This window comes from Colias philodice, chromosome 26 (assembly GCF_061535455.1).
Source record: "Colias philodice isolate Cphi_HAF_F1 chromosome 26, ilColPhil1 Martin Lab GWU primary, whole genome shotgun sequence".
Lineage (NCBI taxonomy): Eukaryota > Metazoa > Arthropoda > Insecta > Lepidoptera > Pieridae > Colias > Colias philodice.
Window position 1 is genome coordinate 3,787,739 of NC_143111.1, and position 576,716 is coordinate 4,364,454.

The 576,716-nt window shown below is 33.2% G+C and overlaps 18 protein-coding genes and 1 non-coding gene across 42 annotated transcripts; 8 read left to right on the forward strand and 11 right to left on the reverse strand.

Annotated features, from left to right (window-relative positions):
• Positions 1-74,422: 74,422 nt before the first annotated feature.
• LOC149476850 (uncharacterized) lies at positions 74,423-75,591 on the forward strand. The gene is made up of 3 exons (XM_089711091.1): positions 74,423-74,604; positions 74,983-75,129; positions 75,226-75,591. Exons 1-3 carry the CDS (start codon positions 74,425-74,427, stop codon positions 75,487-75,489), a joined length of 591 nt encoding a protein of 196 aa, XP_089567217.1. The 5' UTR covers positions 74,423-74,424; the 3' UTR covers positions 75,490-75,591.
• Positions 75,592-76,557: 966 nt separating this feature from the next.
• Positions 76,558-81,895, forward strand: LOC149476851 (succinate dehydrogenase [ubiquinone] iron-sulfur subunit, mitochondrial-like). The gene is made up of 3 exons (XM_089711584.1): positions 76,558-76,577; positions 80,998-81,218; positions 81,303-81,895. The coding sequence occupies exons 1-3, from the start codon at positions 76,558-76,560 to the stop codon at positions 81,893-81,895; spliced, it is 834 nt and encodes a 277-aa protein (XP_089567710.1).
• A 12,168-nt stretch (positions 81,896-94,063) lies between these two features.
• On the reverse strand, positions 94,064-121,329 carry Bap170 (Brahma associated protein 170kD). 10 transcript variants are annotated; one of them, XM_089711120.1, is made up of 37 exons: positions 121,023-121,329; positions 120,851-120,941; positions 120,599-120,708; positions 118,977-119,098; positions 118,532-118,744; positions 117,796-118,040; positions 116,813-117,003; positions 116,368-116,461; positions 115,435-115,596; positions 114,826-114,990; positions 114,377-114,484; positions 113,697-113,831; positions 112,827-112,996; positions 112,250-112,368; positions 110,632-110,708; positions 110,166-110,279; positions 108,089-108,163; positions 107,625-107,717; positions 107,529-107,553; positions 107,390-107,445; positions 106,817-107,275; positions 106,185-106,271; positions 105,409-105,504; positions 105,158-105,199; positions 104,280-104,382; positions 103,851-103,928; positions 103,358-103,458; positions 102,790-102,879; positions 100,927-101,028; positions 99,663-100,106; positions 99,044-99,151; positions 98,598-98,689; positions 97,864-98,062; positions 97,032-97,178; positions 95,583-95,615; positions 94,732-94,823; positions 94,064-94,393 (listed from the first exon to the last, which is right to left on the reverse strand). In XM_089711120.1, exons 1-37 carry the CDS (start codon positions 121,142-121,144, stop codon positions 94,291-94,293), a joined length of 4,863 nt encoding a protein of 1,620 aa, XP_089567246.1. In that variant the 5' UTR covers positions 121,145-121,329; the 3' UTR covers positions 94,064-94,290. The 10 variants fall into 10 exon arrangements, with proteins under 10 accessions (XP_089567246.1, XP_089567247.1, XP_089567242.1 ...); XM_089711121.1 differs by having other exon boundaries at positions 116,813-117,006; XM_089711116.1 differs by lacking the exons at positions 95,583-95,615; positions 102,790-102,879 and having other exon boundaries at positions 116,813-116,991.
• A 5,753-nt stretch (positions 121,330-127,082) lies between these two features.
• On the reverse strand, positions 127,083-128,544 carry LOC149476853 (uncharacterized). Its single transcript, XM_089711348.1, has one exon. It carries the CDS (start codon positions 128,111-128,113, stop codon positions 127,142-127,144), a length of 972 nt encoding a protein of 323 aa, XP_089567474.1. The 5' UTR covers positions 128,114-128,544; the 3' UTR covers positions 127,083-127,141.
• A 1,204-nt stretch (positions 128,545-129,748) lies between these two features.
• Positions 129,749-143,324, forward strand: l(1)G0020 (RNA cytidine acetyltransferase l(1)G0020). Its single transcript, XM_089711149.1, has 18 exons — positions 129,749-129,976; positions 130,101-130,195; positions 130,345-130,504; positions 132,558-132,694; positions 133,052-133,214; positions 133,598-133,740; positions 134,095-134,371; positions 134,994-135,209; positions 135,684-135,911; positions 136,798-136,943; positions 137,347-137,494; positions 138,294-138,436; positions 138,785-138,922; positions 139,503-139,699; positions 140,834-141,003; positions 141,387-141,629; positions 142,428-142,567; positions 143,201-143,324. The coding sequence occupies exons 1-18, from the start codon at positions 129,869-129,871 to the stop codon at positions 143,298-143,300; spliced, it is 2,952 nt and encodes a 983-aa protein (XP_089567275.1). The 5' UTR covers positions 129,749-129,868; the 3' UTR covers positions 143,301-143,324.
• TRNAK-CUU (transfer RNA lysine (anticodon CUU)) lies at positions 134,684-134,756 on the reverse strand. Its single transcript has one exon. It is a non-coding gene; the product is annotated as a tRNA-Lys (tRNA).
• A 4,130-nt stretch (positions 143,325-147,454) lies between the features above and the next one.
• lilli (AF4/FMR2 family member lilliputian) lies at positions 147,455-350,869 on the reverse strand. 4 transcript variants are annotated; one of them, XM_089711138.1, is made up of 21 exons: positions 350,459-350,869; positions 281,723-281,752; positions 241,890-242,172; positions 229,660-229,792; positions 201,342-201,433; positions 199,378-199,455; positions 195,531-195,575; positions 194,896-194,991; positions 194,580-194,637; positions 164,867-164,909; positions 164,272-164,346; positions 161,836-162,070; positions 160,156-160,284; positions 159,456-159,704; positions 158,160-158,970; positions 157,509-157,669; positions 156,494-156,615; positions 153,666-153,941; positions 152,885-152,990; positions 151,374-151,599; positions 147,455-150,842 (listed from the first exon to the last, which is right to left on the reverse strand). In XM_089711138.1, exons 1-21 carry the CDS (start codon positions 350,467-350,469, stop codon positions 150,727-150,729), a joined length of 3,375 nt encoding a protein of 1,124 aa, XP_089567264.1. In that variant the 5' UTR covers positions 350,470-350,869; the 3' UTR covers positions 147,455-150,726. The 4 variants fall into 4 exon arrangements, with proteins under 4 accessions (XP_089567264.1, XP_089567262.1, XP_089567261.1 ...); XM_089711136.1 differs by lacking the exons at positions 281,723-281,752; positions 350,459-350,869 and adding exons at positions 255,215-255,440; positions 259,000-259,295 and having other exon boundaries at positions 160,156-160,281; XM_089711135.1 differs by lacking the exons at positions 281,723-281,752; positions 350,459-350,869 and adding exons at positions 255,215-255,440; positions 259,000-259,294.
• On the forward strand, positions 185,228-187,552 carry LOC149476857 (uncharacterized). Its single transcript, XM_089711100.1, has 4 exons — positions 185,228-185,766; positions 185,870-186,127; positions 186,239-186,644; positions 187,257-187,552. The coding sequence occupies exons 1-4, from the start codon at positions 185,752-185,754 to the stop codon at positions 187,421-187,423; spliced, it is 846 nt and encodes a 281-aa protein (XP_089567226.1). The 5' UTR covers positions 185,228-185,751; the 3' UTR covers positions 187,424-187,552.
• A 9,384-nt stretch (positions 350,870-360,253) lies between the features above and the next one.
• On the reverse strand, positions 360,254-390,095 carry LOC149476858 (uncharacterized). 6 transcript variants are annotated; one of them, XM_089711144.1, is made up of 16 exons: positions 389,820-390,095; positions 389,227-389,369; positions 382,905-383,260; positions 377,531-377,646; positions 376,409-376,584; positions 375,239-376,251; positions 374,667-374,766; positions 373,775-373,918; positions 373,183-373,359; positions 372,033-372,146; positions 370,290-370,426; positions 365,421-365,552; positions 363,762-363,815; positions 362,930-363,020; positions 362,326-362,425; positions 360,254-361,830 (listed from the first exon to the last, which is right to left on the reverse strand). In XM_089711144.1, exons 1-16 carry the CDS (start codon positions 389,909-389,911, stop codon positions 361,779-361,781), a joined length of 2,997 nt encoding a protein of 998 aa, XP_089567270.1. In that variant the 5' UTR covers positions 389,912-390,095; the 3' UTR covers positions 360,254-361,778. The 6 variants fall into 6 exon arrangements, with proteins under 6 accessions (XP_089567270.1, XP_089567269.1, XP_089567272.1 ...); XM_089711143.1 differs by having other exon boundaries at positions 362,326-362,428; positions 389,820-390,094; XM_089711146.1 differs by lacking the exon at positions 363,762-363,815.
• A 235-nt stretch (positions 390,096-390,330) lies between these two features.
• RpL28 (ribosomal protein L28) lies at positions 390,331-390,872 on the forward strand. Its single transcript, XM_089711334.1, has one exon. It carries the CDS (start codon positions 390,408-390,410, stop codon positions 390,831-390,833), a length of 426 nt encoding a protein of 141 aa, XP_089567460.1. The 5' UTR covers positions 390,331-390,407; the 3' UTR covers positions 390,834-390,872.
• A 1,089-nt stretch (positions 390,873-391,961) lies between these two features.
• On the reverse strand, positions 391,962-400,395 carry ktub (Tub domain-containing protein ktub). Of its 3 annotated transcripts, none has more exons than XM_089711294.1 (8): positions 400,210-400,395; positions 399,994-400,117; positions 399,784-399,873; positions 397,884-398,065; positions 397,269-397,452; positions 396,028-396,227; positions 395,169-395,575; positions 391,962-394,928 (listed from the first exon to the last, which is right to left on the reverse strand). In XM_089711294.1, the coding sequence occupies exons 1-7, from the start codon at positions 400,249-400,251 to the stop codon at positions 395,171-395,173; spliced, it is 1,227 nt and encodes a 408-aa protein (XP_089567420.1). In that variant the 5' UTR covers positions 400,252-400,395; the 3' UTR covers positions 391,962-394,928; positions 395,169-395,170. The 3 variants fall into 3 exon arrangements, 2 of the variants coding, with proteins under 2 accessions (XP_089567420.1, XP_089567419.1); XR_016317732.1 differs by having other exon boundaries at positions 394,915-394,994; positions 395,026-395,575; XM_089711293.1 differs by having other exon boundaries at positions 394,914-395,575.
• A 1,405-nt stretch (positions 400,396-401,800) lies between these two features.
• On the forward strand, positions 401,801-409,787 carry LOC149476861 (dnaJ homolog l(2)tid, mitochondrial-like). 2 transcript variants are annotated; one of them, XM_089711209.1, is made up of 10 exons: positions 401,801-401,984; positions 402,161-402,375; positions 402,664-402,897; positions 403,243-403,411; positions 404,548-404,642; positions 405,315-405,473; positions 405,912-405,983; positions 406,278-406,385; positions 406,879-406,984; positions 408,993-409,787. In XM_089711209.1, exons 1-10 carry the CDS (start codon positions 401,819-401,821, stop codon positions 409,118-409,120), a joined length of 1,452 nt encoding a protein of 483 aa, XP_089567335.1. In that variant the 5' UTR covers positions 401,801-401,818; the 3' UTR covers positions 409,121-409,787. The 2 variants fall into 2 exon arrangements, with proteins under 2 accessions (XP_089567335.1, XP_089567334.1); XM_089711208.1 differs by lacking the exon at positions 408,993-409,787 and adding an exon at positions 407,244-408,082.
• A 274-nt stretch (positions 409,788-410,061) lies between these two features.
• LOC149476862 (uncharacterized) lies at positions 410,062-441,016 on the reverse strand. The gene is made up of 9 exons (XM_089711585.1): positions 440,570-441,016; positions 440,114-440,270; positions 439,407-439,489; positions 421,505-421,670; positions 419,634-419,723; positions 419,203-419,322; positions 416,644-416,717; positions 410,664-410,822; positions 410,062-410,247 (listed from the first exon to the last, which is right to left on the reverse strand). Exons 1-9 carry the CDS (start codon positions 441,014-441,016, stop codon positions 410,068-410,070), a joined length of 1,476 nt encoding a protein of 491 aa, XP_089567711.1. The 3' UTR covers positions 410,062-410,067.
• A 2,419-nt stretch (positions 441,017-443,435) lies between these two features.
• LOC149476863 (beta-1,4-glucuronyltransferase 1-like) lies at positions 443,436-450,810 on the forward strand. Its single transcript, XM_089711219.1, has 4 exons — positions 443,436-444,535; positions 446,648-446,768; positions 448,596-448,721; positions 449,997-450,810. The coding sequence occupies exons 1-4, from the start codon at positions 443,436-443,438 to the stop codon at positions 450,204-450,206; spliced, it is 1,557 nt and encodes a 518-aa protein (XP_089567345.1). The 3' UTR covers positions 450,207-450,810.
• A 6,458-nt stretch (positions 450,811-457,268) lies between these two features.
• On the reverse strand, positions 457,269-468,778 carry LOC149476864 (general odorant-binding protein 19d-like). The gene is made up of 5 exons (XM_089711425.1): positions 468,624-468,778; positions 467,536-467,637; positions 462,646-462,819; positions 461,935-462,176; positions 457,269-457,355 (listed from the first exon to the last, which is right to left on the reverse strand). Exons 2-5 carry the CDS (start codon positions 467,629-467,631, stop codon positions 457,322-457,324), a joined length of 546 nt encoding a protein of 181 aa, XP_089567551.1. The 5' UTR covers positions 467,632-467,637; positions 468,624-468,778; the 3' UTR covers positions 457,269-457,321.
• Positions 468,779-481,252: 12,474 nt separating this feature from the next.
• On the reverse strand, positions 481,253-482,029 carry LOC149476865 (uncharacterized). Its single transcript, XM_089711586.1, has 2 exons — positions 481,854-482,029; positions 481,253-481,415 (listed from the first exon to the last, which is right to left on the reverse strand). The coding sequence occupies exons 1-2, from the start codon at positions 482,027-482,029 to the stop codon at positions 481,253-481,255; spliced, it is 339 nt and encodes a 112-aa protein (XP_089567712.1).
• Positions 482,030-483,489: 1,460 nt separating this feature from the next.
• Positions 483,490-483,954, reverse strand: LOC149476866 (uncharacterized; the record flags this gene model as incomplete). The annotated part of the gene is made up of 1 exon (XM_089711087.1): positions 483,490-483,954. A coding segment is annotated over one exon (465 nt), but the record flags the coding sequence as incomplete, so codon positions are not given.
• An 11,392-nt stretch (positions 483,955-495,346) lies between these two features.
• Positions 495,347-560,445, forward strand: LOC149476867 (xibalbin-1-like). Of its 4 annotated transcripts, none has more exons than XM_089711267.1 (4): positions 495,347-495,482; positions 558,002-558,110; positions 559,104-559,182; positions 559,550-560,445. In XM_089711267.1, the coding sequence occupies exons 2-4, from the start codon at positions 558,029-558,031 to the stop codon at positions 559,710-559,712; spliced, it is 324 nt and encodes a 107-aa protein (XP_089567393.1). In that variant the 5' UTR covers positions 495,347-495,482; positions 558,002-558,028; the 3' UTR covers positions 559,713-560,445. The 4 variants fall into 4 exon arrangements, with proteins under 4 accessions (XP_089567393.1, XP_089567392.1, XP_089567396.1 ...); XM_089711266.1 differs by lacking the exon at positions 495,347-495,482 and adding an exon at positions 512,988-513,115; XM_089711270.1 differs by lacking the exon at positions 495,347-495,482 and adding an exon at positions 512,988-513,115 and having other exon boundaries at positions 559,577-560,445.
• A 10,872-nt stretch (positions 560,446-571,317) lies between these two features.
• LOC149476868 (uncharacterized) lies at positions 571,318-572,486 on the reverse strand. Its single transcript, XM_089711350.1, has one exon. It carries the CDS (start codon positions 572,324-572,326, stop codon positions 571,343-571,345), a length of 984 nt encoding a protein of 327 aa, XP_089567476.1. The 5' UTR covers positions 572,327-572,486; the 3' UTR covers positions 571,318-571,342.
• Positions 572,487-576,716: the final 4,230 nt, after the last annotated feature.

Here is a 576,716-nt window from a genome sequence, read left to right on the forward strand (position 1 = left end):
AAAAGTTGTAACTATATTATCTGGAAATAATGTTTCTTTTTTGTCTGATTGAATGTATATTTTTCATTATTGTAGAGTAACTCTATAAGTAAAATATTTATCTACTTATTATATGCGATCTTTGTCTGAAATTAAACGTTACTGGTATGATAATAAATATGTTGTTTCTGTGTAATAATTAATGTATTTATAAAAAATAATTTAATAGTGTCATAAAATTGATTACAATTCATAATTATTCTTACTATATTTTATACTGTCTTCTATTTACCGATATTATTAAAGAAATATATTATAGATAAATTCCTCCGTAGTAACACGCTACGACAGTGATTTACTCAGACTTTCTTATGATTGTCTTGAAATGCCTTGAAAATGCCAAAGGTCGCCTGTAACTGGATCATGAAGTGTCTGTATCTATTTTAGTTAAACGGCTTTGTTATTATCAGTAATAGTGCAATATTCTTAGGTCTAAATACATGTAATATTACCTGATTCACTTTATATCAAGTACCTTTTACAATAGAAGAGCTTTAGTATTTTAGTTGGTGTACCAAGGTTGGTATTTTATTAATTGATTTATTTGTAAGCTGAAGATTTATCTAATAATAATACAAAAATGTCTATACTTTCAGCATGAATTATTTTTATAGGATGGTGCTTTGTATTTACTGGGTACACGATAACTATTAGTATTCAGACCGTAATTCATTTCGCTGGCCAAGTGAGGGGTAGAAGACGTCAAGGTCATAAAATTTTAAGTTCTATTGCACGATTGTGTGTTTTTCATGTAGTGGGTCAATTTTGTTATGATTTACAGTTTATGCAATTGTCAAAAATGTTTATAAGAAAGATGAATAGATAATTAGACCCTACAATTCTACGTTTCTAAATTGTAGAAAATAAATGCATAACGATTTTATATGAACACGATTCTCTATAAGTAGGTATTATTTTCTCTACATGTATCGTCGCCCTTTCTATAAATATTTAGTTATTTATAGCATGTTATTGAAATGTTGACGATTATTGATCATTCAATTTACCATAGGTACGAATAGTCGATAGACAAACACTAAACGAAAATAACCTTTTAAAATTCACTACGAATTTCAATTTACGAAGTTTTCATTGACTATGTGTATTTAGTAACAACATCCCTAATTGTACGGAATTGAAATCGTTACATTTTCAGCGCAAATTGAAACATAAAATATTGAAAAATACGACGAAATTCCAGCCATTTGCGCACAGCTTAATTCTATAATGGTTTGTGCTATTAATGAAATTATTGGATCAACCGAGTTGTGTACACCTTTCCCCTTTTACGTTTTCACTGATGGTTATCGTCATAAAATAATTTCGTACAGAAATATATTTCGCGCCAATTTATTGCGAATTCATACTGAATACCGAAATTTTGTTTCAATGTTGAAATTTTACGGTCAATTAGAAATGAATAGGACGCTTTACTATTCCATTCGGTGGGATTATCGTTATCTGAATATAAAAGCGTTTAAATTTCGCTGAAAAGTTTTTTTTTGGCGCCCATTAAAGTGGATTATAATTCATTTAAGGGTGTTAATTTATCAAATTTTTCCTTTCAGTTAGTTGTCAATTTAAGTTATAATAAAGAGATATTATTTATCGCTTAAAATAGAACAATAGAGGTTTCATTCAACTAATTGTGGAACGATTTGCCATCCTCGGTGTTCCCAAACGGATTCGACACGGAGACCTTCAAGAAAAGGGCATATTTGTACCTCAAAGGCCGGCAACACATTCGCGGTGGCCCTAACATCGCGAATGCTTATGGGCGGCGGGCATCACTTTCCATCAGGTGACCCGCCAGCTCGTGTGCCTGCTTAAGCGATAAAAAAAAAAAAATTCATGTTTATACGAGCCAGGATTGTCTTTGGTTTATTTAAATTTATATTTAAATCTCTTTAATAGATTGTATACTATAAAACAATCGCAATTTTACTTCTAAATATTACAAAAGAAACACACTACAAGTACTAAACCTAAAAACCTACATTGAATCATAAACACGAAATATTAAGACACGCACACGTTTGTTGTTCAATTATTATTTAATATAGATAAGAACAATTTCATCCAATATCTAATATATGACTTTATAAAATAACTGGCCATTTACCAAAGAGCCAAATAACAGGCAAGCATAATCATCAATCTGAAACTCTAATCATTGATTTTATTAGGCAAATGGGTTCTGTATAAACAGATTTACATGTCAATTTCAATCATGGTGCCTTAAAATTAAGGTACATTATTTATTTTATCCGTTGTGCCCTCTCGGCCAAGAGTTTATACAATACAGTGTATTTACAATGAACAAACAGATTGTGTAGCAAACTGTAAGTATTGTGAATTGTTTGATGGATTAAGGGTCTCTTCTTTAAATGAAATCATAGTGAATTGAGGAGTTTCGCGCAAATATTAATAGAGCATCCTATGTAATATCATGTAATATGTAGGTATTATGTATAACTAATGCATCATGTTAATTTAACTAGGCTTCCAAAATGTGTTATTAATTACCATTAAATAATTTAATTTGCGATACAATTACGTCTTTTGATAAAATTATAAGATTAGTAGGAATGAATCTGGTGCATTTTGGACACTTGCGCGAAAAAAGATACTTTTATATTAGATAAGCGCAATCAATCATACAATTTAATCTATACTAATATTATAAAGCTGAAGAGTTTGTCTGTTTGTTTGAACGCACTAATCTCAGGAACTACTGGTCCGATTTGAAAAATTATTTCAGTGCTAGATAGCCCATTCATCGAGGCTATATATGGATCAACAGGAGCGGAGTGGGGGGGCTACGCCACGCAGGTAAAACCGCGGAGCGCAGCTAGTGTAATGATATTTTAAACAGTTGTGCATGTTTTAGTTACACATTAAGCTTAAATAAAGTATATCATAAGGATGTTTTCCAATCCAAATCATTAACTTTCGGGCTGTTTATACCTCTTCCAACAATATTATTGAATATTGAGCTTGCGTGATCGTAGGTATAATAAGTTCTCACACAATCAATTTTATTACAACCTTTTCTAAGTATTTTCAGTAGAACGCAACTACGTTCGTGTCAAACTGTGCCCAAACATTAAAATAATGTTTTTATTACAAACTAGCTCTTCGCCCACGGTTACGCCTGCTTTGTCTAAAAACTAATAAATTATATACGTTAAAACCTTCCTCTTAAATCACTCTATTTATTAAAAAACGCATCAAAATCCGTTGCGTAGTTTTAAAGATTTAAGCATACATAGGGACATAGGGACAGAGAAACTAACTAACTAGTGATGCTTATTAAAAGACATGACTCATGAACAAATACTTGTTCCAAATCTGATACTAAGCTTGTTATCTCACATGACTTTGCTAAAAGTGAAGAAAACAAATCGTTTTTATACTTACTTCTTTGCAATTTATCTTTGGTCTGATCTTGTTAGCTTTTATACGAAGTATTAGTAAGCAAAAGTTAGTGCCTAGAAAGTACTTTGAATCTGGTATTAAACATATTTTTAATATGAATAAACTAGCAAACTGTAAGTTATAATATATCATAAGTAGATGAGTGTATGATAAAGGTACGTAGGTTATTCTGCTACAAAATAATTTTATTCTACAGTTTATGACAGAAATTATATTTAGCTTTAACTACGAAATTATACTGCTCGGCACAAACAAAAATATCGGTACCATCTCGATGCATGGCGTTCGACAGCCGTGCGTTTTGCACGGCATTTCTTGCCCAGAACCACACTTGTAGAACAAACTACCACCTTCCGTGTCCCCCAACCAGTATGACATGGGAACCTTCAAGACAAAAGTCTACACTCACCTCAAAAGCCTTCTTCCACCTCAAAACCGGCAACACGTTCCCTAATGCTGTGAATCGTCATAGGCGGCGACCATCACTTGCCATCAAGTGGGTCGCCTGCTCCGTTGCCGGGGTTTCAATAAAAAAAAAATACGAAATAACATACATCCGAAGTAATAAATTCAATCTAATACGATTTTTAAAGTATAAAATCCTAAATATTTCTTTCTTTCATCCAATATTAATATTTAAAAATATCTTCATACAAATACTTGCTAGATTGGCTTTGAAGCAGACGAAATTATTTTACAAGCTTGTTCACTACAAAATTTATACCATTATGCAAAAATTTAGTCCTGAATCCTTATTTCTTATCTATATAATTATAGCTTAAAAGAAATACTACCCAAATCGTTTTTTATTTTTATTTTTAACGCTCAAATAAAAAGGTTCTGAAGTCTTTTCGAATATACTTGTATCATAAGTGAAAAACGACAATCGTTCAACGGTATAAGATGTTTTCCTCATATTTTCGACTGTGCATTTCCACGTATATAACAAAAAATATTGCATTTTTATCTCTATCTCCTGGATATAAAGCTCACATTTGTTCGCTCTAGTTGAGCTAAATTACAGAAAAGCCAACACTAGTTACAATTTGTATTGTCGCATTGAACAACGATATTTCTATACAGATGCAAAATGGACCGTGTGTGATTGTTATAGAGTTTATTTTTATTTGGCAATGAACGTTAAACAGAGCGGTGAGGCTTGAACTCAGATTGCATGCCGTCATATTATTTCTTTTATAGCGAAAGGAATTTATGCCAATTAGAATGCGATTACCTGCGTTTGCCTGTTAGAAGTTAATATTAACAGAGCAATATTACAACTGCATTTTCATGCATCGGTTATTTTTTAAATAGATGTCTAGTACAATTTCCTTGGAAAAATAATTATGTGTTCCTAGCTTTGTCATTATTTCATGGAATAGTAGCGTACAATTTAGGTTAAATTACAACGAGATTTTGATCTGAATTGTTTTATTTTAAATTACAAAAAGTGTAGATATAGCGGGTGCTCTGTTTTGTTTACTTGTTACTCAATCCGTCGAAAATCACTGAACGGATTCTGATGATAATCGTTGTCACTTCCTGAATGATTCGTGAGCTAAAATTTATACTAATTTTTATATGCTTTGGCGAGTGAAACCACGAGGCAAAACTGATCATCGCAGTTTTATAATAAACATTGTGACACTTGAATGAGTAAACTGCCAACATATTCCAATAAATACTAACGTATCAATTAATTTTTAATCACAGCCATAACAATGTTTTATGCTGTTTTATGTCTATTAAAAGACTCGTTAACAAAGCAATTGAACAGCTTTACCTTTTAGGGCGAAATAATTGTATCTATAAATAGAAACAATGAAAAGTTTCCCACATTGGATGTTCCTTTGAATATAATTTAACAATAGGATAATATTACGGTTAAACATGTTAGGAAAGGGTGTAAAGTGTACGAGCGGCTAAGAATTTGATACTTTATAATTTTATAATATTCTCCAATTATTTATTACTTGAGGCAAGGACACTTCTTTTTAACATGCAAAAATAAGTTGTATTTGTCCCTTTTTCTATCACTAAAAGATAACATGTTTTGGGCTCTTTATTTAATATATACAAACAAACAAACAAAAATACTTTATTGTGCACCAGGACATAAAAATTACAAAAGCAAATATATAAAAGAAAAAAGAGACGCAGTTGAGCACAACAGGCGGTCTTATCGCTAAGACAGCGATCTCTACCAGACAACATGGTGGTCAGGGAAAAACAGTGGAAGTATAGAGGTAAGTTAATGGGCAAGAGGTGCGTTTATAAGGTTTAAAAACTATATAATTTAAATCCGTTTTGTTAATTTGATAATATCAATATTAATAATAAAATGTAGACAGTTCAAGTATATAATTACAGAAATGAAGTACTTTTAAACCAAGACCAGTGAACAAATTAAATTACTCCTACTATTATAATAGTCGATAGAATCGCACTAGTATAAACAGCCTAAATCAACACTAGGTGACGCAATGTCCATTGTCACGAAGCAAGTAATAAAGGTTGATTGATCCAATCTAATTAGAGCGATGGCGAACCTTCTAGAATATGGCCTTGATACGGTTCCCGCCAAAACCACAGCCTGTAAAAGGGTTAGATACCTTTTGCTTTAGTATAAATAAAGGTAATATATCATATAGGTTATATTTACGCATGTCTATTGAACATGGATAGGTGATATTGTGATTGATATAAGTGATACTATAAATATGAAACAAACTAATTGAAAAACTACTACCTACTATTAAATGAAATCTCCACTTTAAATAAATGACACTTTAATTCGGAAAAGTATAATAATACATGATCATAATCTAATATCTAATATATATTATAAAGGCGAAAGTTTGTATGGATGTATGGATGTTTGTTACTCTTTCACGTAGAAACTACTGAACCGATTACAATGAAATTTAGCACACATATAGAGGGTAACTTGGATTAACACATAGGATAGTTTTTATCCCGGAAATCCCACGGGAACGGGAACTATGCAGGTTTTCCTTTGCAAACGCGGGCGAAGCCGCCGGCGAAAATCTAGTAATATGATAAATAGATTAAGAGAAATGCTGATGTTATGTGAGAATGTCTCTGTATATTATTTTGAAAAGCAAATATTACAATTACAATCTATTTATTTCTATTTTTTTTTAAATAAAAATCAATCATCCAATAGGCAAATTTTTAGATATAACTCAAACCACAAACGATTAATTTAAGACACGCGATTGTGTTGGTTGTAAAAGTCATGATGAATATAATATCTTTATTTTGTTTTTTACGCCTCCAGGAATAAATGAAATTTGTTCATAAGTAACACAACAAGAATATACTGTTTTATTACGTGTATTTCAATACCAAATAAAATATTTATAATACAAAATATAACACCACAATAATACAATACTCTCGCTCTACCTCATTTATTATTTTGTTTGTGTTCATACAAAACACGAATTGGCTTAGTATATTATTTACGATAACTATAAAAGAACCAAAATCGCAGTTTTGTCTACTTGTTTTTGTATGATTGCCATAGAAAAACCTTAGTCAGATAACCTTCATGGCAATTAGCAAGTCCACACAGAGCGAGCAGCCTCGCGAATAAGCGCTCGACGCTTGCGAAGCAATTGCTACGCGAAACAGCTAGTTTTATTTTATTTTAGTTTAAGCTTATTTTTTATTTTAATAATTTTAGAATTGTAAAAGTTAGGCTTTTTTGCTGAATATAATAATATGATTAATCAAATTATCATAAAAGCAGTTTAGTGGACGTGGTTCGACCGAAGAAAACGACATTACTATTATTCTAATGACTGAGGATAATGGCCTCTCTTGAAGGCTGATTAAAATAACGTGAGCTGTCATTTTCGTCGAACGAGTAGGTTGTCTCTCTGGGACTAGGATGTGAGATATCACATCTTAGTCCGAGCTGTTTCACGCAGCAATTGCTTCGCGAGGCTGCTCGCTCTATAGAGACCCGTCTATTGATTGTAACATTTCGAGTATTATTCAAAAAATTGGCGTACAAAGTTGGCAGAATAATCTGGCGAGCAATCTCTTGGCAAGCAGCGTCGTTTATACTGTAATAGAGTTGTTTTCCGACTTCAGGTTCATATCGTGATTGATAACATTATTCTATGTAAAATCTATGTAGGGAGTTTGGTTGTACTACTGATATAATAACTAATGCTGCTACACGTGAAAAAAAGGGGGTTGGATGAATAATTAAGCTATTTCATAGCTTCTATCGCGGGCCTTGAGTGCGGGGACCGAATCGAGAAATTCCGTAACGAAAAAACCTCACGCTCCCCACTCCGACGGGCTCGGAGGTGTGGCTTGAAGGCATGCTATGATGCTATGCAATAGCTTTGCCGCGGCAGTCCCCGAGTGCCACACGTCTTTTTATTGTTTGTTACTTTCAAGAGTTTCAAGTAAAATATTTTTTTTATTTAATAGTAAATGAGCTAATAGAGTCTATATGAAATTAAAACACATATACGCTAGTTTTTACTCATATAGCATACGAGAGAAGCCGCGGACTCTAGATTTTTTTACACGTGCAATCTTTGAGGATGGTTGGATATTCTTTTTAACCTTTTATGAAGAATAGTTAATGAAAACTGGATGAAATACACAGTAATAAGTTATAGGAGCAAAACTGAGGACACAACCTTCTATTTATAACGTTGGTTAGTAATACATTCTATGAATACTAGTATGACCGATGTGAAGACTGACAGATGAGTGGAATTGATGTGAAATTCGGGCTGAATAGCAATTGGTTATGATTAGACATCGGATTATATGCATTTGCATATTTGCATATGCAAATGCATAAAACTCTCTAATTACGGCGTTAGTGCATATTTTAGCCTTTTTCCCCAATCGTGCATATTTCGTTAAGTAGCGGGAGTTTTGATTGGTCGACTAACATTTATTAGCCAATCAGAACGCTCAGAAAGTAAACAAACCCTATTTTGGCATGGTAAAATGGCAAAAAAATACAAAATGGGCTCCATTTTAAGTAAATTTAGAGCCATTCAAAATAGGGCTAGATAGCCCCTTTTGGGGCTAAAAACTTAAAACACGGGTTGAATTCCAAAAAAGGGCTAGATTTAGCCCGGCAAGGTCTAAGGTGGCAACACTGGGCTCGCGGGTGACAAACGTCTCAAATTTGCGCTCGAAAATTTGTTAAAAATGCTTAATTGTATATTGGCACAAAAACTATACTTAATTTCAAGAAAAATTTCAATGTTTTTGTACAATCTTTGATTTAAATATATAAAAATAATAAAGGTTTTTTGATTTTGTATTGTGCATATTTTAGGCATATCAGTCGTTTTTAGTGCATATTTCGGCCTTTTTTAGTGCATATTTGCATGCATATTTTGGCATTTTGTTAGTGCATATAATCCGATGTCTAGTTATGATGTAAGCGAGTATGAAATATTATGGTACAAAGCTAATGTAATTGGCAATATATCTCATCAAACAATGTCATATAAAAGCAAGTAACTAAGTGAAACTCTTCAAAATGCAAGTTAAAATTATTGGGTTTTAATTAAACATGAAATTACTTGCCCATTTTATATTTGCCAAAAACAATTGTTACAGGAAATTAATACATTGTTTCCGGCTCTAGGTATATTATAATGATTATTTCTACCTTCCATATCATACCACTATCATAACTCATTAATCTCGATTAATAAAGATACCAAATAAAAATTAATTACACTTAACAAACGCTTGAATAACCAATTTTAATTACCATGTCAAAGGTAATAAACAAGGGCCCTTGTGACGTAATCTCACTGTCTCATAAGTGAAGCTAATTATGTATGCCCAAGTGTGACTAAACGAAGGAAAGTGGCAATTAGCAGAGTTTTATTAACACCTCAGTTTATTGCAGGCTTTTTACGGCAAGAACAATTACTGTTAGCGTATAGGAGGGTAGTTGAATTCAGTATGAGTAATTTCAGGTTGATTGTTCTGGTTATTGGATTGTGGCTGTGTGTGTGTATAACAGATATAGGTGTGTGTGTGATGATATAGAAATAGGATTGTGTGGTTGTGTGCGTGAAGTATGATAGGTATAGATGTGTATGAGTGTTATGCTATAGAAATAGGAGAAGCCTAATGTTTACTCTAGTCAAAAATTCACGAATGTTGTACTTATCTTAAATAGTATACAGCAAACTCGCTTCTAGTTGTCTGTCTCTATGTAAGGTTAAATTTTAAAACTACAAAACGGATTTTGATGCGGTTCCTTCAATAGATAGAATGGTTATCAAGGAAGGTTTTACTAATTTGTTGTTTAAAACAGGAATGGTAAGCTCAAAATTTATCTTGCTATTGGTTAGGGAGCCAGGTGCAAATTGGGTTCATTATTTCCTCTCAAGAGATAATTCGTCAGAAGCATCAGAGTATAGTATTATAAAGCCTCGTGAACGTCAGCTGGCGCTCGGTTGGGGGGGTGAGCGGTTGTAGCCTCCCACGCACGTAGGAAAAAAAAATACATTCATTCATTTCCTCTCAGCTAAAAATTTGTCAAATTGTAGCTAACCCAATATCTCAACGAAAAAAAATAATCAGCTGGTTACAACGTGGTGTATTATACGTCAGCTGGTGTCTCGAACATGAAAAAAGAACAATTATTTTCCGTGATTTCCTCTCAAACAAAAATTTACCTGATGATAGCTTATATGTAACTGTGGATAAATATATAAGTCAGCTGGCTGTATCTTGGTGGAAAAACCGTCAGCTGATACTTTGAAAGTTATTACATAGGAGTTAGACAGAAGCATCTATTGCCAATTTATATGCATCAGCTGACTAGGTTTTCCTCAACTTATTGCTAGCTGATTTTTTAACCGACTTCAAAAAAAAGGAGGAGGTTATCAATTCGGCCGGTATGTTTTTTTTTTATGTATGTTCACCGATTACTCCGAGGTTTCTGAAACGATTGACGTGATTCTTTTTACACGCTTTATATTAGCTTCACCTGTATGTTTGTATGTTTGTAACCGACTTCTTTGGGCGCGATTTTGACCCACTTTAAACGGCCAGATTTCGTTCAAACTTTGTAGATTTATTGAGGACCAATGACAATACAATAATTTGATAAAATTATTCCATTTTTTAGTTCGGTTTCTATAAAAAGCGTGTTTTTTTAGTTTTTTTAAACTATTATTCTTTTTTTGTTTGATGCGGAATGGTGTCGAATTGGTCCCATAAAAATTCGGATTCGGATTTATTCGGATAGGCCCAGTAGTTTTTATTTTATGAGCATTTTTGTCTAATCTCGATGACTTAATTGAAATGAAGCAAGTAAAGTTGATTCACTTCCTGGTAACCGATTGAGCTGAAATTTTGTATACGTATGTAAATTGGATAGCGATGAAACATTATCATGATATAGAGCTGATTTGATGATGGAATCGGAAGGTGGCCATAGGAACTCGGTAATATATTGACTCAACTTTAGGTATCGAGTTTGGGCTCGTTGGATTCGTGTTGAAAAATACACTAAAAAGTATTAAATAAAAATAACTACGTTAATCATTGATCTTTATTAGACGATTAAATCCGTACATATGGCAAACAAACTCTTCATTTAACATTTATTAACATTTACGAGAAATTATTTCAATCTGACTTTATGTTGACGTCCTGCAAAACTTACATCGTTGGTATATAACGACTCTGATAATGAATCGGAAAGAGAGGAAAGAGACTCAAGCCAGAGCGAAAACGAATAAATCATATTGTTCTCATTATCATTTTTTATCAAGTTTATATAATAAATATTATTTATCGAGTAACTAGTTCATTTATTGCTAATTGATTATTTAATTATTTAAATATATAAAATTATTTGATTACATACTTATTCGTTTCAAAAATATTGATACTGAATGTTTATTTCAACTTAACTCTTATATTGAAGTGCAATGTCGAATAATTAAAGATACGTCATTTCTTCTCAGATGAAAATTTGTGAGCTGATTGTTAATATACTGATGCGATAAATAAAAAAAATCAGCTAGCAATAAGTTGAGGAAAACCTAGTCAGCTGATGCATATAAATTGGCAATAGATGCTTCTGTCTAACTCCTATGTAATAACTTTCAAAGTATCAGCTGACGGTTTTTCCACCAAGATACAGCCAGCTGACTTATATATTTATCCACAGTTACATATAAGCTATCATCAGGTAAATTTTTGTTTGAGAGGAAATCACGGAAAATAATTGTTCTTTTTTCATGTTCGAGACACCAGCTGACGTACAATACACCACGTTGTAACCAGCTGATTATTTTTTTTCGTTGAGATATTGGGTTAGCTACAATTTGACAAATTTTTAGCTGAGAGGAAATGACTGAATATATTTTTTTTCCTACGTGCGTGGGAGGCTACAGCCGCTCATCCCCCCAACCGAGCTCCAGCTGACGTTCACGAGGTTTCATAATACTATACTTTGATGCATTTTACAAATTACCGCTTGAGAGGAACTTGGTCATAAAATCTGCTGCTGGCTCCCGGACCATATTTATAGAATGACCACCAAAACATCTACAATGTTTCACTTTTTATACGTCATCTCAAAACTTGTAAAAACTCTAAATTCGATTATAACTAATATACATATTTGCTATATTAAATAGAACAATGGATACTTAAACATATATAAAAATGAAACCCGTTTCGCGTTGTCACGGCATCACGTGTGAACGGCTGAACCGATTTCGATAATTCTTTTTTTATTATATTCCTTGAAGTACGAGAATGGTTCTTATGTAGAGAAAACGTAAATATGTATCACGGGCGAAACCGGGGCGGACCGCTAGTTTACAATATAACTTTTCTATCCTAAAAATCCCACTCTACATTAAAATTAATACCAAACAAATCTCCAACAAATCGATTGTAAATGTTCAAAGGTGCAAACACCATTCGGAATACATTTTGCATTTCAAGTGCACGATGTTAAGTTAAAAATCGTGTATCAAATACGTATGAAGCATTGAATTTGTAAGGTCCATTTGGTATATTCGAATATCGGCAAATACTCGACATATTTAAGTGCACTTGGAGTTTGTAAATCGTTTCGTTTCGTGAAAAGTTTATATGGAAACTTTGGTGTTAATGTTTATTGAATGATTGGAAGTCCGTAGCAGGTATTACATTAATGAATTATAATTTTACTAAGCACTAGCGGTCCGCCCCGGCTTCGCCCGTGGTACCTACATGTTTTATAGCCTATGTTGCTCAGTGAAGATGCAGCTTTGTAATGGTGAAAGAATTTTTGAAATCGGTCCAGTAGTTTATGCGTGAAAACCATACATACATACATAATTACAAACCTTTCCTCTTTATAATATATATAAGGGTTAATTTTTAAATGTTTTGTATGATTTATTATAAAAAAGCTTCACCTAGGTGAAGATTCTGAAATGGAATGAAACAATAATTAAAGACAACAATTACCAACAATTAAAAACTGTTTGCTTTGTATGTATTTATTGAAAGTAAATCAATAATATAATATCATTACGAAGCCAAATCAAAGTAAGTTCGATTTCTTTGGCTCGAACCCAAAGCGTAAATCAACGATTTACTTCATTGCAATCACATTAACGAGAACTTTAAGATAAATGGAACGAGTTGAACTACAGATAGATTCTATTAGAAAATTAAAGATTCTAGTGTTCATTTATTAGTACTTTTTCATACCTTATAATATTGTTTAGTATTATTTTAATTTAAACATTGGACGAATATTTATTGATAAAACTACGGCAAATAGATAATTAAAAAATTCAGATTTCGTTCAGATAACATTCTAAAGCAGTAACTTCCTTATTTGTGATTCTTTGCAAACTAAATATATAACGTGATATTAATATTTAATTTTTACTCTCTTATTTACTTGACTAAATAATTATTATCTATTAGTCATCATATAATGAAATTTAGAAATAAATAAATTAAAAAAATTGGTTGTCTGTAAAGTCGGTTTACTGACGATAGTTAAACGTGACAACGTCCGATTGTGCTTCTTTGTCGCTCGTTCCGCGCTCTCGCTTGCACTTCAAGCCTTACATGGAACGCCTCAGAGCGAGGTAACGCCGCATGAGTCATGTTTTTTCGTGCGTGCAGCCGGCGCTATCGAATTATAAGACGTTGTCACGTCAAAAATGCTTTACTCCAATCTCCATAATATAAAATTGTCATATTAATAAAAATGTAAGAAAAGGCCGTTATCGATAAGAAAAATTTAAAATCTGATAACATGTAGGAAATCCAATAAAAAATAAAGCAATTAAAAATTCACTTAAGAAAAATATTCGCAAAAATCCCAGAAAAATCTCAACTAAATTTAACATCTCGCGTTGTTTTTTTACTCAACCGAGAAGGCAATTGAACTAGAAATTTTTAATAACGAACAACCAATAGCGACGCCGCAGATGGTCCGCTTTAATATGCCAGACAAAAAATATTAAACTGCGAGGAGAATTTCACAACAAAATGCAGTAAACAAGATTATGTTGTATATTGTGTGAAGACAGCTGTGCAATATTTGTTGGTATGAATGAGGAACACATTAAAAATAGTGAATCGGAATATTGAACTGAATATATTTTTTTAACATCTATACTAATATTATAAAGCTGAAGAGTTTGTGATCAAACTAATCTCAGGAACTGCTGGTCCGATTAGAATAATTCTTTCGGTGTTAGATAGCCCATTGATCGAGGAAGGCTATATATCATCACGCTAAGACCAACAGGAACGGAGCAACGCGGGTAAAACCACGGGGCACAGCTAGTATTTAATATAAATCTTTGTATTATTCTTGTTGATGATACGTGATGATACAAAATAAAGCAAGATAAACTATAAAAGTTCATTATACGATTTAAGAAGGAATTAACTGTTGAAATAAGGATAAATCTTACCTGCATGAAACTTTATGTTTACTTTATATCAGGGAAAATGACAATTTGTGCAGTTATTTCAAACTACATAAAATGTATACGCCGTATATTGACTGAATTATCGCATAAATCTCGTGTCACAAAGTTTGTCCTCAATGGACTCCTAAACCACTTAACCGATTATAATAAAATTCACACACCATATGCAGTTCGATCCAACTTGAGAGATAGGATAGGTTTTATCCCGGAAATCCTACGGGAAAGGGAACTATGCGGGGTTTTCTTTGAAAACGCGGGCGAAGCCGCGGGCGGAAAGCTAGTATAGATTTATATCTTTACTTTAAAGGCCAACTCATGACCTTTCACTCACCTTGCTGTAAAGATGTTACAGAAAAAGAAAACCGATGATTGGTCGTAAAAGTTGCATTAGACATTATTAAGTGCCCATGCACCTATGGTAAGAGATCAAATTAAAGTAATAAGTTCTATTCTTAGACCTTTTACGGTTCATTTTAGGTTTAAGACTCAGAACAATAATAATTCGAAGATTTTCATATTTCACGTTATAATTTTATTCTTTTTTTAACTAGCTGCAACCGATATTGAACCCTAATAATTTACCAGTATATTGTTTTGTAGATTTATTAAAATGTTCAATCGATACATTTATGCAAATAAAATATATTTTAAATAAAACCATTTACAAGAGCAATAAGCATAACAGATACAAAAAAGCAAATACCGAACGAAAAAGGTATCAAAAGACAAAACAAATCGAACAGACGTAACAAGCCTTATAAATCCCAAGTAAAGAAACCACGACAAAGTGTCGAAAATACTTCAAACACTAGGCAATGAGCATAATGCTCAAGAATACAAATGAAGCTTTGCCAATAAAAGCAGCAATTTTTACACGAATCTCTGTATACAGAACCTTTACGTTATGACGTAATCTAACTCAAAAATAGGGTTGTCCAAAATCGTATAGAAATAAAAATGTATGTAATTTACTTGAATGTACATACGGGTAGATTATGCATAATATTTTCTTTAATAAACATGTATAGTGCCATGTTTTAACGAGAAAAAAGCTATGATTGGGAATAGTGGAGGATTTTTTTAAATCAGCAAAATATTTTCTTTTGTTGGCTGTATTCAAATTTTTCAAAAATTTAGAAATTCAAAACATTTTTGATGAGAACAGAAGATTTAAACTAAAAACTTTAATAAATATAAATTTTATAGGTAATAAAATAAAATAATGAAAGAAGTATTTATAAATACTACCCGCATACACGTACCACAATAAAACAAGAAGATATCATGATACATCACTCTGTAATACATACGAGACGACCCACGCATTAATATACAGGTCCGGGTTTATGTAAACAGTGCCAACCCTAAATTGTTGGCGTGAAGCCAACACAACATATATATTTTATGTATAGAAAGCGTAACTCTTGACAACATAATATTGAAAAGTTCGAAATGCATGTTTTATTTATCAGACCTGAGTATCAGTCTTGCAATGGACCAAGTCCGTTCTTTGTGCTTTCTATTGTTTTACACTAGAGCCCTTGAATTGAAAAAATTGTATTTTGATTGAAAATATTGCACTTTATAGTCATAATATAAAATGAAGTCCATCGTCGCGTCTCTTGGTTCTCTCAAAAACTACTGCTCGAATTTACACCCTGTTTTCATCAATGAATAGCGTGGTTCTCAAAGAAAGCTCTATCATGGGTTATATCTTGTTTCGTTTGGATAATGTGGGAGAAGCCGCAGCCGAAACTAGCTGTTTATAATAAAATTTTATACGAACATGATTAATTTAATAAAATGACAATATATTTATTGTATTTAATAACTCGGGCCCCGGAATCACAGACACGATAGAAAATCTATTGTGTCGTGGACCGATCGGGCCGTTCGGGGCTCAATGGGTTTTAACCCATTGCGCCCATTTGGTTTTGATTAGTGTTTTAACACTAATCAAAACCAAAAGTGCGTCTATACCTTAAGGTTCTTCTATATGCAATAGAACAATACCTTTTCCCTTTGTTACATAATATACAATATATAGCAATTTATATGCATCACTCCAGTGGATAGTGTTAGGCTCGTTGTACACGATTGCTAACAAATTTCCAATTCAAATGAGGACGTGAGGGTGATGTGTTCAGGGGCTTTTACTGTGTTTACTTATGCATTACACGTATGTACAGTGCATACTCAGCTTAAGGGTAATGGCTAGCTAATAAGGTGGATTAAATTAGATTTGGTCGATTATTTGTTTGATTTAATTATATAATTTTCAATATTGTATTGAGTGCTTGTTTAATAATATTTATTTTCATAACCAAAATAGCATTGGTCGTGTGATAGACGTTAAATCATGTGGATTCAGACACTTCAAATTATTTAGATTGTTAGGAAGTAGGTAGTTAGTTTTTGCGGAGTATTTTAATTATTTTTACTATACTATACTTCGAAATAATGCTTTATAATGTTGTAGAAATCTATTTAAGAGCATATAAAATAACAAAAAACTAGTCCTTTTCGCTATGAAAGTTACAATTACTGAAAATTTACTTATCGTAAACATCGTAATTGCAGAGATTTTCACTTTCACCCTCTTTCAAATTCTCAAGTGTTTTCTCAAATCATAATAATATATAAACAAATACTCGAGGTCCATACCTACTCGTAGATCGTCTACAAAACCAGAGGTAAATAAAACATGCCGAATCATAAGTGCTCTTAAAAACAGGAGAACTCGAAAACCATTTAATTTACCTTATATTAAAATATGTATGGGATTAAAATTTATTCATTACACAAAACAGAGATTCTAAGTAGAATTAAGGAACAGATATTTCAAACAAAAAAAATATTTTATAAAGTAAAACGAACTATTGATGGATTTATTTATTTATCAATACTTTATTGCTCTTAGAATTATTACAATAATACTTAACTTAAGAATACATTAAAACAATTGGCGGTCTTATCGCTATGCAGCGATTTCTTCCAGACAACCTGGATGAAGAACTATAATGTTAACTAATAATTATTATTTCATTAATAAAGATAAGAGTCTTTAAATCACGTATCTAATTGTCTATATACTTTATAATAACATTACTTCTAAACACTGCGCATCAAAGTTATATTAAAAACGTAACCTGAATTAACAGATAGTGCACGTTATTCCTGTTAAATCGAAAACCCACACGTAGCAAGTAATAAATTATAAATATCTATTCACCATAATATATCAAAATTCCGGTCCCAAAACCACTAAGCAGGAAAAGGCAAACCCGACTATAAAATATCCTTTAATCTTCGCGAACTCTTATCATAAATAACGTTGAAACAAAGCAGACCCATTAAACCTTCTTTACCCTTTTATCATAATAATTACGGCCATACCAAAGGTATAGGTGAACACCTGGTATGGTTTTTAATTATTCATGTAACCGTAGTTAACTGACCTATATTTTAAACTGTAGAGATAAATGTGCGAACATGGAGTCACTTTAGTATTTTAAAGAAGTATGTTACGTTTATGAGGTAGGTGTTCTTCTTTTAATGGATTTCTTTTGAATTTTAAACATGATGACTTGTTATGAAAGTATAAGTAAATCTATACGGAGCAGCATAAAACTGTAAATTTCTTCTCAACACACACGAAATTAAATTTCATATTAAAATTAAATTTCATAGGTACAAAAAAAGGAAAATTATTTCAATTATACGAATACACAACACAGCAAAATAACAACAAAAAAGCACATTGCATCTCCATTGTATTGTAACATAAAGAAAATAAAATTTACAACTAAACAGATAACAATTTTGTCCCTCACGATAACAAGGCTGTTTTCTTAAAAACAATGGCGCAATTCGCGCGATGCCTACGCAAACTTTATGTTGATTAGGTAAATTCAAGCTAGCGCCATAAAACAACACTTTACCGCCTGAAAAAAGCTCTTAACAACTTTGTTTTTTATTCGCAATAAAACGTCGCAAGGAACGATAAATATAGATGAATATTATGGATATTTTATTAGGCTTGAACAGGAAGGGGCAGAAAATAATCAGTTTAATAGGAACATTGTAATATTTAAAATTAATTCAGTTGCTTTTGAAACGCAAGATTGATTACAAGGTGTTTTCATTTTGCATGCAGTAATAAAGAACACTTTTTTTAAACATATTTATTAATAAGAAGAACGTATCTCAGAAAACTTTAATTATTAACACTTTAAAACTTTAAATGAAAATAAAATGTCTGATTCCAGGCACACTATAATAAATGCAGACATGATCATGACAAAAGTAACATTCTGCTTCTCACTACCCACACAAAAATCGATTCCAATGACATTAAAACACTAACTATGCTGTTAATCAATACAAAACTCCACCCACCAGGTAATAGCAAGTTCAGCAGTTAAATAATTTAACGAGCACTTCTTGCACTTAAGTTTTAATTTATTACTCACTACTTTGCTACAATTTTTATCGACCATCTTTTTATACACGGACCGCGTAATTAAAGACCGGTCAAGTGAGATAAGGGGATAAAAATTTTCTGCATAATATTAAAAATTTCCGTTTTACACTGAACGTTTTCATAAAAATATATTTTTAACCTCATTTTACTTGGCTTGTAATAATATGTAAACATGTCGAAAAATATGGGATTTGGTTGAAACTGGATATTTTTACTCCGGTTGATGAAAATGAACAACCTGGCCAAATGCTGAACTTAATATCTACTACTATAGTTACGTTAATGTTAAAAAATAAATGAAATAATATTATAGAATTGCGTTAATTCGTGGAAGACACTACTTACTACAGATTTTTATCAGGGAAATACAAGGTAGATACCTAAACTATCAAATAGGTATTTAAATTGTTCGATTTGATAAATTCTACAGCACCTATACTAGGTATTAATTAGGTTCCCATTCTGTAGATGTTTTTTTTTCCAGACAGCGTTTAATAATAGTAGTAATAAAGTAGTAATAATTTTTGTTTGTTATCAAGTCTCGTTCGTACTTTTATAATATTATTTGGTGAAAATTTAACTTTTGGCTGTATTAGTACCGATAAATCGATGAAACCTAAAAATATTTGTTTCTTAATAATATGTACATAAATAGATAAACAATTCCATTTAAAAATTTATTCATTGTATAAAGGTCAATAACATAAAACCACTAAACTTGAAATCAATTTCACTACAAATCTCATCTCTATTCTTCATAGTTTATACTATCTTAGAAACTTTTATTGGAAACATTTTGATTGGTTCTAGAAAGTTCTGTTACAATAACTATTTATAGTGTCTTTGACTTCAGCCATCTGTAAAAGTTGTACAATTAAGAAAATATATGGGATTCTTCTTGGAAGTTTTACGAGAATTCTTTTAATTTTCTTAAATATATTGTGAAAGTTTCTTTATGAGAGATGATAATGGCGTGAGATATTCAATTCATATGGATTTAAATAATAATATGTTACTGTCACAGAGTTTTATGAAATTTTTATCTAATGTAATAGAATTTATTTTGAAGCTTTATTTATTACTGCGCGGTTTCACCCGCGTGGCTCCGCTTCTGTTGGTCTTAGCATGATGATATATAGCCTATAGCCGTCCTCGATAAATGGGCTATCCAACACCGAAAGAATTTTTCAAATCGGACAAGTAGTTCTTGAGATTAGCGCGTTTAAACAAACAAACAAACTCTTCAGCTTTATAATATTAAGTACAGATGGTAATAGGTGATAGAGCGAACATTTATTTGTGATATATCTACGTCATGAGAAACCCACGTAGTTATTAGCAATTTTTATTGAATAGATAAATTCATTTAATAAAAAAATACAAGAAGTAAATTGACTTATTGAGTCGACCGACTTTCTAATCTTTGGAGCTTGAAAAATTATTGTTAATCAAGGAAATTAAGGATGAGTAATAATTCTAGGGTATTTAAGAAAAAATATTGATATATTCCTTTTTATTAATACATCATATTTAATTATTATAACAAGACTGTGGAATGTCTTAAGGAATATGTTTAAATTAAATTCTTCTTCCATGTAAATAACAATATACATATGAAACTCGATTCTAGATTTATGCTTGTTCGAAAGTTGTAAACTAAAACAACGAAGTACGAACCAACTCAGCTAGTTATGCAATCCGATTTTCGTTGACATATCGTTAAAGCTTACCTTTTGATTGCATCCATATTTGCATACGAGTATTACAAAAGCATACAACACTTATAATAGTTACAAATTTATTATAAATTCAAAATCAAATAAATATTTATTAAACAATAAATGTCTATAATATAACTAAAAAACTAGCTGGACACAAAAACATAAATATTAAATAGCACGATTCTCTGAATTTCTCAGTATAATCAAATTCTCATATTTTGAAAGCTATGAGAACAAAAAAACTATACCTATACAAATTCATAAATTTAATTCTGAATATTCTACGCCATGAGAACAAAAACTTTTAAAAAACAGCAGTGTTAAATAAAATACTTTTTTTTATTTCCTGCAGCTAAAACGAACATCCGAATACCATACATACAAACTGCTAAAACGACAAACAGCAAACTAATGCTAATTATATGAATCCAGTGACATATCTGAACAAACTTCCCCATATATTTTTTATTATACTCCCATATATAACCAGCTTCCGAGATAAGCGGCCCGTGTCAGCAATCTTTGAATTTTCCTTTTTCACACGTTTTTGCTTTCCCTACGTTATTTCGGAACTGCAAGGAATTTCTTGCTTTTTGAGTTAGGTTAGGAAAAAATATTTTCCTTGCAGCGGAATTTCACGGTTTTGGAGTTATTCTGAAGAAACTCTTAGGGGATATTTAATTATTATTTTGATATATACTGTTACTACTGTATTCTATAATAAATATTTCAGGACAATTTTCACACACGGCACAATCTGATCCCATACTAAGCTTTTGCTTGTGTTGTGGAAACCAGATGGCTGATAAACATACATAATATTTAATTTTTAAATAAATACTTATATAGATAATCAACACCCAGACACAGAGCAAACATCTATGTTCCTCACACAAATATTTGCCCCGGGTGGGAATCAAACCCACGACCTCTGGCTTGGAAGGCAGGGCCACTACCAACCAAGCCAACCGGTCAGTCACAAAATCTGTTCTTTCCTATACTATACTATACTTATAACCAGTATCACAAACACCTATTTCCTCAAAAATACGTCTCAAAATACAAAATTTGCAAAGGAACAACCACAAGCCATGTAATGAAACTCCGAGATGCACGCCCGCTTATTAAAACACACCTTTATAGCAAATTAATGTTGATTAAACTTTATGCACGTAATTCTGCTTCGCTTCAACCATTTCACTGGTTTTCTTTGGACTTGCTGAGTCGTGTGAGTAATTTGTTTTATGAATATTATGTACCTAGTAGAATTGTTTACACGGGGAGTAATTTTGGAATATTATTCTATATTAATATAAACGAGAATACTGATGATTGCTTTTTATGCAGCATTCACTTTCTTCATTAAACTACTCAGAGCTCGCGGCTTCACTCGTATATCTGGTTTAAAAATCGGTAACATTTATGCCACTGTACCAAATCAGCATACGGTGTCTATTATTTTAGCATCAAAGAATTACAATAATACATGTCTATCCATATTTCATTTATCTTTAAACATTTAACACGTTGAAAAAGCGTCTCAGACCCTCCCCTACCTTTACATTTTTCTTTGGGAAGTTAAAACCTCACTATATGATATCAGCAAGTGCTTTCATCTTATAATATAAAAATGAATCGCAAAATGTGTTGGTAAGCGCATAACTCGAGAACGGCTGAACCGATTTCGATAATTCTTTTTTTATTATATTCCTTGAAGTACGAGGATAGTTCTTATGTAGAGAAAACGTAAACATGTACCACGGGCGAAGCCGGGGCGGGCTAGTTTATAATAAAAAACCTATATTCAATCTTTGATTTATTACCAATTTTTTGTACTAAATCATTTCCTTATACAAATTCAGAAGCACCAACAAATTCTTATGTCTGCTCAGTACCATCATAAAATATATCAGATGATTTGCTCGTAACACGATTGGATCTCCGAAAATCGTGGGCTCATGCTTCCATCATCGTAAAAAGGACATAAAGGGAACAAATCATTTCTTCTCTTACGACTTAGTGTCTCGAATAAAACTTTCCACCTGATGTGCTAATGTAGGATTTAAACTACATTTGTAACTATAAAGTTTTGTAAAAAATACCATTTTACCCATGTTGGTACCTATGCTAATTATAATGGTGCATTAACATCAAACGAACATAGAGCTAGAGCTAGAGCAAGAGCATTTTTTCTTAATTTTAGTGTAAACGAAAACTCGTATTCGAACGTATTAGAACATTGCAAGAATCTTTTCGAACGCAATTAGAACAACGAAATAATGTTCTACGCCTATTTACACTAAAATAATTTGACATGTTGGAGTTAGAATGAGCATTTCCTCGTTTGATGTAAATGCACCGTTACATGATTTATTCCTAGCGTTCTGATTTTTTATATTATAATATATTTATTAAAGATATTTCGATCCCATTCCCATCTGAGCTATTTTCAAATATTTTACTAAATTTTTTACCAAATAAAACATATTCGAGCCGTGTTAATTTCAATTTCATAAGCTTTTGCGTTTCCGTACTAAATTCAACGTAAAAAATAACAGTTTCATCCAAGGTTCATAGTTCAATATCGATATTAATACAAGAAGCTATAGAGAATTCATAATCCCGCCGCAATGGATAGCAAAAAATAAATAAAGGAGAGGTTTTAATCCATAATTCCATTTATATACAGTAGCACCCCTATAAGTCGAATATCAAGGGAGACGCCAAAAAATTCGAGTTATAGAGTTTTCAACTTATGGAGGATTTCGACTTAGGCGGATTTTGATTCGACATAAAGAGTTTGAGGTTTATTCTTATAAATTTTGAGTTAGAGAGGTAAAGTACATTAAAATTCAACTTGCAGAGGTGACAAACATGTTTTTATTTCTTATAAATCAACATTATTTCAAATCATTTTAAAATAAAAAATATGGCATTAAAAAAGTCAGCATTTTTTTTGCTTTAGATAATTTGGTTGTTCTCTAGCATTGTCTAATCTATAAAGAGCAGAAAATTCTTCTTCTTCAGAGATACTGGTTTGCTCTATAAAATTTCGTAAGGTAGGTATTCAATGCGGTTCTTGCCTCTTTGATGGAAACGCATGGAACGCATGTACTATTCACGTCTTCTATGTCATCTTAATCATTAGTATCGGTTTTCTGAGCTACTGAATCGATAATTTCGTCATCAGATACCTACTTAATGCAAACACGTGTTTACGTGAGTCATAAATTTATTATCGCATACTCCTAAAATGTTTTCTAAGAAACAATTATAGTGTACTGCACTGTCGGCAAGTTGTTAAAGTCCAAATGATCAAGTTATAAAGATTGTAAAATAAAATGTTGCCATGTTCGAGATACAGAGGTCAAATTTAATTTTTCGAGTTATAGAGTGAAAATATGTACCAAAATGGCTGGGAGGGACTCGATGATTATTTCGACTAACAGAGGGCCAAGATTTCAAGTTACGGAGATTTCGGGTTTGAAGGGAAGGGAACAAGACATTTTTTCGAGATTTGGAGGTTTTTGACTTATCGAGGTTCGACTTAACGAGGTGCTACTGTATTAGCTTATATATTGTTTACTAGCGGTCCGCCCCGGCTTCGCCTGTGGTACATATTTCGCAATAAAAGGTAGCCTATGTCCTTTCTCGGGTATCAAAATATCTCCATACCAAATTTCATGCAAATTGGTTCAGTAGTTTAGGCGTGATTAAGTAACAGACAGACAGACAGAGTTACTTTCGCATTTATAATATTAGTATGGATATAGAGCCTATATAAAATATTTTTTAAACATTTACTGATATATTAAGACAGTACCTAAGTACTAATTATAATATTACTAATGACATTGAATGAGATAATTGAATGAATGATTCCATTTATATAAGCTTAGAAAAAGTTTACATAGACCCATATGAAAAATTATTATTATTACTTAATACATTTATTGATCCATATCAATTAAGTAGGTAATAATAATAAACCAAACCATTAATGTATCCATATACATTAATGCAGGTCTTACAAAACCAATCATTCGAATAAATATTGTTTCTCCCTAGTTTCTCCCTCCCTTATCAATAGAAAAAATACGGATAGAACTTTTTACATCTCAGTTATAAGGACTTTTAATCACACAAAGTCGGTAACTATATCAAGGGTTTTTATGATGTTACCCGTGATTAGCTGGGCCCTTTTTGCCCTTTCCTTTTACTTGTATCGGAGTATTTACTACAGGTTTTTTTGTTAGTTACTGAACGTGTTGCAACATTGAATTTTTACTAATGCGAAACTGCTATTGATACGAAATATAATATTATTAAAAATGCGAGAGTTTTGTATAATTATTTATTTATAAGCGTTGTCGCTTCATCAACCACAACACTGATTAGGATGAAATTTAAAATTAATATAATTCAGTTATCATGGTTTTTCATGCATCTGCAGATAAAACGACAGAGCACAGTTGTATTTAAATATTTAAAAAAGTTATAACCTACTTATTTTATTCGTACGTTAAGTTTCGTGTCTAGTACAGCTTTACGCCTGAATAGTTTTTCAAGTTGTCATAAAGTGGATATAAACAGCGACACAATAAATATAAAATTTTTATATCGGCAATAAAGGCTATCCATTTCAGGATTTACCCGTTTTATCGTATAATAAAATTTGGCTTTGACTTAAAGTTTTGCGTAGCGACTGCAATGTGCTAATTCTTTGATATGTCTGGAATTATCTATCTGCATTGTTATAAATAAATTTATCGGTTTTTAGGGGAAGCTCTATCGCAATCGCGTCTTGACAAAAGAAAATGATAGTGCAAATAGCTTCATTTATTTTTGATGCATATTTTACGCTCTATTGTTAGCAACATTAATAGATTTCAATTTCAGAAACACAATTAAGCTAAAGGAACTAAATTATAACAACATCTTAATTATTTTGTCATATATCTATAAAATTACCAAAGTCGATCGGCAACACAAGGTTTTAGAAAACATGGCAGAAAAGACACGTCATCGGAATTCACAACACACTCAATAAAGACATAAAATGAACTTGCCAACTATACTTATTTAATTAGTTAATTAATCGATGTTTCTCTAAATCTTGAAGATATCAATAACAATTCACATTTAACAAGCATTGAGAGATAATAGTCCTTCGAGTATCTAACATTGAATAACTCTCTAACGCATATCTGATTGAGATATCTTCAAATACGAAGTAATTTAATTAATTATTATTGCCATTATTTTTATTACAACCACTAACCAACCACCTAATTAGTAGCGTACTACACTTGAAGTAATTTTCAAAATAATTTCAGTTTTTGATCCATTTCAAATTTAACCCATTGACCACCGAGCGGCCCGATCGGGCCGAGACACAATAGATTTTCTATTGTGTCTGTGATCCGAGGACTGACGGATTAATGGCGTAGATATAGGTAAACTAATTAACTCCTTTACACCTATTGTTTGTTATATGAAAGGGATGTATGAAGAGGTCGGTCCCTTTGACCAAACATTAGAATAGACTCAAATAAAACTACGTCAGATTTAAAAGGTTATACATTATCATGATACCAAGTCTTACATTAGCATTAACAATCATGCAATTATGTACCTTAATTCAATAGATAGTAGGGGAGGAATCGCATGAATGAATATAGCCGTTTAAAATTTTGTGGCTTCTGTACATCTAAATATTGCAATAGTCAGCGAAGCGGAAGATTTAATAAGCAATATTGCCACTACAGGGTTAAACGAGATTGATTTTCATTATTTTAACCTTATTACGTTCTATTAAATATGAATTTATTTATACACGTTAGATGAGGAGTTATTCTTTGGCAAGATGGCTCCTATAGTACAATGGTTAGTGTTATATCCAGTGTAAGTTCACTTCCCGGTAGAAGTATTGTTGCTACTAACTATAAACTAGCTCCTTGCTCCAACTCTACCCGACCCTGACCTGGTATATTTTACAAAACATATGTTTTTATTATTTCATACATTTTATAATGCTAACGTCAATATATTTTTTATCCATATCATGTAAAGTTTTTTTATAGATGTCGTCTCTTGTTTACATTCCCAGGCAAAGAAAACTAATTCAAAATTCAAACAAGAAAATGTGATAAAACTTCATATTCTCATAAACTCCGCTGAACCAAGTTTGTAAGGAAAATAGATTGTAAAGTGAATCCGTCAAAAGTTTATAAATGTGACTTTTCACTCTATTTAATCGCATTTCACCCAACTGCATAGCTCGAGACTGAGAGACAGGGTAGTGATGTGAGTACTGTTTATCGATATCGATAGTCTGGTTCATAACATGCTTAGGAATTACGGTCACATTTAATAAGTTTTATTTTATAAAAGGTAAATTATTTTATTCAAATTAAACGTAGCCTTACCTTTCTATAAGTCTGACATATTTATCTTACGAAACAGCAGCGTTATGAGCAAATAAAATGCGCGCTTATAGTCATGAAGTTACAACTGTTATCTAGTACTGCTCTTGAAAATTTTATTGTTTGATAACATTTGAAATTTTCCATTTCAAACAATTTGGCTTTAATTTAAATTAATTTAACTTTTTAATATATTAAATTTAATCTGGATATTATTTCCACCAATTTACCAGATAAGATATTAAACCGATATCGATGTTTTATATAGAACCATTCAAGAATATTTCGTTGCACATCAAAACTATCGATACCAGCCCATCACTACAGCTGCAACGTGGAGATAGCCTGAATTAGGTTTGTAAGCTATCATAGTAGCTGGGGTCAGGCGATATTGTGAGCTCACAATATGCTACCAGATTATTCCATTAGTCTCATACTTTATTAATTAAGCTTTTCCCTTTCACATATTTCGTCTAAAGCTGTTTGATTTGTAAAATTTTATAGATTTTTGCCGATTTCTTGCACTTTTAAATACTTTGCATTCTTTATTTTGACAAAGTTAATATCTGAAAATCCATTTACTTAACATCAATCGGTTTATAAAAAATACGACACAAAAATACAAAAATGTTGTGTGGTTTTATGAAAATTGAAACCACGGTAAAAGTGAAACTTAGGCACAAAATTATCGTATTTGTATGATAATTAGGTATCGTACGGTTCCGAACACTGCTTTATACCTACTCGGCAGCCGACCGTCACGCGACATGCGCTACACAGACCAAAAAGTTTGAGACGATGTAATAAAAGTTTCACTTTAAAAAACTTATTGTTGGATAATTTTTACACACACTAGCATTTATCACATTTACTATTTCCTACACATTCAAAGAATATAAAAACAGAACTGGCAGCGCAGAAAGCGGTTTATACCATCGGCTTATCGAGATCTCAGAGGACGGGAATGTGTGCAATAAATCACTTGTTCCGCTGAAAAATTGCGACACATCTTTGTCTTGGCTTTACTTTGATGAAACTCGTTGCTGACGAAGCAATACGGAACATTAAATGGAACTCGGGTTAAGTGTGTTTTATTTCCAGTGCTTGGAAAATGATTAAAATGTTTTGTACTAGATTTTTTTGAAGAAACATGTAGACTGTAGAGAAATAAGATGGTTTAATATAGATTTAGACACAAGCGTGTGTTTTTCCTCAAAGTGAAATCGATTTATATAATATTTAGTTACGTCATGTTACTTGTGCCATGTTTCGCGTTTCGCATTCGTACTTTATGTTGCTTGTTCCATGTTGATGCGTATTATTTCGTGTTGCTGCGTACTTACTAATTCATCCATAATTACAAATGTCCATTAACGCATGGGAGATATTTTTAAGCATTCTCACAATGCGATGATATCCTATAACTTGTCGTTGTTTCCGCATTACAATGTAGATTTGTCAAATGTATATTTCATCGAAATACGTGCAGTGTATCGTAAGTGAGCGTCGTTAGAATAAGAAAGTGTAACAACTACAGGTGTTTATACAACATCTAAAGAAATATTATAATAAATAAAACCCCTTATTAGTTTCAAGTTGTGAACTTATTTATTTACTATTTATAGTACAAGCGATCTTATAAAGTAACAATAAAAAAAAGTATTAAAGTCAATTATATAAGATGGCGGCCTTATTGCTCAAAGCCATGCCATTCATATCTAAAGTGTATTTAGTATCTAAAATCCTTCTTCCTTCTATTTTCGATACAAAAAGCACAAAAAATAATAACAAACAGATGCAAAATTTCAACAAAACTCCATAAAACGAACACACGGTACAAATAATTTATCAGCACTATTTTGTAATTTGCACCAGCCTGTCAACATCCATTACACATGACCAGTGCACTGGACGCTTTAGATATTGCTATTGAGATTTATTGCTGCAAACCATTGTGACGTATAAATTAGAATATAGTGTTTGGAGTGGTGGAAAAACTCGAGTGACAATAATAAAGATTTTCTGATTTCCCTCAACACACAATCAGTAGGTAGTAGAAAATCTCAGTGTTAACAGGCGCAGAGCATTCTTTCGTTGTTCTTAGAGTGTTCGAAAAGATTCTATGCAATGTTCTGATTCTGAACAACACCGAACACGAGTTTTCGTTTACACTAAACGATCACGAAAGAATGCCTTTGCTCTAGCTCTATGTTCTTTTGATGTAAATGCACCTATGATGAATATAATCCTAGTACCTAATCATAAAATAGCATATCACTTGCTAATTATGATGTTATTGACTAAGTTTTTTATATTTTAGGCTTAACTATTACAAAATCTATAAATGTAGCCAATCTTAGTTATTAATTAGGTTTCATTTCTATGCCGCGACACATGCCTTATAACAAACTTCCTGAAATAAACTAATTGTCAAACTACATCATTATCAACACTTGCCCATATAAAACAATTTCAAATACAAACATAAAACTAGAAGACGTAAAACTAATATACGGTGCGAGTATTAAACTATAAATTACATGATTCTCTTAAGAAACTTTCATATATCGTATGCAGTACAGCCATTACTTTGCCGCAGATAATATAATACTAGACTAGTAACTTATAGCGAGAGTTTAATATTAAACTTGTATTTGGTAAGTTTGTGGTGCAGTATATTTAATTATAATATATTATACTAGCTGCTCGCCGCGGTTTCACCCCCGTGGCTCCACTTCAGTGGTCGTAGAGTGATAATACATAGCCTATAGCCTTCCTCGATAAAAGGGCTATCTAACACCGAAAGAATTTTTCAAATCGGACCAGTAGTTCCTGTGATTAGCGCGTTCAAACAAACAAACAAACAAACTCTTCAGCTTTATAATAACATAGATTATGGCAACAATATTTCACATAATTAAGGAAATTCTTATCGTAATATATACCTACTCTATAAATTGTAATGGCAGGTTCATCGTTACTTGAAATCTAGAAAACTACTATAGAGCTAATTTCATTTCCATCTTTTATAATATGATTTCGCTTTTGTTCCCCTTCAGACTTTGTTCAAAACGCATCATTAAAATGCAAGAGCGTTATCGACGTTATTATACATTTAATTAATATTGGTAATATCCTAGAAATATAGCAGCTATATACATTTAGTGGCAAATAAAAGCATAAACTAATTCAATAAATATTTACGTTCCAAACATCGTTCTTGTTACGTACGAAATAAATGAAGTCCTAAAATTCCGCAGCGCAATTCCTTTGAAAGTTTCACGAGCCTTTTAATAGTCAGTTATCCTGGCCAAAAGATTTCAGTGACCTCAATCCGTAATAATGGCGATTGAAAGATATTTCTGCTCGCCATTTTTACTTTTGTCGATAAAAGAACGGGGAAATTGGTCCCCGTAATACAGTTAATAGATTTCGTATTTTATGGGAAAATGTTGATACTTTTCCGTTTTAATGTTACTTTCTAAGTGCTATTTTGCATTATACTGAGACACCTTTTTTTCTTAATTTTATCAAAAGTATACTGCTCCATGTGTCCAATTTTATTTATGAAGTGCTACTACCCTTTCAAGACAATATGTCGCCGTCATCTGTTTGAATCTGCTATTTGATTGTTTGACTAGCGCGTTCATTGAATGACGAGATTTAATTGAATGACTAAACATCAATCAAAAAGCAGATTCAGCCCGATGACTAAAATAGTTACCACATTTGTCAGTACAATTTATTATCCATTTTCACCTTTCTTGTTGTAAATGTGGGTTCCTATAACAAAAAATACATTTATAGTGAACATTAACTTGATTTTAATGATAGACCACAATAAAAACAAACCACTCTGTAGTAAAAAACTCAAGTATATAATTAACAAAAGTACAAACTACCATGTTTAAATACCAATAACCATCAAGCTGAAAAACCTTTATTTCCTTTACTGATATACCTACATACCTATTATCATTAAAATACATGTATTGTATTCGGTTTTTTTATTTTGAACCATTTTATACCTTCAATACGGTTGAATTTCGAAGTACATTATATGGATTAAATATTAAAACCCAACGAGGAATAAGCAAAAAGAATCATTACGAGCAGGACATTAGGTAATCACGCAAATAATGGTATTACAAGTGTCACTTGTAATCATACACGGCCTTGATCGAAAATCCAATACTTTTGCGATCCCATCTTCCATTAAAAGCACAATTACCCTCTTTACCCCGACCCCCGGTCAGGTAGGGTTGCCTCTTGTTAGTTCTCAGGAAACAGTCACACTGTAAAAAAAAGAAAATACATTTTAGAAAAAATACTGAGTAAATAAAATGATTTTAATAAAGTCATTATAAACTTGGATTCATATTAAAATATTCAGTGAGGTATATTGGATTAATTCAATGGGAAAAAGCGTTAAGCAGCATTTAAAATTATTACGAATGACAATACTGATTTATTTAAAGATTATTTGTAATATAAACCGTATCTTGTTTAATTTAGTACTAGCAATAATAACTACATACTTATTGAAATACAACAGCAAAAAAAATAACGAACGAACGAATCAAGATGAAATAAGTGCTAACTGCCAGCCCTAATTACGGCATTTTCTTGCCACAATTTTATACCTATTTGCGTTTTCATATTACAGTAACGGCTTGACTTTAGGATGCTTGAGGCTGTTTTATTTTAAAACATTTTACTTTGAATAATTCTGCTATAAACAGGATATTATAATTTCGAATGAATTTAACAAAAATATTGCACACATTGTAAAAACTCTATTCTGTTGTAAAACAATTTCGCTTTCATATAGTTTTGTATCAATGTGAAAATAATCAATCTTTTTTTTTGCAGGGCAACTGACTTCTTGAAGATCACACCACTGATATTCAAGTTTACATACTTTGACCAGCGTGCAGAAAAATTCAACATGTAATGCAGCAACAACGAACTAACAATACAATTTATATCAAATTATAATTATCACATACATTTTAACAAATCAGTCTGACTAAGACTTTAAAATAGCAAATTTAATTACAAATAGCATATTAATTAAATATGTAAATATTTGTATGTAAATATTAGTAGTATGTATGTACTAAGCTTTCGCTTGTGTTATGGAAACCAAATGACTGATAAACATACAAATATAATTTTGAATAAATACTTATTTATATAATTATCACCCAGATGCAGAGAAACCAGATTTTATTTTATTTCTGTTTTAAGTATGAAAAAACAAAGGTTCATCACACAAATATTTGCCCTAGGTGGGAATCAAACCCACGACCTCTAGCTAGGAAGGTAGGGTCTCTACCAACTATGCCAACCGGTCAGTCAATTTAATACTAGATGCAAATATAAATCAAAATAAAAGGTTAAATAACTTCAAATCAAAACATAAAAGACCTTTACAATCTCGCACAACTCCAAGACAAGTTTTTACAATAATCCCTGCAACAAATATAAACAGCTTAGAACAACTTGTCTTCTTAAACTAAAACAAAACTAAACAGTTAATAGACAAGATATATTTCGTTATTCCAAGTAAAGTTTAATAGGATAAGTTCTGAACCAATTTAACGTTGTAACGTAATCGTAGCTCGGTATATATCATTTTATGGTTGATCTGGCTTTGCTCAGATTGACAAGGCATTTTAACTATTCCTTAATAATATTATAGATCATCCATACTAATATTATAAATGCGAAAGTAACTCTGTCTGTCTGTCTGTTACTCAATGACGCCTTAACTACTGAACCAATTTGCATGAAATTTGGTATAGAGATATTTTGATACCCGAGGAAGGACATAGGATAGGTTTTATCCCGGAAATCCTACGGGAACGGGTTTTTCTTTGAAAACGCGGGTGAAGCCGCGGGCGGAAAGCTAGTAATATTATAATTGTACATATTAAAATTTTCGGGTATAAGATAAAAGCATTGAAACAAATAATTCTTCTAATTTCAGTTGTTCAACTTTTCATTTCATTGGTTTTTCTTGTCATAGAGTAAAATCAATGAAATCAAAAGAACAGGAATGTCCATATTATGACTAAAGGTAGAGTTTTGGCTCAATATCAAGTGAAATTCAAACTTTGTCTCTTAAAATTCATTTAAATTATTATTACAATTGAATCAAGTTTAATATTAACTATATTTCTCCAATTTCCAAATCCAGTAATTTTCTCAATGACCTAACCTAACTATGAATCAAACAAAACAAGCGGTAAAGAAATCATTCTATCTATCCCATTGAGATATTATTACCTACAGCTACGAGAAGACACCACGAACAAAATCTGTGCGACAAGCGTGGCGGCGCGACGACTTTGTAGATATTCTGCCTCTTATTACTTATAAATTAAAACTAATCAATGTAACAAATAAATATTGTTTATCTTATTAAAAAAATATGAATAAACTTATCAATTAAAACCAATCATTGTAACAAAAAAAATTGGATTGAGACGATTGACTCTAACTAGTGTTACAAATAGTGTAGTAGCCATGTCCTCTCTAGTACGTAGTACATAGTTAGCTCAATGATCTATCCTTACAAAAGTACTCACCTAAAGTTTATGAATGCGGTCACGTATCGTACTAATAAACGATGACAGGGAAACATATAAACAAACATAAAATATCATCAGGTGTAGAATTCCCGTTCAATATTGCTGGAAATATCATCAATTTTTATTTCACCATTTCACACTGGATTCAAGTTCCAGGAAATAAAAATTTACGGTCGAATACGTGTTTCGCGTATGGTAGAGGAAGTGTTTCATTTTTAACAAATAAATTATCAAATTTTGAAACAGAAATGCACTGAATTGAAAAAATTTTTAGTTTGGAACTCAAAGTAACAGTATCGTAACTCAAAAAGACTTATATGTATTAATAACTTTCTGCCCGCGGCTTCGTCCGCTTTACCTGTAACCTAATAAATTATATACTAAAAACTTCCTCTTGAATCACTCTATAGTTTAAAGATTTAAGCATACATAGGGACATAGGGCCAGAAAGCGACTTTGTTTTATACTATGTAGAGAAAACGACGAAAGTATATAGAAACTTAAGTAAATATATATATATATATATTGACGACGCGGTTGGCGCAGTGGTAAAGTAACTGCCTACTGAGCCGACGGTCCCGGGTTCGATCCCCGGTCAGGGCAAATAATATTTGTGTGATGAACTCAATTATTTGTTCTTGGGTCTGGGTGTTATTATCTATATATGTATTTATTAAATATTATATTTATCGTCGCCTAGTACCCACAACACAAGCCTTAATTGAGCTTACTGTGGGACTAGGTCGATTTGTGTAATAATGTCCTATAATATTTATTTATTTATTTATTTATATATATAAAAAAAAGTAATATCAATATTGTTTTATGTACCATGAATGCAGTAAAGATTGTTAGTAGCAGAATAATAAATATGTATAGAGCAATAACATTTCGTCCATAAAGTGGGCGTGAAAATATTCGTATAAGTCCGTTATTTAGGTTAATGTTTTTTGTTTATTTATTACCTTCAGTTGACTCAGAATGAAAATACCTATAAAGTGTATTTTATTTAGATATCACATTCACACTTTAAAACATTTTTATAAATACAGTTTTGATGAAATTAATGAATAAGAAAAAAAACACTCTCATTCGTTGCTTTATAAAGTACTAGCTGTACCTCGCGGTTATACCCGCATTGCTCCGCTCCTGTTCGTCTTAGTGTAATGATATATAGCCTATAGCCTTCCTCAATAAATGGGCTATCTAACACCGAAAGAATTTTTCAAATCGGACCAGTAGTTCCTGAGATTAGCTCGTTGAATAAAACAAACTCTTCAGCTTTATTATTATAGTATATAGATTTGATTTCCTTTGGAGAAGTTATATTTTTGTTAAATAATAATATATCATTACTAGCGGTCCGCCCCGGCTTCGCCCGTGGTACATGTGAAAAATAGATGTTGGCCGATTCTCAGACTTACCCGATATGCACAGAAAATTTCATGAGAATCGGTCCACCCGTTTCGGAGGAGTATGCAGACTAACATTGTGACACGAGAATTTTATATATAAGAAGATATTATTATGTGTATAATCTTTCCTTCAACCACCCTCAAACTCCATAAATTCCCTTAATACAGTTACATAAAGCTAAAAGCCTTCAATCACATTATACCAAAACCACCGAATATCAAACCTTTACACACACTGGTTCTACTGAAAGGTAATGAAAAGAGATTAGATTAAAATCCAAACATCACGATATAATTATTAAATTGTAGTTTGACCTATTTACGGGATTTATAAAGACTAGGGTAGGTACAAAGTTCGTGTTTGGGGTTAAATTAAATATAGTGGATAGAAAAGGTTCGCTTAAAGATACGAGAAATAGTCTTAAAGAGCTTCGAATACATTCTTATGTTAGTGATAAGTATAATCATTTGTTTATTCAATTTTAAAATATATAAGAACGGACACAATTTTAATGATAATTGCATTCTTTGTTTAGGAATTATTTTTGTTAATAGGTGATTCAGAAAATTTTCAATAGATTAAAGACTAGAAAGGGATATTGTAATTAAGTAATAGTGGTAGTTATCTGAAATTTTAATATAAAAAATAGTATGATAGCTTTTTATTAATAATATAATGTTACGTATCACATTTTCCATTTTGTTTACCCAACACGATCTCATATGTTGAAAATCCATGTGTACCCACTCGTATTGCAATTTTTAATTTAAAAAATGCACGTACCTTGTTAAGCGTGCATCCAACGGTAAACTATGGAGAATATTGTATGAACGTAAAATTAAATAATAATCCGTGATAACGTAAATTTTAATTATCCACAACACCACCGGATTAAGTGGTCCATTGACAAGTTTTCGATTTTAATATTCATTACGTGGTGAGGCGACTCGATCTATAACCAAATTTCCCAAGAGACCGCGCAGTGTAAATAAAAACAGAGTTGTATACGAAGTTAGATAAGCAATAAACAGTCTTTCATATAGGGATTAGAATTTGGGAATAATATCAATATTAATATTATAAAGCTGAAGAGTTTGTTTGTTTGAATCATATAACCACAGGAACTACTCGTCCAATTTGCAAAATTCTTCCAGTGTTAGATAGCCCATATATCCATTATATCTCTACCTATGAGTACGACAGCACTTAATCATAATACCTATTCGTAATTTATTTTGACATAATGAAACTTGTGTATTATGTATAATTTAATGTAACTATAATTATTATATTTTTGTTACTAGAATAAATAAAATATCTTATAATTTCCACAGGTATTTAATCACAATGAACGCAACAATAAATATTCTGAACTAACTAGGTAGTTGATAACAGTCAGCACGGCAGAACCTCCGGAAATTCCGACGATATTTCCGCAGAGCGCTAATATACGTCTAGATGTGTTACAATGCTATTTATTAACTTAGATAAAACAATGTATCGTTATAAACATTATGATGATAATGTGTTGTTGTTTTGAAATGATTCACTTTATTCACTACTAGCGGTCCGCCCCGACTTCGCCCGTGGTACCTACATGTTAACGTTTTTTTTCATAAGAACCATCCACGCACTTCAAGGAATAGATTCTTCTAATTTTTTACACCTTGGGTTACATTATTGCGTTTTTGGTAAGGATCTCTAATTTATTTGAAAATGCAATATAGCCTATGTTGCTCAGTGATGATGCATGCAGCTTTCTATATAAAGAATTTTTGAAATCGGTCCAGTAGTTTATGCGTGAAAACCATACATACATACATACATAATTACAAACCTTAATTCCTCTTTATAATATGTATTAGTATAGATATAGATAGTATAGACAAAATAAATTAAATTAAAACAGACGATTGTTTTATTTGCCTTTCATGTTCTCTTTTATGTTTTTTTAAAGAAGAAGTATAACAAGTAACTTAGTAATATATGGTTTTGTGTTGCTGTTTGTTACATCACTAAGACCACTTGGGTACGATTTAATAAGACGGATTTTAATTTAAAACTTGGTACATTAAAATTTAGACAAATGTTAGCTTAATAGACAATAATTATTTTCCTCATAAAGTACATATTATGCATTTGCTCTTGTGGCACTAGGCAGTAAGTAGATAAATAAAAATATCATTTCGAACTCAAAAAGCGACGCAAACAGGTTTTGCTTCACTTCGACAAATATCTTTAAAATAACTATAGGTACTACATCCGTAATTCCCACTTTAAAAATGCATCAAAATATTTATTCTTTAAAGTATCTGCAAACGTACAAATGAAAGCTGTAAACGAATTTTCCCGAAGAATCTATATCAAAACATCCTCAGGGCTAATGGATCTTGTCGCTCCCTGTAACTCAATACATAACTGAAAATATTGTATCGTTAGTCGCATCCCTCGAATTTGGACCTTAATGGAATTTCATTTTTGTAGTATCAGGTTACATTGCCAATTTGGAAGTTAAGGGCTATTTTTGCTTGAAATTCTTGGTACTTAGGTAGTAAAATGGTGATTGCTGTAATCAGTAGAAATGTGATTTGAAAACTTGATTTAAGGTTATTTATTATGCCAAAATGGTCAAGTAATTAACTTTTTCAAGCATAAATTATTAGAATAACAAATTATTGGAATTAACTTACTATTTGTATTCCACGTTGGCACGTTAGCACGTTAGTAACGTTTTGGGTCCGATTTTCAAGAATTTTCTAATTTTGTGACTTATTGTATTTGTTATGTAATCTATTTATGTAACATGGTATTTTATATAAAAAAACAAAAATAGATTAGTACCTATTATTATAAATTTCTAAAGTGTAAACCTTCATCCTGGTTTTTTTTTATAAAGACGTCGGTAGACGCTCACTAACAACATCTTATGGTATATTATATCTTATATTAGTGTGTGAGTATATGTATCTTTAGTATCATCTGTTTATGTTTAACTTATTACCTACCTCCGCTGTACTTATTTATTGTTTCTCACACAATCTGTTGGTTGCCTGGAAGAAATTACTTGTTAGTAATAAGGCCGCCTTCTGTGTTGTATGTCCTAGCTTAAGTTTTTATTGTACCTCCTATTGTTATATTGGCAGCACAATAAAGTGTTACTTATAAAAATAACATTTTAAAGCAACATACAAACCAACTGTTTCTATATATGAGTGGCGTACATCACCAGTTTTCTTTGCAGCCTTTGGAAAGATCCTTTAATTACGCAGAACGTTATTCACATATTAAAACTCACACATTATATTCCTTTGTACAAAACCAAAATATTTAACTTAGTCTAACAAAGACAGATCCCGCTAACCGGGCGCTCATGTGGCTAACAGCACACATCCGGCTGTTTGACCGGCACGGGTAAACCATTACCCGGCTATACAAGATTAAACACAGTTATTTTTATCCTTTGTAACGTTTTATTTGATTATTTATAAGTATTTTTCTTATTTCTATTCGTATTCTTACAAGCAAAAAATACAATGTATCGATTTTGGATTGGATAAATAAAAAATACTGCATCTTTTTCTAAATATGCAAAATAAACACATACAGTATTCCAAAGCTATTACTATTGACGTGTTAGAATGTCGTAGCCGCACGCAACGTTAATGCTCTCAATAATGTAGCAAATGCTACGCCGTAGCGCTTCGAAATCCCCTACATTCCCGTGCAATCGCTAACGCGTTGTCAGCGAATCATTGACACGAATTATTGTAGTAGATAGGGATTTTCCTGTCGTAGCGGGTATAATGTTATCTGCTACGGGTTACGAGTTCTACGATATTTCAATAGAAAATAATAATGTTCATTCAGGAGTTAAAATACATTTTTATTTTTTGAAATATCAATCAAATAAGTATACTTATGATTACAAATTGACATTTATAGGAAGTTACTTTCTGTTTAATGTGATTCTTTTAATTAAAATTAATTACTGCACTAATTATTGAAATAAATGTTAATTGTTAAAAACATAACAATTGTATAGTTATATACACAATACTCGTATAAAATTACTATCGTAACATACAAACATCCTCAAAAGATATGACTTAATATGAGAAGAAACATTAAATAATTGAATAAATGGCATGGCAGTTGAATCCTTAGAGTATTTCCTGCAATATTCATCTACAATCCGCTTACCCACATTCAAATTGCTCATGCATCGTCTTCATATCATAACAATACGTCTGTGTGCTTTGATAGATTTTGGGATATTTGGATGATGATCTGAATTTAGGAATTGATATGCGATCATTGAGTTGAATTTTCCAATTATTTATCCTGTAATTTATGAGAGCTATGGTATAGAGAACCTGATGATTAATAATTTGTTAACTAATATGCTGGTATATTATATTATGCGTTGTAACTAATGATCTATATTTATTTTAAGACTAGCTGCTCCGCGCGGTTTCACCCCCGTGGCTCCACCCCTGTTGATCGTAGCGTGATGATATATAGCCTTCCTCGATAAATGGGCTATCTAACACCGAAAGAATTTTTCAAATCAGACCAGCAGTTCCCGAGATTAGCGCGTTCAAACAAACAAATAAACAAACAAACAAACAAACTCTTCAGCTTTATAATATTAGTATAGATGATATAGGAGGATTTCAAGGGTCACCATGATATCTTATAGCAGTATTATTTCCAGTGTGGGAAAGTGATGGCGCTAGATAACCTATATAGCGCTGTTTTCCTGACTGGATACTCTATTACGTAATACTACGGCATGGTACGGAGGCTCCTCTGCCTCGGAGACTCGGAGACCTCGAAGACTACGAAAGCGGGTTTTTTTCGTATTAAAGTATGGAGTCAGACATTTGTCGCAAGTCATTCTGCTAGGTCAGCATTGATCTATCGTTGTTTGAATAAATATTTTCTGTTAATCATCTTGTCTACATTAGCTGATAGTTACAATATAATATGACCGAAGAATAATTTACGTCGTTGAACTTTAAATAGGTATCGCCAACCAAACCTCAGATTGCCGTACTTCAACAGATTATATAGTAATTATGTATGTATAGACATGTGCTATAAATATTCTGTATATAATTAGTATAAAAATAGACGTTCGATTTCAAGTTTGCGTCAGTTATAGAGGTCTATATTTATAAAAATGTAGCGTTATATTTATTGATTATGTTTATTTTTGTTGTCTTATCCAAGTCATATCCTATTTATTAAATGCGCTTCTTCATAATCATCTAATTTTTAGTTATTTATTTGCGCCTGTGAGACAAGAAACCAAAACATTCTTTAGTTTAATAAACAGCAAGCTGACAAATTAATCTTGAAGAGGCGGATTTTGTGGGGAATATTAAAAGATGAGTCTAACCGCCCTGCAATAGGTATTTGCAAACCACAGAGTAATTTTTAAGTATATTTTTACAACAGTATTTACTATAATAATGTTTTACCGATATATTTTTTTTAATTCTAAAAACTTAAAGGTATAAATTTCCTTTAATATATTACCATAGGTAGTAATAATTTGGTGAATGTATATATTGCATGGTTTGTTGCATTATTATGCTTAAACGTTTATGATACATTCAGCATAAATAACTGGAAACCATAGTTTTTTACAAGAAGGTTCGTTATTATTCCAACTATAAAACACCGCGATGAATTCATCACAGTTCTCACTAAAACATTCACATAAAATTTGGCATACAACTAAATTACATTAACAAACGCAACCTTCATCCAACTGCCCTATTGAATACATAAAGCATTAGCTTTCGCAAGCAATTCCACATTTTCGCAATTTACATGTTTTTGTCACAATTTAAAACTTTCATGTTTAAATCAGCCTATTGTATCAAATTAAGATATCAAATTGTCCGTTGGTTTCATTACGAATTCCGTTTCCTATAATAAAGGCTTAGATTGACAATTACTTATTTGAATTAAAGCACTCGAATATAAGGACAATATTTACTTTCTTGACGAAATTGTAGCCGTTCATTTGGTGCGGCGTCGAATTTTAAACAAGTTAAGCTTTAATTAAAATCATATTGCTGGAAATAGAAGTTTGTAGCTGTTTTTAAGAATGTAATCTTCTGAAAATAATTATAGCTTGTACTTGAGTTAGTTAATTGAGTGATATTAATATGTCAATCGTTGATAGAATATAATATTATGAGTCATATTTAGGGTTACGTTGCAACTTGCAAGTTATTTAAAAATAATATTTTTAATTTTTATATGATAAATTATTTTACAAAATTTTATACTTTTTAACAGGATAATAACATAAAATACATAATAAGAAAGCCGAATCTTATATAGGCGCGGCATCGTTTATTCTTATTCGTAGTAAACACATTTATGGCTTAAAATGTTTCGAATAAATTCATAAAAAACATGTCACGTTAAACTGTTTATTACATAAGTAGTATAAGGAGGAAAAGACAATAAGTTACAGCGTGAAAAAAGGGAATTTGTAAAATGGTTGCGTGCGAGAACAAATTACTTGTGCGTGACATAACTTACTTAAAACTTGTGAAATGCCCTTTTTTGATCAATTTGACATTTGGTGATTATTGGGATTATTCAATTTTATTCGTGGAAATTTAATTCTAAGTAAATAATAGAGCAAGGTCGTATTTAATAAATTCATTTGTTTATTAAGATTTTTCAGCTAAATATGAGATGATATAATTCTATAATCTTTCTTATAATAGAATTTTAATTGAATATGATCCTACTGATTAAAGAGTACCAAGAAATCATCCGAAGAGAATTTAATTAGGAGGCTAGCCGGCGCGCTTATTACGTCGTGGTCGATATAAATAATCCTCAGTTCAGATTCTAAAAATACTTTAATATCCTAATTCTTAAAATTTGAGTTTAAATCAAAATAATATTGTTTGATAAATATGCTTTGTGTGCTTATAAACGTTTGATGTATCTTCCAAGATTAATATATGATAACCATACGTACATTATATACAATATTATGTTTATTGTATACATACTCGAATATTATGTTGCAACGAAATCATGGGTTATTTTGTTAAATAGATTCATCACAATTGACTAAAAAAAAGTTAGAATAAACAGGACGTAAAATTTAAAATCGGTCTCTATATTTTATGATTTTGCTCATATTTTCTTTTACCTATCTGACTACTTCACGAACCCAATTGGATATCACACATTTTATACACGTTTTATTTACACAAACCAAGTCAAATTAAAACCCTCTTCAAATATAATACGTTATACGACCAAATCAAGAAACAGTATCACTGTCAAAAATTCAAACAGCATTTGGGACACGTCATAAATTCGGGTAATACACGGCAACAGACGGTATTTTCACGGGCCAACACATTTGAACGTAATTACAATTGGAGCGGAAAATAAGCCCATCTTAAACGTATTTTAATATACATACCTCGAAATTGTTTACGAGAAATTTGTTGTTGGAAATAAAAATGTAAGTAATCAAATGGAACAAATATTTTCAAAATAAGACCTAGATAATAATATTATGTTTTAATATAGGTATCGGCTCGTGGAAATTGAGTTGAAATATTGATACCTCATCTAGTAAAAAAAGAAATATCCTTTCATGATAATACATCCGAATGTATTTTTTCTTTATCTATTTTTCCTTCTAAAAACCGAAATAATAAATCTGGAAAACACTTTTCACAATTACGCATATTCAGAATTATTACACAAAATAATACTGTTATTTAAATTTAAGAGAATCACATTATCATATTAATACGTCAATAACTATATTTTAAATAAAAGAAAATGTATTTAATGTAAACAAAATCACAAAAAAGCCTACATTCCTACACAAAACCACAGTCAAACATAGCACATCTTTTATTTAAAAGACAAAAAGACCAAGTCATTTAAAAGCTTCCATTATCATTTATAAAGAAACGACTAAAGGTGGGTAAAACAAGTAATTGCTGATTAATGAGCGTTCCCGTTAATCATCACTTAACGAACATTGTTACGTTTATTGTTCAATGAATTGAATGATGGTTTTAATTGAACGAGGATTTTACAAAGATATTACAAAGCTACAGCATTTTATAGGAGAAATTTTTGAGGATGTGTGTGTGTTTGTTACTCTTTTACGCAAATTCTACTGAACCGATTAGAATAAAATTTAGCACACATATAGAGGGTAACTTGGATTAACACATAGGATAGGTTTTATCCCGGAAATCCAACGGAAACTATGCGGGTTTTCCTTTGAAAACGCGGGCGAAGCCGCGGGCGGAAACTAGTAAATTATAAACGATAGTTCATTACTACTTTCCGAATTGGTGGTAAATTTTAAAAACATGTTATGACGATTCAAAAGTGCTTCTAGAAGAAGTCTAATTGAATAAATAAATGTTTGAGTTTGAATTACTGGGGAAGAAAGGATTCGCACTTTGATCACAGCATTATCTATACTCATATTATAAAGCTAAAGAGTTTGTTTATTTGAACGCACTAATATCGGGAACTACTGGTCCAATTTGAAAAATTCTTTCGGTGTTTGATAGCCCATTTATCGAGGAAGTATAGGCTATATATCATCACGCTAAGACCAACAAGAGCCGAGCAATGCGGGTGCAACCGCGCGGAATAGCTAGTTCATAATATTTATCTACTAGTTGTGCCCCGTGGTTTCACCCACATTTATCTTAGCGTTCTGATAACTTATAGTCTTTTTCGATAAAGGAGCTATCGAACACTTGATTGAAATTTTTAAATCTGACCTGATATCTGATATTAAAAAGATCTATATTTAAGAGTATTACATACTTATGCTTTAACCTTTTACAGAGTCTATCAAAAACTTTCTTAGAAAACGCCTGAGGAATAGATAAAAGCTTCCTTGGAGCCTTGAAACTAGAAATCTAAAACTTTTGTTGTTAGACTTTCGAATAAAGAAGTAGCTCTCACATATTATTATTATTATTTCAGCGATTCAAGTAATAATCATACTTAAACGAATAAGTATGTAAAACAGAAAAGTTTTATATTTATATATATATATATATATACCCTATAACATAGGTTCAATACTGATATCTGTACTAGGTATAATATTTAAAAAAATATATAAGAGTAAATGTCTATTTTCAAGGGGCTATGGAAATAGTTGGAATTATTATTCGGTATAGCTTATTAGCTATCAAATTCAAATTATATTTATTTGCAAGAATGTAGTTACAAATTTTAGATGTTTCAAGAAACCGAATCGTCTTAGCGAATATAATTTTGCACTTTGCTTCACTGATTACAACAATGAAAAACATACAAAGAAGAACGTGTGTGCCGAGAACAAGTGTCAGACGTGAAACTTCTTTGGTAAGTTTCGAAGATATCGAATTCGTCGCCTTACTCCACGACGTGACGGTATTGCCATGACGTGACCTTTTACTCTCAACGCGCCTAAAGAAGTTTCACTTCAAAAAACTTGACGTAATCAATAAATAAAATAATAAAGAAATAAATGATTTATTTTCACAAATAACTTAAAAGGGAGGAAATAATATTTTGAATCCGTGATCCTGGGTAAAAGCTTGGTCGGGATTTTTCAGTGATAGATCTAGGGATTTCTTCAATTGTAGGTTTGTAGCCGTTAGAGTCAGCGATATAGGTCACTTTGTAGATGACGCCATTAGGTGCTACCCATGAGAAGGAACCCGTGACAGAATTGATTCCGGGTAAACATTTAAACAACAAATCAGGAATAGGCAATGCACATAATCGTTTTCAGATTTTTTAAGCTATTGCATAGCTTCTATCGCAGGCCTTGAGCGCGGGGACCGAATCCAGAAATTCCGTAACAAAAAACCTCACGCTCCCCACTCCGACGGGCGCGGAGGTGTGGCTTGAAGGCACGCTATGCCGCGGCAGTCCCCGAGTGCCACACGTTTTTTTACAACCAATTGTCATAGCAAGTATTGTAAAACGCATTCCATCGAAACATATAATAAGATCTAATGTAGAGCCAAGCGTGTAACTCTACACGTCTTAACAGCAAGCCTTAATTTAATAAACTCCATACCTTAGCTCGTCTTGGCGTCAGACGTCTAGAACTGTCATAATCTATTAGGTTGTAATCTATACTAATATTATAAAGCTGAAGAGTTTGTTTGTTTGTTTGATTGTTTGTTTGTTTGTTTGTTTGTTTGTTTGTTTGTTTGTTTGTTTGTTTGTTTGAACGCGCTAATCTCGGGAACTACTGGTCCGATTTAAAAAATTCTTTCGGTGTTAGAAAGCTCATTTATTGAGGAAGGTTATAGGCTATATATCATCACGCTACGACCAACAGGAGCGGAGCCACGGGGGTGAAACCGCGGGGAGCAGCTAGTTTGAGATAAATATAAAGTTAAAAACATCTTACAAACCAAAAAAACATAATAATTACTTTAAATTTATTAAACAATAAAAAGCGTATTAGTTATTCATAACTGATACACGGAATCCTCCAACTACGACATTCCCCCATTGTAGGCTTTTTTATGTAATGCGTGTTCGGGAACAAGCACAAACGATTGCAATTTAGGGGCAATGCCAAACATATTGTAGTCATAAACTTTATCACGCTGCTTTATGGCGAAACTCATCTCCAAGTAAAGGTGCTTGCCTGTTGTCATGTGTATTATGTCATTTAGTAGATATATAATAATAGGTAGATAATAGAGTACTCGTACAAACGTTAACACAATACTATCATTGAATATATCCTCTAAATTGCTAACTGTAGAGTTGACAAGTAGGTTCTTCATTGATAATATTGGTTGACACAGAAGCCTTGACCAGAAAGATTTTATTTTCGCTTCGATGGAATCTATTAGAATTAGTAGTAGGTACAAAAATTGTATGTTACGAATTTGTTGTCCAAAACACCATAAGAAATTCAAAACTGATAGTCACTTAACAATAAATCAAACTATCCATATATTCCACCACATACTATGTTTGTAACCATTGTATCTGTAACAAAACAAATACGTTACAACCACATCGTCACACGCCTTTCCCGTTCGTGCAGGGAACGCTTGATCTCTATTGTTCCGTGTACGGAAAGTTCAGTAAATACGCTCGTTACGACCGACAACACAAGTTGTTCTTTCAAGTAAAATTACATGAGGACGTGATGAAATCATTTCGCTGTGTGTATCGTGTTCTGGCTTCCCTGTTTTTAAGAATGAAATCAATAACTCTTGTATAAATTGAACTGGTAGAAGAAAGTATTTTAGGCTGCTAAAATTTGTTATTGATTCTTATAAAATCTAGTGTTAGCTTATAGATTCAGTCAGTCTATTCTAAATATTATTATTCAAGTTCAAATTTAATCATGAAAAAACTATTTATTTTGAATTGAAATCTATATATCTATTTATAAAAGAAAGTCGTGTTAGTTACTCCGCACTTATAACTCAAGAACGGCTGAACCGATTTAGCTGAAAATTGGCAGGGAGGTAGTTTAGAGCCAGGAGAAGGACATATGATACTAAATATGTACCACGGGCGAAGCCGGGGCGGACCACTAGTATGTAATAAAAGTCAGATAGTGTAGAGGAGCTAGAAAGCTTTAAGGAAAGCTTAGTTAGCTTAGCTTGAGGCAATTCTAATGAGTACCCAATATGGCCATAGAAATTATTGTGAAATAAAATAAATGTACTTAACTAATACATTCGTGTACCTCCTTTATAAACCTTGAAAACATTACATTGAAAACATCCTTTGGCCAGCCGTATAAAAACACAAAGGAAAATGTATTAAAATGACAGAACCGAAATAATATTTCCCATTTTCTTACACAAATACAAGATGAAAGCATAACTATTGTGTTAGAACTCGATTCTCCTTTAACCCCTAAAATTGAAGATAGGCAAATATTATGTTAGGACGTCTATTAGCCAAAGTAAGGTAGATATAGTTTTTAGAACAGTAACAGCGTTTTTGAAGTGAAACTTCTTTAGGCGCGTTGAAAGTAAAATTTCAAGATCGCGTCATGGCATTACCGTCACGTCATGGAGTGAGGCAACCATTTTGGTAATCTTGTCAAAGAAGTTTCACTTCTGTCACGTGTGCTCGATACACACGATCTTTTTTCGTACGTTACAACCACATTTTTGGTAAAGTATACGTTAAATTCTCAATAGGTTCACAAAATTACAATGTCTAGCTGTTATATAAACAATGGCTCGAAATTGCAAGTCGAGACAAAGTTTTGAGCAGAACATATATTTTCCTTCGAACACTGCTTGGCGGCCCGCCATTATAATAAAGAGCGAATTCCAATTCTATAATATAACTTCGTGTATGGGATAGCAAATAATTTGTAGAGAAAGTTTCCAAATTTTTATTAATGCAGATGTTACGTAATTATTTATATTAATATTCATATAGTAATCTCAGGAACTATTGCTGAAGACTACAGGTATCTATAACAATACGCTACAACACTGTATAATGTATATGCTGAAAAAACTTCATTTTATTTCTCTTCACTTGCTGAATAAATAAACACATTACATAGCCCTAACTCACACCAATCCAGTCTGATACCGTGATATCTCATCTGCCCCCAATTTCGCAAACAATGTCGCGGGGTAACGTTAGCGTGCATTATTCAGTGTGTTATGTCCTTCGCGCTGAACTCAACAATCCGGTCTGATACCGTGATATCTCATCTGTCCCGAATTTCACAAACAATGTCGCAGGGAAACGTTAGTGTACATTATTCAGTGTGTTATGCCCTTCACGCTGCCCACAGGCTGTCGCGTCTGCATATTTTACCTTGTCTCGTTTAGACCGTGGCTAGTCTAGATGCTAAGCGACGCTATAAAGTTCTAAAAAGTTCCGAGTTGACACTTTGACCTGGAATAAAAATAAAAAAAAAAACATCCCAAGAATAAACGGGCTTATGTCACATTTAAGTAGATAGACTGTCTTTATGTAGATTTGTACTGGTGAAAGAGTTTGTATCCTGTTATTATTTATCTCGTATAAAAATGTAGATTATACAATTAATATAGTCATAAACAGCGGTAAAAGGCATCAATTCTTATCCGAAATAACGAGAAAAGCGTAATCTAAATTTTATTACAAAACATAATAACATTAACCAATAGAAAATTATCTCTCCATTATATTGGTCGGTCCAGGAAAAAATCTGTCCTTTAAAAATGATAAAATACAAACCACTTCAAAAATAAATCATTTCTTCACTTTATATCTACGTATATCGAACATGTGCCTAAGGCACTATTCAGAAGGTAAAAGTAAATTGAGGGCCGTATTTCCTTTTGAATAAAACATGTGTAGCGAAAGAAAAAAGGAAAATTATAATTTCTCCACACAGAAGGCTTCTATTTGATTCCTTGTTTACCTCACTGAAATTAGAATAGTCTTGGAAGATACGTATTGTTTACCTTTTTTTGTTTGCTTTAATGTTTATTTTGCTTTCCTTTCATTTCAATTCAATGTTATGAAATGTCTTCATTTTAATAAGTACAGAGATAGACATCAAAGTCAATGAACTTGTTAAAATGCATATTTTATAAATGTAACACGCATTCACGCATTATTGTTTTACGGTTTGTGTGAAAAAAATACGCGCCGAGCAAGCCGGTCTGTGTGAACGGATCATTATGCATTTCATGTAGACTCGGCTTATTAGTTCAAGCTAGATAGTTGTGTGGTTTTAGCATGGTTTAGTTCAACTGCATGACATCAACTAACTCCTATAACTAGACACAAAGTACAAGTAACTATACAATTGTATTTAACCAAAACCAAATACCCGCATACACTAGAAACTAGAAATCCAGATTTCAAACGGAGAGACTAGCAAGTTAAATAAAAGCTAGTACGAATTTTATGCTTTTCCAATATATTTTAAAGGCATTAATATCATATAACTTCCAAGCTATCTTAGGTTACTCAGCTCAGACCAGCTCCAAATAACTTTTCAATATTTTAAAAAATTCAACCTAGTCAGTATCTATCTTAGCCCCAGGCATGACTAGACTACATCAGGATTCCTAAGGCTAACTATGCTGTGGCGCTTGTATTAATACAATTCTTAGAAATATAGAAAAAAGCTATGATTCACAAAATGCTTCATAATGAATAAAATGTCGTTTCTATCCTGAGAGAATTTCGGTTATATCAAGATCTCAATAAATATAGAAAAAATACACAATACACAATTTTTTAAATGTTTATTCAACATGTTATTCAAGTTTTCACTATTTTCACTCACAAAAATAAACTTATGTTCTATTTTAATCCGTTAATTTATATAATAAAATAGGCTAACAGCTAATTTTGCTTATCACTACATAGTATAAAACAAAGTCGCTTTCTCTGTCCCTATGTCCCTATGTATGCTCAAATCTTTAAAACTACGCAACGGATATTGATGCGGTTTTTTAAATAGATAGAGTGATTCAAGAGGAAGGTTTTAGTATATAATTTATTATCTTTTAGACAAAGCGGACGAAGCCGCGGGCGGAAAGCTAGTAATAAATAAATACGAATTAAATTCCAAACAATTAACAGAGTAGGCGTTTAAAAGTTAGTCGAAGTATATCCTAAGCGAGCGTCCATTTATCAGATGATGAGGCTGTAAATTCAGCGCTTTAGAAGCTGTAAGGACACGACTCTTTTCTTTTTAAAATAACCCTCAATGAAGTGCCATTTTGTAAAGCATTTGACCTATCAAGATTTAATGTAATCGACTTAAAAATGAGCAACTCAAAGATGACTAGGAAAATGTATTTTCGAACACAAATTTACAAACGAATAACTGAATGACTTTCAAAATAATACTTTAAAGTCAAAACATTGCTTCAAAAACTTTTTCTTCTTTTTTGTTCAATAAACTAACCTTCACTCTGTTTAAAAATTATTAGGTGACAAAAAAGCTACATGAAATTGACTTCGTAACGAACGATTATATTTGAACCATATTATAACGTCTAAACCAGGGATTAAGAACATATGTGTGAGGTATCCCATAAAGAAGTCTAAAACGAAAAATCAGCATACTGAACCTTTGGCTTCTTGCAAATGTCAGGTAGTGTCAAAATAGACGGACGTATTTTGTTGGAATCCGTCCAAATACTGCGTCGATCAACGAGGTTTCCCATAGGATGGTCTGCTTCTAAAGAAGTACGATTATTCATGATACACACAAAAATAAATCGCATAACGTTAATGTTATTGCAGTCCTTTAAAGAAGCAACGTTAAAGACTTTCAGTTCTTACAATCATCACGGGCAAGCCACATAGTTCCAGACCTTCCACCTTCATGAAATGGGGGATTTTGAATGAAATAGTATGCATAATGTACCAGGATGTGCGCAATATATTACCATTTATTTTAGTCATATAAGTAGTCTTATCAACAAATACATTTGTCTACTTTGTATACGAAGTCACTTTTGAATAATGAATGCAGGCGACTCCATCTCAATATTAACAATATTGAATCAACTTAACATTCGAATGCAATTCAATCGCCTTATAGCTGAGTTGGCAGCAGTACAATTTCATAGGAAATGAAAATTTTCAATTCACGAGATTCATACAGCGTTGACAAGAGAAATGATTATTGTCGTCCAACAGCATTCGATATTGGATATTTTGAGATAATATTTTAATGTAGGTCCGAAATTAACTTTCACACTTCTTGTTTGTAAATAAAACACTTCGTAGAGGCTTTTATTATAGTCTCTATAACTTTATTGATAATAATTTTAAACGTAAATTGTATACCTACGTACGTAAGTTTTTATTGTTATAAAATTAAACTATTAGATTATAAAATAAAATTTCTTACTGATTTTATCAATCAAATAAAGTCAAATGGAACAACTAAATTGATTTCCTTTATTTTACAGTATTTTTTTTTTTTCAAGAACGATGATGAACAACTGATTCTATTTAACTGAGACTTTAAATAGAATAAAGAGGTGTCGATCGGAAAAAACAGGTTCCATATATCCTAGATTTTTCACCAAATTCACATTTTAATTTTCCTAGAATTTTCACCAAATTCACATTTTAATATCTCCTTAAACAATATCACTGTATACTATTTCTGAAAAAATAAAGTGGTTTTGAAACAGTAAACAACAACTTGCTCGCTTAAAATCACTTGTTTTTAAAGTTTCAGATCAGATCGAGCGTTCTACATATAAATATCATCAAAGAGGCAGTTTTACATGAAAATTATTAACATATTAATAAGAAGCTTACCGATTAAACGAATAAGACCTTGTAATAACGCAATCGCTTCATTCACTTCGTTCGCGTTATTAGTAGAACAAATATATTAGGCATGGGAACATTGTAACATAAATATTGTCAAAGGGTAGATAAACGTCTCCTTTCAGGGTTATAAATTAAGGCTTTTGATTCTGTTTAAATGTGTTAGTCTGTGGCCATACTTGCTAATGGATCTCAATTTATGAAGCATAATTGAAATAGATCTTTGACGGTGCAAAACATAATATTTAAAATTGAAAATATGTAGGTATATCAAATTTGATATTTTTGGTTTTATGGCATTCATTCATCTCATGACATATTTTGTATAAGTAGATTTTTTTATTGCAACCCCGACCATGGAGCAGGCGACCCACTTGATGGTAGGTGATGGTCGCCGTGACAATGACAATTCACAGCATTGAATTAACATTTTTTACAGAACTAAATTAATAACAAGGTTTTGTAGTTTTCTTAATGACCCCGAAAATCATAAATCAACGAAGGCATACACACCAAATAAATTTACAAAGCATAATACATAATTATATAGTTCGTAGTAATATCGTTTATTTCTATACATATGTATATTGTATATATGAACGTAGCCTAGCCTAACAAATGATTTACTCTTTTCTAGCACGCAGATATATATCACTAGTTAAAAATACGCTGCACTTATTTAGGAGTGATTTAGGAGTACCATTAGCCACCCGAATAGTCAAGTGAATTTAGTTTTAAAAACATTTTACATTGAAAAATTGTAAATGTACAACGCCTCTACTATTGCAAGACTTTTAAATAAATAAGTTAAACTGTTTTAACTATTTCTTTTTTCTCAATGATAAAGACGCTTATCTCAATTTTTAATGATGTACCTATCATTACCAAATTGAGGTTACTTTATGTTAGTAATTTACATAAAATTTCGAAAGAAAATGAATGACTAATGAAGGTGAACGAAGTTATGTACTTTATAATTTTGGCAACTTTATCTGTTTAAACACTGTTTATCTGATGACTTGGGGTACAAACTAATAAATTTTACGTTTGTAATAAGTTTATAAATACTGTTAAATTTTAATTTTTATAAAAACCACAATAACACAATCACTTAATACTGCTACACCTTAAACTTTTTCCAACACAAGGAAAAAAGTGGACTTTTTCAAACAAAAATAAACAGATGATAAAAAACAAAGACCGGCCAATACTTTTTTAAAATACAATTTTACACGTGTAAAATTCGTGGAAATCGTTTTATCCGCGTTGTGAAAGAGAAATAATAATTGAGCAAACAAATTTCCCTTCGCTTTGATGCTTTTAATTAATAATCGAGCTTTTTTATTCTAAACGAATTGGGTTTTAATAACACTGGTGTTTGTTTTACGGCCTAATTGAAAGTGCAGAGTTCAGAATTAACAATATTTTTATACATATTTTTTCATCCCTTATAAATTGGCCGAAGAAAAGATGGCGGGATGAACTGAAACAATTTAATAGAGACTGGTCTACAATAGCACAAGATCGTGATTCATGGAAGCGCTTTGTGGAGGCCTTTGCCCAGCGTTGGAACACAACAGGCTAATCCATACTAATATTATAAATGCGAAAGTAACTCTGTCTGTCTGTCTGTTACTGAATCACGCCTAAACTACTGAACCAATTTGCATGAAATTTGGTATGGAGATACTTTGATACCCGAGAAAGGACATAGGCTACCTTTTATTGCGAAATATGTACCACGGGCGAAGCCGGGGCGGACCACTAGTACTTATATAAAGGCGAAAGTTTGTAAGTATGGATGTATGGATGTTTGTTACTCTTTCACGTAAAAACTACTGAACCGATTACAATGAAATTTAGCACACATATATAGTGTAACTTGGATTAACACATAGGATAGGTTTTATCCCGGAAATCCCACGGGAACGAGAACTATGCGGGTTTTCCTTTGAAAACGCGGGCGAAGCCGCGGGCGGAAATCTAGTACAATATAATACAATACAGTAATTTGGATAAAAAAAGTAAAAATAGAAATAAGGGGGTTATAACACAAACTCATACAACTTTTATTAGAAAGTAAATGGAGATCAAAGCTATGATTGTTTATTTGACGTTTCTATTAAATAACAATTAACTGATATTCAATTTTACATGTATCTATTCTTCACTGTGTAAAAAAAACAATCGTCTGAGCTGAAAAGCTTCTTGAATTTTTAACAGCAACCTGTAACAATAGTAAGAAGCCTTAAATAATACAGCATAATATAACTACAGCTATGTAGGTACTCGTAAATTGTTAGCCTTGAAAACAGCTTTAATTGCAACTGAAATAGGGTAATTTATACTATTAGAAACTACTCCTTTGAACTATATAGATTTCAATATGGAAAAATATTTCTCATAAATGTAAATCATTTCTTTAAGATCCTTATTTGCGTACACGAGTAGTGTACGCAAATAAGGATACTCGCAGTACCTACTACAGGTGTAAAATTAAATTGGCCATATAACATTTATCCAAGATCAAAATCCAAACGCTCAACTCAATACAAGGACAAGATAAAACTATCTCCATTTAACCCACGTAGACACGAAAAACATTATCCCTTATAAATGTACCGTGACTGCGCACAATTATACACCTTATCCCCTTACAATAAAAGTCAAAAGCAAACTCATCGCCTTAAAGCGTCAATTTGTATTCCTGTCACCTACGCCTCGACCAACAATGACGAAATTATACTAGACATTCGAAATAGTGACCTCACTTTTGTACCATCCTTTAATGACGTCATTAAACTAAGCAAACGGGGCGGAATACGACGCTTTCTTATTAGAATGAGATTTAAAGGAAAAGCAATTTAGTTAATCAAGAATTTACGATTCAGACGGTTGTGATTTGATTCCAATTATTCAGACACTATTCGTACTATTATTTCCTAAGTATTTTCGCTGAATTACGATTTTTGTTCGATCATTGACAAGCTGTGCAAAATGCGAATTTTAATAAGTTATAGGAAACAATTACAGATATTGAATAATATAAATTATAAATTATAATATAAATTTCAGGACAAATTTCACACACGGCACGAACTGATCCCTCCCATACTAAGCTTTCGCTTGTGTTATGGAAACCAGATGGCTGATAGGTAAACATACATATATAATTTTAAATAAATACTTATATAGATAATTAACACCCAGACACAGAGCAAACATCTATGTTCATCACACAAATATTTGCCCCGGGTGGGAATCGAACCCACGACCTCTGGTTTGGAAGGCAGGGCCACTACCAACCAAGCCAACCGGTCAGTCAATAATGATTCTTAATATTGATTAATGATTTAGAATTGTTATCTACCACATTATCTACTATATAAAAATATACCTTTTTACAAATGTATTTTATTCAAAATACATTTGTTAAATGGCAACAAGCACGTGGTACGATGGTTTATTCTGGACAGCGCGATCCAGAGCAAAATGAAAATAAATTATCCTGAAATAAGGCATTTTATTCATCAATAATCAATCATTCTTTTAACCTCTATTATTGCTTTCGTAAATCAAATATTGTCCCAAACGCAATAAGGGTTATACAGTATAAACATAGGACAAAGCGAATGTTCATTCATTCCAACGTCCCTTCCTACATTATTCACTCTTTCCCACCTCATATTACTTTGTGGATAAATAACACACTTGGATAGATTAAATGGCCTTAAATTATTCATTTGTATGTGTGTTACTTTAAGAATACGGGCCATTTATTGTGGTTTTAGTTGAAAGAGCATGTATAAACCTTACTGTGTGGTAATAAGTTAAATTGCTGCGTTTTAGTTTTCAAAACACATAGTTAATGATGACCGCAGTTATTACTCATACCTGCAATGACCTTATTTTTTCAAAATAGTTGCCACATTTACATTATATAAAATAAGGTTCAGGTTTCATTATTATTCGGTATTGGTTTTCATCTAAGGTTTTCATCCTGAAAACAAACAATATTATAAGCCTTCCTGTCTTTACAGTGATGTAAAAAGTAAAAAATGTTGTAAGTATGGCAATTGCCCTATTCCCAATCTTTACTACTACTATACTACGTACTATACTTTATTCATGACTGTTTTTATTAACAAATACGCTATTGAATTAAAAATGTCAACATAATAAAAGTTATTTTCTAGATTAGCCATCTTTCCACGTGTTAAATTGAATTCTTAGAAATCCCTTATTTGTGTTATTACAAAAGAAGCTAAACGAAACTTTTAGAAAATGATGACAAAATGTCACATAAATAATAAAGGTTATTCACGGAAGAATAATAAAGGAATCCTTAGTACTCCTTTGGGTCCAAACCACGGCTGTAGCCGCAGGCGGGTTGTTGAGCATCCAATCTTCGTTTGATGAGAAATGAACAGATGTTAGGTATATTGTTATGAATGAATGAATTCTATTTATTTAGTTATTCATTATATTTCACCATGTTTAAAAATTACCCTTGAACCCTCCAAAAAACTGAGATTAAAATTTGTCACACAATTGTTATAGGTAAGTAATTATAAGTCATATTTTGTTTACCGTAAACAAAATATGACTTATAATTGTGGAATCCTGACTCTACAACTATTCCGTAAAATATACTACCTATGTATATAAATTATGTATATAAATTATGTATTAATTTCAATTTTAATTTTAGTTGACTTCTTTATTAAAACAACAACTTCTTTATTAAATATACATATTGGATAATAACTTCAATCATTATGTCCTTCTGTATGAATAATTTTATTTAGTAATAGGATTGATTAACTCAAGCAAATAAACGATATAAAAGTATCTATAATGTGAGAATTGCTACATACGATTAGTTCACCCAAGCAACAAAATTATTCAAAAATATTACGATAAATTACAAGCTCTATAAGCATTTCACAAATTAAATATATCAGATCATTATAGTACAGAAAACATAACATATTTCAATAACAACGTTCTTAATACTAACAATGTTCACTAGATGTAATCTTCCTTAAGTGCATTTTCTTCAAAGAATATGTGAGCTTGCTAGGGCGTAATCTCTCGCTGATTGCTTCACTCTTACTTTATTTATAACGGCAATTGTTATTTTACAAAGTTGCTCAGTAATCTTCTTAAAACTGTTTTCATAAAATTCTATGATAAAAATAGTGTACTATAAGATAAAAATACATTTAACGGGGAAGTTATAAGGTAAAAGACGGGCGAAGCGATAATGAACTTAAATATAGACGGACTACCGACACATAATTTGTGAATTGTGATATTACGTATATTGGAAGCAAATTTTTCCGCATTCTTCTTTTCAAATCTCTGATTCTGATTGCACTTAAGAAAAATATAGTATATATATGCAGAAGCAGCTAGGTATAGTTAAAAATAGATATTATTCGTATATGAAAACAAATGAGCTACGCTCTATCTTAAACAATACAAGCAGTAGGTACGCTAGCTCCATTTAAAAGTAATTATGTATTTTAAAACAAAACAAAGTAACCTGGTAACAAATTAATTTTAACTATCCCTTGTATAAATAACCAATTAAGAGTTAGGTTAATTTAATACGATAATCCTACCAAATTTGATGGGTCGGCCTCGAAGTTGACGCATCAAAACTTAATATTAGTTTTGGAAGGTGTTCCCATTGATCTTTGGAACAATGTTTATAAATATGAAATTTCCGGGCGTTTTATGGAATATAAATTTGATATTTGTTATGTATTTTGTGGATAGGGTAAGCGTGTGTTAAGAATATAAATAGAGGCTAAGATATTAATTTGATAGCAAAGTTGGAGAGTATATTCGATAATCGGAAAAGCATTTTTTATTCCAGAAGTTTTTTTCGAAAATTTAGCTGAATTTTGATAAAAAAAAAAAATCAAATTTGGCTTTGCTTCTATAATGAATCCGCCTGTTTTAATTTAACAGTACAATTAAAGTAGATACCATTTACATTTATTACAATTAAAAAAATATATTATAATATTATACAATAACTGACAAACAAAAGCCAAACTTATCACTTTCCTGTTATACAGTTACGCTCTATTATAATATAATTTCGTATTCAAATAAGAGATGATAAAATTAAATTATCAAATACCTCACAATTTTCTAAGGCATATCTATTATTAACAATAGAATTGCTGAAAGTTATGATTTATTAAGAGCTTGGATTTGTTTCAATGAATCAAAGAGACTTGGAATTGGAAGACAACTTGGAATTAGCCACAATATAATCTATTATTTGTGCAGTCAAATTCAATAGGACAGGTAGAATTTCCAATTATATAAGACAATTAAACATTATTTTGGATATTTGTTGTAAACTTGAAACATTAACAACCGAAATCAGACAAATATCCTAAACTGAATCTTTTCCTTTTTCCTTCCTTTAATCGTAACATATCCTAATTTTTATCATCGAATCAAGGATGATTTATATTCTCATACATCGAATCAAATATCATTTTTTTTCTCATCCCCTTACCGTTTTACGGAAGCAATTATTAATACTCGTATATAGCATACATTTTCCATGAAACAGTACGTTCGAGAATGGTCCGGGAGCCAGCAGCAGATTTTATGACCAAGTTCCTCTCAAGCGGTAATTAGAAAAATGCATCAAAGTATAGTATTATGAAGCCTCGTGAACGTCAGCTGGAGCTCGGTTGGGGGGAAGAGCGGTTGTAGCCTCCCGTATCAGCTGACGGTTTTTCCACCAAGATACAGCCAGCTGACATATATATTTATCCACAGTTACATATAAGCTATCATCAGGTAAATTTTTGTTTGAGAGGAAATAACGGAAAATAAATTTTTCTTTAAATTTAACTTTCATGTTCGAGACACCAGCTGACGTATAATACACCATGTTGTAACCAGCTGACTATTTTTTTTCGTTGAGATATTGGGTTAGCTACAATTTGACAAATTTTTAGCTGAGAGGAAATGGAGGAGGAGGAGGCTACAACCGCTCACCCCCCCAACCGAGCGCCAGCTGACGTTCACGAGGCTTTATAATACTATACTCTCATGCGTCTGACGAATTATCTCTTGAGAGGAAATAGTTAACCAAATTTGCACCTGGCTCCCTAACCAGAACGCCTGTCAGCCTTCAATAAAATTGATTCATGAAGCGTGGAAATTAAAATATGAAATTATACCATGTTTAGATGTCATGCATTGAACACAAAGTTTGCGTGTGACGTGTATAATTATATTCAATTTTATGTTTTCATAATGAAATTGGAATAATGTTTTGTAAATATTAACACGCTATTCCAATTTAGTTATTTTGTTTATTTATAGAATTTAACAATTCAGGTTTTTATTAATTTAGCAAGGCAAGGCTTGCCGTCACGTCTTGGAGTAAGGCGACGATTTTGGTATCTTTGAATCTTTCCAAAGAAGTTTCATTTCTGACACGTATGCTCGGCACACACGCTCTTATTTAATTAATCTTTAAATTTTTTATCTACTATCTTGGATAAAAAATTAAAAGATTAATGCTATTGGTGAAACCTTATAATTTATGTTCTTGCTTCATACTATTTTCAGGCAGTATTGTTGAATTCGTCCAAAACTATTGTTTAAGTAATTAAATTAGGCAAATACGACTACTATTAGGAATTTTAATTTCAGTCCCTTGTCCGGACATCAAGTTATTGGAAATTTCTATGAATTCCGCAATTACCGCAGGGTTTGTCATTTGGCCGGAATATGACAACAATTGCAAAACGGAACATGGCATTTAGGTTAGGAAAGCGGTTGCACTAAAAGCAACATATTAATATTATGCCTTCTTCTTATATATTCTTAAAAAATAAAAATTGTATTTGTTTCATTTTTCTGGTTACATTTTATCATTCAATCACGACCTTCCATTTAATTTGGACGATATATTTTAGTCTATAATTGTTTATTAACATTATTAATACATACTTTATAACTTCTTGAAAAATTGAAAAATTTCGGTGTTGGATAGCCCATTTATCGAGGAAGGCTATTCATTTAATTCATTTATTCATAATTCATTTATTCATAATTCATTTATTCAGCAAAATAACACATAAAGTTAATATCATAAACTTATTTGAAAAATTATACAATAAAAATAGGAGGAACTCCGGTATCTGTGTTAGTAAAAACTGTGCTACAGACACCTGCGCCCACCCCTCAAATTAACTAGAAATGACTATGTTATTTCTAAAATTAAAGATTAAAATTAAAATAACAATTAAAATTACAGCATATATTAGAATTTCATTACATTGGAGATAAAATTACATTACATTACAATAAACATGAGTGTGTAAGAGAGTATGTATGGGTGTGTGAATGTGTGTATACGTTTGTGTAGAATGTGTGTGTGTGTGAGTGTGTGTGTTTTTTTTTATGATCTTTACAATAATAGAGCTTCAGTGTCCTCATATGATAGTTTTAATAGATATTCCTTTAAAATCGGTTTTATTTTATTACAGGTTAGAGAGTAAATATTGAGAGACTTATTTATTTTGTTATATAAAAATGAGCTACCAACATTAAAGTGACTAGTAGCTATTGGCTATATATCACCAACAGGAGCGGAGTGCAGGGTAAACCCGCGGGGCACAGCTAGTTTTAAATATATAATATACAACATAACTAGATCAGTAGTTACCACTACTAAATTAATACCTATACAAAGGTATTCTTAGTAAGGGCCAATTTCCGTTTAGTATACCTAACGCTAGACTCCAATATCCGGTGGACGCACAGGGATTTTATAAAGACCCCATTTTCACAGAATACACTACATTCTGAAAGGTATTTACATAGAAATCACGTTCAATCGCCCTTAAACGGTTGTGGAATTCTTTCACTTTGTAATAACCGTTTACAAGTTTGCACACATGGCAAAACGTTGTCAATTGTCATTTTTTAGATAGCTCTAAATACAGTGTTATTTTATATATCATTTGCTTGCTGTAGCATGGAAAGAGATAGATATTCTATTTCAGAATATACGACACATGAAAGTAAATTTTCTTAGAGCCGTGTTCAACCTGTAATATACATTATATATCTAATAATTTAATGAATAGTCTTTGGTTCAACCAACCTCACTACATACAACAGCAATACTACGATATTCCATAAAATTATACAAGGTTAAGGCACAGAATAATAACTAGTAGCTTTTATTATAATTAAATATATAACGTTATATCTTTGGTAGTATCTATCAAAGATGTAGCATTCCCTCCGTATAATAAGTACCTAAACTTCATCATTTAAATAGCATTTCAATGCTATAAAACTAGAAATGAATTAACATTATATCAAAACCTTAAAAATAGCTAGCTCGTTGCTTACAGAAGTAATACTATCCTACTTTTAAATACCACTTAAAAGACTATTCTCATTCACATAATATTCAAGAGAGAAAAGATCGTTCTAATAACAATAACATAAATTCCATCAAATAATTATTTCTTTCATTAAAGTGTACTATCTCGGGGCTAATAGCATAGTATAAAGAGAACAAGTAAGTTATCTTCGAACAAAGGTACATTGCGCCGTTTGTATGTAAGCGGAGCGCTTGGCCACGCCCCACGTTCATGTCCGTACGCAAGCTTGACGCACGCACACAACGCCGCTCGGTTCCTCCTCATGGACCGTTCTCGTGAGGGCTGCCCCATTGCTGTGAGCGGTCGGTGTTTGTTTATATAATCGTTTAAAATATCAACGTGACAAGTGACAATCCTGCGCCTGGGGAGTTTAGGTACCGTGCGCTCCTTAACGCCGCGAATTGGCCTACTTGTTCTCTTTATACTATGCTAATAGCCTTTTTACTTGTAAGACGCTGCAGGCTATCTGAAACTTATTCTAGAAAATGTAATTAAAGAAAGAAAAAATAGTTTAAAACTCAATTAATTAAATTACCCAGTCTTTTATTTACTACTAGCTGACTTGAAAGATTTTGTTCAGTGATGAACTTTCCATGGAACAGTTTTCTTCGAGTTTTCTTATTAAGCAAGTCATTTTGGGATTTAAAACTGTGATAAATATTTTATTTAGTACCGAATTTATGATGTAAAAACTAATTCATTTATGTAACGTATCAGTTAGAAGGCATCTTACTTATTTATCATTATAAGTAATATTACATCCATAAAACATACTTACCTATTATTTGACTAATTAAGAAAATACTTCATTTTGTTTATTAAATTTTTCCGCAGCAAAGCACAATTCAATTTATAATCTAAACCACTGAAAATTATCAGTAATCCTTCTAATAAAAAAATGTTGTGTGGTTTTATGAAACCACGGTAAAAGTGAAACTGTTCGAACGGTTCCGAACACTGCTTTGTGTAGCGCATGTCGCGTGACGGTCGGCTGCCGAGTAGGTATACCTATATATCGCGATACACGCGACATGCGCTACACAGACCAAAAAGTTTGAGACGATGTAATAAAAGTTTCACTTTAATAACACCTATAGGTAAGTCCCTCCAGAAATCAATGACATGACCTTTAAAACTAAATATTTTATCAATATAAGAGTCAGAAGTGTTATCGTATTTTATCGTCCAGGCATAAACCATGCCAATATTGGGAATAAGGCAATAAAATACTGCTTATTCCATACATTCCGAATTTTATATACGTATAAATTTATCACTACAGATTAGGTATTTGTGACGTTTTATTGCCTATGTACCAATTTGATTAGCACCGGCCATAAATTATATTCTCAATGATATCTAAGATTCTAATCAATCTATAGATTTAACACATTCGAATATTATATTAAATTATTTCTTCATCTGTATTTATACTCATGTTATAAAGCTGCATAGTTTGTTTGTTCGTTTGTAATCTCAGGAACGGGTGCGATTAGAATTTGTTCACTGATAGATAGTCCATTTATTGAGGCAGGCTATACCATCACGTGATCACGCTCAGACCAGTAGGAGCGTAGCAATGTGGGTAAAACCGCGGGGAACAGCTAGTCTAACATAATAAATCCAGTTATTATCATTTTGTTTTTATGTGTAAGGTTTAATCAAAACAGTTCTCTTTAACTTTTATTAAACAATTACTTGTAGTACATCATCATCAGGTTATTCAACTTTTTTAATAAGATATGATTACACGGCCTGAATATAATAAGCTGAAGTAGCTTAAGTAGCTTAAGAAGAAGAAGAAGAAAGAAGAAACAAGTGATCCCATAAGCTTGAGATCTCTACTAACTTTCTTCATTATCGCGAAAACTTACGTGATATAAATAAAGTCATTAATATTGTATACTAGCTTTTCCCCTTATTTTTCCTACATTTTACTCTTTATAACATTTTTTCGTTATAATGAAGTTTATAATAACCTACAGAGAACAGTTGAAATTTTGTTTTTGGCTTGTAGTAGCGCGGTCTTATCTTGTACTAGCTGTGCAGTGCTGCGCTCCTATTGATTTTAGTGTGATGATATATTATAGCCTATAGCTTTCCTTGATAAACGTGCTATCTAACACCTAAGGTTTTTTTTTCAAATCAGACCAGTAGTTCCTGAGGCTAGCGCGTTCCAACAAACAAACTCTTCAGCTTTATAATATTAAAAGTATCTATAGATTGTCTTTCAAATTCGTTTACTAAATAGTAATCTTTATTTATCAGAAATCGGGTAAGGTAAATTATTCATAAGTCAAATAATGTATAAATTTTCTATCTTTGATCCATTGTATTTGTCTTGTCCTTTGTAAACACAAAATAATAATTGTGTTAATTAAATGAAATTCTTCAGGCGATTGACGAGACACAGTCCGCAGCTTATTAATGATTAAATTGTTTTTTGACATGACCTACGTTTTTCTTTTCAATAATTAAATATTCGACTGTTGGGAAAACGAACTTTTTTTTTCACTATGTGTAAATATTGAATTACTTGATATGATACGTCATTAACTTGTTTGTAATTATAAATAGGACACCAAAAAGGTACACTTCAAATTTTCACTAAATTACTATTCAGAATATAGCTCTTTTGAATGCAAATCGCGGTTCAGAGTTGGTTTAAGATTGAATATACGTCTGTTACTGGAACAACTTCTGTGACATAGTTTGAGAGGCGAACAGAATTATATTTAGGTCATCGGAACTTTGTAACTTTTGACTAACATAATATGGTAAATGCAATGTTTCATATAACTGTATAGTTGGTTATTTAAAGGCAATGAGGTAAATAATTTTAAACTTCTTTAATAAGTATTTATGAAAAAAACTACTAAAATGGTTTGAAATTTTAACACAAAGAAAGTGTTTGGAGCTAAATTATAGATAAAACTGAAATATCGTAAGACACTTTTTAAAACGTGATAACATTAGGTCAAAAATTATATTTTCTATGATGAAAAAAATATCATACCAATTCCAAAAGCCAAGTAACTAACGAACTACCAATCAAAAAATTTGCGCATTATAAAAACAGATTCATCAACTTGAAACCACACACCCTCCCTGCCTACAATCCTTCCTTGAGATCCCAGCATCTGTAGTCGAGAGTACAGACAAAGTACGAGCAAAGAACGCAATTTATTCCTGTCCGTAGATACGACTGTATTAAATGGAAAATTATTTGAATCTCCAGTGCTATTACTCTACTAGTCTGGGAAAACAATAGCCTATTTTCTTATTGTGGATGCACTTCTTATCTGGCTAATGGATATCTTTACAGTCTTAATAAATTTTCATGTTATAACTGCTTAAAATGATATATTTTAATCACAGATTTTAATGCTACTTAGTTTAATTTTTGACTGCCTATTATGTGCGTGAGACTAAAGAACGAATTAAGTTTATTAAAATGTTTTGTCATCGCATAACTCATTTAGTTTAAAGATATGAGATAAGAGGAGATCTTAATCAGAATTTGTGTTTTTATTGTAATTCTCACATTTAACTATTATTAGTAGGAAGGGGAAGGAAATACAGAATATAGATCTTGTTAACAACAACTTAATTACTTCGCAAAAGTTTTATAACAATAATTAATATTTAGTTGGAAATTAAGCCTGATTAGGAGGAAAATAATTAAATGTCCCTAAGACGAAAAAAATAAATCAAACTTTTTATATCATTAATTTATAATTTGACATCAGACAGTATTCGAGATAAATATCCATCCAATTACCGTTTCCCTGAAGACTTCTAAAAAACACATAATAATGTAAACGAATGGAAATAAAAAGAGAATTTTCAACGTCTACAAAATATTCCACAACGTAATAAAAATTACTTAATATTCTTATGTAAACAATTATTTACAAAGAGGAATTGTAAAATGATTTTTCCTTATACCGAAGAATTTAGATGTGAAATTCATCCCATAGACCTCTGTGGAGGTTCAAAGAGTATTGAATCAGTTATTTTTACGGTTTCAATATGAATAAGCCATCGAATACATAAGAAGTATTTAGAAGGATACCAACTTCAAACGGTTTGCCGAAGTCTATTTTTATGAATATGTTGTAATTTTACACCACAAAGTAATTACTTTGCCTAGTAGATCAGAATTGTTTAAATATAATATGTAGGTATGCACGCAAAATAATATCTTGAAATACTAGTCTATTGTTATATTTTATTTACTTTTGATGTCAGTTTAGTTGATTATAATATCAAATTACTTGTAGTATCAAAAACAACCAATTTATAAGATTTTAAGTCGTTTCCAACTATTATTATCATTGAGGTTAAATCGATGATTTTAAATGCCGCCATTTTAAAACCTCCGAGATTGACACAAAACTTCGTGACCCACTTTAGTTCAAAAATACCCCGGGCAGATAAACCACGGATAAACAGCAAATCATTTCGATTATGTTTACGCAGTTTTCGCAAGTCGTGATACCGATAAGGATAAAGGTATACGAACACTTATCTGGACCCTGTAAACAAAAATAAGCGTAACGCAAAAATGTTACACAAAATTTTTGTCCAACCCCAATAAAGAAGTTTCACTTCTAAAAAACACTACTTACTACTCTTTCCTTTTTTAATAAATAAAATGAAATAGACGAAGGATATAAAGAATAGTAAAAAAGGCGATCATGTGACCGACAGTCTCCTGTCATCTGCATTTAAAAAGTATAATAAAGTTATTTAAATCGTACCTATACCTAACTTATAATGCAGTAAGCATTGCTTGTGATCTAATAATTTTGAGTATTTTTGGTAATCAAATGCTGATTTATGAATGATTGATATGTCAGTTAATTTATTAGTTGCTTATCAAAAACTGTTCAGTTCTAATCCATACTTCGCTATATAAACTCAATTTATAAGTCTAATCGAACATTAGATGGCGATAAGAAACACAACAACATCACGTCTTATCCACGCAATATTATACAGTCGTTTAATATCACGAATGAGGGTTATAATATTAAAGACGTGTTATCTATACAGTTAGAATTTATTTCATTCGTGACTATGATCAGATATGTATCAGATTTTACATGATATGTTCAGTAGAAACCTAATGGGAGTTCTTCAAATATTTAGAGAAAAGAGCGAGCAGCGTTTAGATTAACTAAACAATTTGATCGATAACATATTATGTCTAGAGTGAAATGGTTTCTCACATAGCCTGGGCAAGTCAAAAATAATAAGAAGAGAATTAACCATTACCCTTTGTTTCACGATCCTCAGTTAAAATAGTACCGTACGTTCAAATAATATTTATTTACAAATAATAAAATATACATTTCTTATACGTTCTACTATATTGTGTACCTTATTACGATGTTACTTAACAAAACATTTTCGAATACATTAACATGATCAAAATGATCAATCTCTGATAAAATATGAACCAAATGGACGTATACCCTAAAGAATACGCAGGCTAAAAGTATCGCAACAATTTTAATTAAACCGTAACAACAGTTTACTCGAACTTCGAAATTTTAGCTTTTCGATGTAGATTATAACGTCGACACTTAAACGTTCCAAGTTTGTTACGAAAATTTGTTATTAAACTTTCTTTTTTGGGTTATTTTGGTAATATTAAAACTACGCTATTACCTGGTAACTTGATAAAAAGTTTGAGATAGAACCACGTCTTCCTATTTCATATATTTTTTGCACAAAATATTTGCTATCCACTTGTTCTGTAATCTTCAATGTTTTAAACCTTTATTTCATGGATATGTTTTTCTTCACTCTAATAAAAATGATTCTAATAGTAATAGTTATAATAGAAGTAATAGTTCATTCAACAATTTTGTATATTCATCTCAAACGATATTCAGTTTATAAATATCATCTATACAAGATTCACTTTCCTCATACAATTTTATAGTCCTAGATAACACAACTAACCTTGAATTACCAACCTTTTTCTTGCATCAAAAACATCGCTTCAGTGGTCTTACATTATTGAGTGTCCTTCACCCAAACTTCTGCATTAATAATATTATTAGGATTAGAAGGATTCTCGTAGATGTACCAACTTTTGGGTTCATGGTCCGCTGCTGATAATTCAATACAAAGCGTAAGTGAAACATTTATAGATCTTTTCCTCTTGGATTTAAGGAGTTTTATGAGATTCAACACAATAATAATATAGTCTTATATTATTAAGGCAGATATTGATTTATACGACAATTTGCGAGGTTGATTAAGGCGTTTTTTCGGAAATAAATAATCATTGCTCTATGTAGTTTTGTATTGAATATTTACAATTAATAATCACAATTGTTGTTGATTCGAAACACTACTCAACAATCTATCAGCATATAGTAATTCAAAATGCCTATTAGAACATCTCCTTACTCTTTAGGCGTTCAGATTTAGGAATTTAGCTGTATTAGCTGCATTTCCATGGCTCGGACTTCAGAGAACACGTAAATCTGCCAATTTAACGACTGATCTGTTTTCAGCCATGTTGAATTTCCGTCACATTGCATCAGAGATTGAGATCACTTATGTTGGCGCAATCTGTTTTAAACCTTATCTGAATTTTAGTGCAGTGAATTCCCGTGGGGAAAGGGACAGATGCAGTATGCATTCATTTGTTTCACTGATCGATTTTCTTGACAAGTAGGTGATCAGCCTTCTGTGTACTACAAGACCGAGTTTTTTTCCTTCTTCTCTAAATCGGAACTAAGGCCCCTCAGTTCTACGCTAGGAATTTTACCTTCCCTAAATAATGACAAACTAAATATAGGTACTAAAGGTTATCACCAGATGGTCCAGAGTACAAACTTTCCGTCCCCTCTAACTTTATTTGTATCGCAAACAAAAATATTTACCTCATCCAATCGAAGGTTTTCCGCTAAGCAAAATGTATTACAGACATATATTGGGATGATTTTGTCGAACATTATTAGATTGATTAAATTATTCTCATCTATGGGGACCTTTCGAAGTTGAATTGAGTTGTACAATAATGCTTGGAAATATTTATAATTTAATAATTTTGTAACGAATTTCGAATACAGTAATTTCCATGGGAATGCCAATCAAACAAAAATTTGATTTGTTCAAATGTATGAAAAAAGGGCAGTCGGCATAGCATTTCAATTTTGAGTAGACGGTTGAAATTCTAAATAATTTAAAAGCATAATCTCATGGGAGATAATTTTAAAATCTCTCCCAAGTTTCCTTAACTCAATTAAGGCGTTTAAATTTTTAATTCCTTGTTAGCAGAATATCGTTGGCTGTTGCGATCCTTTTAACTTGAAATGTAGAAGCGATGTAGCGATGTTTTTTATACAAGTAATAATTTAATATGTGGAATATATGCTAGTACCTAATAGAGTTGGTCTTAAAATATATTATCATTCCTGTTTAATTTATGTATATTGTACACACCTTGTACACACCTATGGATTGTAATAATTTGATACTTTTAAAAAATAAAAATAAAATTACATACTATACCTAAATTGAAAATTGTAAAATTATAATATAATAATTAATGTAATGTACTAACTGGTACGTACTAACATAGTAATTAAGAAATTACTAACAAGTGGACCTATGATGTTCTGGTAATAAATGGATTTTTTTAACGAATTTTTACTACATGATAATGTTGCTTCTGATGATAATCTATCAATATGGTTGCAGGTGTCCCTGCAATAAACTGAAGTATAAATGATAATATTGCATTGAATATTGTATCTTACTAGCGGTCCGCCCCGGCTTCGCCCGTGGTACATATGAAAAATAGATGTTGGCCAATTCTCAGACTTACCCGATATGCACAGAAAATTTCATGAGAATCGGTCCACCCGTTTCGGAGGAGTATGCAGACTAACATTGTGACACGAGAATTTTATATATAAGATTATCAGGAATGATACAATTAGTATATTATTATTAGTCTGTGATACAATGTATTTATATTTTATACTTAAACTATCTGGGTTAGCAACAACGCCTCTCATAAGATATATTGCTTCAACATTATTCAATGCTGCTACATTCCTATTAATCACGACATGATGTTATATAGCCTATCATGCCTTCCTTGATTTGTGCGGACTATGCCACAAATAAAATATAATATCAATTCGAACAAGAACTACTAGTATTTCTTGAGATTAGTAAGAAATAAAATTTATCGATTAGAACCCGTAGTTTTTGATATTATCGCGTTCAACCGAACAAACAAACTCTAAGTTTTAGCACAGAAATATGAGTATAAATTTCAATTACATATCCAGCATGTGTACTATATCATGCAAACTATTTGTGATTTTACCTTCATAAAAATATTATAAAAACTGTAGGTAGCTCTATTTTAACATCTTGTTCTTTGTCTCACATATACGGCGCATATTTCACTTCGCCTAATGAAAAACTTACCCTACTTTTGTTCTAGCAACCATCAAACGCATACAAGGAATAATTGCGTAATAGCAGGCCATATACACATGCCACTGTTAAACAATTACGTCCTAGCGAACCCTTTTATCCCCGCTATAATCTGGCTAAGTTCAGAGTTACAAATTACGGTTACATGGACCCTACGATTAGCCGCCCTTTAAATATAACGGTATTAATTTGTAGTTGCTTCTGAATCCAGCCTCGAGAATGTAAGAGTGAATTACTACAGTGCTAGGCAATTTCATAATACCGTAATGGGAATGCCACAGAATTCGCTAGAAAAAACTCAATAAAACTAACATGTAACTAATAGAAATATAAACAGAAATGTCTGTAAGCCACTTGTAAAATGGTTATTGCTGATTGTGTAGGATACAATATAAAATACGCGCAACAAAATAAAATGTATAGATATTAGATATATTTTATATATATCTATATATTATATAAAACTCAAAGGTGACTGATATAGTGATCTATCAACGCACAGCCCAAACTACTGGACGTGTCGGGCTGAAATTTGGCATGCAGGTATATGTTAGGACGTAGGCATCCGCTAAGAAAGGATTTCCCGAAATTCTTGCGGGAACGGGGAAAAACTGGGATGCACGTACAAAGTCGTGGGCGGAAGCTAGTATAATATATATCCCTTACAATTTATAACGTCTTACTCAAAACTAATAGAAAGGTAATATTTGAAGTTAAAGATTAATCAATTATAATGTTGTATCTCAGTGGTGATACTCTAAGATATTTACAGTATAAAATTATTATGAAAATTCTTTTAAAAGACTGTGAACACAATGTGTTCTAAAAGTTCATAAGCAATTAATAATTTAAAACTTACTAATTACGAGAAAATAATACATAATATATTTACTTATACCTCTATTTCTAAACGAGTAAATAAATTTGGTCATAAATTCATCAATGATAAAATTAGAAGGCCAATTCATAAGCAATTAATATAATTATGTATTTGATAGATTAATAATACTAATCTATATTATGGACTTAGAAAACAATAATATTATAATGATAATATCTTTTAATACATTTTTTTTATTAATAGGTACATGTAATAAAACGAAAGACAGCTTCCAAATGCATCTCTCGTCACATTATTTATTATCTTTGTTTACATTTTAACTGAAATTACCAAATAAATTATTATTGCAATAAGAATATCATGTCATTAAAATCAAGAAAATTTCTCAGAAATTCACCACGTATATGATCATCAAAACCTTTAAACAATGAATTAATAATACGATTCTTCACGTCATGCAAAGATATCGAATATTATATAGATAAATTATCATTTATAAGGATTTTTGTCTTCACTTAATAAAACTAACTTTATCTTATCAACTATAAATAATAACATTGCATATAATATAATTGTATGAAAAGGCACGTTTTATGTTTCTATTATTATTCAATTCATTCAACATTCTCATATTTACAACAAAAAACCATGAGAACATGTTTTTTCTTATCAAAAGAACCTAAAAAAATACATACATTTTACTGGACGACACGTTGATTGTATATTTAATCTTATCTATTTAACCATAAACGTTTCTAAACTATTCAGAAAAATGGTTTCCGCTAAACAAAATGTATTACATATTTACAATAATAAATTAATAACACAAATGCAACAGCTAACAATGACAAAAAAAACAACACACACACACACAACTCTACCCACACATACGAAGTTAAATACACCTACCAAATGAACACCCATAAAATTCGGGTACGCTATAAAACATCTTTTGATTTAGCTATTTGTTCGGAGCCCATTGAGAGTAAGCCCTAGGATTATCTAGGGCACTCCACGCAAAATGGATTTTATCGACACCTCCAGGATATTAAGCTACGTGACATGAATACTAGGCTGGCACTGAGATATTTTCTTTGAAAATATGTATCATCTTCAATTATGAAATAGAGCTGATCTACTTCGCTGAATAAATTTATAAAATCTTTTTATATTCAATCTAGCATAGGTATGCTTAAATATTTCGTACAAAATTGGTTGTCTTTACTGACGATAGTAGAACGTGACAACGTCCGATTGTGCTCCTTTGTCGCTCGTTCCGCGCTCTCGCTTGCACTTCAAGCCTTACATGGAACGCCTCAGAGCGAGGTAACGCCGCATGAGTCATATTTTTTCGTGCGTGCATCCGGCTCTATCGAATTATAAGACGTTGTCACGTCAAAAGCTAACAGAAAAAAGTGTTATTATTCTCTTAACTTACCTATTTCTCAACGAATTAAATGTATTCATAAGTTATCTCATTAAGGACAAAATATAAGTAATATTTACTTTATTTAGGTTTACATCTTATATGAAATAAAAATACCTTGAATAAGTTCCCTGAAGTGTGACAGTAAAATGTTTATTTTAATTTACTGAAGTAACTGAATACAGGGAAACTTTCTATCTTCGACTCATTCTAAGAAAACCAACTTTAGACGAAGAACCTATCGGGTTCTTAGGAAATTGAATTTTTATTACGATATTAAATTAAAGTGTAATACAAGAAAAGCACCTAGTTTAGTGTGTTGTAGAAACACTTTTTGCGTAAATCAAATAATCTATACTAACATTATAAAGCTGAAGAGTTTGTTTGTTTGGTTGGTGGAGTACACAGGAACTACAGTTCCGTTTTAAAAAATTGTTTCAGTGTATCAGCCCATTTGTCAAGGTATATATGGTCATGTTACACTACACTACTGTAAAACTTACATAAAAGCGCCGTTTCATTTATTACTTCAAACAATCAATTAACAGTTCGTGTATTAGCTTATGAGTTTATTTTTAAATCATATCAAATTACCCAAACCTTAACTCTTACTACAAAAGTTTATAAGTAGATATATATTATAGCTTCGTAAAATAAATGACAAGACAGTAGGTAGATAACGAAATTCGTATCATGCACCTGCTAAGCGAGGTTGTGCTTTCCCCTTTGAGATAATACGTCGTAAATCTCCTGTTTATCTTTAACGTCTAATAAAGACACGGTTTGTGTGGATGTTTGTTCCATTGTTTTGGTTTAAGCTCAAACGTTTAGGTATTTAAGGATTTCATGTTATAATCGCTTTTTTACAGATAAGAAATGCAGAAAGAAAGTTCTTTTTAGCTTTTATAAAAAAATGTGAATTGAATAATTAACAACTTAACTGTCCCCATACAATACAAAATAACACTAGCCCACGTCCATCACTTTTTTTTTCTATTAGGGTAAAAAACATTCACATTGTCTTAATAAATTATATTTTATGAAAATAGTTATTGTTTTTATGTATTTTATTCAATTTATATTTAAGCCTCATATATGAGCATGAGCGTGGGATAAAAGATTTTTTTTTCCAAGTTCAATGAGTCATATGTGTACACATCAAGTATAGACAATAAAACTTGATTGATGACCCGACGAACCGAATTTGATGAACCCGACGTTATATTAGACTATAATGAAGCAAAAGGTATAGATATTTCGGACCAACTAGCATCCTTTCACTCTCCTTTACGCAAAAGCCTAACTTGGTACAAAAAAATCGCTGTTGATATTTTATTTCAAGTTGCTGTAATAAAATGCTAGGTGCATTTACAATGATTTGGCATCAGGATGTCCTAAATTGTCTGTTTTGCAAGTACAAGAACATTTAGTTCGACATTTTCTAGGGCTAGCAGCGAGAACTACAGAAAATAACGTGCCTCAGAGACTTTCGCTTTCTCTGACTCCCAGATCTCCAGTTTCTAGTTCATCTCCTGGCCATAGTGTTCAAGAAATTCCGCGTAATACTACAAACAATAAGTTAGTTCGAAAGAGATGTACCGGTTGCTATGAAAAATTAAAAATTCAAGGGCAGTTGGCTCGAAAAGCTAAACAAGTGCACACAGAGTGCAAAACATGTAAAAAAGCATTTTGTTTATATTGCTACAACGAAAAACATAATATTATGTGTTGATTGGTTCTCCTAATAATACTTACAAACATACTTTTCATAATAAACCGTTTTCCTTTTCACTGTATTTTTTGTTTTATTTCGAACAAATAGGATACACACACCTACCTACCTTAGTACCTACCACAGATAATGTATAAAACTTTTGCGAAAATTTATTTCAATTTCTTGAAGGTTAGGGTTTTTGCCACACGTTCACGTAATTATATTTAGTATATCACTCCACGTTCATAACAAAAATATACCCCAAAGATTCTTGAAAAAGGAGTCACTTGTGACTCACGAACTTATTCCAAAAGTTCGCCATGAGTCATATGTGACTCATTGGACAGTTAAGTTGTTAAAAATGGCTCTACTAAATATCTTGTTTCCAATAATATCCTCAAATTCGATTAATACTGATGTTTCATAATTTGAGGAGTTTAAGAGTCAAAGAGATTTATTAAATTGTATCAATAATATTTTACAGTTAGGACAGTCAATTTATTTCATCTATGGTATTCAGAAATGTAATATTTTATTTTCTAAGTGATAGTATATATATGATTATTATTGTTCATATGATATTATACAAAATTAAATTATATATATTACGACAATATATTTTAAACCCAGGAAGCTTATCTGTACGAAATTTATAGAGGTGTCGTAAGTCGATATTTCTTTTGATGTGAGAGATTAAATTTCGATAATAATTACGTAGAGCCAATAAACTATTCAATTTTCGTATATAAAGTGATAGTTCCAGGTAAGAAGTCACTTGTATTCCAATACTTGGTAAGTGAACAAGAACTAAAATAATTACAAAAAAATATATTAACTATAGGATTAGTTAATTAAAAATAAATAAATACCATTTCCTATAATTATAAAATTATCATTCAATAAATGCATCTAAAATAAACTGTAGCAATCTTATAATTATACTTTTATACCCAAAAGTTTAAAAAAATGTATTCATAAAAGTATACCTGAACCATGCCTGAACACAAAGTTCGCGTTCACATAGCATCCGAAACATTGCAATAGTCTCCTCACTTATAAACTTTCAAATTGTTTTCACAGATAAAAAATGAAATTCTTCGCCGTCCTCGCCACCATCCTCGCTGTGGGCTCCGCCCTCCCCAGCTCCTGGACGCTCCAGGATCTCAGCGCGGCCCTGACCAACCCCAACACTGACCCCGCTGTCATCCCCATCCTTGAGGAGGCTCTGAACAACTTATACGCTGCCATCCATGCAGGACAAGATGTTGTAAGTCAAAATAATGTTCATTTTTTGAGTTTATATAGTAGCTACAGCCTTCAGTTTAACATACAAAATGTTTCAGAAAGAATTAAACTCCCATATTTTATTTTACCATCATTTTATAGATACTGTAAACTGTTTAATATTTAATTGTCGTACAAAAATAAGTAGTGTGTAATAATACTCGTCAAACCAAAAATCATTTTTTACTTTTCCAAATTTGTAACGAGTGTGCACTCTGTGTTTCAGCACTCGCCTTTTACAATATATTATGTTATAAATTATTTCATTCAAAATCTACTGAACCATTTACAAAGAAAATCTTGCCTAGCCCAACTCAAATAACTTTCGCCTTAAAAAATATTAATTACATTGTAATTTCAGGACTCCATCTTGGTGCCAATCCCCGGCATCGTCCCCGGCGAAACTGACCTGACACCTTCCCCCGCCATCCCCCTCCCCGAACCCGTCGCCGCCCCCCGCAGCCCCTTGGTGCAAGTCATCGTCAACGTGAACAAACAAACCCAACAGGTAACTTATTATTTGTAGATAGTTTTGTATTTACAATTGGTCGATAATACTTAAAACGAATGAATATTTATGGGTTTACGAATTTTTACTTTCCAGATCACCGAAGTGCCCATGCCCGAATCCCCCGCCATCGTGCCATCCCCCGTTGATGTGATCGACGTTTCCCCCGTTGACATCATCGACGTTTCCCCCGTTGACGTCATCGACGTTGCCCCCGTTGATGTCATCCCCTCCCCCATCCAGGTGAACCCCGCCCCCGCTCCCGTTGTCATCAACCCCATTGACGTCATCGCAATCAACCCCGAACCCGTCGGTGTTCTCGAACCCAGCCCCGCTGTTGTCGGCCCCATCCGTGTTTAAAGATCTTCAACATTTAACACATCGAATAAAATATATACAATCCCTATAATTATCGTCACCAACCTGTAATATAATGATTAATAAATTATTGATATCTGTTTACGTTTATGGTTTCATTTTTATACTAATGATTGCACTGTAAAATAACGTTACCAAGCAATTCGTAATGAAAACTGATCAAATAATATCTAATTCATTTGTTTATTGGATACATATCGGGATAGGGATAATCATATAAGCCTGTGTCACGTAAATCCAATTAACTACTATTAAATCTATTTCATTTTGACTCATTAGTAAATTACGAAATCATAGGGCATTACATTTATGATAATACGATTTCCAACTAAAGTTATTCGGATGAATATTTGATTTATTGGTCTTCGTTTCTATAGCCTTTAACAACTCTTTCGAAGTGAGACTCAGGAACTAAAAGTTCTACAATATTTTCACTCAAATTGAGTAAAGTTTTAAAATGTACTTTGCGGTCTAAACTCAAGTCTGTTTGAAGTTTCAACTTAAAATATGAATTATTTATAAACCAGGAGACGCATATATCGTTTGAAACTTTACTACAAACTGGAACAAATTAAGTTTATTTGGTTAGTTTTATTTTGTATATTAAAATCGTCATCAATTTTGTTTACAATAACAGAGGCTCTTCGTGTTTATACCGTTACAGTGTTATAACATTATGTGCCAACATAATATGATTGTTTTACCATATATGTGGTAGCCATGTGGTAGCATTCAGTTTGATATATTGTTTGCTTTGCTACTTCAGAAGTCTAAGCAACTGAAATGACAGCGCTTTACAAGCTTCCAAAACCGCATATTAACAACAACATATTTTGAGCAACATAATATTACATTAATGTACTAACATACAAGCATGATGATCTGTACATCCATCAATCACAAGTATAAAGCGTGACGCTCTAGTTCGTTAGAAAGTATATCAAAATGTATCTTAGGTTGTTGACTTAAAATTCATATTAAAAGGGCAGATTTTATCGCATTTATCGAAGTGTGTCTTTACATTAATGCCGTTGGCAGAAAGACTGCGATATGTTTGCGATCGATCACTTGTAAGTCCCCGCTAGAGACCGCTAAGCTTTTGTGTCCACAAGAAAATACACTCTTGTCAAAAGTGTGTAAAGTTTCAATAGTAAAGGAAGTGTCGATGCTAAAGTGCTATCCCCTTAGCAGAGAAATGGCAATGTACTAACGAACAACTGCTTGGTTCTGAAACTTACCTATTTGTGTTACGAAAGTGATACAAATATATAGATAGATATAGTATTTACATCACATAATCAATAATTAAGAACTGAACAGCCTGAATTATGCTCGATGTATATAAGTTAAAGAAAATGATATTTTTATTAAAGGCACCCGTTTGAAGTATTTCTATGTCATTTCTATGACTCTTTGAATATCGTTAAGATTATTGCGATAAGTTCACTTTTACATTAGTCAGACAACTGAAACTTCCATTCATTGAAGTTTTTTCTTTTCGTTTTTTTTTTTTATCAGATAGTTACTTTATAAAAAATGGAATAGGCTGATCCATACATAGCGAGCTGCCTCGAGAGGCAATTGCATCAATCATCGAACGATCGCGTTATGTGGACCTGCCTAATCACTTATTGATAAATTACTAATGAAATGAAAAAACAACTCACTGATATATTCGTGGATTCGAACTTGAAACATTTCATTAAAATGTGTTAACAGCAAAATCACAGTCTCTTATACCTATTCTAAATATGAGGAATGAGGAACCTATCTGCAACAAATTTATATATGCATTTAAGTGACCGTTATGCTTATATTTATTATTGCACACACAGCGTTTATTATGTTCCAAAATAGCACATACCTACCAATCTTAATATTCCATTACCTACCAGGAACATTACATTACCAGGAAGAATTTACTTTACGACTTACTTTACTTCTTTGGAAGATTCGTCGAGGAATATAAAAGCAAACAGAATCGAATGCAATATGCACTGAACCAATTTATTCAGAGATCTCACCTCAGAATGCAAATTCAGTATAAACATTGGAAGAGGATTCATTATATTTTAACAAAAATACATTTCTTATATATATATTGTAAGCTATTTCTTTTATTGGTACAATAGTGTTACCAATAAAAGAAATAGCTTACAACAACATAGTAATAACGTTGACATTGACATCTTTCACGATAATTTTTATAGTTTTAAAAATAAAATAGTAAATTTTATTCAGTGACTGTGTTGTATTTTTGATGTATTTGATGTATTTGACATATTTTATTTTATGTGTTTTGTGTGATTTTATTAATTTGTATTGTATTTTATGTGTAAATTGAATTGCCATGTTTTAATAATTGAATTTAATATATTTTTTATTTCATGGATGTTTAAAATTACAAAATTTTAATCATGTTATCATTGTAGTATTAATTTGATGTATTCTTGATAAATTTTTAATTATGTGATGAATTTTATGTTTTATATTTATTTTTTTTTTCGTCAATGGATGATAAATTTGATTATGTATTTTTAGACTTTTAAAACTGAAAAATTTTAAGACATTTTCTTTTATAATTGTTGTATACGCCTGCTTTATGGCCAATTCAGTTTATGAAATAATTATTAATGTATTTCTGTAAATTGTATTAATTGAGTCATTATTGGTGTGTCTAATAAATAAATAAATAAATAAATAAATAAATATATTTCTCTCGCTGAATTTCTTCACACCTAAATTTCTGAAGATGCGTCTGTCAATAAATTTACTGATAATTGAGCCTACGTATTATACAAGCAAAAATACACCTAAGGAATGAATGAACTATCGATTATTACACAATTTGGCTATACTATTTGGAAATTTCACAATTAAAGCAAGTATTTTCAGCCTGTCTTAACGAGTAGACTGGACGATCGTTTCTCCACGTTTCTCTAATAGTTGTTATTGGAAGTCATATTACACAGTTTAAAGTTAGATTACTAGACTAATTGTTATTACTTATACCTTTAAGATTTGTACAAACCTACATATTATAGATCAATTGCACTTTTTGAACGTGTTGTAACTTGTAAGTATGTAACATCTTAATATAAAGAATACCTAAACGCGTTTCAAATGTGTGTATTTTTGCCGCTCGCCTTGCTCCGTATTATATCAATCTATTTGACATGAACATAAACAGCGTTTATTATTTCTTTTATGAGGGAATAATCAATCTTCCTAAACCGTTTCGGCATATCATAAGCTTTAATAACCACAATATAATGTGTAATAAAGATATGTATGTGAATATTTGATAAAACTTTGCTACTATTTATCTCTTATATATATTATTACGTTTTGCCCGCGAATGCATATCAGATAAGATATAGGGGAATAAGTAGATATATTTATAGATTTAATTGTAAACCTTCTTGTAAAATGAATAATGCAAAGTAATGTAAAATACATATATTGAAATTTAACTTTCTTCCAGGATTAAATAAATATAGTAAAGGTACCTACTCTTAAGTTGGCCAAACAATTAATAAACCAATGTATTATTAAAGTTACACTTATATCACGGATTACTTACGGGACGCTTAAGCACGTGCTTAATTTCAAACTCTTTGATGTTTCTGCTTTAACCGTAAATTTAACGGGCTAATTTAAGTTTAACCAAAGTTACTGTTTATGCTTTGTAATGGGATAAACTTGTCGACGTCAAATAGCGTAGTTTTGACTAATGAATCAAAAGCGTAGCAGATTCATGTTTAACGATTGCCTATCGAAAATAAGACTGAGAAATCCTAAATGAATAAAATAACTAATGCTTTACAAAGTATAATAAATAAAAGTATCAAAGGCCATTCTACAGTTTACATTTATGTCTTTACAGTAGATACATAATATGAAAACTATACCTAAATGTATCTACAGACGCTCCGATTTGGTTGGTGCCAACCATATCGGAACCGACAAGGCAACCATTCCAACATTGCTACAGATTGTCCGACGGTTGGCCTTCCAGCCGTCAGTTGACCATAGAGTAATATGTCAGTTGACCATAGTACGAAGAGAATGGGCTAAATTCTACTATAGAAATAGAGAAAATTACAGTCATATGCGGCTCTTACAACTTATTTTTTAAGGTTTTTAATGTAGCCGCACTGTCAATTTTTTTTAATACTTCTAACATAATAAAATACGCTTGATTTCTGGCATCTCTATTTGCGTAATCTTTGTTACTTAAGTCCCACAAACAGGGAAAGTCTTTATATAGTTCCAGCAATTTTATTAATATGTCACGTTCGGTGACCGTAACTCCCTCGGCGTTCATGTTGACGTCCTACACCGGCGGCGTTGTGAATGTGAATGAGCCAATTACCTATATTACTCTATGGAATGAGCCGATTTGGTCGGAACAAAGCTTCCAGACGTTCCAATTTGGTTGGATCGGATAGGAAGTTGGTTTGGTCGGTATCGCCGGCGCATCCGACCACGTCAAACCAATATTAATAATAATTATGTCGGACCGACCGCTCTCTACACTTTCCGATTTGGTCGTGGTCGGATGGTTGGCACCAACCAAATCGGAGCGTCTGTAGATGCAATAAATAGTGCATTATTATAGCATCTACAGACGCTCCGATTTGGTTGGTGCCAACCATCCGACCACGACCAAATCGGAAAGTGTAGAGAGCGGTCGGTCCGACATAATTATTATTAATATTGGTTTGACGTGGTCGGATGCGCCGGCGATACCGACCAAACCAACTTCCTATCCGATCCAACCAAATTGGAACGTCTGGAAGCTTTGTTCCGACCAAATCGGCTCATTCCATAGAGTAATATAGGTAATTGGCTCATTCACATTCGCAACGCCGCCGGTGTAGGACGTCAACATGAACGCCGAGGGAGTTACGGTCACCGAACGTGACATATTAATAAAATTGCTGGAACTATATAAAGACTTTCCCTGTTTGTGGGACTTAAGTAACAAAGATTACGCAAATAGAGATGCCAGAAATCAAGCGTATTTTATTATGTTAGAAGTATTAAAAAAAATTGACAGTGCGGCTACATTAAAAACCTTAAAAAATAAGTTGTAAGAGCCGCATATGACTGTAATTTTCTCTATTTCTATAGTAGAATTTAGCCCATTCTCTTCGTACTATGGTCAACTGACATATTACTCTATGGTCAACTGACAGCTGGAAGGCCAACCGTCGGACAATCTGTAGCAATGTTGGAATGGTTGCCTTGTCGGTTCCGATATGGTTGGCACCAACCAAATCGGAGCGTCTGTAGATGCTATTACGATTAAATGTAACAGGAATTGTCAAATAATGTCACATGTCATTATCAAAGCAAATCAATCGTGAAATATTTATTTGTTATCTTTAAAATATCATATTTTAGAGCATTAAACTTTTGCAATTTATTTTATTCAATTATGTTCAATCGGTTATTAATAAATAACAAATCATTTAAAATAATTAGATTATATTCTGGTCATAAAGCTCCGCCAGTTAAAAAGAAAGACGTGGATCCCAGAAGGGTATTTAAAGTATACAGATATGATGGAATTCTATCGAAAGATAAACCCAAAATGAAGAACTATGACCTCGACGTTAGCACATGTGGCAAAATGGTACTTGATGCTATGATAAAAATAAAAGACATGGACTCATCGTTTGCCTTCCGACGATCTTGCAGAGAAGGTACTATTAAACATTTATTAATTGAACTAGACTTTCTAAAACACGTTTTTCACTGCAAAATACATAATTTGTTATTTATCACAGGTATTTGCGGATCCTGCGCTATCAACCTTCAAGGAAACAATTGCCTCGCTTGCATCACAGAAATACCGCCAGATAAAACGATATCCATCTATCCAATACCGCATATGTATGTGATTCGAGATTTGGTCGTGGACATGACACATTTCTTCAATGCCTACGATGGTATTCGGCCATATTTGATCAGAGAACGCACCAGTGATTTGGGGGCATACCAATATGCACAGAGCGTTGAAGACCAGGCGAAATTAGTTGGCCTATATGAATGTGTTCTCTGCGCTTGTTGTTCCACAGCCTGTCCTAGTTATTGGTGGAATGGCAGACGGTTCCTGGGTCCAGCAGCTCTCCTCCACGCGTATAGATGGATCATAGACTCCAGAGATATGGACACGGCTGCAAGGCTATACGACTTGAGAGATGACTTCATGGTGTACCGTTGTCATACCATAATGAACTGTACTTTAGCCTGTCCGAAAGGTCTGAACCCACATGTAGCTATTGCGTATCTTAAGAGGTTAATATCTCGTGTTGATAAGAAACAACCGGAAGGCATTGATGCTTTGAAGTTTGCGTCGGGTGCGAAAAAGAAATGCTAGAATTTGTTATTTGTGTAAAATGCTTTTCAATGTTTTAAAATAAAATTTTATGATTACCCGACTCTGTAATTGCTAAGGTACATTTGTTCAAAACTTTTTTTTTATTTTAAATAATTTTTCAGATCACAAATCTGGAAGAAGATTTTATATAATTAATATTATTTCTAACGATCAATAAAATTGTCTTATTAACCGACTGCAGAGTAAATAAATGTAATCAATTGTAATCTTTAACTAATATAAATATCACATATCTACTATCCACGACCACCAATATGAATTGTATACCGACTACATAATATTCTAAACAACTCAAAATATCCACAAATATTATTCTCAAGCCATTTCCAAATATGGCTCTACACTTAAGTTCTAAAAGGCACAAAATATACCCCCGAAACTTGATGATTGAACGAATACATCCATTCTCTTTGAACTTCGATCCATCATTGTATTGATAAATTGATCAGACGTGACTTAACCAACTTCATCGTGTAACATCATTTGTAAAGTATTATCGACCTTATACTTTGATGATAAAGTTCATTATCTAGATAAATACAGCGCAGCGTAATAAGGATTAAAATTTAGGACTGTGTTGTAGCTTGCTACTCCTTAAATTTAGGGTTGTTTCCTTGTTGTTTCAAACCAACAACTACGGCTCCATGTTAACTGAAATTTTGAAGATTTTTATATTAACAAAAAGAAAGTTTACTTACCTACTAGAAAATATCTTTATTTAAAATTGAGATTATTTTTTTTTTACTTTATTACTAAGAGAACCTTAAATAAGATTCCGTTTACTAATTAAAAAAGTAAGGTTACAAAAGTTAGGTTATGTTCATTTAAACTTTGATTTTATATGAAACTAAAAACTGCAAATAGATATAAATAAATTTGCAAGTTAAATCATAAAGTTCCATCTACACCACTTGTGTTTCAAGTTTGCTCTCAGAAATATTATCATAAAATATTTAAAATTTTCTAGTGCTCTTCGCGTACAAAGATTATAATATGAAAGTTGTCATTTTGTAGAGTTTTTATTATCGGAATGTTTTTTAGTTATATTTTAATGTTTTAAATTATTGTTTCTTTTGTATATAGATACAGTATTCAGTAACGGTTTTTTATGTTCCTAAATTGTATTGGTATATATAATGTCAATAGTTAAACGTGAAGAATTTCAACATAATATAACTAAATTATAATAACTTTTAAAAAGTAAATAAAATAAAATTCATTTTCCACCGCGTAGTAACAAATATGAAGAATGAATACTGCCAATACCATTCATAAAGAAGAATACCTACAATTCATATGATTGAATATTGGACCCGAGTAAAAATGTTTTTCAAAAAACATGGTCAAATAAAAGGCTTTAGGTACTACATATGAATAATAACAAACGGTCACCATATAATTTTTATTATCTATACGGGCGCAAAAACAACCCTTTACGAATACTGTTATGACGGCATTTTCCCTTAGGCGTCCAAATGGAAAACAACATTGTTTTATTGGCAGATTGCTCTAATATAGGTATTTTTCGTTATTTTTTGTAGGCATAGAATACTAGTTGAACCGGCAAACGTTGTTTTAAAAGATAACTAACTCTGATTAAGATAACTGACTTAAATACCTAGTGCCTAGTGGTATGAAATGTAATATACCTACCTAACGAAATAGCACAATCAATTCATTAAATCTATCAACCCGTTTCGTAGAGTTTAGTTACATGCACTGTGGTATTAGGTTTTTTTTTAAGTAAAGAATAGTGAGATTGCGTAGGCTATTTAGTGCAACTTAATCTCAAATAAATTTAAAAACAAACGTAGTCCTATATAAAAGGTTTAGTTTCATTTAAAATGGCACTATAATTATTACAAGTTATTTAATTGAGAAGTAAGAAATCCATTACTTAACCTAAATAACGAGGTTCTTACGAAACGATTCATCAACGTCAAAATATAAAAACTTAACACTTGCGATGTTTTACATTATTCCTATATACAAAAAGCAATCTTTTTCTTAACGTATTAGCTTTTTCTAGAAAACTGTAGCAAACCAATGATGGATACGACAGAAAACCCCTAAAAAAATTTATAATATTAAGCATAACATTTATCATAAGACGTAAATTATATGCTCTATTATTAAAACATTTATAAAAACGTATTAAATACAGCGCTTTTAAAATATACATCCATTTACAACTTTACATGAAAGCGAAAATATCGACAAAGGCCTTTCACAGCATCGCCAATACTGGCTTCAAAAATATGATAAAAAATAGATCGGATTTGAATTCAATATCGAAGATAAGACTCTGCATTTTACAGCAAAAATAATTCCATTAAAATGGATAACAAACGATGTGTCACAAAAAGAAATTATGATGTCAATACATTGAGAGCTCGGGGTATGTGACAGGGGTCTATCAATAAATCCGGATACACGCAGTCGTCCATAAAACTAACCCTTATCAAGGGAAAACTGCCCGCCGCTAATACATTTTTACCACTCCCAGGAGATGTACATTGATAAAAAGCGAACGTTTGTACTTCAAATTGACTGGAATCCGTAGTGGAAAATAGGATATACTCTTTGGGCTAAAATAGAACTCGATTAAGGGTTGGGAATATACGCCAAATTTTTTCATCCGATAGTCTGATCACTGTTGGCACTTGTCATTCTCAGGAACTCAGCCTTAAGCAGAATTACGTAATTTAAATCTTTACTGACTATTTATACGATCGTTTAATAGGTGCTTAAATAATAAGAAATATTATGCATTTTTGTATTCGAGCTCTTCCAAAATCCGAAAAAAAAACGTCGTAACAATATTCAAAGTTATCGAAGTAGGACACCATAAAAGTAATTACGTTCCTCCCATCCTGTTTAAACCTCTTATTACACTTGAAAAGTTGTCAAAATTCAATACCACAGATATATTAGCCATAAGAATTGTAACGAGCGACTATAAAACAGAAAATGCTCGCGGGAACAATTAAGGTTTCAAATTATGTTAATGACTCTCTAGTTACGAGGTCGGATTTTCTGGATTTGAAACGATTTAGCTGATCCTCTTAAGCCTATCAACAGTAATGTAGATGTGTAGATTGTGATGTAGCATTTTAAATGGAAAACACGCGCCTGTTTAACAAGCTATTTCTTAGAAATATATTTTTACGAACGAGCTATTTCGTTAACCAATTGGCTTGTACTGAAGAAGAACATCTATTTCATTCCAACTTTCAATTCTACTAATATTATAAATGCGACAGTTTGTGAGAATGGATGTTTGTTACTCTTTCACGGAAATACTATAGGTAGCTGAAGACCCAAAATAAGACTTGGCTACTTACTTTTTATTCCGGAAATCCCACAGGAACGCGAACTATGCTGGTTTTTCTTTGAATACACGGGTCAAGCCGAGAGCGGAAATCTAGTGTTTTACAAATTTTACTATCACCATATCATTGAGTGAAAACTAAAGCTTCGCCTTATTAATTTCAAAGCAATCATCGTCCACACAATTAATATGAAGTGATCGCGAGTATCGTATAAATGCCTAACACCAAAAAGCTGAATGTGATAGATCCCAACCATCCATCTCCATTGTTCTTACTTCCTGACAATTATATGGAGAATAAAATTAATCTGCCCGTATTAAATATCCCAGTAATTTGACCCCATTTCGTTATCGTGGAAGACTGATGTGCATCTGTTAATTTTCTTAAGAATTTTTGGGATCTTAATTGAGATTGATTGAATGCTTTAATTACCTGTAATCTAAATTAATATTGTAGTACAATTCTCTTTTTGTATAGCTATTGTGGGAAAATGTAGATTTAGGTATGTTTTATTTACCCAACAAATTATGTGATACAATATTTTGACAGATAAATTATGCAGTACCTAGAGCTGGTGAGATTTGCAAGTGAATATTTATATGTAGATAGTAATGTCGGTATAAAAGTTATCAATTATATACCTTTATTCGGAAATCTTGTAGTAAGTAATGAAGTAGATAGGTATATTAGATTTGAAATAGAAAACAACCCGACAATGTTAACTACATAATAACAAGACACTATTCCAAAAAGGTAAGCAATAAACCAAACAACGAGCACAAATATATATCTACAACCCGCTTTTAAACTACGAGTATAGTCCAATTGTGAATTGGGTCATAAACTAAAGCTATGAAATACGTTATAGCACAAGATGGGGATGATTTACGACAGTTAACCGACCCTAATTAATCTCCAGTTAACCTGCCGTGCCGGACACCTTGAGTAATAACACTAAGATAATTAGGGAGGCACTCGTAAATTCTTCATCTTCAACATTGAGTTACTATAATGTACGACGTAGTACATAGTAACTCAATGATCTTATATATAATGAATAGAATAAATAAAGTTCCGTTTCAATGGACATGTAGGTATCATTCGGTGGTAAAATTATCATTTATTATCTACCTTCCTACTATCATTGCAGTAGGGATATGATCGGCATTTATGATTTTAAATTAACTTTTACAATGTACGATATATTGATTACATTGTATTATATTACATTTTATCGAGATATCAAAAAATGAAAATACGACACGGCACAGCAACATGTAACTATCAATTTTTATTCATTTAGGTATTATACATAATAATATTAGGTAGAAAATAGAAATACCATTCTAAACGGACGCTTTTAAAATACTGAATTATAAATGTTTCCTTAAAATTCTTAAACGAGTAAGAATTTAAAGCACAAAATTAAAAACATCTGTATAATATTTTACACAAATGATATTCTGAAACTGGATATTTTTTATTCGCACGATTTTGTTTTGCATTTGCACTAAATGCAATTATTGCGGTTGTGGAGGCAAAAAGTTTAAAATTCTCGCTACAATTTCTAACTCTGTTTCTATTTTCTATTAACGGAAACTCGGCGGTATTTTAAAAGCTGTACGCTCGTGTTTTAAATGATATTTCAGTTGAATAAGTGTTTTATTTTCGTGTACCTACCTATCATTTGCATCAGAGTTTAATTCAGTTGGAAACGGAAACGTACCTATACCCAAAATTTCTTTTAATTGTTCGAACGCTTACACAATTAATTAGATACAAATATTAAATATTAACATTGGCTAAACAGCATCAGCTTGATATAAAATATCAATAGAATCTTGGAAAGAAGCTAGCATATTGTCCTTTTCCACGTCATTTAACTTTTATAAAGTATGAAAATCGCCACAAAGGAAACTGCTACCACTTTACCTTACCACAATATCTTTAAAAATTACGTCACGTAATATCAACAGTAACGAATTTATCTTCCTCGTAAAATCGCTAACAATAAATACCCTGCGTCGGAGCGCTCTTCAAAAGACGTCACTAATTACATTGCAGATGCACCTCTTTGTAAAATTAATTTTAAGTGCATTGTTTGCTTCTAGACGTGCTGTTTTTGCACTTGACAAGTTTTGTGTAACATAGGCATTACTTTGTAAGGGTTTTACATTTTTAATCTTCTTTGAAACTGTAGTGTTGGACATTAAAGAAATAAAGTACGTAAAGGAAGGGATCGAAAACATTTGCGCACTGTGATTTTATAATTATGTAGATACATAGTTTAAATATTTTATAGCAATGTACTATTATTACTACATATCAATTCGTTGAGATCTAGATACCGGTTCAAGTAGAAAAACATACGTTGTTGTTCTTATAACATCTAGTCCGGGATACATCGCCCATTTTTGCAAGTGATTACTATCAAGCTAATTTTTCGTGAGTAGCTTTATTTTGATGAGATTCCCAATAATTTCATGTACGAAACTCTCGATTGTGGTAGCTTACAGAGGTAACAAGGATAAAAATTTTTGATTTGACGGTTCTCAAATATTTATTACGCAATTTGTAGGACAATATGTCTGTTGAATTATATAAGTATTAAATAAGTGAAAATAAAAAAATCAGCTGGTTAGTAATCATTTATGATGACTTCGTTATCGATACACATTGGAAAGGGGGACTCTTTGATCAAACCATAGATTTTGTAGGACAAATATTTTTTCGAATAATTTAGATAATTATCTTGAGATTGAACAAAAAAAAACATTCAGTTAGTAATTAATATTTGAGAACCATCAAATCAAAATATTTTATCCTTGTTTCCTCTGGTAGCTACCACAATCGAGAGTTTTGTACATGAAATTATTGGGCATCTCATAAAAATAAAGCTACTCACGAAAAATTAGCTTGATAGTAATCACTTGCAAAAATGGGCGATGTATCCCGGAGTAATCATGCCACGTGAGCAAAAATATTCCTTTTGAGAACAGACGAAGTGTAGGTCCGATAGTATTAAATATTAGTATGAAAATGGCTTGGTCCAAGATATTATTTTTATGTAGTATATTTATGTAGTACTACCGCATTCCCCGCATTATGCCTTGGAGCATGCCAGGAATATATTTACAATAGAAGTTCAATTCAGGTAAGTTCGTTGAATTGCACAATTATATACGCTTACGCGCCATACGCTTTTTCCTTCTAAATTACGATGCAATTTAGCAAATAACGTTTCCAATACATACCTTCAAGACAAACCGCATGCAAAACTAGTTCGCAAATAGTATTGAAGCCGTTACAATGTAAGGAGCGTTCAATAGCACCAATAATTGAACACGAATGCCATTCAAACTATTTCCAACTAAGAAGTTTGTACGTGGATGGTACGTAATGACTATGTCATCGGTTCCCAAAGAGTTAGAGCGTATACGCACTATGCGGGTAGCCGCATTGCGGGTAGCCGTCCGGCTGACCGCAAGCACAATTATGTACGTAATATTCATTTCTATGCGCACTGCGATGCGGCTACCGCAGACCGCATAGTGCGCATAGAAATGAATATTACGTACATAATTGTGCTTGCGGTCAGCCGGACGGCTACCCGCAATGCGGCTACCCGCATAGTGCGTATACGCTCTTAGTCCCGGAGGTTCAATTTGGAGTTGGTTGGCTTGTCAATAAAATTGTACTATGTATAATAATATAAAATTGAGTAGAGAGTTGATATAACCCCGTCTGACCCCGTCAAAAATATCATAATAATATGTAGCTTGGTAAAGATGTAGCTTTCCAAAAGTATTTTTTTTAAATCGATTGAGTTTTTTTTTTTGAGGTAAATCGTAACAAAGAAACACGCACAAAACCTTTGCTATTTGTCATACACGCTACTAGTTATACTGTTATAGTACATAATTTTATTATGTGCGCTATTATAGCAGGCGGCGTAACAGCCTGCAATTTTGGGGGGACGGCACTATACTATTTTTATGGGGTCATGTCCTGTTGAATTAGGTTAGAATCCTGTAATGATAGTAAGTTCTATGTGATTTAAATAAATAAATAAAAAATATAAATCGGTGAAAGAACGCTCGTGGTGTAAAATAAAATATTTGAGTACCTCTGGAATAAAGAGAACGCTATAACTATAAGTATCGTCCCGGCTGCATCTAATATGCAGTGCTTATAGCTTATCCAACTAACTACGATAAAAGGGGTAACGATACTAATTACAAAATATTATTTAGGTAATAGGTACCAACGAGAAGAAAAGAATACCACCAATTTTATGTTTATGCCTTTCCTTGTTTTTAATTTGCTTTGGCTTATGGTTGACGAATTTATATCATATAGATAATCGATTAAAAGAAAACGGTTTAGTGGTTTAGGGGTGAAAAAGAGACGGACAGTTACTTTCGTATTTATAATCTTATTATACATATATAAATCTCGTGTCACAATGTTTGTCCTCAATGGACTCCTAAACCACTTAACCGATTATAATAAAATTCGCACACCATGTGCAGTTCGATCCAACTTGAGAGATAGGATAGTTTAAACATGTAGGTACCACGGGCGAAGCCGGGGCGGACCGCTAGTTTTAATATATATTTTAATATGTATTATAGCAGGGATTATTTCTTTTTCAACTGTCAAAATAAAGAATCATTAACTTATTAGAAGAGGTAAAATATAATAAAACAAAGTGTGATTACATACACAACCTCATAATATATTTCAGGTTCATTTTAAATAAACACTATAACTAACAAACTAACAGTCATACCTTACTTAAATCAATTTTATCTCTATATAATTAATAACTTATTAAACTTTTGATTCAAAAGAGATTTCCATAGTCACTATACAAGTATGTTTTTCCTTTAAGTATATGAAAATATACAAGTTAGATTTATATCCTTACATTAACTAGTAAATAGCTGTCATTTTGACAAACTTCACAAATAACTATGTTTAAGTATTCGCCTTAGTTTAATTTAAAGGTAAATTAGATGAACATAAAAAATACTTTGAACTAATATATCAAAAAGAATATAAATACAAAAAGTTCTTACAAGCAATAAGCCAATAGAGTTAAGTTTCATAGAATCAACTAAATTTTCCAACCAATCACGAGAGCGCATTCAAATTGTTCGAAAACGTAAAAAAAGAGAAAAAACAGACTTTATATAGGTACATTTCTAATATTGATTATTTAATCAGATCCGCGTTGAATGGACTAGCCGTGCTTCCTGGGTCAGAGCTGTACACGATCATTTTATTTTATTTTTTGAAGTGAAACTTCTTTAAGCGCATTGAGAGTAAAATTTCAAGATTGCGTCATGGCAATACCGTCACGTCATGGAGTAAGGCGACGATTTTTTAATATTGCCAAAGAAGTTTCACTTCTGGCACGTATGCTCGGCTCACACGCTCTTTAATTACAGAAAAAAATCCATAGTTACGTAAGTCAATATGCAGTCGCAGGCTTATCATAATTTACAGTATTATCAATTTGTATCATCGATAAACCTACATAATTTATGCCCAACAATAATCATTATTACTATTTACTGTCATCAGTTAACCGATCATAAAATTGAAACTGGTTTATTAATAATATCATCAATATCAAACAAAATAAAGTATAGATAATGTAGCAGCCGCCCATACGAAAAAAAACATCAAAGGAATATGAACGATAGAAAATCATTTAGGACAAAATTTCACATCTATATAGGATTTTTATTGTTACAAACATTTGTGCATCCATTACTCCTATTGTAGTTCCTTATATAGGTATATTAAGAAGAGCTGGAACGTCAACACATTTACACATTGCACATGTTAGGCCGGGAGATACTGACACAAAATTTCGGGTCATTTGTAACAGGATGGCGGTCTAGAGGGGTCTTAGTACGCAATGACAAAAAGAAAAATGATGGTCAGAACGCTGGTACCGGCGGACTAGTCGCGTGGGCGTTAGTCACACTCGTCGGATAAATAGCGAAAGTCCAACGATTTGTAACACAAAAATTTTAGAATTTACCGATAGCCCTTAAAAAAGATGTAGGTAGGCGGTAGTGTCATGCCATACAGTTACGATGTGACTTACAGTCCGCGATACCGACGTGAATGCGTTGATTTAAAAAAAACAATTCAACCATTTGTACCGGGCTCACTTTTGCACAGGTAACCATCGTCGTGCAGCCATTTACTAAAATCGCCATGCCATACTTTTCGGACGATTCCAAATGGTCGCCATACCGCGGAAAATCTGGAAATTTTTGAATTTTTTTTCTCGCCAAACGATTTGTACCACCCTACATTTTTTTTCAACAACTCCTGAATGATTATAAATAGAAATGTGATAATGCCATACCTGTGGGAGGTGGCGAATGTGTATAAGATTTTTTTCTTATTGTAAGATTTTATTCGTAGTTTGAACGATTTGTAGCAGTATGGCACTAATTTTTCCCTCTATTAAAAGTATGGCAAATATAATAATGGTCACGTTGCATCATATACTTTCCAAAAATGCCGTACTGGTACAAATCGCCAATTCTTTTCATTTTTTTTTTACGTCTTGGCTTAAGTCTTACAATCATCCGCCCCATGTTTGCAATCTGCGATATTTTTTTCTAGGTAGAATTGTATACAAACAAACAGAATATAATGATCCCATACTGTAAAAAATTATTTTACGTATTGTACAGTCGTATTTTTGAAACGTGACGAATAAATTAATTTTCAAGTATGGCAGCACTTTTTCCCCCTACTAGAAGTATGGCAAATATAATAATGGTCACATTTTATCAAATACTCTCCAAAAATCCAAATGCAATACTGGTACAAATTGTTTGGCGAAAAAAAATTTTTTTTTGCAGATTTTCAGAAAAGTATGGCATGGCGATTTTCGTAAATGTCTGCACGATGATGATTACCTGTGCAAAAGTTAGCCTGGTACAAATGTTTGAATTGTTTTTTTTTTTAATCAACGCATCGCGTCGGTATGGGGGGCTGTAAGTTACACCGGAAAAGTATGGCATGACACTACCGCCTACATCTTTTTTATGGGCTATCGGTGAATTCTAAAATTTTTGTGTTACAAATCGTTTGACTTTCGCTATTTATCCGACGAGTTCGACTAACGCCCACGCGACTAGTCCGCCGGTACCAGCTGCAGCGTTCTGAGTTCTGACCATCATTTTTCTTTTAGTCATTGCATAATAAGACCTCTGTAGAACCGCCATTCTGTTACAAATGACCCGAAATTTTGTGTCAGTATCTCCCGGCCTATGTATGTGTCATATTTTGCAATTGTTTATAAATACAGGGTGATGTAATTGGTGTAGTACGAATATCTAAAAATCTATGAAGAATTTTGTGATACAGTAAATGGAAGAATTATAGACTATTTTACAGTATTTAATAAAATCATTTAATTTTTTGTTCATTTTCATTAGAAATGTCAATTTTTCTCACCAAGGTGGAAATTTGGATGATAAGGATCTTGTTAGAAAAATATAAATTTTGACTAAAATCGGCATTTTTTTTTCAAAAATCAAATTACTAATTAATAATCAGAGTTATCACATTATTAAAAAAAATAAGCCAAACTATACACAATTTTTACCTACTTGATGCAATCCTCAAAGATCATGGACATAGTGTATTGCGCCTTCCACCATACCATCCAGAACTCAACCCAATAGAGTTACTATGGGGCATAATTAAAGGGAAAGTAGCATCACAAAATGTGAACTTTAACTTGAAAACTGTGGAAGAATTATTTAGAAAGGAAGCAAATGCTATTAGTCTGGATATGTTTAGTGACGTTTGGAGAAAGACGCGAGAACATGAGGAAAAATATATTCAATTAGAACCAAAAGTAGATAATTACACTGACTCATTTATAATAACATTAAGAGATTCCGACAACGAAACATCGAGTTCTTCGAGCGATGAAAGTTTCAGTGAAGTAGAAGATTACGATTATGATTAAATAGATTCTTCTTCTTCTCTATAGATACTGCTTTCTGAATTGGTGGTAAATGTTAAAACTGTTAAACTGTTATGACGATTCAAAAGTGCTTCTAGAAGAAGTCTAATTGTATAAATGTTTGAGTTTGAGTTTAAAACCAATAGTGTGAAAATTATACAATAAACATGTAACACATAATATTTGTTAGCGCGTATTGGTAGGTATTACGTACTTACTACAAATATAATATTTCGATATTCGATTTAGTTAACTTTACTCGACCAAAGTCAGGAATTTAATTATTATTTGATAATTGAATGATTATTAATACTTTTATCCAATTGATTATTATTAGAATAAATAATTAACTTCATCAATTGATTTACTTTTAAATTATAATTTTACAGGTAAATTATGAGAGCTTTCATAAGTAATTATATTTGCATACTAGATTTCCGCCCGCGGCTTCGCCCGCGTTTTCAAAGGAAAACCCGCATAGTTCCCGTTCCCGTGGGATTTCCGGGATAAAACCTATCCTATGTGTTAATCCAAGTTACCCTATATATGTGTGCTAAATTTCATTGTAATCGGTTCAGTAATTTTTACGTGAAAGAGTAACAAACATCCATACATCCATACATCCATACAAACTTTCGCCTTTATAATAGTATTAAGATATATATATATATATCTACAACGCACCCATTTTACAATTCAAGTCTAAAATGAAACTAGAGTCGCATTTATTTTTGAACATACTGTAAGTGAAATTGCATAAGTGTGAGTACTGTGAACATGCCAGCTTTCCCTAATTGACCGATACAGACATGCAAGTTCCATCCTTACTACGCAGTAATAAAACACATTTTCGATTACAGTTCTTTAAACAAACAGTTATGCAAGTTTCATCCTCACTACACAGTAATAAAACGCATTTTCGATTACAGTTCTTTAAACAAACAGTCATGCAAGTCTCATCCTTAATACACAGTTATAAAACACATTATCGCACATCACACATTGTCTGAGGGCTCTTGCCCATTGGCCGACTCTCATATATTGTTCATGTCGAATAGAACTTGCGAGATCGTTCTAGAAGCTTCCACGTTGCTCAGAGCAATGGCGGCTAAATGGGCTTCGTATTGACGCAGGATTCTGAAATTTTAAGCGAGTTATTAACGATTTAAAACGTAAATTATTATTTTGCCTACTCGGACGATTTTGATCATGAATTTGATGAACTCTTTTTAGTCGACTTTTTTTCACAAAGATGAAATTCTTCTTTTGAGCATCTATCATCTAAATTATATTTCACTTTTTTATATAAATATAAACATATTATAAAAAATGCAAAATATAATAGTTTTGAATGTAAATAAAATTGTTATTGACTCTGAACACACGCAATAGTAAAACATATTAAATTCTTAACTACCTTTTAATTTCAAACAACAATTTGTCTTAGTTTAAATATTAATGAATAAATATCTTACCGTCTTCCAGTGTTTGAATAAATCACGATATTCCTCAAAATAAGGGCCGCTGTTAAACGTATGCTCTTCGTCACTGGTCCTTCATTTTCATCCTGTATCAACATATAAAAACTTTATCATATGTATTATAAAAAATATTTTTTGTTACATCGCTAACGTGTTGGAGCTAGCTTACCTTACCTGTTATATTTTAATACTATTATTTATTACAATCATGCAAAGCATTTTATCCATTAGTAAAGGTTTGTAGAAAACCTTGAAATATGTATTTACTTCTTAAGCTATTGCTTTTCGTCAGTGTTAAGGGTGACACCCACAGTTTTTAAATACAATGAAAAATAAAATGGCGATTAAAATAAATTAAACAAATAAAAGGCAACTTAAACAGAGAACATAAACAAACAAAACCATCGCACAAAACAACACACAAGCAACATTTATGTGAAAAGGCTTAAAATTCAATAGTTCATACATTCTATTCATTCTCATATTATGAGTTATTACTGTATAATTAAGAAGATGTCAATGTTCAAAAATATTCCTTTTTAACGGTTTTATTTCCATTTACAGCGATTATACGGTACTTGGAATGTAAATAATAGTGATAGTTTTCAAACATTTTCAAAAACATTATAAATATTTCTAAGTGTACATTGATAAAAAATTTGTAGGAATAAAAAAAATATCACTGTCCACGGTCAGTCTATTACTAACGGACTAGCACAGAGATAAATTAAATGCTCGATTTTCCAGATATTATTATTTAGAGACAAAAATATCCACAACAATAATACAATACAAATTAGACTCTAAGCCAATTCACATAAAGTGTAAAAACGTGTGAATCTCACCCCATTATCCGGCGCACGAGTGTCGGCCGTGTGCTGCACGCACACAAACGTATGTTAGACGCGTTAGTAATGCGTTGGTGTGCGTTCGGTTCAAGTATATGAACTATTTACTATATGATTTTTTTTTATCATTGTCATTTTGATATCCGACTCGAAGGACCAATATTTGAATAAATAATGGAAGACAAAGTTAATTGTTTGCAATACAATCTAATTTAAAATAAAAATCATATTCGAAAGAGCTATTCTATTTTTCATGAATTTGGGGAAACAGACGATGAAAACAAAAGTAATTTGCAACAAAAATTTAACCACTAAAAATGATATATGAAATAAGCAATCGTGCATAAATTATAATGGTGCAAATCAAAATTAAATACAAATGCTTGACAACTAGTGCAGTAACGTCAAATTTACTATAATGAAAGACATCTTACACAAAAAAAAATACTTATATAAGATATATTGTCAGTTATAATATGTATAAATGCGTGTCTGTACGCGTGTCAATATGCTTTTACAATACAATTCGAGTCGTAGATCACTTTGGGCGCCTGTCAAGACAGCGGCTCACCAACGATTTTGGAATCTTCGAATCTTGCCAAAGAAGATTAACTTCTGACACGTGTGCTCGGCATTCACGCTCTTTTTTTATACAGTTTCCGTGTATTTACCGATTTTCAATACATTTCACGTCAAAAAATGCTAACCAAATGGTGTAAAATTGTACTGTATGATTTTATGTCAATAATTATCACCATTAGCTCGCGCGGGTTGAACAGAATGGCCTTGTTTTATTGAGTGGAGCTGTGTCGATGCTTTTAGTGTGTAATGTCTATCATATCAGCGTATCGTCTTTACGATACGTTATAGACTCATACTTTGCGGTTGTTTTTTTTTACATAGTACCCTTTGTATTTATTTGACCGCCTCCTTGGTACAGTGGCTGACGCGTGAGCGAAGAACCGAGGGGTCCTGGGTTCGATTCCCGGTGGAGACGAAGAAAAAAAATGTCTCGGTCTGGCAGGACACAGAGGGCTGATCACCTACTTGTCCCTAAAAAAATCGATCAGTGAAACAGAAGTATAGATAATGCATCTGCCCCTTACCCCACTAGGGGACACGGGACTTCATACTACTACCCTTTGTATTTACCGACATTTTAAAGACATTTCACGTGAAAAAATGCTTATAAAATGGTGTAAAATTGTACTGTATGATTTTATGTCATATTTTTTTTGAAGTGAAAACTTCTTTAGCGGCGTTGGCCACTTTTTCTGTAATGGGTATAAAATCTTAAACTCGCGTCAGGACACGTGACCTGATCGAAAAAGCGTAAGACGGATACCATTCCAAAATATCAAACATGCTCAACGTTAATAATCAAGTTTTCACTTCTGCCGGCACTCCCCCAGTGCAACCCGTCTTTTTTTTTGTATAGTGTCTCACCATCAGCTCGCGCGGGTTGAACAGATCGGCCGCGTGCTTGTTGAGCGCGGCGAGCGCCGCGTTGGGCGGGTACGCGACCGACGCGGGCCGGCTCGGCTCCGGCTCGGCCGCCGCGTGCCGCCGCGAGTTGTAGATCGCTTTTAGCGCCTGTACATACCAGTAAATGAGCATAAATTGTACTATACACTAAAGAAACACACAAAAAATTGTCCTATACGGTGTACAATAAAGAATTTTTCATTAATTCATTCATTCGATAGAATAAAGGCTTTGCAATACATACACATAAACTCTACTGTACTCGAAATAAAATAGCAAATAGAATAAAGAGAACAGACTACAGAGAGAGAAAGTGATGTTAGCGCATGAGCGCTAACCTGGCGTCGCGCTATAAGGGGCATTAAGTACGCTTTCTATCTAGCATAGCTATTAACGAACAACTGTATTAGCTATGTATTAACGCTCTTTCGTGGCATAGCTGTAGGAGCGATTCAACGTCGGGCATTGTACATTTTTTACAAATTTTATTTTACCATCCGACTGTATGTGGATTAAATTACTGCATAATGAACCAAAAAATTATATACAATGTGGAAATTTTCGTGGAAAGAAAATACTTGAAATACTGGAGAAAGCAAATTTTGCTGAAAGCCAGCATAGCATTCCTTTATCTTTTAAAAGAAATATAACTGCATTCAAAATTGTACCTATAAAGTTTCTGACGGACCTCTAATACTGTGCTAACCACAAACACATGTCATTATTTATTACATTCACATTTCATATACAATTTATACAAGTTTATTAGTACTTATATCTATTTCGAACTTACCTGCGGCGTACAATGCTTATCATTCAAATGGTTCAACAGCGCAAAGGTCTTCCTAGGGACCCTATCACAATCGAGCCACATGCACGGCATGTCCCCACCGGAGGCCCCGGAGGCCCCGGAGGCCCCAGAGGCCCCAGCGGCCCCGGGGCAATGGGCACGTGCCGCGTGTGTGAATACGCATGATGCGCTGCCGAATGTTCTGGAATAACACATTTTTCATGTTAATTATAATTTCAGAATTTTTTGAAATTTGAGATATATTATGTACTAGCTTTCCACCCGCGGCTTCGCCCGCGTTTACAAAGAAAAACCTTTTCCCGTAGGATTTCCGGGATAAAACCTATCCTATGTCCTTTCTCGGGTATTAAAATATCTCTATACCAAATTTCATGCAAATTGGTTCAGTAGTTAAGGCGTGATTGAGTAACAGACAGACAGACAGAATTACTTTCGCATTTATAATATTATAGTATGGATTATTCGCTCTTTAACTATTATGAATATACGTTATACTAATACATATAAGTCACCCAACATGGATGCTAAATGAAGGCTATGCTCAACAAAGAAGTAAAAGCCGGAACGACAGGAGAAAAAATCACAAAATTAGTTTAATAAATTTTGACATTAACAATGACAAAAAGCATTGCATTGCATTTTTAAGAAGAGACACGTGGCAATAATCTTAAATTTTTGATAGGAAAATAACTTAAAACATAGGTAAAATAACTTACTTCCCACATCCCTTCCAATGGCATATCCAAGGGGTATCTTCTTGAGTACCAGCAGCCGGCGGTGGCGTTGCTGACGGTACCGGTGGTTTTTGCTAAAATACAAATTAAAATTTATTTTTGGCCTTAAAAAGCAAAAATATCAAGACACTTCTACTTGATAAAAGTATAAGTACTTAACTAAAAAATAATCCACGATTTACACAAGCCAAAATGGATATTGAAGTGAGTTAAAAAAATTAATAACAACGTGTTATCTTATTAAGAAATCTCAATAATTTTTGAGGTATAAGTGTGTTGCTAACACACTTATACGTAGTTTAGCCCCAGGCGATACGTCTGCTCATTTTCTCTCCTATACCATAAACAACAAATATAACAGATATTACTAACTACTATGTAGTACACATATACATAGTACTATTATATAGAACTATAAAATATATTACTTCTGTAACGGGCTGAGCGACAATAGTCTCCTTGTCGCCGATTTTCGTGTTCCCGACCATCACAGGTTGGCGGGTTATCACTTGCCGCATCATAGGCTGGTTTGGTTTCTAAAACCACACAATACAGTAAGTGATATCTTTGATTGACCATTTATTTAAACATTTAAAGTATCTTCTAAAATGCATTATTTTTTCTGCTATTATGAGAAGAATAGATCTAGAATACTACCCAGAATAGATCGAAATTACTGTAATTGTTCATGCAACCGCGCAATACGATGTAGGCCATTTAGTATTGAAAATATAACTCAGCCATCGATTCCTTGAAGGCTAAGGTAAATTAATAACGTTAACCTATCCTAGTTAAAGAATAAGTTACACAATAATTCGATTTTAATTGCAAAGAATCTTCGTTTGGAAAACATCTCTAACAGTTTTGTGTCTAAACACAATTAGAGAGTCATTAATAAAACATTTTTAATTCATGATTTATCCTTTTGTGCGTCTCTTTCTCTCACATCTTATTTCAAAAAGGAAACAATATACCATTATAGAGACTAGTTATTGCAAATAGAAAGTATTTAAGTATGTTAGCAGTTAGACATAGATCTATACTTACAGCAGCGCTTTGCGTCACAACCGTTTTTGTGTCACTTTGTATAGCAGTCGGAGTACTAACTGTCGCTGTAGTAATCTGACTCCTCTGCGGTTGTTGAACAACTCTATGCACATTCTGTTTCAACGGCGCATTCACTATTATCTGCTGGTTATTCGATACCGCGATAATTTGTTGGTTGCCTTGCAACAATTGTTGGTTGCCTTGTATAATCTGTTGGTTGCCTTGCAACAATTGTTGGTTGCCTTGAATAATCTGTTGGTTGCCTTGCAATAATTGTTGGTTGCCAACTATAGGGTTGCCAGTCGAAGTGCTTATTAGAGCGGGCGGTTGTTTTTGGGTAACAACAATCTGTTGTGGTTGTGATTGGTTTATAATCTGTGCTTTGTGAGGTTGCGGCTGTGTTGTTATAATGGGCTGTTGACTCGGCGTTATTTGAGGTGCATTCTGTAAACGTAGTCATATATGTTAAGTAGGTTCTTATATGTATTTGACTTCTTCTATAAAAGCTATCTAAATTGTCACAACAAATATTTCCTAAACATTTAAAGCTATGTAAGTAATACATAAACTATACCACTACCAAAAGACCTGATCACCATATACAAGCATGAGCAGAAAATAAAAAGGGCGAAATATAATATTACATAATAATCTTAAAACAGGCGAATTTGTTACCTGACCATGCACATTGGACCCTAAAGCTAAATCTCTTTATTTTGGTAATAAATAAGCTAATAATAAAAATAAAAAACTAGCTTCTAACAAACGTAAGTTAAATCTCGTTTACATCATTATACAAGAAATCCACATTAAATATCTACATAGTATTTTGCACAGCGGCACAGTAAATTTATAATGACGAATAGAAATGATACAACCAACAGAGATTTTCTGATTAGACCCCTACAAATCTTTACCACGGTTAGGCAGTTCGAATCCCGCCTCACTATCCAATTAATTATAAAATCTGATAAGCTTCTTCATTAGAAATTTAAATTCCCTCTCTATTGGTTGATCCTACAATAAAAAATACAACTACCTATGCACTAAAAAAAGTGCATGACACCTGTGCTAGTGCCGTTTTCAACACGGCACTTTAGCTTCCAATTAGCTTCTTTATCCATTAAAAATCTTACCCCCACTCTCTGTTGGTTGATCACAGATCTATCCATTACCATTTACTTAAATATCCTACAGCCAGAGCCCTACATACACATCTACAACTACCCATGCACTAAAAAAAGTGCAAAAAAGTGCGTGACACCTGTGCAAGTGCCGTTTTCACCACGGCGATCGATTGTGCCGTGCTCACGAGTGTCGGCTGACTGACAATCACACGTTGCGTTGATTGTATCACGCCGGTGTTCTGTATCAAATGTCGTTTGTGAACATCATCGAAGAAATTTGGCTGTGTGTTGAACCAATTTTTTACCTTTATTTCCTTTACAATATGTTTTGCAAAATAGACATGAAGTTATGAAAGTAAGAATTGGATTCTTACAACCGAAATAAAATTGACACTCAAATTTTAACATAGTTGTTGATGGTATAATTATTGATATTTTAATTATATGCTACTCGTTAAGAAATTTAGTTCAGTCTCATTCTAAATAATTAAATATAATTATAATATTTTAATGAATATAATAAAGACAATGTTTCATAAGATTATAAATAATTAATAACTCAGGCCCCGGAATCAAAGACACAATAGAAAATCTATTGTATCGTGGACCGATCAGGCCGTTCGGGGCCATGGGTTAAAAATTTGGTACACATAAAGATATAAACATACTGATTTATAGGACGAAAATACACCACAGATATTATTATTACTAAAATTTATATAACTTAATCTAGCTCCAACATTACAAACAAATTAATTATAACAGAACGGAACCAAAGAAACAGTGAAAAAAATACCTAAATTAATTTCTAAAAACAATACCTGATTGTGTTACTTACATCTCATCATATATTAAAAGCTTAATTATGATAAAATAATATTTATAATACAAAGATATAGACTAAGCCTTAACTACAAAAAAATGTTGCATAAAAATTCAGACTCAATAAAACTAGTGAAATATGTAAAATATCCTGAATGAAATATAAAAATAACATGCGTTTTATATGAGAGTTCATGTGGGTGATATGACATGAAATAGATCTAAAGTGTAACTACCTAACTATGTACTAAATAGATTTATATAAGTTGCCTAAAATAAATGATTACTACCTATATAAGTAAATAAGCCATTACATATGCAAATGATATATTTTTTACTAGTGTCATGTGTGTAAATGCAAAAATATAATACTAAAAAGTTTACTTGTAACAAGATAAAATTATATCCCTTGCTCACTTTATTTTTTATGATCAGAATAGTAAATAATCAGATGGCCTTAGTAATAGCATATAATATAACCTAAATAAAGGTAAGCACCAAAATCTAAATAACTTGTATACCACGTTAATAGAAAGAAGAAGAATAATTTGGCATTGTTTGTATTAAGGGATATTCTTTATCTTACTAGTCTAAGTTAGTCACCATAAAGCGAGATTAATATGCCTATGAGTTTTATTAGAAACATTTGTATTTACATTCAGGAGTCAATAATTCAAGTATACATAATTGATTCCAAATGACGACCAAGCATAATGACACGCCAATTTTTTTTACTCTATGTCATTCTGTACCGAGGATATACAAATATAGAGAAGATCAATAAAGAACGAAAACAATCAATAGTTACTAGTAGATGCTTGAAATTTTGATAGAATAAAAGGCCAAACAGTAAGAAAATTCGTGGAATATGGAACATCACATACGTGGAATATTTCAAACATCTTGCAAGAGTGCATTATAGGAAAGCGAAGGCAAAAGAATTAGTAGGACCATAATCAATTATTAATAACGAAACATGTACACGTCCGCAATATAATTTCAACCCTAAAGCCGTTACTTTAAGAATTAAAATATAAACGAGGAGATCAAACAGCTACAGGATGAGCTAAAAAGAGCCTTAAAATGCCATAAACTTGCCCAAAAGTGAGAAGTGCTATAGAGGTGTTAATAAGGAAGCAAAAACGTGTTCCCAGTATAAGCATCTAGTGCTAAATAACCTGAATTATCTGTTGTTGCGTTATCGCCTCAGTGGCCTGTGCGATGAGATTGTTTAGCGTTGCCTCGTCCAAGCCGCTCGGGTTGTTCACCTTTGCGCAATTAAATTATCTTAAATCTATATTTGGGACTAAATTTTTACCATTAAGCTATTGGTTAGACTGCTACATATTTGTGACTAAATTTTCATTGGAAGCTATTGGTTTTAGTGAGAAACTATAAGAATAACTTACAATTATATTTAAGGTACGTTGTAGTGTAAGTCATGTCATTCAAACGTTGATAAGACTAGTGAAGTGAATAAAACTTTAGCACTTGGTTTATTATTCTATACTAAAATATGATTTCCTATATTATATTATTTTTATGGGAACAGTTATTAATAATATTTATTATAAATTATAAATACTCTATAATACATAAAATAAATCATACTAATTAAAATTACCAATGGAACCTTAATTTTCTAAATCTTGCCTATTTCATCTTATAATAAATCGAGTATATCTATTATGAGATAGAATTATATTATTAAATCAAATATTTTATACTTAAAACAACATAACATACCGTCAATGTAAGAGGACCGCCCCCGGTTGGCCCTTGGACTATAATTATAGTTTTTTGCATCATATTACCGGGTATATTCTGTGTGATGTATCCGATTCCTCCTGAAACAATAACATTTATTCGTTTTAAACAATAATTTACTGTGTACTAGACTTCCAACCGCGACATCGCCCGCGTTTTCTAAGAAAAATCCGCATCGTTTCTGTTCTTATTGTGGGTCTACATTAAATTTGGTATGCAGTTAGCCTACATACCAAATTTCAATTATAAACGGTTCAGTAGTATTTGCGTGAAAGAATAACGAACACCCATTCATCCATTCTCTCAAACTTTCGCATTTATAATATTAGCAGGATTTAATTTATGGAATAAACAACAACAAAAAAACATTTCATTAAATATTTTCGTGGCCCAGCGAAAAAAAAACATCTCAGGATCAATTTTGTTTCCCTACAATATTAGAAATTTAAAATTTTTAAATGTTAGATTTTACCTTGCGAGGTGCTTGGCGTAGCAATAATCTGCATTGGTTGTTGAACGAATTGCGTGGGTTGAGTTGCTACCGTTTTCTCTGTAAAAGCAAAAGATAATGTTTAATAACCTGTTTATTCGAACACATATAAAGAAACACAAATATAATTGATTGTTATATTGTAATTTTTTTGATGTAAATTGAATAAAATGTAGAAGACATAGTTAAAAAATAAATATGTTATTTGTATTCAAATAAGCATCTTAAAGTTCGGTCTTATACAATATACTCGTACTTTACGAAATGGATTATTAATATATTAACGATTATATAGAATACATTTTTACACTTTGCGTACATTGTACACTTCAATATAATATTATCATAATTTTGAAATTTATTATTTTAGTTTAAAGTATCGCATTAATATTTACTTTTATTTTAGCTTACCCTGCAGTATAAGTTGTCCGGACTGCGACGCAATAATGTTTTGCACGTCCATCGGTTGCACTTGTAACATCGGCTGTTGTACTTGTAATGTCGGTTGTTGTACCTACAAGCAAATAATACAATACATAGTATAAAAATGTTGTGTGGTTTTATGAAACCACGGTAAAAGTGAAACTGTTCGAACGGTTCCGAACACTGCTTTGTGTAGCGCATGTCGCGTGACGGTCGGCTGCCGAGTAGGTATACCTACTCGGCAGCCGCGATACACGCGACATGCGCTACACAGACCAAACAGTTTGAGACGATGTAATAAAAAGTTTCACTTTAAAAACACACAGTACAAATAAATAATCACTACATAGTATAAAACAAAGTCGCTTTCTCTGACCCTATGTCCTGTGTCCTATGTCCTATGTCTGTATGTATGCTTAAATCTTTAAAACTACGCAACGGATTTTGATGCGGTTTTTTTAATAGATAGAGTGATTCAAGAGAATGGTTTTAGTATATAATTTATTATGTTTTAGACAAAGCGGGCAAAGCCGCGGGCGGAAAGCCAGTAATTCAATATATTATATTATTAGCAGTAACATGTATAGCAACAAAATTGAAGCAGTTTCTGTTAATTGGCATTGTGTATTTTGATGACACATGTTAAAAAATTCTCGCCAGAGGAATGGTGAAATTTAAAAAATGTTTTCAGCAACATTTGTCATAAACTGTTGCTCAACACTACTATGAATACTTGGGTTTACATAATGATCTTATAATTGTTAAATATATAAAAATCTTGTGTGTCAGTCTTTGTGGTCACAATTTAACAATAATGTTGACTGTTACAGCATCGAAAAATTATTTCAAATGTAAAATACACATACCTGTAAGGTTGGTGCTTGAACTTGCATCGTCGGTTGTTGTACCTGAATGTAAATACATTATTTTAAAATTAACCATACCTTACTCGAAGGTATATAGGATTCTTGAGGGTATCAACTAGTTAATATAGACCAAACCAAGTAGAAAAATAAAAATACCAAAAATTTAAATAAGCATAATAATTTTTTGGGTACATAAACTTCGAAATAAACAAAATATTGAGCAATAAAAATTATAACTGAACAAAAACTACCTGCAATAAAGGTTCTTGTATTATTACCGAAGGGTTATCCCCACCGCCGGAGACTATCATGGGGGGTTGCATCACTTCCTCTTGTTTTGGCGGCAACTGCGTACATACAAACAAACAAAATAATTTATTACATTGATTCGTTACTGGCTGTGATCATGCTTATTTTTCTGATTGAAGTAATAAGATTTTGAAATAATTTTAAACACGCTAGAAATTAAGTCAAATTAGTCATAGATAATAAATATGTAAGTAATAACATTGTTGGATACACAACTCGGGGCGAACCGTAGAGTATTAACGTTTACAAGCTAATCCTTCAATAGTTTTGACTTCAAATTGAAAACATATTTCTTCACATTTTAACACAATATTAATTCAGAATCCAATAAATACTATAAAAGAAGATTATTATGAAAATAAATAAACACCTTAGCAGCCATTGGTCCAGACATAAGTATCCCACGAGGTCGCTACAATATCCAAATGTACAGACATGTATAACATTGTTGTAAAAAGAAAGAAAAATTAAATTATAGGTTATAAAATTCCTGCGTGAAAAATAAAGAGATGCAGTTTCTTTTATGTTTCTAATTTACAAAATTACCACATCGTGTTTATGTGCAAAACATAATTGAATATTTAAAAACATTAAACGCGTCACAAGTGGTGAAAATAAAGGATTATAAACAGTTAAAGAGTTGAAACCTGGATACTAATTATATTTCTACAGATATTTCTATTTTCATAAGTTTTTATTATATAAATAAAATGCATACCAAATCATCTTCATCTTCAAGCGCTGACGCCGCTAACGCCGCGTACAAATTAGCCGCTGTTTTTGACACGCTTTCTTGTGGTGAATTCTAAAAAAAATTAAATTTATAAATAAAGTATTAAGTAACTATATAGCTATATTCTTATGACAATAATAATCAGACAGAACGATGCTTAAGTTTTTAATTATTATATTGTGTTAAAAAAATGAACTATTGAAAAGAATGCACTAGTGACAAGTTATTTCACAATTAACAAATATCAAGTTTCGAACTAGAAAAACGTCCTTAGTCAAACATACAACATCGTAAAACATATCGTAACTATCGATCGGCGTTTACTCCCAAATGTTCGACTCAAAAAAATCTCAAAAAAAAAATTAGTTGTCTGTAAAGTCGGTTTACTGACGATAGTTGAACGTGACAACGTCCGATTGTGCTTCTTTGTCGCTCGTTCCGCGCTCTCGCTCGCACTTCAAGCCTACATGGAACGCCTCAGAGCGAGGTAACGCCGCATGAGTCATGTTTTTTCGTGCGTGCAGCCGGCTTTATCGAATTATAAGACGTTGTCACGTCAAAAATCATAAAAAATTCTTGTAAAAATCCCAAAAAAAATATTCAATTAAAAAATGTACCTCAGATTTTTCCTCAATCTTAACTTTCTTCGCCGGCGGTTCCGTATAAGAATGATCTGTTACCACAGTTTCATTCTCACTCTTAACACTCTGTATGACACTTTGCATTATCTGTGGCACTTGATCATTTTTAATCTGTACCAGTTGCCCTTGGTCATTCTTAAACTGTATCACGCCTTGGTCACTTTTGAGTTGTATTATCTGTCCGGATTCATTTTTAATCTGTATCAATTGTCCTTGATCGTTCTTTATTTGTATGTATGGTGCTGTTTGCATTACTACCGGTTCGGGGTTTATTTGTATGACTGGGTTATTTTCCTGTTTGACTTGCACTATTTGTCCCGTTTCGGTTATTTGAATTGTTGGCGCGTTCATTTGAGATGACATTTGAACCACTTGGACCGGTGGATTTGACTTCTTTTCTAGAAGATCAGCTAGCATTTTGTTTTGAGCCGCTTTCTGAAAAAGTATATATTATTATTACCAGCTTTTAAAAAATATATGGCAAAATATGTTTAGAACAAGTTATTATAATTTATTTGCATAATACATTTAATTATTAGAATAACTTACAATTGTCAATTGAGCTTGTTCGTCGATTTGTATCTGCACTGGCTCTTCTTTAGGAACTGAAAAAAATACAAAGACATAAATATAATTATAATAATTTATTATAATATTATACAAACAAAGAAATTGTATTATAACTCACCGGTGATATCTTCAGTCATATTGACCTATAAAATAAAAGTTAAAATTAAACTCATTCTTATAAAATATACAAATAATAAATAATGTTTAATATTACCTTATCGCCTTGTAAAGCTGGTGTATTACTGGCAACACCGCCCGGGGTTATTGTAGTACATTTAATCAAAGCTTCCGGGTCCACATCCATTGCCTATAAAAAACATTAAAAATTACCAGTTTTTTTTCTATCAGACAATCCAATTAGAACAATAACTATTTAAAAATAACAAATATGTACCTAATTTTGTAATTAAAGTGGATCAATAAAAAAAACAGCTCATCGAATAATAAAATTAACCAAGTCTTAAATTATTTATTCCATTTATATTTTAGAAAATATCGCCCATCAGCGAAAATTATTTGCGACCAATAGGAAATTTTAAATTCAACTCTAATTCTCAGGTAATAAGGTTGAATTTCCCGAAAATACGTCTATCGGTGAAAAATGTGTTTAAAACCAATCAAAATAGCAATTGTAAATTCAACTCTAATACTCAATAAATAAGGTTGTATTTCCCATACCGTATTCTGATTGCCTTGTATAACAACAGACGCGGCAGTCCCGACTCGCTGTTGACTTTGCTGTCTTTGTGCAACCTGCGTATTCGTATAAATATTATAGACAAATGTATTTAAACTGTTAATTAACCAGGTATAGGTCTACCAGAATCTGATGGCATATTTATATTTAAGAAATAAAAGATTTTCATGTGGCAACTTATTTGACAACTATCAAATTGGTTGTCAAATTATTTGTCTTTTTTGCAGTTGATAAATAATTTTTAGGATTTTGTCTAAAAAATCTTCGAAAATGTCGAAAAAGCCGCTGTGATCACAAGCAAGAGGTGTTGTTTATAATGTGTATAGAAAAATATTTGATGAAGAAGGGTCAAACACATCACAATTTTCAATAGAAGATTTTATTGGTAAATTGGACTTACCCGCTTTGATACTTTTAATTAAAAAATATTATATGTAGGTAACTATAATATTGTTTGTTGATTGCAATATAATTTTATGAAAACTTATTACAGGAGTTTCCAATACCGCTATTCGTCAAGTCCAAGCTGTCCAAGTCAATTTTATAATGTGTGTATCTGTTAATACTTACGAAAATAAACATAGTTTTACATATTTTACTTTTATTTTATTTTATAAAAAATTATACGAAAATAAACATAGTTTTACATATTTTACTTTTATTTTATTTTATAAAAAATTATAAGCAGTCTAGTTTTCTATCGATATAACATCGATATTTTCACATGGCATAATGATAATGAACATACAAATATAGGTATGTGTAAATAATAATATGTATTACCTGTGTAAAAGTAATATGTATATTATACATGTAAGTATGTACCTACATAATATTAAGTGGATATCTCATTATTAAGTACAGTATTGTCCACTTATGTAATGTGACTAATGATATTGAGAACAAACTAAAAAATAAGCAGTATCAAGATCGTTCAGTCCATTTTCCCTAGGGTTGCACACTCAAAATTTTGATTTCCCTAATTGCCATCAGATTCTGGTTTACCTATAAAATCCCATGGTCACACTATAAGCACATGCATAAGTTTTTATTGTGGATTTCGATAAGAATTCGAAAAAAAATTATTTGAAAGAAATCAGAAAATAATTCTCATAAGGAGTTATCACAATTGGAAAACTTCAGTGGTTTAGTTTATGAAAAATCCCTGTTCGTATAAAGAGTGTAAATTTTTAGTGTATCACAAATAAATTTTCAAAAGTTTAATATATGCATATAGCAAGCCTAGTTTTACTTTCTTTTAATATATAGTTAGAATTAGAATATAGGAGAAAATTATAACATAAGACCTCATGTAATAAATAAAATGAATACCTTTTCATTACTATCAAACTTGATATGTCTTTATCAAAGCGAGATTCTATTTCGCTTTTTTATTCTCTCAACGCTAAAGCTAGATGTCGTATTTAATATTGCTTACTATTTTGTTTAATTTATTTCCTAGATTTATTACATAATACATGCTTCCAAATAAGCGTCTCAACGCATGCCAATTTCGACTTTAGTTATATCGTTGTTAGTTTTATTTTTACGTGCACTACTTTCGCTTCTACTGTATTTTGTATCACACGTTTCTCATGCATGGGTTATTTTTAATCTGTGATTTTAACTTTACCATCTTGACGAGTCAACTGACTGCTCAAACCTTTTGTGTGAAATAATAATTATTATGTTGTACTGTATTTTTTAACACTATTTAATAACACTATAAATTAAAATTTATCGAAACAATTTTCAGTATCACCTGTAAACAGTATCTCAATAAATTTATAGAAGAATCATTCATCAAATCTTAAAAAATATGAATCCTAGTCATTTTGGATTTTTGAATTTAAATAACATCTTAATTTTTAAAACTAAAACTTAGTTCAAATTAAATTATACATTAAATAAACTAACAAGTGAAAATAATCACCTCCAAATAACACTACTAAGTACAAATAAATAACGTAAAAAGTAACACTGCTATTTATCACTGTTACTTTTCACGTATCACTAAAAAATCACAGCTACGTGTTAGTACTGTTAGTATGCACTTACTTGCGGTTGTATGCCGGGGCTTACTTTATGGGCGAGTAGATGTTTGATCAGAGACGTGTTGGACGGGTTCGATTCCAGCGCTTGTGAGAGATGCGGGTGCGATATCGGTTGAGCCTGTAGGGTGATTTATAAAAAAATCACAGTGAAAGAACAGTTATTTTTGGGAGTGATTTATAGTAACGGAATCACAGTTATATTATGATTATATATAGATACGGATAAATGTTTAACTCGTCTTTTAGTAACATACATTCGATATTATATCTCTCCAAATAACTAAATAACAGAATATTTAGGACGCGTGAATTTTTTACTCATTTACAATATTCGAATTATTAATTATATTAAGTTTATACTTTACAAGATAAAGATAACTTAACTAACCAACAATTACTTACAAATTCATCATGTTTATGGACTTTATTGAGAGAAAAAATAGTTTGAATAATTTTATTATAATCCTTACCGCTGGTTGAACTACAACGGGTTTAACTTCAGGCGTTTTGTTTGTCAGTTGCGCTTTCAGTATTGGCGATGATGGTCCTGTCGAATGACATAAAAAACATATTACAATATATGTATATCATAAAGACATTGTGTAAATCTTTAAAAATAAATAGAGGACAAATAATTATATGTTAGGAATTTGCTTTATGTAACGATGTATTATAATTGAAAAATAAATAATATTAAATAGATCAAGTTACCCGAAATAAAAGTTTCTCCTCGCCCTCTCTCCGCGCCCTCTCTACTCGCCCTCTCTCCTTACCCTCTCTCCGCGCCCTCTCTACTCGCCCTCTCTCCTTACCCTCTCTACTCGCCCTCTCTCCGCGCCCTCTCTACTCGCCCTCTCTCCGCGCCCTCTCTACTCGCCCTCTCTCCTTACCCTCTCTACTCGCCCTCTCTCCGCGCCCTCTCTACTCGCCCTCTCTCCGCGCCCTCTCTACTCGCCCTCTCTCCTTACCCTCTCTACTCGCCCTCTCTCCTTACCCTCTCTACTCGCCCTCTCTCCGCGCCCTCTCTACTCGCCCTCTCTCCTTACCCTCTCTACTCGCCCTCTCTCCGCACCCTCTCTACTCGCCCTCTCTCCGCGCCCTCTCTCCGCGCCCTCTCTACTCGCCCTCTCCTTACCCTCTCTACTCGCCCTCTCTCCGCGCCCTCTCTACTCGCCCTCTCTCCGCGCCCTCTCGACTCGCCCTCTCTCCGCGCCCTCTCTACTCGCCCTCTCTCCGCGCCCTCTCTACTCGCCCTCTCTCCTTACCCTCTCTACTCGCCCTCTCTCCGCGCCCTCTCTACTCGCCCTCTCTCCTTACCCTCTCTACTCGCCCTCTCTCCGCACCCTCTCTACTCGCCCTCTCTCCGCGCCCTCTCTCCGCGCCCTCTCTACTCGCCCTCTCCTTACCCTCTCTACTCGCCCTCTCTCCGCGCCCTCTCTACTCGCCCTCTCTCCGCGCCCTCTCTCCGCGCCCTCTCTACTCGCCCTCTCTCCGCGCCCTCTCTCCGCGCCCTCTCGACTCGCCCTCTCTCCGCGCCCTCTCTACTCGCCCTCTCTCCGCGCCCTCTCTACTCGCCCTCTCTACTCGCCCTCTCTCCGCGCCCTCTCTACTCGCCCTCTCTCCGCGCCCTCTCTACTCGCCCTCTCTCCTTACCCTCTCTACTCGCCCTCTCTCCGCACCCTCTCTACTCGCCCTCTCTCCGCGCCCTCTCTCCGCGCCCTCTCTACTCGCCCTCTCCTTACCCTCTCTACTCGCCCTCTCTCCGCGCCCTCTCTACTCGCCCTCTCTCCGCGCCCTCTCTCCGCGCCCTCTCTCCGCGCCCTCTCTACTCGCCCTCTCTCCGCGCCCTCTCTCCGCGCCCTCTCGACTCGCCCTCTCTCCGCGCCCTCTCTACTCGCCCTCTCTCCGCGCCCTCTCTACTCGCCCTCTCTACTCGCCCTCTCTCCGCGCCCTCTCTACTCGCCCTCTCTCCGCGCCCTCTCTACTCGCCCTCTCTCCGCGCCCTCTCTCCTCGCCCTCTCTCCTCGCCCTTTCCCTCTCTCCTCGCCTCTCCCTCTCTCACCTCTCACTCACTCTCACTCCACTCACCGGGCGGCGGGTTGACCTTCACCGCACTAGGCTTGGCCCGTATGCCCACGTACATCTGCTGCATCTCTCCGTTCGCAGCTGCCACTGTGTTGGGGCCCACCGTGCCGCCGAACACTGTTCTGTAATAAAGATATTCCAAATTTAGTGACAAATATGTCAAAAAGTGCTTTAGCAAAGTTATTGATCACTAATAGAATTGCGAATTTTTCTGTTTTTTTTTTTTTTGTCTTTCTATCACGTTGCAACGCGAACGGTCTGTTTTTTGCGATATGTTTTTTGTGTCTGGATTAAGAAGCTAGATCGTATGTAATAGGCTACTTATCGAAACATGTCATTCTGATGGGAAAATTAAATATCATGCGCAGTATCACTCCGAAATTCATAAATTCCGAATGTAGACCGCGCTATATCAATTACATGAATAATTGCTCATCTTCCACCATTGGAAACAGTTTTTTTTTTAACTTAGTAGATAATAGATATTAAGTGCTATATCATAAAATATTCATGCTATTAAAAATGTACATAAACAGAATTGATTAAATTCACATGTTACAATATAATTATTAACTCTCACCTCACAAGCCGCGGAAAGTGCGCAGGCGCAATAATCCCCTTACGCCCCATTTTCGTGCAACTCGTCATATAATGGCGGTACAGTTCAGCGGCGTCCAACGTAGTGTTATCGTTAGGTGGTAACGGCTCGTACGCTGAACGAAGCCATGCTTGCGCGAAGTGCTCGTTTTCCTTGTGAATAAGATTAATTTTAAAGCAAAACTGAACAATAATCACAAATTAATTGTAGGTGAATATTTTTTTTTTTACGATTATATATAATTACAAATTAATAAATTCATCTGTAACAATGCGTATTATGTAATTTATGGGACAGTAAGTTCTATACTAATATTATAAAGCTGAAGAGTTTGTTTGTTTGAACGCGCTAATCTCAGCAACTACTGGGCCGATTTGAAAAATTATTTCGGTGTTAGATAGATTCATCTAAGAAAGGATTTTGATCAATTCTACCCCCCAGGGGATATAATAGGGGTTGAAAAATTTAACCATTTTACAAAATTTATCTTTTCCACACAGGCGAAGCAACAGCTAATAAAATAAATATATACATATATGTATAACGCAGATTTGGCATGCAGGTAGAGGACGTAGGCATCCGCTAACAAAGGATTTTGATCAATTCTACCCCCAAGGGGATAAAAGCACGCAGGCGAAGCTGCGGGCAACAGCTAATCTATATATATATTATATATAAATGAAACCCGTTTCACGTTGTCACGGCATCACGTGTGTACGGCTGAACCGATTTCGATAATTCTTTTTTTATTATATTCCTTGAAGTACGAGGATGGTTCTTATGTAGAGAAAACGTAAATATGTACCACGGGCGAAGCCGGGGCGGACCGCTAGTATAATGAATATATCTCACTTGTACAGTCCGCTGGTGCAAGTGCGACACTTGTATGGATGACAGCGGCGGTGCGGGCGAAGCGCTCGCGGCGCTCGAGTGCCCGTGCGCGTGCGCAGGGGAAGGTGATTCTTGCGATTTTACCGGCGTTTGGGGCTGAAAGATCAAAGAAAATATAGAAAAAAAATTGGTTGTTTGTAAAGTAGGTTTACGATCGAGATGTTTACGTGATAACGTCTTATTGGTGGCAGCGCTCGAGATGAGACGGGAGATCGGTCCGTCTCTCTCTCGTTATACCTGCGATCGCACTCGTGAGGTTTTGGTGTGAAACAAGTTTCTGAACATGTCACCCGACTAAAACGATTTTAAAAACGTTATCACGTTAAAAAATCTAAAAATATTTTTAATAAATAATTCGTAAACTATTTCTTGTATTTATATGTGGAAACACTTTCTGTTGTATATTGCACACTTTGGTTTAGAAAGAGAGACAGATATACATACATAATTACATAGAACGAGATATAAATACCACTACTATATTATGTTATTGAAGATGAATAATGAAACTTTATTTCAATGTTCATAGGTTTCGCATATTTTATGATGTCATGAATCTTTTTAATTCCTACTAAAAAATTTTACTGAAAAAAACTTGTGGCAAAAACTGTTAAACACGGAAATAAACTTAGAAAACATACCTGTGGTTGTGGTTGTGGTCTCTCCGGCTCCCGTTCAACGACTGCCGGACCGCTGACTGTTTCAACTACCCTCATTAATATACACGCACGAGGTCCGTAACTTTGTGCCTGTCGAAAAACATTATCGATAAGGGTATGTACTTGGATTTAATTGGCATTAGTGTTGACTGTTCATACAAAATATTTAAAAATTAATTTAAATAAATAAAACTTACTCACAACCTAATTTTCAAACCCTTGAAAAATTCTATTAATTTCAGAAAATCACACAACAACATGACAATAAAAAATCATTATTTCAATTATGTCTATTATTACAAAAATTAGGATACATTTATTTTTTCTTGTTTCTAGCAACTTAAACTTTGTCCTCGAAGGACCAATCACATATACATCATGTTAGAGTCTATTAAACAACAAATTAAACTAGCCTCAAAGGACATACACACCTCAACAGTAACAAGCGACACGAGCGTGTGCACGAGGCCAGTGACTCGCGCCACCGACTCGCTCGCGGCCTCTCCCAGCGATGTAAGTGCGTATATACACTCTAGCGTGCACACTAGCGCCATTATATCGCGTAGCGTTAGGAGGGAGCATACGTCGCTGTATACCTACGGAAATAAAGTTTTTTTTTTCATATATTGTACACTATAAGGTACGTATTGTATGCTGGTAGCCTATTATTACATCATTTATTATATTTCACAGTTAAAAATCTAGGCATTTTAGTCGAGCTTTATATAAAAGGTTTGGTTCAATGAAGAGTCAATGTGTGGCGAATAGTTTTAAACATATGTATTTAGAAGATAAACTTAATTGTGCTTAAAAAATCGGTATTATTCCACAAGCTTTAATGCTTCAACATAACATCTTAAATAAGGCTTAAAACAATAATTTAAAAAAAATACGCATAGAAAACAGAAGTGACTTAGTTTATTTATGTTATTGCCTTTATTGACTACGGGCAAATTAAATACAACTACGCCAATCAACAAGTAGTAAATTAACTAATCCTGCACTACAACTATTGCTGCTATCCTTATCTTACTACTCACCTTAGCCTCCAAAGATTTCAACAGTGCATCTTCATTGGATTCATTCTGCGCCAACTTATTCAACAACTCAAGAGCTGACAGTATTCTGGCACGGTCAGACGAAGACAGGGATGTTTGTATTGTTGATAGTATGTGTCGCGATATCAGACAGGTTGCTGGGTCCTGGAGGAACAAATGGCCTTGTTATTTTTTAATTTCTTTGTTACAGGGAAATCCATACTAATATTATAAATGCGAAAGTAACTCTGTCTGTCTGTCTGTTACTCAATCACGCCTTAACTACTGAACCAATTTGCATGAAATTTGGTATAGTGATATTTTGATACCCGAGAAAGGACATAGGCTACTTTTTACCCCGGGACATAGGATAGGTTTTATCCCGGAAATCCCACGGGAACGGGTACTATGCGGGTTTTTCTTTGACTGCGCGGGAGAAGCCGCGGGTGGAAAGCTAGTGTTAAATAAAAAGTGGAATAATGCAAACAGGAGAGGGTGGCATCATGATTAATAAAGGGTCTATATCAATTAAGATCAACATTTTACTTTTACTACGTAATTAAAACAAATCTAACTTGGAGATGGACTCACCTATTCTCTGCTACCTAAATTTACTGATGATTTTGTAATTAAATTTACTATATAGGAGAATATGAATTTCATTGCGACATATTTTTTATTAAAACTTTGAAATAACACAAATATTATCAAACACGAATCAAAGGAATTTACTGAAGAACTGTAAAATAATTTCACCCTAGAAGAATTACATAGTCCTTAGATGAAAACTGTTCATTATAATTCACATAGGCAAGAAGAATTATTGATAGAACGAGCATAAGAAATAGTTAAATTTCATAGTAAATAAAAGCTTTAATAAATAAAGCTTTATAGTAAATAAATTCTTGTTGTATATAAATTTAAAACATTGCTTACCTTTATAATTAATTCAGCCGAAATATTCCCCAACGTATCTAAACCACTCTGACGCAGTGTACCAACCCAACAATTAGCACAGAGCAATAAAAACCTGTAATACATTGAACACTACTTAAAATACGATTAAGAAACATAATATGGCATATTTACCTTTTTTTTCGTAGAATCATATCCGTATATCTTTAACTATCACAACTAAAATTATAAAAAATGTAAAGGTGCGTAAGTATGTTTGTATATGTATACTGTATACATATGATTATATGTATTTCTATTCAGTGTTTTTACCAATTTTTTTAAACAAAAGGAATTTTTAGTTAAAACCTACATTCTTAAAAATAAAAACTACTAAAAGAATGTAGATTATAATAATAATATGATGGAGTTCAACATCCAAATAAACCAACAAAGTTATTCTCTCAAAACATATTCAAAATCTCACCGAATAAGCGTAGTATTCTTAGCCAAATACTGCAAATTCTCTTCATGGAAGGACAGTGATCGTACAATAGACGCAATTTGCACGACCCTCTGTGTGTACACACAGCTCGCACCCCCAGGCAACTCCGGGGCGAACAGCTGGTCTTCCTCCGAGGGTTCCGTCACCCAGTCTTCTACTTCCTGTTGGTGAAGCTGCTTTTGGCGTTTGCGTGTGGGAATTAGTGAAAAATAATAAAAACAGAACGAAAGAATCAAAAAATTTAATAAAAGAAACAAAAAATAAATGTGTGAGAGAATTAGAACAAAAAAAATGTATGCGTGTACTAGAGTACACACGTAAGAAGTGAAACTTCTTTATGACCTTAAAAATGTCACGAGTATGGCGTAACGCAAAAATGTCACGCGTACGGCGTAACGCAAAAATGTCACGCGTACGGCGTAACGCAAAAATGTCACGCGTACGGCGTAACGCAAAAATGTTACACTAAATTTTTGTCCAACCCCGATAAAGAAGTTTCACTTCAATAACAGAATACAAAAGACATTAAAAATGATAAAAAACTCAAAAAAACATAATAAAAAATGTAAACTAAACTTGAAAAGGTTATGTACATTGTTACAATTGCAACATTAATAATTATAATTGTAACAGCACATTCAGTTTATCGCCACGGAAAAGGGTAACTTTAAATTATTCATCTATTATAATAGGTAAATCAAGTGAATATAGAAAATTTTAATTCACATTTGGGACAATTATTCTTAAACTAGCAGTCCGCCCCGGCTTCGCCCGTACATATTTCGCAATAAAAGGTAGCCTATGTTCTTTCTAAGGGTCTAAAGGTTATCTGTGCCAAATTTCATCAAAATCGCTCCAGTAGTTTATGCGTGAAAACCATACATACATACATACAAACAAACCTTTCCTCTTTATAATATTAAGTATAGATGTTTTATCTATCTACCTAATAAAATATCACTCACATCATCCACCACCTTATCCAGTATATCACCATCATCGCCCCCATTCAGCAGGCAATCAGTCAACGCATTATGTGCGGCTAAAGCTTGAACCATCAACTCTGGTTGTTCAATCCCGGGTTGCATAAACTTAGTCTCATCGGCTAATTCCTTAGCCCCGCCACCCCCCGCTCTCATCTGCCAGAACTCGTGCGGGTAGCGGCCACGTGCTTCGTAGTACGAGCGGCCGATTGTATCGCGGAGACTTGCTGTAAGTAATTATTTGTTTAATTATGAACATTTAAATATTGTTAAAAGTTTAAAATGTGCTTGTGTTGTTGATATATCTAGTGAAATCTATATAATATATAAAATCTATATATATAAAACTCAAAGGTGACTGATATAGTGATCTATCAACACACAGCCCAAACCACCGGACGTATCGGGCTGAAATTTGGCATGCAGGTAGATGTTAGGACGTAGGCATCCGCTAAGAAAGGATTTCCCGAAATTCTTACGGGAACGGGGGATGCACGTACAAAGTCGTGGGCGGAAGCTAGTTTTTTAATAAATTTATAAAAACCAATGTATACTGTAATAGTTCAAATAGTGCCTAGGACATTGCATCAAGATGAATAAAAATATGGGAAATTACTACCCCTAAATAAAAGAAAATTGCTACCCTCTTTGTCATAAAAAAATCATTCCGACTACAAAATTTTATCACATCTTTTCAGATACATAAAAAAATACTTACAATGATTATAAACACCAGCATGAGCCAACAAAAAGTCCAATATATGTGACGTTGTGCTCAACGGCAGCCTGTTAGAATGATCGGCAGCTAACACAGTACACACATTCACCGCAAAGTCTTGCTCATTGGGCATAGGAGATAGTAAAGATAGCGTCAGTCTTTCAGATGGACCGGCAAACCGAGGCGTACTTGTTTTCAACTGTTCTCCGGATGCTAAAAGTAGATTTAAAAAAAAATATATTATTAGACAAAATCATAGTAGTTTAGCGGGAAAGTATCCTCATTATTAATAATTTAATATTCACACCAAAGAAATTTTTAGTACTAGAAGTTAAAAATGAACACATTCTTACATTAATACACTGCTTTAAACGACAATGCTTGCAGTGTTGTCTTTTTACAATACTTCATTAAATGTTCTTAATAAAACTAGTACTAATAATACCTGATATATAAGTGCCGCTGCCAAAGGATATCCTCGGCATGCCCCCTCCCCTTCCTCTCCTGGGGTCCTCGTCCATGTCATTATCATCATCTCTTCCTGGTGGACCTTTGGCTCTTTCATATCTAAAAAATATTGTTATTTTTTATATTTCATGTATAGATTCCAAAAGTATGTAAATTAAGTCAGTTTTATATATGCTCAATAAGTGTGCAAATATACCACCTACTTTTTCAATTTGCTAACAAGACTGTTTTAGATATATCAAAATGTTATCCATAATAATCGACTATTGATATAAAGCGCTCGCTCAAACATATAAAAAATGTTTAAAAACTAATAGTCAAAAATTTTCCAAATACACACGAATAAATTTGACCAGTCATACATAATCTCATTACACTATTTGACTGACCGGTTGGCTTGGTTGGTAGTGGCCCTGCCTTCCAAGCCAGAGGTCGTGAGTTTGATTCCCACCCGGGGCAAATATTTGTGTGATAAACATAGATGTTTGCTCTGTGTGTTCTGTGTGTGCCTGGGTGTTAATTATCTATATAAGTAAAGTATTTATTTAAAAATTATATATGTATGTTTATCAGCCATCTGGTTTCCATAACACAAGAGAAAGCTTAGTATGGGATCAGATTGTGCCATATGTGAAAATTGTCCTGATATACAGTAGCACCTCTATAAGTCGAATATCAAGGGAGACGCCAAAAAATTCGAGATAAAGAGTTTTCAACATATGGAGGATTTCGACTTAGGCGGATTTTGATTCGACATAAAGAGTTTGAGGTTTATTCTTATAAATTTTGAGTTACAGAGGTAAAATAAATTAAAATTCAACTTGCAGAGGTCACAAACATGTTTTTATTTATTATAAATCAACATTATTTCAAATCATTTTAAAATAAAAAATATGGCATTAAAAAAGTCAGTATTTTTTTTTTGCTTTAGATAATTTGGTTGTTCTCTAGTATTTTATAATCTATAAAGAGCAGAAAATTCTTCTTTTTCAAAGATACTGGTTTGCTTTATAAAATTTCGTAAGGTATTCAATGCGGTTCTTGCCTCTTTGATGGAAACCCATGGAGCGCATGTACTATTCGCGTCTTCTATGTCATCTTAATCATTAGTATCGGTTTTCTGAGCTACTGAATCGATAATTTCGTCATCAGATACTTAACGCAAACACGTGTTTCGTGAGTCATAAATTAATTATCGTATACTCCTAAAATGTTTTCTAAGAAAAATAGTATACTTGCACTGTCGGCAAATTCTTAAAGTCGGTATTTTATTTTTGTTCGAACAATAGAGGTAATAAATTCCAAATCATCAAGTTATAAAGGTTGTAAAATAAAACGTTGCTATGTTCGAGATACAGAGGTCAAATTTGATTTTTCGAGTTATAGAGTGAAAATATGTACCAAAATGGCTTGGAGGGACTCGGTGATTATTTCGACTAACAGAGGGACAAAATTTCAAGTAATAGAGGTTTTTGGGTTTGAAGGGAAGGGAACAAGACATTTTTTCGAGATTTGGAGGTTTTTGACTTATCGAGGTTCGACTTAACGAGGTGCTACTGTATTTATATTTATTTATATACTATTACAAAAAATACTCACTTCTCTAAGTACATGCCATATATTCGACGTAACAGTGTGGATCCATTCACACAAGGATACGGCAATTTGAGTGGTCTTAAAAATGCTTCCCATGTGTCCGTTTGGTTTACCTAAAAACCAATTAGATTGTACTGTACTTGTAATAATGTACTTTAAAACTATATATAAAAATGTACCATAGCAATTTATTTTTGTATAGGCAACTTTTTTTATATCGGAATAGAATAAAAACCATGCATGTTGAATTCTTACTTTACTGAGGCCCCCCCTCTGCTGAACTAATGAATATAAAAGATATAAATCTATATCCACGCCATTTACTACTGGTATTTTATACGGTATGCTGAAAGAAAACAATAAAATATGATATGGTATAACCACAAGTACTAATCATATCTATTTTTGTTTTACCAACGTCACCCACTTTTTACTTTCATTGAACTGTTTCAATTCTTTCAGAAATGTATCTTTATCCTTTACATAGTCTCTTGATTTCGTGTTTATTTGTGATTTTGCCATTTTTGTGCTTAAATCTATGAGCGGCATCAGACGCTAACTTTTAACACCTATTTAAAAGGATAATACTTTGCAAAAATGAGGAATTTGTGTTGTGAGGATCTAAAATAGATCCTCCTTAATGCATATTAACCAATAAATGATCGAAGCAAACTATTTTTTCAGAAAAAAAGCACAATTTTAAAAATACATAGCTCACACGATACACCGTTTAAGACTCGGTTTTGACATTTGAATTTGACTTGTTTGACAGTGACACATTATTTGGACACATTCGAGATGCATTCAGGAAAAAGTTTTTGTACATATTTTATTTATGCATATTAAACTCGCTGTGCGATACTTGCGGCGATACTGGAGGAACGTGATTTGTTTTCATTCCTTATGTTTAATTAAATTTACCGGATTTATTTTCACGATATTTGTCTATAATATGATAATCTGTTTTTTGTCCGTACCTACCACAGTACCTACGCCATGCAAATATTCGTAAAAAAATATGTAGATATCAATCTTGATATCATTAGATATAATACTTGTGGGTACACACTACACAGTGCCAATGTGAGTTTTGGCCGCGTTACATGATACATCAGTTTTTCAATTATGGAAGCAAACTAGAACTTCTAGCTCTAGGCATGGACGTATAAAAAAAGACGGACGGTATATCGCCTAAACATTGAGTGAAGCCTAGTAATGGCGGCGAAACATCCATGTGTGTGTGCCATGTTGCCATGGCAACAGCTGTCCTGTTGACAATGGCGGCTGTATTTTTTTCTATAAATTTTGCCGTAATAATTTTGTCATTAAAACATAAAAGAAATAACTTGCTTCCCTGTGGAATGTAATCCCTTGTGTTTTGTTATTTAAAATTGTACTGTTGCGACACCATTTAACCACGCAAGACGGCATTTTAAATATTTTTTGTGAAACAGTGACGCAGTTAATCAGTCGGTAGTTCACGACGTAATGGCGGCCGACTAGCTTACTATCATGGTGAGAGTGTGTGCATGTTTATTGTCTTTACACGATCGCTAGCTTACTATGGTGGCTTCACGTTGTTTGTTCGTAATACGGCGTCCGTCTTTTTTTATACGTCCATGGCTCTAGGTATATAGATGTACTTAGATCTAGTTTCATTAATTATTAGCGAGTTTACAAGCTAAAAAGTTTCTTAAAAAGAGGGGTTCTATTTTTATGCTAGAAAAATATTTTATTTTTGTTGGCTAGTAAATGGAAACCAAGTGTTTAGCTTATTTTTCAATTGAAAGAAAGAAAGAAAGAAAATACATTTATTTCAAGGACATAATAAACAAAATCTTAAAACATAATAAACAAAACAGCAAAAAAAAATAAAATAAAAGTAAATTTAAAAACAGAAAAAAATAAATAAAACAATTTGCACGGTAGTGTCCTCGAAAAAGGGTGACCAACTCAGCTAAATACTGTACGACACAAGTGTACGCACAGCGCTGGTTTTCAGTGGCCCCTAAACGTTGTTGCAATTAGAGTGACCTCCATTCCAACAGTAAAATATAGAAATAAATAAATAACAGTAATAAACTACAAACAATTGGACCAAACAAGAATAATACGTCTGTGTGCAGAATTAAACCAAATTAATAGAATAAATATGATGTATGTGTAGAATAAATATGTGTATAAATAGATAAAGGTAAGTTTAGTTAACATATTATATTCCATATTATACATTTGATAGATTTACAAATATTAGATGGAGACAGATACTATTTATTATATTTATCCAATTATCATCACCTGCAGTAGCCACTAAGGTTGGATCTGTTTCTCAAGTAATATAACAGTGTATTTTTTTTTAAAGTTCTCAACCGCGCGGAGGCTAGGCAGCGGCGGTGGTAAATTGTTCCAACACTTAGTGGCACTGTATTTGAAGCTACCTCGGAAACTGGCAGAGTGGTGTTTAGGAATCATCAGTTTAGTCGCTGCTTGTCTCGTTTTGTACGCTGCCTGATGATCTCCCATCCAAACCAACTTTTCAAAAAGGTATTTGGGGGACTCAAACTTAATAATATCAAAAAGGAACGAGGCGAAATGGAGTCGTCGTCGATTTTCCATATTTAACAAACAGGCTTTATTTAAAAATGGCGTAATGTGCTCCCGTGGAGGAATGTTAAAACAGAAACGGGCACATGCGTTTTGTACGCGCTGTATTGCTCGTTTCGTTCGCTTCAAAATCCGCCTACCATATACCACATCCATATAGTTAAACTTAGATAGGACAAGGCTGTCACAAAGCCTTACACGAAGTTCCGTATTCAGATATTTTCTAATTCGGTACAGAATTTTTAAACGATAGAAACAGTTAGCTGTTGTAACATTAATATATTTTTCAAATCGTAGATTTTCGTCAAAAACGATCCCCAAGTTTCGAGCTTCCGCAACACGTTTTATAACTTCGTCATTAATAGTTACTGGAATGAGACGATTTTGAATTGAGCAAACTACTTTAGGTGTACCTAAAACCATAAACTTCGACTTATTAGGATTTAGGACAAGTGAATTTCGGCTTGACCATGCGGATATTGAAGTTAAGTCCAAGTTTAAATTGTTTATTGCGGAACATGTTTCATCCGGGTAAAAAGAGGTAAAAAGTTGAACATCGTCAGCGTAAATGTGATATTTGCATGATTTTATTTGCTTTACGATATCGGCACTATATAATATGAATAAAAGGGGTCCTAAAATAGAGCCTTGAGGAACCCCTTTTGTTACTGTTTTGCATTCTGATAACCTGATACTACCATCCTCCATCGCAACTGATACTCTTTGTGTTCGACCACTCAAATAGCTATTAAACCATTTTATAGTAGGTGGGCTTAAACCATAATATGTTAGCTTGGATAACAGAAGTGAAGTATTTATAGTATCAAAAGCTCTTGAGTAGTCCAGCAGTACAAACACTGTACCTTTCCCTTCATCTTGTGCGCAAAGAATATCATCCATCACATCGGTCACAGCTGTAGTTGTACCTTTGCGTTTCCTGAAACCAGACTGACGATCAGGTAAGATATTTTCTTTTTCTAAATAATCCATTAGCTGTTTGTGCACTATTTTTTCTAGAACCTTCGATAGGCATGGTAATATGCTGATCGGTCGGAGATCCTTCAAATCCAGCGGGTTATCAATTTTAGGAATGGGATGTACAAGCGCGTTTCGCCACAGACTAGGGAAGGTACCAGATGCAAAAGATAGATTTATGATGTGGGTTAAAGTTGACAGAGATGCTGGGAGTGTGAGTTTGAGCATGTCCAATGAGATATCATCAATTCCAGCAGCTTGTGATTTGAGTTCCTGAATAGTACGTAGCACAGTCGACTCATTTACAGGTTTAAAGGAGAAGGAAGTATCACCGTGGCGATGGAATTCATAGTAAGTTAGCATGGATAGCGGTACATTATTTCCAGGCACATTAAGGAAGTGATTATTTAGAACATCAGGATTTCCAAGATGACCAGTAAGTAAAGGCTGTTTCTTTGTGTTTATACCCGTGTTTGCTTTAATGTGTTTCCACATAATTTTAGGCTTTCTCAAATTTGCATTGATAAATAAATCGAAGTACGCCTTTTTTTCGCGTTCCAATGCCATACTTACATATTTTTTTAAATCAATATAGAATTTTTTATGTGAATCTGTTTTGGTAAGTCGTGCTTTATTTCGGGCTTCATCGCGTAGTCTAAACATCTTTTTAGGGTTCCGTAGCCAAAATGGCAAAAACGGAACCCTTATAGTTTCGTCATGTCCGTCTGTCCGTCTGTCCGTCTGTCCGTCTGTCACAGCCGATTTACTCGGAAACTATAAGTACTACAGTGATGAAATTTGATGGGAATATGTGTTGTATGAACCGCTACAAAAATATGACACTAAATAGTAAAAAAAAGAATTGGGGGTGGGGCCCCCCATACATGTAACTGAGGGATGAAATTTTTTTTTTCGATGTACATACCCGTGTGGGGTATCAATGGAAAGGTCTTTTAAAATGATATAAAGTTTTCTAAAAAACATTTTTCTTAAAGTGAACGGTTTTTGAGATATCAGCTCTCAAAGTCGTAAAAAGTATGTCCCCCCCCCTCTATTTTTATAACTACGGGGTATAAAATTCTAAAAAAAATAGAGGTGATGCATGCTAATTAACTCTTTCAACGATTTTTGGTTTGATCAAAGTATCTCTTATAGTTTTTGAGATAGGTTGATTTAACTGTAATTTATTATATTTGCTGCTACGGAACCCTTTGTGCGCGAGCCCGACTCGCACTTGGCCGGTTTTATTAATATTAAAAGTTATCCACGGCGGTTGCTTGTTTTTTACACGTATTTTCTTGGAGGGCGCATGAACGTCAAAGAGCGATTTTATGTACGAAGTTAAATTGTTCACTAGTTCGTCCACGTTATCAAGTGCAAGCAACGAAGACCAGTTGATTATTTGCAAAGATTTGTTAAATTCGTCATTATTAATATTTTGTATCGGTCTAAAGGTGATATATATTTATGCAAAACTTTTTGTTTAGATATATTAAGTGCACACGATAAGAACGCGTGATGGCTAAGTTCTTCGATATAATCAATCACAATATTTTGAACAGGCGTATTAGTACATATTATATCAAGCAAAGTTTCGCTAGAATCCGTAAAATGCGTGGGCTGAGAAACATGTTGTATAAGATTAAAGGTTTGAAGAAAACTTGCAACTCTTTTACTGTTAACATTATCACTATTTAATAGGTTAACATTAAAATCACCCAAAACCACAAGATTATCGTACCATGTAAAAGAACTAATTGTATCTATCAAAGCATCTAAAAACGTGTTTATGTCCAACCAAGGCGGCCGATATGCTGTACCGACGATAGTTACCTGACCGTTAAGGGACAAATTCAGCCACATCTGTTCGACACTATCAACGACGGGGTGAGATATTATCCGAACCGATATACCTTCCCTAATATAGAATCCAACACCCCCGCCGCGAGTGCGGACACTAGTCGGTCGCGGTATGTGACGCAGTCTGTAACCAGGTACGGCAGGCGCACGTACATCTTCACCCACTCGTAACCAGGTTTCGTTTATGGCCATGATATCTACATTATGACGCTCCATCGCCACAAGGAACTCGTCGTGTTTTGTACATAATGAACCGGGATTTAAAAACCCAACACATAATTTTGATCCTTTACAAGTCATTATAAATAACTTTATGATGGGGATTAATATAATATATACTTAAATGAATAGTAGTGTAAGTTAGGTTTAAAGATGTGATATGAGGATAGTTTAAAAACGATACTAGTACTAATATTATAAATGTCATAATTAAGCCATGGACATCCCTACCGTGCATTAGAAGAACATAAAAATAAAAATATATTATACTAAACAAAATTATTGAGGCGCAACTTACATAGAACACAATGCAACAAGCAATAATCACGGTAGGAAAACAAAGAAAGATGATTTGAAAATTTATGGTTTTAACGATTATAGGATGAAAAGTAATATTTTTTTTTTTTTAATCCTTCACTAGATTTATAAAGTAACATGACTGTTCTACAATGAAAGCGTAAACAAAATAAGTATAATAATATGATAATGGATACAGTTAAATACACAAAATTAATAGGTAGGTACGTTTATACATAATTTTTATTACTATTTCTATCTTAAAATAACGTTCTATAATTAAATACAATGTTATATTGTCATAAAAAAGTATTGAAAGGTTGATTGTACTATAATATAAAATTAAAAGCCGATGAAACAAAACAACTAAATTTTCACTACTTTTTATATGACAAATTAAACTTTTTTCACAATATTTATGCATATTCATAGATATACCGTATAAAGAGTAGATTTTTAAAACTCTGCAAGCAATTATTTTATTACACATTACATTCAAAATATGATACGGATAATACTGCGTTATAATATAAAGAACATAAAACCTGTCATTAGAGTCCCATGCATTTGTTCTTAGACACAAACCAAACATTAGCCAAAAATCTTATCTATATCTTCTACAGAAGAAACAATAAAATACTTTGAGTGTTGATCGCGTCTGACGTAAGTACGGCCGCCCCGCGTCCACACATAGCTCCAGTGTTTAGCGCGCTGTTGCTCGCGCGCCAGGTGGAACAACCAGCGGTTGGTGCGCGTCAGGTGCTCGTTGACGTAGAAGCGGCGGGGCTCGCCGGCGACCAGGCCGGCCGTGTCCGCCCCGCGCCGCACGCGCGCCGCGCGCAGCAACTCGTTGCGTAGGTGGTGGCGGGTTAGCCGCACGACGATCGGCCGCGGACGTGCGGCCGCTTTGCGATCACTACTGGTATTTAAGTCCTCCGGATTTTTACGAGTACCAGTACGGTAGGCATTAACTATATCCCGTTCATCTAGTGATATACCTATTTTTTGGGCCAATGTTATAGTTAGGTGTAGTAGATTTTCACCTTTTGTTTCGGGGACGCCCGCAATCTCTATGTCATTAAGTAAATTGTATTGCTCGGAATCATTAAGACGTGATTTTAAAGAATCTATCTTTTTAGTTACATCACTAGGCTCCTGTGTTTGAGACTGCGATTCAGACAAGGTACATTCCATACGATCCAGCCGCTCCTCAATACTGTCGAGCCTTTTATCATATTCCGCCATAACAGTACTTATTTTGGACATTTCTTGCCGAAAGCTAGATAGTTCAGAACGAAGCAACTTGATCTCCTGTGCAAGGCATGACATATTATCCGGAGCATCCTCAAAACTATCTGCACTACTATCTTGCTGCGTGTGTAAGTTTTCAGCCGATTTTTGACTTTTATTTTTGCATATTTTGCACATCCATTTCCCATTCGAAAGGGACTTGGGGCTAATGTTATTGCATTGTTTGTGAAATAAGTTGCTACACTTAGTACACTTGGCGCCATCTGTTGTCGACGAGAAGAATTTACCACAGTTTGTGCATTTATTGGCCATAATTACTGGATCTATAATTATTGTCACTTAATGAGTTCGGGTAAGGTTCACAAGAGGGCGATAATATTAATAATAGTTCGTAATGTTTTATAATTTGGTACTATTGAATTAGGATTTAAGAGAATAATATGATATTTAAAGTTATTAAATAGTATATCACGAACAAGTTTGTCAAATTAAAAATTTAAGCACCAAACCAAACCGCTAAATACCTTTAATCACAAATTTGTCGGTACTTGTAAAACAGCTGATTCACAGCTGATGACTGTTTACACTGTTAAAAACACAAAGTATATTCTCGATCGATAGGATAACACTACACGTTATGAAACACATAAAAGTCTTTTTAAAAAACACACAATGAAGCATATAGCATAAAGTTTACTATTTTTAAAACTTTTTATTGCTGAGACTAGAAGTGTCACTCTAACTGTCACCAATGTTTCAATTGTGGCATATTTTGAGAATTATGAATTCATCGTCAGATTAATAATTCATGAGCGAGTATTATATAAACGAGTTCTTCTTTCTTTCTTTCGGGATTCTTACTTACAGGGATTTGAAAAGCATCGTCTTGGACTTACGGGAATTTGAAATATCTCTATAAGGACTTGCATGGATTTGATAGAACTCACTCCTTTTCAGGGTGGTGGATATAGGTAGATAGTTCGTTGCATTTTTAGTATTGGATATTTAAATAAAACATGTAAATTAAAAGATACAAATTATTATTATTATTACCCTTTATCATCTCACTGCTGGGCAAAGAGAGAGATCAATAAATCAAAACGGTTGAAAAAATCTCAGTACGGCCCTAGGCTTCATGGCTAGGAATAACTACTGTGTGTCTAGTTTCATTTATCTTTTAGCTGTTTTCTGAGCCTTGTCTGTTTTAGCCTTTGGTATTGTTTTTTTCATTGCTTTGTCTGGAACCACCTCTATAGTTAAACTGTTTTCTTCCATCATTTATCAATAAAAAAATAAAACGATTAACGATTTTAAATAAAAACGATTTAAAAGCGTTGGTCACACGTTAGTTGAGAAATGGCAGCCATCTTAGTGCCATACTGCGCTCTGATTGGTTGAAATGGACTTGCCTGAGTTTGCTAAACCACTGTCAACGGACTACTTTAAACCTTATTTTAATAGAGATACGATTGACTTACCTAAATTTGATAAGTAGACACTGGTTTAGTTTTACAATTCAAAATTGGCGCCATTGTTATTTCAATTTTGGCGGGGAGTGGACTTACCCGAGTTTGATATGTATCAAATCAAATAAGGTGCCAAACCTGTGTGCCAAACAGATTTGAGACTAGAAATAGGTAAGGAATAACCAAGATTTTTGTTTGATTTTTATTTAGGTATTTTTCTTAGTTATTTTTATCAAGTATTGTTTGAAACTGACTGTTACTTTAAAATTCTTTTTTTATTACAGGTTGGCTGTTTTTGCTTTATACGCAAAAGATTTTGGTTTATATGCAAGGAGATTTGAAAAAAAATTCATTACTATGCAAAACGAGTAATTTAGTTAACATATCAATGGTTAAAAAATACGTGAGGGATATATTTTCTATATTCTAAAATAGCAACAAAAAATGCTATTGCCAAAGTCACATCGAGATTCGTCATTCGAGTGATCGAAGCGAACTGACATCGAAAAGTCATAACAATCCCGACGTGCGTTTTTGAGGTTATAAAACGTTGATTTATATCGAGATAATTTGAAAAAATACCTTGATATTAATATACAAAATGGTTAAAAAGAAAATAGATAATCGTATTCGTGTAATGATAGAGAATGGAGTCAAACTGGGCCATCGGACCATGATACTCCTCGTTGGCGATAAAAGTAGAGATCAAGTAAGTTTTTATTATGTTTCGCTGGTATAAAATTGAAAAATAAATAACACAATATTCAATCTAAACAAAGTCTATAAAACCATTGTGAACTTGAATGTATTTTTAATGCATGTGTTGTTTTTAGGTGCCAATCTTGTATGATATGTTGGTAAAGTCTACAGTCAAAGCAAGACCGACAGTTCTATGGTGCTATAAAAATAAAGATGAAGCTATAAGCAAGTAAGTTAATTTTTAAATTTGGTTGAAACATACACAACTACTCATGTCATATTTAATGATTTAATCTGTTATTAGCCGAGTTTTATTATATTATTAACTTTTCACATACATAATTGACTCAATTAAAAAAAAAAAATGTGTTTTTTCAGCCATGGCCGTAAAAGAGCAAAAAAGATTGCAGCAGGAAAACTGGAGGTGTCCGAAGAATCACTATTTGATGCGTTTAGAGTAGCTACTACAATCCATGGCAGATATTACTCAGAGAGTCATGCCATGCTTGGTCAGACATATGGAGTCTGTGTGTTACAGGTACATTTTATTGATTACTAGCGGTCCGCCCCGGCTTCGCCCGTGGTACATATTTACTAGGGATGTAACGATACATGATTTTGCCGATACGATACCGATACCGATATTTGTAGTAATGTATCGGCGATACCGATACCGATACCGATATCGATGGCTTGGTAGAAAAATGAATAGTGAATTATGCATAAAAAGTTACCAACAATTAACAGAGACAACTGTTAATCGTATTCTTTTAAATAAAAATGCCTAATCAAAAAACAACAAAACCATTTATTTTAGTATTATTATTTTACGAAGTCAGTTAAACTTTAAGTAATACACATACAATCAGTACCTAATAAAAGTTTACTATTGGTAGAGTTTTTTCAGAAAACAAAGTGCGCACGCGCGGGCGGCCTCCCGCATCGTTCATTGGGCGCGGGTTTTTGAATTATTTGATATCAAAAAAATTGGTTGTTTGTAATGTAGGTTTACGATCGAGATGTTTACGTGATAACATAATGCAGTGGCAGCGCTCGAGATGAAACGGGAGATCGGTCCGTCTCTCTCTCGTTATACCTGCGATCGCACTCGTGAGGTTTTGGTGTGACACAAGTTTATGAACATGTCACCCGACTAAAACGATTTTAAAAACGTTATCACGTTAAAAATTAAAAAAATTCAAAATTATTTATTTCTTTCCTTTACATAAACAAATTTGTGATTGGAACACTCCTAGTAAACAAATAAAATGCTTGTGTCAGGAGGTTTCGCTCTTCCTTAATACTATTACAGAAACAGAAATAAAACAATATGCAATATGAATACAATGCAAAAACATAAAAGAAAAAGAAAGAATTTAATAAAAAAATATCGGTATCGTTACATCCCTAATATTTACGTTTTCTCTACATAAGAACCATCCTCGTACTTCAAGGAATATAATAAAAAAAGAATTATCGAAATCGGTCCACCCGTTCTCGAGTTATGCGCTTACCAACACATTTTGCGATTCATTTTTATATATAAGAAGATTATGGATATGTTCAGATTTTAATGTTAGTTTTATTATGCAGATTATTAGATTAGTCTGCTTAGTATGATATGTTTTTTACATAGAAATCTAAATAACAAGACACTAGAAGTCGTAAGCGCGCGTGACCTTGTCGCCACTCAGGTGACTTTCACAACACCAGCGTGTTCGTCACTGTTCAGTTGCTCTGGAGACGTATGTGTATAAACATGGTGTGTTTCAGCATATCCCACTGCGGAAATTCTTCCACAAGTTGTAATTATACTAATAAAGGAATAATATCATCGGTAAATATTTCTTTTTTAGAAATAATGCCTGTTTTTCCTTAAAATTATAGAATATTTACAAGTATTACGAGTGTCACCATAGTAATCGAAATAACAATGAATGACACAGTCTACCATTCTTATTAACCCATTGACCACCGAGCGGCCCGATCGGGCCGCGACACAATAGATTTTCTATTGTGTCTGTGATTCGGGGACTGAGGGATTAACACGTTTAACACAAATTTCAACCTTATCTCTATGAGTTTATGTTCAAAGTTATATCTATTGAAAATTGACAACTTCTGTTGTAGAAAAGCCGAATTTTTTCGTATTGGAACAAAAAGAAACAAAATGTCTCATATACTTAGGGATGTTATTCTAAAATAAACCGTAAATTCGTGCGTTAGGATACATATTAAAAAGCTTAATTTAATATATAAGTTAGTTTTCACTAAAATCAAGCTGTCCAATAAAAGGCATAGTTTACTTGTGTGTACTGTTTAGCTATCGGTTTAAATGTGTTGATTTTGGCGACAGCGGTTTTCATATGAATTATGACATTATAGCACTTCTATGTGTCTTGTTATTTAGATTTCTATGGTTTTTTATTTCCCTTTGATGTCATTATAAACAAATTCCTTGGTATTCAGTAAAAAAAAAGATTTATTATGTTTTTGTTGTTAATGGTTTCTAAATTTGAACTTACACATTATAATATAGGTTATTGATCAATAATAAGTCTAAATGGTATTCATTTTTCCTTATTTTTCAGGATTTTGAAGCATTAACTCCAAATTTAATGGCAAGAACAATAGAAACTGTAGAAGGAGGTGGACTGATTATATTTTTGCTAAAATCAATGAACTCTCTGAGGCAACTACATTCCATTACTATGGATGTTCATCAAAGGTAATTAAATAGCAAAAGCAAGCTTTTATATTTTAATTATAAATTAAGTACTTATTTTTTTGTATTGGAATAATGATCTTTGTGTATCATACTTAAAATTTTAGTACATAGTACAGATGAAATAGATTTCACTAAACATCATATTTTATCATCATACCCTTTGCATGCATTTTAATGCATCAGAACATTGAAGGTAAAGTTGGATCCCAATTTTGGAAACATTTATTTCAATTTTATCTAAGTATTTTTCTTTTAATAAGAAAATATAAAAAGGTGGCTATGCTAGTTTCAATAAAGTTGTAACTGAATTTTTTTAATATAGAAAAATAGAAATAATATAAACTAAATTTATTCCAGATTTAAAACAGAAGCACATGACACAGTGGTAAACAGATTTAACGAGAGGTTCCTTCTCTCTCTAGCGGATAATCCTCGTTGCCTGGTTCTAGATGATTCTTTGAATGTATTGCCGATATCTTCGAAAACTGCGCAAGTAGAGCCAGTGGATGCTGTGCCAGAGGTATGTTAATATATTCAATACATTTTTTATTATAATAATTTGAACTATAGTATGTTTCATAATATTAGTATGTAGTCAGTATGTGACGAAATTCAAACCTCAAAGTGTTTGTATAAAAAATTAATTCATTTATATTAAAAAATTTACTTTAATTCAATTATTATAATTTTGAATAAGTTTAGTACACTATTTCTGTAGAAATTAATTCCATTCCAATTTTCTCATTTTATTTTATTTTAGGTATTTCACATAACTGTATGTATGAATTAAAAGTACAATTTTTTTTATTTTAAAAGTATTTTCTTTATTAACTAGTATATTAAGGCTCAGACAAATTTTTGCCTAATACCAATTCTTTAAATAATGAATTAATTCTCTTCCAGCGTATAAACCCCAAGCTAACAGAGCTAGTATCCTCGTTATCAGACAGTCCTCCCGCCGGGCCTCTCGTAGCGCTCTGTAGAACTTACGACCAGGCCTCCGCTCTCGTAGCGTTGATTAATACACTCGCTGATAAACAATCCAGGTATGTGGTTGGTGTTTAAGGAAAAATAATGGAATTAATCTGAAAATCTGTACGTTTTGTTGGAATTGATTAATTGGTTAACCGATTTTGATGATTTTTGGATATTTGAAGATTTAACTTGAACATTTTTGAAACCTTAAGTTGTTGATATAAAATACAAATTTGTACAAGGAAACATTTTAACATGCTAATTTTGCATTGGCAGACCAAAGTGTGTATTTAAAATGAATTTAAACTATTTCCCTGAGTAGTTTCAAGAATCCTAAAATCACTGTAACATCTAGATAAGTGTTAAATTAACTTTATAAATATTAATAAATACACCAATTCAATTCCTAAACTTTAAAATTGCAGGCCCCCACACTGCCTAACAGCCAGTCGTGGTAGAGGCAAGTCAGCGTGCCTAGGTCTCGCCGTAGCAGCCGCCGTAGCACTCGGCTACGTGAACGTCTACGTAACATCCCCCCATCCAGAGAATTTGATTACTCTCTTCGAGTTTGTGCTAAAAGGCCTAGATGCCTGTTTGTATCAAGAACACATAGATTATAATATTGTCAGGTCGACTAACCCAGATTTTAAGAAGGCGATCGTGAGGATCAATGTTGCCAGGAATTCTAGGCAGACTATTCAGGTATTGTGGTGTTTATTTTTTTAGTATGTTAGTACTTGATACCTTTTTGGTAGAAAATACGTCAATCATGTCATAATTTATTTTCGAAGGTGAAGTGGTTACAATATCAGGATGATTTTAAATTAAAAGTGTTTTTTATGTATAAATACCGCATTTTGAAAAAAATGTTGATATAATTTTATTCCATAAAAAAATCGCTTACAAATTATATTATATTGATTGTATAATGTATACATATAATATATTATAATGTTTAAAGAAATCTTGAAAAATTAAAAAATTACGTGAAATAAAATAATAAAAAAATTGTGTCGCCCAACGTGGGGCTCGAACCCACGACCCTGAGATTAAGAGTCTCATGCTCTACCGACTGAGCTAGCCGGGCATGTCCCTTTAAAATGAAATTATCGTTCTCGTTAAACACGACATTCCTTGGCATTGTTTCAGTAACTTTTTTTTGTATGTACAAGTTGTTTTTTTAATTGTAGTGATACCATAGTATATTAAAATAGGGTAGATATTATCATCACGGTACGCGAGAGGATTATAGGAGATTTTTATAGTAAAATATTAATCAACTAAAAAAAATCCTTTTTTTTATCAATTTTTTTGTTTATTCCAGTACATAACACCAGACGACCATTCCCTCCTATCCGCCGCAGATCTTGTCTTAGTAGACGAAGCGGCCGCCATTCCCTTAGAACACGTATCAGCTGCTGCTAATAAAGCACCACTAGCCTTGTTATCTTCTACTGTAGCGGGGTATGAAGGTACAGGGAGGGCGTTGTCGCTCAAACTGTTCTCAAAGCTACAGGCTGAACATAATGCTCCACCACCGGTAAGTTTTTTGCATTTTTTTGTATTTTTTGTGGGAAAAATGGTCCAAACGACCTATCCTAGCAGTAAATAGTGGATTTTTTTATATAGCGGAAATTAGCAGGATAAGCAAGAATGTAAAGCAATACTAAAAGTAAACTATTGTAAATGCTGTGTACACCTTTTATTGATAGTGCATAATATTAATTAATTAATAATGTTAATTTTATCATTGTCAAATGTATTTATTGTTGGTGTGCCAAATTAAAAAAAAAAAGACGGGTTGCACTGGGGGAGTGCCGGCAGAAGTGAAAACTTGATTATTAACGTTGAGCATGTTTGATATTTTGGAATGGTATCCGTCTTACGCTTTTTCGATCAGGTCACGTGTCCTAACGTGAGTTTAAGATTTTATACCCATAACAGAAAAAGTGCTCAACGCCGCTAAAGAAGTTTTCACTTCAAAAAAAATACTAATTTAAAATTTATCTTTCAGATAAAACTCGAAGAGCCAATCCGTTACCGCGCCGGCGACGCAATAGAGCGTTGGCTAAACTCCCTCCTGTGTTTGGAGGCTCCGCCCCCGAGCCCGGGCGCGGGTGCTCCGCCCCCCGCAGCTTGTGAGCTACTGCGGGTTAACAGGGATGCGTTATTCTGCTATCATAAGGCTGCTGAAGCATTTCTGCATAGATTGGTGGCTATATACGTGGCTAGTCACTATAAGGTAATTAAAAAAAAATGTATGCGTGTACTAGAGTACGCACGTAAGAAGTGAAACTTCTTTATGACCTTAAAAATGTCACGAGTATGGCGTAACGCAAAAATTTCACGCGTACGGCGTACCGCAAAAATGTTACACTAAATTTTTGTCCAACCCCGATAAAGAAGTTTCACTTCAAAAAAAAAAACGATAAAAATGAGGGTAGTCGTAGAAAATATTGTTATAGTGACTGAAACTTTCCTGCATTGATACGGGGCAGTATATACAAGTATGTATCAAGCTATAAAGTAGATTTATTTAGGGTAGTTGTAGAAAAATAGATAAGCTAAGCTATATATGCCCGGTCCCGCCGCTTGTGAACTGCTGTGGGTCAACAGGGATGCGTTGTTCTGCTATCATAAAGCTGCTGAAGCATTCTTGCATAGATTGGTGGCTATATACGTGGCTAGCCACTATAAGGTACATTTATGTCGCAAAAAAAAAGAAATGAGGGTAGTTGTAGAAAACTAAAAAACAAGGATTTGTAAGAGATTTTTTTTTGTGATTGTAGGTAGTTATTCTGCATCGTGACTGTAAATACTGCATAAATTTTTGTACTAATCCTACTTCCTACTAGTCCTACTAATATTATAAATGCGAAAGTTTGTGAGGATGAACGTGTATGTGTATGTTTTTTACTCTTTCACGCAAATACTAATGAACCGATTACAATGAAATTTAGCACACATATAGAGAGTAACTTGGAACACATAGGATAGGTTTTATCCCGGAAATCCCACGGGAACGAGAACTAGGCGGGTTTTTCTTTGCGAGTGAAGCCGCGGGCGGAACGCTAGTATAGACATATTTTTGTAACATATTGTAATACAATAAAAACATTAATCCACAGAACAGTCCCAACGACCTGCAACTGTTAGCCGATGCGCCTGCGCATTGCCTATTCGTGTTACTCGCACCAACTCCACCTAAAGCCACGTCGATGCCTGAAGTATTGTGTGTTATTCAGCTGTGTTTGGAGGGTAGTTTATCGGACAGGTATGTAGATAATAAGGATATTATAAGAAATTGTACTGTATGGGATAACGTAATTAAAGAACAATGTATGTTAGAATAATTAGAATTGATGTCTATGAGAAACAAATATCTCATAAAAAATACACGTTTATAAATCAAACAGACCAGTGAAAGATATTTCAGAAGTTTAGTTGAATGTTTAAATGTTTGACCATTGAAATATATTCCACTATTTTCACTTCAAACAGACCAGTGAAACACGTTCCACTAACATACACAAAACCGACCAGTGAACCATAAAACATTAATGTGTCATCATATTACATTAACACACATTTAAATAAGATTATTTAAATATATTTTACCAATGTTTACATTGCGAATAGACCAGTGACAAATGTTCCACAACTTTTATTCCAAACAGATCAGTAAAAGACAGTCTGGGCCGCGGTCGCAAAGCGGCAGGTGATCTGATCCCGTGGAATATTTGCGAACAATTTGGTGATCGGGACTTCCCGAAGTTATCCGGGGCTAGGATTGTCAGGATAGCTACACATCCTTCGTATCAACGGGTGAGATTGAGTGCTAATTTATATGCTCATGTTGAAGTGAAAACTTCTTTAGCGGCGTTGGGTATAAAATCTTAAACTCGCGTCAGGACACAAAAGCGTAAGACGGATGCAATGCGATGATGATCAAACATGCTCAACGTTAATAATCAAGTTTTCACTTCTGCCGGCACTCCCGGAGTGCAACCCGTCTTTTTTATATTATGTTGTGTTATTCATCATCATCATCTCATCATCATCATCAGACCATATATAGCGCCCGGCAAACTTCTTGGCCAAAAAGTATAGCGTGGTGGGGAAAGTTTGCGCATCAAGTTTAAGTACATTTTTATATGCGCAAGCTTCCCCCACCACGTTACTTTTTGGCCAAGAATTACTATAATAAATGATGTATTTTATTTTTGAAATGTGTATGTTGTGTAATGGCTATACTTGTGTTCATGTTATAATACAAAGTAAGAAAGACAAAATTTCATATTTTTGGGAATTTCATCAAGCCTTATAATTGTGAAATTGATGGTTTTTGAAAAGGTATTTTGCTTCGATTATTAGCAACTAGCTATTATAATACCTATACAGAAAGACGAACTTTAAAATGTCTCAAATGTGTTGCCCAAATAAATGAAAAATAAATAATACTGAAACATTTAAAGCAAAATTGAGATGTCATTACTTCTAGGAGTATTCGCAAATGTCTGTCGCTGGTTGTTAATGATAGAAGGGTATATTTCAAATAAAACACAATATGCAATAAAAATACATTTATTCCTCCAATAAACAATTCTAAACACTACATTCACAGATGGGTTATGGCAAGCGTGCGTTACAACAACTAGCGGCTTATTACTCCGGAGATATCCCGTGTTTAGACGAGACTCAAAGTGATGATGACGAACAAACAGACGGACAGAATGACTCGCTGCAGACAGAGACTATAGTGCCTAGGTAAGTGTAGATATAGTTTGAAATGCAGTTTCATTAATAAAATTTGAGTAAATGTTCTTTAATTGCCTTTTTAAAGATACTAGGTTTGTTATGCAATTCCAATTCTGAATTTCTTTTGAGTGAATGTTGTTTCTTTATTTTGATCTTAAAGGCTTCTTAAATAAGCTGTGCTGTAAACAGACAATGAGGAATTAAAATTCACACATTTATTACTTTTAAAATAAATTTTGTATACTCCAGATTTTCAAAATTAATTTGATTTGAATATTACTGGCAGATACTTTCTTATAGATTTTGTCTTATTATAAATGATACATAATACGTAACACTCAATATAAATTATTTCAGAGCCAAGCCGCCTACACTACTGCGTCGTTTAACAGAAGTGAGGGCAGAACATTTAGATTACCTAGGAACAAGCTTTGGTCTAACCGAGGATCTGCTCAAGTTCTGGAAATCGCAGAAATACGTGCCTGTTTATTTGAGGTAAGTTTACGAATCTATCCATACTTACAATTCCTGTTACTATATAATTTAAACATAACTGCTACAATCAAATCCTTTATAAATATAATTTTTTAAAGAATAGAAAAATTCGATCACAAGGTGGGTTTCGAACCCGCATCCTTTCAGCCAATCTGGGACGGACGCCTGACCAATTTCGCCATCCGTGATCCTGCTAGAGCAATTTATTCAATTTATTCTATTATTTCAGTTTTATGTATAAAATGTTAATGACATTCGCCGGAATGCCGCTCGATCATTTTTGACCACCTTATAATAGTCGATTGTGAATCTTCTTGCTTATAGTACATAATTTTTTCAGAATTATTTTTTTAACATCATTAAAATAATAAATCAATCGTGCCGTGTATAAAAGATGTCCTCAAATATGTCAAATTCAAATTCAAATTCTTTTATTTCTTTTCTTTACATTAGGTCTTAAACAAATTAGTGATTGGAACACTCCTAGTAAGCAAATAAAATGCTTGTGTCAGGAGGTTCCGCTCTTCGTACAGTGGTTAACACTATTACAGAAATTATTTATGTATTTATTTATTTCCAGCCAAAAAGCGAACGAGCTAACCGGCGAGCATTCCTGCATAATGCTGAGAACGCTAGCCAGCGCCGAGTGGCTCGCAGCGTACAGCCGGGACTTCCGCCAGCGGTTCTCACGTTTACTGGCCAGGGCCTTCCGCAAGCTGCCCGCTGCGATAGCGCTGACCACGCTGCTGAATGACAGCGTCAAGGTGGACAAGCCTGGTGAGTGACGCTGAGACTTATAATAATAATGACTTTGATATTGACAGTGACACTAATATTGACATCTGACTGACCTCGCTGCTGAATGACAGCGTGAAAGTTGATAAGCCTGGTGAGTGACGCTGATACTGACTGTGACTGTCGCTGAAGCTGTGACTGTGATAGTTATAGTGACAGTGGCGGTAATAGTGACGCTGACGCTGATATTGGTTGGAATAATGCTGAGAACGAGTGACGCTGAGACATTAATATTGTCTAGGTAGCCATTGATATTGACGTAGACGTTGAATTTGATGTGAATAAAAGTAAAACATTCGCGCTGACTGTTCTTCTGAATAACAGCGTGAAGGTGCACAGACCTGTTGAAATACTTAGTTTAAATTATTTTGAAAAAAGTTGCGAAAGTAGCTTTTAAAAGCTACTTTCGCAACTTTTAAAATATTGTATACAATATCAGAATCATATTTATTTCCAAATACATACATTTTTAAATATCATATTTTAATTCTACATTTTATTACATACACCAAGGGTCGATTTTTCAATGCTTGGATAAAACTTATACGTCGAATTATGTATAAAACTTCCATTTTAAAAACGTATTCTAATTGCCCGTATTTGACAGTTTACGTGACATTTAAATATTATCGTGTAATACTTTATTGGACGGATAAGTTTTATCCAAAAATTGAAAAATCGGCCATAAGAGTGATACTAAATTTTTGTATTTTAAGTGTTTCATTTTCATTGAAATAGCTGTTACGTAACTTTTAAAAAAATTATGATACTGATATCATCATATTTTCATAATATCAGTATCATCATATTTAATTCCAGATATATAAATTATTAAATATTATATTATAATTTCACACTAAAACTAAAACTACCTATTACACACTATTACCTATTTACACACTTAGGCGATTAACACACGGCACCGCGCACCGCGGCGGTTGGCAGTGAATCCCTACGAGGAACGGACCGTTCGACCGCGCGGTCGGGCGGTGTATGTGTGTTTGGTATCAACGGATTTAATAGAAGCCAATGCAACTTGAGAACCGCTTCACCGCCAACCGCGGCGGGACGCGGCACCGTGTGTTAATCGCCTAAAACTACCTATTTCCTCCACAGAGCTAACAAAAGAGCTAATCAGCCAACACCTCTCAGGCCACGATCTGTCTCGCATAGAGGCGTACAGTCGCCAGCAAGCCGACTATCGGCTTATCACCGATCTACTGGCGCCATTAGCTAATATTATATTCCATACCAGTGTCAAACTCAAGTTGGACGCTGTGCAACAGGTAATTTTTGTTTGTTTGTCTCTGTTGTCTAATATTTTAGGGATTACGTAGTTTTACACTGGTGAAAGAATTATTAAAATCAGAGAGTCATCAATCAGATCGATTTTTTTCTATTCTTTAAAATTTTCTCACGATTAAAATCATTCAAACATCAAATCATCCCCTCGTTGTATATAAAACGTGATGTTTTCTCATGTAAAATGAACTCGTAATAAACTAACATAAAAAATTGTTTTCATAAATAAAAATTTGATTATTCGTAATTGTACTATAGTATAAATATTAAATGTATGTGACGGAAAGAGTAATCAAAGACAAAATCTCGTATTTAAGTTTTTATTAATTTATAAAAAAGTTTTCTCAATCTTTTCTTCTTTCCATAGGTCCTGTTTATAGCAATGGGCTTCCAAATGAAAGACGTAGACGACATAGCGAGCGAGTTAGGTCTCCCAGGCTCACAAATTCTAGCCAAATTCTACGAAGCCTGCAAGAAAATTAACTCTGCTCTCAACGGAATTCTAGAAAATACGGTCGCTAAAGAAATCGGAATAGAAGATAAGACGGCAGATGTGAAAACAGAAGGAATAAAGCAGAGTCTGCAAGAAGAATTGACGAAGGCCGCTAAGGTAGTAGCAGTTTGTTGTTGCGTGTATGTAGTGTGGAAGATTAGGAATAAATTGTGATGTGAGAAATGGTGTTTGATTTTTGAAACTCTTTTATACTTTAAAATTATGAAATATCACTTTAAAATATACATTAGTAATGGTTGGCAAAAACAACATAGTCCTTATGTAGTTATTGTTCAAGTTACATTTTCATAAGTATATTTCATTAAAATATACAGTAATAATGGGTGGTAAAAGCGACATTGTTTATCATTAGTCTTACATTATGTAGTAATTGTTCTAGTTATATTTTCATAAGTATATTTCATTTTGAATTAAGTCATAGTTAAACTCTAAAATGGATCTTCATTATCATTTGTAGATACGTCTAACAACACACAACAACTAACCCAGTAAATTATAACTATACAGTAAACCCTACATCAATTTTTTTCGTAGTTATTGAATTTTGGACAAAGATTTCTTAATAGTCATCTTTATTCCCATGTCCCCTAGTGGGGTAAGGGGCAGATACTTATATTATACATCTGTTTCACTGATCGATTTTCTTCAGGGACAAGTAGGTTAGCCTTCTGTGTCCTGCCAGACCAAGATATTTTTTTTTCTTCGTCTCCACCGGGAATCGAACCCAGGACCCTTCGGTGCTACGCTCACGCGTCAACCACTGTACCAAGGAGGCGGTCTTTCTTAATAGTAACCTTACTGAACTCTAATAAGTACCTAATGTAGAATTATTTACTTCAAAATTAAAAATATATAAAAGTAAAACGAGAAGACTCAAGAAAATATCTTCCACAGGACTTAGAAAGAAAACAGCGGAAGGAATTATCTCGATTAATGGGTGAAGATCTGCGGCAGTACAGCATTAAGGGCAGTGATCTAGACTGGGGGAAAGCATTGAACACATCTTCGCAGAAACATCTTGTGTCTGTTAAAAGGTAAGTTATCTTAATATATATAAATCTCGTGTCACAATGTTTGTCCTCAATGGACTCCTAAACCACTTAACCGATTATAATAAAATTCGCACACCATGTGCAGTTCGATCCAACTTGAGAGAGGATAGTTAAACATGTAGGTACCACGGGCGAAGCCGGGGCGGACCGCTAGTACATATATATAACTTATGTCAAGTTGAAGTTACGGTTTGGTTTCTCAAGTAATGAGGGTAGTTTTCCAGGTGTATGATTTTATTTTAGCATGATTCTTCATATATCAAGATAAATCTTAGCTATTTTAATCTATGGGTTATGTCCTGGGACACATTAAGGCAGGATACGCAAAATTATCTGCCAATGAATATTCACATCAAAATCGGTCGAGCAGCTTCAGAGAATGAAACAATAAGTAGTCCGGCGAAAATATCAATTATTGTAAGTCTTTCAATATGTACATATGTATAAAAGACCTCTTTATAATATTTTGATAAGAACTTAAAGCATCAATTGGTTATAAATTATGAAAATATATGTTTTATCAATAATTGTAATTCATGTGTAAGATTCACAAGCTACGCGTTTACATTTTGAAATTAAATTGAAAACACTTTAAAGTTACCTTTTTTTTTTCAGTGGAGAGAAGCGTCTCGGCGACGACAGCAAAGAGATCGACGATCTGATCGAGTCGCACGCAAATAAGAAGAAAAAGAAACACGTGCGAAATAAAGTTTAATAAATATGTCAATTATTATACAAATGTTTTATTTGTTTGTTCCTACCATTAGATTATAATATATTAATGATACCAAAGCTTCTTACATCAAACGAGCGAATGCTCATTCTAACTCGTTGTTCTAAGTGCGTTCGAAAAGATACTATGCAATGTTCTTATACTGAACAACACTGAATGCGTTTGCATTAAAATATCACGAAAGAATGCTCTTGCTCTAGCTCTATGTTCGTTTGATACACCGTACGCGACAGCATTCATTGAATTTAATAAATCTTCATCATTTTATTTTCAAATCCAAAAATTTACAAATCAGTGATCAGTTGTTAGCTTAATTGAACAACTAACATGTGAGCAGCGTGAGACATAATCATAATTTATAAGTTCATATGAACATGTAATGCACAGTGCACTCTTATGATTTTAGCAATTGATCATTGATCATTCAAAAATGAAATGTATTATTTACTTAGGTATGAGATTATGAGAGCAGAGATGCCTTAGAATTTAGATCATAGACTATAGGAATAAAATATTATGTATATTGGAACTCAGTGTGAAGCATAAGGAACAAGAAAGAAAACACAAAATCAGTAATAATTTCTATAATTATTGTAATATAAAAAAGTGTCGGTAGTTATTCAACCCTTGGAATAGACAATAGATATTTCCTCTTAAACATAACAAATACGCTTGCTTCGGTCGGCGGCGGCGTTAAACGGGACGCTCGTAAAAAAATATCAATTTGTTTGTAACTCGACACCCCGCGACCGGCGCCGCCGCACGCGCACACATACTCCTATAATTTACCACTTTACAATATAATGTGATCTAAGAAAAATAATATTTTCGTCTAACGCTCGATACACGAGCGTGGTAACCAATTTAACACTATATTTAGTTTACACACACTACTTTAAAAATGGAATCGGTACGGCCCGACGTCTGCGATGTTCCCCCCCCCACCCCCCTCCCGCTCCTACCCCACAGATAAAACAGTAAAACATTGACTTACACATAGCTTGATCACACGACGAAAGCCGTGCACTCTATTGTATAGAAAACATCTACTACAAAAATTAGTTTCGTATTGGCTTTTAGTAGCGGTGCTTTGACATTTTACAGGATACCGCGATTCTAAAGCCGCGCTCTCACTGCAACTGGAGCAAACGTTTGACATTCGATGTTTCGAAAAATTTAGTTACAATATTGTTTGATTCATTACAGTGAGCAATCGGCTTTGTAATAATGTACTACAATTTTAAGGCAAAATGAATGCATCAATGAAAATATGGTTTACATCGATAAATTGAGTATGTTTTCGTTAAAATGAAAACAACAGTATCCTGTTTACATTCCTTAATTAATACAGTACACAGACCTTCTAAGAAGTTTCACTACAGTATGATAATGACATACGGAGGTAAGTAATTGAGAAGGAATTGCACTTAGAAGAGTCGCGTTGGCACTTAGTCTTATAATGCTAATGTATTTGAGTTTATAAACACTTACTACAGGACAAAAGAATCACCTCGAAGCGTTCAGATTCCTGCTGTGACCAAACTTAGCGAATATTTCTCAATTAATTCATATCATTAACTAAACAACGCATTTAGTACACAATTTTGTTATAATTTAACTTACAAACGCATAGTTTGGACCCAGCATTACACAAGCGTTTGGTCGGATCGAGTACAGAAGTTCTACAACACCAGCGAATCAAAAAAATTGGAACACGAACATCGAAATATTAAAATTTTCTACTTATAATCCAATTTGTGGGATTAATATTAAAATTATATATTAAAACTTGAAATTAGTTTAGAAGCAGTTTACAGCATCCGGTACTCTAATGAGGACGAGAAAAGTACAATATACATCTTATTAATACGTTTATTCAAAGACACAAAAGCAAAACCACTAGACCTTATTGCCACGCTTAAATTATTGCTACGACATACATACTCATCTACGTATATTGAATAATTATGTAAATATAATCAATAATCAGTTACAACATCCAATAAAACAAAATATTATTGCAATCGAGTCAACTGTATTCAGAAAGGGGTTTTCTTAATAAAGAATCTTGTATCGTGAGTCGTGCCAGGACAACTCACAAGAGAGCTAGTTCTGCCGGCCAGCGATACTTCCTTTTGAATATTTAACGATATTTCATTACCTCATATCCATACAATTACCTCCAAATAAAATTAGGTTTCCGTTTTTCACTAAGGCACAATTTGAATTTCATTTTGAACTTTATTTAATACTAAAATAAACGAATTCAATTCCCCTCTCGTCCGAGGTTCACGTCTAGCTGTTACTACGTTTGAATTTAAAACATCGATACTTAAAACTTATTATTAGGTACATCCACACCGAATTCGACTTATAATATATCTAACATGAAATCAATGTAAAAATATCATTAATAACGTTTAGCTTAACAATATAACATTATATTTATGTTATGTAGGTAATGTAATGGTGTTATTGAGTTGTAACCCAAAATGAGTATATTGGGTTATATCACTATTATAAGCGCCTTTTTAAAATGTTGCATCTATATATAACTTGAATTAACGTTAATATAAAATCGATTTTCATTTATACCAGCTTATACATACTTCGTAAAACAGAAAACAATACAATTTTTGCCTGTATATAATGAATCAACTCGTTTCTTGTCGCGTATTACATGACATATGGGATCATAAGTCAAAGTATCTTGCATATCGAAGCAAACAAACTGTTATATCCTTACATTATTTATACACGCATCGTTAGAATTTATTTGCTTCCATAATTAAGGTACTATTTTCTTCCTGTCTCCTCATTCTCTTATAATCGCTGATAAGTATTCTGTGGTGTCGTGACTCCGCTCGTGTAACTTATCTATCGTATACAAAGCGTTTCGTGTCAAACTTGCTTAATTTAGCCCTTAATTTTGTATCTCTAAGCTAACGCGACTAGATAGGTCCAAATATACTGTCTGCTTGTAGTTTTTGAGACGTAAATGTATGTGAAATAATAATAAAATGAGAAATCGTTATAGAAAATGTTTTCGATGCCTTGCCATATCTAGTCGCAAAATCGGTGACTTCCATGTCACAAAATGATTAGGTTTAAAAATATATACGAGCTTGCAGCGATCTACTGTATTAACGATCTCGATGCGAACTACTACTAAAAATATAATATTTCCGTTGCTCATAATATTGCTAAAATATTTATTTGAATTCAGTACCGTTTTCTGGCATGACTTTTTTTGCGCCTGGTTGAATTTATTAGCAAATATTCATGGGTAACTCTATGGTTAAAAATGTTTTCATTATCATAAATAGAATATATATTGTATGCAGTTAAAGGTCTGTTTAAAGATTCAACAACTCTGTTGTAAATTGTTATGAAGCTACAATTTCATTAAACTCTGTTTTGCCTCAACGGTACTGAATTATATAAGTAATATGCTTTATCCTACTGTGGCAGTTATGAAAAGACACTGCAATAAGGCATTTGTGGCTTGTGTTACTAAAACTATATTGCATTAAGCGTAAGGCTTATTTTTAAATTGATTGCTCTCAGGTTCACGATATCGAAATTTCTATTGAAATTGACTAAATATCGACCATATTTGTATCTTTACTGGCATTCATAGCAATGATTTGTCTATGATTAAGGAAATATAACGTGTTTTGACTAAAAACCAACAGTATTGTGTTCAGTGTTAATGTAGTTTTAAATAAACTTTCATATTATTTAGTTTCACCTGAGAACATCGGCCTTACTTATAAAAAGTTAAACAATGGATAAATTTCTACCATTTTCTACTATAGCTTTGTCCTGCTCTTGCTCACATGAAACGTCAATCATAAAAACAAGACAGGTTATTGCAATAACTAATCCATTGCTTAGCGAATGGGTAACATTTTATAAGTAAGACCGCAGGTGTTTGTGTATATTCAATATTACCAGTAACAAAATTGACAACGGCATTACGCTACGAACTTAAGCGCACCGCTATGTTACACCTAGCATTGCTTCTCTATGAGGTATGGGGGGTTCCCCGACACTTACCACTAAATTGACTATCATAATTCAATGGCAGCCCGATTCCATGCCGCGTGTAGGAAAGGAAAAAAAACAACCAAAAATAATATATACATAAAAATTAATGTATTCTATCTTCAATAATAACATAGGTTACACAAATAATAAAATTAAGGAAAAACAAATTTATACATATTTACTTAAATCATATGTAAAAAAAAAACAAATTATACACGCTATCAACACAAGATACTACTTAAATGAAAGAGTAATAAAAAACAGTATTTTACAATTTCCTAAAACAATCACCTCTCGCTCCCAACCGGCGCCATATCGCTAACTTCGCTATACAATTAATTGTCAATTAAAATTTGGTGTCAATATTAGGGATTTGAGATTAAAATAATAAACCGATAAACGATCGATTCAAGTGCGAATACATAATGAAGCGATATATTTTAGTATTACTTCGATTAAAATCATTCCTACGATAATAATATTGTCGACATAAAAAATAAATCAAATACATACGCCTAAAAATAAAAAGAAGCAACAAGAATTTCGTACGACAACTAAAATTAAGAACTAAAAAAACGTCTCAACAAGTACATAAATGCGAGTTTCAAAACGAGATGTAATAAAAATTTTGAAAAAAAAAAAACTAGGTTAAAGTACTTACAATATGTCAAATATAATAATATAAAAAAGTGATGATCGCAAGGCACTCGATATTTGGCAATGCATCTCTCGATCTCGACGCTTCCCCGCGCCGACCCGTTAAGTAAACTTCGCTAACCACTCGTCAAAATAAATTACGCATCGACATAATAAATAAATTATAAATAATTTGTGCATATAGTAAGTACCGATCGGGGTTCTGACGCGTGTTCGATGAGTTCGAGCGAGGTTCCGAAAGTGAGGGCGCAATAAATAAGAGTTAAGTAGAGAAGTGCAGCGCTGGCGCGTCCGGTAACTGGCGAGTGTCGTCTCGCTGGCGCCAGCCGCTGGCCCACCCACTGGCCCGGCCTCTAGCCCACACACTAGCCCGCCCACTGGCCCACACACTAGCCCACACACTGGCCCGCCCACTGGCGCCACTTTACACTAAATTACACTAAATCGAACGCTGCAAGCTCCTCTCGAGTCGCGGCCGCACGTACCTCGTCCCTTACCGAAAACGTTATTACATTATTCCTTGTCCGCTTAGCTATAAATATAGTTTACATATAAATTAAAATATAGATTGAAAACTACATTTCTTAGTCACTTACGATATACTATATACAAGGCATCTCGCTTATTAACAACAAATTTTGTAATTTTTGTCCACAAAAGTTCGAGTCGCTCACGCGCGTGCGTGCGTGTCTGCGTGTCTGATCTTGAAGACATAGATTACACAAATATCCGATTATCCGTTTCCGACTTTCTCACCTATATCCCCAACATGACCCGACGGGAGACACGCACGCGTTCTATCTCTTACTGTAAACGTTCATACAAAAACCTATCTGGCACTAACATGTATATTCATTACAAAATGTATAATATAATTATATAATGTATTTACAATCACAACATAAATTTGATAAACAACCGAGAGAAATATAAATTGGTGTTACGGATATTTGTTTCATCTGAAATGATCGCGACGACCGTCTTTAGAATAACTTGTACTCTTCGTAGTTTCATTAGAAATTTGCACTTTACCATTTGTTCGAATTATATATTAACTAGCGTAATACCCGACGCTACTCTCTGTTACTGCGCTACTGCGAACGCTAGCGATTCTAGACGACTGAATACCTTTATTATTTTAATTTATTGTCTTTATAAATGTGTTTGCATATATCGGAAGAAATAAAATTTAATCATAATCGATTTCCGCCATTGTTGATTTTAATCAATTGATATGTGAAAATGACCATAAAATTACATTAGGTCACATTAAATAATAATTGTTCACGAAGCGAAATGTAAAAAAAATATTGTTCAATTTCCCTTTAAAACATCAAGCCGACTTCCATGAAAAACTACCGAGTGTTCCCATATTAAAGTATAGATATTTATCGATTGGCCCACATCCGATTTTGTCGATACCGAACCGGTATCACCTCTTAGTCACATTAAAAATTATGTAAATGATTCAAGATATGATTACTCTATCGCGTAAAAAAAGGATCTTTTTAAATTTATTTATAAAATATCGCGTTTACTATGACTACTTTATAATTATTGCAAACATCTGACGCACTAAAGAACAACGCGTGTTACAGGTTCAATTCCTGCGACAACTTCCATCGCTTTCAAGCTAAGAGGATAGATTTGCTCAAACAATTCTCTATTTGATCCGGTTTTGTCCAAATAATTTAGTTCTTCGCCGTTTTTCACAATTCGAAAACGAAATATGAATCATAATAAAGTCGATTATTGTAATCTAACAAAAATAAAATGAATTGATCATTATATTATTAATTTCCTTCATTGATTTGATTGCTGAATGTACCAATCAACATTGCGAGTGCCGTCATGCATAACTGTTTAAAAAACTAGTTTTATTTTAAATTTTACCACACATCTATATAATAAATCTTAATAAAAAATATTATTACAAATTCTCAAATAAAATCATATACGCTTTGATCTATGACGTTTCGAATAGGTCATTATTGCTATGCAGAATTTCATATTAGGAATCCATGAACGAGTTGGAAACTCATGTAATAATAATTATATTACGTTGTTTTCTTGGTTCTTAACCACGTATTTAGAATTTCAATCAAGAAGTTAAAATCACCCGTTGCGCTTTACAAGTAGTGCTTTATCAACACTGTAGAATTATCTCAAGTATACTTTCATCACGAAAAAATACACAAAACAGTAGTAACACATCCGTCTAAAACAAGAAATCATAAAAAAAGTGAATTACAAATTTCTTTCATAACATTATAGCGTAGAATCAAAAATGAAAGCCAAAGTCATCTCGCTCGCTCATATCACTATCCTGTTTCCTTTACAGTTAAAAAGAAACAAGGATATCAATACTATGCCATATAGAGAGAGACAACTCGCATCATTAATGCTTCTTATTCAATGACACAAATTATACAAAAAAAAAACAACAATTTCACTGTCCGATTGTCCAACAAAATTCATCCGCGAACTCTGCATCTGGTAAAACGTTACCACGTTGGAATGTCTTCAAGAAACGTGACACGTGACCGCGTCATGGGCACTGCGGTGCGAGCGCGCGTGGCGGGAACGGTCACGGTCACGGTCACGAGCACGGTCGCGGTCACGGTCACGGTCACGAGCGCGGTCACGGTCGCGGTCACGGTCACGGTCGCGGTCACGGTCACGGGCGCGGGCCGGCGCGTGGTCACTGCGGCGCGTTCTTGAGCAGCGAGATCGCGTAACGCACGTACTGCACCAGGTGACGGAACGTGGAGAACAGCGTGAGTGGCCCGCACTTGCGGTCCACCGCTATGAACAGATCTGCGGAAGGAGAAACGTTTGTTATAGAAAAATGTGTATAAAAATGTAAAATTTAAAAATTATTTCATTTTATTTAACTATTTGCATGATTTATGAGTCTTTCTCATAACTTTAACTTTAACATATTAACTCGTAGGTATATTAATTAAGCTACTTTATGTTATGTGCTCATGTGATATTGTGACGCGATATTGTGTTGAAGTTTTGGGTTTAAAGATTAGTAACTGCATCCCCGCGGCATTTGGTGATGTTGTTAAGATTGCGCTTGCGTTATTCGGCCTGCAGTTCACATTTGTGTGAAGTTGTATGTGTTTATGCACTATGTTTACGTGTGTTTGGTATGTATTTTTTTATTAGGTATAGGGAAGCGCTTGACCACAATTTCGCTTGATGTTACGCTGAAATATGATCTGAGATCGAACGCGCTTCACTAGACGGTACCTGTTCACTCTACGCTTGAATTATTATTATGTATATTTGTGTGCGTGTATGTGTCTATGTGTATGTGTCTGTGTGTATGTGTGCACTCACCCTGGTTAGGCCTCAGCCGGCACAAACAATCGGCCTGCTCCCACAGATCGTGCGCGACGTACAGGAAGGTGTAGTACTTGGTGAGCTGCAGCAGCGCGTGGTGCGCGTGCGCGGGCACGGCGTGCGCGAGCGAGCAGTAGCCGCTCGACGCGGAGCCGCCCGACCCCACCGAGCCCGCGGGGGACGGCGTGGGGGACAGAGGGGACACCGACTCCGCGCATGCGGGCTATAGACAAACATTATGTAAAAAAAATTTAAAAAAGATCGATCATTTGTATGCTATAAAACTAAAATATCAAATTCAATATTAAATTTTATTAATAATTAATTTTATTAGCCCCGAACGGCCCGATCGGTCCACAAAACAAGAGATTTTCTATTGTGTCTGTGATTCCGGGGCCTGAGTTATTAATTACAGTCCCCGGCACGTAACTTGGCAAGAGTCGTTAGATGCGCAGAAGTCGTTCTTTAGGTCTCTTTGGTGGTCAAGCGGGACGCGGGGTATAACGTAGCGCCGATCACGACTCGCTATTGGTGCGTCAGTCGACCCTTGCCTCCCGCACCGCGTCTACGTTCCGTTCGCTCCCGATTACACTTACGTGCACGAAAGTTGTACCCTTTGTTTTTGTTGACTTTTTGTTACGAGTTCAGTTTTAAATTAAGTTTTGATTTTGTTTTGGCTTTGTTAGTGTTATAGTTGTTTGTTTTAACTTTAGTTTTTGTAACGTGTATTACAATGCCAGGACCAAATACTGTTTTACGCAGACATGCCAGAAAAATGGTATATACGATGTGTATATATACGATAGTGACGACGAGAACTTATAATTTTTAATAATAATATTTTTTTTTACTGAATAAAAAAATGCATAATATTATGTTTTATTTATAACACCTATTAAATGTCACGAATTCCTCCGCTTTGTTTAACTACAAGATTAAAAATAAATGATGGCAATAACCATAATAACAATCAATAAAAGTGACCAGTTTTTTGTTCCACTAAGTGTAGGATGCGCGAACTTGCCCCCACTACGCCAAAACCTTGCCAACTTACGTGCCGGGGACTGTAATATGCAGTTCACCTGACAATACGAACCTAAAGTTCGAATTCAGCTTTTCGTGAAAATGCGAATATTGTGTGTGTTTTTTTATGAAACCACGGTAAAAGTGAAACTTTTTTTTTCACATTATAAGACATATAACACAAAAATTCAGAATAATATTCCATCAATTCCATTATATAGAAAACCGCTTTTTATGCCTACTTCATCTTATGCCACATGGAAAACACAGACGAAAAAGGTCTAAGATGAGATAATTAAAAAATACTAAAAACCAAGTTTATCGTAGCATATAAAAGTAAAAATAAAATCAAAACCCCCCCTAACAGTCTAAAATTCAGATTTCGTGAAAAAAATACAAAAACGAAATACCAAATAAGCCTTGGAAAAATCATAACTCCCAAAAAAAAAATCCCCAAAATAAAACAAAACTTCTAATCGACTTACATTACCGACCTTTTGTTGATACTCTTGCACGATCTTGTAGTACTCCTTCACTTCCCGGTTGTACATCTTGAACATTCGCAGATATAGCAGCGCTTGCACGCGGAGACTGGAATTTAAATATGGACAGTTCAAGATTTTTTTTTTGTGTTTATACAAATCCAAGCAATACTGAGAATAGAGATAACTGCTTAAAACAATGTATCGAATATACAGTGCGTACATGCGGAAAAATATTTTTTATGTTTATACAAATCCAAAAAAAATTAGTAAGAATAGAGATAACTGCTTATAACAATGTATCTAATGTTCAGTTCGTATATGCGGGTATATCCGTGTTCCCCACACATTTGAATATATCGTTATCAATTCATTCTCTTATCTTTTCTTAACATTCAGTTTAACCCATTGAGCCCCGAACGGCCCGATCGGTCCACGACACAATAGATTTTCTATTGTGTCTGTGATTCCGGGGCCTGAGTTAATAAAGCAAAATCGCTTCACGCGTATTTTTTAATGTCTGTAAAACTGCACAACAGATTTTGATGCAGTATAAAATATAAATACAGTAATTTAAGAGGAAGTTTTTGTACATAATTTATCAGGTTTTTAGACAATGCGAGCGGAAAGCCAAATTTTATACTAGGTATGTAATTTTACAGTTGAAAGATGAAAGCTATCGTATCAGTATGTACCTTCTGAAACCATCTCACTTTCATATAAACTCACTTTCATACGTCTTTCATATTACATTTATATATCTCACTGGCTACAGTCACCTCACCTCAATATATCCAGTTTGCTGAACGTCGAGTGCGGGTCTCCCCCTTGCCTCCGTACTTCGGCTCTAAACCTTTGCGGCATCGCATGTATCGACTTGATATACTCAATAGTCTCCCGGTATATGGTGAAGGCCCGCTTTGTGTCCAATTCTAACTCCAGAAGACGGCCAGTTAACACGAAGCATAGAACGGATTCGAGATAGAGCATAACGCGGGGGAGATTGTGCTGTTCCCGTTCTGCGGCTGAACGCAGACGTTGCGCTTCGCCTAGGTAGTATCTGTGTAGAGATAAAACGTTATATTTTTTGCTGTCAAATGGTTTAATATAGCAGTCTATTTAAGTTAGGGTCGACTTTTCAATCCTTGGTTAAAACTTATCCGTCCAATAAAGTATTACACGAACATTTTAAAATGTCACCTGTAAACTATCATATACGGACAATTAGAATTAGCCACAGCAAATTAGATTCAGAATCGTCGATCAGATCGAATAATTCGTGTAGTTTTGAAAGTTACTACAGTTATTCCTAAAGGTGTCCCGATGAATATACTAAAAGCCCCCGAGGGAGGGACACAAGCCGGCGGCGGGGGAGGGGGGGAAAGGTCTCTTTTTCAAGGTTTTTGCTTGTAACTCGAAATTTTTTTATAATATCTCTTTAGTGACTTCTACATTAATTATCTACATTAAATTTCCTATAAATTACGTCTCAACATTTTTACTGTACGATCAATACTTTAGGAGATACAGAGTATTAAAGGTAAGAAAAATAAGAAACAACATAGTTTTACAAATTTTAATTATAAAAAGAAACAACATCTTTTTTTGCACGAGTATGCCGACTTATTAGTCAAATTGTGTTTCATCTTCGTCATCTTTATCACTAACATCGATAGGGGGTCCATTAGTACAAGCTCCTAGGCAGCCGTTACAGATAAGACTACACATAATGCCCGCTTTTCGGCAACTGCATTTTCCGGAACATCCACTTTTACATCGGCAAAAAATTGAATTTAACAACGCTTCAGGAGCAGGAGGATCCAAGGTCATGATTGGTTCTAAGTATCCATCGACTCTTCGCTTCCAACCCCATATTTCAGGAGGCAGTTGGTTCCCAAGCCACTCCTGTACTTGATGGAATACTCTGTAGGCGTGATATTTTGCTGACCCTTTGGTAGGGGGGAGGGAAGAAAGATCCGGTTTGGGCTTGGTACAAGATTTCAGAAAAACTGTGAATCGATGTCTGTTGATCTCAGACTGAGTACAGGGCGCTCGGTATACTGCAAGAAACATTTTTTCTCCGGCTTCTGCTATAACCTCCTGAGTTGACGTTGGGTCATAAAATACAGTTACTGTTTCCTTTAGTGACGGCTTTTGATCAAAAATCTTGATAATTGATGTTTTTCCCTTCCTGTAAATAGCTGAGGTTGTATCACACCCACTGAAACTACTTCTTCCCTCCCCCCTACCAAAGGGCCAGCAAAATATCACGCCTACAGAGTATTCCATCAAGTACAGAAGTGGCTTGGGAACCAACTGCCTCCTGAAATATGGGGTTGGAAGCGAAGAGTCGATGGATACTTAGAACCAATCACGACCTTGGATCCTCCTGCTCCTGAAGCGTTGTTAAATTCAATTTTTTGCCGATGTAAAAGTGGATGTTCCGGAAAATGCAGTTGCCGAAAAGCGGGCATTATGTGTAGTCTTATCTGTAATGGCTGCCTAGGAGCTTGTACTAATGGACCCCCTATCGATGTTAGTGATAAAGATGACGAAGATGAAACACAATTTGACTAATAAGTCGGCATACTCGTGCAAAAAAAGATGTTATTTCTTTTTATAATTAAAATTTGTAAAACTATGTTGTTTCTTATTTTTCTTACCTTTAATACTCTGTATCTCCTAAAGTATTGATCGTACAGTAAAAATGTTGAGACGTAATTTATAGGAAATTTAATGTAGATAATTAATGTAGAAGTCACTAAAGAGATATTATGAAAAAAATTTCGAGTTACAAGCAAAAACCTTGAAAAAGAGACCTTTCCCCCCCTCCCCCGCCGCCGGCTTGTGTCCCTCCCTCGGGGGCTTTTAGTATATTCATCTGGACATCTTTAGGAATAACTGTAGCAACTTTCAAAACTACACGAATTATTCGATCTGAATAAATTAATTTTCCCATACTAAATACATTTTTGGTAGGGTAGTTTAATACGTTATTCGATGAATAAGTTTTAACCAAAGATTGAAAAATCAGCCCTTAATCTGATGACAGCAATCAAAACAAATGATATAAATGATTACATTATACATGAAATTGGAATAGTAATTGCAGAGAGATAATTTTACATACTCAACTTCAACTATCATTGAATATGGAAGAAATTATTGTAATATACATACTTTGCCTCCATGTGCATATAAATTATGAATGGAATAGAAAAATAGATAAAAGACTAGAATGAAATGGAGTTACATGTGATGTTAGAATTTCGTGCAGTTTATTGTTATCAATGTTTGTAGTGTGTTGTATATTAGTGCGAAATATAGTGTTCTTGTTCCGTGCATTATAACGTACTATAGTGAATGAATGAATGATTGAAAAATTCTTTATTGCACACACATACAGGATTACAAAAGAAGAGCGATAAAAGTTAAAATATGTACAGAGGGCGGTCTTATCGCTGTAAGCTATTTCTGCCAGACAACCCGCAAAACCATAAGAATAACATATTTTATGGTGATGGTGCATTACATTTGGGTGCATTACACTATAGTGTGGCTTAGTGTATTCTAGTGCGAAATCAAAATGTTTTCTAGTGTCGTAATACTGACTTGTGATCCCGTTCCTCGTCTGACAGCGTGTCTGCGGGCAGCTGCTCGAAGTACGAGTAGTAGATCGGCGTCTGGCCCGAACACGTGCCCGCCCGCTCGTGGTTCGTCGCTGCTACTTCACTCTGTAATACGAGGTAATTTTTATGAGAAATATTGTTAGCCTGTATTGTCTATTCACACCATTTTTTTTTTAATTTTGTGACGTGCAGAGTTTTCAAAAAGAAAAAGGAAACTCTAAGCCTGTATTATTATCCACACGTTTTAATTAATTATTATTTTATGTTTTTTCTTCTGGAATTATGAGGAAAAGTTCCGCTCCTTTGATGTGGGTAGCTAAAGGTGTTTTGGAGTTTGAATTACAATCTAATCATTATGGACTTTATATCCATGATTGCCGATTGATTGAATACTATTTGGCTCATCTAATCGTTGTCGAGTAGACAGACAAGGCACTTTATGTGTTTATATGAGTGATGATAAATACAGTAGTGATTTAGTCGGCATCTGCAGAACGAATGTATGCGTGTGGGTGCTCATTTGCAGGGGTGCTCTACACCCGAATACTGAGTCAGTATTCGGGTACACCCCGGACACTCCATACAAAATTATCGTTTTGACAATCACACTGTAGAGACTGCAAATGTGTGTGTTAACGCTTTATGGTTGGCACATTTGTGACTAGCGTAAAAAAAAATCGCGTTTTTCTGATGAAATACATTTGTAAACAGCACAATATCTAACCATTTTCTACGAAAAACGATAATCACAAATCCAAAATAATAAAATTACTTTCTTCAATTTGATTAGTGTTGTCAATCTTCGTTGCTTATCGTCCTTGTAGAAAAATGTGGACCATTTATAGCCTGATCGTGCGGGGTGAGGTAAGTGTTTAATTTTAGCGGGAGGCGGAGAGTGTCCGTTCTGTAGCGTTTAGCTACTATTATGTATTCTGTGATTCGGGTGTAAAGTTGCCCTTCTATATTTCGGGTGTGGGTCCACAGTTCTGTCTACTCACCGGGTGGTCGGGCGGTGTGCGCGGCGTGTGCGGGGTGTGCGGTGTGCGCGGTGCGGGGGGGGCTGTGCGGCGCGGAGTGCGCAATGCTCGCACTAGCTCCGCCTGTAGTCGGGCGAGCGGGATGCTGACCACCACGCGCGATCTGCTGCGCCGCTCCGATACTGTGGGTGTGACGTCATAGTACATTAGAACTCGTTGATTGCTTGCGCGAGTTCGAATAACACGTAGTAAGTACGTTCTGATAGGTATATACATATTATGACGAAACTTTATGTGAATAAATTGCGTTTTTAAGTTATTGTTACATGTTAGTGACTTGCGCAAGTTCGATAAGTGCGTAGTGAGTACTTTCTTAGAGGTTATTTTCATGACGTACCTATATATAAATAAATTGTGTTGAATAAACTTGTTAAAAGGGAAATCTAAGAGGACTATTAAAATAATTATAATTTCACCCGTTCTAAGAAAAACATGTCGTTTCTAGGCTCTGGACTATTCAATTATCGGAATAATTATTTCAATTTTTTTTACATCAACTATTATTTACAATCGAATTCATGAGTAAAATAAAAGCAAATAAAATATATCGTTTAATTTGATGAATAGATTTGCAATAAAAAATAATGTTAACAAAAGAAATAGTAAACTTACCATTAGACAAGGAATTCTGCACGGGACACTGCACGAAGCCAACATCAGCCTCCGCCCGCTCCGGCGCTATCCTCTCAACTCGCTCCACCGATATCTTCTTATCACAACTCTTATCACTCGACAAGCGTTCCATCTTATCGCTCGGTATCCGATCGATGAGCATTTTGTCGCTCTTCCGGTCCGATAGTCTGTCGGATCTGTCGGACAGGCGGTCGGGCGAAAGGCGATCCGACATGCGGTCTTGCAGCCGGTCGTTCGATAACCGGCCCTGTAAGCGGTCCGTCGATAGCCTTTCTTGCAAGCGCTCCGTCGAGAGTCTCTCCTGCAGACGGTCAGCCGCTAGTCTCTCTTGCAGGCGGTCATTTCTGTCAGCAAGCCGGTCGGTCAGTCTGTCCGGCGGCAACCGGTCCGTAGACCGTCTGTCGGACGGCATCCGTTCCGGCAGTAACCGGTCGGAACCTATCCGATCCGGCAGTCGGTCTACTGAGGTGCGTTCTATCGTGGGCCTGTCCTCCGGGCGGCGGTAGTCGGGCCTCTCTATGGGCACTCTCTCTTGTATCCTCTCGTTGGCGATCCTCTCGGCTTCCCGTTTCCTCGTGAGGGTCTCCGGTTCCTGTGGCGGTGAGACCCTGGCCTTGGCCTCCTCGTCCCTGGTGGAACGGTCCCTGTGCCTTCTGTCGTCATCATCAGCGCCAGATTCCGGTGCCGTCACTTCGATGATGGTCACCTGACCTTTTCCCTTTCCACCCTTGCCTTTTCCACCTTTGCCGCCCTTGCCCCCGCATTCATCACCCTTTTTAGGAGTGAACACCTGAAAGTTATAATAATAAATTATATTATGAGGCATTTCTTTATATACTATGTAAATCTAAGTACAAATAACTCATAAGAATGATAACAGTAGAACAATTAAGAATTTGACACGATCTATGGTTTAACTTTTAAATTTTCATACGTAAAGATATTTGCATGTCTTGCATGTTTTGCATTTTAATATGTAAATAAACTGATTTTTTTTAAATTATGTATGTCCTTCAAGGAATACACATAATTATCCACTGAAATAGTATCTCTAACATCCATTAACTTGATTCTTGGGTCAGTGACACGAATCGCATTAAATTTTCCTGACTTATTCTTTAGCTTTTGTTTTGACGATATTTGACACATGATCTTGAAATAGGAACCGAACTTACATATACAAATACCAAACTTACAAATACAGAAAATTATTATGAGAAATGGCTGACCAACAACAGGTAATTCGCTTGCAATATATGTAATTGGCTATATTACCTTGCGAAAGATATGCGTCTTGGTGTCCTGCAGCGCCTGGTTGACTGGCGGGTCTGGTTCCGGCTCGCTGTCTGGCGCCGCGGGAGACAGCGGCCGCGTCTTGGGCGGTCTGCCGCGCTTCTTTTTGGCCGGTCTCTCCTCTGAGGCGCGCACTTTGGGCGGTCTGCCGCGCTTGGCGCCAGAACTCTGCGAACCGCTAGGCACGGGTGGTGGCACGCTGGGAGACGTGCCACCACCTTGCGGTCGGACCTGAAGATAATTTGTATTAAAATTACCCACGAATAGAGTTCTACGGCACACTATTATTATTAAAAACTATTTTCACCCATTTAAAAATTAATTAAGTTTAATTTTAATTAAAAGTAGCCTTTGTCACTCAAGAATAATGTAAATTTCTACAGGTGAAAGAATTTCTAAAATTCATTCATAAATTTCGAGTTAAATCGTTAGAAACAACCAAACCTTTTCTCTGCTACGGGAATAAATTGACAGAAAATTTACACCAATACAGAAACAATACCACTAACCGAATCTATCCACCCATTAATCCCTTACAACAGACCACAAAATCGACTTACACATATCAATAGACCTGCCTATTGCTATTCACACATGACAAAATCCAGCCCAAAACCTTAAACCAATATCACACACTAACATACCCATGTAATACCTAATTCTATTCACATAAGACACTAACCGGTGCAGGCCTGGGGGTGTCTTCATCACTGGAAGCCGTCGATATGCGATTGGCCAGCGACCTCCGCCGCCGGGCCCCGGGCGAAGGTGACGACGCTTCCGAGTCCGTTAGATCCGATATTGGACTCTGCTGGGGAGTAGACAAGATTCATTATTGTAAACATATATTTCGAGAAAAGTTCTTCTCATATGACAATAATTAGACTCAAGTAAGACACGTATGTTTAGAAAAAAGTTCTTTCATATGACAATAATTTAAGCATTCAAGTAAATCTAGACTCAAGGATAAAGTATTATAGTTCAATGTTATTGAATATCCAGTCTTGTTCCGACAAACCGGAATGTTTTATTTATCATTACACAAAACATCTTTATTTCCGCACTTAAATTATATGCAAATGTGAATGTGAATTGTGTTATGAATTAAAAATATGCAAATACAAAAATAAGCTATTACTGTATTTAATATTTCCAAAGACTCGGAACAAATTAATAAAGGGATGAAAAAAAAGAAAACAAGGATGCTAATTCAGTAACTATGATTAAACATTCGAGTTTTAAATACAATATATTACTCATAACATCCAAAAAATAAACAATATTAGACCTCAAACACAGGGGACATAGAAGCTAAATTCCCATGAACAGCCCCAACCGCTCTCCACAACGTATCCTTCAATCTGTAATACTTAAACAAAATCCTTCTTCTATCCCGATTCGGGACGCACTTCAAATTGCGCTCAAAAGAGCTCAAACCGCACCTCAAATGCGATTTAAGCACAGCCAAATTAATCCATTTCTGTTGGACATCTGGCTCTTCTGTTATGCTACTGTGCAACAAATGTATCAGCACTTTTATGAAATTATCGTCCATATTGCACTGAATACTAAGCGGTGTCTAGGAAAAATCACTTCGCGCTTGCAAAATAGATTTAGAGGTGCAAATTAGCGGGCATTCTCCAACTGTTTAACACTAAACTGTCGCCACTAGCTACCCGAGTGTAGACTACACTTGGAGTTTGCCGAATCAGCAGCCATATACGGGGAACTGTTTATCTCTAGTAACGAGACACCTGAGAAAGCTCGTATGTGCAGACTCTTAAATAGCTTTATTGTTGCATTGTTCGATCTAACGCCTGAATGATGTTTCTAAGAAATATTTTTGTTATTTGACCTCTAGATCAGAAGTGTATAGCGTAGCATAAAAAAGAAATGTCTTGCATTTTAGCCAATTCTAGATATTCAAGTCTTTAAATTGACTGCTACATTTGTTTTTGTTCTATCCCCATGCATTTTTAACAAAATAAGGCTTACTATGAATTTTACAAGAATTATCCATTCTCGACATCTCAATGGGTATAATAAAGTGACACAAATTAAAACTTCAGAAAATGCGAAATACGGCGTCCTATCATTGTAACTTGTTACTATTGTAAACATAATATTATAATTCATATCTTAATTTGTGTACGTACGAGTATACCTACTTATTTTCTTTAAACATGTGTGTGAGCAAGTGCGTGCGCGCGCGCATACTTGCGTGCGGGTATGCGTATCTACACGTGCATGCTTGCTTGTTTATGTCTGTCTTCTATAATTGGGTATGAATGTGCGTATCTGTATAATTCTTGCTCGTTTATGTGTGGGTGTATTATACGTATGTGTGTGTGTGTCCTCTTACCGGTTTCCCCTTAGCATCAGCGAGCACGTTGCTCAGATCGTGGTCCGGCGGGTGCACGGGTGGCGGTGCGAAGTTGCTCAGCCCCCACGAGGGGCGCTGTGCGGGGGGCTGCGCGGGCGCGGGGGGAGGGGCGGCGGTTGTTGACTCCGCGGAGGAAGATTCTGACTCCGAGTCGGATGGGGAGGATTCGCTCGCTGAGCTCGGGCTGTCGCCTGAGCGGATTGGTGAGAGGATACTGGAAGATGATACATATAAGCTTAATAAAAAAGCTAAACATAATTGCATTATTATGATGCTGGAAGGATAAATATAAGCTTAATAAACACACACATTAGTATAATATGTTTTATAAATAACATTGAAATAAATAAACCCTATAGCTAAACAGCGATTACTTCCAAGCACGAATTAAAGTATGTATGTAGATAATGTAAAGTAGGAGAGGTAGACACTAGGCTGTGCAAAATTTCATTAAAAACATAATGCCGTAAAATGAGTAGGTATAAGTAATAAACTGTATAAATAAGGGATTTAAACTTTAACATATGACTAGAGTAGATTTTAATTGAAACAATGCGCATTAATTTAAAGGTTATTTTTGAAATGAAACTTCTTTATCGGGGTTGGAAAAAAATTTAGTGTAACACTTTTTCGTTACGCGTGACATTTTTCCGTTACGCGCCATCTTTTTCTTATCCCTACCACGCGTGATTCGACGTATTTCTGTTAAGTTGTATATAGTAAATTTATTTTGAAAAATTAGGTCATAAAGAAGTTTCACTTCTTACGTGTGTACACTAGACTAGTACACGCACACATTTTTTTTTAAACGAATCATCGTTTCATTAATTTGTCTTTCATACATTCACATTTACACGGAAATATAAATTCAAAGAATCGAATCAATCGCTCAATAGATACTTATGTTTCAGAGATTTGGAGTGGAATTGTTTTGAAGCATTATCCGATACAAGAAATAGGAATTCTGCGAATTTCACATTGAATATGATTCATAACAAAAGCATATTGGTTACAAAATAGGTACAGACTATGTACAATGTACATAAAACGGCTTTGACCTAAGGTCATACGTCTTTGTCTCTAACTACGTTTTTATACAAGAAACATTAGTATATTTTACTTTAACAAAATATCCACTTTCATTTCGCTTTTAAACTATGTTATGTAATATACAAAACAAATTCACTCAGTCGTTTTGCGTGTCAGAGAAACAAACATCCAAACTTGTCACCTCTGATATTCACATTTATGAATAAGATTTGCTACCATTTTAACAGCTAATGCCTTTACTTATAAAATCGTTTGGAACATAACCCATCTCGATCTATTTCTATTCAAGTTTTTTTTAAAGTAATGATACAAATAAACAATTTAACCATCAAATAACCTTCAAAATTTTCCAACAACAATATAGACCGATGATGAAACCCAAAGCACGTGACATCAGCCAGTGACCAGCGGCACGCGTGTCACGCTAATCACGTTGCTTTACATAAACACGCAGCTATCCCTGTGCTATAATAAACGTGTCACTTTGTATGGGCCCTCTTCACAATGGGCAGCGTTGGCCCAACAAATGATCGTCGATGTTTACCGCCATCACTATCACTACATAGTATAAAACAAAGTCGCCTTTTCTGTCCCTATGTCCCCATGTATGCTTAAATCTTTAAAACTGCACAACGGATTTTGATGCGGTTTTTTTTAAAAGATAGAGTGATTCAAGAGGAAGGTTTTAGTATATAATTTATTAGATTTAAGACAAAGCGGGCGAAGCCGCGGGCGTATAGCTAGTTATGAATAAAAGACATTTACAAAGAAGGCCGATCATACATTTAGGCACTCTACAATATCGTGATTGCGTGTACTCGCCCCATATTACACTTTTAAGCAAAAACGGCTGATCGGATTTGTATGATATTTGGCATAGAACATTGACTATTGCAAGAACGCGAGTGAAGACGCGGGATAGAAGTAGTATATTTCTAATTTTAGTAACTTAACTTATTATCTATTCAATTCTATTATGGGAAAATTAACATCGTGATAAATGATAATATGTACAACGTTATCTCAAAACTATCCTACTATAGTAATATTTGCATTGCTCTATCTATATTAATAAATGGACAAGCAACAGAAATAATTTCATGTTACAATGTATTACGCAATTCAATTTTTTTAATAATATTTTGATTTATCGCTTTTATCTAAAACCGACAACAGATTACGGTGACTATTCCATGTATTATTTCATCATATTATACCAGAGCTGTGACCAGAGTAAAATTATCAAATAAACTTATTATTACGCTTATAAAAAAGTTGACAGACAAAACCTACCATTTCCTAACATAACCGATATCCTCAAAATAGTATAAATATCTATATAATACAATATTATAATGTACTCACGGCTCTAACCGCGTGGTGGTGGCCGCCACTTCGTCATCACTCTCCGACAGGCCAAGGTCCTTGTTCACTACGTCACTGCAAAATATATAAAATATATTCAAATCTCCATTTCTGTACAATGCCATCGTAAATATAGATGATATTTTTAAATATCCGTACGTCCGTATTTGTGTCCGCTCATGGTCATATAAAACTTTTTGTAACTAAATTGGCAATGAGCGTTTTTGGCGAACAGATATATTTTTACAAAAGGAAGTGTTGACTGTTGAATGCTTTTAGAAACACACCGATTTTAACCCACCTAAGCTTATTAGTTACCAAATCAACAATGTACCTAATTAGTTATAAATATCAATAGCATAATATACTTTTCTTTTATTCGTTGAAGTATTTTTTTAGTTATGTAGAGCAAAAACAAATCGACCAATCTTCAATGTTTTTCAATTTACAAAATTATATATACTAACATCAAATGAAATAAAATAAACATTTCCAAACATTACACACATAGGTAATGTGTAGTCTCAATCTAGACAAGTTTTATAACGAATTAAGTTTCTAAATATATCTACAAACCATACAAAAAACAACTTACGGCGACACGGAACTCCTCGAGTTCGATATCCGACTGTCCAAACCTGAAACAATAACAAATTATAATCAATTAAAACATTCCTTACACGCAGCATCACGCCCAACCGAAACTGCTAATTAGTAAACACAAATTTACATGATACGTACGTAACATGCTACAAATGCATGTACCCAATTGTGACTCTTAGTAATTACGCAATAAGTAACAATACGCCCTGTTGTTATATTATTTCGAAACGTACCAAGGGCCGTGTGTTTACATAGGCCGAGTTGTAATGTAAACACTGTCTCTAGTTCGGTTCCCGGTCGATAGCCCTGAACGGATGAGGCCACGAACTTTCCAGAAGCTCCAAGCCGAAAAATAGCTGTTTAGATAACGGCCTACTTTACGATTATAACCCTTTAAGAGCCGCTTTAACCCCCGACAAAGTGTAATAAAAAATTGAAGACCGCCTCGTACGGCTATGAATATTAAAATTTATCAATTGCACGACTTGTTTTGTTTAAGAATTGTTTATTTTTTGTTTCGTTTGTATAAAGATATTTAATAATGTTAATATTATTATATTATTTCATATTATTTCTACGGCAGTTCACACAATCATATAAATTATAAAATTTAGGAATTCCTTTAAAAAAATTAACGGGTATGCAAATTAATCTGTATCATCCAAAAAAAAAAACTAAATCTTAAATACCCCTAAAAATAAAACTAAAAAAGCACGGAATTTAAAGTGTTTATTTTGGTACGTCACATTTTTTCTTAATTTATCACAAATTCGGAATGTAGATACATATTTACAACATCTTTTCAACAAATTTAAAAAAAAAATGACATCAAACCAAAATATTGGACATAAAAAAATATACATTAATTCATTGCTATTAAGTAAGTATTGCGATGAATCAAAACTCAAAATAAATTTTCCTTTCCAAAATCGTGTTTCATACTACACTTTATTAAAATAAATATTATTCACAAAAAAACTTTTCCAACGCGAAACAAACCGAAAGCGTGTCCCTATTCTATAATCTGTAAAGTCCCTTACACATCTACCTACTAAATAGGCCAGATTACCTCAATACGTCCGAACTTATGGCATTGTGGAGGGGCTTCAACAATTATTTCTTACCCTAGCCACAGATAATAATATAATGCCCTAACGGATCATGAGTGACAACGGTCAGTGGCTATTCATGCCCTTGTGCCCATGATACAATTTGACATGAACCTATTGTGTACGTGCAAGTTTTATATGGTAATTCTTTTGTAAAGTATACAAAGTTTTGATTGACTATTGAGCTTTAAGCTATCATTGAAAACGTATTAGAGTGTTGAAGCATTATAATAAAACAATCAATCCTGAATCCAATATATAAGCGCTTATTATAGGTAATTCATAAAATAACAGCGTAATAATTAGTAAGAAGAAATCTATTAATATCATCAATATCATAAAGCTTTTCATTATAACTATAATCATTATAATGAAAAACAACGTATTACTTTTATACTTATACATTTTATACACATAATATTAAATTCTAATTTCTAACCAAAAGAAGCCTTAAAATCCATTTACCAAATACACACGATGAATAGCCATTGATAACCACACCCCGGTTGAGTTTATTGTATTTGGCAAGGTGCTGGTATACCTAATCATTAACCGTATACAATACATACAATGTGCTCTCAAGGCAGGTGAGGTCAGATCATAGTGCACCAATTAACAGGTAGGTATAGCATCATATAGTATCATATTAATTATTGTATTTGTGATGCATTTAATAATACAATATGTATGTTTAATAAAACTAAGATTATAATTAAATATGAAGCAGCGAACGCGTTATTAAATCAATTAATTAATACATTTAATATATTTTTAAACTTAATATGTACAAACAAACGAATGCATAATTTACATTTAAAATCCATCCAAACTTTAGAGCTCTCGTAATAAGTTTTTATTCTATATTTTACGCGAGTTTAACTTCTAATTAACATATAATCAAAGATTACATGTAATAGAAATAAAAAAATGTGTTACAAAAATAATATATTAGATTCCCGTGACGTCACAAAATTACCGCTACAAATGCAAATGGCGGTGCGGATAAACGTTTTTGCTGACAAACATCACGCGACGCAAACACGTGTGTCGATTATTCCAGAATGCTACAGATTTAAATAGGTTACTATATTATCTATTTGAAAATAAATAAAATACCAAACTTAAATTGTTAACATCATCTAAAAAAATAAAATAAACTGATATTTTTTGCCTCAAACGGAATATTTTATTAATTTGTTATTTTACAGAGTTGTGTATTTCAGTTTCACGTTTTACAAGAAGCTGTTGTTCCAGTCTGAAAATAGATTTACCTTTTTCAATATTTAATGCCGCTCGATTTCGCGTGATAAAAAAGCTCTCGTATAAACTTTCACCTGTTTCACCTCCTTATGGAAAACTAAAACTACCTCGGTCTTTACACCTCGCTCTATTCTTGTTTTCACATCTGAAAACATTTCTTTACAGCATCGTTCGTTGTACACATTACTAAATAGTTACTACGTTAGTATCGATGTGGTATCGAGTCGTTTTAACCTTGCATTGTTTGTGGTGATAGGATTAGTCCTATCACTACACACAACAGCTACGCATATTGAAATAGGTATACCTATATACCTAATAGATATACTAAACGAAACGGGCCAAAAACAGGACAAAACGTGATAGGCCATTGACATTCGTCATAGCCACGATCGCTAACGCATTAGTGGAGCGCGGTGGGAACCGAGCACGCGATTAAAAATCGCGCGTCACGTATCGTCACGCACCGTGACGTCTTGTGCGATGACCCTAACTTGTGACCCGACTATGTGTGTAATTTTACAGTTTCTCTCATCGAGTAATGGCCGCGGACGTTGTTTCGAAACATCGAGTGATTATTGTAAATATGTACCTATGGTTTTTCTTTTGTCTAAATAGCTCGTGACTTTCGTAAATGTTTTTTTATACAAAGTACGAAAAACAGGTTTTGTTTCACAACTTTTAAAATAATAATTTCAAAAGCTTCCCTTTCAAATTCAATATAATAAGGCATTGTTGAATTTTATTGAATTAAAATAATAAGAAGCGGCTTTAGTATCCACACAAAAACAAAAGTTTTATACCGACACCACATTTTATTGTTTTAAAACATTCAAGAACAATATAAAAACAAACCCGACATTGAAATATAAGGAAATAACAAGAAACCCCTTTAGAAAATAATTTCAAACACACGACAATGCGAGATCAACAACAAAATATCTTTTGTTTTTGCATAACGGTTATATAAAATAAATATTGTTTTCACTGTTGTTTAAAATTTACGTCAATATTATTTTATTGTTCAAGTTTGTCATTGTGCTACCGAGCAGCAGTTCATTTTGTTTAGATGTAACTCAACAGATGTTTGGTTCTCCTACCATCCTATTCAATTATGATTTGTGTATATTGTCATACTTTACACATATTCGAATAATTAAAAAAAAATACAAATCAGAAAAATAAATATCAAACGAAGGATCTACGCGTCCCAACCCCCCCCCTTTGTCTCTTGTCTTCTCATACTACACTACAATAACAGTACAATAGATTTTCGCAATCTAAATAAAAAGGTGTTCCCGAGTCATCCAATGCTAATTAATAGTATTTATGATTCGGCAACACAATGCGTCGATAAATAAACCGCGATACGATCTGTGTGGCGTTGCCGGCGAACGCGCACAGCAAGTGGACATCTAGATCTGCAGCTGTAGGTACGACCGCCCTAACTAATGTCCTGTGATTTATAAAATAAACAGATCAAATGGAAACATCTGTTTTTTTCTCATCTTTTGTGTGTTAATTGAAACTTGAATATTCGTATTTAATGATTAAGCGTAAAGTAGAGCGTATTTAGTAAAATTAATTTTTACATGTTTTAAATGAATTCGTATATTAATACTTTTAAAACGCTATAACGAGTATGATTTATGACGAATAATGGCTTCATTGTGTGCAAACTAAATTGTTGGTGTAAAATAAAGATCATATAAATTGTAACTACTTAGGTACTTACAACATAAGCACATTAGATATTATTGCCTATTACATAAGCAAAAACATATCCGTTACTTAAATAAACAAGAGTTGTTTGACGTATCATTATATGATTATTTCTCGTATAACTATGATTTAGTGTTAAATAGCCTTGAATTAATATCATATATAACGGCTAATTTACAGTACAAATTCATTCTACAATACAATAATTAACACGACATATTGTTTCATAGATATCTCGCTACAACACGGCCGAATAACAATAGTGTAGTCACGTAGTGTTATTTACATACCGCATACATAATTCTGTCCGAGCAGCACATCTCCACAGTCTATTAGCTGTTGCAGCAACGTCAAGCGGTTTTGATAACCGAAGTCTGACGTCATCAACCCCAACATTGTCACATCCTTTCACACACGTGCACTACCAACACGAGCACAACGCACACAAGTATCTCACTGTTAATTACGTAAATCACGCAACGTAAGTATAATTATTTAACACAGATGCATTACAAGCGGATCGGTTATAATAATAATTTTACAAAACAATTCACTTCCACTTCCAGAGCGAGTTGCGAGAGCTGCGAATTGCGATCATAATATAAATATAGGAGCGACGTGATAATTTACTGACCTAATAATATCGTATCAGAACCGATTGGAAACTTTTGTTTTATAGTTTATACGCGTATTTATTATATTGGCGCGAACGGACAGATGCGCGCGCGATGATTCCGAGACGTGTGCGTCTTCCGAAAGCTATTAAAGTAGACAGGTGACATAGAGCCCGACTTCCCCTCTGCTTAGTACGGCCGACGCGATCCGCGCACCCGTCTTCCGATCTAGCCCGTCTTCCGATCTGTCGGCCGACCAGTTCATGTTTAGTTAAGTGCACTGCGTTCCCATTGATTTCCACGAGCTCTGTTTATACGTACCTACGTTGTGTTTAGCATTCTATATTTGTGAGTGCGTTTTGCTGCATTGTTATGACTTATGAGCATTTGAATCTGTATTCACTGCTGTCAGTGTTTTGATAAAATTATGATTATAGTTTGATTTCATATACATATTAGAAGTTACTTAGTTAGGTGTATTTTATTAGTTACATTAATTATAAAACTAAAAACATGATAAATAACAATTGTTAATCTTGATCAAATTTTGGTAATCAATCTGAAAAGCAAACAAGTGTTTTGTTTTGTTTTTCAACACTACTCTATCATAAAAAGATCGATAATGTTATTAATAGGTTTGCAAAAACGCTATTATGGGAAATGCATGCACAGAGGCAGAGGGAGCGGGCACTCATTGTCCCTCTACGGGGGGTCGCATCGGCCCTTCATTATCCACACATCAACATGTTTGCGATTCATCGATTTTCGAGACGCCGCGCCGCGCCCGTACACTACTTCACCCGTCATTCACCGCAAGTACAACAATACCATACAATACGCTCAATTCCACGAAACGCAACGAATATTATGTAAACAATCGTGCGTTACTTAAAACAAATGCGCGCGAATGTACCTATTCAAAAGCTGTGCTAAACAAATAATTCCGCAGCTGATCGACAACATTGTATCCGTTGTTAAAGAACTGTCATCTAACAAAAGCTTACGTGGCGCCCAATAGTGTGTAATGTGTTATTTTTCAGGTGAACGCACGTGGGTACAGTCGCGTACACCGCTCACGCAGCGGAAAAGCGTCGCGACGAAACAACGCGCGCGAGTGTACTGACCGCACGCGCCTTTCGGACGCACGCGGCACGTCCCTCTGATGCACTATTAGACATGCACTCCGTTTGAATAGAGGGGATAAGACTTAAGAGTTAATTATTCAAATATATTCAAAAATTGTATTCCTCGTATGATATATTGATTACAGATTGAATAACACATTTAAAACTTATCAAATACGGCAGGCAACGAAACTAAAATTACTTAACAAGAATAATTATATTTCTCACCTAACCAAAAACAAATCCCACAGTTTAAACAAGCGTACCGAGCGAGCATTACGAGTCATTACAGCAATTACTAAGACCTTAAACGACATAATGCAACTTGGCGAAGCATTCATAATAATTACAAGAAAAATTACAAACGTACGCACATAGTACATGATATGAATTATAATTTAATATGACATTAAAACCATTAAAATAACAATAGGACCATTATATACGAGCATAATGGAATATAGCTAATGTTTTAATTGGAAACAGACCTACATTTACCGTGTAAACCATTAATAGTTAAATATATAGCAATATTCTACGTTATCAATTTTCATTTCTAGTTTCTTCCTACAGATTTCAAACATTTTCACTTTTACACGCAACAACAGTTGCAATGTATTTAGTTATCTACCATGTACAATGTAGGTACTATAATTTTAAGTACTTCTACGTTTTATGGGCGAATAAATGTGTACATTTTAAGGCTTGCACTTTCCAATAATTTTTCCAATAGGTTACATTATACTCATAAATATATAGCCATAACACCTATTTCGAGCGCTCTATCGTCGACTCGTCGCGACGTCGGAATTTTGTCTATTTCCGTACAGTATGTACTAATACTGTAGTACCGTTCACAAGTTGCCGACTTTTATTATACTTATTTAGGGATAGCAAGATATATTTAAAGTATCCGACGCGTAATGGGGATTTAATGTAGACAGAGTTGAATGCACACGTCCATAGCGTACTAAATCTAAACTGAATGCCTTTTTAAATATTTCACAGTCGTTGAAGTAATGTTGACGTTTAGGAGAAGAATATTCAAATTGAATGAAAGTTTATGTTTATAGCTTTGAAGACATCGCATATAAATAGTGCCTATACAAATCAAGCGGCAGTATACAGGTTGTTATCTTGAATTATCACATAATACGTTTCGCATAAATTCATAAGACGGGCTGCGTAGCATTCACACTGAAGGGCCACGTCTCAAGGTGGGTCGTGGTTTCAATCGTAACAGGCCACCTGTTATCCACCTGACGGCAACATGTGGCGACACATGTATGCCACTCACGTATCGCATACTTACATAATGTAGTAAGTCCTATGAACGCTTGGATAACGAACTTTTGCCTTTGAAACCTAGCACATGTATAATTCACTTTGCGTATGTGCATGCTCTTGCTTTAGTTTTATTTCATTTGCGAAACTAATTATCGAGTTAATTAGCAAATGTTTGAAATGCAAGTACTGCCTTTTTCTCTTATACAACCCTTTTTATGTAGTATTAATTACAGGAGGCTAATAATAGCAATCGTTATTCGTTTAACAAAAACACATTCTCTGTATATGTACAGATAAATATGTCAAAAGTAGATAGTACATGATAAAGTACAATACCACTAGAATACGCACATCATCGTACATTACCAATAGGGGACAAACAAGAGATCATTGATCTATCTACACTAATATTATAAAGAGGAAAACTTTGTTTGTTTGTTTGATTGTAATGAATAGGCTCATAAACTACTGGACCGATTTTAAAAATTCTTTCACCATTCGAAAGCTACATTATCCACGAGTAACATAGGCTAGGTTTTATCCCGGAAATCCCACGGGAACGGGAACTATGCGGGTTTTTCTTAGAAAACGCGGGCGAAGCCGCAGGCGGAAAGCTAGTTGATTATAAATAGAAGATGAACACCCTCTCCGTTTGTTTTATAATTTATTCAATATAAGTCTAATTTCTAAGTAACGTACACGAATATGGACAATGAACCGTTGTTTAATATTTTACGTAGAGCAATAAATCGTATGAATGTTTAATATCAAAACGTATCATAGGAATCCGGTTTATGGAAATACATACTAAGAATAGAAAACTCATACGTCTTTATAGTGCACAGTGCACAACTGGGTCACTTTGAACTTTTGGCGATGCATTTGATATATGGTATTTAACGTGGCCATTTTTATTAAACAAAATTCCAAATATAACATCAATACGATGTAGATATTATACTTCTTTAAATTATAACAACATTCCATCAAAACTAGGTTTAACAATCTTTATTGTGAGTTTAAAAATTCCTGAACATACAAAGGAGTAAACCATAAAATGTCGACAAATCGTCTAACTTGTGTTATTATAAAAGCTTCTAATAAGCAAACAAATCTTTTGTAAACTGGAATACCGATAAATTCTCGGAAACTTTCTAGACTCGAGCAGTTTTTTAAACCATAATAAATAACTTTATTCCGATGAATGAATGCAATATTGAATATTGAAAATAGACGTAGTAAATGCAATGAATTTTATAACCAAATACTACTAATCAGTGTAAGTAAATATAATAAACCTAACAAATGTATAAAATATCAATTGTTTCTAAACATCGTCGGTTGAGGTTCTATGCATTATATTAATTATTATACATATTACATATGAAACACACACGCTAATGTTTACCCGTGAAATTACTGTTTACACTATCATTCATACAACATTTATTAATTATAGCGATCTATCCATTAATTATTTAAAATATTGCGCTGCAAAATAGCCACAAACATCCAAATTGTGACAAATTCGAGTGAATCGCAAATATAATATTAACAAAGCCTATTTAACTTTCGCAATTAATTAATAACAAAACCATCCACTCTATTGCCGTCGTGCATGTGAAGGGTCGCGTACATACGAATACGCCGAAATCACTATCCCAAAATTAATATTAGCCGACCGAATGAAATAGCCCGGCTCGTCCACGCTTTCCACTAGAGCCGGTGCATATCTAACTCGGTCACGTTGGCGCAACCGTGTAACCCGTCTCGTGACATAACTTGTTAGCGAGTAACCACAGGATCCGACACATTGTTCTAAACAATTCGCACCATTCGAATCCTTAACGCGTTCAAATTACAGACGAAAATACGGTGACAACTACGCGGCGACAATTCATTGTGTGTCTGCGTTCTGTTTTCAAATCGACCAGCCAGCGTTCCCTTTATAATGGTACAATACGAACAAGTAAAGATGTTAATTGTTTATAAAGTATAGCGGTGTATTTTGGTGCCAAATGAATTTCACCGTATTATCCGAGCTGACTCCCCTCATCCGGTGCTTTGAGGGGGACGACGCAAGGTTAATGGATATTTCTAGATCACATCAAATTATAAATGGTTATCGTTATAATTTGTGAATGCTAACTACAGGCGAAGTTAAACATTAATGTTATTACAATATTAAATGTTCTAAAGTTTAAGTGTTGGAATACAGTGTTTGTATATTTGCCATTTCTCCAGATCTACTTAAATTACTGAACTTCAAATACCCATCTACATAATATTCAACGGAAAGTTTCTCGTTCATAGTTTTCGCCGGAGATTTCCAAAGCTTAGAAGTTTTCACTCTAAGTATAAATAAATGCAAATACACTAATTCGCAAAACAAAAACCTTTCTATGAATATCCTCATTCCTCGGTAACCTTTAACCCTGCGTGTTTCAACGAAAATCATTTGTATTAATTAATTCTACATCGCTATTTTCGCTAAACCTTCCCGGAATGAGGTCAAAACAAAACCGGATATGTTACGCAAACATCGCAATAAAAACTTATACATTGTAAAATCTCCAGTAAATTTCCTCAAGAACACCCGTGAAGCAAATATCGCTTAAACTTTAAACTGTAGTAAATCTTTGCGCAGCGAAAAAAAATCTCGCAATGGCGACATACTTAAGAGAAAAATTAGTTCTCCGCCCGGAAACTGAAAATGTGACGAGACTTCGGTTTTCAGCCGCCTTTCTTCTACGCTGTTAATCGAAAAGGACTTTTCGAACCGCTTCATGTATCAGACCAAATGACACCTAAATTGTACAATGTTAAAGTTCAGTTCGCCGAAGCCGCCGATAGCTTTCACAGCTGCGTAAGTACGTTCAATGTTGCCATTGAAAAGTGGGATCTAAACGGTTGTATTATAGTACTTATCAGAGTGGAAAATTGCGTAGTTATAACTTTATTTGAGCACAAGACGATCACGGAGGGCGCCGCGCCGTGTCGTCCTTGTGGAGTCAAATCTTTTTCAATATCGGAGCTTGGAGAGGTTAAACAAAGCGTGGAGACAGCACTTTCTACCTGGCCAATCTCTCTATAGCACTTATGATATAAAAAGACGGTGAATGAAGGTAATAAAATTTCTGTATGAATAGCTGTGGCCTCGATCATATGAGTAGTTTTTTGTGCTACATGTAAAACCTCGTACATGTTGGGTCATAAATGTATTTTCAATTATTATCCTTACCTTATACATACTTACCTAAGATTATTATCAAAGACAGAGACAATTCAGTAAAAAGCTGATTTTCGTAATTAACATAGCGATAGTAGATCCAATTTAGTATTTATTTTACTTTTGTAGAGCAATAAATAAATGATTCATAAGTAAATTAATTCATAAAATACCACACTTGGGAAGTGAGAATAGAACTTTATTATAATAACAAAAGTTCTAAATTTAATAGTGACCTAAAGTACAGGGGTAATTAATTAATCTGTCTTTTGGGACCATTATTCGACAGCGAGCACTACAATACTCATTATACCTACAGATTTTAACAATGTTTAATGAAATTAGTATTATTGCGAAAGATTATTAATTGTACTTTATAAGGGTCTTTTCTCACATAAAAGTATCAAATATGAATAAGATTAATCATTATTAAGTCACTGACATACCACAAAGGATCTCACTACTAATCTCCATCTATTTATTTTACCAATTACTCTAAGTCGGATATAATCCCCGCTTCAGACACTTAATACCAAGCCGTGTTGCCGCAATATCTGTCCATTGAAGGCGATTATAATGTTTATATAATGTCTCTACTCTTAAAAGTGGGACGGCGGGAGGTAAAGAAAATCTTTGCTATGAAATATAGAATGAAGCTCACAGCATAGTATAAAGAGAACAAGTAAGTTATCTTCGAACAAAGATACATCGTGCCGTTTGTATGTACGCGGAGCGCGTGGCTACACCCGTTCATGTACTTACGCAAGCTTGACGCACGCACACAACACCGCTCAGTTCCTTCTCATGGACCGTTCTCGTGAGTTCTACCCCATTGCTGAGAGCGGTCGGTGTTTATTTATAAAATTATTTAAAATTTAAAATATCAACGTGACAAGTGACAACTCTGCGCCTCGCGAGTTTGGGTACCGTGCGCTAACGCCGGGAGTCGGCCTACTTGTTCTCTTTATACTATGCTCACAGGCTCGTTACTATTCCGGAGGCGAACTCTCGCACCCTCGCGTCATGTAGCCGACGTTATGAACATCATTTAGATATTTATCGTACTGTTTATTGGACAATTCGAAACGCAATAACTAGTGATTAAATGCAAGAATGCGCCGCTTTAAATTCACGAGTCTTACCCCTATTGTGGGGTATATGAAATTTATGAATAGTTACGAAGTGATTCTGGTAATTGATCTCAGATTTTTTTTTGATTGTGGATTGAAACTTGTCAGTTTTAACCAGATATAATTATTAATCTTCTTATTTAATCTATAATTATTATCGAATTATTATTTTTTTGTTCCTTGCCTTTTTTCTTCTACCTACCATCGTAATTTCAGTAAGCTTGTTACCTTTTGCCCAGGTTGCCTGGAAGAGATCACTTCTAGATAAGGCCGCCTAATAAACTATACTGTTTTTTGTTTTGTATATTAGCAAGTTTTCTAAGTATAGTTTTATTGAAGAGTAAATAAATAAATAAATATAATTTTCGTATTTGCGATGTTTTGATTCAAATTAAGCTCTATTATTCTTTCATAGTTACTAACTTATCAACTAAAACGAAAAACTGAACAACAAGAATTCAATTAACTTATAATAAAGTCTTCACATCTCGCATATATACTTAGAGAAGAATCAAACTACAAACATTATCGAAATTAAATCATATTTACGGTACGACTCATTCATGTCGTGTTACGTGTATAAATAGAGAAGAAAATACAACAATAATTAACTCACGCGTAACGTTTCACAATCGAATTACAAAGCTGTGTTGTATTGGTCGATACCCACACATGCGAAAGATTCGGTTAAAGATAGAGACGAGCGGAGCGATTACGCCTTAAAGCGATTAAAAACAATTGAATTTATTTTTTCAGAGTAATGACTGATTTATGATTGAGCAATAATACTTAATTGATTATAAAAAAAACGTTACAAATATACAAAAATTTAATCAAAGCGCCTTCTAAAACCTGATTTCATAATAAAATTGATTATATCTTCAACTCTACCTTAAAGAATGTTGTCATGTTTTTTGATATAATCTACAATGCGTAGGTACCTTCCTACATTTTAGAACAAGGCCTAAAACACTAATAGTTATGTTGGACGTCTAAAAGACTTTATGTACAGATCATTAAATTGAAGTAATTCGATAAAAAAACCGCCCAAATTCGATATATTTGGGCGGTTTTTTTTATCGAATTTCCGTCCAGTTCAGTCCCTTTTATTCAGTCCCTATTTACATTTATAACAAGGTATATTGTGTTAAGGATAGTAACCTAAATCCCATATTTATTGCCTTTTTTATGTTTACCCGCTCCCGCCACCGATGCCGCCGCACCCGCTCACCATTAGCATGCGGCCCGCGCGCCGCTCGCTACAGCGGGCCCAATCAGTTCGCTGCTCGATACGCGCTACGCTCGTTACATTACCGACCGAGTGCTTGACAAACGAGGTTATCTCGCGCGCTAAACTTTCGATACATCCATCCATACATCCATCCATCCATCCATACATACATTCATGCAAACATACCTGCATAATATATAAACATTCACCTACATTCCACTTTTTTGATACGGCTCACGTATGCAAATGCGAACCGACGCTCCCGTGATTTGTAAAAACATTGAATATGAGACACATGTTTTTGTTGCGGTCGAGTTTACCTTGTTCAGAATTGTTTTCTCAAAAGGTACAATCCCGTAATCCAAAGTAAAGTTATATTATATAGAGTAGTTAACACTAATAATATAAAAACAAACAGTGAAACGAAAATGTAAATAGTAAATACCCATAGAAATGAGAAAAGCTAATAAGCCCAAACGTTAAGACATTAGCGGACCGCAAAAACATTTGGCACGCAAAAAGTGCAATCGAAAACAAATATATCGCATATACAGGATGTCCTAAGAACGCGGATATCGACATAGCTTCGGATATAACAGCCGTAACTTGTATCCGGCCCGCGGCCCGCCCCACACCCCTTTGTTCTAAGATTTGCGAAAGTGCGCAGTTGACGTACCTCTGGCCCTCTAATTTAATTGACGTGGATTTAACTCGCTGCAAACGTTCGGCTAAAGCGATTTTCATGGTTAAAAAGCTTGTCGAATCCAATTCGAATGTGACTTTCGAGTTGTTATTCGCTAATGAAGAGCTCTCTGGAATAATAAATTTTGTTTTCGCCTAATGGATGATAATTGTGCGTTACATTTTCATTTCTTTCTTAAGTTTTTTTCGGTCATATTATGTTATTATTATTTTTTTTATGATAAAGAAATGAAGTTTTATAAGGTTATCATTATCAATCAAACAATTCATAAAATAATAATACATTACAATTTCAACAATTTTAATAATACCCATACAACATACAACGAGCGTACATATTTACACTGTCCGCCCGCAATTAATAATTAATCGAACACTCTATATTCGGTAATTATCCGAGTTGAATCCAGTTAGCCGAGCAATAATATTAATCGACGCGGCAACACTGCGAGCCGAGTACTATCGGTAGTAAATACACAAACACACAAGTATACGTAGCGTGAGTACGACGTAGTAGGGAGCAGCTGGCGGGGGGACGCGGGGGAGGGGGCGAGAGGGGGAGGAGGGGCATCCACCCACCCCCACGTGGTAGCCACGCTCGAGCGATGAACTGGGACGCTTCTTTTGTCTCATTTCGATATATTTTTCAATGGGGAGAAACATTATTTTAATTGACACATCAATGTTGGATGTGTTTAGTTACGATTGAACGTGCAGATTGGAACGGGTTTTGTTTTTAGACATGTGTGTGCTACGATGCAAAAGCTTGTTTATTTAAATCTAGATAATCATTTCATTATATAACTTTAAAATTTAAATATTCTTCACAAGTAAAAAAAATGTACTCTGTAAAACGTCACAATATATTATTCTTTATTTAATAAGCTTGAATCAAAACAATGTTATCAACAATTACATCACAACGCTGTTATAAAAACAAGAAATATTATCATTATGTTTAAGTCAAGTTTAATATACGTAATCTGTTATTCCGACAAAATAAGATAATTTGTCTTCAAACAATCCCGCAGAATGCTCAGCCTAATCTTTAAAGTTCACGGAACGGTCAATAGATGGCGCTACAGGTTTGAATTAGCACACTTCTGAAAACGATACGAGTTTATATCACGACTGCAACTTATTTACAAATTACATTTACTTTAGGTAGTATGATAATTATCAAAAAATAACTATATGTAAAGTAAATTATTTACATTTTTAATTTTTATTAACTAAGGAAAAATATTTAAAGACCATAAAATCTACAACAGTGCGAGCAATTTGTTTTATTTTAATTCAAAATTAGAACATTCTCGAACAAAGAGCTGGACGCAAATTAAAAAAAAAAAATCGAAAATTATAACTGGCCATCGATAAAAAAAATTTCAACGATTTATATCCATTCTGTTTGATCTCTTCAATAGTTTCCGAGCGCGGTACGATTTTTGAACTGCAATTAATTTACAGTTCAGTTTACGTTTCATCCGTTCAAAAGTTTAAATCCGATAGGATTTTAAATGCGGACGCTGGTTTTTGTGTATTGGTGTCGTATTGAAATATAAATAATAATAATTGTTATCTGTTACCCTTATGTTTAAATTCTCTCTCCGTTTTTGTAGAGTAATTTAATAAGAGCTGTGTTACTTTTCACTATAAAATAATTAATAACAATAGAATGTATGTATTGTTGATTTAGATATATAATGTAGGTAATATGAATCACAAAAACTCATAAAAAATTGTATAATAATATCAAAACGTTCAACATCGTTACAAACAAAACAAACTTACTTTCTCATCAACGGATATAGCCACCTAATGAATGCATCGGTCACAACATACGTAATAACTAATATGTATAACAATCTATATATAGTGCTAACCATTTTCAAATCGTTAAGGGCCTATCCATATTGGTATATAACATTTCCGTAACACATATGCCAAATATAATACGACCAAATTAAAATGCGCTACCGAAAAAAGAAAGAATCTTCAAAACTAATAAAGCAATAACTAAGTAATTGCTTCACTTGAACTTTGATATTTCAACATAAATTATGAATAAAACCGGCCAAGTGCGAGTCGGGCTCGCGCACAAAGGGTTCCGTAGCAGCAAATATAATAAATTACAGTTAAATCAACCTATCTCAAAAACTATAAGAGATACTTTGATCAAACCAAAAATCGTTGAAAGAGTTAATTAGCATGCATCACCTCTATTTTTTTTAGAATTTTATACCCCGTAGTTATAAAAATAGAGGGGGGGGGACATACTTTTTACGACTTTGAGAGCTGATATCTCAAAAACCGTTCACTTTAAGAAAAATGTTTTTTAGAAAACTTTATATCATTTTAAAAGACCTTTCCATTGATACCCCACACGGGTATGTACATCGAAAAAAAAAATTTCATCCCTCAGTTACATGTATGGGGGGCCCCACCCCCAATTCTTTTTTTTACTATTTAGTGTCATATTTTTGTAGCGGTTCATACAACACATATTCCCATCAAATTTCATCACTGTAGTACTTATAGTTTCCGAGTAAATCGGCTGTGACAGACGGACAGACGGACAGACGGACAGACGGACATGACGAAACTATAAGGGTTCCGTTTTTGCCATTTTGGCTACGGAACCCTAAAAATCATGCCACTTGGGCATAAACTGCACACGATATTACATAACTACAAACACCCAATTAATTGAATACCATCAATGTAAAGGTTTTTGTTTTACTATATTAGCCCGCGGTTTCACTCGCTTGGTATTACTTGTTCATGTGCTAATCATATTTAAAATCTATCTCTGTACCAAATTTCATACAGATCCGATCAGCTGTTATACATTTAAGAGCATCAAACATCCATCCTCACAAACTTTTACGTTAACAATATTACTAGTAGGAACTAGGAAGTAACATCCAAACCTCTAAAACACACATCTTTGTACCACATGTTTCAAAGCTTAAATTGATAACAAACACGTGCATCTATAATATGTGTATAAACTATAAATAGACATCTAAATATAGAGTCGAGAATCGAGAATATCCGGTGTCGTCAAAGTGGTATCATATATTGCTTAGATACTGAATGGCTAGATCGAATTAAATAGCCTAGATCAAATACCGTTGTATGTTAATTATATATGTATTGGGAAAACTGTAAACTTATTCTTTAAAGTATCCTTAATATGGATAAAAACATAAATAGGTTCATAGGTGTTGATTAACTTTTGTGTTCAATATAACAAAACAAGTCAATAACTGCGTTAAAAACAACCGACTTCAAACTTGCACTTGCAACATTTACAAATACAGACAAAAATGCTCATAAAATAAAAACTACTGGGCCTATCCGAATAAAATTTTTATGGGACCAATTCGACACCATCCCGCATCGAACAAAAAAAGAATCACGTAAATCGGTTCAGAAACCACGGAGTAATCGGTGTACATACATAAAAAAAAAAAAAAAAAAAAACCATACCAGCCGAATTGATAACCTCCTCCTTTTTTTTGAAGTCGGTTAAAAAGATACAACGCATAACATTTTACAGAACAATGCAACTTGTAATTCAACAATAATTACAAATTAATCGGTCCATTAAAAGCTTTTATTTTACATCGCTAGATAATGAAAACAGCATTCACCTTCTGTAAGGAATATCGAATAAAACTCGTGAATCCAACTTATCTATTCTCTGCGCTCAAATACCGACTATTGGCAATCACTGCAATACTTGGAATGTTTGAAAACTATTTCATCTATAATAAAGCTGTAAAGAATATATTTTCATCATTTATCGCAATCTCTCAAACGTATTGTGCGGTAGTTTAAATTGAAATGTTTTTAAAATAGTGAATTATTTATCATACTTACTTGTCAACTTACTATGGCATAAATATTTCAATCTATTTACAACTAATTATTATCACTAATAAGGATTTCTCTCTATACTAGCTGTGATACTAGTCTCTACACATAATAATTTCAAAGCCAAGATCGAGACACTAAAACAAAACAATTTTACAAGTTCAACAAACATTCATCTACTATGCCCATCACTGTGTTACATTATATATACCTTATATGTTATAATCCTTACATAATCCCACAAATCACTCAGCACACAATACTCACTCACATAAGACACAAATCAATCAGCACACAATACTCGTCGAAATGTCCCATTCAATAGAACATTCGACAAAGAAGCCACAATCGGGAACATCGCTAGAGATCCCAAAGCCAGCAATTAGCGAATTCACCCTATAATCACTAATTAGGCATTAGCGGGACGATCCCGGGAAACGATAATAGTGACGGAACGACACGCAAACGTTTGTGGATTCACACGGTGCTTTTAATTTATTTAAAATTGTTAGAATAAATCAAAACAAACCAAAGTATTTAATAGATTTCAAATTAGTTTCAAAGGTGTCGCAAACCGCGCATAGGAAGAATCAAATAAAACGTAAATAGTAAGACCATAATATGTTTTGAGTATTTGTGTTCTACTAATTCTCTTCTGATTGTTTCTTTTAAAGGTGCCGTGGCAAAGTGTATTGAATTTTAATTATTCGATTACCATTCCAATATGATACACCCTTGTGCCCAATGCTATTTGTTTCTCTTATACAACATTTATATTCATTTACAATCACATGATCCCCGGACCCCGATACCCACAAACACGCAAGCAAGCTACCAAGCATAGATGCCAACAATGCCGCCGTTCGACCACCACCTCACTATACATAATCATAATCACATAACTGCAAGGCTACGACATAACTCTAAAACTATTTGAGACGTTCTGTTTCTATTAAACTTTTAATATCTACATTAGCTTTTCACTTCGACTGCGCCCGGGTTCACAGTTTTTAAATTTAAAATGAGAAGTATCGTAGTCCAACTACAAAAAAATCATCAAATCCGTTCAGCCGTTCTTGAGTTCTAAGTGATGTAACTAACACAACTTTTTAATATGTAGAGATAGATAAAATTGTAGATTTTTTGTTCATAAAGTAACTTTTCTATACCTTTAAAAGATAGAATATAAAATGTCAAAGTACAAGAGGATTTGAACGATTCCCGCTAAATCTTAACCCGAGAACATTTTGCCCACTTGTCTCCACCTTCTACGTTTTCTTCTCAAGCGTCTTGGATAACTTATCTTTTCATATTTTATGCATGCTTGTATTTCTTTATAAAATTAATATTTTCATTACATACTACGTATTTGTTTTAATTCAAAGTAAGAAGAGTTGTTATAAATGTGTAGGTAGATATTACGTTCGCGTTAGTAATTTTATGAAAAGTGAAAACATTCATAAAGTTTCATATTATGAAAAATACATTACGCTTTAAGTTCAGCAAAAAGTAAGCGACACTTTCTTATCACTCTTATTCCAGAATTATTCTCCATATTTACACATATACACATAATTACATATTAACACTTCATCATATCCGTGTTTAAAGGAGTAAAATCAAATAAACGCAAACGAAACCAAAATATTAACCTCTTTAATAACATCGCTTGAAAACTTGCAACACTCACACAGTTCCCAACTCCATTTCCACAAATAAAAAGTCGCTCAAAGTTGCCAGATAAGCGAGTTCCCTCAATAAATATGTAAAAAGCTTACAGCGTACAATTTTAGAATTCAAAACTATTCAGAGAAATAATATTATGATATAAAACCGTGTGTTGTGTCATGTGTGCTATATGAATGAACGATTTATTTTAAATCTGGTGGGTGTTAGACTATTTTCCACGCTTGCAAAAAGTAAGAAAATAAAAATAATTCTCTTTTAATAAAATATTATCTGTATCTATTTAGGTTAGCTAAACGATTATGATATGTGATTCTAAATTATTTTTTACTTCAGTTTTCATATTGTTTCTATCTCATCTCCATTTTCTATCGCATATCAATATAATAAATCGACAGAACCATGATCTTTTAACACTTATAACATCACACATTTCCGCATAAAGCATCGCATCAATAAATAACTTTATCTTATCTACAATCAGTCCCAAGTGCATTTAATTTAATTAAAAGCTAACAGAAAATATTTCTTCACGAGTCCGACATCAGCTGAAAGCAAAATTAAAGTAATAAACTTACTTTGTTATATTTTACACACGAGTATTTTTAATTACCGTAAAGTATACATTTTCGGATACTTTGTCGCTGTAGTTTTAAGTAATATTCGGTGTCACATTTTCACAAGTCTGCCTCCAAACAAATTATTGTTACTACTATATAAATAAACTTAAAAACAGGTTTATGATTATTTAATACATAATGTTTCGTAAAATATAATGTGACAAAACTAATAAGATACCTACTTAAAATTTGTAACATACAATTGAAATACTACGATGAAATCAGCGAAAGAAAGTACAAACAATTTTTAAATTACCGTTCAATCTTGCTGGTGTAGCCATTAATTTATCAATATTACACATCTCTCACTTTATAAATGTAATAATATTGAACACCACAGAACCGCTAACGATCAGGGCTGCTACTAATTTTTTAACACATTTTTTATAATTTGTATCAGCGTATGTTTTTGAATAAGCATTGATAAATAATATTAATGAGCTGAAAATATTTTCCTTACGGGAACCATGAAGACACTAAAGATATTAACTAAAAAAAAACAGACTTAACTTCAAACTTCAAACTCAAGATAACTAACTTACAATTTAATAATAAAATTACCTATCGATATTGATACAGACAGTATCCACAGTCCAGCAATGCTTCAAGTTTCGTCTGAAATTAGGTTAAGCTCTCACCGGGCAAGTTATTACACCCTCACTACGGATCGACGTTCAGTTGAAGCATATTGACCCGGCGATATTGTATGAATCCAGAGTTCCCTTTAACGGCCGAAATTAATAATATATCCGTAATCCAAGATTTAATTCGATCGCAGATATTTGCATATCTATGGATCGATCTCCTATCCGCGTCCCAATAACGAAAAGTGACAAACCATCGTTATGATATCCGGAGATATCAAGATATCCGTAGATATCTTTTCCCTCTTTGACCATTCCGTTTTATGCAAAACCAATACTTGGATGCATCGTTTATTTCTAACTTAAATTTCAAAAATAAGTATTACACGTATCTATAATAATTATTTGGTACCTACTTTTTACTTTTGATGTATTTATTGGGCTCTTGGAGTTTTATACAGGTTATATTATTACCAATTTGAAATGTGATAAATCCTAAAAGATCTGTATAAAACGGAACGTCACGCCTGCCTGTTTTTGACAGATGACATGCCCGCCAAAACGCCTTCTACTGACGCAGGACGCTCTTTTTTCGTTGTATTGGTTCCGACGATATCTGTTCATAACTTTTATAGTATAAACTTTCTGATCATTTTGTTAAATTATATTCATTGATTTACATAGATTTTGTTAAATAGCAATGGACTCTGAAGTGGTAAGTGACTTTTACGCATCCGTACCATTAATAATTTTGTTTCTTGGTAGTGACGCCAAATATGTTCGAACGCATTTTTTGTAAGAATATCTGTTTATTTTAGGTTCGAGGCAAACCTCTGACGAAGGATGAGACAAAATTATTGCTGGGCTTAATTGAGAGCAGCCCAATAATTTTGTCTAAAACAACAAACGCCGCCAGCAACAAGATGAAAAATGAGGAGTGGGTCAGCCTGACACACAAATTTAATGCCACTGCCTCTTTTTGTCGTCGATCACCCCAGCAGCTGCGTTTAAAGTGGGAAAATTTAAAGAAACTTGCTCGTAAACGCAGCACAAAAATTAGGATGAATCGCATCCAAGTAAGTGTTATAGAAAAATTTTTCATCTTTGTTTGAAATTATAGGTACTTATTACGTATAATGTTAAGTAATTTAGTACATAGTAAGTACATCAGTTTATTATTTTCACAGACTGGCGGTGGCATTCCAGAGTACATTCCCCCGGATGACATTCTGGACAGAGTGGCCGATTTACTGGGGAGTACTGCAAGCGGCTTTGTTGTGCCATTTGGTGGTGACAAAGAGGAAGGAGTTTTTGTTTGTACTGGTGATGGTGGTGGTGGTGGTGATGGTGGTAGTGGTGGTGATGGGGCTGGGCAGGCTAGGGTGCTGCCGGTAGAATCAATACCAGTGTTGGTAGACACGGGTATTGGTACTACCATGCCAGTAACCGTATATGATACAAATAGTACTTCATTTCCATTATCTATAGTTAATGGTACTCTTATATCAGAAAAACCTATAGATAATGCCACTAACCATGAAGCTAGTAAACTACACACACCCAAGAGGCTTACATTGAGTTCGCCTAAAATAGGTAAATATATTACCATTCATTAATAATAATTATGATCATTGTATCCTATAATTACTATAATAGCCTAATATTAGTCTAGTGGTTACTATCTTTGAGTATAGAATCAGTAGATTCATGCCTTCTGGCTGGTATTTATATCAAAAACCAGCTGACACTTGCTGCTTCAATCATTTCCCCCCATTTTACTCCCTGAAGAATAGAATTTTCAGACATGTTTTCTTGATGAATATGTTTAAATAATTCTTGTAGTTATAGATAGTATTATAAATATTTAAATATGTTATATATTATATTTATCAGTTTTCTAGTACCCATATCACAAGCTATCACTTACTTTGGGGCTCGATTGCAATGTGTGTAATGTCCTAATATATTCATTTATTCTAGGTAATAGTAGGTCAAATATTAGCGTAATCCATCCTGTCCAGTGGTTTGAGCTGTGCATTGATAGAAAACAGATTAATTCTCTGAACTAATCACATTTGACAGGTGATGGTTTTACAAAAATGTATTGGGGAGCATCCTTTCTCTTTTGAAAGAACCTTAATCCTAGGCTTAAGATGAAAAGTATTATAATATCTTGTGTAGTAAAAAAATTAATTTGGTTTGCAGGTAAGAAGAAACTCAAAAGTACGGATGGCAGTAGTTCTGCTCGAAATTTAGCAATAGCAGAATATTATACTGCCAAAAAACAATGCTTAGATGCTAAGAAAGAATTTATTTTATTACAGAATGAAAAATTAAAATTAGAAATTGAAAAACTTAGAGGTGGTCAATGAAAACCATCAATGAATTCTGTAATAATATTATTATGATAGCATCTAATCATAGTTTTTTGGTAGCATACAGATGGTGTATGAATTCATTTTTGTTTCTATGTGAATAAAAAATAAAATATTTCAATACTATAGTCTATTCTTTTATTTCAAAATTAAAAATACTACATTTTATATTTATTTTGAAGTAGGTTCTGTAACTACACTTTTTGAAAGATCAATAGGTATGTATAGGCACATACATACCTCATAAAAAAGGAAATAAAAATTTAAAATAACACAGACATGTTAAGATTAACTTAAATATACTTTGCAATTATTAACTACTATACACAGTAATCAAAGTAATCAATAATTGGAACTGAATATAACTTGTGTATCTACTACATAATAATTATTACAAACAATGGACAATAAATAACAATCACAAAATAATGCCTTTATCCTAACTAAACTTATCCTAACACAAAATAATTATTTATAAGATCTGCTCTTGTTTGTACATCTTGGGCTTCCATATTTGTATTATTTTCTTCATTGGTACTATTTGTAGGAATGTCCAAGTCAACCTCAGGAGGAACTTCTTCAATACTGTTACTTCTACAAATATTATGAAGCACTGCAGTGGCAATAACTATTGACTGGGCAACGGGCAATGAAACCCGCAGTGTGAGAGCCACAACAGGAAATCTTCTTTTCCACACTCCGAACGTCCTAGAATGTTTTGGTTTAAACCAAATAATACTAATTATTATTAAGGTTGAAAGTGTGTAACAAACAGATAAACACAAACACTCCTTGGAATTGCTCAGTCAGGCAAAAAACAACATAATATGAATAAATTTAAATAATATATTTACCACCTTATTCATAAATGTTCAAAAGTGCCGGAATAGCGATTAACTGTTTTGTCTCTTTCCTTCAACTATCAAATAACTGTTGATAAACAAAGACAAAACAGAATATAACTATTTCACTGATATTGAATGTTTATGAATAAGGGGGTTAGAATTACATGGAATATTACCTTTCAATTGTATTTCTGGTCCTAATGTGTGCTTCGTTGTACCTGTGTTCAGCTTCAGAACTAGGGTTCAACAGTGGTGTGAGTAGATAACTTCGATTTGGATAGGCACTATCTCCAAGTAACCAGCGGCCATCATACTGCCCTGCATCACACTGAGCTGTAAGAATGTTGAATTAAATTTAAATTATTCATTAATCATTAACAAAATTTCTAGTAAACCATAATACACAACCTCTGAGAATGGAATTATTGAAAATTGTTGCATCATGGGTGGAACCCGGCCAGCGAGCAACCACATTCATCAGTCTCAAATCTGCATCACAGACTCCTTGAATGTTTAATGAAAAGTAACCTTTCCGATTTCTAAATTCCTCACCTATTAATAAACCTGAAAATTTTTATATTAGTAGACAAGAAATTTACAAGCAATGATTAAACAAAATGCAGTAAAATTATAATTACATACATGGTGACTGTATACGTATGTGAGTGCAATCAATAGCTCCAAGAACTCTGGGAAACTCTGCAATATCATAAAATTTTTCTGCACTTCTTTGGTGCACAAAAATGTATTTATCATATAAGTGGGCTATTGCATATGAAATATCCCGGACTATTCTGCCTGCTGTTGACTTTGATACTCCCACAAAGTCAGACACAGAAATCAGCATTGTGCCTAATGCATAAAACCTTAAGGTCAGCCTTAAGGTCAGCCTTAAGGTCAGATTTTACACGCACAGCAGGCATAATTTCTGTCAACAGAGAGTTTACTGCTGATTTCGATAACCTAAACCTAAAGGTAAACTCTGCATCATCCAGACTCTGCATGTAGTTCACCCTTTTCATTCTTCGCACAGAAGCACGACGTGACTGTTCACCAGCATCATTGTCGGTATCTGTATCCCAGTCTGATAATTGAGCTAGGACTTCCATATCACTGTCACTATCACTAGAACTCGAGAATATTGCCAAATCCATTACGTTTTACGAATAAAATCTACAGATTCAACCCTAGAATCTGAGGAAAGTCTAAGATCAAGATTAAAGATTGTTTACACCGATCGATCGAAACGTCAAACGCGAGAGATATGTTATTGACACGCTCAAACTGCCATTTTCGAACAGAGGTCTATCTGTAATCTGTGATCCGTCCTCCCACAGATAGATTGGTTTTTGAGATTGCAATTTCGATCCACGGATTGTTTATTGGCACACTTAACTTAAAATCCGGATCACATTTTCGATCGAAAATCTGTAGATATTAGATTGGATTGAATATTAATTTCGGCCGTAAGACGGGATAACCGCACCTAATCATTGTGATTGCAAGGAACTCCTTGGAAGTAATCGATATGCAACTGCTATTGAATTTTGATTACCTAGTTTGTTAAATTGATTGTAAAAGTATACATAGGCACATAGTTAAATGTGTTACTGTTCCTAGTATTTAAGGCAGTTAACACAGCATCAGGTTAATTATATTCTTTGGATTTAAGATTTTCTACCTATTTCACTGTATTCTAAATATGATCAATTTTTTCTCAAATATAAAAAAAATATATATTATTCCTAATTTGTGACAGCCCTACTAACGAGGCAAGCAAGTTGTAAAGCTACCGGCGGATTAATATCCACGGAGCGATACCTCAACCGGCGGTATTGGATAAAATAAATGATATAATGCCTCTTAGCGGCGAAACTTTTTGCCAGATCTAAACAATTAATGTACCGACCTTATTATCTCGCGACTTGTGTTTATAGTAAACGCATAATATTGATAAGTTATCTTTTCGTTCGTGGAAACATTTAAATGTATTGGTTGTATGTTTTCCAATCAGTGATATCGTACTTTGTTTGCATTTATACATATTTTAATTTATGTATTTAGCGAATAGCTTTCGTAAATACTTACATATTTGTACAGTTATTCAATATGTAGCCTTTTGTTTTTCATTTCATATTTATAATGTTTCGTAGAGTAAGGGATGTATTTTGCATGTGGTATTGACTGATTTTTGTTATATGCATTGTTTCCTTCTCTGTCTTACAGACAGTTGTTTTTATATCTTCTTAATATATATAAATCTCGTGTCACAATGTTCGTCCTCAATGGACTCCTAAACCACTTAACCGATTATAATAAAATTCGCACATGTGCAGTTCGATCCAACTTGAGAGATAGGATAGTTTAAACATGTAGGTACCACGGGCGAAGCCGGGGCGGACCGCTAGTTACATATAAGTAAATTTTCATCGGGTACGAATTAGAATATTTGGGCTCCAACGCTAAAGTTCAAGTTGATACTACTAAAACACGATAAGTCCTTACTATGCCATATAATAATTTTGTATAAAGATTCACCATGAAAGTATGCACCTATAACTTCACATGTTCCCAGTTCCCTACCACTACCATCACCACATTCCTTACACATCCACACACAAACCCGACCACCTAACATTCCCACTTATAATTCCCAACCTTGACACACCGTTCGCCGATACTCGTAAATCAATCATCGTGATTGGTTTATTCATTATGTGCTCGTACAGTAGCGTTACAGTGACCCTTGTTGCTCTGTCCGCATCCATTGTGCGAGCTTTCATATTGGCGATACCGAATTTCATAAGGTTTTATGTGGGTAAATAGCTTTTTAAGGTACACATACATTACATTATAATCTATATCACATAATACGATAATATATTATGTCTAAGAACTGTAAGGTAGTTTCAGAAAACACGTGTGCTTAATATATACCGAAGTTTTCATGAAAAAGAGACTTAAGATATATATATATTTAAATTTTAAGTAAGAAATTCCTACCTAAATAAGAAACAAACTCACGCTCATCAAAAGGCTTTAATTACGCTATTCTAAAAGACCAAAATCTTGTCTCAAAGTAATCTTGACAACAGAATGTTGTCATATGAACCACTAAACACACTATAAAACAAAGCGCTGGTAATTTTGAACCGACAACATTATGTACCCGCTAAGTATATAGCTAGTAATAAGCGACTTTTAATAGAAGTTAAATTGAGTAAGCCCGTAGCGGCTGTCGAGTCGGCGGCAAACGACCATATTAATTAAGTTGATATATTTTCGCACAATATCTGCCGCTTTCACGACTGGTTCTGTATTTTCTAATGTGCGCCACTCGCATGCTCAACACGCACCGTTTTAACTGCCAACGATATATGCCAACGTATTGTTTATTTACCACCTACCTTCTACGTTATAGCACAAAACCTCGCAAATACTAAACAAAATAATTCCAATTTGTTTCAACAAAATCCTATCATCACGTCAAATTCGTTTTAAATCTCATTCGACGAAATCGTAGCGGGAAGTCGCACAAAATAATTCCATCGAGCTAGGAATAAATTAAAATTACATAGAAAAATCCGTCGCAAATTCCCGGTACCACAAAAGGGAAAAACAATTTAATCGTCAACTCGTATAATTTCATAGTTGAAGCGACTAATAAAATTGGTTGATCCTTTCGCAAATACTCGCTATTCGCAAAAGAGGCGGCGAGGAATTCGTGACGATTAAAATAAAAACGGAGTCGAAATTTATTCTGGATTGTTCTCGTTAACACATCGAGTTCGACGTTTAATGAACAAAAGGCCAGATTGACGATCTATTCAAACATTTTCGACGAGCTAAATGGGGAAAAAGTATAAAACAATGGCGAGTTTTCAGCGGCCAAAGGATTCGTGCGCGCACGTGGATGTATAAAGTGCTGGAATGTCTGCTACTTATATAAACTAAACTTTATGCGACTTCCTACATTTCATGAACTAATTACAATAACGAAGATAGAGTAATAGAGTCATTAGTCTTATAATAGTATAATGACTCTATTGTTCACTAAAGTCTTCAATTTTATAGAGTAATTATTCTCATAACTCTATAATTAAACCCTACAGTAAGGAAATTATCACTAAACATAACATGGATTAATGTTATAAATAATATCTTCCGCTTGAAGTCATGTAGCATAGATAAATTATCTATTAGTTTATACTACATTGATTAAAAAGTGTATAATCAAGGGGCTAAATAAACATCGTTTACTTAGACAGATGATGAAGAACATCTGCCTATACCGAGTAATAAACGACACGCAACAAGAACATTTTTTCATATAAATAACAATAATTAGTTCTTCTATACTGACCACCATCAAGCTTAAAACACGATTATTAAAAGACACACACATTGCGTAATAGCTTTAAAACACTAGACATGACACTTAAACAGACATGTAATAAATACAACAATTAATAACATAGCATAATAACATCGCGTTTATCTTTTATAGTAGATACATATAAATAGGTTACTTTCTCGTAAAGGGCGGATGGATTTTATTAAAATTTAAATAGATTTAGTCAATGTTTTATAGATTTAATAGAATTTTTCTAATCTCTTTCATATCTCACATCCGTAAATCGATTTACTTCATAAATTATAGGTCACATCTAGCTAGTACTCTACATCTAAGGGTCGAATAACGACCTCTGGTGTCAAACATATAGCTAGATGGGGATCCTATCAATCGTGACCGAGAAAACAATGCGAACCGGGAACAACAAATTGCTATATAAAACTGTAATATCGCAGACCTTTCATCTCGACTTTTCGATCGAGTAACCGCTTTGACGCGAAAAAAAGGTTTTTTCAAACGTTTCGCAACTGTATCTAGTACTATTCGTTATCAAATTTGCAAGCGATCAGTGTTTTTTGATAAAATAGTGGGAAAAGTGTAAAATAAAACTTGAAAATCTAAATAAATACATTCTGCATGACAAGAATTGTGTCTTCAAGTCAATCAGGAATCCATTTCTATCCGATTAAACAAATTATTTTAGAATCCAATAATAACCCTCAAATATGTTCGCCTTACTAAAACAACAAAACGGAAATAGGAAAACACAAAACAATTAACATAACGCTTACCTACATTCAACATTGCGCTGCCGCATTCAAAACAAGCGCGGTGCAAATGCAATTTAACAAAAATCTAAACAAAAACATCGGTTTCACTTTAACTGCGCTCAAATAAAGTTAAAAAAGAGTTTAAAAAACATATCGTATCGCTCGCTCGGATCGGCGACACCACCTGTCGCCAGCGGAGATATAAATTTAAAAAATAATAACAAAAAGAGTGAACACGTGAACGTGCATTAGACCCATAAAACATATAGCCGGCTGAAATATTCCGGTACTAACTGAATAATAATGAATATAAACGTACTTTAATGTACACAACGCCTTATCGTTCCGATCTATTTTTATTATGCAATAGCACTCCATGCCTTCAGTGCTGACTACATGATTGTTGATTAGTGTTTTGCTTGATTTTAGCGTATAATTGGTTTTTTAATTAGCTGCTGCTAGAGTACCTACACGATTATTTATTTTAACTCTATTAATTCAGATGTTTTACTATAGACAAAGTTTTTATAATAAACAAACGTAATCCTCATTTTTTGGTTTTTTATAAATACTTTCAAGTAGTGACTATGACCTATACCAATAGTATTAATTTCTTTTAATTTCCTCTTTATTCTTCTTATGACATGATACACGTTGTACATTACAGATGCTATCATCACAATCTATACTTATCCAAGCAATCTCTACATCCCAAATCATATTTCTAATTACTTAAAATAACGTTTAATCTATTATTTTAGTGAAATAAAATAAAATAGCCACAAACACAAATCGTCAAAGCCAACTTATAGACCTCCGCGGCTCCTGCATAGACTGGTTTAATGCAGGTCGCTTCCTCGATAGAAAACCCAGCTAAAGTGCTTTGACTTTTAGCCCGTTTAGATAAATATTATTTAATTGCTAGATATTATTTATAGTCGCCATGTTGAAGTGGCTTCTGTTAAAGTAATGATAACGATATTTTTTAAAACGATGTTGTACATTTAAATGAGATATACATATATTAAACTAACCTTACAAAAAACATGACAATCGTTGTCGATTACATCAGAGATTACATAATATAAATAACTTAAAATTATTTAATTTACACAGAATTATTTTACGCAACGAAAACTTAAACATATTTTATTTTTATGCGAATTACAAAAAAATAAACTTACCGGGTTTCGCGACAGGAGTTTTGAGATCGTTGTTTGTTAACTGAGGGTTCTCTTGCACCTATAAATAACATTATTATTAACATCAATATGATTAATTTAATTCTATATTTAAATCGCCTTAATGGTTAACAATATTAAGAAACTATGCTATTATTGATCAATCAAATCAGTAGATAGCAATCAAACTTAAGCAATCATACAATTCTTACAAACGATAGCTACTATTCGTCGTAACTCTCACTTCTAGAGCTTTAATAAACAAAACTGTCCTGACACACAACTAATATACAAGCAGTAGACACAAGCAAAAACTAACCTTATTCGTATAGGGGTTAAATATGAATTTGTTCTCAGCCTCCTTCCTTGGTGTCGCGGCGATCACAGACAGCGGAGTGGGCAATGACTTCATCTCCTAAAACACGACGTATTGTTACAAATAAATAAATAATTACAAGTTGAAAACTAAGTTTATTAAAACCTTGGTTTAAAATTTAATTGGCCGTATATTTTAAACATTTGTTTGAAAGCTTTACTAATTACAATGTGCTACAATATGTGTCTTATAAATTAAAGTATGTATAATAAATAGCAAACGAACATTTTCTGAGGAACTTCAACATTAAAATCGGACTCAGAAGACATACGGACAGCGTAATTTAAAAATTGTCTTCATTTATTTTGATTGTAAAAATTATTATTTAAGTTTCTATTTTTCATTTATTCACGGAGTATAAAATTATTTAACGAATATTTTACGAGTTTTTGTCTTGTGACTAATTAATCTCTGTTTTCAATTAATATTAAGGTAAATTTAAGAAAATTTATTATAAGGAAAGGAAACATACATAACATTTTAATTATTTCACCATATTCTGTTGTTGCAATTCGAAATATTTTTTTATAGTTTTTTGAGTAGAAAATTTTAAAGTAATAATTTATTTATTATCTTACCTTTAAAATACTTTCTATAGGCGGTTGACTACTGTCGATGGCATTCTGAAAAATACATACACAATTAATAATTTATTTGCATACATACGAACAATTAACTTTTTACAACAGGTGTTAAATGTTAATAAGCTTAATGGATTTTTAATCGCACCTTTAAGTGAGACTCTTAATTTATTTTCGGTCAATTACAAGTGCTGTATATGCAACTGCAGTATACAAAAATATGAAATAAAATACGATAGATCATTTTCCAATGATATAAATCATTTTTACTTTATTATTTTATTCATTATGGAAGCTACATTTAGTTATTTCCATATTACTCTTAAATGTTTAACTTATTGAAAAGTTACTTTCATATTTTTTTTCAAGCAACCATACAAAAAAGCAGCTTAATGATGATCTTACTCCGCAAGAAATCTATTTACACAACTCAATAGCCAATAATTCGCTAATATTCATCATACAAAAATAGTCCCGAATCTTATTTAAAACTACAATCCTTTCAAGTCAATAATAGCGTGGCTCAATCACTCAAGGATCGCTGTATCTGAATGAAATCTATCATCCGAGACCTTTCCCGTACACATCGCAAGGATATTGTGTTTCGTCGCCCCAGCCCAATATTATTATTTGAGATTATTTGAGAAATAACTACGCGTGGGCGACATCTTGGGCCTTCCGAAACTCGCAACTTTACGATACTCCTAATTTTCCCAACAACTTTGGTCTCAAATTATTCATTACGTTCCGAATAGGTTACTTGTGAATGGCTTTTAAACTAGCGACTTTTGATTTTTAGGCCTTATTAAATTTTCCTTTTCACGTTTGAAATCTAAGCTTAATTTTTCTTCGGATAATCGTCTTATCTTATTTAGGACACAAGTCGTTTGTCTAGGTAATGTTGTTTTTGGAATGAGTTCTTAAATAAATATTCCATCATTTATTTACGTTATGGCTTGGAGCAAAAACTGTAGACTGATATTAAATATCACAGTTACAGTGTAGGTAGATTTATTCTTTCAAATCATATTATTAGCACCATAAGCATAACTCGTTGCGCAAATTTTCTCAAAGTGGAAAAATTGCGAAAACATTCATTTTCCTTCCTTCCTCAAACGTGAACGGTTCTCAGAATGTCCGTCCTACGTCCATTTAAACTCGTGACATCATCAAAGTACATATGACAACAATTGTTTCCAAGGTAGGTACACTTTATATACCAACTAGCCGCTCCGCGCGGTTTCACCCCGTGGCTCCTCTCCTGTTGGTCGTAGCGTGATGGTATATAGCCTATAGCCTTCCTCGATAAATGAGCTATCTAACACCGAAAGAATTTTTCAAATCGGACCAGTAGTTCCCGAGATTAACGCGTTCAAACAAACAAACAAACTCTTCAGCTTTATAATATTAGTATAGATTAGTATAGATATGAGTAACCTTTGATATTTCACATTATAAATCATAATATAATTATATCAATACAATTCACTTATACACTATTGTTCCTTAGGTTCATTATCAAAGTTCAAGTTAGTTAGGAAGTTTAAAACAACTTAATAATAACGTTTCTAAAATAGATTATCGGAATTATTATCTTTATATTTTAATCTAAGTCGAACTTAGCAACTATTATATTACATAATAATATGTACTAGCTGCGCCCTGCGGTTTCACCCGCATTGCTCTGCTCCTATTAGTCTTAGCGTGATGATATATAGCATATAGCATTCCTCGATAAATGGGCCATTTAACAAAGAATTATTCAAATCGGACCAGTAATTTCTGAGATATCTCTATCCACATATCTCAATTTGTTTTATATTTCAAGCTAAATGTTATAGCAAAAACTAAATTGAATTGAAAGGTGACCTATCCCTGTAGGAACTATCTATGTATCCTTATAAGTTGTATTGAAAAGAAACACGTGTTTCTAGAAGGTGTTCGCTTGGCATTGAAGATATTTCTTGATTGATTTATGTGTCTCTGGCCACTACTATTATTATACGGTAGTTATAGGTAGAACAAGTTTAAACTTTCATTGATTTTAAATCGGTTTAATCAGGTTTATTTAACAATAAAAATAAAAGGGTAAATACCATAATAACTTATCTTTACTATATTTATTTTAATATTATAAAGCTGAAGAGTTTGTTTGTTTGTTTGAACGCGCTCAGCTCAGGGACTACTGGTCCGATTTAAAAAAAATATTTGGGTGTTAGATAGCTCATTTATCGAGGAAGGCTATAAGGCTTCATATATATATATAATAAGCTAAGACCAACAGGAGCGGAGCAATGCGGGTAAAACCGCGTGGCACAGCTAGTGCAAAATATAAAGATATTAATATCGCTTCTTAGCTATCTTTACCAAGCAAACTTCGGGAATGATAGTACTGTATTAATATTTGGGATAATTATGATCGATTCTTAAGCACAAATAAAACAGGAAATTATATACGAAAAGGAAGTAAATTAATATTATAGAGCATTTTTAATACTTTCGATCTCGCTATTCTCTCTGCTATTTTAAATTTTAAATTATTAATTATAAGGGCTGATGACATTTATGGGAAGTAATGTTATTACTTATTAATATAAAAACACGAAAACTTCCGACTTGAAACCATTTACAGTCGTGGAAGTAAAATAGCATAAAAGATGTTAAATTACAATTAAATCATTTATAATACTAGCGGTCCGCCCCGGCTTCGCCCGTGGTACCTACATGTTTAAACTATCCTATCTCTCAAGTTGGATCGAACTGCACATGGTGTGCGAATTTTATTATAATCGGTTAAGTGGTTTATGAGTCCATTGAGGACAAACATTGTGACACGAGATTTATATATATTAAGATTATGACGTAAATTAAGTTTCTGTGGTAATCAACGTTAATAAATGTACATCTAATGAAACATATAATACATAAACATAACTCTTATACTTTAATATGAAAATATATATAATCGAATCTTAAATACTTGTACACCATGTATGTGCAAATTTGAATACCATATTAGGTATTAACAGCTCTATATGTTTCCATTACGCACATGGTTTTCCCATGAAAAGCTAGAACTTTAACCGATAACTAAGTATATCGGCAAAGGCATCGTGCCAACATCTAGTTTATAATCCCAGCCTTTCAATTTACTCATATAAAAATACTATATACCGTACATTGTATATTATTCTTCGAACAACTTGTTATTTCGACCCACTTTCTGAGATATTCTATTCAGATTGGGGAAGGTTTGTATTTTAAAGGCATCGACTTTTTAATTGTTTTATTATAAAAATAGATAATGAAATACAATATGTTTTCATGATTATATTTCATAAATCTTGCATCTTATTTTAACCAATAGGTATGAACCAAATAATTATTTGAAATAGAAATATTATTTTGGCAAAATATGAAGAAAGTCAACCTTTTATTTTGATAATTTATTAGCCTGACAACTGGTCAACTAATCTTTTCCGAGAAATCAAAGAGGCTTGTGGGAGTAATAAGATAACATTTTTGGTAAATATAATATGTATTATACAATTGATAGATTTTTTTCTGCCAAACTGTGATTAATATTAAACATATTTAGGGACGTTCTATATTATTATTTTATTTATAATCGAAAACAGAATATTATGAAGGACTTTAATTAGAAGCATTATATTAAATACACTCTAATTATAATAGGTTCAATTTAGCAAAAACATATGGATTTGCGTTTATTTCATTAACAAAATTTATGGTTAGACAGTTTCGAATGAGTTTCTTTCCTACATCATTATGTGAAAATGTATTACACTTATAAAATACGTATTTAATTTAAATAAAAACAGACCTGTGCTGGAAAACCGTTTGGTATCCGTAGAGGCGGTGGTCTGTGCGCCGTCGGCCCCGTCGAGTTGGGACCTTCGCTCTGCAACAACACATTATATTATATACCTTATATACCGTAAATATATTACGGTATATAAGGGCCCTTTAATAAGAAATGTAATATAATTAATTAATAGCTGTAAATTTTCAATAAATAGCTGTTAAACATTATCACCAAATTGTTTGCCTATACGCAACTGTACTTCGAATATCATAAATAATTTGGAAAATCCAAAAGTGCACGCCTCATAATTTTTTTTAATAAATATTTATTAATTATTATTTTTGTTTATTTAATAACAATTAAACCACATCGAATCACACCCTGAAAAATGAAAGGGTTCTATTCCTGAGCATACTCAAGCGTAAGAGAAAAAAAAAGACTCGATTAGTAAAGTATTTCGGTCGCTATCGTGTTAACAAGAAAAAGGATCCGCACATACAGAGTACAGACACACGGACGTCCAAGACAGAACTTTTTTAAACTGTTTTTTAACTAGTTTAAATAACAAAAATGACATCAAAAATATCATGAACGTTAAAAATAGTGTTTTTTCTTAATATGTGTGTGTATGTATTATCTTACAAGTGCAATGTATGATACATAAAGACATTTTAAGTTTGAAAAATCAGATGTTTTGCGCGAAGTGACAGTAGTACCCACCTCAACGCTTCGCTTATGAGGCGTGCAATTCGTTTATTGTACTGCATATTATAAACTAATCATTTTGATTTCTCAATTAATAATTAATACTTCTCTACAATTACATTATAATATATTGTCATATTAAAATGTATTAAAAATCTCCACTAAATCGAACTATTAACCTAATAAACTCGCAAACCAACCAACCCTATACTGTAAATGTCATATTTCCAAGTCGCCATAAATAAGTCCACAGAGTACACAAGTTCAAACAACGCGAAGCTAATAACATCAGTCCCCAACTATACTTCCCTACAAAGTTTCCTCGACTGGATTTATGCGCTTCGCCGATTTCTATATAATAAAAAGTGCTTCTTAGGATGCGCCAAATAAGCGCTTAACTAGGGAATTATAAGCACGGCGAACTAACTTTGTTGCTTCAAGTACTTGTGGTTTACTTAATTATTAATTGGCTTGCTTAATGAAACGATCGAGCACCTACCTACTTATCATTATATCGTTATGAATTGAGAGCCTACGTGATAATGAATTCAGTTAATAAGAACACGCTTTAATAAGATACACTCATGTAATTAATTAATTATTGTATTGTTACCGATCCTTGATAAGAGTACACATTTAGAATTTAATCTGTCCGTTTCAGTGGGTCTAAAGGAGTCGATTACATACAAAGTAACAAACATACAAGAGAAGCTAATAAAAGCGTGATAGAAATAAATATTTTATAACATCCAATTAATCTTACCTCTGTAGGTGTTCTGTGCAATTAAAACACCCCTTACATTTCTAAGCCCAAGTAAAATTAGCCACACATATTCTGTTTTAGCATACGCAGGGTCTTTTCAATCTCATACAAAAGATAAGTCGTTAAGAAACATTTTCGTGATGCTATTTTTTCAAGACTTTCAATGCCCAAGAAAAGACATACGAGTGAAATTCAAATGAAATTTTAATTAACATTAACCAAATAGCTAATGTTCACGTGAATTAATCGAAATTTATGATCTTTTGTAATAGATAACTTATACAAAGGAAACATTACATTTTTCCATTATTAAACAGATTATTTTTATATTTTTAGAATCAGGATAATTCTTTCAATTTGCGTGAAGACCTTCTAAACAAGATTCGAGGAATCAGAGAGCTGGCGATAAATATATTTAGATTAAGACAATCTATTTATACAAGAAAGTTACTATTTTGTGCTTAGAAATAATGTAGGGTAGTAATTACACACTGTCTAAATAATTATTAATTACCTTGTTGTAAGGGTACGGTCGATGATGTATCCGACCATTTTGCGGCGCGTGCGCAGGCTTCTTGAACTCGCTTTCCCGCCTCGAAGGGTGACCTGTAACAACAGAAATTTCTATATTATTATCATGAGAAAAAGTAAATTCTCTAGACATGAAACAAATAATTAGTCCTAATTCTAAAATCCTATATTATTTACAGTCATAACTCGCATTCATATTTTCCCTTTATAATTCAACATTTACAGAAATATCATTCAATACTATCGCATTGATTGCCAAAATAAAATAACTGAATTCCCACATAAATTATCAACATCATTCGATCAAAATATTAAGCAATGGCAGCAAGAAATTGGAAACGAAATTTTCCTCAATCAAGTCAATCTAAAAATACATTGCCAATACCATTTCACATAAACACATTCGCAATTTGTTAACTGCAGATACATTAATTACCAGTCGCTCTATCACATAAAATTACACTTTCAAATTGCCCATCAAAAACTCATAGAGTATTCTATTTCAGAGGGAATTATATCCTATCCTACTAATATTATAAATGCAATAGTTTGTGAAGATGGATGTATGTGTATGTATATTTGTTACTCTTTCACGCAAATACTACTGAACCGATTACAATGAAATTTAGCACACATATAGAGGGTATTTATAATGCCCTATGCGGATGGAACTATGCGGGTTATTCTTTGAGAACGCGGGCGAAGCCGCGTGCGGAAAGCTAGTTATTATATAACCACCAGTTTTCGATTTAATTTCGCACAGATTATGTCGGTTCGAGTTTTTAATCGCGTTATTTTGTGTACCGTGAGATGAGTAAAAAATCACGTGGAATCGGGCCAGCATTTTACAGTTGCACTGTTTGTTATTTCACCCGTCTGATTTCATTTTTTTTAATGCTTGAAAAAATATCATACAGGCGATTTGGTAAATTGTAATGAAAATAAAAAAAAATTGTTTGATTACAACGGGTCACCATGAAATTTGACTTTGATTGCAAAGCATTAAATTTCGTAGTTTAGGTCGTAATTAGACGGAAAAAAAATATATGGCATGAAAAACTTTGCTTTTGTGCTTAGAAGACTGATTGAAGGAAATTTTTAAAAATCTCGGATTTTAATTTTTGATTGAAAATAAAACTATTGAAATAAAAATGTTTATTATTTTTATTAAGTTTTACTATCAAATTAGCTTACAGAAAAGTGGAAAATAACTTAAAAGTGCACACTTTTACTTTTTCTTTTATGTTCATAGCTACTTTCTCTCAATAAACCCCAAATATAGTCGCCCATCATGTTTTCATTGTATTGGCCTTGATAGCGTTGTTCAAAATTCATGATGTCCTGATGGAAACGTACTCCTTGCTCTTCGGAATAGGCTCCCATATTGTTTTTAAATTTATCCAAATGAGCATGCAGCATATGTACTTTTAATGACATCCTGCAGCCCATGGCCTTAAAATTTGTAATTGGAATTTGCCTTACCTTCCAAACACCTTTTACAATATCTACAAGCAACATGTGGAGCCCATGGCTTATCTTGATTCCGTACAGGACAGTCAAAATATGCTTCATAGGCTTCACAGAGAACGTGAGATGTCTTTAGTTCATATTTCACGTCTCGAACTTTAATAAATTGACCACATATAAAACAAAATGCATCAGCATCGTATTTGCACTTTCGTGACGACATTTTAAGTTATTCTGGGCTTGTAAATAATACCTGATGGTTGTTTACCACTCGGGTGCCATCTAGCGGCACAGTGTAAACGTTAATATCCCACTCTCACCGCGCGGTCTTTTTAAAAATATTAAAATCGATTAAAATTTATGAAAAAATTGAAAAATTAGTATTATTATTATAACTATCACAAAAGCAAACTTTACACCGAAAAAAGGTATTTTCTTTTCGTTTTTGTGCATAACTAACTGGAAAATAATAGTATAAACTTTAGGACAAAGAACGAAAATTTTTTTGTCGAGTCGTGTTATTTTTGAGTTTTAGTTAACATTTTTGAAGTCTACTACTATGTTAGCATTCACAGTTACATATGAAGGTATTTAGAATATGTACTTGAAAACAGAGTTGCAAAACTAGTTATGAGATTTATTCACGATTGAAATACTTATTTACACGAATATTCCAGATAATTCAAATACAGCCATATTAAAAATCCGTTCTTAACCCGAACATCGACCAATTTTACAATTTGGTGGCAAAAAAGCTCGTTATCAACCGTTCCATAAGACAAACGCCGCGTCAATTGAAACTGATCACGTGTATTCTTTACGATAATACCACGGGGTTGGGGGTGGTGACCCCCCCCGCCACCGTGGTGGGAGGTTCACGAGTATCACTTTATAGATATAAATTGTGGCTCGAATAACTTTTATATTCGAATTCTTATTAAGCTTGTTGAAGTTGATCATTCAATATAAGTTTTATGTTAAATGCATTCGCATTTTAACGCCGTAGCTGTTGTAGGACAGAAACTTGTATCTGTGGTTTTAACATAATAATACTATTTGTTAGATCAATAACTAAATATTGATTAAGAAATAAAATGTTACGTATTTGTATTTCATAAATAATTCAGCGTTTACATATTATTATGTGTTCTCGTTTACAACTAGATTCCAGCATAAACGTTCTATTCAAATAAATCGTTGTATGTAGCCAGAGCACCAATTATATTTTTAAAGAAATTACGATTATGTATTTTAGTACGTGACTATAGACACTTCTATAGTGATGTCTGGGTTTCACGCAAAACGGACGGATTTTGAATGAAACTTTTTTGTTATCATATAAGCTATAATTTATTGCGAACAATTAAATTTGTATAAACCTTCGCACACACGAACAAAGTCACAATACAGCTAGTAGCCAATTAATAGACTCAATAAAACATACTCCAACGAAAACGTTCCCACTATATCCAAACGTGTAAACAACGCCTTATCAAAACATAAAACACGCTTCCCATAAAACCATCAGACAGTCAGCGGACGTTCCCGCGAACAGATAAAACTGCGTCATATAAAACTTTAACTTTTACTTGGATAATCAACTTTATGCTCCCACGTTATATCGGGTTACTCGTTGCACGACCATCACTTTTCATTTGTTAATTGCTTTAAAAAACCTTCAAAATAAACCTTTAGTCCATATTAAAATTATTAATGCTAAAGTATATTTATTTGTCTTTCTTTTACGTCGCAATAGAGCCTTTTTTGACAAAAGTTTGTAGCTAAAGATAGTTAGGAAGCTAGAGAGTAACATAGGCTTATTTTTACCAAATAGAAACATCTTAGTCGCATGGTCATTTCCTTCGATAACACTCGCGAAATCGCTGGTGGAAAATTAGTGAATTGATAAATTAGTTGTACGTATCAAATCCTCCAACTATCAATTAAAACTTCTAGTTGGATTCAATAATGTTGAAGGTATTGTTAAATGCACATACTAGTTTATTCTCTCGGGCCGCAACTTCCGTTCTGTTGGTCTCTGAGAGGGATATAGGAAGCGCTTGTGTTTGCACGTGTAGCTTTCTACGTCATATATCTCCAGTTGTTGGTTAGTCTACGTTAAAATTGGCAGTTTTAACCGAAAACTATTCTATGACTTTTAAAAGCTGAGCTCTATCACGAACATGTAATTATTTATTTTATTTATTTATATTTACTACAATAATACAATTCATTATAAATTAAATTAAACTGGCACAAACATAATCTCTTTAGAGATTTACCGCACGCCAGCGCCGTCGACACAGAAAACACAGATTCGATATAATATTGACAAACAAAAATACCAATTAGTTATTACATACATTCATTCACAAAACTAACGAAAATATCCCGAAGTACATCTTTTATTTATTTATTTATTATTGTAGGTAGGTACTTATTTTAATAATCGTACAAAATACTACGCTATGCGAGATACGCTACATTCTGTTATGTTTTTAATTCTAATTTATATAATTTAAAAAGTTAATCATCAATCAAGACACTCATTCTGTTATTGTAAAGCGCTCGAGGACTGTATGTATGAACTTACTTCTTAAACCCTTTTTAAAATAATCTATATGCTCAATTTATCCCAAAACAAGTTATCCATATTTATATTAAACTGTAATTCATTTATTAATAAATAATTATCTATTCCAACACTCTCACCCACACACCGCGTCCTTACCACTAACGCGTTATCATCACATGCGATCGCACGCCATCAATACGTTTTATTGGTTCGTTTATTTTGTTGTTACCACATTCACACAGTAATGAAGTAAAAGCTATCCCTAAAGGTCAATTACGTAACTTATTACCTAGCCTATCTTAATCGTGTAAACTGTAATCGATAATTATTAAAAGTTCGCATAGAAATATAAAATGAATCGTATTCACTAAATGAATTAAGTACATAATAACATAATAAGGTACATCACGTTATATAGTCGCAAATATCTTTACTAAATAAAAAAAATTCAAATGGAAACCCGGAATTAATAAAACTTTTAAAACTCAATTATGTCCTTTATCAAGTGCTCAATTCACGATTTAATTACACGCCGATCATTGTGAATGAAGCTCGTTATTTTATTATCGAGATACGGCCAACGGCGGCGGCCAAAAACTTTCTGTTTATAAAGTAGTCCCTATATACATTAATGTAGGAATGACATGCTTACGTGACTTATCATGCTGCATGAGTGACAAAGACATCAAATCATTTCGAAATTCACATCTTGATTTGCATCATAAGGGTCCTTTCCACCAGAGATATGTGAAAATGTGTAGCGAGGCATTAGTTTGTAAAGAACCAATCATATCGCTCCATTAGCGTTTGAGGAGATACTATTGGTTCTTTACAAACACATCCCTCGCTACGCATCGTCGCACATCTCTGGTGAAAAAAAGCACCCTAAGTGTTAGTATATGAAACACTAAGCTTTGCATGACAGCCACCGATCTGAACGATCATGCTGCATGTCATGCAGGATAGAAAAAAGATCAATCAGCTACCAGCACGTACTTTACATGACATTCTTTTAAACAATAAATTGAACAATCATGCATGCATGACACCACGTGACGCATGTCATGCTGCATTACCGTCTAGGAACTACATTATCAAAGTTCCTACCCACCTTAATCTGTTTACTGTTAAAAATCAGTTCCTAGCTGCACACTCGAAACCCCAATCTCTTTGTGACTATTTTTATACTTTTTGCGCGATCCCCTCAAGCATTAGTTTGATTTTAATTAAGTCCCGATTTCTGGTAATTGGTTTTTGTCAAGATAGTGGCCTTTTGATTATTTTTAAATTAGTCTACAATAACAAGTACGCTCTCGAGTATTGCGGCGATTACTGTTATGCTAGGCGTCCATTACAGGCGGATCGGGCCGGGCCGCATCGCAACGGGCCGTCTCTAATGGACGCGCTGTTTGCTCCTGCGTCCAACTGTACGGGGCGCGGCGGATCGCCTAGGCGGATTTTATCTAACAGACGCTCGCCGCTCACATCCGCCTGCCTGCGTCCACTAGACGGGTCGGGGCGGGCTGGGCCGCAGCGCACCGCCGCGCCGGCAGAAATCCGCCTGCGAAGCGATATCCGCCAATGCGTTGCGGCCCGCCCCGGCCCGATCCGTCGCTAATGGACGATGTTTCATACAAAACATAGGCCGGCGTATTTTTGCGTTGCGATGCGGCCCGGCCCGATCCGCCTAGTGGACGCCAGCCATTATGTTTTGATGGATGAAAAATGAAAATCCTGAAATATTATTGACTATTAGTTGTCCTGCTATACCTTTTTTATAGCTGTAAATTTTATGGCATGTCATTGTCTTTATTTATATATGTATCGCACAACAAGCAAAGCTATTAAATTTTATTACTACAAATTATTATTAATGTAAAATGTAATATTTTTATCATATTCGTCATTCGTTGTCAAATAAAGCGCAAAAACAAACATCTTTAGGTCTTTACAACATCAATAAAATATAATTAAAAGCCAAAACGAGTAATCGGATAAATCTCAAGACGGACACCTTAAAACCACCGCCAATTCATTAACCCCGGAACAAACACTCTCCATTCAATAACAAACAAGAAAGCCAATGAAACGAGTTAAAGAGTTAAAAATACAAAAATACACGTAAACAATTGCGGAAACAACCTCCGCGATCGAGCGACAAGCGTGCGCCAAGGGCGAAGGTTTAACGACACGTTCAAACGTATTTGAGCCGTTTAAAGAGCGGCCAAGTGCGAAATGGAGTCGCTACACTAAGGGTTCTGTACGAAGAACCTTAAAAAAGCAACTACAAAAAAATTTGTCAGTATTTGATCGTGTTAACCGTTGCTTAACCTCAATGTTTCATTATTTGTTGTTATAGAGGCAATAGAAACACATATTCTTTGAAAATAACAACTATCTAACTATCATACCTATACAACTATCTAACTTGATAGACAGACAAACAGTGAAGTCAAGTAATAGGGTCCCGTTTTTCAATCATTGGATACGGAATCCTAAAAAGCATATAAACTGTAGGAATGCCTGAACATCGCAAGCCAGGTGGAGGCACTTACGCGATTGCCTCCCGCCAACAATACGCGATTTTCTTTTCATTTCACATACACCAACTATAATAACTATATAATCTTGTATTGTCTGTGCACGAGCCTTTAGCCTCCTGTTGGGGTCACTTGAGCGTTTTATGATTCAAGTGGATTTTACTATCAGCCTAATAAAGGAACTTTCCGTTTTCATTTATACCTGTGTCATATCATTTCTACTTTGTAACGTTACGGATGGAACTGCATTTAGCTACAAGTTATTTTGACTGGCTCTATGTGTACATAAAAATTGAAGGTTAAACGTTACTTTATTTTATTAGTCAACTACTTTACATCATGAATCTATAAACATCGTAAATATTTTCGCTCCTCTATGTATTACGCTAACGACTATTAATTCATTCTTTCATTACTTTGAGAACAGACAAAAACAAAGCACATAAATATATTTAAAAATACACGACTATAAATCGACATTAAAACGCACCAAACGAGCTGCATAATTCAAACATATCGGAGCTCTTTAACAAAATACGTAATTAGTAATTATCCTTTCGCGTCGCTAATCACAATGAGCATGTTTAATTGCATACAATTAGGTATTACGAATGTGGCTCGATGTTTCTGTAATTCGAAATTGGTACATAAAAACCACGCGCGAGGGGGTGGAGGGAGGTGTAGCGGCTCAAGAGGGGGGGGGGGTATAAAACAATGGTAACCGCTGGCCAATGACACGCGCTGATCGCCGGCCGTTGACACGTGCGCGCGCGCAACGTTTGCACATATGTTTTTGCGCCAATTTCGATTGGCGAAACGGCCACAGTGGACGCATTTGATATATTGAAATGTTGAGCTGTCTTATTGAATTCTACATTTGTCTCGTAACTCGGATAAATAAAATTTCGATGTCATAAAAATTAAGTAAAATAAGTATTCCATTTTCTGTCCGAAAATTGTAAAAGAGCACTTTACACATTTTATATTAGGACCAACGTTTTAACACTATTTAAAACATATCGGAATTTATAAAGCATTTTAATTACCAATACCAATTAACATGCACTTCCACTGATAACAACACAAATTACCTACACATATTTAAAAGTATATTACACGTCATTTGAAATATCGATTAATTACACGATTACGAATAAACTCTGTGAACAAAAAGGTTAGTGGAGCCAATTAAGCTTCTCCTATAGGCCATGTCGACCAACCTGCTTCTAGAGCCACCAACGACGTATGCTATTGCCACTCACTGGACATATCTTAGCCACACAATATAATTGACGCCGATCTGTACGCAATAATTAACATCGAAACCATCTGTAAGTGTATCTTTGTTTATTTATCTGAAATTGGCTGATGCAATGTTTTGAATAGTTGTATGCTTTGCCTCAGTCATTCCTTGTATGTCTTCCATGCCGTATTTCCGACTATTAAAGGTTTGTTTTCGAGACATAAACAAAATGTTTCCTAATACGTTCAGTAGCTGATTGTTCCAAATATAAGAGATATAGAGAATTATTTTAAAATTGGTCCTAAATATAAGAACAACGATCTTAAACAAGCAACTGCAACACATATCTTTCAAAGTCATATTATAATCTTACACCAAATGAAATCTTTATTAAAATTAAATCATGATAACCAACCAACCATGCATATTTAATAATTCAAACAAACATAACCTCTATAATAAATCGTCTAGCTGTCTAGACAATTGAAAGTTAAATGGCATCATTACACGCTATTAAAATAGCTTTTTGCGTAACCTACAGATGTATCTAAACCTTATTGGGAATAACCCCTTGTATCATGAATATTTGCCGTAAATAGCTTAGCCGTAATGATCGCAAAATGTAAATTATTATAAGCGAGAAATTCGCGTCTTAATTAACCGAACAGTTGGTTTTGAACGGAATAATTAAAGGTCTATCTATCTGCTTTGGGAAATATAACGGAGGGTAACATTCATTACATACAATTATTTAAATACTTTTGTTCGTTTAATTTAATGTTTTTTCGATGCAAAAATGTTTTCTTCATATAATGATATTTAAAAATAATCAGGAATAACAAAATTCTTTATATGCTTTTTGTTTAATATGTTTTTTGTATTACACAAAGATCGGAGCATTAAAACGATATTCTTCATTAAATTGCTAATCCTTGCCGATTGTTATACGTAAAAGCAATACTTCGATAGAAGGTAATACGAAATTGATTATTCATAAGCACTTGTAAAAGTTTACATGAATAAAAAGCTCTTGAGTTTATGACTCGACTAGACAGTACTTGTAGTTATTTAACACAAGCCGCGCGTACCTGGGTTTAATTTATATTATGATAGCTTTTTGCATTTGTATATTGTATTATATTTTGTATGATACAATAATTGGCGAAAGTAATACTGTCTGTGTAAATAAACAACTTGAGTTGTTTAAGCATGAAGAAACCGATTTGGATGAAATTTGATACTACAAGGATAATTGGAAACCTGAGATACGTAGGATAGATGTTATCTCGGAAAATTTCTCGGGTCTCTTAATTTTGCGGATTTTCCTCCTCGAGTGGAAAGCTATTATATATTTAAAAAAAAAAAAACTTCAAAAAAGTTAAAGGTCTAATTAGGAATTTACTAAATTTCAGGATCTACGTAACACCAAAACACGGAATGCGCGCGAGTGCACGCACGCACGCCGTGCGATCCGCAAGGAGGTCAATGTGATCAGCTGACGCGACCTTTCCTCTTCCACGAGGAAGGCAACACCACCACCCCGGTAGATAAATTGCGGTTAAAACAATAGCATAACAATATAATGGTGGATTTTTTAAAACAAATATCTAAGATTCGATTAATTCAGTGAAGCTAAAAATAATAGTGTTATATTCAGATTCTAACTGCACTAATGTAATATGAACTTTTTTATAGGAAAAACGTCGAAAATTTTATTACTACTAGCAAAATTAAAATAATTATTTTATAAACAACGTGTGACTTTCTTGTTCATTTATAATGCTGCAAAACTACTTCACCGATATTGATTAAATGTTCACTACTTTTCGCACCATACAAAAGTGAAATACAGGACTTAAATATTGAATTTGATTATTTATTAGTTTATAGATCCGGGTTAAGTTCTCACACTTGAGCTTTTAATAACGGATCTATTATAATTTAAACACGTGAAATAATATAATTGCTATTTAATGCATATATACATAATCTGAAATTATATTAATTATTTTTTTATACCTCAAAATTTAAATACTTATGCGTTTTTACTATACAGAAGATTACAACTTTAAAAATACTTTGAAAATTAATATTTTTACTATTTATACATCTGATTAATTAATGTATTATATTAAAATGAATTAACTTTAATGTGGTTATTAAAATAAAAATCACATACAATAACATTCATAATTACAAACGAGAATTTGTTATGATAATTGCATACAAACTTGAATACTTTGAATGTTATTTAATTTAAGGAAAATGTATTTGTATAACTCACATAAATTAATTTATTTTTTAAGTTATAAATTAGATATAATTATACGCAGAATATGTTATTGTAAAAAATAAATAATTTAAAGACATATTTACAAAAACACTTTCGATGTGTTGTTAAATGGTTGCTTTTTTATTCGTATAAGAATTATATGCGATTATTTTTCTAGACAATTAAAGAAATTACTCAACCTAAATTCTAAAATTCAAACCATGATGTGTAAAGATTGCCAACATTAACAACTGTCATACAAACAAATATTGTATAAAATATATAATCCATATTTCACATTTGTACATATCTTAGCGTCGACTACTGGATAGCTTTTAAACTTTTCCATTATAAAGTACAGACTGCGGCGTCGGTATTTTATATGCAGACGATTGTCTGCATAAATACAATAAATATACATACAACACTCCCTACTTATAAACCACAGTCTAAGCCAGACTTGTTTATTATTTCTTGTTAAATCCAACCGACACGTTTTAAGACTTCAAGAGGAATATTTAGTGAAAATCACTCTTCATTTTATAACTGTACATGTTATTTCATATCGCGTCAACTTTATTTAAATTTCAAAGAGAGAGCTTCGTAATAATTGAATAACAATTACATATTAACGGCTACAAAGGTATGATAAAATATTTATTACGTTTCAATTACGAATTCCTCGCGCGGTGCACATTTTATTGTACATACAATAAATACAAGATCGCCGAACCCAAAGTTCGACCTTAAAAATGCCGGCCAAAATATCTTGTCCAAATATTAATCATTACTCGTTTTATTAACGCAAGTCTCGTTTACAATGACATTTAATACTTAATTAATAATGTGGTAAGCGAAACGAACACTGTCTGTTATTTAATTTTTATGAGACGCAGATATTAGTTTATAAATCGCGAGTCTCGTGCATTTAAATTGCGTTGCAATTTTCATTCCGCTTCGAAACTTATTTCGCCCACGCGAGTGAAGTGTCGCTTGAAACAGATGGTACAATGCTGTTGCATATTATTTGACCTTTACTGATGACCGTCATTAGCTTTTTATGTTCTCACATTAACTGTACCTACTTTAACACCTCATAATGTACAAAAAAAAACATGAATTACAGACTTCAAAATTTTAACAGAACTTTAACAGTAAAAAACAATATAAAATATATAAACATCCCACCATAAGTACTACAAACGATTTTATAATCGCAAGCATCCCGCCGTACGCCAAATCTAACTTAGAATACAATGGAAACACAGCAAACACATAAATAACTTCGCGATTTGCGTATCGACATCGCTAGTTGAGATTTATAGAGAGTGCTTTAGTACCACGTTGAGCGTTCACACAGTTGCGGGATTGCACCAGCAAGCAGCTATATGTGGTTACATACAGATGTTATATGTCCGTAGATATTAAGAATATGTCACAGCGCTGCGGAATCGACAGATATTATGTACTACGCTTGCATAGATACCTATACAAGTGAAGAGATAAAGCATCGAGTATGCTTCCTTATACCATGATATGTGAGTTGTAAGTAAGTCTATAGTGTAATATTTATATGGCCTAGTAAGCTTCAAGAATAATGAAAATTGCATCAACATTGCATGCGCTATCCACTCATGAGATAAAGGTACAGAAGTACCATCTCAAAGATATACGATATAAATATGTAGATAATTAATCTAATGTAGATAGCCTACCGAACTTTATCTTAAAAGTTGTAGAATATCACTTCCTTATCAAAAATTCATCATATAAATTATCATAAAGGTCTGGTGACTGTATCAAGTCTATAGCGAGCTCAATTCCCAGTTGTAACAAAAAGGCGGCACTTAGTGCACAGACGGCCGATAACCTATTTATCCGAAACGAAAATCCAATTCGACAAACAGATGGGAAACGGGAAATATCTGTCATGACCCGCGCGGGAATACACTCGTATACCAACTATCTATATAAAAAAAACATTCAAATTTAGACTTTTAAACGGATACAAGACGTGACATCCTAAAATTTATTCGCATAAAATCAAACAAGAAAATCCTACTCAAATTGTTGGTAAAATTTATGATAATTTATCGTACATTTATCGGGAATGAAATGAAATGAACACTTATACATGGAAAGTGTACAAATAGGTGTCCTTATTACTTAGAAGCAATATCTTCCAGGCAACCATGAAAATAAATGATATGTACAACGAAATTCTTAAGTTAATTTCACTCACTTCACTTCACTCTTTTACTAGGTACTAAATAATCTAATTTAACTAAATTCCCGTCTAATGACTCTACACCAGTGTGACCACGGCCGCTCGCCCGCGCCGTACCGAAGATTTGTATGCAAAGGCGCTCCGGGGTTTATTTAATACTCAATTGTGCTTTAAACACTGTTTAATAAAGCATGTGACCGGACAGAATAATTACGGAGGCGCGCCTTTCGACTGAATCGTTAAAAATCGCCGCTTTAATGAATTTCCTGTTGGAAAATTTTAATTTTGTGCCGCACGAGCTGTCATTGTTGTGTGCGATTGTTAGGGGTATAATATTTTGACGGGACGCAGTGCGATAATCTACTATATAAAAAAAGTCGGGTTTTCCTCCCTGACGCTATAACTCCAGAATGCACGAACCGATTTCCACGGTTTTGCATTCGTTGGAAAGGTCTCGGGCTCCGTGAGGTTTATAGCAAAGAAAAGGTGTCTCTGGTGGCGAAACGGAGTTCGCCCGGTTTGCTAGTTTGTTATGGTTTTTACTTTTTTAGTAGTTCTTTAACAATCTTTTAATCGGGCTGAAGTTTTCTGTGTTTGATTGAGTTCTATTTTATAATTGAATTATTCAGTTGTAAATCACACAATTTGTATCGAGAGTAAAAGTATATATAAAATTCCCATGAATCGACTATATGATGAATAGATATATAGATAGTTCATTATTCAATAACTAGAAGGCATTAACTACATACATATTATCAATCTAGTTCACAGCAGTTCCTTTACCACTAAAATAAACATATCAACAATACATCGTAAATAACATCAGCGAGCCGTAATTAATACCATTGTTCCGTCGTCCAATAATTTCCATACATTACACTGAATCATCGTGTTTGTCAAATTATCGACAGCCTTGTACCTACAGCTACAGCGGAAAATACTCTTTAAAGGCATTATTCAATAGTCCATCTCCCTTGTGTCCTATACATATCTATTAAGCGAGAAATAGGCCAACCGTCTCATGCATATTACATGAACGCATATTACATGTAATTAAGGTTCACTTTTGTTTGACTCGCGATACAAGCAAGTGCTCGATACATGCCATCGAATTAATTTCTCAAAGGAAAGCTGAGGGCACGTAAAAGTATCAACTATTCACTTGTGTGCATTGCATAATACATAGCAGGTATCGTTAATGCAACACATCCTATTAACCAACAGAAAAACGTCGTCTTTTTCGTTTGTTATTGTCTAACTGATAGATCTATAAATATTTAGACCTTGGATTACTATTAACGAAAGAACAGAAGTTAAAAAAATATATTATTAAGAAGTAGAGCATAAATTAGTGTGAGCATATATTTGAAGTAATTAATCTCTGAAAATGTATGAAAATGCGCGCTCTACAACTCTGACTAAGCTCTACAAACCTTCAAAATAACAAATAATACCGACATTATTTCACCCAATGAAGCGCTATATTAGAGACAAAACAATACATTTTCCTCCTTTAAAAAAATCTTGTTTCCTATAAGTACTTGAACAAAAAAGACACAACACTAAGTTCTCAACTGATTGTTCACATGTCGGCGAAGTTCATTCGATTTGAACTTTCAAGTTTCAAGTAGCTTTACTTTTGCGAGCGTAAAAAGTCGACTGAGAATGGCAAAGTTAACAATTTAAGAGTATATTAGACATGTGAATCCAATTATAATGTAAAATACGAGCTTTTTAATTACGTTTTATAATTTCTGATCCTTCTTCAATGTGATTAATATTTGATTTCACATAATCTGTTTGAATAGTAATTACTATTTCCTAATTTGGATGCGAAGAGACGGAAGACTGATTAGTTTGATTAGAACATGAAATTGATGAAAATTAAACTGATTAGTTTAGTTAACTATCAAAATCAAACCGTACTTACAGAAATAAAAATATTTTCAAAAATTCCATTCTTCCCTCAAATCCATTCATAATTAAATCATTTGGTTTCTCGCAAATATAACAATTCCCGGAAGGAGTTTTGTCCTTATTTATTACATAGTAATCGCTTCCCGCTATCCCCAAATGCTTTCTAAAAATCCAAATGATCCCCAAGATCTTTAAAAATACTTTAGCTATGAATCATTTTGTGATTACAGGTTTTTAATTATCGCCAGCTAAAATATAAAAAACTGGAGCGAGTGGTCGAGTGTAAAGTGGGTTTTATTATTAAACTATTTTATTTTTAGTATATATGTTTTACCTGAGTGATGCTTCTGCGATTATTGTGTAATCATTAGTTGAATAAATTACTGAAAAATTATATTAAAAAAAAAAACTTTTAATTTAATTTGGTATACTAGCCGCGAGCTAATATACAAGGTTAAAGTACAGACATGTATGACTTACTTAATATTTTTACACGCGGTTCCAATTATTTCAGTATCATTTACTTTTGATTGAATTTTCCCGCTTATAATTTTTTTTAATAATTTCCTGCATAATTTGTTTTCCAAGAAAATCAAAGGCACGAGAATATCCCCGTTTTACGAGAAATAATCAACAGCTATATGTTCAAGTTAAAGTGAAACTTCACTAATCAAAGTAAGAATCGGTTGAAGTTTGAGAGCTTTAAGTTGCGAAGTTCCAACTGCGCTTTTATTATGCATTTCCTCATACATAACGTAAAGAGAGCTTTAATTACTTGAGATTTTATCAACTAAGCAATTACTTAGAAACATAATAAAAACTTATAAACCTATTTTATTAAATAAAAAACGAATTGAATTAAACCTTTATTACGTTTGTGTTTGCTTTTTATAACGCAGATGTTAAACGTCACCATATCATCACAATGAATATAAAAAATACGCAACAAATGTAATACCTCTACCTTCTTTTATGGACTACTAGAGGTCCGCCCCGGCTTCGCCCGTGGTACATATTTCGCAATAAAATGTAGCCTATGTCCTTTCTCGGGTATCAAAATATCTCCATACCAAATTTCATGCAAATTGGTTCAGTAGTTAAGGCGTGATTGAGTAACAGACAGACAGACAGAGTTACTTTCGCATTTATAATATTAGTATGGATAAAACGTTCAATAATAAACAGCGTTATTATTTCCATTTTTAATTAATTGAATTGACAACTACATTCAAAAATACGCAACGAATTGAACACCTCCGTAATTTTTCTAAACTCCAGTTGATACATAATATTATAATACACCGCATTATTATCGATTCTTACTATTGCTTGCATTATCAACATTCCTCTCTTTACTCTCGCACTATCTGACACCACAACCACTTCAATTTCATTATAATACAAAACTCTTGCAATCTCATGCGACCGGCCAACATCTCCGCTAGCAAAAACCGCGAATTCTCCCAACATTCGACAACCACACAAACAATCTACACGCGACAATGTTTACTGTTTACGTCTCCGCTACGACGACCTTGCCGCTAGTTTACGATAATTAATATCGTCAGGTGATACACGTGTTTGTGTACTTACATACATACATATTACATACATATGGGTGTTATGCGATATTGTATTTCGAGCGCATAATACCATTGCATCATTGTTATTCACGCTATTGCTTTCCGAGCTTTGTTTTAGGGCCGATTTTGCAATGCTTGGATAAAACTTATCCGTCCAATAAAGTATTACACGATAATATTAAAATGTCACGTAAACTGTCAAATACGGGCTATTAGAATACGTTTTTAAAATGGTAGTTTTATACATTATTCGACGAATAAGTTTTATCCAAGCATTGAAAAATCGGCCCTTAAACAAATAAATGTTATTTACTTATTTGTATCCTAAGTGTGTCCTGTATCTTTTGTACCTAGTTATTGCATGAAAATACAATTATAGTTAGGTACATTTGATACACATGACTAAAATTATCGTTTATATTTTTAGGTTGTAAAACGAATAAAAAGCATAAAGTACGGCAACAGGTAAGCTTGTTTTAATATACAACAATCGCTTTAAAATGTTAATTTTTGAGGAAAATCATTCGTTGCAAAATCAAGGGCACGTATTTTAATTTTTAAATTCTTTGACTAGGTACTAATGAATTTTTAATTTTTGTATTCCATGTATTTTGATAAAAATATGGATTGTAACATGATATGTAAGGTAACATTTTATAGGTAAAATATTCAAGAATTTGAATGAAATATATAACCAAGACATGTCTAAACATTGCAATCAAAGTCTAGCAAAACTAACACGCATTAAACATCTAATATATGTATATGTTTATTTCCTTCCCACTAAGATCAGTCTCTAAATTCTCAGATTTTGGAATGGTATTTAAAATCTAGTACATAGATTCTCTTAGCGACCACATTTGAACGAATTAAATGCGTCTGCGCAACGTAAAAGGGAATCGTTTGAGCCTTAAGTGGAAAAGTGCCACACTAACATTTACATGTTCATTTATTGAGTGCCTGACCCTCCTGTAGTGTTTTAGTATTTATGGTCACTCGTAGTATTTATGAGCAGTGATATATAAAACTATAATATGATAATACGTTTTAAATATCTACACATAAAACTGCATTTGCAAACAATTATATCTAATTGTAATTAGGTATTGAATGAATATTTTTAGAATGCTACTAATTTCGAAATATAATTTGTTTTTACAATTCTAATGATTTAAAATATCAGCTAAATTAAAAGTGGGAAATGGAAAACTGTGTACTTACCTACAATCGTTTAACAGACGATGTTTAACTGAGAATATTAAATTCAAAATTCTAACTATCTCTACTGAATGCATTAGGTATCATTTTACATATAAATCGCGCCTAGATTGAATGGCAATGGCATATGACAAAACCCAATTCCTACTACTTCCTTTCATCTTTACCGTGATAGTATGACGTCATAGTACTGCATCATCATTAGATTTACATATGTATGCACAGAATTTTACGTCACCGAGATACGGGTCAAATTCAACTGGTCACCTTTGATTTTTGTATTCCAGACATAAAATAACGCCAGATATTTGTGTATAATAAATACAGCAATAATAAGGCAAATACATACAGTTTAAACTACAAACAATACGATAGCAAATTAGTACATGCTGTAGCCAATGAATATCAAAACAACATAAACGTTACATACAAATTACAAACACACAAACCATAATTGTTATTCAGAGACATCTACGTCATATTATTGTCTCACAACACTACACATTCCATTCCACACTACAATATCAAATAACAATAACAAGATCTTTAATCCAAACTCATTCACCAATTACGACGCAAACTCGAAACAAACATGGAACGTAACAAAAAACGGAATAAAACCGAAAAGTTACAACTAGCCCATAAACGTCCCAATAGAAAACATTGGCCGAACTCCGTATACACGGCTACTATATTGCGAGCGCGTAAGGATGACGCCGCTGTGACGCGGTAGCGATTAATTCATATTAATTAATAGAGAGTAAAAAACGGCACACGTCATCTTTTACGTAAATGCTGCGAGATACTGAATGTAAAAATGATGAATTGATAAATTTCGTCGCTGTAATACATTAGAGAGTATACTGACAAATTAATTTTAGGAAATTTTATAGTAGAAATCGTAGGTGTGACGAACATTACTATAATACGTCTATTCCTCAGTAAACTTTTTGGCCATTTATCATTAGTTGAATATAGTAAGTCGCTACATAAGCAATGTCTATGTAAAAATAACGTATTTCATTTAATAAAATTTATACAAATAATTGCAAGAATTCCTTATCAATTATTACTAAAACGAAACACATAAAAGAGCAGATTTATACTATTACAGTAAAGTTAGCCTCTTCATAAATATACAAATACTTAGTACCGCATATACACGCGAGGCGTTATATAATTTATTAAAGGACAATTATAGTTGGCATTCAGAGCAGAGCTATATGTGACCTCGGAGCGGGCGAGCAAGTGCATACGTAAGGTTACATTTTTTAACAAACACTGTACCCGTGTACCTACAGAAACTGACATTGAACGTAACATTTTACTTGTTGCATTGAATTTAAATGGAAAACGACAACCTTCGTACGGGACTACGAATTGTCGTGATTATAGGTGTTGTCATTTGTCTGATGTTAATGCGATTCACAATAAAGTACAAGGGAATTGAATAAGTAAATTTATGTCGCATTGTGCAATTTGTTCACGTAGCATCATTTGTTAATAGTCTTTTTGAGGAAAAGTTTATTTTTAAATATTATTATTAGCACTTGCCGTTTTTTGTGCTACTTTATTAGTACAGTAAATATGAATTTGCCATTGAATCCGTTAGCGTTTTCTTACTGAAAAATGCTATGAAAAAATGCAACAGCTGAGAATAACAAAACGCTACTCGCTCCCGCTGCCTCTCTCACCATGTTCACACACTTAAAATTAATCCCCGCGGGTCCGGTAAGCGCGATATAATAAGAGCGAATAAAGCAGGCGACCACTGGAACGTTTCGAAACTTCACTTTTGTTCCCCTCCCCCCACTTCTCCCCCTCTACCCCTTTCCACGTGCCTTATTGCACTTCACTTTTGCTTGCATTCCCAAATGAGCGAAATTTTTCAAGCGCTTTAATCGCTTTCTGTTTGTACGCCATTACTTTGTTACGGGCCTTATTAACGCTGATACGATAATGCGTCTAATATTTGACTACGTGGAAACGTCAATTATCGCACTTATCGTGTAATTAATGTATGGAAAATCATAGGAAACAGGTGCTTGTTTTTTTGCGAATACTAGTTTACAAACTTGTAGCTATTCAATCAATATTTCTCACATTTAATGGAAACAAAAACACGATCTAGTGCAATTTACTTTATCTGCCCCTTGATCTGAAGTTTAATTGCAATTGTACACTTCATACATATTCTTAAAACCAGTTACAAGTTACAACCATATTACATTGTCATCCGACTGAGCGAAAGAAGGCCCCAATAAAAAAGTGACATTTTAAAACAAGCTTAAACTGCATTAAAATCACATTTGCTACAAAAGCACACGCACTAAGCACTAATGGCTTTGTCAGATAGAATACGTTCTTAACGCGCTACAGAGCGCTAAACTGACGCCAAGATGTTTTTTTATGGTAAAGGTAGTAAAAGCTGCAGCGTTGTGTACTGCTAGCGCTGGCGCTTTGTTTGAAGGTGTGTTACCGCTTAGTACAATACACCTCTGCGTCATAGCGCAGCGTCAGTGTAGCACTCTGACGCGCGTTAAGAACGCGTTATATCTGATAAAGCTCAAGCCATTACGCATAGTGTGGGACAAGTCAATTATAGCACATTACATCGCGGGCCGGGGGCGTTGTCTCCTACTGAATTGGAATGATTCGCTCTTGACTGCATTACGCATCTTAGGCGACGTGTGCAATGGTCATTAACGATTTGAATCATAGCTTCGTATTTAGAGGTGAATGTCATTAGCAGAGCTTACGTGGAAGGAATGTGTAAAATGAAAAATGAATGCGTGAAACGAAAAACTAACGTAATTTTTTAATTGCACAGCAAGCAATGAAGCAAATGAGCTAACTTTAACTAATAAGTGGTTAACATTTCTAAACATCTATGTACTATATTTTTTTTATATAATCATTTTTACTTTTGACTTGAATTATTAAGTATCAACTATAAATTTTGTAAAATGTGTATTTACATGCAATGATGGAATATGAAAAGTATTGGGATAATTCTCTAAAATAAATATTATTTCTTTAAAGTTGCGACTGTCTAGCCACTATCTAGCCACGCCCTAACCCAACTGACAGATTGCTCTCAGTAATGATATAAATAGTGCAAGACATTACCCGCGACAAAAACTGCACACGTTCAGACAACGCAGATCAAACAATACCTAGAAGTGCCTCAACTTATAAAATACTTATATGAAAACTTAATAAATTACTATTACTTTTATTATAAACTTCATAATTTCATGTAAAGTCTTCCAATATGTATTTACACACAGTAATAAGCATTTAAATCCTATAACGTTATATTAAATCATCTTTCTAAGCTCAACATCTATTCTGAAGTATGACTGAATTCAGCCAGCGTTCGACAAGCTTTCGACTCTATATCCAAAGATGTTTGCACGTGTCACAGTTCACATCCAGTACTCGATCATCCGTGTAGCTCGGCAATGAAATGACAAGTCAATTTCCATCGACACGAGTCTCGGAGAGTCAACTCGCGATTCGCTTCGCTCGCTCGGACTGCATATTGTGCTGTTTTATTTCAACTGATGGAATGCGCCTTTTATGGTGCAGTGTTGAGTAAAGTATAGCGATATAGTTATAATAGAATTGCGATGAGTTTGGAAAACTATTTGACACCAGAGATATAAATAGAACAAACTCTTATGATGCTTGTGGGCTGTGGCACCGGGAATTTACTATAATATAATATTATGAATAGATCCAGTTAGTTCTTAAGGCATTGATAAGTACAAGTTAGATGTTTTAATTATCATTTTCTATTACAATGATGAATGAACATGATAAATAAACACTAGTTACATTTGCATATCCATTATGAATAAAAGCTTGAGTCTCATAAAAATTATTCCATATCCGGCGCAACGGTAATACAAAATAATACGGCCATATATATATATTTCAGGAAGTGCACAGACTAATTACGCTTCTTCAAGAGTTCATAGTGGATTTCGAGCATATTTATGGGCGACAGTTTGCTCTGCACGCCATTACTCTGTGGAAATATCTGGGCTGAGGAAATTGGGTCATTCGCGCTCGGCGTCGTTTATTGTGATCAAAACAAAACAAAGGGTACTTTTTTCTTTTCAACTTCTTACGAATACAATGAAATAATTAAATCGAAAGTCATTAGGATTATCACTTCCGAAGAGTTTACGACAAATGTTTATTTATTTTCGAGTACAATATTTTTATGCCAGAATTATATGAAGAGATTTCTATTACCTACATTTCTATTACATTATCGTTATTATGAAGACAGGCACTTTCCCAAATTAACAAAATAAGAGCACAAAAGCAATATTTTTTCATTTCATGATACAATCTCTAATTTATTAGAGAAAAATCCTGCATACTCAATTCGAGACAAAAAACAAACAGATTCATAATCACAACAAATACTTAAATAAGCGAATTAAAACCCATCAAAATTTCACTAAATCCATAATAACTTTTCCATGTCACCTCCACAACCTAGCTATACTCTATCACCTATAACCACGTATATTTTACGAGCATTTACTCGTACAGTCGACGAGCATAGTGAATTGGGTCACATACGCCGCGCCACTAGATAAAACAAATTTACCGTCTACGATACATACGCGCTGTCGTTTATTTCTAAACACTATGCTCAATAGCTTCCCAATGCGAATGGAATTCGTTTTAACTAACGTAGTTTGCAATACTGTGCGATAAAAATATGGAACTATGAAAATATTTTGTCCAATTTCTTGTGAAAAGCTAAATCATAATCTCATGGGGGCGGAGGGCCCTCAACAGTCCTTGTAACAAAAATAATAAAAATAATACGCTTTGTTTGTTGTCGCTTATCACCCATAGCAATTAATACCAAACAAATCATTCATTTCAATATATCAACCAAAGCAAATACAATAAATATAAAAGATACACCATTACTCAAAATTATACAGGATCGAGATAGGCAAATCTTGATATAATTCACAACAAAAAAATCATTAGCATCCACCAGCTTAAGCAATAGTGTAACGACCGACGATTTTATCAGACGATTCTCTCGACAATCAGGCAATGACCTAATTTGCATTAAACACCAAAGCTTAATATCACCGTGAATTGGAATTAACAAGAGGAAATAAATAAATAAACTATCTCTAACATTTTTCATACAATGTGTTCTCTGGTGTATATAAGGTCAATTTGTCGAGATGTCCAAAGGAGAATTTATTTACTAAAGGTGTGGTGCTATTGGAATTTATTCATCGATAACGACTACAATAACTTCCTTATCGGCGAACCAGGATATTTGCGCACTTTCCTTGTCCCATATACCTAGTAAGATTTATCTTTCTTTTGATAGCGGATTATTTATTTAACTGTAAGAAAATATTCTTAATGTTCTTTTAGTTTAGTCTAAGTTTCTGGTAGATAAAAGATGGATAACCTAGTATTCTACGTTCACATTAAACAATAAGAGAGCTATACAGGCCAAGTCACAAAATTCTCCCTCCCCAATTTACGGTCTAATTCTTAAGTCGCTCGTTATTATGAGATATTAGCGAACCGAGCGATATGTTCCTTCAGATTATTACATAAGTTTCGCACGGGTCGGTGATAAAAGTCACCTCCGACGTGAAAATGAGAGTGAAATTACTCTTAAAATACTTGCGCAAACTTATAAAAGACCAGAGCAGTATCAATAGTTGAGGCCCAGGGCTAAAACTTATTGAAATGTCATGTCAGTATTTCAGGAGAACATTACATAATGCGCGACAGTTTTGTTGAAGACGGTACGAAAGTTTACATGACATTAATATATTATCGTGAATTTTGGTGTGTACTTTATTTTCGTACACGTTCACACATAATCTTAAAGTTGGCACAATTGTGTCATATTATTATTTAATATTTTCTAGTTTCTAGTTTGTAAATTTCATTTCAACAATATTTTGAATCTTTATTATTTGAGGTTGGTATTGGTATTTCTAAGAAGAACTTGATGATTTGTATTTTGTACCAAACTCATTTCACTACAAATGCAAACTCTAATGTTATGTTTTCTGCACATCGGCAAACAATCCTACAGGTTACATTACTCATTCAAAACCGACACTTCTCCGTTTTCAAAGCCACAAGGCAACAATAACAACATTACCAAAATTGGGTCAACTTGAAGACGATCCCGCAGTAGTCCGCTGTCCGACCCGCGGGCCGATAGATTAGTGTCACGGCGCATCACGCAGCGTCGCATCGTGTCACGGCGTGTCACGCGGTGTCACGATATGACGCGCCGGTGTCGTCTCGTCGGCAACAAAGGGCTGCGTGACGCCCGTATGAATCATTTATCAACCAACAACGCCAGTGGTCCGCCAATAAATCGTCACGTAAAAAAATGGTCGCGGGACGGGAGCCTCCTTTGCAAACATTACACATTATTCTGTTATGCCCTCGGGTGTGAAAATATTGAAAGGACGTATAAATAAATAATGTCTATCTGCGCGAGGTGTGCGCTGTTACGTTGAAGTTTAGTGTTATGGTCGATTCGGGTTTTTTCCTGCTAATTTAGAGATGGGATAAACCGACGGGTTTTTACCGGCTCTAATATTTTAATTCGAAACAACTGTTCAACATTATTTCTATAGATAAGATCCTTTGAACTGTCTAGACATAGTTCAAATAATATGTCATATCTTTTGTTGGGAATTTCTGAAAATCGAATTCTATAACAAACATTACACAATACACATGGTATGAGCCATTCCAATTTTGTGCTATATTTTAATGAAAGAGAACAGTCAATAAGTATATTCATCATAGACGCGCACAAAACTTAATAAATATAAAAGAAACAACCCGCACAATGTTAATTAGTATTATGAATTGAAAATCAAGGATAATCGCGTAGCCATTACACAAAAGCCGGATCCGGGAGCAAGTATAACAATCACGGAATTAAATCCCGCTGTGCCTTACTAGCTCTCAGTGAAATTCAGCAGAAATTAAAAGCATTCGTTATGCAAATCTCATCAAACACGGCGCGGCGAGTGTCGTGAAAAAGTACTAGAGCCTCGGCAGACGCTCAGCGCTCGAGAGAGACCGCGTATCAAATAACTCGGCCTTTGTTATGGTAATGCCTTCCCGAAATTACACCCGCGTATAATCTCGTAAGATATAAAAAGTTTTCCACCGCGCCGTAAATCTCCTTTATATTCGGTTACACCTGAAATCTATACGGGATTCCGTGGATCCGCGTATGTGGCCTTTTATGAACTAAATTCGGATTATACCATTCCCACTGCTTACACAGTATATATTAAAGGTGTATTTGCAATAAAGTTTTCATACACACGAACATAAAGCGATAGTAATGTTACGAAATTAAATAAATTGAAAATCAGCCATGCGTGCGCACGAAGCTTTCAGATAAAACGAACCATTGAATTAAAAAAACCGGCCAAGTGCGAGTCGGGCTCGCGCACAAAGGGTTCCGTAGCAGCAAATATAATAAATTACAGTTAAATCAACCTATCTCAAAAACTATAAGAGATACTTTGATCAAACCAAAAATCGTTGAAAGAGTTAATTAGCATGCATCACCTCTATTTTTTTTAGAATTTTATACCCCGTAGTTATAAAAATAGAGGGGGGGGGACATACTTTTTACGACTTTGAGAGCTGATATCTCAAAAACCGTTCACTTTAAGAAAAATGTTTTTTAGAAAACTTTATATCATTTTAAAAGACCTTTCCATTGATACCCCACACGGGTATGTACATCGAAAAAAAAAATTTCATCCCTCAGTTACATGTATGGGGGGCCCCACCCCCAATTCTTTTTTTTACTATTTAGTGTCATATTTTTGTAGCGGTTCATACAACACATATTCCCATCAAATTTCATCACTGTAGTACTTATAGTTTCCGAGTAAATCGGCTGTGACAGACGGACAGACGGACAGACGGACAGACGGACATGACGAAACTATAAGGGTTCCGTTTTTGCCATTTTGGCTACGGAACCCTAAAAATGAAACTCGGTATTTCACAATGTTATTATGTATACAAAGCTTTGATAGCTTCTTAAATTAAATATATATAGCTATAATAATTATAATTTGCATTACAACGACTGCAATGTAAACAATGAATTTTTATTAATTAAAGCCACTTCGAGTAAGTCCCTAGACATATCCCGTTAATTTTCAAACATCTTTTTCACATAAATCTCAACTGCTGGCGACACAAAGATATAATCAAACCCGATATATTAACACAACAATCATACGACTATCAATACCAAAAACCCCACCCAAATATAAAATATTAACAACGACCGCGACATCCAGCAATCTTGTCACAAAATTAAATCAAATTTCCGCGCGAACGACTCCTGAGCATCTTTGAACCCTTTCAGAGGCATGATCAAACGGGATCGACGCACACAAACCCGCGAGTACCTACCCTTGTAAGTATATAAACTTTGATATATCTACTCATCTATTTTCACAGCAACAACTGAGAATAGGATCGATTTGTGACGTCATAAGTTTTAATTTAAACGAATTAACTCTCTAAGGTAAGCAACAAAGTTTGTATTACAGTTCGAAGTAAGAAACAGCTAAAATGAAATAACGGTTTTTGAAATAGATAAAAGGTTTCTCCTAAGAAAATAGTATTTTTCAAAATGAAATTAGACACGTAATTGAAACATAAAGGTCATTGAGTTTCCTATTCTTAGTTGTTTCTCGTAGTTTGCGCAACGCCTACAAAAGGACAAAATTAATTAGGGCTGCCAACCCCGCTATAAAATTATTTCATCGCATAGTATTTAGGGTCTCAAGCATAATTCTAGGGATAAATATAGTACGAGAAACTATTAGCTTCATCTTGTTAATGGATTTTAGGAATTCAAAATTCATGCTAAGTTGGGTATCTTAATTTCTTTGAAATGATGCTCTATCGCTTATTACGTTTAATTTGAAGTATTTTTACGCAGAATGAGACAGAAAATTATTAATTTTAAATTTATTATAGTTGTAAATATTCATTAAAAATTATTTATAACAGTTATATATTTAAAAAAGAATGTCGTTCGCTATCAATTCTTTTATAACAGTTGCAACTCGCCAGTAAGAACTGAGAAGACAAAAACTGCACAATCCCAAACGCAATACTAGCGCGAGCGTTTAGTTCTCTCTTGTATAATAATAACAATTAAAAATATAAAAGTGCACTCTGCGAACAAAAGGGTCAGAATGAACGAGGACTTCGCGTACATTCAAAAGCACTGATGCGGTACTCGACGACAGGATTAAATCCTGCCTCCGAGATGAGAATAACATTAATAAATTGTAAATATTACTTTTGTAACTACCATTTCATAAACTATCCATCGAATAATATTTTTTTATCGCAACGAAATAATATTGTATCAACAGGATGTATTATGATCGCGGTAAACTGCACATAACTATTATAAAGTAGGCATAATGATTCTGATAGTGGAATATGGGAAGCATTTTACAATTAACTGTGTGCACACAGGCTTATAAGCCATTTATTATAGAGAAACTTTCAAATGAGACAGCCTTGAATAAAAATCAAAACATCGTATAAGATGAATTACCACCTATATTAACCGCAAGGCCTCAATAAAACACATTCATATAATTTTATGTATTGTGTGCAATGTATTTTCCATTACTTTAGCACTTTATATCGCTGTTGATGGCTGCGTTGATACGATCTTGGATCGCGAATAAGGGCCAGAACAGACTTGCGACTAAGTTGCGTGAAAAACACGAATGAATGTGAAAATCTTTCTTGAGAACTTCCTATTATTTTAAGATCACCATACAGGCATTTTGAGTAAAATTTACATTACATTTTTTTTTTCTGATTATGAGATAATTGGAAATAATGAATGTAGCAGAAATGTGCGCGATCATAGAAGAAATTCTATGAAATAAACAAACAATAAAAATTCATAGTTATACACATTTTTCCAAGGTAATCGACCCTTTACTACCTAAAGATATTTTGATTATCATATTGAGGCAGTAACTCGGTCAACAAATCGTAAACTCTGCACGCAGCTTTACCTACATTTTCATATTTCAGTCCGAAGTTATTACTTGTTATTATAACATTATATTTCTGATGCTAAAACGAGAATCGTCCTATATTCTCTCACATTTACAATCCAATGAATTATCAATAATTTGATTTTCTATATTCCTACTAACGTAACCTTGCAAGCTAACATATAGTTTCATAATTATATAGAATTGTTTATATTTACCTAATAAACAGTTCTCAAGTATTTATCTCATACATGATGCGTCGAGATGAAATTTTCAGAACCACATGAAAGTGAAACGTTAGATGGTTTACGTAGGTATGTATTTAGTATTAAAATATGTTTAAACAAATAGAGAAATAAATGTTTATTTTATACACCTAATATAAGTTTACTAAAACCTACATGCGAATTTCATCCAAAGCTTTTAAATATAATATACTTACTAAAGTCTGCATATTTATTTCTTTTTAGATTCGTAAAATGATCAAAATTGGCCTTGCTTTGTTTGCATTCTATTAGCATACAAATTTGCTTTATATATTATGTATTACCAAGGTTTTGCAAGAAGTATTCCATACTTCAGTTAAATTTGTTAGTTTTTCTCTAAAATTTATAATCAGCTCGTTTACTTGTCTATAATTAAACATTCTACAGCATAAAATGTCTCTATTTTGCTCAGAACTTTTTCATTCTTTCTAAACATCTGCCTATAAAGAAGAATTCTGGGCTTATTTTATACGTTAACTTCCTATCTAAAATCACTCAAACATTCGCTCATGTGCTAAAACTGCTACAATATCAATTATAAGTAGATAGGTTAAAAGCGCTCCGGAAGCGGCACGTTGAAATATTGCTTATTAACAAGAATTGCCTTCAGCTGTCTCTTTTTCGCTCACGCTAGTTGAATCATGTCATCTTCCATGTCTCCACATGTGTTATGGCTGCCATACACGCTATGGTACACCTGACCAGGTCCACCTGTACAGGTAGACCTTAACGTGTGTGGGAATAGACAGTTTTTTAGCCTAGGTACCTATGATCGTACCTGTACAGTACACCATAACGTATGGCTTACATTAGTGCGTTTTTGAAGATCGATTGCCTATCTCAAACTACACTTATAATGCAATTGTAGTATGTGTGGTGGTACTCACATGGCGCCGGGCTGGCGGGCTCCGCGCATATGCCTATCGACTTGCTGGGGTCGTCGAGCAGCGTCTGCGCGAGGTGGTAGTCGCCGAGCTTGATCTGGATCTGCTGGCTGACGCGGTCCCTGTTGCCCGTCACCTGGAAATAAATATATGTTAGATGTGGGTCTTTGTTGAGATGGTTGTGTAGAGTAGAGTTATGGAGTAGTAGAGTACCTATGTAAATACTTTCAAATATACCTGCGAAACGAATAAAATTCAAAAAATATAGGAATAGGCTACATCAAAAAGTAAAGTGTGAAAACAGGAGCATTCTTCGGAGATAATTTATTTTAATTAATTATTTGCAGAGCTTTTACTTTAATAATGTCGAATCATGTATTAACATATTTTGTCTGTAATTTTATATCAGCATTCGTATTAATTGTACAATTTTAACGATTCTACTTCATTCTCATCAAAAACATAACGAAATTAAAACAAAATCTAGCTGTAGTATGTTTATCTAACCTTTCTATTAAACGGATTAAATATCAAATTAAACTATCTAGATTCTACATTTATACATACAGACAGACAGACCTGATGCACGTGCACGGATTAATTTCACTCGCCGTTGATCAAAACCCTTTCTAATCATTTACATACATACATAATATTATCTATAGAATACATATAAGTATATGCGCAAACTATCAATGTTATATGCCCATCACAAAATACTTATTAATTAGAAAAATAACCCAGTATTTTATCACATATTCGACTGTGTATAACTTTTGATAGACCATCCGATTTTTATAAAGTCTTTTAGTAAATCCAATTGTATCTCTAAAGTTGTAATTAATTTGTCAGTTAGAACATGCCCTTGTTAAAGCAGTGTACCCTCATTCTATTGACTGAATCCGCTGTCCTTCAATCATTTATTATTGCATCAGATTAGACGATACCTCTATTGGTTGGCCTAACTATATAATCATATGGCTCTTAGTAATTTTCATTGTTCAATTGAAATAAAACAAATTACTTTAAATACTTGATGTAATTTTACAGAATTATAAAGCTTGTGAAATGTGGTTGAATGGTTAACAATTAAAACAGCTAAGTATCTTATAATTTAAATTTAAGGAAAACAAACATTAATAATTACTACATTCGAAAATAAAACTTACAGCGTGAATTAATTGTAATTCTAAATGATTGAACTAATTACTGTTTCAATGATAAATTCATCACAATAATATTTAATTGTCAGAATAATACCTCTAATACTATAATTAGAAGCATAAAATATAATCCAACACCTGAACATATTTTCCAAACAAATTATGTGAGCCGATAAATAATACACATATCTACTTATTAATAATTTCAAAGTACACAATTCTGATCAAAGCGGGATTCAATCCCAAATGTATACTAGTGACAATAATAGATATTAATTCAAGTAATGTTTATTTGTTGTATCGATATTATGAGTCAAACCAGATGCAAGCCGCAAGGTCAATAGAAACAGCTAGTACATTACAAAATCTCAATAGAATACCATAGTTCATTGCTTTGTATATTCACTAACCACGTAATTCACGTGATAATTTATCAACATAACGAGCAATGTATTGGATTTGGAAATAGTACCGTCTTCACATCCCACGTAGGTTGCAAAATTATTTTTATTCGTCTAACTAATCGCTCTTGGATGTAATGTAACCTAATTTCGCTGTAGTACAGTGACTCACGCGTTAGTCAGAGTTCAATTGTTATGATGACGTGTCATCCTAGTTTAATTTCAATAAGAACATATTTAATGTAACTCATTCAAATGTTTGTTTATTTGTTATATTAAAAGATTTAAAGAGTTGAAATTTATTTTACTACAAACTCGAATTCTAGAGTTACGTAATATAAGACATTAGAAAGAGAATAACAGAAATAAAACTTTGTGGGGTTAGTTTTGGGAAAACATGAATAGAAAAAATAACACAAAAAAAGAAACTCCAATAGCACTATTAATAGTAACAACTGACATTGAACGGGCTGAATTAAAACACTTATTGGGTCAATGCAAGAAACGTGCGTAAACAAACGTACTTACGAACTACATTTAATTGCTATTTTATAATGTTTTCCTAATAGTGTTAATATACTATAATACGCACGCGATACATGAAGAAATAATAATGGAAAATAACGGCCCAGTTTAATCAAAACCTCGTATAAAATTATTAGTTCAGTTAAAAAAAAAACTAAATTTATGCAATTTGTTGTATTGTCACCGATCCTTGATAAGTGTAAAAAGATTTATTAAATGTGTCCTTTTAAAGTGGTCTAAATCGACTCTACAAGATTCGGTTTCATATAAACACACGTTCAAGTAATCATTGAAATACAACACGTTACTTTTAGAATTAGAGGTTAGATTAAATTATATCTAGATATAGAATAAATCAAGGAATGTCTAGACTCTAGACTATTTTTTATCAAGGTACATACATACATACCAGACGCTATAAGTGGTTAGGAAAACTGTATCCATACTCATGAAAGTCATGGCCGACCAGTCAGTGAATCATGTACGTCGTAATGCTCATCCAGATGCAATACAAATTGAGCCAATCAGCATCAACAATATTTATAGTTCTAACAAATTAAAAGGGCTATAAAATATCAAATAAAAATCATCGTCATACGAGTGGCTTCATAAATTTGCATAATTTAATTTTCTTCAATCGAATAATTATCTCAATTAACCTTTAACATCACCTTTATGTAACGTTGATAAAAAAACATATCATTATACAGGTATCATTTTATTTCTTTAAGAACTAATTCTCATATCTTAGTATGCAAATATAGAAAGATATGAATAACATAAATTTTGAATAATCTATACTGATATCAATGTTAATAATGGCATTTATCAAAATCTTCACTCAATTTATTATTATAATAAGGAATTTCATAAATAAACACGATAAATTATACCTAATTTGTATTTTTCTACCATTCATAATAATTATTTATTTATATGTCACTCCTGTATGTTTATGTTTGAAAGCAGTCCAATGCTTACGTTAAAAATTCATTAATCTATTATATTTTCAACACAAACTTACGAACTTGTTTTGTTATTTATTTATTCAATGGATTAACAATTTTTACAATAGCAGACAAATACATAATGAATCGATAAACTCGTCTCCTATTTAAAGATTTCCGAATTACTACACTTAACTGCCAAAATTTGCAATCACAGAGTCCATTAAATCAAAAGCAACATATTTCCAGCATTCGATATTTCATTTGTTTTGTAAACAACCACCTCGGTGCATTTTAAACAAGTCATTTATCACGCGTTTCTTTCATTCAACGAGCGCTGGCTATTCGTAGAAAGCTCGGGCGCAGTCGGGAGCCGGGGCGCAATAAATTTGTCAATAGGCGGGGTAAATTCGTCCACAATCCACATGTTTATAGAATACGCATCGTTGATAAATCGCTAATGCGGTGTCAACGGCCGAGACGCCGGAGTGGGACGCGCGATGCGTGCCGGTAGGGCTGCCACACAAACATTTATTATCTTTATTTATCTTTGGGAAACAAACGATACACTATTCCTTATAAATTAATAGACAAAAAGTTTGAAGCTACAATGTCAAAATTAAACAATCATTCATTCAGTAGACTTCCTTCAGAAGCGCGTTTGAATCGGCAAAATACATAATTTAATGTTTACACGAAACGTACGTCGTACAATCACCCGCCCACTGCTGTTTGATCAAAGCACGTAATATCGCTATTAAGTACCGGATTCACCACCTGCTGATAGTGTTCCTGATAGCCAATTTTGTAATTTTTGACGTATACATTCATACATTATTTGTTATTTGAACTGACAGATAAACTGAGCAAAACTCTCAGAAGCAGTGAATCGGGTAATAAGTAATATATTATACCAATTTCTTTATTTGCAATACATTCAATTTTGAAATCACGTAAATGAATAATGCACCTTTGATTATAATATGAGCAACAGATATGGCAGGCGAACTCAGAAGTAAAGCTACTTTAGTAATTTAGTTTGAAATAACTATATTTCAGATTTTACTTACACCGTCAAAAGATAAACAGAACACACAAAATTTAAATTCATTTACGTCTGAACAGTTTTTATTTAAAGCAGAATTAAATATTCAGTCGACAACCCTACGAGGCTCTCCACAAACAAACACAGTTTCGATGAGAGTGTAACGCTAAATAGAACTCACCGTGCCTTTAAATAAAACCGTATTATCCTTTGCACTTACTTTGTGCATTAAAGTGAATTTTCTAGATGCTTCTCTCGCTATCATAATGTCTCTACTCGGTATGTTGACGCAAACCAAGAGAAAAGTATAAAATGCTATATCAATGCTTTTCTTTTTGCACTTTAATGTATTTGCATTAAGCTTTTATTCTAATCGTTATTACAAATACTGTTCTACGTGACCTATAATCGCTTATCGTTCCGACCTAATAGTTCCCTCGCCTGTGCCACGAACTGACTGATTACACGCGTTTAATAATCATTTCGCCCTCATGGAAACAATTTGAGAACGATCATCAAACATCACATTGACGCTTGTCGCTTACAATGTGAAGTTCAACAATTCATACCGCCGCCTAAACTCGTAATAGACGAGCCTAAAGCCATGTAAATACACGTACGACGCGTTTCGGCGTCTCGAGTACAATTTTATGTTTATACTAGGCTTATACAAGCAAGCAATTCCCGCTTATCGCCTTATGTCTGTTCTGTTGTACCGCCGAAACGCCGCCTCGAGGCAATAAAATTAGTCCTCGTCATACGTTCATCATGATTCATAAAGTTCCGAGAAATTGTGGGCACGAAGGTGAGTTTGTCAGTGGCTTTCGTTTTAAATGCTCAAATAAATATTACGCCATGTTGATACTTCTAAAGCTCATTGAATTTTAGCGCCAATGATATGGTGGCATGGTGCAGGTGGTATGGTTATTGTGTCATTTTTATTTCTTTACACGACTTATCGTAAGAAGAAGTTATAAAGAGCTTCTTTAAATAAAAGTACATATAAGCTTTTTTATTTTATTACGCCACTAACTAGACCATAGCCTAAATCAAAAGCTCTATAGCTTCTATATACTTACAAGGTGGTGTACCCATATGATTATCGGGCCATATTTTGTATCAAGCGCGACCGGGGGGCTGCGGCCTGCGGGGCGGAGAAAAGGGGGGGGGGGGGGGCAGTAATGAGGCCGTCTAGACGTCGCTGAGCTACAATACAATACTATAGTCCTTGCATTTCAAGTCTTGCTAAGTCGCCACTACACAACACTTAATACGATATCGGAATTAAAAGTAAAATTTGAAAAGCTCTCTTACACTGGGAATCATATTATATTCATAATGAGCGAATCAGCAGAGGGTTAATACTGGCTTTAGGTTAAAAAATTACATTTTTTTTTTTGTAAATTGAAACAATTATATTATAAATTTCGATACTGAAGTTACTAGTTATTTCAAGTACTGTCTTATCACGTTTTACTCACAGGACTTCTACATTTCTTTAAATCAATTCAAGGCTATCGGTAACATACATATTTCCAAGTAAACCAACAGCATAATATTTCATAAACATACAAACAATCAACTTCTTCATACCTTATCACGTGCGTAGTTGATTAATGAACTTCGGTATGTCAACTTTAATTTATTATTCATTTTTAACGCACGTTCATTTGCTACAACTAATAAGTTATTACCTAATTAGATTAATGAGATTATACATTTATCTGATCTATATGATCTATATAATATATTTTGAGTTTTGACCAATTGCCTTTTCCTAAGGCTATTTTGACCTACGACTGACGACTAGTAGGTAATAGGTATTGTCTTCAAACGATTTTCAATGCCAATTTCATCTAAATCATTGCTTTTCTATTCGTCAGAAAGATAAAGACTTTCTCATTTATATATAATATCAAAATGTACCGTGTGTAATGTATTTATCTGGGGGCACGGCAGTGCCCCCGCCAAGTCGAGCAAAACAAAGCGGCACGGCCGTACCATCCTTTTCTCGAAGCAATTCGGGCCTTTTTCGACCCCCTATAATTCGGTTGTGGATAAAGCAAGAAACCTGAATCTTCAGTAACTAATCCGGCATTGTATAAACACGGAATATTTAAAATTTCAGTCAATTTAAACCAGTAGTTTAAGAATGACAACTTGTTAAAGTTTCTAAATTTTGTCACTCACTGACTCACCGATCATCAAAAGTCCAAGGCACTTCTAGCAGACTTAGAAGCTTCACATTTGGAATACATATAGAGTTTAGTGTCTTAATCATGGGAAAACTTAAATATTTTGTAATTTCGGTCCAGTTTTCCAAATACACCAACTGCATCAATAACTTTGTAATCCCATATAAATATATGGGATTACAAAGTTATTTATGCAGTTGGTGGTTGGTGGTGGTTATAAATTTAATAGGTGTAGATAGGTACCTACCATATGAGGCAAGGGAGGGGGTATAGGGTGGGTAAGGGTGTGTTTAGCCCATGAAACTGAACAACATTATTACTTGTAAAATGGTCGACGTAATGAAAAACACATGATTGGACATGTCTTGAAGTACGAAAATCTAATAAAACAATATATTATAATTTAAATCTGTTATATATAAATTGTTGGCGCGACTAGCCTCCTTACAGACAGACTGGCCTCTATTTTACTTTATGACTGAGTAGATGGTATCAAAAAGAAAGGCTCTACAAAAAGAAGTGAGATCCCATCAAAAACATCCTGTAAAAAACCCAAGTCTCGCAGCTCAGTCTTTCTACCGTCAAAAGTTGTGAGATCCATGTAATACCAAGTCGGTTAATCTATTTAGTGTCTACTTGAAGGACCTTCTGTCTTAAGTTATTACATAAGTTATTATCATGCCAATATTAAAAATATTTAACGTTTTAAACAAATAGATCGACTTGGACATCGCATGAAAACAAAATGAATATTACAATATTATATTAGATTCTTTAGTCTCTCGCGCCTCACGCGATTGAAACTCTCGTTCCTGTTGGTCGCTGGCCCGTCGTGCTGTGTAGTGTGATACATACTAATAATCAAATCAAGCGATGTCCAAGTCGATCTATTTGTTTAAAACGTTAAATATTTTTAATATTGGCATGATAATAACTTATGTAATAACTTAAGACAGAAGGTCCTTCAAGTAGACACTAAATAGATTAACCGACTTGGTATTACATGGATCTCACAACTTTTGACGGTAGAAAGACTGAGCTGCGAGACTTGGGTTTTTTACAGGATGTTTTTGATGGGATATTATGTACTAGCTGCTCCGCGCGGTTTCACCCCCGTGGCTCCTCCCCTGTTGGTCGTAGCGTGATGATATTATATAGCCTATAACCTTCCTCGATAAATGGGCTATCTAACAGCGAAAGAATTTTTCAAATCGGACCAGTAGTGCCCGAGATTAGCGCGTTCAAACAAACAAACAAATAAACAAACAAACAAACTCTTCAGCTTTATAATATTATTATCTAGTATATGTAAATCTTCACTGGCCGTGAACTTACGACTCTGTATTATAAAAACAAATGCATTTCATATACGTTTATCATTTAAAACTTCCGCGTCGCCTAATTGGGTTTCACCTTGAGAGTTTAATTGTAATTTTATACTTGATGCATAAAATTAATCTTTATTGTAATAGACTTGAATTTTGTATCATCAAAAATGGCACGAATATTCTGTATTTAGATTTGAATAATAAAAACGAATTGCCTCTACGTGCATGAAATTAAAACTTAAAAATACATATGTATGTATATATTTTATTTAATATTATTGATTTATAACAAATATAAATTTCTACTTCTATTTTAATACCTAGATATTAATATTCTTAATACTTATCTTTGATTTCTTATGGGAACCAAATTATGCACATCCTCCCATTGTAATAAATTACTTAGTACGTTTTAAATAACGTGTATAAGATATTTTTTTTAGACTAAACTCTATAAAAACTACAAAAAAAAATAGTAAAAAACATAATTATAAATTCTTAATTTAAAATCAAGCGGCCCTTGTAAAAGTATAAAAGGCGAAATGAATCAGATGTAATTGTGAGATAAAATTCGGAAACAAAAACTCAAACGTCGACGCGGTGGGACGAAATCCATGATTCCATTCAAATCTACTCGAAAACGTCTCCTTTCGTGGAATTGAAGCAATCTTTAGATTCCAGATAAGTCTGTCTTTCACTCAATCTTCGCTAATTCGGCTAATGATCCGCGAATAATTGTGGGTATTGTTACAAATTCATTTGACATAGAAAAATGACCTAATTAGAAATTTGAAGAGCGGAAAAGTTTATGAAATATGAATAAAGAAAATGTTATTGTGACCTGTTATTTTGACGTTACAAATTAGAGGCAAGTGTAGAAATATGTCTATAGCCGGATAGATAAAGAGATCGGACTGAAAGTGGTGAAAGTGACGCTACCATACTAAAAGTAGTCGCGGTTTGCAAAGTGAGATGTGAAGCTGGATAATCCTATTGCTTTATTCTAAACTAGAGTATTCATGATCTTTCATTCTTATATAATTTACAATTCCACCTTGAACATTACAGACATTTTCAGATCATTACTCTTAAAAAAAATTACAACTACGTCACACGACCAGACGCTGCGTCACGTGACCAAATAAGGTGAACAACGATCACGTTGGAAATTTGCGAAATATGAATCGAGGCGTTTAAAACAATAATTGTATAAATTTTCCTTCCCGCTCTTATTCCTCATATACAACGTAATGTCGAGAATAAACTACAAATGCACCATGACCAAGTAAAATAGTAAATACTCAAACTCGTTCGAGTAATCGAGCGCACAAACAAGTAGTATTTATCAATGCAACCTTGACAAGGTGACTTAAAACTGGTATAGCGAAATGAGAAAAACCGATATAAAAAAATAAGCAATTACGTACAAGGAATTGACAGCGCTGATGAAAATATTGCGGATCTCGTTTGAGCGGTAAATCTCTCGAGTGGCGTGCAACGTTAGCACAAATCCGGTTTTAGAACAATAGATAAATATGTTTTTTTGCTCACACAACTGGTTATTCTTGAGATGGAGTAAAGTAAACATCGCCGTCGAAATTTTTATAATTGAAACGTTAATTGTCTTTCCGTGCTATCGATGTCGGTAGATGTCAGTTGGTTATCTTTTAATAGTTGTAAACTTGAATGCTTGGCATCATGACGCAAATGTTTAATTAAAGTAACACCATCAATAAATAAAATTAATAAAGCCGAAATTAACAGCGCGGCTACCTCTTATCGGCACGGGCCATATCGCTCTGCCGGAGTGTGAAAAGCGACGTCGTTTTAATTACAATTAATTTACAATCCTATGTGTTAGTACGAATGTACCTACATAGTGCTGTGCGTCGGATAACTGGGTCGCGGCACCACGGGAGCTGCGATAAGTCGACCGCTTTTAAAACGTTTATTATGACCACACTTTATTCGCGTCACAACCGGCCGTCAAAAAACCGCTGAAATAATTCAGTGGAATTTTAATCAGAGAACCTAAACGAAATATTATGCTTCCATGAGCGCATTATCTGATAATGTTGACTAGATGGCAAACACAGTATTAGTAAGGGTGAGCCGTTCTTGTTATCGCCGAGTAAATATTAGACGAGTAAATCATTTGGCAACAATTTCCTTTGCGATCCGACGGATCGTAATTACCGTCTTGAACGCGTTAACAAGCGGTGACCTGGAACATGCTTGACTTTGTTCAACGAGAATCATATGAAGTTTTCTTTGTTTCACTATTCTACAAATCAAACTTTAAAACAATTGTGTTACACACACAAGCTTATTCTACTACTATTGACATTGACCCCATAGGTCCTTAGCTAACCTACAATGATAAGCTTAGCTCCTAGGCTTATCATTGTCGCATCTTATCAAAATTATTCCTAGAGTATCGTTATCTGAAGAATAACAAGGCAGCGAGACACGTGCGTTTTAAAAACCGAACGCGATAACTCACCACCTGTGCTCACCACCACTCGCTACTACGAATCACGCAATAAATTGACAGTTGCACTCGACTTCCGTCCGTTACTCGTTCAGCTATAATTTGTACAAATAATAAAATCATAGGAAAGTTAAGACTGTCTACATTGAATATTTATTTTTAAGAATACTTGGGACGTGATCTACAATAAGTCAAGAATATAGTTTTTAGAGATTTTTTTTTGTATGTATGTCCGTGCTAAACTCAAAAAGTACTGCATGGATTTACTTCAAATTTCGCATGAGTATTACTAACAGGTCAAGTCTAAGACCAATAGAAGCAGAGCAATGCGGGTAAAAACGCGGGGCACAGCTAGTAAAGAATATTTCGAGTTACGTGTCGATAATGGTTGCATGTATTGCAGATTAAACACCCGTTGCATTAAGCTGATGTGCAAATCACATAACGTCGTGGTGTTTTGTTGCATTTTTTGCATCGATTTCATTGCGCAGATTTTGCGTAATTTTGTTGAAACATCCGGAGGCTACTATGAGTTATAAAATCGGATATTTTATTTTGTCCGCCTTTTATTTAGCCTTCGGAATTTTCGAATGCAAATTATTCAAAAAATTCGTGTCAATTTTAGTTTACTGGTACATATCAATATTCAATATTTAAATAAACTTAAACATAAAACCAGCACGCTAAAAAGAAAAAAACGCCACGTAATAATCGCACAATCATTGAAAAAACAAACAATATAAAAAAGAAAAAAACCGAGCTTCGTTTTCATTTCCACTGGACAAAAATTAACTCGTCACGTTGTCCTCGGCGGCGGACAGGATCATGATAAAAAGCCGTTATTTTTCCAAACGCTTTGTAGTACCTACTCCACAATAGTTCCTGGCGCAGCTATATTTTACCATTTTCGTTAGGTAATGCACCGCAGAAACTTTTCTCGTATACAAAATACAAATATACAGATTTACAGGACTCGAAATATTATCAAAAACATACGTGTTCACAAAAATATACCTCTTCCGTAGGTTATCCGTCTACAATGAAAATGTATAATATACAAGCTAGCGAAGGTTGCGATTGTTCAAATATGTCAAACGAGTTTTTCCTTGTATATTTACAAGTTGTAAGAAGATGTCATGAATATCACTAAACGAAGCGTACGTTCAATAATTTATATTTATTGCTGAGGATTTGAAGTAAATTCCGACTTTTTGTTCATTACACGACGGTCCAAGTCAATCAATGAGAAAACGTATTTTGTATTTGTACCTCTATATTACAATGCGGGTGTGAGGAATAATTGTCTGTTTTGTTTTCTTTTTTACATTATAATTTCAAATTAGTTGAAAATTGAAATTATACGAATGCTATTTTTTATCATTTAAGAGAATTGTTTCGTCATGGCAAATTCCTAGACTTCTAGTGTCTTATGTATCGTCCTTGCTTATTATTTTATTTCTTATTTACTTTTTTATCGATATAGGCATTGACTAATACAATTATTCTATAAAAATGATTTTACAACCAATACGAAAACCCCAAACAAACGTATCCACAGCACTAATAAAATAATATTTTCAATGTTTTTCGTATATCTGTAGCGGAACACAGATGTCGGAAAGCGCAACGCAGCCGCGCTCCTCGATCCCATATTCGACGTAAAATATACCGTCTGCTGCCAAATATATTTCAATTTCGCACCAAATGAAATCGATACGCAGTTGCATGTCTGGTGCACTCGCGTTTTTTGTTATTGTAAATCAATGATACACCTTCTTTTTGGATATCATTCTGACACTTTGAAGGTGAATTGTGAAGGTTGGTGTTATTGGATCGAATTTATCATACCTACCTACTAAAATTATTTTCCGTTAAAAACATTTTACATGTTACAATGCATTGTAAGTAATAAAATATGGTTACCAGTCATATCTCATTGGCCTAAAGGATCAATTACTGGCATGAATGTTTGGAACGGATCATCATCTAATATTTTTTGTTCCGTATTTCATGAATCTAATAGAATGTCGATTCCATTCAAATTTCGTTACAGTACAACCTTCATATTGTTGTGTTATAAAGTATTTGTCTTTATAAGATCCATTCCTTACTTATTAGTAATACTACTCAATACTCACTCTAAAAGGTGCCGGGAAGAGCGATGAGGAGTCGGTCGGTTCGGCGGCGTGCGCGTGTGACATCTGGTGCGCGCGCGCCTGCCGCTCGCGCTCCCTATCACGCTCGCGGTCGCGCGTGTCACGGGCGTCACGCGTGTCACGGGCGTCACGCGTGTCACGGGCGTCACGCGTGTCACGGGCGTCGCGGGCGTCACGGGCGTCGCGCGGTTCGCGCTCGCGGCCCGGCCACGCCGCGCCCGCGCCCGCGCCGCCGCCGCCCCCGCCCCGATCCCACTTGTCGTACCTGTAAACAAAGATATTCCGTTTAATTTAGCTCTCTATAAAAGCAAACACGCTAATTCAGGACAAAAAGACTTTATTTTTTGATGATATTAGGCATGCAGCTTACATACAGTACAAATACGCTAAATATATTTTGATACAGTTATTCACTAATCCTAATCAAGATAGGATACATGTACGTGATGAAAACTTGAAGCATATAAATCATATCAGAAATACAATATTCCACGAATGAAATCGATCCAGCCAAAGACTAAACGTATATCAGGATATAAAGAAAAAGTAATCATAGACTAAACTGATAACTCAATTATTATATTGTTTGTACGACCTTTCTTTATTTGTCTTTACCAATAGAAATGAGCTCATTGTTTCCGCATTCTCCCGAGCCCCCACATGGAATATTCAAATGGAGCGTAAACATTGTAATTTTCACATTGGCCCGCTTAAGAGGATATCACGTAGTCACTAGTCGGCAACATTGGACGCTGTTTGCGCTTCTTATCTTAGGTTCAATGCCACGCCCGCTCGGATTGGGCAACGGTTTGTGTACACCACTTCCTCTACAAGTGGGTGGTCCAGTTAACATCCACGGGCCCTTTAATTATTACGAAATGTCCATTGGAGTCACGACTGCGTGACTTAAACGCATCTTAAACGGGTACGTGGTTTCCTTTTTGTGTTTTTATTCTAGTCCTGCAGAATATTTATTTCTATTTTCATTCTATTTGAACACGCAAAAGAATAGGCACACCTAAATTACAACAACTCTACAGCCTTGTCTAAAAGATATGTACCATAAATTAGAAAAACCTCACGTAATTTTTGCGTGATATTAATTCATTCGGCAGCATTTATTTTACTAAATATTCACTCATTCAGCTAACGATTTACCCTTCCAATGTTATCATATTTTAATAACTCGCTCAAAGTAAATATAAAAAAAACAAAGTGGTAAATTAATTGAAATTCCAATATCTCAAGTTTACAGTGAAGGATGAAGCAGAACTGGCGCAAGAACGAACTGCGAAACACAAAGACCGAAACTGGGTCAGAATTCAAACTTTAGCAAAGTAGCTTATCGAATAAAATACTTAGTCGCCTTGTTAGATGCAATGCATAAGTTTATTTTTGTGAACAATATGTTCGTTAATTCATAAACTATGATTGCGGTCATCTTTAGAATTTATTCTTTTTTACACTTAGTGTGTTGTATAAGTATACTTTTACGCGATAGTTATTTTATTTCACAAAATCAATCTATGAGAGAGTCAACGAACGACCGACATAGGGGGTGTAAAAACAAATCTCGCAGGGTCACGTTTAATCTTTTAAAACCTTACCAATATTTGAAACGCATGTAAACTGTAATAAATCCCCACAATATTTCAAACAAAAACGCCACAACAACGCGCGCCGATAACAAAACGAGTGTATTTACGTTTTAATGAAAACAATCTAAAATCGTTTCAATATTTTGAGAATAGAAAGTCTAATGCGTATTGCCAGATGTTAATATTTGAACAGTACGAGTCGTGATAAACATTTAACTAAGTATTTCTCGACACCATACTAAATTATCTTAAATTACAAAGTTCCATTTATCCCCATTATAAGAAATAAGGTAAGTATAAAATACTTAGATATGAAAGGAAAAAACAACAACCCAATTTCCGTGAAAACCATAAATATTAATTTCTCGAAACATAATGGTTCGGGCACACGCTTATAAGCTCTCGAGCAGTGATCCGGGCACACAGAGCTATTTGATACCATATTGATTACACTGAAGATCGTTCGTGTAGCCACAGCGTATACAGCTAAGCTATTTCGACGCAAAATCAAAGGCATTCATGGTATTTACACATATTACACGGCATGAGCATACCCGACATGTTGTCGTTCAAATTGCTTTGTATTTCTAAATACTGATCCTTTGATAATTCTATTTTTAGACTACTGATACATAAGACAATTATTAGTTCATGGCTCTCGTAATTAAACACTGCTAACGAAGCTTGCAAGAATGAAAAATAAATAACAATAGTTCGTTACAAATAAAACAATATCAAAAGAAAATATTGTACCATTTGTACAAACGTATCGAACCGCGATAAGTGGCGTCTAACAATCTACAGTCAAACATTGTCTTCGATAATAAACACTCGCTTGATTTGTGTCGATAGCACAATTGTTTCTAAATCAAACATGAAGTACGATGTTAACAAAGTCGATGTTAGCTTTAACCACTAATCAGATTTAATCAGAAATTCCGTGACCGACCTCCGTTCGCAATTAAAAATTTCCAAATTTCGTCCCGAGAAATTAACCGAACATATTGTTGTGTATCGCAGCCAAAGTACCGTTATCAACAGCGTATAATTGTCTCGATCGAGTTTTTTAAATACATATCAGGATACGACGCGATAAATCGCGGTATTATTCGTTATCGGGTCCCGCAACCAAAACGAAGTAATTGCGATAATAAATCTTCACCTTGCGCGGACGGCGAAAGTGGTATTACGGGTTGTACGCCATGCTTTAATCGTTGTTTATGGTATTTCGGCTATTGGCGTAACTGTACTCTTTGACTTTTCCTTTTAACGCTAAAGAGGCAGTCGAGCAACACTACGGCGAGTAAATACAGCTAGATTCGCAACCGGAAAGTATCCTTGTAGTGCCAATTAAATAATACTGTCATCTTGCAATTACAATTTCTATGAAACGATATTTTATTTTATCTGTAATTGGGTTATCTAGAGGAAGGATCAGTCTATAATTATCTCTTTAAACTTAGATCTAGAGACATCCGCAATGTTGTATTTATAGTGAGAATATCTCGCGGAGTACACTGAAAAACAGTTGTCATTGTTCCCCTTTCGTGGCAACAATATTTTAATGACATGCCAGCCACGTGCCTCGGAAACTTATTTTTTTGTGTCTGCAGGTAAGAACCACGGCTTGACATCAGACTACTAAAAAGACAACGAAAACGCAGCCAATTGCAGCCCTGCCGCGGAAGAGCAATCTCTAGGAAGGGAAACAAAAGGCCAAAACAGCAGTGTAGCAACGATTTTTAACTACTACGGCAATCGAGCGCTTTCCTTTATTTGCGCAAACTACGGCTCTCAATTACCCGTCTGTGCAGCCGGGTTAGATTGCATTACTCTGTTTTCCCTCTCTCATTGTATTATAGTTCAGCCCAGTTTGAAGCGCGAATAATTAATAGAGTCCGGGCCACGGGCCAAAGGTAATGCTTACTTGCACTTTAGAGAAATTAACCCAGTTCGTGTTAAGCTTATTAGGTAAATTAATGTTAGAAGAAATTCGCCCCGCCATAAATTCTTTAGAATATTTTCCCGACCATAAAATTCCACATCCTTCCATATATATTTTATGAACCTAGAAGGTTGAAGCTTATATGATACCTGAGTTTCTGCGACGGTAACGCTAAATATGTAGTTTGTGTTGTATATGTAGTTTTTACTACTCTGTCCGAGTAGTAAAAACTACATAATATACACATTTTCACGTTAAGATGAATTTGCAAGCCGTCTAATCTGATCGAGCAATTGTTAAAGAAATGTCTTATTCATTAAGCTATACAAACAACACCTTCGCGTGTCACGATCGAATAAAACTTTATAAAAATTGTCTATCTGGATTGGAATTTCAAATGAAGTCATAACCATAATCACCCAATTAGCCACGACTGAGCATCGAACCGGTCTACCTCGGCGCACTTAACGTGCCGATAAATAAACTAACAATACAAACTCATTTCTCATATACTGTCATAATAAATCGAAGAGAAAACTGCACAAGTCCGATGTAAATTGAGCCGAGACACTATTTTCAAGTCACGTCGCAATACTGTAATTATTTAGACTGCATGTAACATTGAAAACATTTAGGAATATACCTACAAGTATGTAGAAAAAAAAATCTAAAATCTAAATCTTATATATAAAAATGAATCGCAAAATGTGTTGGTAAGCGCATAACTCGAGAACGGCTGAACCGATTTCGATAATTCTTTTTTTATTATATTCCTTGAAGTACGAGGATGGTTCTTATGTAGAGAAAACGTAAATATTATGTACCACGGGCGAAGCCGGGGCGGACCGCTAGTGGTGGATAAATATTATGTACGATTTATTTATAACCTGCATAAATATAATTAAAGAATAAATTCCAAGACTAACAAAATGTTACTATCTACATTCAACTACCCATATACAGATATTTGCAATTTATTTAAAACATGACTTTTTCCAAACAAGAAGAGAGGAAGAAGAAGAGCACTATTCTACAAGTTGTTTAATTATAAATATGAAACCCAAACTAACAAAGTTAATCTAACAAATTAGGTATATGTATTATGTTATTATATGGAAGTTAATACATAACACCAATGATACTGAAACGAAACAGTAAACACTTGAAACTCTCGAACCGTAGCACAAACTACGGTTCGATTGATAACACGCGCCGGGGTCTGCGGTTATCGCGTTATAAATACCACTTTTTATATACATTTGTGTACATCCTAACTTGCGAAAATATTTGACATATTTTCTGCGCATATCGTTCTTGACAAAATTTCCCAGCTTACATTTTATTACTTTTCAGGACGTTAGCAAATTAATAATAAACGAGTATTTGTATTTAATAAAAATTTAAATACAGTATTTCCGAGTAAAAGATTTTGTTTTGTTTATCTTAAGATGTTCAACTTATCTCCAGATTACACGCTATTTGCTCGATTATGCGAAACACACAAAACCAAATGATACTCAAATTTTGTTGTGTCCTTATCATTAACTTATCATGTACATCAGCTCTACTATCAGCCATGTTCAATTTGTTCATAGTAGTAGTAGTAGTATACATATTCTTATGAAAAAAGCAATCTTATGAAAATTTCATTTTGAAATTATATTGAAGTCTACTTTAGATAAAGAAAAAATGCCCCAAAAGAGTGTTCCGCATTGAAGGCATAACATCTTGCTCGCAGCGAAATGGGAATTTCTTCTCGTTTTGTCCACTGCGAAGTATTTTTGCTCAAGTAATAGACTTGGCAAGATAGGCTTCTAGAAAATAACTTATAACAAATCGTCGTACTCGTATATAATGCAAACATTATTTAAAAATAGACTAACAACATTCACATCGTTGAAATAGTTTTTATAAGTTATTATATTTAACTAACAAACTGTGATCTTGATTTATCTACTACACTTTTAAGTTTAAGCAATTTGATACATATGTATTATAAACAACAATTTTAAAATCTTTTTATAGCCAATCGGGGTTTTAACGGGTTACCTACATAACCGAAACAAAACCTCTCGCATTTGCCCGACTCCTTTGTTTGCAAATAAAAAGGTTTCTCAATAAGAACATAAGTACAGAGGACGATTGTCAAAAGGTAAAGGATCATACGATAAGTGAACCCTTGTTCAATCTATGTACGGTTTCCGTCTGGCTCATATCCAAATTCCCAACTCCGTCGCGAAACGCCTTTTACATACCCATAACGCTCGGCTCTAATCACGTTCTAACAAAACATTCAATTATGTGTGTAGTACTATATTTTGTTGAATCTTTCCGACTGTTTGCATCATTTATTGGTGATTGAGGATCAATGATTTGTGAGACTATAGAACTTATCATCCGAATAATACTATCAAATCTTTCCCTCTTATATCGGATTGGCAGTATAAACAATAACAAACAAATATAACCCTTCATAAAAGCCAACCCAATTTCAACATTCATTTAAACAATTATTTAAATGACGTCTAATAACATCTTAAACGCTAAAGAATGCGTCACTAAAAGGTGCTTCAACACCGTTCTAGTATTTAATTAAACGGACACATCTTACAGAACAAAAAACATGATCAATCTAACCGGTGCGTACTTCAGGCTTCACCCTCCTAAGTTCATCGACCGTTATCAAAGAGGCTGGGGGAATGTCGCTCCACGCACCCTTTTTAATAAATAACAATAATTATACGACACACGTTAAACTCTACGTTTATTCTTGGCGTACCCCAAGGTTCAAGTCTTGGCCGTGTTTTATTGCTTCGCTGTATGTGTGGTCATTATGAAATATATAGTGTTTAAAGAGTCGATCACAGCTGTTAAGGTTGAAACATTATTTATTTATCGCGGAGTTGAGGCAGTTCACGATTCGATACATTCGGTAGTGCGACCGGCCAACCCCTGCTAGGCCGCACGGTCGTTGACACTTGACTTATATCCTAACGACAGTCTGTATCGGTTATGATAACATCGAATACAATGTCATCCGATAACGAGAAAACATGCTGTTGATATATACGCAAAACTGATATTAAATTAATACCTATCATTCCAAATACATACTTAATACAAGGTTGCGTTCAACCGACGAATTTTATCGTTAAGGAATGTATTTAAAACGTTATAAAAGCAAGAATGTGTATAAAAACGTTAAAGATTGGAAGTTAGAGAAGTTCATGGATGATTTTATTTAGTGTATCGAGAATAAATTTCCACTTCCGATTCGATTGGAGTCACTAGGAAAGCGTGAGGGGATATCGCGGTTCAATGTACTTACAGCGAAGCCTTCAATAACCTCAAATAAAATTCCATTTGTGAAACGAAATGTTTCAACATTCAATTATTTTTGGTTATTAAAACAACAGCAAGGGAAACGTAATGAACGAGCACGTAAGCCGTACAACGTAACATTAAATAAAAAGTGCGCAGTCAATTTCGAAAATTTTCCACTAAAATCCTTTTTTAATGATTACATGTGCAATATACGAAAGCTGAAAATGCAGGAGTGGGTACGTAATCAAACAGTCGCGAATATGAGGCAGCGCTGAGAGGTTTTATACAACGCCACAATAATTCCTGAATATTCCCGAGCCTTCGCGGCTTTAATTAGCGTCGCCGTCTGTTCGCCTACACTCATTCATCAACTGAGGAACGATTTTAAACTTTTCTTAATTATTGTATTTAATCAAGTAAGTGATCCGGTGCTTGTACAGATGGAACGTGACAAAAAGAGAATGGAAATCTATTAATCTTCGCTTTAAGAATTTTAAATTGAGATCAACTGTAGTGTGTCCACTTTATTTATTTATTTTAATCGTATTTAATTCAATATCTTACCATCTAGCACATAAAATACACATTATAACGTCAGAGTCAACGAAACGTAAATTAGAAATGAAATCACTCCAACAATTACAGTAATGGTTAATTTCCTACTAAAAGCCGCCTCGTATGTAGATTAATGAACGATCACCGTGCAGTAGCTAAACATAATTACAAGCTAACGAGTATACAATAACAGCCGACATGTCAAAAGCATAGCCAAGTTTCCACACGACAATTAAGAGCGGACATTGGCATTACGCAACCACTGTAACAAATGTACGATACTAAACCTTAATAGCCTCAGATAATGTGACTCGGCTGCATTTTTATTCAGCTTTTATAATTTTTATACGATCTACTCGCGATGTGAGTTGTAAATCATTGTTAGTGATTCCACTGTTAACGATCAAATTTGCTTTGTTCTGCACGGTTTGTACGTTTACACGAAATGAACCGAATTGCACCCGTCAAGATTTCTGTTTTGATGTCGCTGTTAATCACACAATTAATTTTATCGTATGTACAAGACGAAGTGGCAGCGAGATCAAAAGATATATTTTGGCAAACAAAGAAACGTTTTTCCAAGTACATTGCGAACTTCCTTTTTGTTATAATGAGAGTTCCCTGAAAATAACCGAGCTGCCAACATTTGTGTCAATACGACATATGGCAATCATTAGTAAAAAGAATCTTTTGGGTGTAATATCAAAACCAAATAATAAGAAAAATTGACCTTTCTTCTATAGTATCTAAGGATAAAGAAAATTAATAAGCAAAAGGGCTACAAATACTTTCTTCAACTATATCAAAATGAAGACAGTGAAGCTGATATCAATATATAAAATCAAACAATCACTCAACAACTGACAAATAAATACCATCGCAAAACTGTCTGAAACAACCATGCACGCATATACACGGGCTAACCTAAAAAAACACAAATACCCGCGCACTAGAGCAGCGAGTTACGGTAAAAGCAAAAATAATTCGTAACTACAATTATAAACTCTACGTAAAAGACACGTTCATTCGGCCATTGTTCAAAGCGAACAATTCAAAAAATGCGTTTTTTAAAACCGCGCCATTTCAACGAGATGAAGTCGCGGCATTACGTAACAATCGTACCTACTGACTACTGTAACTGTGTTGTTATCTGAAAGTGTTCCTCCATTTGTTTCATGTCAACTTACTTGAGACTGACCTTCGTTCGTAATACTCAGTTAATGCGTCTTATGCAACGGCCTTCATACAAACTGCAATCAAATTTAGTAAATCTCATATAGGACTGAGGTTAAAGACTTCGAAGTCTGTTTAAATATTTGCGATGGCAGCAATATGTACTCATCAGCGTCAGGTACACAAATACACAATACATTGCATTTCCGTGCGTGTAATTGATACCTACGTATAATTTGTTAGATATATATTTCCAATTATTTACGCTGTGCGTGCCTCGAATAAATATATTATTTAGGTCAATTTTTAATGCATTGTACCACAAAAAGTACGGATTATTTTTGTTCAATACAAAATGAAATCAGTACTATTTTAATTTTAGACTTTGTAAAATAACATTGCCTTATTAGTATTAACTCATTATGTAAAAATATTTCATAAATTCTATGCTATGAATAACATTCATAACTTATAACCAGTTCTGGGGTTAAGGGCCCTTAGTAGGTGAAAACTGAAAAATGGACTGATTTCTATGAGCTATAATTGAAAATATTGAGGTTTTTTCGCACTGAAATTTCTAATATGTATTACAGAACGTATGTGTGATGGGATGACTGTTTCCAAAACACGATTGGAAAAATTTTGCTCGATAAAAAAAAATCCTGAAGTTACCTCTAAAATATCATATAAATTCTCATTACAACTGTATTTTACTATAATAATTCGTATAAAATCACAAATACATAGGTATTTACCTTCTCGATTTCGTGACTGTTTTAGATTTAGAAAATACGAAATATTTTCATTAACTTTTTGATAAAAATGTGAATGGCGCTTACGATTTTCAGTTTCGAGCACATTGATTCCATACTAAACGCGGACCCCCTCACCGCTTACCTCAGGCCCGAATAGCTGAATTTTCGCTGACCGCCTAACCCCCCTTAAAGTACTTCAAAACCAATACCAATTAATAACATTATTAAAATTTATTATTTCGTACTCTCCTTGACTTGTGATCGCTGCATTTATAATTCCGGCGCCATTGTTAATATTTTTTTCACAACTATCGAGCAAGACAAAATGAACTTTATCACATGACACATAAAAGTGAAATTAACGTGCCAGTCAGTGACAGCACAAAGCCCGGATGCAATAACTACCCATTTTATAATCTGTTTAGCGACGTAATTGGTTAAATTGCGAATGTTTTGTTCGGCACCGTAATACGAGGACTTTTAATTCCACTACTTACATTTAATTACTGACTTACTAGTACATCCAGTATATTCTTGTTTTTCTTGGAAACTAAACGTTTATTTTGAAGTGACAGTTCAATTCAAGACTTAGTTTAGTTTAGCATAGTGCTTTTCTATTGTTGCGGCTTTGGTTCTTACCCGGATCTGTTTATTATGCCGCTTGCTAGTTGTTTGCAAACTATGCACTGTACCTACTTCATTCTTATATATGTGTGATATAATATATTCCTTGAGAAAGCAATTCTAATGATTTAGTTGTCGGTGTTTGCTCCCCTCTTTGAAAGCATATCGTTCCTGTATTATCAACCGCGCATTCAATATTTATTGCTTACTCCTTTAAAAATTCATCTGTACTTATTTCCTAAGCTCTATTTCCAAATCACAAGCCCGGCAGGCTAGTGCAACCCTTCTTTTTGCGTCGCCCACTCCGCACTGTCTGTATTCGGCATACGTTAGCCTATTTTTATTTCCCTGAGCGAAATACCGTCCGAATGAATATATAGAACAAAAATATTGAGAGCTGTTTCAAGAATACACATTGAATGTTCTAGATTATCTGCTTTTCCGCTTGTAAGGAGCTGTATAACGGAGTGCCGATATACGTAACAATCTGTGGCTTTTGCTGGGAAAACTTTTATGTCCTTCACTTCTTTATTAGTTTCAACTGTTTTATATAAGCTACTATAGTGTTGCATTCTATTCCTCCTACATTGTAAGATTTATTTCGCACTAGCTGCTCCGCGCGGTTTCACCCCCGTGGCTCCACTCCTGTTGGTCGTAGCGTGATGATATATAGCCTATAACCTTCCTCGATAAATGGGCTATCTAACACCGAAAGAATTTGTCAAATCGGACCAGTAGTTCCCGAGTTTAGCGCGTTCAAACAAACAAACAAACAAACTCTTCAGCTTTATAATATTAGTATAGATTATAAAAGCATCGTATTAAGCTACACAAACACTTGTACATTACAATTGATTATGTTTACGAAAACTTGCCGTTTGTTATTGTTTTTCAAACTGCCAAAATCTATGATGGTCTAAAAAGATTTACCATTTATACAAACCAAGAAAAACAAAAACGAAATACTTCTTTTTTATCTTTATTGTTCTATAAATATAAAGAAAAACAAATAAATTAAGTGAAGAGCGACGTCTCTATTGAACAGGAAAATCGACAAAACAGGGACTTAACAGAAACGCCAATACTAATTAACCGTCTTTATAATATCCACTTTGAGTTAGATTCTTCTAAATAAAAACCACAAGTTCAGAGACACGTGTATATGATTTTACAGGATACAAACAAATCAAAATCTATGAATGTTTACTTTACTTTAGTTAATTTAAAATAGATTGAAGCTTGAAATATTCTATGACTTTGGATATCTTGAATTTAAATAGTAATCAAAATCATAGCAGCAACAACAGTTACACAGGTAGATTAATTACTTTACAAAGTTTTATATCCGTTGAAAACTCCTTAAAATCAAACTAAGCAAACTACCCGTAAAACAAATACCATTTGGAAATTAAAGAGCTTTTAACGGATTCAAGGCTCCATTTATTCATTATGTACCCGACATCTCGAAGACATTAGAGCGAGAACTGTCACGGTCACAAATAAATTAAAGGACCAATCTACGTATTAATTCCCCAGAGTTTTTAAATCCTAATGCATGCTTAATACACCCGTTAATATGAGATTAAACTCTCCAGTTTCTACTCCCATACTAAAACACCCACTAAGCTCGTCTTCAACATCTACAGCATCTTAAACAAACGTATGCCCAATTTATGAGGTATCATTAAGTAGAGTGGCTGAACGGCTAGGAGCTTGACTCGAGCCACCAATTCGGATTATTGGATTATCGCCGCCCTGCACACACGGCGGAATTTGAGGAGACGCTCTAATGACGTCACGTTACTTGATACCGCTCGCGCTACGACGTTAGTCATAATGGTTATATTTAAAAGTGTAAATTATATATATCTTGAAAGTATCAGTGTCATTCATTGCAGTTTATGTTTCAAACTGCCCACAATTTATTCGATGTGTCTTTAGTGTTTTATAATTTTAATGTTTGAAGAAATAATATCTAACTATTAACTTTAGCAACAATAACTATTAACCAATACCTAATGATTTATATGCATGTACCGTCGTTTTGTTTAAAGTAGATAGCCCCCATCCAAACTCCATCTATTTATAATCCCCAATCAACACAGTAATAACATCATCGTAAAATTTGTTCCATAAAATCCTTTTACATAGAAATGTTCTGCTTACGAGTGTGTTCACATCAAAATTCCGAAAGTGTACGCCCAGTGCTATCCATTTATAACTTATATTGGAGTCGTGAGGCGGCAGATATCAAAAGAAATGAAATAATATCACATAATAATGTTCAACGCGGCCTTAGTGCGAATCTCGTAGCAGTGACGTAGGCTTAGATAAATTATATAGCTAAAACAAACGCTGGCTTTCAAAATACTCCAAATGATCTAAGGGAATAAATGAGTAAAGAAATAATAGCAAATGTATAAAAGATACAACTCGGTTTTTGAGATTCTCCCCTATAGTTAAGCCCAACGTTCGTAGCTCATGCTTTTACACTAACACGGTACTTCCTACGTGACAAATTCCAGAATGCCAACTGACTCTTAAAGCAACACACTTTCACATCAAAAGGATTTTTACTTGTCTTATAGCAAATCTTATATGATATACAACATGATGAATGGTATGTGATATCATTTGAAAATAACTAAGAAGGATCATACAAAGAAAACGTCGTAATTTTTCCATAACCATACAATCTAATAGACAGATTATTTTTCCATGATAAACAAATCAAAGTTCTTATTGGGCACTTCTTTTCACATAATCATGCTAAATAGTAAATTTCATAAATAGTAAATACATACGAAACATACGAAAGCCCAGAAACGAAAACGAATTATTCTGGCACTGGATTCGATTTCAAATGTGGTAATCATGTCGTTGAATATGCAAAGTGAATTATCTACGTTGGTAATAGGTATGTTGAGAAAGTAATTATGACGGTTACGCTTTCACGGCTCAACCGCTAAATTGTTTTTGATGTCATTTATTTCGGCGGTATCAGTAGGGACGTAGCGTTTCAGAAGTGGGAAGTAAATTAAGATAAATGCATGCTCCAAGTTTTAAATGTCACAGGTAAATAGACACCCGAGCCACTTAATGGCAAGTGATATTTCGTCCACAAGCATCGTTATTAATAAAACAATATCGATGAAAATAACTGGGGATCGGATGTTTCAATAGATTAAGTCTTAAGAAATAAAACAGTGAGATAATTCAGTCTACAACTATTTGAATACAGACTGTATGGGAGTGCGGTAAGTTCCCGATGCGTGACCCCAATCCGTGCACAAGCAAGTGGAAGTCTCATTAACTATTCGTCTAACATCTTACCCGACGGCGCCGTTCAGAGCGGTGACCAGGCCGGGCCTCTCATAACACATATGCATGCCAGCTGCCTCTCCACCCACTTTATTACCAATGAACGAAATTGTTGCAAATTATTCCGACACACTCACAAAACAACTGTTTTACTGTAGACACTTCACTGATCACAGAATGTTCTAATCGACGCCACTCACGAACATTTTCCTTGCTTACGTTCGATACGCAATCCGCTCTGTTGTGAAATAAACAAATTAGACACGGGAAATGTGGAGGCAATCATATCGGCATTTCATTGTTAATTCACGACATGGCCGCGCTTGATCGTAACTGGGCGCGGGGAGTTATCTTTTAAATTCAGCGCTACGTCCAAGTTTTCTCAAACCGTAAAATAATGGATTAATTACGCGATGGAAGCTTTATAATTTTATTATTAAAGTTCTCGATAGGGAGAAAACGTCTATTTAATTTGAACCATCTTTCCCATTATATTGACTTAGAAAAGTTCGTGAAAGGAAAAGTGATTTCGCGCAAACAAGACGTGAGAAAGACATTATATTCTCGGCGGTTTGATAAATATCGCGAGCAAATATTCTGTCACCGTATTCACACGTTATATTAGAAGGAATCCACGCATACGTTACGCTATAGTAACCAATAATATATGAATGATTGAAGATTGCATAACAATCAATCTTATTCGTAATAAATAAAACAGAATGTATAATAGTTTATTTACCATTAATGTACCCAGTCCATGAATTAAATGAAATTCGTAGTCTCAAATCAGCATAATCAAAGAGCTTTAGTTATAAATTGAGGTATTTTTTCTAGGAAAATATTAAATTTGTTTGTGGGACCATCTATAAAATTAATGTGTTCGCTTACATAATCTTGGATGAGAAAATTAAATTTTCTTTTGTTTGAATTTCTAAATCTCCTTTTACTTTTAGCTTTACGAATTTTAATCCATTGTAATAAAATTTAATTTATTCTGTAGGTATAATATAAACAGAAAACATACATGATACAATATTTACTTTCCCATCAACACTGCATTGTATTGTCATAAACCTATCACAATCACAATATACGGGTGTAAGGTTATTTGTAAAAACTTTGTCACACCTTTCGAAATGATAATAAAGGTTTTATAAAATAACACATACGTAATACTTGAATAAATATTCCACCACAAATATTGGTAATACCAATTTTTGAATCGAATTAAAATTATTTGGGATTATTCCTTGTTTTCTATAAGATCGAGATAATTTAAGAGCTACAAGAAATATTTTTCCAAAACGTGGAAGTTCTATCAAATATTCAAAAGGTCTACAATTTATTAAAGATTTCTCTTTCAACACTCCAAAGTCTATAAATTGGCAATCGTGATTAGGTTTATCAGATCGGGTTTCTTCATTTTAAACGTCTGTGCCATTAAATATAGATTTAAAATACGATGCTGTTTTATTTTTATTAGTTACTTTATATTCTACAGTCTTTACATCTCTTCCTTCGTATAGACTCGCTTATTTACGTTCCCATGGGACATTGAGATTCGCTCAAGTAATTTACAAATGACATATTATTATTACGAAATAAACATTGTAATATAACTTTCTTAAATAAGGTCTACGATAGAGAGCGATACAAAGACGCACATATGATTATCTAATGTGCATTAATCCTAACACTGCATGCTTGTAATCCACGCCTGTATCCGTAGATTCAAAGACACAAGCAGTTATGAGTAAATGACGATTGCCGCGAAAGTTCTAAAACGTAACATTTGTCAAGGTTACATTTCCGCGGGTTTTCTGTGCGAGCCAAAATCTCGTCTGGCCCACATTCTGCTCCACATTAACCTACATCCACGAGGCCGGAGTCACCGCGCCGCGTCAATCGAATGCTTTCGATAATTATTTGCTCGTTAGTCGAGGTACTCAATTGATACATTATATTATATTGTTTGCAATTTTACAAACTTTACGAGGAGCTCTGTTCAATGCGCAGCTTCGAGGTGTGGTTGTCAGTTGTCACACATTTTGGTCACCTGTCAATAATGTCATGTGATGTTAATAATGTGGTGGAAATTGAAAGTAGAGCCTCTTTTTTATGTGAGTGCTTTCGGGCTTAACATTGTTTTGTAGAAGTTTTGATAGGCAAATTTATTTCAATAAATGTATGATTAGATACTTAATTGTGTTTCTAAATAACAACACGTGACTTTAAAAAATTGTGACCACTAAAAAGTTTAGCAAATTACATTTGTCATTGATCAATAACATCTATTTAGCATTACAATCACTAGATATAATAATTAAATTATCTGTGAAAACAACTCGTGCACGTGTGAATGTTCCTATAGCCTGTTTGTATTTATCTCATTACCGCATTATTCATTAACGCGCGAAGTAAACGTTAAAAAGAAGATAAATTATTATAATAATGGAGTTATGAAAAAACAAGCGCTATCATAACCTCATCGTATTACCGATTGCGTAATCTTGAAGGCGCTCATTTACATTTCTTTGTTACAAAAACTTCCAAGACTCATTAAATGGAAGATGAATTTACAGATGTCTATATTACAGTTTTACCGCTTCGAGCAAACATTATGAATGTGAAAGTATTTATGTACTCGAATAAAACACAAATGCTGAACGGATTTCGGTGAAATTTGGCACGCAGGTAGTTTAATCCTGGAACTGGACAATTTCGTACTTTTATCCTATTTTATCTCAGACGGTTCAAGATCCCTTATGACTTATTTGATACGGAAAAATACGTTTGATAAATTTATTTATCCCCATTGGAATTCTTGAAAGCAAAATTTTATTTCGTTTTTATAGCTTTTATATTTACATATAATCGTATTATTCTTATTATCCAGTTCTAAAAGGTGCAAAAAATAATTGCTAGATATTATTTTATATTCATCGATTCTTATTCACGTTTTATGCAAAGAGTCACGTGATTATTATGAAATTGCATTTAATTACCACAAACATTTACTTAAGTGCTACTTTATGATTTGTATTGATAATAATCTTTAGTTTAGAAAAAGCTAAAATATTGTACATTATAAATTAATTTTCACTCAAAATAAATATTTTTCTTTATCTTAAATAGCTGGTGATTGAATACTAGCTATAATATCGATTAAAAATAAATTCGCAAACAACGTCAAGGCCTTTCACCCGTAGAGGGTGCGTAATTTTTCGACGCCTACGCCTCAGATGAAACAATAGCTATCTATGGCCCACTATACAGGGTGCGTGAAAGAGAAATTTGATTTTTGCCTAATGAACCTTTGAAAGCCTTAAGTGATTAGAAATCTGTATAACACAAGGTCATTATAAAACTGAAGATAATAATATATCACGTACGATCCAATCTACAAGTCCCTTGAAGGTTAACGGTCAACAAATTCATAATTAAGAATATGTTTGCATTCAAACATGTAACTTCTCCAAGAGAAGTATTCAAATAATGTAATATGTAAGCTCGGGATTATCCAAACAATGGAGGCCAATGTTTTTCCTCGACTATTTTATGTGAGTCTCATTATTATCTCACATTTAGATTAAACGATTCGAACTTATTGTATATTTTACGACTCGCTTCCAGTGTTATTCGCTGTTGTTTACTATTAGAAACGCATTAGAATCTATTAATATAATCCAAAACAAAATAGTGGGTAAACAAATTGTCATAATCCCAGTCGGAGCGATCAAGCGCGTCACGCATGAGTCAACATCATGGACACCGTATCCGTCCGCGTGTCTTACAAAAAAATTACGCCACAGCGCACTATTTCATCCAAAGATCCAACACTGCAATCCAAATCGCCACAGATTTCACTGCGACGGCGCCTCGGTCGCGTTGACAACATGCGCGCATTCCGAGTCGCGTCACGTTCGCCCGCGTCCGTGCGAAATCCCGCCAAAAGTGAGTGTTTGGACACAGCGAGCGCTCGGCAAGCAGACGTCTGTGCGCTATGCGATGTCGTGCGCGACTGGCGGCGCGGCCTGCGGGGAGGAACGCGGGTGCGACGTACGCCGCTCGCAGGTTATCGCCGACTACAGATAATGATGTCAAAAGTGGATCAGACTAATGTTCTCTATTATGTTGTAAACGTTCCGAATAACGCGATGTTGCAGCGTCAGTCCCTGATTCCTTCGCGCTTTGTAACCGATCCCTCGTTTCCAACGATGATAAACATTGTTATTAATCTTTAAATTACCCCACGGATTCCATCAATTTGATTGTCACTTTTTACTCGATATCCGCTACTCATTATTATTAATATATTTTCTACAAGACGATGTAACTTTCGAGACTATTTCAATTGAAAGTTCATCGGTTGTAAAAACGGAGAGCGACCCAAAAAGCTGGAGCTTTGACGTAATATCAACAAAGGTAACTTTTAAAGCATCTCTAATCGAAATAAGTTGGCGCCCATCTTCCGACATCGACCACAATTTTATTGTCCCGTGTCCCGCTTTACGACAAACAAAAACTCACCTTAACTCAGAATCCCACGGCAATAAATCGCTTTGTCGAAAATGAATTCACTCTAAGTCGGATCGAAATTTGTTGATGTTTCGTCGACCTTCCAAATGTGCACCGTATCATATTAAGCACTGAAGTTTTTAAACCTCTGCACATTTAAGAGTAGATGGTACGTTTCGTGTTCTTGTATATTTGCCTAAAACGGAGTGTCAAAGTTTGTTCTTGTGTCTCAGAGAATAGGGTTCATTTTGGGATGGACCCGTGGGGTCCGTTTATATTTCCTTTTAGCGAGGTTTTGTGCGGTTGTATATTTTGGTCGGATTAAGAAACGGGCTTCGTTTGATGAATGTATCAGTTCGCGGAGGTTTTGCGGCGAATGTCGTGAAAGAGCCGTGACGCCGAAGAGTGGGAAAGTATGTTTTTTCCGCTTATTGAGTCTGAGCACAAACAGCTATTGAGCCAACACGCTGACTCGTTCCCTTAATGAACGCCGAAACGTAAACTTCGCATTTATTACGTTAATCTTTAGGAAACTCGCCATTGAAATAGACTCTAACATCAATTAGCATTATGCGCTCTCGAGTTAAACTGTTATATTGCTTCAGTTATTAGTCATGTAGCGTCTGCAAATTAAATTCTCTGATAATTTCGCAATTAAACTTCAGAGCAATATAGGTTACATTACAATCTAATGTGTATGCTGCCATTCAAAGAGAAGCTGCGAACAGAGAATATAATTTCAAAATTATCATTCAGAAATTAGAGCCAAACGATTATTTTTTTAATTATTTTTTTTTGGCCATAGGGAAGCGCTTGGCCACAATCACGCTAATTTATATTAAAATATATTTAAATAGTATAATCTCATTTCTACGAATCCAATTTTTTGACCTCGTCGTTATACTCGCCATGCACATAATAGATAGAGTTAACTCTATCGAAACACATTACCTCTGTAGCACGAACAAAAATTCGTCATTCACTTTCACAGAAATCAAAACTGCCCAGTGCAATGCAATGACATCACAGTTCAGCTAAGGACAAATATCTAACCCAATCGCCAATCACCATCAATGAACGTTCCCATAACACGTAGTGAGTAGTGACCCAATTTTGAGCGTCGCGGTCATCGGGAACAGGCGTACAGGATAATCCCGGGAGGGGCTTGACGCCGACGGGAACAAGGGGGGACTCTCGCCCGACAGCTTTGCGTGATAATCTATCGGCCTTATTGATTTAATTGCACCACCACTTGTGACCGTCTGGACGTCGTGGTGTCATGTGTTACAATAGATAGATGCTTTCCCTCACCAATTAATGTTTAACATGTGATATTTTGCAGAATATGTAATTTTATAATCGATAAGGCAAAGGACTTTTAATTTCAGAGCAGGGACAGCATTCAAATATGGTAATGTATTTTCTGTTAATATTATTTGTATAACAAAAAGCTCTATCCTTTATTTGGTATCTGATGTCATATTGATACTAAGTTCAATCCAATATGCAAATATTTAATTAACTAATAAATTATTTTTATTGGTAGAAGAAATCTTCTTAAAAAAATCCCATAACAATAACAAATACAAACGTCATCTCTAAACATTTCCACCTCAACATATTTAAAAAATAAACAAATCTTTAACACATCGCCGTTAGCAACAATTAGATTCCGTCGTGAAACATAAATCGGTTTCCCCCTAACATCTCAGCAGCTACCTCCAACCCTTGCCTGGCAGGTGCGACGCAAGCTGTTCCACTCTTTCATTCATCGTGGGATTTTCGACCAACAAAAGATTTTTGGCTATTACTACAATTCTCCCGCATTTATATTGACTAGACTGAACCTATTTCTTGCTCAATAGTTGAAGTCACATTTGCATACAACATAAAACTTCTTGAAGATTTCTCATCATGAAAAACATAATGGAATTTAATTAAACCTTGAGCAAAAGTTTCACTTACATTGTGGATATACATATATTATTCAAACATTACTTTACGTTGTATAAATATTGATCAACGTACCTATATAGCAAAAAGTAATGCTATTCCATCGTATACCTATCCTACAATTTGTTGGTACAATTATATACCCATACATGGAGCAGTAATTGTTTTGGTATAATTACTTACACATAATGCAATAATTAATAATTTAACCCGAACACTTATTATCGAACTCGTGAACTTCATCTTAAAAGCGTCACATAACAAGCAACAACGCCGGCAGCATACATTGGGTGTCCCATTTCGAAACTTCTGTTACCAGGCCATCATCCTTAACTGTTCAAGCAGTATATTAGAGTTCATCATCAGCCCACATACGTTCCCACTGTTGGGACACGGACGTCCTATGAAGGTATAGGCCATAATCCACCACGCTGACCGAGTACGGGTTGGCAGATGCCACATGTCGTCGACCTTTTGATCCTTCGACATATCGGTTTCTTCACAATGTTTTCCTTTACCGTTCGGGTAGTAGTGATGTTAAGAACATGCGCAGATAAATTGAAAAATCACTTTATTTCCTGCAAGCTAGCCTGGTCTCGAACCTCCGACTTATCGATTCGACGTCCGAGGTCTTCACCACTGTACCACCACTGCTCTTTATATTAAAGTTAATATTTATTAATTACATTCGGCTGTAAAAGTAATCCCATTTCGCCGCAACCTCGGCAGACGGTATCCTGGTTAAATATGCAACGGGCAAGCTTTGGGAATTCGCGCGTTCGAAGAAGTCGAGCCACATAATTATACATTGTTGGCTAATGTTTCTGCTTATGTATTGACGCTTTTTATTGTTAGTGTAACGATTGATGTTTAGGATTTAGGTATAAGAATTAATAATTAATTTTATACTGATAAATGCTACAAAATTCAATTTATAATTAATTAATATATATAAGAAATTCCGAACGAATGAAAGGTAGAATGAAATCGGACAAATTAGGATACACTACAAAATTATTTTTTCAATCCTATCCAAAATAAATTAAATCAAAAGCTAACAAGTACACACACAAATCAATAAAGTGATTACATAAACATTTAGCGTGCCTCTCGTTGAGAGCTGCTAACAGCTAACTTCACTCGCACGATCTCCATCTTCAGACGATAATCTTATTTGTGCTAGACTTTGCTATTAAAATGTAATTGCCTTCATTATTGAATTGAGAAAATATTATTCGGTTGTATGATCGTTGAATTTTAATTTTAATAGGTTTCATGCTACGCTACCGAAAGACAAACTATCGAACATATTTCTCTTGTAGAAAATGCTTCTCGCGTACCTTCTTCTAAAAATGAACGAAAACTACCTATATCTAAACAAAAATCATACAAGATACCAGGGCAGCATGAAACTAAATATTACCTGCTACGTCAGCGTCATTTAAAAATAATACTAAGCACAATTCGATTGAAACGGTAGGTACACTTAAACCCATGAACCAATTTGCACTAATAGTTATTAGAACGGTAGCTGGTCTTATTGAATAAAATACATTTCGAGGAATACGTATTTAAAGTACTAGTCTACGGGAATTGATTTTTTATAGTGCTTAGTGTTGAACTGGGCTAAAAAGTATCCTTTGTTGGAATCTAGGTTATTAACTTAATTCCATGAAACCTAATCAATCAGCTATATTTGTGTTATGACTTTGAGTCAACATCTTGACACCCTTTTTGGGTGAACCCATGAACATCCTCACAAAAAAAACCTTCTGAACTATAAAACAATACAATGTACAATATAATGTAATGTAATATCCCATCATTGTATTTATAAAAATACACCAGACAATAGGACAAAAATACGACATTACCAACTGCTTTCCTCAAGATCAAAAACAAATTTCTAATCACCATTATCAATCAGATCAACATAGTCATCGCCTTTTGTAGTTCAAAACTGAACTGGCGACATAAAACAACGTATGTGTATGTGAATGTTACGCCTCTCTCCTTAATCTTATCAGCCGTTGATTACTTCAAGCGAAAAGCCAACTTCGCTGTAATTCGCAAAATACTGGGGGCTTATCTAAATTACGTGTCGACTGGTGAATGTGAGGTGTCGAAAGGTCTTCCTAGAACTAATATAGCTCCGACATGACGTATGCTTTTAGATTTAAAAGCGACTCTTATATTTGTAAAGTCGCGTATTGCAATATGATTTAGTTGAATCGATTTATCATTTTTTTTTGTACACTTTACTTGTAATACTTTTAGAGAAATATCAAATATCAGTCTGCAGTAAAAATTGCTTGTATTTTTAGTTAGTTTATACTCGTTCACCCAAAAAAAAAACTAGTAAACGGATTGGGTTGAAACGGTATGAGATAAAATAACACACAATAGGCTACCTTTGATCCTGGTAAAAGCCTATGTCCGAAACGAGCTGAACTTGTTGACACTGTTTACAAATATTTTTGATACTCGTTTTTCGATAATGCTTCAGCATTTAAATTCACGATATTCACAATTTGTTAAATCATTATTCCACCACTTGATAATTACAAATTACTGAAACAGTATTCCTGAAAATAGGTCGACACTCAACCAGAAAATAATCCGATAACTCATCTGTAATAACACTCAATTACAAATGATTTAAATGCAAACAATAATACGACGCACAGACCAGAAATCTGAATTCATTCGAACAAAGCAAACGTCGACACCGCGAAATCAGCTTTAGGAGGGGGACATTAAATATTTTTCAGTTATGAGTCGAAAAAGTCACAAAAGCATCGCATTTCCATCCGAGGAGTGGTGTTATATAGGTATATATGGAGTATAGGTGAGCCAGCAACAAAGACATACGAACCGAGCCTGCATTTATTGAAAGTGGGGGCGACCGGGGACAAGGGGGGACCGCTCAGGACGGCTCCGTACTGATGCACGTTTGAATTTAGCGTCACTTTTGTTTTGCGAAGAAATTCCAAAGGATTTTAGGGAGTGAAAAATACATTTGCCTTAACATAAATATGTTATGACGGACTATTGAATTCGTGAAATGTAAAGTATATGCGATGTAAAGTAGGGAGCTTTCTCGTATTTCATTTTATATCCACTATTATTATAAGTGCTAAAGTAACTCTGTCTCTATCTTTGTGACTGTTTTTGCCTATTAATACTGAGCTGATATATTTAGTTAAGCAGATACTTAATGAAAGATCAAATGGACCAATTCGACAGGCATTTGTGAATTCATTTCATAACAATATAGGTACGTCTTATAACTTCATCATAAAAGATGAAAAAGTATACTATTAGTGGAATAATACACATAACCCTGGGGCCCAAAGCTCGTGTCACCCCACAGCGCTGCATCCACGGATTATGCCCGCAAATATGGCAAAAAAGGACTTGTTGCTTTATCACTGCCACATTTTTACGGGCGCCAATTTAACATATTATGATGTCGCTCGGCCTTTGTGTTTAGATTGTGAATGGCGATAAAACAGTGTCACTGAGCGGCGTAATAGACCGGGAGATACTGACACAAAATTTCGAGTCATTTGTAACAAGGATGGCGGTTCTACAGGGGTCTTAGTACGCAATGACAAAAAGAAAAACGATGGTGTGAACGCTGGTACCGGTGGCTTAGTCGCGTGGGCGTTTGTCGAACTCGTCGGAAAAATAGCGAAAGTCAAACGATTTGTAACACAAAAATTTTAGAATTTACCGATAGCCCATAAAAAAGAAGTATGCGGTAGTGTCATGCCATACTTTTCCGGTGTGACTTACAGCCCGCCATACCGACGCGAATGTGTTGATTTAAATAAAACAATTATTCAACCATTTGTACCAGGCTAACTTTTGCACAGGTAACTATCGTCGTGCAGCCATTTACGAAAATCGCCATGCCATACTTTTCGGACGATTCCAAATGGTCGCCATACCGCCGAAAATCTGCAAAAAATTTTTATTTCGCCAAACTTTTTGTACCAGTATTGCATTTGGATTTTTGGAGAGTATTTGATAAAATGTGACCATTATTATATTTGCCATACTTCTAGTAGGGGGAAAAAGTGCTGTCATACTTGAAAACTTAATTTATTATTAATTTATATAAGTGAAGATTTCCAACACATAGATCTTTGAAATTTTGTATTTATATTTGTTGATCCTCAAACTTACAGGAAAAATAAGTGCCATACTGTTACAAATCGTTTGACTTTCGCTATTTTCCGACGAGTTCGACTAACGCCCACGCGACTAAGCCGCCGGTACCAGCGTTCACACCATCGTTTTTCTTTTTGTCATTGCGTACTAAGACCCCTGTAGAACCGCCATCCTGTTACAAATGACTCGAAATTTTGTGTCAGTATCTCCCGGTCTATAAGGTTTTTTAAAAGTAATTTTTTGTTATGTCATCTACTTACTACCGTTGAGAAGTCGTCACACTAAGGAAGTCGTAACACTCGTAACAAGATTGGACTTCACTTTGTGTGTGTTATTTGGAAGTTAAAGTTCGTATTTTGCTTCATGCAAATATGTCGGAAATTATAATTTCGTAAGGATCATCATACATGAAAACCTATTTTTTAAAATTTTTCAGATTTCCACCAATCCCTATACCTACCTATATGTAATCTTTAACACTTCAGTATCATCAATATTTAAACTGAACAAACATCCTTAAACTATCTTAATATATTTCTCTTTAAAAACAGTAGAAAAAGCAAACAGCACATACATTGCAGCAAAATCATCTCGCCTACGAAACATCAACGAGGTCCGCACTCCGCAGCGTCGAGCCGGCCATATTTCATTTTGTTTGTCTCGCCGGCGAAATAGGCTTTTGTTCTGAATAATTTACAATTTGGACGCGGTTATTAATCGTGCAATGATATAATGTGTCCGCGTATCGCTGTATATCACGGCGAGACTGGTAACTTATAATGGCGCGTAGATAAATGCCAACGTTGGGTCTAAATCTGATAGATTTTAAGAGCGGATTAATATCAGGACCATATGGTAGTTAACCTGTGATGCATACTACTACTTAAACTGCAATTACTGCTAGCGTGGTGACTATAACCCAGATATAAAGCAGATTGTAATTATAGAATCCTGGTACAATATAAATATCAGCTAAAAATGTATCCTATGTGAAATTTAAATTCATTAAACTCTACAACATTCAGTTGCACTAAATAGCACATTAACAACTAAACGAGACAATTTAGTGGGTACTTCACATGTACAAGTGAATATGAGAGATCATTATGTGCTCATTAAATGATTATTTTGCAGTAACAGTCGCGTAATGATAGAATTAGAATGTGTGACATGATCAAAAACATTAAAATTCGTGTATCCGCTTCCGTAGCTTGAGAAAGTCGATTGAATAAAAGTTGAACATTTCAATTAAAAATAAAATACACATAAGGACAAATTCACATTTAACTTATCCAAAGAACTACATTGTCCATCTTCACCTACATTCCACAGCATCCATTCTAGCTGCAAGGTTCGCAGATTAATCAAAGAGCAAATAGGTGTGCGAGATGACGTCTAGGCACTGCCCACCGCCTACCTGTTGATTATTGAGTTACTTAGCGCCTTGCCCGCTTCGCTGCATGACACCATTTTGAGATTATATTATATAAAATAGAGTATTATATATACACTGCAGTGTTTAATAGATGTGATTTCTAATTGTGTTGTCACGTTGAATTAATAAGTGTCCAAAAGTAGAGCAGAACATTTGAAAAATTAATGTAAAGTTAATTTGTGTCTAGATACTATATTTTAATGTCAATAATTAATATTCTTATAATACTGATATTCAAGAATATATATATTTCAAAAATATAGTGAACTATATTTTCTTAATACATATTTTATTCACTTAAATAACTTTGTTTAATCCAGTAAATGGCAGCATAAAATTATATCCGAGTAATCACACCGGCACACAGCTGTTCATATCTTAAAAGAATCTCGTCAGATCCTATTAAAATAGATCACTTACTGAGATTGAAAATATTGAAAGATTCCGACGTGGAACGATTTTCTTCGGCTAATATTTTATACTAGCAATGCCCTGCGATTTCACCCGCATAGATAGCGATATCGTTACAGTGAAAAGTCTACTATAGGTCGGACTATAGGTTTAATTTTTAATCACATGAAAATCACCTTTAGCGGGACGGGGTCCCGCACTACGGCCTTTTTTTTTTTAGTGGGGAAATGTTTCATAGCTACCCACGGCCTCCTGACCAAAACCCCACTGTGTTCCGTCAAGACGCATATTGGTAGAATTCCTCCGTGACCCCCGCACTACGGCCTGCTCGAACAGTATACCTACTATTTTCTGTAGATGACACTTTTAAAAATTCGTTATATCTTTTGAATGGAATATCCAATTCTTTTCATTTAAAAAGTATTTTGCTGGTATTGAAACAGTCTATAATAAAACATCATTTAATGGGATAAGGATTAATATATGTGTATGGATAACATGGTTTGATTACTGTCGGCGCTTCTATTTACTTTGAAAACGTAAAAAAGTTGTTGTAGTAACATAACTACTGAAGATGGACATATGGTATCGCGGACTTTCTTGTAGATATTGATCCATTCTATAATACCGTAGAACATTTTTTTGTTCTATCTTCAATAGATTCCGCAGCGCACGCGATGACAGAAGTTTTATTGAGGATTTTTTTACACCTTGGGTTACATTATTGCATTTTTGGTAAGGATCTCTAACTTTTTTGAAAATGCAATATAGCCTATGTTGCTCAGTAAAGATGCAGCTTTCTAATGGTGAAAGAATTTTTGAAATCGGTCCAGTAGTTTTTGCGTGAAAACCATACATACATACATACATACATACATACATACTTACAAACTTTTCCTCTTTATAATATTAGTATAGATGTTGGAAAGCTGGGGAAGTTGACTCAATGGCCATATATCATGCAGTAAGTATATGCAGCGGTATGTATGTATGTATAGTTATATAGGTCAACCAGTAGATTGCTGCTACATATTACAATACTAGACTGGAGCAGATTTCATAGAGGAAGTATTATTTTGTATTCAGCTTGTATTTGGGACCTTTAAACTAAAACGTTTATATGCATGTTTTATTTAAACTTATGCAGATCTCTGTTCACTTAGGCTAATAATGTTATCTTCTTATATATAAAAATGAATCGCAAAATGTGTTGGTAAGCGCATAACTCGAGAACGGCTGAACCGATTTCGATAATTCTTTTTTTATTATATTCCTTGAGGCACGAGGATGTTTCTTATGTAGAGAAAACGTAAACATGTACCACGGGCGAAGCCGGGGCGGACCGCTAGTTGTATATAAAATTTAAAGATTACGTTGCATTTAAGATTTCGTCGGAATATTTATTTCAAGACCAAACGTAGTTGCTCATAATCGTACAGGATAATGCAATAAGTATTTAAGCTTATTATACCCGTTCTGTTCAATAACAAATTATTTACTACAGCTACTAAATATATCTTAGGAAACATCCGTATAAGTTACATGTTTAAAATGATATACGTTCATGAATAATTCCACAACATAATATATACATTTTATACCGATCCAATGTTTGCACATCCATTTAGCGGTAATAAGCGACAAGTAGAGGTCTAATTCCGATATCAATGGACTAACACATTACTACTTTAAACTTAAATCTTTAATCTATAGGAATAAGATTCAAATTCACTTAGCACAAGTCACGTCTGCTTTTAATGAGGAAATTGCAATGATTTATACAGTTCTAATTATACGGTTATAAACTCAACAAGTTTAAGTTTATGATGTTTCAATGGAATCTATTCAGGATATTTTATGATTAGAGATGATATTTAAATGGCATCTTTATTTATTTTAAACTATACGCAATGGATTTAGTACCAAACATTGACAGTAAATAAAATTTAAAGGAATATCGAATACCTTTAAAATGTTCTACTAAATTTCATCAGAATTACAAAATATATCGAAATCGTGAATTGCACAGTTTCTCCACAAACCAAATGTACACACACGTGAGTGCAAAATGATGTACCTACCTACCTGTATAGGTATTGTTATAATAAATTATAAATATTAACATTCAGTCTAACTGAGGTTTTCTTTAAATAGGTTATTGGCTTCAATTACATCAATACACTTGTCAGTAACTATGTTATTGCGTAAAATAATGAGATTAAATCAATCTTCTTACATGTCTGTATTGTATACATAATACATATATTACACGCATTGCTTATAACTTATATTAAATACTCTTACGTGTATTTTCCGGATATTTTCCGGGGATTTTCCGAGCATTTTCCGGGCATTTTCCCACGCTTTTTTCGGACATTTTCACGCATTTTCCGGATATTTTCCAGACATTTCCCTGGCATTTTCCGGTTATTTTCCGGGATTTTCCCAGGCATTTTCCGGGGATTTTCCGGACATTTCCCTGGCATTTTCCGGAGATTTTCCAGGCATTTTCCATGCATTTCCCAGACATTTTCCGGACATTTCTCAGGCATTTTCCGGGGATCTTCCAGGCATTTTTCAGATATTTTCCGGACATTTTCACATTTTCCGGATATTTGGACATTTTCCGGATATTCCACGGTTTTTCCGGAAGTTTCCACGCATTTTCCGGATATTTTCCAGACATTTCCCTGGCATTTTCCGGTTATTTTCCGGGATTTTCCCAGGCATTTTCCGGGGATTTTCCGGACATTTCCCTGGCATTTTCCGGAGATTTTCCAGGCATTTTCCATGCATTTCCCAGACATTTTCCGGACATTTCTCAGGCATTTTCCGGGGATCTTCCAGGCATTTTTCAGATATTTTCCGGACATTTTCACATTTTCCGGATATTTGGACATTTTCCGGATATTCCACGGTTTTTCCGGAAGTTTCCACGCATTTTCCGGATATTTGGACATTTTCCGGATATTCCACGGTTTTTCCGGAAGTTTCCACGCATTTTCCGGATATTTTCTAGACATTTTCAGAGCATTTCCCGGGGATTTTCCGGATGTTTTCAAGACATTTCCGGAAATTTCCCTGGCATTTTTAGGGGATTTTCCACGCTCCTCCCGGACATTTTCACGCATTTTCCGGACATTTTCACGCATTTTCCGGATATTTTCACGCATTTTCCGGATATTTTCCAGGCATGTTCCGGATATTTTCCAGGCATTTTCCAGGTATTTTCCGGAAATTTCCACGCATTTTCCGGATATTTTCCAGACTTTTCCGAGCATTTCCCAGGCTTTTCCGGTTATTTTCCGGGAAATTCCCAGGCATTGTCCGGGGATTTTCCGAGCATTTCCCGGGGATTTTCCAGGCATTTTCCACGGGTTTTCCAGAAATTTCCACGCATTTTCCGGATATTTTCCAGACTTTTCCGAGCATTTCCCAGGCATTTTCCGGTTATTTTCCGGGAATTTCCCAGGCATTGTCCGGGGATTTTCCGAGCATTTCCCGGGGATTTTCCGGATGTTTTCAAGACATTTCCGGACATTTCCCTGGCATTTTTAGGGGATTTTCCAGGCATTTTCCACGCTCCTCCCGGACATTTTCACGCATTTTCCGCATTTTCACGCATTTTCCGGACATTTTCACGCATTTTCCGGATATTTTCCAGGCATTTTCCAGGGATTTTCCATGGTTTTTCCGGAAATTTCCACGCACGATTTTCCAGGCATTTTCCACGCTCCTCCCGGACATTTTCACGCATTTTCCGGACATTTTCACGCATTTGAAAATACATTTATTATAAAAATAAATGTATTTTCATTTTCATTCCCAGGAATCGAACCCACTTACATCAAACAAGCAAGCACAGTTATACCAACTGCAGCAATGCACCAAAACCTCTCAATGTGTCAATCCAAACTTAATTACACATAGACGAGTGGTCAAGCGCGCTCCGTATCCGTACCGGTCGAACGGAACCGCCCGCGCCGCGGCCGTATCAATGCCAAAGCCAAGGCTCTGCGATTGACAAGGCTCTTACGTAAACGGTTGGATTTTAAGGTATGAATTAATTCGATTGAAACACAAATCTAGATTACGTAAATTGAAATTTAATAAAATTAAGGAATACTCTAACTGGCAAGTCTAGGGAATACTCTAGATACCGGCATGGTATTGTATGGTATGGTATGGTATTAAGATAATCAGATTTTAAACTTAATGTATATATATACCAAATTTTGTAAAGATCCTGTGAGTTGTTTTTGAATAAGAATATCACAGCTTTCTTAAAAACTTTTTCTTTTTATTAGGAAGAAGTAAAAAACATACATCCACATATTTTTACAAAAATTCATGTTAATAATATTAATAGTCCATTGAATGAGTCCCTCCAAGGGGGGTCTAGAGTGCGTGAGTTAGTAACGTAAGATGTTTCTTCGGAAACATGTCAAGAGTCCCTAGGTAATAAACATACTAAAACCCCGGGCCACTAGGAGGAGCCCCGGAGTGGGGGGAGGGGGGAAATGGGTCCATTTTTTCATTTTTCGATTAAATCTCAAAAACGGTACATGTTAGAGAAAAACTTTCAAGGAAAAATTGAAAGGCCATAAAATTATCTACAAGTTGTACCTGAATCATTTTTTCCTATATCCTACCGTTTCTGAGTTATACGCAGTAAAACATGATTTTGGCTCAAACAATTTCAACATCAATCGATCAAAAAATATTTCTTTCTTCCAAAAAACTCAAATGTGCAACTTGTGACCAGTACTGATAGATTGCTCTTAATTAGGTCTATAATTGGTAAAATAAACACATTCCTCCATGGAAGCCTTTAGGAGGAATCGATTGTCAAAATATTATATTAGGGCAGTTTGAGTTACTGAACTTGATCTTTTTATTTTTTTCTTCCAAAAAACTCAAAAGTGCAACTTGTGACCGGTACAGATAGATTGCTCATAATTAGGTCTATCATTGCTAAAAATACCAGATTCCACCACGGAGGCGTTTACGGGGAATTGAATTTTATCAGGGTAGTTACGATACATGAACTTTTTATTTTTTTTCTTCCAAAAAGCTCAAAAGTGCAACTTGTGACCGGTACCGATAGATTGCTCATAATTAGGTCTATCATTGATAAAAAAACCAGATTCCACCATGGAGGCCTTTAGGAGGTATTGAATTTTATTAGGGTAGTTACGATACATGAACTTTTAAACTAACTACCCTAATAAAATTCAATTCCCCGTAAACGCCTCCATGGTGGAATCTGGTTTTTTTTATCAATGATAGACCTAATTATGAGCAATCTATCGGTACCGGTCACAAGTTGCACTTTTGAGTTTTTTGGAAGAAAAAAAATAAAAAGTTCAAGTATCGTATCTACCCAAATAAAATTCAATTCCCCGTAAACGCCTCCGTGGTGGAATCTAGTATTTTTATCAATGATAGACCTAATTATGAGCAATCTATCTGTACCGGTCACAAGTTGCACTTTTGAGTTTTTTGGAAGAAAAAAATAAAAAGATCAAGTTCAGTAACTCAAACTACCCTAATATAGTATTTTGACAATCGATTCCTCCTAAAGGCTTCCATGGAGGAATGTGTTTATTTTACCAATTATAGACCTAATTAAGAGCAATCTATCAGTACCGGTCACAAGTTGCACTTTTGAGTTTTTTAGAAGAAAAAAATATAAAAAGATCAAGTTCTCTAACTCAAACTACCCTAATATAATATTTTGAAAATCGATTCCTCCTAAAGGCTTCCATGGAGGAATGTGTTTATTTTACTAATTATAGACCTAATTAAGAGCAATCTATCAGTATCGGTCACAAGTTGCACTTTTGAGTTTTTTTGGAGAAAAAAAATAAAAAGTTCAAGTATCGTAACTACCCTAATAAAATTCAATTCCCCGTAAACGCCTCCGTGTTGGAATCTGGTATTTTTATCAATGATAGACCCAATTATGAGCAATCTATCTGTACTGGTCACAAGTTGCACTTATGAGTTTTTTGGAAGATAAAAATAAAAAGATCAAGTTCAGTAACTCAAACTACCATAATATAATATTTTGACAATCGATTCCTCCTAAAGGCTTCCATGGAGGAATGTGTTTATTTTACCAATTATAGACCTAATTAAGAGCAATCTATCAGTACCGGTCACAAGTTGCACTTTTGAATTTTTTGGAAGAAAGAAATATTTTTTGATCGATTGATGTGGAAATTGTTTGAGCCAAAATCATGTTTTACTGCGTATAACTCAGAAACGGTAGGATATAGGAAAAAATGATACAGGTACAACTTGTAGATAATTTTATGGCCTTTCAACTTTTCCTTGAAAGTTTTTCTCTAACATGTACCGTTTTTTGAGATTTAAGCGAAAAATGAAAAAATGGACCCATTTTCCCCCTCCCCCCACTCCGGGGCTCCTCCTAGTGGCCCGGGGTTTTAGTATGTTTATTACCTAGGGACTCTTGACATGTTTCCGAAGAAACATCTTACGTTACTAACTCACGCACTCTAGAACTTTTTATTCAATGGACTATAAATTAAGTAATAGGAAGAAATAATAAGATAATATCATTTCGCAATATTACCAGACTTCAATACATCGAGGATCATAATATGAAGCCATCGAATTGTATGCTTCATCTTCAACACATCATCTGAGTCCGTCTGAGTCGATTTAAGTGATAGAAGGATAAAATCTTTTCCTTTCTGGGCATATAAGAAGTTTCCATTTTAAGAAAACTTTTGTAACTTAACAGACTTATTGATAGGAAAATACATAAGTAGGTGTATAAAATGAATTGTGCAAATCAACCAAAATCATACCATAGATATCTCAATAATAATAATTATTCATAATTACAATGGATGTTATCTTCAAGATGACAATACGCGCTAAATGCTCATTCCAACCGTATACTAAACTCACAAAAAGTAACATTGAAGCCAACAGAAAAATTTGCTAAACTAGTTTTTATATCATTGCCAATGCATTCAAACAAACGGGTTGCTTATCTTACTATACTCGTTTATTATCGGTGTAAATGCTTTGAAATGTTAACTTCAGTAGTCTTAAGGAATAATTTATGAAACTAGCAGATATCCAATTTTACAAGGCAACTGTTTAAGCCACAAGGAAAGAATTTAAATTTTGCGTAATCGATTTTGTAGATATTTTCTGTACAGATTATATGTTGGATGGTATCTTTAAATCATTAATATTAAAAATATCGTTCAACCGCGTTTAAAGCGAATATCTTAAGGCCTGCCGATTTCCATGATACATTTTAAGATATAGAATCTAAATCCAACTATTCCATCTCTATTTACATTTTTCAGTCACAATTCAAATCATCAATTATTACGCAATTGCCTACATTGCAATTACACTAAGACAAAGCAAACGTACCACCACAGATAATCACACAATCAGACAGATCCACAATTGTTAACAAATAACAATTGTACAACGCTATTCAGATTGCGTATCCAAATATCAACACATCACTCAAAATCGCATCGCTCCCAATATTGCTAAATGCTAATTTTGGATAATACACCTTTGCAGTGTGCACTATTCATTATACGAATCTGCCCGAAAACACCAAGTTTCAATTCATCAATATTAACAATTTACGATTTACACATTAGGATCGAACAGATTTTCAACATATTAATAAGTACAGAGATATGCATTTATTGAAACGAGTTTAGCGCCTATAGTGACAGTAAAACATAGGAAAACCAACAAACATAGGTAGGACTCAAATGTCTTATCATCAAATTGATCTCCTCCTTACATTCCAATTTCACAAAGAAACCAATATTCCTTAATAACACATAACAATAAATCGGAAAAATCATTTCTCAGATTCAATCACATAAAAATATTTACATGTCTATTGTATTCATTATTCGACGAGAATAAATGAAACCTTATTGTGCCATTATCTAAATGTTTAACCACCGTTCATTCAACTTCCAACCCAAGCATGTACCTTCAATACAATTTGTATTTCAATCAAACTTCCAAGAGTCGCTATTTTTAGCGGCAAATCTTCTCACTTGTATCGGCAAATGAAATATTCAATTTAATTCATATAAATCTAATAATATCACGAAACAACGACACGTGATATATTTGTACACGAGGATCCTCCATCGTCTACGCAGGCGACCGACGCGACGTGTTTTTCATTCATACGATTAAATTTAGCGGATAACATTAAACTATTAAGAACTAGTATAGTAAATTAACTACGCATTTATATATTAGGTATAACTATGGCCTCATTCACTAATAGCGACCCGCTCTAGTTGTTTCATTTCGTCTAAAGAAAACATAGGCTAGACAGACATTATGAAGCTCCAATTGATTAAAGGAATTTCAGTTCTTATAAACAATGATTATCTAAGCTATCTTCTACTCAGATTTTTCATTATCCTGCCAACTTACAATATACTAATTTCTAGGAAATAGAGAAATCTTATCAAATAGAGACCACCTCGGCAACAGCACAACAAGCACCAGTGACGTCACATTCGTACGGAATGTCACTTATAGACAGCGCGGGCGTTTAAAGCACCTCATCCCTCAACTGCCCTTCCATTTACCATAAGGGTGCTTCCACCGATAATGTGCGAGGACGTGTTGCGACAAATGTGTTTGTAAATAACCAATCTTATCTTTTCGATTTTTTAACGCTTCGAACATTCTGTCGATTTAGTTTGAAGTTTGAAGCGTTTAAACATTCCTCGCTCCACATACTGTCACATTATTGGTGGAAAGGCACCATTAATAGGGCACACGGCACTTCACAATCACTTAAACAGGCGAGATTCTGTCTCGCGGCCCCTCAGCACAAGATTTATGTGTTTCTGACAAACCATCCGTCGGTGGTATCGTGAAGATAAATCAAAAAGTTAACGTCGCCCGTCGTGGTGGTGTTATGTGTGATAGTAATGATTTTATCAATATATTCTATTTTTTTAATTATGATAACTTCACTTCACAGTCATAATGTGTCTGTAATGTATGTACTTCCATTTGATTTTGGGCTCAATACCGTTCAACAACAAAAAAAGCTCAACAAAATTTTCTAAACTTTTGTACGAAGTACGTCTGATCAATCATCGCAGGTTTATAAACCAAGTTGTCAAGCTTATCTTAAGGAAATGTTAATTATTGCATAATATAATATACCCAACCTATGTACAATGTTTTCATAAATTTACTAGCGGTCCGCCCCGGCTTCGCCCGTGGTACATATTTACGTTTTCTCTACATAAGAACCATCCTCGTACTTCAAGGAATATAATAAAAAAAGAATTATCGAAATCAGTTCAGCCGTTCTCAAGTTATGCGCTTACCAACACATTTTGGGATTCATTTTTATATCATAGATTTCTCTTAATCAACAAAAAACGACTTTAAGTATATATATGTTACGGCTAAAGGTAGGTGAGAACATAAACTTAAGATTAGCCGGCTAAACTTAGGTTTATTTTCGACGAGGTGTTAATGTTAGTTTGTTCTATCTTTAGCCGGCTAAACTTAAGTGTAACCGCAGGCCCGTGGCTAAAAATGTCGGGGTGGGTAGATTTGGTTACTATAATACATGTAAGGAACAGGGCGAGTGTTTTCTGGCACTTCGCCGGCTGCTGCCGCAGCACGCTCGCTGCGCTCGCTCGGCTCGTGCGGGTCTTAAGAGTTCTAACCTAACCTAACCTAGCCACCAGCTTTCTGCCCTGAGTCGGGGTGGGTAGATTTGGTTACTATAATACATGTAAGGAACAGGGCGAGTGTTTTCTGGCACTGTGCGGGCCCCTCAAGCCCTCCACCGGCCCGGCGCTAACCAAATCTACCCACCCCGACATTTTTAGCCACGGGCCTGCGGTTACACTTAAGTTTAGCCGGCTAAAGATAGAACAAACTAACATTAACACCTCGTCGAAAATAAACCTAAGTTTAGCCGGCTAATCTTAAGTTTATGTTCTCACCTACCTTTAGCCGTGACATATATATTATATATTGATTGAACCGTACTATATTTACTATTTTTTTCCGCCCGCGGCTTCGCCCGCGTTTTCAAAGGAAAACCCGCATAGTTCCTGTTCCCGTGGGATTTCCGGGATAAAACCTATCCTATGCGTTAATCCAAGCTACCCTCTATAAGTGTGCTAAATTTAATTGTAATCGGTTCAGTAGTTTTTACGTGAAAGACTAACAAACATCCATACATCCATACTTCCATACATCCATACTTAGAAACTTTCGCCTTTATTAAATTGAAAACAGCCAAAAATACAAAACTAACCTAACCTAATGAACGGGAACACCGCTGACGTTTTAAGTGTCATTGAACAGCTCTACATAAAAACCTGTTTTTAGTGCCAATCTTTCAAAGACCACAAAAACAAACACTGAAAGTGTTACACATTCGGAATTGCCGTTTAACTGAATAAGTTATTAAACTTTGATAAATCTGAACCTCCATACAACCTGGCTGATAATAATTTCATCATACTTGAAAAAAATTGCCACTGTCTGACGGATTTCTATTCAATAGTTGGCCAAAAAGGTAAAGGTAGGTCTCTAGCTTTTTAGGCTCTATACACTGTAAGCATACTTGAGAAATGCAGTTGTTCGAATTAAAACCAAATAGTCTACCACCCGTACGGACCAAACTGAATTCCTTCTCACGGGTCGTACGGTATTGACGCGCGCGCACGTCGCAAAGGTCAAAAGCTATTTGTCTCTTTCCCCATTCGGCTTAATGAACGTGAACGAACGAGAGGAGCGTATGCAAATGAATGTCCACATAAAAAATAAAACGAATAGCCAACTTACTGTGGCGACTCGCCGTGATTGATTAGATGCACCTTTTTTTGTTGGAGACCTTTAAGCCTCCGTCGAATAAAGTGCGAATAGAGCGAACTGTGAATATATTTTTATGAATAACACGAGTAGTGTGGTCTTTTTCACACTGCATGATTATTCAAAGTCGAATGAGAGCATAAGGCAATTTAAACTTTTGCAACAAAACAGTGATTATGTTTAACAAAACCCCATGATCTGAGTATAATTAAGAAGATTATACATTTAAACATGTACAGATATGTATATTTAAACTGTTTTTTTAATAATTCCCATAAAAGTAGATAGAGTTAGCTGCAACTTGGGTCACAACAATCTCCCATGAATCTTAACGATACAAAAGTACAAAACTCTGAGCAGATTTTTTTAATGTTTAAATCAAATTCAATGCACATTTCACGTTGAACAACAATCGTTCCGTGGCCGTCAACGTTGCGACACAGCCGTCAGAACAATAGCTACTCTCACTGAAAACTGGAAACTAATAAATAGCTCGTAATCGTAAACAGTGGATGTCCGCTCGTAAATTTCAATACTAAACGCGACACGTTGAGATAATACAAGATTATTATTTATTATGTTTGGCAACAAAGTTCGCGGGTTGCGCGTTATTGCTTATTAAAACTGACGAGCGGCTGTAACTCTTTTTCGCTATAAACGGTATGTATTGTATTGAAGTGTCCGACTTGGAGATATGTAATTAATCATGTTGTTATTATCTCTGACTGTATTTAATGACGTCATACAAATATATCAAGAGATTCATGTGATCTATCACATCAAAAATTATGCGGCAATATTCATCACAATTCGTCAACCTTTGTATTTAGACCCGATTGATTCAAAACATAATACAACATAATGCAGAAAGGACGTACTATGAAGTCACTTTTGTGTGGGAGCAAGAACATTTACGGCTAACTAACTTCAAGACTAAAGTACAATAATTATATGCGATCAAAACGCGAGATCACAATAAAATGCAAGTGAATCACACGACCGTATTTAACGTGAAAAACATTGAGGTTAAGAGCGAAATAAAATAATGGAGAGATGTATAAATTAGTTTACATGACCACTGTTTACGTTCGCAGTTCACGGCCGCACGACGCCGCGGTTGATTACCATACGACCGTCTCGCTCTGACATATGGTAAAAATCGATAATGCGTATCATTGTCCCTTTCGCACATTGATTTACAGTCTAGGAGTTTAACAGCGCTACTTGTGCGTGTACCGCGTAGTCCATTTATAGAGGAGACTATAAAATAATTACGCTAACCTTCCATTTAATTACGTTTAAGTAAACATCACATTAATTGTCCAGACCGAATGTGCCATTACGTATGGAATCGAGATAATGCAATATAGATAGATAGACTTACGTTTGTTGTGTTTGTTCGACAAATATCAACAAATCGTAATACAGTTTTTCTCTATATATTATGCATCATAAAAAATCATATAAAATGGAAAATAAAAAGCTACAACAACATTACTTCATTAGACCCATCATAATTAATAATCTCGTAAACAGACACATAAACTCATAGACCTATAATCGGTTCGCGCATATTCATGCGTACCTAATTAAAAAGCAAAAAAAAAAACTGGATAGAAAATGATAAACTTTCACGTAATTGATGGTAGCTGTGCGAATGTATAGTAACTAATTATGCAGAGTGCAACACAGTCGGTTGTGTTGGCGGTGCACACGCGCGCTAGGTGACCACACTGTGTGCAGCCAAAGGGATAATTATTAATATCTTATTAAATTATTAAATTACCCAGAAAATTTTAAAATAAGTACGAAATAATTTAAAGTAATTTAAAGTAATATGAATAATTATTTATGATTACCGCTCTCCAAATTAAACAATTACGAGAAACTCGTCAATCCTACAAAATTACGTCGAGTATGTGCACCTCAAGCAATCAAATAATCATACAACTTATATACAGGTAGGTACACATGACTACATGAAAGAAGGTTGCTTAAACTTTGTAATTCGATTAATCAGTTTCTTTGGAAAATGATTAATCGCGTTGCATCATCATCACCATTGCATCTTAGTGCATATTTATCTTTTCGATAAATTGGAACTTGACACACATATTTCTCTTCATTTTAGAATCAAGTAAATCATTATACTTAGCACTAAATGGCATTCTATTTTTCCTACAGATTTACTCCTTCTATAATAGTAATCATCTAAAACAACAGTCCCACAAAATCCGTCAATCATGGTCACCCAGCGTCGTCTAATGTTATGTATGTACGAGTGTGCTCCACCAGTGAAGAACAAAGGGCTTGAAACATGCGGCAGAAATTAACGTTTCTTTTGTACACCTATGATAAAACTATAAAGCATTTGTAATGAGTCGCTAAGCTTTATTATGACATCGTGCGCGTCTTGTGGCAACATTTTCATCATACATTTAAACGGTTGGAAGGAAATTTCGCAGAAGTTTAAACTTTTAATGCATTATTTTATATTAAATATACGATAAAATTCAGTTATATCGAGTTATTTTACCGATTTAGTTACTATTCTAGATAAAACTAAAAACATCCCAAGCATTAAACATATAACATCGACTACAGTTACGTACCTACTAATTCGTTTTTCTAACCATCGTCTCAAAAACATTTCCACATAGAAAAGCGACAAGAAACAAACGCCCAAGTCTAAACATTTATCTATTAAAAGGGACAGTACCGATAAACAATTTAGGTTGTCTGAATAATTTACTAACCAAAGACTTAGGTCTGATGGAGCATTATATACGATAGTATAAAAGGGTTTCTAGAGAATCTAATTCAAACTACATTTGTTGTTATAAATTGATTTAATATATAACTAACTTTCAAGGGTTATCAAACTTAACAAATTAAGTAAAACTGTCTTCTTGAATGTCTCTATATCTATGAAAAAAACGCACCATAATCCTTATCGTACTTTTGAAGTACCTATTATGCATAAATAGGGCAATTAACATACAGCGTGAAGCAAATTTGTTTTATATTATTATTAATTAATGATGTAAACCATGTTATGTTTTGTTTCTATAGCTATGTGACATGATCAATGACAAACCCCCCTTTAAAAAAAATACAAAAATAAAGAGTTTACTCACCGACTCGACTCCAGCATCATTTTGTGTGGCCTGTAATGTAAAACACTACGTTAAAACTACGCAAATAAAAACACAACAGGTAAAGAAGTACAGAGTTTTTAGTGAAGCAAGATATGTGTGAGACGTCGCATGAAAAGCTTTTAGATGTGAAAGTGAAGGCATGATATTTTATTATCCGCTAATGCTACAACTATGTCGTGTTTATTACAAATTCGTATTTTTTGTCCGAAAAATGTTTAACAAAGAAACTCGGTATGTATCTTCGATTCATTAGTACGTACATATTATTAAAGACTTATAACTAAAATTACTAATAGGAGTATAGCTACTTAAAATCTTGTGAAATACGAGCACTAATCACGAATTTGTACATCTACAACAATTATAAACTTTATTAGTATGTAACAGTGTGTATATATGCATTGGGTACATAATTCATATATAAGGCTGCGTACACATAAAGCGGCTGAAAATTTTACGTAATCTTTTAAAAATGCTATAAAAACGCTTTCGTTAACAATTACATTATTCCATCTATGCTGTTTGCTGTTATAAACTCGAAGGTCTGTCCATCTGTATGCTTATTCAAGCGTAAAATAAACACGAAATGCATTTTGATGCTCTTTTTGTTTAAAAAAAATAACATGAGCGCAATATTTCCTACCACAATATTAATTTTTTGCCATTTAATGGAGGTTGGACTATACCTGCTACTGCACTGCATATATTTCATACATATATTAAACTTAGAATTGATGTATTTAAATTTCGTAACCTTAGCATAATGGTAGAGCGAACCTATAAGATTTCAATTTAAATCATTTAGGGACGATCAAATCAAGAAACAAAAGAAAACGGTCCTTGCACACACTCCATCATTCTTTCCTGTACATTTCTATCAATAAAGTTTTTTTTAATTTTAATTTCTTATCATCAAATAAAACACGCAAGTAATAACGCGTAAACACCTATTTAAGCCTAGGGCATCACACGTGGTACAGGTCTATAGGACATCTCGGATCCACACCGTGTTATTACGCGTAGCTTCAGGGCACAACACTCAACCGTTCGGATACCGCGAAACAATTATTGAAATCATTCCAATTTCGATGCAACTCCTTTATATTATTCTGATGAATCGATAGTTTTAAACTGTGCAATTTAATGCAAACTAATGATTTATCCAGAACGCAGTTTTTCAAAATATTAAATAACCGCTTGCCATGTCGAGTTCGGGGATTATCTCACCAAGGAATATAGTAACTTTCTATTGTAGGTAGTAGTTTTCGCATTTGTCAACAATACACAAACTACGATATGATAATTAGAAACAATCAAATACGTCCTCTTCATAAAAATTGTAATGCAAAAAAATCATTTCGTTCAATATTGTTAACACGATTAATTTATCCTACAGAACTAGTCTGAGTTCAGATTAGGTAAATCGATCTATTAAATCAATTTAGCATTCAATCTTTACAAACATATTCAAGTACTCACTCAAAATGTTGTTATTCATAAGGACATAGAACGGTAAACACAACAAACGTAGGTTACAAACATTATATAATACGGTCCACTTTCACTATCGCTACATTACTCTAATAATACACAAATAGTAGCTAAATACCATAACGCCACTTTTATAGCGGCATTATTATGAAAGCTCAAGCCTTCATAAAATAGACTAGCTTCACTCGTACAGTTTTGCTCGCGTTAAATTGTTTTTGGTACAAATAAAACACCGGATATTGAGGGGTGTAAGAGAGTATTTGTGAGACCTTGTAGTAATAAAGATTTCAATCTAGAGTCATTTTAATCTAGCTCTATTACTCCTACATTAAAAAGTTTATTGCGATTGTTGATTGAGTTGCGATGTTTATTTTCCATACAATTGTTTTTTAATAGCATATATGATGGAAATTTTAACTTATTAGTAATACTTATTAGTTATAAACTCATTTAATATACTACATCGAGAATTAAATTACATCGAGAGAATCACGCATCAACCAAGAACTAAAGAACTGCACATTCAAAATTCTTCTTAAAACATAGCTACTCAAACATTTGTCCTGTAATTTACAGGTCGTTGTAACTTGATTATGCTCGTTAAGTACAGCTTGTAATAGCATAACCAACAATAATCGTCTCCATACAGCGACTATCAATGAACTTCCAGTTAACAACTGTCTGCAGTTCCACCGCAGCTCTGACGGGCCGCGGTCGAGTGACCGGACTATCTGTCAGATTAACAGATTCTGTTATCTGCCTGTCGTCAACACTGACAAGCAACTCCCAAATTGTTTGACTCGTTTATTGTCCTGTGACGGTCTTCTCTAAAAAAATATTTTATGGGAAATGAACAATTGCAACATTTGACGTTGTTTAGTTACATAGAATAGCAAAAAACAGTAAGGGTAATAACTATTAAAAAAAGGTGCTGTAATAAAGACAATGGTGTACCTGTCTATGATATTTATAACCTTTCGAAAAAACGAAGATAGTGTTACTATGTACTACGTATGAAAAACGGTTGAAAAATAAACATTAACTGTACATACTTATCACCGAATAGTGTTGTGAGCGCGCGAGCGAACCTAATCTTATTCTGAACAATGATAAGCCTTCCTATTTTTGATATAACATTATGTAATGTCATAGATAAATGAAAAAAAATTCTGTATCTATTTTATACATATGTAATTATGGGTTTATAAATTTATTGACTAATAGACGAAACAAGTCAAATTTAAATTTCAAAAATATCGCATCACATTGCACCGTATTTGCCACTTAACGTTATTTGCAATTTCGTCTGCAACACAGTGAGACAGATTTAACGAATATCTAATAGCATCTCAAAGTCACAAGTACACTTAAAAGGAAGCGTTTCAATCAACTTTTTATTAAGTATAAAAAGTCGATCTTCTTTAATTGCAAGGAAAATGATACGTTTGACGTGACTTCAATTAAATACCTCGTTAAAAGAAAATCCTCGATTGGCTGCCCCTGCCAACACCACTGTATTAGTTGCAGTTTCAATTATATCATACGTTTAATTATTTTAATCGAAAAGTACGTTTATGCCATTGATAATAATAAACAGTTTCGTGAAACACGTTACACGATTGACTTCACGCATTAGTTCGATCGAGATTAGATACGCTTGGGGTTTTATAAGCGCACACAAGGAATAGATAGTGGTTTAAAATTAATTAATCCTTTAAGACTTAAGCCTCAGATTAATATTGCTCGATATAATTAACGTGTAGAAACGATGCGATGTGGAGAAATGAAACCTAACAACGTTCATACAATAGGTTCTACATACTGTCAGTAGTATGGGTTTGAACTTTTGAAATAACATTATTACACATAATATTGCACAACTCCTGCAACAATGTAAAAACGCATCACGTAATATTTTAAAGTTACCTAGATTTACCAAAATTTCTTAATAAAATCAATACTGAGACCTCAAACATTGAAATACTTGCATAAAATAAGGCTTATTAATTATTATAATATTTTAATCGCTAAAGTTAAACAAAAAAAATGATAACAATTTCACCTAAAAATAGTATATCTATAAAGAAATTGTATTTGTACATAAAAAATAAAAATAGACATATCAATCCTACATACTACATCCAATAAAATTGACAACTATTTATTTATACATATTAACGATATCGAAATCGTTAATAAGCGCACCAAAGAAAATTGATAGTGATTGTGCACTATCGTGAGTGTTAAGTTGATAGCGTTGATAAGAGATATCAGCTGATAACGTGATGCCGCGGGCCTTGATACGGTGCCAATGACCTAGCCGACCTTGATGTGTTGCTAATTCATTGGTCCTTGAGTAAAGGATTTGCGGCAGTATGGGGGTGCGGAACGCGCAGTGGATAGGGTGTTGAAAACTAAAGACATTATTATGTTTTTATGAATTTCTATTTATACTATAATATTATCATCATCGATGATTAGTTTATAACATTAATTTATACGATACTAGCGGTCCGCCCCGGCTTCGCCCGTGGTACATATGAAAAATAGATGTTGGCCGATTCTCAGACTTACCCGATATGCACAGAAAATTTCATGAGAATCGGTCCACCCGTTTCGGAGGAGTATGCAGACTAACATTGTGACACGAGAATTTTATATATAAGAAGAAAGATATTAAATTGTAATGCAACGACTTAAAGACTGATCAGTCTTTAGATGAGATCAGCAAACGATCAACAAATCCAACCTCACATCTACCGAATCAAGATTCAATAAAAGCGCATACAGACGCTTACAATTATCTTCAAACATTCACGATATTGATAACACGAGGATTGAACAAGCTGTTAGGCGCGTTGTAAACAACTCATTATAAATTCGAAGAAAAGATGTAAGTACCTACACTAATTCTTTACAATTTCTTAAAAAACATTTACGAATCGTGTACAACCACCCCAACAAACACGACGCTACGACTAGTTCACACGATACCTTATAACGCGTAGTACACACGATATACGCACCTATTTATTCTGTGCCATAAGCATGTATGTGTTAACAAGTCATAAGGCTGTTAACACATGAACCGAAAGTTTCCCATAAGCACGTTCATTGTGACATGAACTACAAGGACGTTGGTAACGAGCCCCGCACCGCACGATCGCTTCAAGAACGATAAGATAACGCTTATCTACTAACGTATCGTTTCCACGCGAGACCTTTAATTGAGAATAAATCACGCACTTTCTATGTGAATGTGACTATTGAAAATTAAACTCAATACAAACGAGAAGAAGAACTAACTCAAAGAGATTGTTAAAAACGAAAGAGCATCTGGCCTCCAAGGCTCCAACCATGTTCACTTATTAGTTTGAAATAATATCATAATCTGACAAAACCAAACGATTCGAAAGTCATTCTCAAAGTAAGACAAGATGACTTTTTACTTTTATTTAAAGTGTTATTTTATTTAATTATTCTAAGACCACCCTTCACGTTCAGTAGATAATCGATTAACTATTGGAAATGATGATCAAAATGTATCCAGTGGAAAGACATGCTCGAACAGACCAAATAAAAAACTCTATAGAAACGCCGCTTTTTCTCAAGCTTAATAAATCACATAAGTATTAATTCCTTGTAACTAAACAATACGCACATAATACGTGTCCGGTAACATTCAACATCGGAGCAGGTAAATTTGCAATAGCACGAATATTTTTCGGTGCTTCGTACAAAAAACTTTAAGGCCAGCAATTGGCCATTTAAAACCAAATTTACAAGTGAAATAAAGTTTAATTTTAATCGACGACACGTCAAATTCATTTTGTATTACGTTTTGAACTCTATTCGTGATCGACATAAATATCAAATTACTGTAGCGTCCCGACGGGACTACGATCGTCGGGTACTACTAAGGTTGGCGTGTAAAAAATACCTGAATGGTAAATTAAAGGAAACAAAAGATAGGTTTTTATGTTAATCCTTCGAATATCAATAGTTTCCCGGTAGAGATTAAATATTGAACGAGAAATATACCGCTCGGAGCGATTTGCATTCGACTATAAATAGAGATGAGGTTTAGACAACCGTTTGTTATGTTCACAATAAAATAGGTGATAATATCGCGAATTGTGTATAAGCAATAAGCATATAATGTCAAACGTTTATCAATTTACAACGTTGATAAATTGTTTGATATCTAAGCATCTCGATTCTCGAGTTATTCGCGCCCTTCAAGATAATATGTTACTTATTTATAGATTATTGTTACAAAATGGATTTTAGTTATGAAATAAGGACGTTACGTAAAAGTTATCAAACTGTAGCGAATTATTAAAAGGTCAAAAATATTACATTTGATTTTAGATAATAAATGACTAACTAGGTGACTAGGTTCTCTTTAATTATGAAAAAAGTGCAGCATCGACAGAGTATATAATTATATTCTATGGCATCGGTCCATTTCTCTAACCACTTCCATCTCCCCTTGTCCATAATGGATAATTTGGATTTACCAAAACCTAAAACAAGCAATAAATAACCGTTCACACAGAACATAACATCGATATTGACACGGGATCGAAGTAATTTCGGAACACAAAACGTCGGCAAAGTGCGTTAGGCGCGGGACATATACAAGCGGCGCGGCGCGCATCGGGCGCACCGCGGGCGCGCCAGCCGGCGCGCCTCGGGCGCGCTGCCGGCGCGCCTCGGGCGCGCTGCCGGCGCGCATCGGGCGCGCTGTTGGCGTCCGAAAATGATATTTATATAGAGTGGTTAAATGCATTTTCTTCATGCATAATTTAGTAAAATTATGTTTTTTGTGCTAAAAGAGATTTGAAAGTAACGTTAATTTGAAAGTAACGATTTTGTTTTGATAATTCCTTGTAAGTAAATAGCGAGGATAACCCCACGATTGCAAATATATCTTTGTTGGAAATGTTGGAATTTACTTGGAAAATTTTATAGTACTTTTAAAGTAATTTTAAAGTAGTACTGGTGTAATGATGGAAGAAAAGAAGGTTAAAATAACACAAAATTTATATTGTACTAGCGGTCCGCCCCGGCTTCGCCCGTGGTACATATTTCGCAATAAAAGGTAGCCTATGTTCTTTCTCAGGGTCTAAAGATTATCTGTGCCAAATTTCATCAAAATCGGTCCAGTACCTAGTTTATGCGTGAAAACCATACATACATACATACATACATACAAACCTTTCCTCTTTATAATATTAGTATAGATAAAATATGGTTTTCAAACACAGGTTTACATTTAAACCATATAAATCTTATCATTAAAATCTCAGTTCAAAAGTATTTACAGTACTGATCATTCCACAATATTATTACAATTACAAATAAATAAAAAACACAATCAAAATCAGGATTATCTTTATTTCTGACATTGTAAATACATGGGAACTTTCATTATGCTCTTCTTCATTTTCACTTTCCCTACTGCCATCACCTGTGTAAATCATTTCATCGATTAATTCATTTCACCTTTAAAAACAAAACGAAGAAGGGTATGTAATAGCAGCTCTATATAATTCCACACAGAGAGAACACATTTTTGACTGACAGGCTACCGTCTCCTACCACCCGATTTGTTTTTGATTGTGTATGACCGTGAATTGACCTCTATTTGGATGCGATGGGGGAAGCGCGCCTGCGGTACGCCTGCGGTACGCCCGCGGCGCAACCGTGGCGTGCCGCCTCGTCGCCTTTCCAAAATTCTTTCATACAAAATGTATAAGAAGGACGTGGTGCAAAACAGATTCAAGAGGTGCGCTTATGGCACGCCCGCGCCCGCGCCGCTTGTGTTTGACCCGCGCCTTATAATTTCCGCCTGATGAATTGATCCAATGTCTATATTTAGAGGGCAATAATAAAAATTCCATTGGAATTTACGAGAACTCTAAGTTATCCCTATCACGAAATGAACGTGATGATTCGTAAAGTAATTTATGGTACATATAATTTAATTAAGCCTTATTGTAGGACCTAAGATGCACAAATGAATATCAATGTAAAAACTTCCGACCTATTTATACTAACGACAGCGTTTTTTGCTGACGTGTTTCTTTGTTCATCTACTCGACAAGATGATGCTACATTTATCCTATAATCCAATAAAATTGCAATCGATTCGGTTATACATACCTATATTTCTATAACTATACCTACGCAAAGTGTACATAACTATGTGTTCACATATTTACAATACATACAAGAGCTTGAGATATGTTTTTCAAGTTAATGCAGACAATATGTTATTTATAACTACCTACTGTAATTATTAACTGGCATCACATATACCTATTACCTATGTCTCAAATCAATAAGGCCACCTTTCTAAAATCAGTGTCATAAAAAAGATTTACACGAACCTCGAGTCACAAGTAAACATTTTAAAGCAGAGCCAAAACCACAGTAAGAGACAAATAACCTCATAAAAACAAACGCATTTATACTTTGCACCTGGCACCGACTATTTGCGGAAAATATTGATGATCAATAAATGCTGTTTTATTGCGTACACCGTAAATGCAAAGCTATAATATTATATATTATAAATGAAAGCAAGTTAGATTTCCTAAGTCCTTATATTTATTATTCATTTCACACATATTTTATTTGATTAACTCGTTATTAAGTTACGAGATATCTAGCAATTATCACACTATCATCTAAAGACGGATAACACTATAACGGAAAAGAAAACAAAAAATACAAATAAACCATTTCAGAAGAACATCTAGCGTGTTTATTTTATTGAGTACAAGATTTAGACGCAACTTCACCCATTAATAGCATAATATTTACGGCATGTTGATTGTTGACCCTAAAATGATTTATGAAGCGAATTTAGTTAATGTCAACAAAGCCTGAACGTTAATAACTTTTGGAGACTAATTAGTATTAGACGGAGACTTAACAAAAACAACCATATTTCGTCAACATCAAAAGATATTTTGGTGGAAAATTTTCCACTTTCGTTAATAACCAAATACTAAATGGTTCTTGTTGCTTTGTCACCTTTATTCCACGTATATTAATGGGAATAGTTTGATCTAATATCTAATATTCTAATATTATTCTAATATTCTAATATATATTATAAAGGCGAAAGTTTGTAAGGATGTATGGATGAATGGATGTATGGATGTTTGTTACTCTTTCACGTAAAAACTACTGAACCGATTACAATGAAATTTAGCACACATATAGAGGGTAACTTAGATTAACACATAGGATAGTTTTTATCCCGGAAATCCCACGGGAACGGGAACTATGCGGGTTTTCCTTTGCAAACGCGGGCGAAGCCGCGGGCGGAAATCTAGTAACGAATAAATTACAATAATACTGGGAATAGTTTGACTACGAATAAATTATAATAATAAAACTATTTACTTGTGACTGCTCTACACATCGACATAGTTGTTAGAAAACTTTAATTCCTCTTTGAAGGATGTCCATAAAAAATCAACTTACAGTACAGCCTACTGATTATAAAATGTAGGTACTATTTTATTTTCCTACATTATTCAAATTTTCAGTTACGTCTTTGAAACACGTGTGCAGGTTATTATACTTTTGAACTTATGTTACAGAGCTTTAACGATTCTTACAAGGAATGATATGATAATAAAATTGTTATATTACATGTATCTCATTCCTAGAACCGTAATCCGTGCTTCTATTTGTAGTACTTATTTTCTTTTCCGTCTTTATTCTCATAGTCCGAATCGAACCGAAGAATTTCTTACAAAATGTGAAGAACTATAGGAAATGCTCTATTTCAATTTCATTCAGTAGCTTATCCGACTAAATATTACGCCACTACATTGCCTAACTATTAACTGTTATTACCCAAACTTCTCAAGCTTCACTAGCAATGTTAACGAATTTAAGATACAACTAGAGCGAGCGAGTAAATATGAATACACCAACACATAAACAACTTAATCCCTCCCGAAAAGCATTAAACCGCAACCGTCGTGCATTAAATAAAAGTGCGCTCGCAAAAACAAATAAAATAAACAAGGAGGCGAAACACTTAAGTTCTTTGAAGGGTTTTTATAAAAACAGTGCGGAATGTCGTCGAGGACGGCCGAGATACATCAGCTCATTAGCAAGGCAGGCGAAATGCAGCCCCCACCGCTGAGATCCATCCTCCACGCGCATTCAAAGCGCTCAACTATTTTAGACAATTATTATTCACGTAACCCCGTTTTAAGGACCCCGAGAGTCCCGCCTTTCATACTTAATTAGGGCTTAATTTTTTTATTTGACTTTCCTTCTGAAGATTTATGAAGTGTAAGAGACGGAGTGGTTTGATGATGCGTTCTCTAATTTAACACATTTCTTTTTTCTTTTATAATTGGCATAAAAAGTTATATTTTACATTTTTATATTATTAATAAATTACCTAATTGTAATAAACAATTAAATACTATTAGACTCGAAAATTATTCTACTGGATGTGGATATAGACGCTAATAGACTAATGTAGTTAGTTGCTAGTTAGCTTTTTGTTCCTTGTTACTTTCCCATCAGTATGTGCTATACGAATGCACACAAACCCGCAATACTATCTACAAATACATAACGTGACTAAATGTTTATCTGTGACCACTATATTCGACTCTTCAAGACGTAATCAAGTAGTCACTATCGTCTTTTTCCAAGCATTCAATCATTCCGAACCTCCCAACTTCTTGCTACGTTATCTGCACCCACTACTTACATTAATCTCCCTTACCATTCTAGTCTGTTGGCTAAGGCCTCTTCAAAGGCCTTCAATCTCCAAACTCCATGCACCGCGTCTCGCAGAAGCGCTCTCACCAACTTTGCTAATTTCATATCCGTCTAGTGATCATCACCGTCGATTAGCATCTTCACTATGAATTTAATTGCTTTGATGTTTACGCAGCGCTTGCTCCGTGATAGCGATATCATATTTATACGTGACTTTTGTAGAATATTTGTAGGCGTATGTTTTTATTTAAACACGATCCATGTATTAGAATATTCAAGTACCTACATATTTAGACGATCTCCTCCTTGGTACGGTGGTTTGTTATTTTATTTGAAGTAAACTTACCTATTACTTAGTGTAAATTGATTTAAATGATTATCTCATGACTCTTATCAGTCCTAAGATACGGTACTAAGATTGTCGAGTACGTCATGCAATACACCGATCTTTATTTTGAATAATTATTCTTCATTGTTTATTCCCAAACCTAACACTATATTACGCGACCACTACAAACTGGACCAATCAACACATTACCACCGTACCGATCGCACTCAAAGCCGGCATAGACCAAAACAATTTGATTGGCAGTCTGGTCGACAAAAACAAATGACAATTGTGTACGTACCTACACTTACAGTTAACCAAAGTCATCGGAGCCGTGACCTCGGGCAGGAAACGCGCAAGGTCACGTCGAGAAGGTGAGTACGCTTAACAACGGCTATCTAATTAATATTCGCATAATTTCCAATTCAATACGGCCACAAAACATGAATAAAAATGCGTCGCATTGTATTCGTGTCCGCCCGCGTCTCGTGATTCTGATTCAATCAAATGCTACGATCGAGTGTTTGTTATTTTCACTCTGAATTAGATGTCGATTTTATTTTAACCTTCTTACTATAAATGTTAGTGGATTTCATTGAAGTCTAGTTATATTTGGATTCATTAATTAGAGATAGACTTGGAAATATGTCGACCGAAATTTTATACATTTCAGGGTATTCAGGGATTCATTCTTTTAAATAAGATACCTATTACATTTAATGGGGCTGATTGTTGACCTTATTATAATCCAGTCCAGAATCGATAGCACACATTTATATTAACTTTGTTATTTTATACCTGTAAAATGGCACCACATGAGACTCGCTCACACCGCAGGCGGAAGCAACATTACCTCAGAAATCAACAACATTTAATTAACTTAAATCCATTTCCATCGGTCACTAAACACAAATGTATTATTACGAATAAATCCACCAGCCACCAATAAGCCCCACATTAGATAGTGAGCAAATAAAACAACAGAATCGCCACGACCCTTTTAACATATTTAGTTGAAACTGAGATCTTAATGGCTCCGTCGATTTGTTTGTACGAATCGACTTATTTAAACACTAACGATATTTTCGTGCCAAAAATAAATCAACGCAATCTTGTCTTTGGAAGCGAATGAATATACAAATTGTGCTTATTATTCGTTGTGATAATGTAAATCTTAAATGTTCAAAGTTGCATTCGTTAACTCGTCAGCTAATCTTTGCATTTTTTGTGTCTTTTATGCATGTTAAATAAGTAATTATAAAAAACCAAGCATGAATAAACGAAATGAATCCTTGTTCATTAATACTTTAATTCTACCTTTAGTATTTATTCCCTGCAACGTTTGTAGTTATATATTATTGTTCAGATTATTTAAATGTCAATACATTTCCGACGCATTATCCTCCTCAAGTTTATTTAAATCTCTTCATATGAACAATACATGTTTGTTTCGTTTCATCGGAATTAATATATATAATTAATTTGAACTGAATATATGTACCTAGTTGTTTTTATTTTGTTTGTGCCAAATTACCGATCTTGATAATTCTTTAACTAGATGAAAGCTATATACTTCTTGAATGTCTTGTTAATAAACTATACATGTAAATAAATAACACTGTAAATAAATTGTGTTTCTAATCCACATTCATACCATAAACCTTTCAACATTTTATATTTTTCAATTACATTGTAACTCAACAACCCACACTAAATCTGAAAGATTACAAACATACAATCACATAGATATCGATAAATAAACAAAAGCTTAGGTCAGTACCGATTAAGGTAGGTTAGTAATGTTTATTATTATTTAATTATTATGTATCATGACCTACTTGACTTGCATTTGTGCAATTACATAAACAAAAAGCAATTGAGCCGAATAGCAGTAAGCAGTTTAAATTTCGCTTACCAAACATTCGTTTGAATGTCAATATTGTTTATTTAGTATTTGAATAGAAATGTTTGTGGTGACTCTTACTTCGTAAAGAGAAGGGTAAATTTAAATGTTACAAACTTGGACGACTAATTTCTATACCTAGTATTAAAACTGCTAATATAACATTTTCATAAAATATTATCAAAAACTAAAAATGTGCAACAGGTCTGGTGATTAATCTTATTTCTAATTTCATGTACATATACCTACCTATTTACGTCGGCAATTGTGAATCAAATCTTACACATTTCAAAACCCAGTTTACTATTTAAATATAAGTATAGTTACATCTATCTAAAGATGCTTTTCCTTAATACATCTAAGCTTCTGACCGCAATCGCTAACCAAACTATACAAAGTCCTTCAAAAGGGACCCACGAAACTTATTCCGAGTCAATCCCATCAAGTACCCAATCTCCATAATAATTACTTTGTTTTAATTATTATCTTAATTCAAACTCAATATATTGTATTCATTTAATTAGAAAAAAAGAAAGATAGTTTCGATAAATTTTAAACACGAGAGTATTGCGAAAACAACAAAATAATGCAATACATATTCATATTATCGTGTAGCAAAAACGTACCGTGTTTTGTATGGCTTTTAGCGGAGTTTTTCAATTTCTAGGAACTCGGAAAGTTTCATGATGCGCGTAAAAAGAATTATTGTATCTATTTACTACTGGTATAATAAAGAAACAAATATGATTTATATTATATGATACTTTGTTCTGAATTGAAATAATATTTGTTTTATCCATTTATCGAGAAAGTCTGTGTAGTAAAAAATATATTTATTTTGAAAGCAGATGTAGGTACTTGCGTGGGTTTAGTCTATATATCTAATGATTTCATATTGTTTACAACTTACTGAGAAACATCGACATCTACAATCCACATTCGTCAAATTCCACAAAAAAAAGGTAAAGGTCAATACTCAATACTAATTCCACCTCCCTACAATCTACAAGTACGTAACAGTTGAACAATAACTCCACTGCGGTTCACTAGGAACACCAATCAAACTGTAAATTTCTATATTTTTTGTTTGTTCCCATTGTTACCTCGATACACGACTTTAATTCGCTTTACACGTGTTATGTATGATTGTTCTGATATTCAGATATGCTGATGGACTTTACAAGCTCATGGCTTAGTTTGATGGAACATCGTGCCTTTGAATAAATTAGTGTTTTTAGTTTTTAGGTACCGAATCATTGAACTTAGCAAATTATTCGCATTGTTTGTATTTGATTAAAAACCAAATAGGTATGTATTATATGTATATAGGTACCACATATAAATATCGATATAACTCTTTTAAAACTCCGTTCCGGTGTCACATATTACTAAATAGTTCACCGGCGTTGCTATAATTATGATAATAAATCATAATGAAACGATAATTTAATATAAATAAAAATCAACATTAAATATCCTTAGAAACGATATTTTCTTTAGATACAAAGTCCACGTCAATTATCAATATAATATGTAGATGTTAATATTCAATAATCATCAAATCTTATAAATAAACATACCAAAAAAACATACATATTGAAACATTAAACACCTGGCCGATATATCGGGTGTCAAAGTACGAGCCATGTTTTGACCGGCAACGGCGCGCGAGTAGCTCGGAGTAGGCAGGAGGTAACGCCCAAGCCGCTCTAGACGTTTATTTTTCCGGTGCGCGCGCGCAGACATGCCTACCTACTATTGAGACTATAGACTAATAAATCATCTCTGTTTATATGGTTGTTTATAAACATTTGATTATGAACATTTACCTAATAGCTAGAGAATGTATGCATTCAATTTAGAGGAACTACATTAGTACCTATACCTGACGGAAAGCTTGAAATAATGCGTCATCAAATGTGTAAATTTTATTACTAAACAAAAACATTCACTAATTAAAGGTAAAAGCACATCAAACGAAACGAAATTGTTTCACGAGTTCGCTTATAGTCCACAGTCCACATTATAGAGCCGGGCTTGTATTTCCCCTTCAATTAAGATAACCTATAAAACTCGATGACACGGCGCAACATCGCAGTAGGTCAACTTGCTGCTATCTCGATCGTCTCGCTAGACGCAGCTTTAATTACGAATAACTTTTCATTCGCAACAAATAATGGCAAGGGAAGGAAATTGTTGACATTCTAAAATAATATACCAAGTAACACGGAATATTCATTGATTCATTCATTCAAGAATACCAGAGTCCAGAACAAAGGAAAGTAAAATTTCCAATCGCTTGCGCCGTTGTAAAAAAGCAACGCCAAAATAAATCATCAGACGTCAGACGCAATTTATACCCACATAAACTTAAAAAGTGAGATCATAGTCTATCATTAAATGCGAAAGTCGTGATATAAAAATAATCACATTTCCACTTCCACTGCAGTTGTTTTATACAACAATTTTCATACCTTGTTACAATTCAAAACCCAGACACCTTGCCTTTAATCTAACGGACAAACGAACACTTGTGTATACAAATAAATTTCACTTTCACGAACCGGCAAAAATTCACCGCTCGAATGGTCCAAATTAATAACCTTGTCACTAATGTCGAGTGGATACCGAATTATTTCGTCTGTGACGAGCGTTTGTCTCTGTCACACGGTACACGTTGAAGCGGGATAGAGACGTTGCACAAATGCATAGCGGATTCATCAGCAGATGTAGATAAATCACGCCCCGCAACATTCACGTTAAGCCTCCTTATAAACGAGCGTGAATCCCAAATGTTGAGCTGAAACGTAGTACATTTCGGAATAATATAAACGTCGACGTGTGTGGTTGCGAACAAGAAACGCAATGTATACCAAAATCATCAGTCTCGTTATAAGAACTGTCCGAAAATAGTCACCTTGTACAATCGCTACATAATGAGCGATATTGCTTACAGATTGGATGAAATATTGTTATTTTTCTCTGCCAATTCTTAATGGCTTTATGCATATTCATAAATCTGGCTGTCGGAGATTAATAGATAAGATACGTAATAGGAGATGATTTTAAATTTTAATAGAGAAACAATATTGCTCTAATTTAAAAGATGTCTTTTGGAGTGGAAAGCTTTAGTAGAATGTCGTAATTACGAGTGAAAATGAGTGTTAAATTAAGTAAGTATTAAGAATATATTTTTTGCATAACGTGTGGCTATAATGTCTTAGTTAAGAAATATTACGAAAACTGATTTATTTCATACTAATTCAAAAAAAATAAAAATTTGCTGACCATAAATTTATTGACATGAACACCTATGACCATTACTTTACAAAAATACAAAGCGAGAGATCATAATAAATAATAATATAAAGTAGGTAGATTATCGAAATTCCAAGTAGGTACAGTCACAAAGAGAAGCGACTTTAAAAAATATAATAAGCCATAATTTTTTAACTAGCTGCTTAATTCTTTCTCTTTCAAGACGCTGACTCATATCACCTCATATTATGCCCAGAACATTTTCTACGCGACTTTACCACGAGTCATACACAAACCCAAGTACAGTCACGCTGAAAAGCCGAAACGCGCACAATAATTATAAGTGGCGTATCAATCAACAAATTGTCCCCTATTAAATATCGCATCGCTTTTGTATCGGTATCGGTAAAGCCGCACTTGGCCGCGCGCCAGCGGCGTTTACATCAATCTTCGATACACCAGCCTGTTTTATCACAGGGCTACATATTCGTGATTCAGGCGCTACTGAAACTGGGTTATGTTTACGTGGAACTTATACTTTTTTACGATACAGCTATACTACAGTTCGGTGCATTTCTTTTTCTTTAAAAATTTTGGCACGGTCCAATATTTGTGATAGTTCGGATACACGGTAATGCCAACTTGACCACAAAAACGGTGGATACTGCAAGTTGCAACTTATTATAGTACCTACCTACCAATTTAACCGCATCTTTATTTTCTGCTACAATATGTATTGAAGGTGGTACTTTATGCTTATTACGATTATTATAAGTATTTCAATAGAATGAAAACAATTGTTAATCTATTTAGATAATAATAATCACCAAAGGAACTTCTCAGAACGAATTAAAATTCAGGCATCAATTAGAATCCGGGTTAACAACCTTTACAATCAACGTTAAAACGTTTCGTTCCCCGCCACGTGATAATTCTCCTCGTACCTACAAACGGAAGGTGTAATATTTCATACATCTGATAGTTAATTCGAGTAAATAACAAGGTTGACCGCGGGCCAACTGTCGGCGACGATGGCCAGATAGGCGCTTCCCTGAACGCTCTCGGCGGCTGTTCCCACGACACGCAATAGCCGACCCACTACCGACTAACAGCTACCAGCCTCTTTATTCATATATATTACTTTAATAATATTATGAAAGATATGTGAATTTTTATACATTATTGTACCTAGGCAGTTTTGGAAAACACTATTTCTTTCATGTCAATATAACATGATGTTTTTTATTCAAGAACTTAAGCCAGACTTATGCATGAATTTCTTATAAGAATACCGTATCTATTCTAATATATGTATTAAATAATGATGACTAACTCTTTTCAAGTACCTAACTTAGACGAGCCATTTCGTTGAATTGAAGGCTTCGTTCCCACACAATTATCTATTGTCTGCATACGAAGCTCTTAGTGGCTTCAGTCTATAATTTAAGTTCAATAATATAGTTTTTATTACAACTTATTAGATTTCTTTCTTAATCGATGTCTTACCAGCATTAACTTAAAATCCTATTATATTTATTAAAGGAATTTTCCTTCATCGATCTGAACTACAAAAGTATTCATCCAAACTTAAAACAAATGCTAATGACCTACCGAAACCCCGAGCGGAGTTCATAGCCTCCAAGTATTGAAGAATATAATTATATTTATTTATTATGTCAATCAGACGGACGGCTTTATTAAAATTGCCCTTGAATGCAATCAGACAGTCACCAAGTCGAGTACTAGGGCAATATAGGACGGGAGAAGTAACGGGACCTACCCCAAGCGTGTCGCGAGGTCCTCGACCCGCGACAGTCCGCGCACCGCCTTGACCTGCGAACCGACAACCTCCTGATGCCCGCTACGAGCCTGGTACAACCAGATCTCTACCGAATGGGTACGATGCCCTTATTTCTTTGAACCCAAATAAAAAAGATCCTACTAAAATAATAATTACTAGATACAACATTGAAAATAAATCATACGTGCATAACATCGCCCTACTTTTCTGTTCATATTGATGTAAAAAGCCATAGGAAATCCTTTTAAGTACGCCAATAAAATTAATATAAATTTTATGTGTATTTAAGTATAGCAACAATTTACGGAATGGAGTGGATGTGGTAATAATATTCGATATTTATATTTATAATGCTCCATATTAAACCGGTAGTTGAAAAATTATCAATAAACGCGGCCATGCATGAAATTTTATCAGCGTTTGCAGACCACACAAAATTTGCGTCTGCATGTGAATGACCTAACAACCTTGGGTATTTTGAGTGGATCCACTGTTCACTCGCCGATTACGATGTAGGACTTATAATATATTACATTCGCGTATGCACTAGATTTTTTAAGATTAATCTAGATTTTTCTGAATGGCTCTTTCTAAAAAATGATTCAAAAAAAATGCATTAGTTTTAGGAAATTGATGAAATGAATTTTATCCGAATATTTATGCTACTGGAGTATTATTTATTGATTTCGTGACAATATCGTTTCTAAGAAGTCTTTCAAATCAATGAAAGCAAAAATACGTTTCTTTTATTAGTAACGAGTACCAGGCGAGCATGACATTCGAAGAAATTACATTGTAAAGCGTCCACTCCACGTACGAGGGTAACGGTATTGTCACGGCGCCCCATCCGCTTAGCGAAGCGTTGACTAACCGCCTCCATCAGCAGTGTCACTATGTGATACTTTCTTGCAGCGTACCTATTTCCTGAGAACATCCGTACTACGTATTTTGTAACGACAAAACGGATAAATTATTTCCTTTGAGGGTTAATCATAGATATTATTTTATTTCAGGTAACTGGAACGTAGTATTAAAAATAAATACATCCGTAAAAATATCGCCGTTTTGCCGGACATGTTGTATTATTTTATACTAACTGAGTCCCGCGGTTTCACTCGCATTGCTCCGCTCCTGATGGTCTTAGCGCGATGAGCCTATAGCTTTCCTCGATGAATGGGCTATCTAAGACCGAAAGAATTTTTCAAATCGGACCAGTAGTTGCTGAGATTAGCATGTTCAAACAAACAATCTCTTCATCTTTATAGATATTTGAAACATAGCGCCATTTTATATATTTACTGAAAAAAGGATCTTGTAAACGTGAAATATGAATACATGACTAATTAGTTATCGCCTATTTATTTTACTACCGTAAAATAAAATGTTATCACAACGGAATTTAACTGGATATATCAAAAAAGTTTGATCCCAAAAAAAACCCATCATCACAATTTACGAGCAACACCAGTCGTAAAACAGCTACCGTAAACACAATTTTATCTTACGTACTTACCCGATGTAAGCGGAAAGTGGAAACGAAAGTGACATATCCTTAAAGTTTAATTCTTAAAAAGCTTGTCATGAAAGTGCGTCAAATAAAATATTTAACAAATGTAAGGCTGATCGTTTATCCTTAAGGAAAATGGATAAGTGAAACACATGAAATGCAGTGGATAGGGGACTAATAGCTGGCAGCTTAGTTAAACGCATTTGTTACTTAGTTGTACAGAAGTAGGTACAGGTGACATTTCTGACCAGCTAATGGCGAAAAGCTAGTCTGTAATAAATATCTAAACATTTAATTTTATTACGCTTTTAAATTCCAATCGTAAGTTGTTGCTTAAAAATGAGCGTGTGTGCCGAGCACACTCGTCAAAAGTGAAACTTCATTGGCAAGATTCAAAGATACCAAAATCGTCGCCTTACTCCATGACGTGACGTTATTGCCATGACGCGACCTTGAAATTTTACTGACAACGCGCGTAAAAAAGTCACTTCAAAAAAAATTAGCAATACTTTACGTGCAATAAAGACGTTTAAATTGAATGAAATCGATTGCCGATAGAGGTGACCTATTACGCGTTTATGCAACGAGCTAATCCATTATGCACCGTATTCTATAATCTATGAATACTGAATTCTTAGCGATTAAGCATCATATAATCCTGTTTAATATATGTCCAGCGTTACAAAACACGATAGACATCATCTTATTAGTTTCGAGTTTCAGTATAGTAGTAAAATTACGAAGGTTTATGTTTTGAACAGTTTAAACATTCATAAAACTTAATCATTTATGTATTTACTTGAATTATAAAACAAATTAAATTAAGTAAATGGTATTCCATAATACAATATTTTAGAAAAACAATGATACATATACAAAACATATAACATGCAATACAAAGAGGGAACGCGAGTATAATCACTATCAAACGTAACTTTCTCAACAAATCATAAAATCAAGAGTAGAGCGCTCCCAGAGCCAATATTATTATTACCCACTATTAATAGGCCTATTAAAATCTTAACATTGTGTTTCTAATGCAAACCAATTCCCACGTTCATTATCCCAGCCGGTGTATACAAACACTCTGTACACCATTAGTCTGTCTGTCGCTTGATAAAAACGACCACTCTTACCTTAGATTTCCCACAAATAAATATTCTTTAGGTAAAACTACATTTATCAATATTACCAAACTGCTAACGTTAATTAATGTAATGTTTTTAATTTTTATTAATTGAAAAGTTTATCTTAACAAGACGTATTGCATTCGGTACATTCCCGTTCCAAATTAGGTGCATTCCAAGTTAGGTTTTTGTGATGTTTATTACATTTTTTTAATTAAATTTGTAATATTGATTTTTTAATATAATATATAAGAAATAATTCCTTGTTGAAGTTGAAGAATGTTAAAACCTAATTTAAAATTAATTGCAAATTCAACCTTAAATCAGTAATATAATAAATAATAAGAATTTTATAGACTGTAACATCTGACCATTTACAATGAAACTCAATACTCATTCTCATGTTTAGCAATAAATTGTTTAATCCTAATTCCTACCTATCCTACCTATATTTCAAACACGCACTTTACGGCAAAAAGCGTCTATACCTACCTACCTAAGACGCCGTCAAGTTTCCGTTATAAAAAAAACTAACCTCCTAGTTATTATTGTTATTGAGACGGGGTCAAATTTCAACATCTGCTCGCTTTGCCGCGCCTCCGTCACCGTAAACTTGTTATACCGGCGATTTTATTACTAAACTCCGTGCCAAGTGCTCACCTATGTGGTGTACTTGAAAAGTTGAAATATACGCCAATACATTTGTTTAAAGCATTTTTTTTTCAACCGATTTAAAAGAGAGGAGGTTCTCAATTCGACTATATTTTTTTTCTTTTGTTTCGGTTTGTTACCGCAGAACTTTCGTTTGCGAGAACCAATTATGATAGTGCCTTTTTTATTTAAAAACTAGTGCCTTCCGGTTGGTCCTTTTTTAATACCATAGTTATTTTGATATTCGCTTTGCCTATTCAAATTCGTAAATTTGTTATAAAAAATTGTAATTATTTAAACAAATAGGCTCTACTTCCTAATATCAGATATTAAAGTCACATTTATTCAGGTTACATGTCTGTAAACATTATTTGAACAGTAACTAAACTGAACATTTAATACTATCGATTACTTGTCTAACCTTAAACCCACACAGCCGTACATACTGATTACACATTGTTTACATTCATTACTGAATACAATGTATTGAAGGAAAGTACAATTTGATTGTTTCTGTAAATATACTATTATCTTTTACCGTTGAAGTTTGTCACTTAAATATCTATTTAATGATCTAATATTTATACTACTAAAACTTATAAAGACGGTAATATTTAGTAGTATTTTTAGAGCTGGCTTTGCACGTGAAGGAATTGTTAACTATTAAATTAATTAAGCCTAACTTCTAACTTCCTAAGCACTTTGTGTATTTGAAGTATTGTTAGTTCAGCTATACCAAAACGAAACACATTCAAGATTTATCATTTAAAAGGCAACGTATTAACTTATAAGACAAATAACATAAGCTAAGAAGTCATCTAAGCTTTCTTTACCTTCCCAGTAATTAAGAATACGAAACTATCTAAATAAAGTATCATAGGTATCTAACTATCGCCATTTTCATTATCAGATTTTCCCTTTACCATTCCAAGCCGTGTGAACGTGACCAATTTGAACGCATCACGATCGCCCACAATCACTCATAACTCAATCAACCAAACAATACCTACGTCGAACAGATACAAAAAAGCACCCCCGTACGTCCGGTCAGCTTTACACTGACCCCAACCCTTTCGCTGAGAACAAATATGATTAACCACAGGGGCATGTGCTGACCACCCGCCAATTACCGGATTACTAACGCTGCAATTACTTAAACACGACTTCGATACAAGAGCCATGGAACATTTTATCTAACTTAATTATTATCAAGGTCTCTAACTATAGAATCATTATTTATAAACAAAAAATCAAACATCTTAAATTTTTCACAACTGGGCACAATAATCATCGAAATCGGTTCATCATCGAAAGTTCTGAGAGCTTGTTAAGCTCAAAAAAAGTTAAATTGAGAACCTTACCATAGTGATAAGGCCGCCCTTTGTGCTTTTGTTTATTGTAAATTGTTATTTTATGTACCTGGTTTATTGCACAATAAAGAGTTAAATAAACTTTCTCCTTTTTGAAGTCGGTTGCAAAACTAAAATACAAGAGCCTCCGTCCTTTCGAGGAAGTAACAGAAACATGATAACCCAAGTTTCATACGAGCAGCGAAATAAACAATAATACCCAATTACAAGATTACCGCCGCTACGATTACTACAACACGACTCGGCTGAGAGCCGCTGACATTGCTTGTTGCTAATGCGATACATTCCCACGTTGTTCATGCGGTAAAATTAATTTATTAACGTGCTATTTGATTGACATGATCATATGTACATGTGGATTTATTTATTCTCGGAGAGAACTGTACTCAATGCATTTTGTGAATTACGAAATGTCCAACGATGTTAAGTAATTAATTTATAAACTTTATTTAAATGAAATTACAACATATTTGCGTATTTCATTCAACTGTCCTCTTGTCTCCTGATGTAAACTTTAAAGTATGATAAAATATACTAACATAAAAAAATAAATATTTTAGCCCAATAAACGCGTAACAAAATTCATCATAAAATACATTCACCATCTCTTTGCCTACAATTTGCATTATGTTCAGGTATCATTATTCAGATTCATACAGTCCAGTTAGCTGGTAATTGTTATTCACTTGCACCAGGATTTGTAATCAAAACAACGATCACAATCAATTACTGCGGTTACAAAATGCGAGATTACCAAATGATAATAATACGCTAGAACCAGCTCTATGTAAAATCATTATTTTCTTACTTTGCCTACTCCTCGCCGTACTTTAATAAACTTGGATAAAAAATAGATAATTCGTATACGAGATTGATATCTCAACTTACTTAGGTGGCTCCATCTAGTTTTCAGTTATTTAAACTAAACAAAGCTTGTGCTACGAAGTACATATTGACATTCAGAATGTATAAATAAATAAATACATCTACTTTCCCTATACGAATGTCAATACAGTTATTTATTGAGCCAATAATTTTTATTGTTCAGCAAACAATAGATCTATGTTATGATAAATTATTCAAACACTATCTGAGTGCGATGTCTTAAAATCAATAAATTTATTAAAACTTTATTTAATTATAAAATTAGTTAGAGCCCGCAGCGTTGCTTGATACATAATATATATTTTTTACACGTCACAATATAGGCAGTAACTGTTACAAAAAGAGCATAAAACATCTACATATATACCTACATAAGAATAACATTATTAATTCAAAGAAAGCAAAGCTTGCGGTAAACGTAACCTTACAGTACCTACAATCTACATGCCAGTTACTTTTCATAAAACGCGCAAATTTCATTAAACCGGCACTTACATAACCCGAAACCTTCATATATGAATGGGTCCCCGCTGAAACGTTTTTTGCTAACGAATGCACGCTAAGCCCCGGTTAATACCCGCGCGGGGTCCGGGCGGAGCGGGGGAGGGGGGGGCAGGCTTCACACATTAGGACGACGTCCCCTCTGTTTAAACTGATTACACTTGTGTACCCAAATCAATCTCTGATTAAAGCGATCAAAATAGCAATCAAACGGAATGTACAATAGTTATGCTGCCAATTATTGCGATTAACGTTAACGCGGTTAAATAGTTCGACATGTAGCTGGCTAGCTACGGATTACTATAATATGCTTTGAGCACATTTCATTAATGATGTACACGTTTAATGGATATTTATGTATCGTTTACGGGGAAAGAGAGAGAATATCATTGTATGTGTGACCTATATTTTACATTTTCTATACTTGCCTGTAAAATATGTCCACGATAACGGGAAATTCTTGACTACCTAATGATATTATATGTATAGTGTGTACATTAGATATAATTTATAAATATTGTATGCTTTAAATACATCTACGACTGTAGAAATAAAACTATATGACTATAAAAAGAGAGACCTTTAACAACTTCCAGTCAAAAACTATTAATATAGCTCTATTTTAAACAATCCTTAAACCTTGCAGTCAATACAGACAATTCGTTAACAATACGTCAAGAATTAAACACCCAAGTAACATCCACACGAACACAACAGAGCACAAACTTATCCAAGCTGCTGAAGCTGATTATTTTCCAAACAATAAATTCACTTGTGCACGCAGCCTACGTTTAGTTAGTCGAGTTTGCGTCTCCCCCGGCGACTAATTTCCGTCTGAGCTCAGTTCCTTAATTGTTACAATTCCACTTTAATATTGTACATAACGTGAATTTCACGTGTGCTCGCCTCGTGGGCGTTTGCATAGGTTTGCATTTTGATCCGTGCACTGTGCCCAGTGCAGTGTGCACGCCGCCTTAGGGGCTTCATGTAAGATTGACCGTAGTGACATAATATGGTTAACGTTTAGGGAACAGAACACACTGAATATAACAAGATGTTGAGAAATTTATCCATTTTTTTATATTGTGTGGAATTTTATAATACCTTTTACATTTTGATCCAAATATTTGAATCAATGAAATGCTCCGTTACAATAAATAGAATTAGCATCTAACCTGTTTAAGAAATGTCACCTGATATCAGACTAAATTATGCGACATAAAGTGCTTTGCACCTAATTTGGACACCAACTCTATAATTCAGTCTAGTTCAAAATGGATCTATAGTCGTTTACTCTACAGAAACACATTTCAAGCAATCCTAGACGCAGAGCTACATACAAAATTCTCGAATTAAACTACTTCTTTAATCGTAATCACGTTACTCAGCAAAATAACGCATTATAAAGCGCTCCATGCAAATTCCGTAAGCGAACTTGAAGTGACAGTCGTCTACTATGTGTTACAGTTATATAAATTGTCGCCAGCTTTTTGTGAGACGATCCACATACCGCGCCGAACTCTGACGCATGTGTTTATAATGCGGTACATACCTGTAACAAAATAAGTTTATTGTTAATATTTCAGTTTATCAATAAATAAGACAACAAAGTTTTTGTAGTCTTTTGACGTATATTTGCAATTTCACACTCATTATGGTATGCATCATACAAGCTATTATCGAATTGTTTTCGACGAAGAATTAATATTTATGAAACGGTTAATGGCATTGGCTTTTAAAAAAACGATTACTTACACAATCATAATTACAACTTTAATAACATCGAAAATGACCAAAACTAAAACGGCAGTTACACTACCTAAGTCCAAAGCTACAATAACCAAATAAACAATGTATCAGTAAAACCAGGTGAAAATAGAAAACATTGGTCGATGTATTGAAAATCTATCGCGTCGGTACCACGCCGGTACCTTCCTTACCAACGGCCTTGCTCACTTGACCTTTTGTTTCATCGCTGCCGCAATGCAATCTAGCCATTGTTGCCATTTTCCTAATTAATATACCTATTTACATTACTACCTATTGTTTTATAGAGTACAATTTTAAAATTATAAACCAAGTTTAATAATATAATTCTCCGTCAAGGTCTAACAGGACAAAAAAGAATCACGCAGTGTATATTTTATTTAAATAAATTTATAATTCACAGATAAAATACATAGCTTCGTGTAACACAAAAGCTTTCAACTAAAAATAGCACAAAGTGTTATCACACAATAAGACTAAAACTAAACTTAGTGTAAATTATCATGTAGGTGGATACCAACCTTTGCCTTTTAAATACATTTAGAAGTAGGCATCACAACTTGTACATATTTAATTCTTCTAGTTTATATAGTTGATACTTTTTCAGACATTGAGGTTAGTGTTTCACCTTTCTACTCAGGCTAAATAAACGTATCTATTACTTGTGAGTTGTGGTAGGTGTACCTTTGTATTAGACATGATTTGTCTAATATGTTATCGAAAACATTTGTTTGTTTTTCTTTTCAGAACCAAAACAATTTGTTCATCGTATCAAAACTAAATTATAAGACATGTACCTATTACACACAAATTAAAATGTAAGTACATAATTTATGATGTATAAACTTAATCATTAGCCATCTGGTTTCCATATTTTGTGTTATTTATATAAAATGTATGTCTATTCTGAAATGCCACTACGATAAACCATACTTATACCCATGTATAACTGTTTAGAACCATAATATAATCATTAAATAAGACAAACAATTAGAGATACAATTAATGAACGCAAATACGATGCAACTCCATTTACCTACGTAACTCAATAGCATTCGCAAGTGTATGTGACGTGTAGCTGCACATTTTGCGCTTACCTAGTACAAATTGTGTGGTCCATATATTGATTAATATTTTTGTTAATTAACAAACACGAAATTAGATTAACATAAAGTAGACTGTTCCTATAAATTATAAGTGATAAATAAATATAGTTTTTCATGAAATTACTGTATTGTCAACGATCATTGATAAGTGGACAAAGTTTGAATTAAATCTGTCCGCTAAAAGTTGTTCAAAATCGAATCTAAAGGAGTCGGTTACATACAAACATACAGCGTATATAAAAGATCGTCGTCGTCGAAGAGAGTGTGTAAATGGTTTTTTTATAGATTTTCAATCTGAATCGAATATCCATTGGTTTTTAACAAGAAACTAATAATCCTTTATTAGCTCTTGCGTACCTACTCCCACGGGGCTGAGTGCTCTCATACTAAATTTGAACACGTACTTAAACCACTACTAATTAGCCAAGTGTAAGAATTTTGTTTTCTTGTAAAACTAACGTCATACACATGAAGATTTACCATTGCATACAATTACTGTATTTATTCACAAACGTCACTTTCACAACTACGCACTGCCGCACTACCGCACCGCTGCACCGACGCACCGCCGCACCGCACCGGGCACGGCACAATAAACAGGAATCGCTAATTCCCAGCACGTGTACTTGACGTTAAATGGCAACACAGTGCTTCAGTTTTAACAACATAATGCCTGCGTTAAGTTTTCTCGTGGTGTACGCCGTACGGTACGTTGCTTACGTCACAACATTAGTAGAATTACGTCACACGTCTAGTTGTTGATACGATTAATTATTTAAAGACGAAACTAATTGGAATATAAAATTTGAAATGTATAAAATAAAGGTATGTAGTTTATTTTATTCTTTATATAATGTAGTCAGTTTGCAACTAGAGATCCATTTACAGAAAAAAATATTTTTATCGCGAATATTAGGTAGGTACATGTATTTTATGTTTCGAAAAATAAACATGGTTTTAGAACGAATACATAATTCTTAGACCTAACATATTATGTTATGTTGTAGGTACGTACAATTATTTAATTTTATTTGATGAATTATTTATACACATTTAATCACACCGAAACAACAACACATCAAACAAATCAAACAAAATATAATTAACGACACGCTTAGCAAACTTTGTAAAAGTAACCATCGCCGAGGCGCTTCGCAAAAATCAACTAACCAAAACTTTTAATAGCTTTTCAAAATTCAGTGAAATTATTATCAAAGTTCAATACGCGTGGGTCCAAATCAGCGTGACGTATGCCCACATGGGGACTCATCACAACCCGAGTCTTCGCCGGCAAGATCTCACCTTTAAAGGGCACAGATTGTATCTCCCTGGGGCGTGGGCGGGAGCCGGCATCGCCGATTAGCTATGCAAAACCAATTAATTTATCAAAAGCTAATATATGGCGTATCTCAGTGGATCTTTGCGTCGGTAAAGCACCTTGATTAGCTCGGTCTAATTAAGAAACGCTAAGTGTGTGCTGGTTTATTTGGTTATGTCAAAAATCAACGAAGGTAAAATTTAATACGAATACATAATATCACAAATAATAGTTTATATTAACATCTCATAAGCAAACATAATTTTGACAGATATAATAAGACGACGTTTGATAAGCGAACGCTTACTATATTAATTAAAAAATTACTTTACTTAATTAAATTAAAAATAAAACTGAACCCCATTTGGACCTTACCTAACCTAGCTACCAAAATCACTCCAAACAAAACAACAGCCAGTTTACATCAATCTCATTACCAAAGCTATACCTTCGAATTATAGTAAAAAAGTGCTAGATCGCTTGTAATCCTAATGCATTCGAAATGCTATACCAGAAACCGTTCTAACTCCGCTGCTGAATAAGAATGAGGTCAAATTGGATCAGGGAAGATAACATCTCGTTCCGTAGCGTCAACAAAACAGATACACGTCACTTCTATACCTACAGTGAAATTGTGAAATATGAAAATTGACCAGATTGATTTGGTGCAAAAAAAAATTTAGCTACGATTGAAAAATATTAAAAAAACTTGTCCAAATTGTTTGTTGCTATCTATAGAGATACTATTCCATTAGGAACTTTCCCTTGTTGAGGCCGCTATTCAAAGTAGGCATTGTTTATTTTTTAATAACCATTAATTTTTTTAATTGTTTAAAAGTAAATTTCTGTTTAAGGAATTAAATATCGATACGTTTCTTTATGTATACAGATCCCCCAATTTTAATATCCCAAATAATTCCTAATTAGATATTATTTATTAAACTATTAAATTAATTATATATCTAAATATATAATTAATTACTTTGTTTATTATAACTGTAAATTATACTTAGTAACCTACGTTGTCGGTACACAAATCAGGCGGGCACATATGCTTCATGTTTTCGTCTGATGGGAAAAAATAAATGTAGATTTCATGCAAAAACCGTACAATATCAAATCGTTGTTTACGATATTTTATTTCAATAGTATTCGGTTTAATATGTTTTAACTATAGGTAGAAGAGATAATATTATTATGGTGATAACAAATAATAATAACATAGGTAATAAATAATGTTTTAAAACGTTATATTATTTTAAATACTCGTTTTAACGGTAATACATTATAATTAGTCCATTAGGCATCAGTACTAAATACACTTAATTAAGGCTATTTAAACACTTAAGGAGCAGAAACATCATTACAATAAAAAAGTAAAAGACATGAAATACAACGCCACTGGATAGCCTAATTAAAAAGCCGACTGCCATTCCGCGTAAACTTATAAGACTAAAATATAGTTGCTCTAAAATGTCTCTCAGTCTGCGAATCCGGTCAAGACAACAAAAAATAATCACTACCGATTCCAAAGTATGGCAGAAATTCGCTCTGACACGCACGCCCAAGTGAGCGGCCCCTTTATTTGACAGCAAATTAATAATCACTCGCGAGACCGGAACGACGTAACGCCCGCCGCCAACAATACAACATGGACTCTGTAATGAGGGCGATAAAGTCTCGTGTAAACATTCGAGTCCGCACAAACGGTCTTATGCAATTTTAATCCTTAAGTTTGGCGACATTGAAGCTCAAATCGAGCACCGGAACGGAGTTAATAGGATGTAATTTATCCGGGTTTAAACGCAACGTTGCCGCACCGGGCCTGGCGAGACGGAGACGCTCGCTCGGTGGCCGTGTGAATGAAAAAGACGAGTATGTTTTTACGATTTCGCGTAGTATTCATTAGTGGAACGGGCAGATCGCGGGCGCGCCACCGACGCCGTATTGTGGATTGGCGCTGCATTTTAAAAGGTACTAAGCGGCGTTTCGCATTAATTTTCAGGAAGATGTGAAATTCACATCGCTCGGCTCGACAGTAAATAGCTTTCAGCTTGTTTCACGGTTGCCGAATGTCGTGTGATCAACGTTTTGACAACGTTATAGCGTTAGGAATTAGGCCTATAGCCTCGTGCCAACCGCTCGCAGCGAGATGTGTTTAACAATTGTTGTTTATACTTGTCAAATTACTTTTACTAATTCACGTACGATTAAAAATTGTAATAACCAAATGATTACTTAAATTATGAAGTATATTTTCCTTAAATACAATAGCCGTCGAAATGTTAATGTGTTAGCTAACTCGGCGTTCATTTGTGCGATAAGAAAGTATTTATAAACAATGGAGGTTATTTCGCGTCCAATGCACGCATGACTCGTTGATATAGTTATGAAATTTAAATAACTCTATTATTTTTACATGCTATGCCTTTAGATTTGTTACCACAATCGTGATTCGTTGCCAAGTATTTCTCGTTAACATCTCTTAAAAATGCATTTGTCTTGCTATTCCTTCCGCGGTCTAACGGCGTCGTTTTACGAGCTAAAAGTAAAATAAATACGGGGTCAAGGATTTGTTAACAAAACCTTTTGCTCTTGGAATATCTATTATTTTCCGTATTTCATCGTCGACGTTTGAGGCGCATTTAAATTTCTCTAAAGAAGAAAAAATACTTTTTATCTTTGCAGAATATTATTACGATCTCAGTACAAGTGTGAACATCGTTATATTTTTCATTCATCTCTTTTGTTTATTTTAAAATGATAATCTTAAAACTTTATATTCAATCAGGAAAGAATCGTCGCTCTTATCGTAAATAACAAAGAATCACTATACAAAAATAGCTCTACATTCCTACATATTTAAAAAAAGAAAAAAAATCCTTGTTCAATCCATCATTTTCCAATTTGTCTCCACTATCTCACATCCAACCCACACATAAACTTAACCTAGTGCAATTAATATAAACCTAATAAGCAATTACATCTTAAAAATCCAATAAGCAAGCAATAAGACAACAATGGCAATCGATAGCGGGCAGCTATCGAGAACCATTCATATGTGATTAACGCATTACTCACACGACCTACATAAACCATGTAGGTAACTAGGTACCTACGTATCCTATAACGATGCACTTAACCCACTAATATTATTAATTCTAAAGTTATATGTCAACAAAGTGTTATGTTACGTGATAATTAAATCAATCTCAGCTGACTCAATCGTGATACATTTTTATGGATGATACATTTTATTTATAAAACCTAACAATTGGTTTTCTAATTGTCTTTGTTCAAATAATCTGATTGTTGATACTTCCGCACAAAGTTGTGACGAGTTACTAGGAATAAATAAATGTACGTTCATTAACACTCGAAAACACGTCGCTTTGAAAACCGTTAATTAAACTATTGCCTTGCAATTTCATGAGTTTCGGCAAATTAATAAATAATAGCTTTCGCTCGCGGCGGAATTTTCATAACATGTTCAATATTCCGAATCGGATACCTGTACCAAATAATTAGTTTAATGCATCATTTGTTTTAATAAAATTTAATAATGCTCTTGAAACATATTATGTTTACATACAGCGTGCAATAAATATTTGATATTGCAGTTTGTTTCCATGCATAATATTAATTTACGTACCTACCCATTTTAATTTCATATATGTGGGACATAAAATAGGAATAGCAACAGTTAAATAGATTGTGAATGGTCATACATAATAAATTATATTCATACTAATAAATTATCAAGACGAATTAATTCAAAGCTCTTCATTATAAACTCAAAACCTTTTACCAAATTAATTAAATCAACCACCGGATTAAAATTTGAAACAGATACAAACCGAATAAAAACTTTATTTCAAACATTTTAACTACAAACTTAAAAAAATAAACTAACAAATTAGACAAAACACAAACTACATTAGTCACTCACAGACAACAACAAATATTATAATTAATTAATGCCACCACATTAAAACAGTTCTCAGTTTAACGCGAAAGTATTGCAATATTCTCGAAAGTGCCGCGATTCCCGGTAACTTTAGATTAGTTGGTTCATTTATGATTCTTATGTACGTACACCTACTAGCTACCAGCTCGATCCAACCTTGAGTTTGCAGCGCTAACTAGAAGCCACTAAAACGACTTTATACCGAGAATTCACTATACTACACACTGCAGAACTGCACGTGCTTTAAATCCAGGAACAATTATAATAAAAAGATTTATAAGACTTCGTTTCAAAATCACTTTTAAATTTCTTAACACTTAAAACAAAGAATGAAAAGAAAATTTTTCTTCCGGGGATGATGACGCGGGTTTTCCTTAGCGACGCGATAATATGTTGGTTCAGACAAACAATGACAATTTTAAATTTTTATTAAATCTTCATTTTGACTACATCTCACATACAAGAGACAAATTATTACTCTTTCATTAAGTTTTAACTCATATATTAACAAATATGGTGTCAAGTACCTATTTAATATAATAGATAATATAGAATAGGTATTATGACTCACGACACAACATAATTAATGCAATCGATACGCAAAGCGAACAATCTGTAACCACAACGTTATTATTATCAGCACTTATTAATTTATAACCTAACGTACACGTACCTATCTAGATAAATAAACCGCATCCTAACATTACAATACTTCTATAAAATTAATTACCTATTAATATTCTTACTATAATATTTCTATCACGTGACACAAATTTTATGAATATAACACGGCATAATCAAAACGTAAACATAAAAGGTCTTAGCACAAAGAATAATCCAGTCATTAGATCGGGCGGATAATAAGGGAACCGGCTAAAGTCATCCGAAACTGGATTGAACTCGTTTGCGGCGGATTCAGTTACTGTTACTACGCAAATGAGCCACGCAACCCATTTAATGCTTAATAATTCGCATTTCTAATTTACATGCCAATTTTTTGCGTTTTATGGCGTATTGTGTTTCGAATAACAATTAATATAGGTAGGTACGACACAACTTTATAATAACCATGGATAAAGATGCAATGTTAACTCTAAAGCTCAGATGTTTTTGACCATCATCATCATCTTTCAGAAACTAGTAAAATAAGTTCTAACTCTTCGCGAAAAAATAATGCCTTATTAAATATAATGTCTTATTGTCCATAATAAGTGTAAGTATATTTGTTCAAAATGTGTATAGTACAACTAGGATTACTTATACCAGTCACATTTAACAATTAAATAAACAAACTACATTACCGCCATCGCCATAGCTTTACATTCAGAGCCAATTTAAAAAGACCAACAGGAGCGTGTGATTAGAAATGCATATTAAATCAAGTTAGTGACTAATAACAGTGCATAATTTATCGTTGTTCGGAACACGGCAACTCAATTGGGTTAATTAATGGACATCATAAAACACGGCGATAACTTCGCCACTACACTACCATATTCCACTACGGAATAGCTCCACTTTTTACTGGAAAACATCTTTGACCAAATTCTGGATCCTCATTATAGTGAGTTATTGATCATTCGTTGGGTTTATCTCGTTTCTTGTTTTCTTATAAATAGAAATGACATTTAAAATCGTTAAGATCTTTAATAATATAATAGGTATCGTCTATTCATAGATACTTGGTAGAAGTTTAATGAATTGTGATTAATTAAATCACTACATTTCGATTATAACTTCCTAGTAAGGTACTTATCCACCTGATCTGCAATATTGTACAACAAACTTTCTACGCTAAGAAAGCGACGTATTTTCCTACTCATTTGAACTAAAAACCTTGACTTTGTATTATACTTATTATGAATTATTTGATCTGTTCTAACACAATATATCCTATTTAAAAGATTGATTGATCAATAAAACAACTTACACTGCGCTATCCACAAATGTATGTAAACTTTTCCTCGCAAGAACTAACCTTCTACCACCTTCTAATAACACGTGTTTATTAATAAGCCACTGCATACAAATAATCCAACTAACTATATCTCAAGTCTTTATTACGAGTAGCTTATAAAAATATAAGTACATATATGAAATGTTTGTAATCAAGTAAAGCCGATAGCCGAGGATGTCACGGTCCATCGACACGCCGACAGCCGCGCCCTCTCGTCATATAATAACAAGCCGACTTACCGACAATTTCAATAAATATTGTTACAATACGGTAAGTAATCCTTTAAACCGATCGCTTGGGAAACTGCCGAGTTTCCGATTGCAAATGCTAATAAATCTTTTTTGTACGATACTTGAAGCAATTACCTTTATACATGTAGCTAATTATGTTATACTTGCTGTCGCCCGCAGCTTCACTCGCGTGGTAACTAAATGAATCATAATATCTACTATTCCCTGGAATCTTTGTATTTATTGGTTTGGTATCGTTTTTTTGTCGTAATTAAATGTTACAATACAATCCACCTAAACTTTCACATTTAAAAATCCACACGCACACGCACACTTAATTATATCAATATAATATGCACCGTCTATTATAAATTAAGGCGCGGGACATATACAAGCGGCGCGGCGCGCATCGGGCGCACCGCGGGCGCACTGCAGGCGCGCCGCGGGCGCGCTGCCGGCGCGCCTCGGGCGCGCTGTTGGCGTCCGAAAATGATATTTATATAGAGTGGTTACTTAAATGCATTTTCTTCATGCATAATTTAGTAAAATTATGTTTTTTGTGCTAAAAGAGATTAACATTAATTTGAAAGTAACGATTTTGTTTTGATAATTCCTTGTAAGTAAATAGCGAGGATAACCCCACGATTGCAAATATATCTTTGTTGGAAATGTTGGAATTTACTTGGAAAATTTTATACTTAGTACTTTTAAAGTAATTTTAAAGTAGTACTGGTGTAATGATGGAAGAAAAGAAGGTTAAAATAACACAAAATTTATATTGTACTAGCGGTCCGCTAGCCGGTACTAGCGTATTTCGCAATAAAAGGTAGCCTATGTTCTTTCTCAGGGTCTAAAGATTATCTGTGCCAAATTTCATCAAAATCGGTCCAGTACCTAGTTTATGCGTGAAAACCATACATACATACACATACATACAAACCTTTCCTCTTTATAATATTAGTATAGATAAAATATGGTTTTCAAACACAGGTTTACATTTAAACCATATAAATCTTATCATTAAAATCTCAGTTCAAAAGTATTTACAGTACTGATCATTCCACAATATTATTACAATTACAAATAAATAAAAAACACAATCAAAATCAGGATTATCTTTATTTCTGACATTGTAAATACATGGGAACTTTCATTATGCTCTTCTTCATTTTCACTTTCCCTACTGCCATCACCTGTGTAAATCATTTCATCGATTAATTCAATTCACCTTGAAAAACAAAACGAAGAAGGGTATGTAATAGCAGCTCTATATAATTCCACGCAGAGAGAACACATTTTTGACTGACAGGCTACCGTCTCCTACCACCCGATTTGTTTTTGATTGTGTATGACCGTGAATTGACCTCTATTTGGATGCGATGGGGGAAGCGCGCCTGCGGTACGCCTGCGGTACGCCCGCGGCGCAACCGTGGCGTGCCGCCTCGTCGCCTTTCCAAAATTCTTTCATACAAAATGTATAAGAAGGACGTGGTGCAAAACAGATTCAAGAGGTGCGCTTATGGCACGCCCGCGCCCGCGCCGCTTGTGTTTGACCCGCGCCTTACATTAACATAATAATCGGATAATTTAATTCACACAAAAGGCGTGAAGAATAACTGAACTAATCTTTTCATCTTCCATATCTCTAATGCATTGTTATGGCATGTTAAATATATTTTAATTTATACATTACATAAAAATAAAATCACATCTGTAGATACTATCACCAACTATTCTGTGCTATCAACGAATAAGGAAGTAAATTCTTTATAGGCATCTAGCTAAAAAGTCCTATAGGTAACTATTTACAATATACCAAACAGTACGGTCATTAAGTCGCACTACTTGAGCTGCAGCCTCCGATTTATTGTGCCACTATATCTGCTAACAACGCTTCCCATAAACATAGGCAGCTCAACCAGCGCGAACGATGAATGCCTCAGAAATGGGTCACATAAAATATTCCTTCAATTTACTGTTCATTTTATAAAGAAATGTGTAAAACGCGGCGCGATCCAGAAACTTTTCACCGCAAGTCACTTATGTAATCTTCGTATGTTGTTCAGTTGCACATAAATCATAATAGGGTTGAGTTTTTAAAGATTTGTTTATTTATATAATTATTTAATACATATAAGCTAAACAATTTTTGCAAAATAAGGTTGAATTTTTAGCTCTGTAACACAATTTTTACATTTGTTTTGTTTATATTAGCAAGTCGCGTGTATGACCTTTGCGAGTCAGGGTCCAGGGATATTCGTTTATTTATATAAATTATCTTTATCGTTATAAAATAATGTAACTTCCTGTATCGATTTCATCATTTATGCATTTTTAAAACCATCTTTACAATATCACCGCAAAAAGAAAAGTAAAGTATTGGCTGTTTATAATACTTACCAATACCAATTCATATATTTTTCTAATGCGATTAACAAATGTAATTAACTAATAAAATAGACTATATAAATACCCGCATATAAACCCAAATTAACGCATGCATAACATCCAAACTACAAATAATCACTCCTCCCTAGTTTTGAATGAATCTTTGCAATTCAAGCACAACGCTTTACCACCCATCCATACATTTCCACTTTTTGCGTATACACGATTCGTGGAAGTAACTTATTTCGCTATAAACTGCGACTATTACCGCATAATAACCGGGAGCGTCGGCCCAATGCTACGGGAACTGAACGCGACTGGTAATCAGCAGTGCAATTTCATAGAAATGAAAAAACAAATGTATTATAAGCTTGCGCTTTTACGCATTTACATTTGATAACGTACGTGTAAAACGCCTTACGTGCTACTACCATAATATATCTAGGTAACTATCGCCAGCCGCTATCATGTTTCTTCTATATCGTTTTATATCCTCAACCAGTATTCAGAAAGCAGTAACATCTTCATCTACTATTAAATCAAACCCAAGATAGAAAAGGAAGAAACAAGCATGCAAATTGTCACAACGGACATCACCTATAAAGTTTTAAAGAAAGGTAGCGTTGGGTCATACAATCCAAATCAATCGAAACATTTGAAGTCCACACACTAATTGCTGTTAAACCTAGTCGTGTAACCATCATGCGACACGTCTGCTCGTTGGGCTTCCTTGTGACATAAAAAACAACAATAATAAGGCAACGACACACGGCGCGGTCACGATCGCATTTCGCATGCACGACCGTTGTATGGGACTGCATCCGGCAGCGCCGGGCCCACGCGCTCGCCTAGACAATACGATGCTCAAAGATAAACAACGATACTCGAGTGACGTGCAAGTGGCCGGCCAATTCATGATACGACGTTTATCTCAATTCAAATACGCGTTTTATAATAAATTAATTTATCGCAACGATAATCAAGCAATTTACTCGATCGCTCACACAACCACGTTATACATAAGTTTAGAATAAGAATTTGCCGTGTATCCAATCGTAAGATAAAACCGATTTCACACAAACGACTGCATCTAAAAGCTAGATGCGATCCGCTCGAAGCACACAAACGCACCGATACGTTCGTTTAGATAAAAATAAATCACATCCCCCATAAACACGTACATTTTCACGCGATATGGAAGCGAATATCAATTTTCTTTTATCGCGCAAATTATCGGCGGAATATCATCTCGATTCCAACGAGATTGCTTTAGTCGACCACCTCGTGGGAAACTAAGAGATTGTCTGCGAGACCAATGAGCGTAAAATAGATTATACAAACTATTACCGGAGACTCTTTGGCGCGTTGCTCGCGCTTCGCACGTCTGCTTATAAAAGGTAGCAGGTTTAATTTCCGTCGGAGACATGGAAATTAGCCCACGCCTCGATCTTGGCGTTTCCGATTTCAAATGGCGGTAGCCCTCTGATGGATCATCCAAATAATTTTACCACATTATTAGTACTTAACTTTTTTATTTCTATATTAGTTTGTTTATAAGATTTTAACTAGGTTATAAAGATATATCAGACTGCGAATATGACAACAGCTGTGCACTCAAAGTTCCGTTAAAAAGTATAGCAAGTTCGTGTGCTTTTGAAATTCTTATCAATACTTCAACTTGAACAAAACTATGGATGCTTGTTGGCTTGTTGGCCTTGTAATTTCACAATGCGAAATTGATATTAAAGATCTTATTAGTACAAAACGGAAGGTCAAATTAAGGAGATATAAAATCGAAAATGTGTGAACAACTATGTGTTTGATATTTCATTATCACATAACAAGGCCAGGCGGAATAAGATGCCATATGGTGATATGTACAGGTGGGACGGAAACAGGTTAAAAATTGGTTTATCGTTATATGTAATTAAAATTAAATTAAAATAAAAATTAATGAGAATCTAGAAATATCTAAGTATCGCGTACACTTGTTAAACTAAGTTTTAATTAACTATGGTTTAAAATACATGATGTTGGGTTATTTAGCTAAGGTTATAAAACAATAATTTAAAGTCTACTACATATTACGACCGCTTATGATCGTTAACAGGGACAACCCATTTGTATAACCCCATTGTACGTGGCATTTATTTAAGTTTGATAAAATCCAGGTTTACAGGCAATTAAATTTAGCCTATTAGTGACTGTCTCAATTACGCACATAATTCCTTTTTGAATTTTTACGACCAGTTCACGTTTAAATCTTATGTAATATATGAATGAATCATTATCATTACTTAACAAATTTTTCGAAATCATATCCACAAAATATAAGGTAGGTAAACCGTTTAGCACGATAACTATCAATTTGACAATTCCATACTGCGTTTTAATGGATACCATTCCCTACTTCACTCTTCCAACGACTCTTACCAACACCAACTGAAAAATACTTAATCGAAACAATCCTAATGTTGCATAAACGCTGAAATTAGTAACTGATAAAATTCTCAACAAAAGAAAGAGGCGTGTCAAAAGTGAAACTTCTTTGGCAAGATTCAAAGATACCAAAATCGTCACCTTACTCCGTGATGTGACGCTATTGCCATGACGCGACCTTGAAATTTTATACTCAACGCGCCTAAAAAAGTTTCACTTCAATAACCGCGACCTACCAACTACCTACAAGCTGAAAATTAGCGACTAATGAAATGTTTAATAAAAATATAACACGCTAAACAGCACAACCCGTCCATCCTTGAATGGCTGACATTGCAGCAACATTGAATGTGTGAATCAGGATTATTTTCGTATTCCGGCAGAATCCATACGAAACTTCCGCGATGCACAATGTTTATAATTCATAAGCGCTGGTGTGCGGCGTCGCGTTTAGCGTCTGCGTTTGACTAACATTCGCTTGGATAATTTACAAATTAAATATGGGTTCATTATATTTAAGTTACATTAAACTGTTTTTATTTTATTTTTTATTGGTTTAAATTACCACAGAGTCTTGTATTTTTGTACAAAAGTAATTTTAAATGCATCTAGTGCACAATGCGCTAACAATTGTATTTAAATCATTTTAAGTTTAAAATGTGTTTTAAATTATTATGTGCTCAATTCTACAACATATACGCTTCCTATTTCTTTTATTTTAACATGGGAATCCTTACCTACTTTATAAACATGTTATGTACTTAAATCAATAATAATCCATTACCAATACCTTATAATATGTAAATCCTATATAAAAGCTCTAGCATGTACCAAAACCCTCACATTACGAGCATTGGCGATAACGGAAAGCAATCATATGAAAATAGCAAATATATTAAATAAATTACCGCACTGGTATATAATAAGCCTCAAATTGATAAGATAACACACCGACCTAATATCCAAGTTCATACTGATACAAGTCAATAACTGCGTTAAAAACAACCGACTTCAAACTTGCACGTCTTGCAACATTTACAAATACAGAAAAAAATGCTCATAAAATAAAAACTACTGGGCCTATCCGAATAAAATTTTTATGGGACCAATTCGACACCATCCCGCATCGAACAAAAAAAGAATCACGTAAATCGGTCCAGAAACCACGGAGTAATCGGTGTACATACATAAAAAAAAAAAAAAAAAAAAACATACCGGCCGAATTGATAACCTCCTCCTTTTTTTTGAAGTCGGTTAAAAACGACGAAATATGGTTAACGTCGTATCAAATAATTCACGATACATATTCATATCATAATATGATAATTTACAAAGGAAGTATTATACTTCTAATCACATTATTTACGTGTATGGATAGATAGTGATTGAGCTTGAATTTTCTTACAAATATTCTTGTATGTATTCACAATAATATTTCACAATACTACTGTTATAAAATGCTAACACATTCAAATCATTGTAATATCAAATGTAGGCTACATGACTGTATCGTACTATCGAACAAGTAATCATTTAACTTTTCTGTTAAGAAAAACTGATTTAATATAAAGTCAAAATAAGAGCCAAGGTAGAGATGTAAACATTCATTTACTTTTAATCTAATCCTTATATCAACTCTAACGCACACACGAAATCATAGAGCAGAGATATTATAAAACTAGGATATAATTCAAAAGCACTGGCTCCTTGTCTGCGACCTCTTTGAATCCGGAAGCGCTAATTACAACCGTTAATGTTTAATATTAATATCTATACACTCAACCAATTCAGAATAATAGAGGTCGACTTCCAATTTCCCTTCACAATACAGACTTGAATCAGAAAAGAGGAGAAAAGCAACAAAAAATGTATGCTTAGCTTAAGAAATTCTAGGCCGTGGAAATTGTTGGATCATTATACCGAATCCAATTGGATTTTTATATTTAATTCAACACTTACAAAAACGTTAATTATAGTTTTGGTAACACTTGGTCAACAATTACAGGTCAGTACCTACATGTGGAGTAAAAAGTAAAGGTTAGGTTCAAATATGATTATTATTGAGGACAAATATCTCTGGATGCCAAATTTTTATAATACCTATATTCAAAATAAATTTATTCACATTCAACTTTAATATTGCATCGGAAAATCTTGAAAACAAACTCGACATTGAATGCCACTCTACTTAATTGGCAGAAATTGGAAATCGCGCCGACAGCTGACCCAACATACACAAGCATGTAACATGTAGTAACATTTACAGATATTCGATGACAACCGACTAACAATGAACTTGTTAACGTAGACAATTTTGACAATATTTCGTGTTGGCAATTACGATAAGAATGATAGCGGCTGTATGGAATTATCGGCCGTATTTTGATAACGGCTAGGCGTAAATTTGCACGTGATGCGCCAAGGTCAGGTGTTGGTATACGTAATTGCGAAATTTTACGATAATGCGGTGGCGTCTCGTGACCTTGTGCGCTTTCTGGATCGGGCTAATTGTTAAATCTGTTATAGACACATTGAAATTATCCGCGAACAAATGACAATCGCAACTGAACTGAATCAAATGATATATGAATTGCCCGGTAATCATGTACGTTATAAATACGCTACGGTTTATCAGACAGCGAGCGAAAACAGTGGGCGGAGAAGCAAATTTATGACATAAATATGTTTTCAATTTTATTTCATATGAAAAAAAAATTATAAAATCAAAAATTAAGCGTATTTATTGCGTATTGACTCAGTCGACATAGCAAATAAATTAGTATTACAATAAATAGTTGATTCACACTAACATTAAAACAAACAATAGCAAACCGTAAAACATTACTTTAACATTTACTACCCATTATTATGCAATCAATGCCCTTCAAACAAATTGCATATATTAGACAAAATGCCGGCTTTTAGGAACAATTAAATAGTAACCATAGCAACGCACGTGCGTCGCCCACGCAGTATCAGCGGCGCATAATCATCAATTGTAGCTACAATTAGTTTACTGGGTGACTAACACACTTATAAATAATTACTGTAACATTCTTGCTATTCCGACTGAAATAAACTATATTGAGTGTTTTATCTGACTCGAAATTTCAGCATTGTAGAAAATATTTCATTACATTATTAAAAAGTAAGTTTCCATTGTGGTTACGTCGACTACCAAAACTAAATGTCGATATTATTCAAAATAAATAAGCGTTACCCGTGAAATATTAATTTCCATTTAACCTCGGATGACATAACGGCTTTTTAACTGACATTTGCTTAAAGAAAGTTAGTTGTACATTGTACAATACGAAAAAATGTCATTACTTAACAAAATATATTCGCTCTGCACACGACATCGCATCGGTATTACGTCATTTAGATACCTAGAATGGCATCGAAAAAGTTTAAATATTTGTTATTATTATTATAACAACTTAAATCTATACAAAAGACGAATGAAACAAAACAAAAACATTTTGTTCAACAACTTTCCACCACGTTGTTCCGTCATCAAAACGTCATTTCGCGTAACAAACGCGCAGGTAAACATTAAAAGTTACTATCGCATATAATTTATAGTATGGCCCCTTACGTTTCGTAAACCTACAAGATTACAATGTAAATTTAACGGCACCTTCGTACCTACGGAACGGCTTACCTGTTGCTCTGCTAATGTTCTGTACCTACATATTTATTAAACATGCCATTACAGACAATGTAGGTGTCTGGTTGAACGTCTTACAGCGTATTTTTCATATCCGATTTGTTCCTCGTTAGAACTAGGTTTTCTCTATAGTTATGTTGTGTGATAGACGGACGCAATGAAATAATTTAAGCATTTACAATGACAATCATTGTATTGTAAGATGTTTAATTATAGAAACACTAGCTATTTCTATTACTCGCGGCTTCGTAATACTTATAGCGCCATCTATCGGAATATTGCGACGTGAAAGAAAGACAAACGAAATAAACACATCTTAGCGTATCGTAAGGATTATTGAACCAACACATTAATTCCTCGAAGCTGAAAATATGTACTAACGGAAGCGTGAATGATCGTATCTATCTTAATATATATAAATCTCGTGTCACAATGTTTGTCATCAATGGACTCCTAAACCACTTAACCGATTATAATAAAATTCGCACACCATGTGTAGTTCGATCCAACTTGAGAGATAGGATAGTTTAAACATGTAGGTACCACGGGCGAAGCTGGGGCGGACCGCTAGTTAATTATAAAAACTAAATTAGTCACCAATTAGATATAGATTTAGTTCCACTAATATCTGATTATCACATACCCAAACATAATCAGTACCAAATTAAACACAAAATAAAACGTTAGATACATTAATCAGTTAATCCAAATAGACTTATAACCAGGTATTACTACTCCATACGGTATTTAAATTGCCAAAACATGTATTACCTACGCTTTAGTTATTCAAGATAACTTTAGCTTAAATTTGACTCTCCAGTCCCTTGAGATAAAGATACGGTAAACAAATTTAGATATCTGTTTCACTATCTCTAATGGAGATGGAGTTTAAATAAACAAATTAAAAGGTTTACTGTTTTTTCATGACATTAGTAGTGTGTTAATACACTGAAATTAAACTTTATACAATTGTTTTATTACAAGATAAACAATGTAAAAATTAAGTCTAACTTTCAGGGACATATATCAAGACGGGGAAAACTGAAGACGTTGTTTTATTAAAACAACAAATTAAAATGTATTACAATTACAGAAGTCCATTAAGACCATTCTCACTTACAATTTACAAATACCTGCCGTCTTCGTGTTTAAAAGACATTTGTTTGCAAATGAGTTTTCGAATAGGAATTTATACTTATAATGCTTATCAAGATCTCATATATCATCGATGTCATTAAAACTAATAATCAATGTTAAGTAATAAGACACTATTATAGCCATTCTGCTACAAAATACTGAGTTTCGTGTCTGCCAATCAACATTTGTAATAGGTGACGGACGACGGTGTCACGCAATTGGCGATAATGCGGATAATTCACAAATGTATAATTCTCTAATGGAACGATAGACGACGGGGGGCTACACAAACTAGTCGGATAGCCGCCACGAACGCAAAGCAAGGCCCACGACCTTTCACTTTCTCCTTACAAATATGCGACTCAGCAATACATTATATTATCTACTTATTACATTTTCAGTTATTATTTAGATTGTTTACTTAAACTTTTTGTACTGCAACAAAAATGGTATACCTAGCAATAATTAAGAGTAAGTTTGAGTTTTAGGTCTCAATGTAGTCACTAAATTAATGGCTGGTAACTAGGTAAGGATGTGAAGAGACTTAGAAACCGCAATAACCATATCTAGTAAATAAATTCATACAGTATTTTGATCGCGAATTTCTTTGACAACTATGTATATTACAAAAATATTTATAAAATATACAATTTATAAATAGACCGGGAGATACTGACACAAAATTTCGAGTCACTTGTAACAGGATGGCGGTTCTACAGGGGTCTTAGTACGCAATGACAAAAATAAAAACGATGGTGTGAACGCTGGTACCGGCGGCTTAGTCGCGTGGGCGTTAGTCGAACTCGTCGGAAAAATAGCGAAGTCAAACGATTTGTAACACAAAAATTTTAGAATTTACCGATAGCCCATAAAAAAGAAGTAGGCGGTAGTGTCATGCCATACTTTTCCGGTGTGACTTAAAGCCCGCCATACCGACGCGAATGTGTTGATTTAAAAAAAAACAATTCAACCATTTGTACCAGGCTAACTTTTGCACAGGTAACCATCGTCGTGCAGCCATTTACGAAAATCGCCATGCCATACTTTTCGGACGATTCCAAATGGTCGCCATACCGCCGAAAATCTGCAAATTTTTTTTTTCGTCGAACCATTTGTAACACCCTAAATTTTTTTTTCAACAACTCCTGAATGATTATAAATAGAAGTGTGATAATGCCATACCTGTGGGAGGTGGCGAATGTGTATAAGATTTTTTTTTATTGTATGATTTTATTCGTATTTTGAACGGTTTGTAACAGTATGGCATTAATCTTTCCTATAAAATTGAGGTTCAACAAATATAAATACAAAATTTCAAAGATCTAGGTGGTAGAAATCTTCACTTCTATAAATTAATAATAAATTTATTTATGAAGTATGGCAGCACTTTTTCCCCCTACTAGAAGTATGGCAAATATAATAATGGTCACATTTTATCAAATACTCTCCAAAAATCCAAATGCAATACTGGTACAAAAAGTTTGGCGAAAAAAAAAATTTTTGCAGATTTTCGGCGGTATGGCGACCATTTGGAATCGTCCGAAAAGTATGGTATGGTGATTTTCGTAAATGGCTACACGACGATGGTTACCTGTGCAAAAGTTAGCCTGGTACAAATGGTTGAATTGTTTTGTTTAAAATCAACACATTTGCGTCGGTATGGCGGGCTGTAAGTCACACCGGAAAAGTATGGCATGACACTACCGCCTACTTATTTTTTATGGGCTATCGGTAAATTCTAAAATTTTTGTGTTACAAATCGTTTGACTTTCGCTATTTTTACGACGAGTTCGACTAACGCCCACGCGACTAAGCCACCGGTACCAGTGTTCACACCATCGTTTTTCTTTTTGTCATTGCGTACTAAGTCCCCTGTAGAACCGCCATCCTGTTACAAATGACTCGAAATTTTGTGTCAGTATCTCCCGGTCTAAAAGTTACATAGGATCCAATCATCATAGATTCTCGTTCCGGTGAACGTGATTTAGCAGCTTTTGTGTCACAAATAAATGAAGCTATTGATTAAATGCATTTTCTGCAATGATTCACACAGAATCGGAAAACAATTTTCATTATAACACTGATGTTGAATAAAAAGTTAAAGCACAGGGTACATCCATCTTTAGTGATAATATGAAATCTTAAATTTAATAAAATTCTACTTTTCACTAGCGAAATACCCTAATTTAGCAACTTTACATATTTTTAAACTATTTTACCATCAGATTGTCTGTACTACAGTCATAAAATGACGTTGTAACTATGACTAAACATTGTATGAAGTTATCAACCAATCATGCATAAACAGCAGTTTATTAGACAAACAAAAAATAAAAACACGACGCTTTGAAAAGCGATTTTTAATAGCGTATTAAAAAGTAATAACAAAACTACAATGTGTGTCTGACACAAGGGCTGTAGGTGATAAAATATAATTATTCGTGACATATTATGCAAGGCATATTATAGCTAGCTGGCGGTCGAGTAATTACTAGCTTGAGAGAGCTCATAATAATTGATATAGACTTTTTAGTTCATATGAGTAATTTAAATATTCCTTTTAGGAGAAATTACGTATCGTTAATATCAAAGCAAAGTACCTGCAACATATATTAGGTACAGTCTAGTCTGCTCTTTGGTAAAAATATTTCTATATTATATCTCTACTTCGGCTGTTATTTAAAGTTTTTTTAAATTACCCAATGCATGCTTCAGATATTGAAATTAACGTGGAGTAAATAAGTTTTTGTACTAGATTGAAGTTTAATGGTAATTTTGATTTTGCAAATTCTTGATAACTAAGTTTTAAATAGCTTTTATATCATAATGGCATAGGTATTATCTTACTCATATATAAAACCAAATTATATCACTACCTAGCACAATTAGTCCATCCACATGTGACTCATCATAACATTTGAAAGTTCCATACAAAAACACAACTATAATATGCAAAACGTTAATACATTTCGTCTCTAGATTATAAGGTATTCACTTTCACCACAAAACAATACGAGAGGATAGTGGCGGTACCAGTATCACCTCACGCGACCCACATTGGTACCAACTGTATGACCTTAAAACATAATATTACTTTTTTTTTAAACGTATTACCCACATTACAAAAGGTATCTAAATTAACCAGGCTACATGACGTCTATGTTTAATTACACACTAACAACAAAGAAACAGTGGCAGTCAAAGAATAAAAGTTTGTGAGATGAGAACTTTAGTGCTTCCAGGGCATCAATCACTAATTTAAAGGCCTATAAGACTAGCTATTTCTACAAGTGGTCCCTAAAAGGTACAAGTTAATGACCCGATTGCAATGTACCGAAAATATTCAATACTAATTCACATTATAATAAATGTAAATAATTCATGAATTACCAAGTAATTTAAACCAATAATGTTTTTCAGATTCAAGTTTTAACAACATTCATAATACCTACATATTAAATTCGTCCGAGACCCACATAGCAGTCAGCGTGCAAATATTTTAATGATTATATTATCTCTTATAACTATGATAAGGAAGCGTTTATTTAATGTGAGATAACGAATGTATATTTATATTGCATGATTTTAATTTCAAATTTGATTAAATTGTTGATCTTTAGACCCGTAACAAACGAAAGTTACAAAGTAGCTTCGTATATTATCTCTACTAATAATTTATTTATATACATAATTAAGTTGTAATTCACTACATTACTTTATAATAATTATTTAAGTTAGTATACATTTGTCATTTATGTTGATTAAAAGAATGTCATTTTTAGAAATTTCTAAAGCGGTATAATTGTACCGCCTTATTAGAAATTTCTTAAATGCGAAGATTAGCGAAGACTAGATTTTATCATTACTTAAAAAATTTATTTCAATATTAACTAGAATACTACACAGTCTCCTAAATCCTCAATACGTATGCATTAAATTTCTTAATTTTCAAATGTTTTCTAGAATACCCATAGGTACTTATATAATCTTATTTACTTAACAACTTAAATCTTAATAACAATAATGTCTCCTATTTTTGTAAATGAAATCGTAATGTCCTATCAATTAACTTATGTTTCGAAATATATTCAATAACTAGCGGTCCGCCCCGGCTTCGCCCGTGGTACATAATATTTACGTTTTCTCTACATAAGAACCATCCTCGTACTTGAAGGAATATAATAAAAAAAGAATTATCGAAATCGGTTCAGCCGTTCTCGAGTTATGCGCTTACCAACACATTTTGCGATTCATTTTTATATATAAGATTACGAGAATTCAATAATGAAATTGGTATTATACATGCAAAGTCATGATATATTACTATCACAATGCTAATGTGAATTATGAATTTAAAGTTTTAACCTTTAACCGTTACTGTTGTTTTTATATCAAGATATGAATACACAGTGATAATTTCTGTTTTATACTACGTAACTATAATAATTAATTAATAAGTAATTTACTTTGAAAAATAAACTATTGTTTCCTGTAAATTCAAAGAAATTCCGAATCTGCACGTAGTTTAAAAAGGACTATTCATACACTTGCACGTATATTTCCTTAATAAAATTAAAGTCTCAAGAGTTTCTTTTTTTTAATTTTGGGAATTTCACAAATTCAATACTTACATAATATTGTTTACCATTAGATATATTAGTAGGTAAATAGTCTACAGAAGCAGTCAAATGATGTATGGTACCAAAATATTGATTAGATAAGAAATAAGAACCAATTATCTATCTAAAACATACATTAACTAATATACTATTTTATTCCATTAAATACCAATTAAAAAATAGAATACATGGAAAATATTACACAAAGGAACTAATAAACCGTTTTCACAACATCTTTCGAAACTATATCAAAGAGAATATACGGCGACCTTTCATAATAATAGATCGATGATTTCATAATGGCTGTAACGAAATGTTTAGGTACTAATATATATTAAATGAATTTATTAAGTATATATGAATATAACATTATATTCAAATCAACTTTACTAATTTGTAATTTATGTATCTAGAATTCCTACCTAATTATCTCCAATTTAAGAGCCTTATTCAATGAGGAGGTACATACTAAGAAGGTATCGTAACAATATGACACAATCTGTAGAACAACGAAGGAGATACCACATACGTCATAGGCCAAGTTATCACACTCATTTATCACAATTAGCGAAAATATCTATGAACACCAAAAACCCCGTCGAACATAGTAGTCTCTTTTTTTAAAAGTCGGATATAAAATAAAAATACAGTCGACTTTACACGATCGTGATCGCTTTCCATCAAGATCTAATAAATCTACGTGACCGGACAGTGGCCGATAATGAATCGTATGAATGACACGTTAAAGCGTCGTATTCATCGTAAACATTTGTTGAGCAACAGTTGATCAACAATGTTGCTGGGAACTTCATTTAAATGTTGTTCGGGTAATGACACTTCACCATGCGTCTTCCACAATTCGCAGTGTTGCCAGCAAAATTTGCAAAACAAATGAATAATTTACCAAATGAAAACCGAGTTTAGCAGTACCCTTAAAAACAACACATTTGCCATTCCATCATCTTATGAATCATATCGATAGCAGATTCCTAGCAATAACCTCGTCATTTCGGGAAGTTTTAAGCAGCGATTCCTCTATTTTTCGTAAGATAGCCATTTCCTCCACCATTTTACGACTTTCCATACAAAAATCGTTCAATAGATGAATTATTTTAGCTCCAGTGACATTCGCGAAGACAGACAGATATTATGTACATCTATCCATTGACTCGCTGTTTGAAAACACATCCAGTAAAAGACCTTACAAACTAATCAAACAAAAATAGAACTGTATAAGGTGCGCGATGCACTGTGTTTTGATATTGAAAGATATCTTTTAAATATAGTTTGTGTGAGTTTAGGCAATTGGAGTTGAAATACATTAATGATCTAAATAAAACAAGAAATTAGTTCAGATGAATCTTCTCTACATAAAGGTCATCAACCTACCTAATTTGAAACCAGATCTTTTTTTTTCTTTTATGCGATAAAGAATGAAGATAATTATAGACAAAATACAACAGTAGCAGTGTAAATGAGAATTTTGATTCCAAATTAATTACTGAACACGTGCAAACTTTAGATACCTATGCCTATTTTTACACGTAACAAATTAAAAACCAGCTCCTTATCAAATAAATTTAAGCAGTAAACTACTGAACTCCATGTTTCAAAGATATCTGAGTAATTCAATTTAAAACTATGAAGATAATATAGTTAATTCGATTTTTTATACATATATTAAAAATTTACTTGTGTATTTTTATTAATATTGACATATACCTCATATTTAATCTACCTTCCGCCCATAACAATATTAAGTATTCATGAGTAGCTAATACCTAAATAACATAAATACGGCGTTTTTATCAAGCACTATATTATCTACACAACCAAACATATTACTATGAATATCATATTAACAGATCACAATATCTTTTCCCAATACATTTGGAATACGGGTCTTAGCTCAAGTCAAGCGTATATAAATAGCATGGCTCACAGCAACAATACTACAATGTGGTTTAATTCGGTTCACCGTACAACTGCTTACGACTTATTTATAAAACCTACCCCCACATTGGGGTCGCCTTTGATTCTTCTCTAAGAATAGATCCCATTTTTACCTAAAATAGACATATTGATGTTTACAATAACGACTTCCCCATTCCTGCTATTGACAAGCCATTTATAAATTCAATGTTATCTATTCGAGTGGAAAATAAATTTACGATAGTGCTAGTTGCGAGGTTTTGTGTAAAAATACACATAGCAATGTTAAACAAATGTTTTGAACAATTTCAATTGATTCTAATTACATAACAAAATAATATTGTTTTTGTTCATATACACACACATATTGACACAGATCTATAAATAACCAAATATTATAAAAATACATTTACAAAAACAGTCAATTCGGATCCTTAATATGAAATCAATAAAAACTGAAAACTTGTAGGTAAGCATAACAGTCTTAAAAATACAAACAAAACACGTGATCAATTCTGAACATTTTACGGTAGTGGTGAATAATAATACCTTAAAGGTCAAGACTGTACCTTTATACCAAAGCGGTAATTAATATTATTATTATTATATACTTGTACACACAACAAGCTCATTCAAATACAAGCACACGATGTGGTAATAGTTGGTGACCTATTTGCAGTCCGATAAGAAACACGGCTGCATTGTCGAGTATTTAAAACAAACATAACATGGACAAGTTTTTGTATAAAGCGATAACACTGTAAGTTTTAGATAAATAATGTAAATATAAGTTATTCTAAGTCACGGCTGTGCCAACGCAGCCCTACCTACATGATAAAATGCACTTATTGCGGGATGAGGAAAATCGTATCGTTTATAGCTCTTACTGAGAAATGCTGACCTTCAGTTATTATATAAAATTGAATAAATTAGTAATGATGATGATAAATGACTAATAACGCAAGCCCATCACATTCTTAAAATGCCTATCAATTTAATATTTGGCAGCATTTCCTCAAATATGGATCGTCTCTATCAACTCACACAGGAAATAGCCGTGTGTAAAGTGAATATAACCGTTTACTTTAACAATCTCCATCTACACCACCAATAAATAACCGACGCACATGAACTAATTAAAATAATTAACCCTCGATCACGAAACACACGACAAAACAAAAGCTATTCTCGCAAAATTGATTCGTTCACATGAACACGGCCGCATATTAAAATGATTTATGCCTTGCAAATACGTACAACAAATGTGAAAGAATATAGTCACATTACGCCGACTGAATCGTACGCTATTAAAAACAACTTTACCTCGGCCGTATGGAAAATGTATAGGTATAATAATATATTTCTTTGTGAACGCAGATTTTCATCAAAAGTAGATTATCGTCGGATCAAACGCGAAATCAATCGACTTATAAAGCATTAAATATTTTCTTTTTTTGGATTCGAACGTGTTAAATATTTATGAAGCGATCTTTGTGGAATTTTGCAAGTGAAGCGTGTAAGTTAAGCTCTACTAAAATTACTTATCCGTATTTCTGAACATAGCGAAGGCACAGAGGTATTAATATGAATCTGTCCAATTTATTTAACATAATATATTCATTTTAAAAATAGCAACATTACGTATGCTGCTCGAATATATATAGATATTCGTTTATTAATTGCTGTCTAGGCTTTACGAGTAATTGAATTTAGTACACAGGGTACCTAACCCTGCCTTCAATTAAGATATTAAGTAAAAAAATTAACCCTAAAAGCATTTTTGCTATCTTAAGCAGTTATTTATAAATGACTACAATAAGATATTGGAAGCCACGTGAAAGACATTTATGCGTAGCACGTGTAATAACATGAAACCGAAAATACAGTGCCACCAAGTGTTGGAATAATCTTCCACCACCACTACGTAATTTGCGCAATAAGGAAAATTTTCGACGCAAATATCGAAATCACTTACTTTTAAACCCTCCATAGGGGACTTGGTGGCGCTGTGTAACTCCCTTTTGTAAATATGTCATTTGTATTGTGTATGTCTAAGTAAAATAAAAAAGGTGATGTTTTGAGTTTAAGTTTATTTATTTTCAATTGTTTTTCTTCGTAAGTGTTTGATGTTTTGATTGCATGATTTGCTTTGTTTCTCCTTTGGTTTTATTTATTCTGTTTTATTTTTTTATCTTTTATTCGTTTTGTTTTCATTACTTTATTTTTTTATTATTTTTATCTCTTTTAGGTTTAAGGTGTAATGTATTTTTTCATTATTTTATTGTTCAGAGTGTGATTGTCAACTCCAAATGTCATAAGGGGCCACTGAAAATCAGTGGTGCGAATGGTCCATCTCATCATTCGTGCCAGATACTGAGTGGTCCCTTTTGTCAACAGAGAAATGTTCAATACCTATTATTAACATATGCTTTTCTTATATTTTATTACTATTGTTATCTCTTATTTTTGCTTTGAATGTTACTTTTGTTTTTATTTTTAATCTTGTATTGTATGTTTTTGTGTGCTGTTGACAATAAATGTTTTATTATTATTATTATATTTTTTATGCTTTGCATTCACAGCTTATGTTTAGCTGGTATTAATAGAATACACGGGCGTAAACCAAGTGTAAGCTATATAATTATATTATTAAAGTTGTTGTCTGTCATTCATTCTCTGTCTGAAGAAATTTGCGTACTATTCTACATGTATTTAATATTGCCGCCTTTTGTAATTTTATGTATGTATGTTTTGGTAAATCTAATAATTCTATGGATTTGTGAAGTTGACTGGGTATAACACCTGTAGTGGAGATTACTATGGGCACTATGCTAACATTTTGTAGTTTCCACATTTTTGTTATTTCTTGTTTAAGTTCTATATATTTATTTAGTTTTTCGGCTATAGTATTTGGAAGATTGTGAGTATTGGGTACAGCTATATCTATTATTAATGCCTTTTTTTCCTTTTTATCAATCAGTGTAATGTCAGGTCTATTGTAGTGTACAGTTTTATCAGTTAATATAGTTCTGTCGTAGTATAATTTATGAGAGTTATTTTCTATAATGGTTTCTGGTATATATTTATAGTATGGTGTATTGTCGTATGGAATAAGTTTGTATTTTTGCGCTAATTTTTGGTGGATAATGCTAGCTATCTGATCATGTCGGTGTTTATAGTCGGATTGGGTTATTGCTTTGCATGCTCCTGTTATATGTTGGATGGTTTCTGGTGCACTATTGCATTTTCTACAAATATCTGATGATAAATTCTTGATAATATATTTCTGATAATTGCGTGTCTCGATAACTTGGTCCTGTATAGCTAGCATGAAGCCCTCAGTCTCAGGAAAGAGCTCCCCTCTCTTAAGCCATGTATTTGATGCTGCCTTATCTACATGAGGTAAATTAAGATGTTGGATATGTCTTCCATGAAGTGATTTTTGAGTCCATGCTGTTACTTTAGTACTATTACTTATCAGGGTCTCATTACGCTGGGTTGTATGGTCAGATAAATTAAGTGGAGTAAACTTTTTATCGTTTTGTACGATGGCATTGTGCAATATTACTGTAAGTGCTTTATTATGGAAAAACTTTCTAAGAGTGGCTATTTGCTTATTGTGGAGATTGACAATATCTATAAGTCCCCTCCCTCCATCAATTCTTGGTAAAGTTAAACGTTGGATGCATGATCTTGGATGATGTTTTCTATTTTTGCTCATGTTTACGTTGATAATGCGTTGGATGTTTTTAAGTTCTGATTTTGACCAATTTATAATTCCAAAAGAGTATGTGAGGATAGGTATTGCATATGTATTTATTGCTTTTATTAAATTTCGTGCATTTAATTTTGACTTTAGAAGTACATTTAGTCTATTCTTAAATTGGTTGGTAAGATCTATTTTGGTTTCTTTGTTTAAGATTTGTTTTGCCTGATTATATCCTAAATATCTATATGTGCTATTTTGGTCTAGTGGATCTATTTTCTCTCCTGTATCTAAAACGTAAAAGTGTTCATAATTACGGCCCTCTTTAACAGAATTTATCTTGCACTTGTCAATACCAAACTCCATACAAATATCTTTTGAAAAATTTTCAGTCAATTGTGCAAGTTTATTCATATCATTTTGTGAAGAAGTGTATAGTTTTATGTCATCCATGTAAAGTAGGTGTGTAATTTTTACAACGTCATTATTTCTGATACTGGATATTTGTGCGTTTATGTTAGGAGTATATTTAAGAGGGAAACCCAAGTCGTGGGCATTTAAAATGTTTGATAGTGGGTTGAGAGCGAGGCAGAACCAAAGGGGGCTAAGAGAGTCCCCCTGGAAAATGCCACGTTGTATTTTAATGTTATCTGTTAGTTGGAATCCATTGTAAGTATTAATTTTTAATCGAGTGGCCCATTTTTTTGACGCGACTGAAAGGAAATCTATTATAATTGGGTTAACTTTGTATAAATCTAACACTTTAAATAACCACGAATGTGGGACCGAATCATATGCTTTTTTATAATCAATATACATTGTGAATAAATCTTTTTTCTCCTTCAGTACCTGTTTAAGAATAACGGAATCGATAATCAACTGCTCTTTACATCCTTGACTAAATTTTCTACATCCTTTTTGTTCCTCGCTTATTATGTTATTATTATTAACGTGTTTATTTATATTTTCAGCTATACAAGAAGTAATTATCTTATAGACTATTTGTAGGCAGGTAATAGGTCTGTATTTTGCTGGGTTAAGTGGTTCTTTAGGATCTTTAAGTATCATATGTGTTATTCCTTCGGTTATGAAAGGGGGAATTGATTCAGGGTGAAGAATGAAATTATTGATATGGTCCAATAAGAAGGGATGAATATATGTTAACTTTTTGTACCAGAAACTGTGAATATTATCTGATCCTGGGGATTTCCAATTCTTTAACTTTGATAGTGAGTTCATAAAAATTTCAGACGTTATATTTTCAAAATGCATTGTTTCTAAATCAGAATATTTATTTTCTTCGTCGGCAATCCATTCAGTATGATCATCATGTTCAAGTGGCTGTTCCCATAAATTAGCCCAGTAGTTTCGAAGTTCACTTGGAGTCGGGTTTCTGCTATTGTGATGAGTAGCTTGTTGATTATGCAAATTCCTGTAAAACTGTTTTTCGTTACTAGAAAATAAATTATTTTGTACCTTACGAAGAGTACAAGCTGTATACCTTTTTAATCTTTGTGATGCTACTGATAATTTTTGTTTAAGTGTATCTAATACATGTTCGGGTTTATTATTTTCTGGTTCATAAGTTGCGTGCGTTTTATAACTTTCTAGGATTACATTTATATGTTTCATTACTTTTTTACTTCTATTATTATTTATATACTGCGTCAATCTACCTATTTTAATTCTCAAATCTTCTATCTTCTTTTCTAATCTTCTTTGCCAGGCAGGTTTGTGTGTTTTATTTCTAGCTTGTGTATTTAGTGATGGTGTGTGTATTTTAGATCCGTTATACTTCGCTGCTGTTAGTGCACTACAGTAAATTATTGTCTGTAATGACATAAAATCGGTGTCGTAGTCTATATGTTTGGGCAAGATAACTTGGTTTAGATACTGTACGGCTGTGTTTAATTTTTTTGTAACTTTTTGTTTAGGTATATATGAACGCTCTGTAGGACTTGTTTGTAAATAAATGCTAAGGTTTTCATTAAATACGGTATCTATTTCTTCAATTGATTGCGGGTTATTTTGTTGTTGTTCTTGAGTTTGATCAGTTGGTTCATCATTCAAAATTCTATTGATATATGATAAATGATTTTGTTCGTTCAGTAATTCTACAGTGGTTGATCTAGTCTCCAGTAATTGCGATGTCATATTATGTGTTTCTTCTGTTTCGTTGGTATTAGTAGGCTGGTTAATTATACATCGGTCGTGTGTCTCACGATTGTTTCCGTCCGATAAATTTGGCTGCAAAGTTAATATTTGGGTATTTTCAAAACTATTTTCGTTATAATTAGTTATTCCTAGTTCCGCTGCAACTTCTTTCTTAATATCTGCAATTTTTTCTTTACTTAAGTATCTATTGTTGATTATAATCCTTCTTTGGTCAGCTACTCTCTGTTCTGATATGTGCTCAAGGTGTGGGAATTTTGAAATAAAATCTTGATGCATTTGTTTTCTATATGATGTTTTATTAGTTTCTAAATGAGTAACCCTAAAATAGCTGCGAATTATGGCTTCGTTATATTCTCGTGTCCATCTCATTCGTTGTGATTGTTCGTGTGTAGTTGGTTCAGTAGGATTTGAGAATTGATTATTACTAGAGTTTTGTGCTAAATCATTTTGTTGTTGTACTTCTTTAGTTATTTCAGCTATTCGTTCATCTGATAATAATTTATTCCGGATTATGGCTCGTCTTTGGTCTCCTATACGCTGGCGGCTTACTTGAATGTGAGGGTATCTGCTAATGAATTTATTGTAAAGAGGCTCTAAGTATGTTCTATTGTCTGTTCCTAATGTTGTAATTTCTAGATAGGTGCGCATTATGAATTCATTCATTTCTGTTGACCATTTTCTGCGCATTGTTGTTTCACTTGAGGTGGGCACAGTAATACCAGCGCTATCTGCTGTCTGTGCAACATCCACGAGTGATAATGAGGGGTTTGATAATGATTTTGGGGTGATTAAATTCTGTCTGCTGGTGGTAGTTTTATGAATAATATTGGGTTGTCTTACATTGGGCCGATTACGTAACTTATATGAGAAAGTTGATGAAGCATTGGTATGAGATGAACATATTGATGAAGGTGATGTTTCTTGTAATGAAGTTGGCGATTTAGTGGGACTGTAAGCTGTAGATGTCGTTATATTAGAGATAGGGGAATGATTAGATGATGAAGATAAACATGAAGGTGATAATGATTGTTCGGCTGTCGTCAATTTTTCGAGGGGAACCCGCCTGTTCAGTCCCCCGTCGCCAGCGGTTCGCAAGCTGTAGCATCCAGCGTTGGCTCCAGATGCGCCCCGGCGTCCTCCGGGTAGCGACCGTAGGTTGTATCTTCGTCTGCCGCCTACCTCCTCCATGATTGTTACATTATGTTCCCACGAGTAGCTAGGGACGATCGGTCCACCACGGCAGAGCCCTGCGTTCACCGTAGCAAGGGTAATTTAAACCGGATTTCCCCTGGTTTCCGGAGTTCGCAATCTAGCGACTAAGCTCCCCTTAGCCATGCACCCTTCGGCGTTTGCTGTTCCACCTTGGATTGGGCTGTATCTCGCTTGGTCTGGTTTCTCGTCTTGGGTAGGCATGAGTAGCTCTACCGGCTTAGCCCCGAGAGTCATTGAAACACACAAGCCCCATCACGTCGTCAACGTAGAGATACGGTGATGGGGTTATTATTATTATTATTAAATCATAACGAGCCATTTTGTTTAGTTCTCTTATTAAAGAATGTTCATAGGTATGAAGAAAGAATATCCTAATATGAAATTATTAATTTTCATGAGAGAATATCGAAAAAGTTTACATAAAAAATATGTTGAACATAGACTCTTTATATATTATATGAAATGTGCTTTTCTGCTACAAAGTTTACACTTATTAATTGACTACGACAAACCATGTTACAAGTATTGATGAATCGTCTGCCCGCTATTATTAGTTTCCAGGAATCATTCATTACTTAGGAAGGTTAATGACCGCAGACGTCTTTACGTCCACGATTTATCTTATGGAATTTTTATGAGCGAATCGATATGATATTCTTAACACATGTGATATTGGTGTGTAAGCAAGATAAAAGCCCATTGTACAGGTGCATTAATTACACGTACGATCAACTAGTAACCAGTATTGTCATTTGTCAACGAGCTTGTATATTCACTCGCAGCTGCGTAATCCTTATTAATTCCGCATTTATTTATAAGAAAAAAATCAACATAACGATCGTACGTTCCACATTCGCTTACAGCTGAACCTCATCGACCTTATTATAAATCGCGCTCTATGAACGACATTCGCTCGCTAACAAGTTTAACTTTTATATTCCTTAATCCAGACAAATAAGTTAGTCTAGATGGTGGAACAGTCAAATAATTGTAACAAATAGCGACAGAGAAGGAATCCGTCGTTGGCAGCCGGCCACGGCGCTCCCGACGGTAATATCTAAATCGTTTAGTTATGTCCCCAACAACGCCGGCAATCCTTAAGACCGCGCGCGGCTGTGACCGGCGACCTCGCCACAGCGGAAGTGTTAGCGGGAAATGCCTTCTAATATTATAAATGCAAAAGTTTGTGAGGATGGATGGATGGATGGATGTTTGTTACTCTTTCACGAAAATACTACTGAACCGATTACAATGAAATTTGGTATGTATTTTATCCCAGAAATCTCACAGGAACGGGAACTATGCGGGTTTTGCTTTGTAACGCGGGCGCAGCCGCGGGCGGAAATCTAATGTAATACTATACGTACGAAATCATTATCTCTATTACTAGATAGGATTGCTTAGAACCTTTTACGGGAACGCAGTGCGCATAACAAAAATGACTATGCGTAGAAGGGTCCGTGAACTTGTCCTAAAGAGCGGGACGGACACTAGGGGTGAACGAAACAAGAAGCAAATGTTTTATTTTTTGTTGCATTGTACTTCAACTAGAAGAAGAATTGAACTATTATTAGTAGTTGTTATTGTATAATCCGATTAGTCGTAAAAATATAAATCTATTAGGTAGGACTTGTCAAGCCCGCTGTCGCCACCGCCCATACGTCGCCACAGCCAAGAAAGCCTTTAAATGTTCCACATCGGATGTATTTCGCTGTAAGGAACCTATCATCGTAGTAATTCAATAGAGGCTTGTGGAATTTTACCACGATTTTAGTATTAACTAGATTCTGACTATTCGTAGAACACTTCGAACATGAACTACTTCGAGTATCGTTAAAGCCCATAACATACGAATTACAATTATTATTCTTGGTATAGACTGATTGATTCCATTTTTAATAATTTATCTTTAAGCCTATTTTGATGTAAATGTAACACTGTAAACCTTATTCAACATAGAAATCCCAACCGACGGCACTCCCTAAGAAATTCGCAAAGGCGCTTTTAAAAAAGCGACATCTTTAATTAAAATCAACAACAAAAATGTAAAACCATACAGAGTATTAAAAAACGTAATACACAAATTGATGAACTGCTTTGACTCCAGCGTAACCTCATAATAAAAAGAGGTCGTCAACCCCGAGCCTTACCGCCTATTTAGATACTTCAAAGGTTCACAAAAAAACAAGACCACGCCGGCGCTAAGGTGACATCGAATGGTAGATGGGCCCTCTTCACAATTGACAGCGTTGGCCCAACAAATGATCGTCAATGTTTGGCGCCATTAAGGCGATTATGAATAAACATCTACAATGACGGCCGATCATAGACATTTAGGCCCTCTACCCTATCGTGATTGCCTCTGCTCGCCAGACGCTGCCCATTGTGAAGAGGGCCCATTACACTTCAGAGCTTGTTACATGTGTTCAAATTCATTTCAATTCGGTCGTCTCCTTTAATTCGATTATGCTGGGAAACTTTCATTTACATCGAAACGTTTTAAATTTAAAACAAACATCATAGAATAAAAGCTTTTTAATGTAATACCTTCAGCAGACATTTTCAGCATTTAATTCGTTTTCGCAACGTTTTAAATTCACTTAGAGCTTTTACATTATAGGAAAATAATCCTTATCAAATATAAAAAACAACAAGTTTAGGTATTTATTTCATAAAAAATGGTATCAAAAGAAACATCTTAATAAATCCCCTTATAACCAAGTTATCCAACGTACAAAGAACGTTACATATACAATAAATATGTAACACACAATATTTGTGTTTCGGAAAGGTTTATTTATTCCGAGATCCGCGTCAAGAATGAAATAGGACTAGATTTTGGGATGACGAATGTTGCTCCGTCGGTGCTAAAGAGCCTTATATTTCTATTTACTTCTACATCCCATATATTATCGTGACATTTATTTAAGGCACGGAAAGGCCTATAATTTGTCCTCATTTTTTCATGTTTAACATATTGTGATCCTGAATAACGATGAGGTTTTGGGATGTTTAACATTTAAAATAGAATCAACATTTTAATAAGAAATTTAAAAAATTAAGTGTAGTGAAACTAACAAAACTCAATAACAATGACACACGAAATACTAGGCACTATACCTACATATTTTGAAAGAAGTAAAATAATATATTTAATGGTTACGAAAAATAATCTACCGATAGATTTATAAAAATCACATAACATAAACACTGAAATTTAACCGCGTAAGCTAAAAGTGGAGTTAATAAATACAGGGACAAATAACAAACATTAGCCGAAGCTATTACCAGGCTCAGTGCTGAACAAACAGTACGGTAGTACTTAGGGCTTACGTAATAAACCCGCGTCCCTTTAACTCTAACTTATTGTAAGTACCTATCATTTTATTATTGCGTGTCCAAATTATGACTTTAAACAAAGACCTTAATACATATAAAATGTTTCATATTACAGATATAATTAAGTGGTTTTAACAACTCCAAATAAATACTGATTTCAACTGTGGATTTGTGTATAAAAAGTTCATGAAGCACTTGCAAGAGCAAGATTAATTTTGGTTAGGGAGCCAGGTGCAAATTTGGTTAACTATTTCCTCTCAAGAGATAATTCGTCAGACGCATGAGAGTATAGTATTATAAAGCCTCGTGAACGTCAGCTGGCGCTCGGTTGGGGGGGTGCCTCCCACGCACATAGGAAAATAAATACATTCATTCATTCATTTCCTCTCAGCTAAAAATTTGTCAAATTGTAGCTAACCCAATATCTCAACGAAAAAAAATAGTCAGCTGGTTACAACATGGTGTATTATACGTCAGCTGGTGTCTCGAACATGAAAGTTAAATTTAAAGAAAAATTTATTTTCCGTTATTTCCTCTCAAACCAAAATTTACCTGATGATACCTTATATGTAACTGTGGATAAATATATATGTCAGCTGGCTGTATCTTGGTGGAAAAACCGTCAGCTGATACGGGAGGCTACAACCGCTCTTCCCCCCAACCGAGCTCCAGCTGACGTTCACGAGGCTTCATAATACTATACTTTGATGCATTTTACTAATTACCGCTTGAGAGGAACTTGGTCATAAAATCTGCTGCTGGCTCCCGGACCATTATTTCTACATCAATGAGCGGAATAAAATAATAGATGCCGTTTTAAGAAAAACTATAACTCAGTATAAATAGCAAAGTAGAGCGCTTAAGGACGAATCCTTGTTCCCTATTCCTTCAAGGCGGTCGCAATTGCATATTGCATGAAAAAATAAACTTTCAGCGTAATACTTTCTTGGATTAGTATTTAGTTTATTTTAAAGTCTGTGGGTGTTATATGGAATCTTGAAATTGTAAAAACGATTAAGACTTGTTTTAAAATAGTTCCGCCTACTTTGAACTAAGGAAAAGAGGTAAAAGCGGTTTAATAATTATTTAATTGGATTAAATCCGACGTAGATATAACAAAATGACCCACTGAAATTTATCATTGTTTCAAACAGCATTAAAAATACTTCTTCTGGTGTCGTGTCAGCACTCAGCAGGAATCGCGTGCAGACGAACGTACCGTAAACCGATTGATTTGACGATTTGTCGCATATAACCTACCCTTTTTCTACGGTTATTATTTGTTATCTATCGTAATTAGTTTAAAGACGTGTCCCAAAGCCCACGGAGGCCTTGGCCCGCCGCTCAATGTGTGCTAAGGACGGGCCGGCCTCGCGCCGATACTCTCGATGCATCAAACTTTACCCACTGCAGTGTTTTACAGCTCCAACTTGCGAACAACCGATAACTTTGTTTTGTTTGAAATCGACCAGTCGCATCGCTTCACGTGAAGCCCGTTTTAATTGCCTCGTTTGTCGCTCTTATCGAAAATTCATACTTTATACCTACCGGTGCAGTTCTTGTGAGTATTCAGTATAGGAATGAACGACCCATTTAATATTGCATCATATTAACATAGAGTTTAAACGGATAATTTATTCTAGTGTCCGACCGAAACAGGTTTCCAGGCCGAAACCGAAACCGAAACCGAATGTTCGGCCGTGGCTTCAGTTTCGGCCGAAACCGAAACCGAAACAGAAACTCACGTGGTCAAGTATGAAATTTCTAAAAATACTGAACTTTGGTGCATTTTACCTATTATTTTGCCTTAATTAGGGCATGAAATGAAAACACAGTAAAGCGCGTCACACACGGTGAAGATACTATAATATTTTATAGTATCTTCACCGAAACACTGACACAAAATTTCGGGTCATTTGTAACAGGATGTTCTACAGGTTCTACAGTTCTACAGGGGTCTTAGTACGCAATGACATAAAGAAAAATGATAGTCAGAACGCTGATACCGGATACCTTAAGATACTGTAATATTTTATATTATAGAATCTTAACATAAAATATTAGAGCTAGCGCGCACGAGCAACTTTGTCTCCGCAACTATTTTGTCTCTCCCACCTATGGGCTAGTATGAAAGTGCGCGCACGTAGCGACGCAACTCCCCATACAAATTGATGGGAGAGACAAAATAGTTGCGGAGACAAAGTTGCTCGTGCGCGCTAGCTCTTAAAATATCTTCACCGTGTGTGACGCGCTTAATCATTTATTTAATATAAAATAAAAAATATATATTTTTAAAATATTAATAATAACAATTTAAATTTTTATTATTTTTTCAAATTAAGTTCTCAGTAAAATCAGTCATCTAAATGAAATCAGTAATTGCTACTGTTACTTTAAATACTTTGGATTGGTACTTGTACTTAGAAGAATAATCAGTCTCTTTTAGGTACCTCTTATATAAAATTAATAATTATTAATTACTATTACACCCAGTTCCAATCTCAACATAGATAATCAAAAATTGTTTCCACCAGCGTGGGTCAACCAACCAGCGTCCGTCAAAGCCTAACTAGGCGAGCATGAACGTGTGTGAACTAAGTTCCCTGAACTTGCGAAATAAGTTTCGGTTTCGGCAAAAGTTTCGGCCGATTTTGGCCGAAACCGAAACTGCAGCCGAAACTTGATTTTTGGCCGAAACTCGGCCGAAACCGAAACCGAAACCGAAAGTTCGGTCGGACACTAATTTATTCTCACACCTGTGCTATTTATGATTGCAGCGTTGACCTAATAACAAACAAAGCGTCATTTAAAATTCATATTACACGTGCTTCGCAGTACATACAGCCTCTATAACATTTCTACAATCTACCTTTAACCTATAACTCTGAAACTAGTTATTTGAAACAATGATGCGAACACGAGTGTAAAATTTGTTCTAGTGAGAAATATAGTATTGAATTATTATAAGTTATAACTGACAAATAAAACTTTAGTTCCATCATTGACTACATTATAATATGCAAATGTTTTTATTTCTAATTTCTATGCATTTATAAAATTCAATGATCACTGTAACGGTCAAGTGTTACACAGAATTTATTCCATCGGGAATACTACCTATTCGTAATGAGATTTAAAATAAACGTTATTAAGTAACTATAATTCATTACTGAGGGCTTTTGCTTAAATAAATACACGGGGTATTTACAGTGCAATAATTTAGCATCTCGCCGTAACTTGAGTGGGGTAGATACGGCCGGTCGGCCAATAGAGAGAGACCGATAACCAGCTGGCCGGCGACGCGTGCGCACGTTTCATTAATTGCACAGTGCACTATTATCGACTACCAATGAAATTGTATAAATCTAACTTGTTTATTTACCGATGCCAAACGTTATTTATGGGGAATGTAAATGAATAAATGTTAATGTATTTCGGACAGATATAACGCCTCGGGCCCAAGGGCCTCCGGATGTAATAAGTACCTTACAAGTAGATAATAAGTAATAACTATAACAAATATGTGGTACAAAATATTTGAAACGGGGACTCGTGAAGGATATCATGTCTTAAATTATGCATAAATGTAGATAATTTAGACGATAAAATAAATATTATTTATTTAATAAATTTTATTATTGCGTTATTATCACAAAATCAAATAAAACTGACCTTTCCATCGTAGCCTCGTAGGTAAGGTAGAACCAATAGGCAACTTCCTAAAGTTATTTCAAATTGCACAACAAAATTATTATTGAACATAAATCATATGAGTAAAAACTACATAGTGTGTATTATCGTATTATCAGCTATTTCAGTGGTACGAATAAGATAATAGAAAATATACGTAATACTTGATTACCTCGAATAATAATCTTATTATAAACATACATCCTATATCAATTTTGATACTGTGATTGACTAGTTTTTAACACGAACACACGTAATTATCAAATGCTACACTGCTTTTATGGTCATGGCGGATTTATGCACGATTACAGTGTAAATTCAAAACAAACACAAAAAATGTGTTTATGAAATAACTTTTTTAATGCCAAGGTTGACACCGAATACAAAGGAAATCATTTTAAGTTTCATTTTATACTTAAGGTTCAAAGGAACTATTTCGTTTAGCATCTGCTGCCCATGTGGTCGTTTTTAGGTGATCAACCTTCAACCTGCGAGGTGTTAGACTTCATCTCTCAAAGCACTCGTCAGACGCAATCTAATTTACTCAGGAACGAAATTACTGAAATAAAGTGCTCGTAACTTTTTTATTTATTTATTACAATACGCGCCGCACCGTATCCACCCAGCTATTTGGGTCTACGTGATTTTATTTAAATATTTTGCTTTCGTAATCAGATTTTAATTGTATTTCATTCCAAACTTATCACCTACGTAATTCAATCGTACGTTATCTATATCACGTCTGCTACGTCCATTTACAGTGTATATTTTATTCATTAATCTAAAATTAAATCCATAATTACATATCAAATTGTCACCCCAATCACTGTACAACTGTCTCACGGCACTGTATCACTGTACACTGTAAATACAAACAAGCAAGCAACATTAATTCAAAAAACCGCAATCGGTGAAAGCTAAGCGATAACCCTTAAAGCTTTTTAATATAATTCGGCGAACAATATCCGTGTTGGCAACACCTGTATGGTTGTAATTAATTCTATGGAGACCGAACACGTGATGAAGTACGCTTTACATTAATTAGCATTAATTAAACTCTCCAATAACCGTCGTAATGTAGATTACCGAGTTTATTTAGTAATCGATTTATATGTATGCACGCATTAACTGTTAAATAGCACTGCATTATAAAGCTGTAAATTATATGCAGCATATAATAACATAGCATATTATAAATATCTTTATTGCCTCTCAATACAAACAGATTTAATGGTCAATAGAACAGATGTTAATGTACATGTTACTTAAATGTACATGACATTAAAATGTTCCAAAGTACCTATGATATAAAAATATAATTATCAATGATTATTATAATCATTAATTAATCATATAATCTACAGCACACTAATTTGCAATAAATTAGTATTGACTTTATAATCACTAATCATATTATGGTTAATCATGTAAAATATATAAATAATAGTTCATGATATAATTATAGCTTTTGCATACCCTTATTAGATTTATTAATTAACTTAAATACATATTATTTTTACTATAGGTACTTAAAAGAATGATGATTCAAGCTATAGTTTGATTTGCTTACAAACCAGCTCATTTTTTAGTTCTAATATATTAATTCTATTTTTAAAGACAAATATATTCCTGCCAATTGTGTGGATAAAATCTAAGTATATATCTAAATATATATAACCTGATATAGTTTTAATAGAAGGTAAAATAGAAACTAAACACATTGTAAAATGTAAATTCATATTAACGGCAATAAATATTGGTACAAAATTGAAAGAAATGCCATAGATAAAGTTATTTTACATGTTCCACTTTCCTTGTGGAGCATTCATTTAAAAAACCCATTGATGGCATGGGTAAAGCAATTACTCATCAATAATATGGGCTCAATTTTAGCGAATTATGTTTCATTTTCTTACTATTAAGACATTGTTTTTGATTACATTGTAATCTTTAAAAACTTGCATTATACTAGTTTTTAACTTTTTATATTGTTGGCTGGTTTAGGTATATATTTATTATTTATATTATTTACGAACAAAGCATCATATTTTTAGCTAAAGTAGTTTTTATTTTTGTGTACATTATTCTTTATCTCATTGTTAAAAGGGCATGAAAATCAAATGACACAAATAATTAAAGTTTTATAAAAAGTGAATAGTTATTAATTATTAATTATTATGAATCATTTTCTTTTTACAGAATAAATTGTCAACTCAATAAAACAAATTAGAATTAAATACTTGCACTATGTGAAATTTTATAGCAAATAATGTGGCTTTAAAACCAATTTCAAGACTTTACAAGTAATCAAGAACTTTAATATATTTTTGATGTCTCATAATGTCAGGTCAAGGTAAAATACTGCTGTTGAAACAGGTTCATTTATGTTTCATAAATAAGTGTAAAACATGGACATTTTTGAGATAATATTGTTTTTTTTTTTTTTTGGGCCAATGTCAGACATAACTTTGGAGATGAGAGACAATTACAGACAACTTTTTGTGATTCATGATACACATAGGCACCAAAGAATATTTTAAAGAAATGATCTTGCAAGATAAATAAATAAATGTTTATTAGGTGCAATTAAGTGAATAAATTGGATAATTTGTAGATCTTAAAAAAATATTTTCAGCTCTAAAGTGTTGGGTGATAAATGGATTAAAATTCTGTTGTGTATTTCAATTTGAATACAGGAATGCTTGAGTTAAATGGTACAAATAAAGAAAGTACGATTTCATTTACTATATAAGCTTGAGATGAATTAGATGATGTGTTGAAGAGTTTCTAAATAGTTAGAGTACTTAGTTAAAAGTATCTGTTATGAGTAGACAACATTTAAAAAAATTTCCTTTTCAAATAACGTCTGGCATGTATATTGCATTTAATAGTTTATAGAACAGACTGTTCATTAGATAACAAATATAAATTATAAATTTCATACCAAAGTAAGTCAACATGACTGTACATAGACTAAGTTCTCGGCAGGCTCCCACACTCAATATGAAAATCAATAATTAGTGTCAATCAGAATGATGACATTCCATCGCTTGGATGAGACTAGCAGTCAATTGGATATTAATTACATGTCAATTGATAGTTTAAGCAGAGATAGTGTTCATGTATCCATAACTGTTTTAAGGTACTCTATGGGAAATAACTTGAAATTAGAAAATATTGAAAACAGATTATTTATTGTTTAGAGCAATTATAATGATATTTGTTGATGGTTGTTGTGCATTTAATGTGGTGTAATTTTATATACTGATAAAAGCTCTTCTTGTCTAATGTGTACATTTTATATCAAAGTTTTAGAGCAGTCATTTCAATGATTAATTTAATGTTTTAATTTAGATTGATTGTCACCCTGGTACAGTGGTAAGCTTGTATGTTACAATCACAAGGTCTGGAGATCAGTTGTTGGTTTAAATAAATACATTATATAAAAGTTATTTTCCTTTTATTTTGGTGCACAATGTAATTTCAAATAATATTTTATTAAAAGTTTCATCTCAAATAAGTTAGTAGTTGGACATTATTAAAAATAAGTTCTCAGCTCAATGTAATATGGATAGGATGATAATTAAATAGGCAATTTTACTTTTGAATGTTAAACTTTCTGAGCAATGTAACACATAAATTGTTAAGATTAACGAGTCAAGGTTATTGTTAATGTTAAAAAGCATTGTTATTTCTTCCTTTCTATAAGTTTTATTAATATGAGAAGTTATATTTACTTAATACAGTTGAGAGTAATTATTACCCAGATTATATCATTACTACTAGGTTCAACTGTGTATTTTAAATTTTACAAAACAAGTTCCATTTATAAGACCCTTGTCAATTAATCTTCTCACATGGATTTTGCCTGGTGGTATGATTATATGAATATATTTTTTATATTATTCATAATCTTAATCTTATTTTAACGAATATAGATTAGACTTTGCGTAATTTAAATGAGCCAGGTGTTAACTTAAAATTATGCCAAACAAGTTTTAATTAAGTTACAGTGACACAGTTCAAAATATCATATAAAGTTTATCTATTAAAAAAGTAATAATGTCATAATGTGGACATCCAAAACATAGCAGTTACATATATTGCTATCTCGTTCAGATACACTGATAACACCATCAACCTATCACTGTCACTCCCTTCACTTAATCAAGAAGAGAAAGTATTAAAGAGAAATAATAGATCCTAGCATCAAATCACGACTGTGGCATCCGGATATATTTAAATAATATTAGATCTCATTTTTAAAATATAAAATAACTCGATAAATTCAATATTATGACATCATAAACAACTTGGATAGAATCATAACCTATAATCAAAAGTTAACCAAGCAAAACATTGCGTTATATCTCACAGTATTCGTACATACCTTGGTGAATAGAAGGTATTTACAGTACTATTATTTAACTTTTTACTCTTATATAGAAATGTAAACAAATAACAAGTAAACTAACCCTTTCTTCATGAGCCACCTCTGATGGCCCCAGTTGTGTTAAGATTGTTCCACAGCATAAAACACTGATCCATTTTATAAACAAGCATCGGTTATCTCACTGTGATTAACTTATGTTTTCACTACTTGTCACAATCGAACTTTAATTCTACTTTTCGTTGCGCTAAACGCAGACGTCATTGACAAACAACCAAAGTGACGAGTTATTGCACGGAATCACATAGTAGTTGCAGACAAAAACACTGTATATTTTCATGGCTATATCATAGGTATATCACAATTCTTGTCACTGCACGTATAAATATTGCTTATCATATCATTTAAGTCGGTTATTTATAAAAATAAAAACGTACAAAGCAAAAACTATTTAGCAGACAGCACTCGCGACGTTGCACACTGACGCAAACGTGCGATTTCGTTTCACACACACGCACACATGTAACAATCTAATACAGATTATAAATGTGCCCATTTTTTGTTATGGCAATGTTATTTCGTAGAAGTCACGGTAGAAGTAAATATTTACATACGATAAAAACTGATAAATAATATTATATCTCTTTTGTTTTAGTTGTTGGGTATTCTATTAATCTTATTGAATTAGTTTTTTAGTACTATATATTATTTCTCTATTAATGAGGTATTCGCAAAAATTATGACAGGGCGACAGTACCTATTATAAAGTCCGGTCGCGGAGCAGGAAGAATTTCGTACATTAACCTGTTATTACCTGTCACTGTCACTCCCTTGTAAAAATAATGTGTCTTGCTCGCACAGGTGCAATGACCGCCGTCCTAAGGGATTGTAAACCTTTAACCTGAGAGCGTAAGGTTTGTGTTTGCTTGATTGGTGTCAGGTGTTCAATTATGATTTTGTGAATTCAACATTTATAAGAATAAACCTCATGCTAGCTCTTCACTCTCGTCGAGGTTAGGCGAGGGAGCGCGAGCACAAGAGTGTAGTCGGAACCCTCGCGTCACATCGCCGTGCCTCGTCTCGCCTCGTCTGGTCTCCGTCTGGAGTCGGTTTTTTGGGCGCGAGTCAAAGGACGCGAGGCGCGAGAGCAGACGAGGCGAGGTGCGGCGTCCACATTCTCGCGTTCATTCAATCATTATGCCACCACTTTTCGTTATCAATCAATATTTCGTTATCCACCATCGCCTTCTTCTCCAACGCTTTTTAACTTTATAAGTGTGATATACTTTAAAAAAATACTTTTATTGTAGTGATTAATTTTAATAAATTTTAATATAGTTGTAATTGAATAAAATTTTCAATTTTAATAATAATTATTTGAATTCTGTATATAATTAATTGCTCATTAAATTTTTATTATATATTTTTAAATCTGTAATATCTTCGAAAATATTCACTTAAATCATACGGGGTAAAGGGCCATATAGATCTATATTGAATGAACAATGTATTCAAGGTATTTAATTGGTTAAGGATTAATGCTGTATTGGTTAAAATCGTATCGAAAATTAGCCATTATTTGTCGTAAAAAGTAAATGACAAAAAACAGTTATTGTAGGTTATCCATAAGAGATAGACATATACCATCGCGGACTTTTCTGTAGACCTTTTCAATGTGTATAATACTTAGTACATTATTTTGATAAAACTCGTAGGGTTCAGCCTGCGTTTGCAATGTACGCGGAAAAAATGTAATTTTTTACGACATCACATTAGAAACCTCAAAAATAACAGTACTTCTCCACTATTTAATGGATGTTATTATACATATAAATTATAAACCTTCCTCTTGAATCACTCTATCTATTAAAAAAAACCGCATCAAAATCCGTTGCGTAGTTTCAAAGATTTAAGCGTACAAAGGGACATAGGGACATAGGGACAGGGATATTTTTTATAATGTGACGAATATAATTGTAATTTTAAATTTGTAATTGTAATACTTTTTTGGTTTACCTATATAATTAATGTTATTAAATTTCTTTAATTTTTTTTAACCGACTTCAAAAAAAGGAGGAGGTTATCAATTCGATTACTCCGAGGTTTCTGAACCGATTTACGTGATTCTTTTTTTGTTCGATGCGGGATGGTGTCGAATTGGTCCCATAAAAATTTTATTCGGATAGGCCTAGTAGTTTTTATTTTATGAGCATTTTTGTCTGTATTTGTAAATGTTGCAAGTGCAAGTTTGAAGTCGGTTGTTTTTAACGCAGTTATCACTTGTTTAACTAATATTTTTAATAAATTGACGAATTGTAATCGTAATTAACATTTTAAACGCTGTAATTTCCTATAATTAGTGCAGAAGATCATGTACTTGGATTAGATGTAACGAATGTAATCTGTATCCTCTGTCGGAAATTCTAAAATAAATAAATAAATAAAATTCATAAAGCATATACGCAAAGACGCTTTGCGGCACTTGTCACTTCGAGCACGTCCATTATGCTCGCGACACAGAGAGAACTGAACAAAGGCGAGAGTGAAGATGGATACAACCTCGTGTTGTCTCGCCTTGCTTAACCTCGCTAAACCTCGCCTCGCCTAACCTCGACGAGAGTGAAGAGCTAGCGTTAAACTCTTTATGTCCAATCAAAATCCGCCTAAATCGAAATCGCGTGTTAGACGTACGTATACTGTAATATTGTACCTACATAGTAAATTATTTTTTGAAAAATAAGGTCATAAAGAAGTTTCACTTCTTATGTGTGTACACGCACACTTTTTTTATATAATATTATATAAAAAAAGTCGTGGTTATTGAAAAAGTTAAAATGTAACTAACTAATAAGTATTGTAAATGAATAAAGGACATTTATTTAATAAATTAGTAAAAAACATTTTCTCCTCCAAATATTTCATGTAAACTGCACTTCATTCAAAAATGTTTGTGACCACTGTCAGTAGGTAAAGAGGTCATTGTACGAAATTCTTTCTGCTCCGCGACCGGACTTTAGAAATAATTATTTTATCTAGGTAGCTGACATTCTACCTATTCAGATTCTCACACAACAAGTCTGTAAGTTTTGGAATTGGTGGTTTTGTTTAAATTTAATTTAATCTCTATAGGATTAGATAAACGTGTTTTTCATTAGGACAGCGCTAGTCGTCCGCTAAACGGATGAATAAAATAAATTAGTCGTCCGATTACCGGATGAATAAAATAATTTAATCGTCCGATAACATCTATTTATCTATATAAAAAATTTAGTTAGGTTATCGGGGTTTCTTTAGAGAACTGCCGCACGTATTATAGGTTTTTTGTGGGGGGAGGAGAGGGGGGAGGAGGGCACACGTAGGTATTTGATTTTTTTTTGCGCGTCGACGGAGCCCCGATTCGCGGGGCTCCTATTTCTGTGTAGTTTTTTTTTAAGAAACCTAACCTAACCTAACCTAAACTAGATTTTTTTTGCGCGTCGACGGAGCCCCGCTTTGCGGGGCTCCTATTTCTGTGTAGTTTTTTTTTAAGAAACCTAACCTAACCTAAACTTGATTTTTTTTTGCGCGTCGACGGAGCCCCGCTTCGCGGGGCTCCTATTTCTGTGTAGTTTTTTTTAAGAAACCTAACCTAACCTAACCTAACGGCTAACCTAACCTAAACTTGATTTTTTTTTTGCACGTCGACGGAGCCCCGCTTCGCGGGGCTCCTATTTCTGTGTAGTTTTTTTTTTAAGAAACCCAACCTAACCTAACCTAAAGGCTAACCTAACCTAACGAATTGAGGGCGAATATCTCGGCCATTTTTGATTTTAGAGAAAATTTGTTCCTATTAAACATGCTTATATTAGCGTAATCTTTACGATAAAACAATAATAAATAGGTGTTATAATGACACCAACTCCATCAAAAATTTTAATTGAATTAAAAAAGAAACAAAAATGGTCGAATTTCGTGCAATGGCCATCCACGTTTGGCCAGATCGACGATCTGCCCAAATGTCGATGACCAAATCGTGAAACGTTGACGATTTAACGATCTGGCCAAACTATGTTGGCCATTTCATGAAATGAGCAAATCTACGATATGGCCACGACAGTTCCATTCCGTGACGATACGCACACGTATATGATGAATAGCATCAAGTGATTATCTTTTCGTATTAGTATGTACATATGCTTTAGTATTTTTTTATTTCTAGGCTCTAACTATGTAAGTAAAAATAAAAAAAATGTGTGCGTGTACTAGTGTAGGTACACACGTAAAAATTGAAACTTCTTTATGACCTTATTTTTCAAAAAATAATTGACTATATGCAACTTTACAGAATTACGTCAATCACGCGTGGTAGGGATAAAAACAAGATGGCGCGTAACGAAAAAATCTTACACTAAATTTTTTTCCAACCCCGATAAAGAAGTTTCACTTCAAATATAGTACATAATAAATAAAGTAATCCCGTAATATTCTACGCAGTATTTAAATATCTATTCGAAAAATATTTAATACAGCTGAAGCTTATTCAATGTTCTTGCTGGGGACCTCTTAATTCCAGGCAGATTTCTCCGTGAATTGAACTGACTGGCAAGTGGCAAATTCATACTACGTTCTCAATAACCAGCTAATCCCTACTAATATTATAAATGCGAAAGTAACTCTGTCTGTCTGTCTGTTACGCTTTCGCGCTTAAACCTTTCAAGCGATTTTGATGAAATTTGGCACAGACAATCTTCAGACCCTGAAAAACAACATAGGCTACCTTTTATTGCGAAATATGTACCACGGGCGAAGCCGGGGCGGACCGCTAGTAATGTTATAATATGAATTTGCCAGTCAGTTCAATTCACGACGTAAACTGACTGGGAATGGCCGAAATGGCCGAAATGACCTCTTGGTCATAACTCATAACTCATAATACGGCCCGTTTGGCCGTTCGTATTACTAAATAATTAGGTAGGTAGTTGAGTAGGTAATTATTACTTAATGATCTAAGTTATTAACTATTAAATTATCGAAGAAAGATCAAGCCAGAAAGGGCAATGTGTGATATTTGGCATTAACCCCTCGGATATAATCTCATAAACCACCCCCGCTTATCTTTGATTTTATAGTCTACTAGCGACCCGCCCCGGCTTCGCACGGGTGCAATGCTGATAAGTGATACTAAATGACAGAAAAACTTTTAACGTTGTATATAAAAACATAGCGGCCCGGCCGGCCGGTACCGCCGCAAACGGTACGTCCCGCAATTTTTAAATCTGTAATATCTTCGAAAATATTCACTTAAATCATACGGTGTAAAGGGCCATATAGATCTATGTATTCAAGGTATTTAATTGGTTATGGATTAATGCTGTATTGGTTAAAATCGCTTCGAAAATTAGCCATTATCTGACGTAAAAAGTAAATGACAAAAAAAAGTTATTGTGGGTAATCCATAAGAGATAGACATATGCCATCGCGGACTTTTCTGTAGACCTTTTCAATGTGTACAATACTTAGTACATTATTTTGATAAAACTCGTAGGGTTCAGCCTGCGTTTGCAATGTAAGCGGAAAAAATGTAATTATTTACGACATCACATTAGGAACCTCAAAAATAACAGTACTTCTCCACTATTTAATGGATGTTATTATACATATAAATTATAAACCTTCCTCTTGAATCACTCTATCTATTAAAAAAAACCGCATCAAAATCCGTTGCGTAGTTTCAAAGATTTAAGCGTACAAAGGGACATAGGGACATAGGGAAATAGGGACAGAGAATGCGACTTTGTTTTATACTATGTAGTGATGATGATGATGATGATAGTGATGAGAGTGCGGGAACTGACATCGAATGCTGTTTATTCGTCTTTGTATATTGAATTTTTCTATACACACTTACTAAAATATATATTTATGCGCGTATTTTCTATCGATATTCTATACTTAATCTGTACTTATATTATAAAGCTGAAGAGCTTATTTATTTGTTTGTTTGAACGCGCTAATCACAGGAACTACTGATCCGATTTAAAAAATTATTTCAGTGTTACATAGCCCATTTATCGAGGAAGGCTATATATATCATCACGCTGACCAACAGGAGCGGAGCACTGTGGGTAAAACCGTGGGGCACAGCTAGTTTTTTATAATTATTTCTACTAGCTGAACATACCTACAAAAACAAATGTAGTTTTACCATAGCACATATAATTAGCGTTCCGCCTCGGCTTCACCCGTGCTCTTCACGTAAGTAACTACATACATTTTACTTTTTTTTTGAGTCGAAGTTTACTTAAGCTTAAAAAGTGAACGAGTCCCCACCATAATATACGGTACAGTATACTATTAATATATTGTTTATTTTTTACAAAAGGTTTTTGAAATGCCGTCCGCCTTAACTAAACATAATCTGCATCTGCGTAAGAAATTTCTTCGCAGCCTTTTAAATGGCTGCCGGCTTTCTTTAATGGCTGTTATATCCACTTGAATTTTTAGGTATGAACCTATGGTAATAAATAGTATAATACCATAAATTGGTATACAAATGTACCTATGTATAATGAATTTATGGTTATTTATAGGCATAAATTCAAGTGGCTATAATGAAAGAAAGCCGGCAGCCATTTAAAAGGCTGCGAAGAAATTTCTTACGCAGATGCAGATTATGTTTAGTTAAGGCGGACGGCATTTCAAAAACCATTTGTAAAAAATAAACAATATGTTAATTAATATTTATGTTGTTTCATTAATTCTCCAAACCTTTTATTAAGATTTAATCATAAAAACTAAACAACAAAAAAAAAACTCAATAAATTGACATTAGAATAAAGTTAAGTTATTTTGGCTGGCAGGTTAAAATTTTATTTCATTCATTTTAAGTTTTGTAGCCATGCGAATACTAATGACTTTTATGGCAATAAATGATTCTTTAATCAAAAATTGGCCGTTCCAAATGATTAAAATTAAATTATGGTAAAGGAGATTGCCCAAGTGACTATGGCACTTGGTATCGCAATCAAACTTATTGTGTCAAGATGAAATATAGCTCAATTTAAAGCTTGATGTTACTTAGTACTTTTAGAAACGATTAAAGTTTTTATGTAAATAAGCCGCAGTTCACGACAATAAAAATAAAACAATAGTTTTATTCAACACTTAAAAAAATACTTTATCGAGTTTAAACTAACGATGAACGTTAAGTTTTACATTTATTACATAGGTAATATTTTAATTTACAAGACAAATGTGAAAAGTAAATCGTAAGATCGTAATAAACTTTATTTCAAAATAAATAACGTCGAACACATAGACCGGGAGATACTGACACAAAATTTCGAGTCATTTGTAACAGGATGGCGGTTCTACAGGGTTCTTAGTACGCAATGACAAAAAGAAAAATGATGGTGTGAACGCTGGTACTGGCGGCTTAGTCGCGTGGGCGTTAGTCGAACTCGTCGGAAAATAGCGAAAGTCAAACGATTTGTAACAGTATGGCACTTATTTTTCCTGTAAGTTTGAGGATCAACGAATATAAATACAAAATTTCAAAGATCTAGGTGTTGGAAATCTTCACTTATATAAATTAATAATAAATTTATTTTTCATGTATGACAGCACTTTTTCCCCCTACTAGAAGTATGGCAAATATAATAATGGTCACATTTTATCAAATACTCTACAAAAAGCCAAATGCAATACTGGTACAAAAAGATAGGCGAAATAAAAAAATTTTGCAGATTTTCGGCGGTATGGCGACCATTTGGAATCGTCCGAAAAGTATGGCATGGCGATTTTCGTAAATGGCTGCACGACGATGGTTACCTGTGCAAAAGTTAGCTTGGTACAAATGGTTGAATAATTGTTTTTTTTAAATCAACACATTCGCGTCGGTATGGCGGGCTGTAAGTCATACCGGAAAAGTATGGCATGACACTACCGCCTACTTCTTTTTTATGGGCTATCGGTAAATTCTAAAATTTTTGTATTACAAATCGTTTGACTTTCGCTATTTTTCCGACGAGTTCGACTAACGCCCACGCGACTAACCCACCGGTACCAGCGTTCACACCATCATTTTTCTTTTTGTCATTGCGTACTAAGACCCCTGTAGAACCGCCATCCTGTTACAAATGACTCGAAATTTTGTGTCAGTATCTCCCGGTCTAACATTCATTTCAAACAGAAACTATGACATGGCGCTTGCGAAAGAGATAGATATATGTGTCAAAACAAAAACTTTTACTTTTATTTCTATTTATTCGGTATAATTACGACTTAATAGTGATAAATATGATCATTATAAATACAAATAGAAATTAACAATATCACGAACACGAGACACAACTAGTATTTTACCGATTCCATACGTGGTCATACATGTTTCAAAACACAAACTTTTACTATTATTTCAATTTATCCGGTATAATTAAGACTTAATAGTGATACATATTATGATCATTATAAATACAAATAGGAAAATTAACAATATCACGAACACGTGGCACAACTAAAATTTTACCGATGCCACCCGTGGTCATTCTCCTTTCGTAATTTTTCGATTTTCATGTACATGATGTTGTTTTTGAAGATGTTACAATCGAAGGACAGCTATGATTTTTTGTGTCAAGAATAACCCTATGTTAAGGTAGTTTTTAGCAGTACCAGCAAAACCTTGGTGGTACATTTTTTTTTCACAGGATTTTTTCGAAAATTCCATATTTTGCCAAGAAATTAAAAAAAACTACAGAAAAAGTTAAAATAAAAAAATGCAGTCTAATTATTTACACAAGATGAGCCTATAATACGATAGGTAGGTTATTGCGCTATACCTATACCAATTTTCATTCAATTCGGTCCAGTAGTTTTCATAAAAGAGTGGTTTTGTGTCAAAAATATTGAAACTCCGGATTATTTATAAAAAAAATCATAATTTCTAAACCATAAGTTTTAAGTTTTTGCGTAACTAAAGTTTGTTTTAAATGATTAGTTACTCATGATGCTCTCAAGCTGAAAAAAATTTTTGGACCACTATAAACGGGCCACCCTGTATAACAATTTAATCTAAAATTAGCGAGCGTAAAAGCTTTTTAAACATTTTGAATTTTTATAAGGGCTAAGGCCTCGTTCCCAAAGGAGATTGTCGTGACAGACCGACGTTAATAACTCGTTTATATCAAAACGTATTATAGTGAAAACTATCCTAAATTGTTTTGTGTTTTTCTAAGGTGTTTACTTATCGGTGTGCACAATAGGTTGTATATAAACTATCTATTTGTGTATGAATAAATGCTTAACCTATTATAATAATAAATCGTTACCTGTGTTTAGCACTTTCATTTCAGTAGTAACCCTAATCCCTATTAATACTTATACGTGAAAGTTTCTAAGAATGTATGGATATATTTGCGACTTTCACGATAAAACCACTGAAATATTTTAGAGTCTTTGCAGTGGCAGAAATAATTCCTTTGGGCTGATAATTCCGCGCAACTGCAAAACATTGTTGCGTTACATCTTTTTATATTAGATATACTTTAGTTGATACCATGGTCATGGTACGATGAAATAACCTCATGAGAGACCTTTTACAAGTAATAGAAAACAGCGCTAAATTACTTATACATACAGCTGTAGGTATAGTTAATGCTCTTGTTTTAATAAGTGTATCTTTTTTAATAGTTTGGAAAGTTGTTCTTTTTTCACAAAGCTTTGGATTTATGTATATCGAATAAAGATGAAACATGATAAAAAGCGGTCCATTACTTTTTGATTTATTATTATTAATTACATAAACATTTCATTAGTGTAGCCTTAAATGTAATTTGAAAGCTCATTCAACACACAAGGAAGCACAACCACGAAAGCTGCAAAACGAAAAATAAAACAAAGCGAATGTAAATACAAGATTTATTAGAAAATGAAAACAAAATCCCTTAGTCTACCTAAATAAGGCACAACGTGTCGAATTAACCGCACAGCACAACTCATATATAAAGCGACTTCGGACGAAACACATTCAAATATAAAATAGGTATTAATTTTGAAAGAAATCAAAACCTTATAAACGTAAAAAATTGATAATATTTATTTCTCTTTTACTGGCTTCAAATACAATTAATATGCTAATATTTTATTACAAATCAAATAATACATGATCGATATCTTTGTCAAAGGAAGAATTGAAGATTTAATTTAATAACAATTTTGCAAAATAATTGCAATGTGTAGATAAATGAAGCAAATCATCCATACAGTTTTATGGAAAATGAAATATTGTAATGTATGAAATAACGTTTAAATTCTACTAAACATTGAAATTTAAAGTACTATTGCGTGTGATTACAGTTCTAAGCCAGAATACAGTTTTGGATATGATTGAGAAGATTACATAGTTATTTATGATTGATATGTCGAAAAAGAGGCATTATACAGATTAAAAAAGTATATTTATAGCAACAGACTATACATATTATACAACAATTTAACTATACATAAATACATCCTTACAGAGATCTCACGTTCTTTCGATAATGTTGTTTGTGCGTATTTTTGTTTTCTTTTCCGGTTTTTATTAAAAAAAGTTAGTAAATATTTGTATAATATAATAAATTTTACATCTAAAGCGTAATTACACGTCCCTAACGTTAATCTCTAAGCAAAAATGCGAATGTCTTTAATGAAATAAATAACTACCCTCGTTTTATATTTCCGTTATAACGAACTACTACCAACTAAATTTTGTAAACAATAGGAATAATATCTTATTTTATATTTGTACCAAATCGTGTAGGTGGAGTTTTTGGAAAATTTTGAGCGTCAATTTATTTAATCAGAGAGCGAATTTTTTATAATAAATTAGAGGTGGAAATGTCAATGGCTTTTCAAACGATGAAAAGTGAACTCCATACCTCAACATACATACATACCAAAATTTTTATCTAGAAAAATTTTGAATGTTTACCGTTTAACTGTATACAAAAGAATAAGATCCCACTAATTTGGTTGAAAAATATTAAAATGATTTATTTTATTAAAATTAAAGGAATATTTATTTTAGAAAAACAATGCGGGTAGTAGGATCTTATTTATCAAACGTTAATAATACAAAAAACTTCCAATTTCCGAACGCATCTTGCAAATTATCTATGACCGCCACACTCGTCTATTATCTATACAAAAGTTTATACAAAAGAAAATGACATAATTAATAATTTAAACGCATCGCATCGTTCATTGGTCGTTAGTTACGCGACAAAATGGCCGTCGCATTAGTGACTATTAATACTACTATAAGAAAAAACACGTTAGAAAAGACACAGGAGTTTCGTAATCAGTCATGTTATGGGTATACTAGGATTTATAGAGTTAAAATATAAATAATACAATGGTTAGGGACTGGCCCTTAGTTGGCACGTTGGTCAATAGTGGTCCATGTCTGCTGTCGGCGCCACTGAGTATACTGACGGCGGCCTGCAAATAAAACGACCTTTATGTAATACATAATATATGCTTTTATAAAAATAAAATATACACACCCACGTCATACCATAATCACACTTATTTCTTTACTAGCTTTTCGCCCACGTAGTACAAGGAAAACCCGCATAGTTTCCGTTCCCCTGATATTTACGGGATAAAACTTATGTGTTAATCCAAGTTACACTGTATGTGTGCCAAATTTCATGAAAATCAGTTCAGCGGTTTTTGCGTGAAGAAGTAACAAACATACAAACTTCGCATTTATGATACTAGTAGGATTTTTGTTCTGATATAAATTGTACAAGAGGCGGACACATTGCTAAACAGCATCTCTACAGTATCAAACATGGGATAGTGGAAAAAAAAACCAATTATAATTATGTATTTCAATGGTACAAAACACATACTATCAACTTTATACGGGGTAATTTATTTTGTAGAAATAATGATACAAATCTTATAGTATAATATACAATATACATTTACCTTAAAGCTCGTCTGGGTGCAGGTAATCTTGAAGGCCTGGGTAACGCGGAGACACGCGGTTCGATTCCCGTCTGAGGCCGGATCGGCTCTGGTTGGGAAGCTGCTGAAAAACGCAAAAAATATTTTTAACGAATTTAAATCATGATTTTATGTGAATAAAGAGATTTAACTGCTTAGTAGTAGTAGTATATATTTTTTAAGCTAGCTAATTTCAAAATGTTTACTCAATCAATATTTTCATTTCTACTTAATATTCTACTTTTTATATTCCACACCGGGAATCGAACCCATAAACCGTCAATTTAAATGCTTGACACAGGTAAAATACTTCTTTATAAATTGATATAAATACAAAATACTCTCTATTGATATGATTTTCAGATACACCATTTAGTAGCAAGTAGCCCTTTTACAACAGATTCAATAACCTAAACGACAATCCTAAGCCATAATTAATTTACAATTAATTAATTTTCGACGCAGTACACTTAACATCAGGTGACGCGTCTGCTCTGTTGCCTCCTCTTATATAAAAAATAATAATAATTTACAATTCATAAAACTATTATTATTTTCTACAAAAAGGAAATTATTAATGAATTACCGGGTGCCGGCCGCTGTGAAGGTACAGAAGTAGGTCGAGTGACGCGCAGTTGAGAACTGCCCGCCAATGAGTGCGGACGTGTCGTGGGAGGCTATAGTTTAAAAAAATATAATAAATAATCAACATTAGTACGAATTTAACTGTATTTTTAACCGAAGGTTGGAATGCTAATAGTTACACATAAGGGTCATATTTGCATAGATCGTTAAATCGATGAAAATTAAGATGTGTAATGTATTCTAAACTATTTTTCCTATAACTGGTAACCAATACGAACATGCAAGTAACAAAATAAAAACATAAACATTATTGACCACATAAAATAAACTTCCCAAAAAGTAAGCCCAAAGACAAACACAATATTTTAATCACAATTATTATAAGCACAAAAAATGCTTAATGATATATATCAATGTTAATTAAAGCGAATGAAAAACTACTTTGAAATGAATGAAAATCATTAATTAAGCAAGCATGTTTCATCAATATTTGATATTTTCAAAATCAGCCAAGTACTTTTTGAATTGCTAAATTACAAACAAACAATCCTATAAAAAATTCAACATCAAGTTACGAATGAAATTATTGTGTGCTCATTAATTTCTATGATTTCCAATATTTTTACGTTATATTTATTTTAATGTATATTTCTTCGTTCTCTATATCTATGTATTAACAATCGTGTCAGCTACATCACTTATAACTCAAGAACTACTAAACGGATTTTAATGATTTTTGGTTTGTTGAATTTGTCTCTTTTTAGAAAATAGCATACAAGTCTACCAATACTAAAAAATAAGTTTTATCTTTATAGTTTTAATATAAAACTTACAGCCGCATACTGGTTCCGCATGACGACGCCCGCGTTGCCCGCACACAGGCGCAGCTTCACACACACATGTTAGCACGTTAATGTGTGCGTTACGGATAGATATGTGTATAGATAATAACGGTCTATAGCTTTATCTTTGTTATATCTTAATATATATAAATCTCGTGTCACAATGTTTGTCCTCAATGGACTCCTAAACCACTTAACCGATTATAATAAAATTCGCACACCATGTGTAGTTCGATCCAACTTGAGAGATAGGATAGTTTAAACATGTAGGTACCACGGGCGAAGCCGGGGCGGACCGCTAGTTAGTATTTATGTTTATAATTGAGGAATGTGCAAAATTATGTGTAACTTTATAACAATATTTACTGCAATGATTTTTTTAAAGACAAGGACAATATACTGTTTGGCTTTGTTACACATACTATAACAAGTTGGTAAATTGCATTTTCATATGAAAAGGTGCACTAATTTGAATTAGAGAGGTATTTAATAAAAATATTAGTTTGAAGGATGTAAAGGTAATGAATGCCTCGAATTTTGAATGTGATTTATAAACGTGAAGAGTGGGTAGAATATAAGTTTGGTAAATAGTTTATTTACTTAATTAGATGAAAGTTATTGTTTTTTTTTTTCAATATAGACCGTAATTATTACATGAATGTATTAATAATCGACACACACATCTATTCGTAACGTACTATGCGATGGATAGGTGAAAGTTCAATCAAGTGTATATATAATAAACCATACAATTTATTTTATAAACAATGTGACAAAATCTTTGAAACAACGCAAAACATCACATTTGAATCGAATTTTAACGTATTTTCATTTTATTGAAATATATTCTAATATTTTCAACAATCCATCGACACACAAAATAATAATCGCTGAATAAATGACACAAATTAATCACACAGACAATTATTAGACACAGTATGAATTAAAACATAAAATATACCAATAAACCCATGATTGAACAAACAATATATTATAATATTACACTGTATTTTACTTCCCATCACCACACTACCAAAATACTGTAATAAACTGATTCATGCATGGATATATTTTCTAGGTAACAGTAGGTCTTTGACTAAATGTCTGAATAATTAAAGCGACTATGACAAGAAATTATTATATTCATTGTGTTGACGTTATGTTGTGTTGATGATTCCTTTATAATTGTTTAAAGTATAGCTATAGCTTTTGTCTGAAATGTTTCACAAATCATACGCTCGTGTATGTGTGTATGTGCGCAACGCGTTTGCGCATGTATTTATACGTGTGTGTGCGAAAACATGTGCGTGTGTGTGAGTACGCGTATATTATTTGTACAAGTGCGCGTTTATGTGTGGGGATGTATTATTGAAGTGAAACTTCTTTATCGGGGTTGGAAAAAAATTAAGTGTAACATTTTTTCGTTACGCGTGATATTTTTCCGTTACGCGCCATCTTTTTCTTATCCCTACCACGCGTGAATCGACATATTTCTGTAAAGTTGCATATAGTAAATTATTTTTGAAAAATAAGTTCATAAAGAAGTTTCACTTCTTACGTGTGTACACTGGTACACACACACATTTTTTTTCTGTATGTATCTATTTACGTGTCCTTACTGTGTGTGTATGTTTGTGTGTGCATACTCACGTCCTTAGGCGGCACAATTTGGCTGTGCGGTCGTTCCCGCCTCAAAGTTTCAGTGCCTTGTCGAACTAATGCTGGAGGCGCTGTGAAAGCGGGCTTCGACAGTTTGTCCACGTGCACCTCGCCGTAATCGCTCTGGAATTGTGTAAAATATACATTAGATATTAATAATTTTGTTTTTTGAAGTGAAAACTTCTTTAGCGGCGTTGAGCACTTTTTCTGTAATGGGTATAAAATCTTAAACTCGCGTCAGGACACGTGACCTGATCGAAAAAGCGTAATACGGATACCATTCCAAAATATCAAACATGCTGAACGTTAATATAGGCCAGTAGAAATCGACACTAAAAAACCCTAAATTCGCAAAGCACGATGTAGATTTGAATTTTTGGTATGTTGTTTGGATCAGTTAGGGTGATGTAAATCCCAATTTGCAACTTCGAAAAAGTTGTGCTCGCTGCGCACCACGTGATAAACTGCGAAAATTTTGGACTTTTTTCACTTTTTGCTCTAAAAGTCATAAACTATGCGTTTCCGACAAGTATGATTCAGTACATAAATTAAGGTTATTAAATTTGCAACAATTTAAGCCTAACCGCAGCTCTCTAAACCTTATAACGACTAAACTGTGGCCATTCGAAGATGGTTCATTTTTCCCGAAATATTGAAATTTTTAGTTTTGCTCCCGTTTGAAGCAAAATATTGGCAAAAACCGCTCGTTCTATGAGAAGTTCGTATAATAAAGTTGTAGTGCATTTAATTTTCTTTCATAAGAGCATAGAACAAAGTCTGTGAGACAAATAGTTCACTCACAATATCTGAAAAACAAAAAGAAGGTAGAAATAGATTTTTAAAGAATTGAAACTGAGGGCATATAAAATCATAAAAAGGATAATACTTTTTCATTTGCAGGATAGGTAATTAACAAAATTACAAAGATAATTAAATTTGCAACAATTTAAGCCTAACCGCAGCTCTCTAAACCTTATAACAACTAAGCTGTGGCCTTTCAAAGATAGTCAGTTTTTCCCGAAATTTTCAAATTTTTAGTTTTGCTCCCGTTTGAACCAAAATATTGGCAAAACCGCTCGTTCTATGAGAAGGTCATAAAATAACGCTGTAGAAAATTTAATTTTGTTAATTACCTATCCTGCAAATGAAAAAGTATTATCCTTTTTATGATTTTATATGCCCTCAGTTTCAATTCTTTAAAAATCTATTTCTACCTTCTTTTTGTTTTTCAGATATTGTGAGTGAACTATTTGTCTCACAGACTTTGTTCTATGCTCTAATGAAAGAAAATTAAATGCACTACAACTTTATTATACGACTTTCTCATAGAACGAGCGGTTTTTGCCAATATTTTGGTTCAAACGGGAGCAAAACTAAAAATTTGAAATTTTCGGGAAAAACTGACTATCTTTGAAAGGCCACAGCTTAGTTGTTATAAGGTTTAGAGAGCTGCGGTTTGGCTTAAATTGTTGCAAATTTAATTAGCTTTGTAATTTTGTTAATTACTTATACTGCAAATGAAAAAGTATTATCCTTTTTATGATTTTATATGCCCTCAGTTTCAATTCTTTAAAAATCTATTTCTACCTTCTTTTTGTTTTTCAGATATTGTGAGTGAACTATTTGTCTCACAGACTTTGTTCTATGCTCTAATGAAAGAAAATTAAATGCACTAGAACTTTATTATACGACCTTCTCATAGAACGAGCGGTTTTTGCCAATATTTTGCTTCAAACGGGAGCAAAACTAAAAATTTCAATATTTCGGGAAAAATGAACCATCTTCGAATGGCCACAGTTTAGTCGCTATAAGATTTAGAGAGCTTTAATTAGGCTTAAATTGTTGCAAATTTAATAACCTTAATTTATGTACTGAATGATACTTGTCGGAAACGCATAGTTTATGACTTTTAGAGCAAAAAGTGAAAAAAGTCCAAAATTTTCGCAGTTTATTATTTGCGTATAATCTTTTTTCCTACTTTCCCAAATTTTGTAATTTTGTTAATTACCTATCCTGCAAATGAAAAAGTATTATTCTTTTTATGATTTTATATGCTCTCAGTTTCAATTCTTTAAAAATCTATTTCTACCTTCTTTTTGTTTTTCAGATATTGTGTGTGAAATATTTGTCTCACAGACTTTGTTCTAGTCTCTTATGAAAGAAAAATAAATGCACTACAACTTTATTATACGAACTTCTCATAGAACGAGCGGTTTTTGCCAATATTTTGCTTCAAACGGGAGCAAAACTAAAAATTTCAATATTTCGGGAAAAATGAACCATCTTCGAATGGCCACAGTTTAGTCGTTATAAGGTTTAGAGAGCTGCGGTTAGGCTTAAATTGTTGCAAATTTAATAACCTTAATTTATGTACTGAATCATACTTGTCGGAAACGCATAGTTTATGACTTTTAGAGCAAAAAGTGAAAAAAGTCCAAAATTTTCGCAGTTTATCACGTGGTGCGCAGCGAGCACAACTTTTTCGAAGTTGCAAATTGGGATTTACATCACCCTAACTGATCCAAACAACATACCAAAAATTCAAATCTACATCGTGCTTTGCGAATTTAATGTTAATTTCCACTGGCCTAATAATCAAGTTTTCACTTCTGCCGGCACTCCCGGAGTGCAACCCGTCTTTTTTTTGTAAGTGGCTGTGGCGTGAGTTTGACAAAAGCTTCATATCACCTGTGTGGGTGCTAAACTAAAGACTCCCGTCGCATTAGCGAAAGCGTATTGACCATTCGAAATAACACCGTTCGACAAATAACGTTCATTGATTGTAATAAACTAAAATTGGTCTATAACTTTCGTAAAGCGTCATATCGACGCACGCGCAGGTGCAGCGGCCTTGGAACATAGCAGGTTACATTATACGTAGTAGTATTCGGTCTGTTATCCATAACTAGCGGTCTGCCCCGGCTTCGCTCGTGGTACATGAATAGCCTTCCTCAATAAATGGGCTATCTAACACTGAAATAATTTTTCAAATATGACCAGTAGTTCCTGAGATTAGTGTGTTCAAACAAACAAACAAACTCTTCAGCTTTATAATCTTCATATTAATATACAGGGTGTCCCAAAAAGTAGTGATGAACGGAAGCTGGGAGGTAGAGGACCAAGAGGGCTATCCGAATCACCCCCATGTGTGTTATGCGATTTTTCGTATTTTCGGAGTTATTACATTTTTTTCAATTTTTCATCTATCGCCGAGTACGATGAGATTTTTATTTATGGTGACGTGAATTATTGCGCTAGATGCTTGTTTTTTTTTGTGTGCTAAGCTGAAAGATAGGCCAATTCAGTATGGTAACATTTACTATCGTTAGATCTTCGAATGGAATAAAAAAAAGAATTAAATGCCAAGAAAGATAAAATTACCCAGTATGTTCATAACTTCAAGGGCCCATAAAAAAATAAAATCACATAAAAAAGGTTTTCCATTTGGCTTTTAAAAACTTGCTCTATCGATCAGGTAGCCACCATAAAAATTTCATTTTATTATTCTGAAGGCTTCAATCGAAAAATTGAAATCTAAATGTGGTAAGTGCAAAATTTTTATTAACATGATGATCATTAAAACCAATAAATAGGTGTTTAATTACCAGAATTTTTTTAAATAGCCCCGCTGTTGCTCAGTGCAAGTGCGACATCACCGTAAAAAGTTGTCTTTTAAATGTCTGAATGCTTTTTTATCATTTTTAATGGTTTCTTCTGCTACTATGAATTTCCGGGTTATTTTGTCCAAATTGGGGCATTCTCTCAAGTAGCCGAGGTCTTTTTAGTATCCCCATTGAAAAAAAATCAATGGGGTTTATTCGAGGGACCGTGGAGGCCAGGCTTTAAAGCAGGCGTCACCGGCGCATGCGCAGGCTGCAACGACCAATCCATCTTTCAGGGTATTTTTGCCCTTTAGCCTGGCCTCCACGGTCTCCGGACATAAACCCTATTGAATTTTTTCCGTGGGGATACTACAAAGACGAGAGACTGCCACAATTTGGACGAAATAACCCGGAAATTCATAGTAGCAGAAGAAACCATTAAAAATGATAAAAGAGCATTCAGACATTAAAAAGACAACTTTTTACGGTGATGTCGCACTTGCATTGAGCAACAGCGGGGCTATTTAAAAAAAATTCATTTTTAAACACCTATTTATTGGTTTTAATAATCATCATGTTAATAAAAATTTTGCACTTACCACATTTAGATTTCAATTTTTCGATTGAAGCCTTCAGAATAATAAAATGAAATTTTTAGGGTAGCTACCTGATCGATAGAGCAAGTTTTTAAAAGCCAAATGGAAAACCTTTTTTATGTGATTTTATTTTTTTATGGGCCCTTGAAGTTATGAACATACTGGGTAATTTTATCTTTCATAGCATTTAATTCTTTTTTTTATTCCATTCGAAGATCTAACGATAGTAAATGTTACCATACTGAATTGGCCTATCTTTCAGCTTAGCACACAAAAAAAACAAGCATCTAGCGCAATAATTCACGTCACCATAAATAAAAATCTCATCGTACTCGGCGATAGATGAAAAATTGAAAAAAATGTAATAACTCCGAAAATACGAAAAATCGCATAACACACATGGGGGTGATTCGGATAGCCCTCTAAGTCCTCTACCTCCCAGCTTCAGTATATCACTACTTTTTGGGACACCCTGTATATAAATCTCGTGTCACAATGGACTCCTAAACCACTTAACCGATTATAATAAAATTCGCACACCATGTGCAGTTCGATCCAACTTGAGAGATAGGATAGTTTAAACATGTAGGTACCACGGGCGAAGCCGGGGCGGATCGCTAGTATCAATATAGATTACTATTAGTTATTTTATCTATAATTACCTGTGGGGGCGGTAAAACAACAGATTCTCGTCTAATCGGCGTAGGTACAGATGCAGTTGGACTTAACGCAGGGTTGGACGCGTATACACCGCGACGCACCATCGTGCGGCCGAGTGCACGGGACTGTAACTGTGGACCTGCGGAAAATGTTATTTATTGTTACATGTAACTTTTGATTTAATATTTTTGTAGATTTTTGTAGCTGTCAATATAGTTATAAATTTATAAAGAATAGAAAAAAATCGATCACGAGGCGGGACTCGAACCCGCATCCTTTCGCGCCATTCCATTTTTCATATTGGTTGAGATAGTTGTTAATCATCTCAATAGATGGCGCGCGGTGTGTCCCTTAGACGGATAAAACTGAAAGAATAGAATAAATTCGATTGCTCTGGCGGGTCACGAATGGCTGAGTTGGTCAAGCATCCGCCCCGGAATGGCGCGAAAGGATGCGGGTTCGAGTCCCACCTCGTGATCGAATTTTTTCTATTCTTTATAAATTTATATTTATAAAGCATTTGAATGCCATGAAACAAAAAATATAAATTTTGTCAATATAGTTGTCATTATTTCCTGTCAGAACTTGCTTAGCTATCAAATACTATACGCCGCTTTCCTTTTGCATTCGTACGAATTGTGCTAGATGCTCAGACGTTGTTTATACGACGTTTTGACCATACTACCCTCACTTTGTTAATAGCCGTTGACTTGCTGTGATTTATTATCTACCGTCTTCTCAATTAGGCAGTTGGGTAGAATCGCATTACATTCTCATTACATTTAAGCTAATATCGAACCCAGCCAGCCCCGTGTATATTTCTAAAATTATAAATTATATACAGGGTGTCCGTACATTGGTATACTAAGCGCGAAGGGACTTGTAGTTTTGCATACACTGATCACGTAAAAAATACTTAAACAACAAAATTACGTCAAAAATTTTTTGCTAAATTTTTCCTGAAAATCCATGTTTTCTTCTCTAGCTTCGCGCAACCGGCATATACCGCTTCTCTAATGTGAGCATTTTGTCTATGAAAACATAATCTTAAACGATAGCTCACGTTCTGGTGGCAAAAATGGGCGGGTTGCTTGTTAGGAGTGTACACATAGAGTTTTAAAAATTCATCTATTTGAAAAAAAAATGCGTCTGGGATTTTTTAAGTATTTTTTACGTACTCAGCGTATGCAAAACTATAACCTCCTTTGAGCTTAGTATACCAACAGTGGGACACCCTGTATATGTATTAATTGAAAGTAAGTATAGAATAAGTTATAGTTTAATGTAAGAAGTATAGTAATATAGTATAATGTACAGCTGACTGGATGAGCATGAATTAAATAAAGTTTTTTGTGCCGATTATGTTATTTTTTTGAACCCCTTATGCACATCCCCTTATCATAGAAGATTTGTCCTGTTACGAACCATTAATTCTTTCCCATTTTTACGTGTCTTTCACTTGCATGCATAGCCTACATTTGCTGTATGTTAAAGATTCGTTTATTTACAGTATAAATATATCAGTTATGGTAATATAAATATTTTTTACTAGCGATCCGCCCCGGCTTCGCCCGTGGTACATATTTCGCAATAAAAAGTAGCCTATGTTCTTTCTCAGGGTCTAAAGATTATCTGTGCCAAATTTCATCAAAATCGGTCCAGTAGTTTATGCGTGAAAACCATACATACATACATACAAACCTTTCCTCTTTATAATATTAGTATAGATTGACGAAAAAACTTACCAGGTATTCTGTTAAGTTCTCTATGTGAACTATACTGCCTTAATTTGGAGGTGGGTAGATTCGTTTTCACGACAGCAACAGTGGACGGCGGCGGCATTTTCGTAGTTGATGTTGCTAAAAAGATAAAAATTATTATTGTTTTTGTCAAAAAAAAATGTGATTTGTCAAATTAAAGAAAATCTTTTTGTAATTATAGACATAAATCTTAAGGTGTAAATAGTTTAAAATGTATATTCGTTCCATTCATTGAAAGTGTCCATCAATTCAAAACGTTTACAAAAAAGTACACCACAAAATGAGTAAAATTTTTGAAGTGGAAACTTCAATAGCGGCGTTGAGCACTTTTTCTGTAATGGATATAAAATCTTAAACTCGCGTCAGGACACGTGACCTGATCGAAAAAACGTAAGACGGATACCATTCCAAAATATCAAACATGCTCAACGTTAATAATCAAGTTTTCACTTCTGCCGGCACTCCCGGAGTGCAACCCGTCTTTTTAGGGTTCCGTAGCCAAAATGGCAAAAACGGAACCCTTATAGTTTCGTCATGTCCGTCTGTCCGTCTGTCCGTCTGTCCGTCTGTCACAGCCGATTTACTCGGAAACTATAAGTACTACAGTGATGAAATTTGATGGGAATATGTGTTGTATGAACCGCTACAAAAATATGACACTAAATAGTAAAAAAAAGAATTGGGGGTGGGGCCCCCCATACATGTAACTGAGGGATGAAATTTTTTTTTTCGATGTACATACCCGTGTGGGGTATCAATGGAAAGGTCTTTTAAAATGATATAAAGTTTTCTAAAAAACATTTTTCTTAAAGTGAACGGTTTTTGAGATATCAGCTCTCAAAGTCGTAAAAAGTATGTCCCCCCCCCTCTATTTTTATAACTACGGGGTATAAAATTCTAAAAAAAATAGAGGTGATGCATGCTAATTAACTCTTTCAACGATTTTTGGTTTGATCAAAGTATCTCTTATAGTTTTTGAGATAGGTTGATTTAACTGTAATTTATTATATTTGCTGCTACGGAACCCTTTGTGCGCGAGCCCGACTCGCACTTGGCCGGTTTTATTTTAAACTTATTTTTTTTTTGGGAACTGATAAAAACACAACACAACATAGTATTATTACGACCTAATTACCTGGAATAGCATAACTAGAAGCGACCTTCCCTGGCGGAGTCCTAATATGCAAGGAGCTCGGTATTTTCTTATCCGGGCTGCTTTTTGGCGCCAAAATATCTCGTTTAGCCGAAGATTTCTTCACTAATGTAGCGCTGTTTATTACCGTTGTGTTCATGTCGTATGTTCTTTCCATATCTGTGTAAAACGTTAGTAGTTTAAAGGGCTTTAGGTTCTATTTTTTTTAAGTTATTCAGTAATAATTTTGCTGTCTATTGAAATACTAATCGAGTATTAAATTTGTTACATATTAAAATATTCTGTCATTTAAAAACAACATCAAAGAAAGTAACATTACACATTGAAAAATTATTTTTATTACGAGTGATTTTGCGAAAACTTCATTAGTTTGAAATTTAATAAAAAAAATCGTAAACAACATCGATTTTGCCTTTTACCATATTCTAGTATTTAACTATTTAAATGTGTCCTCTTTTAATTTTTAATTAAGTATCCAAAACGTAAAAAAAAGTTGCAAAAAACAAAATCGCTAGATATTTGCACATTTGTCCAGTTCTAACTTAAAAACAAGTAACATACTATACAAACTTACTGTTAGTACTAGGCGCTTTGGTCATTGTATACGATTTGTCGTCAATCACATCGTATATAGGCGATATAGTACTGTGTAGGTTCATTAGTTCATTTTTCGACCCTTTCCGTATGCTCGTTAGAGGTGTGGAGGCTACTGATAATTCTAGAAGTTTAAAAATATATGATTAATAGATTATTTAAATATATCCCGTATTTGTTCGGTTTGAAGCAGCATTCGAACCATCGACTTTTGACGGGACAACGTCTTATAATTCGATATAGCCGGCTGCACGCACGAAAAAACATGACTCATGCGGCGTTACCTCGCTCTGAGGCGTTCCATGTAAGGCTTGAAGTGCGAGCGAGAGCGCGGAAAGAGCGACGAAGAAGCACAATCGGACGTTGTCACATTCAACTATCGTCAGTAAACCGACTTTACAGACAACATTTTTTTTTTTTTTGAATTAAATTTGATTTCAACTAAATGCAGGGCATTATACTAGTAAACAATTCTTATAATCGATTGAGTAGTATTTATTTTTATACATTTAAACATTTGGAAAGATTGGATCTTGTAGAAATACATGAATAAATCCTTGTTGTATCAACAAACAATTAAATTGGGTTACCTGGAAGAGATGGCTCTGTAGCTATAAGGTCGCCCATTGTGCAATTTATGTCACGTATTCTATTATGTAATGTGGTTCTATTTTATGTAAATTTGGTGTGTACAATAAAGTTCTCATTCATTCATTCAAACAATTAAATTGATGATTATTTATATGCCGCACATTACATGTTGAAAACGTATGACATAAAAATGTTGCGATATCATGAAATCCACGAACAAAAACACTACTTATCCAAAGCATTTAAAGTATCTTAAAGGATAAATAATTGTTAAAACTTACTTGGATGATCAATTAGATCTGGTGGGCTGCTCGAACTAAAGGTCCCTGTGTCTGTGCTCTCACTTGATCCCACCATCGCCCGCTGTTCTAAATCCCAAGCCTACAATAATAAAAAAGTATAATATTAATCTTAATATATATAAATCTCGTGTCACAATGTTTGTCCTCAATGAACTCCTAAACCACTTAACCGATTATAATAAAATTCGCACACCATGTGCAGTTCGATCCAACTTGAGAGATAGGATAGTTTAAACATGTAGGTACCTCGGGCGAAGCCGGGGCGGACCGCTAGTTATCTATAAGAATTACGCGTACATTTTATGTCCTAAGGGGCAAAAGCAATAAAAGCAAAAATTTTATCAATAGTCTTATGTCTCTGTAAAATTGAAAATTGTTTTATAGTTCAACATATTATAGGCATGAATTCATGAGTTAATGTTGAAAATTTTAAGAATCGCATAATTCAACTCACTTTATTTTATTATTGAGAGAGAGGCAATAATTAAAAACAGAACTAATATATGCTTTTGCTCATATTATTTATAGATTGAATATTGAATATCACTCACCTCTTGCTGTAGCGTTGTATCTTCATTATCAATTAAATTCATAGTGGCCGAATTGATATCAATAATATTAGTTTCATTCGACTTCACATATACCACCGTAGCGTCCATTGCATTTGCATTCATTTTGGGCGAAGCCTTTTTGAACGTCGCATTTCGCTTTGGCGTCTCTCTAGGGGGAGGTTCATCTCTATTCATGGCTTTTCTTCTTGACAATAATTCTGAAGCATTCTCCATACTTTGTCTTGGCACTGTTATTGTTTGGTTTGGTAATTGGATAGTTTTTATTGGTGAAGTGTCCACTTGATTGGGCAAAGGTTTATCTGGTTCTGTAGGTAACGCTTTCCTAGCTAACGAAAGTTTTTGCCGCGCTTGTATTATTTCGTTCAATTCTTGTTTATCGAGCGTCACGTTCATGCTATTCTTTCCTTGTTCCACCGGTTTTGGCACATCCATTTCGTTGAAGAACGCATCGTCCTTTTCGAAGGTGGAATTCATGTTTTCCTTCTCAGCGTCGATGTCCCTTCTGAATTTGTTGTTCGAGTAGTGCAGGGTTATGGTCTCGCTCATTTCGCCATTTTGTCGTTTCGGCGAATCTTTCTGGAGCGCGACATTATCACAGTTCTCGTTTAATACTTTCCCGGTGTCTATTTGGCACGCTTCCTCCCTTGCTTTCGTGTAGCTTTCGGAATTTTTGATTGAATCACGTTTAAAACTGTTGTATAACTGGCATCTCGGTCTAGCGGACAGCAATCTCTCCGATTGTTCTAAGTTTGTGAAAGTCGCCGAACTGAAGATATTCGTTTCCGGGTCTTTTGCTCGAGTGGAATTAGATATAATGTACGATGAATTGACAGAACTGACTAAACTGGGCGGCAATGAGTCTATTAAGCTGTCGTTGTCTGGGTAAGTGGTCTGTGAAAGGAAGCTCGTGCTCATGTCTTTCTCGTCTAATATGCTAAGGGTCATGCTTGTCATCATTGGATCTATACTGTTGCGACCTGACATTGGCACACCTGAAAATATAAGAAAGTAACATAAGCTTAAAGACACATTATGATTGTATTTGTACATTATTCAATTGTATCCCTTATTCTATTTGATTGTGCACTTTATTAAATTAAAAAACACTTTTTTATAATTATGTATTTTACAAAATGTTGAGTGATTTACCTGAGTCTTTTTGAGATAATAAAGATTTCTTGCCATCTAAAGATTCCATGTTGAAATTGCCCGAATTTTCCATGACAAGCGAAGACACGAGGCTCGGTGGTGACATGCGCATTAGCGATTCACCACTCTGGTACATATTGAGACTTCCCCTTTCGTTCATCATATTTGTTAGACCCCTGAATATGAAAAAAAAATAATAAAGAATAATGAACTTATATCGCTATATAGATTATATCAGCTAATATTTATGTAAATCTTAAAATTACAGGTTTTAAAGTGAAACTTTTATTACATCGTCTCAAACTTTTTGGTTTGTGTAGCGCATGTCGCGGGACGGTCGGCTGCCGAGTAGGTATAAAGCAGTGTTCGGAAAGTTTCACTTTTACCGTGGTTTCATAAAACCACACAACATTTTTTTCAAATGTTTAAAGTTGTATTCTTAATTTGAGTGAGTCTTAGTTTTTTAAGTCTTTGTTGTTTTTACATATGGCAATTATCGAAAGTGTGGTCACATTATCGATATATTGTATCACGCTTAGTCATTCTGAGTAATAGCCAGAAAGTCTACCAATATTTCTTTTATTTTGGCTTTAATTTATTTAGAAAGTTATCTTGTTCAAGAATAACATACTATTGACTTTTTGTTTAGAATTTCACTTTATTACAACGATCGGTAAAGATTGTAGTTTTTAACTTGATAACACATTAATAAATCCTGCAAATTCTAAGAAACCTGTTCAATAATCTTCATATGCAAGTAATTAAATTGCTTGTATTTACTGACCTCCTTAAAGATTTATACAGAGTGATGAGCACAAACTTCACATCAAGTTAGTATTACAATATTTATAAACTAAATGAATTCATATACAATCAAATCAATATGTAAATGGATATTTTTGTTTATATCACAGGATTTTTTTTCGTATTTTTGACCTAATTTGGAGTTAAAAACTAAGATCTAACTTCATTGTTAAATGTTTTCCGTTTGTTCCTTATGCAAAAATCTATTTCAATTCTCATTTCATTGCCAAATTATCGCACTTTCAAAGGATGTATTAGCCGCACCCTGTATAAGCCGCAATCAATTTACTAATCGAGAGGAAAACGTTAAAAACTCACTTATTGAATGTGTTAAAATTATTCATAGGTTGCGTGAAGTCCACCTTGATTGGTTTGAAGCGTGATTGGTCAGAAAGCCGGTCTGGATCTGACGGCATGTCGAGTTCGTCTTCTAGCTGAAATGTTAATTCAAACATGATTAAAGAAACAATTATAGATAAACAATAACTATATAACATAAATGAAGAAGATTTTATATATAAGGAGGCAATAATAACCTGCAAATACATCTTTATTCAGTTTAGGGCCGATTTTTCAATCCATGGTTAAAACTTATTCGCCCAATAAAGTATTACACGATAATATTAAAATGTCACCCGTAAACTGTCAAAGACGGGCAAAAAATTCATTTTTGAAATGGTAGTTTAATACGTTATTCGACGAATAGTATTAACCAAGGATTGAAAAATCAGCCATTAGAATATCACTAGTTATTCTAAAGAAGCTTATCACCTTTTTTCATGATTTCAATAATTAGGGTAAGTAACTTCTGACATGTTAATTTCAATATGTTTTATGTCTCACAAACAAAAGAGCCTGTTTGAGATCCTTGGACCTTGGATGAGAAGTCATGGTCTGGTAAGTCATACTATAGTATTTTTAGATAGTCTGTACCTCTACTTATATAATAATATTAAAATATAGGACGTAGTACGTTTTTAAAATCTGACTTTCTATACAGGAATTTCCTTTTAAAGAAATAGGTAAACATTATCATTTATCAATATCCCTTGATAAGAAATTAGAATTTATTTGAAGCGTAAATTATTAATTATGTTTGGTTGCCGATAATATTGTGGTTAAAACAAACAACATAAACATAATCGTATTTTCTTTGCACCGTAAATAATTAAACAGCTGTTTAAATATCTATGCATCGATTATTAAAATAATAATGTGTATTATAAGTTGCATATTGTACATTTACAAATTACTTTCTACTTAAGTATATATTGATTGCTGTAAATTTGAATGCCACAAATAGACAAAAACGCGTGAAGTGTAATTATAATTACAAAATTGTACTTCCCCTATTTAATGAGCCTTTATCACAATGACAATATAATTAAAACATTTAACTTATATGTAACTAACCACCTATTTAAAAAAACACAACATGTTTTCTTCCGGTATATTTGTATTCAATATTATTACCACATAGTTTTTTTAATCTCAATTATAGCTTCAATTTTGTTCACTGTAACATGATAACCATCTGTGAATGTATTGAAAACGAAAGTTAATTTCAGTCACGAGACATGCGTTTCGTATTTTATGTAACTAAATTGTAACTGTTGAACGAATTCTATTCCATTCATTGATTGATGTGTTGATTATTAAGCGTTAAAAGAAATAAAGAAAAAGAAAAGATTTAAGGTGCATTTCAATTTATGTATTTTGTAAGTACATTGTTAAGCCGTTCGCAAAATATATTCAGCATTGTTCATACAAATGCATATTAATTTAATAGAAACAAATATAATTACATTTCTGTCGAAGTATTTAAATGTCCAAAATATAATAATGAATTATTGCAAAAATCGTACGCAAATACTGCCTATGTATAATTAATAATTATCAAGATATCATTCATGTTACATACGCAATACCCCATTTAAAACATTATCACATATTGATAATCGTGTAATCACGTCATACTCAATTTATACGCCGAAATATCAGATATAATTATACAGATTCTGTATCTACGAATATTATACAGTTGCAACGGAGACAAATTAGCATAATCGCGAGATAATTTTACCGTGTTACGCGAAGTGACGCAAACAAAATATTGACTCGCTGGTTGGCGTCCGAAACGGTCTCAAACATTCATAGATCAGGGCTGTACAAATCATCTTAAAATTATTATTAGTGATGAATGATGATGAATAATATTATGAGTAAATATGGATGACTTGTATCGGGAAATATATAGGTATATAATATGTATATATCTTTGGGTAAGGCGATGGGGAATTTTATAAAATAATAATGGAATACAATACCCAACCCCAAGCTAACTAACTCACGACTAGAATAAGGACTTATAGATAATAACGGGCCTGTACAAAATATAATCCGATATAAAAATAGTTATTTTAGTGCATACATTTTTCTATATTAGTGTTTTTTTATGTTTTATCGTTCAACACAGGCTGTTGTATATTTTTCCTTAATAGCAGAGACTTGAACAACCCTACCTAATGTTTGAGTTAAATCACCATTATTTGCTTCACTATACCTTGTTTATTTACAGCAATTACAATAACCTCTTCACATACACTACTTCACATAACACTTCCGTATTGAATACGCCATCAATGTATCACAAACATTCAAACTTGAAAGTAAATATGAGTTGGAACATTGAGTGTTGTAGTGTTGACTTTAACCACACTTAGCTAAACAATAATTGCCCTGTAGAATATAAAATAATGTACTGTGTATCATGAAGAACTTGTAAATACGTCTCTAAATACTGCTCTCATTCATGTAAAATGTTATACTTTTACCGTATGTGAATTAGGCGAATAATTTTGTGACTTCTCTAAAGCAAATAGAAAAATAATTGCTACGTTTTGAATCTCACGAGTGCACTCGAAAAAGTGTGTCGTGATGAAAGGTCAAGCTTCAAACAGAATAAGACAGAGGAATATTTTAAATTCTCTTTGAACACGAAGAAATATTCTTCATATTTCTGAATACGAAATAATGTACGTAATCTTTAGTATTAGATAATGAATGTATGAATGAATAAATGCTTTATAATATAAACCAAAGTAAAGAAATAACATAAAATTAAATACACACACCTTGCACAATTTAGGCGACCGTCTACAGAGCCATATTATTGTTTAACAAAAAACTATACCGCCTTCGAAATTGTCAGAACTGTAAAAAATTTAGTTGGACCAACTAGAACACACCATCTTTGAAATGAGAAAAGAAGTTCACCAACCCAAGAGACCCAAAAAAAAATGCATTTCACGTAAATGAGAACGTCCTCCTATTTTTGAAGTCGGTTATACATATATTCATATTAACAGAAAAACTTCAACAATTAGCATCACAGCTAAATGTAGACCGAGTGCACCCACCTGCAATGTCCTAGATGTTATAAATAGTCTGAATAGATATCGCAAATTTACGCAATGGAATAGATTAGTGAGGGCCAAATATAAATGTAAATGCCTAAAATGAAACGAATAAGGCAAGTTTAGATTATTATTAATCAACGAAATAAAATAAGTTAATTGCCATAAGACCATACCACTTTATGATCTTACTAGCTGCTCCGCGCGGTTTCACCCCCGTGGCTCCACTCCTGTTGCCCGTAGCGTGATGAAATATAGCCTATAACCTTCCTCGATAAATGGGCTATCTAACACCGAAAGAATTTTTCAAATCGGACCAGTAGTTCCCGAGATTAGTGCGTTCAAACAAACAAACAAACAAACAAACTCTTCAGCTTTATAATATTAGTATAGATTTAAATATTATTAAGAGAGCTCTAGTTAAGTATAGGCAAACATAATGCATGATAAATAAATGTGAGATAGGTTTAATAATTATTATTAATTATAATATATTGTGATTTTAAGGGCGTATTTGCTAAAACTATAATTTTGCAGTACTACTTTTGTGCAATTTTTATCATTATACTACACGTATTGCGATTTAAAGAATATTTTACAAAAAAATATTTCACTGCGAAATTGCACAATTATATTATATTAAGTATTTAATTTTAAATCCAAGTGAAACTAAAAATTAAATTAATATTAATTCATTAACTAGATTAAATTAATATTAATTCATTTAACAATTACCGGCACGGGGTAAAACAGCAAGCATCAACTTACGAGGGTAATTAGGAAAATTACAGTTTTTCACGATAAAGGCTTTCTCAAGTTACGGAGGTGTTAACTTTCAGGAGTAATTACTTACTTGAAAATGGGTATTACATTATCTTTAAATAACGTCGTAAGGTTAAAGCAAGCACCTAAGGGCTAAGATTCATAAAGAAAGTACATCCTAGAAAAAAGGAATAAAAGCCTAGCCTGTTGACTCAGGAAAAAATGAAGCTTTCTAATAGTGAAAAAAAAATATTGAAATCGGTCTAGTCGTTTTGCGTGAAAACCTTACAAACGTACATACAAAAGCACAAAAGTTTGATCCTTATTGTTTTAAAAGTTTGATACTTATTACTTAATTTAGGATAACGATTAAAACAAAGATTTAATCGTTATCCTACATTATCTATGCAGATCGCCCACACCCAAAGGAGGTAGCTATAAAAAGACCAGCCGAGTGTAACGGTAACCTATAAAGTATAGAAGTATAGACAGACCAATCGAGCGTAACATTTACGCGAGAGGACTTAAGAAACCATATTATGTGTTTATGTCATCAGTGTAATTAAAGGTATTTAGCTTCTTGTCATTAAGATATTAATAGGTTTGCTTGAGTTGTTAGAACAGGTGGGTTTAGAAAGAAATAAACGCAACACCACAACGGAGTTCATAACATATTGCAAAGTTAAGAAAATAGGGCATCATTTTCAACTATTGTCTACCTTTAAAGTATATGCATTTTTTTATACTCAGCTCTCTTTTATGATGTTCGTCCGAACTTAAGATCTTCAAATAAATCTATGTTTCATTTCCGCGTAGGTATTTCTAATTTTATCAGCGCGTTTTTATCACTGTTATAGCTATTTATTCGGGACAGTCTACTAAAATGTACAATGAATAAATTAATGATTTTTTCTCGCACACTAATATGTATATAAATTTACAAAACAAGAGCGATATAAGTAATAACATTTACAGAGGGCGATCTTATCGCTGTAAGCTATTTCTGCCAGAAAATCCGTAAAAAAGGATAGCATATATTGGTAAGTATGGATAGTGTCTACAATCAATTTCATTAGCACCACTCGCGATATTATATGCAAATGGACTGATTTCATTAAAGGAAAGTTGTGAATAAATCAAACTCTTCAAATAAGTGGATTTATTAATCAATTGCATTGTAATTAACTACAATAAGCGATCGTTCTTTATTTAGTAGCAAGCTTATTAGGTTTACAAACCCAAAAAGGCTCTGGTCGATTGAGTTATATAGGAAAAAAAAGTTCCTTTTTGCTATAGGTACTACATGACATCAGACCTAGAGCTAATTACCAAATCGGGGATATTCTAAATGGCCTCTAAAACCGTTAGGAAAGAGAATGTTTAAATAAAACCAAGAATAAAACTTTACCTCATATCAAGCCATGTCTTTTAACAACCGCGCCATGTAATGTTACGTCATTCCATGTAGTGTCCTGTCAAATAATATCATTGTCAAGCCATATAACTAATCTTACCTGCGGATCATCATCAGGCGCTTGACTCCGCCGCTTCATAGCAAACTCCTTGACCACGTGACTGTTATCCGTATTGACATCTACATTGAACGTCTTCAGCCTCAACATGGGACTGATCGGACCTAATGGATTGCTGTACTTGTTGTACGTGAGGTATTTGGTCTGATTCATATTGTTGGTCTGGTTCATATTATTGGTCTGGTTGAGGGATTGGTGCGGTGACATAGACGGTGGGTTCGATGTCACTTCTACTATGCTCTGTATGCTTGGTCGCTGCGGCCGCCGTTTTGGCCTCACGTAGGTTCGCGAGTCGAATTTGTGCCTGTCTGGCGTTGCAATGTCGTCCGCTTCCACATCTGTAAAAAATGGTCTGTTATTTTTCTGGCAGTAATATATGCTGTATTGTAATATTTCAAGAGAGAGTACGTTCTGCAAGAGGAATTTATTTCATAGGGCGTTAGAATCTATGTCTTCTGCTGTTACCTGCTGCTGTTAAGTTAATTTTCATATTCGTAGAGATTTTAAAATTAGCGTAAAATAAACTATTCCGCTGATTTTGTAATTAATAGCATGTATGCATCATCGTACGCCTCTTATCGCCGTCTATTTATAATTTTAACATATACAAGGATATGCACTCACTGCTGTATTCAAGTTCGTATAGAGTATGTGTAATTAGAATACTATCGTAAATTAACAAAGACATTATTGTATTGCATTTAAGCATACATTCATTTCCTAACAAAAATATTAAATACTTTTACCAGTTTCATTGCTTAACTAGGATTGAAGGTAGATTTCGTTGTTCGTGATTAGCATATTAGATTCAAATGTTAACATTGTGATAAGTGACCAATTTTATCCTATGGAATATAATTTACTTTCCCCCCTTTTACTCTCAACAATATCCCTTAACCATTGTCAGGATATCGGCTATCTGCATTAATAAATACAAACCGATTGCAGTAAGTTAGTCATGAAACTAACGTATTTACACATAGGATGTGTTATCTACTTCCCATAATAGAACACCTACACTAATCATGTTTTCCTATCGCTAACCTAATCATATAATTATATATCCTAGAAATTGTTAATAGAGTATGCCTATTCATTACTTGAGAATGGCTAGACACTAGTCTATTACAAACGTAGTGGCATCCTTATAAGCTATTGCTAACAATTATTCTCACAATAAGAACGTTTATCAGGAAATCCTGTTCCGAGTTTTGTCTTCGTCGATGTAACGTATTAATTGCCTGATCGACGTATTGCAAGTGACAACTAAATATTTATATAGATGGCGGCGGAAGATAACTGCACGAAGGGTGAACGCACCCATTAAACCTACCTCCAACGAGCATGCAATTAAGATACAGATTTGTTCCTAAAACCCAGATTATAAGACATAATTTCGTGTGAAGATTACACTATAGAGGTGTAAATTCATACGGTGTGATAGCTATAAAGCTTAATTGACATGAACGCTGATTAACTGGCGTATGTTTAAAAGATCCGTGTTAAGAGATTAAGAAGACAATCATTAAATGTAACATCATAAGGTATTGTTCTATTCATGATTGAAGATAATTTCCATGTAATAAATTGAAAATAAGTTTTATATTTACTTTATGTTATTAAATAAATTTATAGGTGTAACAGATTAATTTCATTCAAGTTAAATAACCCATAGCTAATCCGAGTAAAAAAAGAAAATTCGATTACACACAGCGCCTATCCACATAAGAACATAGCGACATCCAAATACTGTACACTCCATAAAAAATGTAGACCAACATGCATCGACCACAAATTGCAATCGGAACTCCTTATCAAGTTTATGATTTGACAAGCATCACGTCCGTTGGTCTATTAAACGTACTATCTAATAAAATAGCGGGAAAATAAACATTATGTCATGTTTTATAGAAAAATTGGGACTTTCGTTCAAAAAAGTTACTGTGCTACTTATAACGACTCTAGTAACTACTGGCAACTGGCAAAACTTTACACGACATTTAAGTATTTGAGAATTGAGATGATGAACTTATCTTTAAGAACCTACGTGGTATTTCTACAACAAAAACGTAACATTATGACTATGGATTTCCTTGCTGATTTTTCTCAGTAGAATCGATATTCCGAATCGAGAAATTCATAAAGCATTGCAAAAGTTTACAGAAATCAAAATCGTAACTTTTAGCAGGTATAAGGTACTTTACATATGAGGTTCTTTTACCCTAACATATATTTATTACAAACCCTCTGTAGGAGAATAAATTGATTTCCATAACTAGAACAACGCTTATATAGTTGGACGTGATAAAAACCACTTGTAAACCGATATACGTATAGAAAGTGAAATTAGTCATATCGTATGCTAAACTCTACGTGGGCCAACTAATACGTAGGTGACCAGCATTTGTATTCAACGTTTCGAGCAGCACCAATTTAATCTAATACGGTATGAAAGGAGTCCTTTGAAATTTTATTTCTGAATTATGTATAGTAAAGATAAATGATGGTCATGATTTCATTTTATTTTTTGTTCAATTTTATACCTGTTTATATTTGGAAAAAGTGCAAGTCGTATTACTTTTCAACCGTATAAATATAGTGGAAGAAATGTCTCATAGAAATGGCTACACATATTTTCTTAAAAAAGATATTATTCTTATTTCTTGTTGCTCCCAATTATTACAAAAATTCGGGGTAAAGTAAAATTATAATAAAAAGATCGTGTTTTTCACTCGGTACAGTTCCCACGCTCGTAGATTTGAATAATTGGATGATACTTAAGGCGTTACCCGGCAATTTCGACTATGTTCAACCTCTATAAAGTCTGGTACAACATAAAGCACAATACCGAAAAAAATATATAAAATAGGATGGTCTTTGATCTTTAATTGCTCGCGAGGACTTTTTTCCAAAGTTAATAGATTTCTAGAAAAAAAATGTGCCGTGGTCATCGATTTTTCCGCAAATACTCTATAAACTTCGTAACCTGCTGACTTAGAGCTCTGAAAATTTTATGTTTAATAAATTATCAGTTACACAACAGTCCCTGACGAGGATATTTTGTTTCACTGATTAGTATCTTTTTAAATACAAAATGCGAGGAAAAAAGAAGGTGCAGCGGGAGAGGTTTGAGATCCGTCAAGTATGGTCAAGGTTATTAGCGCATGTATAAGCCTTAAATATAACTGTATCAATTGAAATACTACTCAAATAAATTGATACCGTTATACTTTACTATAAATAAATCTCATTGTTAGTTCCACCTGTCTACCTGTACACTACATTATATTTTATAAGTTTCCATCTATACTTAGTAGCGGTTTTACAATGTAGAGAGTTTTCATATAAAAACTTAAAACATTTCTATAGTTCAACACAATGCAATCGATCATATTTATTTACGGCGTACTCCTGTATGAGCCATCAGCCATGCCATCACACACTCGGTCAAGCGCGAAGGTCGTTGGTCGCAGATAAAGCTACCAACAATCTCTTAATGCTAAACGTTTGTCAATGTACCGTAACGGTTTAGTGGGTCGAGATTCGAGATTTGGTGTGGGCTTTTGCGAGAAATTGGATTACGTGCAGAACAATGACAGTTAATTACCAAAATGGAATCGTTGAGAAAAACCGCTTCTTCACGACGTTTAGCCGATTTAAAATCACGTGTCTCCAACTCTTCAGGTGGGTAATTACTAATTAGAGACAATTGTTTCGTCGTACAAAATGTTGAAAAGACAGCAAATTTCTTGGTCTGACCGTGACCTCGCTGGTCTAGTATTAGAGGGCAAATTAGAATGAATGGTTCGTTTTAAATATGCTGAATTTAACAGTTATAAGACGGCACGGATGAGATAAAAATTGACAAACAAGACAAGCAAGTGTCTGTCTTCCTAAATAAACAATCTTATATCTTACAAAGGATGCCTGATAAGCCGATCTCACATATCCTTGTATGGATGAACATTCGCTAGAGTCGCAAAATATACGGAAGTACTGTTAGTTTTAACGACCTTTTTACGTGTATCAAACTAGGCGCCAGATAACAAGATTTTGTTGCAGAATTTTTGCTGAAAAAGAATATCGCATATACCTACCTACATCGCTGTTTAAAAACATGTCGTATTGTCGTGTGCACAATTGTTTTATGGCTACGGAGCAAAACATCTTGAAACTAGGTATGCGATCAAACAATAGCAAAACCGGATGCATATAAGAATAATTCTTGTAGGAATCATATTCTTGAGAAAACACTCGTACAACCGGTTCATTTCCTCACAGCTTCCTACATCTTTTTGCCTTGATCACAAAAATATACTCTTAATGAAACGTAATTTCTACCGTATTGTGGGTATTAATTTTAAGAGCATCTAACAAATATATCAGCAAATTTACAAGGTCGAAATAAGATTAGAAAATACATAATGGTGGTTCTCTATGTGAAAAAATTAATAACAGTCGACATTAAACAACGAACCTAGAAATTTCCGGGATATTATTAGACTTAAATGCACAGATACGATATGTAGAAATCGCAAAAGCAGGTAACACATAAAAAGAAAACTCCTTTGACTCAGCCTTTTGTGTGAGTTACGAAATAATAAAACATAGCACCTACACAAGTTCGTTAAAGTTCATTTTATTTTGCAATTTATTTGTAAAACCTTTGCATTATAAAATATAAATTACGCTACGGCCTACGACATATAAAGTTACTAAAATGTTATATATCTTAAAATAGTTCTAGGACATGAAGTGATATTAAAAAACTATTTGTGATCATAAAAATCATGGGGATCTGTATTAAAAAATGAGACCAAGCATTAAATGCACATTGGCTCAATTGAAAGATTGCTATGGCATTGAAATCATATAGATTTATTTGAAGTAATGTTAATTCACAGGTTAAATAGTGCTAAATCAAAGTAAGAAAAAAGTAATGGCTTATTTATACAAGTTTCAGGGTTATATTTAACTAGCTATTTACAGTTCACTTTAGTTCATACTTTATGAGTATAATTTTATTTATTTTGCTAACACTTGCTTGCTTGAAAATGCGGCTGCAGTTATAAAAAATAAAATTAAAATTAGTACTATAACTTCCTTTTTAACTGATTTTTATTTTTATTCTGTCCTAGTTTCAATTTAAATTGAACATGTAATACAAACTTAAATTTAATAACAATTGATATTCTTAAAATTAAGATATTAAGTGATAACATTGTATGAACAATCATTGTAAATATTTTATCAATGCTTATCAGTCATTGTACGTTAATTATGTTAATTCCGTCATATATGTAGTACATAAATGCATCCGCATGTATATACAAAATTTGGAAAATTTTTGATTGATTTTTAAGTACATTACATTACATCTTTAGCCTTTAGGCAAATATAAATTAGAGTGAAATGCATGCATTAATCTATATTAATATTGTAAAGCTGAAGAGTTTGTTTGTTTGAACACACTAACCTCAGGAACTACTGGTTTGATTTGTAAAATTATTTTCGTGTTAGATAGCCCATTTATCAAGCATGGCTATATTATATCATTACCCTAAGACTAACAGGAGCAGAGTACTGCGGGTAAAATCACAGGGCACAACTAGTGATCCATATGCATTACTATTTATATTTGATATTAATTTTTTCATACTTTGCTTAATTTTAGATAAACAATATTGTAAGTTATCACTTAAAGTTGCAATTCAACACTTTATGATACGCTGAAACTTGATTCCCGTTTGTAACTATATTCATATTTCTAGATTGTAATTCTATATTGCATTAGCTTCTCAAATTACTGGTGCAATACATTACAGCTTTGAGTGCAATATGGAAAAATAATTTTAATTCTCGTAAAGAATAAATAGACAATAAATTAATTAATTTATATATTAAAAATAGACAAACATAGTACTTCAATTATTTTAATTCATTTTAGGCAAAGTTTTGACTATTTCGAAGAAATACAAAATGATTCATTCTATAACTTTTTATAAAAAAAAACATATAAATATAATTTAATTCATGAGTGTTTCATTCCAGAATCATTGAAAAGAATCAATATATCCTACTATGGTCATAAAGCCAAAATTTATGAAAGTGTGTGTTTCTTTCACATTGCTGATCCGATTTTAGTGATATTCAGCATAGCGATAGACAACCATTTAGACTCCTGATTAGTATATTGAAAATACTATTATCTTAGAACTGTTTGAGTCATGCAGTGGGCTTAGTTCATATAAATAATAAATAAACAAGTTCATAGTAAATCCTATTAGAAATTAATATTACTTACTCTTAAGCACATTATCCAATATAGCATATAATTCTTTCTCCGTATTAAGATATTCTTCATCTTCATTGACTGGCCAATCACATGATAATTTGAATTCTATTATATCTACTTTCTGACCAGAGTCTTCTGGCAATGTGCACAACCTAATAAAATAAAAATCGAATATTCATAAAATATACAAAGAAAACATTTGTATGACTGCTGGTGAATTTATTACATTCAGGTGAAATTGAAGCCAAAATTATAGGTAGATAATCCCAATAAGAGGGATTACAGGTTCATAAACAATTGGACATATCAAAAATATTTATTGATAAATTTGTATAAGGATGTAGAAAAGATAAACAAGATTAATTGTTGTTTAATAACTATAAAAATATTTCAAGGCGTGTCACTTTAATAATTTAAATGGTTTTCGATAATAACTGTTATTACAAACTATTTCAAATAACAAAAATTAACGTAAAAATATAAACAGGTGTAGACATGTCACTCAAGTTTTTTTGCTGGTTATGTAGTTATGTACTAGATCTTGGAAATGTGGCTTAAGCATAATAATTTTGGTATATTTTTTACAAAAACATACAACTTACCATGTCTGTTCATCAGAAAAATCAAACGATTCCACGTCAATCAGATCAAAATCGATCATATCTTTGTTTATATTTTGATCAATCTGATTCATAATACCAAAAAAGTGAAAACATTAATTTGGCACTTTTCAGTACTTTTCACAAATCACATAAGAAATTTACACAAAAGCTACATTTACTACTATCAATACTGAATAAATATAGAAAAAAATTGGGTAATAATATCAGAATCAATCAGACAAGTTTAGTTTGGAATTTGACATATTACCGAAGTGCCAAAAAATGACGATAAAACGGTAAATTCCATAGACTATAATTGAAAAGAGTTGATCAATTTTTTTTAAAGTGCGAATAAATTCAATTAATAATTTTTAGTCGTAAATTCTAATATTTTTTTATAAAATGTGTGTTTATTTTATAATTAAATAAATTTCACTCTATAAAATAGTTTTGCAATCTATGGTAAGATATTGACGTGCAAATAGCAACACTTGCTGAGTCCACTGTCCAACTGTCAAAAATTCTTTCTCTTGTCTACGGACACGTCGTGAGCACGTTGTGAGTGGAATTTACGTGCAATTTACAAAAATGTCGGCGCATTTAAATTGGATGATCATCCGAAACAACAACGCTTTCCTTGTGAAAAAGCGTAACATCAAGAAACCTTTCAGTAAGGAACCCAACAATGTGACTAACCTTAACGCCTTCAGATTCAATGGTCTGATCCACAAGAAAGCCGTCGGCGTGGTTGAGAATGAAACCCCCGTCAGGAAGGGATTCACAATTGTGTACAAGAAGGCCAGAGCGACCAACAAGCCTGCCAAGAACCTCGTCAAGCGCCAATTCAAAGCTGGCGCTAGGAGATCGCTTTTCAAGGTAAAGAAGCTAATGAAAGCCAACAACTACCGCAAAGACCTTTGCAAAGCTACACTTCGACGTGCCTCAGCGATCCTTCGTTCCCAGCGGCCCATCAAGACGAAGAAACCCAAAGCCGCAGCTGCTAAGGCAGAATAAGTTTTGTAAATAAGTCCAATAAAAAGTAAAAAACCAAAACAGATTTTTATTTCAGGTTAACCTCATATTCTATCATCAAAGCACACTCATAAATAAGTAAAATCATGATTACCACTGTTTTATTATATTTTGAGAGATCAACCAACACATTTCTTTAGGTTTTTAAGTATTTTAGTCATCAATTGTCAGTAAAACTGCTAGTTGAATGGAAAATTGCAAAAAATAATTTGAAAGTTGCAAGTTTGTTCCATCGTAGACCGTACCTTAGCTTACCATCAGGTAAGATTGTGGTCAAATGCTCCCATTGACGTAAAAAATGCTTCAATATAATTTAACATTCTATTCCAAATATAGCATTCCATGTGGTATTTATTTATTAATTTTTTGTTTGTGGTGGTGCTCTCCAATGAAAAACAAAACATCTAGACAACTTATTTATTGAAAACAAATCTTGATCTGTAATAAACCAGCATATTTGTGCAAATATGTACATTTTAAAGTACAAATTTTGCAGTGTAGCCTCACACATGATTCTTAGTTTTTGTAAAATAAACCTAAATAAATGCTTATTATAAAATTATACATTAGTTTAATTCATTTCTGCAAATGAAAAATTTATAGGTACATCGTCTTAATTACAATTTATGGATTTCACATATTAAATAATACAATACTAATAATTTGTAACGTTATTGTATATTTCATAATAAGTTAAAGAGTCTGTATACAGTTTCAATCATGATGCCGATACTACATTAAAATTTAATGTATTTAATACAAATGTAATTCCAAATCATATCTAAGAAAGATATGCAAAATCACATGAGAATAACACTGCAACTGGATTCAATTTCTAGTACAATTTAAGATTATACAAAACATGTAGTTTAACATATTTTTCCTGGAATATAACAGTTACAATTACTTTAAAACTAAGTCCTAACACCTCACTTACTATAACTTGACCGCAACCGCTGCAGCTGTACCGCTGTAAAAGTATGTGCGAGGCGGGGGAGAGTACCGATCGTTCCGTTTCTTTCTAACTTCTAAGGGCGCTTGTGCACTACAAGGAATTTTACTGTCCAGCATTCCGATTTTTTACGGTCCGGTGTGGCATGAAAAATCAAAAAAACCGATGAATTGGCTTGTGCACCTGTCCGTCTTTACTCGGATCAGTGCGGTACAGTTCAAGGAAGTTTGGCGGACACAAAAAACCATCCGGAATAGGGAAAAGTGAAATGTCGGACAGTAAAATTACGTATAGTGCACAAGCTAGTATTTAGATTAATGGCGTGCCATACCGGACCGTAAAAAATCGGAATGCCGGACAGTAAAATTCCTTGTAGTATACAAACGCCCTAACTCATGCTCTTTCTTACCCAGTCCCCGCCTCACCGCACATACTAGGGCGCGGTACAGCGGTTGCGGTCAAACTATAGGTAAGAATACTAAAAAAAATGTGATTAGAAGTGGTTAAAAAGCTTCAGGTACAAAATACACAATACACATGGAAATAAAGGCACAAACATTTATCCTACTGTCATAAAGGCACAATACACCAATTTTATTTATTCGTATTCGATTATGTATTATGATTAAAATAATTAAAAAACACATCTAACATTTTTATGCCATTTAGTTACATATTATTACACTCAGATCAATTTTTTGGTTGATCTGAGCAATGGCCAATGACATTAATTTATTTTAATACCATAAATTGCTGCAGATTGAACATCGTTAAACTCTTACAATAGTATTTATGTGCAGACAATATTTTTCTTCACGAAATCAACAAAACTATTTCGTTACTTAGTAGTGATAAGTGTTCATCGAAGTTAATATTACATTCTAAACTTATGCCTTACAATTATTACTGACTGTGCACAAATACAAATATCACGTCTAAAAAAAGCTCGTTTAACGCTTTAAACATTAGACTATTTATTTATAATACATTTTATTAAAATTCCTTTTATGTTTTCTAAACACATAATCTACATAGGCACATTTAATAAAAAAACATTTGGTAGCGCCTAAAATAATACATACCTACTATAAATTTAAGAAGTTACGAAAATCTTTATTTAAATTATGTATTAGGTAGGTAATACTTCAGTGTTATTATTTTTGGTGCCACCAATATAAGAAGCTTAAGATAGGCAGTACATTTAAATATAATGTAGTGGTATTGTCAAAGTATAAGAGCTTAAAAAATATTAGTAATAATACTGTGATAGGCATTAGTGAGTAATTATGAAGTATTTTAGAGAGGAGATGGAGGTAGCATTGCATTAAAACTCACATATTTTTTTATAGATAGAATAAGACCAAACTGAGATCAAATCGATCATTCGTATTAAAAGAGTCAAATAATTAAACACCAATAATATTGTATTTAAAAATTGCAAACGTCCGCTCCTAAGTGGCGCTTTATCTTCTTTTTCACTCTCACGCATAAACATATCGCCGTCTCGTGTAACATTTATAATATAAAATATTAGCCAAATACATATTTTGTTTAAAAAAAATGCTGTGCACCTAAAAAAATGCCGTGCACCGCATAAAACAAGGCATTTTTGACACAAATACATAAATAAAAGGATTTACGCGCCCGCGCCTAAGTTTATCCAGCGTGAGAGCGTGCCTAACTGTATGCGAGTCAGGCAAATACCTGACTTTCATATTATACGAAGAGACAATACAACATATAGCTATACCTTAAAAACATATTCGCAAATCAATAATTTTGAATTTTATATTATCTTGGACAGGCTAACTTGTTTTTTTAGAATAATCGTTTATACAATATTATGCTCTGTAATATTTTATAGTATATTTCGCCTTAAAACATAAATAAAAAATTCAATACTACCTACTTCTACAATGTTTAGTTTATAATTAAATTGAAAAATGCTTTTTAATATTTGGTCGTAATAAATCATTTTAATAATTGACGTTATTTAAAATGATGTGTTTAAAATTCATATGTAAAGTTTATTTTTTTAAATGGTGAGAATAATGTATTGTATATTTAAATTCGCATATTTAGTGCTAAAAGTGTATAATATTATCATGTCTTAAGTTGTGGTAAAATTCTTTAATTTAATTATTTTAATTTCTAAATTTTATTGTGCGTTTAAAACAAACCTAATTTATAAATAATACTAATAAAAAGAGAATGACTAGAGCAACGAAAATTGTACAAAACATTTCATTACCTAATTACTAATTTAAAATAAATGCAAAAAAAGTTATAATCTAATTAAATATTTTGTGACATGGCAAGAAATCAGGCTTGCTTGTTGCTCAATGGCTAAGTATCTGTAAAATAATTGTTGAAATACCTACAAATAATAAATAAACCTACATTACACACATATATATATAATACTATATGAAATTAAATTAAACAATATAATAACTACATAAGTATGCATTGAATAATTAATGTAATAATGTTACCAGTGTATGAAATATGTCACATACATATAATATTTGAATAATTATTATAAATTCATAACGTTTAAATTATTATGACTTTTGGACCATGATTATCTATCTACATTCAATAACTATAAATATTACATTCGATCTTTACGTCGATAAACAGTGTTCACAACACAATAATGAATCAAAGCACCAAAGTAAATTAAATAGTGTGCGTTTAAAACAATTTATATCATGATTACGTATAATGAGAAGTACCAATGTCATTCACAATATTTTAAATATGTATTTGTATACCAATAACAAAAAATGTGGAATGCAAATAACTATGTTAAATAAATTAATACCTAATGGTTAGTATTTCACTTGGATCATTTTATATTACGAAATTAATATTACATATATTCCACCCCTATTTATGTTAGTTTTGTAATTGAATAAGACATATTAAATGAATTATTAAAAAAATATTTTGAGGTTATGTTAATGCGTCATACTTTTATTTCAACATAAAGCGACAAATAATATAAATACCTAGTTACTATCGGAAATTAATTCATTGCAATTTGTCTATAAAACACTCCAAGTGAAGATCAACTTAACTAATTGTAAAGTGCTCTATTCTACACACCAAGAAGCTTATATCTAATACACTGGAGATTGCACTATGACCATTAAATTGTAACAAGAAAATATGACGTTGAATGACGCCTGTATGTTTTTTATCCCTTTCACACCTAACTTGGCAAGTGGGTGTGAAAGGGATAAAAAAACATACAGGCGTCATTCAACGTCATATTTTCTTGTTACAAGTTAATGGTCATAGTGCAATCTCCAGTGTATTAGATATAAGCTTCTTGCTACACACCAATTCCTTCAACAAACATTTATTCACATGCCAATTTGCTATCAAACGAACTGAGTGCTATACCAAACGCTTGTAACGCACATAATGGATATCTAAAATCCATAGTAAACACATCCTCGGATATCCTACCAAATTGCATGACAACATAATCTGGTTCCGAATCGTGTACAATTTGGAAGTTCTTCACACTTGCCTGGGTTACTCTGCCGTGAAAGTTGAGCACGTATGATTGTGTTTCATCGTTCCATACTGGTGTTTTATTATGTAATACGACGATATCATCGAAGTTTTGGCTTTTCCATCGCTCTAATAGTGTTTCGCTATCATCTTGCGGTGCGATTGTGACTCGCTGTCGGTCTGGCGTCATTCCCGGTAATATGACAGTCATCTTTCTTGGTCCTTTGAAGCCGAGTACATTTGTGTCCTGTAAATTATTTTCCTCACATAAAAAGATAATAAGTTAAGTATAAGACTTTGTACCATGCAAAACATAACAATAGCGGTTAAACTGCATTTATTTGTAAGTTTTTTGTGACGTAAATTAAAACAATCCTAATTTTCACATGCCCTAACATCTAACAAACAAAACCTTCTATACTTTTATATCATTAGTCACTTGCACTTCAAATTTTATACAAAAAAAAAACAATATTTTCACGACTTTTCCTTAAACCATCATTTTTAATTAAACAAAACTTTATTTAAAAAAAAAGTCGGGTTGCACTCCGGGAGTGCTGGTAGATGTGAAAACTTGATTATTAACGTTGAGCATGTTTGATAACCATCCGTCTTACGCTTTTTCGATCAGGTCACGTGTCCTGACGCGAGTTTAAGATACCCAACGCCGCTAAAGAAGTTTTCACTTCAAAAACTTACATAAACCACAGCAGCGAGCTCATGCCTAGTTGGATCTCTAGAACTCTTTCGCCAAGCTTTCCCACTATCGTACACTGTGAATGCCGTTCCCAATAGATTGGACCTCAGTTTGCCCGCAAAGCTGTCAGCTTGCCGAGTTAATTCAGTTGGATCTGTTGATATGAGGTAATTCGACGTGGTCGACTTCTTTCGTTTGCGACCTGGAATATAGTTTAGATTTTGATTAATCAGTATAAAAAAAATAGGTTTTTATTGTAATAACTAAATTATAAAACTGAGTTTGTTTCTTTGCTAAAGTCCGGTCGCGGAGCAGAAAGAATTTCGTACAATGACCTCTTTACCTACTGACAGTGGTCACAAACATTTTTGAATGAAGTGCAGTTTACATGAAATATTTGGAGGAGAAAATGTTCATTTATTATTCAATTCATTTACAATACTTATTAGTTATTTACATTTTAACTTTTTCAATAACCACGATATATTATATAAAAAATGTGTGCGTGTACACACATAAGAAATGAAACTTCTTTATGACCTTATTTTTCAAAAAATAATTTACTATGTACAATATTACAGAAATACGTTAGTCTAACACGCGATTTCGACTTAGGCGGATTTTGATTGGACATAAAGAGTTTGAGGTTTATTCTTATAAATTTTGAATTCACAAAATCATAATTGAACACCTGACACCAATCAAGCAAACACAAACCTTACGCTCTCAGGTTAAAGGTTTACAATCCCTAAGGACGGCGGTCATTGCACCTGTGCGAGCAAGACACATTATATTTACGCGGGAGTGACAGTGACAGGTAATAACAGGTTAATGTACGAAATTCTTCCTGCTCCGCGACCGGACTTTAGTAGATAAATTATTTTATTTATCATCGAAGCGATAGTCTATCTATACTATCTATACTAATATTATAAAGAGGAAAGGTTTGTAATTATGTATGTATGTATGGTTTTCACGCATAAACTACTGGAACGATTTTGATGAAATTTGGCACAGACAATCTTTAGACCCTGAGAAAGAACATAGGCTACCTTTTATTGCGAAATATGTACCACGGGCGAAGCCGGGGCGGACCGCTAGTATATTATATAGCTATATCACGCTAGGACCAGTAGCAGCGGAGAAATGCGCGTAAATTCATTACACAGGCACAGCTAGTCAATGAATAATACAGATAAAATGTAGATATAGTAAATTTTTGTCTTAAGCAGTGTTATCTCACCTGCTAACAAAAACACTTTCTTGCCGTAATCCTTTTCGAGATGCAAGAAGTATGTAGGATACAATCCTCTATCCATCCCTTTCCTATCGCGTGCGATACGACATTTATACAATGTGCCATGTTTTGCAGGAGTCGTTACGAATGTCTCCACTGCACCTTCGACAGATCCTTCTATTTCTGCAGTCTAGAATAAAAAAACAATTTATTTATATACTTCAAATTTTTGTTATTAAGATTATGGATAAATACATACTGATAATTTTTGACTTAAACTTTACCTGTCTTATTTACTTAATTGTAGTGTAAAGACACAATTATTGGTATGGTTTAAATTCTACCTTGTCATTATAACAAAGCATATATTGGTTATAGGAAAGCCACATTAATGTACCATTACTTTTGTATTAATACAATACATTGTGGACTTGCAATCAATAATATTCATATACAACATTGTGTTATTTGAGCATTGTAATTATTAAAAATTTTATTATAAAAGGTGTCTGAATCTGATATCAAATTTTAGATGGCAAAAGAAACACTTCCATAACAATATATATGATAACAAGAAATGTATTGTGTTGTGTGTAAGTATCTATTTTTTTATTCAATTACCTGGCTCGGCGACTCGTCACGTCGCGGCCGGCCCTGCATCGGTGCGACAGCCGCGTCCGCACAAATATCGTCCACACTAGCGTCCCTACCAACACTGCACACGGGAACACTCTCTCCTTCCTCCCCGCTGCCTGAGGTCACGTCATCACCCACTGTTAGCACTTCTATCTGGTTACCTAGTTCTGGATAAATAAATAAATAAATAATAAATAAATATTATAGGACATTATTACACAAGTCGACCTAGTACAGTAAGCTCAATTAAGTCTTGTGTTGTGGGTACTAGGCGACGATAAATCTAATATTTAATACATAAAAGTGAATTCCCGTGTCCCCGTAGTGGGGTAGGGGGCAGATGCATTATTCATACATCTGTTTCACTGATCGATTTTTCTTTAGGGACAAGTAGGTGATCAGCCTTCTGTGTCCTGCCAGACCGAGACATTTTTTTTTTTCGTCTCCACCGGGAATCGAACCCAGGACCCCTCGGTTCTACGCTCACGCGTCAACCACTGTACCGAGGAGGCGGTCAATTTTATACATAATATTTTATACATGTAATTTAATACATACATATATAGATAATAACACCCAGACCCAAGAACAAATAATTGAGTTCATCACACAAATATTTGCCCTGACCGGGGATCGAATCGTCGGCTCAGTAGGCAGTTACTTTACCACTGCGCCAACCGCGTCGTCCGATTTAAATTAAGAAATTGTTTACGTTAAGATTGAAATATTATGATGGAGGTCATTTGTTAAGAGGTACAATGAATTGGAATATAGAGTACATAGAATTTTTATTTATGTATTTGGTACATAGTGGTGTTAGTTATATGTATGATGTTGCTTTTCCGACACTATAATATCAATTTATAAGCATTATCTTGTGTTTGCTTAAGAAATAAATGTTATAAAAAACCTGTTACTTCCCTATTGTCTGATCGTCTATTTTGTATAATCAGCGTTATATGAATAACACAATGTCAGAGTTCATTCAATAAAGACGCTATTGTTTTCAAATTCTACCTTGTTTTCAGAATGACTCAACAAAATCAATATTCTTCATTAGTCATTCAACCACATAGTCAATACTCATAACATTTAACTGATATGAATGCATATTATGTTCTGAGAAATAAGTGGATTATGTCATAAGATGAGAATTACCAAATCTTTTAAAAAATCATATTTATTGCCCAGATGATGTCTGTGGTCACATGTATTTTGGCATTCAAATTCACAATTACAGTAATAATGATTTATTTCATTTATAAAGTACCTTATTAAATTAAGACAGAGAGTTATTCGGATTGACTGACCAATTGATTAAATACAATCGCACCATATCATAAATATCTTTGTTAGATTGTCCTTATCTCTACCAATTTCTTAACCGAGATAATATCAATATTGACTTGAGAAAAAAAAATTCTACACCAGATGTGATCTGGATGGTTGTTTCCTTGGACAACCTTATCTACTGATATTTATATAAATATTTTTTTTGTGGTATCTTGCTAATATTAAAGAAGTTGTAGTTGAATATTTGTTACAGTTAATGAAATAATTGTTATGATATTTGTTAAAGTTAAATTATAGTATATAGGCTATCTTTTATCACAGAACCAAACGAGTGAAGCAACAGGAGCAAGAAAGAATATTAGATATATATATTGTAGGTACCTACTATATGTAAAAGTAGAAAACTATAATAACTACACTTCATAGCAGTTAGCACGTAACAACAAGAAGTAACAACAAAACACAATGCAGCACACTAGTTTTAGTTTGAGGATTGTAATATATAAAACTAACATGTTGAATATAAATAAAATATTACAAAAAATCATAGAAAAGCATTTTTTAAATTATGAGACCGATAGATATAACTTACCATCATATGTTGATATTCTATTGGTCTGCAGGGGTATAACTTGATCAGGGTTAACTGGAGACATAAGAAATTGCATCGGACCATCATAGCCTGTTATGAAAAAAATAAAATGCGTAACATAAAAAAATAATAATATGCGACAATCATGCATAAAACGGAAAATTGGAATGCACTCAGTAAGGAAGAGAAGGGTAAAATTTTATCGTGTACCATGTAATTCTCTAGAGCGGCTTCCAGATATAGGGCGCTTTGCAGAACCGACTCTCAAATCATTTGCTTGAACCAAACCTGAGTTCTGTCTCTTCTGTTTCATCTTCTGCTCCATTATCTGCCGCTAAAATAAATAATTTAATGATTTTTAGAAACGTAAAATGAAGGTTTCGATCTTAGAATTTGAATTAAAAAAAAATTGTATTTTGGACTTACTTGCTGTTCGATTTTTTGATCGCGAATATTTGTCGAAGCCATTGTCTTGTATTGTATTTCACTCGCTGAATTTATTCAAATGATTATATTATTGTTGACTCAGTTCATGCATATATGAGTTATTCATAAAAACATTTTTTTCAATTCAATTATATGTTTTTTGTTTATAAATCATCTTGCCTACCGTTGCTTGGAAATCGGTTGTCAAATTCTTTTTTTTTTCCTTTTTGAAACCGCAAATTGTACAGTGATATGGATACGAGACAATTTCGTCGTCGTTTTCGACCGACGCGACAGTTTTATTTTAAAACAATTCCCCTATTTTTATTTGCTCTTTGTAAATTGAAAATTTGGAATTGAAATTAAAGGATTTAGAAAATATCGCGTCTATAACTAGTTTTAATATTACGAAATGTATAATATTTTTGAATTTAGATTTTCATTATTATCTATGACCGCTACTTTCAACTGTATATTAAAAGTTGATTATAATTGTATATTATGATTAAAATATAGTACAACTATATAGAATCGTAGTACAAAAGCATCCAAAAGCACTTAACCGCTGATTATATAGTTTTTGAAATTTAAATTAAAGCGAAAGTCATAGCTCAACTTAGATCACATAATGATCAAAAGCAGTTATAGTAGCTTAACGACGTTTTAGGTATGCATTTTATTACAAAATAAAAAAAAAATCACAAAATGAAAATAAAAATACTAAATTACTTGGCTAAAAATTCGCTATGGTATGGTTAACGGCCGTCTTGTCCAGTAAAAAGTTAAAATTTTCAGATTATAAATGCTGAACTAAACGAGAAAAAGTGAATTTAAAAATAAATTATAACAGTTTCTGGGTAAAAACTATTATTTAGGTATATATAATTTAATTAAATGTCGATCGATGTATCTCACAATAATTATTCTAAGTGTCATAATTTTTTAAGAAATAACAATTTCCGTGTTTTTTCCATTTACTCGAAACTTACTTCGTGGGCTTAACGGCTTTCTAGTTATAGGACGGCAGTATTGTTTTCAGAAAGGAGGAAACAGGTTTTGCTCACTCTGGCTCGGAGTAGAGTATTCAGGCGCTTTTCCATCAATAATGTGCGAGGATGTACGTAGCAAGTAATATGTTGGTCAAGATGTTGGTAAACACAGTTTGTAAAGAACCAATCATATCGCTTCATTGAGTTTGAAGTTTGAAGCGTTTAGCCTGTGCGTTAAGCGATGAAGCGATACTATTGGTTATTTACAAACCCATTCCTCGCAAATTATTGGTTTATTGATGAAAAAGCATCTTTTAACCGAAGTTGGTTTGTATGTTACTAAGCTTAAAATCGAAACTAATATGTAAGTAATTTGTCTGACGATTTGAAGTTTATTTAAAAGAGCTGAAGTTATTTTGGCAAAAATATTATTGAGTAGAAAGCTTAGAGTAGAAAGTTGTATCACACACACAGAAAAATAAATATAAATAAAATAGTTGTCTCCAAATCCACAGCGTAAATCAATAGAGAACAATGTTGTGTAGCCTTTATTGACTGTCAATTGTCAACTGTTATTTCATATGTCATTTGTCAATGTTTCATTCGTTTTATAGTGCAAAATGGCTCCGACTCGGAGTATTATTGGTTTTTTAAATCCAAAAACCTTTAGCACTGTGTTAAATAGGAATTTGTCTAAAACTTCGTGTCGCTTTGTTCATAAATGCAATAATTGTAATAACTTTTTAGGGCGTCCTGTTGCAACTTTAGGAAATAAAAATTTTAAGTGTGAGTTTTACATGCTGACATTACATCACCGGCGTAATTTTACTAATAATCGCTTATTTGTTTATTATATTTAAATAATAAGTTATCATATAAAAGCTTGCTATAAGTGTTTATGTAGCACAACTCGTATTATAACCTCGTAAGTATTTCTCATTCATAACCTCTAATTTTATCAGATAACGAAATAAGCTCGCAACATCGATTGATACATACAACCAGCAGCCTAGACGCTAGAGCTGATTACTATAAAGTATTGGGTGTGTCTAAAAATGCTTCAGCGAAGGATATAAAGAAGGCATATTATCAACTTGCTAAGAAATATCACCCTGATGCAAATAAGTCAGATCCAGATGCTCCGAAAAAGTTCCAGGAGGTTTCTGAAGCATATGAGGTTAGTTTATTGCGATATTTGTCTAAGAATATGCTGCTTTAGTGTTAGTTTTCAAACTTCTCAATCAGAATATACAAAATGTTAAAAAATTAATCTGATATAAAATTAACTGAATATAATATGACTACTGTTAAATGCATATATATATTGTAGTTAAAAGGTTTATAATTATCTGAACAAAGTTGTTTACAATCAACCTGAAGAAATTAGCTGAATATGATTTCTGTAGTATTTGATAATGTTAATAATATTCTCATGTATTTTTATATAATTTCCATCACATTACAGATTCTATCGGATGAGAATAAACGTAAGCAATATGACACATACGGAACAACTTCAGACCAGATGGGAGATATGGGAGGGCCGGGAGGTACTGATGGCTTCACACACCAATGGCAGTACAAATCTACCATCGACCCTGAGGAGTTGTTCCGTAAGATCTTTGGAGACGCTGGTTTCAAGAGTGAGGCCTTCGGCGACTTTGCTGAGAGCAAGTTTGGATATGGCGCTGCTCAAGAAGTTAGTAACAACAAAACAATATTTTTTTTACATAAAAGCAATCTATATAGCAGAAAAAATACTCTTTTTAATACATAAAACAAAATGTATAAGGCAAAAGAATTTGATTATCAAATAATAAGTATCAACAACAGATTTTGATGCGGTTTTTAACAGATAGAGTTATTCAAGAGAAAGGTTTTAGTGTATAATTTATTAGGTTTTTAGTCAAAGATGGTAAAGCCGCAGGTGGAAAGGTATTATAATAAAACAGTGAAACTTCAAAAGTGACAACATTTAGAGGTTTTGTCATTCCATAGGTCTCTTCTCATTTCATTGTTAATTAATAATTTAATTGTATTGCAGGTGATAATTAACCTGCGGTTCACAGAAGCAGCGAGGGGTGTGAACAAAGATATAAACATAAATGTGGTGGACATTTGTCCGAAATGCCAAGGCTCAAGGTGTGAACTCGGCACCAAAGCTATCAAATGCACATACTGCAATGGTACTGGCATGGAGACGTTTTCTAGAGGTACTGCTTTTGTTTATGTTTAGATTTGAATTATTCAGTATAATTTTAATGGTTATTTAGATAGAAATGAGGTAGCTGTTAGTAAATAGTCCATCTCTATTAACTAATGTAATGGGCAATTAGCTTTGATTAAAAATAAAATTTAAATTGGAGAAGTTGGTAAAAAAATTGCTATTTTTATAATTGAAACACCATAAAAGATCATTCAACACTTACGAAATGTGCCTGGCATAGATGTAAATCTATACTAGTACTTCACTACATAGTATAAAACAAAGTCGCTTTCCCTGTCCCTATGTCCCTATGTCCCTATGTCCCTATGTCCCTTTGTACGCTTAAATCTTTGAAACTACGCAACGGATTTTGATGCGGTTTTTTTTAACAGATAGAGTGATTCAAGAGGAAGGTTTATATGTATAATAACATCCATTAAATCGTGGAGAAGTACTGTTATTTTTGAGGTTTCTAATGTAATGTCGTAAAAAATTACATTTTTTCCGCTTATATTGCAAACGCAGGCTGAACCCTACGAGTTTTATCAAAATAATGTACTAAATATTATACAAATTGAAAAGGTCTACAGAAAAGTCCGCGATGGTATATGTCTATCTCTTATGGATAACCCACAATAACATTTTTTTGTCATTTACTTTTTACGACAAATAATAGCTAATTTTCGAAGCGATTTTCACCAATACAGCATTAATCCTTAACCAATTAAATACCTTGAATACATTGTTCATTTAATATAGATCTATATGGCCCTTTACACCGTATGATTTAAGTGAATATTTTCGAAGATATTACAGATTTAAAAATTGCGGGTCGTAGCGTTTGCGGCGGTACCGGCCGACCGCCATTGCACCCGTGCGAAGCCGGGGCGGGTAGCTAGTATATTATAAAGCGGAAGAGTTTGTTGTTTGTTTGAATGCGCTAATCTCAGGAACTACTGGTCCGATTTGAAAAATTATTTCGGTGTTCGATAGCCCATTTATTGTGGAAGGTTATAGGCTATATATCATCACGTTAACAGGAGTGGAGCAATGCAGGTGAAACCGCGCGGCTCAGCTAGTAAAAAAATATAAATAATAATGTATTTCTTTTTAACATTCAGTTTATAAACGATACAATTTCAGGACCGTTTGTAATGAGGTCGACATGTCGGCACTGCCACGGAACTAGGATGCTCATCAAATTCCCCTGTGTGGAGTGTGAAGGAAAAGGTTCAAGTGTAAGTTTATATAAGACATTTGAGTTTTTAATTAAATGTTTTAATAGTTTTAATTGCGACTTTCATATTAGATGATTCACTCACTTTTGTTGTATGCAGCTATAAAACATTTAGTGCTAAATAAACTACGAAGCTTTAGTTATATCTAGTTCAAAAGAAAATTACTAGATCAATTTTTTATAAATAATTAAAACAGCATTCCGTACATTTCCTATTGTAGCAATAAATTAATCTATTAATATGATAAAGCTGAAGGGTTTCTTCGTTTGTTTGAACGCACTAATCTCAGGAACTACTGGTCTGATTTGAAAAATTCTTTCGGTGTTAGATGGTCCATTTATCGAGGAAGGATGATATAGGCTATATATCATCACGCTAGTCTATAATAAGCAAGAGGTAGTAATCTTATCTTAATACTATTATAAAGGCGAAAGTTTGTAAGTATGGATGTATGGATGTATGGATGTTTGTTACTCTTTCACGTAAAAACTACTGAACCGATTACTATGAAATTTAGCACACATATAGAGGGTAACTTGGATTAATACATAGGATAGGTTTTATCCCAGAAATCCCACGGGAACGGGAACTATGCGGGTTTTCCTTTGAAAACGCGGGCGAAGCCGCGGGCGGAAATCTAGTCAGTTATACATATGATATTTATTATTTCAGGTGCAAAGAAAGAAAATAACCGTTCCCGTACCGGCCGGCGTAGAGGACGGACAAACAGTTCGTATGTCTGTTGGTAGCAATGAAATATTTGTTACCTTCAAAGTTGAGAGCTCAAGCTACTTCCGTAGAGATGGGCCTGATGTGCATACGGATTGTACGGTAAGTATTTTAACGTGATAACGTTTTTAAAATCGTTTTAGTCGGGTGACATGTTCAGAAACTTGTGTCCCACCAAAACCTCACGAGCGCGATCGCAGGTATAACGCGAGAGAGACGGACCCATCTCCCGTCTCATCTCGAGCGCTGCCGTCAATAAGACGTTATCACGTAAACATCTCGATCGTAAACCTACTTTACAAACAACCAATTTTTTATATAACTTCCTTCGATTTGTAATTAATTTCCTTGGTTTTGGAGAATTTCAGTTAATTCTGGCTTTTCTCATTTATTAATATCTGCATTTTACTGCATATAGTGGAATTTAATTTAATTTTGTCCACTGGTCATCAAATACATGACATACATTGTAATATATGTGATCCCAATACAATTAAACTACTTAATAAGTGTATTACTATAATAATTTCTAATTTTCAGATTTCCGTATCTCAAGCAATTTTGGGCGGCACTGTAAGGATACAAGGATTGTATGAAGATCATACATTGCAGGTATTTAATTAATTAATATTCATTACATTATTTTTTTAAGCTATTGCATAGCTTCTATCGCGGGCCTTGAGCGCGGGGACCGAATCCAGAAATTCCGTAACGAAAAAACCTCACGCTCCCCACTCCGACGAGCGCGGAGGTGTGGCTTGAAGGCATAGCATGCAATAGCTTTACCGCGGCAGTCCCCAAGTGCCACACGTCATTTTTAACATTATTAATAGTTTCACTCAAAACTCACGTTAAAATTGAAGAATCAATTTGATACATAAAATAGCTTATTTTGTATTTTAACAGATTGTACCTGGCACATCTTCGCACAGTACAATTCGCCTGTCTCGGAAAGGTATGAAGAGAGTCAGTCAGCACGGTTATGGAGACCATTACGTACACATTAAAATACAGGTAATATTTGTTTCTTATTCACGATAATTATTAAAATGTTATACTTTAAACAAATTTTTACTTTAATAAATTTCATTGAACTTAATATCACAAATGTAGTATCAAGAAGGAAACAGTTGTGATTTCAAATAAGCAGAAAAAACAGAAATAATTTCCATGATTTTTTGCCTTTATTTAATCATAACAATAATTAATTGTTTGTCTGTAAAGTCGGTTTACTGACGATAGTTGAACGTGACAACATCTTAAGGCCGATTGTGCTTCTTTGTCGCTCGTTCCGCGCTCTCGCTCGCACTTCAAGCCTTACATGGAACGCCTCAGAGCGAGGTAACGCCGCATGAGTCATGTTTTTTCGTGCGTGCAGCCGGCTATATCGAATTATAAGACGTTATCACGTCAAAAAAAAAACGAATTCCCATATTAAAATCACTAGACATGTATGTTAAGGTTCAATTTCGCTTGTAGCCTTTGAGTCATTTTGTTACCATTACAGGTTCCAAAAACGTTGAGCGACAAGCAAAAAGCGCTCATGTATGCATTTGCAGAACTCGAAGAAGACACCCCGGGACAAATACATGGTGTCTCTTTCGATAGAGATGGTAAGAAATAATTAATTATTAATATTTTGTTGCTTTTTTTGTTATTTAAGTAGTTTTTATGCTGGTAAGGGTTGGAGGGAAGAATGTTATTTATTATTTAGGCTTTTAAATGCATTCAAATAATTCTGCAAAGCAAAGGATTGATCAATAATTAACTTTTTTTACGATTCTGCTTGCTATTTTTTAAATTTGTAACACCTCAAATCCCATAAAAATAATTCTCAACTCAAGAAAAATCCATACGTAATTTATGTTGCAGAAAGCACAAAATCTAGCGGTAATACACAGAGCGATACAGACTCACAAAGTATACACCCTTCGAACAAAGAGGATACGAAACGTAGCGATAAAGCTCAATGGACTTTCATAGATAGTATGATAGATGCGTTTTATAGGAATCGATCTACTTTTGCATTAGGGTTCGCTCTGTCTGCCACATTGGTTATATATCTTTTAACTATGGATCCGAGTAGGGAATTTGAAATAACCGATTATATACCTACCAAGGATCAGCCTCTAGATGTGCCTCTTGGATATCAAAAGGCGATACAAAAGCAGAAGGAACAACAACCTGAGTTGTATGAGGCTTAGAAATTATGTTATGACTGTTTAAATGAGCATTTAGGGCTATAACTTTTGAAGGTTTAACAAATTGTTAAGATGTATTAGGAGGAATATCTTATTTAAATGTATTTTAGAATCTAACGTGCTTACCAGAAATATGATAGACAGAATTTGTAGATATGGGATAGTATGTTATAATAATAAGGTCTAGTAATAATAATAAGGGATGGTCTAATTTTATAAAAGCTTTATGAACATTCAATTACATATGTCAAAACAATTACATTACCTATTTAAAATAACGCTTTTTTGTTACATATTTCTATGAAGATTTTTCGTTACCTCTTTTTTATTATAATGGGATGTATAGACTTTCGATTTATAGCTAAACCAATATAAAAATAAATAACATATATTTTTACTTGCATACAATTTGACCATCCATTTTGCTGTATAGGTATTAAAAAGATATAGTATGATGGTTGTTGACTATTTATTGTAAATAATTCTATGAATACACGATATATTGAAATATTTGTTGTTTTATTTATTATCAATCTCCTGTTCCCGCCATCATGCTATATTCTTTTTATTTTATCATTCATTCGAAGCTTTATTAATGAAAAATACTCTCGTAGGTAAAGAGGCTTAACGAACGGGAAGTTTTTGTAAGTTTTATGAGTAAATTAGTTGAAATCCTATAATAGTTGAATAACTAGTATTCTTATTTTGTGTTGAATATTAACCTATTAATAATGTAGCATGATGGTGAATGTCCCTAAAGGCCGATTTTTCAATGCTTGGATAAAACTTTTACGCCGAATAATGTATAAAACTACCATTTTAAAAACGTATTCTAATTGCCCCTATTTGACAGTTTACGTGACATTTTAATATTATCGTGTAATACTTTACTGGACGGATAAGTTTTATCCAAACATTGAAAAATCGGCCCTTAGTCGTAAAAATATAGTTTCTAAAGAAAAGAGTTTTAAAACGTTCGTTTTCTTTCCATAAATTCTCAATGTATCATCTTAATCGTAAATATCAGATAATTGAGAACAGAGAAACATGGTAATTAATACAATATGTTAGTTGATGTTTTAGAGAATTGCCGTGTAATGTTTCTAAGATACCAATTAAGGTTATTGTTACATAATATTTAAAAACAGTATCTTAAAATTATTTATGGTAAGTAATTTCGAAAGTCTGTTGTTTGGAATCTGTTAGAAAAGTAGCTGTAGGTATTTTAAAATTCAAATATGCATTGCAATCCCAATACAAAAAAAAAGGATTTTAAGATTCAGAAATCTTTGACGTCTGGTAGGTATTTTTAAATAAAAACGTTTTAAAATATGGCACATCAGTAAGCGCCAGATGTCAATTTGACACTACAGACTTATAAACTATTTTAAACTTCATCAATAATAATTATTACTTACAGGCAAGAAAATTTCTGTATCCGAGCCTCAGAATCTAGTGGATGCGGTGAAAGAAGCGATCAAGGAAAAGAAAAGTATCGAAGGTGCGACGGAAGACGATTTGAAAGAATCTAAACGCAGCAAGGGTTAGATTGATATAAGGCTGCGTTCAGACTGCGGATATAATATAAACTGTTTAGGGAAATAATATTTAGGCTCTGCGATAACGCTTGCTTGCATATTCTATGAGACGTATTTGATACAAACTTTTTAAATTGCTGGAATTTATTTGAAAGTTGTTATTTGTGAAAATACAATTAAATAAGGATTTATACTTCCCTTTTTGTCGGTATAACGTGTCAGATTTTCAGTATTATTATATTAATTGAACATTATCTGAATTGCTATGAATATAATAAATACCCTGATTTGACTGATTACTCTAGACTTGAAAGCAAACCTCGAGTCGCAGAAAATAAGTGGTCTGAACGTAGTTAATGCATTGTTATATGAGCTATTATTGTTTAGCAAATAAATCCACTAGTAGAAGAATTAATTCACGTTTGGATATTTTATTTGAAAATCGAAAATATATTGACTCTCCTCTAATTTTCCTCTTATTCTGTGATATGATAGATAATAGCTCAAATCTAGTTTTGTTATTGAAATAAAGCGAATCTGTTCTGTTGAATATGAAATGTAGTTTCAATGTGTCTATAGAATTGTAGTTTCATTTAATATATTATGTATTAAAAACCAATGAACGCTGTATATAGCAGTTGACTAGTTTGTAGGAAGTATTAAATAAATACAAGTGATATGTTCTTTTATTTCAAACTACCCTAAATTTATTCCAATATTTAAATGCAAAAGAAATACTGCATTACTTGAGGGATCATCGGCTCGATGTTCAGAACACTCTGGCCTTTTTAAAGTCATTGTAATATTTGTGTATTTGTTTCGGCTCATATCTAAAACTAGACCGATTTGGAAGAAAATCGCACAAGCAAAGCTGGTGTAAATTATGTTAACTTATAATTAACTAAACGACTGATGCTGCACTTAATTACAGAGATAAATAAAAAGCCATAAGAATCTTTATCGTTTAATATCATTCTCACATTCCTCACATTTATCTGTGACGAAGAGTCTATAATCGCGCGCAAAATCTTCTATGTTGGTGCTACTGGATCGTCGAAGTGTTGCCAACGTGCAAGCAAGCAGCCACATAGCGCCCTCTATGTACAGCCCGTAGAAAACTCGCACATAGCTCTCGACCTGAAAATCACAGAGCAAGTAATATAGTACTGAAAATATTATCCTACTGTTGTAAATAGGTATAAGAAAAGGTTATATTTTTTGTATGTTTGGAATAGATTAACCTAAAAACGGCTTGGCTGATTTTGAAGATTGTTTTAGCCGATTTGATGCCATTATAATTTCAGTTTACACAAGTAGGTACGTTATTTTCAACTAATCGGTCAAATACATAATCGAGTAGTTTTGCATACAATAAAATATGTACTGTGTATCTAGTTAGTAAAACAATGGGTATAGAATTTAGAAATATGTTTCTTTCTATAATAGAAACCGTTCACAAAGGGTTTAATATATCCAATATTAACTGGCAAGTTTTATGTTTTTGTAAAGATATAGGTAGGTATTATTAGGTAGGATTATTTATGAAAACTTACATGTTCTAATCCTCCAGTTGTCGTAAACTCCAAGGGAAACATAATAGTTTCCAATATATTCTTGTTGCGAAGTAATCCAAAAGCGACCACTCCAAGGGCATAATACATCAAGATTATAAAAGGCAGGCCGCGTCCCACGCAAAATATATTAAGGCAGCCCTGGATAATAATTACGTATATATTAGTTATATTGAATAAATAAATATTATTAATTAAAAAAAATGAAAACTTATTTTTTGTATAGCTGACGAGAAGGAATATAATTAGTAGAGGGAATATGCTAATAGTAGAATTAAACAATGGTTGTAAGTCTAATTATGTATATCGGCGATGGCTGGATTTATAAACTATGTGGGCTGGTTATATCCTCTATGTTGGGCGTCTTGGGTAACTTCGAGCATCAAAAGACATAAACGGAATCTAACACTGACAATCACTTATGAACTGAAATGAATACTTTGTATAGCGAATCTAAACTCAAACTAATATAGAGACTGATATAGACTCGAACAGACAAGTCCGCTCGGCACGAGCTCCAACACTTGAATGCCCGTCCGCTACCACGGCCATGTCCAAGTGCACTTCGTGAGTCATGCGCTTGCGTTCGGTAATATCAGGGGGGGGGATCTCCGACACGGCCATCTCTGACGATCACACGTCCTCGTGTGAGGTCTCTGCAAAGACTACATACTCACAGTATCCTGCTCGGCCATACTGATTCTTGTCAACCATTTTAGGTCGTCACTAAAACAAACAATAATCATTATTCATCAATCAGCGCTGCACCAACAGCTCTCCTCGATTTCGCACCTACGAAACGAACACAACACTGAATAATGTTAATACAACGACACACCACAATTTCGCACCAACGAAATGAGGCTAACACTCAATAACGTCGCTACAACGACTCATCTCGCTTCGCAACAACGAAAACAAGGATATCTCAAAAGTTCGTCGCTTCAACGACTCATCTCGTAAACGCACCAACGTAAACAAGGACAACTCTAAATGTCATCGCTGCAATGATTCATCTTGTTTTTGCATCAACGAAAGCAAGGATAGCCCGTTGCTACAACGACATTACTTGTTAACGCAACAACGTAACGAAGAACAAGACAAGAGACAAATGGCAACTGCATCTACTACCACTCAACAAACGGCACTACAATGCATTACAAAATCCAGATAAAACATTTAACATCTCCCCTTTTACACAAAGCTCTTACGTCATTTTAACTACTACCACTACTAGCTACGACTAATAACCTCATGGTCGGATATTTTCCTGACTCTGTTGTGAGGATTTTGGAATTGAATGATTTGAAACGGCACTAATAACTACACCTCAACAATTTTAAGCGTACCCTTCAACTTCAAGTCAAGCTTGCTTTGATTTATTTCCTCAATGTCGAAAAGAAGATTATCACCAATATTAAATTTCCATTTAGAGAAGCTTTACTTTTATCATAACTTGATCGACTTCATTATCAATTACAGACATTAACCCCAAAGTCTCCTTTAACAAATAATAGCTCCTTCAGCTATCTAGCTTTTGTAACACGGTTTATAGTGAAGTCCATTGCCAGTCATACGTCACCTAACGTATCTTGACAATATCGATGTTTGCTAGACTCTACTGCTATGTCTAGCAGTGAACAACCAAAGGCTGATGATGTTGATGATGATGACGATGACGACTTCCATATTCAGCAGTGACTACGAAAGGCAGATGTTGACGATGACGGTGATGATGACTTCCATGTCCAGCAGTGTACTGCAAAAGGCTGATTATGTTGACGATGACGATGACTTCCATGTCCATTAGTGGACTATATCGATGACGATGATGAATGATGACTGACATGAGCACACCTTTTCAGCGTACTCGTCACTATCTACCTGATCATTAACACCACTACCCCCGGTGGAGACTACATCTTAACGTAACTTTATTATTTTTTACAAAATAACTGAGAAAACATTTACTTTCTAAGCACCTGCCCGATCATCAATAATACTGGCTAGTTATCCAAACAAATTAACACTGGACTCTGGTGCCATTATACTACTTCTACTACTACTATACCACTCTACACATTTTTAAAGTAATAGAGCAAAACATATCGGGTGAAAGAATCAATTAGACTTAAACATACTCCTTAACATCATTCTTCCCACTAAATTTCTCCTGTAGCATCAATGTGCACGAAATACTAACTTAAGAGTTTTGCTTGAATTCTGCCAGAGCTAGGCTTAGAGATTTAGCAAGTGATAAGGTTGACAACGAACTTACGCACGAACTTAGACATGTAACCCAGATGCATGACTAAATCGTGGATATTATGTACCACTGATCTTTTACCATTTTATCTGCACCTTGACAAATAATTTGCAACCATACCGCATATGTCTTCCAGACAACAGTAATAACTCAACATGTAACAACTCATTCTGCATGTCCAAATGCCTCTCTTGGACCTGGTAGCCAGTCAACGGAAAGCTCAGCTATGTTGACTCGTTCTGCCCCACATAATTTGCAATAATTGAAATTCGTACTGTGACAGCTGACGTGGATTGCGCGAAAAGCAATCAACATGCTTTATCCTAGCGCCCTTTCTCCAACTAACATCAAAGTCGAAAGACTAGAGGCAGGCCCCCACCTGTGAACACGCAAAGACAGCTTTATACTAAACGGCTCCCACCGAATTGCAATCGGTCACCACTGCAAACTTGCAAACCTGTAAATAATACCTGAAGTGCATAACTGCATTAACCACTGCTATGCTGCTACAACTCAAACTGCGCGGTCTCATGTGCATGGGAGTAAAACCTGGACTCTAAAGCAGTAAGTAGTTCTACGTCTGTAGTAAGCAACTAGATGTTATTAACCGTCATGTTTGTGTATCAGTTCAGTACCACATCCATCCGCGCTTGGATCTATGTGAACCGGGATCATACACCATAAGAATAGGCTTTGACTGATTTGCTCATGTGATGATGAGTAATCGCGGATTAATTTTACTTCCCTTGTAACTTGTAAGCATAAACAATAGTGCTATAATTTAAGAAAACTGTTAATAAACTAACAGAAATAAGAAGCTGTATAAGCTATGTGACTGTACTTTACCATCCTTAAAGCATCCGCTCCACGCCTCACTACAATCTGGATGCGCACTGTACCTTGTTCCACGTCAGAAGCTAACCAGATAGCTACTTGGTTTCATTAATCAAGCTGTTAAAAACTCATTGACACTTTGTTACGCAATCTGCTGCTCGTTCAACGCACAAAACTCCTTACAACAGACACATTTCAACAGCTGTAACTCAAATGGTAAATTAGTGCTAATAATACACTAAAACACAACACATTAAAATTCTCTAATTGAAATTCACGCCTCTGCATGTTGGACTTATGTCCCTAAGTAAGCCTACCAAACCGCTAGGTATCTTTCTTCTATCGGTACCAGTGTATAATAGAGAGAAACGTAATTAACTGAGCAACACGCTTCTATAAGATGAAATTATTGTATTGTCACTATTCCTTAGTAAATGTACACAGTGTGAACTAAATCTGTCTCATTAAAGTAGGTAGTTCAAAATCGAGTCCGTTACATACGAACAATAAAGGAAGCCAATGTAAGCGTGATAAAAATCAAAACAATTTGTCGTATCAGACTTGTTACAAATAAGAACATTAATACGCAATAAAATAACACATTAGAATATCACACATGTAAACTTTGTGTTTAATTTCTCAACCTAATAAGCTAGCATCGCTATCATAATAATTATTAGGCACAACACAAATTAAAATTACTAAAAAGTAATCCCCCATTGTAACTTGCCATAAACCTTGTTATGAACTGTCTACATATCTACAATAATGTTAACGGATTATTTTGAAATTAATGTTATTATTAAAAACGCTTACTAGTCAATTTGCTACTAGCAATTATATCTCTGATAAGGATACACTCAGTACCTACCAAGAAACAAAACTAAACATGTATGACTCACAGTTGTCCATAAGTTTGCCACACGGCACGTGTTGACTCAATGATTGCGCTCAGGCAACGTGGATGTACCTGACCTGCTGGTTTTCGGTGATTCTATGCCTAGTGCAATCATTAGCACCTCATCCGCTCGTGCACTCCGATGCAAAGTGGCCAGACACGCCACACATGAAACAAATGACTCGCGATGGTTAAACCCTGCACTAAGAGGACTGCTGATCCGTCGCGCGCCCTCCATCTGCTGTCTGCGAATGGCATTCACACGCAGGTCTCCTACAAACTTATTGATAGCACACAGTCAGCGAAGCAGCCCTGTTACGCCTCGCACTTGTCCTGTAAATGTCACTAATTTGCGGAGCCCTTCACCGCATAAAGACGGCTGCCCTGAGCTCTCGCTGCAGCAATCCTCGTCAACAATCTCAGTAGTAGCAAGGGCCATACGCTGCAAACGCTTGTCAAACCGTGAAAAACGCGACAACACGGTTGAAGCGGCAACTTCCTTCACGCTCACATATCGCCACGAAGCCACTGACGCACACAACCCAATGACACACACCGACAGGCACTCACGTCACTAGGCTCGCCACCCTGCAAGTTAACACAAGCAGCCGCAGCGGGCTCAACATAGTCACATTACGCTACACAATTCGGTAACAATTCTCCTTACTGTGTCCCCTGCTACCAGAAAATAAATTAAGAGACATGATAGACACTGCAAAGCACTTTAACGCATCATAAATAGCAAATAGTAACAAATAATAACTTTAACGGCTTTTTTCAAAACACAGATCAACGGACAATGGCATTATATCACGCACGTTATTGTTCCACTTGTTGTATGTTGTAAGCACTCACCGGTTTTCTTATGGCTACGATTAAACGTCGCATGATACTATTTTGCACCTCCAGAATAATTTTATAACGTGTCTACATTACCACATGACGATTGTAAAAATCACGTTTAATTCTTTGTGCTCAAAGCAATCCCGCTTCTGATATCGGCGATGGCTGGATTTATAAACTATGTGGGCTGGTTATATCCTCTATGTTGGGCGTCTTGGGTAACTTCGAGCATCAAAAGACATAAACGGAATCTAACACTGACAATCACTTATGAACTGAAATGAATACTTTGTATAGCGAATCTAAACTCAAACTAATATAGAGACTGATATAGACTCGAACAGACAAGTCCGCTCGGCACGAGCTCCAACACTTGAATGCCCGTCCGCTACCACGGCCATGTCCAAGTGCACTTCGTGAGTCATGCGCTTGCGTTCGGTAATATCAGGGGGGGGATCTCCGACATGTAGATATAGGAATATGAAAGAAAGAAGAAACATTTCAGGAAAAATTTATTTGCATCTAGCAAATAAAATTCACAAGTAAAGAGAAAGGATGATATTTTATAACACATTTTTTATTTTATTTTATTGTGTGATAGGGAAGCGCTTGACCACGATCTCGCCTGATGGTAAGCTGAGATGTGGCCTATGATGGAGCGCGCTTCCCTAGAAGGTACCCGTTCACTCTTCGCTTGAAGAGTAGGTATAATAAATAGGTACATAATATAATATGTAATGTACATAATATGTAATGTTAACAGGTACCTAATTATAATATACATATTGATTATAACTATGCTAAACGCTATATAATTTTTTGAACTGTTTTATATCGAACTACCTACTACAAGAAATAAAATCCTATATAGTGTACAGCAACTAGATACTTATTTGAACTTAATAGAAGCTACAGATAAAAGGTTTTTGGAAAGTTGAAATGTGGTGTTGGGTGACGACATAATATAACGTATTTTTCGTAGCGCTTTCTTTTCTCATTTGTAAAGCTTTGGTAATTTTGTAAATTTAGATAGTAATGTTACTTTTTACTGCATGAATATTTACGATTACTTAAAATAACTGTTACTTAATAACTTTAAAGAAGCTATCAATGTTACTTACCTTCACATTTTTACGAATAAAACTATTTTTTGATGGTTTCAATGCTCCCGAATGTCTGCTGCAGTTCGAGCTTTCTTGGTGCATGGAAATAAAATTATATTATTTTAAACATATACAAGTAGACGTTCATAATATGTTGCAATATACATTATACATATAAAGTTACAACATTTTTACATAAAAAATATATGTAGAGAAGACGTCAGAGATAAACAATACATATTATGATTCACAGAAAGAACTTTGTTAAGGCACAAGAAAAGTAATTATAATGCGGAATGTCATTAAGTAATTGCATATTAAAATATATTTTCCTATGTCTGATGGAATGTATAGATGTATAGAATTCATTACATCACAGGCGCTGTAGTTTATCCGACCTATCAATCACTGGTCGAGGATTGTCGGCTCGTCGATGGAATTTATCTTTCTCGATTCTTCTTATACATAATATACCTAGTCAGTGCCTATAGGCTATTATAGCCTAAGGTCTAATAGGTATGTATCATTATAATATGTTTATCAGTTAATAAAATGCCTATAACAAATACACAATAGTTGTTGGATAAACTAATTTCCCTTTGATATTTAATGAGCCATTTTCGAGTGGTTTTGACAGTAATAATGGCAATGGTCGAATTAATTTGCATCATTAATTATACCGCGTTTGTTTGTGTGCTAACTGATGATTAATTTAAATGGTAAAATTGCAGTATTGTTATAAGGTCATCTGTTGTTGAAAACACAAAATTACAAATAGAAATTTATAGTTATAGGAAGTAATAGTATAAGTAGGTACCTATAGACCTAAGTATAGGGTTAAATGACTTGTACTAAAGCTGTAGGGAAATCATTCTGTACTGTTTTATGTAGATAAGTCAATTTCATAATTAACTATTTAAGTAGCAGGATATCTCTCAAGTGACCTTACAATTCACGCTTTTATTTTTAAAAGCGTATATGTATATTTAATTAAAAACAGCTAGAAGCCACAATAAACAAGTGAAACAGAAGCCAAAAAGCAAACAAAACTACACAGTTAGTGAAACGCTGATAAGAGCATTAGCATTTATTGCCGACCCTTCCGCTAAATATTGCTCTGCGGTGCTATTTCACACCTCGTTTAGAGACAGAGTTGAACACCCACTTTAAATGTTAGTTTATTTTGAGGAATTAAATTTTAACATGGCGTTTATATTGATCAATTCCGTTTGTAGAGGTTGCCATTTAGTTTATTTATAACTCGTCTGAACAATATCTAACAATTTTAGGAGATTTTACCATCTTGATCCGGGTAAAATTATGCTATTAGGGAACTCGACAAGAAAAGACTCATAGACTCACCTATGTCACTCAAAAAAGCAAAACTCTCAACGTACTTAATAATGTAGATACCTACCTATATGCATTGTACTCTGTTCCAAAAAGAACAGCTCATTTAAGGTGATTGAAAAATACGAACACAAAAACAAAATAGTTCGCGTATTCTAATAAGGCCAGAGATTGAGAATGAGCCCGGCTCTGTCGGCTGCCAATTTTTTATGCAGAAGGGACGGTAATGCGACACTTATTCCCGCTTGCCGCATAATGACTGTACTGTCGGGGAACCACTTATTGAAAACGGGAAATGTATTATGGAGGTTCTCTTATATTTGTTTTTTAACACATTGACTGCCATGTAGGGCACCGGTGACCGGAAGCGGACTTGTACGAAGGAGCCGCGTAGGACACCGGTGACCTCACGGTAAACCTGTTTTCAGAGATGATTTACGCGCCGTAGGACGCGTTTTCCGTAGATTTCTTATTATTAAGTGACCGGAATGGCGCTCAGGTGTAATACTTTCGCATGGTTTCTATGTAACGTAAGAATATTTTGAATTAGTGAAGGTAAACCTTCAATAACGTGAAAATGCCCAGAACATAAATTTTTTTCTTAATTCAAACGTATTTATTTAAAAATGGTTGTGAATGCATTACAATAGGAAGAAAAATAAAACGAGTAGTTAAATCGACGAGTAATTTAATTAATCTTTTTGTCTTTGACTGAGGTGCGCGGGTGCCCGGAGCTTAGGCCTGGAGAGGTGACCGCACGGCGCCTTGGAACAGAAATCAACTTAATTATTTCTGTACGCCATGTAGGGCACCGGTGACCTCGTGAAGTTTTTTTTAATTTTCTACGGAACCCTCCGTCCGATTGAACCCAAAATTTAATAATATATATATCTAGACCCATAACATCAATTGGCACTAAATTTTTTTGTTTGTGATTTTCGTCATTATTACTCTGGCAGTCAATGTGTTAACTAATGCTTGAAGGTTAAAGGTTGAGTGGAAAATTTGTTAGTAAATTGATAACAACGAGGTAAAGTTGCTCTTAATGATTTTCTAAGCACCTATTGGGTCAATTAAATATTTTATCAATGTAGGTAATAGACAATAAGTAAATAATATACGAATCTACATTCATTACCTATTTATTATAGGGTGTTAGTAGGTATATTGTAGCCTACCTATAAAGTTATAAACCAATTTTATTTGCATGAGTTAAGTTTATCTTACCTTTAATAGTTTGAATATCAGATTTAGAAGAATCGATTGCAGTTTTTCTTTTGAAATTTGTTGTAAGAGATTGGATGTATGCTTCGGCGATAATTACGAAGCACGTGCTAGCATTGACCACTGTAAAAATAATAATAATATCTACAGAGTTACAATTATAGTAAAGTACAATTATAATCTTTATACATTTCATATAGTATGTAATTTGAGATTTAATCGCTCCTAACTTCAAATAAAAAGACATATTCAAATTCAAATTTGTTATAATATTAAAATATTCAATGTTTTTGTATTCAAGAATTAAAAATAATAGAGTTCGTTTGTCTTTGTATAAGTTGGAATGCTACAACGTTAGCCTACGATTCAAAGCAAAAACTTTTTCGTAATAATAGCGGTAATGTCCTTAATACTATAGCCAGAAATGTACTTACTAAGATATATGTGTGTTGGAATGGCAAGAGCTGCGTAAATAAGTCCAGATGTTCGTCCCCATATAGTGTGAGGGACTGGGGCTCCGAAACCTTGAAAGATATGTATTACTTTAATAAGTATTATTTTATGTCTTGTTGTGTTAATGGTTAAGCCTCTTTTCCCTAAGTATATAATATAGAACATATTTATACATACTTTATTTGAATTTTTAAACTTTATAGTGTTTACAATAAATTTTGATAACCGTAAAACTTAGCTGATGATGTTTGAGCCTTGAATAAATTCGAACTTTGTGTTTTGATGTTTGTGAAGAAGCATGCTCTAAATAATTTTTTAGCTACATACATTTTTCTATTGAAAGTGATACGCTTTAGCATATCTGCCAGGACTTGCTATTGCTACGCTATGTGAAGAAAGATGGTTCCGTTTCAAACAGCGAAACAAAAAAATATACAGTTTGAACGTATAAGTAAAATTCAGAACAACGCTTTCTTTTGTTCTCATTATAAAAAATGTATTTCAGTTCAGAAATAAATTGTTGATTACAAAAATTTTATTAGAATTAAATTGCAAAATAGGTATGTTATTCATGACGTAGACTTCTACGTCGTGAATATAAAAGCGTTTTATCAAAAAAGTTATAATATTTGTTACCTCGTAATATTTTATCTTCAAACACTACGCTCTTAAACATAATAAAAATTTGTATACCCTCTGAATACGCTTAGCAACAATGTAAAATATTTATAGCTTAGCTTATTTCAAAATAAAATATAACTGAATTGTACCATTAAGATAAAATGAAAAATTATTTAGTATCTAACAAATCTCTAAGGTACATAAAATTATTATAATTTATGAATAATTTGTTCCTACTTTGAAGTCAAAGCGTACCATTAACTTTTACAGCGCTTCGTTCCTTAAATATACGAAAACTTTACTTACAGAAACCTTACAAGTAGCAGGTTATAAAACAAAGGTTCTTTAATTAATTCTGTGGGACGTAGGTGGTTCTTAAGCTAACAAGAATTATTAATAAAACATAGGTACTAATGTAACCTATATATGATTATTACAGAAAGGGCATTAGGTGTTCAAAGATCTAATTTTCGTGTAAATTTTGATGTTTACATCAAAGCAGAAGTTTTTATATTTTTTTGTTTTTAATATCGAGTGCGAGCCTTACACTTTATTTAATGTGTGTAAAAATGTAACTATCCATTACATAAAATCAATTAATCAACGAATTTCATATCTCCCTATTCCAAAGCGCACGAATAATATCGACTTTAATCAAAACATTGGCAACACTCGCCAATACGCAGCTGATAGGATTTCAAATATTCTTGTGGCACTTCCCGAAAAGCCAATATTAACGGTTACTAGCGAGTTCGACCAAGTGAGTTTTGGCTTAAATTTGAAACCCTCTAGCTGGAGCAAAGGGTTGTTACGTCAGATGTTTGTATAGCGAACAATCCTTTTTATTTCGTTCGACGTTTTTCGGAAAGTATTTGCTTCCTCTATCCGTTAGGTACCGAATTTTGTCGATTATATACGTATAATAGATGTAGCTAATCTTTTTCTTGTATAGTTTCATATTATCACTTTAGTAAATCATTATTACATATACGTACATATATATATATATATATATGTACATTACGTTCAATGGTTATTTAACCCTTTAAGAAAAAGTCGCCTTATAACAGCTAAGACCCACTATGTTTTCTTTTGTGCAAATCCTGAACATGACCAAAGGATTTTAACATTGAAGATTATCTACATTTTGTACGATTATTGCTGCTGACCATTGCTTCAAATAATCACAATTTAATGATACGATACTTTAATAAAATCGCCTAATATTTACCTAGAGCCGTCATGACGTATATAGCGAACAAAAATGTCCCAGATAGGTTCCAAAATTGTCCAGGCTTTAACTTCGCTCCGTGACCTACAGCGGCCATCGTCAATTTGCGCTCGTCTTCTATACGTCTCTCTATAGCATATCTCCATTTAGGTGACAGTGGAGTGATCTGAAATCAGAATTATATAATGTTATTATATTTTTAGTTTTTACTCCTCTAGTACTTAAGTCTTATCCAGGAGTATAGTAAAATTTACTAGTTTCTTAAGCTTATAATGTAGCAATACCTCCGGTATTATCTTATTAATTTCTTATATGTTCTTTATGTTATCGATATAAAATTATGAATATTATTACTATTAAATTTTTATTCATCATTCATCATCTTCAATGTTAGATCTAAAATGTTGGTATTATTGTGTTTCTTAATTCATTTATTGACATCCTTAATTAAGTAAATTATACAACTTCGTCAAATCGTTTAATCCGGTAATCCATTATTAAATCGAATTTACTGAGATCAAATTCAATTTAGAACAAAACATTTGAGATAGCTAATGGAATATAGCGAACAAAGGGTGTATGGTGTACTTTGATGAAAACATCTAAAGGCGATGCGACATAGTGGTCAAAAACGAGTCTTAATCGAAAATGCTCGGATTACGAGAGATTCCAATAAATCCCGGGCTCGGTTGGACGTAAACACCAGTTTAAGTAATGGACTAACTCCTGATTAATTAGTTCCCCACAAGAAATCTCTGGGTGCTGTTCAATTTAACTAAGTAGAACGTTTTTTGGGATGATTGAATGTTTTATTACTAGCCGGTTCTTGGCCATGCTTGCGAACTTTTTATTGCTCAAGGAAGTTTCTAGTTATGGTCTCTTTTAAGTAAGTATGTCGTAAAAGATACATGCTGCCGGAAAAGTTAAAGAATCAAGGAATTTCTTTTCATTGTTAATTTTGTAGGCCATTAGCTAAAGATTTGCTAACAATTGCGCGGAATTTAGAAGAAGATATCACAAAGACAAGTGTCTTTGAGGATAGAAATATGTTTACAATATACCTCTAGTATTTAGTACATAAATACTACAGAAATTAGAGTAGTTAGGTTACAAATACACATGCTGGAATGTACATATTTAAATTCTCCACTAAATGTTTGAAATATTGTCCTGAAATATTTATATTTTGTCATATCATATTTCTCTTCACCATTCAATGAATGATGGATATGCCTCATTTACATCTACCGAAACATTCACCGATTCGAAGTAACATTTAATCCTTATTTGGCGGATGTTTAGTGAAACGGTTTTAGACGATGGGTCGCGAATTGAGCTGGGATTAAACCGGTACTAAGCGGATTGCTCCTGATCGATGAGCTATTTGCATTCGTGCACTAGCTTGTTTACCCTGGATGCCTTGGTTATGTAAATAATAATAATTAGATACATGATGAACAATTACAATACATGCTTGACCTCCTAGGTTAACACTGGAATATGCGTTAACAATTAATTATTAATTAAACATTTAATAACAATAATTATTCAGTTTAAGACTTACAAAGATCAATGTTTGCGTGATAGCTGTACTTATAACTTGAATAGAAACTATGAAATTGAAATAAGTTTTGTAATTTATTTCTGCTTTATTTCGTACTCTTATTGAACTCTACTTTCTATTATTATTTGTCGCTACGATTGGAATAGAGCTCTGTATTATTATTATTGATTTATTTGATTACTAGCTTTCCGCCCGCGGCTTCGCCCGCATTTTCAAAGATAAACCCGCATAGTTCCCGTTCCCGTGGGATTTCCGGGATAAAACCTATCCTATGTGTTAATCCAAGTTACCCTCTATATGTGTGCTGAATTTCATTGTAATCGGTTCAGTCGTTTTTACGTGAAAGAGTAACAAACATCCATACAAACTTTCGCCTTTCGGCTTCGCCCGCGTTTTCAAAGAAAAACCCGTTCCCGTAGGATTTCCGTGATAAAACCTATCCGTTGTCCTTTGTCGGGTATCAAAATATCTCCATACCAAATTTCATGCAAATTGGTTCAGTAGTTTAGGCGTGATTGAGTAACAGACAGACAGACAGAGTTACTTTCGCATTTATAATATTAGTATGGATAAGATATTATATTACCTATATTCAGATAATATTATGTAGTTTGGTTACAATGGCCTTTTTTAGTAGGTTTAACATTTTCAACATGGAAAATCTGTGATAGGTATATTTGCACGGAAAATCGCATGATGATTAAAAGAGCATGTAATATTTGCTTTTTGAAGTTCTTAACGAGAGGGATGGAACAATGTAAATATTTTACATGAGTTTGAACTCCAGTTAGAAGCTCGTTGGGAAAATGTGCTCACGGTTAATGTTAACTGACGTTGGATTATATGCTGGTATGGTTTTTATTTCATTATTATAGAAAAGCTAGGATATTGGAACGATCTTATTTATCTCTATGTATCAGTGCCGCTGATAAATATTTAACTGAAATTTTAAAACTGTTTAGTTTTAATAATTATAAACGTAAAATATTAATCGAAACGGTATCTCTTTTTAATGTAGATAAATTTGCTTCAGTTTATGATATTTAATATAAGCAGAACAATCTTACAAATGCAATAAATATATTATACTAGCGGTCCGCCCCGGCTTCGCCCGTGGTACATAATATTTACGTTTTCTCTACATAAAAACCATCCTCGTACTTCAAGGAATATAATAAAAAAAGAACTATCGAAATCGGTTCAGCCGTTCTCGAGTTATGCGCTTACCAACACATTTTGCGATTCATTTTTATATATAAGACTAGCGGTACGCCCCGGCTTCGCCCGTGGTACATGTTTACGTTTTCTCTACATACGTACTAACCATCCTCGTACTTCAAGGAATATAATAAAAAAAGAATTATCGAAATCGGTTCAGCCGTTCTCGAGTTATGCGCTTACCAACACATTTTGCGATTATTTTTATATATAAGATATTACATAATTCTGTTTAGATATACTCACATAAATACGTTTAGATTTTAAGCACAAACCACTCACCTAATTAGCAACCAATGTTATTTGTGTTTTATAAATTTCATTAAAGCTTCTTAAAGATAATAAAAAGACAGTGAATGTCGCAAAGATCGATATCTACAACATTGCAATGTTCAATTTTGTATATTCCCAATTGATGCCCGTCAAACGATAAAGCTTTTAACGCGGGAATTGGGAACTGAAAATTTAATACAAATCACTGTCACTAGAAAACATTTCTCGTGTAAAAAATATCGGATTTTTATTTCACATTTATGATTGAATTATATTCTCAATTGGGTATTTGGAATGTTATTTGTAAAATATGTTTCTAAATCGCGCTGATTAAATTGATTTTATATTTTGCTTTTTAACTTTATAATTGTTTATTTCATTTTCTGTTATGTTAATATATAAAAGAGTCTAATTAAATTCATTAGGTAATACTTAAATCTATTTTAAGTTACAGTCAAATAGAAATAACAAATATTATTCGCTTTATATAACCCTAACGTAAACAAATAATAAATCACTGTTTGTCGCTCTCATACACGCATTTGCAAGTAGATCTAAAGCAAAAGAAACGTAAAAGCAATTCCCTGCTAGTCTTTACGGCGTTGATTTAAATCGATTGAATCAATCGGGAGCAGTCGAGCAAATTGATGTCCCCTTGCAATTACATCACAACCTGGGATAGACCGTGTTTACAAGCAAAGCAATGGTAGAGCGGAGCGATAGATTAAAGATAGATATTTTATTATATTTCTTTTCCGTTTTACTCTGTAAGAGAAGTAAGACACATTTTCTATACCATGTTGGTATAATAGCATATTTCGTGGATATACCTAGTCATTTCATTAAACATAAATGTGTTTAATAACGTACTCTTCTTTATTATTCCTTTATTTCTAACACGGATATAATATTATTCTACAAAACGTTAAATGAACATCCATACTAATATTATAAATGCGAAAGTAGGTAACTCTGTCTGTCTGTCTGTCTGTTACTCAATCACGCCTAAACTACTGAACCAATTTGCATGAAATTTGGTATGTAGATATTTTGGTACCTGAGAAAGGACATAGGCTACCTTTTATTGCGAAATATGTACCACGGGCGAAGCCGGGGCGGACCACTAGTATAAAATAAAGATAATGATACGACACATCATATTATGCCTGTGTATCCTACATACCATATATTACCATAACATGAATGACATGTTATTTTATGGAAAGGTAAAACATGAATAGGCGAAAATATTTGTCTATAAGGAATCCTTTCATAATGTCTATTTTCACATATTTTATGATAATATATTCAATATTCTAGACAAAACAGATATAGTTTTTCTTAGAAATAGCGGAATTCTCAACTGTTTATGAAAGCACAGCCTGTGGGACCGCTGGTTTACGATTCACAGAAATCTCTTTAAGACATTATGTTTCAAGTACGAGTCTAGTTTGAGCTAAGGAAAGTTATTACACATGTGTCTTAGACTAAAAAGGGACTGATATCTGTCTCGACAAATGTATGTACAACTTGTTTAACTCTCCGGAAAATAAGGTTGCAAAGATTTATTGTTGAGATTTAATTTTTTTATTCTTAAAAATTACCTTTGACAAAAATAAATACCTACTACAAATATACATAAAAATTGTCTTATTACTTAAAATTAAACAAGACATTTTAAGGTTTCTTAAAAAGAGGAAGCATTAAAAATTGAATGTCGTTCAACATTTAAACCCACGTCTTTCCTTTTACCGCAGCGATGCCTTTACATTTTTATAAAGGTTAAAGAGCAATCTCCAATATCTACATAGAAAAACAAAAACTTTAGCCAATAAATTGATTTTAAGATAAATTGGAATATAGACTTTAGATTCTGGTGTAAACATGTTTTTATGAAACTCGTCTACGTGAACTTTAACGATGAAAATATTGACGTTGAGAATAAATTAGATTTAGATTACAAACTGATTGTTTTGTGTATATTTAGCGTTACAAAGATTTTACCAAGATTTACTTACAGGATTCGATTTGTTTTATTATAGGGTTTCAACTATTATATTATAATAAATCGAATATTGAGGCGAGCCCATATGGATAGATATTTTATTATATTTCTTTTCCGTTTTACTCTGTAAGAGAAGTAAGACACATTTTCTATACCATGTTGGTATAATAGCATATTTCGTGGATATACCTAGTCATTTCATTAAACATAAATGTGTTTAATAACGTACTCTTCTTTATTATTCCTTTATTTCTAACACGGATATAATATTATTCTACAAAACGTTAAATGAACATCCATACTAATATTATAAATGCGAAAGTAGGTAACTCTGTCTGTCTGTCTGTCTGTTACTCAATCACGCCTAAACTACTGAACCAATTTGCATGAAATTTGGTATGTAGATATTTTGGTACCTGAGAAAGGACATAGGCTACCTTTTATTGCGAAATATGTACCACGGGCGAAGCCGGGGCGGACCACTAGTATAAAATAAAGATAATGATACGACACATCATATTATGCCTGTGTATCCTACATACCATATATTACCATAACATGAATGACATGTTATTTTATGGAAAGGTAAAACATGAATAGGCGAAAATATTTGTCTATAAGGAATCCTTTCATAATGTCTATTTTCACATATTTTATGATAATATATTCAATATTCTAGACAAAACAGATATAGTTTTTCTTAGAAATAGCGGAATTCTCAACTGTTTATGAAAGCACAGCCTGTGGGACCGCTGGTTTACGATTCACAGAAATCTCTTTAAGACATTATGTTTCAAGTACGAGTCTAGTTTGAGCTAAGGAAAGTTATTACACATGTGTCTTAGACTAAAAAGGGACTGATATCTGTCTCGACAAATGTATGTACAACTTGTTTAACTCTCCGGAAAATAAGGTTGCAAAGATTTATTGTTGAGATTTAATTTTTTTATTCTTAAAAATTACCTTTGACAAAAATAAATACCTACTACAAATATACATAAAAATTGTCTTATTACTTAAAATTAAACAAGACATTTTAAGGTTTCTTAAAAAGAGGAAGCATTAAAAATTGAATGTCGTTCAACATTTAAACCCACGTCTTTCCTTTTACCGCAGCGATGCCTTTACATTTTTATAAAGGTTAAAGAGCAATCTCCAATATCTACATAGAAAAACAAAAACTTTAGCCAATAAATTGATTTTAAGATAAATTGGAATATAGACTTTAGATTCTGGTGTAAACATGTTTTTATGAAACTCGTCTACGTGAACTTTAACGATGAAAATATTGACGTTGAGAATAAATTAGATTTAGATTACAAACTGATTGTTTTGTGTATATTTAGCGTTACAAAGATTTTACCAAGATTTACTTACAGGATTCGATTTGTTTTATTATAGGGTTTCAACTATTATATTATAATAAATCGAATATTGAGGCGAGCCCATATGGTTAGAATATGAAAAAAAATTATATGATTATTATGCGAAGAAGTTCGGATCTCAAGGGTCAATTCTCAATATTATTTTCAAATACATATGAAAAAATAACACTAGCATCGTCAGTAATCAGTATCTACTAAGTATGATGTTCCGTGTTTGCTCGATTTTTTATAAAGTTGGTAATATGTCATTTTTAAAAGATTTGCGTGATTTCATAGATGAAACATTTTGTTTAGAACTTACATTTTAATTGGTCTGTTTGAGAATCATAATTATGTATCAGGATTTCCAAGATTAGTAGAATCAGTAATTAGTTTAATAATTCCAACATAAATTGCGTAAGACAAAACGATTTTATAGGTACCTATGGGTATAATATACCTATTTTTAAAACTAACCCAGATATTGTCATCCTTCTAGTGGCGTGATTTTTAGGGAAGTATTCTAGGGTAGTATTACACGATCATCCATCACACATGTTTCAAAAAATAAAGGGCGGTATAGGGTTCCACTTAAAAAACACCATTTGAAGCACCGAGGGCGGGTTGTCAGATTGTTTTCGGTACATTTCACGTGACGTGAAATCTCTCACACACACAATTATGGAGGAAAAGTACTTTAAATACATAAAAAAAACCTTTGCTGAATATGATATTTCTTTTTTAAAATAGAAGTGCATTAAAAGATTTTCAAAAGTCACTTGCCACGACCAGAAATCGAAATGGGTAGCTAAAAATAAACGCTATATTATTCTTTCCTTCCAATCGAAAAATGTTATACTTTCGTTAAACAGGGTGTTATCGAGTAGGGTTCCCGAGAGCCGATACGAACTATATTGTGTCCTTTCTATATATTTTTTAATATCTTCTACCCTTTGATGCTTGAATACGTTTTGGGTAAATAAATATAAATACAGTTGAGGATTATCTGATCAAAATCGGGTGGATCTTTTCAGAGATAAGCTGAACAAATAGATTAGAGACAAATATATTTCTAGAAGGCACCTATTTGTTTTGTAATATGTCAAGTTTTTAAGCGCTTGAAACAAAATTGAATATACTGTAAAATCACGTAAAGTTAAAACGATTTGGAGAGTTGCCAGGTAGCAACAAATACCCAAATGTTTGGCAAATTGGTTGTTAAAAATAATGTCTTGGTTGAAATAATATGGTAATAAATTTCTAGTTTCTACACACACTATTTTATCATTTCGTAACATATAATATGGCAATTGAAATGTTCATATAACTTATATGCAATGTTTGATTCGAAGTTGTATATTAAAATGTACTGGTCAAGATGATTAACAAATTCAACATGATATATCTTTAGATAGACGACGGGTTTGTGAGTGCTCTACACAATCATAGCAGTCCAATACCAGTCGCTGTAGCCGAAAACGGCAAGGAGTGATTATTTTTAACAGTTTTAGGTAAAGCAAAAGACGCTTGTCCCAATACCTTCTAACATGTGTTTCTTTTCGTTTTTTCCAAACACATCAATATTTCAATATTAAACCATCAATATAACAAAATACCTTATGAAATATTTATAGTAAGCAAAGATTTGATATCATGTTTTATTCAATTGCTAAGAGGAGTAAGGGCCAAACAAATAAACTCATTTTAGGCTCTTAATAACATCTCTACCAAAGGAAATTCCTTTCAACCATAACTATGATTAGTAAAGAATAAAGTTACGAGGAAGATTAATGATTTACTTTTATTTTACAAATGCCATGAAACCGAATAGAGAAACGCAATAAATAAAATGTTCCCCTAGCCTTGCTTATCAGAGCACGAATTTTTCTTTGGTTGACGATTCGACAGTAAAGCATTGGTTGTTTCATTAAGCATTTTTTCTATGGATCGTGGATTTGAAATGTTATGTAATGATCATGAAAAAATAAGGGAGTTTACTAACAAAAGATTAGTATAATATGGTTGTGCTTTAGTTCTTCAGCACGTCGTACCTATATTACGATTTACGACCTAATTACATAATTGTTCTGTCTATGGTCGATAATTCACACTATAACTTTTGAAATAAATCTCACTTGTAAGAAACTAGTTCATGACTGTTTACCCAAACAGAACAAATAACTTATACAATTGTATAAAATCTTCCCAACTGACCAATAAAAAAGATCTATTCGGATACAACACAACGAGTCCCTTGAGAAATAAGAATCTTATCTATACAGATAAACAAGGCAAGCACTGTACTAAATAAAATATTCGGTTACTGGGATTACAGCGACTAATTTATTGTACTTAACTTGTAATCTTAAGCCCACGGAGCTTGTAAAATGTGTGCGATCAGTGTCGGCCATTTTTATCTCCTTATTTATTGCAAACGTCGTGGCTGCGCTAACGATAGTACGAATATTTTAACGCGTAGTTAGAGTAATTGCCTTCATTTTGTATGGAATAAAATTAACTAGGGAATGGAAAATATTATCTACCCTATTTTACAACACTTGTCACTTGATATAATTTGTAAATAAATACAATATAATACCTACACGTGTTCATTCAAGGTATAAAAGGTTCCAAATTGCAAACGTAGTTGGAACGCATGCATAACTTTTATGCGAATGTTTAAGAGCGAATTAATTGCAAATTAAACGATGTCCGATAATAACTGAAATAAATCACACTTCGTTAACTAAAGCCATGGCGGTCATTCCACAACCGAATTAACAACGTAAACAATTAACGTCGAGAATTCAACCAAATGCCAACAATGTCCACGGCAGTCCGGTCTAGATAGTTGAGAATCCCACCCCAAATCCCGGAACATTACCGCAATCCCATCGCTTCACTTCAAAGAGAAGGCTTAGGATTCCCAAGACTAAGCTACATTCCCTTGAATGTCGTGCCAATTTCCTTTCAGAATAAATTGAATGTGTAAAACGGTACTAGAAGGGTTTCCGGAATGCAATTTTATGCTTTGATGCAATTCTAGTGATTTTAAAATGGATGGCGGGATGCGAAATTGAATTTTAAGTGATTTAGCACTTGAAGTGGTGTCGGCTGACCTTTGCATTGTGTGGTTTTGTTGTGATGGAAATTCAATTCTGGAATATTCTATTGGTTTATTTTTAAATATTTATTTTCTACTAGCTTTCCACCCGCAGCTTCGACCGCGCAGTCAAAGAAAAACCCGCATAGTTCCCGATCCCGTGGGATTTCCGGGATAAAACTATTCTATTTCCCGGGATAAAAAGTAGCCTATTTCCTTTTTTCGGGTATCAAAATATCTCTATACCAAATTTCATGCAAATTGGTTCAGTAGTAAAGGCGTGATTGAGTAACAGACAGACAGACAGAGTTACTTTCACATTTATAATATTAAGTATAGATTGAAACTTATTGAACAATGACGAAATGCTTGTTGTACCTACCTACTTGAAGGTTAGATTAATATGACACACGTTTTTTCGTTGATTAATTTATATTTTAAGTGTTTTTTCCAGGTTTGTGAAAATGAAAGACATATTATATTCATAAAATTCAATATTTGCTCCATAATAATGTCGCAATTTAATTATATTACTCAGAAATTAGTTTATTTGTAACATCGCTGTTGTTTATTTTATACGATCCTCCATAAAATAGTTATGCCTATAACACACACATAACCAACATAGATGTCTTAATTTAAGTAAAGTCTCTCTGAGGAATTAGTATGAACTTAATTATAAACATGTTTGTTTTAAATGTAAAGTTTGCGGTTAACATATGAAATGTTTCATAAACTTATGAACGTTGTTGGCAACAATTAAGGAAACTTCGTCTTGCTTGAATTTATAATGCTGTGAGTTTTATACAATGCAGGAATGAATTTTGCAGTCATATAGTTTAAGCAGATTATTTTTTGTACACATAATAATTTTTAAAATATGTATGTAACTACATCGTTTTAACTTTGACTAGAGGTTTGTAATTGTTAGCACTTATTGTAGATACATTATCAAATTTTCACAATTGTATTATTAGTAACATTTATGAAAAAATTAATAGTATCAAAACATTAATACCATTATAAGTAATGAAACGTTTATAAAATATAATAATTTTAAAAATTGTGGATGGAACGCTGGAGTTTTGCCAATAGAAAATTTATTGATGAAAAGTGAGTGGTCGAGCGTATCATATGCTATTTTGATGTAGATAAATTCTAGTTATGTATCACACTGATATATACGATATAATTGAATTTATTTACTGTAAAAACTCCTCTTTAACGTTTTGAACATTTTATCAAATCAAATAAATTAAATGAAAGAAAGTTGATAAAGGCACTTTAACCCTAACATAATAAAGTCTAGAGCTAAATTTGTATAGCTAAAACATGCAAAGTTTATAGGCGGTTAAGCTCACTTTAACCACCTTTAAAGGTTTGTTTTAAACAACTAACAACCCAATAATTGGTTACTTATCTTACTAGTCCTTACAATAAAAAGATTAATTATTGTGAAATACTGTAACAAAGACGTATGCTACGTCTTTCAATACCTATGCATTATGTTAATAATTTTCCTTCTTCCTTGAATGTAAAAAGCATTCCTTTAACAATCATACATGATACATCATACAAAGCAAACAACCAATACATTTATATCCGATTACATTTCAACCTACGCATCACTTTGATGTGGCTTGCAGAAGAAATAAACGTAAAAATCATGAATATTCACCCAAGTGTGTATTCTCGTATTATTCAATTCAGTCCTCAAGAGGTTTTGTTATACGAGCTTATATACGAGCTTCAAATATGGCCGGCGGAAAACATTTCTGTGTCCGTCGACGTGTTACGACGTTTATTTCGCTGCTAAAATAAACCGTGAAAGGTCATTGTTACTATTTTAGGGTTCGGCCGGATTCTGTTTCCGGTGAGGCGGCATTTAAATGTTTTAAATATATTTTCAGTTACAATTCGGGTCAAATTGTAAACTTAGTAACAGATATCAATTCGACAATTTATGCTGGTTCTTGAAATTGACCGATTATACGACATTAGGTACTTACATAAATTTAATAACACTGAATATGGAGTTATACTATGTACTTGTATTATAAAAACCCAATTGGAATATAGATAATTAATAAAAGGAGACAAATAATAAAAATATCTCCTTTTATTTGCAAGCATACTAGGTACATAACCTATGTTTCGGACAGAGATTGGCCCAATACGTTCTATTTGTTTAGGCATTTTATTTATATAGGAATATTGTATCTCATATAACTATCATGAAAGGAAGTAATAACGGGGACCACTTTTATATTATAAAAGAACTAATAACTTATTCCGACAGAATTCTATCTCTACACAAAGGCTCATGCTAGACCCTCATCTTACCCTCTAAATACACAACCACCATATCATCAAGATTTCTAAAAATATGTAGATTAGCAGTAAAATCTATTTATTCTCAAGAGCGATTCAAGTATGTGACTTTGATTTGGTCTCGAAGTAAAATCGCTTTCCGAAAGTAGATGCGGTGAAGGAGTCTATATAACGATCGAAAACGCGAAATTAAATTTCTTGTGAATCCGTATGTTTAATACTTGAGCGTCTTTTTATTGAAGATATTCGATATTGAAGGTCTACACGTGTTTTACAATACAATACGGTTTCTTACACGCAAATACGATTGGCCTTTGAGAGATTTATCATAGGAGAGGAAATTACTTGTCCACGAGTATACCTACGTTGTATCGATTTCAAGGATTATTTTGTCGATTATTTTGTGACATTTTCAAATTGTGAAAAAATGTAAGAATATAATAATACTAGGTTTCCGCCCGCGGCTTCGCCCGCGCAGTCAAAGAAAAAACCCGCATAGTTCCCGTTCCCGTAGGATTTCCGGGATCGCGTCATTTTCCCGGGGTAAAAAGTAGCCTATGTCCTTTCTCGGGTATCAAAATATCTCCATACCAAAGGAGACGATTTTTTTTGTTTGGAGAATAGGCCCACCTCAATTTCTTAGCGTATATTAATGAAATGTGTGTTAATTTGTTCCTTGAAGTCCCCAGATTACAGTGGTGACATTACTTTTACATGTTTTAACCGGAATCTTTAGAAATACGTGTGCAAACTTTCACCTCATTACTACATAAAAACTAACTGATAATGAGCGATTTGTCTTGTCTGACCCATCCGAATCATTGGTTACAATATATTTTAATAAATGAATAAATAAATATTAGAAAACATCATATACATTGTCACGATTTAAAGCTCGGACATCAGACACAACGAAGGTATCTACCACAAACACAGAGACCCGATTTGGTTATAAATAGATATCTTAAGTGGGTGTACCTCAAGTTTCTGGACCTTGATGCGATTTTAGCGATTGGGAAAACTGATTCAATAAGAATCAGTTAGTTAAGTAGGTATATAGGTATTTAGGTAGGTGATATTTTATGACTAGGAGTAGGTACATAATATTAGGATAGGTATCCATTTGCACAGCTATTTTATTGTTCATGTTCAATTGTAATATGCTTATGTTGTAGCAATATCATTTTTAAATAGGTAAAAAAAAACATTGTTTACATTCATTGCAAACATTGACGCAGGGGGCTACGACAGGAGGAATCTGACATATTCCGTCAAAGCAGCCAATAGATATAACATTTCGTTACACGGATTTTTTTAGCTGAGTAGAAACAAATTGTTTTATTTGATAAATGACAGGATTTAAAATCGCTATCAATCATATTCTTACATATAAATAAGAATAAAAACAGTTTCTAAAGTGGTTTATTGAAGGCAATTTTTTTCGCTTTTTGGTTTTATTTTCATTCTATCGATAAAAACGTTTCGTTCCAGTTTTTTTTAATGTTGGCCATTGTTCTTGGTTTGTAGACAGCACACTACAGCAGGGATGATATCAAAATAAGGCTTTTTAATTCGATTTCATGATTCCGGTTTCGTTTGTAAAACAAGGAAGTTACAAAATTCATAATATAATTTTATATTTTTACACGTTTTTTTTATGACTATACGTTACCGAGTCTTGTTGGGCCCACAAAAAATAGTCTCCTTTCATGAAAATTGGTTCAGTAGTTTAGGCGTGATTGAGTAACAGACAGACAGACAGAGTTACTTTCGCATTTATAATATTAGTATGGATAAACAACAAATAAATAATGTGCAGAGAAAAATATGTAGAGCATATTAATAATTACTCATTTCATTTAATTAGAGTGATCTATAAGTTTTTAACTAAATAAGATAACTAGGATATTTTTAATTATTATACATAACTTTTACTTTTTTAATATCAACGATGATGAATTTATAATTGTAACATCATGATTAAGCGAAAAATATAATGGTCATTTATGAGGAACGAACGATACAATATGTACTTCGCAACTCCATAAAAACTTATTTCGTTTTTATTCTAATTCTCAAAAGCATGCAGCTATTCGAGTAAATAAAAAAAATAAATAAAAATACAACGTTTTATTCATATAAAAAAGGAGATATTCAGTACTTCTTATCAGTCTCATTGAAATATAGTTCAGACTACCATTAGAGGTGCAGTATTTTTCAATATAAACGAAATATGTAATAAGAAGCTCTAAGCGACCCGTATGGTAATGGAGCTCGGTGGCTTTAATAAAATATTAATTTATCGAGACGATATTCAAATTATTCCGTTTTTGTCCACAAAATATATTGAAAAAAGCAAATTATGTAGAACATAACTGCCACTGCATACAGATTGCCGCATGTATTTAGGTAAGTGAAATATTAAATTCAAGTAAGTATATTTTTTTCTCTTTTATAAATCGGAATGACTTTTTTAAGTCGTATATATATACTACAATATTGTAGTGTTTCGTCTTTTGACGAAATAATAAAATATTATATATTATGTATACTATAGCATTATAATAGAATAATAAATTATTTTGTGGAAAGGAGAATTTTATTTCTTTGATGTTGAATATTTTGTGGTGAAAAGCTTTAATGTAAAACATCTATAATCCATACTAATATTATAAATGCGAAAGTAACTCTGTCTGTCTGTCTGTTACTCAATCACGCCTAAACTACTGAACCAATTTTCATGAAATTTGGACATCTAGGCTACTTTTTATCCCGGGAAAATGACGTAATCCCGGAACTCCCACGGGAACGAGAACTATGCGGGTTTTTCTTTGACTGCGCGGGCAAAGCCGCGGGCGGAAACCTAGTTTATAATAATTTCGCTTGAAAAAATAAGTAGCTGTTACCAAACAATTGCTAGACTATGGATAGTCCATCTTAATGTCGTCGATATGTAAAATTAATAAATCTCTTTTAAATCACTGAGACCTTTACAAATCTTAAAATCTAGCAGAATGCAACAGTTTAAAAACAACAACATTATGTACTAACAGAATACCTGTAAATTGTTACATTGACATGATTTTAAAAGAGCAACTACTTATGGAGTTTCTTGCCAGTTCTTTTCCATAGATACTGCTTTTCGAAGCGGTGGTAAATGTTAAAAATATGTTATGTAGATTCAAAACTACTTCTAGAAGAAGTCTAATTGAAGAAATAAATGTTTGAGTTTGAGTTTAATCAGATAATAACGAATTAATTATAGTACATAACGCACTATTGTTTCCAAGACACCATGCATCATATTCAAGTAGATTATTACGCGAATCATGATCCTATTATCGCGAATAATATCTCAAATCACGGCATTAAACGTAATTAATACGTACAAAGGATTAGTTAGCTCACCCACTCGTTACGTGACTCAATGTACATGTAACGTTATATAATTAGGCTTCTAACCTTGTTACATAATAAAAGGACGTTGATAGTGAAATATTGATTTCGGCTTTGAATGTTAATTAAAGTCACAATGACAGATTAGTAGTTAGATAAAGTAAGGTTATAAAAAAGCTTTTCGGGAGCCAAAAAGTGTTCTTTCTCTTTGTGGTAATAAATACACACTTTTCGGAATGCCAAAGAGTTAAAAAAATATGAGAATTGAAATGTTATACTTTTTTTTATAAACGATATTGATGAAAACATTGAGTTACTATGTACTACGTACTAGAGAGAACATCGCTAACTACACTATTTGTAACACGAGTTAGAGCCAATCGTCTCAAGCCAATTTTTATTGTTACATTGATTGGTTTTCTTTGATAAGTTTATTAATTTTTTTTTTAATAAGATAAACAATATTTTCTGTTACATTGATTGGATTTAATTTATAAGGAATATCGTCGTCCAGAATATCTACAAAGTGTTTGACTCACTAGCCGCCCCGCGCCGCTGCACATGTCGCACAGATTTTGTTCGTGGTGTCCTCTCTATACGTAGTAATAATACCTCAATGGATGAAAATCGTCAATATTTCATTTCATATACGAAATTTTTAAATCAAATTCAATATAGTTTTAACTGAGCTAAGAAATAAAACTTTTATACCTCTACTCGTTCTCGTTAGAACCGTATCAACACCTAGGTCTTAAACTTAATCTCCTACACAACATGCAGTGTTAAGTTTTCTATTAAATGTAGTTAAAAGTTTCTACGTGCATTTTCCAGAACTTTCGATACTTTTAAAAATAATAACTTATATTATAAATAATAACTTATTGCTATAATAATAGCTTATATTATACTGCATATTTTATCGTCCATTATTATGTAATCTATGTAGGTATTTTGATTTTATAACAAGTTCATTTATGGGTTTAATTAATTTTAATTTTTAATACATATATATTTTAAATTAATAACTCGTAATACGTACCTAATCAAGCTATGTGAGTTGAGTAATTATTTATAATTGAATAAACAACTATGACATAATAAATATTAATTTTTACGTAATTGTATTTATTATATTTTAGCTAATTAAATATGAGTTGAATTGAATTAAATTAACTAAGTATTTAATGACATTTATGTACTCTTGTATTAAATTAAAAATATAAAATGTTACATGAAGAGATATAAAAGTCTATTTTAAAAATAAAATCCACCTATGTTGAACGTAAAACCAATGCATTGGGAATTTTAAAATAAAAATTTTAGTTTCAAACATTTCGCTAAAGTTTCCCAATCTTATCTTCGCTTGAAATAGTAAAATCTGTCCATTCAAGAAATGATAGCAGAATGTCCTTTTAGAAGCATTTTCCAACATTCAGAAGCTTAGTTGAAAATTTTTGTAAAGATAGAAAAGTTTTATATATTTTGTAAGCACTTCTAACCGTAACAAGGTATGTTTCTAAAGTAGTCCCTAGACAGTTACGTAAGCATGACATGCGTTTATGTAAATTGCCATCCTGCATGAACGACGGAACAAAATCTCATTTTTATATAATCCAGCCATAGCCATTAATAATTTAGGGTTAATAATCTATAATATAAAAATGAATCCCAAAATGTGTTGGTAAGCGAATAACTTGAGAACGGCTGAACCGATTTCGTTAATACTTTTTTTATTATATTCCTTGAAGTACGAGGATGTTTCTTACGTAGAGAAAACGTAAATATGTACCACGGGCGAAGCCGGGGCGGACTGCTAGTTTAAAATAATTATGCTAAATAGTGAGAGCTTTTTTTAATGAATGAATCGAATGGATGCGAGATGCATTTATTTTGATGTAAGTAGGTACTTAAAATTAAATGACATACGTTTTTTATCAAGAAGTATTTTTATCTCTACCGACTATTTGAAAAAAAAAAAAAATTCAAGCATTAAATTCATACTATCCTATCCAGCTAAATTTAAACTGAACATGAAAATCTTGAGATCAAAATGAAGTAGATCTTTCAAGTGAATTCTTTAACAATAATCTTATTCATATTCAAGTATGGCGACGGAGGCACGTGGCGAAATCCTGCTTTGAATATTCAGATTTCATTTTCATGAGATATGCAAATTGGTTCGAACATATTTTTCGTATACTCTTGGATTGACATGAATAAAGTATGGTTTGATTTTCTACTGATTTTAATTAGTATTTTATGTATTTGGTAATTTCGCCATGTAAAATACACAAATATTTTACTAGGTTTTAAAAAGATTATTTATATTTTAGATCTACCATGCGTATAGTTTATTGACTCGTTTTAGATCGAAATCTGCGAAGAATTATCACATGCTTTGTTGTATAAGTTACTTCAAAGGACTTGCTGCTTGCTTGCAACCTGCTTCGTAATCATAACAATACAAAATTATAATTATTCATAAAAAGATAAAATAATAAACCTGTTTTTTTCTTACGACATATCGATTTCCATGAACATACTCGTGAATATTGTTGTTAAAAACGACATTTTTCATGCATGTACATTTTACATATAAATAATACCTCAAGGGTTTAATACCTACATATTATAATAAAAATTCTTACCTGTCTTAATTCCGTTGCTAGGTCGATTACGAGCTGGTTTTGATCCCTCTCAAACTCTATTGAAATTTTTGTTTCATGTGGCCCTATACACAAATAAAAAAATCACAACTAAAATATAGTCAATTGTTTAATTTAGAGCTAGGTTATTATCGGTATGTTAATGGTCGATGAAATCTAGGTTTCGAAATGGATAACTACTCGATAGAATATTTAGTTGCTTAGCAACGTAATTGTTTACGAAATCACTAAAATTACTCTTGAGTCTTGATGTTTCTAAGTAAACTTGAAATATAATCTGCTTTTATCCAAGTGCCTTTCATCAGTTCTTAAGGAAAACTTTTAGTCGAGGTTCCTATAATCGATTAGTGGAAACGAATTGAGGATAAAATTTTGACGACGCGATTTATATCGTTACACGAAAAATAAAAAATCAAGCTACTATGACATAGAAAATGATAAGAGTTTTATTTATTAAGAGGTCTTATTCTATTTCTGCCCTACCTAATTTAATTATACTTAATTTATCAATTCATCAAAGAAACTTCGTCTGTTCTACTAAATTTTATTTTTGTTTTTGGCGGCTATTGGCTTTCACATGACATCAACAGAAAAGTAATTGTTCAATTCAAATCAGTAGTTCCTGAGAATAGATCCTACAAACAAACAAACTCTAGCTTTTATATATTTTAAGTTAATAAAATAAATACCTTCAAAAGATTGTATCACAAAAACTGCAATGATGGTCCACAACACGAGAAAGGTGGTAAGGCCCAGTTGACACACCACGCATCTAATTATTATTGAACAAGTTGATTCCCCGGCTATCCTCCGCGCGGGATATACTCTTAGCCATGATTCAGGCATCTTTAAAGGAATTATACATGTTTCTAGATTTTTAATAATTATCCTACCACTAAAAGTGCAGTATTATATCGTGTAAAATGAATAATCGGTATTAATATTTACCATGCAAGTTATTTATTTCTGAGGGGTGCAATTCATGTTGTAAATGAATTAAAATATGGAGTGAGTTATATTAATTACATTCTATTGGAATTGAATCGTTTCTCATAGTTTAAGCTTAGTTAGTGCGATGTAAGATTTGCCTTGATAACAATACTTTGACTTAATTTCCAGATAATATTAAACAGGACAGAAATTACCTTATGTATAACAATTTTAGCACCATTTTTCGTAACTTCTGATTGATTCATTCCGTCTCCCATTAAACCACTTCTAGCAGTGTTATTAAAACTTCTAGTTTTAGGAACATAGAAAGATGTATCTTTTAATGTCCGGAACACACACGGAGAGATACCACACTCTCTACCTCTAACATTTTGATATAAATCACTTATATTTATTTCACCGTCGCAAGCACCTGGTAGTGTGACTCGAAATTCTTTTATTCTTTCATCACAAATTTTACCTCTTACGTTCAAAACATTTGTACTTTTCGTTTCAAAATCAACACCATCGCCACGTAGTTTTAATGTCCTGTCACAATCTAATGGAACTCGTTTGGAAGTTTGATCGTTTTTCCCCTTTCTGTAGAGCGGCTTAACGAAATTAATTTTGCTCTTAAACTTTTCGTGTACAGACTTCCTCATTGTTCTAAAGTATTCGACTGAAAGCTTGAATGGGAACTGTTTTGAGCCGTTCTATAGCGTGCTGTGAACTTAAAATTATCTACTTCCGATACGAACTTAACAGACATCGAGGAAGTGGTTACTCATCAAGACACCGAACTTTAAATAAATGGGTTAATTCCGACGTAAACTGATAAACTGTCCAGTGGTTTTAATTAATAAATGTTCGAAATTTAGCTACATTGGCAGTGTTCTAGCTTGACCCAATTTCTATTCACCGCAGTTGATAATATTCATAGGATATAATTATGGCTAACACACACGTGGTATATATATATATATATAATAATAATGTACTGATACCTCGTGGTCTACGAATGAGCCAACATTTAACAAACTAGCTTTATAATACAGTTTTCTTCTCACATTATCCCGATAAAATAGCCCATGCATTGTTACGCGCCACATAATCTATTTATCTCTATATAGAGCTGTAGAGTGCGTTGTAGAGTTATAACCTTATTTTTCAAAAAATAATTTACTCTATGCAACTTGGCAGAAATACGTCAAATCACGCGTGGTAGGGATAAGAAAAAAATGGCGCGTAACGGAAAAATGTCACGCGTAACGAAAAAATGTTACACTAAATTTTTTTCCAACCCCGATAAAGAAGTTTCACTTCAAAAATGGTGATATCTATTAAGCAACGTACATATTCATTATTAATTCAAATATAAAGTTACTCTATCATATCGTTAATCGATTTCTCGCATTGTTGATCTTATTCCAGAGCAATGAAGAAATTTTAGTACATTTTTTTAATTTTATTCTGACGTATACAGAATGCATACAACTCTCTTACATTTTCCCCATATTCGAATAAGACTACAAAATTTTTTTTTCGATATATTGATATATTTATGTACACAGGCGGTTGCCGTAAGAATATTCCATCATTCATTGTATTAAAAAATATTTCAATTACATGCAACATTCAATAATAGTTAATAGTCAGGAACATTTCCAGTTTTGATAAGATCATGCAGCCCGTCACTCAGTGGCGTTGTTTCTTTCCCGCTTTGGAATACTGAAAATAAGGAAATTAATATAAATAGCGTAGATTTTAGTTTACTTTGCAAATTAATAGCTGTGTACTGAATATTTTGAGGAATAAAATGCTCCCAAATTTAAACGATCGAGTTTTTAATTAAGGTTTATTTTCATTTTTTTCCTGTTAATGTCTGTCTAACTTCCATGTATAGTTTACTTTTGCGATTTTTTCTTTTTTCAAGGAGTTTTAAAACAGCTGGCTCAGAGCTCAGCTCAGATATTGATAGCATATCTAATTCCTTCTACTATTGAAAATCTAATAAAAAAAATTTACTTTATCAGAAATACACTATACAGGGTGTCCCACTATTGGTATACTAAGCGCGAAGGTACTTGTAGTTTTGCATACACTGATCACGTAAAAAATACTCAAACAACAAAATTACATCAAAATTTTTTTGCTAAATTTTTCCTGAAAATTCATGTTTTCTTCTCTAGCTTCGCGCAGCCGGCGTATACCGCTTCTCTAACGTGAGCATTTTGTCTATAAGCTCACGTGCTGGTGGCAAAGTTGGGCGGGTTGCTTGTTATGGGTGTATACATAGAGTTTTAAGAATTCATCTATTTCAGAAAAAAATGCGTCTGGAATTTTATAAGTATTTTTTACGTACTCAGCGTATGCAATACTATAACCTCCTTTGAGCTTAGTATACCAACAGTGGGACACCCTGTATAATGAAGTGTATTGAAGTGACACGCCTCATTAATATTTATATCTGAAAAAGAACCTTGAACGGGTTCGGAAACCTTCCCCTAGAAATTGCCTATAATTTTTTCTCAAAAATATCCTGGGATACGTCGCATACAATAAATATTAGTAAAAATAGCATTCAATTAATAAACTTTCCGCGAAAAAGTTCCAATGAGGAAATATTCAAATGAATTATTACTGACGTTAGCGGCTCTATTGATTTCTATGTTATGCCATGCGCTCTCCGGGTTCAGGTTGACAGAAAGTAGGCGCGCGCATCTGTCAAAATGGTTTACTTTTGGCAAAAATAACATGCAATATTTACAATAATAAAGCAAAGTATCCCAATATTTAAAATTCTATTCCTAGTTACGATAAATGTAAAGTGATTTCAACGTGTATGTGTGTGTGCAACAAAATTTGATCCCGTGTTTTTGTGTTTCGTTAACAAAGGTGTTCGTATTTAGACAAAAATCCCTTTTTTCGTTAATACAGTGGACCTTTTAAATATATCGTTTTACAGACGTTTTCCAATAAACATGTTTTGAACCAATTTAAAATAGCACAAATATCGCAATAATGTTTAAAAAAACATATCTATGAATTAACCTCTCTTTTAAAATATAATGAATTAAAACGATGTCGAGATGTATACGAGTTTGCGCAGCATATACGTATAGACTAACCCGAAGACACTCTACTTTATTTATATTTATTACCTTTGTAGTAACTCTTACTGTGATATTTCATTTCTATGCTTTCAAACATAATGAGCACCCTCATGCCTCTCCACAAGTTGGCGACTTTGAATACAGACCAGGGGCTTTTCTACGAGGACGATACCCTCACGACAACAGTAGCTATTGCCAGTTCAACTATGGTTTACCAAATTATATCGATTGGGGGACATTTCCAATATTCACGACGCCCGAAGCAGGAATTAATGGACCGTACAGAGTCATCTATAACGCAATCAGGGGCATGGCATATGCCAATAACAGCAAATATGATGCGGTGACGTATGCGACGCAAGCGACCCCGGAATTCATTTATCACATTGCTGAAATTGCCAAATATTGGGACGGGCCAATCAGTTTAGCTGTTTACGTACCTAATTATGATATGGACATTACAATTCAGATAATGAAACAGTTGTGCTCTTGTTATCCAGGTATGTCGAAAGTATCATTACATCTTTTTTATCCAAAACGCCATCCGCCAAAAATAAGAAAACCGGAACAGATAATAGTTACCACAGAAATTTCTACAACAACGTCAAATGTTTCCGTAGAAGAAATACTAAGGGATAAATTGGAAAGATATAAGAATTTGAATCCAAAAACTAGGGCGGGATATGTAGAATGGGTGAGGAAAAAGAAAATAGAACGCATGATGGCGAAAATAAGCAAAAAGGAGGAAGGCGCACCGAATTTGCATTTCGTTGATTGCTCCGGCCCCGAAGTGCTTGACATTCCGACGTTTCGGCGCGATCATAAAATGATATATCCCATAAACGTGGGAAGGAATGTCGCTAGGAATGCATCAAAGACAAACTATTTTATTGTGTCAGATATAGAAATGGTGCCGAGCGATGGATTAGCGCCGAAATTTCTGAGAATGGTGCGGAAACTTATGGGCGATAAGAAACGTGACGAGGGCTGTATTTTCGCTAAGACAGTCTTTGTAGTGCCGCTCTTTGAAGTGGAAAGGGGAGAGGAGATACCTCACGACAAAGACACGTAAGTTGATAAATTGTGCTTTTACTGCGACGTGTAGGACTGACAGTTATAAATATACACTACGCGTTTATATTTTGATTTTAAATCTGTACAAAGTAGGGTAGATGACTGAGAAACAGTGTAAAGAGGGCTTGCACATTTTATTATATAGAAATACCTCTTACTACGTAAGTTGGTCCTCGCTCCGGCAGTTTATAATGTTCTAGAATTTAAAGCTTAAACGCATTTAATAGTAAGTAAGCAACATAAAAGGATCACAATATAACATCCTTAACTGATAGAGGACCAATTTACTTGCGATATAATTTTGAAAATCCAACATTAGTATATACATAGTTAATTAATAAGTATTTAACGACCTTATAATATTTAGTCTAGTAATAGGTATTGTAATAACTTTCGCAATGGTTATTTTCCAAATTTAATAAGGTTAAAAATCCTAAAAATTATTTATAGCTTTAATAAAATATAGATATAGATAACCATTGGATATTACAAATAGTTTAGCTAAATTTGATTCAACGCACTCTATTTTATTATATGGCATATGGTCCTTCGAGTTTTACGATGATAGGGTTTTAAATTTTATATTTCTTGTGTAAAATTTACGACACCGTTTAGCAGATGGGATGAAAATATAGAATGCTGTCGCGTAAATTCGTTTTACAAATTACAATTGAAACAATAAATTTATTTGAATCGCGTGGCGTTGTCTGTGGAAAATTATATAAGGTGCAATATTTATCTATAAAACTATTTTCTTGTAGTTCTGGTAATATTTTATCATTTTAAAGCAGGATTTTAAGAAATTTTTTTTAATCTTGATCTTATAATAAAACGTAACACAAATGAAATAACAGCTAGGTACAACTCTTAATTTAAATAAAAAATGTGAACGCAAAATCCAGCTCTAAATTAGAGTAATAAATTGAAATATGTTTTTATCCGCGATTATTTAGCTTTGAAGCTTTCATTCAAATTTTTCAAATTTTCTAAAAATTAATGGAAACGCGATAGACGGAAAATGTTGTTTTTGACTTTAAATTATTGTAATTGCTTATTCATACAATTTAGAGCACGCTTAGCTTTTAATTCGATTGAAAATTTCTCTCGGTCGCTAAATTTCGGTTTTACGAATCATCTGATATTGACTAGGCAGATATTTATACAGTATCAGTAATAATTTCTATTCCGAGTATCAAAATTATATTTTAATAAAGTTCCTCTTAACCTTCTCAGACCAATATTAGGTTTCTTAATTAAACCTCTTCTTTAATAAAGTTTCGTGTTATAAAGTTATTATACATTTTGGAGATTTTCGTAACTTCATCCTAGTGGATATTATCTCGTAGAAACATTTTATTATAACTTCGTCACATTAAAATGTCTTTAAATTATTCTTAGTCGTAGTTTTTCATATTTTACCGACATAATATTGTATTATTATTTGAAATGCTGGTTTATTTCATAAGCCTACACTTTTATGCCATGGTTTGAGTACTTTGGGTTCTTTTATCTACTAGTTACGTTTATCTTGTATTCAAAAACATATTTAGAGTTGGCGCAAACGGGCCACCGACCACAGCCACTGACTCATTTTAACACGCTTTTATTAGCTTCACCTGTATGTTTGTATGTAACCGACTCCTTTCGACTCGATTTTGACCCGATTAAAACCGACGGATTTTATTCACATTCTGTACTTATCAAGGTCGGGTGACAATACAATAATATCATAAATTTATTCTATTATACTGATAAGGACAGCCAGGATCAGCGATCAGATCAAAAAGCGTAGGGTTCCTTGTGGGTTTAATCAGCTCATGAAAGCGCCCCACGCTTTTTTCTCAAATATACTATGTATTGGTTATTGCTTGATTCCTAGATTAAGAATTATTTTCTACTTTTTAGTTGTAAGTAACTATATTGAAAGCGTGTTTTTTAGTTTTTCAAACTATATTTATATTTTATATATTTTGTACAGACGCACACCGCACACAATGTAGCCTCGGTGGCGACATTTTTACTTATATTTCGTCACCAACACTTCTGTAGCGAGTGTCTACAATATGTTCATATCATGTAATATTCTGTTTGTTGTCGTTTACATAGATTAGTGAACATGGTGACATCGAACCGCGCCATGTATTTCCACCAGAAAGTCTGTTCCCATTGCCAACGGTTTCCTGGACTTCAGACGTGGTTACTGCGACCTTCACCAGCCATACTGGAGGTTTGTGTACATTTATGTATAGAGTATTTACTTAGTATTTATTACTTTGTGTAGGTACACTCATTAATTCTATAGTAGGTTGTCTAATCGCCCATGTTAGCTTGTAATATTACCATTTTAAGATGGAATTTTTCACATTACTTCCGTATTTAGTAGTTGGTTATAATTTTTTTTCGTAAATTCATTTTAAGCAACAAGCACGCGGGTTCAAATACTAATAATAATCGTTCTGTTCCTTATTTATTAATTTTTTTCAAAAATAGCTTCTTTATATTTTTTTAGCGTGACATCATTACTAGCTATGTATTTTGTATAACTTACGTAGGTATGTACCTAATATAAGCCTGCGTAATAATATTAATATCAAGGCTGTTATAACTCCTTCATCTCTGTCATATTCCGCGCCATTTTCTATAAGCAGATCCATCATGGCGGGACGTCAACCTAATTCGCGAGTGGCTGATGCTTCAATCTTGGAAGGATCCAATTATATCCCTATAGTGGCAACTTACTAATTGCTACATAATTGTGTGTCGCTCGACTATATTAAACTAGCTTAATTATAGAGTATTTTCTAATTGTTATAGAAGTTTATAAATTATTTAGGATATCTCTCTCATATTTTATACTACTTCTGTCCCGCCATTTTACCCACATAGTTCTACTCCTATTAGTCTTAGCGTGATGATATAGAGCCTTCTTCGATAAATGGATTATGTAACAGTGAAATATTTTTACAAATCGGACCTGTGGTTCTTGAGATTAGTCATTCATGCAAACAAATAAACTCTTCAGCATTGTATTGATTTTGTGTGATTAAGTAAAATAGGTAAGTATATTTAAGATACGAGTCATTTTAATAAAAGAAGAAGTAGTACAAGATGATGGTGTAACAGGGGCTTTCGGAAGTAATATATCTTCTGTTAGTATTCGGAATACTGATTTCCGTTGTTCTATTTATTCAAGATTCTATCAAGCAACCGCTCATAAAGTATTAACGATGTACAGTGAACCACCAGTGAACAATGTATCCTATAGGATCTGAAATAGACAACACATTATTCATCGCTAACTAGCAGTCGTGTACTGGTAAAGTTTCATGTATACATACTACGTTATAACTATTTAGTAATATGCGACCAGGGTAAAGCCACCAACATTTACCGAGTTAAACTGGTTAACAGAATTTGCGACATGTATTTATGTTAGGGACAAGTTTAAATCATGATGAATGTTTTAGGTTGAACTGTACTTTGTATGCGTTTAAATTTAAAATGGTTATCTTTTTATTCGAGTACTCGATTGAAGGCACAAGCAACTGTATACTCATATAGTTTAAAAAGTCACATTATATTCGTTCTTAATTTTATTCTTTAGTAAACTAACGTTACAAATTATTTATGCATGAAAATGGTCTAATCTTCTAAAGAATTCTGTTAGTTGAATTGTTTGTTTTGCTAATAGCGCGGGATTGAAGTAATGTTTTGCACAGATAATATGTTATATTTCGGAGTAATTACGAGCACACATATTTAGTTGGTCACCATATAGTAAGGACATCGGTTGCAATGTAAATCTATACTAATATTATAAAGCTGAAGAGTTTGTTAGTTTGTTTGTACGCGCTAATCTCAGGAACTACTGGTTCGATTTGAAAATTATTTCGGTGTTAGATAGCCCATTTATCGATGAAGCTATAGGCAACAAAGATCATTACGCTAAGACCAACAGAAGCGGAGCCACGCGGGTGTAACCGCGAAGCTCAGCTAGTTTATTAATTGTTAGTATAATATAAATATGTTGCTAGTATAAAAGCTATTTTCACAGCCAATGCTGATAGCCCGCCGGGAGTACCCTTACCACCGCTGGGAGCCTCTTTACTTCGGCACTCACCGGGAGCCATGGTACAGTGAGAGTCTATCCTGGGAGGGAAAACAGGATAAGATGACACAGGTAAACTAATGTTTATTCTCTTATAATCTAAATACAGGAGGCCGCATGTTACCTAATGTTTAAAGTGTTGTAATATTTAAATGGTTTTCGTACTTATTTCATTTAGGTATAACAATACGATGGAGGTTCTTTCTCTTTGTTTCACCAATCAAATGCTTTTAATGTTGAATACATTTAGTATTAAATGTTCTCCGTATTTGAGAACAACGGAAAAATATCGCCAACTTTAAGAAGCTGGAAAATTATCCTTGGCAACAGATATTTTCGGATTTAGGGTAAGAAATAAGAAGACTTTTATTTCTTATTACAAAACAGTTTTCGCGAATTGATTTCTAAACAATTCATTAAAGATATTTCACAAGAGGCTTCATTAAATATCAATATTCTTTTGAAAAGCAAAAGGTATAAAATGCGGAGGTATTTCATTTCCTCTGAAACTTTTGATTAAATTCATCGGGAAGCTTTCTTACGGCAATATGATTGGTTTAATCAACTTCTTAGAAGGTAGGAATAATAATACTCCGGATCGTAAATATATTTTTTACTAGCGGTCCGCCCCGGCTTCGCCCGTGGTACATATTTCGCAATAAAAGGTAGCTTATGTTCTTTCTCAGGGTCTAAAGATTACCTGTGCCAAATTTCATCAAAATCGGTCCAGTAGTTTATGCATGAAAACCATACATACATACATAAAAACCTTTCCTCTTTATAATATTATATACTTTTTATTAGGAATACTATTATTATTTAGATACAATAAAATAAAAAATAATTGTGTTGTCTTCTAATGAAATACTTTATATGTTTTGGAGAAACACTATCTAAAAAAAGTCTTAAGAGATTTTCAATATATTTATCACGCAATTTCTTATAATATGCACGGTAGTAGTAATAATGACTGTATTTGTTCACACATACAAAAAGTGAAGACAAAACTAAACATATTTTGTGCGTGTTTTCTTGTTTACATTGCTCTAACGTGCATTTACATTAAACGAACATAGAGCTAGAACTAGAGCAAGAGCATTATTTCATGATCTTTTAGTGTAAACGAAAACTCATATTCAGTGTTGTTCAGTATTACAACATTGCATAGAATCTTTTCGAACAATGCTCTACGCCTGTTTACACTAAATTAATTTGACATAGTGGGGTCATGAGCATTCGCTCGTTTGATGTAAATGCACTCATATACTACACAAATACCTCCTCGTCGTAGCTACATGCTATTCTATTACACTTCGTTCAACCTTATACACTAAAACTTTCTTCTAGATGCTAGAACTCTGTCTTCAAGAGTATCGCATGGTGGTCCTCGACGGGGGCTTCCTCTGCCACGCCGCAATCAGCAAGAACACATCGAACAACGCAAGAGCACAAACAATAAACCGGCAGAGGTACCAGGGCATCATAAGTTCCTTCAAACAGAATTACCCAGATCGACCGAAATGCAAATTGACATGGGGGTGTGGACAGTTGAATTAAACATGTTCTGTATTTGGTTGAATTGTTTCAATGGTATTCAAGAATTGTTTAATTGTAATTGAAGCTACTATTTGTTTGATGGTCTGTTTCTGTTCGATGTTATAACGGAGATGTAAAATAATATGATTAAATGTTATTTTTATAGCTAACATTATTTTTGTTCGTGTAATATATTCACAGTTTACGTAGTAGGTAAATGTTGTCACTGTTGTCACAGTTTTGTATCATATTATTAGACTGTACCAAATCAAAGACGTCATTTTGAATCAAAATACCAGCGTATGATTACTCCTTTTCTATTCTTTGGGATTTAATCATAAAATACATATTTTAATAACACTATCTAAATCTTCAAAAATTTGAAAGATCTATTCGCACAATATTTCTTCAATATTAGTAGAAATTGCCAAAAGCAAATAGACGCGTTGTTTAGCAATAAAAGCTATATAATATGTCTAAAGTGATTAAAGATCGACCCTCCGTAAGTAAAAATGAAGGAACCTTCAAAGGAAGCATAGGGCTCCCTTGATCACGGTCATAAAGTAATATGGCCTGAAGTTATGGACAGGCAACGCAGCGATTTCCTCCCCGATACGAACGTATAGTAAACATGCTATTTTATTGGATTGTTAGTTTACGTTTTCCTCATTAAGTATTTTTTTTATCATGTACATTTTGTTACTACTGGTCCTTAAGTAAAATATTAGGAAGTGTAAAATCGGTAACGATAATTTTGGCATATAAAATTATCTATATAATTCAAACCCATTTTTGCCAGCGCAAATAAACTTGTACTTATTTAAAGACACAGTAAATATCAAGATAATGTTACAACAAAGCCACACATTTATACATTTCGTATATAAATGATACAAATAGGTATCATTTGTTTTTGTTTACAGCCCGCCATTTTCTTAAGAAAATTCCCTTTGGTATAAGAAGTTATGTAAGGTATGTGAAAAAGTTAATAATAGTTGAAAATAGTCGAACATACTTAATAAAAAATCTGTCGAATTTTGAATTCTTAACATAATCGTAGTTTATTATTAATAAAATACATTTTAATGCATAAATAATTGACAAAAATATTTACGTGAGTATCACGAAAAATAAATGTATCGCATTGAATTATTAGATTTTAATAGCTTGAAGGTTGAACTACTTCTTAATGTAAAGGAAATGTACACTAGATGTAAAACCGTTAAGGTCTTCCAACTTTTAGTTTGCATAGAGTGGGATGTCTCCGCTAAACTTTGGGATTTTTAGTAGGATTATGAATTATTCAATTGCTCCTCCCTACTGTGATTACTTGTTGTGAACTTACTGAATAATAGCGGAGTTTCCCTATTTTATGCTTAATAATTTCTTTCTTGTTCGACGTAAAATACTTTTGTAAAGGATCCTTATTCATCTGTATTGATCTTTGTGTATATCTTCGGTTCTTTCGGTTGGTTTAAGTATTTATAGCAATATTATAACAAAATTACTGAATTTGCTTCCATTACATAGTGTGACTATATTGCCTTAATTTAGTATGATATTTAGATGATTATATGTATTCTATGTTTATGATTATATTTTCAAAATTCTATTTTTTGTTCAGTAAAATACAGAAGCATCTCACAATATTACTTTTCATGTAAAGTTTTAATGTATGCGTAGTTATTTACGAATAAGATTCATGATACGTATGACTATTGTTAAAAGATTACTTAATGTTAAATTAAAAAAATAGACAGGCAATATTATCGTAGTTAACATTTACAAATAATGTTCCTTGCAGATTGTGTAACCGGCCAAATAAAGTTGAAAAGTGTATTATTTAATGATATATGTGTAACATAATTAAATAACGTTATTTTTTTGTTATAATTAAATTATGCAATATTTTATTTACAATAATTTCTTGAGATATATGTAATTATATGTATGTAATATTTCAAAGCGAAATATAACACTTTAGTGACTAATTATTTTAATTTTTTGGAATAACGTACATGCTTGGCGACATTAAAAATGACAGCTTTTACAGTATAATCTGGATGTTTTAAAATTATTAATTCGTCATCATAATTTTTCTATTAAAAGTTGTATTTGAATTACTTATATGTATCAAAATTATGTACATTGTAAATTTATCATTTCTTATGTCATTTCGTCCTCAAAATGGTATTAAAAAATAAATTTTGATATGATATTAATGGCTTAGATTATTTCACCTGATTTCCCATCCTTATTAATCCCTTATCTACCCTAATCTTACAATAATATACTTTTGTCTCGCTCGTTGTAGATTTTTTGCGGGTAAACAAGAGAAATGCTACGTGGCTACGACGTAGCAACACCGTAGCAAGTAGCTACGAGAGTATGAGTTTGAACATAGATAAATATATACTATAGGATTCTCTAAATTTGTCATTATTTCTAATGAAGCAAAACGGACAAAGCAAAGGAACACATAATTCCTTTTTACCAAAAATGTATTTTTATATATAAAAGTCACGACAAAAATAATAATTTTATCATAGCTACATTTTTTCTTTCATTACCTACCTTTGACCTCCTTTGACCATGTAAAATAATTGAGAGTAAGAGTACATTAAGAGTACACAAGCATTTAACTGAAACGAAGAAAGATTAAATAGTAAAAACGGTGGTTAATTCAATTAATTGAATAGGTTTTTATTTAAAACAGTCGTTTCCAAGAGAAATAAAGTTCATACAAATGCCAGGAATTTTAGATTACATTCATTCATTAAAATTATTATTCCAGTTTATGCAAAAGCGTGAACTTTAATAACGATGTGAAAAAGAGTTATTCAGAGAAAATGTTCACGATTTCTTCATAATTATTTTTATACTTTGGCTTATTGGTGGTGCATTTAAAGAACGTTTTGCATACTTTGCTATTTATGCCTACAGATTTCGCTTACAAATTTAATTAAAAAATATTATCTTTAAACTGAAAAAACGTTAAGATATGATAGAGAAATACTTCATCGTAACATGTAAAACAAACGGCTCGAACGGTGAAGGAAAACATCGTGAGGAAACCGACATGTCGAAGAATCAAAAGTTCGACGATATGTGTCATCCGCCAACCCGCACTTGGCCAGCGTGGTGGATTATGGCCTGTACCCTCATAGGAGGCCCGTGTCCCAGCAGTGGGAACATATATGGGCTGATGATGATGATGATGATGATGAACATGTAAAAAATATTTAACGAAATAGTATTTTTAATACTTGACCTGTTCCTTAAGAATAATAGAATAATTGAATTTATATACCTTAATTCAGACAATTTTCCCTTTTGTTATATTATATACTGAAAATATTAAAGTATAGGTAGTAAATAAATACTTCAACCTTTATAATCGACTATCAAATGTAAATAGAATATCAACATTGTATAGGTTCATCATTGATGTTAACATGTCTGAGTTATTTTGATGCGTAGCTAATAGTGTTGAAATATGATTTAAAAAAAAAATAAACGACTTAATAAATATAATATACCCAAGAATTTCTGATGAAAGAATATTTGAATAAAAGATTACAAAGTATCTACAAAAACAAGATTTAGAAAATATTGATGAAAGAAAAAGGGATATACAAACCAAAACATTATTTTCCCATAATTGTATTTCAAATAGGAATATAAAGAGGTCGTTATGTAAATATGTATATACAGAGTATACAACTATCTTACATCTTCGCTTACGACCGATATCCGCTAGAGAAGTCAAGTTACGGAACTTTGGCAAAACAGGAAAATCTTTTCCTTCCCTACCGGAGTCCATCGGTCAATAAAACTCTGAATATTTATAGGAAACTCGGGAACAAATTTCCCTCATGTCAAATGGAGGAAGGAAATTAGTGAATTTGACCTGTTTTCAACCATATTATATTTCAAAGCATCCTCATTTCATATTATAATATCTAATATACATGTTTGTTGTTTGAAATAAATAAAAAATGTATAAAGGAAAGCCTGTGGAACTAGGTGGTCTCAGAATTAATGTATACAAGCTTTCGGCCCGCGGCTTCGCCCGCGTTTTCAAAGAAAAAACCGCATAGTTCCCTTTCCAGTGGGATTTCCGGGATAAAACCTAACCTATGTGTTAATCCAAGTTACACTCTATATGTGTGCTAAATTTCATTATAATCGGTTCAGAAGTATTTGCGTGAAAGAGTAACAAACACACACACATTCTCACAAACTTTCGCATTTATAATAATTAAGTAGGATTGCCTAGTTATTAAAATATTATTATATATATAATTATTATAATTATTGCCTTATTTTCTGAATATCCTTGCTTAATTTCAAAATATAATAACCCAAAAGCTCAAGCAAATACAAAAAATATATTAAATAAAGTTGCAATACGACTATTAATAGACATATGATATAGTAAGCAAATAATGATTAGTATCGGCCTGAACACACAAGAGAGCGGAACGGCGTAAACAAAGCAGTTTATTGGAAGCTATGGACAAACAAATGAACACAAATATTCCACAGAACAGAAATATGAGTTTGGTTTATCGGACGGACAAAGATATTTATTCGATATGTATTTTCCACTGCAATATGCATATTTATGGAGATATGTAAAAAAATATACTGCTTTAGTATATAAAAATTTCATATTTCCGCTCTTTATGGCAAAGAGAATTTTGTATGATGTAGATACAATATTCTCATACATTAAAATATCTACAAGAATTTTCCACACCAAGAAATATACAAAAGGGGAACCATAATTATTATAAGACTAGCGGTCCGCCCCGGCTTCGCCCGTGGTACATGTTTACATTTTCTCTACATAAGAACCATCCTCGTACTTCCAGGAATATAATAAAAAAAGAATTATCGAAATCGGTTCAGCCGTTCTCGAGTTATGCGCTTACCAACACATTTTGCGATTCATTTTTATATATATACTAGCGGTCCGCCCCGGCTTCGCCCGTGGTACATATGAAAAATAGATGTTGGCCGATTCTCAGACTTACCCGATATGCACAGAAAATTTCATGAGAATCGGTCCACCCGTTTCGGAGGAGTATGCAGACTAACATTGTGACACGAGAATTTTATATATAAGATAAGATAAGATTATTATAGGTACATATTATATCTTTCTAATTAAATATCATTAATAAATTATCAATAAAAGATAACATCTATTACGGTTGAAATTACTGTTTACATATAGATAATATCAAAAGTCATATACTTTGGAAAATTTTTCGATCCAAATAAATAATACGAAAAATTTTCGATCTAAGTAATTTCACTAAATTTGAAACAAATGGTTCCAAAATTGATATCTATAAAATACTTATTCTGTAGTCTATGGCAGTGTATAGAATATAAATATAGACCTTTATTAGGAACCATGTTTGAACACTGTGTAGGAGTTTCATTCTATTCAGACGCTGTTAAGACGTTTTTACCATTGGCTTTCAAACAATCAAAGAAAAGCTATTTATGTTATTCAAAGGCGTGCTTTTTTAATTTTGTATGTAAGCTTTTATTGTGCCCACTTAGAAATAGCACTTTATTAAACTACTACTAAAAAAGAATGATTTTTCTTTTGTAGGTTGCATAAACAAGGTTGTACGTCAATGGTTGTTATTTTCATTATTCTCTTGGCGATAAGATTATTTATTTAGATTTTAGTTATTGTTATTAGAAGTGTATTAATTAGCAAAAACTACTTATTGTTCATACCATCTTTATGCTTATGCGAATGCATATTTTTGGTACACAGACAGACAGAGGTTAAGACAAATTGTTGTTAATTTATTAGGCACGCTATGTTTTATTTTCCGATTCAATCAACGTAATATTTTGCATGCTCGTCTTTTCTCAAATTGACCAATTTTAGATTGAGCCTCAACCATCACTGCTATAGTTGTATAAAAATGTTATTATGAACCATTCTTATATACATGAATTAAAATTCGATCGGGAAAGTATACATAAAGTATATAATATAATACATAAAATATATATTTGATTAAAACTCGTCTAGTGGCAGATACAATGGTTGAACTGAGGGTCCAGGGTCTGGTTTTCATGTACATTGACATTAATAAATATTCAAAGTTATGTTCTTTCAGAAGATTCGAGATACTTTTTATTGTATTTTTATTATATTACAGTGTACCAATATAAAAGTCAGGCATTAAAAAAAGAAAAGTTAATAAATATGTACCATGTATAGATCTATCAATTTCTACAAAGGATATGTTAAAAAGATTTATTTATTAAAATAGGAAAATCAACTTAGAATTAAATTATTGTTGAAGATACATCAGCTCAGAAATAATTTCTTCCACGAAACAATTATAAACTAATTTTAAATGAAAATCCGTTCAAATAGAAGTCTATTGAAATTAAATTAATTCAAATTCGCTCATTTCCCAGAAACTCTAAAACTTTCTTAGTGGTGACGGAATATAGAAATTCTATATCCATATTTAATATTATAAATGGGAAAGTAACTCTGTCTGTCTGTCTGTTACTCAATCACGCCAAAACTACTTAACCAATTTTCATGAAATTTGGTATGGAGATATTTTGATACCCGAGAAAGGACATAGGCTACTTTTTATCCAAGGAAAATGACGCAATCCCGGTAATCCCACGGGAACGGGAACTATGTGGGTTTTTCTTTGACTGCGCGGGCGAAGCCGCGGGCGGAAACCTAGTAATAATATATATTAGAAGAACTTGCTTTTACGTCAATAGCAAATATTTCAATTTGTGGTTTCAGATAAATACCAACTGTGTCATGACAGCATATTTTTTAAACTATTCATTTATTGGATTAAGATTACTCATTTGTTTGTCAATTATTTTATAATTATGAATAGAGCATTTTTCATTATTCATAATAGTATTTTTTAGCATTATTCAGACTAAAAATATATTTTAAACCTTTATTACTACAAGCTAGCGTTAGGTGAGGCAATTTATTACTGTATACTGTATTTTTAATGGATGGATGCTTGAGAATTCATTAAAAAGCATCTGAATAAAATACTCTGCTTCGTTTCGAATAATTTAATTTGTAGAAAAATATAAACTTTTAAATAGTAGCTTTAAAACGACGTCTGCCTTAATTCTTGTGGTAAACTGAAACAAAGAGAAAATATTTATTAATATAAGGTATAATGTAGTAATTGTTTTAGTATTAAGTAATCTGAGGTAGGTATAATATGTAATTACAAAAGAAAATGTATTATTATTTTTATAGGGTACTCGATCTAATAATGTATTCAAAATTATACATAACTATTGGCCTCGCTATAAATTATAATACGAAAACTTTGACCCTCTTATACCCTTTTAAGGTTCAAAAAATCTGTTACCTCAAACTACCCACGTCTTACAAAAGATTAGAACAAAACTGTCAAAACTTGTATTGTCTGAACAAAAAAGTATACACAATAATTTATCAGAATCTGCTTTACCCACGTACGAAACTTACTCGAAAAAACTATTTCGTATTTCAAATGTTTTATTAGATATTGTTACTTGGGAGTAGGCCTGTAAAATTGTCGATTCTGATCACGTAATTGTCATTTGGAAGGACACTTAGCCTGGTCTTCCGGTCCACAAATATGGTTAGCGTTGAGTTGATTCGTTGTTAAATAAAGATCTAGAAGCTTTGAGACGAAATGTAATAATACGGGTCAAAGGTCAGCGTAATACTCACGACTGACTTATTTTTGATCATCTTTCTTTCAATCAATGGTAAAGAAAACAACAAAATATACGATAATTACGAGAATAATACGATAGTTTTTGTCTCAGTCAATTTAATTTGAAAGACGCATACATACGCTTCTTTGAAATCCATACTTTAAAAATTGAGTTCATTCATAACCTACATTTGTACTGAATTGCCCTAAATGGGTCAAAAAGCGGCAATATGTGCCGTTTCCAGATTACCAACATTGTGTATGATAGGGCCATTAAATGGGCCATTAATTTTATCGGTTCGGTGACAGCGACACACCGCAATTGTTTTATGACTTTAGCCAGTGTGTGATCATTTAACACAAACATAAACAAAACAGTAACAATAATTTCTAAATTGGAAACAAGTTTGTAAATATTACGAAGTTCATTTAATCTAAATGAAGGAATCTAAGACTTGGTAAGCTCACGATTAATTGCTATACAAATCTGTTTGTGAAGGAATCGTAATAATTCATCATTATGAATTGTAATATTCATCAATTATGATTCAAATTTTAAGCACTGGGCATTATTTGAGTGTCTTAAACAGTATTCGTTTACTCCAATGTTTAAATAAAAATATGTGTATCATATTTCTCTTTAGTTTTCATTACAATAGAACTATATTATATACGTACATAAAGATACGTAGGGTCTATACCTAATTATACATAAATACATACAATAATTCTCTATTTACAACCTAACCTTCTAAAATGCAATCTAATTTCCAAACGCTTTCAACTAATACGCGATAAATATTACGAATTTCGTAACAACAGAAAATTCACGTTACTGCTCCAAAATTTTATCTGTAAACGGCTTTATACTGACCAATTAGTCACCAGTCCTTCCCGAATCGGTAAAAGAAATCGCAGGTGAAATTATACAAACGGTATCTGTAATTGAAGCTATTAAAATGGACCGCTATAAAGTCCATTCGCTCCATTAAACATTTTTGTAACGACTTTGAAAGAAAGAACGAACATTTTATTAAATTTCTTGTTCTACGATACGAATTAAAAGATGGAGTTTAATCGAATAGATTTAGATTAAAAGAGTAGATAAGTAATGCATTTAATTGAAGTAGAATTTGCTTTGTAAATACTTAGAAGCACTTTTAAATTAGCAAATGATTGGTTATCGAATTAATTGAACTGTTGTTGTTTGATACGCTACTACATGGCATGTAGGTAGTGTAATATTATGTATTTGAAAATTTCCAATAAGCCTTAAGCGCGTCACACACGGTGAAGATACTATAATCGATTCTCTAATATAAAATATTACAGTATATTAAGGTATCCGGTATCAGCGTTCTGACCACCATTTTTCTTTTTGTCATTGCGTACTAAGACCCCTGTAGAACCGCCATCCTGTTACAAATGACCCACTGACACAAAATTACGGGTCATTTGTAATAGGATGGCGGTTCTACAGGGCGGTTCTAAAAATGATGGTCAGAACGCTGATACCGGATACCTTAAGATACTGTAATATTTTATATTAGAGAATCTTACAAATTATTACGTGTCAATTTTTTTTTTAAACAAAATCCAGGTTTTATCTTTTTGCATTGCTTGCAAAGCCAATATTTCGAGTCAAACGTATCGTCAAGTTTAAAAAAATAGGAGGAAACAATAAAAAAAACTAAAATATCCAAATAGGTCGCTCTATACACCGGTTTTACCAGTAACTAGGTCATCAAAAAACTTTGCCTAAATTATTTTGTCCCTCAAGAGCAAAAAAGATACATAATTAGATTAAGGCTGAACCCTTCTTACAACACTATCCATCACGAAAAAGTTTATAAAAGTAATAATTTATTCGATAAAACGTTTTATCTCTAAGTTGTGGCTTTATTGAATTACGAAAATTGCTGAATTTCAAAACTCACGATTGTAAGTAAAAGTTATGTGACTTCAAAGTTTTGTCTCAAATTCTGTCCATATTCGTTTAAGATGTTATTCTCTGAAGATACGATGAAAGTGTGTCTTGTAAGGATCCATTTGAAATTAACCTAGATCGGGTTCTTCGATAGTTAGCAGGGACGTATTTTATATCGGGCCTCAGATTTATTTTGTAAAGGTTTTATTTTCAATAATATGTCCTACTGTCTAATACAGTATGTATTTAATGAGAACATTATTACAAAAGAATACTAGCTTTCCGCCCGCGGCTTCGCCAGCTTTGTCTAAAACCTAATAAATTATATACTAAACCCTTCCTCTTGAATCACTCTATCTATTAAAAAAATCGCCGCATGGATGCGAAACAGAGACAGAGAAAGCGACTTTGTTTTATACTATGTAGTGATAGTAATTAGGACAATACGAAGGTAACAACAGTCCAAACACATTATTTCATTCATTTGGTTAAAAATTACCTTACTGCATTATACAAATTATGATTAACTATGTAAGATAAAACACGTGTTGAAAACATTGTGGAAAAGCATAAACTTCTACGAAATGGGGTTAAAACTAAGGAGGTTATTTGCTCATGAAAGTGCTTTTTAATAGGTCTAGCCGTTTTGGTTATTACTGAAATACTAAATATAAAGAAACCTGGTTGAACGCGCATAAAACAAGGTTCATTTATTTTATTGCATACTTCAGACATCTCATAGCTCTGGAATAAATGTGTGTTTGCTCAAATTTATAGATAGTAAAATGATATTACTTAACGTTGCCACTAATTGTCTATATTGTATAGCATTTTGTGTAAATTAATTGAATTTAGTAAGATGAAATGAGACTAATATGGTTTATAATGAAAAAACTTTTATTTGTAAGTTATCATGTATGTTGAGGTTGTGACTTGTGAGAATGTTTTCAATATTTTATATTAAAACAAGTTATCCGCATGACACGATAATTGTCGTTACTCGATAGATAGTTGGCGAATATCCTACATTTTATAATTTATAATAGACGATAGATGAATATTATTATATTTCAAAAATAAAATCCCCACTATTCATAATAAATACAAAACAACAAATAAAACCCTACTACATTTTATATTTACATTTCAAGTAATTTTTAATTTTAGCGTGCACAGTTTTTGAAGCCACAAAACGCTCACTACAGAGTACAACCGTAGGTGTAACACTTGCCTCTTTGTGCCCTTTGTTAGTTCTTTGATAACTCATATTTATGTCACGCTTTTGTTAGCCGTGTCGAAGAACCGCCATTTTGTTTTGTTTCCATTTCACAGCCATTGTTTAACTTTGTACACGTTACGATACACACCTATGAAATTTTTATAGTGCATTTTGAAGCTAGGATTTAAGGGTGTATTCAGTTGAGTGAATCTTTTGTGTTGCTATTTTTGTTTACAAGATCTGGGGATAGTTCAAAAGCGACTTTTACGTTTGGCCATCTGTGTATATTGTTAAATACGTTTTTTTTAAGTTGTGGTTGACAGATAAACATCGTGTATATTATAATTTATTTACTGTGTGATTTGTAGAATACATTATGAGGTTATGCTAGTCGTAGTTTCCAACTAAGTATACTTTTTATGTAGGAAAAGCGTGTTGCATAACTTGTTACAAGAACAATTTCGTTAACAATTTTGTTATGTATATTGAGCTTTTGAGTTCAAAAGAAATTAGGGACGGAAATGTAGGATGTGATTGAAAGGAACTCAATATTTGATTAACAAGCTGGGTTCAAAGGTTCGGGCATGGTCATTATTTTAATCCATTAATTTACAATGAAAATGATCCGAGAAATTGGAAAATAATTGTGTCACCCTTGTAATAAATTATAAAACGTTAGGTTACTTTAGATTGCAGAATTTTATATTTACAAAAAATTATGATTCTTTTCTTTTATATTATAATATTATGATGTTTATTTTGTAGGCTCTTTACTTGTAGCATTGACGGAATGCTTCTAACGTAATACTATCTATCCGAGTTCCGTCAACTAAATTAGGTTTCTCCCTCAACAAATAAACTTACTTCGGTTGTATCAAATGGAACGGCATTTTCCTCACCGCCTCCTCCGCGAGGTCTAGCGGGAAGGCAAATTCAATCATGTTCTCATTCAGACAGTCGTTGTAGGTGGATGCGAGTTGACATCTGTCGGACATGCCCTCGATGCTGTCCAGGCAAAGGCGGGATATGCTGTGTAGTTTGCGGACTACGCGGGAGTTCTTGCCGTTTACTAGACTGGCTAGATGGATGAGCAGGTCGCGGTTTACCTAGAAAAATATTTTTTATTCAAATAATATAGATAGGGAGGGACTGTAAACATTTTATTAAATTTACCTACTTTGAAACATGTATATAAAATAATTGTTTAATTGGTAAGTGCATGAGAAACTGAGGAAATCATATAGTGTCATAAACTATGGGTCAAGTTAAAATCTGTCCAAGCGCTACTCGTATTAATAGTTTTACAAACTATTGAAAAATTGCATCTTAGTTTGTGATGGTAATATTTTGAAGTAAATATTCTAATTAAAATAAAATTGAGCCAAGCTAATTAGTATTTAATCATTGTAGGTAATTCTGCGTTTTCAAAATTAAATCCATAATTATTTGAAAAACGTGTAATATTATCGTCATTTCTGACGAAACGATGCGCGTGGTTCCTGGATACATTATTTAAGGTAGCTAATAATATCTAAACAACACTATGTGAAAAAATACTTTAAAGTCGAAATTCACCTTTCCATGATTAATAACGTCGCTCTGTTCAAGCATGCACGCAGCAAAGCACTGCCCCGACCTGGTGATGGGTGGTGAATTGGTGAAGTAAGCCCTGACGTCCTTCGGCGTTGCTCGCACTTTGATCACGCACGACTGCGCCATGCGGACCAGCGCGTCTAGGTGACCTTGTACCTGTTAATGAATAACTTAATTTTATACTCGTAAATAAATAATTTAACTCCTATTTTTCATGGTCACATTCGCATGACATTTAAAATAAAAAATAGCGTGTGTGCCGAGCACACGTGTCAGAAGTGAAACTTCTTTGGCAAGATTCGACGATACGTGACAGTATTGCCATGGCGCGAGTAGAGAAGTTTCACTTCAAAAAAACCTTAGCGTGTTTGAATGTGCGGGAGAAGACAAAAAAAATACCGTAAAGATAGTATTTATAAAAACAAATGCACTTGAAAATATTCAATATCCTCGTATAGGTACATATATTTAGAAAAATTCAAGCCAACATTGTAAGTTTTATTATTTGATACTAAAGGGTGAATACAACAACTTTATGGCATACTTTATACTACATAACGCATTGATAACATAAAAAAGTCAGTCATGTAACGTACATGTACACAAAGCAACATAAAATCCAAGACAGCTACTTAACTTACAAAACTCTTTAATAATGCAAAAGTAACTTTCGAATATATTTATTAGGTACAGAACTAGCTGCGTCCCGCGGTTTCACCCACGTAAATAAGTTTTTCCTTATAACCCTAAAGTTCCCTTAGGAATATCAGTATAAAAAAAGACTAAGTTAGTCAGTGAAAGTCGTCAAAATCGGTCCAGCCGTTCCAGAGATTAGCCGGAAGTCGGAACAAACAGACAGACAAAAATTGTAACATTTACTACTTTGGATGTGTACCGTGTACATGTAAATTAATATTGGTACACCCATATTAATTTAGTAAAATGCGGTTAATTTAATATTAAAAACCTTAGATCATTAAGTAATGGATAACACACGCAGGCGTTTCCCCTTTTGCCGAGGTATAAGATTATTCGAATCGAAAAATCTTATGCTTTCATAAAAACTACTTGCGTAATCGATTACGAACACTCTGCGTATTCGTAAAACATCGAAAGGACGTCTGCGAGTGCTCCGCTAAAAATGCCGTTTTGCACTGTCAAGTCTTGCAGAAGCAATTCAAACATGTCGAATATTAAAAAAGATGGAATAACCTTTCATTTATGTATATTTTTTTATTTTTTTAACGTACATTTCTAATTAAATGCAATTTCTAATAATCGTCGATGTATCGTATAGCGATATGATCAAGACAAATCGAGTCATGTGTGTACTCGATCATTGATGCGGCCTCACGAGACTATCATGGAAAGAAAATATACAAATTTAATCTTTATGAACTAAGAGATAAAGTTGAATTTAGAACGCGATATTGAACCGCACTCCCCACGAGACTATAAAGTGATGTAGCGAGACTATCTTGAAGAGAAAATATACAAATTTAATCTTTATGAACTAAGCGATAAAGTTGAATTTAGAACGCGATATTGAACCGCACTCCCCACGAGACTATAAAGTGATGTAGCGAGACTATCTTGAAGAGAAATTCAAATTTAATCTTTATGAACTTAGTGATAGAGTTGAATTTAAAAACTCGTCGCTTAAAAGGTCGTAAATTTTTACGACTTTCTTAGTGACGGACTGCTTTTAACTTGAACGTCGATAAAAAAATATTTTTCTAAGTATAATTTGAAATGAGATGAGAATTAATCTTTATTATATTAAAATTTTACACAACTGCATAAAAAGGAGTATAATGTTTATTTTGTAAGTCTTGTATATATTTATTAAAATTTACGCTCGGTTACTTTTAACTGGCAGAACATTTTAATGGTACGGAACCCTTCGTGCGCGAGTCCGACTCGCATTTAGCCGTTTTTTTTGTAATGTTAATCTTGTAACCTTTCTATTATGTAATCTATACTAATATTATAAAGCTGAAGAGTTTGTTTGTTTGTTTGTTTGTTTGAACGCGCTATTCTCGGGAACTACTGGTCCGATTTGAAAAATTATTTCGGTGTTAGATAGCCCATTTATCGAGGAAGGTATATATCATCACGCTACGACCAACAAGAGTGGAGCCACGGGGGTGAAACCGCGCGGAGCAGCTACTTTGTTTATATGTATGTACGAATATTGCGTATATTTCAGATTTACAAAAAATCCTGCTTTAAGGCTAAGGTGGATTGAATGCTGTGGGAGAAAATCAGAATGGACACCTCGGTACAGAAATAATAAAAATTTCTTAACCGATATTTATTTTATTGAATATAATATGTGATGTGTTGAATAAATACATATTCAAATACAAATAAAATGGCGTTTTATTGTTTTTTCGTATGCATATAATAATGATGAAAACGTTACAAATGACCTGTTTAGTATTTTTTATGAATATAATATTATGTTATTTCTAATTTCAACAAAATTATTATTTTTGTAATATCGATATGGTTACATCCCTTTAGAGCGATTGTATTATTACGTATATGTATAGAGATTTTTCTGTGTAATCGATGTATGTGTGCAAAAACATGCTAGTCTGTCCATTTTGTAATAGTTTGAGTTTGTAAAGACACAAATTATTTTTGTGAATGTGTGATTGTGTTTCAAAGTGTGAGTTACCCTCCCCGCACCAAAACCGGCAGAAAGTTTAGTTAGAACATTTGCCAGCGTGCTCCATCCATTACTTAATGATCTAAGTTAAAAACAGACACTCTAATTTAATTATTTAATGGTATAGAATGAATGATTGCCGTAATAGTCAGAAATAGCAGTCCAACCGACAAATGTTCTTTTTTATTCCATAGTTTAAAGATTCCTTATGGTCGTTAGATTTAAGAACTCAACGTAGTGTAGTTACATACAATAGAGAATCAAATGGAGTAAAAAAATTAAATCCGCATAAGAATGAGGGTTGATTGCATGCTCCATCATTCTGTTTCACTTATATTTGCATGCAAAGTTACAATTGTATTATTTTATTTACTGATGATGTGTATTGTGTATGGTTGAACTGTTTTTGATTGTAACTAATTAATATTCCGCTCAAATTCAACTGTATAGCAGCCATATTATGCTGAAAAGCGTTTTATATGCAAAATTGAATAATTCTGTAAATATTTAGCGCACCTCATATTGTTGTTAGAGCTTAATATTTGAGTAAATAATATTGTTTCAGTATTTTAGACTAAAGTATTTCAATAATAATATTTTTTATTGTTAGAGTAATTTATGTGAATTGGTTTTTCAGACTTTCATAATGGAGTACGGTGCATTTAGATCAAACGAGGGAATGCTCATTCTAACCCCACTATGACAAATTATTTTAGTGTAAACAGGCGTAAAGCATGCTTTCATGGTTCTTAGCGCGTTCGAAAAGATTCTATGTAATGTTCTTATTACTGAACAACACTGAGTTTTCGTTTACACTAAAAGATCCCGAAAGAATGCTCTTGCTCTAGCTCTATGTTCGTTTGATCTAAATACATTTGAATACTAATGTTATGCTCTAGAATCGTAATACGAATGTCATAGTTTTATTTTGTGTAGCGATTTATTCTATGTAAATCTGTCTCGTGTTATATTGTTTATTCTTAATAGCAACTCATTTGTATGTAAGGCTCTTCGTTTCACCCAACATAAAGTTCTTACGTGGCCTGATAAGTCTATTTCTTATTTCGAGGGGATCTTGTGACACGTTTTCTTGGTTTAATAGCTTTTAAACGATATGCCTTATCGTAGAAATAATTTAAATAATCTCCAATAAAGTATTATATCTAAACTAGCTTTCCGCCTGCGGCTTCGCCCGCGTTTTCAAAGAAAAACCCGCATAGTTCCCGTTCCCGTGGGATTTCCGGGATAAAACCTAGCCTATGTTACTCGTGGATAATGTAGCTTTCGAATGGTGAAAGAATTTTTAAAATCGGTCCAGTAGTTTATGAGCCTATTCATTACAATCAAACAAACAAACAAAGTTTTCCTCTTTATAATATTAGTGTAGATAATGTACCAATGTAAAACAATAATCAAAATACTTTCAATATAATATTATTTTGTAATACCTCAACATAAAGTTATATGATTTTGAATGATATTTTGCTATTGACTGCCTTCATTCGTTTTTTCGCTGTTCACAAATACAGTAAAAGCAACTATTATTTTGTAAATATTATTCAAACTGCAGTCATTCTTTTCCATCCATACAGAAACGCATACGCTTTCATTGAATATTTTTGAAAGCCATCAAAAATATGCAACGTTATAAAATCAACATGAAGTCGAAAATAACAAAATGTGTCAAACAATGTTGGCACGATGTACATTTGGCTGATATTCTCCCATTCAATTTTCCCGTATTTGATGTTATCATACTGAAACGGTTGTGTACGATTTTAGAATAAAACATTTTTTAGCGAACTGATTGAACACTGAAGTAGTTAATTTTTGTATGTCAATGTTAAAATGTATGCTAAAATTAAATAAAACTTTGAGAACTACAGCATTATCATCCGAAAAATAAATACGACACAGGGAAATACCGCTGAACGACTAGTTTTAATGTTACTTCTTCGTTTAATTAAAAAGTAAATACCTAGAAATATATTTTTTTGGACTTATTGTCGTGTCTCTAATTTTTACACAACAAAATATTATATGAATGACATAAGAAAGGAGATACATAAAGATCTATCACATTTTATAAGTCAAGTAGTACATCCCTTAACCCAGTCTCTAACAACATGTCATAGAAGCAAATATATTGAATGTAACAAAGGCAAGTGATGCGAATAGTCGTAATTTTATAAAATTACCTTTGGATCTGTAAAATCGACGAGTGTCCCGGAGAATCCATGAGGCCGTGAAGACGATGCGTATCCAATGAAGCAGATAAATACGTACTTTAACATGATTTTCTGTAAATAATTGACGCAGTATTTGAATATTGAAGCGAAAAGAAGCGTTTTATCATTCTGCAACTTACTTATTTATGCTATAAATTCTTTGGTAATAAAAGGAAATTATTTATTACATAAAACTGTTATATATAGATTATAGAGCCTTAAAATTAAAATAAATAATCAGGCTTATTCAGCATTCGTATGATGCTGAAATATGACTTTATTGATAAAAGGACAAAACCTTTTTTCATATTTATGAGGCCTGTGATACTGCCAATTATTTATGTTTAATATTGTCAACATAACATGTTAAGGATATTGAACATACATACAACATTAACATTGTTTCCCTAAAACATAATGGTGTTTTTCCTTTAAGCTGAATTTAATTACGGTATGCTAAACCTTTCGCTAATAACTTTTAGATGCCGCATAATAAAGTAAAAAGGGAACGTGTTTTGTTTTATAATCTATTTAGCGACACTAATTGAATAAGAAATACTCTGTGGGAGGGTAAATGGAAAAGTATTTCACTGAAAAATATTAAAAGGGTGATTGCTTACAGTTAATTAACGAGGTTCGTTCAATATTTAAATATTTCTTCGATAAAAGGACAGTTGGTTGGAGAAATTATGTGTTGACTTATTAGTATGAAATGCTTACATTTTTTAAGAACATGAGAAATTGGTATCTATAATGGAAACGTGGTGGATTTATTTTTACTTAAGACTTTTAAAAACATCTTACGTGAAGACGTCATACATTGTACATAATCATAATTTGTAGACGAATGCATATTTTAGTTATATTACTTATTATTATTTACATTAAAGTTACTATGATTTTCAATAAAGTGTGCATAAAAATGTATTTAAAGAAACAAAGAAAACCTAGAGTTCTTATAATAAAAAGAATTTCACGATTGTTATTCCCTTTGTTTATTTCCTTAGCTTATTCATTCTGTTCTTTATAAAAGGGATAAATTAAAAAATTCCACTTACGTTTAACCAGGTGCTATCGACACTAATGCATTTCTTGTTACAAAAACCGCTTATAAAAAGTAACACGCGATTGTACGAACAACAATTCGTATTGTTATTTTTTTATTTTCACCAGATGCTCGTAATATTAGTTTTTTGTTTTGCTGTTCGACAGATGGAAGTTATGAGTTTAGTATTGGTTTCGAATATACTACAGTTCTAATTCTAACGCTTATTTAGTTATTTATTCTTTGTTGTATATTGGTATTATAAAATAAAGTAAAACAAAAACTATACTAAAGTGGTACAAATGGCGGCCTTATGGCTCAAAGCCATCTCAATCCAACTCTAGTCAAGCTTACGTAATGACATTTTAGGAGTGGTAGGTAAAAGGTAATCGTATGTACATTGAATTTGTACTATATAAATATTGTTTAATTCTAAAAATTACGTAAGGATGTGTTAGAAGTGTTAAGAGATCATTTGTACATTTGGGAAATGTTTGCAGTATAAATAACATACTCCTTTAAATATACATTTATACTTAAAGACTAATATAATATTATCATCAAGAACGGTTTTATCTTTATATATAATTAGATCTAAACATCGTTTAAATGCTTGAAAGCTATTTAAATTTCATGGCAAGGTAGATTCACCGGCTTGACATCGGCACGTTGCAATCTGAGTTGGTATGCCCCCAATTTTAATGTTTCACGCTGTCAGAGGAATGTTGCAGGAAATTGGAAAAGTAGGTATGGTAATTATTAAATGAGGGTTTTTAACTATATCCTTAATAATAAATGTGAAAGTGTGTTCGTTTGCTTGTCTTTTCTTTCATAATGAAGCTATTTTATATGATAGTTAGGTTATAGGTATGCCAGAGAAATGTATATTAAGCTACTTTTTGCTACGGTTCTATTACTATTTAAATGCTGTTTTGGTTATTAACATGTCAGTAAGGCTCTAAATTGCAATAATTTTCTATTCTAGCATATTATCTCCGATAAGAAATAATATGGTCACCATAAAGTTGAGAATTAAGTAGAACATCTATTTATGTTTGTATCTAATGAGTTATGAGACTACAATCTAATGAGACATTGTGTTCAACCACTTATCTCTCGAGTTATTAGTGCATAAGATTAGCGAAGTGTTATTCTATTTATCGATAGAATAGATAACTCTATTCTCTATGCACATAATATAATGCCGCACGGTGAACCTGCGGATGAACCCGCGGGAATAATCAAGTACAATTTCTATACCTCTATTATGTATATGTAGACCTTTATTACTGTAAAGTGTCATCTAAATCCGTTCCGTACTTTTTGATAAAATTCGTTATAAAAATACTTACATACAAATCTTTTCTCTTAAAAAAATAAATATGTAGATTTATTTATTGTGCCACAAAGTGGCAATCCATATTAATATTATAAATGCGAAAGTAACTCTGTCTGTCTGTCTGTTACTCAATCACGCCTTAACTACTGAACCAATTTGCATGAAATTTGGTATAGAGATATTTTGATACCCGAGAAAGGACATAGGATAGGTTTTATCCCGGAAATCCTACGGGAACGGGTTTTTCTTTGAAAACGCGGGCGAAGCCGCGGGCGGAAAGCTAGTTTCTTATAACAATACGCAACAAAACTAAATGTTTTTCAAAGATATTGATTGTTGTGTTGATTCATATTGTAACACGGCACCCGGTCCGTGGATTGCTACAGATTGTAGAGAAAATCAAAGACAAAAAAAATTGGTTGTCTGTAAAGTCGGTTTACTGACGATAGTTGAACGTGACAACTTCCGATTGTGCTTCTTTGTCGCTCGTTCCGCGCTCTCGCTTGCACTTCAAGCCTAAATGGAACGCCTCAGAGCAAGGTAACGCCGCATGAGTCATGTTTTTTCGTGCGTGCAGCCGGCTCTATCGAATTATAAGACGTTGTCACGTCAAAAAACGATTTATTAATCAATTTGCTCGCCGTGATGTTAGCGCGCTGACCCGCAAACAATAATGCAAAGTTATAATAAATACCTCCGTTTATTATTGAAATTCAAAAGAGCGAGAATGCCGAGCATACCTACGTGTCAGAAGTGAAACTTCTTTGGCAAGATTCAAAGATATTAAAATCGTCACCTTACTCTATGACGGTGACGATTTTAATATTTTTGAATCTTGACTCTATGACACGACCTTGAAATTGTACTCTCCACGCGCCTAAAGAAGATTTACTTAAAAAAAAACTTAGGCATTGTATTTATTTATTCTTCAATGTATACCTACCGAGATATATATATAAAAAAAGTTGGTATAAAAGATATTGTAAAAGAATTGGCGGCAATATCCGACACCATTTCCACTTAAAGTCCTCGGGAATAATTAAAGCGAATCATCCCGCGTTCTCGTGTAAATATAATTTCTTTTGTTGTTTTTCCATTACATTTTATGTTGCGGTGGAATTTTCATTACGGGAATCGTTATTTGTTTATCGCGTGACAATTAAATTTACAGCTTATATTGTTGAGGCGTTTGCTCATATGGAATTTGCCGTTTTAGATTCGAGAGTAAATAAATGAAGGAAAGGACCTTAAAAATTACTCTAGTAATATTTAAGTTTCTGTTTCATTTATAAATGAAAACATCCAATCCAATCCTTAAAATTCAACATAAATGTTGAATTTTAAGGATTGGATGTTTTGCAAATAGGTTGGGGCACGAACGGGTTCCTTTTAAGTAGTCTTGATACAGATAATCTAATCACAATCTATAATTTGACACTTGAGATTGTGATAAATGATGAGTGCTTATATGTACAAACCCATAAAATGTCTTTTGCTAAATTTAGAGACGAAAATAACATTAATGATTTAATTAAGCGATTATCTTCATGAATTCTAGAAATCTTATGTTTATATCTTACTTGAAATTTAAATAAATACCTGTAAATATTGACTTTGATAGCGTGTTATATTAAAAATTTCATTATACCACCAAGTTCTATGAATTCAAGACCCAATTTCATAAAAAAACAACCTGAACACAAAATAAAAGTTTCCGAGTGAACGACCGGCTGTACCCATTTATACAAAGTGTAAAATTGTTAATCCGTTAATTTCAGCTCCCTAAAGTAGGAATTTTAATTACAAAATCAATTACAAACTTCGGGCATTTTTTAAAAAAGTTCGTTCATAAAAAGTTTACGGCCTTAATGAATGAAGTACGTTGACGCTCATTATGCATCTAGAAAATGCAGTAACAATTTTCATTAAAGCGGCAACGTTTTAAAACTGTTCCTGTGAATATCGAATAGTTTTCAGCAATTTTTGTTAACTACCGAATAGCTATTGAGACATGCAAAGTTGTCGCCTATTCATGAAAAAGCGGTAATTGGTTAGTTATAAAGGTTTGTATGGCGAAAAATAAGGGAAAAATTCACTTTAAAAATAGACCCTGAATGCATAAAATTTGGTTTTAAGGAAATAATAAGGTCATATTAGATTAGTAGATAATTTTTTCTATTGGCATAAAGGTAGACATGTTGCACGAATCCATCCCTTTTTGATGGGTATGTGTATGAATTGGATAAAATATAAAATATGAAGTAAATATTAAAGATCCTCTTTTCTAATTTTATTCTACCATCACATAAGTAGAAGTTTGACAAAATGTATAGATAATGGATGGAGGGATATTTCGCAAAAATGACTGGGTGGGTCTTGACGTAATTTATCACAGAGATACTGGCCAATTGTTCTGAACATTGGCCATTTATCGGAGCACCACGCGAAGCACTGTATCATAAAGTTCACGTTATTTGCTCCAGAAGGTTCTAATGTATTGCATTTTTAACGACACAATAGAAGCAGCCATTTGCTCGAAAATGCACTCCATCAGTGTCCACGCTTTGATAAATTAACCCGCCCTGGCATTTTACGACATATTTTTAGTACTTCCAAGAATGCATTAAGATATGCCTTTTAACAGCGGACTGTAAAACGTTTGAAATATTCATAATGCACTTAGATGAATTATACTTAGCTCAGCTCAGACCAAGATGATCTTCTAATATTCATTAGTAGCATAGTTCCGCGATCTAAGTATATTGTTTTTCTATTGTTTTTAAGGAAAATAAAATATAAACCACCCATATCTTCTTCTTTTATATATAAAAATGAATCGCAAAATGTGTTGGTAAGCGCATAACTCGAGAACGGCTGAACCGATTTCGATAATTCTTTTTTTATTATATTCCTTGAAGTACGAGGATGGTTCTTATGTAGAGAAAACGTAAACATGTACCACGGGCGAAGCCGGGGCGGACCGCTAGTCTTATATATAAAAATGAATCGCAAACTGTGTTGGTAAGCGCATAACTCGAGAACGGCCGAACCGATTTCGATAATTCTTTTTTTATTATATTCCTTGAAGTACGAGGATGGTTTTTATGTAGAGAAAACGTAAATATGTACCACGGGCGAAGCCGGGGCGGACCGGTAGTACTGTATACATTTCCATAAAATTGGCTTAATTGTCATGTTATCGTTACTTGTTCCAGTTGTAAATCCTTATAGAGAAAAAAAAACAAATGCGATAACTCTCTCAAGTTTTTTTACTATCTATTTATTATTTCTGATCTATGATTTTGAGGCATAGTGTAGACTATGTGATAGTGTATATAAGTGCCAAATTCATGCAAATCATACAAATAATAGAATTTAACTAGATGCAGCATCAATTTGTTAATCAAATGCCATCTATAAAACAACTCTATAAATTATTTAGTAGTTGCACTATCGTTATCTAAGAGTGTTTCACAAGCTCCTTAGTAATTCGAGTCAAGCGACGTTAATAAATGATTCATTTAACCAGAGGTCAGAAGGCGTATTTTATTTAGTTCAATGTTTTTTTTTGTTGCAGCCCCTTTTGCATTGCAGCCCCGGCTGAAGGCGATCGACTTGATGGTTGGTGATGGTTGTCGCCCATGACAATGTGCATTAAACAAACTGGAGGGTTACCATATTATCTTAAAGCAGTTTTATTTCCAGTGTGGGAAAGTGATGGCGCTAGACCCTATACTATGGCTCTATCATTTTTGCATACTGGGATTAATACTCTATTAAGTTATCATGGTGGGGTTACCATGATATCTTAATAGAGTAGTAGTCCTGAATTTACTTATTCAAATATAAAATATATAGCAGAAGAAATTACAGACTTTTAAACGAGATTTATTCATTATATTACTGAGTCTGTATACCCGTGACCGCACTCGCTGTAAAGTCTTCGAAACTCCGAGATATTAATATATTATGTTGATTCTATTGCTTTAAAAAGTCTTTTATTTCTAAATATATAATACTCGTGTACAATCAAACGACAATACTATATAGTTAAAAAAATAAAGCAGTAGCAAAATGCTGCGTAAATAAGAAATACCTTGCGGTAAAAGCAAAAGTAGGCAAAAAAGAGTCGTCGAAATATAATGGGAACGAAGAACTATGTGCACTACCGCAAAACGTACTTTGCCGGTACGTGTCGGGTCATACAGACGGCGGATAAAACGGATTTATTATCACTAATGTAGACGTTTTTTTGGTGCTCATAATAGGCGAAGTACGTGACGATTCATTTGTTATATTGTAGACGATGAAAATTTCTGTTTGTTTTGAGGCTTCGTGGTATAGATATAGGAATAAAATATATATAGAAGCATAGTTTAATGTGGACCAACTTATAATATAGATAACTTGGGAACAGGAACAGAACAGGAGTTTATGTAAGTTAAAAAATGTAGTAATAGTTTCTATCACAATAAACTTCGTTAGGTAGAGATATTAAAATGTCCAAGTTGCCATCTTGCAGATGGCAACCTTCATACTTTTTCATATTATTCAAAGCCACGGAATTGTATATAATTTAGTAAATATACAGTTATTTGTATATTTTTCACCTTGTTATTTGATAAATACGGTTTTATCGACTTACCTCAAATAGATGTTACTTAAATTAAACGACAGACATCATGAGACTTAACAGGGACTTAATGTAGAGCATTTGAATATTAGGGTATTAATATTCAACATTTATATTATTTGGGTCAGGTGACATTTTGTATCTAAATAGTGCTGAAATGAAGTATCTAATTATATGTCTGGATTGGCTTGTGCTGTATTAGATGTAGGTAAAACGATGCTTGAGTCAATACCAATTACAAGTAGTACTTACTGTGTGACACTAATTTAATTTTGAATCTCATATAATTCAGAAATACATGCGGTCAATCGTTAAAAGGCAAAATTTTCTCATTATCTACTTGGATATAAGAAGAAGTAAAATAGAAATTGAATATTTATAGCAGACTCGTTTTGAAAACTGGTAATAGTTGCTTTTCCTACAAAAAGGATAGGAATATGGAAGAAATTTTAAAGCATATTTACGCTATCGCATCGTTATTATATTATCGGTTCACGCTCGTACGATTTTATAAGATACGTTTATAGAAGACTAGCATCCGCCCGCAGCTTCGCCCGCGTGGTGTTTTGAAAAAAGGTAGCCTATATTCTTTCTCAGGGTCTAAAGATTGTCTGTGCCAAATTTCATCAAAATCGGTTGAGAGGTTTAAGCGGGAAAGCGTAACATACAGACAGACAGAGTTACTTTGGCATTCATAATATTAGTAGGGAAGTGATTGGGCAAAAGTTACACGATATGTAGGTAGTTATAAACTAAATTTCATATTCTATGTGAAAAATTATGTATCAAAATCATTGTATAACTGTATATCTTGTTTCGCAATCAGAATAATATGTAATACAACTAGGTTGTTTTGATTTAAAAAGATAACCAGTATTATTTACTTACATCACAAAAAATAATAAAACTGTATCAAACAATAAATCATCTTACTCAACCATTTCTTTTACGATGATAAAAAGCCATTTTATCTAAAAAACACCGCAGCGTAACTTGACACTAACTAACGAAAGGAGATCCCAAGGGAATTGGTACAACTAGTAACAAATCTTAAGCGTTGGTTTTATCATTTCTTTTCTGTCCACATTTACCTGGTGAATGAATAAAAAATCAGTAACTTGTTTCTAGCATTAATTGACTTTTATGAATCTAAACTTAATTTTATAAAGCTTAGCTTGTTACTTATTTTTAAGAGTTTGTTTGTTTGTTTGAACGCACTAATCTTAGGAAAAATTATTTAGGTGTTAGATAGCCCATTTATCGGGGAAGGCTATAAGGCTATATATCATTACGCTAAGACCAACAAGAGCGGAGCCACGCGGGTGAAACCGCGAAGCGCAGCTAGTTAATTTATAAACATGATAGTTCATGAATTGATGAATAAGGATAATGCATAGAAATTACTTATTACCTATCTTATACGCGTGGAAGATAAACACGTTTTAAACATACTTTTTCAAATAATTCAGCTGAAGCCAGGAATATTTACTAGTCCATGAAACAAAAATATGGGAGCAGGCTAATTTATTATCATTGTGCAATCCAATAGATTAAATCTATATGTCATTTTATATCATAACCCCGAAATTGCTCTTCCAAACGATTATGCATATTGAACAATGCGAAATAAATTGCGGACACATTCAGCCAGGCAGATTATATCTCAATTATTATTGAATCTGTTCATTTTGTATCATACTCTGTTCTGAGCAAAACCCTTTCATATTTATTTATTACTCTGAATTATATAACATCCAAATTATAACTTTAAAGTTCCCAAAACATTCAAATTTATAACAGTTCCTAATTTAAAATGACATCTTTGACGTTTAAACTGGCGCTCTTTTTGCTTGTGGCAACACTGATGACGTCATATTCCTTCTGTCAAGAAGAGACGACAGCAGCGACGACGGTGGCTGAAGAAGAAGAGGAAGAACCGCAGAAGAAAGGCTGTTCCATTTGGTGCTGGATACAGAAGATTGCTATGTTTATTATATCCCAGCTATTGAGCGGTAATTAAAGGTTTTGGAGTAATGTTTCTTTTATTTTCCCCTTTTTATTTATCATATAGGCTTAAAATAGATGTAATTTTAAGTTACATTTCATCTTTGATTTCGAAATTATAAAGTGGATTATATTGTCGATTTTTTAATTTGGACGTTTTGAAAAATCGACATACAAATCTCAAATAAAATTTATTAAAATTTATATATTTATTGAGCAATCATATAACATTTTGCGCAGTTAAATATTTCTAAATGTATGTTAAAACTATTTATTAAAAAATACGAGTTGCTCTCCATTGTAACGTCACTAGAAATTTATTTTTGTAAAACCATCACAATACAGCAACTACGAGTATATTTCAATGCTCTTGAGCAAAATTCCCAAAAGCCACAACTCTACAAAAGCTAAAATATAATCCTCATGCATATTCAATGAAACCATGTACATTGTACATATATGGATCTACTTATCTCCCAAAGCTCATTCGCTAAGGTCAAACTAGAAGTTGCAGTTAGATTCAATTCAAACTATCTGCAGTTAAATTGTGTAGACATTGATTTATGATGTACTTACGTTATTATAATGCGTGTATTCTAAAGATTAGGGTAATTTATGTTAATTCTACATTCACTATTCATTTATGCTATAATTTAAGCATGTTTTCATTGAATGCGATTAAGACTACCAATAAAAAAATGCATTTGATGTAATATAATATGTACATTAGTTATATATCATGCTGGTTGTTTTTATCCATAAACTCAAATGTAAGGCTTGCATGTATTCCACATACATAATATTAAATGTGTTAGTTAAAACCAAATAGTTAGGTACCTTATAGTCTTTAGTATTGAAAACTTCTTTTACACTGCATATTGTAGACTAAACTGACCATTTTAAAGTCTAAAAGAAATATAATAAAACAACATCTTTATAAAACAGACTAACGAATGAAAACCCTTATTCAAAGTACCGATACGTAGGTGATTAGGAGGAAACTTTATTTATACTAACGCTTGAAAGGATTCAAAGCGAGTTGTCAAAGAGCTCGCAAAGTTTCAAGAAGTCTCGACTATTACCTCTGAGTTTTCAAGCGGAAGTTTGAAGATAAAAATTGTGTGCAATGTTCGTTATGATAACAGTGGAAGATGACATGGTTGACTGCGTGAGCAGGAACGAGCATTTTGTATGACAGCAACTTTGTTAGATGCAAAAATAATCGATTGCTTACAACGTAAAACGTTTGTACCTTATTAATAGGTAGTGTAATATATAGTGTATGTTGCTGAATGCTTCATTATTTATTTTCATTAGATAATCTATTAATTAAAATATGATATTCACGAGTAATTCACATTCGTTTCATATACACATTAATCATTCAAATCTGTTTACTAATCATCTGTAATTTGCTGCTTTTAAATATAGCCTATATAATTCATGTATCTACACTGAAATAATATCAAAATAGTTTATGAAGTATAACAGATATCGAATTAGTTTACGAAGACTTTAAAGTTAAACGAGTATATTGAATGAATATATTGAATGATTGATTAAATAATATTGTTCAATCTTAGGAGATTGAACAATAGTATTAACAATACATTGTAGAATTAAGCGAAAAATCAACTCCATACACTACGGTAACTTTGTAAGCATTCAAATTAAAATGACTCGTGTATGTTCACAAATCGGTGTTGTTTTTAAAAGTATCAACATACTTCTATTTGTTTACAAGCAATTTGAGAACAAACTTTTATAACTCTTTGTTGTTTCATTGTTTTCTGTGCAGCAAATGTTTGTTCTAACAGAAATAGAATTCTAGAACATTTTTGTTGAGTTGAGAGAATAGATTCTCTAGTATTTAGATTTGGTATCGAGCTGTTGTTTTCCTCGTTTTATCTAAATCTGAGAATCGGTAATGTAAGCAGATTATTATTGGACATTTTTGGGTTATCAGAATTCAGAGGGGGCGTAGGATGATCGAGAATGTACTAGGACATATGGCAAAAATAATTTACTAATTATTTTTTATTCTAACATCTTAATGTGTTAATAGCAGAGCCTCAGAGGCACAAGAAGCAAGATAAAGTTCCACATAGGACTAGTTACTACAACTCTTTATGTATAACAATAATATGGTTTTGCAGACAGTTCATTTACTTATACGTGTAAAAATAGGAATTAATCCGTCTATTTGGAATGTTTTATTAATTATTTTAACGACGAGAAAATACTTAGATATTTAAAAGAAATACTTTCGAATTGACATGGAATTAATAATGATAAATTGCACTCAAATTTTTAATGAACAATCACTTGGATGCCTGCCATATTTCTGAAACTGAATGGATGGTTGGCGTTTAAAATCGGAAAGCTTCATATTTATTTTTTCTCTGTAATTATAAAACTTAATTAAGCAAAGTGGGTTAAGATTAGTGAAGTATTTTTGAGAAGAGCTTATTGAGCATTTTTGATAAGGACTTTCAATAAAATAAAGTAGTAAGATACCTACTTGTTTGTTAAAATAAACCATTTTTAAAGATAATATTAATACTTTAACATTAAATTAAACATGATTCCGTAAAAAATAGATACTTTTAAACAAATAAATATACCAAATAGCTACAACATTTCTTAAAGTAAGTAATATGATCATCAACGTATATTATATCTAAGACTAGCTGCGATTCGCGGTTTCACCCGCGTGGCTCCTGTTAGTCTTAGCGTAATGATATAATATAGCCTATAGCCTTCCTCGATGAATGGGCTATCTAACAACGAAGGAATATTTCAAATCGGACCAGTAATTCTTGAGATTAGCACGTTCAAATAAACAAACAAACTCTTCAGCTTTATAATATTAGTATAGATAAGTGAAGACATACATTTATAAATCGGAAGGTGTGAATCGAATTTACTATGTTATTCCTTTCAGAGCTCCATAAGTACTTCGGAACTTGCAGTAACTGAGCCGGAAAGATTACTTTCTTGCTACAAGCCATGACTTCTTTGTCAAACTTTTGCTGCTCGGTTATAATATTATATTTTTTACTTCGGTGCACTTTTAGAGAATTTTAAATATAAGTTTTTCGCTTAGAGGTTATGTCATAAAGTACAGAGATAGGGATGTGTGTGTTTATTAATATACTAGCTTCCGCCCGCGACTCCGTCCGCGCGGATGTCGGTCTTCGCGTGGATGGTCTCCATTTTGATTAACTCTGACAATGACATCTTATAAATATCTATTGGACCCAAATACGGCTAGGCCTATAATAATACGCAACGTGTGTTCGCGGTTCTACAGAACAACGTCTATGGATAAAACTGAAAAATTAAGATTAATTTTTTTTCTACGTATTTTTCCAGGATAAAAAGTATCCTATTTTACGCCCAGGATAATAAGGTATAATTATACCAAGTTTCATCGAAATTGAACCGTTAGTTTTCACGTGATGTCTTCACATACAGACAGACAGACAGACAGACAAAATTTTTTTTAATCACATATTTGGGTTTGGTATCGATCCAGTAACACCCCCTGCTATTTATTTTTTCAATATTTTCAATGTACAGAATTGACCCTTTTACAGATTTATTATATGTATAGATACTTATCAGATGCTTATCAGGTTATCATTTTGTAGATCACGGCTGATAGTTATAAATTGAATGAAGATACTATTGAATATTTCAATCACCAATTATGATATTGTATCGTTATTTCATTTCAGTAACAGTGTCGTCATCCGGACTACTTATAAATCATGTTATCTACTGTAAAATGTAATAGGCACCTTCTAATTTCTTATCCAGAAATATTCACACCCTTTCCACGTTGTAAATATCGGATATTGTATTTTGTAACATGATGCATTAAATAAATAAAACCTAAACATTGACAAAACAAGAATTACATAACAAGAATTCATACTATAACTATTAAATAACACTATAATTTAAATTACGAATTTATACTATACTATTACCCATCGGAATACGTAATAAACGCTTTAACGGAGTCAAGAAATAACTTTCTAGAAGGACGAGAAATGTTCTCGTTAGTGTGTACGGTTTCAAAGGACGTAATTGCTGTAAAACGAAACCTACTGGAATGGAACGTCCTATAAATAAATCTTTAATATTGCCCTCTGGAGGCTGGGCTTACATTTTTAGTTCTTCTATATTATGCAATATTCTTTTGATACTCAAAGTTCTGAGAAGTCTTGATTAATTACTATTTTTGTTGCAAAAGAGAGGTGGGAGTTGATATTTATATACTTAAATATTAATACAACGTTCTGCGTAAAGCTGAAAATAATGTTTTAAGTTAAGCGGGCGTATGTTGTATTCATGAAAAATAAATCAAACGTTTAAGAAATAATATGAATATACTATTTAAAGTATTTTTTAAAAATTAATAAAAATGTCCTGTCCAGGATTTTTTCAGTCAACCCATCTTTAATAGATTTTTTAATAGACTACATTTATTATAAAATTGGTCTCATTCTATTATCACGCCGGTGCAGGTCGACCTATATTCGGATCTTAGACCAGTAGAAATGTCACGTCGCCAAAGTAACTCTACCAAAACAACCTTAAAACCCACAACTCGACGATGACATTTGCATAATAAAACACGAATTCAAGTTCACATTTATTAGAACAAAATCCGATATAGATGTGTGCAATCATTAAAAACCTTCGCTTTCTTGCACACGTCCTGTTTGTGTTGTGTTGCTTCAGCGCTTTCGACGCAGGAGGCTCCGTTGTCATTCATTATCGTTCTGTTGTCTAGCTGGTGGGCTAGTTGCACACGTTTTCTGAAAATAATAAAAAACATAATTTTAAAAGGTCATATTTGTTATCATTGCAGACTGAGTATTTAGAAATCTGGGGTTTAATTTTCTTTCACCGATTAGAGTAGAGATTTAGACAATGTGTAAATAAATAGACGGTCGTCTGGGATTGTACCGACGATTTTTTATGGAAGTCGAAAGTTCTGACATTGAGCACATATTTTTCAATAGTGAGAATGTCAGTAGTTACTTCACTTAACATTTTAATAGGTGAAATATCATGGTTTTTGCGACAGAAGAAAGTGCTAAGAAGAAAATTAATGCAACCATAAGAATGGTGTAAACTTATCTTAAGACACGCATTTTTTAAAAAGATATAAGTATTTTAATCCAATTTTCGCACAATGAATATTCCTCTTTCAGAACACCTACGTAACTTAATTAAAAGATTTAAATACATACCGATACACATCCAAATTGATCTGCCCGCTACCGTTCATGATACCGAATTTCTTAAGCACGCAGTATATTATACAGGACTCATCGGACTCTTGAAGGTCTATCTTCTTTCCCTTAGGGTACATTTCATTGAGGCACTGCTCTGCGATCAGGTCAGACGTCTTATCATGCGCATACATGACTGACATGCGTGCATATACTTGGGTGAACATTAGCAGTATTATGTAGAACAACACTGAAAAAGAATTTTGATGTTATCAATACATAGTATGAAGCAAAGTCGCTTCTGTCCTAACTACCGAACGGATTTTGATGCAGTTTTTTTAATAGATAGAATAATTCAATAGGAAGGGCTAGTATATAATTTATAGGGTTTTAGATAAAGCGGGCGAAGTCGCGGGCGGAAAGTTAGTGTACATACAATATACGTCATGATATAAAAATTATACAAAAAAACATAGAACCTTCCATAAAAGGAAAAAAATCAGGTAATTTAGCGTTTTAAGTACGAATATAAAATGTAAAATAGGAATGTATAACGTTAATTTTAAGCTTTATAGCCTTATCAAGATGGGTTCAGAAAGAGAATTATTATAAAAAGATTTCAGATAAAGCAAATTTATTACATAAATACTTATTTAATTTATTTACGTTTTGAACATTATATGAGTAAACTTTTGTTACTTGAATTGAAATAAATTTAATTTCGTAGTCTCTTTTGACCAATATTTCAAATACATTGCGAATTTTACTATCCCTCTGAATATTCTTCTGAGATCCTACTTAATATTATAATTGCAAAAGTTTTATAAGGATAAAATTGAGGATAATGTGGGGACATTTTATTATTCAAATACTTAAGTGGAATTGATTTATGTTGACTATGTATATAATATAAATAATGGTGTGTATTTTTGTAGACATTTTTGTTTTTATATTCAATTTAAGGAAATAGTGGCGTCATTCGCGTGGTACCTGGGAAAAAAATACTTATGTGCTACCTATAGAGCTATTACGCACTGTCGGTCTATAATTTATCGTTTTACCAAATTTCATACAGATCTGATAAGCTGCTTTTGTGAAAAAGAGTAACAAGCATCCATATAATATTATAAATTTTCGCGTTTATAATGAAGTAGGATGTCCGATACACACATAAATGATTAAGATCAAAACGTAGAGTATATTATATACTTGTAAATTCTTTTTGAAATTATCAACTATCAAAACATTCAAAACTCTTTTCAAGTCGAAACTTCCTCACTTTCAAACATACTCTCGATTAATACTTTTATTGTGTGTAAACTAAAAAGGAAACATTTTACGACAAAAACAAACACTGTAGTCATAAACAAGGTTTTATTCGTATAAAATTATGAAATATTACATTAATAACAGAAAGTACAACAAAACAATACATATTGTATACATTCATACATTATTTGCACAAGGTAACATTATTTTAAACTTCTGAATTTATACGTAGAATCAATAATTATACGGAAAAACCGCATTATTTACATAATTTCTCAATATTAACATTAACTTTGTTTGCTTCATTCCAACAAGGTAAAAATAAAAGTATACTTAAATTATACATAAATAAGGAATACAAACACATCATAAATACTTAAATAAATCAGTCATCAATATCCTTAAAAGATATAACATACAACTGCGTGCAATCATTGAACACTTTAGCCTTTTTACACACGTCATGATCCAAATTCATGCCATTTATATTCTGTGCACAAGTTTCCCCAACATCAGAAATCAGTACTCTCGGGTCATACCTATGTATGGCTTGAACCCTTCTATAGTAATTATGAATATTGATAACACCATCGTTAGACATGATACCAAACTTCTTCAAGACACAATGTATTATACAGGGGATATCATTCCGGTCTATATGCAAGGGGTATTTATACAGGCTCTTAGGGTACATTTCCATGAGGCATTCATTTGTTACCAAGTCACTTCTCTTGTCGCGCGCGTAAAGAATTGATAGAGAAGGTTCTGAATCCAAGTTTTGTGACAGGAATTTATTCTTGTAGCAATCCGCTGACAAGATTAATGGCAGGACAGCGATGAGTAACGCTGAAACGATATTATTGTTTTACAACTGTTTTTTTTAAGTTTTTCTAGTATGAATGATGAGAAGTTTGATACTTACCTTTAACAAAAGACTTTTATCGTGTTGTGTATTTCTATTCTTTTTATATTTTTACTACTAAATTACCCTATTATATTTTCCTGAATGATGAAACTGCTTTTTTAATCCTTTCAATAACGATATTTTTGTGATATAAAATGTAACAAGAGGCAAAATTACTTCGTCAAAACAACAAGCTTATGACGTGATTTCAGTTAAATTTTAAACTGGAGATGATCAAACGATATTCTTTAAAAAATACCTAATTCAAACCATTACTTTATAAATATTTCTAAAGTTAATAAAATTGTAGACAAAATCACAATTTTCGGAAAATGAAAACATTTAGTGGAACAATACCAAAAAACAAAATGAAATACAAATTCTTGGAATATTTTTTACCTTGTCTGCCACAACGTCTCATATAACTATGCGAATGACGTCACGTGTAAGCTTTTCTCCTAAAATTCTCTGAACGCGTCTAAAAATAACTTATTTCGTACTTGATCGAACGTCAAAACCGTATATTGTTTTATCACGTAGAATAACTAGGTCTATAAATTATCTAGACTTTTGTTTTATGCTTCATTAGCCTTCTGATATTAACGTCATAACGTAATATTAAAGAATATTTGAATTGATACTTCTTTAGGGGGTTGAGAGTAAATTTTCAAGGTTGCGTCATGACAATACCAATAATCATGGACCAAGGCGACGAATCTCGCTGAAGACGTTTTACTTCGGACACGTGTTCTCGCCTCTCGGCACACATACTCTTTAGATTCCTTAATCAAAGTAAATGATTTCAAAGTACTTACTTTTCATTGTTTCGTTTGCAAGTCTATAATTCAAACATCATGCCACAACGTGAGGCAATCAACTGAAAGTCTTTGGAGCAATTGTTAGGTTCTGATAGAAATGTTTTATATACTTTAGATTTACACAATACTCTATTGTTCACGTACGATAAAAGTAAAAAAAAGCAATTTTCTATTGGAACTGTAATTAGCGAACAGGTGGGTGAATATTTGCGTAAATTCGTATTCTTTGGCGATGTTTTTTGCATGGCTTCAATTTTTAACTTTGATTACCAAAGTTTGTTTGAGATTACCAAAGCTTTCAGAATTAATAATCGCTTTATTTATGTATTGTTGTAAGGATTACGATATTTGATATGCCCATTTTCCCCTTCTCCGTTTTATATGATACTTATAATAAAGTAGTAGTAGAATTTATTTAAAAAATAAGAAGGCGTAAAGTTCTTGTTTACTATAATTGTTTTAGATAATATTTATAGAATAGTTTTAAATTACAATCTTAGAACAAAAAATGATCTACACTGATATATTGATAATCCTAATCAATTATCAATATGTGATTAAAATTAATCCTACATTACATAACTCGTTTATCGTATTACAGAATGAAATTGGATGTCTATTATTTACCTAGTAATCTAGTATCAACATCCAATTTGGTGCACGTGTAGGTAAGTGGTAATAGCATATCTGATAGTTATCAAATAGAATGATTAATATTTCCCTCCGTTGATTAGTGTGTGGAGTTTAAGCTTAACGGAATTTTTAATCGATTGCATGTATATCGGAATTTTTAATCGATTGCATGTATATCGGAATTGAATTTATTTTATATTGATGGAAGTAGAGTAAGGTCTATATAAGGATCTATAAAAGGATTGAAAATAAGTATTGTACGAATTTTATCGCTAATTACAGTCATATTTTCTAATCGTCTTTAATAACTCAAAGGTGACTGACTGACATAGTGATCTATAAACAGCCCAAACCACTGAACGTGTTGGGCTGGGCATGAAGGTAGATGTTAGGACGTAGGCATCCGCTAAGAAAGGATTTTGATCAATTCTACCCCAAAGGCCATAAAATAGGGGATGAAAGTTTGTACCATGAAAATTTATCTTATCGACTGGGCAACAGCTAGTTTTGTTTATAAAAGACAGATTCACATACTACCTGTATTTGTTTTACGTCCTCTGGTTGACAACTTGTGTTAAAATTTTGATTTTATTGTATTACGGTCCTTTGTTACATGTAGAGCAAAAATTCCTGCTAACCGTGCTCCAGCTTTAGTTCTAAGTAACGAAAACATACGCGCAATCTGCGTTTAATAAATTTCTACCAAGAACTAAAACCCATTTGCTGCAGCTTTATAAAACAAAGATTAATTATTACCGCTCCGTATACTTCCTTATTACAGTAGAAATCCCTTACGTAGAAATAATAAACTTCATATTATAAAGTAGGGGCAATTTGTTGCAGCTTATGCTTAGAAATAATACAATTATACTTGTCTTAGACGAGATATCCATTTTGAAGTATTCTTGTTCGCCTCTAGTGACCTATTCTTTAATAGAAATGCCATGCAAACCTATTCTTTAATTTAAATCGCAAAATAATAGAATCGTAGCATTGTATTGAAAATAATAAGAACAATCAAATCAAATTAAAGGATTAGCATACAATGTGTACACTGTACATACAAAATTCATGGTACATTTTATTCCTATATAATATTATACTTTTTTATACACGAACACATCATATTATACCTTATTACATAACAAGTTTAAAATTTTCCAGGGACACTGTTCAACGGGATAAATGAAATCAAAAGCTCTTGTTATACATATTTTGTTTGTAAAGTTGAAATTTTCCAAATCCTAAACAGTATTCGGCCGGATCGCAAGGGATAATCCAATCCATTGCTTTAAGTCCCATTGTAACTTTCTATAGAGTAAAGAGTTAAACCAATAGAAAGGGCAAAGGGTAAGTAATTAGATAAGGGAAATTAGAATGCCCATAGATGAAGTTTAATCAAAACTATTTCTATTGTGGAGGTAACCTTAATATTGTTGCAGATGCTAGTCAGTTTTGTTTAGTTTTAATGGAGGTATGTAATGTACATATGTATTATGCATATCGTATGAAAGTAGTATTTAATATTATATGTATATTCGAGTACCGTATTATATTCATTAGTTATTGCATTGTATACTATCATCTTTGTTTTATATAACTGCAACGACTATGCAATGAAAAATAATAATATTAAGTGTAAAATCTGAATATTTTGCATTTTGTTAATTGTGAATTGTGTTTGGTACACGAATAAATTTTATTCAATCGAGACTTGCGTTATGCGTATAACAACTTCATCAAATCAATATATTAATAAACACTTTCTTTATGAACTACCGTTTCGTTTGTAGATTAATTTTACTTCCAAACCTTCATTCGAAATACTTGGTCTGCGCTGTTGTTGTGGGTCAAACAATTTGCATGCAATTCCTACAACTTGCGAACCATTCCTCACTGGTAATTAACTACAAATTAAATAACTTCCAACTGTTCAATGGTTTTCAAAGAGCAATTTATCTTGGTGATTTGTTAAACGGCTTTCTGGTTAACATTGATTATTCAAAATCTAGAGCGGTGTTATTAATTTGAGGTTGAGAACTATCGGATCTAATTTTAACAAATAACCGTCTTGTCTTTTAAGGGCACGTTTTGTAAACTGACTTTGAATATCGGGTGAGAGGTGTTTACAGAACTTTAATAATTACGCTCGGTGTTTGGGGGCTGTCATTACAAGGAGTACTCTAGTTTACTGATTTTCTCTTCTAAGTTTTGTTTATGAAAGTTTAAATTAAGATTACTTTATAAACTAAGAGTCAAACTGTTATACAACATACTATATATGTACATATTATAATAACCCGAAATTTTGTGGGTCATTTGTAACAGGATGGCGGTTCTACAGGGGTCTTAGTACGCAATGACAAAAAGAAAAATGATGGTCAGAACTCTGATACCAGATACCTTAAGATAATGTAATATAAAATATTGCAGTATCTTAAGAAAAAATATTATAGTATCTTCACCGGGTGTGACGCGCTTAATAACGTATACAGTATTATATAGTTGATAAAGGTAGGTATACACATTGCTAAACGATAACATATACATCGACAGTAAAAAATTATATTTTATTTTAAAACTAGCTTTCCGCCCGCGGCTTCGTCCGCTTTGTCTAAAACCTAAAAAATTATATACTAAAACCTTCCTCTTGAATCACTCTATCTATTAAAAAACCGCATCAAAATCGGTTGCGTAGTTTAAAGATTTAAGCATACATAGGGACATAGGGACAGAGAACGACTAACGAGAAGAGACTTTTTTATACTATGTAGTGATTTAAACACATTTTATGTCCTTATATATTTCTATAAATAATGTCACCTTAGAACATAAAATCTAGGGATGTAACGATACCGATACCGATACCGATATATCGGCCGATATAATCGGCAAGCCGATATATCGGTATCGCCGATAATAAAACAACCGATACCGATATCAAACAATTCAAAAAACCGCGCCCAATGAACGATGCGGGAGGCCGCCCGCGCATGCGCACTTTGTTTTCTGAAAAAACTCTACCAATAGTAAACTTTTATTAGGTACTGATTGTATGTGTATTACTTATAGTTTAACTGACTTTGTAAAATAATAATACTAAAATAAATGGTTTTGTTGTTTTTTGATTTGTCATTTTTATTTAAAAGAATACGATTAACAGTTGAGTCTCTGTTAAATGTTGGTAACTTTTTATGCATAATTCACTATTTATTTTTCTACCAAGCCATCTATATCGGTATCGGTATCGCCGATACATTACTACAAATATCGGTATCGGTATCGTATCGGCAAAATCATGTATCGTTACATCTTAATCTTAATCTTAATCTTAATCTTATCTTATCTTATCTTATCTTAATCTTAATCTTATCTTAATACTATTATAAAGGCGAAAGTTTGTAAGGATGTATGGATGTATGGATGTATGGATGTATGGATGTTTGTTACTCTTTCACGTAAAAACTACTGAACCGATTACAATGAAATTTAGCACACATATAGAGGGTAACTTGGATTAACACATAGGATAGGTTTTATCCCAGAAATCCCACGGGAACGGGAACTATGCGGGTTTTCCTTTGAAAACGCGGGCGGAGCCGCGGGCGGAAATCTAGTCCCTAATAAAATCCATATTTGCTCCCATTGCCATTAACATATTTTAGCGAACTTGTCAAACACGAAATCACGAGAAATGTTCAAGTATATTTTAACTTTTGAAAACTTGCAGTCAGAAAATCCCGACATGCTTTGTTACAAAAATTGCAAACCTCAAGGAAAATGTGAAACGGGAGAGGAAATTGAAAATATAGACGAAAATGTAGTCAATATTGCTTTTATGACTGGCACTTTTAGTAAATATTTTAGGAGTAAAATGTAAAATTACTTTTTATTGCGTGTACACTGTACAGGTTTACAATTTATTGAACTACCACGCGTGATTCGACGTATTTCTGTCAAGTTGCAAAATATAGTAAATTATTTTTTGAAAAATAAGGTTATAAAGAAGTTTCACTTCTTACGTGTGTACACTAGTACACGCACACATTTTTTATTTTTTGTTTGATGTTGTTCAGAGAGGTGTAAAATGTGCGTTGTATCAGTTTGACTCATGAATACATTATATGTTGTCACAAAAAATTGTGGTGATTAATCCACTTAAATTTTTTTATCTAAAATAAAAAATAATTTATTTAACATGCATTTTAGCTGTAATATAAAGGGAAATAAATCAGAAATAATATAAACTCAAATTTATACGGAAATATTTATTTTTTCAAGTAGACCTTTGGAATCGAAAGTCTTTAAATAGTCATTTACCACCGGTTTGGAAAGCAGCTACAGCGAAAAGCCAACAAGAAACTCTTTAAAGGGATCAAAAAAATCATATTTATTCTTAATATTCTGTCTTACTCAAAGCAAACATCTATAACAATACCCTACCATAATATTACAAAATTGCAAGCATTTTATTTTACTAAGTAAGGAGACAAAGGTTCGCAACAACTGAACTGAAAAGTTCAGTAAATAGTTCATTTTACACCGATCACGTATCTTGTTGGATCGCGTAATCAGTAGATAGAAACGTTTGGCCGACTGTAGTACTAAGAAATCTGGTATTTGAACTTAAGAAACTAACATATACTAGTGATGTCAAGTGAAATAATATTGGTTAATGTGTTATAGCTTAATTGAAGATTAGAAAGCTTTAAAAATATATTTATTATCAGTTCGGTTCTGAAAACGTTGTTCTGTTAGGTCTATCATAATATGAGAGATGGATGTTGACCGAATTTCACATAAAATTTAATAAAAATCAGTCGAGCCATTTTGTAAAAGTTTGGTAAAAACATCAATCAACGACAATTTTTTATATTGTAGGTTATAATTAGATAACATATAGACTCTGAACATAATCAATTTTCATTTGTATATTTTTATAAGCCTGGTATAAATCAAACATCAATAATTATGTTCCAACGCAAGAAAGCACAATTCTTCCACTCTACATAAAATTCTATCAAAGGTCATACATAAAGCTACAGTTCCTAACCATCCAGCCATGTAAATACACACTCTTTTGGATGAGTGATCCCCATCTAGTTTGTAAAACGTCTGTAGGCGGCGGAAACTGTCCACCGGATTCACGTTTCAAATGGAATAGTCGCAACTTGTCATGCATTAAGATCAAATAAAGCCCCTGTTACACAGCTTGCTATGCGCGGAAACTGGCAGCTACGTGCTGGGCTTGTGCTGTCGGAATGTGAGAGTGAATGGTTGTTATACGTCTAGCATACCATGTGTTCATTGAAAGTGATGGAATGATACATATTATGCTATCTAACCGGGTGCTTATCACCAAACCAAACACTGAAAGGCGTTTCTCTATAACATGCAAACTTTTCCTATATATATTGTTATCAGGATTGTGTATTTTTATAAGAATCGCATTTTTTCAAGAGTATCATACAACAACCATACTTATAGACCGGGAGATACTGACACAAAATTTCGAGTCATTTGTAACAAGGATGGCGGTTCTACAGGGGTCTTAGTACGCAATGACAAAAAGAAAAATGATGGTGTGAACGCTGGTACCGGTGGCTTAGTCGCGTGGGCGTTTGTCGAACTCGTCGGAAAAATAGCGAAAGTCAAACGATTTGTAACACAAAAATTTTAGAATTTACCGATAGCCCATAAAAAAGTAGTAGGCGGTAGTGTCATGCCATACTTTTCCGGTGTGACTTACAGCCCGCCATACCGACGCGAATGTGTTGATTTAAATAAAACAATCATTCAACCATTTGTACCAGGCTAACTTTTGCACAGGTAACTATCGTCGTGCAGCCATTTACGAAAATCGCCATGCCATACTTTTCGGACGATTCCAAATGGTCGCCATACCGCCGAAAATCTGCAAAAAATTTTTATTTCGCCAAACTTTTTGTACCAGTATTGCATTTGGATTTTTGGAGAGTATTTGATAAAATGTGACCATTATTATATTTGCCATACTTCTAGTAGGGGGAAAAAGTGCTGTCATACTTGAAAACTTAATTTATTATTAATTTATATAAGTGAAGATTTCCAACACATAGATCTTTGAAATTTTGTATTTATATTTGTTGATCCTCAAACTTACAGGAAAAATAAGTGCCATACTGTTACAAATCGTTTGACTTTCGCTATTTTCCGACGAGTTCGACTAACGCCCACGCGACTAAGCCGCCGGTACCAGCGTTCACGCCATCGTTTTTCTTTTTGTCATTGCGTACTAAGACCCCTGTAGAACCGCCATCCTGTTACAAATGACTCGAAATTTTGTGTCAGTATCTCCCGGTCTATTATGACCAAGCAAAATGCTTATTGCCTCTGTATTCGTAACAACGATACTTATACGTTTATATCGTTATTATGCATAAAATGTGTGTTTTTTGAGAACCAAGTATTTATTGCATTACACATAATTACAATATCTGAGTAACTGTGCCCAAACAAAATCCTTTCAGTCGTTTTATAATCCATATAGACATATAAACTTATCCCTAAAGATTATGTCTTCATATTCCTGTGCTATTCTGAAATTCAAGTAGGTATGGCTCATATATTCTAATCACTTGAGATTTGACATGTGACGTCACCCGGCTTATAAATCCTTCTCATGACAATGTTGACCTCCTGCCGCTTAGCGTATAATTTATGCATCACCCCTTAGATGTGCCACTTTCAGAGGATCTGGAATTTATTGTATTAGCATTTAACACTTATTCAACGTCTTCAGTATTATAAAATTATGTCAAGTAGAAGTCTCTAACTGCGTTTTATATATTTTAATAAAAATACTTTTGAAGTGAAACTTCTTTAGGCGCGTAGAGTAAAATTCTAAGATGGCGTTATGACATTACCGTCACGTCATGGAGTAAGGCGACGATATTGGTATCTTTTAATCTTGCCAAAGAAGTTTCACTTCCCACACGTGTGCTCGGCACACGCTCTTTTTATATTGCCCATGACTACGCTCGCTCTACTACTTAAATTTTAGGAAGAATAACAAACAATACCATTATAAACAGCGTATTATCCTCACAATAAACAATAACTGACCTTTAAAGGTTTTCCTCATACGAAAAAAGGAAATCACATACAATCTTAAACGGCTTTCTCTACTTTAATGACCTAAAAGGCCAAAGAAGGAAGCCAGTAACGCGGCAAAGGAACGCCAATAAGGATGGTACAGATCATTGGTCAAAAGGAGATGTATGCAACAGACTTTGTATTTACCCACTGACTTATCCTGTGAAGGAAATTGCTACTGTATAAACCGTGTTTGCGTTTGTAGGAGATAATTAAAGTTTATGAGAACTGGTATTAAAGTTACAGTGATAGTGGAGAATTAGATTAACGTTTACTGTAGACTCTTTGTAAGGATCTTGAAGGAATTTAATAAAAGAAAGTTTATTGAATATTGTTAATGTAGGTCTACCTTTATCAGATATCACTACATAGTATAAAACAAAGTAGCTTTCTCTGTCCCTATGTATGCTTATATCTTTAAAACTACGTAACGGATTTTGATGCGGTTTGTTTTAATAGATAGAGTGGTTCTCGAGGAAGGTTTTAGTATATAATTTATTAGGTTTTAGGCAAAGCGGGCGAAGCCGCGGGTGGAAAGCTAGTATATCTATATGAGACGTTCTGTTATAGCTAAATAGAAGATCTATTATATTATATTCCAATAAGATTCAAAGCTTAATCTTTTTTACCTTAAAACTAATATGAAATGGTACTTATTTATAGGATAGACAATATTAAACATCATATAATTTTCAATATATCGTATTTCCAATATTTGACAATACTTCACTAAATCCAAAGATTTAAGCAAATATCAGCAATATAAAAAGAGGGTAATAATACTCTATAATAAAGTAAATTTGCCGAAAACTTATTCAATAAAAATAGAATAGTAATAAAGAACTTTTCATTGCGTTCATCCCTTTATTCCCTTCCATGTTTAATAATGTCTATGTATGTATTATTGTATATTGCGTGCCGAAACTAAATAATCGATTTGTTCGATAAATATAGTATACATTAATTTTGGCACAGGTTTATTTATTTTGAGAATAAAAAGTAAACATAAAACATTGAATTACTATGCACTACGTACGTACGTAGTACATAGTATCTCAATGACATAACATGATTTTTTTATATGAAACTGCAATGACATCCAGTGCATGCCAGTAAAACCCTGGTTGTAAAGCTAGTAAATTAATCAAGTAGCTATAACTAGTTTCTTAAATCAAATTATTCCACAACATGATCACAAAAGTGATTATCTTAACGACTTCTAAACTAGTTTTAAAATGTTAAAGTTTCAATAAGTGAGGGTAGTACGAAAATAGACGTAGGTGTTCTAACTTTTCTCATCAACACGGCAAGCGCGACCTTTTAATACCTATAACCAGTTCACACAGTTTTGAAATTAATCATTTTGTGACGGATTAAAAACGCGATTTATAGATTTCCGTGCCAAAGGCATTAGTAAAATTTATTCAGTTGTAAAATTTAAATCATAAAAATCTTTGTTGGATAAAAGAGTAAGCTATACCAAGCTACTAGTATAGTTATTATTCTGTGGATATACTTATATCCGAATGCTTAAGCTGTAGCAATACAGAATTGATAGGTACATTTTTATTACAAAAATGTTTAAAAATACTTAACTATAGTCTCCAATCAAATAATTTTAAAAACATACTGGTATGATAATAGTACATATTGTAGATATTATTATAGAATAATTTTACAAAGAAATATAATATACTAGCTTACCGCCCGCGGCTTCGCCCGCTTTATCTAAAACCTAATAAATTATGAACTAAAACCTTGCTCTTGAATCGCTCTATCTATTAAAAAAACCGTATCAAAATCCGTTGCGTAGTTTTAAAGATTTAAGCATACAAAGGGACATAGGGACAGAGAAAGCGACTTTGTTTTATACTATGTAGTGATAAACTTCTACATGATATTATATTTTACATGACTATAAAAGGAAAAGACAAAATGCATTTAATAATTCAGGTTATCCAACCTGAAATATCCGACCGAAAATATATTTCACCGGACGGGATATTTTTACATCGCTATTTTGTTCCGGGTTTCTCTCGACCAATTTTGGCTTCGATACAGATTAGTAAGACTTCCCAGTGCTACTGGAAATAACCTAAAAATACGTCGACTGAATTTGCAACATTGTAAATCTTTCATGAAATTTGCCTTTGCGAAATTTTAAAAGGAGTTTGTTTACTTATTTTTTTTTAACATTACTTTGTAATAAATATTTTTAGGAGTACCAAATTCCAACTGATATTGGGCTTGGTCGTAAGATTTCCCTTGGAAAGTGTAGTTCAAATTTATTTGTCATATAGTTTTCGATTTGATTTATTATATAAAAAAAAGTAGTCTTATCTCCACCGGAGATAGAATTACAATAATTGGACTCAACAATATTATTTGTTATTTATTTATTCTTGATAACAGCACAGATTACAAATGAGTAACTACGTAATAACTTATAATAGTTCACGTACGATAAGGCAAAGATGGCGGACTACACAAAATAAAATTACATCAAGATTTCATCATATTCGCTACGTTCACTAATCACTTGTTTTAATGCACCGTATTTTCCTCACATAACAACTTTAAATTACATTCTAACATACATAATTAATTACGCCAATAAAAACGATATTTTATTTTTCAACCTAATCTCGTACACTCAGAGTCTAAAAACTGAATACCAAATTAGACCACTTTATATTCCACAATCGAGTTCCTTTACAAATTTATTTATGAACTAGTATTGATTTGAAGCAGTTCGTTAAGATCAAAGGTATTTACGTCGGTTGCAGAAATAGACCGGTCGATGGAAAGTGACCATGAGTGTTCGTGTTTCTGGTGACCAATTTCCATTATTAATTCAGTATTTGTGGATGCGGAACAGTTGTTTGAAAGGTTTGTTATTAGTAGGGGTTTTATAGGATGGAGGTATAATTATAAAACACTAGCGGTCCGCCCCGGCTTCGCCCGTGGTACATATATACGTTTTCTCTACATAAAAACCATCCTCGTACTTCAAGGAATATAATAAAAAAAAATTATCGAAATCGGTTCAGCCGTTCTCGAGTTATGCGCTTACCAACACATTTTGCGATTCATTTTTATATATAAAGAAACATATACGTAATTAGTATTGATAAGTTTTCTTCGCAGCTGAAAATGATTATGACGATTGTAAAACAATAATTTATATCATAATTTAAATAACTAAAAAATACGTTCGTAAAATTATTGTATTGTCACCGATCCTATTAAATCTGTCCGTTTTAACGTAACATATTATTTTCATTAATTAACGTTATAATTAAACATATCGGTTACATACAAATATGCAGGTGAAGCTAATAATAAACGAACATGAAAATGGCACCCGTTTGTTAACAAAATCCATCAGTGAAAGTAATGAATACAATTTCTTATAGATGTACAGTTAAATTGAGATTTAAAGACTGCACAAATAGTAAATTTATTTGAGGAATTTCGAAGTTCCTTAAGTCGGTTTAAATTGCATTCCTCACCCAGGTTTTGTATTACAAAAATGTTTTAAATTAAGATTCTGTGGGATTTAGTATTGAAATGTTTACAGATATAATGTACATTTCAGTCACAACAACAGTTATAGAAAGTGCTATATATTTTTAAACTAGCTGTGCTACGCGGTTTTACCCGTAGTGCTCCGCTCCTGTTGGTCTTAGCGAGATGATATTATATTATAGCCTATCGCCTTCCTCGACAAATGGGCTATCTAACACCGAAATAATTTTTCAAATCGGACCAGATTAGCGCGTTCAAACAAACAAACTCTTCAGCTTTATAATATTATAACAGATATATTGTGATACTTCATAATAATTAAATTTGGTCACACTACTGAAACTTCACCTGCTATTCCAAACACGCGGTTGGAATTCCAAACTAAATCTGGTATGTCTGGTCTAATTCCGTTTATAATTATCACGAACTAATGACGCTCTATTATAAAATAGAAAAATATTCATAGAAAATTGCATTCAATGAAGCTTTAGTATTAATCGCTTTACTAGGAAATCGAATGCAGGGATTAGAAGAGGCTTATCTTTCAATATGAAATGGTACAGCGTGTTTATTTAGGATTTTTAATATTAATGTTTAGTAAACAAAGGACAACAATGTTTAGTAAACAATGAACGTTAAGGTATTATGGTGAAAACTGGTAGAGAATAGGAAGGAAGAAAATTGAGGCTGTATTTTATTTGTGGCTTCTAAAAACTTTGAAATTATTTTTAACAGAGAATTCCAAACTAATCGTCCATTTTATTAGATGTATAAACAGCTCCGATGGTTTTATATTAAATCACTTAAAAACATCTGTTCGTACCTTATTATGTACCTTCATTATTATGTAACCGAACCTACTATAAAAAAGTTATTTCTTAGAATAACAATTTCCACGAATTAGAAACAACGCGCAGTATATGTAATACGGTATGGTAACACTTCAACATAGACAAATGTATCGCAGTCGCTATACCTACTGTCCGCGAATTTTATGCCCCGAGCTATCCATTTGTATGCATAGCGCAAATATCATATCCATTCTATGCCCGTGTTTGACTTTTGACCTCGATACTATACTGAATGGCCGCCTTGTTTCATATTTCTTCCATTGTTTGAAGAGCTCCTTAGTCATTTTCTTTCTGAAATATGAAATATGATTAAAATTGTTTATTAATATGACTTGTATAGTATTATATTATTTGTGTTAATAGTTAACCAGATGTGGCTGGCGTTAACATTATGAGACTGTTTAAAATAGACATATTTATACACCGTTCTGCGAAGGACGGCAGGGTATTTGAATACTTTTCTGTGAACAAAGGTAGGAACTCGAAGCAAAACAAACATTAATTTTTAATCAGCTTCAAACTTAATTTCGGAATGTTTATGTTGTTAGCAGCTGTGATTACATCTGATATAGGAAAGGAAAAAGAAAAACAAATGTTTAACAACATTTATGGTGATAAATAACATTCCCAGCGTTTGGTTCCTAATATATGAATGAACTTCGACTCTCTACAATGTAGATTTGATCCCGCTTTATGCCTAAGCTTAACTATGCGTTCCTGTCATGTGACAATATCGTGTTAGGTTCAATCAAATAATGATTTGAATGCAACATTTTGGAATAGAACATCGAATTACGCAGAATACAAAGGTACTATTATTATTATTTTCTGTAATTATTAGCTTTAGTAGCTGTTTCAGTAGAATACAATTACTTTCTGTTTCCTAGCTAGTACATGTGGTAATTAGGCAAACATGGGTGTCAGTGTCTAATTGCAATACGACACTTTAATTACGTCAGTTTTCCGCAAGAACAATATTAAACTATGTTATAATTTCCAACGCTCAAGGTGCATACGTTGTTAACATTTTCAACACATATTCAGGCTGCTGATTTGTATTCGAAGCAGTAAACTATGTGCATACAAATTTACAGTCGTAATATTTAGCATATCTCAGAGTAAAACACATATATAAAGTCACACTTACTGCCGATTTCTGAATTGAGAATTTGACTTTAACAAGTTACCATACTCGTATTTAAATGGTCTAACACAAATAATAATACATATTTTAATTATATTGCTTTCTTTAACTTACATGTTTTAGTTTTAAAGAAGAGATGTAACGTTTAAGAATGTTAAATAATCTATACTAATATTATTCAAGAGGAAAGGTTTGTTTGTATGTATGTATGGTTTTCACGCATAAACTACTGGAGCGATTTTGATGAAATTTGGCACAGATAACCTTTAGACCCTGAGAAAGAATATAGGCTACCTTTTATTGCGAAATATGTACCACGGGCGAAGCCGGGGCGGACTGCTAGTGTAAAATATAAAGGCTTTATTCATTTAAATATTTTCTTGTATTTCACATAAGCTTTCTCAAACCTAAATAAAACAATTCAGAAACCGGTCTATACTGTTTAATTTAAAGTAGAAATCTTGCTTCGATTTATTTATATAAAAATATACATTTAACAACAATAACAGACACTTTCACGTTCAGGACAGCTATTCTGTGTGAATATTTTGCATAATTTCTGTCTGATGTCATGGAATGTAAATCAAGGACGACCGACCATCTGTATGTAACGTGTTTTATTGGAAACAAGATTAATTCACACGTTAAAATTTCTCTAAATGCGTTGATACATGACCAATTCAAAAGGTTACCTAATTATTCATGGTTAAACAAATTTCAGGAATCTGCTTAATTCAAATCCGGTCTTTCGGAACTAACAGTAATCCTTATCAATAAAAGGTTTTGTCTAAATTCATTGTGGTCCCATTTGAATTCACTATTTCTTGTATAATTTGTGCTTGAACAAAGCTTTTCCGAATGCTGTTAATATCATACGAGTATACAATCTTTAAAAAAAAAGACGGGTTGCACTCCGGGCGTGCCGGCAGAAGTGAAAACTTGATTATTAACGTTCAGCATGTTTGATATTTTGGAATGGTATCCGTCTTACGTATGGAATATAAGGGCTAAAAAAAAATCCTTCTTACGCTTTTTCGATCAGGCCACGTGTCCTGACGCGAGTTTAAGATTTTATACCCAACGCCGCTAAAGAAGTTTTCACTTCAAAAAACATTAAATTTAACTTTTCAACCGTTCGCTATTAGCATATTTTTAATACTGGTAATTTATTATATTCTGGAAAACCAGAAACTAAAGATATTAAGTACACTAGGAATACTGTTCATTGACAAAATATTTGTATAATTTTGTTTCATATTTTATTTTACTATGCTTAAACGACAAGTAAATGTCGTTTTATCCCACTTTTGATTTAATAACTTCGCCTGCATGTTAGCAGATGTGATATTTTAAAGTAGTTTGATATTATTATTTTTAAAAGTTATTTTTGCACAACCTACATACAAAGTTGATTTTACTAACGCATTATTCCGTCGTTAATGGGATCGTACAGGCAGCTGCCATCGCTCAATGTTCCATTAAATCTATGTCATTTTCACGCAAAATGGCTGAATGCTTGCGCAGTTCTTTCTCGGAATATATCCATGTTACGTTACGTCAATCTCATACATTCATAATCTATTCTATTGAACTTTACGCTAATAGAAAGCCACTTGTCTAGGGGGGCATATTTTGTTATGACGTCATAGAGTAATCGAATCTGAATAGTTTTATCTTTGGAACATGTTTTTCCATTTTCATCAAGGTGAACTATTTTGAGGGTACTAACGAACTATTGATAAAACATGTTACTTAATTAAGAGGTGTCCTTGTATGGATAAGCTTGAGTGTTACTGGAAAAATTCTAGTCCCTTTAAAACTAAGAGAAAGTAATAAAACAGGGTTGGATCGCTTTCTTACTCATAAAGTTAATCCGGCTCATGACTGATTAACTGATAATATTCCATACTATATGAAGATGCAATACTTAAATCGTTAAAAAGTGTACCATATAGGGATAGACAAAAGTGATGTTTCGAATGACACTTATCGTTAAGCGGGCTACTCACACAATTGCCGCAGGGACAATCGCGGTTGCACGGCAGTTGGAGCAATTAAAAACCCAAAGAGGCCAATTTAAAAATTACCCCTGCTTGTCTATACACATCACAATTAAGGAGGCAATTAAGGGTGCAATTCCAATATTGCCCCTGCAGCAGGTACGTGAGTAGCCGGCTTTACAAAAACAAGAACGAAGAAAGAAATATAACAAAGTCCCAGTACTAAAAGCTATCTTATCGCTCACAAGTTATCTCTATTATAGTTAAGTTAACCCTCTTAGGTATGTCGTACTACGCTTTATGCCTCTAGCCACTATGAAAGTATATGTACTAAAATATTTTTAGTGTTATGTTTTCTTTACAGTTTGTTTTTTTCTGTATATAGGTAGGTAACTGATACCTATGTAAAGTTTTGAGTTTATAAGATTGGTATAAATTTAACAAAATAATATATACAATCAAATAAATTTGAAATACATGTCTTTAAAGACATCAAGTAAAGGGATGTATATTTCTTTAAAACTAAAGTAAGCTCATAAATTTTCTTATAATATAATTTTTAAAGTGAAACTTTTATTACATCGTCTCAAACTTTTTGGTCTGTGTAACGCATGTCGCGTGTATCGCGGCTGCCGAGTAGGTAGGTATACCTACTCGGCAGCCGACCGACACGCGACATGCGCTACACAAAGCAGTGTTCGGAACCGTTCGAACAGTTTCACTTTTACCGTGGTTTCATAAAACCACACAACATTTTTTTTTGAAGTTCCAAAAATGTTTATTTTTCGTTTGAGAAATACGAAATATAATATAAACTTGTATTGAGAACTTGAACTTCCCAAGTTCATCCGGGGAAATCCCCAAGGAAAATGATTTGTTTACTCCAAAATTATATGCCGAGGTGTTTTAATTTTTTCTTCTAGTCATTTTCAACGTAGCGGCATGTTGTTTGATTATTAATTTTGTAACTTAAATACAGGATGTTGGTTTTATATTCTGATCTTACAGACGCGCTGACAAATTTAGTCCGCCATTTCTAGTTTAGTCCACCAACTCTAAGTACCAATATTAAAACGAATGGATTATCATCACATCATCAAAACTCAGATGTAATGGAAGATCACAATAACATAGAAAATTCAGTGGGTGTTGAGAACTAAACAAACACAAGTAACAGAGACGCGAAGAATAAAAAAAGAGGACGAAAACGATAATTCGTTGATGCTTTCCCTTTTCGACGTATTGTTAGGGTACATCACCAATCTGCAAAAAACAAAACTGATGATTCCCAATTGCTGATTAAAAATGAAAAACAAATAATCGACAACAGTGGTGAAAATTTGCTGATCACAATGTGTTCAATACCGTCGTTTAGTTACGTTTAGTTCCTTATCGCAAACTAGATGGCGCCACGTTAGAATTGTTCGAACTTATATCTGGCTAGTGTTTTGTTTTTGTTATATCATGTATACTACTGTGTTATGATTAATTAAATGCCTTTCAACAGCAGTGGTGTTTTATTAGTGAATCCAAGTATAGTGAATTAGTGACAGTGTACGCAGCGACACAATGAAACATCCTTCAGTGGTAGCAGATTTACTCATTTAAAATGTATCGGTGAACAGCGTAAAGGAGAGGAGGACAGGAAAACATTATGAATGTGGATGGTGGATTGAATACAGGGTGTAATCGATAAGTATGTGCAGGCGATTATGACGTTATTATTGCAGGTATCAAAAAACTTAAAACTGATATCGAAATTACTTTACCTAATGAGCAAAATGACAATAATAACTTTTTAAAAGTATAACGAGAAATATCTAAAAATTTTACTTTATACACTCCCGTATCAAAAAGGGAAAATGGGACTAGTAGAAGTTAAATGTCTAATTCCGGCAAAAGACATGAATGCGGTAGATGCAGTTAAAAATAAAAAATTTAATATTTGAAATACAATGCAAAAAATAACACTTTTTTCATAGATAAGAATCATGACTATTTTTTCCAAATTCAGGGACAACTAAACGTTGCAGAAGCAGAAGTCTGCTTATTTGCTGTTTGGACTGGAGTGAATCATTCGTCAAAAATAGAATATATAAAAAAGTATGTAACGTTCAGGCAAAATAAAATGATGGACCATTATCAAGATTTTACATAAATTGCCTACTGTCAGAATTGATTGATTCGAGACTTCAGCATTCGATGCCCATCAAGGACCCATCCTATATCATTCAAGCGATTGAAAAAAAAAGAGATATATCCAGTGCAACCGATAAAGCATCAGAATGCTAGCAAAAGATTTATTAGGTTTATCAATATAAATCTATATATTATACATAATATAATAAATCTGTAGAAGACGCGAAGACCGACATCCGCGCGGACGGAGTCGCGGGCGGAAGCTAGTCAGAAATAAATATCTTTTGTTTTCATTTGCGTATTTTTCTATTTTATAATTTTTTAACACAAACATTACATTTTTTTTATTATATACAAAATTTGTTTATCCGTTTTATTAGTTAAACTGAACAACTTTCACTAAAAACTTAGGTCGAAAAAAATGTATAGAGTTATGCATTTTGTATGGAAAGCTTATTTTTTTTTATATTTCGTCCAAATTTCTTTGTAAAAGTTGATCAGTTATATAAACATGAAGTTGAAGATATCAATAGAAAGTATTCGCAAATTTTGTGTACTGATAAAAAAAAAATCACCCGGTGTAATTTTCACGAAAATTTTTTCAAATTGTCATTTTTGGTACTTATTACGAATATTAAATTATGCATACGAATGATTTAATTTTTAAAAATTAAGTGGAGCAACTTTCCCTTAGTACATTTGTATTATTTACATATAGGATGACAGGATGCATTTGTTTGCACTACTAGACCAAGCCCTTAAGATTATCCCATTATCCCAAACATGGTTTAATTATGTATGTACTCTTTTAACTTTTTAACGATTTTTTTATAGATTTATTAGTTATCATTTGCTTCATAAGCATTGTTATTTCTATGCAAGATATATTATATATCGTGTCAAAGCTTTAATAATTAAAACATAATAACTATTTACTTGAATGGTTCCATCAACATAATATTTTAACACAGCGCCCTATCAAAAACGGGTTCAGAAAACCGCTGTCAAAAGCTATGATGACGTGAAAAGCGGTCTTTTATTGAAAATATGAATATTGTTGTGGCAAGAGACAATGAACTTTAATAACATGAAAATAAGCTTTCAAACACAGTAAGATATACAACACAGAGGTCTGCTGAGCTAATTTTGATCCTTATATCAAAGACTTTAGAGTGATTTTTGATCAGAAGACTCGATTGTTTGTGTTAGTATCATCATGGACAACGAATCTGATACCAGTTATTAATTAAGTGTATTGTAATGTGTTAATAACAAGATATCAATAGATGGCTAACATTATGTTCCCTTAACGTAATTAAATGATACAGAAACTTGTAGTCGATATTATTAGGGTACATATACACGTGTATGTGAAGTTTTATTGTATAAGAAATTCATTACAGTACTAATTTATTTCAAACTTCAAACTTTGGTAAATTTACAACGTACACACATAAGTAAAAGCCATGGCTAGAATACACATTAAGGCGGTCTTATTCCTTAAAAGGCATAACCAAAGGCACCGAAAATAAAAAGTTACGCAAAGGAGAAACAAAGTAGATAAATAGTATTCAGTTAATTTCTGCAACAAAAATATTTTGCGGCATTTATCTACAATTCACAAAATACATGTTCAATAGTTAGTGTAACAATTTATTCTGTTCTGAAACAGAGCATAAAATAGCCAACCGCATTGAGTATTCATGAATACGATTGTAATTAACCTTTTGACCGCCAGAGCAAAAACGCATCGCCGTGCCCTCCACGCCAAGCCACAAATTCAATGAGATAACCTTGAAAATAGTAGGGAGTCCAAAATGTTATCGATAAACATAATAATTCACGTCTGAATATTTGAATAAACAGCTTATAACACAAAAATAATATTTATTTAACCTCATCTCCTACTGTAAAAACTTAAGATCACATTTATAGCAACTATCAACAAAAAAAATCAACCTTTTGAGATACAAAAATACATATAAAATTGCAGCAAGTTACAGCACTATTCTCTATCAGTTACGCCCCATTGGCATGTATACATGCCAATGGCGCGGGCAACCATCCTTTTTTTTATAATCTCTCGCTTCTGATTAGGGATGTGTAGCTGTATATTATTATAACTTATCGAGTTTATTTATTAAGTTTATATGAACTATAGGTATTATTGTGGAGTGTTTATTTGTAAATATCAAAACAACTATTACCTTTAAATAAAGGGAATTGCATTAAAACTACATGTTTATTTTCCAATCATTTAGTTTAATACTTGAGTTATTACAAATACTAATTATATGTAGGTACCTATTTAGGTCAATTACCATATTTTGATATGACATAGCGACAATTTGTATCATAAGAATATTCTAATAAAGGCACTGATTAGACTTATTAGGTAATAAATTTTGAAAACTGCTAAATAGGTAAGTACCTACAGATTTTTAGAGATATTTATACATTTTGAACCTAAGCGAATTTTTATCATTACATGGACAATAAATATTATGCTAGAACGCATACATTGTGTTTGTGACGATAAAATAAAAAATAATAAAAAATCAACAATTGTATATAATCATTATGTTCATTAACAGCCTTGTATTTACCTACCTATCTATATAATTATTATGCTCATTAATAGCCTTGTACTTATTTGTAAAATATCACATGAAAATAAAAAATACTTAATAGATAGATACCTACTCGATAAAATATTTTTACAACTTTCCGCACTTATCAACACGGCACGCGCTTACGACGTCACCAGTCCGACATCTATTCATGTCAATGGCGCAGAAGGGATTGCATATCGATACTGTGCTAGGGATGCGCATGATTGGCGAAAAGGAAAATATTCAAATCAACAATATCCACAATATAGACAATATGGTATTATACCAAAGAATGTAGTATTTACCTTTTTTCTCAGTGACTAAGCTTATATATTTTTTTTGTAGTTATTACAAAAATTAAGCGAATTAGAGTAATTTCGCTGAAATTTTAATGAAGTTACTTGAATATTACACTACATCACTAGTAGGCACGTATACATGTCATTGGCGCGAGAGAACATGCTTTTTTAGCCATTAATTAAGTTATTTTTTGTCATCAAATATTTGAATAACTACTTGGCAATTTTGTTTACTGTGTACAATTATGTAATAACTGGGGATTCAGTTCATAAACTGTATAAATAAAACACGTAAAAGTAAAGGTTTAATATGTTTATTTTGTATTTATCTATGATCTGTTTCTTGGCATGTATAGGTGTCGTTGGCGCACAGGGCACGATTGCGCATGACATCTATAGATGTCATTGGCGTTCAAAAGGTTAACAACATACTGGACAATTCGTTTCTAGCAATGGAATGTATTTTTTACTTTTACTGTTGTCCACACATAATATTCACAGTGCTACGAAATTCGTAGCATATTTCGTAGCTATTGTAGACAGTGAAAAGTGCTACGAGTATTGTAAAAAGGTTATTATTCTTGGCTTTATGGACACATAGCATTCTTTAATATTATGTTTAATATACCTATTGAAATAAATGTGCTAATAACTTGATTATTTATATAGATGAGTTAATATTATCGTAATTTAAGGCATCACAAAAAATATCTTATAAGTTCCCATTCATATTTCTGTGAAATAAACAGCTTGATGGAAAAAAATAGCTCAAAATAGACTAGGTTAAAACAGTATTATAAAATTAATTTATAATTCCAGTACAAATATATTATTATGTTTTAAGCCGCAAATAAAACAATTCTTTTTACCAACATAATAAATGCCGTAGGCCCAAAAATAATCCTTGTTTTTATTTATTAGACTGGCCTTATAAAAATATAAATTTAGTATTAAGAACAGCAATTACTTTTATATATTTTGAAGTAGACAATACCGCGGGCGTTTCTTGTTTGTCAATATAATATCATTTTAAGGTTAACACCTACATGTGAGCGTGGGTTTTTGTTTGTCGAGCCTCTTAATGACATGGCTTTTTCATGTCAATTTTGATGCTATTGTGTTTGAATAGAAGCGAAAATAGATGGTTCTAGAAACGAGTAGTTCAATTGTGAGCTAGCGTAATTGTTAAAATTAGTTATTTGTTTGTTTATAGCGATTTAGATATGAGAGCTTTTGGAACATAATTTGATGTTCTAAATATAAGGTTGAGAAATTGTGTTTAATATAAATTCAAAGCATATTGGCGTAAATACTATTAGTGTATAATATATATAGTTTATCAATGGAAATTATTTACACATAAATGGTACAATTCATTCTTGACTTTATTTGAACATTTCCTAAAAACAAAAATTGCTTAAAAAATAAATAAACATGTAGGTACCACGGGCGAAGCCGGGGCGGACCGCTAGTATTATTATAAATTAAAAGAATCTTCACCATATTGTAACTCGCAAGAATGTACGAAACAAGATAGTGAAAGAATTATTTTATTTTAACTTCAAAGAATTTTTCAATAGATCTTAAGGAGCTCTATCTTACTAACTACAATCTTAAGAACTTTGTCGATATTTTTTCGTTTATTTGGAAGTTTGCCAATATATTGTTGTTTGAGGTTCCTTTTAATTCAATTTACTTCATTCACTCTCGTCATTGTAGTGTCTCTCTAGAACGGGACACTAAAAAGAATAAATATATAAAAAAAGTTGCTTGTAACAAAATACATATGAAATACAGATGAATTATAAATAGTTACATATTAGTTATTACTATTATAACTATTATCTTTTAAAGTATTTAAGCACATAAAATCAGTTGCTTTACCCAAAAACAAGAGACGAGTTTTACTATCGATAATTATTATTCCGGGAAGATGTAAAATATATTATACAAACCCCTTTTTGAACAATCATAGAATTATGTACCTTAGTGGGATAAGATTTTTTAAAAGTGATATTAAATTTTACTTATTCGACTGCTCATTAAACAAAGCCGTTTATTTATTAATTATTGAGGTATTTCTCTTTATTACATTAATAAGCCTCCCACGTGTTAGCCACATTGTTTTTACACATCACACCCGCTGCCCATAAAAGCCATAAAATAGCAAGCCTTGAACAAATACCAAAACGAAATTCTTTTAAATATTCCGTGTACCGTAATATAGTTAAATCATAACAAAATGCTGGTTATGTGACGCAAAATAACTTTATTTAACCCGACAAAGGTTGCGGTACTTTGTGAATTCCCCAAGTTTGCGAGGAATGCGAGGCGCCTGCGTTGTTTTGCTGGCTTGTAGGATTTACTCAGTGGCAAAATATGTCACTTAATTTTTCAAAGGAGAATTTTTAGATGAAGAATTTGTCTACCTTTATAAGCGTAGGTACTGTGTTTTGGGTTGTTTAAAATGTTAATAAGCACTTGGAATTTATATTCTCCCTATTTATGAATATTGGTTTGTGGAATTCGGTTTAAACCTTATATAATTGCGATATTAATGCATTGAAAATATTAATATGTACCTATTACTTATATTATCAGCCGAAACAACTGATGCTGTCCAACCTTCGCATTATCAGTCAGGAAGTATAAGATGAAATAGTTAAAGACGGTTTCAAAATTTAATATACCTACGTATTTTATGCTATTCACGTAAAATGAAATTTATTCGAAATGTCTTCAAAATTATATTGTTATTTAATTCCCAGTATTGCTTCTCCGCATCAACAGTAGCAAATAACATTGTTCAATATCTCATTTCTAGATACCAATAATACGATGAGAACAAATATTACATTGAAATTATTGAAATAATAAAATTGTTATTGCAGTGGAAGTTAATAACGTTCGATTGCTTCCAGATAATTGGATTGCACATCAAACAGTCCAGTTATTATATAAGGCGCGGTGATGCGCAAAATGTCGTGCAAAAGTTATTGAAATAAAAGCATTTTCATTCATATATTAGGTATAACTAGCAGTGCCGCGCGGTTTCACCCGCATTGCTCCGCTCCTGTTAGTTTTAGCGTGATTATATATAGCTTATAGCTTTCCTCGATAAATGAGCTATCTAACACCGAAAGAATTTTGCAAATCGGACCAGTAGTTCCCGAGATTAGCGCGTTCAAACAAACAAGCAAACATACTCTTTACTTTATAATATTATATAGCATAGATTATTTTTTTACTAAAACTAAACCGCTTTGAAATGGTCAGCATATGATAACGTTCAATTGGGGCCAATCAGAAATAGCTTTCAAACAAAAAAAAAACAATCATCAAAATCGGTTTACTCCGTCGAAAGTTAAAAAAAATACAGTCGTATTGAGACACTTCTCCTAGAACAGAAGTGACTTTTTGGTTTGTTTTAATGTAAATTATTATTATCTAACAATAAAACTGTATAATGCCTCTAAACAGAACACTTAGAATTTAGGATTTTATAAATACCCTAATTTCGTTGTAAAACTTTAGGGTTAACATTTACACGGATATAGTGATATGAAAAACGAATGCAAAGCGAAGCTTCAAACTTGTTCCAGGTGTAATTGTGGATATATAATATGTATATATGTATAGAAATTAGAAAGTTTATAATCAAATAAATATGATTAGAACTACCTACATCGAAATAGAGCAGGATTTCAAAACAAACATACCTAATAACTACAGATTAAATTCATAAACATTAAAATAGAATTCTTTATTATTATCAATTGTATAAAGTAATAATACAAATTTGTATTTGAGTCCGTAGTACCAAGTCCTATCAATGCGAAAGTTTGTGAGGATGGATGTATGTGTATGTGTATCTATGTATATTTGTTACTCTTTCACGCAAATACTACTGAACCGACTACAATGAAATTTATCACACATATAGAGAGTAACTTGGATTAACACGTAGGATACGTTTTATTCCGGAAATCCCACGGGAACGGGAACTATGCGGGTTTTTCTTTGAAAACGCGGATGAAGCCGCGGCCGCGGGCGGAAAGCTAGTAAAAAGTAACTATTAGATTACATTTCTCATTTCCTTCCACATGCTGAAATTTAAAATACATTCAGACTTTCATAAACATAAAAACGCAGGCATTTTTAATTCGAGGTAAAAAGGGCTCGTAATACCATTACGGTCCCGGAAAGCAATGTCATTTAATAATGAGTTTCCCGCCAAATGGTAATTTTTTAATTGGTTTTATCTGACAGACACAGCCTTCCTTTCTGTTTATGATAACAATTTTTATCATTATTCTTTTAAATTCGGAAGTAATTAAATAAATGGAATGGTATATGATTGTCTATGTCTATATGAAAATTCATATAGGTCTACCAGAATCTGATGGCATATTTATATTTAAGAAATAAAAGATTTTTATGTGGCAACTTATTTGACAACTATCAAATTGGTTGTCAAATTATTTGTCTTTTTTGCAGTTGATGAATAATTTTTAGGATTTTGTCTAAAAAATCTTCGAAAATGTCGAAAAAGCCGCTGCGATCACAAGCAAGAGGTGTTGTTTATAATGTGTATAGAAAAACATTCGATGAAGAAGGGTCAAACACATCACAATTTTCAATTTTGAAGATTTTATTGGTAAATTGGACTTACCCGTTTTGATACTTTAAATTAAAAAATATTATATGTAGGTAACTATAATATTGTTTGTTGATTAGAATATAATTTTATGAAAACTTATTACAGGAGTTTCCAATACGGCTATTCGTCAAGTCCAAGCTGTCCAAGTCAATTTTATAATGTGTGTACCTATCTGTTAATACTTACGAAAATAAACATAATTTTATTTTATTTTTATTTCATTTTATAAAAAATTATAAGCAGTTTTGATCTACATTATCATTATATCGGTATTTTCACATGGCATACTGGTAATGAATATACAAATATAGGTATGTGTAAATAATAATATGTATTACCTGTATAAAAGTAATATGTATAATTGTATATTATACATGTAAGTATGTACCTACATAATATTAAGTGGATATCTCATTATTAAGTACAGTATTGTCCACTTATGTAATGTGACTAATGATATTGAGGACAAAATAAAAAATAAGCAGTATCAAGATCGTTCAGTCCATTTTCCCTAGGGTTGCACACTCAAAATTTTGATTTCCCTAATTGCCATCAGATTCTGGTTTACCTATAATGCACTAGTTATAAAAAATATTCTTACAATGCAAACATTGCAAATTGTATAATTTTTTATGTATAGATTGTATCTTTATAATTTCTGTTCAGGGGCGGCTATGAACACTGAAAGGCCTTGAGCGTACCCCGGTAATGTTTTTATGTAATTTATTATATTAAGTGGAAATTTTTGTTTTTAATGTTTCTTTCTAATTTATTTTAATGTTACTCCTGCATACACGTTTATTATACAAAATAATCAAAAAGCCTTAGAGAGTTGTAAAACTATAGTTGTTCCTGTATTGTGGTCTATATTTCACATAATACATGTAAATAGTTCCAGTACGTCATCAATTTGAGGATTAACTTTATATTTCCGGTGAACAACTAGTTCAACTAGGTAGTTAGTATTACAATTATTATAGAGTGAAAGTTTTTAAATATCTAGATGGGTTTTGGTATGAGCTGTGTGTGATACCTATAATGCAATATTTAAATTATGTAATTTTACAAAATATTATAAAAAAACTCAATGACCCGACTTTCGAACTGAAACTTTTTTATTAATAAAACCGGCCAAGTGCGAGTCGGGCTCGCGCACAAAGGGTTCCGTAGCAGCAAATATAATAAATTACAGTTAAATCAACCTATCTCAAAAACTATAAGAGATACTTTGATCAAACCAAAAATCGTTGAAAGAGTTAATTAGCATGCATCACCTCTATTTTTTTTAGAATTTTATACCCCGTAGTTATAAAAATAGAGGGGGGGGGACATACTTTTTACGACTTTGAGAGCTGATATCTCAAAAACCGTTCACTTTAAGAAAAATGTTTTTTAGAAAACTTTATATCATTTTAAAAGACCTTTCCATTGATACCCCACACGGGTATGTACATCGAAAAAAAAAATTTCATCCCTCAGTTACATGTATGGGGGGCCCCACCCCCAATTCTTTTTTTTACTATTTAGTGTCATATTTTTGTAGCGGTTCATACAACACATATTCCCATCAAATTTCATCACTGTAGTACTTATAGTTTCCGAGTAAATCGGCTGTGACAGACGGACAGACGGACAGACGGACAGACGGACATGACGAAACTATAAGGGTTCCGTTTTTGCCATTTTGGCTACGGAACCCTAAAAATAGCTTGTCTTAAATTAAATACCACCAGACATCGGTTCAAAAAGTACAGTAAAAACTTACCTACCTTTTCGTTTCAAAACTTTGTAATACCAAAATTTTAACTTCAACTTTTTTGAATAGAACTTTCCAACCCGTGATAAGTACTTTACCCTTTGCCCCGACACGAGAGGACATAAGTCCATTTTTTGTAAAAAAAAAACCCTATTAGTTAAGATTCATTTCGATCCAAGAGCTTGAATTTCTGCGTTAGTGGGGCCATTCTGTACGTTAGAAATAGTGTCATTATATTGAGAGGGGGGCGTGGTACCTTTGTGGATAAAGTAGTATTACCACGGAATGTTTGATGTGAATGTTGAAATAGATCTCGGAATCTATTCAGAGTTATTATTGTAGTCGAAATACCTTGTTTGGTTCACGTTTCATGAGTGAGAATATAACTTGATCTATAAATTTTTAACGAACACGTCACTTCTAATTCAATAAATCAAAACTAAAACTCAAACTCAAACATTATTTATTCAATTAGACTTTTTCTAGAAGCATTTTTGAAACGTCATCAGATATTTTTAACATTTACCACGAAATACACTGAAAGCAGTATCTACGGAGAAGAACCGGCAAGAAACTCCATAGTTCTAGTCTCCATAGTAGAACTCCAAAGACATTCATTCGTAAATATAAACATCAATTCAATATTACAATAGCGAATAAAGCTTATAATTAATTATGGAATGAAAATCAATTTCTCAAGCCTACACACTTCTTAACTATGAAACCATATGAAAGATTTATCCTCTCTACATAATTTCATTAAATTATCAATATTTACATCTCTTTAAATGTATCTTATCGTAACATTCATAACAACAGCTACCTAGGAAAATACCCGTTATTAAAGCGCTTTTAAAAACAACAGTGTCAAAAGCACGTAACAATTCTGCACAAAGCAAATGAAATTAGAAAAAAGCATGAAAAAGTCCATCCACTCGAAAACAAACGCTTTCATTACAAGACGAAACCAAGCAATAGCATTCATTAAACCAAGTTTCGAATTTTTCATTTGAAACCCTTTGATATCCGATACGGTTCGAATGAAAAAGTAAAATATCGGTTACAACTGGCATCTTTGTTATGCAGTTTGAGAATTTGCAATTCAGAGGTTAACATTCGTTCCTTCACATTTTTCCGCGCGGGCGTAGACGACTAATAACATTTTGTTGACAACCGCCGCTGTGTGACAGGGACGACAGCGGTTCTAATTATATAGAGTTGTTATTACCAATGATTAAAATTTTAATACACTACACTTACAGCACGGAAATCGATTCAGCTCCTAAAGAGAAGTGGTACTAGCATGGTAAAGATAGAGTCGTTACATATAGGTGTTATGTTAAATAATTCCCTTATAAAACTTGTTTTGTGTACGTTGTATCAGCTCTATATAATTCGATCCACGGTATCTCGTTGGGGTTGAGGGCGCACGTATAAGGGCGACCGTACGGCTCCTGCATTCATTCGCGCTCTGAACCGCCACCCGACTAGGCGGGGTGGCGTCAAATACACCGTTCGACTACGACCGCGCGCGTATGTATTTTTTTAGTGTTCTTAATTTTAAATGTGGAATTAGAATTTAATTTATTTTTTTATCTGTGTGTGTTCCTGGCCGGTGAGTTTTTGAAATTTGAATTTGGAATGGTGAAGTTTTATTAAATTTTAACCGTTGCGACGTGTTCGAAAATGGATTGATAAAAAGATAATTACTGTTTTAATTTTATTTGCATGAAAAATAAATTGAATAAAAATATTGTAAATTACGTTAATGAATTATGTGACAACGCTGAATTTGATATTTTAATTTCACGATTGCTGTTATGAATAATAATTAGAAGGACCATGTTCTGAGTAATGAAATTATATCCTAAGTTTTTATAAAGCTATTTACGTATCGTACAAAAACCTGTTGTATAAATGCGGTATTTTTCAGTATAGCTCTTATAAAATCTATTCAGAAAAAAAATATAAAATATCTATACTTACCTATAATTGGACAAATTAGTGATACAGTTTATGCCGTTATACTTTTTAATATCTATTTAAAATAATCACTATTATGGGTTAAATATACAAAATGTAACCCGTTTATGAATTTAAAATATAATTTGCTAATCTTATAAAATCGATTATTAGCGGTAGATAAAATGAATGAATAAATTCAATACATTTGTTAATGCACAATCTACCGCCGTTTTTATAAATACATAATATTATCGGCTTTAAATTTTAAAACCATAAATAAAAACGCATATTACATAAAAAAAGGTTTTAATACCGGGGGAATTAAGAATATAATTTAAACGAAGCCTGGTGTCGGAATTAGGACCGAAATCCTGTATTACATTTCAGTCCCTGGTGAGAACAGACAGGATAATTTTATGAAAATTGGTACTTATTGATGGTAATATTGTAAAGCAATTTTAATATTGCTTTAAGCTTCCTGTTTCAAATATAGTCGCATTTAATCTATTCTTTTTGAGCCCTTTGGCTAACTCCGTTGACCTAAGACACCAATTAGTGTATTTTATAGTCATTTAAGTATAGCTAATATAAGGCGTAATTTTACTACTTCTATGAAAAATATTTGTAGGTAAAATCAGCGATTCTTGTTCTATAAAAATCGACTAATTATTATTTATTATACAAAAAAGTGTCACATGATACATGCGTCTATTCGTTCCTTCATCAGCACTTTCACAAATAAAAGTGAATAAAGATTATTATATCAAAAGAGATTAGAGAATCATGAAAAGAAATTTCAAACATATCGTTATGTTATATAGATTTCAAATAACAAGAAATATCAAAGAAATGGCACAAGATATTATTGAGGTCAAGGTTTGTTTTGCAATAAACGTGGAATCCATAAATTGGAAACGGTACCAGAATTTTTGGGCTAATACGTCTTAAATATCCATTATATTCACGAAAAACGTTATGTATGTCGCCGTTATGTTGTAAAAATCGTTACATTAAAAACTAACTCGCGAGAATGCAAACTGTCGAAAAATTGCGATCTGTTACATGTGCTTGCAATTTAACGCATTTTTTTCGTTAGCCTATAATACAATTATATATTCTAAGAATTTACTTTTCCCAAAGGTCCGTCAGATGTAAGTAGACTGACTCCTATTTTTCTGTAGGTTTTAAATAAACCGGTACTAACCTATACGCATAACATCGAGTACCCATTTCACAAATAAACGTTACATTTTTTACGGATCAACTATTTTTTCGAAATTTCATCTCGTTTTAAAATATTCTCACATCATATTTACAAAGGAAACAGAGAATTATACAAAATTTTTATCATGTTATTTTATACATTGGTACGACGATAACGATTTATCTATTTTGCCCCTATACCAAATATGTAGAACGACAATATGTTAAGATTTTGATTGACAAACACGTCCAAAACTTTAACAATCACATTATAATCAGGATTTAGTAAAATTAATTAAAGTGTAGCAAGCCAGGTGGATAATTCGTAATTATTAAAACTATCCAATTATACGGTTCGAATTATGCTCTGGGAGTTCCTGTTTTGTTAATTTATGTTCACACATACAATTTTGTATTTTAGGATAAAGTTTAATGTTTCGATAATTTCAAAAATTCCATTTAATGACGTATGTTTGGTTCAGCCAAGCTATCACCAAGCTTTTTAAGTTATGAGAGCATAACTTAAAAAGCTTGGTGATCGCACATTTTCTTTTATTGAACACTCGTTTTCCGCCCGGAGTGTGCCCGTAGCACCCGTAGTGAATATTGGTTCTAGGTTTTACGTACATAAGTAACGAAAATTTAGCGCGTTTAAACAAAAATACAAACGGTCTATATTATTAGTACATGTTGTTTTGTGATAGCAGTACTATTAACTAATCTGTGGCGGTAATTCGTGAGCATTGTTTTAGTTCGTTGATATTAATTGATGGTAAGAATGAAAAGCTTTATTTCACACGTTTTTGAAGAATGTTAGTTAAATACGAAACTGCTTTGAATATATGAATACAAATTAAAAAGTTTATTGCCCGCGCCTTCGTTGTTCTACCTTTTATATGTCATACTATTTGAAGTATATTATAATACTAAATATACTAAGTGTTCCCCGCAGTGTCGCTTGATCCCATTTCGTTACTCATTTATAATTAAATACATTTATGAACATTCTATAGTTGAAAGCTTTCATTATTTGAGTTACAATTATTTCAGTAAACATTAATTAGATATCTCAGAGATAACAAGTGTCTCAGTCTAAATAGAAATTAAATTTACTATTATATTATATCAATAACAATCCTACATCACTATGATACTCGTTTACTCAATGAAAACAAATGAAAAGCGAGTGTATAATATTATATTCAACTTCTCTCGAGGGTCGTAGGAATTAATACAGCCAAGCCCTATTATTTATTTGCTAATGTATTTAGTTCTCTTATTTCGTGTGTCCTTAAGTCGTAATTGGCTGACCTTCGGGCTTCTTATGGTTAAAACCATAGAAATCTAAATAACAAGACACTAGAAGTCGTAAGCGTGCGTGACCTTGTCGCCACTCAGGTGATTTGCACATCACCAGTGCATTCGTCACTGTTCAGTTGCTCTGGAGACGTATGAGTGTATACATGGTGTGTTTTTCCAACTCCCATTGCGGAAATTCTTCCACAAGTTGTAATTATACTTATAAAGGAATAATATTTCATCGCAAAATATTTTTTTTTAGAAATAATGCCGTTTTTCCTTAAAATTATAGAATATTTACAAGTATTACGAGTGTCACCATAGTGATCGAAATAACAATGAATGACACAGTCTACCATTCTTATTATCACGTTTGTTCGTATTGGAGCAAAAAGTCTCATATACTTAGGGATGTTATTCTAAAATAAACCGTAAATTCGTGCGTTAGGATACATATTCAAAGGCTTAATTTAATAGTTAAGTTAGTTTTCACTAAAATCGAGCTGTCCAATAAAAGGCATAGTTTACTTGTGTGTACTGTTTAGCTTTCGGTTTGAATGTGTTGATTTTGGCGACAGCGGTTTTCATACGAATTATGACAATAAAGCACTTCTATGTGTCTTGTTATTTAGATTTCTATGGTTAAAACATTTGCCCCAATGTACCTACGGGTTTAATTTTCAAAAGTAAAGAATAATTGTTTTAGGGTTAACTGGAGTTTTATGATAGTAGTTTATTAAATGTATGGGTTGTTAACTTGTTAGTTAATAGGATAGTCGATTGGTATAAAATGAATGTAAATATTATGATAAATGTGGTTAAAATAATGTTAAAACAATAAAAGCTAGATAGTCACCAATTGGTTAGTTAAAAGCTTACTTCTCTTCTTATAACTCACTCTTTCTCTATTTATACAGATAAAGATCGTTAAATACCTAATTATTATTACGCATTTTAATCACAGTTCTTCAAATAATCTTCACATTGGACATGCTAGTACCATGATTTAGATACTTATTTCACTAAACTTTTAACACATGAAACATAACTGCGAACCTTTATTATACCTCCATATAAAATAATTCCCTGTCACACACTAAACAGTCCGCCATCTTAACAATATCATTCGGCCATTATGTGGCTGGCTTTACTCACATTATGAGCTGTTGATAATCCTTTATAACTCATCAGTTCTTCAAGTTATTGTACTAGCATTATAGTTAAGGTTTATTAACTTTTTAATTGAAAATGAAATTGGTTAAGAATCGTCTACTGGCTTTTAAAATGATTTGTTTGTATTGGGAACCCACAATTTCTAAAAAAATTACTTTTGCTGTAGGGTATGAACCTATAATACGGGTATTTTGAACGACAATGTAGTTGATGTTTTTTTCCTGTTCTTATATATAATTTTTTTTGTGTACTTAAAAAATAAACTGGTTTAACGTTTTTGCATGCTGTGTTTGCCAGTAAGTGTTTGTTACATTAACCATGTTTGTTTATTTTGTGTATCTAAACTTTTGTAAAAATGTAAAAATATAAACAAAAGTTGGTAAACCAATAAATAAATAAATAATAATGTTTAAAAAGGAATCTCGTGTTACTTATATTTTGGGGAAAATGTTAGGCTCAATTGATGTCAGGCTGTACAGTATACTGAAAAATTGAGTTAAAAATTCGCCAAAGCTTTTTGAATTTCTATCATCCATGATGTTACAATTCAATTATAGAGAGAGACATGTTCTATAATAAATTAATTAAATATACAAGCTTCATTACCAAAGTTAAAATGCAGTTTAAGTTGTGGAGCACAAAGTCGAAAATTAATTAATCTCCAAGCGTTATAAACAAGAGAATTCCCCTGTGGTTTATAGTGGATAGATTTAACTCGGGTTTAATCCTCTGACAGATCACTGTTAGCAAGTTTACAAAGTTGTACTTTGAGAAACTGAAGTCTAGTCTTCTAGTTGGCTGTATAAAACACTGATTAACTATATTCCGTGTAACAAAGTTGGGTACCTATATGCAGTATAAACTCGTAAACTTGAGTCCAAAGTTGGTATAACATTATTTTGCTCGACAATTTGATACAGACAGTATTGTATATTTGTATCGATATCAAACGTTTAATGTTCCAATTTATGGAAATAGTCACACAAATCAATAAAAAACTATTTTATATACTATCTACTATAACTGTAAAGGTTATCTAATTATATTATCTAAAGCTTCCAAATACGGACTTCTTATATTATTATTATTATTAGCTATAGCATAGTTATTTCCATTCTTCACACAGAACTAAAATTTTATTCCTCAGTATAACAAGACGATCAAATCCTACTATTAAAAACATACAAACTAAGAAAATAATACGCATATTTTATATTTTATTATATTTAAATGTCTATTACGACATCGCGATCATTCCGCCTTCCCGCTACTATACGAGGTATCGAATTTTTCTGTCCTTTTATCTATCAAGGACATCTTTGAATAACATGATATTTTTAACAAGGTACACAATGTTATTTTGAATACTTTAACTTCTATTATTGAAGTATATATTTATAAATGTTGTGACCGGAGAAATTTTGAACTTTAAGTGTCTATTTGTTGTACTTGTGGTCCTTAATAGAAAATAGATTGTTACCCTGTTGTTTGATCTGCGGAAAATTGTTGGCCAATTTTTACTTCAAAAACAGCTAATGTTTAAAAAGTACTTGTAGGTCGATAGGTACCTTATTTATATAATGGTTCCACGGTTTATAAAAAAAATCGTAGGAGCGGATATAAAGAAAATATATGAAAAAAATGTTCCTTTCGCCTTGTCACTTTTAATATAATGGTTCAAACATATATGACGTCACTTTATCACTCCAATCGCTACTCAAATAGAGTGTTTGATCGATCCGATCATAAAACTGTTATCCAGGTGTAGTTTCACAAACTAATAATAAATATCACAATAACCTACATAAACTTTTATTGTTGTTCATAAGTTGATGGATATTGGATAGACATAGAGTTAACTACGCGTTAACTCTCCTATGTATAGAATTCTTTTAGCACGCGGCTTATTTTTTAGTCTTACAAAATGTAAATTTTTTTTATCAAATCTTTCCAAAGATTTTTTTTAGTCATACAAAATGTACCTAGTTAATTATTTATCAGAAAATATCTGCCTAATTTCCTGAAATTACAGCTTTGATGAGCCATTTTTCATGAAGTTTCGCATATTAGTAGATAGTACATTCGATGTTTAATTTTCGGATCCCCCTTCTCAGTATTCATTGAATTTAAAAATAAATTCATACATGTTCATCATCAGTAAAACATATACTTTTGCTTTTGAAGCTAAATAACATTTCACTCCACCGGGAAATATCGTTATTTTCAGTTACAATCTTCAAAAGAATTATATCAAAGAAACATAAATATGTAACAGTTCACAGGAATCCATTACATTACTACCTATACCAAATAAAAATAATGAAATTCACACCTCCGCAAACGTGATATAAAGGGCTTGGAATGTACTTGAAAGAAACCGCTATGAAGGTTTAAATCCTTTGTACACGTGTACGGTACTCTTTATTTATTTTACTTCGTGTAAAATTCTGAGAATCCAGTCAGTCAACCAATAATGTGGTAATGAAATGTTACCGCACCAGTACCTTCTTATTTCTACCTAGTAATTAAATATTGTATTCCGAATACTGAATGATTGAATCAATGCTTCAATTTATAAAAAAAATAAATTACAAAAACAAATCCGAATAATAAAATAACGCTATGAATTCAGCACTTCATCTATTCAAATTTTAGTCTTAAGTCCTTATTGTTTTAAAGTCTATTTAGACCTAAAAAGACTTGAGTTTGACGCTGATTTCAATAGCATAAAGTTTATAAACAAAGATCCTTCCTACAACCAAATCTACCCTCTTCAAACTACTTGATTCAATCGACTCGGATTGGATACAATTGAAGCATTGTGTAAACAATGTTGATTCGGTTGTAGATGACAATGTACATCTAGGTTAGGTCAATACTTGAAACAGCAATGCAAGTGAACTTTTATTAACATCGTTAAGATTTCAATGTAATTTGGCAGCGAGTTTTTGGCAGAACAAAGTACTGTCCAAACACTCACAAGTCACACTTAACTTTTACACTTTTTATTAATATCACCTGAATTTTTTCATGTCTTTGTTAATTATTACGTTGTGTTTAACTTGTATATTTATAAATGTTATATTTTACTTATTAATACCAAAGTTATTATTAATATCCTTGGTATTAATTTAATATTCATTTAAATCCTATAACGTAAACGTCTTTATTATACCAGTCCTTTAAAAATTAACTCATCAACGCTTTTGAAAAATTGAATGAATATTCGCCTCAAAAACTTTAATTTAGAATTAAGTTATATTAAAGTAACTAGACGTATATAATATTCACAGTACTTTCCACTAACGCAGTACTCAATTAAATCACGTTATAGAGTGCTCGTTTTAATTTATGCCACTAAAATTATAACGGTATTTTAAAGTAAAGAGTTCATTAAGTTCTATCGAAAATTCGTAGAGCTTGACATGTTTAAAGGCGACGTTAGCTGACCCACCAATATGGTTATTTAGGTCAAACATACACGTACTTATATAAACTATACGAGACTATGGACATAGTATAAAGAGAGAAGTAAGTTATCTTCGAACAAAGGTACATCGCGCTGTTTGTATGTACGAGGAACGCTTGGCCATGCCCCCGGTTCTCCTCGTTCTACAACGCCGCTCGGTTTCTACTCTGGGACCGGTGTCGAGACGTCCGCGCTATTGCTGTGAGAGATCGGTGTTTGTTTATACAATTATTTAAAACTAGCTTTCCGCCCGCGGCTTCCGCGGGTTTACAGAGAAAAACCTGTTCCCGTAGGATTTCCGGGATAAAACCTATCTATACCTATCTATGTCCTTTCTCGGGTATCAAAATATCTCTAAACCAAATTTCATACAAATTGATTCAGTAGTTAAGGCGTGATTGAGTCAGACAGACAGACAGAGTTACTTTCGCATTTATAATATTAGTATGGATATCAATGTGACAAACGACAACCCTATGCCTCGCGAGTTTAGGTACCGTGCGCTCCTAAACGCCGGGAGTTAGCCTACTTCTTTCTTTATACTATGTTATGGAGATAGTTTGCGTGCGTGCCAAATTGCATTTGAAAATATAACTTTGAAAACAATGTAGCTGAACTTTTGTATTTCCTGCTATAATACTCGCATTGAGACTGTTTCACCTACTTTGCATTCGTGCGTTATGAGCTGTGAATGTGTTGTATTTTATCTCAATTTTGTCTCGTAAAATGTTTCTAATAAATTTTCTATTATAAAGAATTTTCTCACAACTTTATGATAACACAAATTATAAAAAGATAAAGAAACACAAATATATTTTTATTCAGTTAATATAACCTTTACTATGTCTAGAGGTCTATTTTGTTTTTTCTTTTAAATACACTACAGTTTTATTACTATTCTGAATATATGAAAATAAATTTATGTAGCAACAACCCTACCTTTTTAAATGATTAAACTTAAATCTCGGCAAAAAGTAAAATAATATTAATATTAATTTATAGAGATAATAAAACATAAAGGTTTCGGTAATAGCTAATAGCTTTCTATTATTATTAGGTTAGATTTTCGCCCGCGGCTTCGCCCGCGTTTTCAAAGAAATACTCGCATAGTTCCCGTTCCCGTGGGATTTCTGGGATAAAACCTATCCTATTTGTTAATCCAAGTTACCCTCTATATGTGTGCTAAATTTCATTGTAATCGGTTCAGTAGTTTTTACGTGAAAGAGTAACAAACATCCATACATCCATACAAACATTCGCCTTTATAATAGTATAGTAGGATTCTTTCAATATTTAATATTTCAAGTGTTCCATTACAGAATGAGCATTTGATAAGCGTTAAGAAAATTAATATCCATTTTCGTATACATAAAAGAGTATCAGTTTCTCCATAAATTTACTTAGTGTTAGGAAAATCGGCTGAAAGTGGATTACCTCCCAAGGGTCGGAACTTTAAAGGGAAAACGTAAAAATGCTCTGGGACCAGATGTTACTTTAATGCTAAATTATTTGGACAGCTCGTGTGAGTTAGAACTTAGAAAGTGAGTAGTCTCTTAGGCCGCAATTAAGGTCATATAGACACATTAGGACTTTTACTAAAAGGGTCACATTTTGCGTGAAAGCTATTTTTTGTACTTTTCTGTGTTGGTTCCCTGTTAGGGATATTTAAACTATTTTCGATTCGACCACTGAACTGCAATTACACACAAATTTAAGATAATATAATGAACGAAATATTTTGTTTATAAAACGTTTATTGGTCTTAATTTCACACAACTTATATTTCGTTAACTCTAAATATAGAAATGCTGTTAATAATTCTCAACAATGGAAGATATTAGTTTCCTAGATGATTTTCGTTATAACCTGCAAGATCTACCATTCCTGTTCAAATCTCCCTAATGTCTACAAACAAATGTAACTTGGAACAAACGTTCAGCTTTAAGTTTTAATTAAATTCTGCTAAAAGTATGCAAATGACCTGTTATTAGCATATTACATACAAGATTTAATTGAACTTCTTGATTTTGGCTCCTTTCCCGACGCATGTTTGATTTACTCTCATTAATGTAGGTACAAAATATGGTAAGGTAATTTAAAATTTTATTAGATATAATATAATATATCAATCGAATTTTGTATTTTAATTCTAAATCTTCAATATTCTACTTTAAGACGAATATTCCGTAAAACATGAAAGATGGTTACCTACGTATAAATTTCTACAAATACGTAGAGCGAGCGCGCACGAGCAACTTTGTCTCCGCAACTATTTTGTCTCCGCAACTATTTTGTCTCTCCACCCATGGGCTAGTATGAAAGTGCGCGCACGTAGCGACGCAACTCCCCATACAAATTGATGGGAGAGACAAAATAGTTGCGGAGACAAAGTTGCTCGTGCGCGCTCGCTCTTAGTAGCAATTAAACAAATAGCTATACTCAAACTTAAAAAATGGTGGTCCATTTTAAATTTAAAATAAAAAATTGTAGTCCATATAGTGGTATATCTACTAATAGTACAACACTACAGCTACAAAACTCAATACAAAAATTATTAAAGACAATTACAAACAACTTAACCACGAACCCCATAAAAGAATACTTAATATTCGTTATATTCTGGATTAAATATTTCTTTATTATCCTTTAAAAAACGTAGAAACATTCTATTATCTACCACTGCATAGCAACGAACCGACGATCAATAAGCTAGATGCGTTTCCCAACCCGTAATATTCCTTTACGTAATATTCACGTTCAAACGAATGCTATCCCAAAATTGATGGAAGCCGGGACAAAGGTACTTAAGTACTACTCTAGTCCTTGAGAGTCATTGTTTAGCAAACAATAGCGACCGTTACCATGATGTCTTGTAGCAGTGTTACTTCCAGTGTGGGAGAGAGATGGCGCTAGTCGATCTATATAGCGCTGTCATTTTTCCACATTGGAAATAATACTGCTTTAAGACGTCATGGTACAAAGGCAGGTTTCTGGTACTTGAAATTCGGAGCTTGTTTTAACTTCGTCAATGATCAAGACGAGTGCTAGATCAACAGACATAAATGGATTTTCCAGCATCTTCAATATTTTAAGCGGCAATTTTGTTATTTAAAGCTCTTTTTAAAGCCTCCTTATGAAAATAGCATACTTAATCGGGCAAAATGAAGATCAATTTGAAATGCAAGCAAAACATAATTATATTTGCATATATTTGAAAATTGGGAAGAAAGAAAGGTTTTTCTAGTGATGTAGCCACAAAATATTATAATATACTAGATTTCCACCCGCGGCTTCGCCCGCGTTTTCAAAGGAAAACCCGCTTAGTTCCCGTTCCCGTGGGATTTCCGGGATAAAACCTATCCTATGTGTTAATCCAAGTTACACTCTATATGTGTGCTAAATTTCATTGTAATCAGTTCAGTAGTTTTTACGTGAAAGAGTAACAAACATCCATACATCCATACATCCATACATCCATGCATCCTTACAAACTTTCGCCTTTATAATAGTATTAAGAAAGATTAAGATTCCAGTCTGACTGTAAGGGAAATATGCGGTATGTAATATGTTAACTAAAAAGTATCCGGTGAGATGATAGGTATCTAACGTAGATAAATTACTTGATAAGTTCATAATATGAAATATCGAGTTTAATTTGATATCGTGGGTTAGAAAGTCCTTAATATACGTATGTCATATAGCTACTTGATTATGCCGTTTAGTGTAAAAATAAATAAATAAATAAATAAAAATCATTTATTGAGTAACAATACATTGACATAAATTATACAAACTCGACGATCGCCTCAACTAGGTATAAACCTGTGCTAGAGACGACCGACGCCTTCCACATTAGTCTTAGCCATAGACTGAAAGTGCGCTTAGTTAGGTTAAAAATACGTTTATCGTTTGTTTTATTTTCATATTTAATACCTATCATTTTTATAATCAAAGAAAAAGGTTTTCAGTATTTCAAAATTTGAAGTTAGATATCACAAAAATCGTTTATCAAATCCGTACCGATCGATACCGGTATTATATAACCGCAACGGTATACAGATAATAACAATTCCATAGACTATAAAGTAATCCCCGTACCGAAAGACGGTTATTAGCTACCTGAAAAAAGGTATTTACGGTATCTACATTACTTTGTGGCGAAATTATGAAGTCTATAACGACGCTTTTAACCGAAGCGCGGACTTTTAGCTAAGTGCTTCTCAGACTAATTACAATTGATAGTTACTTTGTAGTTTTATGAAAAATATTTTATAACTGGCAATACTTGTAGCATGAAAAGGGATACGGATGAGACATCTGTTGAAGAAATCTTTTTTATTCCTTTCATGTCCTTGAAGTTATTTTTTTTCTTAAAAGTATATTAATATAGTTTTTCCATCCACTATGTCAAATATTAAACCTCATATTTTGAAACTATTTTCTTTTAATTAATCGCAATTGAGGATCCTTTTATAATCATTTTTAATTTTAAAGAGTTATTATGACTAGATTCAATTCAATTCAATTTTCAATAGATAGCGTGGTCAAATTCGATTGTACTAAACATGGGCACCTGAATATGTAAAAAGGATATTATATTACCATTAATTATTATTTCTACAAATATGATTAATTTTACTGCTGTGTTCATTTCACATTAATTATTATTAATTAATGATTTAATTAAAATGAGTTCATGTCCCTCACAAGTCAATTAATACTGGTGTGTTTTTACTTCTAGTAATTCGATTCCAGGGCAACTCCTGGTAATAAAATATTATTCAACCACTTTATTAGATGTTTAAATAAAGATGATCAAATTTATCGACATAATTCCGAGAAATTCCATACGTTCAACTAGATTGTAATAAAATTTGTCTTCAATTTTATCCACTAACACAATCATTGTATTTTGAACTTTATTCCTTACGTTTTTAGGGTAATTTTTATTTGATCTTCAAAGTCGTTACATGCTTTACGAGGTATCATTCAATCCAGATCTTTTGGAGTCAGCACTGGGAGCAAATAGCTCAAGATATTTGTGTCAAGACGGTTCGACTCACGTTTTATTATTCTTTTGAAGTTGTTATGAGGAAAATTTTAAGTAAAAATATTATTCTCGTCAATACACGTGTCTTTATCTAAAAGAAAAATATAAATACGTACGAAGCTTCAGAACAAATAATAAGCTCTTAAGACAGTTGATATATTTTCTATATAAAATATTGTAGATATGTATTAACTTCGATTGAGACTAGGTGAGTCTAAATTGTGTAGTTCACCCCATCGATCGTAAGCAAGGCTATTTAAATAAATTATATAATAGATCGATACTGTGGAAATTATTTATGACGCCTATTATGAAAAAGGCGATATATAAGGCATATCATTAAATTAAAAATATGTTAGAATTACTTAACAGCGTGACGAGTGCGTCCGCAGCGCGCAATGGGATTCTAGAAATATGAGCATATTTTCACTGGATAATGCCGGGCGAAATATTTTTAAATATTGTTGAGCTTTTAGGAAATTAAATTTGTATTAAAATGTTAAGAAAATTTATTTAAAATTGCGAACCGTACTCAACTTCAAACGCACTACTTTAACAAATTGTGTCGCATAATATTAATTAAAAACAATGCTTTATAAAACCAGTAATTATAAACTTTATTCATTTTTCATATACTTAAAAAAATTGTGAAACGCAGTGAGCGTTTAGAAAATACATACATATATTAAAGAAACAAGCGGCGTGGTTGAAACTATGTGGCTTTGCAACTAGGACACTTTTGACACACTCGTTTTTGTTTAGATTTTTGTACAGAACACTTTAAGTGTTCAAAGCTTGTTCAAAGGCAAGATGAAATATGTAGCCCGCTGCAAAGTAGTGGAATAAGACATGACATTGTTTTTAAACGGGTATCCTTAACTAAACAGAAAAAAACTGTTTTCTTCTTCTTCTAAGACCTAACCACTGAAATATCGACATACATTGATATGCATAACTTTCTAGTACCGATTATATATTTCTTTATTTTACAACAAGGTAGCACAACTGTTAACTGTTAAATAACTGTTTACTGTTAAATGTTTGTTCATCTGTCTTTTAATTAACATAAAATAGCACGACGTTCTTTACTCTCTGATGCCATATCTATTCATTACGCCACACCCTGTATATTCGTAAATATGCATATTCTGTATATAGGCATACATACATTGGTTGTAAAGGAAACACCATTGATAAGGCAATGTCGGCATCTAATCCACGACAATTAATTGCCAATTTAAAATGGAATTTGCAATCAGGTTGGGGTTTAGGATTGAAAGGAAAATTGCTGTCACCACTTATCGTACACAAACATAAATATTTAGCTTACATTTCTAAGAGTAAGGTTACAGATTTTATTATCCTATAAAGGAGAATGGGCATTTTACTATGGAAGTTGGGCCTGAACACTTGAGTTGGACCAATACACATGAGATATTGATTTTATAATAGATCATAACACATACATAACGGGAAAAATATATATAAAAAAATAATCAACCGGGTTTTTGTACAGTCACATCAAGTTTTATTACTTTGTGTATACTATTTTTTTTCAATTAATAACTGTTGCAAGACAATGACAATATCTTTATGTTACTCCTATTCACTTTCACTTACAAAGACGTACTAATCTGAAGCCTTCTAATAACCAAAATACACTAATATTATGTTTTGTAACAGGTACCTATACCGTGTTTATTATATTTCAACGTAGTTAGACGTTTTTTATGGTTAAACTCAGTCACTCCAATGACATTTAGGTTTATATTTACTTCACTCGAATTAAAAACACCGTTATTGTGCGCAAAATAAATAAAACTTTTTGCCTTGACTGTACAAGAACCCGGTCGATTTATTTTTTTATTTTATTTTTTTCGTTAGGTATGTGTAATGATCTATCACAAAAACAATATTTCGTGTGTATTGGTCTTAGCCCAAGTTTCAGGCCCAATTTGCCCATTCTCCTTTTTCTTTTAACCTTAAAATAAATGTACACGATCCATCATATTATGTGAAAAATACCTACACCCTGAAAACTAGTCAAGTGTCATAGTACTAAATACATATACCCAGTTATTTATACTTTTTTAATTAATGTTATATTGAGTAAAACGAAATCACACTTTATATAATTTGATTGAAACCAAAACTGAATTTTACAAATTAATTAAATAAACGTTCGCTCTGCAACGCAATTAATAACTTCAGAGTAAATATGTTTTGGGGTATCGATATTAATTAGTATGCAATAATTACTTTTAAATTGATTATGAAAACAATCAGACCACTAATTAGTTGACTTTTTACATATTTATTATTAACCTATATATACTAGATAATATTACAAAGCTGAAGAATTGGTTTGTTTGCTTGAGCGCTCTAATCTCAGGAACCACGGGTTCGATTTGAAAAAAATTTCATTGTTAAATAGTCCATTTATCGCGGTAGCAGAGCAATGTGGGTAAAACCACGGGACACATCTAGTTAACATATTTCGCATAACACTTTTACCTTTAAAATACACATCTATGTGTGAAAGAGAAAACTTGCTTATGTAACGCATGGGTTTACATAATAACAAAAGAAGGGCTGATAAAATCCCCAAGAGATTTCTCAAGGAAAGAATCTTCCGAAAATTCTAAGAAACCAATTGACAGTAAAAAATTATTCATCGTGATCAGTTTTTCTTTATTTTAGCGGCTTAATAGAAGGATATTGGACATTATTTCGACGCCTCCAATAACCAAATATTATTTATGAGGCGATAAAGTGTTATATTACTTTGAGTTTTATGAATGTAGCAATTTATTTGCATTTTTTATCACCTTTTGAAGACACCTAACAGTGTTGTTTTTATGAAAAGCTACAATTTTTCTCTGCTTGATTTGTACAACTCAACTTCAGATCACTTCTTAAATTGGACTGTGTCTATTTTTAACAACGCCTGCTACTCATGTCCTCTAAAACGTCAATTATCAACTTCTCCCTTCTTCGTAAGGGCCGGCGCGGCATGGCATGGCAGGGCAGAGGTTTTTATTACTAATGAAGTTATTTTGAACCTAATTATTTCAATCAGTTTAGAATTCAAGTTACTTTATTTCGATGCCGCGACGTGTTGCAGGATGCTGCAGCATGACGCGGCACGCCGCGGGATGCGGTGGCATGACGTGTCTTGCTGTTTTATTCCAAGGGATGCCGCGGCGCGCCATTGCATCCCGCGAGGCGTATGCGTCACTTTGGGGTCGAGTAATTATGATTACTAGCTAGTTGAAATAAGGTTGAAACTTATGCAGCATTAGCGCGGAGCAAAACTGATGGATGCCAGAGTGGCTGGGCTTTTAGCAGGATGCTACGGCATGCCACTGAATGCCGCGGGATGCCACTGCACGCCGCGGGATGCCATTGCACGCCGCGGGATGCTCTGCCGTGCCATGCCGTGCCGTGCCGGCAGTGGGCGCCGGCCCTTAACATGATAACATAATAAAAATATCTAACTAAATTGACGCCTCTCTTCTGTTAGCGTCACTACAGATCCTAAACTTGGCACAAAATCCGTCCAGTTCACCTTTCTTGAAGGTGAAGTTTCTGCTGACCAAAACATATTAACAATTTCTTTAAAATATTTGACAAAGCTTTGGCATTGTTATATTTCGTACCATCAATAACCTTGTAATAAATAATTTTTGTTTCTGTATATTTCTATACTTACTATCATGTGACATTGATGCCCAACTTACTAGTATTTTAAAAGAAGATAACCATTTTTGAATATATAATACTCGTGTTAAATGTGGTGACTGAAATCATGGTGAAATCTAAATCTATAACCTAGTCTATCAAGGATTTCGAGTTTCAACCGCTTATTGAACATTTTTAAATAACTATTAGGTAGGTACACTCATTTATACACTACAACTCATTTAACATTTTCAACTTTTACCTAGTACTAAAATGTAACACATTCATGATATACAACAATTCCCTTTAACAATCATAATGACCCGATAACCGCTATCTACGAAATTAAACAAAGGTAATTCACAACAAATCCCCCGAGCACGCCCAAGGTTGACGATAATGCGAGTATAAGCCTCTTTGAATTCATTAATTTATGTTCACCTATCCACGTCGTATAGATATGCAAATATATCATATTGAAACGTGACGTTAACTAGATCGTGTAGATTACATGTGATTTTAATTAACTTCAAGATTTACGTATTTAGAGGGTGTATATTGTTAATATTATATGAAAGAAAGAAAGAAAGAAAGAAAGAAAATAAATTTATTGCAAAAAACACAGCCAAAACAACATTACAAAATTTATCTTAAGATTAGCAAACGGATACAGCCTCAGCAAAATGTTGCACAAAAACAGCGCTGATTTTCAGGCTGCACCGGCGGTTGAGGTCCGTCTTAATATTAAAAAAAAAATATATATAAAAAAATATATATATGACACAGAATACAAATCTAATATGTAGTAGCTAAACGCTACAGAACGGACACTCTCCACCTCCCGCCAAAATTAAACACTTACCTCACCCCGCACGATCACGCTATAGATGGCCCGCATTTTTCCGTAAGGACGATACGCAACACACGCAACGAAGATTGACAACATTAATCAAATTGACTTAAAGTAATTTTATTATTTTGGATTTGAGATTATCGTTTTTCGTAGAAAATGGTTAGATATTGCGAATTTCTTTACGCTAGTCACAATTAATGTGCGAACCCTAAAGCGTTAACGCACACATTTGCACTCTCTACAGTGTGACTGTCAAAACGATAATTTTGTATGGAGTGTCCGGGGTGTGATTATGATCTATCCATGATAAGTTTTTGTTGGTTGAGATAAAATAATATACAGTCTGGTTTGAATGGTGTCATTGTAATACCGTCAATTTTTTTTATTAATTCTTAATTCTTATTAAATTTGAAATTATGAATTTGATATTACAGTTAAACCAAAGTATAATAAGCACTAACTCTATGCACTGAATGTAAACAAAAGCTGAATATTTACAAATACTTCCAAATTCACTACGATTAAAACAAAATGGCGCTAACCCTGGCATGGCATGGCATGTCTTACACACACAAGCACAGTTATTCACATACACATTACACGTACTTATTTATGTGTGCGAAATAGCTTATTAGAATTTAGAACGCGTTTATTTCATACATTTTGTCGCGAGTGTCCGGGTTGTGTTAAACCACAAATTAATCCTTTTTTAGCAAACAGCCACAACCCAAAGCCAATATAAAAATATATAACTCTTCAAATTAAAAGAGACTATATTAATTTTGCCTTCATTATGGGATTATATTGGAATTATGAACTTAATAAATTCACATATATTATAACAAATATATTGTACAAAAGTAATGGGCAGATGCATCGTTTCACCATTTTAATGCACTCGCGTTTTAATCAATTAAAAAATACAGTGAAGACATTTAAATCATTTCTGCTTAGGTATATGTAAGTAATCTTTTTTAAAGAATTCATTTTTATTTACTTTGTTTTGTTTACCGAGGATGAACTTTTACAATTTTTACCAAGGAAACTAATAAATTAACGTATTATAAGTAACATTACTTATGAATAATATGCTATTTATTTGTTGTTCGTTGAATAAATAGGTATATAGAGTTACAAAAAGAAGCCAAACGAATAATCAGGAAAGCGAAAAGACAACATTTAGATAATTTAGTCAAAACAATGGAAACACTAATACGAGCAAGTGAAACTAGGCAGTTCTACCAAGAATTAAAATCATATAAGAAAGGCTACCAACCCGTGACCCAAATGCTAGAAGATGAGGATGGCAATTTGATCGCAAACAAAGCGGACATTAAAGTCTCGTGGCGTAATTATTTTCAACAGCTATTGAACTGTACCCAACTCAACGTACCTATACCGCAGTCAAAACAAGATAATGTAGTGAACATTGAGCCACTGTCGTTTAAAGAGGTACAACAAGCTATAATGAGGCTTAAGAACAACAAAGCTCCAGGAATCGACGGATTGCCTTCAGAGATCTGGAAATACGGAGGTGGGGCATTACAGTCAAGGCTGTACGAGGTTTTACGCAGGATCTGGGACTCGGAACAGCAACCACAAGAATGGAATATGGCAATCATCTGTCCAATCCACAAGAAAGGCTGCAAAAAAAAGTGCACGAACTATCGCGGAATAGCGCTGCTCCCTACTGCGTATAAAGTTCTCTCGTATGTGCTGCAGAAAAGACTGGAAGTGTATGCAGAAAAAATCGTGGGCGATTATCAATGTGGGTTTCGGCGCAACCGCAGCACTATTGACCAGCTTTTCCTTCTCAAACAATTGATGGAAAAGCGCTGGGAATACGCTCAAGGGATTCATGCGTTGTTCGTGGACTTCAAAAAAGCCTACGATAGCATCGACAGAGAAGCCTTGTACAACATACTTAGAAACTTTGACGTGCCCAAAAAACTGGTAGATCTGATTCAGGTGGCCACTAAGGATTGCAAAATGAGGGTAAAGGTGGGTAACGATCTGACGGAGGAGTTTGTAGTCAAAACAGGACTGAAACAGGGCGATGCGCTGTCGCCAATGCTTTTTAATTTAGTGCTCGAATACGTCCTCAGAAGAGTTTTAACTGTCGACTTTGGACTGCAGCTAAATGGGAGGCACCGGGTGATAGGGTATGCGGACGATCTGGCCCTTCTGGGAGAAAGCAAATCTGAGCTGGCGCTGGCTGCAGCGGCCCTGGAAGAAGCAGCTCAAACAGTGGGACTTAACATTAGCCATGAAAAAACTGAATACCTCCACATGAAACGGTACAAAAACACACGTCTAGTGAGGGAAGATCTTCATGTTGGACAGACAGTTTATAAGGGCGTTGCAAAGTTTAAATACTTAGGGTCCACTGTCACTGACACGAATACGAGGCAGGAAGAAATAGATATCCGCATCCAGAGTGCTTTACGTTGCAGCGCAGCCCTTCACAAAGTGTTAGTGTCAAAGCTCCTGAGCAGAAAGACCAAACTAAGAATTTACAAAACAGTAATTAGGCCTATTCTTATGTACGGTTGTGAGACTTGGACGCTGACGCTAAAGGAGGAAAATAAGCTACTCGTCGCCGAACGAAAGATTCTGCGCAAAATCCTGGGCCCCGTTAAAGAGCCAGATGGTAGCTTCAGGATCCGTAGAAACGCGGAAATTCAACACCTTGTGGCCGAGCCCAACATCATTGGCCAGACAAAGGCGCAACGCCTCCGATGGCTCGGTCACGTTTTAAGAATGGGGGATGATCGGGCCGTGAAAAGGGCATATCTGGGCATTCCAACTGGCCGACGCCCCGTGGGCCGTCCCAGATATCGATGGAGCGACGCAACAGAAGCCGATCTACGCAATCTGGAGGCCGTCAATTGGCAAGAAACTGCGCGCGATCGAGGAAAGTGGCGTGAACTCGTGTCGGAAGCCAAGACTCTGTTTGGGTCGCAGAGCTAGTTAAGTAAGTAAGTAAGTAAGTTGTTGTTCGTTTATTCACTAAAAACACACATCATTCAATCCTTCCTTTTTATAATATGTACTTAAATAAGTCACTGTCTATAAGGTAAAATACGCAATGCATTAGCATAGTTAGCGATTTTTTGAGCACAAAACAAGCAAATTTTTCATATTTACCATGTTCCTCGTAACATCTTTCATTGCTAAAAACGTCTGTTATATTTGACAATTTTAAACAAAACACTATGTTGCAGGAAACTTTAATAATTAGTATTTACATTTAATTAGTGTGCTCTGTTTAATCCGTGACTAAAATAAACAATGTTTAAGCGTTTCCTTGTTTCGTAACTTTTCTCTTTATACTATGGTTTTGACTCCACTTAAAAGCTAAATTGTCTTTATTCATGTAAAATTATACGACAATATTTTAAATTTAATGCTCGATTTCGTAGAGCGAGACGTTTTTAAATATAATATTTCTGTGTAATTTTTATGGAATACTTAATGCCTGTAATTTCGCCTACGTTAATTTCAATTTGTGTTTATTTAAAATATTTCATTAACGTTGTAGTGTTCGTATTATAGTTAATATTATGTAATGAAAGGAATAAAATACTAGAGAGAACACAGTCTCACTTGTAGCTTCTATATTTAAAAAAAAAATATCTTCATGATGCTGAAACAAAAATTAAAATCCGGTGGGCAAACGAAACAAATACAACATATTGGATATGACATATTATGACAATATAGTCGCGGAATTGAGCCAAAGTTGTCGAAAATTTCGGCCACATACGGATACAATATCGGAAAATTTTACACAAAATAATAAAGAATATATTTTATGAGATGGTAAGCTCGAGAAAGCTCTATATAAATGAATATTGATTGGCCATCATGTTAAGTAGCCCTCCATATTTTATAACATGTAACGGTATTCCATGAAATTTCATGCCATTCTGAAGAGATATTTGTACAATTTATCAGTTGGTTTTATCTTCGTGACGGAGGAATAATTACTTTTCGTTTTATACATATTTTGGTATCAAAACTTTTCATGGGAAATGTTATTACTAGAATCGTGCGGTGAACCAAAATGGATATTCGAGTCTCACTCTAATGGATTCGCCTGTGTTGCACGTATCGAGATAAAATATTACATTCAACAATTCATATTCGAATAAATTCGATAATAAGCATTATAATGCCAAAATGTTTATGTATAGACAAACACGAAAATACATAAGCTTTTAACTTATAATAATTTGAATAAACGACTGCCTTGCAAATTATTCATCTAAGTATTGTCTCGAATTGTGAATTCTTCGACAAACTTCGTATTAACATACACAACAACTTTTAAGGCAACATTGAGTTTAACTTTAGAAGAACGACGGTATAAAATACAGCCGAGTATTTTACATTCAATTTATTTCAAGTCTCAAGAGACATTATTCCATTTACGATTTTTTTACTATTCTTAAAGGATACAAGAATACTTTTTTAGTATATTTTGAGCTTTTGCTACATCACGTAAGAACGTAAATATACATACAAACTCAAACAGTTATTTATTCAATTAGACTAGAAGAAGAGACTCTTCTAGAAGCACTTTTAAAACGTCCTAACTCATAACATTACCAATAACTTCTTACCAATTACCACCGATTCGGAAAGCAGTTTCTACATTTAGAAAATACATTATTAAATACCATAAATACGGTAAGACTGGAAATGAAACTCAATTTATTGATACTTTAAGACCTTTCTTTGGTTAATTAATGCATTATTTCATTTAAATGAATTCGGCAATAACGGAAAACGATAACAAACAAGCCCCGGTGTTACTTATTGTACAATAAATCGGGATTTTATTCCTTGTGCCTGGTTATAGCTGTAATAAAAGGAGAAGCCAATTAAGGGCAATACCGTCCATTTAAATTACTTTGCAATTTCTTAGTCAAGTTATATGTATATTGAAACAAAAAACATTGTTTTTCGTTAATAAGTTTGGAAATTGTGAAATATTTTACCGATTAAGAAATAATGCCAAACAAACGAGGTTTCATCTTAATCTTAATACTATTATAAAGGCGAAAGTTTGTAAGGATGTATGGATGTATGGATGTATGGATGTATGGATGTATGGATGTATGGATGTTTGTTACTCTTTCACGTAAAAACTACTGAACCGATTACAATGAAATTTAGCACACATATAGAGGGTAACTTGGATTAACATATAGGATAGGTTTTATCCCGGAAATCCCACGGGAACGGGAACTATGCCGGTTTTCCTTTGAAAACGCGGGCGAAGCCGCGGGCGGAAATCTAGTTAAAAATAAATTATTGTAAAAGATGTTGAGGAGTGGTTTATAAGCTTTAGATAAATATAAATTCCTCTCAATTTTCAAAATCAATTATATTGGCTTACTTTTAGTGTTATTCTAATATTTATTCAGTTAAGTAGGATTTTTATTGCTGTTTGTTTTTAAACTTTCGATATTGGTAAGATGTATAAAATTTGTACAACGAATTTCGCAAAAAATTGTAACATACCATAGTAGTACGTTTCGATTCAGTTGCGTGCTGAAACCAGCATAAAACATATCTTGATACTTTAACATAAAAATAACAGCGAGTGTTATCTTAGCAATGATTTATTTAATCGTAGAGACTTGGAAGTTAATTAGTATCAAACCCTCGGGTAAATTTGTTCTTCGGTTAAATGTAATATCGGTTAACCGTATCTACTCGTGAGTTGAAATATATTTGGTAATAAATGTCAAGGTTAGCTTCAGTGCTTTTTCACTTCTCTAGTAATTTAAATTGGAATTCGTAGATTTCACTAATTCAATTATATTCATTTATTATCTATAAGGACGTTTGTGTGGAACATTTGAAATAAAGTGTAACTTTATATTGAAACATACTATTATCTAGTATTTAGTAATATTAGATACTGTAATCATTATCTGTTTAATACACAAAAACATTCCTTTTGCCACTGACGGGGACAAACAGATTTTCCAAAATTATAATTATTTTCATACGAAATAAAACAATTATCTCTCTCGCTATAATACCTTAACGACGAATTATTTTTCTTCTTAAAAGAAAAATAAGTCGCCCTTTTTTATTGTTTCACATTTATTATTTTCTTATAAGCCCACCCTAGTTCTGTAACTTGGATAAAAATTGACTAAGTTGTTCTAGGTCATACAATCATTACCTATTGTACTAAACGCGATGCCTATCGGCAAGTAGAAACAAATGACCTAATTTGTGCCTAAACATGCTCGACCTTCAAAAACCTAGGCTTAAATAAACTACAAAAATGATTAAATCTAATGTAGTAATTTCTTTTGTTTTATTTTATCGAGTATTATAAATTCACAAATCTAATATAACCTTATTAGATGTAAATGATAAGACAACTTAAGAGCGCATATTCTATTTAACGCAAGTCAAAAACTCCGCGATCTATTACGATAGATCGCGGCTTGCGCTATCCTTTTACTATGAACAGCATAGGTCCACAGGAGAGCGCCGAGCAACATGTCCTCTCTCTGGAAAGGCTCGCTGCCGACTGATTTTAATCGGGTCGCGCGCAGTGTTTTATAGTACTTTAAAAAAAATTGTAGAAAAATAATAGAGGTACCTTAGTTGATTTTTTAAATTTTATCTTATAAGTAAGACATTCTTTTATTGCAATATGTATAAATTATATTCAATAAAGTCAAATATCTTGGTGAAAATAATCATTTTGTCGACTATAATTTCTAAAAAAATTCACATTGTTCGGATTTTAATTTCGTAAGTTAGGAGTCCAAAATAAAAAAAATCTTTTAACTAACTATTTTAATAAGGATTTTTGCAGTTAGTTAAAAATAATTGTGTGTTAGATCTGTCAGCAATTTCAGATGTTTTTAGCTTCGAAATTGACACTAAAAGTGAAATCAAGTAATCATCGGCTCAGTTATCTTGATGGTATTCAGAAATACTGTATTAATTGAAAAAAACTCTTAACTAACTACAAAGACAATAAAATTTCCTAAAATTATTAGTAATTCATATGTTTGTAAGATAAGTGGTTGATGGACAATCTGGTTTGAAAAATCACATATTTGAGCCAAACAGCGCACGGACCGCGTACACAGCCTTAATAAAAATGCCGTGTACACCTACCTCTATGTGCATATTATTGGACTCAAGATTTTACTAATAAATAGAATTAGCATCGTCTTCGGATTTTAGTGTCCAAGATGAAACCAAAAAATTTGTAAAAACTATTTGAGTTAATTAAGTTTTAATGAGGGGTCATTGAGATTGAAGAGGTAAGCTTTTCTTGAAGGTATTACAGCTAAAGTTTTATCTTATATGTAACATATTTAAAGGGTACGCTATAAAGGTTTAAGTTAATTGCGGGTTCGATGGTTTGAACGGTAAAAGATAGAAATCTGTGGATTCAAAGGTTGGAATCATGGATCACGTTAACTAGATGGAGCAAATCTAAAATTTGTAAAGCAGATTCGAATTAAATAGGAAAGTATTTTCTACATTCTATTTATTTACTAGCGGTCCGCCCCGGCTTCGCCCGTGGTACATATGAAAAATAGATGTTGGCCGATTCTCAGACTTACCCGATATGCACAGAAAATTTCATGAGAATCGGTCCACCCGTTTCGGAGGAGTATGCAGACTAACATTGTGACACGAGAATTTTATATATAAGATAATACACTGTCTAATGTTACGAGATCGTAATGATATAAGATATTATACATAGCATAATACTGAGATATCCACTCAAGTGCTGAACGACCGGGAGCCGGTCGATCCACATTCAGGGGCTTGTGCGTTGCGACCGGCTCCCGGTCGATCAACAGTCGTGGGTTTTGCGTTCGCTTTATAAAACGGTCTAATAACCTTCCTCTTTCTAACTTATATGACATGTTAAGGAAAGAACAGGCTAGCTATAAATCAAGATAACAACATAACCACATGATTTAAGTGGCTCACTTTTCATGACACATTGAGTAGGTAGTTTTTTGTACAAAAAAATAAATAAGGAATGTGTAAAAAAAATGTATGGGAGGGTATGATGTTTTTATTTTCTCGTAAGAAGAGTGTAACAAAGGATCAATAAATATTAAAATCTCACTGAACAGCTGTTTTAATTTTTTATTAGCAGACAAAATGTAACAAAAATTACAAGGGTACATTTGCTTTGACTCAAGTTGTTTTTATTTATTTAAATGTTACCATGTTTTGACAAGGCATAGACTATTTTATTATCTATGAATATACATATATACTTGCAAATGTGCTATTGATAAAGGAATCTGAGATAATCGACTTTAAAAAAATATTGGACCGCCAAAAACCCCAACTGCGGCGGCACCGGGAGCCGGTTTCGCACAAGACCCGATTTTTGCAAAATGGCTCCCGCACTTGAGTGGATATACAAAAACTATTTCAAAGCTGGAGAATATGATAATTTATCGCAACTAGCAATCTTTAGATACATCTACGTTCGACATGAAGCATCAAACATTACAGAAATTTTAATTAATCAATAACACGTATATTTTTGTAACGAAGTTCCTTACCGCACGTTGCGAAAGGAGGCTAGACGGAAAAAAATTAATACCAAAAGTTGTAATAACACTTTTTCATATACATAGTTGTAAGCCGTGCGGAGTGCGGGTGTTTATAATCTAACCCCGTCTTTAACGTAACGTTGGTTATCACTTACTTGCAACACAAACGAACACGATCAGCATTCCCTAGCATATCCAGTAAAACTAAATCCGTGTAAAAACCAAATTCCAATCAAAAGCGATGTATGCATACGAGCTAATCGCAATTCGGTATGTAGTGATCCGTGAAATCGTTTGTCTTAGACTTCGTGATGAGATGCTGATGAGATATATTGGATTGTAATTAACATTTTAGATAGGTCTTGTAGCACTGGAACTGTAGAGTCTAATACTAAAGGATATTTTGTTAAAAATAGCTTCTTTATTTCTATATGACATTTACCTTGAACATTGTTCTACGTTACCTTGCAAGGTAGGAACTTAAGAGCGTATTGGATGTAGTAGATATTGTGTTATATAACAAGCTTCTATATTACTTCAGATGTATGGTGATACCTCAATATGTATAATAATATAATAGGCGGATCCACACAGAGCGAGTAGCCTCGTTAAGCAACTGCTGTACGAAGCAGCTCAGTGTGGACCCGCCTAATAAAATATGTAGATGCAAATGTTCGATATTTATTTGTATTACGAAGTACTATTATAACATAAGTCAATGTTCGTATGACAAAAAGTGCGTATTTGATTATTTTATTCCTATGTGAGTACCGTAATAGATGGTAATAGCCCATCAAGAAATCACGGCGTCACTCCTTAAATCAGTTGGAACATAACATTATTTGGAATTACCTCTTCACGGTAGTTTATTTCGCTGTTTTGGTTATTCCAAGCTCTTAAATGTAATGAGCTTTAAATATAAACGACTGCTTTGTGCGCGTTTCCCGTTCTGGGATCAATTTTAATGGCCATTTGTCTTCCCTTGGCTGTTATTTTGCCGTAAACTCGACTTTTAGTTCTTTATGAGTTTTATTTAAATTTCCTTGTACACGGTTTTGTAAATGTGTGTGGAATCGGTAAAGGTGTAAAAATTGTTTAAATAAAGGTGAAAGATGTATGTGCCTATTGAACGTAGATATAAATTTAATAATTGCAAAATATTTCAGTATGTTCATGGAAATTTTAAGAAATTTGAAAAGAAAATAGACAAGGGGTTGAATTTTTTATTTGGAATATTTATAATTTTTTCATTATTCACATATTTAAATCAATTACCATTGTATTATGCATATGAACTTTACATGGATGAAGAACATTTGGCACATATTTCGGCAAATCCATTACCATAGCAAAGTACAAAACGCGGTACTGCCGTACCGCTGACGATGTTTTGGCTTCACGCCCGCTTGTTATTTTTGGGATACCATACACAATTTTGTTGAAAGAGGTCGATTTATATACAATGTATGTATTAGAGTATCATATGTATACAAAATTGTGTGTTCGGGAAAACTAGTAGTTCAAAATAGTAAAAAAATTGATCCATGATTTAAATATTTTTTTATAAACAAAATGAGGTTTACTATTTAATCGAATCCAAAAAAAATACAATCTGGTATAATTTGTTAATGTTTCGTATATTAATTTTACATCCACTAAACTTTTTACTCACAGATGGTATTACAGATATTATCTACTTATAGAAACAAATCCAAAGAAATTCCACCAGCATTATATATTTTTATAGTCTTCCAGAAGCTTCCGAAGTTCGCTAATTTGTTACGTGCCTCGAATACATTACGGGAATGCGTAAAATTATTGCGAAATTGTTTCACTTTCACCCAAATTTGTAGACTTTGTAATGTGTATTTTGAATGTTTAGTACAATGTATTAATGTGATGGATCGTCTTCCTGTAGGTGTTTTAGAGTTCTCTCTACTTATAACAATATGTATATTATGAATATTTTTGAAGTGAAAACTTCTTTAGCGGCGTTCGGTATAAAATCTTAAACTCGCGTCAGGACTCAGGACACGTGGCCTGATCGAAAAAGCGTAAGACGGACTTTTTTTTTTTAGCCCTTATATTCCATGCGTAAGACGGATACCATTCCAAAATATCAAACATGCTGAACGTTAATAATCAAGTTTTCACTTCTGCCGGCACTCCCGGAGTGCAACCCGTCTTTTTTTTTGAAAAATAAGGTCATAAAGAAGTTTCACTTCTTACGTGTATACACTAGTACACGCATACATTTTTTTTTGTATGAATAAATCCATACTATAATATTATAAATGCGAAAGTAACTCTGTCTGTCTGTCTGTTACTCAATCACGCCTTAACTACTAAACCAATTTGCATGAAATTTGGTATAGAGATATTTTGATACCCGAGAAAGGACATAGGCTACTTTTTATCCCGTGAAATAGGATAGGTTTTATCCCGGAAATCCCACGGGAACGGGAACTATGCGGGTTTTTTTTGACTGCGCGGGCGAAGCTGCGGGTGGAAAGCTAGTAGTTTATATGTGCATTGCGGTACATGTAGCTGAATTCTGAACGAATGGTTGAGTATTTTGATTTAAAAGGTCGAAAGACTAGGTACTGTTGATCGTATTTAGACACAAAAATGTTGAAAAATATGTGTATAAGTAACTTATCTTGTTTAAATAAAGCACTTATACTAGCTGTGCCCCGCGGTTTTACCCGCAGTGCTCCGCTGCTGTTGGTCTTAGCATGGATGATATATAGCTTATAGCCTTCCTCGATAAATGGGCTATCTAACACCGAAATAATTTTTCAAATCGGACCAGTAGTTCCTGAGATTAGCGCGTTTAATTGTGTTTAAAATGGGTCTCTGTTACTCTTAAATAAATAATTTATTATTATATTATTATTATTAAATAAACTCTTCCGATTTATAATATTAGTACAGATAGATAGTAAAAATGTATCCCCATGTGTTCCCAAAACTCGAGAACGGTTGAACTGATTTCGTCAATCCTTTTTTTAATATTACTTGAAGTAAGGATGATTCTTATGTAGAGAAAACGTATACACGGCGAACCCGGGGCGGACTGCTAGTAGTAAAAACTAACATCCATAACCTAATTTCCGTGCTAAATCTGCTTTAGCAAAACTCATAAACACGGGTGTTGAGTAAATTTCACTTTGAATTGCTTTAATTACATTGCACATGACAACTTCCGAAACAAAAGCTCTTACTTTACTCACTGTGCACATTCACGACATATGAAGATTAGTCCAATATATGAGCTACTGCTTCGTTTGACTGTTGTTTATTGTAGGTCTGATAAAATACTATCTCAAAAGATTACATAAATACGAATAGACAGAGAAACTTTATTTTGTTTCTAGAGGGCTTGAATTTCTGCTACAAGTACAGTAAGATAGTGAAATAGAAAAATAGTGTTATATATGGTAAATGCTATTGTATAATGTATTATTGGGATTGTAACAAAATTCCGTACCTATTTTTCGTGAGTTGTAAGCCCGTTCACGAGGTCACGATATTTAGTAATATAATTTGTTAGCACAAGAGATATACAGGGTGGAACATTATCAACATTCAATAAGATTTTAAAGGCATAGTTGCACTATTTATTGTCACTAAAATCAATTCCTAAGACTTGGTAGATCTTATAGCTTGGAACACTCTTCCCGTAAATATAACACCCTTTATACGCACAGTGTGTAACTGAAGACAGTGCAGACCACATTAATTAGCACAACGTCTGGCTAGTTAGCATTGTGGTGACGTCATAATCACGGACCCTTTGTTCCTCGCCTGGTTTGGAGAGGTTTAATCATTTTTCGCAATCCACGTTTTCCCCTTTCGTTTTAAACCGTTTATGCTATATCCTTGTTCTTATTGCATTGGCGTAGTAATTGAAATTGAAATTTTCTCCATATTATACCTATTGGATATTATATAGGATGTTGGGATTCAATTTTATTCAATAACAAAGCTGCTATTGGCTAGATAACTCCGTAAATTTTACATGAAGTCTACATTGTAAGGTTATCTCAACAGCTAACAAATGTTATAACATGTTATACATGTGTAGATTTATCACCTATAAAACATTAATAAATAATATACGGTCGAATTCAGAACCTCCTTTTTTTGAAGTCGGTTAAAAATAATATCTACAAGCATTAATTTCATAAACTTCGCCACGAAATTACTCAGAGGAAATTACACCACATTACACCCTTATGTACATGTTAATTGGAAGCTTATTAACAAATATGATCGCATGTGCTTCTTAAGTTGCGAAATTTAATTGTAAACAGTAGAGTTGTATTACGTACGTACATAATCCATACTAATATTATAAATGCGAAAGTAACTCTGTCTGTCTGTCTGTTACTCAATCACGCCTAAACTACTGAACCAATTTGCATGAAATTTGGTATGGAGATATTTTGATACCCGAGAAAGGACATAGGCTACCTTTTATTGCGAAATAATAATATGTACCACGGGCGGAGCCGGGGCGGACCTCTAATAATACATAATAGTAATAGAAGTTATTTGTTCTACACGTAGTTAAATAAGATGTGATTTGTACAATATACTCTACTAACCTGAGTCCTGAATAACTAGCTTTTTTCGACTTTACATCTTAACTGCAAATGTTTACAAAATATGTATAAAATACGATGCGCGCCTAATAAATAAAAAGTACATTATATAATTATTGTGTTTTTGCATAATTTGTTGATGTAATAATTTTATACAAGCGGATATGTAAATAATTCATGGAAAAGATCACTGGCGAATGAATAAGTATAAATAAACATTAGTTTGTATAGGAACCAGTTTGAAGCAAACTGAATTCGAAATTCAAATTCTGTAAAATTAACAAGATTTTAAACTAGAAGTTGTTTGTACAAAAACTAACTAAATTCACTAGTTCAATTGAAAAATATACATATTTTTATATTACTAATTAGTTCAGCTGTATACCCTGTAGTAGAAATTATTTCTAAAATATTTTAACTACCTCCATATGAACAGTTACAACAACAAACTTGGATATTATTATACACTAGATTTCCGCCCGCGTTTTCAAAGGAAAACCCGCATAGTTCCCGTTCCCGTGGGATTTCCGGGATAAAACCTATCCTATGTGCTAATCCAAGTTACCCTCTATATGTGTGCTAAATTTCATTGTAATCGGTTCAGTAGTTTTTACGTGAAAGAGTAACAAACATCCGTACAAACTTTCGCCTTTATAATAGTTATTATAAATAGAATTGTATAGGTATTTCATATTATACTGTAAACGTACCTTAAAACGTGCACGAATCCACGTGCGTACCTTAAGCTCCATAAATCGACTTCGATGCGGCAATACAAGTTTTAATTCCCCAAAGGCCAATAAGCGATATAACTTCCATGATGAGATAACGATTTCTCAGTACAAACTTCCATGGTTGGTGTTCAGTTCGATGTTTGAAGTAATAATAAGATTTAAATGAGTTTTACAGGAGATTCTTTTTCCCTATGTTGATGGCTCCTATCTTAGGCTCCAATAGACGGACTTCACCAATATTCAGTATAAGTCAGAGAGTCAGGATGTAGCTAAGAAAATTTCTTTTTTTAACTGCACACAAAAAATAAACATTCTTCATCTTCTCTTTGTTCATGACTTCTACCAATGGAGGGAAAATATGGTGTGAGATAAAACTTGTATTTGCATTTTGACAACTGAAGTTTTTATAGTCTGTGTTCGATCATAGACAATATTCTATAGTTTCATATAGGATCAGTTGATTTGATATCCTATGGAAACATTTGATTATAATTCGAATATTTTTTTGCATTGTTTAAAATGGATATTAATTGAAAAAAGGTGGATTATTTTCAAGTAATTTATCTTTAAATTTTTTTAATGACATTTAGAATTAGTTATGAAAGTTTAATTTTTCGTTTTTATTCGTCTGGTAACACAACATTTTTTTTACTTTTTTTTTACTTTTTTCTACATGCAGTTTATAAAATAATATGGACACACGAATGTTTATTAAATATTAAAATATTTTGTTATATTATATCCGTTTAATTATAATCCTAACAGTGTGACAAAATTTTATTAAATCCCTTCATTATTACGTTAAAGTTTCACGCTCCGCCGGCCGCGGCTTGAAATAGTTTATTTAAATTTTAATGCTGTTAATTTATATGATATAGGTAATTAATATTATGAAGCCTGAAACGTGTACCTATAAAAATCTCATTTTATTTTATTAAGTTAAAATACTGATTTATGCAACCATTTATTTTTATTTTATATTGTACATACTTTTTAGGAAAATTCAATTTTCTTTTTTGTTTTGTCTATGGACTATAAAAAAAATATATTCTAGAATTTTCCAGACGCGGGTAATTTTAAAGTGTCATTCTATTATTATATTTGGGAGATCAAAATCATTTAGTTTTTTATTTAAGCCACGAATAAGCACGTTGTGTAAAGTTGTGTTCAGTGTTAAGCTTTATTTCAAGGTATGTAATTTATTTTTTATTTATGTAACACAGTACAGTAGTAACGAATTGTTTAGTATTAAGTATTTAAATTATAAAAGATTTACAAGGTGGAAATATGACGTAGTATATAAATGTAATATACCTTGAGAAACACTTATTATAGGTACCATTAACCTCGGAGTACTATTAACTGTTGCAGAAAGTATAAGTATCTTAAAGTCTAGGCATTGTCGAAAGAGTTATTCATTATTCATTCAGCGTTTATTCTAACTATTTACATAACACATTGAAGTAGGACTGGACCCATTACCCCAAATAAACCTAAGATGAACAAATATTTAGTCTCCATTTTAGAAATAGCAACATTCTGTAGACACAATTATCATTCATTCAGTTATTTCAAATCCTGTAAACATTATTCTAGTACTTTCCCCGAATTTACTTTCTATGATTTTTTGGAACACATTTCAAATATCGTATAATAAAGCGTATTTTTTAGTGCAGTTTTTTGTCATTTATCACGTAGAAACAATTCTCATATCATCAATGGAACATAAGATAATTCTTTACAACACTCCGTCCGCGCTTTAAGTAGTTCAAAGCCAAGTATAGCAATAGCAAATAAACACGTACTATCGAGCTTTCTTCCAACTTGTTCCTAAGACACAGAATAAATAGAAGTAGTTTAAATTCCACAAAATAACATTTATTTTACGTCCAAGATCAGCATACTCTGGTTTCACAGATCGATCGTCTTCCGTGGCTCTATTCTTAAGCGAATTTCTTTGTGTAAAGCTTTCAAATGCGACTGATATTTCGAATTGCTGGAGAATTATTTTGATACTGCATGAAAAATGCAATTTATTGCTTTTATCATAACTTTATCCTATATCAATTTCATTAGTAAAATATCCTTTTATTCTTCAAAATATAATAAAATAAATAAATATTCAGGACAGTTTTTCACAAACGGCACGATTTGATCCCATACTAAGCTTTCGCTTGTGTTATGGAAACCGGTTGGCTGATAAATATATATATATATAATTTTAAATAATTATATAGATAAATTATAATTACTTAAACACAGCAATAATAGAACCGTTTGTAAGTCCGTTTGTTAAACTCGATATAAAAGCTACAATTTAATGGCTTAGCAAAAGAGACTTGAATTTTTCTTTCAATTCCACGGCGTGGTCGTGCGAAGATAAAAGTTATTATGAGTCGTGGGCAAAACTAATTACAAGAAAACTGAATGTCGGTTACAATGTTAATCTTAGGGCGCGTTCCCACCGTGTCGTGACGACAGATAATCGTGTAGTTTTAAGTGTCGTGGCTTATATGTTTAAATGGAGGTGTTCACATTTAGAACGACACAATTTACTGTCGTCTACGACAGTTTTTGCAGTGACGACACTTTGTCGTGACAGTGGGAACGGCAAGCACGACAGTCGTAAAACGATAAAAAATCGTGGACGGCAACTCTATGACGTCCATTGAATTCAGGAGAGTAAACGAACTAGTAATCACCAAGCGAACGCAGAGGCGACTAGATTTGTAGCTTGCTGATGATGTGTAAACGACAAAGCAACTGCCAGGAAACGATAAAATGTCGTCGCGATCCAATGGGAACAGCTAGATACGACAGTCGCTAAACGATAAAAAATGTTGATGACAAACAATCGTTATAATGGGAACAGGTAAAGACGACAGTCGTCGAACGATAAATTAGTCGTCACGACATAGTGGGAACGCGCCCTTACTCTACATAAAGCGTGTTATTATGTTTTGTATTTACTCTTATTGTATATGTATATTAGAGTAGCTGTGCCCCGCGGTTTTACCCTTATTGCTCCGGTCTTAGGGTGATGATATTAAAAAGCATATAGCTCGATAAATGGACTATCTAACAGTGAAATTATTTTATAAATGGGACCGGTGCGGTGGTTTCGCGTTCCGCGTTCAGGTAAACAAACAACTACAGTTTTATAATATTAGATCTGTTTAATGTGGTGCAAATACTGTCTGATAATAATTATACTGATCTATTTAATGTTTGCAATGCAATATTTGAATGCGTACCTATTATAGTTTGGTGTATAAATAATGCAAATAATAAGTAAATAAGTAAATGTATTCCAATCCGTGTTTTGGGAAGATGGCCAATTTTTAAAGGCTAGACAACTAAGCAAGATGTTTTGCAAATGTGCAAGTTTCATGTTTCTATATTTTACAACTTTTCAGTAGGACTATTAAATTGAATACGGCATAGTAAAAGTAGTAGTAGGGTAGTATTCAGAAGAATAATATTTGGGACATTTTCATCACATTTGATATGTTTCCTTAAGATTGTAATATAAAATAATGAGTTAATTTAATTGTAACAAAACATGAGTAATATGTAATATGAATAATAAGTTTATGACTCAACTTCCAAAACATTATGAAAGCTTAGATCGTAATGTTTCCCCTTTCATTTTATATTTAAAGTACTTACCTACTTATAAAAGTTAATTCTCTGAACTCTAAAGTTCCTTGTAGGTGAATTATATACATTTAAATGTCTGTAATTTGTCGCGACATTTAAAAATTGAAGTACACCGTTTAAATACGTTAATTAGACAGGTTCTTTGTATTTTTTTTCCTTTTCTAACATTCAGTAAATTATATGATTCAAATTATTTGTAATTATACCTAAGTAGTATTATTTAACTATGCACTGATAAAACACGAATAATCTTATTCATTTATAAAATATAATTTTTATTTATATACATGCAGTTACCTATACAGGTTAAATATTTGTATTTTAAAGTTGTTTTCATAGGCTAAAATAAACCCAAGACATTGTGATAATATTATAAGAAAACACAAGTTTAAGTGAAGGCTGGCCTAAAATATATAGGCTGTAAGATAAGCTTGACCGGGCTGAGTCAACATGACAGAATTGGCCACAAAAGGCCCGCTAAATATTATTTACCTTTTGGAAGTACAAGTGACTGTGACATAAACGTATAAATTTAACACCCGGTTTCACCAATTTTTCATAATATCCCTGACTAGCGGTCCGCCCCGGCTTCGCCCGTGGAACATATTTACGTTTACCAGGACATACGGATTCGGAATCCCTCTAAGTAATGGTAAAAGAAATTTTGAAATCGATCCAGTAGTTTTTGAGCCTATTCAATACAAACATACAAAAATACAAAGGTTTCCTCTTTATAATATTAGTATATGTATAGATAGCTTTTTTAACACTTCTTGACTTTATTTTCATTCATTATTTGTAGTTTTATCTGACAAATAATATAAAGACGTTTTCCGTATCAAAATTAATTTATTCAGAAGTACTATAAATACGAAAGTAATATTTCTATCACGAATTGAAGTGATTTTTGCAGAGAAAGCAAAGATTAAGTATAATATATAGAACTTTTCATGTCCTAAATGCCTTGGAATAGGGATTATTTTGGGATGTTATACTTCTCAGTATTTTGTGTACATATAGGTGTAAGAAGATTGTACTGTGATACCGTCTAAAATAAGAAAAATCATATATTGTAACCTGTGATTGTAACAATTAATATAGGTAAAACCTTTTTACGTAAAGGTCAAATCTAGCCTTTTTAAAACAATGTTTTTTTTTACAGTTTTATGATTATTGATTATATTTACATTGATATTTTTATTAATTATCACGTTCGTCGACTTTCGAGCTTTCAGGCCCCTTTTTCATTAATATTTTGTTTCCAAATTGTAACATAATATAACCGAAGGCTGTAAGAAAATTTTAAGACAAAAGTTGACTAAAAATCTATTTGATACGTAACAGATTAAGTTACCGAGCTTAAATATTATTTTTATCAAAATAACTTAGGAACAACGACGCCATATTTTTATACCTGTTTAAATTCGTTTTTATTAAGACAGGATATATATAAATTACATACAAAGCGAAGTACTACAGATATATAAAGCACGAGTAGACAAATCTGTAACAATTTATTTTACGGATTTTCATACAATTTGGAAATTTTTTGCTATTATTAAAATTATTTCTTTTAAAATATTAATTATACCAAATCCAAAGATAAATTCAACACGACAAGAAGAAAATCAAATTTATTATTCAATTAACGTAAACAGTAACGTTATTTCATTTATTAAAACGACAGGTTCGCAAACTTTCTCGCAAGCGTTATCGAGTGATATTCATGAATCTTTACATAGTAACAAAGTTGCTGTCACAGTCTGATGAAACCCGTGTTATTTTATAATTGAAAAGGGTAAGGAAACGTCTTTATCCTATAGAATCAAAGCTTTAGAACGTTTGTCCACAGCCAATGTTAGATGTTCGAGGTACATTTTGGATAGTCAAATATTTGGTTATATGTAGATCTATGTTGTTCTGAATCGAATCCTGTGTAATACGGAATTTATTCGGATATTGTAGTTATATCTTTTTACATTATTATAGTTATAGTTATATATTCTTTATTGCACACAATTTTTAATTTTACAATACAAGGATAACAGAAGCAATTGGCGGCTTTATTGCTAAATAGAAATTTCTTCCAAGCAACCAGTACCAAGCATGAAGTATTATATTCCTGAACTATAATTAGTTTGTTTATCTCAGCCTTTCATCTGAATCATATCTTTGTCACTCAGAAATAACAAAGCTTTCAGATAACGAAAGCTTTTCAAAATTGGTTAAGTAATTTGAGTTTATCCTCATTCGAGATACCAAATCTTTCCTTGTATTAGTATCGACATTATATATTGTATGGTATTGCTTTATCCTCAATCCCAAAGGTCCATAGTGGTGAAAGGGCCTTATTCCAAATTGAGTTTCGTTAAACACGCTTATGTTTATAGTTACTTCAATTACAACTTTCTTAATTTGTCTCGGGTTGTTTAATGCGAATAATTTCACGTCGTATGGAAGTAAGTTCAGAGTTGATTTATTTTATTATACTTGTTTCGTTTAGTTTGTAATTAGCTTGTAAGTTGTTGCATATTTACTTGAAGTGCAGTAAGTGGTTTATAAAGTGCCGGTGAAAAGCTGCATTACATTTAAATCTTAATCTTAATATACATATATAATATATATGTATATATATTATATATTATATAAATCTCGTGTCACAATGTTTGTCCTCAATGGACTCCTAAACCACTAAACCGATTATAATAAAATTTGCACACCATGTGCAGTTCGATCCAAATTGAGAGATAGGATAGTTTAAATATGTAGGTACCACGGGCGAAGCCGGGGCGGACCGGTAGTATAGGTATATAAATCTCGTGTCACAATGTTTGTCCTCAATGGACTCGTAAACCACTTAACCGATTATAATAAAATTCGCACACCATGTGCAGTTCGATCCAACTTGAGAGATAGGATAGTTTTTATGAAAAAAAAAACGTAAACATGTAGGTACCACGGGCGAAGCCGGGGCGCACCGCTAGTTTTACATATATTAAAAAGTATCTAGGAATCGTTTATTGTTTTTTTATCAACAAATAGTGATGATAATTTCCGAAAGATTTCCTTAACCCTTAAAGCTTTTCTGTCACTTTTTTAGTACATGTACTTATAGCCGTGTAAATCTTCAACGTTCCAAAAAATCTAGAAAATTGACTACGTTGGAGAAAGTACGATAACAATCCTTTATTTTTCTCCTACATGCCAATTATAGAGAACATTTGATTCGTGTGCTAGGTGACTGTTGAATTTAGGGATTCCCGGAATTAGTGATGGTTTGTGTTTCTGGTCAATAATAGCTTTAATGAAATAGTTTCCGTGTTTGATTTCTATTGATTTAACTTTCAGGTGAGATAAACTGTTGTTTTTGCTCTAAAGATTATGAAATATTCAAAAAATTCTATGACAAAATATTCGAAATATAGCTGGTCCGTTTTTTGGGACAGTGCCGTAGATACAGGTAACTAAGAACCATTTGGCATGTCCCAAGAAACGGACGTTGCCATGATTCGTACTTTAATAAAATATCACTTTTATGGGATTTTCTTGCTTTAGAGTCTTTAATTATATGTAGAATTATTTTTAATTAAGTTCAAAATGACGAATATAATCTAAGATCACTTAAATCTGTTGGGTCTACAATAGAACCGGGAGTTCCTCGACCTCCACATGCATTTCGTCTAAATGTCCTAATCATCGGCCAAATATCACTTCACATTTAGAAAAACCAATATTATCTGTATTAAATGAAACAAAAGGTTGCTTGACACGAAATAATAAATGTTATTTAACATTCCATACAACTAAATAGTGTGATTGAGCTCGAGAGGGCTCAATTATCATTTGTTAGGTATTTAGTTAAAATTGAAGATTTTGTTGTTATAATAGATAGTGAAAATACTGTGATAAAATAAAACAATAAAATGCTACTTGAAATTGTTTTCAATTGTGTTATATTAAGTGAATTTTAATTTTTTTTCATTCTTATTTTATAAGCTGTATGACAGCGTTGTCCGTTTTTTGAGACAACAATGAAGACGGGGTTCTTGGCAAAGGCCGTTTTAACGGACATCCTGAAAAACCTACTTACAGGAAATTTGTTTTATTTTTTTCTCTACTATAGTATTTTTTAATCAATAACTATCACTAAAACCAATTCAGGTCATATCTGGGTACATTATTTCAGGGCTTGCCGTGTTAAGGGTTAATAAACGGTATAATCGAATTCACATAGTAATTCGCCCAAATACTTCCAGAATAGTTAGATTCATGTTCACCTTATTAAACCACAGAGTACTTCAAACGTAACCGCAATCATGCGGATTGGAACTTGTCTTACAAGTTTGATTGCTGCCACAGATTGATTATAGCGCATCCTAGAATGTTCTGGATGAATATCTATACTAATCTATACTAATATTATAAAGCTGAAGAGTTTGTTTGTTTGAACGCGCTAATCTCAGAAACTACTGGTCCGATTTGAAAAATTATTTCGGTGTTAGATAGCCCATTCATTGAGGATGGCTACAAGCTATACATATATTATTATCTTGCTAAGACCCACAAGAGCGGCTCCACGCGGGTAAAACCGCGAAGCGCAACTACTCATTTATATGAATGATGAAAAATATAAGTCAAATTAATACAAATAAAGACCAACATACGAATAGCAAAATGATTTTACATTACAATAAATAATTAGTTTTTCCTAATTATAGATTATTTAAAATGACTGATAACTCAATATATAAGTATTAAATTAGGTCAGTGGTTGTTTGACGGTGACAATTAATTTTAGTGCAGTTGTATCTAACATGAAAATATCATTTATGTTATTCTTAAGCATATTATATTATAGAGCATCATTAACATATAATTTTCAATTTTAACAAAATTACCAAAATAAAAAACTTTGTATTTGTCATAATTTTAAATCTGTGTCTCAAAGCGTCTCACAGAAACATCTAAAGCCTCCTCAACGAGGTCAAAGTTACTTAACAAGGCTCCAAACGCGAAATTAATGTTTCATAAGAGTAAATCAATATCTGTCAGTACTTTTTACTTTCATGATCTTTTATAACAAATGATAATGCAAAAATAATCTGTTGTTATGAATAAATTAGTACACACAAATTGTATTGAACCTAACTTTTTATTTATAAAATAGTATTTTTCATTAAACTACTTATGAAAGGTCACGTTTTAATAATATGATAGCACTCATAAAGGATAGTTAGGTCATCGTGTATTGACCAACCTCGCGATGCTGAGTTTCTTTAAAGAGCTTTCGACCCCAAACCACTTCCATCGTCGAGATCTATTATAAAAATACTATTATTTTTTTAAAACCACTGAATAATATATAGTAATATAATAATAAATAGTAAAAACCAACGTACATGAAATTACATACGAAACTGTTCTATTTGCTACAAGATTTAGAACGCTAAAAGTACATTGATAATAATTAATATTTATAAATACAATCCGTGAAACTTGTAACCGTAACTTAAAGATAACATTCACCCTGGACTTAACTTGTTAAGTTAACTTTGAGCATCGATCTAGACCTTTCTAAAATACGCACTTTCCTAATAACTTTGAATGAAATTTACCCAAATGTAATTTGTAGACTTGACTATTGTCCTTCTAAAGCCGTCTACTCACGTACCTGCCTCAGGGGCAATATTGGAACAATCTCAGTTACACGCACGGCGCGGCGGTCGGAGCAATTTCAGCTGTTCTCTAAATTGCCCCTGCTTGCCTATACGCATCACAATTAAGGAGCCAATTAAGGGTGCAATTCCAATATTGCCACTGTGGCAGGTACGTGGGTAGCCGGCTTAAATATTCAAATTCATCTATATATATATAAAAATGAAACCCGTTTCGCGTTGTCACGGCATCACGTGTGAACGGCTGAACCGATTTCGATAATTCTTTTTTATTATATTTCTTGAAGTACGAGGATGGTTCTTATGTAGAGAAAACGTAAATATGTACCACGGGCGAAGCCGGGGTGGACCGCTAGTCCATACTAATATTATAAATGCGAAAGTAACTCTGTCTGTCTGTCTGTTACTCAATCACGCCTAAACTACTGAACCAATTTTCATGAAATTTGGTATGGAAATATTTTGATACCCGAGAAAGGATATAGGCTAATTTTTATCCCGGGAAAATGACGCAATCCCGGAAATCCCACGGGAACTTTTCTTTTTTTGACTGCGCGGGCGAAGCTGCGGGCAGAAACCTAGTTTATTATAAAAGTGAGTGTTATTACAAGTTTATTATAAAATCTTTTACATACTCGTATTTTCACGCGTAAAACAGTTTTATCTAAGTATGTATAATTAATTTAGAAATTGCTTTCATAAATATGATTCTCGTTTTATTTATTTAATGTGTGGTTAAAGTTAACATCATAGTTCATATTATTATGACTAAGGTCATCATTTCAAAACTTTTTTATATTTTTTTTTATAGCAGGACATTTTTCACATAAACTGATTATTTTTATTATATTTTATTTATATTTTTTTAGAATATTTTAACAATTTTATTCACAACTATCGGTCCGCCCCAACTTTGCCCATGGTACATATTTCGCAATAAAAAGTAGCCTATGTTCTTTCTCAGAGTCTAAAGATTGTCTTTGCCAAATTTCATCAAAATCGGTCCAGTAGTTTATGCGTGAAAACCATACATACATACATAATTACAAACTTTTCCTCTTTATAATATTAGTATAGATTAAAACACATACATAAACACACATAACAATATAAATAAAAATAAACATATTATATCTCATCAAATTTTTCATGTGCCCTACGTTTTCCTTATTTTGCAACAGCTTAAGCAATCGAAGCTTTTGAATGTAATTATAGCAGCATTAAACAAAACGTCTTATAATACAAATCCTTTCTCGCCTTGGCATCTGACCCAATTTACTTCAACCAAGCGAAACTCGATAAACCCATAGCAATAAAGTTTTCTTTCATATTAATCCCCGTATCTACCGCTGCACTGTCAGTAATCGTGTCAATACTATCGTTTTCCTCAAACTATCACTTACTACTCCCATCTTAAAGCAGTATTCTTACCAGTGTGGAAAAAGGACAACGCTATATAAGTTGTATAGCGCCATCACTTTCGCACACTGGAAATAATACTGCTATAAAACATGGTATTATAATAGATTGGTATATAATACTGAGTTTTTCCTTGTTCAGTGGGAGCGTTAAAAGGTTACATTTACTTTAATTGATATCGAATGACAGCAAAGGATCGATGTTTTTCTTTTAGTGTGATTATAATTTACTTTGTTAAGTGAAGTGTTTGGTATAACAGCTGTTTGGCACGAATCATACTCTTTTCCGGAACGGAATAAAACGACCCAAAGAGCGGTTTTTACACGCTTTATATTAGCTTCACCTGTATGTTTGTATGATTGTAACCGACTTCTTTGGGCGCGATTTTGACCCACTTTAACGGCCAGATTTCGTTCAAACTTTGTAGATTTATTGAGGACCGATGACAATACACTAATTTGATAAAAATTTTCTATTTTTTAGTTCGGTTTTCTATAAAAAGCGTGTTTTTTAGTTTTTTAAACTATTAATTATTATTTTATATTAATTTAAGAAAATTAGTAAAATGATAACAGAACAATAATTAAAACAAATAGGCCCAATTAATATTTTTGTATCCTTTACCTGTTTGGAATTATTTACAGTACACGTCTTTTACATTGAAGTCTAAATTCATTCATAAATACTATTTCAAAAAGATATTAATTAATACGTAATTCATATTTTTTTCGTTTGTTATCAATAAATGTTTTATTTATTTTATTTAGAGACATTTCCTTTTTAGACCGGGAGATACTGACACAAAATTTCGAGTCATTTGCAACAGGATGGCGGTTCTACAGGGGTCTTAGTACGCAATGACAAAAAGAAAAACGATGGTGTGAACGCTGGTACCGGCGGCTTAGTCGCGTGGGCGTTAGTCGAACTCGTCGGAAAATAGCGAAAGTCAAACGATTTGTAACAGTATGGCACTTATTTTTCCTGTAAGTTTGAGGATCAACAAATATAAATACAAAATTTCAAAGATCTATGTGTTGGAAATCTTCACTTATATAAATTAATAATAAATTAAGTTATCAAGTATGACAGCACTTTTTCCCCCTACTAGAAGTATGGCAAATATAATAATGGTCACATTTTATCAAATACTCTCCAAAAATCCAAATGCAATACTGGTACAAAAAGTTTGGCGAAATAAAAATTTTTTGCAGATTTTCGGCGGTATGGCGACCATTTGGAATCGTCCGAAAAGTATGGCATGGCGATTTTCGTAAATGGCTGCACGACGATAGTTACCTGTGCAAAAGTTAGCCTGGCACAAATGGTTGAATAATTGTTTTATTTAAATCAACACATTCGCGTCGGTATGGCGGGCTGTAAGTCACACCGGAAAAGTATGGCATGACACTACCGCCTACTTCTTTTTTATGGGCTATCGGTAAATTCTAAAATTTTTGTGTTACAAATCGTTTGACTTTCGCTATTTTTCCGACGAGTTCGACAAACGCCCACGCGACTAAGCCACCGGTACCAGCGTTCACACCATCGTTTTTCTTTTTGTCATTGCGTACTAAGACCCCTGTAGAACCGCCATCCTTGTTACAAATGACTCGAAATTTTGTGTCAGTATCTCCCGGTCTATTTTACGACATTAATATGGTCAAATAGCACAATATGAACAGATAAGTAAAATGTTTAATAAATATTTTTCTTGGAGCATCATAAATTATAACAAGATAGAGATTGCTCTATTCAGAACGAAACGTGAATGGGAAAATATAGCTGAAGTGGCTATATTGAAGATATTTTCTCGTCATCAACAAAGAACTATTTTAATATTTGCACTGTATTTCTGTCCAATTATTATCATTGTACAATTGATAATACCATAACAATTCTAATATATATTTGTGTTTAATTTCATTATTATTCGATAATTTAATTTGAGAATTTATAAGTGTTTAAAACTGAAATTGTTAACCACACGTCATGTTGTCTGTGTTAACATCCGAAAATAATTTAATTATTACATTAATTCATGACAATTATTATGTGTTAGAGAAAAAAGTGCTTCCTAAAGGTTTCATAAAATTATGTCTACCATTACTACACCTTTAACAACTTTATCTTAAAACTCGATTTCCGCCCCCGGCTTCGCCCGCGTTTTCAAAGGAAAACCCGCATAGTTACCGTTCCCGTGGGATTTCCGGGATAAAACTTATCCTATGTGTTAATCCAAGTTACCCTCTATATGTGTGCTAAATTTCATTGTAATCAGTTCAGTAGAATTTGCGTGACAGAGTAACAAACACACACACACACATCCTCACAAACTTTCGCATTTATAATATTAGTAGGATAAAGACGTAACATAAACTTTCCCAATATTCGATTTCAAAATAAGGTTCAGTTATTTTTAATAAAGATTTATATTAACAAAGTTTGGAACCTAACTTTTCTCCCAGTCTATAAAGACTGACGTTTAATTTGGCCTTTTTTATTATTGATTCGAATACTTCAATAAGTAGGTAGGTTTGAGTTTTTTGGGGAAAATGAAAGAAGAGGGCAATGTAGGCTTGGTTAAACTGAGATTAACCAACTGTATGTACATAATATTTACCTAATAAGTTTGTATGAAGTCTTATTATTCTGAGAACCATTTTTATTTAAAGTTCAAACTAATCAATCAGTGACACACACAGAGAAACACACTCTCTACTTTAAGTAAGATAAGCAAGATGACGTTAATTATTATCAACAATACATAATGAATGTTCATTCATATAAAAATATGTATGCACACACAAATTTGCTTTCATAATCTGATAGACTGGAACATCTAAAATATCCGTATAGAGATTGATCTCTTCAATGAACAAGCTTGTTGAATTACATCGGATATCTGACAGTTCAAGTCCCGTCAAAATCGGTCCAGTCGTTTCAGAGATTAGCCGGAACAAACACACAGAGAAAAATTGAAAAAATACTATTTTGGTACATGTGTATACATTAATATATATTTAGTATAAAGCGGTTTAAATGTATATTTCTTGAACAGATAAGCAGCGGTTGGCGCGAGAGCAAGATGCGGCGCGCAAGCGCAATCTTGCTGATGCTAGCGGCCATCGTGCTAGCTCAGCAGTCACGAGCTTCGTACATTGATCCCGGTAAGTTATTTATTGTACTGTAGATTCGTTAGATCTGCGAAAAGAAAACAAGAATAAAATGTTTGGACACATATCTAAACAACTCGAAGTAAACACATTTTTGGTTTATTACCTTTTAAATTTCTGACCCAATTTCAAATGGACATACGTCATACATGTAATTATAACACCCCTTTTTGGTGAGAAAATTAGCAACAAAAGCTTATTTAAAAAGGTGATCTAATTCAATAGTTACAAAGAGAAATAACATAATTAACATCAACTAAAACATACACTAATCAGTACCTAGATACAAATTCACAACATAACACAACTACCACTAATTTACAAAACATAATAAGCGAATTCAATTAACCAAATTGTAAAACCGTACAAAGGTCATAATTAGCTTACCATGGTCCGATACATGAAACACACTACAATATTATAACTGGATTTCCGAATGAAGCACACAACGATATTACTAGATTTAATTTTAAGAATTACAAGCTGCGAAATTTCGCACGTATAATCCCCTTGTCTCGAGCAAACCCGAGTTAAACCGATTACAGAATACATTAGCCTCGTGAATGTATTTACCGAGTACGACTTTTTAAATATTAACACGCATTATTTATTTAAATATAATCTGTCTTGTAACGTGTGAATAAGGGGAAGTCAGGAATTTTCTACCTTTTTATTTTGGGTTGCTGCTATAAAATATTTTGTCTATTTATGTATCTATTTCTTTCAAAATTGATTTCTCACATCTTGTTATTAATAGAGTGGTGATAAAATTGCACAATGAATAATGTAGTGCAAGTAATTTGAATTACGTAATAAACTCCCTTTGGTTCATCGATCCATTATTTCTACTTTAACATTACTCAAACATAAAAACACAACACTTATTACAATTATAATATGAATAGTTAAATGGATAATGAACATAAACCTCAAAAACCTGCGTTCCTGTATCATGGACTGATTGTATTAATACTGTGTATATTTTAGGCGACGACGACATCGAAATGACTGGCCCCGAGTATGGAGATGATCCCAATGACCTGCAGGTGCTTCAAGATGTCGGCAAGTGAGTAACATTACTTTTAACATATTTATTTAGGAGAAAATATAGTAAGAAAAAAATGTAGTAAGTAGCTCCAGTATTTAAGTTACAGTTATTAAAAGAAGAAAGCTATGCTGCAATTATGATCTTATTTTTACCAATAATTTGAATGTTATTATTTTTTTTTTGTTATTATTTCAAAACGTGTAACCAACACTTCACTGATCATAAGGTCATTGTTATTTTATTGATCTTGCTTAATGTAAATTCATATTTTTAGTAAAGCAGTATTAATTCAAGAAGTTTCCTTGTAGTTTTTAGTTGTAGAGTCGTAGTTTGAAATCGTTCCGCAGTGGATCGATCCTTAGGCTAGACGGTGATATGGTTTCAGACGTTCGTCGCTGATCTACGTTTTCAGGCGGGCGTGCATCCGCCGCGGCGGCAACTGCGACCACCGCCCCGGCGACTGCTGCCACTCCTCGTCGTGCCGCTGCAATCTCTGGGGCTCCAACTGCCGCTGCCAGCGCATGGGGCTCTTCCAGAAATGGGGCTAACACTACGACGACCCGACCGCCGCTTTTTAACTGGACCCGTTGCGTTTTTCATATCTTTCCGATTCAAAACAGGGATGTCGATTTTATTTCGGATTTTGGACCACTATATGACGTTCTGTTCTCTCACCGTCTCTAATTGAGCCGAGTGTCCGCTTACTTGGTTGGGCAATCACCCAGCCTTATTGCCTAATCAGTACGCCACGACGCTAAGCTCGGCCAATTAGCCGCGGACTGCGGGCAGCGCGGGTTCTTGGTGCCTTTTCAGTTATTTATTTTTCACCAACATACCCGGCCACTTGCAGTCCATTCTATCGCTATGTATGTATGTAGAGTTAAGTATATGTAGATCTGCTAATTGGTGGTAAACTTATGTCAATAGAAGAGTAGCATAAATATAGACACTTTAACTTTTAAATGTTCTAGTCATATAAGAGACTTAAAACTTGGTGAAGGACGCTATCGTAAGCCTTTATAATATCGCCATTTGTATTTGCGATTGGCAACTTAGATTTTTAAAATATCTATAAATGTGTCAAAATATAATTCTTATAATTAATGAACGAATCTTTAATGTACTTGCGACTCTCGGACAGGGGGTAATATAGAATTGCAGCGTAGACGAATCTTCTGTATGTAGATTCCTAATTTATATGTTGCTCTATGGGGTGACCCTAATGATAAGAATATGAAATATGGAAAATGATATATTATACTAATAAATGTTTATGGAGAAGCTTCGTTTGTTTATTTCTGTACCCTTCCCTTAGATATATCACTGCAATCATGGTAAGGACCAAAGCTCAAATAGTAGATCCGACAAACATCTAAGTTATAAATTAATCAATTCCCAATCCTCGGGTCACTTCCTGACCTCAAAGAAAAAATAAACGAAACAGGAGCGTTATTGCTATGTGCTTGTTTAGAAAACGGAATCCTGGCTTTGAAAGAAAAGGATGTTTTATAGATCATTTCGATGTATCAAAACTTTTTTCTTTGAACTTAAGCTACTTGACTGATTTATTTATTTATATTAACAATATTCATCTTATATCAATTAAAGGATTAAGCATTAATTAAACAACACAAACGGAACGGATTTAGATGCTGTTTTTTAAGATGGACTGGTTATCGATAAAAAGTTTTAGTATATCCATACTAATATTATAAATGCGAAAGTAACTCTGTCTGTCTGTCTGTCTGTTACTCAATCACGCCTGAACTACTGAACCAATTTGCATGAAATTTGGTATAGAGATATTTTGATACCCGAGAAAGGACATAGGATAGGTTTTATCCCGGAAATCCTACGGGAATGGGTTTTTCTCTGAAAACGCGGGCGAAGCCGCGGGCGGAAAGCTAGTAATTTATAAGTGTGAAACTTCGACTAAAATAGGTAGAAAAACCTATATTCCTAATCTAACCTATACTGAACCAAATTACAAAATACTTAAATTTTATGGATAAGGACTATAAAAATGAGATACAATTATGATTTTCATATCAAATAATACGAATATGTAGGTACAGTCGATACACTTTAAAAGAATAAAGGAAAACGCCTCTTACAAAATAAAGATTGACGTACTAAGTTCTGATCATGAAATATTAACCTAAGTAAAACATGATTTGTAGGCTTGTGAGAAAGTTTAACACAGTCTAGATCTAAAAGGTCGACTATGATGTGAATTTCACAGTATATTATTATGTTTTGTATATTAGGTAAAAGAAGGCGAATCTCTATTTATTCTGAACGAATTCCTTGGTATCTAGGGAACACATTTTTCTTTGAAAACATCACGCTAGACATTTTTAGCTCCCTAGCAGATAACCTACAATCAAATGTTCTGTTTATTAGGTATATAGTAGAGTAGAAGATTCTTACTAATGTAATCAATGGGGAGGTTTTTCTACAAAATAATGGCATGATAACAAGCTAAATTAACTTCGATTAACTCGTATAAAATGAAATAATTAGGTAATGTAAATAGTTATTGAAATTGTTGTTTAGAATTGAAAATAATAATAATATTATAATATAATACTTAATATTAATAATAAAAATATAATATAATAACGTAATATTTTATTAGGGATACAAAGTTGTTCTAAGCTTTTCAAACATCTTCAGTCATAAAAGAGTTACGTGCCTAACACCCCTACTCAATAGGATACACTAATGCAAAACACCAATAACAAATATGATACAAAACACACAACTTTAAGGTTATTGCCTTTATATCCATGGCATCATAAATGTCGTACGTGCCTTCTGCACGTAAAATTTTCCAGATCTTTACATACAAATTTATTCTTGGAAATATCGCTGTATCGTGTCTATAAAATGTGCATGGTACATGGCTTTTATCTAGAGGTTTCGATAAATAATGCAGTAATGTAAGTATATGAAGGTAGAACGATAGAGTGCAATGAGTGCTTTCAAACCCTTGAAATGGATTTGTTGTAGTATAAGAGATACTGGATGGAAACAAACAAACTAAGCTGGTTTTGAAGTGAATTAGATTTTTCCAATAGAGTTAACCATTGAGATATACATTATACATATATGGAGACGACACCGCCTGCATCATTTATGTTCCGCTCAATATACGGTTTTTTTTAATGGTTTTAAAGTGAAACGCATCAAATATGCCTTCGTGTGTGTTACGATATTGCACAAATAATACAAATAATACGGAAATGTGCAAAGGAATAACTTTCATCGGTAAGAACCTAACTAGATAATAATTTTTAAAACTTAGTTAGAGCAAAAAAATGGCGCACAGATTTGGTTCGTGGTGTCTCCTCCATACGTATAGTAATATTATCTCAATGACCATTACAGAGATTTTGTAAATAGAGAGATCTATGTACTACTAGCCGCTATTGCTGGCATTGTTCGGATCGACACTGGATAAGTAAATATTTAAATATTGCATATGTCACTGGATAGACTATATTTTTGCAGAAATAGAAACAAAACAAACTGAAGAACACATCAGGCGATTTTATCGCTAACGTGGCGATTTCTTCGCAACAAGGAGATGGATATTTACTTATATAAATACAAAAATATAGGTGATATAGGTGTGATGAGTTTTTTTTTTGTTTCACTTGAACTATAAAGTTTTTATATCATCCGTTTAAAAGTAAATAATATGAAGAAACCTGTAGTTCCTTACATTTAGAGTCAGCCCATATTACGAGTACATAAAAGTTATTGGCTCGTGAGAACATAATATTTGCTCAACTGATATTAAAAACTACTATCACTGATATAAAGTTGCAGAGGCTGAGCACTAATGCACAATATTGACGTTTCCATTATCAGAATGAGGGACTGAAGATATATATGAGTAAACTTTTATATTAAATGACAAATGAAGTTCTACTGTGGAAAATTACTTATTTATTTATTTTGAAAACTACACAGCTTACAGTTTGACTTACTCTACTTATATCTATGATACAATACGCCAATTACGAGTTTTACAATTATTATCAATTATATGTATATTTAAAACAGTAACTTATTAAAGAGTGGTGAGTTGTGTGTGTGGGTGAGTGCGTGTGTGCGTTTGGGTATGTTTGTGTGTATATATGTGTGTGTGTGTGCATGATTAAAATGTGTTAGGTACGTTAGATAATATTTTAATTACATTGGTTTTAAAACGATTGCGAGGGCTGTTAAATATGTCAAGAGTAGAAAATTTCTGATTGTATATCGAAGGTAGGCGATTAAAGAGTTATTAAATAACATGTGAATCAGCCTGTTTTGCTTTCTTGGCTAAATGAGAAGTTAATGAAATTTGGTATCTACCAAGTTCCATACCATTTGAAGTTAAAACATGAGACAAAAACCACAATATAAAAACATTGCCTATCTATTAGGAACTACTTTCTGGTATGTGCCATAAATGCGGGTGCATCAGCCCTATTAAAAAGTTACTTATAAAATGTACGAGTGATATATTGTTATTTTGAGTGATAATGAATATATTAAATGTCATACAAAGTTAAATTATTATAGATATTCACGCTTCCTGTATAATGGGTGTTCCTAAGGTTTTAGCTGCTAGTCTATATTTTGCCTATCTCTTAAATACGTAAATATAATATTATAAATAACATACAACGATTATAAAAGCGCTAACTGCTTACACATATTTTCTCTCTATTTTTACTTACATTAACAATCTACTTTTTCGTACAATATAAAGCATCCTAAACTTCGCAATAAGAACCTCATTCGTTACAATCATGAAATTGATAAATGACCATACATAAGACAAAACTATCCATGTCCATAGATAAGTATACATTGGGCGCCAACGAAGCGTAAACCAACATGGAGCAGGGGTCTTATTATTCTGAACATCTTTCTTACAATCTATTAACTTCTGACCTAAAAACCATTGAGGCTTTATAGATTGTTCTCGATTTAATCCTGTATATATAAAACGTGTGTCAATTAAACTAATTTGTTTTTAAAATGATTCAATAATTATGAAGAACAATAATTGGGGACCTTATCACTAAGCAGTGTTGTCTGCCAAGCAACCACGGGGAGAAGGTAAAAAAACGAATGCATTATGACAACTTTAAAATTTAAACTAATTTACTTTTATACTAATGAAGTTTAAACAAGTTTTGCAAATACAACAAACACGTTTTTCCGTACTTTACTTCTTACCTAAAACACGAGTAAAATATAAAATTCAAATCTAGAGGGACACATTTTATGGAGGCTATTTATTTAAACCCTTATACCACTTTATAATGAGGGGACGGGAACATGAAGTAGGTAGTAATTCATCACCTAAATTTGTCAGTGTCAAAAAAAAAAAAAGTTCGACGACATGTGTCATCCGCCAACACGCACTTGGCCAGCGTGGTGGATTATGGCCTGTACCCTCATAGGAGGCGCGTGTCCCAGCAGTGGGAACGTATATGGGCTGATGATGATGATGATGATGATTGTGCATATAGCATTATGAAAACTTTTAAATTTAAACGAATTTACTTTTATACTAATGAAGTTTAAACCAGTTTTACAAATACAACAAACACGTTTTTCCGTACTTAACTTCTTACCTAAAACACGAGTAAAATATAAAATTCAAATCTAGAGGGACACATTTTATGGAGGCTATTTATTTAAACCCTTATACCACTTTATAATGAAGGGACGGGAACATGAAGTAGGTAGTAATTCATTACCTAAATTTGTCAGTGTTTCTGTATTTGACACATTTTTTTAACAAGCCTTTAATATTGAGTACAATGGTTAATAGTTTATTTACCTTGATATAAAACCTATGAAAACCTCCTGTAAAGATAAATGAAATATTAAATCTGATAGTGTTATCTTTTATTTTTGTATAGAATTTTATGATTTAGGTACCAATGGAGGCAAAAACAAACAAACAAATCAACTTATGCATTTCTAAAAGGATATATAGGTTAATCTATAGGAATTTAATTCGCTGAAACGAAAACCATGCTTCGACGTTAAGACAAGAGGTAAATCAAAACAAGAGCTGTAAGAAATATCAGGAAAATCGTAAAATATAATTTACTTGCTTAATGCCCGCGGCTTTGTTTGCAAGTAATAGGTAGATAGGTATTATATGGTGGTGGTATATTCCTCAAACAATATTCCATCCGTTATTTCTTGCCTTTGTGTTTTAATATCATAACGTTTCGTAACCTATCTATTGACTTGAAAGTGGAACATAATGGCAGAGTTGTTTTTAATTATTTATCCAAAGTAACAACTTTGAGCACTTAACTAAGTGCTTAATGTTATAAAAGAAGACAACAATTTTGATAACATCGATTTCAACAACACATCTACTAGTAAATAAACTATATAATATGTTCTTTAACGCAAAATTTTATTCCTATAACTATAGTTCTTTTAGTCATAATAAATTACATATCAAGTTCCCCTTCAAAGCGATACTTCCGTTCTATAGAAAACGAAGCATATACTTATAACCATAATACAATCGGTCAAACTCAGTTCATTGAGCTTCAGATATCAACGGAGAGTAAACCAATATTAAGATTATTCCGGGAACGCTCAAATCTGTATAATTCGTAACATCTTCAATTTGGTATTCCATTAAGTGTCATGACCTGAATCAAATCATATTTGGAATGGCAATGTTGAACTCAACCCTTAATATAATAATTTAGTAAGATGGTTTTGGAATGCACTTTATATATATAAGTATATGAGCTTTTGAAGATTGAATAAGTAAATGGTATCTATGCATCTTTGATGAATTAGCCAACATGACGTAACTTTTATCATTTTACTAGCTGTGCTCCGCGGTTTTACCCGCAGTGCTCCGCTCCTGTTAGTCTTAGCGAGATGATGTATACCTAATAATAAGCCTTCCTCGATAAATGGGCTATCTAACACCGTAAGAATTTTTCAAATCAGACCAGTAGTTCCCGAGATTAGCGCGTTCAAACAAACAAACTCTTCAGCTTTATAATATTAGTATAGATTCAACCACACCATACCAACTGAATGGTTTTGAATATGATATTAATTAAGCAATTCAATAGAAGGAAGAAAGAAAGAAAAAAAGTTATTCAACAACGCAGTTCAATAAAATACATCAAAAAAATATTGTGATGTTAAAATGTAGCTAATCAGCATACACTTTATGTCAAGCTCATTTTCACTACTCATTTACTTACATATTTACACTTACGGTATGGTTTATACAGTATTTTCGACTATGCATAAATCATGAATCTAATGTACGCTAAATATTTCGCCATGCTGGAAAATACACCGCGAATATTGTTCAAAATAATAATAAGTACCTACACCACATAATAAACTTACACTGCCTCATAAAATAGAAATGTTAACGCAATGGACGAAATATTATGTGCGAGATACTGACCAGCTATTAATTTTAGTATTCGTTGGCATTTGGTTGGCATGCATAACGTATCATTTTATTTCATCACCACGTCATGATACAATAAATGTAGTAAAGTTGCTGAAAAAGAATTCATCGCATAGGTATATTCGAATGTAGAAATTGCTTGCATAGTATAAAGAGAACTTCTTTTTATACTATGAGTGAGTCTTCCAATTTCACCATTCTTATAATTTTCCTTTACTTGTCTTAAAAAAATATGTAGATAAATACAGAAGTAAGAACAGAAGGCAAAAACTTATAAACTACTGCTGACAAAAAAATAAATGATTTAAAAAAAATCTACACCTTCCTTACCACCACCAGAAAAAACAAACCCGAAGAAGCCTTTGGTTAAATTCAGGGTATGAATTTTAGTACCGAATTTCCAAGCGCACCCAGAAATATAGATTTAAGAAAAGAAAGAAAGAAAGAAAGAAAGAAAAAACGTTTATTTAATGACACATAGCCTCACACATACATAATGAAAAACAATTTATACAATACTTATATGCTACAATACTTACTTACAACAATACTTAAAAATACACATTGAAGTGTGTAGTCTGTGAAGCATGATACCATTAAAAGGGGAAATCACTCGGTGAACATCTGTGACGTAAAAAAAACGTCACAGCACCGATTTTCAGTGAGCCCCGAGAGCAATTATTCGTCATAATAATATATTTTTAATTGAAGAAAAGAAAATAAATACAATATTAATAGTATAATGTAAAATATAGACATAATAATATACTATAATATATATACACACATACACGTATTATAATATATTTCATATAAAAGAATTTAATGCATAATACATTAAGTAGAACCACTAAACAGGATTAGGTAAATTGGTAAATAAATATATAAATAAAACAAAGCAATGAAAGTTAATAAGGATTCCGCTACTAGTATATACTTAAACCTACAACCATGGACGTGAGCCCAAGGAAAGCAAGTTTCGACGAGTGAAGGCCACATCAGCATAAAAGTGGTTAGCTGGTAGAAAAGGTTACAATGCAACTAATGCTGATCTAACTGCGTCTGAAGAAGATAGTTTTTGTACTTCAATCTAAACGTTGATACGGATTGAATATTGCGAAACGGAGGCGGCAAGTTATTCCAACATTTAGTTGCATTGTACTTAAAGCTGCCCCTGAACGCCTCAGTTCGAAACTTATGTGGATACAAGATATAAGAAGATGCCCTTGTTTTATATTTTTTGTTTGTGTTACATCCCCACGATAATTTATCATGGAGATACTGAGGTGTAGCTGTTTTCACTATTCCAAACAATAAGGAGGCAAAATGCATGTGACGTCGATTTTCCATATTCAAAGTCTTTGATTTGTTTAAATAAGGTGAAATATGACTTCTAGGTGGTATTTGCCAGCAAAATCGAGCACATGCATTCTGCACCCGTTGAATAGCTTGCTTCGTTCTAGCAAATAGACGGTGACCATACACAGTATCTCCATAATTAAACTTGGAGAGAATCAATGTATCACACAGACGCATCTTAATGTCCGAACTTAAATACCTTTTCAGGCGATATAGTACCTTCAGCCGATAGAAACAGCTTGAAACTATTCTACTGATATGCCCCTCAAATCTTAAACCCTCGTCAAAGATGATTCCAAGGTTACGTACCTCCTTAACGCGCTGTAAGACCGTCCCATTTATAGATACCTCAATACGCTGCTGTTTGTCAAGCTTTTCGATCTGTTTCGGTGTTCCCATGATTATATATTTTGTTTTGGCTGGATTAAGAACTAAGGAATTGTTTTCTGACCATTTATTTATTCGATCCAGGTCAGCACTCAAATTTTCTAATGCCGATTGTGTTTCATTTGGTGAGAAAGAAATATAAAGTTGAATGTCGTCCGCATACATATGGTACTTACAGTTGTGTATGCAAGCCGTTATATCCCCGCTGTATAAGATATAAAGTAAAGGACCGAGAATAGATCCCTGTGGCACACCTCTGGCTATATTTTTCCTATCAGAATACAATGTAGTACCGTCCTCTTGATTCACCGCCACCACTTGACTACGGTCACTCAAATAGCTTCTGAACCACTCAACAGCTTTCTCGCTAAAACCATAGTAAGAAAGCTTTGCTAAGAGTAAGGGTATGTTCAACGTATCAAACGCCCGTGAGTAGTCCAGCAAAACTAGAATGGTGATTTTCCCAGTATCCTGTGCAGATAGAATGTTATCCAGAACATCAACAAGAGCCGTGGCTGTTCCACGTTGCTTACGAAAGCCTGACTGTAATGTCGGTAAGATGTCGTGGTGTTCAAGATATTCCATCACCTGACTGTACACTGCTTTTTCTAATAATTTAGAGAGACATGGAAGAACACTTACGGGACGAAGGTCTTTAAAATCATTAGGGTTATTTTTCTTCTGAATCGGTCGTACTATGGCTTGGCGCCACAGGGATGGAAAAGTACATGAAGTTAAAGAAAAATTTATAATATGGGTCAAAACAGGTAATAGCTCAGATATAACGACTTGCAACATATCCAAAGTTAAACCATCCACACCAACAGCATTAGATTTGAGTCCTCGGAACATCCTTAAGACCTTATCTTCAGATACTTGACTAAATGTAAATTCCGAATGTTTAAATCTATTATAAGTATAATAATTAAATGTATCATCAGGCACGGTATCTCTTCCAGGTACATTTAAAAAATGAGAATTTATTAAGTTAGGGTCTCGTATATGTAGAGGAAGTACAACGGCTTTATTAGGTTTCAAATCTATGTGCTTATTAAGATGTTTCCAGAGAATTTGTGGCTTATCTATGTTATCATTAACGTAACGATTATAATATACAGTCTTTTCAGTTGTTATTGCGTTATTAACATATTGTTTTAGATCCTTATAGAACTTCTCATGATGTGACATCTTAGTAACCTTCGCCTTAATGTGGGCCTCGTCGCGTTTCCTCATCATTAATTTTATGTTGTAAGTTATCCATGGGTAGCCTTTATCACGCGTCAATACTGTTTTAAGCGGTGCAAGAAAATTAAACATATCCAATATTGAGGTGGAAAAGTCATTAACTAGGTTATGTAAATTGTCATATAGAAAAAAGCGATCAGTGTCAAAATTATTTAAATATGTTAGAAGTTGTGTTGAACTTATATCCTTCATGGGTCTGTATGTTATAAGTTTAGGTTGGAATTTATTTTTAATAATGTCCATTTTACCAGAGATGAAAGCATGGCTGCTAAGTGATTTGATGTAATCTATGCTGATGTCATATACCGGAACGGTAGCACATATTAAGTCAAGAAGAGTAGCACTCGACTCTGTGAAATGTGTCGGTTTGAGAATGTATTGATGTAGATTCATGCTATTTAAAAAGTTTACGAGCTTAGTAGTGTTACAGTGTCGTTCATCTAATAAGTTTATATTGAAATCTCCTAAAAGTATTAAATTATCACACCATATCAAACTTCCAATCGAGTCTACCAGAGCATTAAAAAATATATTAACATCCAACCACGGTGGACGATATGCTGTGCCAATAACTGTATTAATGCCTCGGCAAGAAATTTTTATCCACATTTGTTCCACCTGTGGTGACACTGGGTGTTCTAGAATTTGTACACCAATACAGTTTCGGATATAAAAGCCCACCCCTCCCCCTCTTCTACGAATACTAATGGGACGAGGCAGGTGTTTGAGACTATAGCCTGGTACTTGAGGAGCACGCCCATCCTCACCCTCACGAAGCCATGTTTCATTTACAGCAAGTACGTCAACTGAATGCCTATCGAGTGCAACAAAAAATTCTTCATGATTTGTACCTAGCGAGCCTGGATTTATGAAGCCTATTGCAAAATTACGCTTTTTCTGTTTAACCATCATCATAAGTTTTAAATAAAGAATGAGAACAAATTAAAAGTAAAATATAATAAATATATTTCAAATTATATATTATATAGAGGATATAAAACCACTTAATATACATACATAATAAAATACAGAATTTTAGTTTATAATTATAATAATAAAAGAGTACATTAATGAGCATTGACAGCATCACAGACTCACACTCAGGCACAAAACTTACACTTAGAAAAAGTAAAATATAATAAATATATTTCAAATTATATATTATATAGAGGATATAAAACCACTTAATATACATACATAATAAAATACAGAATTTTAGTTTATAATTATAATAATATAAGAGTACATTTATGAGCATGGACAGCATCACAGACTCACACTTAATCACAACGTTCAGGAATACTATTATTAATTGTTTGTTCTTATGGACCAACAAATAACAAATACAAAGCCATACAGTGTATTTAAATAACATGTAATTATAATTTATTAGGGTACTACAGAAATATTGCAAGAGTGAGGGAAATAGTAAATCAAAAGAATGTATGTTCTCACATAAGACAACACCATAATGCAATACAATATTATTACTAATTATATAATTAGATTTTATAATTAAATAACATTTCAAATTGAAGTTTTTTAGGTTAAGGAATAAATAAAAAGTTAAAATTATTGTTATAAGAGTTAAATTGGGCGCATATACATTTTTAAAATTATTTAACGTAGACGTGTTATAAAACATCATATTCATAATAATGAGATAGAACATAAAAATAAAAGTAGTGACGACAAACATATCCAAATCGTTTAAGGACAAAAAACCTCATCTATATCTTTTTCACTAGTTATATATACAACTTTTGATTTATTATCTCGCCTGGCAAAAATACGACCTCCTCGGGTCCAGATAAAGCGCCAGTTATTAGACCGGCCCAATTTTTCGCGAGCTGAATAAAATAAATTACGATTAGAGTACGTGAGATGTTCATTAACATAAAATCGTCGCGGTGCTCCCCCCACCCCCGTATTGGCTGTGTCGGCACCGCGGCGCACGCGCGCCGCGTGCAGTAGTTCGTCGCGCAGATGCCGGCGCGTGAGACGCACGACTATGGGACGCGCGTGCACTCGCTCGACGCTCGTGCTGCCGGGGCTCTCAACCTCCGCGCGCCGTCGAATCCCACGCCTATATACATTCGCTATATCGCGTTCGTCGAGAGTTAATCCGATCTTCTGCGCCAACGTAATAGCGACATGTATCAAGTTCTCGCCACTAACCTCCGGTACGTTCGTTATCTCGATATCGTTCAACAGCTTATCTTGCTCTGATTCATTCAGTTGCTTTTTTAATGTAACAATAGACTCGATATTTTGCTGAATCAGCTCCTGTTCGTGCACGGTGTCCGTATTAACGGCTTCAAGTTGCGATACGCGCTCCTCTATATTGTCTAGCCTAGCGCCAAAGTTGGAAACAAGTGCGGAAAGCTTAGACATCTCTTGTCTGAAACTAGATAACTCGGATCGTAGGAGTTTTATTTCATGTGTAAGTGAAGGTGAATCACTTCGAGAAGGATTTGCGTCCTGGAACTCGTCAATATCCTGGTCTTGTGTGATAATATTGTCTACAGCTTTTGCAGTGCTTTTCGGCTTACATTTATGGCAAATCCATTTATTTATACGCGCTTCGGGGCTTAGGTTACAACATTGCTTGTGGTAAGTACCGCTGCATTTGTTACATTTAGCTCCATCTGCCGCCGAACAGAACTTACCACAGCTAGAACATTTATTAGCCATAATGATTAATTATAAGTGTTGATCCACCAGTTGTTGTAATATCGACTAGATAGATGGCGTGAAGATAACGTTGTGATTGTATGATATATAATATGAACTTTTTAATATTTGATATCTTTAATATTAATAGTTGGAGGCATGAGATTTTAAAAATGAAAGGCCTTCTGCCAAAAACTATAAATAGATCGTTCCAAACCTTATCTCCAATATGATTAAATGTTCATCAGCTGTTTGATTGTAACTGCCGTTACATCAGCTGTTTGTCAGCTGAGTTAACCGTTGAGATACGTCCACTATAACACAACAGAACACTGAGATAACATTTATCGTGGTAGTATGTGTAAGAATTAATGTTTTTGTGCACTTTTTAAACTAGTAAATTACGTATAAATAATTAAAAACTGAAAATTCCGCAGAACAGTAACTGTCACTCTCAATGTCAGATGCTCTCCAATCTTTTATTATTATTATTATTTATTATTATTAATCTTTTATTTACGCGCAACAAAATGGAGATTTTTTAAATAAAATAAAGAATTTTAACTAAACGACATAAAACAAATCATTTAGGTTTTCAGTTCAAATTACCAAAAGCTTTATTAAAATCCGATATCCTCTCAGTATTAAATTCACTCGAATGTACCAGAATCGCTAAACCCTAAATGGGCTAATAGGATCATATTTAATCACCTATTTATTTTGTTCAAAATTTATATTTTTATCCTCTTTTCATACAAAAACAAAGTAACAAATCTAATAACAAAGGAAAAGGGAAAATTACAATTCGTTTGTAAAAGCTAGGTCTTTGTTAGTCTTAACTTAATAAAATCAGGAAGCTTTGTACTGAAATAAGGGCTGATTTTTCAATCCTGGGTTAAAACTTATTCGTCGAATAATGTATAAAACTACCATTTTAAAAACGTATTCTAATTGCCCGTATTTGACAGTTTACGTGACATTTTAATATTATCGTGTAATACTTTATTAGACGGATAAGTTTTATCCAAGCATTGAAAAATCGGCCCTAAATCAAAAGAATCTTTTCTATACAAAGCTTCCCTTTAAGATGTTCAACGCTTCTATAGTATCTACAGTCATGGTAAGCATCATCATCTCATCATCTCCCTTGCCTCATCCCATTTATTTGGGGTCGGCACAACCAACACTCTTTCTCCACATTGTTCTGTCCTTTGCAGCTTCAGGCGTCAGGCCCTTCGTCATTAGGTCTTTTTTGATGGTCGAAGTCCAGTTAGTCGGTGGACGGCCTCTTCCTGTTTTTTGTTGGTTTACCGTGGTCATAAACATTACTTTCTGGGTCATGTGTTCGGGGTCACGGCGTTGCACATGGCCAAACCACCGTAGTCTGCTCTCTCTCATCTTGTCTCGGATATCCGCGACTTTAAAGGACCCTCGTATGTACTTGTTTTTAATTTTATCCAATCTTGTGACACCGCCGGACCATCTCAACATTTTCATTTCTGTGACGTGCATCATCTGTTCGTCCTGTTTCCGCACCGCCCAGCATTCGGACCCATACAGTAACGCCGGTCTAACTGCTCCTTTGTAGACTGTACCTTTTGTTTTAATTGGGATCTTGGGGTCGCACAGAACACCTGTAAGGGATCTCCATTTTAACCATCCCGTTTTCGTTCTATTTTCTATGTCTGCGTCGCTTTTTCCTGTTGATGTTATAATTGACCCAAGGTACTTAAAGGAATCTACTTTCTTTAAAGGTGTGCCAGCAATAGACGGTGACAGGGACGCGCTCCGACCAGAAAAGTTTCCGTGCATATATTCGGTCTTTTGTCTGCTCACTCTTAGGCCTCTTTTTTCTAAAGCGTCTACCCATGTGTTAAGGTCTGCTTGGATGCCTGTTAATGAGTCGTTTATCAAAACAACATCATCTGCATACAGCAGGGTCCAGGGAGCCTCTTTTTGGATGTCTTTTGTGATGTAGTCCATGACCACATTGAAGAGTAATGGACTAAGAGCTGAGCCTTGATGCACGCCTACTTTAACCTCGAATGGTTCGCTGGTTCCGGCCGGTGAGATTACTTGGGTTGTGACATCACGGTACGTATCTTGGATTAAATTTATATACATTTCTGGAACGAGCTGCGATCTGAGTGCTGTCCAGATGAGTTTTCGGGGTATTCTGTCGAAGGCTTTTTCAAGGTCGATAAAAATGTAGTGCAGGTCTTTCCTTTGTGATTTATAATGTTCGCTCAGCAGCCTTATTGTGTGAATAGCGTCTATGGTTCCTACGCCGCGGGTGAATCCACATTGGTTAGAGGTGATTCTCATGATGCTGTTAAGTCTCTCTATAAGAACCCGCTCCCAGATCTTGAGGGTGTGCGAGATTAGCTTAATAGCTCTGTAATTTCCGCATTCCGCCACGCTTCCTTTGTTCTTATAGAAAGGAATCATGTTGCTTGTTCTCCAAGCATTAGGCATTCCCTCTACAATGATTGTATTAAAGAGATGAGTGAGCCAGTTGATACCTTGAGAGCCGGTTTTCTTCCATACTTCTACAGGGATTTCATCTGGTCCGGGGGCTTTTCCATTTTTCATTCGGGATAGTGCTTTTTTAACTTCTAGCGGTACGATTAAGTTTATTGGGCCCGAGGTTGGAGGTAGTTTAGGTATCTCTTCTTGTGGATATTCCTCGTTGAGAAGGTGTAGAAAATAATCGTGCCATCTTCTGTTTATGTCTTTGTCCGTAGTCAGTAATTTGCCAGATTCATCATTTATATATTTCTTATGTTTGTAGTCTTGGGTTTGTGAGTGGCGCGATTTAGCTATTTTGAAAATTTGATCCTCGTTTGCACAGTTTTCTAAACGTTGTATGAAACTTTTATCGGCTTCCGCCTTTGCTATGGCTACTGTCCTTTTAACCTCTTTCTTAGAAATATTGTAAAGCTCTCTATCATTGTTATCCTGTGTTTCTTGCCATTTCTTAAAGTGACCTTTCTTTTCTTTTAGTTTCTCTTTAACTTCCTGCGTCCACCAGCTGGCCTCTTTGCCTGTGTTAAGTTTTCCTTTTGATTCGCCAAGTTGTTTTTTGGCATTAGTTGTGACAAAAGAGTGAAAATTATCCCACAACGTGTTAACGTCCTGTGTTTTAGCGAGATCTTCTGAGAGGTACTTAACAAGTTCGTTGATGAGGCTTTTACCTTGGGGCTTATCTAGGTTAAACCATTTAATACGAGGTCGGGGTTTTATTTTGGTTTTTAATCTAAGATTCGGAATAGTCAGACAGGCAAGAAGCAGACGATGTTGTGTTGTAAGTGGTTCCCCCGGAATAACTTTGCAGTCCTTGAAATATTTGCGATGTGAGGCATCAGTCATGATATAATCAATTTGTGTAGCGGATGTGCCGCTTTTGTAAGTTATGAGGTGTTCTGGTTTCTGTTGGAAAAAAGTGTTAATGATGGGCATTTGAAAGTTATTCGCGACTTCAAGTATTTTCTTTCCCTGATCGTTAAGTGAGCCGTAGCCAAAACCCCCATGGACAGTACTTTCGGTGGTTGGGACATTGCCGACATGGCCGTTTAGATCTCCAGCTAGTATTTTTGTTTCAGTAGCAGGTATACTGAGTAATGTTTCTTCTAGTTCCTCCCAAAAAGTTTCTTTATCCTCGCTGCTATGGCCTATTTGGGGTGCGTAAGTAGATATGATATTTAAGCAGGGCTGGTTATCTATGGCCAGTTTTACATATATGATCCGGTCGCTAACTCGCTCCACTTTGATGATTCTTTGTTTAAAATTTTGATCGAGTATAACACCCACACCGTTCTTACTGTTTGATGACCCGTTGTAGATTAGTTGGTAGTTGTGGCCGATTTCCCTGGACTTCGAACCCTTCCATTTCAGTTCTTGGACACAGCAGATGTTGATGCGTCTTCTATTTAAAATCTCAGCCAATTCATGGCTGCGTCCGGTCATGGAACCAATATTCCAAGTCGCTATTCGCAATCTCGTTTCGTTGCGTAGGGAGCCGTCGCTTACGGGGGACGCCCTAGTGTTATACGCACATTTCACTTGGGATTCGCATCGACCGTCGCTTAAAGGGTACGCCCTAGCATTTGTAGTACTTTCTTTATACTGACTTTTCATATTGAGTGCTGGAAGTAAAGTTTTGGCTGATTGTTGATTGTTTTTACGGCCGGTTGCCACCTGACGCCAAGGACGTGACTTTTCTGAAAAGCCGGAACGCCGCCGTTGACCCGTTGAGGGTTCTTCCGCCGCCGAACCTTCTGTACACTCCGCCCTAAGTGTACAGCACTCCCACAGCCATTACTTTAGATTACGATAAAGGTGCCTGCGAGGAGGGGTTACTTTGATAGACGGAGTTAACCTTCTCCGATTGTTCACCCGTAACCCCGGGCAA

Bases quoted from the DNA above. Each gene is read 5' to 3' on its own strand.
- lilli (XM_089711135.1), bottom strand. From the start codon at position 255,270: ATGCATATGTGTTATGAGAGGCCCGGCCTGGTCACCGCTCTGAACGGC. The intron at 160,285-161,835 runs GTAAGAGGACAC...TCTACTCCCCAG, and splicing joins CTGATGCTAAGGGGAAACCG to CAGAGTCCAATATCGGATCT. The intron at 151,600-152,884 runs GTAAGTCGATTA...GTTTGTCTATAG, and splicing joins ATCAACAAAAGGTCGGTAAT to CCCGCATGCGCGGAGTCGGT.
- LOC149476853 (XM_089711348.1), bottom strand. From the start codon at position 128,113: ATGGCCAATAAATGCACAAACTGTGGTAAATTCTTCTCGTCGACAACA.
- LOC149476861 (XM_089711208.1), top strand. From the start codon at position 401,819: ATGGCTCCGACTCGGAGTATTATTGGTTTTTTAAATCCAAAAACCTTT. The intron at 401,985-402,160 runs GTGAGTTTTACA...TAATTTTATCAG, and splicing joins AGGAAATAAAAATTTTAAGT to ATAACGAAATAAGCTCGCAA. The intron at 406,386-406,878 runs GTAATATTTGTT...TTACCATTACAG, and splicing joins ACGTACACATTAAAATACAG to GTTCCAAAAACGTTGAGCGA.
- LOC149476867 (XM_089711267.1), top strand. From the start codon at position 558,029: ATGCGGCGCGCAAGCGCAATCTTGCTGATGCTAGCGGCCATCGTGCTA. The intron at 558,111-559,103 runs GTAAGTTATTTA...TGTATATTTTAG, and splicing joins AGCTTCGTACATTGATCCCG to GCGACGACGACATCGAAATG. The intron at 559,183-559,549 runs GTGAGTAACATT...ATATGGTTTCAG, and splicing joins GTGCTTCAAGATGTCGGCAA to ACGTTCGTCGCTGATCTACG.
- RpL28 (XM_089711334.1), top strand. From the start codon at position 390,408: ATGTCGGCGCATTTAAATTGGATGATCATCCGAAACAACAACGCTTTC.
- LOC149476868 (XM_089711350.1), bottom strand. From the start codon at position 572,326: ATGGCTAATAAATGTTCTAGCTGTGGTAAGTTCTGTTCGGCGGCAGAT.
- LOC149476850 (XM_089711091.1), top strand. From the start codon at position 74,425: ATGAAATTCTTCGCCGTCCTCGCCACCATCCTCGCTGTGGGCTCCGCC. The intron at 74,605-74,982 runs GTAAGTCAAAAT...TTGTAATTTCAG, and splicing joins TCCATGCAGGACAAGATGTT to GACTCCATCTTGGTGCCAAT. The intron at 75,130-75,225 runs GTAACTTATTAT...TTTACTTTCCAG, and splicing joins TGAACAAACAAACCCAACAG to ATCACCGAAGTGCCCATGCC.
- Bap170 (XM_089711121.1), bottom strand. From the start codon at position 121,144: ATGCCGCTCATAGATTTAAGCACAAAAATGGCAAAATCACAAATAAAC. The intron at 106,272-106,816 runs GTACATTTTTTA...AATTTTTTTTAG, and splicing joins AGATTGAGGAAAAATCTGAG to AATTCACCACAAGAAAGCGT. The intron at 103,929-104,279 runs GTAAGCTAAAAT...TTGCTTTTACAG, and splicing joins CGGACAACTTATACTGCAGG to AGAAAACGGTAGCAACTCAA.
- ktub (XM_089711294.1), bottom strand. From the start codon at position 400,251: ATGGCTTCGACAAATATTCGCGATCAAAAAATCGAACAGCAA. The intron at 398,066-399,783 runs GTAAGTTATATC...TTATTTATCCAG, and splicing joins TAGAATATCAACATATGATG to AACTAGGTAACCAGATAGAA. The intron at 397,453-397,883 runs GTAATTGAATAA...TTTTTATTCTAG, and splicing joins GTGACGAGTCGCCGAGCCAG to ACTGCAGAAATAGAAGGATC.
- LOC149476851 (XM_089711584.1), top strand. From the start codon at position 76,558: ATGTTTGCGATCGATCACTT. The intron at 76,578-80,997 runs GTAAGTCCCCGC...TAAAATAATTAG, and splicing joins ATGTTTGCGATCGATCACTT to ATTATATTCTGGTCATAAAG. The intron at 81,219-81,302 runs GTACTATTAAAC...TATTTATCACAG, and splicing joins CCGACGATCTTGCAGAGAAG to GTATTTGCGGATCCTGCGCT.
- LOC149476857 (XM_089711100.1), top strand. The intron at 186,128-186,238 runs GTAAGTGTTATA...TTATTTTCACAG, and splicing joins TTAGGATGAATCGCATCCAA to ACTGGCGGTGGCATTCCAGA. The intron at 186,645-187,256 runs GTAAATATATTA...TTTGGTTTGCAG, and splicing joins ATTGAGTTCGCCTAAAATAG to GTAAGAAGAAACTCAAAAGT.
- LOC149476863 (XM_089711219.1), top strand. From the start codon at position 443,436: ATGTCGAGATGTATACGAGTTTGCGCAGCATATACGTATAGACTAACC. The intron at 446,769-448,595 runs GTTTGTGTACAT...CTATTTTCACAG, and splicing joins CTTCACCAGCCATACTGGAG to CCAATGCTGATAGCCCGCCG. The intron at 448,722-449,996 runs GTAAACTAATGT...ACTTTCTTCTAG, and splicing joins AACAGGATAAGATGACACAG to ATGCTAGAACTCTGTCTTCA.
- LOC149476865 (XM_089711586.1), bottom strand. From the start codon at position 482,029: ATGTATGCGCATGATAAGACGTCTGACCTGATCGCAGAGCAGTGCCTC. The intron at 481,416-481,853 runs GTATGTATTTAA...TATTATTTTCAG, and splicing joins ATCAATTTGGATGTGTATCG to AAAACGTGTGCAACTAGCCC.
- LOC149476862 (XM_089711585.1), bottom strand. From the start codon at position 441,016: ATGAGGAAGTCTGTACACGAAAAGTTTAAGAGCAAAATTAATTTCGTT. The intron at 440,271-440,569 runs GTAATTTCTGTC...ATTCCTTTAAAG, and splicing joins CTAAAATTGTTATACATAAG to ATGCCTGAATCATGGCTAAG. The intron at 439,490-440,113 runs GTATTTATTTTA...ATTTGTGTATAG, and splicing joins TGTGATACAATCTTTTGAAG to GGCCACATGAAACAAAAATT.
- LOC149476864 (XM_089711425.1), bottom strand. From the start codon at position 467,631: ATGTTAAAGTACGTATTTATCTGCTTCATTGGATACGCATCGTCTTCA. The intron at 462,820-467,535 runs GTAATTTTATAA...ATTCATTAACAG, and splicing joins TCGATTTTACAGATCCAAAG to GTACAAGGTCACCTAGACGC. The intron at 462,177-462,645 runs GTGAATTTCGAC...ATATTTTTCTAG, and splicing joins ACGTTATTAATCATGGAAAG to GTAAACCGCGACCTGCTCAT.
- LOC149476858 (XM_089711143.1), bottom strand. From the start codon at position 389,911: ATGAATCAGATTGATCAAAATATAAACAAAGATATGATCGATTTTGAT. The intron at 389,370-389,819 runs GTAAGTTGTATG...TTATTTTATTAG, and splicing joins TTTTCTGATGAACAGACATG to GTTGTGCACATTGCCAGAAG. The intron at 372,147-373,182 runs GTAATTAGGTCG...TTATCTTTTTAG, and splicing joins TTCTAGTTATGCTATTCCAG to CAACATCAACTACGAAAATG.